Source organism: Siniperca chuatsi, linkage group LG6 (assembly GCF_020085105.1).
Source record: "Siniperca chuatsi isolate FFG_IHB_CAS linkage group LG6, ASM2008510v1, whole genome shotgun sequence".
In the NCBI taxonomy this organism is placed as follows: Eukaryota; Metazoa; Chordata; class Actinopteri; order Centrarchiformes; family Sinipercidae; genus Siniperca; species Siniperca chuatsi.
The window spans coordinates 25,250,001-25,708,308 of NC_058047.1; the positions used below are offsets into that span (position 1 = coordinate 25,250,001).

The window sequence follows — 458,308 nt, forward strand, 5'->3', positions numbered from 1 at the left end:
TAAATGAGAATGTGCAACTATCTGATAGGTTTCTATAGAGGTGGGGAGGAGCTGTGGTTTAGACTTAGCTCTCCCTTCGTTGTGCACAGGCTGGTCCCAGCCTCTTGGCACACGATTCCACCCTTCGTGTGGAGACAGCGCCCTAGGGGAGGAATCCCATACTTCCTCTATTTGTAAAGTTGTTGCTAAAGTCTCTGCTTCGTTCCCCACAACTGCTACTTTTCCTTTCGTGGTCATTACAATACATACTGTCCTCAGTACATGATGTTCTTTCTGATAAAGCAAATAAACAGAATCAAAATCAAACAAACTGTGTGAAGTTAATTGTTTGGGTGTGGTTGACTGCAAATGAAATGAACCTGTGTAGTAGCAAACTAATGAGGTGAGAGTGTGAATTGGGATAATATTACCATGTGTGGCTGTGGCCATCACAACAATATACCCAAAGATACTCTATAACAAAGATAACGCATTACAGGCAGCGCCAGTAGTATGCAATGGTATACACTTCCTTTGTCCTTAGTTGGCGTGGTCTACTCTACCCAGTGAAATAATAATAAATATAATAGTATTATTAAGCAAAGAAACAAGTTTTGTTTCAGTTTTAACTTTTAATTCATTGTTTCACGTATAAGTCACTTTAGATTTGTGCTTAGATATGTGGCTTGTGAAAAATGGGTCTGATATTTACTTTGGTGACTATGGGGCGAAAGAATCTGTCATAATCTGTGCTCAGGTTCACCTCTCCCATTGGATTGGATAGACTCAGGACCTACCGCTAGTCTCCTAAAGGGGCGGGGCAGTGGTGAAACCCATGTTACACAGATACAGGAAACGGCTTTGGAGTGAGCCGTTTCCCTTCTAAACCATCTCTGATATACCTAGAAAGAACACTCCAACCAACCATGCCCCAAACCCAGTGAATATAATGTATAATGTAACAACTCACAACAAATGGGAGCAAAACAGATTACCTGAATATCAGGCAGCAATGAGCAACCATGTAATCCAAGAGCATTTAAATTATTTTCTGGCCCATACATATCCACACGGTAAAGAAGGGGTAAACCTAGCCACAAAGCACATCAACAATATCTTTCATTATGTGGCACAACAATCTAACTTACCCTTCCTTAAACTAAACCCTAAAAAGGTAAAGCAAGAAAAATGGTTTGGCGGAAACATTAGGAAAAAACTATGACAAGTATCCAACCAAAAGCACAGGGCTCCAGAAAATCAGGATCTACGTATTCACTATTCTGACACACTCAAACAATATAATCAGTTTCTGGGATCCCTGGAATACCTTAAACAAAGTAATAATAATAATCTAGCCATTCAAGATGGAGATATATTGATAAAGCACTTCAAAAACCTATACCAAACACTACCAAAACCCGTTACATTATGAAATTACTGAAAAAGATTTACACCAAAAACTGAAAACCCTAAAATCAAGAAAATCCTGCGGACCTGACGGCAGCCTAAATGAGATGCTTAAACACACAGACTAAATTCAGATCAGTGATTCTGAAATATGGATATGGAGTGAAAGACTTATAAGCCCCATATTAAAATTACTGTGGGATCTGCATAAATTCACGTCTGGGAAAGGTTTTCTGTTGTCTACTAAATTTATGAATCAATCTTATAAAACATAATTTATTAAACAAAAGCCAAATTGAATTCCTAGCGCAATTTAGAACCGCAGACCAAATTTTTACATTACACACCCTAATTGATAATTATGTGAACAAAAATAATGCAAACATTTTTCAAATTGAAATTTTCAAAAAGTGCTTGATTCAATCTGGCACAACAGACTTTTCTCTAAATTAACTGAAAGTGGTATTGGAGTAAAGGTGTATGATCTGATAAAATCAATGTATACTAACGGAAAATGCTCAATTAAGATTGGAACAAAGACAACAGAATCTTTCTTCCAGGGACCATAGCCCCATACCATTTAATATATACTATTTGTTAATTAATTGGCAAAAAAAAATCCAAAATTGTGTATATATATATACACATATATACATATATACACATACATATATATACACATATATACACACACATATATATATACACATATACACATATATACATATATACACATATATACATATATACATATACACATATATACATACACACACATATATATATATATATATATATATATATATATACACACACACACACATATATATATGTATATATATATATATATATATATATATATATATATACACACATATATACATATACACACACACACATTCCTTTCACATATACATATATATACATATATATATATATATATATATATATATATGAGAGTACTGTACAAATTAAAATAAGTAGAATAAAAAGGCAAGATATTGCTATTAATGTGCAAATTGAATGTAATGTCTGCTTCATTCTCCCCCAGATGTGCAGAGATGGGAATGTGGGTGCAATCTATGGTACAGATCACTCTTTAATATACAACAGTATATGTCATAGGGTCTATGTTATTTATAGATTAAGTTAATGTCTACCTGCTTTGTCATAAAAGCCCTCTTTTATGGGCTGTGTGGGCAAGTGGCCAGGGAACACACCAAAGGCATCTTGTGCCCACAAATTAATGAAAACGTGGGAATAAACAGTATCTTGGGCACACGCAATAGCATTTCGAGCACTCGATAGTAAAACATGGCCTCGATATATATATCTTTTTTCTCTCTATGGCCACTCCGGGGCTCTGTAAGTTAGGGCCAAATCGCAACTGTTTAAATGTTTGGAATAAATATTGCCATGATACACGATCAAATGCCTTTTGAGCATGTAGGGATATAATCATTCATTCTGAACTTTTTGATGATTTGCTATTATGTTTTGTAGACATCGTAAATTATCTCCATAGTATCTTCCAGTAATCAATCTGGTCTGGTCAGGATAAATAATTTGAGTGATTATCTGAACTCGTTCAGCCAAGACTGCTGTTAGCACATGCAGATCCCCGTTGAGCAGTGATATTGGTCTATAGGACTGGCATTCAGTGGGGTCTTTACCCTCTTTATGTATTAGATGCCTTTATCCAAGACGGTGCCATAGTTTTTTATTCTAATGCATGATGGTATGCTGTTAATAACAGGGGAGACAACAAATCTTTAAAGGTTTTGTAGAATACAATAATATATCCATCTGGCCCTGGGCTTTTATTGTTTTTGAGTGTTGAGATCACCTGCTTCATCTCCCATTCCTCCTTAGCCATCTGTCAATTCAGCAAATTTTGATGTGATTAAGAAACTCGAGTTTTGCATCATTGGACCACTCAAAGCGCTTTTCACTACATATCATTCACCCCATTCAAACACTGATGGCAGGTGCCAAGTGCTCATCGGAACAAAGAAACGAATCATTCACACACACTCACGGGACAATTTGGGGTTCAGTATCTTGCACAAGGACACAAATTAGATTATTGCATTTTCATTTTCATTTTTACTCAAGTAACATATACTTGCGTGGAAAATTATAATGTCATTATGGAATTACATTCTAATATAGTCCCCTATACGCTTACATGCCCACAGTATAAGGGGCGATGTTTCATTGGAATTGTTTTCTAGATATTTCTTGAGCTCTGCTGTGATGAAGTTTATCCAAAGGAGAGATGCATTAAGTCTCCATTGTTTGGAGGTTGGTCTATGGACTATATCCTTTCGTGCAACAGGTACATGGTCAGAGAGAGTAATGGGCAGCATCTAGCTGTCCGTTCTGTGTGTGTGCTGAAAAAAAATCTGGTGTTTGTACACAGCCCTTACTTGGTAAAGGAGAAATAAATAAACACAACACTATTCCAGCCATGATTTGTGTGTCAGGTAACGTTAAGTGACTTGCCCAGCTGACTTTCTAGTTTCCCAAGATATGCTGTTGTTGTTGTTGTTGTGAAGTTAGCTATAGTAGCAGGAGAGTTGTGAGTATCGCTGTCTGGAGCTGGTATGCTGGCTCTGGGAAACCCACAACCTAGCTAAGCTAACCCACAACCTAGCTAACGTTAGTTATATTACTTGCTGTATCATTGTTCGCTCTATATCATGGTATTTGTCATGGTATTGAATTTCTCCAGAATCATATACCCCACCTTTATCGTTAGATTTAAGTTATGTATGTCATGTTGTTTTCTTATTGACAGCTTGCTAAGGTTAACGTTGCTGTCTTTGTGCTATCAAACGTTAGCTTAGCAGGCTTACCCTAAACATTATGGTATTCGGGTCAATGACGTGATGCCAATTTTTTTGTGTCCATGTGGTTTAAATAAATTTTAAAGGATTAACATTTGAAAATAAACTTGCAAATTATTTGCATACAAACTTTTTTGAGGACCTAGTCTAAAATTTCTGGTTTTAATCAATTTTGAGAGAATATTTGGATTATAATGGCAAAAATGTCAATGTGGTGTAACTGTAAAAACTTTTTACCAAATGATTAAACTTGCTTTAAAAACATGAAATTTCAATAAAACACATATTTCATATGTGGTGGTGTAACCAAAGAACACACAATCAAGGAGCCATTTTGTTAATATTGTGCAAGAAGACCATGTAACGAGAAATTATATTATAACTCTCTTGTAATTCTCTCCAATAAATTTTGATATTATCATGGTATTGCCAGGTATGCTTAGGTTTAAATGTCAAATGCTATGACCACAGGAAAACACTGATAATTCATCAGTTATAAAAATTAGTATTTACTTTAAAAAATTATGTTTTAAAATAAAATATTATGTTCTGGTCTCTGTAAAAATGTAGTGAGCAGGTTACATTGCTGTCTCTGTCTCTCTCCTCTGCTATCTGTCTGTCTCATATTCTTTTTCAGCGCTGGCACAGCGTGAAAACAAAGTGTGGAGATAGGTCTGGCTATGCAGACTATGGACCGAGAGCGGGGCTAAGCTCGGGCTGAGCTACATGCAGAGCAGAGAGCAGTGGACAGGATGAAGCTGTCTCCTTTCCGCAGGGTTGTGTGGAGGTGTAGACGATTTAATTTGTGTTTTAAAATGTAACCACTGTGAAACAATCAGAAAATAACATTTTATTTATCTGATTCACTGCTGATGCCGCTCCTTCTCTTCATTCATTTTCTAGCTCTCCCTCTTGCTCTGAGGCGGGCCCAACTTTGAATCGTGTGTTTACAAACAGCAACCTACAAATCCTACTGATTCTCCCTTTATTACAATTATTACAATAGAATAGAGCCCCTTTTCCCCCAATAGATGCCACTTTCAAGCAAGGGAAAAGTGGCTCTTCACAGAGCTCGCTGATCCTGCTGCAAGGGCCAATTACCTTGCCAAAAGACATGAAACAAAATAAAACACCAAGTTCAGTGACTGTGTTGACTGTAATGTTGACTGTAATGCTTGATTTTCAGTGTCAATTTCTTCAACAATGGCCTTTGACTGTAGAAGCAACATGGTCAGGCGGCGTAACTGGTTTGTGTCAATTGGCGTAATTTTTCTTAAAAAATATGATAATATACAGGAAAATTAATGTGAAAATCAAATGTAATCCTCTATTTCAGTGTAATAACATGTTGTTGTTGTTTTTTTAACATAATTTGTCAATGATTATTTAGAAAACAGATGTTTTCAGCATATGTTCCACACAATACTCTCTGGATTCGGATGTTATAGCTTGTAAATATGTAAATAGTTCATTTTTCTCTCTGGATTAGGATGTTACTACATGTTATAAATTGTTTGTTTGAATTTCTTTCTCCTACCTCCCTTTGTAGATTTATTTATTTTTTACTTCAAATACATGATGTAGTGAGTTTGTGAACCCTCATTTGTGACGACACTCACCTATCACTCAAAGTGGCCATGTATAACTTTAAGCCTTATTATAATTTAAACGGAGAGGTTATATAAATGAGCGGGTAAATTAGCTATAGACCAAAACCATTTTTTGTACCAGTCTGTAAACATGTTAATTTCTACTGTGAAGTTGGGCATTTTAACATGGGGGCTTATGTAGATTGAATCACTTTTGAAGCCAGGCTCAAGTGGTCATTCGAGGATCTGCAGTTTTTGGCACTTCCGTGTTGGCTTCATTTTTCAGCACAGGAGGTTGCCACTTGAGTAAATGGCATACTTTTTGTCGAAGTATCAAACATAAACATATTATTGGTCAGTTAAATTAAGGAGAAAACTCCTTCATACATGAGGGACAACTACACAAATAGTCTGGGTAAAGAATAATAAAGTAGTCTAGGGGTGTGTGTGAAAATTGGCGGGAAACCTGTCAACAGTTTAAGCTACCATTCTTTATCAGTGCTCACAATATATAAGTTAGCTAACCGTGAACAGTCAATTAAAACCTGTTGTGATTAACGTGAGTTACTTGTGTAACACTGAACTAGCCGAGACATTTTAGTGTAGATATCTGCTGTAACGTTAGTTTTGGCATATCCATGAGTAATTTAGATGTCTGTCTGCTTAAGCCGGTTAAATTACGTTAGCCTAAACAGCTGGTCTTCACTGTTAGCTAGTGTCTCCTAGCAGACCCATATGACAATAGTGCAGGAAGATGATTTTTTTTCTCAGAGCATATTGCTCCTTAAGTGACTTGACACTGCCTGTTTATTGTTTGCAAGTGGCCATGGTATCAACGTTATATTAGTAATACATGCCAGCACCAGCTAATCTAGCTAGTTGCTAACGTTGGCCTCTAACCTGCTGCACTGTCCACTGCTTCTCACCGTCAGACCGGAATTGTGGTGGAGTTAACGCTCATTTCACTAGTTACTTTGAGGCCACATAGACTGAAATGTTGGAACACTTTGTTAGTAGAAGTCATTGCCCTGAAAATCCTGAAAAATCTAATATCACAGATATGGGAGTCACTATTGTCATGCATGCATCACGTCCAATGGGTGGTTAAGGTGGGGCATGAGGTTAAGGTAGGGGTGGGAGATACCAAGTTTAGTGAGTCCCATCACCATACAGTGGTAAAACACATATTTTCAAGTTTAAAGTTATGCCCCTCCCCTATTGCCAAAATAAAAAACATAAGTCCCTCCCCAGTGCTTAAAAAAATATTTGATGTGCCTCCCCTGTTTTGCACCAGGTTCAGTTTAGCCTTTGTAGGCTACATTCTTCGGAGGATGCATCCCCTGAATTTAGACACAGCTTTGGTGTACTTAAATACAAAAGGCTCCTATATTTTCATTAGCAAGGCTGACACAAATCTCCATTACATGTATTTATAGTATCAATCTATCACACTGTAAAAGGCCCTTCACTGGTACAGTTCATACCTACATTTAAAATGCTCAAATACATAAATTGTCCTTTTATTTGTGTTAATTTAAGTCACACCTAATTAAAAGGTGTCAAGATTTCACAACTCATTATTTCCTGAAATTCAGTTGTTTTATAAAACTTTATAATTTCAGTTCACAAAACTCCCTGAAAGCACTTAAATCAAAAGTTCCTATAACAACTGCCCTGTACCGACAGAACCAGTTTGAACTGGTTTTGCTGGCAGTACAGTTTCTTTGTTGGGGTCAGTTGTACATGAAGTCCCCTGGGAATTATACTCTATTTAAGACATGTAAATACTCTTTTGCAGTGTTTAAATCCCAGTTCTAGCCAAATTGTCGAGGTAATACTGCACAGTGAGCCGCAGGCTAGTCAGAGGTAAAGCAGATGTAGCTATAATGTTGGCAGAGAGTAAATATGTCCAATTTAGATTATACCACCTGGTTGAGGACTTACTGCAATCTGAAGAATATGAATATGTGTGTGCATTTTTAATACTGTACCATTTCGATGCAGTTTGTAAATGTTGTGATGCTAATTGTGGTTAGCGTGTTAGCATGCTAGCTACATTAGCGTAGCTCTCAGTGCACAGTATCAGTCCACATTACTGTGTATTGGTAGTGTGTTTGGTGTTGTTAGCTAAGACCTAAAGTTAAAACTACCTTAGTATGATCCCAGATAGCAAACGTTAATTCAAGATTATGGTCAGAAAGGATGGTAGAATCAACATTGCATTTGGGTCATGTTTTCAACAATGAAATATGAAATGTGAAATACTGTCTTAGTGTGCCTACTGCCAAAATATTTTAAATTAAATATGAAGTGGGGAACAACCATTTTAGGTGTGTGTTGGACACGTTTGTTTTAAATAAAGCACTTATTTCACTTAACTTCATCAACTTGTTTAGTTTTAGATGACAAAAACCCTCAAAATAATTTAGATTTAATGAAACATCTTAATGTTGTTTTTGGAGGGAAATGGCAAAGAGGAGGGAGATCCAAGCCCTCCCCTAGAAAAAACGCCATATTCAACTGCAACTGCCCAACGTTTTCATCATTTCGGTTGAGGCAGATGGCTACCCACCCTGAGTCTGGTTCTGCTCGCAGTTTCTGCCTCTTAAAAGGAAGTGGCTCTCTGTAAGAAATATAAAGAGTACAGTCTAGAACGGCTCTATATGAAAAGTGCAATGAAATAAATTGAATTGAATTTCTCACCAGCCTGTGGAGAAGGAAGTAGCTAAGTTTTAAAATGGTCCATGATTGTAACAGTAATATTTGACGGTCATCTGGTGGGGAGCAAGCAAACAATAGGCTAGTTTGCTCAGTAAAGAAAAAAAAACTCCAAATGTATGTTAGCAGATGAGAGCTTTCAAGTTCTTTAAAAATGTCCCGTTAGGTAGTTTTTGTTATATAGCAAACATTTTAACCTTGAACCAGTGCCATTATCTTGCTGTCTTTACAGGTTGTGAAAACAGATAGTTTGCTAGGTTAGTAGCAAACTTTTTTTTTTAAAACTTACTTATTGCAGTTAGCTGTACTATTTAATGCCACCTTTGCAGGTGCTCAAACTAGTAAGATTATATACATCCATTTTTATACTTTTATACTTACTGTATATGCTAACCTAAGGAAGGCAAATTGATGATTGTTTATTAAAGGTGGGGTATGCGATTCTGGAGAAATCCAATACCATGATATAGAGCAAACAATACAGCAAGTAATGTAACTAACGTTAGCTAGGTTGTGGGTTAGCCTAGCTACGTTGTGGGTTAGCAAACTGTCGCTACAGTTGCTGCTGCGAAGCTAACAGCCAGAGAGGACGAGACGGTTTCCCAGAGCAGCACACCAGCTCCAGACAGCGATACTCACAACTTTTCTGCTACTATAGCTAACATCACAACAACAACAACAACAGCATATCATGGCAAACTAGAAAGTAAGCTGAATGTCCGTGGGCAAGTCACTTAACGTTACCTGACACACAAATCATGGAACAAACCATGAGCTAGCAAACCGTGAGGAGATATTCACTGGATATGACAAAAAGACGTGTATTAGATTAGAATCACATACCATCCCTTTAAAAGAAAATAAATTATTTATCAGGTTAGTTTGCCCTCAAATCCTTCAGAGAAACAACATTTTATAGTAATCCTTTCATTTAACGGGAAACTTTCTGTGGGTTCCTTATCAGGATTCATGTTAACAGTATTTCAAGCTGTATGCTGACACCTCCTTTGAGACCGGTGGGAGCTTCCTACATAACTTGCACCTGACTTAATTAAGTTAAATGAATTTTAGGGCAAAATAAATGTTTCACTATAGGCTATTGTATTGTGGAGAGCTGCTTGAAATGTCCTTGTTTGCCAACAATGCAAAGTCTTTTTTGTCAAAGTCTGGGCCGCATATTCAGTCATCTTTTTTATTGGCTGCACTGAGGAGATACTTGGGGGAAAGTACTAGTATGTCAGAGTTACTGTGTCAAAATTTGGTGTATGGTCATTTCTGAGGCCATGGTTGTTGGTATTTTTTAATGGGATTGTATTATTGTTATTTTGTCCACAAGCCCGTACTGTACTGTACATTAAAATTCAGTCCAATACAACAACTGCAATCTAAGTGCATTACATATTGGACTAATGTTACTCTCTGTCCACCCCCTTAGCTACTCCAACCAACCACTCACTGTCTCCAAACTGTCAAGGTTGGACTTCCAAGGTGATCTACAGAAAACGTCCACCACTAGAAAAGGTCTACCGTGAGCTTCAGGTGGGAATACAGGGCAGACAAGAGGTCCTTCAAGGAGACAGTAATGAAAGTGCATGTTATGTGAGTTTGTACCATAGTAAACTATGAATAATATGGATTTAATGCCCCTTTTAGCCCCATTAAAATAATTATATTTGGTTTTGTTTAATCTGGTTTGTTAGCAAGATGAACATTCATACTTCAGTTTTAGTAATATACATTAACACCTGAACACCTGAATAGTGACTGTATTCAGTAATGTGTTAACCATCAAAACATGAACAGTGTTCTCTAATTTCTTGTTAGTCCTGGCCTTTAAGGTCTTTAAAATGTAAAAAAAAATGTTCTAAAAGTATTTCACTCACTGTTCAAAAGTATAAAATGTAGTGATATTATATTTCACTAAGTATAGTTTCATAAATATTACAAGGCACATTTAATCATTGTGTTAGTAAATATTATGTAAATTTAAATTGATCCTACTGTCATTGATGTTTTAGGAAATGTTAGCTAATTTTCTTCTTTTTTTATTGAAGCAAATGTTTTCTTGAACTTAATTGACATGTTGAGAACAATATCATGTACAAATGTATAAATAAATGAAATGTCGTGAAAAGGTCTGGTTTCTTGTAGTTGATTAATGTAATATTGTTTCAGTATATCAAAGTCAAGTAAAGTTCAATCCCAGGCACCCTTTTAGATAATGGGTGAATCAGTATTGATTCAGTGTCTGTCATGATTGAAAATCACATTTATTCAACATTCAACAACGAATTGGCTCTTATAAAATTTAATTTCTCAGCAGCCTGTGGAGAACGAGGTAGCTACGTTTAAATCTAATCTAGGGAAAAGAAAATGCTGTCAACTCATAGCTGCATTGTTGTCTTGGTAAATTGGTTAACATTAAACATAACAAGCGCTTTCAATTTGGTTTCAATGTCAGGCATCAATGTAGATTCAATCCTTCTGCCTGACAATATTTCACTGTTGATTCAATCATATTTTGTTATCTATATAGCACATGAGCTTTTGGTTGATTAAAGTGACTGAGGAGACAGACATTTGTAGTCATTGGACGATGCGTTTCCATTTCAAAAAAGAAAAAGCTACCCTGCACCTCCTCACGAAAACTAATGACAGTTGGCATTTAGGATTAGCAGGTCTATGCTGCCCTCTGCTGGACAACACTGAAATGAAATACACCTTTTCACTATGTTTTCTGTGTCGTGATACGATTTTAACGTGATGTGGAACATTCATGTTGCAGTGGACAACAATTAAATCAGTTATTAAAGACAAAAAGCTAAATAATTCTCCTTTTAACATATGTCTTTCATTTAATGACAGTAAATGCAAACATAAATAGGAAATACAAATAATGTGTATTGTATTTCACTTTATTTAGTTTGATTTGCTTTAGTTTAGGCATTTTAAATCTTCTACATTTCACTGGCAATGCTACTCTATCGCAGTACACAAAACTGCTCCCTTACAGCTGGTTCAGACAAATTGATGAGAATCAAGAGCCCAGGTAAATATGTAACAATGAACTAACATTTGAAAAGGCAAGACAAATATATCAAAGCCTTATGCGAGAATAAACTGGTCAAAGAATACTAAAGACTTACATTTGTATTGTACATCACCTTTAATTTAAGTGAAGGATTTCACGTGATCTTTTTCACAAAAGATTACTTCTTACAATTTTGTCTAACAGACTCCATGAGTAACTGACTAAACTTGGCAACATCACATTTAGTCATAACAAACACACTGTGGCTCTTTTTCAGCGTATTTGTTCGATCTAGTACCATCATGCCGCGAGACATCGAACCCTGCAACTCCACACGGACGGGACACTCGATTCTCTCTGTCACCACACTGCCGTCAATACAGGCTGCCATCGCATAGGCATCGTAAGACACAAAGCCAGGTCCAAAGTACACATCTCTCTTATTTATCATAGCTTCTTTGGAGTAAGCCCAGCATTTAGATGTTATCATCTTCATAAAGCCTGCAGCAGGTGTATCCTGGTTGATCAACTCTTCGAAGAATTCCTGTACAAGTGAAATCAATGAAATCATCTAGAAGTGGAACAGTCATGTGGGGTTATGTAGTCCTTCGCAAGCACACATCTTACCCACGTCAGTGCGTTTCTGCAGGAATATTCCCACGATGCCAGGTATGTTGGGCAGAGAAACTCTTCAAGAACAATATAGGCAGACTCTGGATCCTTTGCAAAGTTAAACTCTGCACACAGTGTCACATTTCCTATTCCTACAAAAGACAAAATCAAGTTACACAAGCCTACATGTTTCGAAAACAAACACTGTAATCATGTGGAGGTATTACCTTCCATGTTGCCACCCATAATGTACAGATCTTTGAGCTTTTGGGGAAAACATGGATCTAGTCTGACAGCCAATGCCAGATTAGTGAGCGGGCCAAGGGCCACCAAGGAGACCTGTGGGAAGAACATTTTAGTGGTACAACACCAGAAAGCAGCCGCACATTACAGACAGACCACAGAGAAGTTTCTCACCTGCTTCTGGTTTTCAGTCACCAGCCTAATCATTGCATTGACCGCATGCTCGCTCTGGATTTTCTCCTCCCACTGTGGATCTTTGTTTTCAATCACATCCCCAAGTCCATCACTTCCAAAGTGGTCACTAAGTGGGTTACTGGCTCCAACCAGAGGACCACCAGCACCTTGAAACACTGGAATCTGCAGACAAACGTTGCTCAGTGCTATTTTCAGTAGGGTTTGTTGACAGACTTGCAGGCAAGAATGAGATAATACAGTATAAACCGTACTGTTCATTTTCTTTATTACAAAAGTAGAGGCCTCTGCTCATTACCCATCTCCTATCAACAGTCAACGTTGGTTGGTTCTTACTGTCATATTAATCATTTTGTAACAATTTTAGAAGGCACTGATCCTGCTGATAGGGGCAGCAGATAAGAAAAAACTCACATGGTTCAATTGGGAAGGAAATGACAAACAACCTATTTTATCATTTAGGTTGGAGAACATGTTGAAAAACCAAACTTACTAAATCTACTCCAACACAGGAATGAGACAATGAGTTCACATTCTATCTGTTCAGGTATAAAATTGTTTATCTGGTCATTTAAATAAAGCTTCAGTGAGCTTACCCCCTCACGCTCACAGATGGAGAGCACCCTCAGAACATTCTGACACACATTCTCAACTGCTGCATTCCCAAACACACAGGTAACGCCCACGATCTGAATGTTGGGTGCTGCCAAGGCCATCATTATAGCCTGAGCATCGTCTATGCCGCAGTCTGTGTCGATGATCACCTGCTTCTTTGCCATGGTCTTCTGTAAAATTCATATTTCCAAAATCAAAATCAAAATAATCCATTAGGTCTTTCAAAGGCTGTTTGGTTGAGGTCAGGCGCATTCCTTCTCAGTTTGAGCATTAGAAGCAAAATGTACTTAAAGTATCAAATGTCAAAGTACTCAGTATGCAGAATGGCACCTTTAAAAGTGTTAGTATTTTATAGAATATTATATTATTCTGTTTTTATCACTAACCAATACATGTAAGAATATTATCAATGTGGAGCCAATTTTAGATCCTGCACAGTAGTGCGTCATATCATATAAGCACATCATGTTTTTTTATGAGAAAAGTAACTGTAAGTGTCAAATAAATGTAGTGGAGTAACAAGTATAATATTTGCCTCTGAAATGTAGTGGAGTAGAGATATATAGTAGCATTAAATGGAAATACTCAAGTATGTCAAAATTGTACTTAAGTACAGTACTTGAGTAAATGTACTTAGTTTCATTCCACCACTGCTGTGTATTGAGGATAAAGACAATATTTTATTTCTTTCCTGCAGAGTTTTCAGCAGCATCAAATGACAAAGTGAAAGTAATATTTAATTTGTATCATAGTAAAGATTATCAATTTAGTGAAACTTAGAACACTTCTTGGAAAAATAGATCCTTCAAATACAGTTATTTATTTATTTTTTATTATTATTATTATTTTAAATTATTTGGATGTTTCTCTTATCTAGACAATTAGTCACACAGGGGAGTTTAGAGTGTCCAATTAACCTAAGCTGCATGTCTTTGGACTGTGGGAAGAAACCGGAGCACCCGGAGTAAACCCAGGCAGGCATGGGGAGAACATGCACACTCCACACAGACAGTCTGTGAGGTGACAGTGCTAACCACTGCACCACCGTGCCGCCTTTTATATTTAATGGGGGGGGTGGCAGAGGAGGTCTGAGCAGGATGGTGAGGTCCCTCCAGTTCATTTGAAATCCTGGAGGAATCTTTTCCACAGAGAACGTCTCTTAGGTTTCTTGTCGATCACTGCCATCTTTTGCTCGAGATCGACAATTCTGTCCATGGTTTTCTGCTGGAGGGCCTGTTGTTGTATCATTTGCAGGAGACTGGACTTTTCCTCTTCCCACTGGAGTGTCTCCCTCTTTAGGTCCTCCTCTGCCTGGACCAGCGCAGCCACCAGTCTGGAGTTTTCTTCCCTCTGATGGGCCAGGGAAGTCTCCACTTTCTTCTGCTGATTCAATTCTTTTTCAAGAGCTTCCTCCAGCTTTCTAATTTTGCGGAGAGTCTCTTTTTCAGAGAGCTCCCTGTTAATTATTTCCAGCTGGAGAGTCTTGATCCTGGTCTCGTGTCTTACATCAGCCTGTATATTCAGAGCTGTCTGAGTTTGGAGACTTTCTTTCAGACGCTCCACCTTAGTTATCAAAAACACCTGCTGACTTTTGAGTCTAGTGGTCTCCTCATCTTTGTCTCCCATGAAGTCGAGCTCAGCGACTTCTGTCATTTTAACCCCTGATTTTTGATAGAAAGCCTCCACTGATTTGCTGGCCTTGGCCTTTGGAGCCTGCTGTGGTGTTGTGTCAGGCCCTCTCGGGAGATTATGATAGGCAGCCTTATCTCACATACAGTGATCTTCTTCTGCTGGCGAGGACCTTTTTTTGACAATCAAGGCTTTCACCTTTGCAACTTCACCTTTGAAACCTTGTCTGTTTTTTTAGGGGCCACAACATGTTGTGGTTCTTCTGGTGCCACAGCTGCCTGTGGTTCCTTGGGGACAGCGGATGCTTGTGTTTCTTTGGGTGCCACAGCTACCTTTGGTTCCTTGGGAGCAGCGACTGCCTGTGTTTCCTAGGGTGCCACAGCTACCTGTGTTTCTTTGGGTGCCACAGCTACCTTTGGTTCCTTGGGAGCAGCGACTGCCTGTGGTTCCTCAGGTGCCACAGCTACCTGTGTTTCTTTGGGTGCCACAGCTACCTTTGGTTCCTTGGGAGCAGCGACTGCCTGTGTTTCCTAGGGTGCCACAGCTACCTGTGTTTCTTTGGGTGCCACAGCTACCTTTGGTTCCGTGGGAGCAGCGACTGCCTGTGTTTCCTAGGGTGCCACAGCTACCTGTGTTTCTTTGGGTGCCACAGCTACCTTTGGTTCCTTGGGAACAGCGACTGCCTGTGGTTCCTCAGGTGCCACAGCTACCTGTGTTTCTTTGGGTGCCACAGCTACCTTTGGTTCCTTGGGGACAGCGACTGCCTGTGTTTCCTCGGGTGCCACAGCTACCTGTGTTTCTTTGGGTGCCATGTCAGGTTTTGGTTTGCCCTCTGCCCTCCCGTATTGAGGGCAGACATATATTATGCCTTTTCAAATGAAGGAACACTGGTTTCTCTCTCTGGATCTGGGGATACTCAGTCACATCGAGCTGCTGGCAATAGACAGTCTTATTTCCCTTTTGAATGTTGGTTCCAGTCGATTTTCAGCCAAGGGTTAACTGGCTGGGGCTGTTTCCTCTCCACTGCTGCAGACTTCACGGACTGCTCAGGTTTAGCAGTCTGCTCCATTTTACAGTTCAAGTCTTCAGACAATGCCATGTCAGTCTGTGGTTTCTCAGGGGCCACAGCTACCTGTGGTTCCTCTGGGGCAGCAGCTGCCTGTGGTTTTATCAGGGGCAGCGCCTTTCTGTGGGTCCTCAGGGGCCGCGGCTACTGCATTATTAGTAGTTTGAATAAAATTGAAGCTCCCTGCAAGCTCCGGGGAAAATATTACGGCAAACTCCCTTTAAGAAATATGACATATTAACAATTCCTTACGTGTCCGCAAAAACACATAGCTCTAGAAATACAAGCTAAAAGGTGTCATATGTCAACAGTCTTCTTGTCAATTTGGCATCAGTATAATCCATAAAGACAAACTGTATTTCCGTACTTACATACTTTCTCTACTTCACATTTTGGATTTTGTCGCTACCAGGCTCCATTGTTCAGTGCTATTTTACTGTGTGAATGAGAGGTGAACGTTTCAAAAATTAAGATTTCTGACTAAAATATGTGCTGGTTGGTGGATCAGATACACGCCAAATTAAACACCAACTCATAACACTGTTAATTCACCATCTATCGCGTGTGTGTGAGACAGTATTTGAGGAGTTTTTTCAGTCGTTACCAAAGTAACTAGTAACTACCCAGTTTGCTGCTTCCCGTTTGGTGCTGGAGAGATACAGTATATGCGCAGATGGTAAGAAACAGGTTTTTTGAAAGTGAGGTTTCTTTTGTTTATTTCTATGATTTCAACACAGATTTGTTGTTCACAATGTAGCATTGTCAGGAAAAAAATATGGTGTGTCCCCTGGACGCGTCAACATTGAGTTTACTGCGTTCTTTCGGATTTTAACGCGTCAATGCCATCTAGAGTAACTATATCTATATATGAGTTTCGGAGATGTTTGGGGCCAAGTACAATAACTTACTTTAAAATAATTTATGTCCTTAAGGCATGCTTGAAGTTTAGCTAACTGATCGGTTTCATCTGGCTTGATCGATCGATCGGCTTAATATCACTGATGTTCCCGTCTCTGACTATTTCTGTGTTTTTTTTACTGCTAGTATGTCTGCATCAAAACAGTGTAATGAGTCTGTTGTTGTAAAGTGAATCCTTGATAACTATGCTAGGACTAGGTTTTTAGATATTATGAATACTTTTCCTCCATCAAATGCTTGCTAAGTTGATGATCTAGTGCATGATGTTAATAAGTTATGGTCTTCTTTTGAAACTTAAGAATTTAAAAATGACAGGTAGCCCACAAATCACCTTGGAAAACTGCTGCTATTTGCCAGCTAAAAAGAAACTGTCGCAGGGCAGAGAGACAGTGGAGAAAAAGTAAACTAAATATCTACATCCACAAGTCTCACATGAGAATCTACAATAATGAAAAGAAAGACAAGCTCACTTATCAAAGGTCATTACTCAAAGGTCATTACTGATAACAAACACAACCCCAAAGTCCTCTTCTCCACGATAAACACTCTTTTGAACCAATCTCTGACCTTCAGTTTAAATGATAAAGCCTCAGTTCTCAAATGCCAGGAATTTGCTTTATTTATTATCGAAAACATCGACTGCATTAGATCTAGTATTACAAATGCAGATTCATCAACTCTCTGTGATCTACTGGAAGGGTGAGCCTCCATCTACTATGATATCCTTTAGTTTGTCAACAGATGATGAAATTGCTGTCACCATAAACAAAATGAAGTCATCCACATGTGCACTAGACCCCGTTCCTACAAACCTGTTTAAATTCAGCTTCCAGTGCATCTCTCATGAAACAACAAGAATAATCAATGCATCACTGCAATTAGGTACTTTCCCCTATGCTTTTAAAAATGCTCTGGTAAAACTCCTCCTTAAGAAACCTATCTACAGGCCTATCTCAAATCTGCCTTTTATAAGTAAACTTCTTGAGAAGATTGTATTTGTATATGATCGATCATGGCATTTTAATCACTTGCGATTAAATTGCCATGACTTGAGAAATGGGTGGGTCTCTTTGTCACAGTGCTTGACTGGTTTCGCTTATACCTGTCTGAAAGAAAATTCTTTGTTAGTTTACTTTGTGTCACAGACACTTGAAATCGAATATGGCGTTCCTCAGAGAAGCATTCTGGGTCCTTTTCTCTTTTCTTTATACATGCTCCTTCTGGGCAACATAATTAATCACCATAATTTCAAATATTACTGTTATGCAGACAATATACAACTTTACATCTCTGTTTCGCCAGAGAACCACAGTTCCTTAAATGGTCTTTTTACCTGTCTCACTGACATTAACATTTGGATAAGTAAAACTTTTCTAAAAAGAAACAAGCAGAAAACAGAAATTCTACTTGTTCTACTCAATCCAAAAGCAGAGAGGCAGAGACTTGAGTCAGTGCTTGCTAGCCTGTCCAAGCAAATCAAAATACATGTCACTGATCTGGGAGGGGTTTTAGACTGGTCTTAATTTTATTAGCCATTTTAACAAGGTGACAAAAACATAATTTAGAACTCAGAATGATGCTGAAATGCTGATACATGCTTTTATTACTAGTCGCTTAGACTACTGCACCTCTCTTTTTACTGGTGTCCCTAAAAAGTCTTTAAGAAAATTACAGATAATTCAGAACGCTGCAGCCAGGATTTTGACCAATGCAAAAAAAGAGAGATCACATTACCCCTCTGCTTGCATGACAGCACTGGCTACCTTTATCTTTTAGAATTGATTATAAAATCCTTTTTACTTAGCTACAAAGCCTTACGTAATCTAACACCCTCATACTTTAACGACTGCCTCTCATTTTATGTCCCAACAAGAACTCTCAGATCTTCCACTGCCTTTCTTTTAGAAGTTTCTAAAGTGTCCCATAAGAAATCTGGTAAGGCTGCTTTCTGTTTTTATGGCCTAAACTGTGGTGCCCCCTCCCCTTGGATCTCAGGACAGCAAACTCCCTTGGTAAAAAAGAAAATTACAGACCTATCTTTTTAACTTGGCTTTTAATTTGGTTGACGTTGTTGGTATCATTTATCAAACTGTTTCTGTTTGCTTTTTTCCACTTTTCCTTTCTTTCTATTGCCTTTGTTATTTATTATTGATATGATTTGTCTTGTGAAGCACTTAGGGCTGCATCTTTGCATGAAGTGTGCTATACAAATAAAGTTATTATTATTATTATTATTATTTATTATAAATAGAATGAACTGGCCTATAGGCAGTATGTATTCATTCCCATAAGGTTATTTACACACAATCACTTTACTCCAACTGAACACAATTTGCACAGCCTAGTAAACATGGAAGAGTTGGCTAGGTATATGGGCCTCTATGTTATGTCAGTGTTTACATTAGTAGATAAGTGTATGTGTTTTGCACAACAACAAACTAAGAAATTATATTACTCGACCATTTTGTAGTTAAACGTTGCTATAATAAAGTCTGAGTCAATATTTTAGCATGTGTTATTTATTTTAAAGTTGTTAGAAGATGGTGGAATTACTGTTTTAGCTTTTGAAGGTGTAAAGTACACTCGTCGCCAGTAAAAATGGACACTTACCTTCAGTCTGTGAAGTAAAGTTTAAAGTGCTACCGTAATCGCTCCCGTGATTGCTTTGAGTTGTAGGCTCATTCCATGGTTTACTAACACGGGTTGTAAGAACTAAGAAATTGGCATGTACATTTACAGTAGTTTTCATATAATGCAATAAAATACGGTTTTGTATACGCGAAATGACTTTTGTATTTGACCTAATCACTTTCTTGAGTGTTTTTATGTTGTTATCTAGCTTCAATTGTTTTTGGACACCCCGGTTGGTACTCAGAATGGTACAGTCCGTTAAACCTGCACAGGAAGAGGATATGGGTCAAGAGGACGACGTCTCGGTTTTATTATCGTTCATTTTTAACATGTCCCAAGCTAATGTGCACCTAGATTTAGTAATATGTGATTAGTTTGACGTTTTGACATTCCAAGCCCCGTTTGGTACTAAGACATTGCACAAGGTATGATGAAAAAAATAACGTAACAGCTGGGCGTGTTTACTTCTGCTAACTACAGTACAGCACTGATATCTTTAGCTGTGTGTTCATCTCGACTACAGCGGCTTTACGGGTGTAATGTTAGTTAATGTTCAATAACCCTGCAGCTAAATACAGGCGGGTATTAAGAGCCACTGCAGGCTGTTTACATACTAGGTGACTTATTATAGGTTAAAGGTAATGTTGTATGATGCAGTCTAATGTCACTGTAAGTTAAAACAATGACATTCAGTGTTACGACTTTGTTGTACAAAGATTGTTTATGTGATCAGATGTTCCCTGAGTCCACCGTGTTGGGTCTCTATCACTGCACCTCCATCTTCCCTTTATATCTCTGTAGTGTATCTAAAAATGCCTGTCCTTTCATCCCCAGAAAAGACAGCCATCACTTCAACATCACAAACAGCCTCAGCTAATTCTGCCATCCATCATATAACTGTTCAATGCCTAATACATCAGAAGGTCAAGGAGCAAACCTACCTGGGCCAGCAGAGCCGTCAGGGCTGCAAAGGCCCACCGATGGGGAAGAGGAACACAGTCTGATCAGCTCCTTTGCCCGGGACGCTGTGAGAGTAAGGAGGGCTTCCAGTGCCGAACTCCACCTGCCGTGGACCTGCCCGGTCACACACTCCCGTGAGAAGTTCTACACAGTCTGCTCCGACTATGCTCTTCTCAACCAGGCTGCTTCTGTGTACTGTCCCCCAAACGCAGCCAGGGACGTGGTCCCGAACAAGCAGGATGATGGGTCATCACTTATGAAGCCCAAACCCTCAGCTGGCTTCAGCGCTGGCCAACCTGGAGGGGCCCATGTGGGATCAGATGGGGAATGTGACATGGTGGAAGTGTCCTCCGGCCACACTAAGCCTATTTTGGCCTGGGAGATTGATACCACAGACTTCAATGCTGTGCTCACTAGAAAAATAAGAACAAGTAAGAAAAATTGTATTATAGAAGCCTGTTATATAAATGTATACAATTTGTCAGAAAGTTAAACTGGCTGTTTGGCTGTTCACTCATGCACAGTAATTTGGCCATCACCCAAAGCTGCCATGTTTTAAATACCATGAAATGTTTAGATTTTTTTTTTTTTTTTGCTCTTTAATTGCTGAACAATTTAAATCCTGGTTTAGCCTACATTGACTGATGCTGTATTTCAGGCAATGTGAAGAAAAGCAGCACCAAGAAGATGAAGTCATCAGACAGACCCAGCCGAAATCTGCAAGACGTCCCTCCGCATGCCTCACTGGAGGAGATCAAACAGAGAAAAGTGCTAGACCTCAGAAGATGGTAATGTTATATTTAGTGCCTCAGTAGTTTTAAAGAGAAACCCAGTGAAGTGAGCTTCACATCTGTAGGCTGTAGGAGTGCTGTTAGTTCCAAAACATTTTCAGTTTAATATAATTTATTCTGTGGATTTGTATATTCTGGGGATTATTTTCTGCTTCAGGTACTGCATCAGTCGGCCACAGTACAAGACTTCATGTGGAATCTCTTCATTGGTGTCCTGCTGGAATTTCTTGTACAGCACTCTGGGTGCAGGGAGGTGAGCAGCGTAATGTCTATCAGACTTCATGTAAGCAGCTCCTGAGACACGTGGATATTTATTAATAAATATAATTTATTTGCATTGCTAGTCTTCCACCCATCTCTCAGGAGGAGGCTCTGCATATTCTGGGTTTTCAGCCACCTTTTGAAGAAATCAAGTTTGGTCCTTTCACTGGCAATGCTACTCTAATGCGGTACACAAAACCACTTGTACAGTCTTTTTAAATGACCACTTAATTTTTGGAAATGTATGCAGCATGGTAATGGGTGCATTGTTCTTACAGGTGGTTCAGACAAATCAACGACAATTTCCGCGTGCGAGGTTGCTCCTACATTCTGTACAAACCACATGGAAAACACAAGACAGCAGGAGAAACAGGTGAGTCCCTCAGCTGTCAAACCCAACAGCATGTCTGCTCAAAAAGAGATAAAACAAAAGTGATAACCACTCAAATCTTTTTAGCTGAAGGAGCGTTGATGAAACTGACACAAGGGCTGAAGGATGAGTCTATGGCCTACATTTACCACTGCCAGAACCACTACTTCTGCCCAGTGGGCTTCGAAGCCACACCACTCAAAGCAGCAAAGGCTTATAGGTAGGTCACATCACTGCAGTTTAAGTCGATTATTTTCATTATTGATTAATCTGATGATTTTTTAAAATTGATTAGTTGTTTAGTCTATAAAATGTCAGTGATTACTTGTTTTGTCTCACTAAAAGTTTAAAATCCAAATATATTCAATTTGCAATCATGTAAAACAGATAAAAGGAGAAAATCATCACATAAGAGAAGCCGTAACGAGAGAATGTTTTGACAGTTTTTGCTTGAAAATGGCTAAAACAATCTTACAATTACCAAAATAGTTTCTGATTATCTTTCTGTTGATTTGAAAAATTGACTGATTGACTAATCTTTTCAGGCCTAAAGAGTTCATAAAGTGTTGTTCTTTTTTGTGCAAAGGGGCCCTCTACCCACAAATGAAATGGAGTACTGGATCCTCATTGGTGAACCCAGTAGGAAACATCCAGCTATTCACTGTAAAAAGTAAGTTCTGTCTTTGTTTAGTCTCCGCCATATGTTATCATGTACTGTAGTTGAGCTGTTTAACATCAAGCCTCTCTTTTCAGATGGCTGGACATTGTGACTGACCTCAACACACAAAATCCAGAATACCTGGACATACGTCACACAGAGAGGGGGATTCAGCGCCGCAAAACCAAAAAGGTTCCCCATCTCACACCTGTTATTTTAAATGTTGCTGATTATGTTAACATGACCGGGGGAGAGCCTAACTAAAATCATGTTCCCTGGCTCACAGGTAGGTGGCAACCTGCACTGCATCATGGCCTTCCAGAGGGTGAACTGGCAGAAGCTCGGCCCCTGGGCTCTAAACTTGGAGAACCTGCGCCACGACTTCCACCACTCCGGCACAGAGCGAGCCCACGGAAGCGTCGCCGAGGAAACGGAGGAGAGAACGTCATCCAAGCGCCTGGCCTACCTGGGACGCTCACACAGTATGGGAAGTCAGAAAGACACCAGCTGGAAACGCCTGTCCAACACTACAGAGTACAGACAGAGGAGCTCCCCTGACAGCGATCTTGAAGAAGACATCACAGACTGAAAAGGTTTATTGAGACATACGGGGGGTTAAATAACAGACATTACAATACAATACAGTCGCCCTAAGATACATTTTAAAAGAACAAGTCTGGTGTTATTCTATATTTTACTGCCAACAATTCCCACGAAAAGACCAAAACCAACAATGTGTTAGTCTGTCTCGCAATACTCTCTGACTTCCTTACCCTGTCTGTGGCACTCAGCCCATTTGTTACTACTGAAGACGTAAATCTTGAAATATATAGTTTTTACAGATTTGTTTGGACACTTGGGGGCAGCAGAAACAAGTCGTGAACACAACACTGACATATCATCACCTTTTAAGTAAATATGGTGAACTTGTTAGCAAACAGTTGCTTATTCATACATTCCGCAGTTACGGAGCAACCATAAGTGTGTCATCCAATATTCACTCTCTTTTAGCTCTGGTTTTGGTCTCCACCAACTCCTGAGGGAAATATCTGGCCCTCTAGCTGCTAAATATGTTCACCAGCAAGTAGCTAACTGTGTCTTTCTGCTGTTCGGTGCTGAGCAGGTAGTGTACAGTGGGTTTTTAGAGCTTTTTCTCTGAAAACAGCTGCCTGCTGCGGCTGAACACGATGCTGTGGGAGCGGTGAGAGTGAACCAAAACAGTGAAGTTGCAGCCGGACAGTCAAACAATGAGCTGAAACGCTCTGTGAAGCTCCACGAAGCCGAGGGGAGCTGCAGATTCAGGCGATAATTATATGTAGGTTCATCACTATGAGCGACGCCTTTCACATTGTCACAGTGTTTTCAATGCCATTTAATACTGAGTGATTAAAAATATGTGATAAAAAATGTTGATTATACTTGCTTTAAAAAAGTAAAGTAATTAAGTAATTTCAGCTGGGCAGTGTAGTTTTTAGCAAATGTTACTCAAACAGTAAATAGTGTTTGTTGGGGACTATTTTCAGCGGCAGATTAATACACATTTGGTGCACTAGTGAGTATTCACGGACAGTGTACGTGGGATTAACTGAAAATAAACTAAAGTGCCCACGTCATTGTCATGAAGGAACCCAGTACAACAGTGTGGCTCATTGATGTGTTTCTAATCGTTTTTGGAACAACGACGCTCTGTGGCACAGAGGAATAAGATATATCAGGCTTTGGATACATAGACACTTTTTAATAGGATCAGTTCATTGTTGGTTGTGGTCTATTCATGGGATATGTTGTAGAAATAAGAAAATTCTAGAATATCACCAGACTGATATTTTCATATCGGTGAATGAATGAATGAATGTTTTTTAAGACTGTCAGAGGTAGATTCATCTCATCCGTCATTTTTGGGGCCATATTGTAGTTTTTAGTGCTTTTAATCAAGTATTCTGTTAAAGTCAGTGTTGGTGAGGGTCTGCCTACTGTAACTTTTTTTTTTTTTGCCACTTTTCTGTCCTTACGCAGTGTGATGATACCCCAACAACCACTTTCAAACAACAACGGCAGCTAAACGAGTGAGCCACATTAAATCACCATTTAGCAGTGTGTGGCAGTCAATATACTGTAGGTCTTACTATTACTGTTTTTATGTTTTCAATACAGCATATTAAGGCAGAAAACACACAGCACACAGATCGTCGCTGCTGCATCAGTTACAAACAAGGGTAAAGTATGTTACGTGAAAGAAAGGGGGGAAAAAGGCTTAACAGGGCATTTTCTTAACAGCACATCAAACTACGGCCTCAAAAATGAACTTCTTTTTTAAAAACTGAATTGCAACACAAGCTTTATTGAGCGGTATTAAATTCACGGCCACTGTATTGTAAGGTGTTTCTGTTATTTTGTCCATCCCTGTGTCATACTGAAAGAGGGAGACTAGGTGTTCACACTACAGGATTTTTTTTTTCATCCTACTACTAATCACATTTCTCTTTACGGTTATATCGCCTCATCTTAAACTCACTGCAGTGATACTGTAAGAGTGCATATTATGTTCAACTAGTGCCGTCTAGGAAACACATGACTGACACATTTCCTGTAAATTCTGTTCAAAGGTGACACACTTCCATAATTCATTGTACAGGTAAGTGGGCTTGTTTTGCGCCTGGCGTACAGTGGTTAGTTCAGTGGAAATGCTGGCAAAGTGTTGTGAATGCAGCTGACATTTTTTTGTGCTTTGTGAAACCTACAGTAAGACTGTTGTGTAGATGATCCCAATTTTTAAAAGACGGGAGCTGTACAGACGTGATCGTGGAATCCCTCAATCGCTCAAAATCATTCAAAATGTGAAACCACAGAAAGTGAAGACTGCATGGTTTACTTTCATGTTTATGTACAACCACTATTTATTCTGTTTGCACCTTTGTGGTGCCATTTGTCTCTGACCCAACACAGATGTCATCGTGTCATTTGATGTAGTGGTTTATTTATTTATTTTCCAATAAATTAAGATTTTTAGAAAGTCCTGGAACAGGCATCTTTCTTTACAACAATCATCATTACTTTGTCCATCCAGTCACACTGCAGAGGCGGGAGACGTGCAACTTCCTTTTAACTGTTGTCGTAACTCTGCTACGTGAGCGGGACCGATACGGCAGCAACCCCCTAATGGACAAAGAGACGCTCATCAGAGAAAATGCAATAAACAGGACAAAAAACGAACGGAAGAGAAAACAGTTCACCTTACCTATCAAAGCAGCACCTTGCTTCATCCATGCACGACTTAGTTCAGGTATTAATGCTGATGCTTTCTCTGATGTTAGCCACCTTTGTATGGAAAAAGAAAACATGACACAAAAGTAGCAATACCACATTGTAAAAATGCTGTAAAAAGTTAAGTAAAAATACAAAAGAGTACAGTATGAAAGATACTCATTATGCAGGATGTCCTCCTTTCAGAGTGTTATTATATAATGTTATATTATTATTTTTAATGCATGAACTTGTAAAATGGTGTAGGTGGCGCTGATGTGTATTACTTTGCATACTGTGGGCAATTTAATTTATAAAAAATGTATCATAAACTGATCATATGTTTTGTTCTTAATCTGCAAATTCACTTGTTCATTTTACACGTCACTTTAAATCTGGTTAATGCAAATGTTTCTAAAAACTTGCCATCCTGCCATAAACTGTACAAAACGGCTAAATGTATTCAGTGAAGCTTTGCTTTTTACCATTATATAGTATGTACTGTAGTTACGCGTTACCACAAACATTTAGAAGATAAAGACAGATTAACTACACCTCTAAAAACAAGATATGGGTATTGTTAAGTAGGATCAGGTTTTTTGGCCCTTTGCATGGTGACTTTGAATAAGTGAGCAAAAGATGTCCAGTATTTTGTTAAAGGAGAGTCTGACATGTCACATGAAAACACAGTGATAGTCAAAGCTGTGATCTTATTATTGAAACTCCTTGACTACAGACTCACCCCTGCTCAGTGTTCCACTCCTCTCCACTGTTGGGGTACACCACCCAGCTCATGTCTGGGCTCAGCAGTGAGCTGGCAGAGTCCAGCAGCGGCTCCACCAGCGCTGGTGAACAGCAGTTGACTCCTACGGCAACCAGCTGCGTGGATCTATTCGCAATCTGCACTGCATCGGTGAACAGGCTGCCGTCTGATATACACTTCCCATCCTGACAGTGTTTTTGTACCAAAACAAGAGTCATTTTGATACACTGCACAGCAGTTAAGAATGAATCAACACTACTTATACTGCTTATCAGCAATGGTTACCTTACAAGAGAAGGAGAGCCAGGCTTTAGAATTTGGGAACTCTCTGAGCAGCTCAACCAGAGCCTCCGCTTCTTTGGCACTTGGGATTGTCTCAAAAGCAATGAAATCAGCTCCTGCTGCTGCTAAGCCGTCGATCTGCGGCCGATGCCAAACTTTAAGCTCCTTGGAAGAGAAAAAAAGACACCTGAGACCATTGGTTATCACTTAATTCTACAGTAAATTAATCTATAAACGGAACATACAGAGATACACCATAACCAACACTGAACAAGTTAAGAAATACATGAGTAATAAGTATTAAATAAGTCAACAGTCTGTTATCATGTTTTCATTTTTTATTTGTCACCTTCACACAGCATGCATCATGTTACGTCTTATGTGACCAGTATGAGCAGCTGAGAGCCACTCACTTCAATACTCATCTCCTCTGCATAAGCTCCAGTGTACTCGGAGCCGTTGTGCAGAAAGGCCCCGTACGGTCCAACAGAGCCTGCCACCAAGGGACATCTCTGCCCTTGAGAGATAAATAAACAAAACCCAATGAAATAGCATCATAGCTTCCAGAGAGACTGTGTTTCACAGCTTCAAAAATATAGTATAGTAGAGTTTTGTACCTGTTGGACGACAGTCAGAGACAAATCTCTCTGCTGTCTCTTTGGCCAGTTGAACTCCAGACATCAGCAGCTCTCTGGCGCGTTCAGAGCTCACGTCCAGGTGATTGATGAATCCTGCAATACTTGCCTGGTATGTAGCTGTTGTGATGACATCAGCCCCACTGAGGAGAAACCTGTTGATACATCACATCTATGAACTGTGGGTACGTTTTAAAAACTCTTTCCTACAGTTGTTTATCAATATTTTGTTGGGCTGCAACTAACGATTATTATCATTGTTGATTAATCTATAATTATGGTCTATAAAAAAATCCCAAAACTGTGAAAAATGCCCATCACAACATCCTAGAGCACAAGGTGATGACATTAAATGACTTTTGTACGACCAACAGTCCAAAACCCCAAAATGTTCAATGTACTATAATGTAAGACTAAGAAAAGTAGAAAATTCGCTCATTTGAGAAGCTGGAACAGGAGAATGTTTGCTTGAAAATTACTTAAACTATCAGTCGATTATCAAAATAATTGCATTTTCTTTCGATCGACTAATCAATTTATAGACTAATCTTTGCAGCTCGAATATTTTGCATGGACCTACCTGTAATGAGCATCTCTTATGGCCTGGGGATTAGTATGCAAAAGCCTGGCGCTCCACAAAGGATCTCCCTAGGTGTGTGAGACACACAGACACAGACATTTCAGTACTAGCTTTTCAAATTTGGATGTGTTTGACTGATAAGAGAAATATTAATGATACTGAAGTACATTTACTAAAGTACTGGATTTAAGTTCAATTCTGAGCTACTTGTAATGCACTTGAGTAGGGTTAGTTGAGTATGCTACTTAATGCTGTGGGTACTTAATACTCCACATCATTTATTTGGCAGCTGTAGTTACTAGTTACTTTGCAGATGAAGATTTTAAAAACCTATAATGAGCGGTTAAAATACAATGCATTGTAATACAGCAAATTAAATCAGCCAACAGTATAGAAAATGAGAAAAATTAGCTTTACTGCAGCCAGCAACAACATTAAAATGCAGCTAACAGTATCAATAATATTCATCCAAAAGTATAATATATAATAATGTAAGAGTGACAGATCCCATTTTGGCTGCATTTAAATCACATGGCCAACAAAATACATATCATTTTTATTGGCTAAAATTACATAATAAAAAAACGGCTAGTCGTGAGCATGAACCTGTGCGGTGCAGCATACGTGCTGGGAAGTGAGAATTTAAATAAGAAGCTAATGCTGACTGATAGAATAAGTGACTGTATTCTTCATTTATTTTATCTTTTACCTGTAATTTGACTCCTTGCGCTTCCAATTCAGTTGCTAGTCCGCCATCCAAGATTAATGGTCCATTATCATTCATGTAATGTCTTAGGCGAGCAGAGGAACCCATAGAGGAACACAGGCACTGAAGTTATGTCCAACACTCCTGTTCACTCTAAACACATACAGTCGAGGGGATACATCTATTAACATAGACTGCTTTTAAAAAAATAAATCAAACGTCTACTGCACACAATATAGTGCTGTACATGAAATACTTCGTGTTACTTTTAAGACTGTTGTTCCGGGTAATAGAAAAGGTGCAACGGTTGCATTTAAAGACGCTCGAAATTTTAAAAATTAAGGTGATTCCGACCTCTACAATATCACCACTAGATGGCGTATTAAACAATGAGGTAGAGCCAGAAGCTGTGATGGGTTGCATATAAACGTAGCCCAGTACGTGAATTTGTCAGTTCTTGTGATATTCTACCCTGAAATGAAAAATTACCACTTGAACAAAGCTAACAGCGTCCTGTAATTTTGCAGTTTTTACGAGATATCAACATTTCCATCACTCAACCTACCTTATTCATATTCACGTATGTAAATTAAAGTAATTGCGTGGTGCTTCTGACGTGTATGACTACTTTATTTTATATTGTATACTTAATGTTACTTTTGAAATCGGTATTTTTGTAAACATTTTGCTTCACTGGTAAAGGTTGAAGTGGTTAAACCTCGTTGACTTTCTCTCGCAAGAACAACTGCCATGTACATCATTAGGTGAATGCACCTTGAACGCACCTTGGCATGTCACTACAGTTACTATAGAAACGAAGCATAGACCGGAATAGCTAACGTTTGCTAGCTGAAACAGCATTGGGACATGTAGACTTTGTTAATTTGTCAAAAATGGTAAGTTAATATTTCCCTGCTCAATAACAATGATGCGAACACCCCATTCGTTTGTTAGAAATTCAGCACAATTTAACTTAAACGCCTGAACGGACCAAACACAGGAAAACAGTTAGCATAACAGTTAACGTTACCAACTAACGCCACCGGTAACCAACAACGTTCGGCTAAATAAAGAGATTTTTATTAATGTTGGCATTCTGGAGTAGCCAAATTAAGTAAAATAACGTTACAAATTAAAGCCAGCTTTACAACAACAATAATTGGTGGTAACTAACAAGCCAGTGTCCTGTAGGTGAGCAGTAGGTGACTAGCTGACGTTAAAGCTGTAGCGTTAGTAACGTTACTTGGTAATTTAACGTTGCAGTGCCAATAGCGTTACTTTTTACTTTCACATACTAGCTTACCGGTGAAATAAGCATCGTATCAGTATAACGAGTTAAAACGTTGTACCATTTATGTCCATGTTTTGTGTAGTATGTTATGCTAAGTTGGGTGGTCAGTAGGCCCAGTGCTAGCGTTAATACATGAGAGGCACACACTGGGGCTAGATGGTCAACACAGTTTGAGTTTCAGTGTAAAGGAAACAACATGTCTCAGCCTGAATGCTAGTTGTTGACGAACAAAAAAGTTAGTCTAATTTAAACACACAAAAGAACAGTAGGTTGCTGGTGTGAAAGAGGCGGTGAGGCGAAAATGACAGAAAGCACTTGTTCTGCTTATGTTCCCTCGGCGCTGGTCTCAGTGTCTAGGAGCATTGACTTTCCTGTGGTAGTGCGTAAGAAAAATAAGATAAAACATCAAAAATGTCTCTTCCAATATGAAATCTGAATCTGTGTGTGCCATGCAAAATAGTTCCTGGATAATTTGTTTGATAAGATTATTTCATCCACCTATATCTAAATACTATGAGAGTTTATATTGTACGTACATTTTTGTGGAGCAGAAGAGAGAAGTTGTTTATTTTCTTTGCCTACTCAGCCAGGCTCACAGGGCTTTTTTATGTTAGCAATGGGCAGAAGACAAGGGAATACTTTGGACATGTTGTCCCTCACAGAGACAGAGACGCGCACACACACACACATACACTAGGGTAAGGATAAAGTCTTCCATTTACCTGACTTGCATGACTGTAGACTGTGGGAGGAAACTGGAGCAGAAAGTGCTGGAAGTCAAACACAGGTCCCTGTTACTATGAGGTGACAGTGCTAACAAATGAGCTTAACTAAGTTTAAGCCAAACTGACAAATTAACTCGATTAACTTCATTTGTATTTATTAGTGTCCACTGTCTTTTGAACTCCTAATCCTTTTTGGCTGACAAGATGAACAGAAACAGATCTGTCATCACTTAAGTGTTGATATTAGATCATTCTAAGTCATGCTTAATTGTTAGTCACTGTCATATAATGCCACTTCTTTGCTTTTAATTAAGCTGCCGTGCTAACAAGACATTTCCTGAAACCTTTAACCTTGAGTTTGTAAGAACCCATACTTGCTAAATGAGGAAAACCTTCTCACCACAGTCTGCCACGTGATTAAATTAAACTCTTTAAAGAACCATACTGGTGCCTTTGGATGCTTAGCTTGCAGAGACTTAAAACTTTCTTAGGTCTGGTAATCCAACACAGTGAATTCTACATTTATTTCTTTTTGTCAAAGTTCCATTATTGTTGTGCAGTTGGAAGTCAGATTTGAAAAGTCTGCACTGCATTACTTTGCAACAGAAACACAACCTTTGCAAAAATAAATGTAGACTTGATGTTCACTGTATTGCATTACCTAACTCAAGCATGTTTCAAGTCTCTCCAAGTTGAAGTCTCTTCAAGGTAGGGAGATGTAATCAAAAATCTTAAACACTACAGCATGCATTGATAAATAGTTAACAGTAATATAAAGTACATGTGAGTTGACCCCTTTACAAACTTGAAGGACTGGTACATCTACTGCGACAAATAGGGAGCTGTTGACTCAGACAGAGATGGCACTTGAACTTTAATAATTTGGACTCATGCTTATCATTCTTTTCTTTTTCTCATTTAGGATCGTTGTATCTGAGACTAAGGCCTACACAAAGTATGGGTTATTTTGTGCCTCCCTATTACTCTGATTCTATCTGTTCCTTGACTTTATCAGGAGGATCGCTACGCCTTTCTTGCTGAATGGTATGACCCTACTGCAGCTCTCCTGCGGCGCTACCAACTGTTCTATTACCCCAAAGATGGCTCAGTGGAAATGGTAAGAATTTGCTACTACTTAATATTCTTTAAATTTTCTGTTACATTGGTTGCTTCAACTTTCATGGTCCATTTATAAAGGCAAGGCTATTAGGCTATTAGAATATATCAAGCTTTTTAGCCTCAAGATTTGAATATTTAAGGAGACTAATAGGGCAGGATGTTTATTCTGTTAATGTATTTTTGTGTCAAATAATTGTGAATGACAATCAAATGTGGATAGAATTTTGATACAAGAACAGATGTTTTTTTCACTGCTAACATTTTAAGTACTCAAGTGCTAAAGTAAAAGCATCTGGAAAAATTGGCCCTGAGTACGTTTGCAACACAGGTTATATACTCTCTGGGATATTTTTCATAGTAATCATGAACTGCTTAAGTCTGAAGCTAGTTAATTTTAATAAACTACCAATGTGTTTGTTTTTATTTGCAGTTTGATGTAAAAAACCAGCGAATATTTTTGAGAAGGACCAAATATGATGACCTCCATCCAGAGGACCTGTTCGTTGGGAATCGAGTGAATGTGTTCTCACGACAGCTTAATCTGATTGACTATGGAGATCAGTACACAGCAAACAAACTTGGCAGCAAAAAAGAAAGGTATGACTGTGTACATTGTGTGATAAGTCTGCATGATCCACTCCAGTTACCTTGCAAATAATCCCTCTAACTGTGACTCATAATCTTTATTTTAACATTATTTTTAAAGAAGTTTTATTAAGTTCTATTTTGTGCAGGACTGCTCACAGACATTATATACTCCCGCACATTGTACTTAGTCCTCAGTATGGTAAAAAATAATTCTAGTAAAGGAACAGAAAATTCTACATGTTCTGTAGCATGTTGGGAAAACTGCTATGTTATCTGCATGTGTTATCTGCATTTATTGTCATAATTTAAAGGAAGGTCCTTTTAGATTCTTATATATTGTTATTGGATGCTTATCAAGCAGCATCTGCTGTTAAACAGCTGCAAATCAGATTCTTAACATTACCAAGCAATATGACTTTGGTTGTATGTGTTTTACTAACTTGACGATGATACATCTTGATAAATCACATTTTATTTGTAATATGTTTATTTTTGGAACAGAAACCAAAACAATACACATTCCCGATTATTTTCTTCTCTTTATTAGTTTTCCTCCAAAAACATTTCCTACTTAACTAAATAAGCCAAGTTCAAGTTTCATCATTACATCATAGTATTAATTAATAAAACAAAAGAAAATGGAAGCTGCTGTACAGATTGTAAAGCCCCTTGAGGCAAATTTGGGATTTGTGATATTGGGCTATATGAATAAAATTGTCTTGACTTGACGATACTCAGCCCTACACATTATAAACACATCTGAAAGCATTCATTATTGTAAGCAGGAAAATGTGTTTCTGTTATTTTTTCTAATCTTGATGAGTTGTTTCTTATTGGCTTATATGTCAGAAATGATCAATTTTTCAAAATTTCTCTCCATTTCTCCAGGACTCTTGCTTTGATAAAGCCAGATGCAGTTACCAAGATCGGAGATGTCCTTGAATTGATATACTCCTCCAACCTGATTGTGACCAAAGCCAAAATGACAAAGCTTACGTGGTAAGGTCAAAGCCTCACTGGTAAGAGTGTCTAATAATAAAAAGTCATACTGTGGTAATGTATCAGACAAACTCCTGTCAAAGAGGGAGACACAGGCTGTTTGGTGCCAGTATCCTCACATAAACAGATGGATGGCTCTGCTTTCTCACACATATTAGGAACATATGGCGTGCCAAGGGGCAGACAAGGTCGGCATTTAATTAACTACTAACGGTTTTATCAGGTGCTCATTCGTGGTGCAATTACATGATCAAACCCATCTCAGTCTCAGATATAGCAATGAGTATAATGAGCACTTTACTTTTACATTTGATGCTTATGTAATTTTACCAGAGCATCAGCTTCTGTAATTTTACTTACATAAGTTAAAATTTGAATTGAGGACATGACATCAGTGGTTGTGGTAAAATGTTATTTTATTTCAATACTGTCACCATTGTTTTTTCCAAACAATTAAGAAGCTAATATCTTACACACCAAAGAGGACCAATTCCGCACAGCTACCTTTTACTTGTGAAAGAAATGATGTCTGTAAATTACTTTGTCAGTAGTTTGGTACATAGAGTTCACAATGAATGCCTAAGATGATTTGGCCACACCTGAACTCCACGGGTAATGGTTTTCTTACATTACAGGAGCCAAGCGGCAGACTTTTATGTGGAACATCAGTCAAAGTCTTTCTTCAAGTGAGTGCCTGTAAATGATTTGCCAGTTTTGAGCAGGTGTCAGCCAGCAGAGAACATTTATGGTAGCAAGGCCACTATCATTAACAGAACCTGTGGCAATGATCTTAATGACATTGTAGTGACAGTTGAACATATTTCACACAGCTAACCTAGTGCTGGAAGGAATTCCACTTATGTGAATGAGTTATTCTGTCATTGCTCCATTTTGCAGTAACCTGGTGCAGTTTGTGTCCTCGGGCCCTGTGGTTGCCATGGAGCTGATGGGTGATGAGGCCATGTCTATCTGGAGGAGGCTCCTGGGACCTGCAGACTCTGCTGTGGCGCGGAAGGAAGCACCCCAGAGTGTCCGTGCCCAGTTTGGAACAGATGGCGTAAAAAATGGTGGACATGGCTCTGACTCACTTGCTGCAGCAGCAAGGGTAAGGATGTAAAGCTAGCCTGTTAGCTTTATTCATGTTCATATGTGCCCTTGACTGTTTCCCATGCTCCACATTCCTAGAAATGATTATGCACTCTTAAGTTGTTTTTATTCTGTTTGTTTTATTAGGAGCTTGAATTTTTTTTCCCATCCACAATTGGCCACGGTCCCTCTAATACAGCCATCTATACAGACTGCACATGCTGCATCATCAAACCTCATGCCATATCAGAAGGTAGGGAACATATACCTATTTGCAGCCAACACATATTTATATTATCAATTAATCTATCTATCTACAGTATCTATCTATTTGTCTAGCTTGGTCCTTGTCTGTCTGTTAATACATCCATAAATTATGCAGTCCAATGACTATAATATTTTCTCCCCTTCCACCTATGGCTGTTAATGTGTTTGTGTCACACAAAGGCACTACATGGTTACCAAATTTGGCTTTGGATTTTTCCAAATCCCTGCCCTGATCCCTGTTCATGGAGCATGCCACTAGAGCTCTGACCTGTGAAATGTGAAATTCTCTGGACAGAGCTGAAGTATGCACACAGAAAGTTGTTGACAGAGGAGAGACCTGGACTGGTCACTCTGGACAAACGCAGTTTATTCTAATGAACAAGCTCACTGTGGTCCCATAGAAATTAATTTAATCTTTATTTCTGATTTGAGTGCTTATCCTTAATGGGAATTTGTTTGGTATCTGATTTGACCCAGGCCTATTTTTAGTTTCCATAAATGTATTTGTGCTTTCTTTTTCAATTTTTCATTTATGCATGCTAACATGCTAAACTAAGATGTTGATCATGGTAAACATAACACTTGCATTGTATCAGTAGCATTGCTGTAGACTATCAGTCTTGTTTGAAAACACTTGTCTACATAACATCATGGAACCCTCTCATTTTTTCACAAACAAAAATCAGCTGAGACAAATTTGGGACCGTTGTAAGCTGAGAGAACATTTTGATAAGGAGATGCACGTCCTTGCTTGCAAAGTTTATTCACAAGGAACATCAGAAAGGAAGCAGCATAATTAAACAGACCCAGCAGAAATATTACCATTAATAGTATTCATGTGTTTATAGGCCAGGAGCCAGGTCCAGCCTTCAGGATGTTTTCTGCTGCCTTTTTCCACTATTATTTCCTTTTGGCCTCAGGGGGCCCAAAACCCCTTTTTTGGGACATGTTTCTGTCGAAATGATGTAAATGCATATAAGGTACTGCAATTGTATAAATAGTCATACAAATATGAAATTTGGCAAGGAGTAGCCTGAAACAAAGGGGAAAGTAGCTAAATAAGGTGCTTGCTACCATTCTATTTTAAAATATCACCCAGAACATCCCCAAAAAGACATAAAAAAAAAACTACTGTCCGCTCAATAAATTCTCATCATAAATGATTATTTTCGAGCACTTCCTGGTGAATATCACTTACTTTTCTATAGAAAACTTCCAAAGTTCATAAGCTTCATTTTGAGCCCAAGATGACCTTTATACCTTGAAAATTACACTTGTTGTGGCCAAAATTCTTAACTGTACCTCAAATGAGAATTTTCAGTCACTAGCCTTTCAAATGGGGGTAAGCATATTTCTTGGATCCAACAATATGTTCATATGTACTGCTACTACTGCCATCTTAAGTGAAGAACATGAAAAGTGAATACTACAGTAGAAAAACAAATGCTTTTATATGGTATTCAAATTATTTTTATGTTGTATATGCACAGATTGCTTGTCCAAACCAATACACTCAATTACTGTATGGTTACAATACAGACTAGCATGACTACCATGTGATCAAGAAGCCAACCATCAATAGTTATGAATATTGCAAATCAATGTGCACCTAAGTACTTAACATTTAACAACAGACCTAGATAAACACTCCAAATACAGCCAAAGAGAGAAACAACACCACCTTTTAAACCACCTTTTCTTCCGTCATTAACATACCCACAAAAAAAGCTTGTAACAGAAGAACTGTAAGGCCAAAATGCATGTATAAGGACTCATTTGAAAGGCTGTGAAACTGTGCTCATTTAGTAATGGGGCTAAAACACAACCTACACTACATCAGCTCAAACATGAAGGAAAAAAATGTTTTTTTGATTCTCGTTTTCAGTAACTCTTTTTAAATAGCATTTACGAGGTTATGCTCAATGTTACAACTATGAAATCACCACATACCTTTTACATCATTTCAACTACATCTGTGTAAACTTTTAGACCTGTGGGCCAAACTTTATGGGAGCTTGTGAGTTTTTAGTTTGTGGTGTCACTGGCGTCCCCAAACCTTAACCTTGATCCGGTGCCTCGCAGATCCAGTGGATTTGAACAAGTTAATCATCATCATATGCATCATTTTCAGAGAGGGTGCAGCTTCTCAGTTTGGGATTCATTTCTCAACTTCCCTTTTTCAGTCGTGGCTCCCACAGATGCGATGAGCAGGACAACACCACAATTTGTAAACTGGAATGTGAAGGGACTCCACCCATTAAGCGAATTAAGGTGTTTTTCCACATGATGAAACTTAAGGCAGATGTAATATTGCTACTGGAAACATACTTACGCACGTCAGATATTTCTATATTACAAAGAGGATGTGTGTCACAAGTCCTGCAGTACATCTATCCTACTTGGGAAAAATGTGCAGTTCATATCTTCAAAGGCAGTGGCTGTAAAAATGGACGATTTGTTATCATCCAGGGCAGGCTGTATAACTTACCGGTAGTTCTAGTTAACGTCTATGGCCCTAACTATTTCTTTAAGGAGCTGTTTGGCTATCACCCCCTGATACTGGGAGGAAATTTTAATACCGTTTTGCAGCCCTCTCTTGACCGCTCTAAAATCCCAACGGATCCTCTCTCTAAATCTGCTCACATTATAAGGGCCTTCTGCCAGCCCAGTGGTGTGGTAGACACATGGAGATTTAAAAATCAGCACAGATAGATTTTTTTCCTTGAAACTAATCAGCTAACTAATTCTTCCCTATATACTTTAGGTAGCTATCAGGATAATAGGTTTGTTGAGAATCTGGACTTGCCCACTATAAGTGAAGAGGATAAAGCCAGCCTAGAAGAGCCAATATCTGTGGCCGAGATTGGGTAGGCGATCAAATTACTGAAAAATGGAAAAACACCAGGCCCGGATGGATACCCGATTGAGTTTTACAAGGCCTTTGCCACTAAATTGATGCCATTACTGTGCTCTGTTTATAACGAATCACTTACAAAATATACTCCCTACATCCATGACCCAATCACAATTTCTGTATTGCCAAAAATAGATGAAGACCCAACCAAGTGCGAATCCTACCGGCCAATCAGCTTACTCACATGTGATTATAAAATGCTTACAAAAATCCTTGCCCTAAGATTTGAATCTATAGTACCAACCATTGACCCAACCAAACAGGTTTAATAAAGGGTAGGCAGTCATTTCACAATCTGCAACGCATCTTTAATCTATTCTATTGATTAAAGACATCTTTTTAAATCTCAATGCAAATTTGGATTTGGCCCAGCTTTCATTCCTTGTATTCAAACACTGTATATTCTGCTACAGGCATCAGTATGGACCAATAAAACCCACTCTGACTATTTTACCCTTCAAAGGGGCACGAGACAGGGTTGTCCATTGTCTGCTTTCCTTTTCAATCTCGCCATTGAGCCATTACCTATAGCTTTGTGGCAAAACAATGAGATAGGGAGTATTGACAGGTGTGGCCAGGTCCACAAAGTTTTGTTATATGCAGACAACCTTTTGTTGTTCATATCTGACAGGTTTCAGTTCCAAAGTGCCTGGACACCATACGCATTCAGAGTTACGACTGGTCCCCTAACGTATTTGGGAGTCAAGCTAATGTGATGTTAAAAAAAGCTGTTCAAACATAACTTTCAACCAATTATGGACCCAGCCAGGAACGACCTCAGGTGCTGGGCAACTCTCCCAACTCTGAAGATTAAGCCCTACCTACCAGGCTATGTGTCTCATTTATATAGTATTATTCAGAAAATGGAATGCTATTCTCTACATCACCTGGAAGCACAGTGGGGGCAGGACTTGGACAAAAAGCTCTCAGAGGAAACCTGGCAAAGAGCTATTAAAAGAATACATACATCCTCAATTTGTGTTAGACACGGATTGCTACAGTTTAAGGCAACCGCCTGCCAAATTGACTCGGATATATCCTGGTTCAGACTCAAATCATATCAGATGCCACCAAGCCCCTGCTACTTTAGGCCATGTGTTTTGGACATGCCGAAATTTGTACACATTCTGGTTGAAGATTTTTAACACATTCTCCAACATATGTTTAAAAAAAGAAAGAAAGGAAGAAAAAAAGTTATTGCAACATTGGGGGTTGACCCTAACAGCAGCGAGGTATCCAGATATCAATCAGACCTAATGCCATTCTCAACATTACTAGCATTCAGGCTTATTCTTCTTAGCTGGAAATCCCCCACCCCTCCATCTCACTCATGCTGGATTCGTGAGGTAATGTCATTTCTTTAACTAGAAAAAATCTGATGCGCAGCTCAGGTTTCAAAAAACTTGACACTCCTTTCTAGACTATTATGTAAATGAATTTAATGCAAACACTTTAGATTAGCAGCCCCCCACATCTCTACCCTAGCTTCTCCCTCACCCTCCTTTTGTTCTTTCCTGTCGATTGTATTACCTACTTTGCCTCCATTTGTTCATTCTGTTGCCATTATAAATACAAGTAATTCATGTATTTAAAGTGTGCAGGATATTGTATCCATGTACGGCATTTATACAATCGAAATAAAGAAAATGATGCATACTACACACCACAAACTAAAAACTCACAAGCACCCATAAAGTTTGGCCCACAGGTCTAAAAGTTTACACAGATGTAGTTGACATGATGTAAAAGGTATGTGGTGATTTCATAGTTGTAACATTGAGCATAACCTCGTTAATGACTTACTGAAAACGAGAACCTAAAAAATAATTTTTCCTTCATGTTTGAGCTGCTGTAGTGTAGGTTGTGTTTTAGCCCCAATACTAAATGAGCACAGTTTCACAAACTAGAGCATGTTGCCTTTCAAATGAGTCCTTATACATGCATTTTGGCCTTACAGTTCTTGTGTTACAAGCTTTTTTTTTTGTGGGTATGTTTAGAGTGTTTATCTAGGTCTGTTGTTAAATGTTAAGTACTTAGGTGCACATTGATTTGCAATATTCATAACTATTGATGGTTGGCTTCTTGATCACATGCTACTCCTTGCCAAATTTCATACTCATGACTATTTATGCAATTGCAGTACAGGCATTTACATCATTTCGAAAAACATGTCCCAATAGTTTTGAAGGCCAAACGGCTCGAGTTGGGGGTATCAACTTGAAAACAGGGCTGGGTAGAAAACTGGCTGGACCTGGCTCCTGGCCTATTAAGGCTATTTTATTCCCAGTGTATAGACCTTTCTCATGGCAGGACATTTTGACCTATCAAAATAACATTCATTATGTCTGTATGATATCTAGGTCTGCTAACGTGCATGCTGCACGCTGGTATGACTTTTTGCCACATCTAAATGGTATTAATGTTATTACTGTAGTTACACCTGTGCTTTTCCTGCTTTGACAAGTTGAAATGTTTGCTGTGAGAAAGGTCTATGAGAGAGGGCCCATTAAAAACACCTACATAAGTATGGGCATGCTTTGTTTTTCTGCAGGGCATAATTGAGCAACTCAAATTCCTTGGGGAACTTAAATTCCTCCAAAACATAGAGTGTGTATTTGTTTTATGAATTAATACCAGTGTGGTTATCATTTATTCTAGACTGTACACACTAGTGGTGTTGTAATGTAGGCAAAATCTCTCTCATGTCTCTTCTACTTTTGTCTCTCTTAGTTTTGTTAACGTTTATTAAGCAACAAGGGCCGTAACCAGCTGCTTGTTATTAGTTAAAATAACTAAGATATTCAATATACATTTTATTTAAACTGTCTGAGGAGGAGTTTATGTAACCTTACTAAGTCAGCCCACAAATTTCTCTGAGCTCATTGTAGTCCGGCAGCTTAATAGGTATTTGCTTGCGACAGACATCATTTCAAGCAGGCTGTGCTGTCTACAGTATAATCGGCAGATCTTTACAACATGTTGTAAAGCGGCCGATCTGAAAATGTTGTCAAAGTCCTCCTACCCAACAAAATCAATTTCTGAGTTAATCTAAGGTGAGAAACTTGCTGTATTTTACGTCTACAATACCTCGTTTTGAACAGTTGGTCATAAGTCGCACAAGTTTTGAAAGGCAGCAAATATTGTCATCGCTCAAGTCACTCTTTATAATTTGTTGACTGGTCTGACGTCCATCTGCCATTTTCAGTCAGTTTTTATCAGAATGGTCTTGTAGAAAGTCTACAGGTATTGTAGAAAAAAAGCAAAAAATTAGCTCATAAGAATAATTCTGGCTTTGTATTTTCAGTTATTTTCAGTTATTTTGCCTGATTAAAAGGGTTTGGAGCTGCATTGTCAAAAAGGTCCCAGATTGCTCAAATTATAGTTATACGCTACAACTACATGTACAGGGCACAGTCAATCACAGTGGTGACAAAGGACGTTGTGACTGAAAATGCACTCAGACATGACTGGAATAGAGAAGCTTCTGTTGCCAGGCACCCAGAATAGGATCTCCTAGCAACAGCACCAGCTGCTTTTGGGAGCTGTGCTGAGTGTGTGCCTATCCTAGACAGGCTGCTGGCTGCTGCCTGGGGAGGGCACAGAGGACTCAGGAGGTGGTTACTTACCTAATACACACATGACTGGACTGTGACCAAACGATTACCCAAATAAGAGAGAAACGCATCAGCACTCCCCGTAGCACCTGGTTCAAACTGCAAGTCACACAGCAGTATTTAGAATTAATGGAAAATGTAGACCCCTAGTATCCTGCCTGACAAGTACACAGGCTACTTTTTATCAGGATGTCAGAGATTATGAGACTGGCGCCCTCTTTCAATTTTGTGTGTCTGCAGCAGTCTGACCTTCACTGTCACTGTTGCACCTTCGTCACTATGGTTGTACCATTTTTACAAAAATGTATGGCCACAGTGACAAGAGCTACAGCTCTGTATCTTGCTTTCTAAAGTGTCGACTGTGTGGACAAAAATAATGTCTCCTTTTCTCTAATAGACAGGACATCTGTAAGACAATCTCACTGTTCTTTGTCCAAAGGAGACACTACATTGTGAGGTCGTTGCAACATAAGATAACACTTATGTCTGAATAGGAGCATTGTGTTGGCTTCACAACACATTCAGTAATAATAACTAGTCATTTAATATAAATAGAAATTATGTTATTAGTTTGTGTAGGATCATATTGGAGAGTTTATTGTAGCACTAAACACCTTACTTGTCAATCTGTGTAAATCTAGGGATCATGAAAGCTCATAAATATATATATGAACAGCTTTGATGTGTTCACAGGTCTGACTGGGAAGATCCTGAACTCTATATCTGCAGCTGGATTTGAAATCTCAGCCCTTCAGATGGTAAAACTTTAACAAATAATTCTCCTCTCCTTGTGCTATGGTCTTGTACAGTAGAGTCTGTCATACATTTGCTGTACCTGCCATCCTTTCACTATGCTCATGTAAGCTAGTTTCACAAGATTATTAGTTTTCTGCTCATTTGCCCATTTATCTTAGCTACATACTCATGTAACCAATATGTGCACTGTATTGACTTGACTCTTTGATCCAACCTGACCTCATAATTGAAGTCAGCGTCACTGCTGTAAACAGTGACCTCTCACAGTCCATTCGTTTTGCCACATCAGATGTGATGCACATTCTGGGCCATAGGAGAAAAATATATCAATCAGGGTTTTATCACTGCAGCCACATGACTGGTGTGTTGTACATTAATGGAAACAAAATAAGTGCATATTAGCAATTCATGCAGTACCTTTGTTCTAAGGATATGATTTAATATCCTTGATGTTCTACAAATACATTGGTTAGTAATTTTTTATGGAAATTATAAAAGGTCTTTTGTGATAATGGAGCTGTTCACAATTCAAAGCACGTACACTAAGTGAAGTATTTCCATTTGATACTGTTTTTTTTTCATATTTAATTTCCTTCAGTACATATTCATATTCCATTGTGAAAATTCATTTTTGTGCTTGTTTTTCATGAGTAATATTTCCTTTTCACAGTTCAACGTGGACCGGGCAAATGCAGAAGAATTCTATGAAGTTTACAAAGGTGTTGTCACAGAGTATTCTGTGAGTATAAACACTATGTTGTTGTACCATCATAGTAGTACCTGCATCAAAGCTCTGTCAGTTGTGATAAACACAAACGCTGCCTAATCTTTTGTAAAGATCTAGGAGAGTGACCAAATGTTTCAAGTTGATTCGTTGCGTAATACTTTTATCAGTATAATTCTTCATTTGAGTAAAAATAAGCCAAATTCATTGTTAGTTTTGACTGTATTTCCACTCTCTCCCTGTAGAGTATGGTGACCGAGCTTTGTTCTGGACCCTGCATGGTCCTAGAGATCCATGGCACCGACACACCGCAGTCATTCAGGGAATTCTGTGGGCCCGCCGATCCAGTGAGTCAAAAAATATTAAATATGATTTGCTATTCATTCATTATATTCTGTACTAGAAGCCTGTCCGACACTTAAAATGTCAAAAGGTGGGTTAAATGTGGTGAAAATGTATATATCATCTGCAAATGAGTTTTGAACTGAGTTTTTCAAAAGCCCTTGTTGTCAAAGACAGGCAACAGAAAACATTTTCATATGTAACATACACTCAGTGGCCAGTTCATTCGGTACATGTAGCTGAAACTAATGCAATCTAATACAACAGCCCTGCAATAAATCCTACCCCCAGGTTACACTGAGAGGTGTTTCTAATATTTAGTCTACCCACAGAAATAATATTTTTCCTATACTAAAAATGCTGTTTCTGCTGTTGAGTGAGTTTGGTTGAAGAAAACAACAGCAGTGTTAAGTTTTTATTGTCCTTCCTCAGTCTCCTTTTATGTTTCAAGTTATGTGTGAACGTAGAGCCAGTACAGCACATTATGTGGCACTCTGTCTTGTATTCCGCATAAGCCTGGCTAAATCTTCTGAGTTTACTTTTTACTATGTGATCGTAGTCTGGGATGCATCTGCTGAGAAGTCATTAAGCCTGGCAGCTGGAAGCCAGGTGACTGAGGAGCCCTGTATTTTTAACATGAACCAAGCTCAATATTTGGTTTCAGTCTCGGATTGGTTTAAAGCTGATCACGTGAAAAGTAATACACACCTGATTCAGGATTCTTCAAAGCCAAAATAAACTCATGATTAATTGGAGAATGTTGTTTTAGTCCTCGCTTATTGTACATTGTAAAGATTTTTTGGCTTATGTGATTAGATAAAAGAGTTTGCCTGTGAAATGCTCTGCCTCCAATCACTGTTTAGTTACCATAAAAATGAGGGACTATATACCTGCACAATTCCCCCACAAGTTCAGCAGATGTCAATGACTTAGCGGTCAGTCTTCTTAAAGATAGTGCCGCTTTTTAATGTCTTGTAATTTCCTCTGTTTTAGAATGGTCATTTTTTTATTTTTTGTTGAAGTTCAATATGCTTTCTGTCCTTAACCATCAGTCCTCCCAGGCCACTGTCAAAATGATTTCCAGGTCACATGACACCACTGCTTATTGATGCCAAAATAATTACGCCTTTGTAACCGCCCTCTGTTATTTTATTAGTTACCCTCTCCAGATCTGCCTCTGGTTTGGTTTATTACTAGTAACAAGACCCTGTGTGCAGAATGTTTATGTAATTGTATTATCTTACAAATTACCTTGATTGCATACATTTTTCTTTGTAGAAAAATCACAGTGAAGAGCCACAAATGATATCCAAAGAAAGCAATAGCACTGGGACTGGGACTGTAACTATATTTTTATGTTGAAATTTGTACCAGATTATAATTGCAAGACGGCTTGGGTAACATATCAAAAGTGATAAGTGGCATCAGTGTATACTGAGTGTATATAGGGGAAATGTATACAGTGTTTACTGTTAAATTCACCAATATATTTGATATAGTTCAGGGTGCTGCCAGAGGCTCTGTCCTTCAGCTGATATAATTTGTTTACAGCCTTCTTTCTCCATTAAAGCCTATTTAACCTTTGATTGCTTCAGACTTTGCTGGCTAACTGGGAGGTTGAGCGGTTTCATCACTCCGTCACCTCAGACTCACCTTAGCAATCTCTGACGAACAACCTAAACATTAGCACTCCTACTCTTCAGTGCAGTTTAGTCATTTGATACACAAGATGTCCAAAGAATCTCAGATCTCAGTGTGTTATAGGCTAGCTGATGAGGTCACCGACAGGGCATGTGTGTGTCCATGTAACATTGTTGTGCTAAGTACCAAAGTACAGTACATTTTCTTGTCAAATGCAGTGTGTAAAGACATTCCAGACGTCATAATCAGGCTCACAGATTGGACTGGACAAACACTGTAAAGCCAGACTGTATGAAGAGGTCTGAATGTCAATTAATAGTTAAGGACCAGTTGTTTGTGGTAAGAACAGGCCATTGATTAATTCCAGTTGACCAAAGACTAATCTATAAACAACACAGGTCTTGTGTGAATAAACACATGACTGTACAGCTGAATGGCTGGATTAAGTGACCTCAAACACACGTTTATCATATTAGAGTTGATGGTAAATCAATTTGATTGTAATATTCCCTCACAGAAAAGAGCAGAAACATCGAAAGCCCAGCCTGTGCCCTCTACCCCATTCCAGTGTTTAATTTTCTTATAGTCTGTAAGTATACACTTCCCCGTTTAAATCAGCAGCTTAATAAATCATTGGTGCTCCCCACTACACATCAGCAGTGCATGGTAGTCACAGCATGCTGTGTAGCCTCTTTGCCTTACTGTAGATGATGAGTGTAAGCGATGATAAAATAGGCCTGAACTTCTGTTACATGAGGCTAAGATACTATCCCTGCATCGTGTTGGTTAAAAATATGCTTTCCCTATTGATTTTTGACCCATCTATGTGATGCTTTTGTGGAAAGAGATATCAGCTGTCCCTGGTCACCACAGTGCACTGTAGTACTCTCAAAAGATACATCTGAGTAGAACAGCAATATTACCAGATTCACCCTGTTTAATCAGGGTGAATCTGGTAATATTTCTGTTAATGTTAATGTTCTTTTTTTTTTTTTTAAACCAATGAAGTTTGTTGTTGACTAAACTTGCAGAAACAGCAACAGACAGTAGTAGTAGTTGTAGTAGTGGTAGCATAAAATAATAAAAGACAAGATGAAGTAATAAAAACACAAGAAATTAGATTCCAACAAAGCATTTATGATAAGATGAAATAGAAACTAAGATAGAGGAGTTAGAGGTCTAGGACACTAGACATCTGTGTCATCAGTAACAATGCTCCATAAGCCATTTTTACAACATACACATTTTCAGAATGTACGTGATGACAAGACGTGTATTCCTGCGATTTTTTTTTTATATAGTTATACAGTTTTTGTAATTTAAAACAGGCTATAACTCTAAAATTAAAACAAGTTACCCCCACATGGTATTATGTCACATTGTATTTTCATAAGACATTTGTCCAAGGTGAAGATGGCACTTTTATTCTGCTGCTTAATTGTTAAAATGACATACAGTAATCCCTGTGATGTCTTCTTTTGTGAAGTGCAGAGATAAAACACATTTTTTTGGGGGGGGAAAGATTGATCAAATTGGAAAGTCAACCAAAACTGTTTTTCACCACGCTATATGTAGTAAAAAAAGCAGTTGTTCACCTTCACTAGCATGTAAATGTATGTGTATACTGTATTTGCATGTTTGTAAGTGGTAAGAGCAAGGTTGGCACAATCTTCATCATAGTAGTGACTGGAACTTTAAAAAAAATTTAAAAAATTGCATATTACATTAAACTAAATTCTCATAAATGTGCTGCACAGTAGAATAGACCACACTGGCAGCCTTATGCATGTGACAGGCTCCCTCACTTCAGCATGGCTGGACAGTCAGCGGTGCAAGAAGGATCAGGCGTGAGACTTTTTTGATGATTTTCTGGATGGTCATGTAACCACCAGGTTTGGCCCCTGCCATTACTGTCCACAAAAGCCAGCGGCCATTACGTGAACATCAGTCTAGCAAACTACGGGACTCATTAAAATCAAATTAAACTCTGACTGCAGGTCACTCATGGGTAACTAATGCAATTACAGAGAGCAGTGCTTTGCAAAGAATTCTTTTATCACGAAGTAAATCTCCCCCTAATTGCCCCTTCGCCATCTTTGGCTTTAGTCTCATGTAGCATGGGACACATAAAGAACTGGCTACTGCCTGGTCAGGGCTATTTTGCAGATAGTTATGCACAGGCTGCTGTTTGTAGTTTCCTTAGACACAAACCCACAACATACTGACACATACTGTATTATACTGACAATGATTATTTCACAACTGATATTAATAAATGATGGTAATTAATAATAACTTTCCTAATTTAACATCCTAAGCAAATGTGTAACTTCAAAATGCAACACTCTTTGGAAAGGAGCTAAAATAGAACCCCGCTGACCCACAGTTCCCATGATCCTTGCAACAATTTCTTTCTTTCAGTCAATTCAATGTCGTGTTGTAGAATCATTTGAACCAGGAGACTCGTTTTCCACAAGGCTTTTGTTTCATTTGAGACAATGAACGGCTTGGAGGAGAAGGGTAGGTTGATTTATGACCTTGAAACTTGTTCCTGCCGTTTGTGTGCGCTCTATAAACCACTGGAGGATAAAGAACTTGTCATAGGAAATGGTTCCCTGCCGTAAGACAGACAAAACAAACCTTAGGTGGTGTTTTACATATGTGAATGCATTTGTAACTTGTTATATTATTGATTCTCCGATAAAAAACAAAGAGACTTTTCAGTTACAGTGGTTAGTTTTGATCAGTTTTATGTATATTCGCTTTGTTGTTGACCTTACTGCTCAAACAAGATCAAACATACCTGTGTGAGGCTGTTTTTTAAAAGCATAAAATATCACAGAATTTGCTTTTCCCAACACGTTGTATAATGTTGCTTTCCTTTAAGAAAGAAGAGTTAATAGTCATCTTGGTGAAGTAATTATTCACATATTGTCCCTCCCTTGATGGCAGACCCTGTGGGAGGGTTGCATTTCCTGGAGGCACCAAGTACCAAAGGGCAAGAGAGCCCCGCTGTGACCTTGGGAGTGTCTGATGTTGAAAGGAAATAGACCGACACTCAAGATAAAGTTACTGCCTGGAGAAAAAAGCAATGAAAAGGAGAACTCAGTGTCTCCATAATGTATTTGTTGTGTACAGTGATGAGAAAATATTTAAAGGTATGGACATTGTATTTGATTAGTTTCAGAACTGCACTATATAGAAAGGAGTGGTATGGAAAGTGTTACTAGTAAGCCTAGAAGTATCAACAATACCTGTATTATAGCAAGAGACTGAGACTATGCTATGTTAACATTTCTTTTATCCTCAAATGTAAATAGGAAGGAATGGTAATTTATTCCACTATTCAGTGTGTAAAAAAGTTTGCTGAGTGTCAGTGTTTTGTCACTTCCTCTACAGGATCACATGTGTAGTTGCTGAGTAATCACTTTGTCTTAGTACATGCCTTACAGTACAGGATGTTCAGTTTCGAAACTCCACTCTATCATCCACACAAGATTTGATATTTTCATGTCATTGTTTTTTTTTGTTCCAAGTTTGCGATACTGAGTTGAATGCTAAAATAATCTGATTTGTTTTATCAGTGAAGGAATCACAGTCAAGATGTTTTTATTTCAACAGGAAATTTCCCGGCATCTTCGTCCAACCACACTGCGTGCTCTTTATGGCAAAGACAAAGTGAAAAACGCAGTCCATTGTACAGACCTCCCTGAAGACAGTGTTCTGGAGGTGGGTGGTGTGTCACTGTCACACGCACATTGTACCCTCTGTGTACCGTAGAATACACCCACATTATTTCATCTGTGTAGTTCCACGGATCCTTCAAAATAGGTTTCCTCATTGTCTCTCAGTCCATGCATAAATAATTACCTTGCATTTAGCCAAGAACAAAAACCCCCGACTTTGTGAAGCCATGTCTTTAGACGAGTCTCATGACTCTGCTCTGTGGGCTGGGGCAACCTTAGCTCACTCTGGTTTTGAGGAGAACAAGAATGGCAGAGGAATTTGAAACAAAACCATTGTTTTGCAGGGAGTGGGTCTGACCCATCAAGCGTCATTGTTCAGGAAAACTCCTGATCTGTAGCCTGGACAAATGCCTCCTTGTTAAACATTAGCCTGTGACTGACTAAGCTGCCATTTTCCCAAGACTGGGACATAGTGGCCAAGAAAGGGCTTGTGCAGAGGAGAATTTACTCTGTGAACTTTCACAATGTCACGCTTCTAATATTAGAGAGGAAGGACTGGCTGATACTTTGATGTTTAGGTTTGATTCAGTTGGTACTGTAATTCATTTTCAATTCCTTTTACAGGTGCAGTATTTCTTCAAGATTTTGGATGGGTGAATGCAAAGGAGAAAACATGTAACTACATATTCAAAGACTTCACAGTTGTCTCATTTTTCTGTTTTATTGTTTCAGCCTTATGCAGATTAAATAAAGTGACAAGAGCAGACTCTTGACAGTTTTGATCTGTAACATTGAATTAAGTATTTTCACACCAACTACACATCTTATTACACGGGATACTGCATTGCCTCTGATATTCTTTAACTTTTTGACCAGCGACTTTGGTATTGGATTCATACATTAAACTTTGAAAAAAATGTACAACTGCATAAATATAAAATTCTTCCACCATGAATATGGCTAAAACATTCAATAGTAAGTAGCATCACGACATGTGATGTCTCCAGCAAAACAGATTTCAAAGCACTGAGTTGCCACTGTTTCCGTGGAGGTGACAGTCTTCTAGGCTGGACCCACAAAGCTCTACACTATGAATTAAGAATCGTCAGATGTAAGAGTATCAAACAGAAATGTCATCAAACCATATCCTACAGCTAATGTGAACAACAAAGAAAAGGTGTACAAATGTATCCTTCCACAGTCAACTTCAACAACTTGGATAAAGAAACACACACAAAAAAAAGGTTCCATGGAGCGCAGTCATTTACTCATATAGGGGCCTTAAAGGTTCAGAGTACCTTAGTATTAGCTAGTATTTCAGTTAGTCAGAGCACAGTAACACACACTCCACACACTCACATAAACTAACACACCTGCACACAGACACGAGCGCACGCACACACACCTTGGACCACTAAAGCTGACAGAAGAGGTTACAACAGGACTGGACTACAGCACTGGACACTCCAAAAATATATAGAAACCACATTAGGATGAAATACTTTGGGGACAGAAACACAGCTCGCTACACGTCAGTAGTGGAATTGCAGTTTTACAGTAATCGATGAACACATCCCATGGCTCAAGGAATATTTTCATGTACAGTAGAATAAATATTTGCTATTGCTACTCTTGTATTTTACATTCTAACCCTCGACAAACACACAGAAAAGCTAATGTAAAGCACACAGATTAAGTGTAGATCCTGTATATTATGAATGGGTCCTGTATATTATGAATGGGTCCTGTATATTATGAATGTTCAAAGACTAGTGGTGTTTATCTGAACTCTTTTAATTGCTCTACATTTTATTTGTTTCAAAATGAGAGTGCTCATCATGGCTGAGGTCACGAGCTGATTGTGAACTTAACATCAAAACGTCCTTGGTAGCGGTCTTTCTCACTGTAGCCGATGTTTGCTCCATATACTTTGCACTCAATGCGGAGCTCCTGATCGAAAGTGAGGTTGGTAAACTGAATGGCCACCAGAGGCTGCAGGTACTGGGGGTGCAGCATTTTGCCGTAGTATGGGTAGTACTGAAGAGGAAAGCCTTCGCCTAAGCCAAAGTACTTGATCTCTCCAATCTTGGCTTCATCCTCTTCTCTCTACAAACACAATGGTTGAATTTGATTTAAAATCTAACCTTTTTACAGCATTAATACTATAGACAAATATTCTGCTAGTGTGTGTATATATATATATATATATATATATATACACTAATACATCATGGCCAGATGCTGTCGTATCAAACGTACCTTATTTTTGCAGTAAATGGGGATGAGGTTGGGCTGTGCTTTGGCCTGCAGAGGCTCTGGGAGTGACTGATTGTTAGTAGGAGCCTAAAAAAAGAGAGACTGGTTGATGAACAACATCCTGATGGTGGTTAGTTAGGTTTGATTGTGGCTGACAGCAGAACCAGGCTGCTACTACAGGGTTAGGTTGTGATTTGAGTTTATTTAGAACAATATTGAAGCATGTTGCCACCTTGAATGCAGCAAGGTTCCAAATGTGTCCTTATAAGAATACTCCACTGATTTAGCATTGCACTCCTGTAACAGTGTCAGACTCACAATTGAAAGTTGAAAACAAAAAATCGATGCAGCAGAAACAGAGATATCGTCTTTATTATTCCACGAAATCTTTCTTGTCAAAATCTAGCGCCTACATTACCCACAATGCAACTCTGACTGACGACAGTTCGGTCAGACATTTGGGTGTGTTATGCTAGTAGCAGCTAATGTAGCCTCGAGCTGCTAGCCTCAAGCAGAGATGAGGAGTGGGCTACAGAGGTATAGTAAGCTCAATTCTTTCTAACGTCACAGATTTTTTTTATTTTCAATCTTGTATTATTATCTTGTAATATTTAGACATATTTATCAGACAACTTTGTTCACATATGCAGTAGTACTCCCCAAGACCTGTAAACAGACCTTGATGTATAATATCGGTGGAATTCCTCTTTAAAGAAATGGAGCATGTTCAAAAAGAAATTTGATATCTGAATGATATTCAGAAACAATGTGGTTTGAAAGCATCCTACACACACCTGTGTACACCTTTATGTCGAGGTTTTCATAGGGTTCTAGCAAAGCTGCAGTTCTAAGTCTGCGTATACTGTGTCTTTGCTGCATTCAAGTGACATCAAGACTGAAAAATACGTCCAAATACATCCAACTTGTAGCCTGCAGCTGAAGGCATGAAAATCAGTAATCAGGGTCAGTAATGAAGACCTAATATGTACTGAATGCATTTGTACCTATATGTGTGGTACATTTGTGAGCAATGCCTGATTTATTGCTACTGGATAAAACTAATTTACTTTCCCAGTTATGTTTATATGCTGCTTATTTCTTGGCATGGCGAGTTTCTACATTTTTATAACACATCTAACAAAGAAGTGGCTCCTTTCATTCATCCCGAATGATTTATCATCAGATTGCTCATCAGTTTGCTTTACACTGTATGCTACTAGTTTTATGACTATGTTTTATTGTTCCTTTATAAAATCTCATCCCAAACTCTTATCGCCTTTATCAGTGAGAATGCATCTATAATATCGAAAGCTATAATGTTGTAAGTGTGCAGTAAACCTACCTTTGGTCTGAAGTTGACAATCCTGTTGAGCTTGACAATAATGCACGGCTTTCCCTCCTTGAAGCCAAAGAAGGGGTCGCTCTCCCCTGAGCAGCTACCAAGCAAAGACCTGTGGAAACGGCAAGCTTTCCTCTGTCCTTGGTCACTTTCCAGACTTCCACGGTCTTTGTATGACTGAGGAGTGTCTGCAAATGGTACAAAAAGACACATTAGACCTGTAAATATAAGTGAATACCATACACGCAAAGCAACTGTCTAGTCTAGCAAATTCTTACTAGTATTTACATGAAATTAGGAGAACATAAAATATTTTAGAAGCATTATTGTAGGCTTAGATGTTTCTTATGAGAATGTATTGCTAATAGATATAAATATATGTGACAAATCTTGACTGACGATTGTTACATGAGATCAGCCCTGTATGATTGGCTCATACTTGCCTCCACAGTCTTCAAATTTCATTTCATCAGTCTGACGCCCTTCATCATATAGTTCAAGGAAACTCTGCATGCTTTCGGTGTACTTCTTAAATGTAGACTCATCAGACTTGGTGAAAGCAATTTCAGATTTGTCTGAGTTTGGGGTGTGTGATAGACCTGAAAACACATGAAATTGTTTGGATAAGACAATACAAACTAAAGGGGAAAATATTGATTATAAGAGAGTTAAATGCAACAACCTGAGGAAATCACAATATTATAAGGTTGTGAAGTGAAATTCCTGACAGAAGCTACACTGTCGCACTATTATGCGAGCTATTCTTTGTTGAACCCGGAGAGAGTCTCTGCTCTATTATCTTAGGACAACACACAGTGTAGGGTCTTGGGGATTTCCTCAGATGGTCTCTGTCAGCTCTTTATAGCAGTAATTTTCCACAGACCTTGTGCACAACGCCTCAGCGAGGCGTGGCATGAAGAGACTGAAATGGGTATGAGGAGTGAAAGGAAACATGACAGTTCTGAATCTTTTCCCAGCCTCATAGTTGGGTCTGTTTATTTGTTGCCGTATTTATGAGTAAGATCCAAGGTATTTGTGCAACAGAGACAGAGAACTAACATTTAGTCATGTGAATTTCAGCGGTGGCTTGTGAAAGTTCACCAATCCTCTGCCCCCACCCATCCACTCTCACGTGTGTCTTTCTCACAATGGAAACTTTTAGCCCCAGAGTGAGAGGCGGGCTTGAGCTCTGAAAAAAAAAACAAAAAAACAAAACAAAACATCTAACTACTCCCTGCTTCCTTTATCTTGCAACTACTGGAAACTCACTTCAGCTCAAAGCGCTCCACACTTCTGTCTCTGCCAGGCTACTATTTAATGGTCAACAGTCATGGACGGCTGACAGACAAAACGGCAGGCAAACTAACCCGTGTGCGTGAAGCCAGTCATTTACAATAGCTGCTAAAAATACCGCCAAAGCTAGAGCATGTGCTGTGCAAACGAGTACTGGCACAACAAGACAAGGTTGGGCAATTAAAATCTGCATCGTCTCCAAGCATGCAGGAAATTTCAAAGCGTTGGTAATGTAGCTGTAGCAGTGTGTGATGTTTTCACAAGATTACAGATTAGAATTCTTCAGAAAGACAAGCTTATAGGCCTCTTAGCTGTGACTAAATTAAATATTTTTTTCAAAGAATGAACTACAAACTCTGGCTGCCACACGTGTGTATGTAAACAGGTCGGCTGTGACACAGTCATAGCACATATGAATCGTTTTAGTCACAATGGGTGTAAGCTACAACAGTTCCCCTGTAGCCTGAGGGGGCAAACATTGACTGGCTGAGAGGAGTGAAGGACAAAATGGCTGAACCTATCTAAGGTCAGAAAAGACTTCTGATAGAGTAGCTGCTTAAAGGCACATCCCAGCAGTCATTTTTAACTACACAAACAGCCACATCTTCACAGAGACTTAGCCAAAAACATTTCTAATCAGTGTGATAGAGCCCACACCAAAACTACTCTTTTGATTACTGCCGTTTGCTTTGACGTATGGGCTGATGAAACATCCATTACTGCAGCAGATCAATCAAAAAGGCAAAAGTAAAAAGGGTGAAGAATATATTTACCTGGGGGGGCGACTCTGTCCTGATAGGTGGGTTTGTTGTTACTTAACGTGAGCAGCAGTGCCTGAATGGTCCCAATGAAAATTCCAGCCAAGCATCCGTAGAATATCGTGTAGAACAAGAGGATTTTAACTGTAGGGGAAAAGGTACATTTCATTAATAATGTAAAATGATTAGAACTGCAACAAGAAGTAGATTAACTGATTCATCTGCAACTATTTTGATAGTTAATAGTTTTCATTTATGGAGTAAAAATGACAAACATTCTCTGATTTTAGCGTCTCACATGTGAGGATTTGCTGCTTTTCTCACTTTTATACCACTGTTAACTGAATATCGTTGGGTTTTTGGACTCTGGAAAATCGACATTTGACTATTCATTAAGAGAGAGCAAACCATTAATCGATTTATAAAAGCAGACCTTAAACTGATTAACATTTTTGTTTCAGTGACCAACATACTTAAAAGAACAAAACGTTTTTTTCATGACATCTTTTGATTAACCACCATGAGGTCAATTCCTTATTTGAAATTTAGGGAATGTGCCTATGTGATAATGTGAAAATCAAAGTTTCCCAGAAAGAAGCTTAGTTTGCTGTCTTTTATCTCTAAACTGTTAGCATTTAAAACCTTCAAAACCTCCAGGAGCCAAGAAAAATCTTGGGAATTTCATTTAATAGATCCTTGACAAACTACTTCCACACTGTCTGATCCCTTTCTCTCCTCATCATGGAAGTCATTTTAGAACAATGGTGGGCTTTTTCACCCAATTTAAAATTTACTCCAATTATGCAGCAGCAGGAGGGCCGCGGTTTCAGTTCGACATGATGAGTCACTGGGCATGTCTGTCAGCGCCACAGCCACCTCTCACGCAGACCCTTCCCTGCAGTGTCGCCACTCATAACAGGTTCGGTATGAAAACACTGTCCTCACTTCACTGAACAACGAGGCTTTACTTTTTCTCTCTCTGGCTTTATTCGTGTCGGTGTTGTAGACAGAAACTTGTAATTAGCATTTTGTATTTGCCTACTTTCAGTAGGGGAGAGCTATATCAATATTTAAACGTGTACTCTCAGTGGGCTGTGTGTTTTATGTCAGTAATTAAGTTTTTATAACCTTTAGATTGTTCCTGTTTGTATCCAGCTATACAATACTGTATCTATACTACAACTCTGAGATGTAATACTGTGGTCCTGACTGGTGTAAAAACGATGTCAGACATCAGCGTATCTCCAGAAACTGCATGTGACTCAAGTAAAAAAAAACAAAAAAAAACAACAACTTATAACTTATGTATCTTACAACCCAAGCTCAAATTAAACCCAAAATGTACAGTGTATATTCCGATCCTACTGCATACCTTAAAAGCAGCCCAAAAATAACTTTACTAAACTCTTTTTGCAGTAACAGGCTTATCACCTCTGGGAGTAATTTGAATATTTAATATATTAACATACGGTATACTTTGAATTGATGTTTCTGTTAACGGAACGTGACCATTCGGAGCACAGGGCCTTGAAATCTATGAAAAAAAGTCTTAGTCCAAAACTTTATCTCTTCTGGCTACCTATATACCACAAATCGTTTAATATCATTTGGTATTTGATGCCAGATTATTTTTTTCCTATCACTGACATCATATTGTTTCTGATTTGGGTTCCTGGACACCGTCAGACAGCCAGGCCATCATCCGTGTTCCCATTCCTGATGTATTTGCTGTTGTTGTGGCACCCTCCTAAAATGTCTTTCTCCTGCCAGTTTCATGACCAAATCAAAACCAGTCTGGCCGGCTGATAACAGGTTCAACTCCACAGCCTTATCTCCTGCAACAAACTATAGGCTGAGAAGTCCGCAGGAGATCCAGTTGGCTCACTGGGTACGTTAATTATAGACAGCACTGTGCATGTGTGGCAGTTTGTCTTGTACCACAGCTACAAAAACTGAGCAGAAACAGTGACATCGTATGAACCTTTTCTGAATAAAAAGTTTAAAACATCTGAATAAATGTTGTGCAAATGCAGCAGGACTGCTGTGTGATGCGCCTGTTGAGAAGGAAGCTCTAGGCTGACACACGAGCTGACGAGTTGTGTAGGATTACAATCATGTGCAGTGATTTCTTTAGAATAGGCCGTCTAAGAAATAAAAATGTTGCGATCAGCACCTGTTGTATGGGTGAGTAATATTTGCAAAACGAATGAAATTTAGTCTCATGGATGCAGGTGAAATTCAGGCATGTCAGGCAGTGTGATGGTACAGCCTGTGTTACCTTTTGCCAGCCCTTTGACTGTTTTAGTTTCAATAACATTTCTTAGCTGGTTAAAAGCAGAACAAGGCATCTAAGGGGCATAATTATATTTATAGCCAATTACGTGAGATTTATAAGAAAGACAAGAAGTACATTTTGTGTGAGTGCACGTGGGTGATAGAAGTACACAACACCATTTTGTAGCCAGAAATGGCAGATATCAACACTGTTGCCCACAAATGTCAATAGCACAGGAACTGGCCTACTGGCAGTGAGAGGCAGAGTTTGAATGGAGAGCACCTCCCCCACCAGACTGCTGCAGCATGTAGTGAAGGGGGCCGTCACCACATTCACATCTCACTGATGTCTCTCCACTTTTACTGACGTTTCTGTTGTAACCTTGTCAACGCTCTACCAGCTCTGCAGTACCCGCTCATCTCCTCACAGACTCGGCAGGAACACATGAAAACACTGGTAGAGAAGAAATGAGCCACCTGTCTGACGCTCGTCATTTCCTATATATATATATATATATATATATATATATAAAATAACAGAAATAGTTCACTTCAAACACCGTCTGCCTTTATTAATGAACATTTCTTAAATGGACTGTTGTGACAGACCGTGATGGTTTCTGCAACTCAAGGACACGGACATACCTGTTGCTTTTAGAGCAACATCGCTCGCTTTTAGTTAGTGCGACATCACTCTCCCTCACGACAAAAGACCCACAGTAATCCTGTAACAATAGATGCACAGTATGACCACAGGACCGGTAACATTACTACACTAATATCGTGTGGTGATCTAAATGTTTCATCTAAAAGTAGCTGCTGTAAGTTCGCTATAAACTCGCCATTCACTATTGTCACCACAGACCAGCTATGACGGAGATAGTACGGCAACATGACTGTGGTTTGTCGCCAGAGAATGAGCCTTTCTCGGAAATAAACTGTTTATTTGAGCTTTCATTAAGCTTTGAGTAATGGGCGCTTTAAACTGGCAAAGACGTGCCTACCAATGTCTCCTTTCTTTTCAGGAAAATAAATAAATAACTCGGAGATAAAGAGGGGCGGCCCTTGAGACATGTGAGTCATGATCTGTTCCACAGCACCATGTTGCCAAGCGGTGTCTGGCCGATGTTTCACACGGGAGGGGAAAAAAAGCCATTTATAATTTCTAACACGGTTTAGTAAGCTTAATGGGTACTATATAATGGTGTGCAGTTATCCTATCAAATCAACAACCACTGCTGATCGTATTAGGCGAGCACTCCCCCGTCTTAAAGTATTGAAACCAGTGGTAAAACGATTTGCTAGAGCTGGATCCGTTAATCTTGGGTTTGGGTGAAAGAGAGGAAAGCATAACCGGGCCTGTATACAGGAGCCAGAGATTAGCTATTCAGTGTTTAATGGGAGGAATAAAATGTCCTCTGTTTCTCTTCTACTCTCATTAGTGGGCTAAAATACAGGAGGTGGACCAGTGAGGCACACAGCAACCCAACCCAACTTTCACCATTTGGTCTATCAAAAAGTCCTGGCCCGCCACACACTGTCCTTCAAAATGACCTTTTCATAAAGGACGTTTATTAATGACTGGCCCGATACGGGCTACGCCGTGGGTAATCATTTCCTATTGCAATGTATTAACAATAAAACCAACTGTCTAATTTGAATCGTGTCAAAATCATGAGATAACGTTAAACAGTCACAGCAAATATGCAAAGGAACACATAATTCAGTTACAGTGCGAGTTAATTGATTTTATTTTATAATTAGCCTTATTTTTGACTACATTCGACCTGTAGCATGTCTAGTAGGCTAACTCTATGAGATATAGCCCGTTTCGTTTTTTACAAATGAGTTTATTCTGATTTGACAGACCAACTTCTACACACAGCCTCCATTGAAAACCGAAGTCACGACGCAGCAAGTCAAAGCCAGTGAGCTCTAACAGGTGCTGTCTGTCTGTAACGTAACAGTAAGGAAATGGAGAGAAAAAAAGAGCTAAATCCTCACTGAGCACCGACAGTTTCCACTGTCTCAGCCAAACGTGCTATCACTGTTTATTTGACATTGTACCGTCGTCTCTATACAGTAGCACGCATGTTAGTTCAGTAAAATGAAGGAAAAGGAGTAACGTTACTTACACCAACTGCCTCCTGTTCGTCCTAGAAACTCCTTCTTCTCGGAATTCCACACAAATGTCCTCCATCCTCCGTCACTGTCTTTATTTCCAGACATATTAACTCCCCGGTAATATCCCCCTTTTTCGGTGTATCTGATTTAACGGTTGGGTTCGGCTAGTTTTAGCTTAGACTGTTAACTGCCCCTCACAGGAAAAGCAAAAGGACAGTACCGTACCAGACTCCACCAATTGTACCACACACAATTTATCTCTCAGGGAAACCGACTCCGCCTGCAAACTCCCCTAATAAGTTACCCGAAGAGGGAGGGCTGAGTCTAGCAAATCACAATCTTCCGCTGCTTTTTGCGTAAGAGGGAAACGAAGGGGGGGTTTGCTACAGGCTAGCACACTAATGAACGTACAGAGACTGTGGGGCCACAAGAAAATGTCCAACAGTTGCAACAACGTTTTCAATTATGCCGGTGCCATGGTAACCAAGTCTCCAAATTCTAATGTGGTGACAAATAAAGCTAAAAACGTGCTGTCAGGAATAATTACAGAATTTCACAGAGTGCAGCTAATTTTTGCTAAACTGCACTCTCTGAAATACATACAATACAATAAATAAGTGTTGATAATTACTGGTGTGTAGCTATAGTCTACTATGAAAGTTGGGTAAACTATTTTCCACTAAAAGAGGCATAAACTGATTTTAGCAATGCTTATCCTCCACCACAGGTGTGCCAATAAGTATCTTAATCCAACAGTTGGTTATTGTCTACTGTACATTCACACCCACCAGTATGGCACCTAAAAGTACTTTAACTACTCTAAAGAAACTTATTTTAAACACTGCTGCAAAGGATGGTCATATTGTTAGGTTGAATGTTGGTTAGCATTATTTTTCAGCTATAAAAGTGGCAATTGGCACTTTTGCTTTCAAAGAAACATAAAATGATTACAAATAAGTTGAACAAGGAACTAAAAAGGTATTTAATATGGGGAACAGATTGGAACATAATGACAGCATGCCAAATAACCAACTTCACTGAGGAAGAGGAACAGCATTCACAAATTGAAAACTAGCAAACAGGGATTCTTTTGAAAGGCGCCACTTTTAAGCTAGCTTCTGTTCCACTTGCCTCAGCAAGACAAAGTGTTTCATTGTAGCCTCTCTCTTCCTAAAAAAACTTAACTGTTCATACTACAGTGATACTGTAGACAGTAGAACTTTGTTATTTTAAGTTAAAATAACAATATTTTTGTTAGCACTCAGCATCTAGGCTACAAGTCTTTATACTACACCTACGGCTAATGCTGTGATTGCTAAATGATTAGGACGTTTTTTTCAAATGTTACTGTCCAGTAGATTCCTATTTAGTTTAGAATATGTATGTATACATGTAAAGTATGTACACACACAGAAAAGCCTAGTATCACATCCCAGCTTTTCAGGAAGGCTGATGAAACAAACTCTCGAATGAGTCCTGAAAGTTTGTGGAACAGAGGCTAAATAGGAGTGGAATTTAACCTGCCGTTTAACCTGTAGGCGGGCAGATTCCTCAAAGAGAATTTATTTATTTTATTTTTTTTAACGATCAGGAAAGTCTTGATTTTTTTGTAATTAGTAGTCCATATTTAGTTGAATCCGATATTTAAGTGCACTCTGGTACTCTAGCTCAGTGTTACTTGGTCATAAGCCACAAAATGAAGTAAATGATGACACTGTGTGCTGAGAAGTCAGAGGGTGACTACATGATAGCACATAGAAGAGGCGCTTACCACCGCTGACTGTGTTTATTAGTGAATACTTCACCTTGTATAAGATTAAAAAATTCACAGAGGACTGAATTGAACTGCATAATTTTCATTTTCATTACAGCTATCCCATTCTTATTATCATAAACAAACTCATGCGTCAATGGTAATGACACAGACAGTATACAACAAGTCTATCCTGTAACTTTATCCTCGCTACAAGAGTTGAAGGGAGGGTTTCTGGAAAGTTGCTTCAAATGTAGCAGGCCAAGAACAAAATATGCTGCTATGCTAACAGTCTTTCTCATTAAACTGTTACATGATGAGTTGAATCAATGCCCAGTAAGTGTTAACAAGTCCTCTGTCCGCTCATAGTATAAAGTCACAAACTCACCATTGTAAGTTATGAAGTTGAAAAACACATCATATAAACGGAGTTATTGATTACAGATTAATTTGTTTTACTGAATTGCCTTATGTTGCAACTGCCCTGCAAGTACTAATCTGTACATAAATCCACATAAATACAATTATGGTTTGTTACTCTCTAGTGCCAGCTGTTAAAACACAGTAGTCACTGAACATCTATCTTGTACAAGGATTTAAATTTGCTAATTTACATAAATATAATAGGTATCTCCAAATCCTCTGGCTCACAGGAAGTGTGTTATGTCACTGTATGCTACATACATATGGCTGTATGGCTGCTGTGGGACAAAAACAGCGGTTACAAATTACTGCCATAGCCCTTTTTAATAACAAAATACAGAAAGTTTCAGTAAATTATGTTTTGGAAATGGGAAGTGCAAGTTCAAATAAATTATATAAACCAGATTTTCCTTCTATTACATAAAAAGAACACCTCTGGTCTAAATTACTTTTTTATTCTCAAATGGGATGCGTTTCAAAATGGATTAAATCACAACTTGTATCCTTCATCTAAGTAATTCGTAATTCTGTTCGTTCTAGAGTAAAACACCCACTGTTATGTGCTGGTGCTGTTTTCACACCATTATAAGTAAACACTGTAATACACTCCTTTGTAAGACTATTGATTCTGCAGTGATAATATAGCAGCCAACTGTTTACATAGATCAAGGGTTTGCCAAGATTACCAGGAGGTGCAGCATTCTGAGATAGGATGTGGATGGAATCTGGTATGCAGCGTGTGAGCTGGACTTGAGCTCATCAACAATAGTGTGTCTATGCAGCGGACTGGCTCTTTGACAGCGCAGTGGATACATACCGAGGCAAAGCAAAACACCTCAGTTCAAAACAATCTTCTATGGTCAGATGAGAAAGAGAGGCAGAGGACTTGAACCCTTCTCACTCGAGTTACAGTGACGGTGGTGATTGTTTTCCTGCCAAAACTTGCTCTGGTAGCATTAACTACTGTTTGCAGAAAGAAACCACAGCAGGCCAGGATTACCCTAAATTATTTTGCAGAATGTGTAGGGCTACAAAAAGTTTAAATAAACTGACATGGTTTCTGGTCTAACAGCCACATGATTTGATAATGTTGACGGAGAAAGGAGAATCACAAAGGTCCAGGGCCCGATAAATGTAAGTCCAATATTCACTCTCCTTTTAGCTTTGTTTTGAGCTCTGCTGACTCCTAAGGGAAATATCTAGCTCTTTAGCAGTGAAATGTTTCGCTATGTTCGCCAGCTAGTTGCTAACTTTGTCTCTTTTAGTCTATGGTGGTGCAGGCAGCAAGCTTTTTGCTAAAAACAGCAGCTGCTGCTTCCAGAAACAACACTGATGAGAGCACTGAGAGTGAGCCAAGAGCCACAGTAAAGTTGCTGGTCCGAAAACCAAAACAATGAGCTTAAAGATGCTGAAGTGCTCCGTAGAGCTGGGGCAAAATGCCGGGTGTCAGTCGGGTGATAATTATGTGCGGGATGTCACTATGACCGACACCTTTCACATTACACGTTCTTTGATCCATTGTTAATATAAACAAATTGATCATAGCAGCTTTAAAGATTATTTACCCCTGTGCTTAAGTAAGGCCATAGTCTACATATTTTCCTGTGAAACTACAAATGTTGTTTGCTTTAACTTAAAGCAAGGAATAATCTTTAAGGTGGCAAATTTTATGGGATGGACTCATTATCAAACACAAGGATCTCTATTAATGGGCGAAATCGTCTCTCAGGCATTCACTTAAAGGAGCCGGCTCATAGAATATGTCCAATACTGATTTTAATGAGACAATAATACACATTTTTCTATATTATCATTATTTACATTTTCCACAATCTTTCCTCAGATATATGATGAATTATGTTTGAATTATATGAACTTTTTTGAACCATTGAATGATTATATGAATTGACTCGTGAAGGGAGAGATTATCCTACATGAATGTCCTCTACCAGCGTTTAGTGGAAGAAAACTCATTTTGTACTCATTAACCTGGGTTGACTGTATCCTTTCCCTGTGCTGTATTCACCTACAAGCATGTCTTTGTTACTAACCTTCAAATTACACACCTTGTGGTTTTGGTACTGCCTGGAAAATTTGACGTGAGCTTCTCATTTTAAGGATTATTCCAGGAGGGGCCTTCACATCCTTTCCTTCTTAACGTCCTGAACAACACGCAGACCCTCTGAAGCCATATGGTTTGACCTCTGCATTTGTGGGGCAGCCCTCTCCCTGTGTGCAGCCCTAAGGTAATTAACTGCCGATATAAGATATTTATTCAATTTTTTTATGCTACCACTACGTAATGTCAGACTTCTTCTCCAAGTTGCTGATAATGTGAAGTCAGTGACAGAGTAAACAATATTAAATGTATAGTAGATGTTTAACACATTACAACACTAGTGCTCATCCAATATATAAAAAAAACATGTGACATTACAAATGTATGACTTGACGCTGTTCAATTTCTTTTTTTTTTTTGACTGCTAACATCTCCTTTTTTGACTTGGCTTTACTTTCCAACACACCAGGAGTCGGTTGCACCAGCTGTTCATAAGTTCAAATTTAGCATAGCCTAGTTAATGTAAGTGCTTACTAAAGAGATTTACACATCACTAAATTAAAACTAGCGTGTGGTTGTACCTCACAAGTGGTACACATTAGTTGTCACTATATATTTAGACCAAGCAACTGCCAGGTGTAACTGTAACTGAACTGACAAAAGTAATGTTAGCTTGCTAATATGTCCCCATTGAGACTGAAGCATGAAATGGGTAATAGAATATGGTCAACATATCTGACCTGATTAAAATGCTGTTTAATAATGATGTGAACTAGGAAGATTTTAACTTCCTAGTTAAAATAACAAAAAATAACACAGTGTACCTCAGTTTAAATAAAAATGTTATCGCAAAAATATTTGTAGCATTATCAGATCTCATTTTTACGGTGGCCGACAAGGGCAAACGCACTGCAAGTTAAGAAAACACACGCAAATAGACATGATAAGAAAACATCTTCATTAATTTGACAACATGTGCAGCATTTAGAAAACACGCTGCAGATACACGATACGACAAGTGTTTCCAGACGACACGAAAGTGCTGAACACGGCTTGGACACACTTTCTGTTGCCACGGTTTGTGACTCATGAAGCTATTGAAGTGGGGTCTGTGTATCATCCGTTCATGTTTACGTTGTGAGCTCCTGACTTCTGCTACTGCTCTACTCTGCGCATGGGCTGAAAGTGACCGCTGCATGCACCTCGCAAGATCTTGCAGAACGAAAAAGTGGAATTCTATCAGTAATTTTAATGATTTGTGAGGAGATTTAGTGTTTATGACATATATTGACCTAGGAAACGCTCTTTATGTGCACTTGGTCACTCCAATATTCAAAACAGGCTACAGTCCGTCTGTCATCACTGATGAACCTGGTTATTATCTCTGATTAACAGTAGTTTCAACATTTGGTGGTGTTGTGTGTATTTGCAGCACGTTTCTGTATTTGCAAAGTGTTTTCTAAATGTTGTGCATGTGTTGTCAAATTAATGAAGATGTTTTCTTAATTTGCTTGTGTTTTGTGTATTTGCATGTGTTTTCTTAAGTTGCAGTGCATTTACCCTTGTCGGCCACAGTACATTTTAAACTGAATGAATACTAATAACTCTGCAATATACATCGCTGCAGATATAAATAAAACAAAGTCAGACCTACCTTTACCAGGGCAGTTAAGTTTAATATATTGTTTGGCCCTCTAAAACTAATTTAGAATTTGCTGCTACAGTAATTTCCTGTTTACAGTTGATTGCTTTTAGGTGCATGGTGTTACCAATGTTTCATAGCACCTGATTTACACATTACTAAAGTCTTTACTAGCTAAAACGTTTCTTAAGTTTTAATGGTACAACCCGATATAGTAAATGCCTAGTTTGAAACTAGCTAGCAGTTACTAAGAATTTAGGAAGGACTTAGGAATAGCTGGTGCAACTGAATCCAGTTTGCAGCATAATAGACAAAAGACTGGAATTGCCATTTGATCAGTAAGGTTCTGTGCATTTGCTACAGAGACTGACTATTCAATTACAGAGAGACTGAGGCAGAGTATGTTTGCTATGGAGCGTGCCAGTGGAGAGTATGCTCCCCCATTTACCCTGCCGGGCATGGTAAGGGCAGTTATCTGAGTTACATGGCCAAATCAATACACTGCACGTCACATTATTTTCCATACAGTGAGTGACCACAGCAAAAGTTCATCCTCTCAAAAGATAAACTCTTTTTTGAGGTCTGTTTTTTTCATAGGTATAGCCAATAGGGTTCATTTCTGCAGCACACAGCCCAGCTCCACTATACTTATTCTCTGTAATGTTTATTATGGATTAATTGCAATAATTCTGTTATTATTTCGATTGTAAAAGATGGCAAAAACCTTTCTGAATCATATAATTTGCTGGTGCTTTCTGTCTGTACATTAAAATGTGAATATTTAACATTATTTATAACATTTATTTTATAATTTTAGTGGAAAACATACTGTAGTTGCTATGTTGTTTTTACACTGGAGAATCAACATAATGGATGTGATGTATTGGCTGGTTAGTCAACCCTCAGCTTTTGTTTCTTTTTCAGTCACCCATACAGTAAAGTAACAGTAACTCATGTGTACCGTAACATACCAAAACCAAACTGTGTCAAACCTGCATATAAACCTGTTTGTGGACATGTTGGGCCATTCACACACAGGTTTTTTTCCCAGATTGTGGCTCCGGCATGATGTATTAAAGGAATAGTTCAGCATTTGGGAAATATGCTTACTCGCTGTAATGCCAAGAGTTAGATGAGAAGATTATCACTCTAATGTCGGTACGCTAACTATGGAGCCAGCAGACTGTTAGCTTAGCTTAGCATAAAGACTGGAAGCCAGGGGAAACAACTAGCCTGGTTCTGTCTGTCCAACTGGTAAAACAAATCTACCTATGAGCACCTCTAAGGCTCATCAATTAACATGTTGTATCTTGTTTTTTTTAATACATACAAAAATGATAAAGTAAAAACAACAATTTGTGGTTTTACAGTAAGGTATGTGATGGACTATTTATAGCTAAGCATGTTTTTACATTTGAGTTTAAACAAAAAATGGGTTAATTAGTGAGTTTTAAAGGTGCTGGTAGACAGATAAATTTTTTTACCTTTGGACAGAGCCATAGCTGTTTCCTGTTTCCAGTCTTTATGCTAAGCTAGCCAACCGCCTACTGGCATCAGCTTCATAGTTAGCGCACAAACATGAGAGTGGCATCCATCTACTAGTAACTCTAGGCAAGAAAGTGAATAAATGTATTTCCCAAAATGTCGAACTGTCAATTTAACTGTTACTACCATGTATTTACTTGTTAAATGCTCATATTTAAGAGAACTGTAAAAGCAACGGTTACCCAATTTTGTCTTTCACACTGTAGGCTAGAGTTGACCGGTAACCCAGAATCTAAACAGTTATTGATTCGACATGGGTTTGATTAATTGAAAGCAATCATGTTTCTACTGAAATTAACCAAAAACTAATCATTAACTGTTTATCGTGTATCTGAACTGATGAAACATTACAGAAAGTTGTTTCATCCACAAATAGTGATAATTTGATAAGTATTTTAATTCACCCAAGTATGTTTTGTAATGGAACTAGAATCAGCAGGATTTGATAATGGTTACATTTCACGCAACTTTAAATTAAATTATGGATAACTTGGAGCAAAGATACCCGCAGTTTTTAATTATTACCTATATTATGGGCATGCTAGCGCTCAAATGAAGTGTTATCAACAAATAAATGACATGCATGAAAACTGGCCTTGGACATGGTTCACCTTTGAAGCTAACATCACAGAGTTTTGATTAGAAACATGTTACAAAACCAGAACTGAGCTTTACGAAGAAAAGAAATACACTGATTAGTGAAATGGCTCTGTCCTCTAATTTCTCAGTCATTTGAAAAACATCAGAGGCTGAAAAACAATACAGCATTAGCAGAGTCATTGTCACTTACCACATTTTACACTCCACTGTGTGGTTTATGTGCACTACCAGCCCACTTCTCTCTGTTGCGGATTAGATTACAGATGCCATGCCTGTTTGTAGAGATATTCCATTAAATGACATCGAGCCAGCAGTTATTTGTACTATAAAGGAAACAGAATACTCAGCAAATATTATTTTCTTATTTTAGAGAGCAAGCTCTCTTGCAGCACAATGAAATAAAATAAATGAAATGAAAAAGTGAAATGAAACATAATAAAGTGGCCTCTACTATGCCTTTGCAGTGGAGAAAACGTGATAAAGTGCCCTCTAGGGTGCCCTTCCAGTGGAGAAAACGTGGGTGCACTAATGGGAAAATGAGAAAAACACAATAGAGTGCCATATACCGCATTGCGTACAGCTGGCGCCCTTTTAAAAAAAGCATCTTTTATCAACGTTTGTAGTCCACAATATTATGTTCTCCATGTCAGTAGCGTACCGTAGCAGTTGGCAGAATGTTTCCCAGCAACGTTAGATCTGAGATGTCAACCGCTGCCAAGGTGAACCACTTAGAGGCATGAAGCTTAGACGCTATTTCCACAAATATATCCAAAGACAGTTTTACCCTCTTTTAATATAGCTTCAGTATCAATATAGTTTGTTTCCTCTTACAAGAATTTTTGTTACTTTTACTTACATAATAATTACTGAGATTTTTTTGATCTTTATAATATTAATTACAGAGACCCAGCAAATCCCACCATGAGCAAGCATTTGGCGACAGTGGCAAGGAAAAACTTCTTTTAAGAGGCAGAAACCTTGGACAGAACCAGACTCAATGGTGGGCGGCCATCCGCCGCTGCCGAGGTTGTTCGCGGTCTGACTTTTGAGGATCTGTCAGATGAGATGAGATAGAGTTATTGAACTGTTCTAGTTTTCCAAGCAGAACTAATACATTCACTCAATTTGTGAAACACAGATATGTGCAGTTATACATCCTAACAAAATGGGTCAGTGTGTGGTGTTCGTGCAACATTTCTGTTCATTTAATGAAAATTAATAAGTGCAACTTGCTCTAGTCGAGTCAAACATTTTGACCCTTGCATATCATCTCCCAGATAACCTTGAGGCCTGAAGGGGAAGTTGTGGCAACGATATAGCCAAATAAATGAGAACAGGGTATCATGCGCCTGGAATACTTTTGGCGTGATTATTTTCCGGGCAATCATTCCTGCTCTCCCATTATCACTACTGTCAGGGAGGCTTATCTCTGCCTGCCTGCCTCGCTAGCCATGTCTCAGACACATCCTCCAAGCAACCACAACGCATTGTTCTAATGAGGTTACAGCCTGAAGCAAAGTGATTTGTTTTGTAGACATTATTATGGTGGCCTTTTGGCTGGCCCCCTAATTTCATCAGTGAAGCACTATTAAACAGCAAAGGTCTTATGGGAAAATGGACCATGCTGAGGGACCTTTTGACATCCTCACAGTGGCAGTTGCATAACCCTGCATACCAGAGATAGTTGTGTTTTTAGAAGTGAAGTATCACGCTATTCATTCATAATTAGAGCCTAATATGTCTAGATTGAAATTGTTTTAATGTTTTGATAAAAGGCGCTCTTCATTCATGTCTTCAAAGATAATTATGTCTATGATTCTTGACACTTAGAAGAGTAAGTTGTATAAGGAACTTATTAAGCAAAAACACACTGCAATGACAGCAAGAAGCCAAACGACAAGGCCTTTCTTTTCATTATGATAAACCTGAGTTTGCACATTTTGAGTGTTAACATCTTTGTATTGAAATATAAGAAACACTGGAAAATTACTTCTATTACTATAAAATATTGGCAGTGATTGTTACCTTACAAATTAATTAAAACATTTTACGGTGTGCATTTTCAAAAGCAGGTTTTAAAAGCATGTTAAAAGGATGTTTTTGCAAAGTCACGTAGGTATGTGTGCTTGCAATGAAATAATGGCAGAGCTACCTAGATGATATTTGCATGACATTTTCATTCTCATCCAGCCTGTAGCCAAGTCATATGATTTGCTTATTATTACACTTTACTGACTTTCAACATGTTGGACTTTCTGGTATTTTTGTTTGGATTGAACTTTAAAAAGGGTACACTGCCAATTTAGTTTTGAAAACACTTTCATAACACTGGGGGAATTGCAAGAAATACATTTAAAAAAAAGAATAGTTAAGGCCAAGATATATTCCTGACTTTTAGTCCCTGGTGTGGCTCGGCTCAAGCTCCATAAATACTTCCTACATTTCCCATAATGCAACTCTGGCTTGTTTATGCCATAATCAGAAATCAACAGTAGAGAGATGACAGGAAGTGAGGGAAGAGAGAGCTGGGGAATGACATACTAGAACGATCCCTGGCCGGACTTAAACCAGAGACGTTGTGGTTCATTAACTGTACCTTAAACCCCTAGGCTACCAAGGCGCCTGATATCTGTTATGAGACCCTTCCTGCCTGGTAAATGCCCATGTCTTTCAAACTCCACACCCCCAGTTTCTAACACAGGCTTTCTGTAATAAATTTGTAGTCTCTAAGCCCAAACTGAGATAACCCAGTTGCAAAGTCCTCCAAATTAAACAACAAAATGTGTTTTCTGATCTGACTATCGGCAGGACAGCAGCATTTGTCAGTGGCTTTCAAAACCACTAGAAATCACTGTTACAAAAATAAAAACAATATCTGATCTGACACCGCTAGGGCTTTGTCACTTGAACGCAAACACATGTTGTTCTGGGTAACTTGCTGAAATGACTGATGATGTCGTTTGTGGAGGACAGTCTCCCCTGATAATGTCATCAGGGTTATTTTCTAAAACGTCAGAGCCACAGAGGACATTACACAAATGTTTTTACAGGCTGAGTAGAAACTGACCTTCATGTGTGAAACTGTCCACAAGTGCCATATATATACAACCAGGTCTTGCACGTTCTTGCATCTTGCTATGAGTCTCTGTATGTTTACAATGGTGCTGTTTTGTGACATCACATGATGCATCGAATCAAAAATGTCATTCTGAGGGGACACAGGAGTTTTAAAGGCCACTGCATCTGAGACAGACAGCAAGTGGACTGGTATCAGCAGATGGATCAGGATGGACACACAAGCATGCACATATTCTCCTTTTACTATGAATGTGATATTCAATATAGTGCACGGCCTACCATGTGTCGATATAACATCATCATGTGTGATCATATTCAAACATGCCTTTGACAAAAGTGTCAGACATGCACATTACATGTGGGATAATATGTATAGTATATGCTGAGCTTGTCTAGCAGGCACTGATGACCCGATTTGAACATGAAATGTCTGTTTTGACCAGAGAAGTTATTCAAAGCTCTGCCCTCTCATGGCCCTTTGATACAGTTCAAATTCTCACACTTCTCTATTTGTTACAGGGAAACATTTCAGTTCATTATTAAACAGTGCCTTCTATGTGGTGATAACTGACAAGAGATGACAGTTTCATTCTGAATAATGAAGCGCACCAAACTGAGAATGAGTGTCAGGGAGAGTTTTATTTAATTGTTTTTTTTTTCCTCAGATAGAAAACTGCAATATCATTTCCCAACATATTTATTTTTATTTTGGTCAAACTCTGTACACAGTTGGAAGAATCACACATCTTTCTGTTCCCGTTTTCCTGTGCACACAGTCTCCAGATGTTATCTTTATAGTAACATTTCTGAATGGGACACTATCTACTTGAATACAAACCTCATTCTGGCTCCTGGGACAATGAAAGTCTGTCCTGGTGCTGAGAGACCAGAGCCGCCCTAACAAGCTTACGAGTGTGTATGTGTAAACTGCTGTGTGATAATTAGGACATTTGGATTGAGCTTTTATATTTCCCATCATATTAAATACAATAGTACATTTCTCTTGTGGTAACAATGGATGTTTCAATGTGACAGTCAACCACAGTGGAGTTTCTTTATCATCAGACATCCTATAAAAAGGCGCTTTTGAATGTCAGTGGGGTTAGGTGACATTTATCAGAAGACAGGCTTGATGCCAAAGTGTCTTCAAACAAGGCATGAAGTTAATCTTCACTCTATGCTGAAGTACATTTTTAAAAACTATTCAGTTAAAATCAACTTAATTGTGTAGTTTTAGCCATGCAGGGGGAATAATTAATCTGGGGTTTTCCATTATCATCGTCCAGTATGTTCACTGTCAGCGTTTTGGTGAGTGGGATGCAAAAAAATTTGCCATCAATTCTTTGGTGTGGTTTATTTTTCCCGCCGTGCTGCCAGTGTTGCCATAGCGCCAGGACTGTGTGAAAGATGGTGTCGGATTCAATGAAAAGCAGTTGTGCACTGTAGCTCCCAAATATTTATTTTAGAAAAGACTGACATTAATTTGTGCACATCTGACCCAAAGATGTTGTTCTTGTGTCATTTTTTAGACACTTATTCATCACTGGAGTGCATTCAAATAAATCAGACTTTTCCGTTTACGTGGGACTTGCATTTATAATGGTTCACTATGCTTCCTAAATTATTAAGAACATTTTTTATTAGTGGTCAGTGATTCAAAGGATGTTTCTTTTGCAGCATCAGAATGATGAAAAGACATTGTGTGCACAGGCCTGGCACTGTGTGGTCTGTATGTCACAGTCAGATCAAAGTATTGTAAATGAAGCCCTACATTCTCTAAGTGCCAACATCACTGCTCTAAATAGAGATTTTTAAATAGACAATAGTGTCTATAAATACCCCCCGCTCCATTTTGACTTTTGTGGAACTCCTCATGCAGTGACTCACACACTATTCCTGAACAGTGCTGTTGTTTATTTTTAGATGCTTTGAGGATGATCTCTCACATGGGATCAGATTTTTCAGGCACACAGTGATCAAATGGATTTCTCTCCACACTAATCAAAGCCAACAAAAAGTACCTATTTGGTTGTGTTAATGGCCAGAAAACATTTTAAAACACATATGTATGTATATGTAGGGTCGCTGTTTTATTATATATATATTATAATCAATATGTCTGTATGGTTTACACTAAGTTAAATGGGCCTTTCTCTAAGCTCTGTAAAATACTTTATATTATATAATTAGATAGAATCGGTTTCCGTGAATCTAGCCAGAAATGCCAGAAAGGTGTTTTGTCAAATCTTTAATCTGAATTGACATGGTTGATGATAAATTCATCAGCTTGGATCAGAAAAGACAAAAACGAGACTTCCTGGAGTGATTTTGCACATTTTCTGCTTTACAATATTTATCATTAATTTAATGTAAACGTTATTCTAGTGTAGTAGATATAGAAAACTGTATTTTTATGTGGAGCATAAATATAGATTCTAAACATATTTATGTAACACAAGAACATATCTTATTGTATAATTTGCCTTACAACTGTGACCTACAGTATGTATGTACATATTACATTTTTTACTGGTATTCTGATAATTATTCTTTATTGCACACTAGCCTTTTAGCATTGGATCAAGAGTATGCAACCCTGCATACACTGCACATATTGAATACACATGCAACAAATAAAACCTCATATTTTAATAATAATAATTGAATTGAAATCCATTGCCAACAGCTGTGTTAGCCATTGCCAGAGGTTTTTGACACTTTCCACTGAAATACGCCCGAGTGACACGTCACCACTGCTAATGCAGTAATGTGTGTCTCAGTGTGACGTGGGACACACACTTTCTGAACAAATTAAAATCTAAATTTCATTATGAACCCTTCTGGAATCTTGTCCTGGGACATAAAGTATTTATTAGGACATAAAATATGTAAGCGTGACCAAAAGCAACACTTACGCAAACTATTCTAACCCCACACTCCATAAATAACATGAGCTCATTTTCTAACAGAGCCTAACTTGTCTGCCAGTCATCTTTTAGCAGAACACTGTTTCACAGGAACAGGAGAAGCTGTGGAAAAACTAATAACTGTTATCTTGTGATAGAGTGAAGAAAATGGATCAGTGATTCTGCACTGAGCAAAGTAGCACGACCTTCCTGACCCTTTTATTCAATTACCTTAATGTAGAGCTAGGCGATGTATTGATATCCTGATGTGACAGAAGACTAGATATTGTCTTGATTTTTGTTATTGTAATATTATAATAAGTGGCTTCTATGTGTCTTTTTTTTCTGGTCTTAAATGCTAAATTAAAGTTTAGGGATATGGCTGGTGATATTTAGTGTTTTTCTTATTGTCAACAAATCCAATCTGTCTCTCAACAATTTCTGACTTTCCTGCCCTATCTGTGGCACTCAGCCCCAAGAACATCAGGCCTCATGCGAGAACCACTCGTACGAACAGATTCGTTCTTCAGTGGCTTGTACGAGTGATTTAGGAGAACTCGCCGCATTCACCAATTTTCTCGTATTTTGAATTTTCTCTCAGGCACAAGCACAATTTATGAGTGGTCCGTACCTGTGCAATTAGCCTGCTGTTATCCCAACCTACGCTTTTCACTAATGGATTGTATATGTCATTACTTTGAAGCAATTTTGAGTATGAAAATCCTTTATAAATTACACTTCATGATTATGTTGACATTATCCTATTTGACTCTGCAATTTGAATTATAATATAATTCTAAATGTATTCATAAAACCTAACGATATCATAATTCATTTAAATGGGCTATTGATGCTATTGTAAAACACTACAATATCAATATGAACATCTCAAACTGCAAAGCGACTTAAATTATGCACTATTTGAAGGTTAAAGGTGCTATTGATGACACTGATAGCATCCAGCCACTAGATGACGCATCCCCCCCTCCCCCCCCTTCCATTACATTCTAGGCGTTGCCAGTTCGTTGCACAACCTGCATATTTCATGGTCGAGTGGCGTGAGACTCAGACTCAGTCATTTCAAGTGATGAATCTTTCGTAATGAATTCATTTTGCAACATATACAGTAACTATACATTAGCTGTAGATTTATATATAAGACATTAGGTAAATATTTACCTTTTAATCCAAGAGTACAGTACACAACATTGTAGGGATGCTATTAAAACCCACAGCGCTTGGCATTAGACAGACAGCTACAGTAAAAGTTGATGTTAGCTGGCGCGTAGTGTTGACCTAATATTAGTCTGTGTTTTCTTGCTGAAAACAAATCTCATAGCGGGTTATAAAAAACAGCTGAGTGCCACACAGCAACAATGGCTACAGGGAGAAAGGACGACTGTATGATCATGTCAGTAGTTCAGATTTATATTAACGTGAGTACCGTAGCTGTTGAGCGGGAACTACAATGTTCGATAATATTAATACTTTTATAAATATTCATAAATAACTTTCATATTTTGCTAATAACCAAACCTGCCCCACCTGAATACCAACACTATTATTTAAATTTTTTGAGTTAGCTCCATGAGTTGGTTGAAAAACGCTGTCTCAGGCTGACTTTTAATGTTTCCCGCTGACTCTGTAAAGGTATCTTAAACATGCACTCGATGGCTACATACATCATGTCATGCTAAAAGAATTAGACTGATGCTAAAGCTGCATGTCCCAGGCAAAAAGTCTGCATCCTCACCAGTTTATGATCCATTATCACACTGCAAAGTTAACAACCTGAGCAATTAGATGGTTAACACATGAATGCAATCTCCAGAGTCAAATAAAGCGTCGTCACATAAATATCTGAATTGCATGTTATCTGAAAGTGCTGTCTTTTAAGGTAAACCCACATCTATGGTGATACTTTCTTAATGCACTGTCTCAGAGTCTACCTTAAAATGTCAAGTGAGGTCCACTTTTGGATTTGTCCCATGAGCAGCAAATTACACATCGCTCCTGGATACAAAACATCTGCACAGCAAAAGACTTGGAGGAGTTTAAACTGAGGCAGCTGTGAGGAAGCGCAGCAGACGAACAGATTTCTTCAACATGAATCCTGCTCTGGTGATGTTGGCGTCGTCTTTGCTGGCCACAGTGGCAGCTCAGTCTCACGACCATCATGACATGGCCTGGGTCAATGGCTACCGCCAAAGCTTCAACTTCCAGTGTGCCCACGGAGAGGTCCTTGTGGCCGCCAGGAGCTACTTCAGCGAGCAGGACGGCATGGACCGCTTGTGGACGTTTGAGTGCCAGCCCACACCTGAGGGTCTGGGGGAGCCCAGTGACTGCTGGTGGGACGACATCAACCGTGCTGGGATGGAGTGGTGGGTCCTCTGTCGTATATCAGTGATTTATTTACTTGTTGACCGCCTGCTTTGTACTTTCTTTGACTTTTACAGCTCTGAGTTAAAGCATGGTGGAGGACAGTCACATCTGTTTAGGGTTTACAGTAAAATCAGTAAGTCTGTTGCTTGCATTTATAGAATTTAGAGTGTATTAAAAGTTTAAATACTGATTCGATTGTTAGGAATCCATACATGTTTCATTTCAGTAATCTTCTTGGTAGGATGTCTAGCCGGTGGCACAGAGATGCACAGAATTCACTCTAACTTCTGTTTATAGTCAACAGGGATTTAACCAGCAGTGATATGAATAAATGCTGCAGAATGATAAACAACTACAGTAATTCAGAAATGCACTGAAAGGAGATCAGTAAATCAGTCATTTGGGAACATCTGAGTCAGATTACACGTGTACAGTAAATGTTGCAGTAAACTATCTTTCAGCAGTTTTCTACAGCTTCTCTTTTACTCTGAACAGCATGTTTGGATTTGTTCATTTGTTCATCTAGGCCCAAATAAGCATTTCAGAAGGACATTTATTACAGACAAATCCATGTGAATCGTTGGTTATTGTTCCAGTCAACAGGAGGAAGTACAGATCAACGATAAAAACACCTTAATTACTAAGTTATGTCTCTTCACTGTAGGTCTAGGACATACTTTGACCAACACAGGTTATTAAAGGTCACTATTAGCAGACAACAAAGGCCCGTATGAGGCCTGTGTGGAGTTGCTGAAACTATTGTATGAGCAAAACCAACTGTGTTGTTGGTGGGTGGGTGACACACACACAAATGGAGCACATCTAGAGCATAAAGAAAGATACAGCTGCTACCAGAGGATGTTTTCGGTCATTGAAAGGTTGCACCAGATCTTCACAATTTCAAACTTAGCCTTGTTATAATATAAGTGTGTAGTGGGTGGAAATTTATACACCACTAAATTAAAACAGGTTGCGCCACACAAACTATTCTTATGTAGAGTTTAGTTGTTACTAAATATTTTCAGCCTGTAACTGCCAGAAGTAACTGCTGCGTAGCTAACTGAACTAGCTAGTTTAACGGACAAAACTGAAACGCTAGCTTGCTAACATATGACCTGGTAAGAATGAGGAGAGGTAATGTGGAATATGGTCCATACATTGACCACTTGATAAAATGCAGTTTAACAATGGTGTAAACTGGGAAGATTTAAATGACATTTAAAAAAAAGTCTTTTTTTTGGCATTTCTGCTTTATTAGTCTGATAGTCACAGTAGAGAGAGACAGGAAAGGCATTGGAGAGAGAGGGGATGACATGCAGCAAAGGGCCTGGGCCGGATTCAAACCCGGGCCGCTGCGGCTCTACCAGGTGAGCTACTGGGGCACCCCAGATTTAAAGTGATCATATTATGCTTTTTGGCTTTTTCCCTTTTATTTATTGTGTTATATGTCTTTTTTGTGCATGTAATAGGTTTGCAAAGTGAAAAAGCCCAAAGTCCTGCTCCAGTCTAGGTTGTGAAGCTGGTTCTAGTCATTCTGCCTGTGTTTCAGTATCAGACAGTACGGCTTGAACATGTACGGCTGAACCGAAGCCATAGTTACCGGCTGAAGCGGCTTTGTTTTGGATCACACACTACCTTCCTCGTCAGGACCCTACTCTGCTTCTAATTGGCTAGTTGTCCTTACCCGCATGTGCAACTCCCAACAAAGATCGAATACAAGGGAGATGCCTCATTCAGTAGCTAAAACGGAGCGTTCATGACACAGCGTGAAAAGAGGTGCTGCAGCAATGTGGAGTATGAGAAAAAATATGGTGTTTTTTGAATGAAACCATGTAAACCTATTCTGGCACAACCCCAAAATAAAATTATGAACAAGAAAATGAGCATAATATGACCACTTTAAATGACATTTAACAAAATAACACAACACATATCAAATAACAAAATGTTAGTTAGGTTAGCATGATCGGATATTTTTTACTCATTCTAAACTGCACGAATGCTACTAACGCTAACTCTGAAACAAAAGCCGTGTTTCTACCAAACACTTTCAGTATATTACCCTTGAAACCCGTACTGTACCGATCTGTTTTGTGTTTCCACCGCAGACAGTACTCTTAAATGTAGGCAGGGTTGTTACTGGGGTTTCGGGGCTAATCCCCTTCACTTTTCCAGCAGTTGGGAAACAACAGAGACTTTACTTGGTCTTGAGAAGCTGTAGCATTTATTAACTGACATACTGTAACGTTAACCTACACTGTACATTTCCTGCCAGATTGACAACTTACTGCTAACCTTTTCCTCCACTCCCATTCACCGTCACTTTCGCTTTGTTTGAGAAAAGGCTGCAGGCAGCAAGTCAAAAGACTGCTGAAAAAACAGGAGAGTTTGGGAAATCCTACATCAGAGCGCAGATGACGAGGCAGCCGACTCTGGTTGCCCGTGCTCCCATTCACCATCAGTGATCTGCAGTGTTTTGATTCCACCTTTTAGTAGTGGCTCAGCTCACTTGGAACCTCAACAGCGGCATCCAAAACGTTTCATAATGGAAACGCGAAAATAACCGTTTTAATGTGTAATGAACTGAACTGAACTGGACTGCTTGGTGGAAACAAGGCCTAGCACTTGAGTTTTAATTAGTGTTATTAGATCTAGAAAATTACTAGTTTGAAACTAGCTAGTTGTTACTAAGAACACACACAACCTTTGTAATGGACTTACAAATAACCGGTGCAACCCAATCTTTATAGCCTGCTAAACTCACTAATTTGTCTCTGCTACAACACAATCTTAAAGGAAGATTTTAACTTAAGACTTTCCACATTGTGTATCTTTTTGTTACTTTCATAAAAAATTTAATTCCTTCCACTGTTTTCTCATTTAGAGGAACAAAGCCAGGTTCTCCTACACCGTCTCACTCCAGAACAGCCATATGTGTCTTCAACTGACAGTTCCTGGGAACATGACTACCTCCAGTGAATTTGAACAAGATTCATCCAACAGGCTGCGTCAAAGGCCCTTCAGAGATATCATATTGTATTTTATTGGCCACGTGTTACAGCATTTTCCTGAACTTTTGTAACATGCCATTCACAAAAACTAGATAGTATCAACTCAATGTAAACAGACTATGCAACAATAATCCACAGCAGGTTCAGCCAGGTACATGAATCTGTTTTATCCACTGAAGACGGAGAAGAAAAAAATCTTGTCCAGGACTTTCCTTTTTATGACTTTCTTCCTTTACGTGCAGTCAGGTAATCTTTTAATTTTACTGCCCAAATGCCACAAGCTCACATAAACATGTTCAGCTAACCATTAACTGCACAGACAGGTTGATCTAATTAAAGGACTTGGATCAACCTCTTTGGAGGGAGAATTGTAGCCTGACATCTCCGTGTAAACAGCAGCTTGAATCATCCAGCCAAACAGATCGCTGGCTCAACTGCTTCACCTTACTTTTTCTAGATTGAAGAGCAGAACGCGTTTGTGCTCTTCAGATTCTTTTGAGTTAAGCTCGACTACACCTTGCCCACTCATTCAAAGACAAACATTGTGTACACTCTATCACTGCCATGCCTGCCTCCCTTTAACACAGCTGTCTGTTTGAATTACACCAGCTAGGACATTACCCTGCAGGGGGACTACCCCCATTGGCTGAATGGCTGATGGCTGTGTCCATGTTGCCATGACAACCATCTACACATCGTGCATCTCCTGTTGCTTGGACTGGGTATTTTAAGATGTGTTGGGGTGACAATGAACTTTATGGGCCACAAACAACTTAAGTGTTAACTTAAAATATAGTATAAACCTACAATATAAACTTTATGTTTGAAAAGAATGACGTTAGAGTACGGGGTGTCATTTTAAATCTTTTTTACTCTCCTCCACTGTCATAAATTAAAATTGATTTTTTTTATAACTGAATGACTCACATGTGTCTTTGCAGGACTTCAACATGCACTCGCAACGGCTTGGTAGCGGGCGTACAAAGCAAGTACTTTGAATCCGTTCTTGACCGGGAATGGCAGTTCTACTGCTGCTATTACAAACGCCGCTGTCCCTACTCCTGCATGTACGTTCTCACAGGGCTATGGACATGTTAAAGGAATATTTTGGGAAGCACGTTTATTCCCTTTCTTGCTGGGAGTTAGATAGGAAGATTAATACCACTCTCTTATTTGTCTATTAACCAGTTTTAAAAACTCTGGTATGCTGCGAAGTACAGAGATTTACCTGGCCGTGAAAGGCTTAATCAGCATTGTGTGAACTCGTTTGGCAAGGGCTTGAATGTAACATGCGTTCATTTATATGTAAAAGTCCCGCACTCCAGCTTTAAATATGAAGCTGAAGCTAGTATATGGTTAGTTTAAATTAGGACATAGCTAGTCTGGCACTGTCCTAAGTTTTCAAAATCTGCCTACTAGCACCTCTAGAGCTCACTTATTAACACATTTTATCTCTTGTTTAGTCCATACACAAACAGAACTGTAAAAATGACAACTTCCTGGTTTTAACAGAGGTTATGTGCCTATTTCTTAGCTAGAGGAGACTCGAGGATGTCACTGCTCCTACCCAAGAAATAGATGATACTAGATACAGTCATGAGAGTGGTATCGATCTTCTCATCTTAATCTCAGGACAAGAAAGCGAATACGTATTTCCCAAAATGTTGAACTATCGTTTTAAAGGTTTACATACATTAATGCTTAACTCGCAAAAACATTACACAAACTTTTGTTGCTTTCCACAGGAAGACCACTGACATTCCTGAAAACTACAGAGAGGAGGGAGAGCTGGTGGTCCCTAGTTACGGCTACTTCGTCCGAGGTGCCCAGACCACCTTCAGTGGAGTGCTAAGGTTTGCTCACAACATCTGTTTTTTTCCTAATAACTTCTGATCCCACAAAGCAGCAGTTTGGATCTAGAATCTATCCAAAAATTGTTGAAATCCTCTTGTGGCTGAGTTGGAAGAAAAGATCTCCCTATGGGATCAGGATTTATTGGTTGACCAAACAAAAAACTGAAGAAACAATAAAGTTTGGTAATTTATGATTGTTGAACTGACAGGATTTTGTCTTGTACTTTGTTTCAGAGATCGGCAGTGGAAGTACATCCTGTGCAGAATGACAGAATTTGATTGTGAATTTGAAAATTTATAGATTGTAAGCAGCTTTTTTCCCTCTCCATAAACAGTTTGAACTAAAAACACATATTTACTCTGACATGTAAACAAAAACATAATACTGACATTACACAGAACTGATATGATTCATGTTTTCATTCATGTATTTACTTTTGATGAATGGTTTAACCACAGGCATGTGATATATGCCTGTATAATCACAGTTTCGCAATTTAGTCTAGCATGGAAAATGACTGCTCATATAAAGGTAACTGTTAAAATAAACATCAGCACAGGGGATTTGGGCTCCACCGGACACTTTGGACAGCCAAAGTGTTTTCATTTGGTTGCAGGAGGGACTGGAAGTCCTTTGGCACTATGAGAAAGTGGTTTTCCAAAAAATGAACTCAGTTATTTGATGCTGTGGTCATAGGGGTGGAAAACACTGCATCAGACTACTGCTCCAAGATCTCTTAGTTGAGGTCACGTGACAGTGATGGCAAAACACAGCATTTTCATGGTCATAAAAGCATTCAGTGAGCTGCGGGGTGTGGCTGATTGGGATATTGTCTTGGAAGTAACTCTCGGAACAATCATGTTTGTGTTGGAAGAAATGAGAAGCTCTTTCAGATTCATTGGCAAGATGAGCTTTGCATGCAACAAAAAGTGTCTCCACCTGCTTTCAATTGACTTCACATCCCTCCTTTATTAAAGTGTCTTGTCCAGTTTGGCAATTACAGCTACACTGTATGCTGTACTGGAACTCATGTAACTACACCGTGTGAAAATGGGATTAAAACAATCCCCTTACTTTGTAAAGTCATTTATTTAATATAAAGGTATGGTGTGTTAATGCACTCGCATAATGCAAAAATATCTGTTTTGCATGTTAAAAAAATCAAATGATGAGTATATGATGTTTAAAATTAAATCAAAGAATATGAATTGAAATCTCATGAGTATTACAGTAACTGAATACAATAAATTGTTGAGGGAAAATATTGTGGGAGAAAGGATAATCTAGCTATGTGAGAGTATAAGCTTTCCAAAAGCACAGAGAGGATAAACTCAGCCATGACCACATCAACAGCTCCTTTGGGCTTAACTTGGCTGAAAGTAAACTCAGCACTGCTTTATATTGCCATAACATGCTGCTGGAAGGGTCTGACATCAGGGATTACTATATCAACAGCTAATCACTTTTTTATTACTGTGATTGTTTTCTTTAGGGGGAAAAATGGAGTGGAGGAAAAAAGATAAACAAATGTATCTCTTAAGGTCATTATTAAAAATGTCAAAGGAATAGTTTGACATTTTGGAAAATATGCTTATTCTGTTTCTTGCTGTGAGTTAGAGGAGAAGATTTAAATAGAACTGTCCTGTTTGTCTGCTCAGCAAAAAGCTACAGGTTAGTTTAGCTTAGAATAAAGACTCAAAGCAGGTGGAAACAGCTACCCTGTCTGTGTCTGACGGTAACAAAATAAATGCACTTCTAAAGGTAACAAATTTGTATCTTTTTTTGTTAATCTGTACAAAAACCTAACTGAAAAAACAACAAGTTGCGGTTTTACGGGGGCTTATATGCAGGAGCATAAAACTTTTATCCTGCATCGCTGAGAGCTTGTGTAGCAAAATGTTTTTTTTCCCCCAATACATCTACTAGCATGTGAACTGAAGGTAAGCAGTAAGAGGAAGTGGAAAAATAAAGTGCCTGGCTGCCACTTTGTCCTCATTCTCATTCCACTTGTTTTGTACAGGACAAGCAGAATTTCTTTACCAGCTCAACTCTCCAAAGTGCTGTTAAAATCTATTTGAACTTAATGGAGTGAGCTGGGTGCAGGTCAGCCGGCTTGCTGCACCGTCTTGAAAAGAGCTGGGGACTGGGCCAGTAGCTTTCAGCACTGTTTGTTTATGGCAACTGCTGTCTCGGGGCAAAGGGCCAAACACCGCAGCGCGACACAGCTGTCCCCCGAGCCTGTGGACAGTGGCGAGCCACATGCCTGCAGAGGCCTCCTGCCCTCAGAGACTCACTGTCCCTGTGGTGGAAGCCTCCTGCCTGAGCTGGAAAAGACAGGGGGATATATCGTCCTGCTCTATACTCTCCTCCTTCCAACACGTTTCATTACAGCTGGATAAAAAACAATCCTTTCAAAACAATATTCACACTGGCTGTAATGATAGGACGAGCCACAAAGCTATTAAAGTCTCCTTACTGCAATCACTTTTGGAATCTGTAGTTAGCAGCCATATAATTAAGAGCTAAGTATACATTTATGGCAACAAAGCCCCAGAGAAAAAAAGGATTTAACTTCTGATGAAAACCTGTTACTGTTTTGAACAGGATGCATGAGATATATGCCTGGACTATTAACATTTCGAAATTTAGATTCTCAGTGGGCAATATAACATAAGGATATTACATGACAAAATATAAGCAATCACCACAACTCAGTAACAACATACAGAAAAATACCATTTGACAAAACTTTATATATTGAATATTGATGAAAATGTATACAAATGAAAATAATGCTACAACATTTAATTTACAGCAAAATATAAAGTAGCATCGTAATCTACATATTGATTGAAAAGCCACTCTAAAATAAAACAACACGGGGCTGCGTTGGTGGTATTTTACAACTCTGGAAAGCTATCACAGCAGCAACTATTTTATCTTCCATCACGATGATCGCTAGGTAAACAGTAGAAATGCAGCGTTCATGTTACAAAGTAATCTGCCAGGAATGTGCACTTGCATGTATCTGACTGGCGAGCATGGTGCCTTGCCTAGCAAAAGTTAAGACTGGTACAACTTTTTAGCTGGACGACCCTGCGTTGTTTTGCCGTAGCCCCCCGCGTTGGCACCCCCTCTGCACTGACAGACTGGCTCCATTCAAATGAATGAGAGGGCTGCGTTTTTTCACACCGGGCTCAAGTTGGTCTGAATGAGGCCTAAGGGTCTACAGCCATGCTGGCAGCTCTGTGAGGCTGTACTTTGTATTATATATAGCTTTGAGCTAAATGCTAACATCATGTCAACATGCTAACATGCTCACAATATCAAAGTTAACATGCTGATGTTTCGCAGGTATAATGTTTACCATGTTCACCATCTGAGGTTAGCATGTTAGCATGCTAACATTGGTGAATTAGCATTAAACACAAAGTGCAGCTGATGCTGATGGGAAATGTCATTAATTTTGCAGGTATTTGGTCCAAACCATGTTGGACAAATAAAATGTTTTACCTGATGATGGTGCTAGATGAAAAGTTAAGAGTTCACCATGTTTATTTTCATGGCACGCCATCCAATAATTGCCGAGACATTTCACTCATATGCTAACCTCATGGTGACGCTAGATGAAAAGTCAGGAGATCACCAAAGTCAGTAGGAATTATCCTGTGGGGACCATGAATGTCTGTAGAAAACTTCACGACAATCCATCCAATAGGTGTTGCGATACTTCAGTCTGGATGGAAGTGGTGGATCGACCAACCGACAGTGCCATCCCTAGTACAATGCTAATATAAATACATTACTGAGTCTAAATAAACCAACAAAGTATACAGTATAACTGCACAAAATGGAAAGTGGAGATTCATTGACATGTGCTACATCACAATTCAGTATGCATGTTAAAGTGAACCTTAAACTTGTCTCTAATTGGCTTAAAATGTTTATCTTTCTAATAAAGATGTCTACATTGCAAATTGTTATTTGGTTTATGGTGGTTGTCACAATACACTACAGAACAGCCACTGGAAGTGATGAGACAAAGAAAAGCACTTCTATCAATTATAGAACTTATAGAAAATGATCAACAACAAGAATACACACCATTAATCAAGCACCAATCATCTCTGAATTAAAAAAAAAGAGCATGTGATGTTTTTGTCCTCACAGCTAGTCCCTGAGTACGTCTTTCTCTCCGCTCACTTGAAGCAACAAGCTGGTGCAGTTAATGCCTGAGTTCATTAGCTTGCTCTTGAGGCTCCTGTGCAGTCAGAAGCTAAGAATGAGACAAATAACAGCTTCTCACAATAAGAGGCTACTGCATTAATGCTGAAAAGCCTTTCTAAAATTAAAGCTGCAGTAGGCAATTTGAACACACACAATGCAAAACCTTCCGCCGCTCTGTCTGCTGCTTCGTATCCAGAGGCATAAAGAGTACTGAAATATCCTACGGAAGGAGTACTGTTACTTGACTGAAATTCTACGCAAGTAAAAGTAAAAGTATTTGTGTTAAAAACGTTTCCTTACACATGCATCCCATGCTTATTGTGTAATCTGTAGCCCTCAGCTCAGCTCTTTGATCTGGTCGGCAGATTTTTGATGCGATGCATTTGAGTGGTGTCTGCTCAAAGGCAAAATCTAATAATTTGCTAAATATTGATGATGATGATGATGATGATGATGATGATTTCATAAGATGATGAAACATGTTAACATTGTCATTGTAAGCATGCATGTTGGCATCACGGCTGTACATGTACAGCATGGCTGTAGACTCTTGTTTAAAAGTTACTATTATTTATGCTAAACTATACAAACATGACTGAATACATATTTAGCTCCTAATCTTGGGTTTGGGTTCAGAATTATTATAAAAAGGGAGGTTAGTTTACAGTGAGGATAGAAAATAAGACAGTTCTTACACCGACTGGAAAACCAGCATTACTGACTAAGCATTCATTATTACATTGTTTATGGTTTCTAATTATTTCTGACAGTTACATCCACTTAAGTGCTTATATTATCATCATAATATCATATCATAATACATTATTTACCTCCCAAATCAATTAGCTGACCATGAAATGAGATGGGAGGAAATGTAACTTATTTGAGGTTATTTCCAGCACACTGTGACTCCTTTACATTACATTATATCAGGGACAGCAATGATTTGTCTTTTCCTAGCGTACTGTTTTAATTCAAGCAGAATGCTCTGTTCTCACCCGCTGAAGATGCGAGGGGCTGTGGGCAGGGAGAGCCCAAGTGAGTGAGCACCATGGAGCGTGACCCTGACCCAGCCCTGGGGCTGCACAGATAGCCTGTTTATTTTAGAGAGCCTCTGCCCGCTCTCACTGCTCTCACTTGAGGACAAAAACAGCTGCCTCGTTTCATGTCAGACAACAAGGGGCGCAGTGCAGGGTAGCCCCATCACAACTCAGTTTCACCTTTATTACAGAACTGTACTGCTTTTCTAAGAAGATATGTTATAATGGTGTGAATTCATAGTACATGTACACAATGGGGAATATCAAACTGGTGGAAGCAATTTAAAGGGTCCATTCAATCACAATATCTGTTCCTTTTGATTACTTATGGAATTTTGCGTGTAATAATCCACAGACCCCATTCTCAGGAATTTTAATAGGGACTATTTCTTCAGTAGAAAGTAATTCAAGTGACAACTTTTGACCACAACTACCATGTCTTCATGACTAGATACCACTATGGGTAAATAAGAACATGTGTTTTTTGGTTAACCAACCCCTTAAATGCAGGATTTCCTGAAGATTTAATTGGTTTTGTTCACATTAAAGCAAGACTATGGAAGCTTTGCTGAAAAACAAGATAATAAAAAGATAATGGCACAGTGACTTTCCCTTAATTTCGCAAAGATTCCGTTGCTTTAAAGGTCCAGTGTGTAACGTTTAGGAGGAGCTATTGGCAGAAATGGAATATAATATACAAAGTATGTTTTCATTAGTGTATAATCACCTGAAAATAAGAATCGTTGTGGTACCTTTAGAGTAAGCCATTTGTATCTACAGAGGGAGCGGGTCCCCTTACACGGAGGTTGCCATGTTGCACCGCCATGTTTTTACAGTAGCCCAGAATGGTTCGCGAGTTTCGCGGCCACTACCTACACGCTTGGAAGGGGAGGGTGATGTGAGCGGTATTCAAATGGTTGCAAACTGCAATTTCACCGCTAGATGCCACTAAATCCTACACACTGGACCTTTAAAGTCATCATTAGGGGACCTGACTGAGAGTGAGTGGGATGGGACCGCAAAAAGGAAAAAACGAACATATCTCCTAGTGAGGTACAGTGTGTTTACTTCTTGTTTTACTTTTGTGATAAAAGTATTTTAATGTTTATCTGTAACATTGTCAATGTAGTTAGCAAACTGACTCAGTAATGTCATTTACACACTTAGCTAACATTAGCCACCTTAAGCTACTGGTCATACCAGACCAAGTGAACCTGTTGCAGCAAAACCCCTGAGTGTATTGAATTGAGCGAGAGGGTTCAAGACACAAAGAAACACATTGCAAGCAGTGGCTCGTTGGGCACGGCACAGGTTAATAGTGTGGATTGTGTCCTCTGCCTTGATTTTGTCATATTTATTTACAAATGAGGACATGAGTGTTCATCTGAGATCCTCGCTTTCATGATGGTGCTTGACGGCACTTTGGGATTTCCAATAAGAGCTTAATCACATCTGGTCACATTCAGAAGAAACTCTTCAGCTGACTGAGACTAACAGACTGATTATTCCACCAAAGTGGATTCCTTAATGAATCTGTAAACAGTAATTTTGTGGCAATAAACATGAACAATAATCTGATGGGAATCCTCTACTTCCCAAGTGTTACAGTTCCCAGTCGCTGGCTCTTGGGAAAGAACCTTTGCATTGAGGACTCAGGAGGGAGCTCTGCGCTTGTGTTTACACAGTCAACTCGTGTTCGTCCTGTGATCACAAAATGATGGTGTCAGATAATAGAAGCTGGTTGAGATTTAAAGTTAAGAACAACAGCTTACTCACTTTTTCCCCTCTGGGTCTGTGGAGCAAAAAGTTTGGGATTTAATTTGGGAAGCAGCCAAAGCATTGTGGGAACAAGAGGTGTAAGGTGAGCTTAGTGACCTACTGGTTCCCAGCCTTCCCTTTGGCTTTCTCACTTTCTCTGCTCGCAGCGCACCTACAGACAAAAACATCATTATTGCTCTTGGATTCCTCACTGGTGAATTCTTGGTAGTGAAACGGCACAGAATAAATTAGACGGTTTATGGGCTGTGATGGAGAGAGTTGAATGGATCCATGACGAGTAAGCCAGTATCGTGTGTTTCCAGTCATTCAGCCTCTTAGCGGGAAATGTTAGACTACATTATTTCCAATTGTGGTTTTGTCTCTCTCATTAGCCATGATGAGCTTGTGGCCGCATTTCCTGGAAGCCTGAGAATGAAACAAAGGGTTCCAACCAAGAGCAAAGTCTTTGTTTTTAAAGACTTTATTCTGTGATTTTATTGGATCTCCCTGCAGGTGAAAGGTCAAGGCTGTGAGTGTAAAAGATGTACTGAGGCTTGTCAGCATGTTAATCAGTCTGTTGGCCAGAGGCCCAGGCAGAGAGAAGAGCAGGACTCTGACAGTATTGTGTTACACAAAACAGGCTCTTCTCACACCATCGAGCACATGCTCGTGTCTTAGCTGTGTGGAACCCAACAGGGACTCAGAGTTCAGATACACTCCTGGAGTTTCTCAGGATATAGAAAATGCATCACAAAGTACAGAACAGTGCTCACAGGACATGCATTGACATTCTTCATACGGCAATTTTTCTCATGTTTTTCCATTAACCGTATACACTTATACTGTATGTGAAAGTAAGCTAATAGAGTCAAATCTGTAAATCAAAATGGAGTTTTTTAATGGCCTGATGAAAGCTTTTAGAGAAGCACTCCACTGATTTTACAAGTCAAATCATTTACTGATGATGTCATCAGGGTTATCTCAGTTTAGGCCTGGACACTACAAATATTTACGAAAACCCTCTTATGGAAAACATTACAAACTGGGGTTGTGGAGTTTGAAAGACATGGGCATTTACCAGGCATGGAAAGTCTAACGAAAGGTGCTATTGAGTTGGGAAATGTAGGATACAATTTTTTGGAGCTTGACACATACTAAAGCTGGAATTGTGTTTCTCCAACACGAACTTATGCAGAGAGGGGTCTTGTGGGTAACTGTGGCTCGCAGAGGAACCCAATCTCAACAACGCATTGTGTAGTTCTGCACGTCAAGCAAGCTGATTGGTTGATTCAACTCCTGTCAGGAGGCGGGTCCGAAACAGAGCCAAAAACAAATGTAAATGTACTACATACAAGTGAAAAATAAAACAGCTAGGCCAATATATCCGAACGGCCCCATGCACCATTGCTTACATGCAGCCCGGAGAAGCATAATTCCAGCTTAAAAGCACGGATAGCTCGCCTTCTGCTGCATCGATTCTTTTTACTAATTCTCTCTTGCAAGTTCCCCCAACTTTATGGTTAAGTGCAACACTAAATTACGACTACTCAAAGGAATGCCACGAACTAGATTAGAAGACCAATACCAGTCTCATCACATTAAGTGCATTAAGTATGGAGCAGCAGTTGGGAGGCGATTAGCTTAGCTTAGCATAAAGACTGGAAGCAAGGGGAAAGGGTTACAGTTAGAGTTAATCTAGTTGAACTACTTCTTGTTGAACAACAGTCTTGTCGTCACGGTGAGGGTGGACAGATACGTAAATCTAAAACCACAAATTTCTGTTTGTGTAAGACTAAAAAAACAAGATACAACGTGTTAATTAGTAATTACTTTGTCTCAAAGACCATTAGTTCAGAACCTCGGCTGGGATTTGTGTTGTTTCATGTGCTTCCTTACAGATATGAGAGTATCATAGCACCTTACACCCTGAACTGTGAGCTTCAATGTGCAGAAGTCCTTATCTACTAGATAATACTTAAAGCCTGACTACGTAACTTTTGAAAGAAGCAGTAACACATTCCTCCTCTTAAAAATCAAAAGTTGAATTCATGATCAATGAAACGCACCCTTGCTCAATTCAGTACATTAAAGGAGGGGTTTCTGCTATAGCCTTACTTGGTCTGGTACAACCAGCCGCTTATGGTGGCTAATGTTAGCAAAGCTTAGCTGCATCAGTTCACTGACTTCATAGCTCTTCTCTACCTGTGCTACTATTAGGCTACCTTTTAGTATTTACCCTTATCCTTTAATTGTCGTGTGTGGCCACTGTTGTCACTGTTTAGCAAACTTAACATTGCCTTGAATTATTTTTTTCTAGAAGTGGGGTGTTCACTAGTCTTTGAAAAGTGCCTGTACATCTACTATTATTGGTTTGTCTGATGAGCATGTAGCCTTTAACATTTTATTGTATTATATGTCAATTGTATTACACAAACTGTGAATTTTGAATGATACAAGTTACAGTATTTCCCTTAAAACACCCACAGAGCACAGAAAGTTTTAAGGATTGTCGAGAAACGAGCTCACCGCGGTATTACAGCCAATTTGCTGTAAATACCTGTAAAATGTCAGTCGCTCTTAGCCAGCCAGACAACAAAGCACTGAAGGATAAGCAAAAGTGGTGACATAAGCAGAGCAGTGATTGTGAGCTCTTACATCATCATCCACCATTCATGGCCTCTGTGCTGCAAAGCTCAGTTTCCTTGACAAGCTGTGCTGATTGCCAGAGTCCTCCATGTTGGACTTTTCCCCCTCAGCAGCACTTGAATCACACTGCTGGGAAAGGATTTGAGAAAACACTGAATTATGATACAAAATTTGTTCTCACTTTATTAGTTTATGGATAAACGTTTCATCTACAGGCGCACCGAATCTTCCCTGCCTGTCTCTGGCATATCTACAGCTTGCACAGAGATCCTCCTCAGGCAGTGTGTAATGGAAAAGTACTCCAGTGCCAGGAGAGCCATAGCAAGCTTTCTATTACTATGTCTGGCCTTGGACACAGCAAGAGCAAGACAATGAAAGATAAGGCTGTCTCCACTTGTTCGGTTCCCCAGCTGTGTTTGTCCTTTGAAAGTCAGACAACTTTATCTTACCCCGACACAAAATCTTTCTGACTGCCTTTAAGCTCCAGTTCAGAGCCATTAGTGTAAAAAGACAGATAGTAGACCTCAAATATCTCAAATTAAGATCACATATCTACTGTAGACCTCAGACCCATAATATAATTTCAATGTTTTCCTCAACTCTGTGTTAGTGTGGTTGGCACAACTTAGTTTAGTTAAATCTTCATAATCCAGTGTAGATAGTATATCCAATTAGAATTTTTAGTTTTGGAGTGAGGACAATTTAGTTTATTTAAGGAACATCAAAGCTTTGTAATCTTGTGAAATTTTTGGAGGTTAGAAAAAGCTTTAAATTTATATATTGAAAAGAGGTCTGGAGTTCATCTAAAGCAGGCTGTAACCCTGAGAAGCCCTGGTTAGTTTACAGTTCAGCCGATAGCATAAGATGGTATCGTCAGCATTAAAAATGGACACTACAGTATTCGGCTGGAAAGTGAATATTCTTTAAGTATAGAGTAAGTAGCAGGAGGTCTAATATTGATCCTTGTGGAACACCTTTATCAACCTTCTGGGGATTTGATTTAAAACTATCTGCAACAACAGTTTGAACTCTACCAGAAACATATGATTTTGACCAGCTGTAAGCAGAATCATCAAAACCAATGGAAAGCAGCTTACTTAGCAAAATGTCGACAGTATCAGAAGTCTTGGACAGATCAAGTGAGTTAACAATATCATCCACAACAGCACTTGCAGCAGTTATGGTACTATGACTGCTGCTGTGGCTGAAGGATGTTATTATAATAATAATAATAATAAAACTTTATTTATAGAGCACTTACCAAAACAAACTACAAAGTGCTTCACAACAAGAGAAATAAAATACCACAGTGAATGATGAAGTATAAAGAAGTAAAATACATAAAATACACAAAAGCAATAAAATAAACAGCCAGAAAGGCACGTAGGTGTGAGTTTACCAGTGATTCTAGGATTTTAGGCAGACAGGAAAGCTTACATATAGGCCGACTGAACAAGAATCAATACAAGCTTATTTATTATTTACATTTTTCAACTTTTTGAGTATTTTTGACACATTTTGAAGCAAGTGTCAAAGAGACAAATGATGCATGTGAAGATTTTTATTCCAAATCAAAGAGTCTGGAGTCTACATTAACAAATAGAGGCTTTTTATTCCAGGACAGTAAAGATAATATCAAATTCACAATGCCTGGGAGATCCTGATCATTTTATATCAAGGTCACAACTCTGGCTTTAGGATGAACAGAAGAGAATTGAATGTCTTTATTCTTGGAAAGTTTAGTGTGTACAGTCAATACTGGCTTGCTTCAGCTGAGAGTGGAAAAAGATTGAACAGCAAATATACAATCAAATGCCAAATGGCCAACCATGCGGGTAATACAGTGCTGATCAGTACTATTTCTCTGCTCTACAATGCCAGAGGCTATGTTTACTCTCTCATTTCAAGGTTAAAGAATGAGGAGAACATTAGTGTGAACCATTATGGCTGGCGTACGTCCGTGCATCACGTGAGGTGTATTATACATGACAGATGTTTGAAAGAAGGCATGAAAATGTATCTTTGTTCCAACATATCCACTGTGGATGGGTGCATCTTTTAGCAGGCCAGCAGGCTTTCAAGTCCAACTGACATAAGAGAGCATATAAACTGCGTTATCTACTATCTGAGCGCCGTGTCATTCACTATGAAGGCGATGAAGTCAGTGATGAGGGCATCAAAGTGGGTAATGAATTGAGAAAGAGGGCAGCACATTAAGGCATATACAGTATAGATTATACGGCAGCTATGAATACAAATGCACCCAGAATTTAAAAAAAAAAAACAACTTCCCAGGGCTGGATGGGAAATCAAACATGACAGATACTGACAGAAAGCCAATTCCATCTGTATTGCAGAAGCATCTCAAACCTTGTATAACACAAACTGCACAGATAAAGAGCAGTAAGGAGATTTACTGTATGTAGGACAGGAGAGTGGGCTTTGGTGTGTGAGGTGCATACAGAGAAAAATGCTGCCTAAATTGGTGGAGCATACAAGCAAGGCTGATTTCCCATTTGCTGCAGCTACTGATAATGCAACCATGATGAAAATAGAGATGTTAGAAAGAACATCTTCACTGACATAAGCTCCATAAATCTGATCTAGCAACTGGACAGACACAGAGCACTAAAGCAGATCAGCAGTCACAATCAACACAGACCTGATGTAGGTCAAGTGCAACAGAGTCATGAAGGAGGAGGGAAACCCAAGGCACTTAGAACGCACATTATACGAAGTAAAAGTTTAAAAAGTTTTTTTATTTAATCATTGCTAACATTTGTGGGTCTTTGGAGGCTCCTGCTGAAGCATGTAGGTGTCAGCCATGTTAACAAGAATAGTCTGACATTTTGAGAAATACATTTATTCGCTTTCTTGCAAAGAGTTAGATGAGATGATCCATACCACTCTTGTATATGTACACTAAATATGAAGCAACAGCCAGGAGAGCTCAGCTTAGCATAAAAACTCGGAATCAGGAGCAAACAGCTAGCCTGGCTCTGTCCAAAGGTAACAAAATCTACCTACCAGCACCTCTAAAGCTCACTCATTTGTACGGATTAAACAAACCAGATACAAAGTGTGATGTTGTAGTGAGCTTTAGGAGTGTTGGGAGGTGGATTTTGTTACCTTTGGACAGAGCCAGGTTAGCTGTTTTCTTGTTTCCAGTCTTTATGCTAACTCTTTGAATGAAAGTGAATTAGCGTATTTCCCAAAATGTTATGCAATATTCCTTTTAATGGTGCTTGTAGGCAGATTTGTTTTTTAACCTTCAGACATATCAAGTTAGCTGGTTCCCCCTGTTTCCAGAAAAACTAAGCTATTTAGCTGCTTGCTGTAGCTTCATATTTATTGTAAAGGCATCGATATGTTCTTCTAACTCAATAAGAAAGTGAATAAGCGTATTTGCAAAAATGTCGCACTTCTCCTTTAAAGTTAGCAGCTTTTATTATAGCAGAACTCTGAGTGCCTTGGATTCTCTTTGCATATGCCCGAAACCCTTGACTCAGAAGAGCACCTTTCAATGCAGAGTGTGTGTCGTTTTTTAGTGTCTGAAACATATACCAGCCTTCCTGTTTTGAGTCATGAACGCCTGTCTTCGTGCCAGAAAGCTTGCATAAAACCAAACAATACCTCTAAAGTGGAGGAAATGAACAGTGGAAAAAAATACCTCACTAGGAGGAAGTGACAAGATGTGCAGAGCACTTATCAAGCTGACAGTAGATTAAACAGAGGCGGTTTTGTTGGAAAAAAAAGTTTGAATGTGAAGGAATCACCTGTGATGTGCTGTTATACCTTAACTGATGGCTGGATAGAGCAAACAAATGTTCTCTGACAGAAACAGGCAGACAGGATGCAAATAACCTCTTTCCCAGCGTTCATGTAAACACTCAGCGTCGAGGTGCCTGCCAACAGCAACTGAGAATAAACATATTAAATCTCTGCCTCTTAGGAGGGGGAACCAAATACATCAAATCAGCTCTGTATGGGAAGTTAAACAAGACAGGAATGACAAACGACCTGAAATAATCTAAAAGTCCAACACAATAAAGAGGTAGTCCTGAAAACATCCCAGTCAGTACAGTCCAGTTTAGACTAGACAAATTGCACTAATTTTTATATTCCACATATTCCAGAGCTCTGAGGATATTTTGTTTCATTACCAGGTAACAAGTAAATAAATATCCATCCCCAAAAGTCCTTTCCAGGGGAGCAGTAACAATACCAGACTTTAGTTTGAGCTGTAACTGTAATGTGTCCTTGGTGCAGTCAGTGTAACTCTGAATGCTGGAATGCAGTGGTGTGACAGTTACGGACCAGTGTTTGTTGTCAGGTTTGGTATGTGACACATGGTTGAGCAACAAATGATGTGTCGCCCCCTCCCCTCCCTCCAGGTCAGAGTTATTCAGAAACAACAGCTTAGTGGTATTTAAACTGTGACATACAGTCACACAAGGGTTGTAGTGCCACACTATGGACAGTCAGTGCAACTCTAGAGCAGAGGATTGAAATGCAGTGTTTCTTTCAGTTCATCTGTGTGTGACACTCGCTCCCTTAATTTTATCGTGGGGGATCAAAAAGCAACCTGAAACTGTCAATGAAGGTTTCTAAGTTGCCTGAAAGGCCTGTTCCCTTAAACCTTAAAGCATTTATGGTACCAAGTCAGATTTCCACTGATTCCAGCCTCTCTAATCTTAAGTCTTGCTGTTTGCTCTGTTGATTATCATTATAACCTGAATATCTTTGGGGTTTTGGTGCGGTGGACAGACAAAACAAGTAAACTGAAGAGGTCACCTTGGGCTCTGAGATCTTGTGATGAGCAATTTTTTTTAGCCACGCTAGCGCCGTGGCTCCAGGGATGGCAATGTCGGGCCGGTCCACCACTTTGGTCCAGCCTTAAGTATTTCAACAATTATTGGATAGATTGCCATGAAATTTGGAACAGACCTTCATGTCCCTCTCAGGATGAATTTTAATTACTTTGTGGATCCCCTGACTTTTCTTACTTACTTTTCGTACTTTGTGGCTTTGCTTAATAGCAAGTGTTAGCATGCTGACATGCTAAACCAAGATGGTGAACATAAAAACCATCTGCATGTTAGCATTGTCATTGTGAGCATGTTAGCATGTTGCCGTTAGCTGTGTACAGCCTCACAGAGCCGATAGCATGGTGGGAAGATTCAGTGATTAATCACTTATTTGAAAATATATTTGATACACTAATCGATAATGAAAACAATCAGTAATCATTAATAATCAAAACATCAGTAAGTGGTTAGGATGGAGCATCTTTTAAGAGGCTGGTTTCATGCCCCTGTACTGAGAAATCCCCACCACCCACGAGAGTATCATTCTCTTCATGTCTCTGCTCTCTGACCTCGGTGTGGAGGATGAAAACAAAAAGAGAATTTCCTCTCAGACGTCAGTATTGTATCAGACCCTGTATGTATGAAAAAACGTAAACTGTGCTTTGTTTTTGAAAATGTAACTTTTATCTCATTTCTTTCAAATCTCAGAGAGCTGGCCCTGTTGGAAAGACTTTTTATCTAAAGAGCGGAGGTGATAAATGACACTCGGGATGCTTGTCCCATAACTGAAGCTAATGTGGAATGTGTTGTGTACAGTACACACAGATATATGACTTATCTCCACCATTGAGAGGGTTAGCTTATCGACACTTCTGTCAAGCTAATTATGCAAAACTAGGCCTGATCTCTTCAGTGCCAAATATTAGAGCTGAAAAGCTGATTTCATGTGTTTCTATGGACATATGGGAACATGTGGTCTTTAATGTTGCCTACAAGCAAGAGTATCCATGTATGAACTCTGTGGGGTGTTCTTCAAGTAACCTGCTTTCATAGTGACAAATATCACACACAAAAAATACTTTCATATAGGAAATGAATCAAAACCTCATCTCACTTGACTCACGATTTTGATCACTTGAAAAAAAAAAAGCAAGTGATACTAATGTAATGCCAATCAACCCAGCTTTATTTAATAATGCAGCAAATGGTTGTGTAGACTGAAAAGCTAATGTAAAAAATAGGTCTTTAGACAGGATTTAAAATGCCAACAGTGAGGGAAAACCTGACAGTGAGAGGTAAACTGTTCCACAGCTGGGGGGAACAATGGAAAATGTTCGATCATCCTTGGATTTCACCTTGGACAGTGAAAAGGAGAGTCTGACTAAATGATTTCGGGGTCCAGGTGGAAGTCAGAAATATAAACTGCTGCCTTAAAACTTTCAACTCAAATGAACCTGCCTTTGACTCAAGGGACTCACACGGGAGTGTGCCCCCACTTTCTTATATGTGTATATTATTGGCAGGATGCTTAAGCCATTAAAGGACTCATTTGAACTGGAATCAGTCTGGTTTAATTGCACCGTCTCCAAACATGTACCATGTATGCAAGTATGCAGTTAATATGTTACTGGAAGAGTAGTTACACACTTTTACTCAACCACTGGAGTATAATTTAGCGCTACGACTGCCTCCAAATTAATTTACCTTTAGATTCTGCAATATTTCTTTATTTAACTCATACATGGGACTGCCACAATGGATAGGAGATCTGGTTGAGTCAATCTAACTTGAGACCAACAGTTCCAGAGTAAAAAATGAAGGACTACTACTACTACTGCAGAGATATATATAGTATATGTCATTTTGTCATTACCTTAGTTCATTACAATAAAACTGAGAAACATAACTGCCAGAAATAAGGACAAAATCAAATAATGATAGCCTACTTATAAAAATAACTTGAAAAAATTCTAAAGTGACCATGAGAGTGTTGCCTTTCTACGGTGGCATAAGTTTGCACATTGCCCCCTCTTGTGGCGGATAATGCTCACGACGTGCTTCCGCCATTGCTTACGCAAATTCCGGTTGTGCAGCAGCCATTTTGTCTGTTCGGGCAAGTCTACCCTGACGGTTACAAACTGCAGTTCCACCTTAGGAAACAATTTGAAATGTTGTTGTGGCATTTCTATTTCACGTTATCTACTATCTGAGCGCCGTATAAAATTTATATCACACTTTTATAAGCCGAAGAGGGCCCGCCTCTTCGAAATAAATTCATCATTCAGCGTGGAAAACGCGGGTCAGCTGAGACATGTCGTGCGAAGAAAGCTACTTGGCCATCATACGCTATCTGACTGATGAACGGGAGCCATATGCGCCGGGGACGCCTGGCAATACCAAAAGAAAAATACGCAAAGCGGCTACCTGCTACGTTGTGCGGAACGGGACTTTGTTTTATCAGCGTCGACTGAAGGGCCAGAATGACTTCACAGAGCTGGAGGTGGTGCTGCAGGACGGCCGGAGGAAGGAACTTATCAACGAGGCGCACATTACTGAAGGAGGGGAGCACCTCAACCAGCAACTCACCTGGGAGTCTATCTCTCAGAATTACTGGTGGAGAGGTAAGATACTGAAGCCAAGCCACAGTATCTACGTAGATATAACGTTAGTCACTGTTAGATAATTAAATCAGCTGGTGAACCGGTGTAAACATAAGCCTGTATAAAAAAAAATACGCCACCCGTCACATCGATACAGAGTTACTCTCTGTCTCCATCTAGCGGTTAGTTAGAGCTGTATTTGTCCTTGGACCGTTTAATCCGCAGTATTGAGAATTAATTTAAGTACGTATAAAGACCACGAGACGGACGGGAAGTTGCTAAATGACATTGGATAACTTGACTAACCATCTGATTGCACGTGCATGCACCACTCTGACTTTTCAAACAGTCTACATCTCTACACACAGGAAGAGAAAATAAATACAAAAAATGTACTAGGGGCAAATATTGATATCTAATTAAGGAAAAAATGCTAAAAATTCATGGTTTCAGTCAATGTTTTCCCGTTTTCTTAGTCTTCTATGATAGAAAATGTAATATATTTGGGATTTTGACTGTTAATCAGACAAAACAAGCAGTGTGAACACATTGGGCCTGGGCAATTAAGATGGGCAAATAACTGTCAGATAATGAAAATAATTTAGTTCTGCAGCCCAAATTTTGATTGGAGTAGTTTACAATGATGGCGTTGTCACTGTGAGTGACGTGTCCTTTTATTTTTGACGCCTTCAGGTATCCTGAAGAATGTCAAAGACCACATCAGAGAGTGTGCTCAGTGTCAGAGCAGGCGGAGTGCTGATGACGGCTCTGGACCTCGACTGTTCTCCCGGCCGGGGAGACGCAAGGCGGCTGCCAACGTGAATGATGAGGAGGACGAGGAAGAGGAGGAAGAAGAGGGAGATGATAGTTTATTCCTCACTGACCCAACTTGTCAGCTGAGATCCAAGTTGGCCAAGACGATGGCCAAGCACGAACTGGTCTTTGTATGTTTCACAGATTTGTTTTTGTGTAAGGTATCATATTGCTTCTCCTGCAATTGAGTCTTTTGTTAATGGAGTCGTTTGTTGGTGTGTATTGTGTGTGTGTGTGTGTGTGTGCTATTTCCAGGTGGACAGCAAAGGTGAGGTGAATCAGTTCCTGCCCAAACACAGCCAAACCATGTTGGACAAACTCAACCAGCAGCGCCTCAGCAATCAATTCTGTGACATCACTCTACTGATCGAAGGAGAGGAGTACCGCGCACACAAAGCTGTACTGGCAGCATGCAGCGAATACTTCAATGAGCTCTTTTTTGAGAAGGGGGCTGCCTCCACACATGAAGCTGTGGTCGACCTCTCTGGTGAGACCTTGTTTCTGACGTTTTCTGTGTTTTGCACAGCTGCTCAGTTTTAACCTTCATTCTTCTCTCTCCAGGTTTCACCAAAGCCAGCTTCCTCCCGCTGTTGGATTTTGCGTACACTTCCTTGCTTACGTTTAATTTCTGCATAATGGCAGATATTGCTAACCTAGCCCGGCATTTGCTGATGACAGAGGTGCTGCAGATATGTGAGTCTGTGCATAAGCAGGTGGAGGAGCAGAAGCTAACGGTGTATCAGAGAGGCGATGTGCACACCGTGGTGTCGAGCCAGCCGGCTTCTCAGGAGGGCTTAAAGGATGAGTCTGGCGCCTACATGGTCACCATACAGAGTGATGGCAGGGCGGTGGTCACCCACAGTGGTGTTGCTGTAACGGGCGAGCCCTTAGCGTTTGTTGCACCTGCTGAAGAGGCCTTCATCCAGCAGCCGAAGACAGTTGTCACTGAAGCAGTAGAGGGAGATAAAGTGCATCATGGGGAGGCAGGACAAAATGAAACCGTGACTCTGATCACTCACAGTGGACAGGCTGAGCCAGGAGAGACTGTCACTCTTATCTCACGCAGTGCAGAAGGACTGGAGGGGGAGACGATGACTGTGGTCACCCACAGTGGACAGGCTGGAGCCAGCGAGTCTCTCGCTGTGGTGTCGGCCTGCCTGGCGATGGAGCAGCCACAGGTCGCTGAAGCAGGAACCTTTATTATAAATGTGGACCCAGACAAAGTGAGCCCCTCAGAGGTCATCAAACTGGCATCTGCAGCCGCCTCTGAAGCAGTGACGTCGCCTCAGGAGAAGGTAGAATCAGCACCTACACCCCAGAAACGTAAACGAGGGCGTCCAGCCAAGGTGAAGAAGGAGGTGGAGGTAGAGGAGTTCATTCCACTGGAGGAGGAGGACCCCTCTGCTGATGAAAGCCATGGAGACAAGCAGGAGATGACATCAGATGACCCCAACAAAAGACGACTCAGGCAGCGCTCTATTGCTGAGGGCGGTTATGCGCGTTTACATATGGGGCTGGAGGATGAAGAGGAGGGAAAGAAAGGTTCAACCCCACCGCGTGCCGCCACCCCTAAGGTACATCATTACATTTGAATAAGCCATTGTATATAAATGGTTGTTTTTTCACACGTTTTGTTAAGAAAGATATATATATATATATATATATATATATATATATATATATATATATATATATATATTGAACATGAATGTGTTTTTAGTTGGGTCCGAGGCCAGGTAAGAGGGGAAGACCACCAAAGCAGCCAGTGGAGACTCAAGGTGAAGGACAGTCTGTGTCTGAATCGGGGGCAGATCCAGAGGCCAGCGCAGTGGAGAGCGTGACGGCAGCAGAGCTCAGCACAGACGAGGCTGGGATCAAGGTGGCAGAGCCAGAGACCGGAACCAAGCAGGATCAAACCCCAGCAGAGAGCGCTGCCGATGGAGAGCACACATGCTCTGAGTGCGGCATGTCCTTCCAAAGACGCTACTCTCTCATCATGCACACATTAAAACACGAGAAAGCTCGTGGATACAAGTGCAGCGTAAGTATTAGTTGTTGGTCAGGCTGTCACGTTCAGTTGTTAATGTTGTGAAAATGTTTTGACCGGGGTGTTTCTGTGTCCTTGTAGCTGTGTAGTAAGGAGTTCCAGTACGCCGCCTCACTCCGCGCCCACCTGGCCCGACACAAGCAGCAGAGCAGCCAGCGAGCACCCATCACCAAACCCTCAGTAGAACAGAGCTCTGAGGGCAAGGCAGACAGCGAGCTGGATGAGAAGACTCTGTCTCCACACACCAAAAGAGAATTTGTGTGCGACATCTGCGGGAAGACCTTACCGAAGCTCTACTCCCTGCGGATCCACATGCTGAATCACACGGGCGTGCGGCCTCACTCCTGCAAGGTCTGTGGCAAGACGTTCGCCCACAAACACAGCCTGAAGATGCACAGAGCGCTGCACGACGTCACCAAACAGTTCCAGTGTGTATACTGTAAGAAGTCTTTTGTGAGCAAGCGGAGCATGGAGGAGCACACCAGCCTTCATACAGGTCAGTGCAGACTGCAGAACTGAAGTCATTATCCTTCAAGAGTCCGCTCATCCAAATTACAAAACAAATATTTATGTATTTGGTGTCTAGATAGTGCAGATAGTTTTGCTTTCATTTGTCCAGGTTTTGGAGGTGAATAGAATATTTTTCTTGGCGCTCACAGCATAGAAAAATGACAATGAAAAAAATCAACAGTATAGGGTGAACAGCAGGGTCCATTGCTGCAGTATAAAATTGTTTCAATGAAAGGTGTCCCCATCTAATTCTGTGAATTATCCAGAGTATTAGGGACATTGACCTCATTCAAGAACATTTTGGTATTGTTACCCAAGAATAAAAAATAATAATTTCAAGTCCTGTTGTTGGAAATCAGCAGATTAAACCATCACAAATGTAGTGTCAGTAGTCGTATCAGGGGACCTGAAACAGTTAGAAAATATTAATAGTACAGCTGCCAACAACATGTCATCAGAGCAGCGCTGTAGTGTGACAGAGATAAAGAGAAAATAGCTTGACATAAAATCAGATACTAAAACATGTTGTAAACACAGCCCATGACATTAATGGGGGGGGCGGTTAAGTCGAAGCGGTCGCAGAGATGGACTAGAGAATATTACACAGCAGGTGATTTTACACATGGTGTTCCTTTAGACAGTGACTTACATGAGAGAATTTTCCTAACAACTACTGAACTGTTGAAAAACAAAAAAGCATTGGTGAACCACTCAGTTAATTGCCATGCTGATGATGCGGTGAACCGAATATTCATTTAACACATTTAAACATCCATTCAGATTCAGGGATTATGATTCGTAAAGGGATAGTTGAGGTTGATTGAAGTGGGGCTGTATGAGGTATTTATCCATAGTCACCGAAGCAAAGCAATGTACTGCTGTGGACAGGGTCAGCAGCGAAACGGATTTTAGCGCAACTAAAAGAAGGCCCGCTGAAAAAAATGCAATATTAGTTCAAGTGTACACTAAATTTTCAGCGCTTTACCTTGCCGTCAGAAAGCCATTTCCTTAACAGTAGATCTTCCGTATTCCTACTTATAAGAGCAACTTGGCCGCGCACTGCATAATTGAGAAAATATAGTGAACAGGCCTACAAGAACATTCGATATACGAGGAACATTGGTGAATGCAACTTCTCTTAAATCTCTCGCACAAAACCTTTTAAGAACAAATCTGTTCGCCCACCACTGTATTGGGGGGGAGGTAGAAATGTGAGAGAGACGGATATCTTAAAACCAGTGTGGATAAATCCAAAACTATCTGCATGGCGGGACAACACTAATGGCAAGTGAGGGCATTTTTTTTTTTTGTAAGGATGGTAAACGGACCCTTTTCTCAGATGAGACTGTAAATTCAACCAGATATTTGTGTCTGTTTTCACCATTTACCATGAATTCCTGTAACAGGTGAATCAAAGTACCTATGCAACACATGTGGAGCAACTTTCCATCGAGCCTCAGCTTTGAGCAAACACCTGAAGAAGCACCAGCCCAAACCCGACGTCCGTCCATTTGCTTGTGCTCAGTGAGTAACTGTTCGTCTCTCTTTAATGATTCATGCGCCATGGGACAAGGTATTAATCGAGATGATGTTTAAATGTGTTTTCTCATGTTACCTGCAGCTGTGACAAGCGGTTCTATGAAGCAAAAGATCTCCAGCAGCACATGAACAAGCACATGGGCCTGAAGCCGTTCCAGTGCCAGGTGTGTGGGAAATGCTACAGCTGGAAGAAGGACTGGTACTCCCATGTCAAGTCCCACAGTGTGGCGGAGCCGTTTAAGTAAGTCTAACGGAACCGAAGTCCGCTTTTGTTAACGTGGCATGCAGGACATCTGTTTGGTGGGCTGGAATCTGCGTATTAAATCACGTTTTATTTGTCTCCTCAGGTGTAATGTGTGTGGGAAGGAGTTCTTTGAGAAGGCACTGTTCAGGAGGCACGTGAAGAAAGCTACGCATGGGAAGAAGGGGCGAGTAAAGCAGAACCTGGAGAGGGAGTGCGAGCAGTGTGGAAGAAAGTTCACTCAGCTCAGAGAGTACAGACGCCACGTCAACAACCACCAGGGTAAGACTCCGAACATGACCGGGAGAGTCTAAATCCTGGCGCGGTCCTGTGTTTGTGGAAGTTCATTTATATGATTTGCTTTTGACAGTGCTGATCGTTTTTTCTTCCCCCTCCTCTCTTCTAGGAGTGAAGCCTTTTGAATGTCTCACTTGTGGCGTTGCCTGGGCCGACGCCCGTTCTCTCAAGCGTCACGTTCGCACGCACACAGGAGAGCGGCCGTACGTGTGCCCCATGTGCCAGGAGGCCCACATCGATGCACGCACTCTACGCAAACACATGGCCAAGTACCATGGGGACAACCTCCCCGGGAAGATCATGCTGGAGAAGGACACCCTCCAGTTCCACAACCAGGGCACCCAGGTGGAGCACGCAGTCAGCATCCTGGCGTCAGAGCTGCCTCCGGAGCTCCGGCCGGCCCAGCAGCCGCCCTCGGAGGAGATAGAGACGGTGCTGATCACAGAGGAGACGGTGGAAGCCGTGCAGGCTGTTGAGGCTGTTGAGGCTGCGAGCGACGGCTCGGTGGCGACGCTCTCAGATCAGGGCATCATGCAGGTTGTGAACTACGTCCTGGCCCAGCAGGCCCTCACAGGGGGCAAGATTGAGGAAGCGCCCGAGGTGATTCAGACCATGGAGGTGGAGGTCGCTCACATGGCCGAGGTCGAGTAACTCAACAGGATTCCCACACAGACTGATCACATTGTTTCTCACAGTCTGTATAAAATGTAACACAATGTAAAAAGATTACTATTTTTTTGAGAATGTAAATACCGTAAGTGAACCATGAGTGAAGTATTCGCTCTCTGTTCAGCCCAGAACTGTGTGTTGGATGAGTTGTGCGTGTGCGCACACATTCGCATTTCTGTGTTGTATGTAAATAGTTAGATATACAGTAACAAGAATAATTGATGAGTTAAAGATCTATGAAATTTGGCACTCATGAGAAATAAAGGTAGAAGTGGCTAAATGTACTTCATCTCGTCACGTCTCCGCCTTATTGCTTTTGTTGCTGACAGAGAAAAGCTGTGAGACGTCACTAGCAAACTTTTAGTGCTGCAGTCATCATGGCTGTGGGTTCTTTACTCCCCCTAGTGTCGGCTTGAAAGATTAGCACAAAAAAAAAGTCTACATTTGTTGGTCATCTCACCGTCATTGCTACAGTTACATGCTGTTATGTTTGTAGGAACATATTCCTTTGCACTCAAAGGTACTTTAGAAGTTGCAATGCTAACTGGTTTAAATCATCATTTAGATGATTTCAACAGGAATGTAATACTGAAAAATCGAATTAGTTAGATTCAACCCTCAAATCAAAATCAAATCTACCAATTTCATACACGTCAGAGACGTTGATAATCTAATAAAATGCAGAACGTTTCAGAGACCTTAAAAGAATTGTGGTTGGCGGTTTAACCTTTTTGATAGTGTTTGTAAAGAGGAATTCATATTTCAATGAACCACACTTAAAATAATTTGACACAAAGGAGTATTAACATGCAATACAGCAAGTATGGATATTTATTTCAGATTTATATCAAAATACCCTTGGTATATTGCAACATATTTACAATACATTGTACAAAAATATGAAAATGTTTTCTGCTTTCTAACAATGCTGGCTACTGAAAACAAAGTTGAACATGGGCTAGTGTAGGGTACACACATACTGTATGCACTTTGAATTAATACAAACATTGTTCTTACTGGTAAAGCTACCAGGCAATATTCACATTAGTATGCTTGTTCCATGATGAAAATCATGCATTTTATTTAGGGAGACTTTCAAGATAAGAACTATACAAATTTATATACATTTATATAATAGGTTTTGGCCAGTTAACAAATGAAATAAACCTCTACCAAAACATGGTTCATGAATTAAAAAAAAAAATACTTGTGCTAGGCATCCACTGCAAGAGCAAAAGCCTGCTCTTAAAATGCAATTACAACCGCTTATGCACAGCAGTAAAACAACAAGAACAAACACAAGACATCAGTCATAGTATTTTACTGTAAAACACTGGGTCAAGAGCATTAGGCCTATATATGGCTACATCAAATGAATGACCATCCGTCACTTAAACACATACTTCACAAACTGACACAAAAAGGTGATGCATTGGTCTCAAAACAGACATAAAGCAAAATATAGAGCAAAATATAGAAGGTACAGCAGAAAAACTAATTGCCCATCAATTGCCATAATACTTCTGACAGGAAATGTTTGAAATGTATACAATCAATGCTGACTTCTACCACAGATAAAAACCAGTGTACTTGACTAATTTGTACAACCATAATGGTGAAAACTTAGAAGTCTATTACTAATTAAAATCCACTTTTGCTATGGCCCATAGCAGAAATATAAGCCCTAATAAGCCCTAAAATGCAAGCTTTGTTTCCAGTCATGCTTTAACATGGGAATGAATCATGAACACTTAAAAACTCAAAGCAATCTTGAAATCCTCAGCATTTCTTAAGTGCTCTCAAGAAATTAGAACATAATAAAATGCACCTTTGCTCAACACCGTTTATTTCTCCTCGGCGATAACGACAACCAGAACAATAATCAAAATAAGTGCATGTCTATTTGAATATGTAATTTGTTCTCAGCAGTATTTGCACTAATACCAGGTTTTCAAATGAAATGTTCCAACAGCAGGCGTGAAATGAGAAATGGGAACATTGAGAAGAAGACAGAGGTCGTCTCACTCTCCCTCCTCCTTGATGCGCTGCTGTTTGTTGCGGCGGGAATCCAGGTCGAAGGAGAAGTCGGACCACTCGTCGCGCGGCGGGAAGGAGATGGTCTGGCGTAGGGTGAAGCGCACGGCGTCAATGACACGCTCGCCTCGGGCCTCGGAGGAGCCCACGCTGACGGTGGAGGCCCCGCTGGTGGTGCGCACTATGTGGGGAGGTGGGGAAAAATCCATGGCCTGACGGTGCTCCATGATGCCCTTCCAGATGATGTGCTGGAACTCCGCAGGGATCTTCAGCCTGGACAGGTCCTAATGGTCATTACACAGGGGAGCGTTAGTATTCGCAGGGGGAGCCACTCTTCTCTCTAACCCATCAAATGACTGGTGTGGGATAGGCAAGGGCTCACCTCCATGTTATAGTTCTCAATCTGGTAGATGTTGGTTAGGCCTTGTGCTGTGAAGTAGTCCAAGCAGCCTGCGCAGCCCAGCCGTATAAGGAAGCTGTGGGAGGAACAGAGGAGGAGAAGAGGTTCAAACTGCTGTTCAATATTTATATGTTCAAATGAAACATACTGGCTCTGGGTATCTGCAGTTATCAACTAATTCTACTCAAGACTTTGCCTTTACTCTGGTTTTATCAAAGTTTCAAACTAAAGTTGTACAATCTGTTCCCTGTAATGTTTAGCACGTTAAGCAAAATTCAATTCAGTTAATGATGATCGTGGTGAGAAGAAAGTTAACCTCATTCTGAGTTAATACATGTGTTGAAAGTGTTTTATAGAGGCAAAAGATATTTGAGGCAAATCATTTCATACATGTAAAACAAAATGTCAGATTTTTTTTGTACAATCTCAGACCTGCATGGTTGCTAAATTTCTGGTGTATTCAAGGCTTGAAAATATCCTGTAAATTTAGAAACATGTGAAGGTAAAAAGTAGAATTTGCACATGGTTTTATGTTCTCACAATGTTTTTATATTTACTGTTGCTGTGCAACGTTTCCATCAATCAGACCTGCATCAGGCACAAAACAGCACATTATATATTTATTTATTTATATGTACTGTATAACGTATATATATGCATTAACAGGGGACCCATCTGAAAAGCTACATTTTTGACACATCCTTCCTAAAAGGTCTTAGAGTTTGATTTCAAACTAAATCAAACTAAATTAATACCTTTGTTTTGATTTTTCTTTATTTTATTGTCTTGCACGTATCTTTTATCTTACATGCAAGACATTATCTTTTTTCTCTATATATATCTCTGTATTTTATTTTCAATTTTATTTTCTTCAATTCATTTGTATTTTCTTTCTTTCGTTCTTTCCTTTTCAGTTATTGATTATGGATCATTACATTGTTTTCTAAAGATGCTTTTCAGTAGTCATCTGTTGCAGATTGCCGTCATTTAAGCTACGTATATATACAGTAATGTATATATAAAGTGATGTTTAGTGCTGTTTTGTGCCTGATGCAGATCTGAACGTTGCACAAACCTGTTGTGGGAACAAAGAACAGTGTGTGGATCCTACGTTCTGCCTCGATGTCTCTGTTTGGTCCAGCACCTGCTGAAGAGATGTTCTGGAGGTGCACACTTTTGAAGGGAAATACACTCTAACTTCCCGGGGCGAGGCTAAAGGAGATGGGGCCTTTGCACTCAGGGCTCCTCGAACAACCTCTCAGAGGAGATCAGGCAAGCTAGCTCTGCATGTTTGATTTGGATTGGTTTTTAGTTTCAAAAGGTAATTGAACTTTATTTTAATCTTATTTATCTTTTATTGCATATACATTTCTTGGTTTCATGCCTTGCAAGTTGTTTTTGAAAAGTGCTATAAATGAAGTTATTATTATATTTATACATTTCTAAATGAACTCAGGAAAAGAAAAGATGTTGATGTATATCCACTGTGGATTGGTGAGGTACCTGGAGATGCTGCTGTCCATTGGGTATGGAGGAGGGGGGGTACAGTGGGAGGAAGGCACCAAGGGTAGCTGTGGCTGCAGTGCGTGTGTGGGGCTCAGAGAACTCATGTCAGCGTTCATGGGGATGTGAGTGCCCATCATAGGAGTCACTGCAGAGACAAAAGGAGCTACTGTGAGCTTTATTTTACGGCTTTGGGATTTAGAGATTATGTAACGGCAACTGAAAGACATTTGGGAGGGGGTGGGGTGGGGGTGGGGGTGGGGGTTGGGCATGCAGAGGTTACTCTCAACATGACAAATAATGCATCATAACAGGTCCTGCGGGAGAGTCTCACAGGGATCACATTCTTTTTGAGAAGGAAGCTTTCTGTCAGGGAGGGGGTGGGGGCCTGGGGGACTGAGAGGTGTTCAGGTCCCCTCCTGCCTGCCCGGACATGCTGTCTTTATACGTATACAATAAGCCCAGGAGGGACGGGACGACTGGTAAAGGGGTGGGAGGTGGGGGCACAGCCTGAGATAGACAGGAAGAGAAACAAAGAGGCACACTTACTGTCAGTCAGGCCTCCAGACATGCTGGATGGGGTGAGTGTGTTACGCTGCTGGGGGTTCATGAGCTGGCTGACAGAGGGGAGCTTGTTGACTTTTCCGTGAGGTGGGGAGCAGGAGCCGTAGGAGGGCTGAGACGGCATTGAAGTCCTGGGGCGGGAGAGAGGAGGTTACAGGCCGTTACAATCAGCGTGCAGCAGCACAGTTACTGACAAAGGCCTGGTCAGAATTGTACTTTCATGGAAACAACAATGACAACATGAAAAAGTTCATTACTCTGATTAAACATAGCTGATAATAGCATTTTAGAATATTACAGTAACTATACTTTTTTTGGACCCATAGAGATGGTTTCCTCCTCATACTGAGCACATACTTCAATAATGAAACAGCAGAGCAGTAAAGGACAGAGTTCAAGCAACAACAAAAAAAGAGCCATTTATTATGTTCTGACAGACAAAAGTGCAGCAGCCACAAAAATAACAAAATAATCTGTTTCAAACAGAATGGTCACAAACACAAATGTTCAAATCTGCTCCGTACATCACAGAGTGCACATCTGCACTTTCCTCTGTCCACAGGCATTTCATTGAGGAAAGTTCAAAACAAACACGCAAACTGTCCTGCAGTGACTTTATAAAACATGACCAGCATTAGCAAAAAGTTCTCTCAATAATAAAGTTTCTTTCCCCCCAAAACCCAAAAGACTTTGTGAGTCCAGCTCTCATGACGACGCAAAGGCAAAACACATTCACTTGAATAAGCTGAGTAAGTCAAGTAGGATAGAAAAACAGACATTTAAGCTTGGTTCCTGTCCAACTTCAGCCATCACAAAAGGCTGAATGGGATGAACGTTTCACAAACAGACTCTATGCAACAGATAAATGCCATTTAACAGGGATGATCTGAACAAAGTGAGGATGTCATCACAACAGGTAACCCTACAAAATATCTGTTTTATGGACAAAAATATCGCATGCAAATCAGTCTACAAATTATCATCTATGAATTTCAATGGCCACTTCAGTAGAGCCAGTAGGCAAGGATAAACAGGAGGCGTTGTCCAGCATGTAGTGCTACAGCCTACATGTCACTGATACTGGTGATAATAGTGATATTTCATGGTCTTGCAGCAGCAACAGATCTTAAAAACACAAAGTTTCAGTGTCACATCCTCAGTGCAGAATCCAGGGAAAGGCAGAAAGAGAGGAGATCAGAAAAATCAAAGTTGATGAAAAGGAGACAGAGAGGAGGTCCGTGTAACTCGGCAGGAGGAGGAGGAGGAGGAGGAGGAGGAGGAGGAATGTGGGGCAGAGTTTCAGGAGGAGCTGCAGCGCCGCCTCTGCTCTCCCGCCGGTTCCACAAGCTGGCTACCAAGGCGGGTTTTTATCAGACTGCAGGGAGGAACCAGAAAGAAGAGAGAGAGCAGAAATAAGGGCTCACGGACAGAGGAGGAGAGAGGAGTGACCCCAGAGAGGCCCAGGGGTTCAGAAAAGTTAAAAAACAGTGATGAAGAGAGATCCACACAAAGAACTGCACAAAGTTTGTGTGGCAGACAGCTGTAAGTTAATACAACATCAATGTTCTGCACTAATAACACTGTCCAGAAGATGGCAGTCTACAAACACAGATCACAGCATTTCAGTACTGGTGTGTGTAGACTGGCATTATTTAGCATTTACACAGTGGAGGAAAAGAAAAAAGGCCTGAAACATTTGCTGAGGACAGAACCTTTTATTTCAAAGGCTGTGAGGGAAACATTGTAGGAGTTGTAAATTACAGAAGAGAGTAACAAGCTATGAGGATTTTAAGAATATACACAGAAAACTAAGAGAAACATGCATGATAACCAATAAAGAAAAGCAAATATACCAAATCTTAAAAAGCTTCCATTCTAATATCCAAATTTTAAATTAATTATGAATTTAGAATCTAATATGTTCAACAAATCCACTAAAATGCATCTTGACTTTGTTAAACGTCTGTTTATTAAATGATTGTTAAAAGCATTTACCAATATTTTATGGCCTGACAGCAACAGGTAGTCAGCAACAAACAAAAGTAAAAACCAGCAAATGCAAGCATTATCTCACTGTGAGTCTGCCAGTCTCTTAATGGGAAACTATAACATAAGCAATAATTATCATCAGAGGGCTGTCAAACTATCATTTACACCCATCTCCCTCTTTTCCATAGCTTATAGTGAAATGGGCGTGGACGAGGAAAAGTGTGTGTGAACATGTGCGTCTGAGAGTTTTAATTATGCTCAAGCGAATACATGAGGCTGAGGCACGGATTTTGTTGGGTGCTGTTGTGCAAACCTGGCAAAGCACCCAAAGGCGTTACCACGAATCTTTGGAAGCTTCTCCTTAACAAAGCATAGCCAGGTACATTTGTCACGATTCATCAGCTTTGGCTCATGTCCCATGAGAGAACAGACGAGAACAAAAAACAGCTCTACTTGATGCAAGGCTCACCCTCCAAGTTGCCAGCATTGAGCAAGTTCTAAGTACACTCTCCGCTGTTGGGAAACACTGAATAACACCCATTTTGGAGCAATTATTATCAGCTTTTACTTGATAGCTGCAATGCCTCAGTGGCAGCAATAAATAGAATCAAGAAATCTCATGCATAGCCTTTATCACTGCAATCCACTTTTCCAGAAACAAGTCAGTCATGTTTAGTCAGTTAAATCACTGCAGTCTATTCAAAACCAAAAGTATTTCATCCAAAAACAAAAAGTTCAGTGCAAGCAAACGAGCAATCTGTAAGAATGAGATCGAGGGTGCGTAGCTACAAAAACAGCACAAAGAAAACTAGTCCACTTGAATTGGAGGGTGAACCTTGCAAGTAATGTAGGTCTGTCTTTCATAATGAGCCTGAGGACAAACAAGCATTACTTTATTATAAATCTGAACAGGTACTCACTGTTTCTGAAGGAGATTCTGCTGCTGCTGCCTATATGACTCTATAGTGTGCTGCGGCAGGAACTGCATGAGTTCCAGAGACTCTTTGATTTTTACCAAAATCTCATAAATTTCACGGCCTTTGATCTGTATGAAAAAAAAAAAGAAAGACAGTGGTCAGTAAGCGGCTCAGAACAATGTTTTAAAGCAATTCCCTCAAACAGCAAGATAACACTTACAGGCAAACAAAAAACCTCCTCATCTGTAGATCTTCTCTTCTTGATGGTGGACATCTGTATGCCATGGGAGACTCCGCGGAAGGCTGAAAAGAAGAGAGTAAAGTGTGAGTGCCACTGGCCATGTGCTGAACAGTTCGCATAAGCCAGAGCAGGAGAGGAAACAAGCGAGGGAAGGAGTAAGAAGGTGGCAGAGAGTTTGGCAGCATTCACTGAGCACCGGGTGCGAGCGAGCGCAGAGGATGAGGGTCCTCGACAGCGGCAGCATGTCGAAGCCGAAGCTCGTCAACCCATCACCAGCCCCAGCCCTACTTATGGCGCTTCGTACCGTCATTGCCCTTTGTGGTGTCCGTTACGTGCTGCTTGCGGATGCTGTCCTCGTCTGCCTTTCTGTCTCGGCCCGGGCAGGCGCAGATCCTGGCCTCGAAGCACCGGCGGCCTAATACCTGACCACTGGGAGAAGACAGGGACACACAGCGGGTCAGAAACAATCCACCGCTGAACTGGAGGCCTGACAGGTAAGGATTATGATGATAGTGTCTCTTACTCTCTGGTTTCCAGAGTGACAATGATGAGAATTGGGCGTCTGTTCATTCCGCCCACACAGCTCGAGTTGCACATGAAGTTGTACAAAATTGTGGTAAATTCTGTCCCCACCTGAGAAAAAAGGAGGACACTGACGGTGAGTGACATCATTGGGTGACGCCAAAGAGAAACACAAACAAAAAAATGGTTTCTTCTTGAAGTCAGTTTAAGACAAGAAACTGGAGAATGCATTTGCATGCGCAGACATAACCTGGTTACTGTAAAGCCTGCGATCACTAATGTGAATTCTCCCCACCCACTCACTGTTGTTGAAATGAGGCTGCTATATTTTGAGCACAGTTTTTCTATTTCTATCTATTTCAGTTTCCGTTTAAGCCCCACTTTGGATTGAAGGACACATATCTTTTCTTTCATTCCTCCACACTGCTGTTACAGTGATACTTTTCTTACAGTCTTTGTCATGCAGAGGAACACATGTCAAAGCTCTACTAGAAACATGGCCAAGAAACCAGGTTTCTCCTGCAGAACCCGGGTTTCTCTCAGGTTACTCGCAGAAAGACGACAAATAAACTAAATTTATGTGTGTGTAAACGCAGTGTTAGCGTGTTTAGTTACATTTTTATAAAAATGGTTGCGTTTTTCTTTCATCACATATATTTCAAATATCCAAAGACTTCAGATTTTAGCCAAGGACAACCCAATTCCTTTATTTTCCCCAGCCAGATTTTGCTCATAAAGACGTAGAATGAGTCAACAGACCACAATTTTATATTCAGCCTACCTAAAATACAAAAATAATTCTTCCCACATTATTTAAACATCACAGCTACTGGAGAGTGTAAAACAGATTCATCACCCTCATTCAGGTGTGTCTGCTTATTAATTAAATTCTGTTCTTTTACTGTCACTGGATCAGGGACCTTCCTGATAGAGTAAAAAAGTTATTGGGTAAAAGGATGAAACCATATTTGTAACCACAAGTGATGCTGCCTTCTAAAGAAGAGTTAAAGCTCTAAAGGAGATACCTGAACTAGAATGAAATGAGATCTTATGATCAGCGTGCCTTTTAATTATATATCATAACTTGCAGTATGACCTACAGAACCCACATGGGTTTAAAATGGCACAGAAAAATAAAACAAACAGGACTATTTCCTTCTGAGGCCTGCACTGAGATGAAGTAGTGTTCATACTGCGGGGCTTCAGGGGACAGCAGTTGCTATGTGTCAGGACTGAGTAGCTGGACATGAGAGGCCAGGCTCTCAGAAGGCTCGGAGTCTGTCACTGCTCTATCTGTCAGAGTCGGGCTAAGGTGGTGAGGTGTCGCTGACAGGGCATTCAGTTGGCCTCGCTCCACGATGACAGACAGCTCACCTGGGGAGGTTCGTAAGGGACTAATACACTCTGTCTTCCAGTGATGGTGTCCTCCACATACTGGGCGTGGTTGTTTCCCTCCACGCGGATCAGATGGCTCGGAGGAGCTATCTGACCTGGAAGCAACACGAGTCGTGTCATTAAATGGCGACGGCAAACAATGATTACCGAAGTGAAACATGGGAGACAGTTTGTTTTGTAATAAATCAAAAGAACTGACCGTCATTGAACTCGCGGCTCAGCTCGTGGTTCGGGCACCGTTTCACTACTTCGGTCACATGTTCGGCTTTCTTGTAAACAGGCATGGCTCTGATAACAGCACCCTGTGGTGGGGTGGTCAGGACTTTGATCTGGATGGGACATGTCTTGGCAATTTGGCAGTATAACTTCTTGAGTTCTGTTGAGTACTGGAAAGGAGAAAATACAAGACAAGATTACATAAAACTGCAGATAAATTGACATTCAATTCAATTCACAAGCAAACTGTTTTGAGGCTTTTAAATTTGAAAAACACAGATCGATCTCCGTAACACCTGTTGCCTGGACTGTGGACTTCTGTTTCCCCTTAAGCAAAAAGGGTTAAAGACAACACTGTGATTATGACCTACTTAAAAAAACACACACACAAGTTTTGGTGCTACGAGTGTGTATTGGGCAACCTCAAAGATGTCTCACGGAAAGCCTCTGGGACTCCGTGGAGCGCCATAAAATGGACCCCTCCAGCAGCAATTAAACTGGGCTTGGCTTTCATCTTCAAGGGAGGAGTATTCTGCTAAAGCATCTGATGGCCACTCATCATACAGAACAGGGCTTCTAAAGAGGCTGGCAAGCTAACGCTACTCGAGGTTGGGTGCAGTTTTCCTTGTGGGGTTGGATGAAAATGACTCAGTTTTAGCTCTGAGTACAGGAATGAAGGAGTAATCACAGGAGTTACAGAAGAGCCATCTATGGCTGGTGCCAAAATGTGATGGTTGCTCATACAAACTGGCCCACTTTCAAGTTTGTAAGCCAGGAGTCATGAATAATGGATGTACCTTGATCCTTGGCACTGTTAGAATTGATAACCAGTAAGCCATCAGAAAAACTGAATTGTTACTAATAGGCATAACCCAACTGTGTAAACAAACCATTCAAATCACTGCTGTGTAAGCACAGCTTTAAATCCTCTATGTGCGGGAGACATTGGGTGGGGGTGGAGGGGAAAATGTTCCTGTCAGGTTCATTTCTGAGTAAAGAAAAGAGAACATTGTAAAAACCGCTTGGGGCTGTTTTTGACAACAATGCAACATAAAATTCCACCTTATTATTACAAAGAAAAGGAGCTCATCCCAGTACCTGTCTGTGCTGACTTTAAATATTACACAAGCTTGGCACGGACATTTTCTACTCTGCTCCCCAGGCACAACCTTCTCTTTCATCAGGACGAACCCAAAACACTACCTCTCTTTCCCATACTCTCGCTCACAAACTGCACACATCACAGATGTGCATTTCACCCAGAGATGGGATCCACTAATAAAGGTGTGTTAATAATAACCCAAATTCTCAGCTACGCTCCTTTCCTCAAGTGACCTCATTATTGATATGCACATTATGAACTGACACAGCACTACATAGTACTGCTAATATTCACTGCTAGAAAGTTAAGATATTATATGTTAAAGCAGACAGTAAGGTTATAAAAATGAAATCTAAAAGTGTTCTGATTTGCGATTTGTGCATAAATACATCAGTTAATTTGATACAGTGACTGATGAGAACAATTCAAGCTCTGGGACATATACGTCAACACAGTGACTGAACTGACTCTTCCTTAAAATCAAAGCAGCTTTCCAAGAGGTCTTCTTCTCCCCCCCCCCCAAGATGAATGGCTGTAGGTGTCCCCTCGCTCCTAACCTGATACCCCCCGTACGCCTCTGTCAATCAGCTAAATGAGGTGAAGCCAAGCAAAGAGCAAAAGAGAGAGCAGGAGATTAGGAGGCAAAGAGAAAGAGAGATGTGCTGTGCAAAGAAAGGGTCAGTACGTAGTGTTTTGAATAAATACAGGGTGCTGGTTTTGTGTAGCTGAAGGTGAAAACAGCACAACTCAGAGCACTACGATCTAATCAAAGATGTTAGAGGCAGAAAAAAAGCTTGTTTAGATCATATCCTACTGTCTAAAACTTCCACACACACACACCAGAGAACCATCCCAGCCCTGAAGCTACAAACTTTAAGCACACAACTATGTGCTGCTGGTGCTGTTTGCTCAGCAACGAGAGCAGGAGCTGCTGCTGATTGCTGAAAGCAGCGCCCGGCTAAAGCTAACACTGTTCAGGGTGGAGGACAGCCGGTTGACTGATGGGATTCAGTGGCTAACACAGGGTGCGGTGCTCAGGTGTTAACATGTAATTATGAGCCTTTCATTGGTCACAATGTGAACTGCACAGCCAAAGAACACACAGCACATAATATAGAGCTGCTTAATCACACTCATTTAAAAGAAAACTTCTCTAAGTGTTTGCAAGAACCACACGTGACACATTGCTTTCAACTGGCGGAAAAAAATAATGAATGACCTCAAGTGGCTTGATGCACAAACACAGCCTACTCTGGCTGCTGCTGCTGTACTACTCTGCTGGACAAAAAAAAAAAAAAAAAAAAACAGCCACTCATTGACTTGTCTACAGCTTGTAAGCTGGTGTAATAATGAAAATATGTTCTTATAATAATCTGACTGCATGCAACATACACTTTGTTCCAATGCTTGTACAGTGCTGCATGTGTGCAATTACTTTCTAACACATGCAACAGTGGAACACACAAACACACACTTCCCGTGCAACACAGGTTGAGGCAGGCCCACAGCTGTAGCGTTCTTTTCTCCCTGACAGGCGCTGCGGGCGCATGCAGAAGTCAAGTCCTGACAAACATCAGGCCTTAAACAAGCACTGTTTGGCGCCTCTGGTCTTGTCTTCTTCATACCTGACATGTCATGTCATGCCTAAAGCTTCTCCCAAACCTGTTTAATTCAACAAGGAGTTTTTTTTTACTCTCCTCTTTTCTCTGAAACAGAAGTAAAACACCTGCTTCTTGGAAGAGAATTAATATGTGGTAAAATGTAAAGTTTTACAGGATAATTACCTTTCTCTATACTTTATTCTTTCAAAAATATGTTTGTTATGTTGTAGTCATCAGCACCAATCTTGACCACACAATCTCAGTGATGACACCTGTCCCAAGGCAAACCTGTACACTGACAAGTGGCATCATGTTTATGTAGCCAGTGCTGAAAGAGTCCTATACGTATCTGTCACTCTTGAGATTAGCCAATCGAACCTTCGTCTTTACCAGCAGTCTGAATGACTATAACCACAATTGAGTTCATTGCATTTGAAACCGAAAATAAAAGCCAACAGGTGGTGACATATGAAGAAGAAAATCCTGATTTTTTTCCCTCCGCTCTTTTTAAATGCAGAGTAGTTAAGAAGAATCATACTGTTGTTCTTTCACAAAAAGGAAAAACAAAAACGTTTTTTTAAATGATGTTTGATCTTCTTATCCTTCAAGGAAGTATTAAAGCTGCAAATGTGTTTGAGTTATTCATCAGACAACAATGGTTTCTGTGTTGAGAGCTCCCTCAAATTCAGTAAGGATTTGGTTAGTTCTTATCCAAGAAATGCTCATCTCATATCTAATATCTTTTTTTGTATTTATATAACTACAGCATGATCCTGTTTTCTGTTGAGGTACATTATTACTGCAGGTATCTGTACAGGGTTGCTTGCTAGGAGTACAAAACAATCTTGTAATCCAAACTGTAAGAGAATGGGCTTTTCCAAACCGATTATGGAGAAATCCCATAGCCCATATCATAAAAACCTTTTCAACTCTGCCTTTTTAAAAATTTCCCCTCTAACTTTTCCCATCTGTAGCTTTTAGGGGTTGTCTCCCTGTGATGGGCGAGTTGTGACAAGCTTCTTGACACAAACAAGTCTCAGCCCCATCTCGTGAGGCGTGGGACGGGCCCGCAGATGTTCCATGGGCAAGCTGTGTCTTGCTGCCTTTCGCTAGAACACTCTTCTCTTTGAGCATTCAAGGGCTCTCCTCCTCCTCCTCCGGCGCAATGTGAGATGCAACCATCAAGCTTAACTCTCTCAAAAAGACAGAGCCCACTCCAAGAGCACAGGGTTCAGGAAAGAGGCACACAGTATTTACACAAGTATTATCTACAGGCCCTCAATCCATTACTGTAATCCCCCTAGCTCTACAGCGTCCCAGTGATAGCCCAAACCATGACATTCCTCTCCTTTGACTACTATATGTGGTGGCAGTTAATACGCATGGCAAACACAACCAATCTTCAGCCTCACAATAGTTGCATCAGTAGTCAACAATGGCTGCCTCATTTGAGACACTCCATTAATTTAGCAAAGCAAAGAAGATAAAACATCTCTAACCTGTGTATTCATTTGACCTGGCCAAGTGTCTCTTTTCTAACTAAATGATAAAAGAGGGAGCACCATGGAGCCTGCAGGAGTGCCAACAAGGAAACTGTGTGGGAGCAGTTCTGGGAAATGTTGACATGTTGCACCTCTCTGTGTCATCCTAGACAGGAAGAGGTTAAGGTGTGGGTTAGGGATTAGGTGTGTCTCCATAAGAACAGTCATCAAAAAGCACAGTACACAGTCCTCTAAGTCCCGTGGAAGATCCTGCAGGCCTTCAAAAGGGGGCATTAGCAGATCTATGCACAGAGCAAAGCTGTGGTGGTGACATCTTCAGTGGCTCTCTGCCATCAGTCCATCAGTCCAGAAGTTGAGCTATTGGGTTGAGATTATGGGAGCTTTGTGAAAGATCTCCTGAGATCAGGTGAGGGAGCCTCCTTTCGCGATGGGAACCAACACTATAATCACAATTCTTGACTGCTGCTGTAGACCACAGAGGGAAATGACCCTCTCTGTGTGCCGTTATGGAAAATCAGCAGCAGCACAACAAAATAACATTCAGTGAGGCAAGATTGTGACAAATACTCTTTGGTAGGATTAAGTAATTGCAGTTACGTAATGCATCTTTAGTGAATGATCCACTGACGTTTAACCTGGCCATTAAATGAGAAAGCAACTCTGAGACAGTTTTAATATGTTGTTTCACGGTTTTTAGATTAACTTTTGTGAACATGAACAGCGACCAGAAACCAGAAAACAAAGGGTCAGAAGTGTGAGATCACCAACACAGCCTTTCTGTAGCTCATCCATTAACACAGCAGACCGCCTTTATAATACATTTTCAGTAAAGTGCCACTTTATTCGGCATAGCTAATAGATTTTTTTAATTCATATTTTTATTTCATAATATAATATTTTGAACTCTCATTGTTGTTTGCCAAGTTGCCACTGGGACAATAGAAACTGAATTCTGTTTGATCACTCCGGTATTACCAGACTTTACATAGAAAAATGTAAAGTTTGCATGAAATCTCTTCCTTTTTGTTTATTTTTAGGTAATTATTACTTGAATTAGTCAATATAAAGTTTAGGCGTCATGGAAAGACATACACTTTACTCAGTACAGTGATAATAAGTAACAATCCACTACTTTTCCGCGTTAAGTCAGACCAATCAAACCAGTCTTGCATCATGTGTTATGACTGTGCGACACACTGTCTGTTGCACTACATGTGTCTATGATGGGGATGTGTCCTAAACCAGTGTGGCTCAGGCTATGGGGCGTGCCTCTCACAAACCACACTCTTAACCTCCTCACAGTTGCACATCAGAAAAACCCTTTTGTTTTTGGACTGTGAAAATGAGAGGGATGAGTGATGCAGTGTGGGAATTGGGTAAATGTCACAGTCCCACACTCAACGTGGCCAAGGAATAAGGTGAGATTGCCCAGCACTCCCTGAGTTCAGCCTGTTTACTTGGAAGGCACAGTGCATTAAATTCACTGCATTAAGCTCAGCAGGTTTTTCAACAGTCCCTTTGGACACATTTGTTATTTATCAATCTCGCACTAATAAGAGACCTTTTTTAATGACCTTTCCATTTGAAATGTCTAATCCAAAGTTGCCATTTACAAATACTTTATTGTAATGCAATAAAATGTCGATCAGCAACATGTCACACAGCCTAAGAAGCGAGCCACGTAACTCTGACATCTAGATTATCGGTCAGGGACATGTCTCACATACAAGGACAAGGGAAATGAGGGTGACATCTCTGTCACCTATGATGTCCACTAGGATGCATTAATGCACTGAACCTGTGGGGCTGTTACAGTGTCTGCACACAGCTGTGCGGATCAGACACATAAACAAGCGAGCAGGTGGGGCTCTGATGCAACAGCTGTCCCTCAGCCCTGTCATGCATAATAACAGAGCAGGAGGAGCTGGTTGTGTAGGTTTACGGAGCATCACATGGTGACATCTAGCTGCACAGGGCATCACCACACCTGGACCAACTGTTGAGCCTGTTTACCTCATGTCATCAACAAAGTACCAGTGAACTTTGCCTAAGCTGTGAGTAAACTGGAGTTTGAACATGACTAGAACATGATCGGTAGTTTTTAACATCCATGCACATTATTGATATATGGAGTATTACATTTGAATGATATGTAAAACTTTGGTTAATGTGAATGTCTCTTATAGTGACAGCCTATGTAGTGAGATCATGCTCTTCAGCTTTTCTTTTTTCATCATGTGAAGTGTCTAAGCCTTTGCAAGAAATGCCTGGGAATTAGTCATGATTTGAAGCTATACTTCCCCGCCAGGTTTCATGTAGCAGGACTTTTAAATGATGTGCACCTAAATCTGCTTGGAGCATTGATTGTCAGATAAGGAGTTCATGGTTAGAAGTATCTCCATAACCTCTGCCCTGACCTGTTATGATGACAGCTAGTGCATAAATGTGTCTCTGTGAGTCCATATTTACATATGACAAGCATATGCCTGCTCATGTGACACATATAAAACTCTACCAAACTGTATGAAAAACTGATATATTTCAGACATATGCCAAAGAATATTTTGGTTCATCACCCAGTACGAAACAAAGTTAAGTCATAGAATAAAGAAAACAGAACTGCTCAGTACGACAGCAGAAGCGCATACTTTCGAAGGTCCACTCAGAGCATATTGTGATTGACAACTTACCTCGCTCTGTGTGAAATTGTCTTTTAGGAGCGTGACAGTGTGCCAAGGGATAAGACTCGTGAGAGATGTGGGACGGTTTTTTTTTGTTTTGTTTTTTGAAAATCTTGGTTAGACATTTTACACTGATATGCGTATCTGCTATCTTGCTGAGAGTTAGATGAGAAGATCAATGTCACTCTTAAATCTGTACATTAATTATAAGGTTACAAAAAAACATACAAACCAAATACAAACCAAAGTGTAAAAACTACAATTCACTGAGTCTCTGCTGGCTGCCTGGCAACTGCTGCTGGCCAAGAAATAGTCAAATTGTCATTTTTACACTTTTGTTTTTGTACGGATTGAACAAAAAAATATGTTAATTAATGAGCTTTTGAGATGCTGATAGGTGGGTTTTGTTACTGTTGGAAAGAGCCAGGCTAGCTGTTACCCCCAGTTTTCAATTTTTACACTTAACTAAGCTAACTGGCTGCTGGCTGTAGCCTTATTATATATTTAATGGACAGATATGGGAATTGTTATTAATCTTCTTATCTAACTCACGGCAAGAAAGCAAATAAGTGTATTTTCCAAAATGTTGATCTGTTCCTTTAAAAAGTGTTCATTCTTTACTATCCAGTACAGTAAGTAGATACCCATGTATGTAAGAGTATGTGCAGAAAAAACAGGAACATGTTGCAGCGGCTGTGGCTTAGCGGTCGAGCGGTCACCCACTAATGGGAAGGCCGGCAGTTCAATCGCTGGCTTCCCCCAGTGTCCTTGTGCCATCGGTGTGTGCTAAGTATGCTAGTATGTGCGAATGATTTAGTTTCTTTCTGATGAGCAGTTGGCACCTTGCATGGTAGCCTCTGCCATCAGTGTGTACATGTAGTGTAAAGCGCTTTGAGTGGTCAGAAGACTAGAAAGACACTATACAAATACAGTCTATTTTACATTTTCAGGAAACCAGTGAAAAATACCATTTATCCAAAAAACCCACTTATATAGATGCTAGTGTTACAAAGGCTAGCTAGGAGCAGAGACAGGACTTTGGCTCTCTATACATAAGGTGATATAATATTTTTTTTTACAAATACTGCTTGGCCATGACATTAACTTGAAGCAGACTACACAAATTACTCTGATGAGGAAGTGTCTTACCGTCCAAGTGGCAGACTTTGCTGTACTAGACTGCTGGAAAGACACATCAAAGGTGTGGGGCCCAGCATAATCTGTGTTGGATGGGATGGCCGGTGATGGAGAAAGGGCATCAAAGGTGGAGCTGGGCTGGGCGTAGGGTGACGGGGCTGTCACGTTGTTCTGTGCATGGTCGTTGTTGTAGGGGCTTGTAGAGGTTGAGCCCCCATTCTGAATGTTCTGATCCATGCTGTTCAGGAGCCCCAGGTTTGTATACTGCGACTGGAGACAAAATGGAGGGGATGGGGTAGGGGAGAGCAACAACAAAAGGAATGTCATTATAGGAGAATTTCAAGGTGCTTCAATCTGACACACTGGAAACAATTAAAAATGAAGAAGAATTTTGACCATGCAAATAGACAAATTGTTATGTGAAACTTGGATGTTTAAGGACCAACACAAGGGTCACATAGATTGAGAACGTGACAAAATTATCCAAGAATTAGCTTTCACCAACCAGTATTATAATAAAGTAAATCACTACATAATACCATAGTTTCAGGTAAAATGATGATTGATCTAAAAAAAAAAAGTTGCATGTTAAAGGTTTTTAATTAAAAATGACTGCCATGAGCCTTGAAAGTATTTAAAATTAATTTACCATCAGAACACATTATACTAATCACAGAATATTGGATATCAAGTGAGGACTAAAGGTGGTGAAGGTTCACAACACTTGAAGGAAGCATGCTACAGGAAGTGGAGATCTTGTTTCAAAAATAAAAGGTCCATGGTATAGCAGAGTAACATAAACCATCTTTCCTTCTGTTGTGTTTACGGTCTAGCTCCTTCCTGAACCAACATGTTAACACTCCTGAGATCACTGAACTCAGAAATGTCTATATGGTAGAAATTCATAATCTGATTTTAGAATTCAAACACAAATTACCAGCCGAGCCTTGCTTTTGGACCAATGTTCTGCAACAAACTGTACTACCTCGCCTTTTGATTCCCTTTTCCAAAGCCACAGCTACTCAGACAGGAGGAATGGAATTTAAATATCTGCCTTTAAACTGGATGGAGAATACACCTGGCCAGCCCCTTCCTGCTTGCTCTGCTTGCCATTCACCCCATTCCTTTCCATTTATAAATGGCACATTCCTGGACGAGGTGCCATGGCTCTCGCTCTTTAGACAGCCATTAATCTCTCCAGGGCCTCTGTTTATTTCAAGCACGGCTGACCACAGCTGTCCAGCTCACACCCATTGCACTGCCAGGTGTTAGTGGTGTGCCAGATGACCAACAAAACACAGACTAGGTAAGCTATATAGCTCAAGGTAGTGACTTATGAAGCGATGTTGCTGCTTTATTACATACAGATCCACACACACACACACACACACACACACACAGTCAGACAGACACAATTGAGAGGGGTCATTCGAGTCAACCTCAGCATACTTGTGTAAGAGTGCCACAGGGGAGATAGCTGTTTGGATGAGGGTCACTGTGTTTGCGGCACAAGGCTGCTTAACCCCCTGGAAACATGTGACACCAGGGCTTATAAGAGCCTGTCTGGAGAACAATTATGCTGGGCATGCAGGTGTTACGAGACAAGTGTTTTGTGAATGGAACACACACACACACACACACACACACACACACACACACACTCCACTTTGGTGGAGACCCTCCAGACTTTAGCAGGGAGAGGCTTCCCCAAACACACGCTCCCTTACAATGGGCTAATTACACACATGTATTATAAAAGGTTTAAAGTCAATGGTCTGAAGAGTGGCCCTGTGCATCTGATCTCAGAGGAGAAAATGGGTATGATTCATACTGGTGTAAAAATAACAGAAGCTTATCAGTTACTCAAGATTTTTTAATTAATTATTTTGGCCTACGTGAGGGAAAATATTCCCTGTTTTGCATGAGAACTAACAGGGTGATACAATTTCCTGTTTGGACAGTGTTTTCCCGTATGTGAGGAGTCAGCGATCATGATATCTTTTGAACTGTGGCGCAATTCACTGCAGTGGCACCGGAGCACTCAGCCATTCAGAGATGACACAGGCTCCCCCAGTACCTGATGCAGGCAGCTGCAAAGGTGGATGTGACAGGCACCAATTATCAATGTCAAATTATTATTCTAAAGAAAGGTTGATGCTGGTCAGAGACCAAACACAGATAAAAGCAGGGACATAAAGCAGAATGCCTGACATAGAATACTTAACATTAAATACAGGGCCCTAGATAATGCTTCTCATGCCATAATTGACCAGATAGTGAGGCCCAGTAGAGTCTCACCTACACTCATCATGTTTTAATGTTTAATTGACTGGAAGTGGGATATCAGCCTTTAAAAAGGGTGTGCGAGGGAGTTTTAGGCCTTCTCTTCGTCTCCTTTCATCAGATCTTATTCCACTATAATATAGCAACCATTTAATAACCACTTTAGCTGCTCTTAAAAATTCCTTCTGTTTATAGCCGATGTGGTGTTTAGGCCTTTGGGATGTCAAGCTGCTAAGCAGGAACACGGTAAATCAGCAGCCTTGACATCCTCAACAGCCTTTAATAACGTTTTTGAAAGGTTGTGCTGTCTGCTGGAGGCCTTCAAACTCATTTCTTTTTCTTGGTAAGCATTTCAGGCCAACAGGAAAAGGAGACTGTTGACCTTCAGAGTTATGGCCTGTTGATTACAATGTAGGAATTATTCAGAACACATATCAAAGACATTTCAAATACACATGGCAGTACTAATTTAAAAGTTATAGCTAATGCCAACACAGTGGCATTTGGTATGGCATACTGACACATTAAAATTATTTCATGTGTTATTGTTATTGCTAGGCCAATGGAAAAATGAATGCATTGAAAACTATCATCTTATTAATAGGTTTAACAAATATTATTAATTGTTATTATTATTATTATTATGCTCTGCAGGTTGTGAAGTGTGCATTGAGAAGATTCTCTGCACTCCTGTCAATGTCTGCGAAGTCTCTGTCAGTTCAGATGTGATGACTGGTTTCTGATTAATGTTACTTTAAGTGTCATTAGCAACAGTGTCACAATGTACCAAAGATTCTGTGATTTCTGTGAAAATTGTGCAAGGAGCACATCTTCAAGTAAAATGCTGCCCCACTGCAAGAGTCCCTCCATCAACACCACGAACGCCACACAATTGCATAAACTGTAACATTGCTTTACGTTACAACACATAAATCTCCATAATCTATAACTAAACATACACAAATTCTCATGTTGCTGCTAGTGTTAGGTGGTCACAAAGTATAAGCACTGATAAAGCCATTGCTTAGACAACCAATAGATGACAGGAACCAGAGCAGACCTGGCCTGAGGGGGAAATAGCTCCCATTCCAGGCTCTCTGGTGACCTGCTCCATGTACCTTGGGCAAGCATCTAGGGGACTGTGATGAGGACTACAGGGGAGGGAGGCATTAAAAGCTCAACAGGGTTGGGGGTTGAGGTGGGGCTGGGTGGGGGTCTATCTACACATTATACCTCCTGGGGTGGGCAGAGCAGGTGATTGTATCTACATCAACACACCATTAAAGCAATTACGATCCTGGACTAAACATCAGCGCCTGGCCAGCCACATTCTAATGGCTGCAGCGGCTCCCAGGAGACTGGGGACGGGGGAACCCGATACCTCACACACTGGAGGGATTGAGCCGGACACCACTTAAAGACCCCCTGCTCAACAACTTAAAAGACAGTGACCTGACACACCTGCTATCTGCAACCTGCAATCTGAGAATCTATCACCGCTCACTTGCTCGGCATTAAGTTTGGATGCAGGATTTGGTTGGTAAAAACACAAGAGGCACGACACAATAGTTCACTGAAGCAACCAACGACAAAGAAAAATAGAAGTCTATAGGCATAAAAAACAAACACTAAACTGTCGTTTGTCAGCAAGTTTAATCCATATGAAATGCATGCCTTAGTTTCAGACTTGTCGGTGTCTGTTCTAACAAACAATTCTGTTCTCAATTACTGCAAGCCTGACAGGGCCCATTTTTCTGCTCGCTATTGTACCATTATTGAATTGATGCAAAAGCATACAATTTCCAAAATCAGAATAATGCCATGTTGTATGATTAAAAAAGAAGAAGCTGTAAGTAATTTCAGTACAAACTTCTTTCCATATTTAATTCACTTTAAAAACATCCTTTAAGTGTTTACCATCGAGCTCTGCAAACACAGATCCATTAATCATGACGCTTGCACTCTCAAAGTGAAAAAGGAGAATAGAACCTCTGATTTTGTTTTTTTAAATTAAAAAATTTAATGCGGACTGATGGATTAAAAAGTTTGTTTTGCCATTTATGGTTTGTTTTGCCTGTAGAAGAACAGAAGAAGAGTTAATGTAAAGGTCAGACATCTTGGAGAAAGACACTCGCTTCACAAAAAGCAAATGAAAACACCTGGTCTCGTGAGTATCCTTCTCTAATTTTTTATCAAATAAACACACAAAATATCAGAATAGTTTCTAATCATTAAAATAACCTACAATATGACGTTTTATTTCCCTTTTCATTCTTTATATTTTCCTGAGCTTTTCCATGAAAGGAACAGAAACTTCTCACCGCAGGTTTAATTTTACACTTATACCCACTTGGTACTTAAGTTATTTTCTGACCTGTATTATTGTGTATTATATTTTTTGCTTAGTACTTCTAGTCCTGTGTGCACTGACGTGATAGTGAGCTGCTGTAACAAAAGAGTTTCCCCTCGGGATCAATAAAGTATTTCTGATTCTGATAATCAAAACCCTCCAAAGCCTTTTGGAAGTCCGATTTTTTTAAAACTTTAAACTTTAAAATTTTTTAAATGCAACAATGACAACAATCAGACTCAAAGTAAATCACATCAACTGACTAAATCCATGCCCAGCCAGATAGCAGTCATTTCACAAGAACATACAGTAGAGATTCTCCAGGTGTTTACATTCCCCTGCTCTCTGGACTGCCACACGCACACAGAGGTGCACGCAAACACACACATACTGTCAAATGCAAAAACATCTTCCCCGCGTTAACTCTTTCTATGGTAATTGTTACTTTATAATAACTATGGCTATAGGCTGTATTTATTTTCTTTTATTTAATCAGCATTAAATGCCTGCGTTACACCAAAAAGTATCCAGTAACAAATGCTACACATGAATCCAAGATTTTGGATCATTTTGAAAATTAAAGTCCTAAAGTACAAAACCTTTTCGTCATATGTGATATTTCATTAGTCCCATGGAGCTCTGGGGAACCAACTAAAGGAATGGGTGCGATGGCTGATGCCCCGTTACCAGTTCCTCCATTGGTCTTACCTCACTGTAAGATGTGGTGGACCCCGTCTCCAGGTACAACATGTTGGCGCTGAGATTGAGCAGAGCTGCTGCTGTTTGCTCCACTGGCTCCAGGATTCCACAAATCTCTTTTCCTCACTCTAAAGGAGTGATGTGGACTACAGATGCAAAGTGGACAAGCAGAAGCTTCTATAGGAATCTATGGGAAGGTCATATATACCAGGGAGAGAGGGGAGGGTCTAAGGAGCTACCTTTCCAATACCTGAGTCCACACCCATCTCCAGAAGAAGCGCCGTCTCCTCACCCTTCCTTTGAGGCTCTGCAGGGCTCCTCAAAGGTATTAGTTTAGTAGCGAATTACTATTTGGTCTTGGTAGCAGTGCTTAATATCAACCTCAATAAAAATGATAAATGCTTTTATCATACGCTTGCATTTAACTTTTTTTTTTACATTACATTTTTACTTTCAGCACGAAATATGACAATCCAGATAAAGGAACTGAAAATACAGAGAAGGCTTAAAACTTCAAATAATTTTCACCTAAGACCATTTTATCTTAATGACACTGCCCTTATGTCATTTCTACCTGTAAGACGTTATTTAAAGCAAGCCATTCAAAAGACATTAATGCATCACTGATTATATCCACATGGGTAGATGATATAAAAAAAATCCAAATGGACAAATTCTATCAATGTGGATGATAATAAGAAAGATTAAAGATGCTATTGATAACATTGATAACGTCCAGCCACTAGATGATGCACTCCCCCTCCCCCCTTCCATTCCATTGTAGTGTTAGCGTAGTGTTCACATAACGTTAGTCGAAGTGTTTTCTCGCTGAAAACAAATCTCATGGCGGATTATAAAAACAGCTGAGCGCCACACCACCATCGGCCATGTCGGACCCTGGCCCACTTCTAAATCCCCTCTGTTACGCATCTTTGTTATAACGTTACATTGTTTGAGGGAACTATAACGTTATAACTGGACGCAACCGTCACTAATGCTAACGTAGCTCCTCAGGGATTGACGCTGTTACTTTTCCAATCTTGACAATCTAACCGGTGACAACACATTAGTTAAGGTTGTAAGGACTATGACTGTCGGTAGTTTTTGTTGATTTTGTTTAAATATGTAGAACTGTAATTTTATTGGTTATTGTTGTTCAGACGATTAAGCTAAGATAGCTAATATGTCAGCTATCGTCAGTGTCCGTTTGTTATGTTACCAATATAAGAAGAATATAAGAGAAAAAAATCTATTAGGCCAGCAAGCCCAAGGGTGAGAAGTGGAGTCTGTGGTTGTGAGAGTATACCTACAGTAGCTAGTTAGCATTAGAATTGCGCCCCTCTGCAACCCTTAAGCTATTCCAATGCAGAGCCCCCCCAGCAAAACAATGTGACTCCTGTAGATTGCTTGTATCTATCAGAGATGACTGATGTAGATCTGTTTTGGAAACATGCATTGTATCTCAGACACTGTAATGGTGCTAGCACTGACCAGCTATCTAGAAATATGACAGCTCCATTAAAATTGCCCCCATGAATTTAAGAACAATAACAATTTGGCTTCATACATTTATTTTCCACATTTAAACTGAGGAGCTGAAATTGACGGATTTAGGCCCCAGTGGATTTTGTGTAGAAAAGCCCTAATTCACAACTATTGAGAATGATTTGGAACTTTTGGTATTTTGTACCTTAGAGCAGACATGTTTTTAAACCAAAACTTCAAATGGTTGCTGCTATTAAGTCTCCTTGACCTCACAGAGTTATTTGCTAAACAAGCTGTAGGTTTGTACGTTCATCATTTTAAAGTGAAAGTAGGTCAGATTTTTTAATCATCTACTGTAAGAGAATGGAGTGGAGTAATGCTGCAGATGTAAACATGAGAGGATAGTGCTAGCTGCACTGGTAGATGACAAGGGAGGAGACTGGTCAGAATGGTGCAAATCACTTCTAATACTACAGAGCCAGGGGGCTAAAAGTCTTTGCCCTGTGGTCACAATGATTTGAAAGCTGTCTGAAAACTAAAGCACAACTTTGACCTGAAGTCAGTGTCTCCAATCACCAGCCACACCCTGTTCAGGCCCCCAGGGGCTATGAGCCCACAGGTCAGACTGTCACAAAGGCAAATCAACACTTTAAAGAGCCCAAGTCATTGGCCTCCCAAGGGACCCAGGCCTCAGTGAAGACCTAGCCAAACCTTCTGAGCGTGATAATTAGTTTAGCTAAACAAACTTCTAATTATGTTAAAACAACACTGGCATCTGAAAAGAAGTTAGAGTACTCAAAGTTGGTGAGGCTGTAGTAAACTATAGAACAGTAGCTGTATTTAAGCAGACAGGACAGACTTAGTATTTTGGCTATATAATGCAGCTGAGACTCAACGCGTCTTATACAGAGTGCAGTCACATCTCTATTAACTGCTACAGCGGTGAGAAACTAAGAAGAGAGCCGGACCAGGCAGCAGCTAAAGATCTGCAGATCCAGGAGCTCAGACAAAAGAGGCTTTACTAACGTTTTCCCCTTTAAAGAGCCGGTTCCTTAAGTCAGCTAGATTAGTTTAGTATCAAGTGTCAGCTGTGAAGGCACAGACACCTGCCCTGAAAACAGTGTAAGCTCCCATCCACACTGACAGACGCAAGCAGTCAATGGAAAGAGAGAGAGCATCACTTGGGTGGCAACTGTTAAAACCTACACAATCAACTGCCACCAAATCCTGAAATGCTCCTTAAGAAATAAACTTAAGCAGCTTTTGCTAAAACTAATTTACATACTGGAACATTTGATTTAAAAAGCTACCAGAACAATTTTAAAGGCAAAAGAAAACTGTGGGTGTAAACAAAGAACTGAGCGATTTTATCAGCTATAATTTTACAAGCATTTGGTATGTGGCGTGTGTTCAAGCTCTAATTAAACCGCTGCAGAGTCATTATTCAGTATCAGGGTTATTTTGGTAACCGATCATTACAGTGAACTGTATTTGTTAAATAAACATAAGTATTAGGACAAGTGTCAACTCAAAGTGCTGTACAACAATCCACTGGATTTCTATTTTATGTTCAACTATTAGATGTTTTTACTTCTCCGTAGCTGAGGGCAGAATTCTGTTCCACAATATTATGGGAAAATGCTGTAATACAACCTACTCACTGTATTCACTGAGGATCAGGGAAATACACTGATATACTCAGACATAATTGGATAATTCCAACTTGATAACTATGTCATAAATCAGTGTTTCATTTTCATGTCAAAATATTATGTCAAATCCATTTAATTATTCAATGACCACTGGCCACAGGAACATTTGATACTTTTTAGAAACTAAGGGAACTTACTTTGAACTTCAATTGCAGGAACCCAGTTCTACTTTTGGTTTCTGGGCCATGGGTTCTGTCTTCAAAAAGTCCAACAGTAGTAATTTTCAATAGGCAAAGAACTATCAGGGTGGAGACTGCAGTACTGAAAATGGCTGACTGGTCACAAGATGCACACAACATGTGTACAATATTGTTCAGACTACAGGAAAGCACTGGTAGCTATCAACATTAGGACTAGGGATGGGAAGTTTGTTTAATGTTGATGTTTAAATGACAGCTATGTTTTCCTGACCAGTCTAAAAAAGAATAAAATAAAGAGATGAGAAAACAAGAGAAATTAAATGTACCTCTATTTCAAAGAGTGTTGTTGTCTTGTTGCATGCAAAAATTACATCTCAAACAAAGCCATCGCTTTTTAATCTGTTATTGGTCTAATTTGCCTAATAGCCATGGTTCTTCAGGTGCAGTGAAAATGCAAACAGTAAAGCACAAAAGGGACTTCCTAATTTAGTTCCCAAGTTTAGTTCCTGGGGCTCCTTAGTTTCTGAAACTCTCTGGTCAAAAAGTCCCAGAAACAAATAAACCAACATTAGCCAAAGTCACGGAGTATTGTTTTTAAATTTAACGTCATTTCTGATATCTAGGAAAGCCACTTATCTCTAATAGCGCTGTTTTAATGATGTCCTGGTTCCTGCTCACTTTATAACAAAATACTAAAAGTGTATTCAAGTCAACAACTGCCTTTTTGAAAAAATAAAAAAAAAACTATTTTAAAGCCTAACTGAGAGTTCATTTGTTTTTTTCCAACTGAACCCACAGTAGTCGAGTTTAACTCTCACGCATGTTGATGGATAACTGGTGTTTTATAAAAGACGTTTATGGGATTACTTCTGAAGGATTTATTCATGCACTCTCTCTCAAAGGGTGTGACCTACAAGATATTCAGTTGAACCGGTCATGATATACGTAACACTGCTGTATAAAAGTAGAGTTAAGGCTGGTCTAAGCTGTAAGAAAGATGTAAGAAAAAATACAAGAGATAAGGTTAATTAGGGCTCATGCTGTAACATCCCCATATCCACAGACAGACGAGGTCTCATACTAACTCACTGACTCAACAGTTATTCAAGTGGACCGTGGCAAGCACTCGTTCCTTCGTACTACGCCTTAACTTCTTAACGTGCTGGAGGCAAACTGGTGGAGCATGAAAAAATAATTATTATGCTTATTATGGTTGGGTATTTAATTCACAGGCTTACTTTGGATTAAATACAGTAAGAATCCCTAATGAATGTCTGAAATTAAACTTAAAGTTGTGCTTCTTTTTACTCAACTTTTAAAATACAGTAAAACTAACATTGTAGTTTGGGAGGTAAACCTACGTAAAATGTCAGGTAAGGTGGATGTAATGACTCATAAAGACTGCTTTGAAAATGACAAAGAAGAACATCCAATGCTGACATAACGGAAATGATTGCCCCACATTTGGCAGATTCTTTTCAGATGACAGCAGATTAGATTTAAACTCTGTTGAAGTTAAGAAGCAGTAGAGAAAACTGATCAGCTATTTAGACACTGAACTAGAGGGCAACAGCAATCGCACATAAGACACTCAAGGTTTGGTGAAATAGGTACGAATCCAAACACAAACATGTAATTAGATCTCAGAGAAGCTGTGTGTTGATTGAGCTACTCTGTTGTAAAGTTGTTAAACTCTTTCCTGTGTCTGAAAAGGACCTCTGTCCCTCTGCTCAACACTGTGTCTTCCACGCACAGCTGATCAGAGCTTTATCTGAGTGTAAAATCAGCTGTTTGGGGTAGGATATAGCGTTTCTCCTGCCACTATTTCTGCTACATTCCTTCATGTTATTCTACCCTCTGCTTGCTCCTCTCCTCCCCCCTTGTTGCCACCACCCACCCCCACCTTTACATAGAGAAGACATGTACTGATAGATGAGAGCTGGGACCTGGGCAGGTGCTGCGTTAAATTGTTGCCCTGCAGCTACAGAAAAAAATCCAGAAGAAAAAGGAATTTCAGATTAAACATAAACCCTACACAATACAAATAAGTCCCCCAGGGCACTAAACAGTGAGCTGCATTCTAATGACTCATGAAAGAGGCACACCTCCACATGGGGGGGGGGGGGTATTTGCCCACCATCTCTTTTCATCAAAACAGACACTTGACTTGGTAATAACGATCAGGGCTTGGTGATTGGCAAGGCGCCATGGCAGCGAGGTCTTGGCCCCACACGGATGCTGCCCGAGTTGCTGGCGTGCCAATCACCGCACCACACCCCTCTTTGGTGTAGAGGAAAGTGGGGGTGGGGCCATTAATCACCAGTTCAAGAGAGCACAGGCTCCCTTGGGGGATGCGCAGGGTAACATTACTCAGCTCCTTGAACAAAATTTTTATTTGCTATTTTTTTCCACCCTGGCTGGACAACAGCATTCCTACACAGGGAGGGGAGCATGCACATCATCTTTCAGTAGCAGAACCGACAAAGATGTCCCTCACTACAGGTCAAACAGAAGGGAGTGCATGTGGTGCATTGATTTACACACATCTAATACCACAATGTATTTTTCACAGTGCTTTACTTGTCTGCACTATAATGTGCATGGTTATGTTGGTCACAAAAAACCACACCAAAAAAACCACAGGAAACTCAAATTTCACTACCTAAAGCACATGCATGTGACGGTCTAAATGCACATTCTACCATCAGCAGACTCTGAGAGCTACCTGTCTCAGAGGGGCCACCCAGGTCAAGCACAACTCACACTAAATGAGATAATATTATCACCATACAGACAACATCTCAAAACAAAAACAGATAAACCAGCCTTACTCACTGGCTGTTGAACTGCTCTGCAACACATTTACACAACTGTTCTAGGGAAATTCCATTGTTAATATGAAATTTGAAAGTATAGAATTTACCACTGGAAGTCCCATTAACTCAGAATGAAAGTAATCTCAGACGGTACATGTATTAATCAGCCACAACTAAGTGCACAAAATAACAAACTTAAAAATCATGAAAATTTCAAGCTACTATATGTTGCACAGAGACCACATTGTATTTGTTGAATCAATTAGAGGGAAATAGGAGCATTCTGTATGGCTCTGTGGCATTATTTGTGTGTTTTAGAATCAACTGGTTAAGAAAGTATATTGCTTGGTCTCACAAAGCATGAAACTGACGGGTTTAAAAAATGTATACATGAATATAATCTATATTGTTTCTGTGAAGGGTACTGACTCAGCACTAAATGAGCTGGAAATTGATATTGCCAGTGCCAGAAAGGTCATTGCTTGAACCTTATTATTCCATAAACAAAATAGACACTTGAAAACTTATTAACAGTAATTAACAGTAATGCTTCCTGGTTGTATAGTACATTACATGCTGAACTGAATGGGTTCATATAATCCTGGTCATGGAATTTTGAATATAGTTAATTTGACATATATTTTAGCTCTGTAGGTGGTGGGTCTGAGGCAGCAGGAAGTGCTAGTGAAAAACAAAAGGAAAACTCGAACAGCAAACCTACGTACTTACAGTAAGGGTCTCATCTGGCTCATGCATGGTTATGCAGTCCATACTGATCTGAATGGTGTTTCCTGCAGACCCATCAGTTGGACTGTCTGTGAAGTTCAACTCAATGGGCTGGACTGCATGAATGGCAGATCTGAAACACAAGAGACAGGTAATACTGAAAATAGTTGATATACACACATTTTTTGTAAGGCACTAAAGTTTGTGTATGTTTTTGCATTTACAGCACAATGTTGTTGTTTTTTTGTAGCAGTCACTTACTGGTCCAGCATATCAAACAGTTGGTTGAATACATCTTGGCTGAAGGAGTCAGTTGTCTGTGCTGACTGATTCTGGGACATAGTGGTGAGGAAGGAGCTCTCTCTCCAGGATAAACGAGACGAAGGGTCCCTGAGTCTGCAAGGAGACAGAATCAACCACGATCATATTCATTTTACTACACATATTCCAAATTAGTAATACTTACTTTACTGTTGGCATTTTTGAAAAAAAGGCACAACTATTTTAATAGGTAGTTTTAAAAGTTGCAATGTCAGCAAACATTCAACATAAATGTTGATGTGCAGGGCTGAGATTTGGCCACCCAGTCAGTGGAGAAAAGGAGGAGGAGGAGTCCTGCTGGCAGCCATTCATGAAGGGCACTTCCATTGTGAAGAAGTCAGCCTGCATAATACTGAATATTTGTACTACACATAATGGTGATTATGCACCATTCAAACAGAGGCACTTTGACCTGCTCCCCTGAAACATTACACCTGCTTCAGAGCTCAGCCTGCTATTGTTCATGCTGAAGTGGCGCACGCTGCAGTCTGAGACAGGCGGAATTCCCCCCACAGTCTATATGATAGCACTGCTGCAACTTCTGGTATGTGTACAGCTGGACGGGCTTGGTGGGGGGGGGGGCATAATCTGAAGCTGGCACTATTTTAGGTTTTGGAATTCCCCAACACTGCGTGATGAATGATATTAATACCTGACTTACAAACACAGGCATATCTAATGAAGCAAATACTTTAACTTGTACAGGAGGGACACATGAGGGAGTGTTGCATTTATAATAAAGATTAATTGAGTTTGCAAAGCCCAAAAAGCATTAAAAAAAAGGAGATGTAGGAGATTAGACCTACAGATCATTCGGCTTGGGCCAAATTAAAAAATAATAGTCAATTTAAAAGCATTTGCAATATCAGCACTATGTGGAGGCTTTGACTGCTTAAGAGGAGCAATGATGTACAACTACTGGGAATTATGGACCTAAATTATACTCCAGCTGGCCTTGTGTAGAAAACTGGACATGCACATTATTTTTTACAAACTTTGTACCTTGTTAATCAAACATGTCAAGCACATTGGGGAATACACTTATTTGTGATTATTGAAAGGAAAAAAACGTACAATATTTTGACAGGCTGAATACACTCTTAGATAGAATAGACTTAACGTTATGACTAGGGTAACGTTAAAGGAACAGATGTGCAACCGAAACTTGACAATGTAACGTTATGCATTAAAAACTATTTCTGTAAATCAGATTACAAGATATGGCTTAAACTGATTGGATATATCGACTAACTTAGATTCGTTAATGAACCAGCAAGCTAGCGTTAGTTAAGAAATTAAATATTTTCACAACATTAGCTATTTTAGCTAATTCGGTGGAAGTAACAGCAACAGCTAACGCTAAAGCCAAGTCGTTTTGTAACCACTTTGAAAAACAAATATATCTGCCAAAGTTCTTTTACGTTTTCACTAGAAATTAATTAACGTTACTGAACTAGGGTAAAATGCATTGTTCTATGTTACTTAAGATATAGCTAGTTAACTCTAGCCTATTTAGCAAGAGTCGGTCTCATTTCACTATGATGCTAACTAGCAAAACTATTGGTAATTTTAACTCAGTTCCTTTCAACTACTTTAGCTATTATTTCGGATAAATTTGCCTTGACCTGGCATCTCTCCTGCACAATTAGCCGCCGGTGTTTATTTAACCTACAAATATTCCAGGAAATTCTAGCTGTAAAAACATATTAGCTTCATTGTGGCGAGTTTAGCTTCGTCCTGTCTGATTTTGTTACGATTGCCTTCGAGGCCTTGTTAGTTGTCATGGCAACCAGAGTCTCCCGGGAGCACAGGGCAGAGAGAGAAGACTGCTGTAAATTCTCTAAAAAAAATCTGGTTAATTAAAATGTTGCCACTTTTGACCAAACTCATCAAACACAGACAGTCTCTTTTTGTTCTATATTAGTGATCTATTGCAAAATGATTATAATTATTATTTAGATAGGCTACTCTTGCCTCAGCAGCTTGTCTTTGGAATCAAATATAGGCATGCCAAAGCTGGAAATTATGTATATTTCTTAAATATGTATTAATATTTATAGTCTAACTGTACATTAGACTTTTTCAGATAGTTTTAATTTTACTATTGCGACACTTCCTAATACCAGAGAGGACAAGGAGAATTGCAGGAGAAAGACATGTAGGCTACAGTATAGCTAAATCTAAAGAGTAGGGATTTCTTAGCACATACTTCCATCATAGTTTAAAGCAATGGATGGCACTGGAAAAAAACAACAAAACAAAGTGGATGAATAAAAAAAAAACTAATGAGTAGATTGTAGGTAGAGCAGGTGTGGTGTCATCTCTGTTAATGGAGAAGGGAGGATTTATCCTTTGAAATGGCAGAACTAGTTCAACTGGCACCTCATTAACTTGTTTAGACGTTTGTGCTTTCTAGTCCAGAATATAATCACAACAAAAGCTGTGCATCAGGTTCAACATGTATAGCCGTGTAAGCCTGGAAATACAATTCAGCTGTATCAAAATAAAACTGTAGCCTACACATACTGATGTCCTGCACTCTTAAACATTTGTGCTTAATCTAGCTTTAGTGACGTTCATGTTTTCTCTGCAGCTACCTGCAGTATGTGCATGGTCTCATAGGCTGTTGGAATTGTAAAAGTTTTTATTGAAACTCATTGGATAGTGTTAAAAAATGCATTGTCATCAAACCAAGAGCAAAGCCATTTAACAATGAGGAAAGTCCACGTTCGTCTGCATGTACATTTTTATAGACTGCATAATATTTGAATTGTTGAGACTTCAGTAGATTAGAATCGGTCAACAGCAAAACAGAAAAGCATGGTAAAAGTGGAAAATCTTAATTTATAAAAATTTGGATGATAATAAATAATAAAACCAAAATAGTTATTGCACACATGGACACCCTATGGTGCGATGTTGTTTTAGTTTTAAAAATGTATTTTAAAAATCTATAAATCAAACTTTTTTATTATATTGAGCAGTTTTATTTTAAAAGACTTTTCAGATAGGTTTATCCCTGTTCTGGCTGTTGTTTGACTGCTTTTGGGTGTCTGGTTACTCAGAGAGTTTTTCAGTTAGCCTGAGGTGAAGGCTGTTCAGCATCCACTTAAAGACAGTGCAACGCCTCCAGACGAGACTGGGGCAGAGGTCAGCGCTAAACAGGGATGGCCATTGTCTACTGGCAGGTTGGGCACACCGACCGATGAAAATGCAATCAAAACAAACAGCCCAGCCGATCAGGGCCCTTCTCCAGTGTCTTTATTAATCACTTGTTCAAAGGCCTAAGACCCACCCCCCCATCTGTCAGCCCCCGCTGGAAGAGGGACAAGACTGCAAAACAATAGAAAGCCCCAAAGTTTCTACTCCTCTTATCCCCTTACTTTTATAGAAGTGAAACAGTCAAAGTCTGAAGTCAAATTCTCTGCGGCAAAAGGACAGGCACAATTCCTCTAAGGTTTGGAATGCAAAGAAAACAAGCGAGGAGGAGAGAATTAGTGGACCAAAAAGATACCTTGATGCTTCAAAAAAAATGTAAAAAGCAATAACATTGAAAATGAATGCTGTACCAAAACTTTCCTTGCTCCAAAAGATACATTTTATTTGAAAGCATCATATAATACATTTGAAACCTGTAGCAGTGTAGTTATCAAGGTCCAGTAAATTAATTATTGTAAGCGACAGAGGCTGAACTTAACAAAGCTACTACAAGGACACACAAATGCCGATCCAGAGATGCAAGAAAATGCACCAAATGATGTATAATATAAATTATTATTATTGAACACGGAGTAAGATGACATATAGTAAGCTCAAAAACTTCTAAGAACCGAGGAGCTCAGTGAGACACAGACCACACAACACAGTTTGTTAGCAGTAATACAATCATATGAACCGGACAGCAATTAGTGCAGTACAGCACAAATGGAAGCTGTACTTCTAAATACCAGGACAAAATAGTGAACAAGACAACATATACATGTAGATAGATAGATAGATAGATAGATAGATAGATAGATAGATAGATAGATAGATAGATAGATAGATAGATAGATAGATAGATAGATAGATAGATAGATAGATAGATAGATAGATAGATAGATAGATAGATAGATAGATAGATAGATAGATAGATAGATAGATAGATAGATAGATAGTCGTTGAGTTTTCTTTGTCCTATTTAGTAGGGGCAACATACCTACAATATATTGATAATTGATCTTATTGATCATATTGATTGATACATTGTTTTAAAAATCCACATTATTTTGTTGTTTGGTGATTGTTTCCATTTAACGGCTGCATGCCATGTCTGTTAGCAGCAATTGACAAGTATGTTTATTTCATTGTTGGCGTGTATAATTATTGGTTGTTCATCTGTTTGATGTTCTGATGTGTTTCATAATTACAGTTTTTTTGGTCATCGATAAAATCTAATTTGTAGTCGTCACTGATTTCTTTCTTTCTTTGGAGATGCCTTTATAAGCATATTTGGATTTTTATTATTTTTATTCTATATATATATATATTTTATTTTTTATCTCAGCAGCACAATCCTGTTTTAATCCTTTAATGTCTTGTGTTTTTTGTGTCTTGTTACCTGTGCTAATAAATAATCTAAACTACTCTAAACTAAATATATAATGTCAGGTGCCAAAAAAGCAACATAAAGTTCTGACACCATGTTATCATCTTGACTTTGGTAGACCTACAGAGGACATTTATGGGCCAAGACATACAAGATACAATATTGTGCTGCAACCAGGGCACAAGATCAGCCACGAGCCAAAGACTGGTAAAATATGCAAGTCGCTGGTAGATTTGCTTACTCACCGGCCAAAAAACAATGGTAATCTATTGAGTGGCTGGTAAAATTTCAACATTCACTTGCCATTTGGCCAGTGTAGAAAAAAGTCAATTTGGCACCCTGGCTGCAACTGAATGAAATGCATCTGATTAGATATCATAATTCTGTCATCTGTCATTCTGGATTAAAGCATCTGCAAAACATCTGACATCTTTTAAATTACAACATGCTTTTGCATTGAAATGGCCAAAAGTCCTCTACAGTAAGGATCAGAAGAGGACCAAGCACCCGCGATGTCATGTAATCTGTCTGCCACTTCGGCCCTGATGGCCCTTTACGCATGCATTGTTGCCATAAGTATGCCACACTTATAAATATATCAGGACAGAGCAGCAGCTGAGGATCCAGGCAGACACAACTGTTCTCAGGTCACTTTGGACCTCCAGGCAGTATCAGCCTGAACGGTGGTCCAGGTCAAACAAAGAGCAGGGAGATTGCCGGCCTGTTCAATAAGTCAGATATTCTCAATTTGCTCTGTTCAGTACTTAATTACATGTAAAAGATTATAGCTGAATACACCTTTCCCATATTTGTACCACATGTTAAATCCATGCAATATGTTAATTTAGCTGAGTGTGCTGCTTCAGGATTTAATATCTTAGAAAAAGGTGTAAAATCACATAGCTTCAGATACATCATATATTAAGGAAAACTAATTCTGTAAGTCATCAGTTTATACAATATGTATGTACTTACCGATGAAAGGGAAACTCTGGGTAATACTGCACAGCTGTGTAAGGTGAATTCATGTTGTCATGCCAAACTTCACTTTGCTGAGATCTTCAAAAAAGTATCAGCTTGTCATAAAGGCACATGTATCAATGGCTGTTCGTGAACTACAAGAATAAATACAATTAATGAAAAAAAAAATATAAATATAAAATAAATAAATAAACAAACAGGCCTGGATTAAAGTGCCGGAGGGTACAGTGCAGAGTGGAGAAAGTTTGAGAGATGTTTTGAATTTAGGTATTTTTTCTTAGGCTACCCTACAAATAGGAGGGGCTTATGCCAGCTCTCTGACCAATCCCCAGCTACAGTTGTACAAGATATCACTCACTCTCAGTTGCTAGGATATACATATCAAGCAACTACATTTGACCCTGCACCTCCCCACCCAACAAACACAGCTAGCCACTATCCTGAAAAGCTCCCCCCTACCCCACCGCACTCCTCAATGTGTTTCTCTGGCCATGTTCTGATATTTCCACCCAGATGTCCCAAGTGGTTTTGTGGGTTGAGGACACGTCTGTTGCGTCATGCCTCTCAACAAGGCCCGGGAGGCTTCAAGCATGCTGAACATGGCCGTTTCAGCAAAAGTACAAAGATTCAGTCAGTGAAACAACAAAAATCACCCAAATATTTGATTTTAAGGAAGTGAAACATACTCTTTGGCCAAGGTCTCAGATGTCTAATGAGATGTTAGATGAGGGTAAATGGTGAAAAGATGGCCATTAACAGAAAACCAGAAGAAAATTACCCTCCTATATCCTCTTCAAACTTGAGCAGAGATAAAGAGACACCAGACAAAAATATTGCGGTTTGAAAATCTTTTACAGTAGCCTACATAAACTCTTATTTAAGCACGCACACATATCGTGCCACATCCTAGCACATACTTCCAATTCAACTTCAGACTCTCCCTCTCACCCAAGCAGTATGACACTGTAAACCTAGAGGTCTTGTGTGGTTTTCAGAAATGAACAGCAGATGAATCAGCAGGCTAAAATAAAAGGTAGGGTCACAGCGGGGGGAATGATAATAAATAGATGTGGTGTATCCAGGGAACACAAACCTCTAAGCTGCTCTCTTGTACTTTTAATAAAGACATATAGTCTCTCTCTCCCCTCTGACTGCCTGCGGTGCACCTATGAGAGACTGATACAGCAGACATGCACACTGTGCACCAACCTGGTGTGACACTGTGGTCACACAGCTGTTGTTTTAAAGAAATGTTCTACCGAAGTACAGTATTTGCTATCAAGCAAGATTTCATATTAAAATTGCCACACTCAAGGTGCAAGGCAGATTTATTTATCATTTTACAACACAGGGCTGCATAATAAGATTTGAGTTGTAGTTCCCTTTATGCTACTCACATAAACAAACGTTATATACAAAAATGATATACAGTAGATGAGTGAATAAATAAAAAGTCATAGAAATAAAACAATTTTTCATGGTGGAGTGCTGAGGATGAATTAAGGAGTCTCACATCCTGAGGGAAGAAGCTGCTCTGTAGTCTGGTGGTACGACAGCGGATATTTCTGTATCTCTTTCCAGCCGGCAGCAGGGTGAGCAGGCTGTGGCTGGGTGGGTATTGTCTTTTAGTATCCTCTGGGCTCGGCGCAGCCACCTCACCTCACCGATACCACTGATGCTCGGTAGATGGGTACCAATGATCTTCTGAGCGGGTTTAATCACCCGCTGCAGAGCCCTCCGGTCCTGGGCCGTGCACATCCCATACCAGTTTGTAATGTTTCCAGTCAGGATGCTGTCTATTGCTGCTCTGTAAAAGTTAACAAGAACTTGGCACGGGAATCTTGCCTTCTTGAGTTTCCTTAAGAAATACAGTCGTTTCTGAGCTTTCTTGACCAAGGTGGAGACGTGTGATGACCATGACAGGTTCTCTGGGATGCTGATTCCCAGGAACCTAAAACTGTTCACCTGCTCCACTGATGTAGACAGGGGTGTATGTCTGCCTCCTTTTTCCTGCAATCAACGATCAGGTCCTTGGTTTTGCTGACATTGAGCAGCCAATTACTCAATAAACAAGCCTAAAATAATCATCAGTTCATAAGTAATATAACACAGTAGTCAGTTTTTCTCATTGTGAATTAAATCTGGGGCTCTTGCCAAGTAAGCCTGTATGCCTGTGTGAATGTCAGCATGCTAACATGCTCACACTGACAATGCAAACATGCTGATGTCTAGCAGGTAATGTTTACCATGGCCACTATCTTAGTTTGGTGTGTTAGCATGCTAATTTAAGCTCATTAGCACTGTTTTATACAGCGTGTGCACTAAACAGCTGCGGCTATAGGGACGGTCATTCGTTTTGCAGGTAAAAACTAAGGTATAAGACAAATGAAAACTCTGAACTGAGGCTGGCGATTATTAGATAGATAGATTAGAAGTGTTAAGGGATCACCAAAGTGATTCAAATTCATCAATAATAATTAATTCAGGGGGACATGAACCTCTGTACCAATTTTCATGGCAATCCATCCAATAGTAGTGGAGACATTTCACTAAAAACAAAAATGTCAGCCTCGTGGCGGCGCTAGACAAAAAGTCAGAGGATCACCAAAGTCATTTGGATTCATCCTCTGGGGACCATGAATGTCTGTAAAAAATTTCATGGCAATCCATTAGTAAAAAAAAGCCCATTATCCATCACTTTTTATCAAATTTTCTGACCGAAAAAATTGGTACATGGATAACGTAGAGAATAGCTGGACATCATACACTGAAGAAGATACCATGTGCACTAAATCGTCAACAAGTGCTGTCTAAGCAACTGTTCCCCAAGGTCACTGCTGTAAATATCAGTTGATGTCAATCAGCTTGATCTCTTAAATAAAGTTCAGTCTCTGCTCACATAATCACAACTACAGTAAAACCGCGCTTGTAAAAGTTCAGTGATTATTATGTTACTAATACAACAATTTCTCCTTAATAAACCTTTTACACACACTGCAGCTTTGACCGTGTCCACCTCTCAACATAACAAGGACAAACTGACCTCAAGATGTCATTAAATCTGATATTTACAACGACATCTGAAACCCTTACATCATTAATTACTCTAAGGCTCAGGCGTTGGGAACCAGTCACCAAACCCCTATTACTTCATTTGAGATGTATGTGTGTGTTTATGAGTTGGCAGTTACGTCAGTGACATCTCTGGTACTGTCATCAATAGGAGTGCACATATGTCTGATGTGGTTATTATCCTCACAAGGCTCTGATTTGAGAGCGCTAAGCTCGCTTTAATCTGCAATTGTATCTGCAGCCAAAACCATAGATGGCAACCAACCTGTTTAACTGTACAGCCCAATAACGCTTTCATTTTTCATTTTGGTGTGTTCATTGTCCTGGAGGCATTATGAGGCCCCATTCACACAGCCTTATTAATGTCAGAGTTTACATACGGGATGCCAAAGAGCAGTTGGTGGAGCAGCTGATGAAGTAGCCCCGACGTTTGCTGCACTATGGAGAGATGTATTATCAGTGTCAGTCACATACACCACACTGTGGCCAATCACTCTCACACTGTGAGGGGGTTATGTGGGCATACTTGTGTGCGTCTGTGTGTATATTCCAGTTGGTGACTAATGCAGGGGAAATCCAGATGAGTCAAAACTACCAGTGTCCGGTGCAGTGTCTGAGAGGTGATAATTTACAGCCTATGCACAAAACTGCCCAGCAACTTGGCATTGTTCATAACATCCCCATAGGGAAACCTCTATTTTAACTGACAATATGTCGGGGGAAGTTCAAGGGGCCGTTAAGTGGAAGGATCAAGAACATGAATCCACCGCTCAGATAAAACAACAAAATGAATCAAAACATTTTTAGCATGTAAATTCAGTTCCTGGAGCATGGAATATTTTCAACCTCATACAACCAGTCCTGCACTTCCATAACTGCTAAAGATAAAGAGCTGTAAACTAGCATGAGCTTTCCCATGTGACCAGTAAAACCTGTTTTCCTCTTCACTGAATCACTTTTTCTGGTAATATTCAGACTCCCAGACAATTATTGATGCTTTCCCACGGTATGATTCAAGTTTTTTGTGTGTCTTTTGTCACAGTGACTTTTACACCTGATATCAAGATGTTGGGAAAATCAGTCTTGCCCGCAGCAACAAAAAGGCAGTGAGCCAGAGTTGAATAATGCATCCAATAGGCTGTAACTAGCTTCAGTTGAAACCAGATTTGTTTGTTAGATGTTTATACACTACATGAGTGATTATGAGTAGTAATTTGTTATGGTGGAACTGGTGAACAAAAGAAAAGGAAATCCAAAAATGTAAAAAGATTACAAAAAAGAAATATAAAATAATTGTTAAAGCAACTTGAAAATGCCAAACTTGTGTATTTAATTTACATTAAAGCAGCAAACTATATTATTATCGTATGACCTTATTACAGCAGTTAGCAAGCAAACAAAATGTTGCCCATCTACACATCCAGCAGACATGGAGCAACAGCTGCCTACTTGGGCTGGAACCAAGGTTGATGCTGAGTTTTCGGGCTAGAAAACAAAAGCAAATCAAAATAATGAGCTAAAAGAGGCTAAAAGCTTATTAGAGCTGATGGGAATCACAGATTTGGGTGATAATTCTCTGTGGGTTTGTCACTACAAGCAACTAGGGCTTCAACTGATGATTATCTTCTCAACAAATTGATTAATCGTTATAGTGAAAAATCCTCATTATAATTTCCCAGAGCCGTGGGGTACTCAGACCCAGACATTCAGTTTGCTATCACATTCGACAGAGAAAAACGTCAAATCCTCACATTTGAGAAGCTGGAACCAGTGATGTTTGGCGTTTTTTGCTTAATAAATAACAGAAACAATTAGATTATTAATAGTTGACGGTTAATTTTCTGTCAGTCAACTAATTGATTAATTGACTAATTGTTTTGGCTTTACAAGCAACCCCATTCACATTACATATACTGATTAGTGTAGCTTGAAGTTCCCGTTGATATTCTGGGGGAAGAAAAGGTAATTATTTGGGCACCTAAGCTGGAATTGCTCATTTATTAATGGGTCATAAAGCATGCTGCACTAATATTACGGGGTAAACTGAATGCAGATCATTAAAAAGAGGACGGTGTAATGGGGAGCATTACTATCCGAGAGCAACACTGAAAACAGTGATTCCTCAAACAGAACCTTGTGTACAGTATATAGGTTTGGATAACCAGCAGGCCACGAGGGATTGCAGACTAAACAAAAACACGAAACTGTGGATTAAAACCTGCCCGAGTTCAAACGAGTACTACTAGATCGCTTTGTTTTTCTTCCCAAGGGCACAGAATCCCGTCACGGACTACAGCGGAGCACTTTTGGTAAACACAATCAAAGCTTTCTACCAACTAGTCCCAGATCTAAGAAGCAGACAACCAGTGAACCACGAACCATCAATCACAGCTAATCCAACACTAAACCTGTCTTTGCTGTCTTTTGATGTCAGTCAACATCACCCATGGCGTGGTGTTAGCATCGCACAATATAATTTTACATTCACAATGGGGAAATGAACTGAAACATGGACTCATAACCACATAATTACATAAATAATTCCCTAATGTGATATTCAAGTGGTCCACATACACTAAAATAAACGTGTTCTTACGGTTAAATCTTGATCATTAGCAAACTAAAGATAAAATGTAGCTGAACCATTATCACCAGAGATAAATTACATGATGCTTAACTTAAAATGCTCACAGCTACTAAACATGTTCCTCTGCCCTACTAATCATTTCTAGGCAGACGATTCATTACGATTAGATGGTGATCATCTTCTCAATTGAGAGCAGGTATTAAATGAGGAAATTGTCCAGACTCAGGAGCAGGGGTGATGATATTTTACACTGAAAGAGCAGGTGTTCCCGGGGACCTGCTTCAGCACTTCTGTGAAGTAATACAATCTTTCATATTCTAACTTTCAGAAATATAGTCCATGATGTAAAAGTTGTGGACCGGTGTTTAGCAACCACACCGCCGGTATCCTGGCAACAGGTTGACAAGTGTGATTGGTCTGCCCCTCGACCCATTAAAAAGCATGTACGCGTAGGACATAATGATGCCTGGGGGCAGCTCAAAGACACATTACCCCCCATCCATGAGCTTACACTCGTCCACATGTAATCTAAGCGAGGGGTTGAAGTGTCCTTTGTCACTGGATACGCTTTAAAAATAAAACACGCTGTCGATGTTCTGGGATGCTTCAATGAAAGTGGATAGTTCAGAGGCATTTCTTAGAGTCTCTGATGAGTAGATGAATATAGTTCATCTGTAACATACCGAAGCCATCAAACAATTACATGTCCAACATGCTGTGCATCGTGATGCCAAAACGAAATATCCCTAAATACCACAAAACTGGGACATCGTCATTTTCTCTTTTATATAGGAGAAAACAAATCTTGTATTCACATAAGCCTCAATTCATGAGAGAGCATGTGGTGCTGGCTTAACAGCAGGAGGAAGGCTCGCTTTTATTGGTGCTGATTTAACTGTTAAATTCCACTCACGGGTCACGCAGTCAATAAAACAGCACGACCCTCAACTTTCAACGACGACCTTGATTTTATTTGTTTTGTCGTTCTTTTTTTGCCGACCTATTCTTCATGTACAGCAGGTGACGTTAGCTCAAGCGAAGACCTGTGTAATCCTTTTCGCTAATTGATAGGCTTAGAGAATTTACATCGCAATGACCACATATGAAAGTTGATCCAGGAGAGCAGGAGGCAGCGGGACGGGAATGTCTGCAGTGTCAGGTAGACCAGGTTCCAGCAGGATAACGTCACATGTCAATCTCTGTTAGTGAGAGGGTTTGTGATTGTGCATCTGTTTAGGCGTAATGGCATGACTGTGTGAGCTTTTCTGACACTGACATGGCAACACACTGAAGGCCAGTTCCGCTCTCATCTCGTCTTACTCTTACTAAAGCCATACATGATGTCTCTCTCTGCTGCCAAATCATGCCAGCGCTGGAACAGGCCTTCGCAGCAGGTGATGCGGTGTTTTCAGGATGCAGATGCTGGTCGAGGATAACAGACCTCCACATCTGATAAGTTCATAAGTGGCATTTGTTGAGCGACGGTGTCAGTGTCAACCTCTAGCTTCACGTAACGAAAGTGGAGTCTGAGTCACTCTGCAGCCTGTCTGAGTGACACCTGGCTCAGCACCGACGCAGAGTTCAAACACCTTCAGACAATCATTAACCCTATGGTTCACAAGCCCTCGCTGCAATCAAATCACTGTTCTAACACAGAATTAAAGCTATCACTACTCTCTTGAGTTTTTTTTTTTAACAGTATGTTGTTTTATTTTGCAATGTTTTATCATGTATAGTGAACCCTTAGGTATAAGTAAGAATAATCCACCAATTTGTTTCTTATCTCATACTTTGACATTATTATCATTATTGCAAAATGGTGGTATCACACGTAGCTTCATATCCAATTTAACTTACTGTAATTAGAGAACATACTACTTCATCCATGTGATGAAATGTTGCTGAGGATACATTTCATTCAGACTCTTTCAGGGAGTGGGAAATACACTATTCCAGCCATTCCAGCCATGATTTGTGTGTCAGGTAACGTTAAGTGACTTGCCCACGGACATTCAGCTTACTTCCTAGTTTGCCAAGATACGCTGTTGTTGTTGTGATGTTAGCTATAGTAGCAGGAGAGTTGTGAGTATCGCTGTCTGGAGCTGCTGTGCTGCTCTGAGAAACCGTCTCATCCTCTCTGGCTGTTAGCTTCGCAGCAGCAACTGTAGCGACAGTTTGCTAACCCACAACGTAGCTAGGCTAACCCACAACCTAGCTAAGCTAACCCACAACCTAGCTAACGTTAGTCACATTACTTGCTGTCTCGTTCTTCGCTCTATATCATGGCATTGGATTTCTCCAGAATCGCAAACCCCACCTTTAATCCCTTGTAAAACCATATCTTGTCATACACGTTTTTACACTTTCAGTTTTTGTATGGAGTAAACAAACAAGGTCATCAACCTGTCAATTAGTGAGCTTTATAAGTGCTGTTCCTACGAACAGAGCCACCCTAGCTGTTTCCCCCTGCTAAGCTAAGCTAACTGACTGCTGGCTCTAGTTTCATATTTGGGTACAGACATGAGAGTAAGAGGAGGAAATTACACATTAATCATCGAATCGTTACTCGTAATAATCTCTGACAGTTTTTTTTAAGCAATTGCATAATTGTTCAACAGCACTTCAGTACAAAGAGTGAAGTGAACGCATCACTGTTCGGAACTCTTGGCAAGCAAGCGAATAAACATATTTCCCAAAATGTATGACTATTACTTCAGTTTAAAATGAAGCAGTTAATAATAGTAATAGTAATAAAGACAGCTCAGTCATGTGGGTTTATTGGTTCATTCCACAGTGCAACAAACACCCAGATGTTTTAATGTGCTTACTATTTTTTATATTATTATTGGAATAATGTAGGTGACTGTCAAACAAAACTGTGCAGAAAATAAGATTCCACAAGAACATATAAATAATAGATGTGCATAATGTGCATATTTATATATACAACTTGAGTGAACAGCAACAAAAATGCTGACAGTGTTTCTTACTGGCATAACTGTGGGAAGATGGGCTCTGGTAAAAGTCCCATAATGAAAGATATGTGAAGCCACTTGATGAAACAATGACAGTTTTGCTAGCTGATTGGCACTGCAGATAAGTAAAACACACCAGGAACATAACAACATTACAAAATACAGAAGGCAACCACTGTATATTACATGTAGCAATAGCAATAAATCTTAACCTCAGTGCTCTACTTCAAATCAAACCAAAGAGGGTGGACCAGAGAACAGAGATGGTGTCAGGTTGAGATTCCTGGGAAAATGATAATCTTACATGTAATCACATATTTCCCAAAACAAACTCATAAAAAAAGCTTGAAAAATATATGTTTATTAGGTTAACAAGGAACCCTAAGCTTGAAATGCGTTGCTATGCCTGTATGAAATATACTGTTTTTGCCTTCTGTGTTTGTTTTTGCGTTGTAATACAAGAAGTCAGTATTAACCAAGCAGGAAAATAACATTTCTGAAAAAAACAAATCCGTTCTTCAGTCTACAGCAGGCTGGCTGAGAAGGCTGCAGGACAGGTTTGTTGAGCCTCAGGGGCCTGTGGATCCCATTCGGCTCCTGCACTCAGTCTCTCCTCGCTCGGCTCCTACAGTGCAGCTTGTTACTTCAACATAAGGCACATAAACCATTTGAAATATGTGTAATCCTGACAGACGCTCATATGCAGCTAAGTTAAGTGATCCCAAAAGATCTCAGAGCCATGCCACTCTCGCTTCTGAGGGAAACCTACCTGATGACAAATCTCTGAACTTTCACTGCTAAAGCAAACACATCAAGTTGATGGTAAGTGTGAATGCATGTCCAGTGCTGTTTTGGGTGCTACATGATATGCATTTTTGGCTTTTAGCAGCCATTATTCCCCTGGTTTTGTTTGAGGGAAAAAAGTGGAAGAGTGGAAAATGTGATGAGTATGTCATCACTCAGCTTTTCCATGTAATCTACAGACGCCAAATTACTCCTTTTCAGCCCCACCCCATCCTGACACAGCCAACTGTGCTCAGTTGCAACACACACACACACACACACACACACACACACACACACACACACACACACACACACACACACACACACACACACACACACACACACACACACATAAGCAAGCTGCTCCAACACCTTCAGGTGGACTGCACCAATAGCGAAGGATGTGAAAGAGATCAACCGTGGGGTGAACTCGGACAAATAGTTCAAGTACCAAATTTACTGTAAGGTGATTCTCTGAAGCCCCCTCCCCTCCCCTCCCCACAAACACACACACACACACACACACACACACACACACACACAGACAGACACACATGGAGGCATCATCACAGCTCTCCTCCCTCTGTCCGTGTTAGTCACAGAGAGTCATCACACAAAGAAAAGAAGCCGATCTTTCACTATGTGAGGCCTTTCAAAACACCACACTATCCCACTTATCAAAACAATTTTTAAAGGGCTTGAATAGATTTCAGCAATGCAAGGAAGCGCAGAAATGTAACTTAAGTCATTTCGGGCTTGGTTCAAATCATGTTGAACTGACCGGGGAGCGTCTGTGGCCAATCTGCACCCTGTGCCAGAGTCAGAACTGTATACGCTGTGGCACAACAGGAAATGCCACAGCCATGTTGGTGTGGCACCTAGTGTCTCGTGGCAGACTGAGCACTGCTGGAATGTAAACTCCACACACCAGACATCACACCCGTCAGCGCTGTCTGACCAATAGGAAGGCGTCACAGTGCCACCAGCAGGATTTGGAGCGGAGGACAAAAAAAAAAAAAAAAATATCTGCACTTAAAAATAGTTTTTCAGTCCAGTCATCCAATGAGCACTGAGAGCACGTCGGCATCATACTGTTACTTCTCACTCTGTGTGTGTGTCACGGCTCCACCTGGGATTCTCTTTAAGTAAAACACAGGCTGCATCTCATCAGTACGTGCCTCCAGATCTTAAAAACCAGGCCCCTGAAGGCTGCAGCCATGAGAGCCGTGGCAAACGAATTCTGGTTTTCGCCTCCTATGAGCTTCGTGTTGACAAAATATTTACTGTGCAAGTACGTCCAGCTCATGTCTACTGAAGGTTAGCAACGGCAGACATCTGGTGAAATTGTAGCCTACAGCTGTCGCCAGCCTGACATCTCCTTGCTCTCGAATTTATCTCCCGTCACTGGGACATCTGCGTACGACATGCCAGCCATATCAAGGACACATTTGCAAACTGTGAGGAGGTTGCTGGGGACACGGTGGCTGACACAAGAAGCCCAGGGGCTGCTGCTGGGCGGAGGGGGTCAGAGGGAAGGGAGAGCCGGGGCACTCACTTAGCGTCAAGCCATCACATTCTTCCCTCCTGTGCCGGAGGTCAGGCTGGGGGACAGTTAAAGGAGCGCTGCCTTTAACCGGGGCTCAGACTGACATCTTAACCTCGCTCATAAACTGCTCCACTTGCTGAGGAAACAGGCCCTTGAGGCAGAAATGGCCACTGCTCAGACCAGTGTGATTAACATTCTTAAAGGATAATAACACTATTTTGACATATGGCTCATGCGTTGTATGTTTTCACACTGAGAGAGTGTGGTTTGGCATGGTTTTGTATTTCTGAGATTTTTGGTTTTGACTGAACAATGCCAAAAGATTTGCCTGGCCAAACACCAAATGTGGTGTTCACATCATCACACTATAAAAATACTCAATTAAAAGTATTGAAAATGTTACTTAAGTAAAATTACGGAAGTATTGGAAACAAAATGTACTTAAAGAATCATAAGTGAAAGTACCTGTTGTGCAGAATGGTGTTATATTATTAGATCATTATTACCGATGCATTCACATGTAAGTGCTACTGTACTGGTCAAAATGGAGCTAATTTGAACTCCTTTATATACTTTTTGTATAGTTTGGTCTTTAACAATACATCACATTTTATAGAATTACCATATGTTTTGTATGTAAACATAAAACTACTGGTGTCAAATATATGTAGTGGAGTAAAATGTAGAATATTTCCTTCTTGAATGTAGCTAAGTGGCTCAAAATTGCACTTAAGTACAGTGAATGTGTAAATGTACTTAGTTACTTTCCACCACTGAAACATGGCAACCCGACTAAAGTCACATTTTTTGAGATCACAGTGGATGGACGCAAATGACCTAACACTTTTAGAAATCTTTATTTTTTAGGTTCTCTTGACATTTTTGAAAAATGCTATAATTTCAAATGAGCCTTTGTATTTCAAAGCAGAACATACTTATTAAATACTTTAACAAGGACAAGCTCAAGACTAAGAACAAAATCAACAACAACAACTATTCTGCTACTACTAATATTAATAATAACAATAGGAGTGGCTCGATTAGTATATATTTGATGTCAAAGTCATATTATGTCATAGAGAAAAAGAGTGGAAGTTTCTTAACTCTGCTACTTAATCAACAAACTAATTAAATATAATATTCATCTTATATTTCCTGTATTTTATGATAGAAAACTTTTAATTTTCCCTTTAAATTGCCCCTCACACTTCTAAAAATGTAGATTAATAAAACAGTTTGCCTACTGTACGACAGTTTCACATAAAGTGTAAGAGTATCTGCTTGTTTCAGCACATCAGTGAACATCTCCATCAAAGGGGAATATTCCAGATGTATTTTGCATAATTTAATTTAATTTAATTTCTTAACATTCTTCTGTTTTCTTTGTTAACTTTAAAATCTCCATTAGAATTTGCAGTAAAGGTCTGTGGTTTGAAGCTCTGCTGCACAACATGAGCTCGTAAACATGGACCCACCAGTGGATCTGGCAGAGTTTAAGAGGCTAAAACTGTAGAACATAAACTCATCTGACAGGTCTCAGGTTTAATTCCTAATAAAAATTACTGAGGCTCATTGATTACAACCGTGCCACTGCTGAGACAGCAAAAACCATAAAACAATAAACTCATTAGCTTATTAAGCAATCGTTAATGTTTAAATAAAACTCACTACTGTGTAATCAAACATATGCTGGAGCAGCGCTATGGCTGCATATACTGTCTCTATGTATGCACAGTATGTAGAGGAAGGCAGACTGCTGTTTCCCCCTGTTGGCAAGAAGGTGAATGTTAAATGCTAAACTGTTCAACTTAACTAAATGGAATTTAACATTGATTTAGGTCAATAACAAACTAGTGTAAATCATAACTTTGACATAAATCAAACACTATGTTTTCCACTGTAGCAATAAAATATTATCATGGGCATCAGGCTGCAGACAGCTATGATGCGTATGTGTATGAGTATGTGTGTGTGTATGATTTTAATGTGAATGTGGGTTTAGTATGTGTGTGCGTGCATGTCTGAGGCTCCCGCCGGTCCCTGTGCTCATTCTCCTCCACTGCAGCCTTTCCAGCAGCTTGTCATCAGTGCTTAGTCTCGCCACTGCTGACCGTCTGCCCAGCGTCTAATGGGGGCATCCTAAAACAAGGAGCTGGATGACTGACATGGCAACACAGATTCACTCTCATATACTGTCTGACATGTGAAATACATGGCAGAGTATGCAATCATCATCAGCCAGTGAATAGAGCTCGTCTAATGTTGAATACATGCCAGTGTGGTGATTTTCATCAGTTACACAAGCTGCGTGTACAGACTGGAGCTACAGCTCAGTCAGCACACTTTCCCTTGACACTTGACATTTCACAGCATAATCATGCTGGTACACTCTGGTGAGGTTTATTTAAGTAGTAATGAAAGACTGAACACTGCGCATGTATATTTCAAGGTATTAATTTGCTTTATATGGACTATTGGTAAGCATACAGTACGTTTATACAGTAATGAAAACCTTTTCTGTCAGGGCCTTAAATGTTTGATAAATTAAAAATTTATTTTTACACTGACAACTACAACTAGCAATGATCCCCCCGGGGTAAACAATTTGCAAATGAGCCTAATCATGTCATGTGGCACAATATAATTTGAATCTTGGCAAAATGTCCACAAGTATCAAACTTCTCTTGAACGGTGATGTCCTGCAAGGACAAATATCTCACTGTTTGTTCTTAAAGGGATTTTTAAAGGAATAGTTTTGGGACATTTTGGAACATCCGTTTCTTCGCTTTCTTGCCGAAAGTAGGGCGAAGAGATTGATAATACTCATGTCTGTCTGTTCAATATGAAGCTACAGCCAGGAGACAGTTAGCTTAGTTTAGCATTGGAATGTAACTAAGTACATTTACTCAATCACTGTACTGTATATATAATTTTGAGCCACTTCTATTTCCATTTTCTGCTACTTTATATTTCTACCACACTAAATTTAAGAGGCAATATTGTACTTTTTACTCCACTATATTTATCTGACAGCTGTATATATGCAAAATGTTTATATTAAGATTAAACTGACCAACATTATTTAAAGTTATTAAAATGAACTCCACCTCGACGAGCTACAAGATTATGCTTCAGAAATATTAATCCAATAATAAAATATGTTTGTTTGTTTTTATATGTTGTTATGCTTTCAGTACATTTTGCTGATAATACTTCTGTTCTTTTACGTAGAATTTTGAAAGCAGGACTTTTGCTTGTAATGGAGTATTTTCACACTGGGTAAAGGATCTGAATGCATATTCCACCACAGGAGGAAAGCTTTCTGTCAGGGAACTAAAACTGATTTAATTCTTTTAATTCTACATACTCAGAGAGTTGGCGTGCTATTTTTGCTTTAGCAATCCAAGACATTTGAAATGTATCAGCTAAATTCGGTGGCTCTGGGATTCACAATGTCTGAGGTTCAAGGATTTAAGGCAGAAAAAAAACTATTTAATGTTGCAAAATTCCATTAAAGCCATCAGCATTTGTTTTCACGAGAGGTTACATAATTCCATGTTCTTTAAATGCATAAAATAAAGGAAAATATTTATGAAAGAATATTTATATTTATGAAAGAATGATATGCTCTGATTTCACTGTAAACAAAAATATAAAGGTAGGAGAGTCAAATAAAGGTTACACATTTCTTGAATGTCACTCTCAGCTTTTGTTTTCCATAATAAGAATCCAGGGTGTGTTCTGGGCAGTAACATTCTGCATAGTTGGGAGGGTTAGTGGATTTGACAGTTCTCCAAGTGTCCCATAGCCCTGAGTTCAGTGAACACACTCCAGACACAACAGTGACAGCTGGGGGAGGGATAAATAAAAACAGTGTCTCTATCTCCATTACAAGACAAGCAATCCAGACAACAACCCAGTAGCCTCTGTGCACGCGTCCACATACAGCACACGCGTGAACCAACACACGCACGCTTTTCCTCACACATTCACTCCTTCACACTTACTGCATTCGCCGCTGCGAGGGCAACAGATGGAAAAACGAGAGAGGCGAGAAGAAGTGGGGAAGCGCCACAGAATATAATAAATGCTGTTGGACTTGGCCCGTTAGCAACCAGCACTCCTCTGACAGGTGTAACATGTTTACCAAACAAACAAGCAACACAGATGTTAGAGAAATGAAAACGGTGACTTGAGGTTGCATGACCTGTGAAAAGAAGCCTGGTATCCAAGCTGGCATATCTATGAGGGCTTTGAAGGTATTTCAGAGAGATGAGAAGACTGCGTGCCACACCAGGATTGCAAGAGTGTCTCGCAGAATTTGTCTTATGTTACTCGCCCCAAGCATCCCAGGCAGCTCTGGTTGTTAGCTGGGGCCATCCAGGGTCACAGGCGCTGATGGGCAGTTTTTAAGCCTCTCACTTTTCCAATCACATTCCACTTGAGGGCAATGGGAAAATCATCTCACATCCCGATCAAGCAAAATAACCACTTGGACCTGTCGAGCTAGACACGGAGACTTCCGATGTGAGCTCCTGTGACCTTGACCTCCAACAAAACCACTTGTCTGTCTCTCCAACAGGCCTCATTGTTTACTAGCTATTCGTTAATTGCTAACTTAATACTGTTTTCATACACATCACGCTTCTTGTGTTTTCCAGAGTAAACAATCCATCAGAAAAACTCACAAAGGGATTTTGTTTTTAGAGTTCAGACACTCTAGTGCACTAGTGTCAGTCCACAACCACAAACTGACGGTTGATCAGTTTGATGTTTTACTGGTGAAAGTAATTGGAGTGAATAGCAAGCCGTATTATCTAGCCCGAGGCGCTAACTTACCTTTCCAGAAAGGAATGCAATCATTTGCTTTGAAAGTCATTTATCTTGTGAGTCCATGTGCTTCTCTTTGACAAAGCAAGCAGATACACTTACTGTGCTGTGGTGTGGGTGCAGAGGAAAATGTGATGAAAAAGAGTTTAATCACTCAGATTCATAAACAAACTGCAGCACACCCTCATATCAAACGGCCATTTAATTTGTTCATTGTAAGATTTAGGCCAAAATGTGTCTAAGAAAATACTACACACATTTACTATAGTTCATGTGGTTTAATAATCTATTATTATACAGTATATTGTAAGCACTGTTAGTTGACAGTCAACATTGTAGAATTGCCAGTAGTACTTAAAATGTCACTATATGTCCCTCCCATATTTCCACTACACTGTAAAACCTCATACTGCAGGCAAATCAAATGATCTTTTATCATGAACTTATAGCAGTACTAATCTTTAAAAAAATATATATTAACAACGGATCAAATATGTAATGTGAAAGGGGATATTTGTAGTGATGAACCCACAGAGAATTATCACCTGACTCTGCAGGTTTGCCTCAGCGCTACAGAGCGTTTTAGTAACTTTTAGCTCATTGTTTTGGTTTTGCGGCCCGCAACTTTACTGTTTTGATTCCGTTTCACTGATCTAATCAGCATGTTTCCAGCAGGCAGTAAGAGAACAAGCCGAATTAGTAGAGACCAGACCCGAACCAAGGAGAGTGAATAATGAACTTAAATTTGTTGGGTGACCAGGAGCACATTTCAAATGATTGATAATGTTGCTGTGTCTGATGGATGTGTAAATAGGCAACTATTTGCTAACACATTCACCATATCAACTTTATAAGCCGATAATATGTCAATGTTGTGTTTACAGCTTGTTTACACTGCCCCCAAGTGGCAAAATGATCAATTAATGCTGCTTTAATGTAGAGTAATAAGTTTGTTACTTTCAATTCAAGTTATTTTTTTAACTTTAAAAGATATACATTTCTTTTGTCTTTAAGATGAATCATGGTAGTTTGCTCTGATAAAAGTAAAAACTAATAGGACAAATTAACTGCAAAAACTGGGCTGATTTTGTGGCAAGTAAAGAACGGATCTTCAAACTCCCTTAAACTGAGAGAATGAATGTAACTGTAAGTCAAATCTGACTAGTAACTGCTGTATTGTGGTGATTTTTTTTTGTAATCAACAAAAAACACCTAACATCCCTATCCTTGGATCAAAACGCTGATCATCACAGCAAATATGTCCATCCATCCATTTTTCTACCGCTTGGTCCCCGTTAGGGGGTCGCGGGTGACTGGAGCCTATCCCAGTGACTTCGGGCCTTAGGCAGGGCACACCCTGGACAGTGGCCAACTCGTCGCAGGGCGAACACAGACACAGACAAGGACAGACAACCATTCACTCACACATTCATTCAATACGGGCAATTTAGAGTTATCAATTAACCTACACATGCATGTCTTTGGACGGTGGGAGGAAGCCGGAGAACCCGGAGAGAACCCACGGTAACACGGGGAGGACATGCAGACTCCACCCAGAGAGATTGTGTGATGTTGGTCCGGTCCGGGAATCGAACCCACGAACCCACGATCTCCTTATTGGGAGGCAGGAGCTGTAGCCGCTCTGCCACCGTGCACCCCAGCAAATATGTCAATTACGTCTAATAATTAATAAGTATACATACAAAACTGCCGTACCAGTATGTGCCCACCTGTCCTGTCTCAGTTGTGAATCTCGAGTACAGACTGTAGTGCAATGTTGAGAGCAAATCAGAGCTTTAATTCAGATGAAATACCTCGAGGGCTGAACATAATGATCTCTAACGAAAAAAAGAGCATCTGAGGACAGAGATGGATCACACACAACACACCCATGCTCCCTCCTGTCTCCTGAACGCACATCTGTGCACACACTGGCCCATATTCATTCTATAGCCTGGCATTAAGAGCACATCACATCTAGATGTCAGCCAAGTGAATGATGCTCTTAACTGTTACGAAAATATAGGTTGACAGAAAACAAGAGTAAAGGGGCAGATTGGGACTCCATTAAAGTTCAATTCAAACGTGACAGAACATGTAAACTGCATCATCTGAACAGCAAACAACATAATCACAAACATTACTTCTTAGGAAGTCCCTCATTATTTCTAATGATTTGTGACATGACATGTCTTTGAAGCCTTCACTGTCATGATACTGCTCAATGTTTTTGTTAACTACTTTACCTGCAGCAAAGATAATGTCATCACAATTAAAGAATAAAATGATTACAGGTACAAATGTAATCCATGGAAACCAAACAAAATAAATACACAATGTCACCCCCTTTGAATCATCAGGTGACCTTAATGTAAAACTTTGCTTAAGTTTTCTTGAGGGGCCAAGCTACATAACTTTATGGATGCTCATTTATCTGGCAGTTAATCCAGTTTTCTGAACATCTTTAACAACCTGAAGAGCAGAAATATGGATGAGGTGCTTCGCTCCAGGGCAGAGCAACACTTGATCCAGGATTAGAGACACGTCCTCATGTTGGGGTTAACATGTTAACCCCTTCAAACCCTAAGGTTATGATAAATGATACTAAAGGTGCTGAACTTAACCATATACTTTACCTTGTGGTATAACAGGTGTGTGTATTCCGGGGACGCTCGCTACTTAACCTTGTTTCCTGAAGAGAAAACCTTAGATTGTCTGCATTCACTTGTATTTGTCACTCAGGAATGGATGTGTAATTTGTGAACAAAACTATATTTTACCAGTGTACAACTGCACTTTTGAAGTTTCAAAGGTATAATCCTATAAATATATTGTTTTTGCTACTATTTATGGCAGGCTTTTCTTCAGCAATATCCATTAAATGTATTTAAATTATGTAATCAGCTCTCTATGTAGTAGTTTTCATTGTTAATAACCTATCTATGCACAAGTGATTTAAAGGAAACAATGCATCCATGCAATCCAGCGTTGCGGTTTTTGATTTGATCTCATTGATATCAGCCTCAGTGTTTACTGTTCCCTCCTCTTTCAGTGTTGGGCAGTAATGCATTATTTAGTAACGAGTTACAGTAATGGGATTACTTTTTCAGTAACTAGTAGCATAAGGGATTACAATTTAAAATTCAGTAATTACATTACAGTTACTAATCCCAGTAACGCTCCATTACTTTGACATTTGGGAGTCCGCTTGTTACTCTGTCTTACTGGGAGTTTGATGGCAGGTTAATGTCAGTTTGGTCTCTGTGCGTTCAGCGGGTAGACTGGTCCAGGACGTGCTAGCTTGGCACAGAGTGAGGTGCGGGGGAGGCTGTTGGCCTCTACCAAAATGGGAGACATGCGACTAATGGTAACGAGAAGAGTTGGGTGTCGTGTGCAGTCACCGGGGCAAATAAAGACATGGTCATTTTTTGAAAACTACTTGCACTGTGGGCAGCATTAAATCAGATTATGGTTTCAATCCTTATTGTTCAACTTCTTTAAAAACAATGTGAGTTTGTTTGGCTGCTCTGTAAACAGATATACCAGTTGCTCTTCTGTTGTATTTCTGAAGCAGCTGCTCAAGAGGTGTTTACTATAGCATTAAACTGCACTTGCTAATACCAACAGTAAGCACAGGTATCACTAAATCAAATAGGACTGAAATCATTCATTTCATTATATAATAACTTTAAATGTGTGATAATATTACTCATTTACTGCAGCAACAACAGGACATCAAAAGTTGTGGCATTGCTGACATGTCAATTGTCATCACTAGGTTTATCTTTCAGCAAACATGAATTCTGATTTAGTATGGACAAGGTCCAAGGTGATAATTCACTAATAAACTGCACTAAACAAAAAGAGTGCATAGGAATCTGCATGAAAAATTTGCATATTTTATACCACTAAAAAGGAAAAGAGAACAAAATATGTAAGCCTGTACTTTCTCGTCTGTGACAGGCTCACAAGACAAACAGATAGTACCAAACAAGGCAAAGCGACACACACTAAAACACACAAATCAAGGGGAAATTCCAACACTGTATGCACTGTAAAAATACACTAATGATGAAACTAAACTGACAAATGTGCCCCCATGCTCCAGTGAATCTCTGAGGGGCAGAATGGTATGGGAATGAGCTTTTAACAGAGACACCGGGGGAGGAAGAAAGGAGTCCCATTGCGAAAGAGTTGAATTACCATATCACTGAGGAGCAAATACAAAGCTCCTTGAGAGCAGCGGGGGATCAGTCATCCAGTGAAGAGCGGTGTTGAAATGTGGATATTTCTGAGTATTCAGACAGCACACACTGGTAATAAGCAGTGGGGGAGAACACACAGTTTAAACCTCATACAGAACATCCTGAGAATCCAAGCTTGTGACACACAAGCAAACCTAAATATGGAAAAATCTTTGGTGAATTTGAATGAACTCTCTGTAAACGCTACTTATCAACATGAATTCAAGACTCATAAATTATAGAAACGTTTTGAAGAACAACTAAAGTATTATATAAATGCAGAAGAGTTAGAAGCCAATGTTTCCTCGAGCCATGCAGTATCCCAGTTTGTTCTGGTTCCCGAGGAAAGACATGAGGCCCACGTAAGCCTCGATGTGAATGTGCTGATTAAGGACCAGGACGCCATTGGCCTTCCCAGGAACTGGCTTTATGGCGTGGACTTTCTGCGCTGCATCCTTGAGCTGTTCACGAAAGTTCTGGATCTGTGGACAAGAGGGTGGGAGGATCAGAAATATAACAGAAAATACATTTATTTCCTGTTTGCAGCTCGTTGACTTCTCACCTTGGTTAGGGCGCAGGATACATGAGGTCACAATATTTTATTTTAGAGGGATTAACTAAATTTGATTCAGCAATAGGGATTCTCACATAATGTTCAAAGCTGCTCGCGCTCACTTTTGGCAGTCTGAATCCCCTGAGCGTAAACTGAAACTTAGAGCAGAGCGTCACCTGTTCAATTTGACCAGGAAGTGAAGAGTCATCCTGTCAGACCCTTCCTTCCACTTTCATAATAAAAGCTGGGACAGTGGTGCTTTTTATCAACCAGATGGAGACAAAGAGCAGCATCGGTGTCTGTATTGTAGCGTGATTTTCTGAACCAGATGTAGGGTTTGCTTATTTCTTATATCGTTTTTATGAATAATTTTAACAGAGAAAATTATTAGAACCATTATAAAAAACATTTATTAATGAAGCTCATTGTGACTTCTGAGCTGAATGCTACCCTCAGACATCTAATGAGCCTGATATGGGGTGGCTGGTTTTACTGTAATCTGATCTGACTCCATGTGGGATTAAAAAACCGAATGGTTCAAACAACTAATAATTATAATAAAATTATTATGGGCTGTGACTACATTCAGAATGACAGCATTTTCAGAATAGGCGTGGCACATATCTGACATACCGGTAAGAATAAACTAGGCAACGGAAAGGGGATCAGTTGGATCGCAAGAATTTGGCTGAACTTCAATCTACAGTGCAAATCCACATGCCCACAATAATTGAAATTGCAGGCTAAACGATAAGACATATATATAATATGTAAATCATATGCTGTCCTAAATAGTCATACGGTCACCAATCGCTCCTTACAGAGGAGCAACAGATTCAAAAGCTTGGTTTATTAACTCCTAAATTGGGCTGAATTAAACACCTTTCTGCACTTTTATCTTGAATTTATTCTTGAGTTACTTTTTAAAAAAAAACTTTTATTCAATCAGGAATGTCTCATTGAGATAAAAAATCTCTTTTTCAAGAGAGTCCTGTCCAAGATAGGCAATCAGAAAAATAAATGAGACCAATCTGAAACAATAACTTAATGAAACTAACACATCGATATTCTAAAATACCTGTCACCTGGCGTCCTGGTCACCTGACTAAGGTTCCTGATCAACACCGTAGACCATAATTCATAGCTTAATATGAAAAAAGCAGAGGTCAGGGGCTAAATCTAATTTACTCATCTGCTGTAACCACTAAACTGTCTACAGTAAGGATATTATATACAACAAGGCACATTTCACAGTGCAGATTACATGCATTCTTAGCAAATGTTCTTCCAGGTCTTTGCACATCTGCTTGAGTCTTGCACAATTGTTTGTAGTCATTGAAATGTGTAGAATTCCACCCTCTCTCTTTCTCTGGCTGACAGCAGAAACAGTATGTTTGAAACATTACAAAACATGTGTGACACTGGTAGAATTTCATTACATAGTACAAGATTTCTCCATTCTTTTCTCTTCCTCATATTGAGTTATCTGCTAAAATTGCTCATTAACATCTTGGTTATGTTCAAATTCCTGTATAAGTTTTGCAAACACATCATATTTGTATGTTTTGGTTATGAAACAAATTTGTCAGCACAAGTAGTCTGAACCTAAAACTAAAAAGAATATATTTATACGTTATATGTGATAACTTAAAATCCAGATCTATCAGTTCTGAGTATTTTATTAGGTGATGAAAATGACAGATTACACATGAATGATATCTGATGCCTAATTCCAATGATTCATTTCCGTGTGTTGACTCATTTAACCACACGGTGAATCTCACCACTGTTGTTTTTTTAAGTGATAATTAAGTGTCTCCATGACTCTCAGAGTACACCCCTCCACCTGGATTAATCATAAAACAAAATATAATCAAATCAAATATTCCAACAGATACATTCTAACAAATTAAAAGGTCAGTTCACCCTAATCACAAACTTTCTCCTAGCGATATAGAGTCCTGCAGCTGTTCCATAGTTTAATTTTTCTGTACTGAGATATGTGATAGACCCAATGAACGCTGTTGACAGTGAGGTTTATAGATTATTCTGAGTAACTGGGATGTTGCCGGTGATTTTCCCTCCCAGTTTTTTCAATGCTATGAGCAACACAAATGAAATTCCTGTCACCTTCATTGACTTGGAGTTGTGGCATACATCTCAGATATTACAAAATATCAGCAAATAAAACCACAACTATTTGCATCACTCAGCACATAATGTTTTTGGGGATTTGGGTGAACTGAGCCTTTAAACAATGCCATACTGTCATCACTGCTTGATCAACTTACGTCGCAGAGAGCAGCGAATGTGTCACTGATGTTCCTCACAGGGTGGTAGGTGAAGGTGATGAAGGGGAAGTCAGTGGTGAAGGGGTTCCACCTGGAGATAAAGGAGGGCTCTCTCAGCCGGTCCCAGAAGACTCGCACCCCCTCCCCCTCTCTCCTAAACACAGAACGAGACAGAGGAACAGAAATGACGATGTGGCTCTCTCTGTCAGTGACACATTTGACTCAACCATGTGACAAAACTTCAGATTCCACAGTTCATATGGTCACCAGATCAATAACATTACTCACTGCTTTCTACAAACAAGGTCTTGTTTTGTTTTCCATTGCGAATTATACACAATAGACTGTCATTTAAGTGACAATAATATGGCAATGAATTGTTTTCGCCTACAGCTTTTATCCCAGGCATCATGTAGGAAAAGTAATGTTAACAGTGCTAAAAAACAAACCAACTTGCAGTAACTGCACCGTGGCTGTGTAGTTACTGCATTCAGGCTTTGTATTGCCACTTGGGTTGCAGTAACAACACTCTGGTGTGGTAATCTGTGGACCAGAACTCTGTCACACTTACACATATTCTCTGTCACAGAGCCAAAGCAAGAAAGACAGTATATCAAGTTAAAGCTAGCTAGGGAGACTAGTCTTAGCTGGATGATCTTTCTTGTAGTGTGTTAGGTGTGAAAGAAATACTACTGCTAAATTATCTAAAAAAATACAACCTGGTTGACGTTACATAAAGTGCAGGTGATGTTAGCCTGTTGGAGAAGCTAACATTTATGTTAGCCCTATAAAACCATGTGAAACAGACAGTAATAATGTACGTTTCCTTCGGAATATAATGGATTTACTGCACACCAAGTGCCTGGTGGAGAGGGCCTTCAGGGACGCCTGTATCATCGCCCTGACTAAAACCTGGCTCTATGATGCCGTCCCAGATTCTGAGGTCAGTCTTGATCATTTTACCATCATACAGGGACAGGACCAGTCAGTCAGGCAAGGAAAGGGGTGGTGGGTCTGCATCTATGTCAACAACAGGTGGTGTAATAACACCAAAACCCACAGCAAAGTCTGTATACCAGACATGGAGATGCTGAACAAATCACTATGCCGCTTCTGTCTCCTGATGGAATTCTCCACTGTGGTCATCGGCTGCATTTACATCCCACCCAGGACTAACACCAAAACAGCAGCGGTGCTAGTAGTCTCAGAGAAAAACAGAAGACATTTCAATACTGGGACTGGGCTTTCCTTAAAACAATCAACAGACAGATTAAAAATGACATTACAAAGGCCAAACTCAAATATAAGGAAAGACTGGAGCAGGAGTAAAAGCCATTAACTGGTTGTGAATCTAGACAAAACCATTCGACAATAACAGACCCAACCACCTTTGCAAACACTGAACTACTCTGATGCTTGTGAGGGGCTGTTGAAAGCCCTCCTCTTTTATGAGCCTGCACATCCCCACTTCACACTGGAGGATGTCTGACAGCTGCTGGGCAGGTGCAAGCCTGGCAAGGCACCAGGGTTAGATGGTATCCCAGTTAAGGTGCTCAGGCTCTGTGCCATGGAGCTCTCTCCCATTCTCCACTCCATCTTCTGGGAATCCTGGGAGTCCTTCACCATGTCTTCAACCTGAGTCTTCAAAGGGTCCCTGTTCTGTGGAAGACATCTTGCCTTGTTCCTGTGCCGAAGACGCCACGTCTCAGTGTCTCCAAGGACAATAAACCGGTGGTTTAAACAATATTCCCTGTTTATTGATATTTATTAATACTTATATTACTGCTGTGCAACATCCACCGTCTCATAATCTGGTTAATCTGCTACACTTAACTTGACAGTACTCATTGTTGCACCATTACTTATTACTTATATTATTACACTGTATTATACCGTAATATACTTATCAACCTGTAAATCCACTTTTGTACTTTACACTTATTTTAGCTTTTATACTTATATCCACTTTGTACTTAATTTATCTTAGCTGTATTATAGTGTATTATATTTTGATTTGCACATCTCTTATTTCTTACTAGAAAAAACTGTCTCGTTGCAGACTTATTTATTATTATTTCTATTTCTATTCTATTAGTAGTTCTATTCCTGTGTGCATTGAGTGATAGTGAGCAGCTGTAACGAAAGAGTTTCCTCTCGGGGATCAATAAAGTATTTCTGATTCCGATTCTGAATCCTACAGGACAGCATCAATAGCCACCCTCTGGAAAACATCAATCATCATACCAGTACACAAGAAACCCTGCCCTTCAGAACTCAACCACTACCGACCAGTTGCACTCACTCCCATAGTCATGAAATGCTTAGAAAAACTGATTCTGAACCCCATCCTGCCAGCCATCAGACCACAGTTGGACCCCCACCAGTTTGCCTATAGGGCCAAATGAGGGACACAGGATGCTGTGGCATGTTTCCTCCACTCCCTCCTCCAACATCTGGAATCATCAGGCAACCTTGCATCAATCCTTCAGCTCCGCCTTGACTTCAGCTCTGTCTTCAACACAATTCAGCGCCACCAGATAATCAAGAAACCATCTCAACATCCCTCCACTCCTCATCCACTGGGTTTACAATTTCCCTCAGCAACAGACCACAAACTGTTAGAATAGGCACAGTAACATCATCAACCATCATCACTAACACCAGAATCCCTCAGGGCTGTCTCCTCAGTCCCTTCCTTTACACCCTCTACACTAAAGATTGTACCAGCCCCTGTACCGCATCCAGAATCATCTGCCTTCCCATGCCCAATCTCTCACACCGAGTTTCTTTTTTATCTGGAGCATCAGAAACTTTTCTTGGACACTTCTTAGGTTTTTCCGCCATAGGCTCCACCTAGTTAGTAGTTAGCCTACTACGTTGCTACGGTTGCTCCCCCCTTCAGCTCTGGCAAACCAATCATTGCTGGGTGACGTAAAATGCACCAGTACCAGTGCGCCAGAGCAGGAATGTCGCCACAAACACCAGATTTAAAAACTCCAGTATACTGCAAAATACAGATATTTACCTGGCGGTGAAAGGCTTAATCAGCATTGTGTGAACTCGTTTGGCAAGGGCTTGAATGTAACAGACGTTCATTTATTTGTAAAAGTCCTTCACTCTAGCTTTAAGTACTTTACAGGAATTGTGTGCACAAATAAAAATGTATAGCTACCTTCTCATATGAAATTGCCACACCTTCATGGACCATTATTTTTGCTTCAACATCAGTTCACATTATTTCCCCAAAAGCTGTTGGTTCCATGGTAACAATGTAAGAATAATGAAAAAAATTGCACTAATCTGTCTTCAGGGCAAATACCTAATGTGAGGGCAATCTCATGTTTACCAAGTTTAGAGGTAATCCACAGTGTGTTCATCATATTCTCTTTCTTCTGCTGTTCTTTCTTTAGTCATTTTAGAGTAAATGCCGTAGGTTTTAATGGAAAAGCCCTGGGGTCATATCTTTCCTCAGCCTAGTGAAATCTCAGAAGACTAAGAGCAAACATAGCTCTGTACACTCACAGATCCCATCTTTGAAATGATGTTGGTGTTGTTGATCTACATGTAATGAAGTTCCATATAACACTCTATTTACTGTTTGTCCATCAAATGTGATCTAGGGCTCTCATAGACTGTAATATCTAGGGCAAATACAGTATCTTTGTTACATTTCAAAAGGTACAGGGTCACAGATGGTATAAAACACCCTCCTCTGCATCGCTTTTTAGGCAAATGTTACCTTCCTGCAGAATATTCAAATAAACCTGAGAGTCTCCTCCAGTCACCGCACCTGACGGGACATGGAAATACATTTTCTTCAATGGCTCTACTGATGCACCAATTGTGATACACTGGATCTATCCAAATAGGACCATATAAACGAATTTAATGTGTGCGATACATACACATACATACAGACAAATAGAGCTAAAACAATTAGTCGATTAATCAGTTGGCAAATCAACAGAAAAATAATCTGCCACGATTTTGATAATCGATTAATAATTTTAGATATTTTTCATACAAAAATGCCAAACATTTCCTACTTCCAGCTCCTCAGTTGTGAGGATTTGCTGCTTTTCTTTGTCTTAAGTGTTAGTAAACTTAAAAGAGTACTCCACTAAGTTTGCATTGCACTCCTATAACGTTGTCGGACTCGACAACGTTATAGGAGGTGTGTTGTGCTAGTAGCGGATAATGTAGCCTCGAGCCGCTAGCCTCTAGCAGAGATGAGGAGCAGGTATTGTGGGTATGCAATCTTATATATAAAGATCACTGCTCACCAAATAAAGGCTTGTTGGATGTGGAGATATGATTCTTTGTATAATGATGACGTGTGCAATACTCATTTATTGAGGCAAGTTTTTGGTCAGGGGCATTATCCAAGTATCCTTAAAGTCTGTGCACTAATGCTACATGAACATTCGTTCTATTGGACTTAAAGGAATATCTGGATTACATGCAATTAAATACTCTTGCCTAACAAATCTTTGAGAATTCAGGATAATTATAACAAAACGAAACGTGGAATCATTTCATGCTGACATTCAGGCATTTTCAGCTACATTACCATCCCTTTCTCTATGTAGGCTGATCATCTTCTGTTTAACAAAGTAGGTAAACAACTACTGGATAAACCCTGATTCAAAACAGTAGCTAGAAAAACCTGTAGTGACAGGTCTGACTCCTCATTCTGACATAATTACACTCATAGTAGAACAACACAAAGAATACGGTTACAATAGTTTAATTACCCTACAAAAGATAGAAAAAGTCTGGCGTAAACAATTGATATTCATGCATTTTTAATAAAACATTCAATCAGTGATTGAATTTAAACATTTTGACAACATGAGCACTTTTCCGAACAAAAGCAACACTGGATGAATTCTGACTTTGTATCACACTTTTACATAGAGGGATCATATTCGTCCATATTTGATGTGTTTTTATGTTTTTTTTTTTCTTACAACATGGCATTTCTCCGTTTAGAAGAAAGTAACAAATTAGCTGGAAAAAAAGATAAATGCCCACACCGCCCACATACAAACACTGATTCAATATCAGAGATGCATGTCAGGATTTCATCATTTCCTTGGGCATTGTGCATTGTTGAAACATTTGTGCAATATGTTATGTTATGCAAGTCATTTGCCTGCTGCAAACTTTTAACACTAAGAATAAAGTATTTTTGTAGGCCAAACCCACAAATCAGTCCTTGTTGCCTTTGTAACCTCTGCACTTAATGTGTGGATGTATGAACACTTTAGGGTTTATTTAGTGCTCAATACTGGGAGTAGACATTGTAACAGTGTATTTCAAGAGGCAACTTGAAAGCTATCTACAATAAATGTGCAAAAAATGTCAATGTCAATCAAACAACCTGTTTTGGTGTTTCTGTGATTCTGCCAACAGCTGTAACTACTGGTGGTGGTATTAGAGGTCTAAGTTTGTGGAATAGTCTTATCTATAATGTACCTGCTGGTTTGCATAGAAAGCAACAAATAACTAAGAAGTAAGAAATATATCAGAATGCAGGTGATTTCCCAACAGTGTTCTGATTTCCTTAATGATCTGTCACTCTGATGTGCTCATTTAACCACATAGCTTGTGCAAGAGCATTTCCTGCCAAACAGAATTAAACACCTGAGGCTAAACTATAGTGGTGTAACTGCTGAGATGTCACGGTCCCAGGGAGGGGCTGCATCATAATGCAATCATCTAGCCCTGTTTACACAAATGCTGCCGCTGAACATTTTGTGCCTCCTCCAGAGCACGGAGAAAAGGGCTAAAAGACTGACTATATTTCAGCGAAAGCAAGTGAGGATGGTGGGTTTACGTTTGTACACATTGCCTTTTGTAAGAGCACACAGCTATTGCTCTAGCATAAATGGGGATATAAAAAAGCTTTGGCAAATTCCACAGGTAAGCTATCACTGGGAGAGGGACCAGCCCAAACAGGTAGAGCAGGGCTGGGCTTTCCAGCCAGAGGCCTTAGAAGTCTTCACTGTGTTTATGTGGCAGAGCTGGGGTTTGGACTTTCACTGCACCTCACTTCGATACAGTCATAAAATACAGAAACGGTGAAAGCAGGCTACACCTTTGTCATCCATAAGTTTGTGACAAAATACATTTTCGAAATCTGAATTACAAACACCTCAAGAAAGAGGCCAAACTGAGGAAATCCACCCACTACTGACCTTCCCAGTGGAGTTCCACTTAATCCACAGTGTTTATACAAAACGCACACATGCATAAGAGAAACACATATTCTGAGCTTAAGGGCAAGTGACGAAAAATTCCTCCCTGGGCTTTCAAGCGCTTCGGACTCATAAGTCAACACACAAGATAAACATCAAGCCCAGCTCCAGTTGTCATGGCAAGTGTCCCACATTGTCTCAGAGCGAACAAACAAATCTGGTCCGATTGCTCAATAGAGCCTGCAGGTTTGTCAGCCATCCATACATGTATCCATCCAACAAGGTTTCATTCAACATGTGAAAGGACTAAAAAGAGAGGAAAAGGGTGGAGTGATAACTAAAAACACAAAGAATTGAGCTTACCTTTTATACCCAATTTCCCTATAATATTCAAGCCTCAAAAAGACATTGACCCTATTCATGACAAAGCTGCTCATGCAACCTCTGAAGCCTAAAACATACAGCCATGTTACTGTAGATGTCATGATGCAAAAGCTGTGATATCATAGCTGCAGGCTGTTGGCAAAGATATTTCCACCTTCAAAAAGCAGAGTCCACAAGCTGAGAGCTGCTCCCAAGGTGTATGAACTTAGAGCAGCATGCCCAAAACAGTACACGTCTATTGGTGTTTATTAATTTCTGCTGCACAACCTGGGAGCAGCCGGTGTGCAGAATCTGTTCTTGATCTATGCTTTGTTTTTGGGGATGTGAGTGTTTCTTCATTCTGCTTAATGTTAAAACAGGACTCATGCTAGAATATAATATCTGGAAATAAATTGTTAGTTATATAAAGGATTCAGTTGTGAAATTTTTACTTGACAAAATTCAAGTCAGTATTCAATTGTTTGCAATTTATGCAGTGGACATCCTCTTCATGAAAGTGTAGTTGAGGTGACAATTACTGGGAGTCATTCAAGTTTCTCATCTATTAGCATATACTGTGCAATAACAGTCCCCAATGTCAAAGTGCCTAGGAGGCCTTATAAACTGTAATGAACCCTAACAAGTATTTGGGGTTTATTGTTTGTTTGGATCCTCATTAATATTATCATGGCAACAGCTACTCTTCCAGGGGCCATATTAAAATATACAGTATAATAAAACAGTTACAACATCACCATCACACGCAACCCAACAAATTACGTCAAAATTGAACATGACATAAACACGCAGAGCAAATTGAAAGTAAAACATAAAATAATAATAAAGCTCAAGTCATTTTCACATCCACACAGCAAAGAAAGTCAAAGAATACCTCAAAAATAACTACTTTAGTGTAAAAAAAATGTTTGCATGTAGAAGTAGTCCGATAAATCGGCCAGGCCGATATATAGGATATGTAGGGAATTGTATCAAGATTGTTTGTTTGTTTGTTATGTGTTTATTAAAAATAAAAATCTATAGGCCGATATATTGTTATTTGATTTTTTTTAGAAAATCACTAACTGGAGGCATGGAGTTTCAAAGAGGTGGGCATTTAGGAGGCAACGAAAGACATAATTGAGTTGCATTATGGGAAACGTAGGATCCAGTATTCAATCTATACCAGAAAAAAGTCAGGATATCTCATTCTCTGCTGCATGTTTGATGATTGTTTTTATAATCTGTCCCTTGTGAGTCCCTCAGCTTTAGGGAAGTACAATACTAAATCACTGGAGTGCCTCTCTAACCTCTTTTGGACTTTCAGCCATGCAAGCTCAGCGTGCACTTTTTCTATACTTGATCTTAGCCAAGTGCTAGTCATGCCGCTTTAGTCTGCACTAACAGAAGCGTATTCAAAACTTTTTTTGCAGCAGTAGATTACTGAGTAATCGAGAGGAAACAGTACCACGGTTTGGTATAACCTGTAAGGTGCAACTTGGAGTAAGACAATAAATAATCCTCTTCCCATTTTTGTAACTTATTTTTTTAGGTGACAACCTGAGGACAGTTGCCCATCAGGGGGGACTAAAAGTTTAGCCTCACTGAAAAGTTTGCATAGTTTGATTTGGTTAAGGAGTGGCAGTCCTCATTTAAAAAGAATTGGTGGTGAGTGTGCCCCTCCTTACTTGCTGAAGGAAGAAAATTCTTTCTTCACATTTTAAGCACCAATTTCAGCATTTAACTCGCCTGCTTCACATCACAGCGGCTGTGGCTAAATTCTAATATGTTAAGTTATCCCACAGTACATTATGCTGATGACATCTTAAATAGCTACTAAGTACTGACTGCCCTCTGCTGTCTGAATGTGTAAGCTGCTTTGGTTTGAATAGTTGTGGTCGGAAAGACGGCAGACTGAGGAGGATGACTGTTTTTAAACCAGTCAATGTACAGAAGAAATTCTAGTTAATAAAACTGTTTTAAGTAGTTGAAGGTTGGGGCTAAATAAGGCATAATTTCCTCTGAAGCCTTTTTCAGAAAAAAAAAAAAGAAAACTACATCTGATCAGATGAGAAACAGAGGAGTGCAGTGCTGGGATTATTTCCAACCTTCATAAATATATATATTTCCTACAACAGTTACTGAAGCAACCTCTAGTGGGCCTTCTTTAAACCTCCACACCCAACTCTTTCAGACAGGAATAAAAAAATAGCTGATGTGCTGGGTAATTAGTTTGTCTAGACAGTTTGGAAAGAAGGCACTTAAAACACATATTTCCCAACAGATGCAGAATGTACTGCTTTTTCTTCATGGGCGCACCTGGAGAATGTGCGATGAAAACAAAATCATCAGGACTAAAAATACTGACAATCCCTCAACACTTTCTACTGGCATCAATGAGGTTTGGGGGAGGCTGATGGAGCACAGACGAGGGTACTGACGCCAAATAAGACGTTCCATGGAGGGAGTTTGAGATTCTTTGTTTTTGAAGCTGATGGTCTGGGAACACAGGGGTCAAACGTTCATGAAAGTGCTTTCAGTCTCAGTTCAGTAGGATTAATTCTGTTAATCCAAACAAAAAGATGGTGGTGGCCCGTGATGTCTAAACTTTGATTTCATGGCATTTTACAATCAAATGTTGTAAGAAATGACTGCAAAATAAGCTGAAAACAAAAAAGATCAACAAGCAATGCATATGTGCATCAGTGTTGCTATAGCAAAACAGAGTGTGAAAAATGCTTAGCAACAATTGTGCAACATGAATGCAATTAATTGCCTCAATTTGGCCAGAAAGTGGCCCGACTTTTCTGACATAACTCTGAAGGTGTAAAATTTGTTGCAGCCCATACAGCAGATGGACTTCCTAGTAGCACTGATTCACACTAGCAGTTGCAGAATCATCTGTGACAACATCAAACAGATGAAGAAATGTGATGTGGCTCCTGCCTTGAACCATCTCTACCAAGGGTGCACACTGACATCAAGTGGTCAGATGACAACTGTCAGCTGGCAAATCAGGCTGCAGATACCTTGTATTCTCACACTCATGTGAACAATACCTCAAGAGTAACAGGCAAGTGTCATTAGCATGACAGCGGAAAAAGCAGCAGAATCGTATTGATACACTGATGTGGAGAAACGGAAACTTCCTTATTTACATGAGCATATATGTAGTTATATCACTTTACTTTCAGTGAGCAATGGTATTGTGGGAAAAAATGTATTATTCCATCACTGTCTCAGCTTTCTGATACATCAAGACTGAAGACGTCTTCGATATCTTTTCTTTGTATTTTCTCAAAGGTCTCAAGTGCCGCCTGCTGAGTCTTAATGGAGATTTTACTTCCACTGTCAATCAAACCACAAAACCCAATGTGAATCACATACATAGACATATACAGTATACCAGGCTTCACACCCAAGACCCCAGCTAACACCTTAAAGAATTAGTTCCACATTTTGGGAAAGTTACTTACTCGATTTCTTGCCGAGTCAATACTACTCTCATGTCTGTCTGTTAAAGCTAATCAATATTTTTTATAATAAAGTGGATCACATGACTAACTGCATCTGAAAGATGTTGCTTATAGTGATCAACCCACAGATAATCACCCGACTCTGCTGTTACCCTCAGCTCTATGGCGCTTTATAGCGCCTTTCAGCTCATTGTTTTGGTTTGCAACTTTACTATTTCTGTCTCACCAATCTCATCAGGCAGAACAACTATTAAAAAAAAAACCCACTACCTGCCTAGCACCAAAGAGCACACAGACAAAGTCAGCGGCTAGCTGGTGAACATAGTAGAGCACTTAGCAGCTGAAGAGAAGGATATTTCTCTCAGGAGTTGGTGGAGATAAAAACAGGGCTAAAAGGAGAGTGAATAGATTGCCAAAAAAACAGCTAGTGCAGGGTATGGAGTTAGCCGGGAGGCGATTAGCGTTGCTTAGCATAAAGGCTGGAAGCAGGAGGAAACAGCTAGTTTGCTAGTACCTCTAAAGGTGGTTAATAATACACCATGATGTAACTGCTCCTAGATGTTGTACTGTGTCTGATTGTGTATGTGACAATAAACTTGATTTGATTACACCAGCCTCCACATATGGGTGCCCACAGAAAGAGCTATTGTTGTCGACAAATACATAAAAACTTATATTTGCTTATAACTACATTATAGTGGGTAATAAAGCATTCATTAAATGTTTATATACTGCTAATTTGGAGGACTTTGGGGGAATGTAACATCAACATAGCAGCCAAATATCTTCGCAGCATGACTTTTAGTACTTCACATTGATTTTGTGATGTGGAAACAAAGTTTCGTGTACTATTACAGAGGTAGGGAGGATTCATTTTCATACATGAACTTTACTGTAGATCAGTTTCTGCCAAAAATAAGACAGAATGACCTAGACAAAAAAAAAAAAGAAGACACTTCCTGAGGGAGAGACAGAGGAAGACAGGGAAAAAGTAGGAGGAAGTGGTGAAGATGAAGACAGAAAGAGGAAATGTTTGAGTGTTGAGTCTTTCTCATTTGAAACTGTCTCTATACTGTTGGACTCCCGGGTGGCTTTCACGAGCGTTTTATGTATAATTTAACGTAATGTGCAGAGATAAAGCCTGCTATAAAGGCGGTGCGCTCTAAGCTCTTCACAGCGCATTACGCTTTATTCATCAAATTAGTTTTAGTTGGTTTGGTATCCCCTGAGCCGTCTTTAAAAGGTTTAGATGAAAGGACTACATTAATTTTGCCACTAATCAGTTAAGTGACAGCTCCAAGTGACATCTATGCACTCCTTACCCCCGAAAAACTCTGCGCACACTTGTCTCTCTGCCATGCCTGCTTCAGCTCTGCTGTTCCGTGTGTCCCTGGTTGCTCCCTGCACCGATCCTCTGCATGTATCCACCTCACCACACAGCCTTCTGATGCTGCCCTCAGCACCGTGTCACTCTTTTCACTGACAAACTCAAATCACTGTTGATACTTTTTAGTAAATCATGCATACTCTTGCAATCTTTGAAATTCATTAAAAAGGCTGTATTTTGCATTTTTCATTACATCTTCAAAATGTTCACAAAACTTGAAAATGTGTTGTACGATACATTACTTTAAAATAAGTTATGAAATGATTGCATAGTAGCAAAAAAATGTGAGTACGCATGTTTTGTGTTCGAGTTTGATGGTTAATCATGTGCTAAAAGGGATTTTTGCTTTTGTGAAGCAAATTAGAGCACCGAGCGGATAATTAGGGCTAATATTTGTAATTCTCCAAGTAGGATTTTTATTTTTTAATTAGCAACTAAACGCTACAAAGAGCAATTTTAAAGAGTACTTACCGAAAATCACTAAATATGAGACAGGACACCAGAGATCCAAAGCTTTTTCTATATCACAATGCTGTTTTGTACACTGTCAATGAATATGCCTCTATTAAGTTAAAGTGTCAAAAGTTTCCTGGTTATCGTTTCCCACCACAAGCTACAAGACATTAACCTTCTGAGATTAAAGCTGCAGGTTTTGTGGATAGGAGGTATGAGTTTACTGTTGAAGGACTAATCAAGGGCTAATGAGGGGACTTACTGAAGCAGGGAGCGCTTTGGGTAGGTGAAGGTGCCATAAGAGATGCGGTCCACAAAGTTCAGTGGGATCCTCTGTATTTGCTCACAGGTGAACATGACAAAGTCGTACTTGAAGACGAGGAGAGAGCTGTCTGTGATGAGAACAAGACGCTCTTTTTCATTGTTCCAGTGGTCCACCCTGAAACAACCAGAGAGTGTGTGTTAGACCTGCAGTGAAAATCCTCTTGGTGTCTATATTTTACATGGGAAACAAACTGAATTTATTGGCTTACTCAACTCTTAACCACAGTTGCTTTATTTTAACAATGTTATCTGTACACACAATGAGGGAAGGTGGGCAGAGGTTGACTGGAAAGTCAACGACACCAAGAGCGTCTTTGAAAAAGATACTTTCCTCCATGTGTGACATGTCTGATCCCTTTGACCCCTTTATGTCTTTATGTATACAACATGTAAGGAGTATAAGCAATGGTAAACACTCAGTTGCAAGTTTACTAGGTACATCTAGCTAAAACAAATGTAGTCTAATACAACAGACCAGGAATAAATCCTCCCTTCATGAAGGTTATAATGTTCAGTTTGCGTTGTAACTGTTTTAGAGCTGTTGATTCAACTGTATGATCATTTTGGAGGATGTAGTTTAGTTTGTGATGCCATTGAACTGTACTGCATCATAATGACAGGTGTTTCTGTTATTTAGCCTACCCTCACTGATATAAATGGGGTGAACAAATAATAGAAATAGGTGTACCTAATAAACTGGCAACTGAGGGTAGATTACAGTGTTAAGTTTAGAATGTAGAGCACTGGTTCCAAATCTTTTTAGCTTGTGACCCTGAAAACAAAGCAATGCCTACTACGATCCCGTGTCACTGGTTGCATATGTTTATCGGTTATAACTAGTGTAAGTGTAATGTTCTTTGTTTTATATCAATCATTTTTAGAAGCAAAATTATAAGATTAAAGAAACATCTAGCAGACAATATGTTTGTTCTGCTTTCCTATTCTGTTAATGATCAGTGGTTCCCAACCTAGGGGTCGGGTCCCACCTAGGGGCCTCAAGATAAATCTGAGGGGTCACAAGATAATTAATGCTTTCTTGCTGAGAGTTTGATGAGAAGGTTGATACCACTCTCATGTCTGCATGCTAAATATGTAGCTGGAGCCAGCAGCCAGTTAGCTTAGCTTAGCATAAAGACTGGGGGCGAAAGGGTAGCCTGGCTCTGTCCAAAGGTAACAAAATCCATTCTCCAGCATCTCTAAATCTCACTATTTAACAAGTTATATCTTATTTGTTTCATCTGTACAAAGAAAGAAATGTAAAAAGGACAATTCACCATTTTATGAAGGTTAGATTACTTTTTGAGGAACAGATAGCAGGCAACCCCAGAAAGTTACTGCTTCCAACCAAGAATTAGTTTGGATACTTCTACCTTTAAATGTAACCATCTATGAACTCAAAATCACTCTGGACTTCTGAACTGCTCACAGCTCAAGTCCCCACTAATGCATAACCTGTGATGAGGGGTTTCAAGTATACTTGTTGTTAGAAGCCGCTGATGTAACGACCCCTAAGATTTGTCTTGTGACTCATTGTGGGGAGCCACTGCTGCAGAGAGTGATTTAAACTATGTATATTTGTGTGAAGTGCAGTTCTGATGTTTGTATTCTGCAGGTTATTTGAAGCTAATACAAAAAACAAAGCAAAGTATAGCAAAGCTGCTCAATTATGTACTGTAAAAGCTTCACAATTTCCAAAAATGCCCTTGGCAAAGATCATACATTATGCATGCAAGCATTTCTAAGTTGCTAAACTGTTACCAACAAATAAACAAAACAAAAAAAGAAAAGAAAAATCTAATTAACAGAAACACCTTTAATACAACAAACTAAAGTCTGCTTTCTCTTATGCCCTCAAAGTGTGTCTCAAAAATGTCTGTTGTATTAATTGAAGTAAAAAAAAAAAAGCATAATTTCTCACATCTTTCCTTCACTTCTGTGCACACAGCTAATTCATGGTGGCATGGATTCTCTTGGAGTGGCTCTCTTTCTTACGGCCCGCTGAGCCGGGTTCATGTGGCCAACTTCAAGTGAAACACTCTTGATTGCTGCTGGCAGCCGTAGGCCAAAGAAGACAGTTCACTAAACAGCCAAGGCATCATGGGAAAGGTGTGGGTGAAGAGCTTTGACTGTGCTAATGAAATGAGTTAACCTTGACTGGGCACAGGCGTTGTGGATGGTACAGAGGTGTTACAGAGATCCAGGATCAGACTGCGGGTGTTTGACACGCTGCTAGCGCTCGGCTTGACACAACAACACAGCGCTATTTAGCAACACGACACTGCCTGAACTGATGTATCTCAATAAGACACACTGGGATACTTTGTGGCACACAAGGGAATAATTGGACATTTTGGGAAACACGCTTATTTGCTTTCTTGTTGAGAGTTAGATGAGAAGATAGACACCATTGCCATGTCTATATGCTAAATAGGAAGCTACAGCCAGCAGCCGATTAACCTAGCTTAGCATAAAGGCTGGAAGCAGGGGGAAACAGCTAGCTTGACTTTGTCCAAAGGAAAAAGAAAAACAATGCATCTAAAGCTTGTTAATTAACACATTATATCATGTTTATTTAATCGGTACAAAAACATGTTGTGGTTTTCCAGGGAGGGGGTTTGTGTTGGACTAAGCTAAATGGCTACTGGCTCTACTGTGACTTCATACTGAGCGCAATGACATTGACATGACAAATTTTAACTATTCCTTTCAATGAACTAGATCATCTTCCAGTATTTTCAATCTTCAGTTACCTTTTAAATTTTCTCTTTGAGTTATCCACTGTTCCTGAAAATTACTATTACTTTGACACTATTTGGAAGAAATGCTATTTTGATCTTTTTTTTTAAATTTATTTTCTTACATAAATAAACCCCCCCACTCTGTTTGTAAGTACAAATAAAGTAATTTATGATAAAACACAATCTGAGAAAATGCATAAACAAAAGGGAAATAAATCATAAAATCAAGAACAAATAATAAAAACAAAAGAGGAACAGTCGAAATGATGAAAGTAGATGAATTGAGATTATCTTACTCTTTCTAAAACTAGTGACAATCCTCAGCAAACCTAGATTTGAGGACTTTCTCATGATTTTCTGACATTAGTCACTTGCCTCCCTCTGGGAAATTCAGCAGCAGCGTCACTGACTGACCATACAATGCACCCTGTCTGTCTGCAAGAAATCCAACAGCGGCTCCTTTAGCGTCGATAACTGCAGGCCAAATGTATGACAAACACTAACGTGTGTTGGACAGAGCTGCATTAATGGGATGTATTATTCATTCTCACATGGCCAGCCTTTTAAATGTTTCCTGAAAGCTTTTGCATGAGTGATTCAACCTGACATCGCCAGGTGCACCGGGTAAATGTCCTGTAGTCACAACATTTTGCTCTGTGTTCGAGGCAGTTAAATCACTACCTCTGCATTGACTTATGTGATATTCCTGGAGTTTGGGGTTTGATAAGAACAGTGATGTTTGGGTTAGTTAATGAGGACGTCTCTAGCAGCCACTCTCTCCCTATGGGCAGCAGGTTATTTGCATTTATACAGTACATATGTTAATGATGGATTATGAATGAGCACCACACTGTAAACTCACTGTGCATTTACAGTCACATCATTACTGTCAGATGAGTGTTGTTTTTTTGAAAAACTAACCAACAGATTATTTGATTAGAAAAATGATCGTTTGTTGCAGCCCTAATGCCAACAAGTATAACTCTGAACTGTGAAGCATCCATAGCTGATCTATAAACAGTCTACGGTATAATGAATGACTGACAATATTATGGAACAGTTGTAATCATATAAAATGAATCCTCACATTAACATTTAATAGGAAATATTTATAAATTATATTTATTTGGGTAATTAATGTTATTTATAAATACTTATTTAATTTCCATGACAACTGAGCAAACACCACCTGCTGAGGAAGGCCATGAGATGCAGCTGAATGCCCCGTGAGAAATCTAGTAAGTGGACCTTGAGTTAAGACTATATTGTCCAACTACTATTTCATGAGTTTTGAACACATTTATAAACAGTTTTAAACTTGCCTATGAATGATTTGTACATGTGTATAAACAGGGGTAAGGGTGTTAAAGTAAAGTGTTACCAAAAGCTGATACAAGCTTTTCATTTGGCACACATTCCACTGCATGTCAACATGAACATGAGGCTGTGTAACAGAACATGGTATCATGAACTCACTCTGCCATCAGCCAAACGCTGTGAACGTTGCCATCAACGTCTTTATCCACCAGAGCTTCAACGTCTTTGATGGCCTGATTCAGAGTGCCAGGCTGTGGAGACAGAAATGCACGGGTGTCACTTTTTAATTTTCCATTGTGACAATCACAATGTGTGCACAGAAAGCTTAAGGGGTAATCTTTGAGGCAGATGTGCAGCTGGGACTGGTACTCCAACAAAATGTCAGCGCGTCTGTGTGTCAAACTAAATAACAATAAACAAACAACTACATTGAAGCCTCTGCATATGAAAATGACTGCAAATGAAGAAAGCTGAGCGTGCAGCTTCCATGTATAAATCTGAATAACTCTGGTATTTAAAGAAACAAGAGAAAGCGTCAGTACATAATACACTACACATCCAAATTGTCAGCTATGAGCATTTTTGTTTTCCATTGCAATCCACACTCAAACTGTCATTTTTATAACATGTAATTCTATCCTTGCACTTATGTTTTATTATTTCAACACCAAATTTGAGAACTTAAAAAGATTAGGAGTTCATACTGAGGGCTCCTGACAGTTACTGTAATCTGAGCCTGATGCTGAGCCGGCCTAGCAACATGTATGACTGACGTCCCATCGCAATACAATCCAGGCCTGTGATAAACACTTCCTTTGTGACCCTGATAATATTCAGTTTATTGCTGATACTGTGTCATAGAGGTGTTGATTCAATGCTATGGAAATGTTTGAGGCTTTGATGTGTGGTGTTATTTTACTTGATTGCATAACATGGTGAGGTGTTTACATATACATATATATATATATATATATATATATATATATATATATATATATATATATGAGAGAGAGAGATATATAAACAGATAGCATTTCTGTTCTGCAATTTCTTGTTACTTATCAGCCAACATATACGCACATAATGATATATCTGCAATAAACTAATATCAGCCAATATATCAACCCAGCAAATGTATAGGTCTAGCCCTAGTATAGAGTTTAAAAACACAGTCACAGTCAGACAACCTGCTTTTACATTATAGTCTCAAAATGAGATGTATTAATTGCAGTCATTGTATCAAAATGAATTACTTTGTATTTTACACAGTGGTGAAGGAAGTATTCAGATCCTTCACATGGGTAAAAGTAGCAATGCCACAATGTGGAAATACTCAGTTACAAGTAAAAGTCCTCCATTCAAAATGTTGCTAAAGTGAGTGCAGATGTATTATCAGCTAAATATATTTAAATCATTAAAACTAAAAGTAAATTATGCAGAAAAGCCCTTTCACAGGGTCATTGTGTTGTCTAACGTTATATTATTATGTAAGCGGGTAAAAGTGCGACCTGTCTGGCACATTCAGCAAATGCTAAGCTAACATTTAAGTTATACTTAATGTTGCATAATGGTCCCTTACATATATATATATATATATATATATATATATATATATATATATATATATATATATATATATATATATATATATATATATATATATATATATATATATATATATACATATATATATATATATATATATATATATATAATAGTAACTATGGCTGCCAACTAATGTAAGAAGAATTCAATCTGAAATGTATTACGCTACCAAAAAACAAAACATTAAAGTAGCATTTGAGTACAAGTAACTCACAATTGTATGTTAACTAGCTTAAGTAACGACTGACTAGCACTTGATGAATTTGAATGAATTTAAAATATGCTTGAAGTTGCAACGTGATGTGACATTTCTAAACTGGCAGAATTGTTCCGTTTCACTAACAAATCATGGCAGCACAAAGGAAGTTCCCTGCTGTCAAGTGGAAAGGTGAAAGGCTTTACCCTCAACACGAAGAACCTCCTGAGCTTAAACTGGTCCGGAGATGGCTCCACAGAGATGGCGCTATGCTGGGAGCGGGCCGGTCCGCCCTGCGCAGGCTGGGTGTGCTCTGTGCGGGCAGCGGGCTGGGTGTCCTCTGTGCGGGCAGCGGGCTGGGTGTCCTCTGTGCGGGCAGCGGGCTGGGTGTCCTCTGTGCGGGCAGCGGGCTGGGTGTCCCCCGGGCCGCCGGAAGAAGAGCTGAGCTGATGCTGCTGTTCCTCACTTGGCACTCCTTCCTCCTCAGCTTCTGCCATGATGGGGCTTCACAACACCTATTTAAAAAGATCTACAACATTAATGTGTAGCCATGTATCAGGTGAAAGAAACACTTGAGCCAGCTTCTTTCAGTCCATCTGGACTCTGAGCCACTGCAGGGAGCCTTCACGACTTGTCAATCTCTCCCTCCAGAGTAAGGTCGGTGACTTTCCCACTAAGCTTGAGTCGCTCCACACATATTTGCTCCCCGAAAAGAGTAAATCACTTTGGGTCAACATCACACAGTGATAGTAATAAAGATGACTTACTTACCAGTAATTATCGAGGCCGCAGAAGGTGTTGAAAGGTAGGCTAAAAGGAAAGCGGCAGCAGCAACAGGTGCATAACTTCCTTGTTCCGTGTCTAACATTTGTTTTAATGGGCGTGGACCGCAGCAGCGGGGCAGAGCTGGCTGCATCTCCGCACACAGACCTTTTCATCACCTCGACCTGACTGAACTTACAGGGACACGCAATAAACCCTGCGCACTCACTTTCTGCGCTGCTGGCCTGGGACTGGTTTCATACTGTAGGCCTGCAGGCGCCTGAGCAGTGGAGCAAACGTGCCTGGCCCTCTGACTCCAGCCAAACTCTTAAATGAGCTAAAAGTAGCATAATGTCGCCGAAATGCCGAACCGATTTGCGATCGGATGGATTCGGCTGAGGAGTTGGGACGAGCCAAATCAAAGTGTAACGTGGCTATTAATATTTTACATTAGCCCTGTTGATTTTATCATTTTGGGATGTAGTGGGGCGTAAACGCACATGTTTACCCACGTTTTTCAAATGCGACATAGGGTTTACTCACCTTTTTATGAGTAATGTGTCATTATTATTCATCTAACTGTAAGATTGAGTAGGGCCTATACAAAATTATAATTATTTTAGATTTTGAAAATGATCCTCTATTGTTACCATAAGTCAGGTTAGGTGGTGTAGAAATGCAGGAAATTTGTTTGAAATGACGTCTTTCTTTTCTGGGGGAGGACGCCCAGAGCCCCCATTAGCCAATGTATCTTTCCAGGTTTGCTCCTCCATTCTAAAACATAACCGGGCGCCCATGGGCCTGCTGAGTTCACATCATCTCAGTTTTTATGTATTTATGAGTGTTGTGCTCATTTCACTCTCTTTTTCATTGTGTGGAAGGTTTTTTTGTGTGACTCATAATGACCCCTCCTGCTCCAAGGTGCATGGCCAGATTAACCTGTTAGGAGGCCATGGGCCAAAAAGCCCCCCCCCCCACCCCAGGGTGATTCGAATTTCTTGACGAATTTGCAATTGATCAAATTACGTACAACCAGATGGCACACAGTGGATCTTTTGTGTTGAGTATTACCTCTTTCATTTTGATAGAAATTTGAAATTAGTATGCATGTAGGCAGGGAGGTCCACATGCTGTTTACCATATATTGTCTGCTTTTGCTTTTTGCTGATATCAGTAGGTCATATGGACTCGACATAAGATGCGAATGAAGGATTAAATAAGATGCATCCATATTAAGATTCCAACCAACCGGTTTATGATTACTTGCCTTAAGTGTTTCAAATGACAAACAGTTTTTTGCATAATCAGGGCAAAAGAACCCAAACATCTGCCATCTTGAGCATTTCTGATAGAACGTATATGATCTTAATTATTGTAGGGTAACTCGCCTCATGCTAATCAGTTCCTTTAGTGACACTGTAGTCATTTACATTGTATGTATATAGCCCATAACAACACGGGAATACCCAAAATGGCTTATGCCATGATCAGTGATGTTGATGTAGCGAGTCCCCGGGACCCCCAGGTGGTCATTTGAGTGGGTGCCCAATAAAATGTGTGTTTTTTTGACAAATTGTAGTGTTCAACTCGTGTTTGATGTTATATGGTTAAAATTCTGGTTATGAATGTATGTTGAAAATGTATCTGAAAATTAAACAACTAAAATCCCAAAATCTGTAAACACAGTGCAGACACACAGCAGCTGACAGGAAGAGGAGGTCATATTATACAGAGAAATATTTGCTTTTTCTGGGTGAATAAATGTTAAAAAGGGAAGCGAGAATGCTGAGCTTTCAAGTTTCATCAGGAGTCATAACACCATCAAGCACATCATGTTTAATTAGGAAAGTAGTTTAAAAACACGCACACAAAGGGCTACCATTTACTGCATACTGCCGTTAGAAACTGAGTACAATAAGCTGATAATGAGCCTGATCAGCCACCGTCAGTAATCAATACAAACACCCATTATTAGACTGTAAACCATTAATCAACGGCAGAAAATCTTATCATACTTTAGCAGTTACCTAGTGTTTCTGCAGTGGTGACAAAACATAAAAATATCTAGGTTGCATACAGTATTAGCAGTTTGAATAATATTGAAGCTCCCTGTGCTCAATTCACCATCTATCGTGTGTGTGTGTGTGTGTGTGTGTGTGTGTGTGTGTGAGAAGGTATTTGAGGATTTTTTTCGGTCGTTACCAAAGTAACGACTTTTGACAATGAGGTTTCTTTAGTTTCTTTCTATGTTAAAGAGTAAAACACACAATCCCATTTTAGTTTGAAACCATTAACAACCACAGACAAATGATATGGTTACAATTAGGTTCAACATTATCAGCTTGTCCTTTGCTCTACAGGAACGTTTAATCTAAACAAGATGTCTTAGCCAGTGGGTGTTGCTTATTTTGATCACGGTTCTGTTAGCACAGAATCAAGACTGAAGAATAATAACTTAGGCTGTAATATGGAGAACACTATTTATACTGTTTATGAAAGATTTAGCTCGCTTTGATTTCCTCTCTCAAGCTTATGTTCTTGTCTTGACATCTTTTCCTAAAATACCAGTGAATGGCATTCATGATTCAACTGGACAATAACACAATCAAGCAATTGTGGGATGAACCAGATCACTGAAAGCAAATAAGACTTTTTCCTCCCACAAATCCTTGAATAGCATCGCCATTTAAACATCAGTCTGCGTGTAAGCTAATGTTTTCTGACATAGCATACTGTAAGGCCACTTATTCCACAACTCTGTCAGGGAGCTCTTCCAACGCCTTGTTGGAAGTTTAAAACCAATCCAGTTGTAATCTGCAGCCGTCAAAGAAATGTAGACAGATTTCTAAAGGCGTTCTTTCTGCACGGTTGCTTAGCTACTCCCACGGACTGCAGGCTGAGATTTTCATTGCTCTTTAGTGTTGTGTGAATGGCCAGTAGCTTTCAGACCAGATCTCATTTGGGGTTTTTTTTGGTCTGCTGTCAAGTAATTACTTCTAATCAATCCAGAGCTTTGCTTCAGTGACGGGTTAATAATGAATTTTCTGAAATTTCCTTCTGCTCAAATAGAAGCACTGGTGCAAGAAAGTGGAATTTCTTCAAAATCTCCATGAAATCTGTAAACCTCCTTGCTGTTGTTCCTTTATTTGATTCTGTGATAACTGCAAACTAAAGACCAGAGCATAATTGAATCACAGACCTGGTGGTAGTTTTATGGAAATATCTCAGCATGACAGCACCGTAACATTGGATTTCTGCTGCTACACACTTCACGTAAACCAGTGTACTTAGAAACCCTCTGCCCCATGATGCATGACATCATTTGGAGAGGCGACGATAAGAATAATCCATATTGTTGTATCTAGGCCAAGTAATCAACACTGCATAACTGGAAATGTTCACTGTTGCCAAGCTGTACGTGTATCAGTTGGTACTGTATTTCCTTAAGTTTGTGCTTCAGTCTCTCCATGCAGTTTTTTGGTGATCTCCAAAGACACATGTTTATAACCGATGGGATTTACCATGAATTAATAATAGGTTAAATAATACATGTCATATTTCTGGTGGATGTTTTAGATGAAACAGCGCTGCATGTAGTGCACTATAATGGTATGGTGAGTAGTGCAGCATGTGTTCTCCTTTGTAGCTAAGTGCAGTTAATGTTCGCCAGTAACTTAATATTATATTGCATATTTTGAAGTGTATCTTAAACTGTTTTGAGTGTGTTTGCTGTGGTAGTATGTAAGGTAGTGCATTATGTTATGTATGCGCTGTATATACTATACATATAAAATTTATTTATTTAACTGAGGAGTTTTATCAAAAATACAACATATAAGCCCCCAAATACCCCTATTGAAACTTTATTATAATTTAAAGCTGCTGTAGTGAATATTTTATAATAACAATGGATCAAATCACTGTGTGTAAGGTGAAAGGGGTCACTCATAGTGGTAAACCCACAGAGAATTATCACCCGACTGCAGTTCCCTGCAGCTCTACGAAGCATTTTAGCGTCTTTTTGTTTTGGTTTTCTGGTCCACAACTCCACACTGTTCACTGTCACCGCTCTCTTAGTGTATTTTCAGCCACAGCAGGCAGCTGTTTTCAGCAAAAAAGCCCTACAAACCCACTGTATGCTACCTGCACCGAATAACACTGAACAGCACACAGACAAAGTTAGCGACTGGCTGGTGATCATAGTGGAGCATTTAGCCACTAAAGAGCCACATATTTCCCTCAGGAGGTTGGTGGAGACCAAAAACAGAGCTAAAAGAGAGTGAATATTCGCACATCAGGTGGACAAAATCGGGACTTCAAATGATGCTGGGGTGTGTCTGCTGTATGTGTAAATAATAATGCTAACAAGTTTGCTGTATCAACCTTTAAAGTGATAATATGTCAATGTTGTGTTCACAGCTTGTTTCCGCTCCTGGCCAAAAAATCAGTTATTGCAGGCATTTAAGCTTGTACATAATGTTCATTTAACAGATGCCAAATTCCAAAAGATGCAAATTGTCTCTAGCTACTTTGATCTATATGCTTTGGTCGTTTCTGGGTCTGCATATAAAGACTGGGGTTCAGTGTTTCATTCTGCCAGAGATTCGCACACCATACAGCACTAATTGAACCAAATCCAGTCATTTTCATTGTAAAGCCAGAGAATGCTGCCTAGTCTACGAATACTTACAATCCTTACGTTGTCTTTACCTGCTAGCCCGTTGTCTTATCCTAATTAATTGGAAAAAAACAAAAAACCCTTCTCAGGTGCTAGGTATTTGAAAAATGTCATGTATCATTTAAAGCTAGAGAAAATCAAATTTGCCATAACCTGAAAATCTGCACATTTTCAGAAAATCTGGATACCTTTTAGATCCTATTTTTCCATGGTCACTGGGATTCAAAATTGGAGTGACTAATAGTATCCCCCATGCAGGAATTTAAAAGGATAGCTCAACATTTGGTAACCACAAAGCACAATTTATGCACTTTGTTTTTGTATGGATTAAACAAATGAGATGTAACGTTAATTAGTGAGCTATAGAGGCGCTGGTAGGCAAACTGTGAACCCCCTGTTTCCAGTCTTTATGTTAAGCTAAGCTAAACATAAGCTAAGCTAAGCATAAGCTAAGCATAAAGGGTATAAGCATATCTCCCAAAATGTCAAACTACTCCTTTAAGATCTTGTGAATGCGCTGTGTCAATATTATTTTGATGTGTATGAGTAATTTGTTTCCTTTTTTATTGTAATTCCATGGGAATTAGTTTATTGGATGGGTCGTATATAACTTGGAAACTCAAATAAAGAGATTTTAAAAGAAAGAAAGAAATTAGAATCCACAGAATCCTCTGCAAGATGACATCAGTTGACTTTACAGCTCAAACAAACACACAAACATGTCAGGGGCATCCACCCTTCATCTTCAATGTTCTTGGATGGAAGTAATTCAATTATGTCCCAGCACGTTTGTGTTTGTATTGCATATCGCAGCGAAGCCTGATTGAACTCTTCTGAGATATCACACGGGATCAGCAGATGTTGCGTAGACCTCTGTGACCCTGTAAGTTCCACAGTCATGATCTGTGTGTGTGCAGTGGCTTGCTGAGGCGTAGCAACACTGGCAGCTTCTTTTTCCCCTGCTTAGCCTGTGAGTAATGCTCAGACCAGATCGCGGGGGCTGGGCCACGAGGGTTCATTAACTCAGCTGAAGCCTGATGAGCTGGAAAACTCCTAACCTTCAATGTCTTAGCCCAGCAAAACTCCACAGAGGACTTAAATTTTGCCCAGCACGGTAAATGGCCTGAGTCTACGTTCATTTGACTATTGACTAACAGATACCAGAAAAACAAGCCGAAAAAATAGGTGCTTTGTTGTCATTTGCAACCATATGAGTTCCATGATTTGACTATTATGCAAAGCTCCATCAGATTACATGACAGGAAGCGAATATAGCGCACATAGTGTTCATGGTTTTAATCTAGAGGTAACTTTGGCATTTCAGTTGGACTACACTTAATTCTTTCAGACAGTAACGTGCATCTCAGGACCACTGTATGTTGCCTTGAGTTGACAGTGATGTGGCGTGGGAGAGCTGCACATAGTGACCGCGAGCTGACAGTGTTTACTGCCCAGAGGCTCCACTTCCAGATGACTGCAGACAACTGTTTCACTTGACCTTGGCCGTTTTAAGAAGCAGGCCGAGACCTGACCTGTCAGGTACGGTTCACAGGGACGTTTTAGGTCAATGATGGAAAGTTTCAGGAGAGTCTGTTTGGTGCCTGGTGCCTGAAAGTGATAGAGCGCGCATAAATCAGTGTGACATGTGGCTGTCATTTCTCAAAGATAAAAGGTTCAAGTAGCTGATCCTCTACGTCCAGATCTAAGACAAAGTTTCACAGGAATGGCTCATGGTTCATAGGCTCACATTTGGGGTTAAGAGATGGCATGTAAAACTACAGCAACTAGTAGTACACATGTTTTAAAAGCAGCAACTGGGGAAAAAAAAAACTAAAACTGTATCAATACTGCTCTTATGTATGTCTATTAAGTATGAAGCTATAGCAAGGAGGCAGTTAGCTTAACTTAGCATAAGACTCAACGCAGGGAGAGACGGCTAGCCTGGCTTTGTCCAAAGTTCAAAAATCCCCCTATCAGGAAGTTTAACAAACGTGGCAAAATGGCTGCACAGTGTTTACATCCAGATAAAATTTACTATTTACACTAGTACAACTGATTCAGAAAAAGAGCTATACAGTGTATCTTTGTATCTGGTTTCACTTGTTAACGTTATTGTGACAATAAACAACAAAGAGTACTTATCTGTGAGTGCGGGTGATCTGTTTGTTTTGATCTTTGCTGTGACCGTGCGCCCGATACAGTGTGTGAGATTTGGAGCTGGGCGCGCTGCTATTTTTCCATTATCTTTCACGTGTTAACGAACCATTTAAATATGCGACACAGCTAAAGTAGCTTATTTAGCTAACCGATGTGACTACAAGGCTAGCAGTGTGCATAACTGTCTTGGAATAATGAGTGAACACAAGTCAGAGAGGTTTTCCTGTTCTTCCCATTCTGTGGACATTGCGTGAATACAGCATTAGGTTGCGGTAACCTAATGGTAGGCAGATTTTTGAACTTTGGATAGAGCCAGGATAGCTGTTTCCCCCTGCTTTCAGTCTTTATGTTAAAATAAGCCTACCTCTTTGCCCTGGCTTGATACTTAACGAACTGACATTTGGTAGTGATCTTGTGTAACTCTTGGCCAGGAAGCTAATAAGCGTGTTTTCCAAAATGTTGAACTATTCCTATAAAGGCTTCTTAAGACTAGAGTTTTTCCAGTCAGAATCAGTTAATTATCCCAAGAGCAGGACTTTGACTTAGGTGGCAGCAAAGCTGGATTGTCAACCAGCAAAGTGGGCAACTGTTAAATAACCACCCCAGACCACCACGGGCCCTCTTGCTCACTGTGAGTCAGTGAGTGTATGGTTGTGGTTATTTGTTTAATTAAACTTTTGTTTGAGGAAATTCGCATCTAAGTCACAATATCAGCTGATATGCAAAAGTCTTTATGTTGGGCCTTCCTTAAATACCTGATCTGGTGGCACTGTCTTTAGGAGGGTGCCTGTCTCAAAATCTAGTTTTAGGACTGTCATTATTTCTGTATTTTGCTTACAAACTCACTATTCTTAAATTGAATGTGATCAAATTACCATACAGCAAATGTGGGACAATCTAGTACTCCAGCATAGGAACACAATGCACAAAGAGCGGCCAGTTGGGGCCCCCAACAGGTTAATCCAGCTATGGGGGGCACCTGTGTACAGCAGTATCAGCTACAAACAGTGCATGGTTATTGCACAATACAAAGACAGTAAAATCGCATAGTGTAAAAGGTCATGCAGTATTGTGTCAGAGCAGAGACAATGAGATGCATAATAGTATATGAAAATGTTGACATAGTTCCTGAGGCTGAAACCTAGCTAAAGTTGGAAAGTAACAGCAGGTTTTGCAGACATTGGAGGTTCAAGATTGTGTAAATATCACTTGGGTAAAAATAAATAGCATGGTATTAAATCATAACAGCAGAAGGGGAGATACAAGCAGTTCAAACAAGACTTTCGCACCAAATTCCTTCCCCATGCCCCACATTAAAGCATGCAAAGCGTTTTTCCCCACGGGGCTAAACCTCAAGTGATCCTCATGAGTTCAGTTATGGTGCAAATATCACACAGGGCTAAGAGCTGTATGAGTGTGCTTAAGCCAACCTTGCAATGAGTTTTGTCCAGAGGGAGAGATGATCCAGCCACTAAGTGGCAGTGTTGTTCCAGCGATGAAACAACACCAGCAGAACATGGAGCGCAGGTTTGAAGGGAGCAAATTCATGTTCTACATGTGTGATTACAGCATCATCATTTGACATGTATTAAATCACCAGACAACCTTTGCTTATTAGCCAACAACCTGACAGAGAATATAATATGATTAATACAGATCATCCCAGCATACTCTACTCTTAATATACACATAAATGCATTCATGTCAACATGCCTTTGCTCTCTTTCTTCCCTCTCTCGCCATCCTGATTCTGTCTCATCTTTCTCTCATCACCTCTGACTGTAAAGCAGACAAGCCCTCCTGGCAGATGTCATTACCAATCCAAACTGTTTCTCTGTGACATACTGTGTCACCCTGGACACACTGACTGCTCCCACTTGGCCCATCCATGCAGCAGGAGGCACCGATCAGATATCATATAATTCATCAGAAATTGTGATGTTTCTGACTCATCTGAGTTGCACTTTTGCCTTGAGCTCAAGTGAGGCTGCCACTGAAAAGTAGCCAGAAAACGATTGCTTTGATATGAGGCACTAACAGGAGGAGGATGAAAGCCAAATCAGAGCTGATGAATTAAGAGTGGCAAGTAACACATTTATTCTTAACTGCTGCCTTTGAGCAAGGCAGTGTATTTTGAGCTTAATCAGTGTCCTGCCATGCTCATTTGATATTACATAACCTCAATAAACTCTGTAAGAAACTTGTTTTTAGACTTTCTTTGCTACAAAACAATAATTTCTTCTTACACTACTCATCTTACAACAGAAATGTGAAACTTCTACACAAATTCTAAGGTTTACTGGATATTACTTCATGGGAGTTTCACTCGAGGTGAGTACTATTAGCGGGGTTTCCTGGAAACATACGACCTCTGTCACTATGACTGTAAGGATGAAGGTATTAGACTGTCGAGGGTTTGCTCATAAACCCACTGCTGCTCTGGTGCTACATCAACAGTGATTTCCCCTTTGGTACCTAATGGCTTTACATGTTTCCCCAAATATGTGAAGACCTCTGGGAAACTTTAAAATATACTGTCACTCCTGGAAAAGCCAACGCTTTCTTTAAGCATCAGCAACACAGTAATTTGATGTCAGAGTAAAACTTCAGTTGAAGGGCAAAATGAGCAATAATTTACAAAGCTTTTGTTTCTTTTGTCTCTGATTTGCCTGAGGTGAAACAGCCATTTAGGAATTCCTACAAACAATGCTCCACCTCTACTTAGTAGAAGTTCCCAGATTTGTCATGCAATGCCTGTAGGAATACAGTGCATTTTCTGCTCTGCCGCAAAATCGCTTTCTGCTCCACTGCCATTCTCTTGCCCGTTTGTTGGGGCAGTGCACAGCCTCATGTGATTTATTGAGCTTGATTGCAAGAGCCATCATTAAGAGTCTATAATCCTGAAACGGGCCTGCTTGATTTTTACTGTCCATTTCCTTCATTTCTTGCTGAATAAATTTCTGCGCAGCTCAGATTCTAGTCTCAACATATGCCACTTTATGCTCTGTCTAGTTGACAAACTTTTGTGTGCAATTGCGGAACATTAAACCAGTAAGGTGCATGTGAGGATGTTGTCTCTGGTATGCCTCCATCACATCATCGCCCACAGTGTCACTTCTAACAGAGGAGAAGGCAGCAAACACTTCCTTTTCATGTGATTTCTTTGGAAATGAAAGGCACTGTGCGAGAGAAACCCAGAAAATGAGGAGGAATTACAACAAGGTAGCCACGCAAGGCACCGGGACTTGGAGATGATGAAACAGAAGCCCACTTTAGAACAGAGAGCCCTACAAATCTTACAAGTCCCCAGTTTATCAAAGCCAATCCAGGAGGCGAAGCCCTGCCCCCCCCCCCTTCAGTCATTTCATGCCCTCATGCATCTTCACATCTCTGCAGAGAGGTGAAGTTTGAAACCAGATAAATAGCTCACCCCATTTACCGGCAAGTCGAACACCTTCATTTCCCCCGAATATTTGTTCAGTGTAGCTGGGTAACGTTTCATCCAGAATTTGTGCCTTTGCTTGTTTGTAAAAAGGGGTGTGCAATGGCTACTAAAAATAGCTTGACCCACTTTTTCAATAGGACTCACTGGCATTGTTAAAAGGGATAGATCACATCACACAAGACCTTTAATAGAAACATCCAGTCATCATCTTTTCAGTATAATCTTGAGGCTACGATGACATCACCCCCAATATGCTTTTCCTTTATTTAAACGCTCAGCAAGGCCAGTCTCTGGTTTCAGTCAGTTTGCTATGAAGGACATGCATCACTGTGGTTTCTCCACTATTACTGATCTGTTTGAAAATGGACAGGACTGCCTTAGAAAGTACTCCGTACTAAAGGCAGCTACCATTGGGCTGTGGTTTCCCATAATAAGACATCTTTATTGTCTGACTTTTACCTTTTATCAGCATATCAGTGAGCACCCGTCTCCAGACAGGTGAACTCAGGGACCTACAGCAGTGATTCCCAACCACAGGTACTTGCACCCCAGGGGGCTACTTTTGCAGTTACCAGGGGGCACGTGGAAAGATTGTGGAGTAGCTCAACTAATCTGAAAAAAGAGAAATTCTATATACAATATGTTCACATATTTGTGTTAAGGAGGAAAATGAGCGAAATAGAACCATCCAAATTGGTGTGATACTGATCTTTAGTAAATTTATTGTCACAATAACCAGTAAGCTATCAGCTGCAATAGGCTACTGCACAGTACACACCTCTCACCAACCTGAGTCAGTTGTAACACCTTAACACCATGCGAGCGTGCAAGCTAGCAGAGAAGTCGAAATAGTTAAAAGGTTTAAATAGTTACGTAAAAGAAGAGATCAAGGCACGAGGACGCCAAAACAAAGGCTAACAAATCCTACATTTGCACTTTATGATATTCACAGAGCCCATGCAGTACATGCTGCAGTACATATATGCCGTTTATAAAGATCTGCTAAATCCACATTACTTTGTACTCATAAATGGTTCTGCAATAATAAAGACGTTCTGAACAAAACATTTTCTCCAAAGTGAGCTGCAAGTCATCTAATGGAAGTGTAAAATCCTGGACAACTCCCCTGACACCTTCTTGTAGATCTGAATCCAGACAGTGCGCTCTGAAGTGCTGCACTTTCATGGGAGAAAAAAAGAGGCCTGCTCCTATGGCAACAGAAAATCAGTTAAATGAAGACAAACAGGAGGCCTCTGAACCTCCACCTACGCGTGCACTAAAAAACACAACCTCCTTTCACAAATCCATCAATGTGGTAACTTTGTAGACTCGCTGAATGCTAATGGCTCATAGCATGCACTGCTTAAATAGGTCACGACTGGGAATAATTGTATTAACTGCTGTAAATAGAAATAAACAGGGGAAAGTGAAGAACAGTAATGGCTTGTCGGGATCTATTCAGAGGCTTTCTCAGAAAATGGCGGAGAAGTCTTGAGGGAGGCACTCAGTGTCACAATTCGGCTTTTTGTAAAAACTGCCATCTGCTTAAGAAAGCCAATTATGAACAGAGCGATGGGAAAGCAAAAAAAAAGTGTCTTTAAGACTAGAAGTTTAAACCTGATAACATTCTTCAGAAAATGAGCTTCACTGATGTTCGCTCATATCTGAATAAAACAGATAATATGACTTTGGAGCTCTTATTCTACTTTACCTTACATCTCTGACCTTTTATACAGAATGCATTAAACAGTGATTAAGTGGTCTGTAATTCAGAGTGGGATATTAGGAGAATATGAACTAAAAGGCTTAGTTATATAGTGTGATCTATCCAGTCTACTGTCTCTCTGTTTTTCTGGATCTTCCCCACAATGATTGAATGTCATGACTTGTCCTGAGACACAATGCCAAGAACAAGCTGTTCCCTGAGCGGCCCACAAATATGTGCAGTGGAGACTTTTGCAGTAAAAACAGCAGGAAGTTGATCAATTCTTTAATCGGCCAAAAGTTAATCCAGCTGGTGAGATGCACACACATAAAACACATATCATCACGTCCACTGTCGCTCTGTGTGTTCGTCCACAGTGTCAGAATTATTCCTAGTAGCAGTTGACTCCTGGTTTCGTCTAAAACAAATCTCTTTCTATCTTGGGAGCTACATTTACTCGACAGCACATTCATAATGTTTGCTGGTCAAGCTGCTCTACTCTCTCTGGCTGGCGAAAGCAAGGTATTCTTTAAATGTTTGAACAGATGGCTCCCAAGAAGTCTGGAGGTAAAAATAAAAACATGTGCGTGAGGCTTGAGAGCTCAGAATGCCATTTATTCTTTATCCCTTATCTCCTCTGGGATTCCAGCCTGGGGGCTGATGGTTTTGGAAGCGCATGCACACTTGGCCAAAGACAACAGCCAAATGGTAATATATAATTTCGAGGTTGCCCCTAGTATGAACACATTCCACTGTGAGCACTGTTGTAGATGCAAATTATGACTTAAAAAACCTAAATTGCATTCTGAATGTCCACAATTAAAATTCCCATAATGTAAAACTGAAAATATTCATTCTCTTCTGAGAGTGAGACTGCAGTAGCATTCACAGACATACAGTTGTGTTTTAACCTTTTAATGGTGCCATCCTTTTTCCACTTCTTTGCTCTTTGGGCACTAACAACAAAAACTGGCAGCCATTGCCAAAAAAAATCAAAAAGTCATATATGCAGTGCAATCTGTGTAGTACTAGATCATCAGATAGTACTAGAACATCTGTGTGTTGGCAAAACAGCACAACAGCTTCGTTGAGCAATGGATCCTCCTCTTGTGGTATTTCTACAAACCATTGCTGACTGTTTTCTGTTTAAATACAAAAGTCTTTCCTATACACCTCTGTATGGGCGGGCAGAAGTTGCACAGCCCCCAGCGATTAGACTGAAGTGGTCATTGTCCACAACTGTTATTATGCTATTGTTTATGCCATGACGATATTCAGCTTGGTCATCCAACAGTCTGTCTGTTGGTTGGTTGGTCCACCACTTTGGTCCAGACTGAAATATCTCAACATCTTTTTGATGGATTTCCATGAAATTTTGTACAGACATTCATGGTTCCCAGAGCATGTATCCTAATGAATTTAGTGATCACCCTGTTGGCATGCTAACACGCTAAACTAAGACGGTGAACATGGTAAACATTTACCTGGAAAACATCAACACGAACATTATGAGCATGATAAGCTGCTTGTATACTCCATCATCACGGTTTGTTGGATAGCTTCGGAACCCCCCCCCCACACACACACACACACACACACACACCTTTCCGACAGTCTGACATTCACACTCACTTCACACCATGATTGGCCAGCTGTGCAGAGGTGAGAAAGTAAGCTGGGTTTGAACTTCTCTCTCTAGCTCTCTTTTTTCATTTGCAACTATTTGTGACACTTCTGTGTACAACCCAGAGTGCAACACTATGAATGTTTTCCAGGAGAGGCTGTCTGAAAATGTGCGCCTTTATCCCCATATTTAAATAATAACACGTCTCCCCCCTCTCTGGCCGGCTTTGTGGCCATTCAGAACAACTATAAACACTTTGGATTTCCAAAGTGGTCAGACAACGCATCTTAGTAGTTCAGTTTGAGCATAACATGACCCGTAGCATGTTGACATTAACATTTAGCTCAAAGCACCACTATAGACTCCTAGTCTTGTTGTAAATTATTACAAATTTGTCCGAAAGTCCTCTGATACTAAACAAAAAATACCATTACCTTTGAAAACTTCACCGTAAACAGGCCACATGCCAAGAGCGATTTCTGCCGCAAACTTCCAAGGAAACTACCTGAAAAGCTCTAGCAAATGGTTGAGAAATCCATTAAAGGGTTAATGTGTCTAAATCTGCAGGAAAACTACAAATCCTTACTTTATATTTAAAAGCTTAGACTCTAATAGGCCTGCTAGTTCCTCGCAGGTGTAAGCGCCTCTACAGCATCACCACAGGCCTGTGGAGTAGGGATGGTAAGATTCACTGATTCCCATCGGTGCACCGGCATAAAAGTTCAAGATGCGATTGCCTCGATTAAAAAAAGTGTGCACCAATTACAATTTGGCATGAACTCGAGATGTGTCGTTTCTAACATCTTTGCATCGCTAAAATCCAAATTATTTATATACAATTATTAGTAGAGGCCCCATGCCCTAGAAATGTGACCAATAATTTGTTACCAATAATTTTACATTTAGATTGATTCCTCATCTCTTTCTCAAGCACGCTATCTCATCTCCCCTGCTGTCAGCGGCCTGTCAGCTACAACGGAGGCCGAGGCGTGTCACATTAGAGATTAACATGGAGGAGGAAGAGCTACACGTTTCTCTGAATTCCTACAAATCAAATATTTGGCAACACTCTTTTTCAAGAGAGACAGACAACTTAATATGCCGTGCCGCTATAGTACACAGGCAGCACGACTAACTTAAAAACTCACCTGAAGCGGCGAAATGGTGTGAGTGTGTAGATTCAGCACTAGTCCCAGCAGTACCGCTAGCAAGACTGGTGAGTAAAGTATTGCAACTTCCTTAAATTGTTTAACTGTTAAATGTGTGAGGTGTTATAAAAGTGTAGGAAAAAAGGACTGGTTTAAGGCAAGGCCCAGGCCCAGTTTTATTTTATCTTTTGTCAGATATCCTACCTTTGTGTGTTTTTTAGAGATCAGAAAGAAACAGCATAAATGAGATTCTTACTGAGTTGCAGTACTAGAGAAACAAATACCGGTATGTGAAGTAAAAATGGCACTTTTTTAGTTAATTTATGATGTGCTGTTTGTTTAAGAAGAACCAAAAAAATACACTCTCTGTACCATATTGAACTGCATAGCATCATATTCTTTTGCATCACATCGAATTGCATCGTATCGCATTGAATCGCATTGTGTTGAATCAAATTGTGTCGAATCCCTTTGCATCGCAATAGCGGTGAATCCTATCATACTGCACTGGTAGTTGCTTCATATGTATCTTTAATGTATTGGATCGTTGGCAATGCATCAAAATGTGTATCGCATTGGCCTCAGTGATGGAGATGCACATCCCTACTGTGGAGACATTACTAACTGTGCTCAAGGACCCAATGTCTCTTCCTTATATCCTAAATCATCAGGCTGCCCAAACTCCGCCCTGGAGAAAAACATTTGACAGAAACAAAACATAGATCTTTCCAGTTTTTCAATGTAGGCCTGGGGAACATGCAAGATGAAGAAACAGTTTGAAGGGTGACATGTATAAAACATGAGCAGATTGGGAGAGCGAGGTGAGCACCAAGCACTGCCTTAGAGAAAAGACTAAATATAAAGTGTATGTCTGATTTTTGACCCCCTAACCTTTTAACCTGAAGATTTTACGCTGCTGCAGTATATTTCAAATAATTTAAAATAGATGTCAATTGGCTTGTGTTGGAACTCAAGAGATTAATTCATTAATTTGGATGATTGTTAACTGAACTTTTGTTAGGAGACTGCATTCTCTTTTGTCCCTCAATCCTGAGAGCCATTGAATGCAGCATCGGCCAGTCTGACCTGTGACCCAGATGTCACAAGCTCAATGAAAAAGTCAGCGATGCTTTGTTCTGTCACTTTCTCCTGGAATGTTTCACTGCGGCAGACAGCCGTGACTGTCTCCCTCACAGTGTGGCCTGCCCACCTGAACTCTCTCCTCCTTCGCTGTGTAATCTGCTCGGAGCAGAAACACACAGCATAACCGAAGTCTCCTGATCTACCGCAGCACTGCGAAGGCCTGTTAGATCTCTGCAGTAAAGTTTAGCGCCAACGGCTATTACACAAAGCCTGCTAGCTAACTTTAAGAAGCAGGAAGCAAGCTGAGTTGTTAACTCTGTAAGGACAACCACAGGCGGAGTGACCGGCTTCCTCCGATCTCTACGAGCAGACACTGCACAGCAAAATACGCTTCGACAGCGGAACCACAATTCTTCCCAGCTTGGCTCATCTACAACTGACTGACCGCCAACTAACAGCAGCACCAAAACCACTTCTCTTTCCCTCCCACGGACAAGTAACGTAACAACTGGGCATAGCATAAAGTAACAGTGTACTTGGCTAAGCATAGGACTGTTTAGTTAATGATGTACATGTACTGATGTGTTTTTCTGAGGTTTCGTTGTTGTGACATGTTTATCTGTTATCTGTGTAATCTGGTAGATACATGCTACGTTGATGTTAGTTATATTATGCTCCACACAGACAGTCTTTGCATGCTAACTAACTCCTTTCAACTTGGCACCGTTATCCTAAACAGACCATACACATACACCTCTAATTTGACTCAAACACAACCACACACACGGCGGAGAATAACTTTAAAGCTCCCGCTTGACATGTTCCTTTGTTTCTGACCAGGTGGGTTCATGCTCGTGCACGCAAGACATACGGAGGCAGAACAAAGAAACACACACACATTCCTTTTGGCGCGCACCCAGACCTGCACACACACATACACATGTACACACACACACACACACACACATGCACACCCTTGTTCTGTAGTTTAGTGTTTAGGGTTAGACTTAACACTGTGTGTTTTTGCTTTGTTTATCTTTTAAATAAATGCTTGTGTATAATTATGCTGGCTTCTGCACAAGAGTGAGTAATTTGCCAACCTCTTCTATGTTGAACTCCAAATCCTTCAATCTACTAGCTATTGGTGGTAATTCTGATTATAGTTATTAATTTAATTAATATTCTGAGTTCCAAATTGATAGTTTAGTGTGTTTTATGAAACTCAATCAATTAATCATTTCTCTTCTTTAAGAGTGATGCCCCCCGAGGACTTTATTCATCAAAGTTATTTATGATTATCTTTTGATAATTCTGATAATTATAATCATCATAATTGATCGCACCTACACAAGTGGGTGCCCCCCTTTAACCATTGTAAATCCTGACACAATCCTGCACTCTACTCATCCTGATTTTTTCTTTGTCCTAAGATACTATACATACTATACACTCATACAGTGAGTTTAGCAAGCACCATCCATTCACACAGCAGAGCCACTGAAAGTACAGCAAGTAAATCTTGTCATCACAATTAGATAAATGTCCTTGGTCTATGGATACAATGGGAACGTTTTTCAAAAAGGTAGATGCAAATGTAGACTAGCACAGGAATAACATATGTGGACTCCGTGTTAGGATGGATTTTCCCATTAACTGTTTCTGAGAGCAGGAACACAACATTATCCACATTGTTGGAATCCCACATCAAGTCTTTGCTACTCAAAGGATATGAGATAAGAGAGCTGACAGCTACAGAGGAAAACACATTACTATTTCAGCTGGCATTGCTGCTTCTGTGCTGCTCTGCAACCATTTGGAGTCATCCCTTACTCCTGCTCTTAATTGTTAATGATTTCTTCAAATGCAAGGCGGTATCGCTCACACTTTCCCTCGGAAGGTGCCACATTCCAAGATGTAAATCTGAGGTTAATCCACAAATTAGGTTTCTGCTGGCAGTGTGCATGGATATTATGAGAATGGAGAGCGTGCCAGGAGCATGAGAGTGTGCTGTCTACCATGTAAACCTGAACCACGGACTAGATCCAAAATGACTTTGATCATGTAGTTCTGAATCATTTACCGGATGGAGAGCATGCGAAACACGCATGGCCAGTGAGCGATGAGGCTAATGCTAAAAACACGGAAAGCATGGATATCTTCAAAAGGGCCTATTAAAATTTAAGAAGAGGTGGGGGAGGGGAGGACTTCTAATCAGACACACAGATCTGAAGAAATTATTCTATGGAACCTGCTGAATGTGGAAATATAGTCATCAAAATGCCATCAACTGCTACATGTAGGGTAGATGTCTAAAAACCTTTTCAGCCAAATTCGGCTACTTTTTAACAGACACCTAGAACAGCAAAACGCCATAATCCAAAATCCTCATAGATTTGATCTCTGTGAAATTTGACGACATACTCTCTGGTTTCCTGGCTCCAAAAAATAGAATTCCACATTTACAATTTACAATATTTTAGATGTTTAAAAAATGGTGTATTTAATGAAGTCACTGACTTTGCCTGCCTACCGTTTGGTGCTGGTCAGGTATCATACAGTTTGTTTTTCACTAACATCAGCTGCTTGGAGAGGCTGGGAGGTCAATGAGAATGGTGAGAGTGAACCTGCGCGCAGTAACTGCATGCACTACCTACAAAGTGCTGTGCTAATAACAGGTTTGTAGTCCAGGTGATTCTTGGATGAAATAAATGTGATATCTTGCTAGTTAACAAGGTACATATAAACAAGAGCATTGTGGAGCTATTAGAAGGCAATGAAGGAACAAACATATCTAATAGCTGGTAAGACAGTAAACAAGTGTATTTCTGAAAATATCAGTAATCCTTTCAGAAATTCAGGAAACTCTAGTAGAACACCTTGCCCAAGAAACAGCGTTAAAATTGTTACAGCACGTAATTTGATGCTAACATGCTGAATTTCTTAACACTATTATGATCAGAAGACCAAGTGCATTGTGCATTCATTCACAAAATATCACTCAAGCCACAAGGACTAATATTTAGAGGAAAGTCAACAGATTTATGTGATAAGCTGTTATAGAGGATTACATGTAGGAATCAATGCAAAGAGTTGAGCTACTGATTTTAGCCACAGATGTCAGTTTATTAAGCACTTCCTATCAGCTTTACATGTGTGTACTAACATGTGAGAGATATCTTATAATTCAAAGAACATTTGGATACCTGGCGACGAAACTTTCTTCACTGTAATTACCTTGACAGTAAAAGAACGACATGTTGCTAGGAGACTGTTGCAGAAAGAGCCCAAGGAAGGCATTAATGCTGACCTTTAGCAGAGGACAAACTAAGAACATGAAAATGATGTATCACATTGTTCATGCCATGCATCAGGGATTTAAAAAAAGTAACATCATAAAAATCTCTCTTTTTTTGTTTTTTTTTTACTAAAACACCATTCACAAATGATTGAGAATCAAAGAAGCAGATACATAAAGTTAATACTGTAGGTTACTGTTTGGTACTAACATCAAATGCTTGAATCACTGTTTCCATGACTCATGGTATAAACAACACTTCACACTGTGGGTCTAACATGTAAGTGTTGATACAAGTGCATTGTCTTTCAGTTACTGATGCTGAGAGCTTGATTCAAGTTCCCTAAATTCTGGTATGAGTTTTAAAATGCACACCAGACACACTGACCGCTGCTGCAGACCACAGAAACAGCATCATATTTGACATAGCAGGAGAGTTTCCATCAACATCCGTCAGTCTTGTCAGTGTGTGGGCCTTTTAATTGAACTGTGTGCAGATGTGCTTCAGACATGAATCCACAGTGTGAAAGTCTGGTCATATACTGTACAAGAGTATGTATTCAAATCAGGTCATTTCTCTGTCTCAGTGACATGTAGTGATGTGAGAGGCACACACTTCTGTGAGAGCGAGCGCCACAAGGTTGCCTGGTGGAACCGCTGTGTTCATGTGAGAAGAAGGGAGTAAACTTTGCTTCACACTCTCAGATGGATTTCTCGATGGAGTGATAAAGAACCAGACAAGTAGGATTTAGTTAGTAGTGTTGCAACTGTGAGGGTGTTAGTTTGCTGACAAGTGGTCTAAATATTTCACATGGCCTATATTCTGGTGATTGATGTTGGTAAAACACATTTACAGCCACTTTGCTAGCATTAATTCCAACACCTAATCTTCCACGTCACAGTATTTGTTCACTTCCAGGAATAGTGAGACATCTGATATTCATACTTTAGTAACAGCTCCTTGGCTGGAGTACACACAAAAACTAAAATACTGGACAAAATGACCTTTTCATCAAATACTATGAGGAGAAGTAATATTTGTAAGTATGTAGGGGGTGCTGTATGGGTCGTGTGGTAAAGTCAACTTCCAACCCAGTGAATCTCTTGGCTGGCAGGTGAAAAGAAGTGGTGGGAAAGGTCATTCCAAACTGGGAAGAAAAATGGCACAAAACCTGAAATGTAAAAATGCCATGTTGTGGTTTCACGGGGAGTTAGGTGCTGGAACTATTTCTTCGCAGGATGCAGTGACTTGCTGTCCCTGTCAGGAAATAGCTGCAGGATTGGTCATTTTCACATTTTGATTTTTGTACATTTTACACAAACAAGTTATAACATGTTGATTAGTGAACTTTAGAGGTGCTGGTAGGCGGATTTTGTTTATCTTTGGGCAGAGCCAGGCTAGCCATTTCTCCCTGCTTCCAGTCTTTATGCTAAGCTAATTGGCAGCTGGCTATAGCTCGTAACGCACAGACATGAGAGTGATATCCATCTTCTCATTGGTCTCTGGAATGCCAGATGAGCTGAGAAAAGTAGCCATGTTATAGCTGGAACAAAGAACCTTTCTGACAGCTCCAAAGTGTAGTGAAAGGGTTTTTTCTGAATCTGCAGGTTCACAGATTTGTCACAACCCACAGAGAAGCACAATCTGAAAGTAGGGAATACATGGTTTTCAACAGACAGAAGCAACATGTAATTAAGACATTAATTATGCATTCAAATTATCTCTAAAAATGTTGTGAGTGGCCAAAAAAAACAAAAATACAATAGTAATAATAGAAAATTGGATAGAGAGACCTTAATTGTGAGTCAACAGTTATTACCATTACAGATGAACAATTACTTCACAATTACAAATGATTGACTGTAAAATAATGATTAACAAGTGACATCTTAAGCATCAATAATTAAGGTATTAATTAAGGTGTTGCACACAATTTTACTGAGCACAGAGCTAAGTATGAAATCAGTTTATTACCTCATAGTCACAAGTTTTTAATGTGTAATTCATATATCAAACCATGCATAGTCATAGTCATGCATTTCTTAAATACGTATTGCACGCATGTTAATAATAAACAATTCATGGAGGGCTTAACAAGGCTGCCAAACTGTGTTTTCTACTGAGCCCCTTAAAGGTCATGGCGAGAATTTTTTTGAGAACTATTTTTGCATTAACTCGCAATATGTTTTGCGTTACCTCACAATACTTTTCTTCTTCCATTCCTTCTGAGCCGTATGTCTATTTCCGCTCAGCTTCTCCCAGCGCAACGCCCCAGTATGGATCAGCTGAATTTTACTTTGAACTGGGCATTAACTATGCTGCTATAGTACTACTGCTCAACAGGTATGCGTGGTTATGTAATTAGTGAAAGTAAACTTCAACGAATTCTTAGATCAAGAGGTCTCTCCAGAAGAAAGCAGTACGGTAATCTGCAGGATGCCGTCCGTTTCATTCGTGAACAGCTGATCTGGACCCCAGAGGGGTGTCACCGAGGAAAAGGAGACGTCTCCAGAGGCAGAATTACAGATGTGCAGTTGAATCTACCTCATAAAGCTAATGTGCTGTATTTGTATGAGTCAAAAAAAGCAACAAACAAGAAGGTGACTGAAATGCTGCAAACAGAGTCTGTGGTTCTGTCGCAGAAAGAGCAGACAGCATTGAACCACTTGCAGAGATACATCAGGAATGCAGACCAACGCAGGTTGGAAAGCTTTTTGCGTTTTTGCACAGGGGGCCTCTGTTCTTTGCAATAACCGATGTTCCTTATACATACAGCTCCTACCCAGAAGTTTGACAATGTTCATCTGATCACTTCTTTGCAATGGACATCATATAAGGTGAGGTGTCCATATACATAAACTTTTGAATTTCCACACTACCTTCGAATTCCAAATAGACATACGGCTCAGAGGGAATGGAAGAAGAAAGATTCTTGCGAGGTAACGCAAAATTAGTCCTCAAAAAAATTCTCGTCGTGACCTTTAGGGGGCTCCGTAGTTTTCAAATGTGAGCAAGTAATTTATAACTGACAATGTCACTTGGCTAGAGGAACCACACCATGATGTTTTCAGTTTCATAGAGAAGAATTAATTTGTCTATCAAAGATCCAAGAGCACAAACACCCGTTCACTGAATTGTGGTGCATTCAGGGCACAGCTACTACACACGGCCTTGGACACATAATCAATAATGTCGATTACACCATAAAACACAGATGAAGAAGGAAAGAAAGGAAACAGTTCCACTCCGTAAAAAAAAACTCAAAGAAACAAAGACACTTTTCATATCTGAATAGCTGATTTGCTTGATTTATGTCTTCCTTGCTTGATTTTCTATTTGCTTAAAAAGAGAAAAATATTAGATATCTACTGTGGTACCAAACAAGACAATGTGTCATTGTCCAAATACTTGGTTGTTACTGCCATTTTATTGCACTCAACCATCACTGGAAAGGAGCTGTTTTCTGTGGCAGTAGTATTGTGTTGATACCTTGTCACTTAATCCACTCTGTGAAATGAATGGACTCGGTCATGATAGTACACACAACCTGTGACATTCTGCTGTTTATACACAAATGTTGGAGTGGTAATCCACAAAATCCCCCCAAATCCCTTTAATCACAGCTGGTTGATCCTGTACACAACACTGTTAGACTAAATCACTCACTCAGGGGCCTTCGATAAACTGGAGCCTGAGAGAGGCTTGTGTAGGAGGATGGCTTAACAAGTGTCATCTGTAAGTGTCATGCAGAGTCAAATCATCAATGTACTCTAAAGCCCCCTTTACACTGGACAAAAAACCCACTAACACCCGCTAACATCTGGCTTTTGTCTTCAGTGTGAAAGGGTACAATCTGCATTCAATGACTCAACAAAAACAACAACAACATTTGGCAAATTCAAATGAGTCTTGAGTATTGCGCTTGAAGTTGGTGCTACTGGCAGTAATGCCATAATAACTGACAACACACTGGCGTCAGATGCACGCCCGTCTGCAAACCAATCAATTGATGATCATGTAGGTGATGACGACAGGACGTAGGTATGTCTTGTATAGTTCTTCAGTGTGCTTGCATAATTGCAATGTGAAACAAAAATTTACCAGATCAAATGTATACAATGTAACAAAAATGCAAACTCTACAACCTGATGTATATAGACAGATAATCAAATTATCATGTTGTGTTGCCCTTAATTGTATTTTTGCTATGTAAGTCGGGGGGGACGCTCTACGTCTCTCTCAAGCTTTTTTTTCAGTCTTAACACTGCTGTTTCACTGCCACTTTTCATGTACAAGAGTGCAACATAGTGAATACCTTCCAGAAAAGTGTGCACTGTTATCCCTATATTTAAATGATTATCGCATCGCACCCCTGACTATGGCAGCCGACTTTTCACAGTGTGGCCATTTGGAACAACCATAAAAACGTTTGCCTTCAGATGTGGTCAGCCGACACATCCCACCAACTACTTGTTTTCAAGCATACCGCAGCTCTAAATGTCTACAGGCATGCTAGCAGCTCTGTGAGACTGTATTAGGCACAGCTGTGCTTTGAGCTAAATGCTAATGTCAGCGTGCTAACATGCTCACAATAACAAACCTACCATACAAGATAGTGTAGTCCCTCATTCGTCCAGGAGTGTTCCATCGTAGAAAAGGTTTCAGTCGTAGTCATCTGGAAACTGTTTTCAGAATCAAGACGTTTCGGCTCCCATCCAGAAGTCATTCTCAAGAACTCAGAAGTTTAAGCTACTCTGTGTTGCTTTAATGCTACCATGTTCACCATCTTAGTTTAGCATGTTAGTATGCTAACATTTGCTAATTAGCACTAAATGCAAAGTATAGCTGAGACTGATGGGAATGTCATTAGTTTTGCAGGTATTTAGTCACAAACCAAAGTAAGACTAATTAAAATTTTGACCTGATGATGCCGCTTTTTGAAAAATCAGGGGATGACTGGAGCTGTTACAATTCATCCTACATAGAAAATGTTAGAAGATCACCAAAGTCAGTACCACGGATGTCTGTACCAAATTTCATGGCAATCCATCTAATATTTGTTGAGATATTTCAATCTGGACCAAAGTGGTGAACCGACTGACCGTCACTGCCACCCATCGAGCCATGACGCGCATGCATTGCCAAAAAATGATATAATTGAGGCAAACTGGAAACTTGTTTGTTGCAAACATGTCAAATAATATGCAGAGCTCGTCACCAGACTATGCAACACATTGCATAAGGCTATTAAATCAGTTTAACAAAACCATAGAAAGAAGGCATCGAGAACAGCATGTGAACTTTATGACAGAGCAGAGGTGCAGGAGTTCAGGCATCTGAAGTCTCTTCTCCAGTAATTCAAGCCAAAGATGCAGAGCTGGATTCGTTTGGAGTGTCTGGGCAAAACAGTGATGGGGGAGGGAGGGGCGACAAGTTTGATGTGAATAATTTATCACTGATGTTTCTACTGCCTTTGTTCTAGGTCCAAAGGATCCGGGTTTTAAGTTTTAATAGCATTTGTGGCTGGATTTACTATGTGTGATCAAATAATTCTCAGTCCTGGGATTAAAAAAATAAGTATTTTTTTCTCTTTTTTTCTAGCAATGTAAGTAATTGAAGCCACATGGGTATAGTCTATTTCTCTCTACCCTTCACCCTCTGATTTTAATATTGCAAAACATACAGATGTGTCTCTGGTATTTCACTGACTACGCACTCATCAAAGTTGTTCAATCATTCATCGATTTAAACATTTACTTTGCTAAAAGTTCACATTATTAAGCCCCACTGGAAACAACAGATGGATCCAGTAAGATGGTAAATTACACTTACTAATTCTTGCTTGTTAATCTGTCTTGCTAGACTCACTTTGTTGGATGCTGTGTGGTGAAAGGAGCGCGTCCAAGCAAGACATGGCTAATCCACCTTTATGCAATCTTCATGCACGGTCTTTGTATATATTATACTTTAAAATCCATATGAATGCAACAGTGACAGTGGCAGACGTTTATACGATGTCTGGAGTTTCTAACACTGAGAATTCAGGCACCTCAAACGCACATTCATTAAAAGCTCATGAGCTAAGAGGGAGATTGCTAGATGAACGTACGCAGGCTTCAGCGAAAGGGTGACTTCTATGGCATTTTCCCTGAGGCAAGTACACTCTGAAGAAAAAAAATGAAATGACTTGACCAAAATTGCCTTATTTCCAGAGCTGTCTTGAGTGTTGACATCATTGTGAAGGATCAGTTACATCAATAAACACGAGTCCCTATCATGCTGTTCTGTAGAGGAAAGCAACTATTTCATATATGACCACTGAAAAGGAAATGTCTCTTTTCAAAACTGGTGTAATGTGAAGAGGAGAGAAGTCAGTAATGGATAAACAGTTGAAGTAGTTAGCTAAACGTAATTGAAAAGAGACAAACCACTGGCCTACCACAGCACCAGAATCTTTTCCCCACATCAAATTGTTCTTGTTTGCACTGATACAACACATTCCTGTTTGTAAGCATAAAAAGCAGCAGCCTGGTTCACATGGAAACATTTGGCTCTATTAGCTATTAAAATCTTCTCTGTGGAGGTTCAGGTATAATTGGTTATGCTCAACAATCACACTAACTGTCAAGGAAACAAGAAAGTGGTATTCATTTTGCGCCCACTGCTCTGGCATTCAGATATCCACAGCTGGCTTAATCAGTCGGCCTGCTTTAGTGTGAGAATAAAAGTTCACACTGAAACACAAGGTTTTGTATTAAATCCACGGACGACTCTCTGCCTCTTACCCTTAGGTCAAGAGGTGGCAGCTCAAAGAGCGCCTTAAATCATGAGAACTGCTTTACCTTTCAGTGGAGCTGGAGAGACGCACCTACACTAAGTCAGTAAAGTCTGTGGATTTATCCGGATCTGAACGCTTCCCCTGCATTGCATATAAATCAGCCATCATTCGGTTCGAGTCGGTGGGTGCAGCATGAGCCTGACAGTCAGACTGTGGCAAGAGGGTGAGTGATGGATGGGATGTGGGGAGAGGCGAAGGGCAACAAGCAGGCACTGCTATTACCCTTTCATAGTGTTAAACATATATATCGTGAATTAAACAAATGGCCCAGCTTCACACCTCTGATATCATGCTGGAGTTTGAAGTAATAATAGGAAAATCCTCTCCGACCCACAGTTACAATCAAAAAGTTCAAGCTAGATTCCAAATCAAACCGCTCAGTGCTGTTTACTGTAATGTGCCGTGGCTGAAGTCTAACTTAATTTTCCAGCCTCTAAAATTTGAATTGGTGAGTAGTTAATATATAACGTATGGATTATTATGCAATCAAAAGTTTGAACGTACATTTTAATGAAAGGAGGGTGGGTGAATTTTGAACAGTGCACTAAATTTCTACCGCATCCAACCACGGAGTCCACAGCCATGCTGGCGGCTTTGTGAGGCTGTACTTAGTTAGCCCTAAATGCTAACGTCAGCATGCTAACATGCTCATAATCAAAGACAATGCCAACATGCTGATGTTTATCATGTAGGTTTACCATGTTCACCATCTCAGTCAAGCACCTTAGCATGCTAACATTTGGCAATTAGCACTAAGTGCAAAGTACAGCTGAGGCTGATCAACTCTATTGCCAGACAAGAATGATGTTGGACAGTTATGCAAAACCACAGAATTACAAGGTCAATGGCAAGGTCTTGAAATTTTTTTCTTTCGACAAAATTTGCACCACACAAGACAACCACATGATTCAGGTTAGAAAGATAGTGATCATTGCCAATAAACTATGGTTATCTTTAGGGTTAGACAACTAAAACAATAGGTTAAGGGTAGGGAAAGATCATGGGTACTACAGTTAATTAAGGCTGGTCACTGCCTGATCCGTACCAGAAATGGGATTTGTTCTGCATCTGCAAAAATGTGGCTACTTCCTGTCACTGCTATCATTTTATGCCCTTGTTGAAAAAGTGTCTCCTCCTCGCCTGATATCATACAATACTACCAAAATCTAGTGGTCCACGTAAATTTGATACATTTAAAAAACTATCCTAGGTTATAATTTATCACAATGAATATACATTAATATATATTTCATTTTTTTCATAATTGAATGAATAATTAAGGTAATTTAGTGTTTTTAACAATTACTTTATTCAAGCAAGGCAAGCGTTTTATCAGCTTTTTTTGTTAATGGATGACGAAATTAGCTCCATATATTAGACATTCTTTACAAAAACAAGAAAAACATGTATTTATTTAATAAGAAAAATTTGAATCTTTTCTTTCATAACTAGTAAAACCAAAGATAACATTATTTTATTTAAATCCCAGAAACTGCTGTAAATTGCTTTCGCACATGCGTAGAACAAATCGGGTTTCCGGTGCGGATCGGGCAGTGACAAGGCTAAAGGGGAACTCACTGGACAGTAAAGTGCAAAATGTGAGAAATGTCCTCATGTAATGTCATTTGAGTCAGCGTCGGTTGGATCTGAAGACTGCAAGTTTGAAAATGGCTCGAGGCTACATTAGCCGCTACTAGCATAACACACCCAAATCTCTGACTGAACAGTCAGTGCTTGAGTTGCATTGTGGGTAATGTAGGCGCCAGTTGGCTGAAAGAGCTAACTGTGGGAGAGAAGCTTCCAACATTAACAAACTGACTGTAATCTGCTGTTATTTCTGCTGGACTCTGCCCATTGTCTCTTCCTGTGTGTGTGTGGGTGTGTGTGTGTGGGAGTATGTGAATGAAATAACAATATGGGGACAGATTTCTCTGTGCGCACTGTGTAACTGTAAATAAGTAACTGATCCTGGAGTGTCTCTAATGACTCAGTCATGAAAGGACGTCCTTTGAAAAAGCACAGCAACTCAAAGAATTGCTACCGGTGAAGTCTCATGTGTCCAATGAGGAGAGTTGATTTTGAGTTATTTCCCAACAGATCTTTGGAAAGACGTATTGATAGTTTGCTCTCAAAACAAATGAACTGTAGTGATTAGCAGCACTACAGGGCCACGCTGTGTTTTATCCAGCTGAAGCAAAGCCTTTACTATCGCTGGCAGTTTAACAAGTGTTCACACCACAGCTCACACGCCCCGTATTAAATCAATTACCATTCATTTATTAATCTCTGCCAGACTGTAGATAGTGGAGTCTGCTTCAAGCCTATCCGTGATAACTTACAGCGTGTCACCATGTCCAATGTGGCTCTCTGATTGCAGCTGGTTCTTATGTAAATGATACTCATATTTGTATCAGCAGCTACTCACCACCGTCACACTAACTTGAGGTTCAAGCAAGCTGAGTGCGATGGCCCGACGCTAAATCTCTCAAAATCATGTTCTTCAACTGAAAAGACATGTCCCTGAAAACCTTCTGCAGTAACACTGCAGGAAGTCTTTGCACACACACACTTTGTATTTTTTTTCACAAGGTTAAAAAAATTCAGGATGCATGAAGTTGCCACAGGAGGATAAAGTTGATTATTTTACAGAAAAGGCCTGGAAATGTGTCAGAACATTTGATCCCAACTTACGATTGGGTGCATTTCTAATTTAGAGTCCGCGCATTCAAAACCAAAGGTGAAGAACGAGGGGAAGAACGTTTTTGTTCTGGAAAGTACATTTTTCACACATGTACTGTAACAGGAACATAACGGGCACCAACACTTCAGTCTGAACCAAAGATACACTTACTAAAGTCAGTTAAGGTAGCACACTTAATGAGGCCCCTGGGGGCTGAGAGGAAAAAAGCACTTGTCACACGAGTTAGTGCACAGATTCTTTCAGTATTACCTAACAACGCTAACAGTCCACACCACAGGCACGCTAGCAGCTTTGTGAAGCTGTGTGTAGGCAGAGCGGTGCTTTGAGCTAGTGTTAAAGTCAGCATGCTCACATTGACAGTGCTAACATCTTGATGTTAATGATAATCGATAGCAGGTAATGTTTACCATGTACACCGTCTTACTTACCGTGTTAGCATGCTAACGTTTGCTAATGTGTACACAACACAAAGACTACGAGTTATATTGCTAAACACAGAGCCAGGCTGCTAGCGGGCTTAATAACATGACTCTGGTCTTTAGAGTGGAGAACATAATTGCACTTCTGAAGGTACAAATTGCACATAAACTGACTTAAGTGATTTTTTTTACAAAACTGGTCACATTTTCAGTTTTTCTGGATTTCTGTTTTTACCAATTGGTGAAGCATATTTGTTCCCAGCTAATTTATATCTTATCATACACAAGTAAAAAATATGCAAAAGGTTAATTTAGGTCAGTAAAATAGTGTTTTAACTATGACTAACATACAGTGGGCAACATGATTTCACAACACTTAATCCTATAAATCATTTTGATTTTTTTAATCGGATAAAAGTCGTTTATTGAACATTTTAAGACTGAAAATGACATTTGGTGCATATTATTAAATGTTAATGGATTAACAAAAAGAATACCAATCTGGAGTACAGTAATCCCCGGTAGCAGAATATTAGAGGAACCAAACACAGTTCACACAACCCAGCCTGAATGACGCTTGTACAACAGAGTGACTGCCAGAGGTAACATTTTCATTTTACATGATTGCAGTTGTTTTAGAAACTGGATAATGGCACTTAAAATGTTTTGCATTTGCACTTTTGCATCAGTCTGTAATGGAGGCACATTAACTAAGTTTGGTTTCTGAGCAACCTGTGACAAAGTCTACAGCACTGATAAAGTCTGTTAAAGCTTTAGATTTACGTTACATTATTTCTCCAAGTTGCAGTTTCTCTTCTCTTCATAAAAGCACTGAATCAGAAATGTTCTCCTTCTTTAAAATGGTAAGATGGAAATTATCTACAAACAGTAAGTTATAAAGATGGCTGGCACCCTTGAACTCTGTGGGCACCTTGGCCAGTCCTTGGATGCTCACAGCCAGTTGTAGAACAAGAAAAGGCACTAATAATGGTTTCATACAACGTGCACATTGGGATGGCTTGGATTTGTGTCTCAGTGATCTGTTTAAGTTCTACCGAGAGCAACACTGACTCAGTGGTTACATCACTGCCTTTAGCCATCTCAAGGACGCACAAAATCAATGCTCTTGATGTAAATGCACAGTGGGAATTCACTTTAAAGCTGATAACATTAAGCTCAGAGCACTGCGATGTGGGCCCACATTGTAATGTTATGTAAATCTGACCATATGACAGCTTCATTTAAATTGGAGTGCACGAGATTATGCATGATAGTGGCCCATTTTGCTCCCTCGTGCTCATCTCTGCTTCCCGGTAAATAATTCAGGCCATAATTCTGCGTATTAGAAGAAGACATTCAAAAATGCCGAAGCAGGCCCCCGGAGACTTGACGCTGGAATTTTATGCAGAGGAAGAGATTGGGGGGTACATCATGTTGGCTGGAGGGCCCATCACTCATCAATTTGTTTGTAAACACCAGATTTATGTGCAGTAAAGCAAGTCCTCGGCTAAACTGCTGGAGGGCTTTTCTCTCTCTTTCTCTCAGACACACACACATGCAGGCACACACACCCATGCACAAGCAGTATGCCTCCGGCATATTTAGGAAAAAATTACAAGGAAATCTCCATGTTGCTGCCATTCCAAACTCTTCTGTTTACTAGCAGAGAAATAAGAGGGTGAATACGTGCTCTCCAGTTCACAGTTCACGTCAGAGGCTGGGGAGCAAAAAGCGGATGATATAAACACTGTATTTACTGTAAGCATCAGGGTGGCTGTGGATAAATATTTCTGTTTGATTTCAAATTCTAATATGTGTCACTTCTCAGTGACAAGACGACACCCTCCTGCTGCCGCTGTTTTGTTTCTGACATTTAAAATATGGGTTTTCTAGTTTTGTCCACAGAGATCACTTTGCCCGCGCTTACATTTCTGAATGCTGTTTCAATTTAGCAATCTGCAGGAAGGAAATTAAATGCTCAGTGACTTACTGCTGATATGCAGCACACAAGTAAAGATGACAAATGGAAAGGATTAAATCAAGCGGGTCTTGGGAAAGCGACAGTAAAAAAAACCCCCAAGACTTTCAGGAGGTCTTTAAATTATTCTAACAACTCCATCAAGCTGATACCAGCAGTAAGCAGATACTTCATAGCTGAGTGCATTTGCTGATCGTGGCCACAAGAAAAAAACAAAACAAGAGGAGACTGCAAGACTGCACACTATCTCTGTGTAATTAAACCGTTGTCCCAGATGTACACTCAAAAGACTATTGCGAGTGCAGGATTTCTATTAAGCAGGTGATTCCAATTCGTCTAAAGAGCGGTTGGGGACTCGCAGCATGAGACAGGAGGAAACGAATCGAAGCCGTGTAAGCATGGGGCATTTGCTGCCGCTGAAGGGCTTTTAAATGACTCTTGAAGAGAGTGAAGTAGCCCTGGGTTATACTGGTACACTGCTCAGAAGGTCACCGGGAGGTTTCAGGGCAGCATGAAGTGGCTGTAGAGAGAAGGAGCTCATTACCTGGGCAATCCGACGGACCAGAAGCCAAAGTGTTAACCGGCGACAGGCGGGAGGCAGGGCGGGTTCGGCCCGAATCAGAATGAGGCCATTTTAATATTTTCTATAAAGACTAAAAGCAAACAAGGACACAGAGACGTGATGCTATTGCAAAGCTTTTATTGTAGAAAGAAAAACAACATTTGACTACATGCCCCTTCCAAAGATCAAGAACAGATCAGATGCTTTACTTTAACAACAGAGGGTCAAGCTCTTTAAGACGACTTTCACACTCTACATCATTTAATACTGCTGCTGCAGCCTTAAGCACCATGCCTGATGGAAACACCTATTGTATGGATTCAGAGTTGGCCCACAGAAAAGGGATCCTCTTTATTTACTTTGGTAAAGACAAGTAAACATGGCAAAATCTTTGAGTGAGGCACGGCAAACTATGAAATACACAGCAACAGTATAGTGATTCAATACTGCACAGCCGAAGGCAACATGGGTAGAACAAAGACAGCAGACAACACAAATACACAGAACAAAGAAAAAAAATCATTATACGGTCTTTTCTTTATACTTGTAGCATCAAACTTTTTGAAAAGGTTCGTGTCAGATTTGTTCCCACAAAGACGTGTGATGTGTCCACAGACTGTCCACACAAATACCGTAAACAGGAGGGCTTAATACAGCTTTTTTATGGCACATCAACAACCTACAGCAGAGGTTTAACTCATGGACTCATGCTCATGGACCAGACCGGGTTATACTTTGTAGAAACCGTGTGCTAATAAGCCAATAATAAAATATTTTGAAACATTTAATTAAAAAAAATTTAAAACCAGAAAAAGACATTAATCAGTATTAGTATAATGTTTTTATAGTTTACTGAGCAGTTTGCAGGTTATAATTTGGCACTTGTTAACTTATTTTCTGTGTAAAACATGTGGAACAAGTTAGCTCTGTTTTGGTTTCCACAACTCCTGAGGGAAATATCTGGCTCTTGCTTTGCCGAATGCTCCACTACGTTCACCACCTAGCCGCTAACTTTGTCTATCTGCCATTTGGTGAAAAGCAGGTAGCATACAGTGGGGTTACCAGGACTTTTTCACTGAAAACAGCTGCTTGTTACGACAAGAAACAAGGTTGATGAGAGTGAACCAAAATAATAAAGTTGCGGGCAGACCAAACCAAAACAATGAGCTGAAAGACGCTAAAACGTTCTGTGAGGGAAGCTGCAGAGTTAGGTGATCAGTTTCTGTGGGTTCGTCACTATGAGCGACTCCATTTACATTACGCATAGTCATTTGATCCATTGCTAATATAAATAAATATTGATATGTGCAGCTTTAAATTACACATCCGGTGTATTGGTAAAAATGGTTAGTTATAACACAGCAATGTTCTTTTATATCAACTGCGAAAAATTCCCTTCACCAAACTAACAACAGCTCTTATTCTGGTATATAACATTGGCATATCTTCTCATACATGCACAACGTGTCAACATGTGCTTTAAACAACAATTCTACCTGATGGCTAATCTGCAATGTTGTGAACTACATTTTTATGTAGATGTTTGTAGCTCACAATTACTGTATGCTTCCTCACAATGTCACTAATGTAGTTTAACACAGCACTAGAGTGATTCAACTGTGCAATGGCCATGCCTGAAAGCACAGCAAATGTGCCTCCAACATATTGCTACAGTACAGCAATAACATGTTTTCCTGTAGAGTAAGAACCCGAGGCGGATCTGAATAATGGATACAATTTTGTTTTAGAAAACTTGAAGACTATTGAAGAAAACCAAAGCACAAAGGTCCACTCAGTAACTTCCAGGCTAGTTAGCTAGTATTGTTTGTAGAGACAATTGGCTATGAAAAGTACCTGAATTAGAATTTTAAATGAGCATCCCTGTACTAGTTTTGTTCTGATACTGTTTTTAAACAGTAGACTGTAGGTTTTTTAGTCTCTGCCTGTTTAGTCACTTTGAAATCTTTATTTGTGTTTTCATCCCGAGATGTGAGATTCTGCTGTGTAATTATCGAAGCAGGTCAGAAAGCCCTAGCAACATGTGACTTAATGACATACAGTATAGTGTGTGTATTGTTTTGTCCTCTGTTGCCTAACAACCAGCGGTAATCAGATGACTCACTGAGTCGAGTGTCAAATTGTCAAAGTGATGGATCTAAGTATGGGTCTCATGTAGCTGGTGTACTGTATGTATTTTCTCAAAGTAGTAGAGATGACACAAGGAGAATAAATGTCTTCTGTAACTAGAGAGATGCACAGAATGAAATGTTTTTTTCTCCTCCAGCCTGATCTATTTTTAGTCATCTATTTTGAATAACTGATAATATGTAATAAAAGATGCTTGAGATGTGACTGATGAGGACAGTTTAGGTTGCCTAACCTTTTAGAGTCCCAGCGGTGTAGAGCTTTTACTGTGTTTGTAGGGAATGATAAATACTCCTTTAGATTTTAAATGGTCAACAGTTTTCTCTCTTTTTATGTAGAAATTGTGTCCTAGCAAAGGTCTGATGAATATCAAATTACTAGTCACTGTTAATTTATTAATGGGCTTATTAGCACAGTTATTTACAATGTGTTACTCTGGTTTAAACATTGCCACAGTCAACTTGATCACAAAGACTCTGATGTAACCAGACTTACTGATTACAGTAGACACAGTAACAGGTTTTGTTTGTATAATCACTTTCTGAGATCCAAATGGCACTAAACACCACTTCCTAATGTGTGAAGAAAACAGCAAAGGAAAGTAAAGAGAATTCTCTGAAAATTATAATGAATTGCTTTGTTCATAATATATCCATCCACATGCACAAGACATCTGTAATCGGGGCTTGGGAATACTATGTCTTACATTATGTGGATGACTGTAAACCAATCCAACTAATAAATAGGCAAACCAGTACTTATTAATTACATTGTCTTTGTTGTTTAAAGGTACCCTGTGGAGTTTTCTTGTAAACTTATGTTTACTTTCAATGTTTCTCACCAAAATAAATCGTGTTGAATTCATTTAAATTCATTAGCAAAGCCGATTGTTTGTATACTTAAAACTGTGCATTGTTTACATCCATATTTGCTAGCTTGTACTCCTCTTCTTCACAGCTTTTGGGGTGGCCGATCAGATTTCATGGGAGGGGCCTGTGTCTGTGACAACCTCTTTGGCCCCGTCTCTGCATATGGGTCCATGTGCACGTGCAAGATTCTAAAAAAATGGGGTCTCACTCATAAAAACATTGCTCCTCAGTGCTACTAATGGTCAAAAACTCCACAGGGTACCTTTAATTCAACATCATCAAACGTCTTACAACTCGTGGTGCTCTAGTAATTATATTGAAGTAACTATCAAATCAAACAGTCAAACTACCGTCAATGACTCTTGGATGGAACAAATAATAAAATCAGTCATTTTCGGGAAACTCTCATGGTCCCTTCTTCGCCCATCAACTTTAAACGAACACTAAATATAAAAGACAAGTGTCAATGGTACAATCATTACTGACATACAGCACAGTGACACACAAAGTCACACAGTACCAATACCATATTTTTGATTAAAGGAGTACTATAAGGACACTTATGCTTGAATCTGTACAGGTAAAATATTTCCTTATTCATAAAATTTCTTATAAAGTGTCGATGCAATTAGCATTAAAAATTGCATAGCCATCTCAAATCCGTTATCTCTACCTGACTGCTTACACTACAATCACTAATCTAATCTATGTAATTGTAAATAATCTATGTAATTGTAAATAAGAGAAAAAGTTACATATTTATCTGCTCAAAAACTATATAATTAAACTCAAATATAAGGCCTTATCTATGAATGGAATGCCATGATTGTACTTTTCAGGCCAACAGAAAATAATCTATTGTATACATAAAAGCAAATTTGATTGGAAAGTACAAAGAAAATAGTATGTTTAAAGAGGAATTGCATTCAACAGCTGCCTATTGAGGATTTTGTGTTTGACACCACTAATTACTATTTGCAATTCCTGTGGTCCCAATCACTATAATGTTTGTAATGTTTAATATAGTTGCATTCAAAATAAGTACACAGTAAACATGGCAGTTTAAATTAAATTCTTTGGTGTTCAGTTATACATAACTGTTTTGCAATAATGAGCTTCAGTGTGTAATTTTATCCCTATTTGTGTACCGTCTGTGGATTTGCACTGTAATAAACACTAAAGAATAAAATCAATGTTCTAACCGACATAACATTTCTAAATACTGCTAAAGCTAGAGTCTCACACACATCCATCCACGATGGCTTCATCTGCAGGGCAGATGTGTCAAACATTTTGTATGTTTTGGTGGAGTCATTTTAGATCATAAGAACCAGTCAGTGAGAAATATTTGGCCATGCATGCATGTGCACTCTGGCTAGAATATGCCCATTTATGATATGAGATAATAACACTGAGTGACGATGTATATTGTAACTGTTTACGTAATGGATTTGAAGTGATTTTCTCAGCAATAGTTTGGAATTTTGTGAAATATGCTTATTTCCTTTCTTGTCTCGAGCAAGATGAGAAGATTGATGCCACTTTTGTGTTGTTTATGTGTACGGTCAATATAAGGCTACATCATAAGCTTAGCTTAGCATAAAGACTGGAAACAGGGGGAAACAGCTTGTGTGGCTCTGGCTAAAGGTAACAAAATCCACCTACCAGCACCTCTAAGGCTCACAGAGTAACATGTTATATCTCGTTTTTTTCATCCCTACAAAAACATAAGTCTACAAATGACAAGTTGCTGCTTTATGGAGGGTTATGTGGCCAGAAGCAGCCCATAACCTCCATAGCACATTGAGACACAACTTGCTAATGTGAGCTTTAAGGATACAGTTTGGTGGAATTTTTTCAACTTTGGACAGAGCCTTTCCAGTTTTTATGCTATTCTAAGCTAAGCTAGTTTATAAGCGTATTTCCCAAAATGTTTCCCAAACTATTCCTTTAACAACAACACAGTTAAAAAACACACAGCCTCTTCTGCTGTGATTGTACCGAGTTAATAGATACATGTATGCAGGTGAACACGTGTTTCTATTTCTTGTTACTGAAAGTGAATATATATAGAGGGATATACTGTATGTGTATATGCTGAGGAATGCAAGCTTCTGTGGATCGATATGTTTGCGAGAGAAAGAAAGAGAGATGGGTAGACACAAAGAGAGAGAGTGAGCGTTGGGTTATCACAGTGGAGGTGACCGGTCGGCGGGTTGTTCAGAGGTCAGTGGTGGCCTTGGCGGTGAGGGCCTGGATGCGGCTGGTGTTACAGTTTTTGCAGAGGACGTGTCCGTCCAGAGGGTAGCAGCCCTGGTTATCCCCCTCTGAGAGCAGAGAGCCACAGTCCTGCAGGACACAGATACTATGTTAGTCCACACAACACAAACAGAGTCATTAGCCACGCTCACCGATCAGGCACATTCATACGCTCACTGTGCTCCCACCCTAAATGAGACATTTACTGCTGTTTAAAAACTCAGCCAGTGTCAAGCTACAAGAGGCTCTGTGCAGAAAAGCCTGTGAGGCTGAAGCCAGTGTTTTGGTTTTCTACCAACTGGTGAGAATGTTTATTACTGGGTAACAGTCAGACAAAAGACCCCTTTCTCTTAACACCGTATCACCTAAGGGTTTAAACTTAGATTTTGATCTTAAAAGAGGAGTAGAATTTTATAATCGCACATGTTGGTCCAACTATAAACACTTCCAAAAAAAAAAAAAAAGGTTTAAGATTTTAAGATGAATATTTTTTTCCCTGTCATAGATATTAATACAGGCCTATTGCTAGTAAGCAGTTGAATTTGTTATTACTATGCTGTAGCCCTTTTTTGCACAAGTAAAATATAATTTTTTTAGCCATGCTAGCAGTGTGGCTCTATGTATGGCAATATCAGTCTATCCAGTATCAGCTAAAATAAAGCAGATCAAAATCCAATTCTCTCTTTACTGAACTCTACTGTGTTTTGTCCATGTCAGCCTGCTAGTGTTGCAGCGCTGCTGTCCTTTACAACAGTCGGGCTCTACATTATAAGCATTTTGCTCTATATGCAGGTAAAAATTAAGAGCGTGAATGTGAAAAATCATTTGGACGCACCACTCTCTTATTAGCAAAGAGCGTACAAAACATTCAGGAAGCAGCTTTTTAGCCGGCACAGACCGTTGCTTTCGGCAGTTAAAATGACAAATTAAAAAATATATCGTATCAGACTCGGTATCAGCACATACCCATTATTAAAGGACCCGGAGTCTTGATCTAGAATATGGTCAATATTATTACTGCTAAACATCAGCATGTTAGTATTGTCATTGTGAGCATGTTAGCATGCTGATGTTAGCCTTTAGCTCAAAGCACAGCCTAACAGAGCCGCTAGCATGGCTGTAGATTCTGTAGATTTTTTACTATTTATTCCAATTTCTATAGTAATTGTTTCCTTTTTGAATAGTTTACATGATACATGTATTACGTTTTATTGAATCTTGTGATATTCAAAACTTGTATAGCAAGTCTTACGGCCAAAATACATATACATTATTTTCTATATGCTTTTTCTCTACTTTAGAAATTTGTAGAAGCATACTTTGTCCCCAAAAGGACAATTAACAAACGGTGCTATCTAGCTTTGCTCTGATTGGTCCAGTCTGGGAGTAGATTGACTCTTAATCATGCAAATCACAAAATAATCTGATGATTGTATTTGTGTGTATATGTATTGCTTGCTCTGCTCTCTGGCGTATACTCAACGATGCCTGAAGATCTCTTAAATCGAGATGTTGCTCTATTAAAGTACAATGTGAGTCTTTCATGTGACTCCAGCCTTCAGTTTGTTTTTTGATCTAGCACCTATAAAACAGTTTGGGAGGTGCTCTTTTTACATGGTAATAACCACACAAACCATGCCGATAATTTCACACATATAAATACAGATACACACATTGCTTTGAGATTGTTTTCTCATTGTCTGTGACACTCAACATCTCTCTCTCTCTCACATACACACACACACACACACACACACACACACACTGAGAAATACAACTTTGTCTTTCATGTCTCCCTGGTTACAAAATTCTTCTGTTGTTGAGCCCCTTCAGCTGGACTAATCTGCTTTGCTTTCCTTTGACCTTTATGTCTGGCAAACGCTCTGTGTACTCACATTGGCAAGGCTCTTTGACAATGTGACATGTTACCTCTCTTTTAGCTGGACAAAAGTAAAAACATTTTTCGTGCCCCTGGTACCCTGCCGGACAACCAGGAGGAGGGAGGGATGTCGGTGGAGGGGTGGGGGGACACTGCCAAGAACGTCTCAGCGCCGCTTATCAGCCGGCGAGCTGCAGCTGACAGATTGGTTACTATGTAAGTCCATGAACTTTGCAGAGGAGAGATGAAAATCTATTTCAAGGCAAGTAAGAGAGGGATGATTCAGTCGTCTCACTGAAAAGGTGACTCGGGGGATGGGTATGTGCGTTACGCCTTATACCTTCATGCTGTAATGACTGTCACCTGAAGCTGTGCAACATGGTACCTAACCACCACTGCAAATTATAGGAAGATCACAGAGCAGAAGAGATAAACACACAGAACATACCTCACAGCGGTAACACTGCACGTGGAAGTCACGGTCCAGGGCCACAATACGGACGGTCTCCTCCTGGCCCGGTGCTGGCATTATAGGCTCAGAACACACACAGCAGCGTGGAGCAAACTTCCTGTGAAAGACAACCAAGAATAACAGAACTTAGCTCAGAACAATAGGAAATATTGTGATATAATGCGACCTCCAATGACACAATTTGAAACTGAAAATGTAGTTGTAAGTTTAGTGATCTATCCTCAGTCACTATTTTGCATAGTGATGCTTTTTGAGACTGTTTACACACAAGTAGGACCGCAGCTAACCGTGATTTTCATTATCGATTAATCTGCCTGTTACTTTCTTGATTAATCGGTTAATCTTTTGGAAATTTTGCCACCAGAGCCCAAGGTGAGGCGTTCAAATTGCTTGACTTGTCTGGCGAACAGTGCAAAACCCAAAGATATTTAATTTACAACAATAAATCAGAGAAAAAACAGCAAATCCTTACGATTAAGGAGCTGGAATAAAGGTGTGTCACTTTTGCTTGATAAATGACCTAAATACTTAATCAATTATCAAAAAATATTTCCAAATAATTTTCTGTCAATTGACTAAATCAGCATTCATAACCTTTTTGGTTTGTGACCCCTTAAAGTCTACATGCAGTCATTAATCATTACATATATCTACTGGTTGTGACCAATTCAACCAAAAAGTGATTTTTGTCCTTTGTTTTATTTGAATACTTTTTAGAAGTCTAAAAAGATAAAACTGCAGAAATGATTTTTTTCTGCTTTCCTTTCCTGTTAATCACCTCATGACCCCTCAGATTTGTCTTGTGACCCCTTGTGGGGTCCCAACCCCAACCCCAAGTTTGGGAACCACTGGACTAATCGATCTATCGACTAATTATTCCGTTTTTTACACAAGAATAAAAATAGGATATATTAAATCGAACAATAGTGGTTACATATTATGTAAAATTCATTTAAACAAAGGAAAAGGCGCCGCTTATGCATTTTTTACTTTGTTTAATTATCTATTGACTCAACCACCGCGGTAGCACTAAAAGCTAAATTTGCCATATTTGAGGAAAAGCTAAACATAGTAGGACTTATCACAACCAACTCTCACAATAACATTTTCAAGTCTTCAAATCAGTAACTCTGGAAATGCCTTCAGCAGGAACAGGTCTATCTAACAACAGGATCAATGAGGATATGAAAAGCACGCTGAGATTTCAGGTCCTGTCAGGTGACTGAAGGCTGGGTGGACAGTTCTATTTCACATGCTGACTGAATGCCTGGGAATCAGGAAGTGAAGAGAGTGTGTGGCTTTGGGGAACCACGGCCATACAGTATTAGCCAGAGAAAAAGCTCAGGCCCGGGCGTGACTATTCCTCGATACAAAGGGCTATGCTGTTGAGGTCACACTTGTCATGTGGAATTAAACAACGGCCCAGTGCAGCTACAAAGCAAAAGCTGTGCACTCACACCAAGAGCCAGCTGTTTACTTCTGTTTCCCTTCTGGTCACTGAGCAAGGGAAAATTTCTGGTAAGGTGGTGGTTATGCAATCGGTGGATTGTGACACAATGACTGGAATTTACTATTAAATTCATGTTTACAGCTGCATCTCATAAGGCCATTGGGCTTGTGACATTGCCTGTAGTATTTCCCAAAAAGGAAGCGCTAAGATCCCATACTGACTAGGCTTAAATATAACTGATGTTTTTAGGTTAGTAAAGGATTTTAAAGCAGCATTAGTTGATTTTAGTCATTTGAAGGAAGCTGTAAACACAACATTGACATATTATCACCTTATAGAGTTGTTATGGCTCACGTTTTAGCAAACAGTTGCCATTTACACGTCTAGCAGACATGAAAAACATTAGCATTTGTTTGGAGTTAAGTTTCTATCCTCCTGCCACTGTTAAATATTCACGCTCCTTTCAGCTCTGGTTTGGTGTCCACCAATTCCTGACAAAAATATTTGGCAGCTAGATGTTTTACTTTCTTCACCAGCTACTTGCTAGCTTTGTTTGTGTGTAATTTTTGTGCTGGGCAGGAAACATTTTTTTTTTGTTGTTGCTGAAAACAGCTGCCTGCTGGAAATGAGGTTGATGAGAGCCTTTAGAGTGAACCAAAACTGTTAAGCTGCGGGCCATGCAGCCAAACCAATCAGCTGAAAGATGCTAAAATGCTCTGTAGAGTTGAGGGGAACTGCTGATAATTCACCTTTCACATTACACTTAGTCATTTGATCCATTGTTAATATGAAAATATTGATTTTTGCAGCTTTAACGGAATATTCTGGAATTTTGAACATATGCTAGTTTCCTGTCTTACTGGTATTTAGATAATTTGTTTAAAACTGCCATCCTCTAACATCTATCAAAGACCTTTTAAAAACTCTACAGCTTTTTATTAAAATGTGTCCTGTTTATTTAACATGTTAATATGACACTGGTTGTAGGACCATTAGCTCACAAACTGGAGCTATTTACAGTTGGACGTAGTGACTGTATGCAGTATCTCAGACGTCCTGTGCTCATTGTGGGGTTGTAGGCTTTGCACAATGTTGTAACTGAAAAAACAAAATCAATTCAAATTCATATTATTATGAAGTTGCTAACTTGGTCTGCAATTTGGTGCTGGGCAGATAGCGTACAGTACAGAGCTTTTTCGCTGAAAACTGCTGCCTTGTGCATCTGCAAAGGAGAATGATGAGACTGAACCAAACAGTAAAGTTGCATACCATAAAACCAAAACAATGAGCTGAAAGACGCTCAAAACATTATGAAGAGCTGAGGGGAACTGCAGAGTTTGGTGATAATTCTCTGTGGGTTCATCATTATGAGCACACATTACATAAAGTCATTTGATCTATTGTTAATACAAAAATATTTATTTCTAATCTGATGAAAACCTAAACTATATACTTGTGAAAGTCCTCGATGCAATGGATGTGGTTGGAAGCGTCCACGGTGAAAGGGATGCCGTCCAGGCTGCGGTGGCACACCACGCAGGTGAAGCAGTGAGGGTGGTAGGCTTTTCCTGTAGCCCGCAGGATGCGCTCCATGATGGGCTTACTGCAGATGTTGCAGGTCTCAAGGGTGTTCTGTAGATACAAACACACAAACCCACAGACACCCACATGATTACACAACAAACCTGGTGATGAGTGTATGAGTCTGATGATTTATTTCCAAAGACCCCTGGAGCGCTTGTTTACAATTAGCACTTCTGACAAATTTTAACCAGCATGACAAATTTAGAAAAAAGTTTCTCTGCATTTCCTCCAGTTCTGAGTTGGTGATTTTTAACGTCCTGTTGCCAGTGTTACACTTCAGGTGGCTCGGCTCCCATTCGTGCCTGAGCAATAAATAAATCCACACTCAGGACCTTTAGCTCGGCTGTCCTCAAATGCCTCTGAAGCTGAAGGAATCTGATTAGCACTCCTTTCGAAACACAAACACAGTCATTTTTCAGCTGCCCTCACCCACACTCCATCCTCCCATATGCAAGACTGTGAGCAGTAAATATTTCCACTTTGTGATGACTGCAGGTTTTCTGCAGCCAGGCGACTGGGCAAGCGGCCCGCAGGGGGACGTGGCAGCCGCCTGCCTCTGACTTATCTGTGGCATCTCTCTTCTTAATATCTGCCGGGAGGCGCCATTTGTTATTTCAATATTTTATAAATAATGACTGCCTCTCTAAACAGCAATGCAATTACGGGGGGATGGATATATCATGTAAGAGTGATCAATGTGCGGCCTGATGTGGCTGTGTGTGAGCTGTTGCTGCTTCCCGCTCAGGCATTTCCTGGATCTCTGTGTCTCTCTGTTCCCCCCCTTTTCTGCGCTTGGCTGGGCTAAAGAGTGCACGGTTCAGCTGTTCCCATTGGCTCCCACTGTAGTAGCAAGCTGCCTCAGTGTTTCCAAACACAGCTCGGGGTGTGTAGCAACACTGCGCTGCGTCATCAGCTGCCTCCCAGAAGCACTGCCGGGTCTTGCCGTATAAAATGACACTACGGTGACCGCTCGGCCGAGGTAAGCTGCGGAGCACGTGCAGTGACATTCATAGTCTATATGCTAATGAGGAAAGCAGCTTTACAGGATGAGGTTCATTGAAACTACAATGTGGAAATGTTCCTGACATGATTCCGTGTGTCTGACTTTTGTTTCTCAGGCCTCCTCACAACACAATCATGTGTCACTGGAGGGTAAAAGGGCAAGAGATGGGAGCAGCTGATGTATGACTTGAGGCTGTAAAGAGGTGGTTTGAAAAATGGCCGTTTCTTCAAAGCACTCCTGGAGAGGCATTATTTCATGAAAAGCAATGTGTGCAGACAAGCTCTGCATTCTTATTTGTCTTTTTTCCCCCTCCAAGACGGTAATAGAAATAAACATTATTCCCAGGGCAACATTTGTGTATAAACAATGTCCATATTGCAATCTTGCTCGATCCTGGAAGTGGAATGAAGCCTTTAATGAGCTCGCTGCACTGAGCCCTTGAGGTTTGCCTCACGCACGCACACAGAGACAGAGAGAGGTAGAGGTAGAGAGGGAGAGAGAGAGAGCGAGAATATATTTGCAACCTGAGAATTTGAGTAAGATACCAGGGCCAAACAGCACTAAACCACCCTCAACTCTTACTCATCTGTCTGCATTTCCACTTACTTATTCTCATCTGCCATTCATGTGGGAATACCTTGCCCTTGTTTAGCTTAACTAGAGCATATGATTTCACAGCACATAGTTCCTCCGGGCCATTGTAATGAGTACAGTACTCAAAAGACAAAATTTCTCTCTTTCTCTCTGATGATAAGATTCTATGACCTCAATTCATTCATTCTGCTCAGCCTCTGTTATTTTTTTATTTGCTCGTGACTCCTTTTATTTGGTATTAGGTAACATTTATTAGGCCTGTTACACAAATGTGGGTCTGATGTCAAAACAGAGAATGTACTTGAGTTTTGGTCTGTGTTTGGGTACAACCTCCACAGATGGTTTAGGAAACTGCATAAATCACTTTATGCCCTCTCTGTCAGATATCCAGGTCCTTTGCAGGTTGCCACTAGAGGGCTGTATATGTCTGCAGATGTCCGGGTTTTACTTTTCCTCTGTCTAAATGTGATGTATTCAAGCATATGTATTCTTTTTTTCCCCCTCTCCCTCATACATTTCTCTAAGTGTTTGCCCAGAAGGCTAAACAAATGTCTAGGCAGATGAGGTAAAGTGAATTTAGGTCAGACAGCCTCTTGCTGAACTGAGGGGTGAGTGGAGTGCGTTAAAGTCAATTGTGGCCCCCTTTTTCTCATTGTAAGCCGTTCCCTTTTGCTACAAAGTGCTATCGAGGTCTCACATCGAACACACAGTATGCCTGCGCGGTCCAACCCAGCTTCCCACTATTTAGCAACGGGCTCCCAAACAACGTTTGACACAGCTGTCTGTCGGAATGAAGAGTGTGATGGCAAACAAAGCATGTAACAGGGAGTTAAGAGGTCCCATGTGCTCCGCTCTGAACATGAGACACAGGCCCGACAGAGTGAGACAGAGAGGCAGAGACATACATAGTCAAACAACACACACACACAAAAAAAATCATTTTTGAGTGTCATTTTGAGTCTTTTATAAAAACAATGTTAATGGAGTGGGACATGTTTACTCATTTCTATAGTAAATGAGCTTGTAATTTGGAACTTTATTGGATCAAATGACATTGCCTCCAGACTTAGATTTATTTTACAGTACAACTAAATTATAAACTAGTAAAAAATATTCCAGAAAAACTACTATTATTTACTTCATTTCTTTTAAACACAGACCCAATACTAGACTAAATGACTTGTTAAGAATTGGGGCTACAACTTTTCGATTCATTTGCACATCAGTTTCTCAATTAAGTGATTAGTCTCAGAGCCCATGGAGTCATCTTCAAATTGTTTTCGGTTTACTAGAATGTACTGTACAATTTGGAAGCTGGAACCATCAAATGTTTGGCATTTTAGCTTGAAATTTTCAAAACAGTTGTCAACTCCTCATTATCAAAGTATTCAAATACTGCTGCAGTCTCATCTATTTTAGTTGTTGTATTAAAACAGTTTGTAACTACACGAGTTAAATCAATACATCATTGATTCACACACTCAGGGGTCAAGGATTCATCCCAATTTAAAATATTACAAATAATTCCGTCTATGGTTGGTACTTCAATGCAAAACACAGCAACAGGTAAAACAATGCTGGAACAAAGACGTACTTGACATGTTTGCAGATGGAACAGTAAACAGTTGGAAATCTGCGGTGGCATATTGCTAAATTTAAGCAGTTCACCATCTCCCCCGGCCGTATCAACACAAATTTTACACCTATCTGTTCTTTTTTTTCCACATGGCCACGTCGGGCCGACAAGAGGCAGGCTGGAGTTCAGTGAGACTGCACGCGATTTATGACCTAGCACGCTGAACTCAGAGGGGGCCAGATTTACAGATGATCTGATTCGGTGTGTGTGTGTGTGTGTGTGTGTCCAGACCCTCACAGAATGTGCCGGTCGGTGCCAGGCCATGCTGTGTGAATTAACGACACCCTACTGAAGGTAGCTCAGCGATATCTAAGAGCTTGTTTGAAAGAAAGGTCTGAGCGCTGCTGCTGTGTTTAGTTTCCTCTGCAGTGAAGAAGAGATACTGACTTGGTCGTGAAATATGAGTCAAATCACTGACCCTCCTCATCCTGAGGGAAGGTGTCTGCTGACTTAATGAACCTTGACAAGCAGCCTCTCTCCCTTTTATTGCTTATTATGGGTCAATCAAGCAGGACAAAGAGAAATCATTATATTAAATTATATACTCAAGTAGCATATTTTTGAACAGGAAGTGCTATAAAATAAGAGAAGTAAGAAGATGTGGGAAATAACAGATTAAGGAACTATGACTCATAGTGAGGTGACACTAGGTTTTTTGGGAAATACGTTCATTCTTGCTCTTGAGTTACATGAGTGAGTTAGTCACGTTTGTACCATGGATGTATCAAGGAGAACTGGATACTGTGTTCAAAGATGGCGCCCCAGTCATTCCTACGAAAGTAGCTTCCTGGGCGCATACACCAAAAAGTCTCCGTGGCGTTCCTCACGCTTCCATGTTTTTGGACCTTTAGAGCATGCGCAGCAGAGTCCTTCTCGCTCCTTTTCTATTGATTGTGTAAAGGGATAAAGCTTTTTGGGCCAGTGTGCATCCCGGGATGATCTCTGAAGATGCAATACATGGGGCCTCACAGCCCAGCACTGTCCCTGGGGCCTTGGTCTGTACGCTAAATGGGAAGCTAACCCCAGCACCTGATTCAGGGCTCTACGCTAACCTTTTTCCCTTGTCATTAAGGAGATGTAAGAAATTTAAGAGCACAGTGAAAAATGAAACAGAGTTTATTAACAAACTATTTATTACGTACATATTTAACCTGCACGTGTGTGTGTGTGTGTGTGTGTGTGTGTGTGTGTGTGTGCTCCTGTTCCTTGTGTGCAATTATGATGTGAAAACCAGTGGAGGACTATGGAAGTAGAATATTAACAAAGCTTTTTAAAACATTGAAACCGATGTAAATGTGGGATTTGCAGTTTTTGAACAAGGGACGGATACACAATACACCAGCGCTGCGCAGACTACCCACGCCACAGTTTATGTAAACAAGATTACAGAAGATCAATATTTATAACAATAACTTCCACAACTATCCACAACCTGGATGAGTAACTAGTATAAATTAGTGTATTAGTATAATAATAAAACATTAAATAAAAAGTATAATATTAATATAATAGTATAATACGGTGTAGTCCCTCATTCGTCCAGGAGTGTTCTATGTTGTATGTATGTTTCAGTCGTAGTCATCTGGACACTGTTTTCAGAATCGAATGGGAGCCCGAACTTCTTGATTCTGAAAACAGTGTCCAGATGACTACGACTGAAACCTTTTCTATGATATAATAGTATAATGTTATTATAATATTAATATATTAATTATATAATATTAGTATAATTTCATATAATAGTTTACTATATAGCCTACCATAGCAGTTTAAGAAATACACAACCAACATTTATCATTTTTGTAGGTTTCGGTGGTTAGTTTCTAATTTGTTAATGCTAAGGACTAACTTGTCAATAATCATAACCATAACCAATCAGATATGAATTTCAATCTTCTAATCCAACTCTTAAAGTGAAACGCGTGTTTCCCAAAATATTCCTTTAAACATGATGAACACTGCTCCGACAGTCCCAACAATAACAAAAGCTCATGAACTAGTAGTAGTATTTATTTCAGTGCTATTTTAATGGGTCACATTTTATTTTAAGGCTGTTATTTTGTAAAGTGAGACGCCTGTGACACCTGCTGCTCGCTGACCATCAAGACGACTATTTAAGATCTGCTAAGCCCTACTTAACCTCCATTAAGATGACTTAAATACATAAATAAGAGATGTTTTACTTATTTCCAATGTCCATCTTTTTATTTACAAAACCATCCCATTTAATGTACCACCCCCTTGCAACTCCATATACTAGGGTTGATTTACTCCTCACCAGACTATGAATGCAAAGGTTTACAGTATATTTGTGTAGGTCTTCTATTATTTGAAGTACTTTCACGAGGAAGAAGCCAAGTTACCTCACTCACAGCTGACTTGGCACCGGCTTCTGTTCATGCATATTTAAAAGGCAGACTTGGCAAAACTGTCCCCATGACAGTGTTTACAGACACTGATGCTGTTGTGTGAATCCTAATTGTGGACACAGCTCCCAACCAAGTATTTCTGTCACAGTGATATTTGTTAAAGTCAACAAAAAATGCAGCAAATGTATTAACAGTAATTAGGAGGTTTTGGAAGCTACCTTGAGTCAGTTGAAAAATCTTTTGACAAAGCAATAGATAGGATTATTGTGGTCGGGGTTAAAGGGAAATAAAATAGTTTTCCACATTTTTAAGCCAAATCATGGAGATCTTAGCTGCGGAAAATGCCAGAAATCTGCTTTGGTTGAGGGAGGTTGGGAGCTCATTTAAATCTCCACACATTTGCGAAGGGATTGTGGGAGCACCACCCTTCCCTGATCTCTGGTCTGCTCAGGCCACGGAGGTGGAGAGGTCTGTGTGTAACTGTGCGTGTGTGGAGAACTGAGTTTCCTTTCAGCTGGTTGGGTTCAGTGATCATGATCATCTCTCCCACCTTATCCTGCGAAGGTTAACAAGTGAACACCCCCTGCCATTTCCCCTCACTGCGGTTCAACTCTTACCCAAGACCCTCAACCCGACCCCATCCCCAGTCAACTTAAATTTAATTTTACATATCAGTGATTGCTTTCCAGAGTCCCTGGCATCCTGACTGTCCGTCTGTCTGTGCAGTTTCGAAGCATCAGGCCCACAGTGTGAGCATATGAAGATATATTAACACGACTCGACTCCTTTACAAAATCCTGTCATTTATAAGCGTGTTATGTAAATCACCCACTCGTATCTTTTCTGCTGCCTGGATGCAGATGACTGAGGTGTGTGTGTGTTTTTTGCTTACGTGTGGGTGTTAGTGAGCATGTCACGCAAAGGAAAGTGATTCTCCTAATGGTTTGGTAACGCAGAGGATCAGTGACCTTGAAAACTATCGTCTGTATAATTCACAGACGGAGCGGTTGTGACACTCATCTGTGTGCACGCCAGTCAGTCAGGACGAGTGTGCCAGGGTTTCAGCGTCTCTGACCTGAAATGACCCCACTTCCTTCGAGTGTGGGTCTACGCTGCTCAGCTCAACTCAGCCTGTCTGTCTGTCTGTGTAATAAATTCACAGTGGGTTATGGATGACATCCTGCCTCCTATCCTGCGTTTTTACATTTAGTTTAGGTCTGCCTTGGGTGGCATCCCTGCCTCCTTTTCATCCTGATTTGCACTTTTCAGAACATTAGTGTTGACAAAGTAACAAAAACTGCAAGTGTCAAATGAGATTTGAATATTCATACATTCTATTACACTCAGCTGTGCGGCTTTATTTGTTCACGCACATTTCTTATTTTAGCCAAGAGATAATATCAGGCTACAGCCAACATGAAGGGACAGGGCCGACACACAGATCATGCCTTGCTCAGACCTTTCTTTAAAGAATAAAGGTGGCAGTAGGGGCCCTGATCTATCTCTCCGGCTCAGGCAAAGTGGCCGGCCTGCCTGTCTGCCTCTCTGCCTTAAATTCAGCTCCGCAGCAGAATGTGACCCCTCTGGACTTTGGGCAATGTCTCCTGCTCTGGTTACAGAGAGAAACTGACAAAGACCCCAGCAGTAGTTCTCTCATGCCATGAGTTAGAGTGACATTGTGGTGGGTCAGCACTGGGTCACGGATATTTTTCTCCTGCTCGCTCCTGGGGGGGAGGAAATGTGCTTAGACAAAAAACATGAGGAAGGTTTAGAGGGCCTGGTGTTTGGAATCGCTCTCTCCTCTCTTGTCCAAACAGTGTATTCTAATAACAACACTCACGCTTTTCATTTACTTGCTTGTAATGGATAGGACAGCTGCATTTCCTGTAGTGTGGATCAGTAATAAGAAATAATGACCTGCTGGAGTTTAGTGGGCTCACACCCACTGTACAGTGCAATTATACACACACATAATTGTCTTGGCAAGTCTGGAGACGTACTAAGATGTGAAATCCTATTCATGCAAGTGCTATCTAATTGGCTCACTCCTTTGAGGAATTAGACCGAGTTAATCACGTCTGAATATACAGAACTCAATTAGAACTCTGCAAGCTAATGCAGACAGCCATGAATATTTGATGACGAAGTCAGCAGAAAGCCGAGCCGCTCTGTGTTCGTGAGCGTGCCTCAGACGACAAGTAAAACCAGGGTGGGTGTATACCTGCCGTCGCTGCTCGGCGAGTGCATGGCAGCTCACCCAGCGTGAGCAGCAGCTGTGCAGCCGCTTGCAGACATGCAGAGCCGCCAACAGCGAGCTGCAGCGCCACAACAATGATCATATGGGGGCCTTGAACTCACCACGCTGCAAGCCTCTGGATCTGACTACCTGGATATCCATCACAGAGGAGTGACAGGTGTGTGGGTGGTGTGCAGTCATTTCTAATTAGTGCCATATTACTGTCAGGGAAGCAACATTACAAACTTTCTTTTCTGTGTTGTACTGTTTATATCACTGTGACTGGATTTGAGAGGAGAGCTCAGACTGTGATTGGATGTATTGTATTGTATATCCCCTCTCTCAATGACAGTAGGGGCTTTAGGGGAGTTCTTGGGGATATCCCGTTGTTAGGTGGGAGAGTAGTCTGGTATGATGTGCTGTGAAGGACATCCATCACCAGGAGCCCCAATACAGCTGGCACCATGCCTGTCGCCTCTGGGTGCTGTGCCACCCTCGGAAACTTCCCTTTGCAATCTAGATTGTATTAGTATGGTATGTTTGAAATCACTTGTAAAATTCAGTAAACACAACTAGAGCAGTGATTCTCAATCTTTCAGAACTCAAGTATCCCTTTATCAACACCACCGTCATGCTCCAAATGTCTTCTATTGATTTTAAAGATGTTAAGCAACACTACAATACGTGGATATTGTTCCAATAGTTTTTTGAATTGTCAGTGTTTTGGTCAAGTTTGCATTCCTACTACTGCCACTTGGAGGGGCAGAAGCTGGATCTTTCAACCATTTACCCATTACTTTTAACTATTTCAACTGCTTATTCATCACTTTTAGCTAACTGTTTCACCTCTTTATCCATTAATTTTAGCTAATCATTTCAATTGTTCATCCATTACTTTTAGATATCTATTTTAACCATTTATCCATTATGTTTAGCTATTTCACTGTTTATCTATTCATTTATTATTATTATTATTATTCAATTATTTCAACAGTTTATCATTACTTTTGGCTAATTATGTCAAATGTTTATCTTCTCTTAGCTATCTAAATCATGTATCCATTACTTTAAGCTAACTATTTCGACTTCTCTGTTAGCTTGCTAACTAGTTTTCATGCACTCTCAGCGGCAACAAGTGGCTTCAAGGTGCTACAACTGATTCAGGTTGGTGGGAGGTGTGTACTGCGACGTTAGCCTATTGTGGCTGGTATCTCAGCGGTTATTGTGACCATAAATTTACTAAATATCCCACCATTGTGCACAATTCTATATCAATTAAATTCTTGTAGCCATCTTTGGAAACAAGGTGGAATTGTTGTTTTTTAGTCTTTTTAGAGAATCAGTTTTTTGGCTAGGACCCTTCCCATCATCAAAGTTGACTGTGCATGAGAAGGAAGTGCCAAGTCTCTGTTGGGAAACATAGTTCTTTTATGTACATTGGAAAAAGGTCAAAAATATTAGACCAAAATTAATCTAACATTGGACACTCCTTTCTCTTGCATTTATTGTATCACAAAATTGAGACATTGAGGGAAAAAATTGTGTTTTGAATAAAACCTATGTATTACTTTAAATTAGATTAACATATGTACCAAATGTGTGAATTTGGGCTAATACAGACTTCCATATATTCTTGGGAACAGCATCATGCATTTCTTTTTCCAATGCTTCTCTTATAAGCTTAGTGGAAGTAGAATCATTAAAAAGAAACAATGCATAAATAAAATATTTGTGGTCAAGAGAAGAAAGCCACTCCAAAAAGTATGCTTTTCACCCAAAATCTGAGAATATTTTCTTTTACAAAAAGTGACTTATTTGCATGTTTCGGAAATGTGGTAAATTATGCATACAACACTGATTTAGAAAATTATCAGCATTTGTTAATTAGGTAATTATTTTTATTCTACCTGTGGATTGGTAAATTGAGTCCCACAGAAAACGTGCTTTCGTCTTCAAGAGAGTCGTAGCTGATGATTGAAAGTCATATTAAGAGTTTGAGCTGAAAAAGTTGCATGTGAAAATTAATTACACAAAAAAGAAGCAGCCCAATAGTTAAGCCATTAAAAAAAGCGACATGAACGGGTGACCAGCAAGGCTGTCATCAACACTTTCCAAGACAGACAAACAGACACGGAGGGTAAAAGCTCATCAGTCAATCATGAATGTTTCCTGGTGACTGGCAGGTCAAGGCTGCTGTGTGCAGTTCTTCCTTTACAATAGCAGAATGGAAAACCATTCGGAGAGTGTAGCCAATGAGACCAAAGCCCATTTATTTTAAATAACAGAGCCATAGTACAACACCAGATAATGAACGTAATTACAGTCAAGTAACTTAGCGTCCATGACCTTGGTGGTCTCTGAAATTCTGTCAAAAGAGGCAGAAATAGATTAAGGTTTTGTGTGGGCAAATCCCTATCTCTTTATTACAGCTCTTTCAATATGAAGTGCAGCTCCTGGCGTGACCTTGTGTTACTTACATCAGTCTCATTACAGTACACTTAAACTGGCTGCACTTTGGATGATCTATATTCATGGGAAGTGGTAGTATAAACAGGAAAGTGGGGATGTGATTCTGCCTCAAACAGGGAACTGAGCATTGAATGCAACCCTTTTATCTTCACTGGTGTCATTTAAGCAGATTGAATGGATCTGTTTACCAGCATAGAACCTGAAGCAAAGGGCAGCTAAGGAGCTGTTTTAAAGTAAATTAAATGGGTAAAAACGTGGCTGTGAGAATGCTGCAGAAATTTGCAAGAACTAGTAACAAGGCAGATATGGATGACATAGAATGGACTTAAAAACAGTAGGCATGGCACCCTGTGTAAGTAATTAACCTCAGTGACACTGAATCCCACTGCTGAACTTCTTCAAAGACCAGCTGAGCTATCAGATAGAGGAAGAATCCTTATTGCTCTCAGCCCTGTTAACTAATATGCTCTGCCGGTTAGAAGCAGACTTCCTAAAGTGAAAGGAGACAGAAAATTACTCTTCATTTCTAAGAGTACAATTTCAAATGGATGTGGTGACTTCTATAATCCCACTGAGTAAGAACATTTTGGCTTGAACTCCCTAGAAGGTATAATGACTGTGAGAACATTATGACTTCATTTGCTACACTGTTTTTTGATGTGAAGTTGTGAAAATGTCTCACTCAATATTTCTAAATCAGACTCTATAAATACTGTCAGAGTTGATTTTAGTATAGTGAATATAGTAAGAAATGAGCTTCCATGAGTTGAATGTTAACATCATAATCCTTAAGATATTGGTTGATTTGGTGACACCAGTGGTCACTGGTGGTAACAGTAAGTGCAGTTTAATACTACAGGAAACTCTCCTTGAGCAGCTGCTTTGTCAGAAATACAACAGAAGAGCAACTAGTGTATATGCAGAGCAGCCAAACAAACTTGTATTGCTTTAATCAAGAAGTCAGTCAGAAATAATTGCAACTGCGATCTGATTTCACGCAAGCATTTTTCTTCACAACAGCAGGACACAGTTAAGTTGGTCACCTTGCTGAGAAGTTAGAGGTGTGTAGCTCGTCACCTGCAGCTCTTCATGTAACAGCTCACTGTGGCTGCTACTGACTGTTCATTACTCCCTTGCTAAAATTAAAGGTTCTGTATAGATGATTTTGAACATTAATATAGCAACAGACAACTATTTGCTACGTAAAGATACAATGGAAAAATGGCATCCTGAGCAGAGAATGATGTCTCACTCCCTCCGAGTGTGTTGTCATCCCAGCTTCTCTGTTCTTTGTTTTGGTAGCCGGTCTGCCCGAGCATGCATGTTAGTGCACGTGAGTCTCTCCGTGTGAAACTGTTGGATTTGAGGAGAGCAATGTAACGACTTTCCTCCTTTTCTCATCTAACGCAGTGAATTTATTTAGACCAAACCAGAGTTGGTGATTATTGGAACAGTGGAAAGACTTAAAGTAATCAATATGCTCAGCGAGGTAAAATTACCATTTTTATCAATGGAGTCTGGTGGCGAGCAAGCGCAATACAACGGCGGTTTCTGGTTAAACAAAAAGGATCTTACTGTTTAACAAAAAGGTCTGTCTCTGTAGGGATCCTTTCCATAATGTTGTCAGACACTTTTTTCACCAAACCAGAGTTGCTGATTGTTGGAACAGTGGAAAGACTAACAAAGACAGTTTTGGTGAGTTTTATTTTGTTTCTGTCCAGTTTGAATGAAGTGTGTTTTAAGATGATCTGCAAGGTAAAATTACACTTTTTCTCAATGGAGTCTGGTGCACTAGTGCATCATTTAGTGGCAGTGAATGTCTCATACAGCTCCTTTAAAAATTATCCTTTGTCAAAAAATGCAGAAAATGACCATTGTCTTTAGTAGACAGATTTTTGATGAACAGTGCTAACTTTGGTGACTAATACACAGCGCTTCCTGTGACTACTTCACAATAAAAGCCACCCCGTGTTTTGCCAGAACAGTGCTCTTAATTTAACTAGTAGCAGTAGGAAACATTTGCATTAGCAGGAACTTAATACATCTCTGATACGTCCATAGCTCTAGTGAATAGTAAACAGTGACAGTAACATCAATGAGATCAAATTATAAACAGCTGAATTGCTGAAATAATGCAGACCATAAATACTATCAAAAACATTTCTTGAAAATCTTAAGGATTATAACTATTTCTGTCGTTACAACCACAGGCATGAATGCCCCACAGAAACTGATCCAAGTGAAAATGCAGCAAATACAAATAACAGAGCATTACACTCACCACATACCTGGACATCACAAGCAGCTGGTGTGTTCACACAAAAGCTGACACCCCGAAGGGCGAATTCACATACAATGATTAGCGGCCATCTCAAGGTCCGATTCACAAAAGACAGTGCACTGATGATATTACAGCACAAACATGCTAATACTGACATTATTTTTCCTATAGCTGTCATTCCTATTATTATTATTAATGTATTAATATTAACACTGTAATTACATTTCTACTATTTAAAAACATTCTAGGTGGTATTTGCATTGTGCCTCCCTCTCCCCCACCTCCCCCAAAACCTCTCTTTCTCTAAACCTCTCCCTCTATCTCTCTCTACAAACCTCATGGCAGCAGCAGATGGCCGCCCACCATTGAGTCTGGTTCTGTCCAAGGTTTCTGCCTCTTAAAGGAAGTTTTTCCTTACCACTGTCGCCAAATGCTTGTTCATGGTGGGATTTGTTGGGTCTCTGTAAATAATATTATAAAGTGTACGGTCTAGACCTGCTCTATAGGAAAAGTGCAATGAGATAACTTCTGTTATGAATTGGCGCTATAACAATAAAATTGAATTGAATCAAGTTTTGCAGCTGAGTGCAATTTGCCATTGTTTTGTGTCTGTTAAATGTTCATCTGCAATTCTCTGTGGTGGTCCCAGTAATATTTGTTCTCAAGGTGTAGGCCTACTGAAGTAGCAGATCACATGACACGATTAAGCAACGTTTGATAAAAAAAAATGTTACAAATGCAAGCGCAAGAACAAAACTTTCCACTCATGTGGAAAGAAATGTTTGATTTGAACTTCTTCTTGAATTCTAACTATTCTAATGATCTAATAACTCCCCCTGCTCTTTCATTTGTTTCTATCTGCGGGATGTCTCTTATTTTTCTATGACTCACTCTGTATGGAGTGATTGTTATTTGGGGTGCTTTAACTGGGCGTCATGCCTCTGGGCGCATGGAGAGCTGTTTTCTCTCCTACTCTGCTCTCTGCTGGACTGTTACAGTGCTTAATCACTGTCTCTGTTTATCACAGCAGTTTTATGTTGTTTTAGTGTTTACGCTAATAATTTCACTTTAACTGCGTGTGGCTATTAGCGCTGGTGTTTGCGAATTTGACCTTGTTTTTCAATTAAACTCATTTGCATAGAAAGGGGCCAATTTTGCGCCAAATGTATGCATGTTACCCCTTTACATACCTGCAAATAGCACCGGAGCACCGAGACGCTATTTGCTTGGAAGCGCAGTTAGGGGTGCAGTTCACCCTTTGCTGGTTACTTTTTGTCGTATTTATGCAGGTTTAGCGGCCGCAAAAGCCGCGCAATCCTTTTGTGAATTCGCCCCTGAGTGTACTCTTTGCCTGTCAAATTATAGCACTTTTCCTCTAAAGTGGATCACTCTGCTTAAATGTATTACATCTCATATCCCTGCTCTCAGCAAGCTTTGTCTGAGATTGCATCCTTCAAGAATATAAAAAAAGCCATAAACCTTCAACTTGCACCGTAATGTGCATTTAACTGCGAGATGACTGACTCAATTAACAAGATAAACATTAAGTTACAAAAATACCGTATGTGGCTATCTATAAAGGTTTAGTTTGAACCAACAAACCCAGGTCCTCAGGTTTTGGGTCAGCACACGAAAACATAATGTGAATGTCATCATAGATTTGGTTACATAATTGGATCTGCAATTATGAGAGAGACCCAGTTAAGATGCTTGGCTGTTATGGAAAATACTGTTGTAATATCGTCCGACCCCACTGGGTTTCCCTCCTATTTGTGAATTTCCAGATGCCCTGTGATTAATTTGTTCCCGGTTGCAGAAAACATACAGTCAGCAATACTTTGAATCCGCTGGAAAATGTTTCACATGAGAGCTTTCTTGGAAAACACTTAGTGGCACTAAAACTCAAAACTGCTGTCTCTCAGTAACAATGATGGACGGCTCGCTGGGTGGTGTTTGCAAAATGCACTCGTACTTTAAGTCTTATCATGTGGGCAAACATGGAATGGGGGACGCTGTGGGACACCTCAGGCTGAGACACATCAGACAAGAAAAGAAAACAACGGCGACCCGATGTTGTCAGATTAGCACGATTACGAAGCACTCCATGCAAAATGAGACATTAATTGAACATCTGTAGAGTTTATCAACATCATTGTGTATTCAAATAGGCAGCGATAAGTCTTCTGTGGAGGCAAACCAGGGAAGTGCTGAGGACAAAGGCTGATTGCTGCCCTGCAATTTGTGGGCCAGTGGTGTGACTGGGGTTGGTTAGACAGAGAGATAGCAGGTTGTAAAATCAGGAACTAGACCGGTGATGATAACAGATGTGGGTGAGTTCCTGCACATTACTAAAAGGAATTAATGATATCTAAACAAACAGTTTGGATGAGGCAAATCACCCAGCGGAAGAGATGGATGTTGCAATACAAATATCAGTATTGTTCCACAGAATATGTAAAGTCTCAGCCTAGATAAGGGGGCTGCTGGTCGCCTACTTTGATACATGGCAAAAACTTTATTGGATGGCAATCAGCGTGGCGTGCAAAATGTATTCCTGCAATTCCTGGCAAAGGGATTAATAGATTTTTGCATACTGTTACAGATTCTACACACAGTAAGTTTCCTCAGGCACCTGTTATACCTGTAAGATATTCTACATCAAATGTAATAAAATGCCACAGGGTGTTATTTCACACTTACAGTACATAACATACAGGAAGAAAATATAAAATGTATGAAATTAGTTTTCACTAAGTTACTAAGTACTTTTCACTAAAGATCTATTTTCAGTTAGTTTGAGAAATGTATCTATGTACAGTTAAATTAGTTAAATTTAGTTTTTACTTATTCTTATGACTTGTGTAGATAGTATACACATTTTCAGCATTCTAGATTTGTACATGCAACCGAAATTTAAAGAGTAACCAATTTTACCAATTAAGTTCAGTTTACTTGTCACAGAGTACTATTCATCCTGTGAAAACAGCTGAATAATGTCTTTGGTGGCTCTGGATGGAGCTTTCCAAAGTAAAAAAATGACCCTGATGTTGTCATAATGATGTTATCAGGGTTATTTGGGCTTTGGCTTGGGGACTACAATTTGTCTGTGTCACAAATTGGGAACTTCAAGTTTGAAAAACATGGACACTTACCAGGCAAGGAGGGTCTAACTAAACACACTGTTGACTTGGATTATGGGAAATGTAGGATCTAGTGTTTTTGGTGCTTGACAGAATAAACGTCAGCATATCTCAGGCTCTGCTGTTTTGATTTTAAACTTTGGACAGAGCCAGGCTAGCTGTTTCCCACTGCCTCCAGTCTTTATGCTAAGCTAAGCTAACCACCTGCAGACTCTAGCTTAATATTTAGCATACAGACAAAACAGTGGTATTGATCTTCTCATCTAACTCTTGGCAAGAAAGTGAATAAGTGTATTTCCCAAAATTCCAGGAAAAGTCAACATTTAAGCCACATATAATATTACACTAAATAAACTCATATATACTTCCGTTCAATTCTTTAAATCTATTTCTTATAGGTCCCGCAACCTTATGGAAGTGCAATACTAAATCACTGGAGTGCCCCTTCAGATGGAAAACTGGGGGTTAATAAGGGTATATGCTGCTAATATAATGTGGCAGGTCGGAGAGGGAGAGCAGAATGGGAATCTACAGTCCAAAAACAAATTCACAAAGTATAATTAATGTTTGCTTGCTCTTAGAGATTCCTAGACTGACTGACTTGGAGGCTAACTTGAAGTTTTCCTCTTTCTCTCTGGGATGTGACATTTCTCTTCAGAGACAACTCTCACGTTCATTCTCTAATCGTACAGAGGCGTATGACCCTGAGGATGGGAATAAAAGAAGAAGAAATTACTTTCATTAAGAAATTCAGATTTCCCCCATCCTTTTGATCTTGTGCCAGAAGAACATTTATGCTGATGAAATGCATAAATAAAGTTCTTAAATTATCCCGTTTCTCTTTAGCGCATGTATCAGAGTTGGAGAACTTCCAGACAAGACAACTACAATCACAGTGAGTGCCTCTGAAAATGGATGATTTAGGAGATGGCCTGCCACTGGTTTAAATGTCATGTAGCTCAGCTTTGAGACTTTACTGGTAAAGTGCATATCAAGCCATTTCCTGCAAGTGATGTGAAGGAAAATTGTAAGTATGAGTTAATATGTGCTGTGCCAGAAGAATCAACAATATCAGTGTGTGTTCTAATTAATTTCTTTAGGACAAATAATCATCATAATAATCGTCATTCCAAGATGTTTGAAAAGCATCTACTGTATGTATCAGGAGTTATTTTTAAGCTGCAGTGGTCATCAAGATGCTTCATCCCTCATCCAGCAAAAACAAAGCCCTAAACTTCTAATTAACTAGCAAGCTTCATTGGTACTGGTACAAGTCCAATAATCTCTTTTAAAAATGTCTTAACTACAATCTGGAGAGTGGAAGGTTTGTGTTTTGTAGGCAAATAACTACCTGACAACATTTGTTTTTGTGTAGCTCCAACTGATGACAAAACGCAACCATATTCTAATGAAACTGAATGAGGGAAACACTTCTGCAAAATGATTTAATTGTAGTCTTGCAAGATGATGTGTCTTTCCTGACAATATTGTGCAAGGAAATACTTTCATGTGTGTTGTGCAACAAAGCAACAGGAAAACAGGTCACAGTTTTGTAAGAAGGAATAAAAACACCCCAAATTTAAAAAAAACTTAAGATGCCTTCTGGTATATGTCAGTAATTTCTTCAGTCTGGTCAACTTTTGATCTGAACTGTGATTTAGAAAAGTAAAAATGAGGAAACAGACACGAGACTCTTCTGTGTTAACCTAATCCACAAAGATAATTCACACCATGTTACATTCTAACATGATTTTGACACTCATTTAATAACTCAAGTGCATTTAAACCATATCTGACTGCTTATCGGCTGTAACTCCTGATAGTTATGCATCAGCTCACTGAGTGAAAACAATATAATCATTATCTAATTCACCAAGGAAAATATATCTGAAAATCCTCTATTATAAAGACAATGAATGCATCTCTGATATCATTATTCATGAAGAACGAATAATCATCAGGTTGTTCTGGGCTGGAAAAAGTGTGGGTAGCCAAGACAAGTTTTGCATTAGCCTTGTGTATTTGCTGCTCATGACTATTACTAAGGTTAATCTGAAGCTATGCTAATTAATTTTATATCTGCTATTAACATTTGGCTTTGATATTACTGTCAACCACAAGCAACAATACAACTGGAAATTTCAAGTGTCTTAAACTTGACAAACAAAATAGATTTTTTGGCCACAGAATAACAAGCTGTAAACACCACACTGACCAATATTCATTTCACTACCTTCAGAGAAAAATATTTGACTTTATAGCTGCTAAATGCTCCAGTATGTTCACCAGCAAATTGCTAACTTTGTCTGTCTGCCATTTAGTGTTGGGCAGCTAGCACACAGTGGAAAATTTCACTGGAAACAGCTACCTGCTGTTGCAGAGTGGTGAGGGTAAAACAAAACAGTAAAGTTATGGGCCATTAAACTAAAACGATTAGCTGAAAGGTGCGAAAAAACATCTGTAGAGCTAAGAGAAAGTGCAGAGTCAGGTGATAATTCTCTGGTGGTTTGTGATTATGAGCAACCCCTTTCACATTATATATATACATATTATTTGATCCATTGTTAATATAAAATATTGATTAGTGCAGCATTGACATTAGTTATTACTAACTGTGTCAGCAGTAAGTTGTTAGTTAACATGCTCGCAACTACCGTTACTAAGCTAATAGTAATTACTAGCTTGCTAACACATTCAAAGAGCTTACATTTTGATATCAACAAGACACTGAACATGACTAAAGTTCAGAGTAAGAAATCACTTTCAGGAGAAGAAATCATGACAGACAGTTTCATTGAGTGACCAAAAACAAAACAAAAAAGCCAAAAAAAAAGAAGAGGAAATGAAGATGTGTGTGGTGAGAGGTGGCATTTGATGAAATAAAATGTGGTTGCCTGAAGTGAAAATATAAGAACATTCCAGGGACAGGACTACCAATGTGCCCACCCCTGACATCATAATGTGCACTTTTGAAACATGGATACATAAATAACCAGAGTGAGCCAAAACTAGGAGGTGAGGCAGGTTGATTTGAAGGAAAAAAAGTTACTTACAATATAGCAAGGCTCACAGTATGCCTTCTTCTCCACAGCGAAGAAAGGCTTGCCACGCAGCTTGGTGCTGCAGGTCATGCAGACAAAGCAGTCGACATGGAAGACCTGGTCCATGGCAGTACAGCCGGTGCCTTCACCCACTACGTTCTCTCCACAGCTGGCACAGCGCCCTGGGGAGAGGAAGAGGAGGTGAGGCTGAGAACAGATTCACTATAAATCCACAGATATTTAAGGTCAAATAACATTCATCAGGAAACCAACAGTCACATTCCACTCACTGAAAACACTATAAAGAGCAAAACAAATGATCCGGTCATGTATAATGTTATGCAGGAGAGCTGTAAAGTGTGACTGTTTCCATGCACTGGCAGATGCTCGGATGATAGTAAACAGCTTGACCTGACAGGAAGCATCCTACAGTGTGCAGCGAATCTCTAACAACACTTTTAGGACAGTGACACAAACATCTCAAACCCAGCCAGGTCAAAAGAAATGGCAAGAGATAAATATTTTTAGAATATCTTAAAATTGTGTGAAAAAAATCCTTTAAGGGCAAAGATCACATATCTATGATCCTGGAACTATTTTGTTTTTTGAATGGTTTAATGATACAACAAGATCTGAGAGGAGAATTAAGTAATCAAGCAACTAATGACTATTTTGATCATCAGTTATAGAGTTGTGTAGTTGGAAGAGCTATTTTACGTGGCTCTGGTTCCGGAAGTAAAAGTCCCATTCCTTTCTTCGTAGACAACGTGAGGTGACTCAGAGTTGGAGCAATTCTACGGCTCGGATAGACATGACACTCTCCTGTTTCATCATCAGTACAAAAGATGATCAACTGCATTAAAATATCTGGTTCTTTGATAAAATGTCAAAGGTACAAGCCTGTGTAAATAAAAACATGAAGGAGAGAAGTTAACTCTCAAGGTGTATTGGTAAGATACATCCAATCACAGAGCTTAAAACTCTATTATGTGCTCTGCGAACAGTGGGCGGAAGCTAAATAAATAAATTGAATTCTGGGTCAATTTTGGATTAATTTGGCAACTATGGGTCCGTGTTTTGTTCACAACTGCAACAACTAAGTGTTTTGAATTTGCTGCAGCTCTTTATTGGGCCTCTGACTGTCCTCTTTTCCATAAGGAGGCTAAGGCTCATGGGCATTGTGGTATTTAGAGCCATCCGGCATGCGAAAGTGACGCGACTGCAAGAAACAAAGTTGAAATGATTAAAACTGGTGGCAATCACATAAACCTATGGGGTCCTTTAATTATCATGTACGCAAGTCTTGTTTTTTTACTCAAAAGATTAACGTTTTAATCTAGAACAAATTGTAGAAAATGCTGATCACAAGCTTTGGAAGCCCAAGGTGATGTCTTCAAATTGCTTGTTTTGTCTGATCAACAGTCCAAAACCCAAATGTATTCAATTTACATCTAAACCAAAAAAAAACAAAAAAACAATCAGGCTTTCGTCACAAACACAGCATCGAGACAGCTCTGCTAAGGGTCACGAATGACATTCTTATGCAGTTAGACTACGGTGAAGTTGCAATTTTAGTTCTCTTAGATTTGTCTGCAGCCGTTGACACTATTGACCCAGCTACTCTAATTGACTGGCTGAAAAAATGGGTTGGGATATCTGGTGTAGCACTAAACTTTTCCTCTTATTTATCCAACCGGAAATGTTTTGTATTCACTGATGACAAGGTGTCCACCTGTGCTACTTTGACTTGTGGGGTGCCTCAGGGGTCAATTCTAGGACCCGTTTTATTTTCATTATATATGCTCCCCTTAGGGCACTTGATCCGATTCGGCTGTGTGTTTTATCAGTGCTACGCTGATGACACACAACTCTACTTATCCGTTAGGCCTGGTGATCTCTCAAATTTAACTACTCTGCACACGTGTCTGGCCAAGATTAGTAACTGTATGTCTCATAATTTTCTTCAACTAAATCACAGTAAAACTGAAGTTCTGGTTTTCGCCCCAGATCAGGTCTCTTTTAACATCCTCAAACACTTTGGTTCATTGGCTACAAATGCAAAACCTTTCTCCAAAAACCTAGGTGTCATTTTTGACTATCAGCTGAAATTTGATAAATAATGTTATTCAGTCCTGTTACTTTCACGTGAGGAATATTGCAAAAACACGACCTCTGTTATCTTTACAACAGTTATCTATACTTTTGTATCCTCTCGCCTAGACTACTGTAGTGCTCTGTATTCCTGCCTAAGCCAAGATGCATTTGCCCGGTTACAGTTAGTCCAAAACTCTGCAGCTAGATTACTCACCAAGAGCTCATATTGCTCTCACATCACCCCGGTTCTGATGTCACTACACTGGCTTCAGATTAAATTTAGGACTCAGTTCAAGATCCTCCTCCTCATTTATAAGGCTTTGAATAATCTTGCTCCAGAATATATTAGTGAGTTAATAATGCCTTATACCCCTGCTCTGCCATTCAGGTCCTCTGAATGAGGCCTGCTAGTTGTACCTCGTTCACGACTGAGAACACGAGGGGACTGTGTGTTCGCTGTCCTGGGTCCCTGGCTGTGGAACAGCCTCCCCCGGGGAGTCAGGTCAGCAAACTCTCTTGGATGTTTTACGGCACAGCCCATCTCTGTATGTCTCAAGTGTTTTTGTGCCTGAGTCATGTACCCTATTCTGTTTTATGTGTGTTCTTTTCTTTTAACTTTTTATCCTGTTGTAAAGCACTTTGTAACCTAGGTTTTGAAAGGTGCTATATAAATAACATCTTACTTACTTAACAACAAGAGAGAAGCAGCAAATCTTCACATTTGAGAGTTCATACTCATACTACCTTGTTCCAAAAAAATTGAGCTGTCCCTTTAAATGCTTAATTTCCTGATGTCAGAAGTGCCTAATCTTCATTTCTATTTCAAACACTGGATAAGGGAGGATTAAATACTACAATTATGCGACATTAAAGAAACTATACACATCACCAGTGTGACATGGACGACATCTATTTAAAAAAATCAGGCTTTTAATGATAAAAAGAAAACTTTAGATGTACAACTAAGTCTTTGTAAAAGGGGCACAAGTGAACTGATATTATTGCGCCAGAAAGAGCCTGATTGCATATTGCGGGACATGGCATTTGGATATCTTTAATTGAGTTGGAGATATCTTTAATTGAGTTTAAGATGTCCTCGACTCAATGCAAGTTATCTTCAACCCAATTAATAACACTGTCAATTTAATTACTGGTATCTTACAATAATAGGGTTTAGAAAGATATTGAGAATGTTTTATTTTTTACACATCTGAGGACAGATGCAATCTCTCAGAGGAAGTATGATACAGGATATTTAATTAATTCAAGTTCAGTTGTATGGATCATTTTTGTTCCTTTTCATTTTTTGCTTCATCTAAAGGCTGATTTGGGCAATGATTGACACCCTGTATGTTCTGAACAGAGCAGTTCAAGCGTGTTACAGACAGAGGCGAGACACTAACCGGGGGGAGATAGAGTATCTGATGCTTGCATTTTCACAGTTCTACTTGCTGTTTTCATATCAAAAATTCAAACACAGTGCAAAGCGGAATCTGTCTCAGGTATCAGCACAACTTTTGGAAGTCATATGTTGTTGAGATCAAATATCTCCTTGACTGCGAGGCCCGCTAATGGTATTCTAATCTCAGATAACTCATTATCTTATCGTCAGCCTCAGTGGAAACTGAGAAAAGTTGCTTAACGAATGACTGGACTCCACAACTTTTCCAGCAACATTTTGAAACCCTTATTGAAACACTGATATTTGTGAGTCTTATAATGGTATTCATTGTTTATTGACTGTAGACACATTAAGAAACAAAGGACTGACAGATTGCTGTTGAAGACTATTAGATGTTAACATTTTGAATTCTTATCACAGCAGCATTTTGTGCGTTAATTTAGCGATTGCTGTCATCCACGGCAACTTATAGCGCAGACAAGTTTTCATAAAACCTGCTATCGGTTTCATCTGTTCCCACAGCTCTATCCACACCTCAATTATGGCTGCGTTACCTACTGTACAGGAAGGCAGATTAAACAAACTAGTGAAGGCACGTCTCGAGGGGACATGTGGGTGTCAGTGGAATCACAAGCAGGGTAATCACTTCAGAGAGCCAGAGGGAAAGAGAAAGGGAGAGAGAGTGAGCAAGAGACAGAGACGGAGCATGCCGAGCCTGTTAGTGGCTGCAGATCACAGGCCATCTTCAGTGAGTGGATGAGAATGCCAAACATGTCCCACAGGGCTTCCATTTTAAATAGCGAGAAGGAAACCTCTCGGAAATCCTTTTCCTTTTGGCAGTCTGTGATCGTGAGGGCCCTCAGGAGCTATTTGTGCGCGACTGTGCGTACAGTGTACACAGCTTTACACACACACACACACACACACACACACACACAGAGGCACAGACATAATGACAAAAAAAATCTCTTTGTGCCAGACATGCCACACATGTAGACGAGTACATATACAAACACATGTATCATATACTGTATGCATACCCACAGACATGTCATGCCAGGCTGTTTACAGTCGGCCTTGAAAGTACTGTATGCCTTTTTATTTCTAAATATTACCCAAAATGTAAAGGATTAATTCATAATAGGAGTCTAAAAGTGCTGAGACTACATAATGAAACTGGCACGTCAGTATAATGTGATGAAATGACACTGCCTTCTCCATTAGGGCTGCAACTAATGATTATTTTCATTATCAATTACTCTGATGACAATTTTTTGGATTCATTGTTTAGACTATAAAATGTCAGCTAGTTTTTTTCGGTCCAAAATCCAAATATATTCAATTACTGTAACTATCATTGAAGACAAAGGAAACCAGTAAAATTTCACAATGGGGAAGCTGGAACCAGAAGAATTTGGGCTTTTTAGATTAAAAAAAATACTTAATCTTAAAATTATTTGATTACCAAAATCCAATGCCAATCCATTTTCCGTCAATCCACTAATCGATTAATCGACTAATCGTTTCATCTCTATTGGTTGACAGGAAACAAATAACTTTGTTTCATCCCAGGTCCCAGAGGTGTCTCCCATCATGCCAAGCATTTTTCGTTGAAGATGATGAGCTGCAATGGAGATACGGAGGATATAAAGTAAAATAATAATTATTGTAATGTGTGATCAGCCAAAGTTCAGTCTGTTGAACATTGTGTGGAATGTTTAAGGATTCATGATTAAAAATGCGATGTATAAAATGGTAAAATAAACTAGGGCTGCAACAAATGATTATTTTTATTATCGGTTATGCGCCTATTATTTTCTTGATTTTATAGATTAATCTATAAAATATAAGAAAAGGGTGTAAAATGCCCATCACAATTTCCCAGAGCCTAAGGTGAAGTCCTCATATTGCTTGTTTTGTCTGACCAACAAGAAAAAAAAAAAAAACAAGATCCAAAGACATTTGGGTGACTATTAAAGGACACTAACAAAACCTAAGAACTAAGAAAAGCAAATATTGATATTTGAGAATCTGAAACCAGAGAGCATGGGCATTTGACTAATAGATTAATCGACAAATGACTTCAGCTCTATTTTCATCATTAACTAATCTGTACATTTTTTTTCCAATTAATTGATCAATTGTTCAGTCCATAAAATGTCAGAAAGTAGGAAATGTGCTTTGCAATTTCCGTGAGCCTAAGGTGATGTCTTCAAAATGCTTGTTTTGAATGTCTGAGTCCAAAACCCAAAGCTATTCAATTTACACTGAGAAGGTGGAACTTGCTGCATTAATGACTTAAATGATCAATCGATTATCCAAATTGTTCTAAATTATTTTGTTTGTTTACTCACCTTAACGTTTTAAAACTGAAGTTATGCAACTTGAACTGAAAGAATTAAACATGGTTTTTGAGTCCCTGTGTTTCATTAAATATACCACAGCACATTTAGCTCTAAAGCATACTTCTACTATAATGTCTTTCTTTGTGGGGTGTGAAAATGATTCCACAAAGTGTAAAAATGTAAAGCTTGTAAAGGAGTCTTTAACTTTTCTTCTCTAACAGTCTTACTGTATGATAATAAAGAGGAGTGTAGAGTGTTTCACAATGCTTCACATCAATAATTCCACACGTCTGCGTCGGAAGTAAGCATTTTCAATTTTCAGACACTACGTCAATTGACTTCTTGAATAATACAGGACAGCAATTGAAGCAACATCTTATTTACCCCTGTGGAGATGATCACAAATACTTTCGAACTATTTCAGCTGGGCATAAAGGAATCATGAAAGGCCTCAACGCTCCCCAGCGTCCCTTTGCACGGGGAATGGAACCAGAGTCTTAATATCAAAACTTCAAATAGTTCCAGTAGAACCAATGCAATGGTGACGGGGCGGGAGGGGGAGTTCATTTACACTTTACTCACTTTCTTTCCTTTCATTCTTCAACCCTCAGAAGTGTCTCTTCTCTGTTACATCGAAAGTCAAAAGAAGGACTGAAGAGAAAATCTTTTCTTCTTTACTTTTTTTAAAGAAGCACATTCCCTGTGAGCTATAGAGGCTTAGAATGGTTAGACAATTTAATTGGATAAAAGGAAAAGATTAAAGAGGCCCTGACTCTGTTCCATAAATAATTGATTTCTAATGTATTTGTAGTGGCAGTGAGACGCTGTTGTTTGGGAATGTGGGATGTTGAGTGGCAGAACGCTTCAGATTTCCCTCAGTCTTTGCCTTCTTTGTTTTTTCACGCCGTGATATTGAAGCAGCATGAAAGGCAGAGAGGGAGCACACTTGCAGCTCAATTTGATCTTACATCGTCAGAAATCAAAGATCGTGCATGTAAAGAAGGATCGCAAGGAACTTTTTTGTGGGAGACCAAACTTTTCACACTATGTTACTAAAGAATACAATTCTGCTGGTGCAACCCTTGCAAACCCCAAAGGCAAAGCCAGCAACTGTAGCTCGTATCCAAAACTAATAAAAGAACCACAAAATCCATTTTGGGACTTCAACTAAAGTTTTCTGCTTGGATTAAAATATCCGATAGATATGGTGGTAAAAACACAAAACACATTCAACTACTGCATATGTTGTGTTTCAATATTAACAACAAAACAATGCTAAGTGGAATTAATTAAAACATAAGCAATAGAAATGTGGCTACAACAAATTATCTCGCTCTAATGCACATTTTTATTAGGCTTAATTTTTCAATAAGTGTTTCCACCCTCTAATACAGCATTCATTTATTGTGACACCCTTAAAAAGGAGGGCCAAAAAAAGGTACAAAGTTGTGATAACTTCTTCACACTTAATTAAAGACATAAACAATAGGTCAGCGAGTGGTTAACAGCAGAAAATAAGTCTGTCGAACACATTAGGTGTGTAACTGCCAAATACTGAACTGCCAGAGGCCACGATTTGTGCGCTGTTTCATCTCTTTCCCCTCTAGGTTAATCTACTTTGTTGCTTCCGATTGCCCTCTATACAGCCTGACAATGCTGTGGCCTTCAGTTGCCTAAGGATGTCGAAAAGAAATAGCTGTCATCACTGCATTTCAATCTCTGAATGCCTCTTTTCTAACCCCTGCCGTTAATCTCATTCCCAATGTCAGCAAATAGCAATCTGCAGAACTGCTGCGGCGATGGTGGAGGATGGAGGATAGGCGAGCCTGTGCCACTAAGCATTACTGCTCGGCCTGTCAGGGCCCGCGGCAGCAGAGCGAGGGGGACCGAGTGTAGGTTACATGTTTTAGAAGCAGGTTGGCAAGAGCGACATGGAGGGGTGCCAGGGAGCGAGCAGGGCTGGCGAATGGGGTGAAAGAGAGAGAGAGAAAGAGAGAGAGAGGAAAGGCAGGGAACAGGTGAGTGTGTGTGCAGCAGACTGTGGGCAAGCTGTGTGTTCAAAGATGTCTCTGTGTTTATATGCTGTTTATCCGTGCGCACCCGTGTGCTTGTAACTATGTCTGTGTTTGCGTGCATGAGCATGCGGATGTCTACTCGTTCCTGAGGTCAAACGCTCACTCACAAATGAAATCTAGCAACGTGAGTGCCCGGAAGCCTCAGCTGGGCTCGCACGGCAGCTGATCTTGCAAGCCTCAGTGGAGCTGTCTCAACGAGGCAGGATAGCAAGCGCCGAGCCTGGCGGGGGAGGAAGGGGATGGGAGGGAGGGGGAAGGGGGGGTGGTCACCTCATGTGAACCGCTGCCAAAAAGCGGGCTTCTGTCGCCGGGAAGAGAAGCCCCATGCTGGCACACTGCATCAGCTGAGAAACTAGAAAGCAGCATTGCGAGGTCAGCGGCAGTGCTAGGACAGGATAATGAAAATTGGCAAAGAGGACCCATAAACTACGTTAAAAAAACAACTTCATGTCTTCTGAAACTGCCCCCACTCCTCAAAATAGAAACAAATCTAATTAAGAATTGAAAACACCATGTGACCAATTACAAGCAAGATGATAACATGGCAGAAACACTGCTAAGATCTCATTCATAAAAGAGAATTATAGACAGTTTAAACAGAACAGCTAGAGATTTTTGTAGATTTTCTTCAATCTGACAAATTCGTACATTCAAAGCACTTAGCATTATTTACATGAGAAAAAAGGGTCTTGGAAGTCAAATCCGCAGCCTCACACTGACATACATACTGCATTTTTATTATAAAAGGCAGCGATGATGGCTCATCCGTGGCTATTGTGTTGTATAATCTAGTCTTTTATAGTCATACATTATAATCCACTGTAGGTGGTATAGAGATGCACAGGCTTTAGACTAGTTGCCATGTCACCAGACTGCCTCATGTGATGCCCCCCCTGCCCCTGGGTGGTCGCTGACCTCCTTCCAGCAGCATTATGCTCTTCTGTCTCATAATGATTGCTGCAACATACATATACACACGAAGTACAGCACAGCACAACAAAGAGGCAACACTTGGCCACTGTGATTGGAGGAGATACTGAAAGAGGAAACATGCTCTTCAAGCTAAAGGGCCTATGAGGACATAACTGTGGGGAAGAAAAAAAATGGGAGGCAGATTCAAACTAAAATGAACAGTGGTCATATTGTAGGTAAAGGACACTGACACACTGAATCCAGCGATTTTATTGCTTTTTTATATTTGTGTCAAAAGTGGAATTAAGTACATGTAATAGTGCAATGTTGTGATTTAATGATTGTAATTAAACTATTTAATTACATGTCACATGTCAAGATTTCAGTCCTGGTTGATTTGGCAAAACCTGTGGTTAATTTGGTAACAGCAAGTGTGGCTTAATACTATAGGAAACGCAACACAATACAAGAGCAACTGGTGTATATCATGTTGTTTTACAAAAGAAGTCAGTCAATTAAAATCGCAACCATGATCTGATTTCATGCTGCATGTGCTGTTTTGTGGACGTATATTTGATCAGCCGTCTCAGCACTAACATTGGTGGCCGCTTCCCAATAAAAGCCCCCTCTTTTAATGTGAAGCAGTAGGAAATGTTGGGTTAGCATTAGCAGTAACTCTGATACAGCTGTAGGAGATGAACAGTAAACAGCAAGGCTGACATCAATGAGATAAAATTAAAAACATTAAAGCTGGATTGCACGCATTTATCATTTCCTATGAATTCCTTGTGCACAGGTAGACAATTTGAATTCAGGGCGGGAATGGCAGACTCTGCCACTAACAATGAAATCTACAAATTAATAGAATTAATTAATAATAATTGAATATAATATTGTTCTCTGTATACATGCAAAATGAATATTAAAAATGAACAGAACTTTAAACGTACACCTTCATACACTAAATAGAAACAGTTATCTGTATTGGGGGAGATGGTTGGCCAAAGGCATTTGAAGACTGTGGAGGTGGAGCGTCGTGGGGAAGCGGGGTTGGTGTTGGGGGGGGGCATCTTTTTAAACCAGCAGAAAGGTTTTACTCTGACACACATCCCACTTGTTATGACATGTAGAGACACATCTAAAAGCAAACTCCTAAGAGGTTGCTGAGGGCGACCTCAGTAATATGCAAATTAATTCCACCAGAGTATCTTAGACAATGCACAAAGCTGTCTAAACTGGAAGCCTATTAATACATTAAGTTATGATGCTCAGTTGTGTTGTAAAGAAACAGAGACAGCTCTACAAAAGCGCACTGTGTGAACCTAAACTTTTTCTGACCCAATTACCTTACCTGATCTGTTCTGACTCCTCTGGCCTGTACTGTTACTGGAGCAACCCTGCCATTTGTATCTCTTCCAAGATTCCTCATGAACATTTCATGTGAGGTGTCTTATAAATTATGAGGGCTCCTCCAGCTGACATTATGAGGAAAAATGGCAAAGCCTGCCTTTTCTTCTCTGGCTCTTATCATAAAACAAAGGCTAGCTCAAACCAGGAGGAAAGGCTTTCCCGACAGCTCAGAGTCCTGTGTGGAGTACAGTATGCCCAAATGAGTCTCTCTGCTTATTTCCAATGACTATCTCTCCACCATCTGATAATAACATTACAAAAAAATTTATGCCAATGCTCAAAAATCTCTCTGTATAAATATTGATTGGATATAAAAATTTCACATCTTTCTTAATTCTATACAGTAGAATACTGAAAGTCTGGGATCGCATGGAGGAATTCTCAACTTGTCATTTTGGTATTAAAAGAGAAATAAAAACAGATTCTCTGCGGCAGAATGAACTACACTGCATAAGTATCATCATCACTAATTGTAAATAATGCAAAGCATCTCATCCTTTCAATTATTCAGCTTTATGTCCTGGTTTTGGTTGACAGAAATGTAGTGATGACAAAATATTGTAAGTTCCTCTGATGCACAAATGCCAAGGCATCTGTACTGCAAGCTGAGTAGCTGTGTCTTATTAGATTTCCACAAACACAGTACACCTACGCACAACCTAAGTGGATTACATATGACGGATGATGACATTTGGAGAAAAGGCTCTTTCAGATTACTCAAATCTAATCTGGAACTCTAAATCAGGACTAATCAGTTGCTTTTCAAAGAAGCTTCAATCATAGGAGGAATTTCTGGCTTGCAAACTGGGTTTCTTGCAAGAAAAGGCGTCCTTTTATAGTGTATCATTTTCAGGTTTTTCACAGTTTGAGGGCCGCTTGCATTTGAAAATGGCTGCTTTTAATGTTGCCACAAAAAAAGTCTACAAAGACGTGACCAGTGTAATTGCTGGACTGAAGTTGTTGTAAAAGAGCATAATAATGTTGTGTAACTTCTAAGCTACAGATCCATTGAGTCTAATGAAAAGTTTCCTTGTGACATCACAGAGGCAGAGTGTAACGTTAATTAAATTCAATTAACCCCCTCTGGACCAATGAAAACTCACTATAGCTGTTTCAGATTAGAAGCTCATCAAAGACATTAGGGACAACAATAAAACTTTGCTATAGGAAGACAATGATCCAGTCCAGTAGCGTGCTAGAGATCGCAGCCCCACTTTGATTAATCTTGTTAATTACTAGCCTTAGGGTTTCAACAACTGCTAGCCCTCTTCCCCCTGTACCCCACCAAAAAAGAAGCTTGTGAGCCATTACATTCTTTGTAATTACAAAAGTATTATGCTCTGGGACTGATTCTCCCACAGCCCTGGATATACAGTAAGGAACATGCCGGACTAAAGTCAATTTTAACATTACTGTGGTGGCTTTATGTACATTATTCAGCGGGGGTGGACAGGGGCTCTGTGGATTTGCAGTGCAGCATGTGCCTGTGCTTGAACTCTCTCCTAATGAGTCCCTGCAGTCACCTCAGACGTAGGCTCCTGCCCTCATCCTCTTCCTATCTCTCTGTTAATTCAGCTGTCGCCTTGCTTAACCACAAGATGACCCTCCTCCCTCCCTCCCTCCAACCCCCTCCACTACATGAACAGCCAGCCGCTGTCAGCTGGGGACGCACACGCTATCCCTAACTTGTTCTGGCTACCTCAGCTAACATATGACCCATTTCTCAACTCCCATGTCCTTGTTTTACCAGCCTTCAGCCAGCCAGCCTTATACTTGGCAAATAGAGGCAAGTGCATGCATGGTATAGCAGTACACAGAGTTCATGCCAGGTCTGCATTGCATACGCATTCACCCAAAAATTAGGCCAACAAAGCATTGAGGGCCATTCCTCTGTAAAATGACTACACTTTGCTTAAGCCAGCAGATCCATTTGACCTACGTCTAATGTGAACCAATTAAGGTCTTTACATCAGTACGCACCAACGTGAAGCCGAATATCCCTTAATACCAGTTAAATACATGTCCCTGTAGCTATAATACACCTACACATGCTATCGTGGTGTGCTGTGTGATTATGTGCTGATATAAAGCCTGCTCCAGAGTCCCATTGAATGTATTGAGTGAGGTATCTAATGGGCATGGGAACTAATTCCAGGGCAAAGGGGATTAAAGGCTATAGATGAGAGAGCAGCAGAGGGATGGCACTCGCTGGCAGCAGAGGGTACAGAGGGTGGAGAAATAGAAATGAAATATATATGCACAGAATCCTTGTCTTTCGAATCCTATTTTGCGAAATAGTATTAAAATTGGCATTTTGTTTAATCCTGGCAGTTATATTATTATTTTTTTCAAATGAGAACAAAATTAAATATCAAGTGCTTCTGTGAGAAATACTGTTCACAATACCGCTGGACAATCAAACAAGATGCAGAGTTTTATCAAAATCAGGATGTTTCATCTGTCCAAAGCCTTTATCTCTCATTCCCATTATACCCTTAGCAAGAGTTATGCCTTATCCTTTGATCACACTGATATAGTTTTGAGACTCTACCTTGAGGACTGCTTCCCAGACTGGTAGATATGCTGCTGTGTCTACACTTGGAAATCAACGGACCATGTCTGTATCATACACACCTGCACTGTACTTGATAGCCTCGAACCATTTTCCAAAAACATTGTTCTTGTGATACAAAACTAACTTTGTGGGTCACTGGGTGGGCTAATCTAGGAAACCTTATGCCAGTTTTATTCTATTAACCCACTATCCCAAATTGTTTTATTCAGCCTTTATCACCATAAATGTGGCATGGGTTTGGTTTACAACCAGTAGTTTTGGACACATTTCTCTAGACTAATTGAGGAGCCTGTTTCTTCTTTTAGTTTTACAAAATGTCACAGTGAAAAGTGACAGAGTGAGTGCTCCTAATGAGATCACACTACCTGTGCTAATGTTTTCAGAACTGCTTTTGCAATGTGTCAAAAATGATACTTGTGTATGTGTGTGCCTGCAAAGCTTTTCCCATTATTAGTGTTATGTGAATCAAACAGTGACTCATGGGCTAATTTTAGCCACTTTTCTACTCTCATCTATGAATGCTACATTGTGAAGTGACTGTTGTTGTATCACAGACACTTACATCAGAGGATATATCGGCCACTTATAGCAGAAATTATTATATATTTTTGTTTGGTAGACTATGAGCCTGCTCCCCAATGAAGCCAAGTGTATGATTCAGGGAGCACCTCCAGCACACAGAGCAGAGACATCTCACTACAATATGTGATACATAACATACACAAGGAAAGTGATCCTGTTACAATGTGGTAAAGAGAAACTAGAGCAGATTTTAGTTTGACCAAACTAGGAAGAGTAGATATAAATTTTTTTTCATGTGACTGTCGAACTACTCTAAGCTGCCATTTTGGACAGCTCTCTCTTGTAAAAGAGATAATGTATCTTAAGAGACTTCCTGTTTAAATAACTGTTAAATAAATGAATACAGATAAAATTGATATATTGACAATACTGTTTGCTCTGCCGACATGAAAAAGAGGATGCTGTCTCTATTCATTTGGTCCATTATCTAACATTATTTTGCCACTGTATGTCTGTGACTAGTTAGGTAAACATGTGGTAGAGGATATGCTATAATGCTGAAAAGATACAATGTCTAGACTTGTAGGCTCAGACAGGAATTAAAAAACAATTTTCTATTTATTTCATTGTATTTAACATTTTTTATCACTAACTAACTGCCGAAGATCTTAGTGGCTATATGTGTTAGAGCAACAGTTTTATTTCAATAATATTTTCTTTCACAGTTCTTTTCATTGAATTTTACAGTTTACATACATTTGCAAAAAGAACACCATTCCCACCCCACAACAAACATCCCCGACCCCCTACTGTCACTCGGAGATGTTAAACTTGCTCCACTTTATAGAGGAATGTACAACATGGCATACATGTATATCAAAGTGTACACAATGAAAGACCATAGTTAATACAAGGCACTAAGTAATGTGAAGTGAAATTGACAAATGAAAAGCATTTGAGTTGAGAGCAAAAGCAGCACGTCCAGGCCCAAAATGTCAAAAACCATATCCAGGTGTGTGTCAAGGTAATGATAATTTCATTATTTATTCCTGTATTTGTGTGGAAGATTCGTCGAAGAATCCCCATACTTTAACTAAATTCTTTTCAGAACCCCATAGTGTATATCTGATTTCAGGCTTCAGGTTAGACAGCACATCCTTTAAACTAGTGGGAGACTGAGAGCGGGGCAGCCTCCTTCCACCTCAAAAGTATCAGGTGGTGTGTCAGTAGGGTAATAAAGGCAACAACTTTATGGCCCCCCACAGGTAACTGCATCCCTTCAGGAAGTGACATAAGAGGGTTTGGGAAATTTTTAGCCTTCCATACCCCTCCAAGTTGGGACAGAGCCAAAACATGTAAATCAATGTTGCATCAGCAGTCTTACATCTATCACATATAGGGTTAATTTGTGGGTATATCTTGGCTAGTTTAGATTTGGAGAGATGTGTCCGATGTACTACTTTAAATTGAATCAGAGAGTGTTTTCCCAAATTCCCTTATCGACTGTTGTTTGAAGGTCTTGTTCTCATAAAGTTCTAATTCCAGACAAGGAAGGGCAGTCTAATTTAGAGATTAGCCCAAGTATAAATGAAATTGCCCTCTTGTTTGTTGGATTAGAAGACATGATGGTATCAATCATTTTGTTAGAAGGTTTATTGGGAAACTGTGGGAGAACACCTTTAATATAATGCCTAATCTGTAAATATCTATAAAAGAAAACATAAAAAAATGGGAACTGGGTATATTAAATTTCCTTTACAACTGTTCGAAAGAGGCAAATTTGTTTTCTATAAAGAGGTCATTGAAGCATTTCAGGCCCCTCTCATGCCACACGTTGAATGCTGTGTCCTGTATTGAGGGTGGGAAGAGGTGGTTGAATGCCACTGGGCTAGAAAGGCAGATATCTTGTAGGTTAAAATGTTTTCTGAATTGTGAGAGAGTGAGATTCTGAGTGAGTGACAGGGTTAGTATTGGACATGTTCAATGATAAAGACATTGACATGCCAATTAGAGCTGGTAAGGAAAAAGAGCCACAGAGATGGGTCTCCATCCTTACCAAGGACAAGTTTTGTTTAAATTGTGATGTGTCCAGTATTTCACACCCCAGTAATAAAATCAGAAATTTGGAAGGGCCAGTCTCAGTGTTAGGCATGTAGAGAAGGAGATTGTCGGCATAAAAGGACACTTAGTGTTCCATGTTCCTTCTATTTATGCCTGGTATGGAGAAGAGGGCTCAGAGGGCATCCCTGGCGAGTTCAGAGGTGCAAATCACAAGGCTTGGAGTGTATTAGTATAGTATATGATATATTATTCAAGACCATAGCTGAGCTGCTGGAGTACAATAGTTTGATCCAGGATATGAACGTTGCCCCAAATCTAAATCTCCCTAAGGTTTCAAAGAGGTAATCCCATTTTACTCTGTCAAATGCCTTCTCTGCATCCATGGAGAGAAGGCATCTAAGGGATCTTTAGTAATGTTATACAGGATTAGGGTGGTTGGTAAAGGATCCTGATTTCAGAATCCGAGAAAATGGGGATTAGTTGTGTAGAGAATGTCACATAGAATTCAAGTTTTAATTGTTTTGCTTCTGAGTTCTTTTTCTTATTAGCCATAAAAGATAAGATCTGACCTCTTAGATATGCCTTTAGTGCATCCCAAACAGTTGAAACAGAAACATCTGGGGTCATATTAATTTCTAAAAATAAGGGAATTTGTTCTGACAGAAATTTCACAAAATTCTCATCAGCTAATAAAAGAGAATTAAACCTCCAGTTTCTTCTTGCTTCAGGTTGATTTAATTTCAATACAAGTGGAGCGTTGGCGGATATTATAATAGTTTGGTATTCACACGACCAAAGGTAGGAGGTCAATTTATTGTCATTGAAAAAATAGTCAATTCTGCTGTATGTGTGGTGTACATGAAAAAAAGGAGTACCCCCTACTTTGTGGATGTAAGGCAGAGATTAAAATCTCCTTCCATGATGAGCAGGTGTGAATTTTGATCTGGAAGTGATTTGATGAGGCGATGGAAAAACTGGGCATTGTCAAAGTTAGGAGCATATATATTAGCCAGTATGTTGTAAAGTTGGCCTGCAACTATAATTTGGGTCTATAGAGTCAGAGGGCGTAAAAGATATGTCCTTATTTATCAATATGACAACACCTCTTGCCTTGGCCTGAGAAGTGGAATGAAAAAGCTGTCACCCACCCTGTCAGATTATTCCTGTTCTCAAACAGGAATAATCTGACCTTTGAAAGTGAGTTTCCTGAAGAAAGGCAATTCCTGCCCTCAAGTGTTTTAGATGTACTAGTACTTTATCCCTCTTAATCGAGTGGTTCAGGCCCTTGACATTCCAAGGTTGAGGTCACTGTTCATACTGCTTCTGTGAGTGATATGTAAAGGCAGTTATACATCAGACATGTAATATAGGGCAGATAAAGTTTAGACCAATTAGTCAGGTAAGGACTGGTGAGCCTGGTCCAGATCTGGGGCAGAGGAAAAAACTTCTTCACTGAGAGCTTCCTTCAGTAATGGGGCCGACCAGCTAGACATTACTCCTCCTGCTCCTCCCCTCCAGGTCAGTTAGCTTAGCCTTCTCTGGTTGTTGGCCTTTAACAGTCTGCAGGAGGCCTCTACCTCTTCCAGCCGCTGGTAAAGAGACTCAGCGGTTTCCTCCAAAGACGTCAGTCTATTGTGGTGCATGGCGACAGTCACCTGGAGTCCCTCCAGTTTCTCATTCAGTTCTTTAAATTATGTTTTGAGCTTGGAAAGCAGAGCTGATCAGTAGTCGGCCAATATCGCAACTAAATAAGATTTGCTAACGGCAGCATTGGCTTCTACTTTCTCACTTGGTTTAGCGAATTTGGGAGACATCGTCAGTAATAAGTACTGAAAATTTTTACTAAAATTTTTATAAAAGTAATAAAGAGAGTCACTACCAATGGTTTTCAGGTAGTTAAGTACAGGTGGGGTGTATTTAAAGATGAATATAGCGGGAGCTAGAGGTTAACACGTCTCTATGCGCATTTAACCGGAAGTCTTAATGATACTTTGATGCTAAAATTTGTCTTGCTAGCTAGAAATGTTTCTTAGAAGCAAGTATGTAGCCAAACGTAATGTGTTTTTTTTTTACTCCAAAATGTACTTGAGTGAAAAAGAAAAGTAATGTGCAATTAAGTTAATATAATTAGATACAACCCACCTTTTTAGCCTTCAAACACAGAGCCCCTCTCACCTAGCATCAAACAGAATCCATCCAAGCATGCTAGCCAGATGCTAAAACTAGCAACCGCTAACATGCCAGATGTGAAAAACGAGCTGTCCTTCCTACATAAATCTTAAAAAGATAAGCTTAAAAAATAAGATTAGGGTTTGGAATGCCATGGGACATTATGTGGTTCAGCTTTTCTGTTGACAATAATACAGTATGCTGCCCTTGTAGTACTGTAGTAACAGGCCATCTGCCTTTTTCACAACAGACATTTTGACTCGTTGTAGTAGGAAAAGCACAACATAAATGTGTTAATAGTTCTGTTCTATTCAAGTGTCCCAGTAAGCCATGACAGTGTGACAAAGTACCAGGACTTAAACCTTAAACCTAAGCAGCTCAATGGAATTCAGCAATCAGTAATTTTATCATTTACACCTGCTGTGGCTCTTCCTACTGTGGCATGTCAAAATGTCTTCTGTGAAAAAGGCTATTGCTAACCAAGTGTGCGTGAGATGAGCTATCTTCCTTACCAAAATATTCCTCAGATGGTGGGTTGTCCATGTCAAACAGCATCTTCTTGGTCAGGCGCTCCAGCTCGTCTTCAGGGTGGGCGATGGGAGCAATGCCCTGAGAACCAGGAGAGGAACATAGTTGTGATTCACAAAAACGACCAAGGCAATGAAGAACATTTCAGTTTCTTACATTTATTTCCACCTCATTGATGAATATCACCTGTGGTCTATGTTATACAAATGCTGCTTAAAATGCAAAGAAACAGTGAACGAATGTATTGCTTAACAAAATAACCTGACTTCAATAAAATCAGGATGAAGTGCTGTCTCAAGGTCAACCAAAACACATTCACTGTAATCAACATGCAGTGGATGGTCTTGAGTCTGCCTTTCCCCTCTGAGATATCTGACCCTGGCTCAGGCCCCAGTGGTGGTGCAGCCCAGAAGGTTGTGCATATCCTTCTGTGCAATACAAGTATGTGAAAAAAAACTGTGACCCTGACTAATCTTTGTATTTGGAAAATAATGATAACAGAAGGAAAAGAGGAGACAAACATTAGAAGAAAGCAACTTTTTATGTCTTACACATTTGGGTGATAGGTCAGGAGATAGTTATTTAGTCTTACTCACAAGTCCTAAAACACAAAAGACTTTAGGTGTGAGCTGTGTTGAGGCCTAATCTGTAAGAGATTTTAGAAGGATGACACAACTCTCTGAAGATGCTACTTCCTTCCTTTTCCTTGTGAGCCTGCCCTCCCTCTTATCATGCAGTCTCTGACATCTGCCTGCTGTGTGTCTGTATGGGGCTGACGTGTTGTGCCTGACATTTTCTGCCAATCATTCGCAGCTCCCCTATCCCCCAGCCCCGGCTCACGGCGCAATCCCGTCACAGGTGTGTGTGTCCTTTGCAGACACCCTGGAGGCCTGAACTTGATTCTTTTCGTGCTGTGCGGCTGAGATTTTCAGAAATCAGCGACACTCGGATGACCTTCCCTAGATCTGCGGCCGGCTGGATCTTTACAGTAGATTTGATTTTCAATATTGTAACACAGGCCGAGATCTGAGCTGACCTTTGAGATGTTCCTAATTGTGACACCAGGGAGCTGGGTGAATGTTAGCGACTGGTCTGGTTTTGTACTAATTTGTCCGCGGTTTACTGTGTCACATAAAGGAATCGGATTTGTCAATAGCAGATTGAGTGAAAAAATGTTTTTGTATTCAGAATGAAAGAGTAATTACAGATCCTGTCAAACAACTCTTCTGGTATTATTGATGACAAAATTTGTATGCACGTCATTTTCATTAATTTGACTCATTGTACGTGTCAGTCAAGGTTTCAAGAGTATATATAAAGCAGGTGTAATTTTAACAATACGTTAAAGGTGGTAATGCAAATGTACAGTAGATTTGGTGTGAGAACACGCAATGGTCTACTGAGTTTAGTTCCCGAGACAGTGAGAAATGCTGAGCTCTAATTACTGTCCACAATGTATCAAACAGCGCCTTGAACTTTATGATGCATGACTTTTGCATGGTCCGGCTCAGGATGCAGCAGGCTGATAATGGAAGCCCAAACAGTAGGCCTCATTAACTCCGAGGGATCGACAAGTTCAACGTGTAAATCTTTCTACCATGCTGCAGCGCTCTCTAGAGAGCATCTGGGCCGGAGCTCTTGGAATTCTTGGCACCTTGCCCCTCCTCACACACTCAACCATAAACAGCCAGGATCACATCATGGAGGATTAGGAAGAGATGAAAGGAACATTCCTCAGTGGTTGGATATTCCTCCACTGTCACCTCAAATTACATGACTTACATACTTTTTTTTAAATAACACACAACAGTAAATGGAGGTATACGTGGAGGGGGTTGAATTTTAGTACAATTACCTGCACAAAAGAATAGATAATAAGTCTGTATAATATTCATATACCTCAAAGAAACACTCTTGTTGTCAACATTCTGCTCATTATGCCTGTGTTGTTAGTTTGAGACAGCGAAGAGGACGATTTAACACTGTTAATCTTAGCTCCACATCAAAAGCACATTGGAGAGGGAACGAAATGCTGCTATTACCAGAAACAGACTTTTGAGTTTAAGCTTCATTTATACCTTATCCACTCTTTGACACCCTGCAGCAATGCACTGCCAGAGAGTTTAAAGCACCTTGTTAGGGAGTCCTTTGTGACAGCATGGAATAATTTTTCAGTTGAATAAGAGAAAGAAATTGCTTCCCTGCATGGTTTATGATTGCTTCGCAGTTCCTGTTCAACTTTTCAGAGGCAACAATAGAAACCATACAGCAGCTATACGTACTGCAGACATGATTTTTCAGTTATGTCTGGCTCAATTTAGTAAATTGTTTTGCCTACACCCTCAGGACACTCAGCTGCAGTTTCATTGAAGTTAGTGCTTAAATTCAGCGGCGACTGGGTTAACAGCTGCACCTATTTTCCACTGTTTTCCCAGTATGTCGAGGTTTATAGTTTCAGGTCATCTGCCATATGCTTTTTCATGGCAAAAAGCCTATCGGTTGTAATACCCCTGAAAGACATCCTGATGGACCATCAAATGCCATCCACCTGACAAACGATTTTCAGAGTTGTTAAATACCAGACCACGTAAAATGAAAAACAACAATCACATCTGTAAATGACCACTGTTGCGTGTACCTGATACAGCATGACAGTGAAAGGTGAGCAGACAAAGCAGAGTCTGGGAGCTGATCACTGCCCGACTGCCACATCTATGAATAAAGCTGTGCGCGCCACCCACTGTGGAATTGGCATTGTGTCAGAACTGATTAAGTGAGGAGTGGGGGGGGCTTGGTACATGCTCTCACCTGATGCCCTGACAGCATCGTGTCCTGCTAAGAACCAAACCTCAGGCTCTGTCTTTCCTACTTCCACTGCAGTGATAGAGAGTGAACAGGAGAGACAAGTATTCTCAGGGCATCAGATCTAAACCTCTGTTAGTGGAGGTGGAACAAAGGAGGGCAAGTGAACAGGAAGCTGGAACTATTTACATATCATCACCTGCTATGGTAGAGAACAAGGGGAACTTACAGATCTGTGGGATAAATCATGGCAGCGCAACCCATCGGTCAACTCTGCTTTGTTGTAATAATGATGCAACATTACTAGAGTTATACATTAATGTGAGAAATGCAAATAGTTTATTGATATATTCCTCCTGGTGTCTGGATCCAGACATACAGACAGCTTACAGGCATAAACAACACTTGTCTTTGAACTGAAATTAAAATGTATTTTTTCTGTCAGTATATTTACAGTATATAATATGAATTTAGCACTCTCTACATTACTCAGTGTCATGATTGGAAACAGGTTATAAGACTACACATTGCTACAAATGGACCCATGAAAGACAGCTAACGCTACCTAAACCCCCTCCTTTGTAAAATGCAGTACAAACACAACATAGAGTGTGCAGGAGCTGGTAATGACTTAGCAAGTGTTGAAATAACATGAACAAAAAGTAATGCCTAATGGAAATCAGTGCTAACATTAGCAAAGTAGGCTAACTAGCTTCCACTATCCATGTGGAGGCTAACGGTAGGCTACACGATACTGTCTACTGTGTGGGCTTGTTGAAAAAGGGCAAAAAGTTTGCACTTTATTTTACGGTACACTAATATGACATAATAAGCCATACTTAGTATCAGACTGCACCGAAACTAGAAATAATATGTTCTTTATTAGACAGTAAACAAAACACACTTATACCATAATTAGACACCATACACATAAATTATGGTGTAATTAGAAACTGCATATAATGCCGTATTAGACCCAAAATATACTTAGACACCATTATACCAAATTATACTCTAATTAGAAGCCAAATAGGAGATCCTAATACACAACTAGACACCATTTTACAAGATCATAGTCAAATTAAATCAAATACAATACCATATCAGATCCAAAATATGCTACAGTTAGACACTAATCTACCCTTTCTACCAAATTATGCTATATTAGACAACACATTTAATGCTGCCAACATGGGCCTATGATAGCTTAATTAGAGTACACAGGCTGTAATTAGACAAATTTAATGCCATATTATATCGGACATAACCTTCATAATAGTTGCACGCCTATTAATAGTTCCGGGAGGGTAACAACAAGCGGGAAGTGGGTAGCTACCTACTTCCCGCTTGTAGTTACCCTCCCGAAACTAATAGTCGGTGTGCAAGCTCCTGAGGAATTCATTTGCCCAAATACCCTGGGAGAAGCAGAACAGGCAGAGGTAAGTTTGTGCATGACTCATACAGATTTCAATTTACTATTACAATTAGCTTAGCATGAATCTTACATTATACACCTGAATTAACAAATATTTTGATAGTCATAAATCAAGGCACATTATTTGCTCGTTCACAGGCGAATGACGAGGTGAAACAGCCCAGCATCCCCGCTGTGAGGTATCAGACTCAAGTGAACTGCAATACACAAAAAATCAATCAATTTAGTACATTTGTTAAAATACCACGTGTGTTTATTTAACCAGTGTACTAATATGCAAATCTGTGCATAAATTATCCATGTTCGTCTAGTAATAAAATTTAGGCTACTATTAAGAGATCTAGTAACGGCGACCCGTCGTTACACCAATACAGCTTCAACGTGTGGTTAGGGTTAGCTATATGATTTCCCTTTAGTTCACGGTACAGTTCTGTTGTAATGTGTCGCATATTAGCCTCTAAGAAAATCTAATAAGATCTAACAGTGGGAGATAACGATGCAATGTCCTGACAGCTTCCATAATGTTACTGATAGTGACAGGGCATTAAATGATCTGATGTCTTAACTGGTATTGGAGTAGAGCGTCCGTCAAGGAAGCATGTATTACTATGTATTACTACCTATAAACTCCACGGGACTCCGGAGAACATCCAGGCTACGAGGGACGTGTGAAGTAGCGACCAGATGTGCTTGACTTTAGTTTACGGTACAGTTTTCTTCTAATGAGCAACAAATGACCCTGTAAGACTGAAACTGTGTTAAATAAAGGCCAAATAAATGTATTGTTCTCTGAGCTCTCTGTGTTATGTCTGACTATTATAAAGGCTATGTCCGATGTTAATTACAGCCTGTGTTGTCTAATTAAGCTATCATAGGCCCATGTTGGCAGCATAAAGTGTGGTAATGTAGCATAATTTGGTAGTAAGGGTAGAATAGTGTCTAACTGTAGCATATTTTGGATCTGATATGGTATTGTATTTGATTTAATTAGACTATGATCTGGTAAAATGGTGTCTAATTGTGTATTATGAGCTCGTATTTGGTTTCTAATTTGAGTATTATTTGGTATAATAGTGTGTAAGTATAGTATATTTTGGGTCACTGTATTATATGCAGTTTCTAATTAGAGCATAATTTATGTGTATGGTGTCTAATCGGGGTATAACTGTGTTCATTTACTGTTTAATTTAATACAAAGTACGATTTACAGTATTACGTCGTATTAGTGTACAGTAAAATAAAGTGTGACCAAAAGTTCTTGTATGAGCGTTGGTAGAATACACGATTATAATGTTCTCCAGTCAGTAGCGCACCATAGAAGTTGATATAGTAACGCTTTCTCTCAAATGTCAGTCAACAGCTGCGATGGGAAATGCCCACCCAGAGGATTGAATCTTAGACATGTTTCCACAAATACGTCCAACAACGATTTTATCCTCTTTTGAAAAATGGAAAATATGCACAATAGCTACAGTGTCATTATAGTTTGTTTCCTTACACAAAAAGTGAGCAGACTTCAAATTTCAGTTCAACTTTTGAGGAATCATGAGCTGTATCCTCATAGTAAGGCCAGCACTTTATTTTTTTACATTCAAAAGCAACGTGCAAAGACAATGAGGTTGAGAGCCACTGCATAAACAGCACAAACCACTGAGCTGAAAGTGATAACCAGAAGGGGAAAAGTACAAATGCTGTAGAGAGAGTCCAATGAAAGACAACTGCTAAACAACACTAATCTGTGCCTCTAAACCTGCAGTCATCTATCAGCTGTGCATTGCTTGTTTTACTTCCTGTAAATGCAATATTGCACCTTAAACCAAAAGCAATTGTCTTTCTTTTCACAATAGCTTAACATTTCTTGCATGATCAGCACAAACTGAAGAAAGACATAATCACTCACAGACATATTTATGCACAGATTAAATTATGATGGACTTTACAATACAAAATGCTCTTAAGTGTCAATGGAGCTGCAGCTTTAACTCAGGCTTTTAATAGAGATGCTTTAGTCAGCTCTCAATCTGACATCCTGGCTTTTTGTTTCTCCTAAATCACAATGGTATTATTTGAAATGGACATGGACATGGACAATGGAGCCTTTGAAAGGGAAATGGCTTATTAAAATAATAGTAATATTAACAACAAGAACAGCAAATGGACCATTGCATTAGTTAGGGTTCATGAGGGATTGAAATTTTTTATTGGATTGGAATATCTAAAAAAAACATCTGTTGCCGCAACACTAAACGAGTGATTATAGCAGCTTAGGCGACTCTGTTTTACCAAAACAATGAAAGGATTGCTGGATCAGTCACACTATCCTTCCAGTGAGTTAGTGTGTGTGTGTGTGTGTGTGTGTGTGTGTGTGTGTGTGTGTGTGTGTGTGTGTGTGTGTGTGTGTGTGTGTGTCAGTGGGTGTTTTGAGGAGTGGGGAAGCTACAATATGTCATGTGTCTAGAATCAAACATATGGGTTAAACACTTAAAGATGTTTTTTTGAAAATGTGTGCATTAAGAGTCATCAATTTATAATCGATGGGTTTATTTGATACTATACTGCAGAAACCAATTTTCTCAACTGCCTTTGAAAGCCAGAGATTGTTTGTGTCACTGTGACACAGCAGCGTACTTCAATAGAAACCTTGGAGAGCATCTCATTACGGTGATTCATTCGTAAGACTGACCAGAATAGTTATATTCGTGATGATACAAAGGGCAGCTCTGGACAAAAATAATATTTGTGGGAAAGTTACTTTGTCATTTTTCTGGCAGTTGCATGTTTAATTGAAGAATTTGTTAAGTCTGAAAGGAATCACATGTTAGTGGCTTTATGTAATCCAGTTGATGAATTTGCTGCTTGCGATGTTAAACAGGTTATGAGTAATCTGTAATGCATAACACTTTGAGAAGAACCATCACAGCGCTGCAAATTAAGCTCAGGGCCACCTTCTGAGGAGGCACAGATAAAGTATACATTCTCTCCAAACAAAATAGGTCATGCTGTTTCAGCTCCAATTAAATTCTGAGAAAAAATAACAGTCAACTGTAGTGCAGCTGTGTACAGAGCAGCCAACGATAATTAAAAATTAACCAATTCCATAATTGACATTTTCCACAGCCATTCAAATCTTTGCTGTAAACTGAATTCATATAAAGGGATGAATTTCAGAGTGTTCGCAGATATGTAATGTATGTAGAGGGGCCCTTTCAATGTTTGTAAGATTGTGCGTGTGTAAAAACTAGGTCATCTGTTCGGAACTGACACATCCCCCTGCAAACAGATATTTAAAAATCTGAGAGTGTAGAGAGGGGAGCCACAAGCAATCTGAAAAAAAAAACAACAACAAATGACTGCACAAATTGTTGGGACGGAGATAAAACTTATTTGGCGTATCTTTGTATACCATTACAATCCCATGAATGTAGCAAACACCATATTACACAGGATGCAAGTTTCTCTGGTTTGGGTGAGAGCTAAAAGTATTTCCCTGCTGTTTCCTCATGTGGTAGCACAGATCTATATTTAAACACATGCGGTGGACATAATGAAGATTCATACAGGTTATGTCTTCAAATCGATGTATTGGCAACCTGCACTTCCCTTTTGTAATACACAGTGTTGTCGATCTCCTGTGTAATTTTGTCTCCTAAACAAACCATGATATATCCTTTTCCTTCCCACCTAAACAACTACATGGTTTATCTGAATGACACCCTGAAGGATATCTGTTGACCAAAAAACTACCACTAAAATGCTGGAGCCAACAATGCACAAAGCCTGATCCGCTGAGGGATCCTTCTTTGATGGGAAAAAATGTTTAGAAAGTGCACACGTTTCATGGACTCTGAGCCAGGGGCGGATGAGGTTCCTTTTGTGGACAGAGGAGGATGTTAAGAGGGCAGAGAGGAATCTAGTTTCAGCAACAGTCAAAAAACAGAGAAAACTTGTTCATGTGCAGAAAGAAATTGAAACTGACAGGAGACCATGTCTACAAGGAGCCAGCAGGGGCCACTGTTTATGCAGGTGGTTTTGACTGCCTGGTGTCTGACTGAACCAAAACAACTCCACACTTTCATATAGATTGTTCTTAGTGGGCAGGATGCTTGGATCAATACATTAGGACAGTCAAACAGTGTTACTCAGTTGACCAGTGGTGTTTTTTTCATTAACCAAAGTATTCTAATTAAATTAATTCTTTACATAACTCTTGTTCTTTTCTCTCATCAGAAAAAGAGTTTCAAATACTTTCAAATCAACCAATTTGAATGTGCTAGAAAAAATTGTCACACACAGCCACTACATAAATGAATTTGTTGTCATATGACTTGGAGTGAATGGAGGGAGGCCAACTGTCCCCTAGCATGCTACAGTATCATAAACTAACCACATTTAAAGCTGCAGAATAATCTCAGTACTACAGGATACATCTGCATCTCTTCACTGCAGGCCAGCGATAAAAGGCTGAAAACAAGAAAATAAACAAACTGCTCAGACATTTTAGATTGCCGGGCTCACTGAACTGCAATGACAGGTATCGATCCGGCCAGTTATTTACCAGCCATGCTGTTCGTCTCACAGGGGGCCAGAGGAGAACAGGGTGGCAGGGGCTATTGTTTATGAGTGGTAATGTGACAAACACTTCTGATCTACTGAGGGTTACCACAGGCCGAATGAACTGGCCAATCAACAAACCAATAAAAAAAATGAAAAAAAATGAAATGAAAGACAACGCAGCCCTCTATTTCTGAGTGAAACCAGCAAGTTAATGTACAAAAGTGAGCATTACTTAAAGCGCTGACCTAGTCTTCATTTAATTTCAAATGAATTCACTTTGTAAGGTTTTGTAGATAATTATGGGTTTAGCCCTACACATTGAAACCCTTTAGTTGTAGTATGTTTTATGCGCTCAATTTCATGTTAGATGGAAAACGGAAGAATTCCATCTGTGTATGTGACATGTGCATGACTATACCAGGGTTGAATGGTGGGAATTAAGATCCTGATATTTCTCAGGAATTCTCGCCAAAATATTCAGCTTTTCCCAGGAAAATGACCTGTGTGATTTTTGGCATGTGTGTGCTTACAGTCCAGCTGTGTGATTAAAGGTTGTTTAGAATCACTGTGAATGAAGCATGGTGCAGAATCTGTAAATGGAACGAAACAACAGCAAATGGACGGTTGTGTTAGTTAGGGTTCATGAAGGATTACATTTTTTTTTTATTTATATCTCTTCATACCTGTGCCACTTCAGAGAAGTACGGTATAACCTCACATCAGAATTAAGGCGGACATACACTCCCCAATAACCCCTTGGACGAATTAAAACTGGTAACTTTAAGAGAACATGCTGAAAAACAGTTGGCAGTGTGTTTTTCCACCTCAAAGATAGTGTACTTTTAAGAGGAATAATTGTTTGCTACCACCTAAACTAATGAATATGAAAGAATAACATTAGTAAATTAGTATAATCATCATTTTATGGTTAATTTTCTCGAGTTCGATGTTTAAAGTAACATTTTAACTTTTATGACGTTTTTCAATATAGAAAAAACGCAAAAAGGAATTTAGGAACACCTAAACTCATTACTACTACACATTACTGCCACCAACTGTTGATCAGTGGAAGTGCCTGAAAGCTTTGGCAGGAAAATGCGTCAGGAGACAAAACATTGCTCCACAGCACTAGTGGTCAAAAACTCCAAAGTGTACCTTTAATTTTCCCGCTGTTGGTTTCATATATCTAACACTACATATGGTTATGTGTGTCATTAATGCAAGTGAATAATTCAAAATCTCAATTTATAATCTTTTTATTAGTTTAGCAGTCCTCAAAATGGCAAATAAAAAGCTTTTCATCAATCCCCTTTAAATAAGGTCATAACTCCCATACCCTTGTGACACTTTTTGAATTTTTGGATGACCACTGTACTTGATACACACTGTATCTGAGCATAAACGTAAAGACAATAAATTACTCAGAAAAATGGCTAACATAACTTTTAACCAATTATTTCCATATTTCCATAAAGGCCTATCACAAAAGGTCCATAGCTTTGACCATTAATCACTTTAACATAATAGACCCCATATTTATCAATACTATTAATGCCCCTGTTACCCTTAATGGGCCTAATTTGTTTTTGTTGTCACTTGTGGCTAAATTTGCTTTTGAGATTTGTTACAGCCCTGTTTTAAGCCTGGAAGCAGCTACTGGAAGGAAGCTTTCTGATGTCTTGACATGAAAACATGGAACATAAGGAGACCCACTTTCCATCACTGACCTCAAGTATCAGGTCTAGTGGACTGACCTTTAGTCTATGAAGCATTCAGTAACCAGAGCCTGTGTGGATCACCACCAAACACCATGTCATCCAACAACATGGTTGTAGGCACAGCCCTAATTATATACAGTAGCTTGTAGATGTGCAATGCTAAAGGAATCCAACTGATGCCTGTCACATAGTCTAGCCTGCATTAGAAGTCTAATGAATGTGTGCAGCATGGTTACAAGGTATAAGTCAGTCAACTGATATATGCCAATACATGTAGATTTAATATTCCAAACTGACATGAGGAGGGAGGGTGAGAGGATTTAACTGTCTCATGTGGCTTTTTCTGTAGTATGTGACAGGGTCTCCGCATGGACTCCTATTCAAATGACTATGAGGATTTTAATTTTATCTTAATATTTACATTACCCACATCGTCTTTTTTATTTCTAATTTTAGTAATTAGTAATATCAACTTACTATTGATATTTTGAAACCTCACAAAGTTCACATCCTAGTTTAAAAACATCAACAACAAATTGTCTTGCACATCCCTGCCCCGATGCCTGTTGCCTCACCACTTCAAATTGAAGGCAGCAAAAGTTAAGTGTCCTGTTTGTTTAACAAATAAAGACATGAATAGTAAACACCAAAAACGTGGACATACTGGGCTAATATGCACTATTAATGTGTAGTATTAATGCAGAGATATTTGCTTTACTCAAGCTAACAGTTCACTTTAGGTGAATTATTACTGTATGAGAGAATGAATCACAATAACCATAGTGCAAAGCGCCTGTTATTTGTGCTTCTTTGTATAATCTTGATTTCTTAAACAGTATAAGAAGAAACAAAGAAATTGTTGAAAGGGCAGATTGGCTCACGGGTGTAACTGAAGTATTCATACTTAGATATGAGTGGGTGTGCTTTTTTGTTTTTAATTGTGCTGTAAAGACAATATCACTGTCTGAGAAACTGAATGGAATATGTTCTAATTATATTTACAGGTTCATTACTTGCACCTTTCACCCAAATTGCATGCACAAACACACACACACGCACTCACGGACACACACACACAAAAGCTTATTTTAGTGGTGTCATTGTTCTGAAAGCTCCACTGTACATTCATTTGGCAGAAATTGCTACACAAAAATAGAAATCATGATTTTGTCCTTCCTTTGCTTTGGAATAGCAAATAAACAAATGTGTTGAGATACACAGTGAGAATTTAAGGCTGCTTTTTCTGATGTTAACACTTTATGCAACTATAGCAACTGTAAGGAATACTAAGGAAGTATTTATTTCTTTTCCGTGTAGCCAGAGGGAAATTCCATAGATAAGACTGTAGAAAAACACACAAAAATATGTGGCTGAGCTTTCAATGTAATGGTTTGATGGTGCTGTGAAAGAAATTAAAATGTATCATAATGGTCAGAAAAAAAATAGTGAATGTGTATTATATCAGTCACTGATCTGAACGAATTTCCAACGGTTTTTCAAAAAGGCTACTTCAAAACATCTATGTAACAATTTTTAAAACAAAAAAGAAATATGGAAATATCAATTGTCTATCAATAACACAATCTACAATAACCATTTTGTTTGTTTGGTGTAGAACAAAGTGAAATTCGTTTCAAGGTGCAACTACAGACAGAGAAAAGATCACAGGACTGCAGATAACATGTCTTCATCTTGTCGAAGCCCTGGGCTCTCACTTTGTAGTTACACGTGGTAACCCTGCACCAAGCAAAGAATCCTCTCTGGTAATCTGCAGCACAGCTGGTAACCCTGCACTCAGTAAGTTTGCTTTTTTAAGAGCTGCTCATAGTTCTTGAGGGTAGGGCAGCTGGGGTCAATCAACTGAGGAAAAGGCATCATGCATGATGTAAACACAGCAAGTGTTCAACCTGATCACCTTTCCAGGCATAAATATAAATACCTCTCGTGCAAATGAAAGAACAGCTCCTTTTACTGTAATATTCATACACTGCAGAATAAGGACGATCTCAGACTATTATGAGTGGTTGAGTTTCCACATAGTAGAAAAACAAAAACATTAGCTATTGTCAATGCCATATATTTTGTTTTTATGGAGTCCCCCAGGGGTCTATCATAGGTGCCCTTTCATTCTCTATTTACATTCAACCTCTGGGGCATATCTTCCACAGACATACAGTAATATTGACTTCCATTGATATGCGGATGATACACAACAAGCCCCAATATAGCCTATACTACTATGTACTACTATGTAAGTACTATGTCGTGTCTTGCTGATATTAAGAACTGTATGTCTAAAAATGTATTGCACTTGGACGAGCTAACGGCGTTAGCCCGGAGTCAGACGGAGTTCCGTGAGTGTAGCTTGATGTGCTTCTCAGAGACATGGCTACACCAGGATATCCCGGATCATAACGTTTCCATCGACGGCTTTCAGACTGTTCGGGCTGACAGGGATCACACCGAGCGGTAAGCGGAAAGGCGGCGGCTTGCTGTTCTAGTTAACAACAGATGGTGTAACCCTGGTCACGTCACTATCAGCAGAGTATCTGTACCCGGACATTGAACTGTTAGCTGTGGGACTCGCCATATTATCTGCCACGTGAATTTTCACATGCCATTGTTGTGGCTGTTTACATCCCCCCCTCTGCTAACCCGGCATCGGCGTGCAACGCCACTCACACCGCCATAGCACATCTACAGACTCAACACCCGAGTGCACTCATATTAATCTCGGGTGACTTCAACCATGTCAGTGTTTCAACAACACTGACTAATTTCACCCAGTATGTGAGCTGTCCTACTAGGGAGGAGAGGACACTGGACCTGCTGTATGCCAACGTTAAGGACGCATACAGCTCTTCCCCCCTCCCCCCTCTGGGTAGGTCAGACCACAACCTGGTTCATCTTAAACCCTGCTATGTGCCTCTGGTTAAAAGGCAGCCTGTGACCACAAGGACAGTGAGGAGATGGTCAGGGGAGGCCTATGAGACACTGCAGGAATGTTTCGAAGTGACAAACTGGGATGCACTCTGTGAGCCTCATGGAGAGGACATTGACGGGCTCACTGAGTGCATCACTGGCTACATTAACTTCTGTGTGGACTGCAATGTCCCAACCAAGACGGTCCATTGTTACCCAAATAACAAACCGTGGGTAACAAAAGACATCAAGGACATTCTAAATGCCAAGAGGAGGGCCTTTACTGATGGTAATAGGGAGGAGGTGAGGGCAATCCAGGCCGACCTGAAGGTGAAAATCAGGAGGCCAAAGAGAAGTACAGGAGGAAGCTGGAGCGGAAACTCCAGCAGAACAACATGAGGGAGGTCTGGAGCGGCATGAAGACCATCACTGGCTTCAGACCGACTGGCAGCAGAGGAGTTGAAGGCAGCTTGGACAGGGCCAACGAACTGAATCTGTTCTTTAACAGATTCGACACACCGGCTCCTGCTCATCCCCCTCTAACTCAGCTGCTGTCGGCCCTCAATCTCCTCTGAGTACTCTGCTCCCCCTCCCCATCAGGCTAACGGCCCTCTCCAGACCGACGACTCCCCCTCCCCACCTGTAACTTCTGCTGTGTGCCTGACTGCTGACCAGGTGAGAGGACAGCTGATGAGGCTCCACTCGAACAAGGCTGCAGGCCCCGATGGCGTTAGCCCCGGGTGCTAAAAGCCTGTGCCCCCAGCTTTGTGGAGTCCTTCAACACGTCTTTAACCTGAGCCTGAGTCTTCAAAGGGTCCCCATTCTGTGGAAGACATCTTGCCTCGTTCCTGTGCCGAAGACGCCACGTCCCAGTGGCTCCAAGGACTACAGACCGGTGGCACTGACCTCCCACATAATGAAGACCCTGGAGAGACTAGTGCTGGAACAGCTGCGGCCCATGGTCAGACCCCTCCTGGATCCCCTTCAGTTCGCCTACCAGCCCCGACTGGGAGTTGAGGACGCCATCATCTACCTGCTTAACCGCATCCACACCCACCTGGACAGGCCGGCAAGCACGGTGAGGATCATGTTTTTGATTTCTCCAGTGCTTTTAACACCATCCGGCCTGCCCTGCTGGGAGAGAAGCTGGCAGCGATGCAGGTGGACGCCCCTTGTGTCCTGGATTGTGGACTACCTGACTGGCAGACCACAGCATGTGCGGCTGCAGCACTGTGTGTCAGACAGCGTGGTCAGCAACACTGGGGCCCCTCAGGGACTGTCCTCTCTCCTTCCTCTTCACCATCTACACCACAGACTTCAGCTACCACACAGAGTCCTGCCACCTTCAGAAGTTTTCTGATGACTCTGCTGTGGTGGGATGTGTCAGCGGTGGTGATGAGACGGAGTACAGGGCTGTGGTGGGTAACTTTGTTTCATGGTGCGAGCAGAACCATCTGCAGCTCAATGCAACAAAGTCAAAGGAGCTGATTGTGGATCTACGGAGGGCCAAGGCACCAGTGACCCCGGTTTCCATCCAGGGGGTCAGTGTGGACATTGTGGAGGACTACAAGTACCTGGGAGTACACTTGGATAATAAACTGGACTGGACCAGGAACACTCAGGCTGTTTACAGGAAGGGCCAGAGCCGCCTCTATTTTCTGAGGAGGCTGAGGTCCTTCAACATCTGCCGGACAATGCTGAAGATGTTCTATGAGTCTGTGGTGGCCAGTGCTATCCTGTATGCTGTTGCATGCTGGGGCAGCAGGTTAAAGGTAGCGGACGCAAACAGACTGAACAAACTGATCCGTAAGGCCAGTAACATTGTGGGGTGGAGCTGGACTCTCTGGCGGTGGTGTCAGAGAGGAGGATGCTGGCCAAACTACACGCCATCTTGGACAGTGTCTCCCACCCGCTCCATGACGTGCTGGCTAAACAAAGGAGCACCTTCAGTGGAAGACTCATCCCACCAAAGAGCACCACAGAGCGCCACAGGAAGTCATTCCTGCCTGTGGCCATCAAACTATTTAACTCCTCCCTCTAAGGATTAGTCTGTTTGACCCTAGGTCACTAAACTGGACATTGAGCATTACATCTTAATAATAATTGTGCAATATTCTGTTTACTACCAAGTGCAATATTAGTTTTCCTTGCTAGTTTTTCTTATTACTGTTACGGATATACCTCAATTACTCTCGACAGTACATGCACCTCCGCTTTTACTATTATTTATTACATAATTAGTGACATTGTATTTATACTGTACTTCACCATCTACCAGTAAACCCACTTGGTACTCGACACTTAGTTTATCTTATACTTATACCAACATGTTACTTAATTTATTTCTGACCTGTTTATAGTTTAAATTATCGTTTTCTCCTGTGTGCACTGACGTAAAGAAGAACTACTGGAACAAAGAGTTTCCCTACGGGGATCAATAAAGTATTTCTGATTCTGATTCTAAATAACTCCAAATCAGAGATTGTTCTAATTACCCGTCTTGGTCCCTGTACTTGCATTTTTAACAGTCTCTCGTCTAGTCTGGGTGCCTTATCTAATAATGTCAAACTAACAGCCTGTAATTTAGGCATAGTTTGAAAGTAATTTTGACTCACAGCTGGGTTTTTTTGGTGCTCAGGTGACTTAAGTGGTGCAGTCTTATTTCATTCAATTGAGGGTTTTTTTTTACTTTTCTAACATTAATTTAATTGCTTTAACTATCATTTTTATCATATTTCTATTTTGGATTTTCTTTTACTTTTTTATTCCTTATTGTACTGTAACGCCCTTAGTAATTTTGTTTTTGAAAAGTGCCATATGAACAACTGCGACGAGTTGGCCACTGTCCAGGGTGTGCCCTGCCTAAGGCCCGAAGTCACTGGGATAGGCTCCAGTCACCCGCGACCCCCTAACGGGGACCAAGCGGTAGAAAATGGATGGATGGATGGGCCATATGAACATTTCATATGTCATCCCTAATCCTAAACCTATAAATAACTTGGTCAGAATCTGGTCAGAGGTTTTCTTTATTTAACCACAAACAATATGCTGTTGTTGATTTTGGTTGATCTGCAAAAAAATTCCATCATGGGAGGCATGTTTTCCATCATGATACCTATTAAATTAGCCTTAGCAAGAATGAAGTGGTCTTTATGATGCATTCCAGTTGAACATTATAGTGAAAATAGAGTGCATAATAATAACCATTTAAATACAGAATTAATGAGTTAATGCACTGTCAAAGATAATGTCAAAAGTAATGTTTACACAGCTTATTTTGATAGATTTCCACAGATGTTGCTTCTTTTGGAGGTGGGATTTTTGTTTTACTTTTGCAAACACAACTGTGGGAGATTAATAAGGGTTCATGCCACGTCACACATATAAAAACTGTCTTTTGGACACATCCTGATGGCACCATATGCAAATGTTCTTGTGCAGGTCAAAAGGCAAAATGGCCAGGACCAGAAGGCAGAGAAATGTCAGATATTTAAACATGTTTGACAGTTGAAACCATCATTGACCTTCGAGGGGGCTTTAACTGGCTGCAGGGATTGAGCAGTTCAAAATAATCCTCCCCTGTCAAACGTCACTCAAGCTCAGCAATAACATAAGTCATCATCCAGCTTAGCTTTCCTCCAATTTTGGGAAAGACGTAGAGACTCGTGGAAATTGGTATGTTTAACCGGCAGCCATGAAATCTGTTAATTTTTTGGACTACAATAGAGATCAAACACTGGTGGATTTGGGTAATTAAGCGTCCTTGGAGCCTGTTGATGTGAGAAACTGTTCTTACACCTTCACTTTACGTGTGAGTAAGGACACGCTGGGGGATTGGGTACTGGGTGGCAGGGGGTGACATGGGGTGAGGTGGGGGGCAGAGCAGGCAAGCTAATCAGAACAAGTCTAGATCATAGAATTTCATCCAAGGAGTTCATCTTAGACTTCTAATGACACTGACCTTCTATGAATACCCTCAATTATGTGAAATGATCTCTTGAATAAAGTCCTCAATCAAAGTCACAGACCCCCTACTGAGAAAGTCCCGGGCATTACATAAAATCACCATTAACTCCAAGTGACTAGAGATCATTTTTGATAATTATGACAAATATGTAAATAGTTCCTTTAATTGACTATGTTTTGGTTTATTTACACAACAAATTGAAAGAAGCACAACCCACTTCTTTTGAGTAGATTTAACACCATTTGTAAAAGGTTATGAACATGTCATGACATTGGGTCAAGCAGAGTGATGATGATAAAGGCAAAGTTGACAGATTTTGCTTTCAGTCTAATCTTGCCTTTGTAGTGTCTCTGGTTTATTTTGGCATTAAAGATCTGCTATACTGGACACAAATATACAAAAAAAAAAAAACAGATTACAGCTAAGGTTTGGACACAAAAGTTTTAGGGGAGGGTCATGTCAAACATGATGTGACACCACAGAGTTATTTACAGCATCTAGAATGTGTGCATATGGAGCATTAAGTTTCCCAATATGTTCCCAAAGCATTCAAATAAAGCACAGGGTGAGGGAGTCACTGAGCCTATTATCCTGCTACAGTATATCCTTGGGAAAGAAAGACAAATATATATAGTGTACACGCTATATCTGTAAAATTAGTGATTTGCTTTTATCTGAAATCAATGAGATGCTCACAAATCTATTAAACGCCACCTTTTGTTTTTTAATAATGCATCATACTGGGACCAAAGCGAGCTTTTCAAGCAAAATGTAGACTTTTGTTCTGAACAAATATAATTAGACTTATTTTTAAGATACTCTCTGCAATGTTGAAGCTAATTTGTATTTATTAAAGTACAGTCCTTGATGAGCTATTCCCCGAGGTTGGGAGGCCCAGTTTGTATTTTGAACCAGCATAAAATCCTTGAATTAAAGAAAACTCAAGGGCCTTTCACTTTCCAGAGATTGTCGACGGCTGGATATATTGAGATTAGAATAGCTGTCTCTGTGGCATTGACTACTCTGTTCTAAGGGACGACAGTTTTTTGTAATTCTTCTCAGTCATGTACAATTCTATAAAAAGGTCTAGTGCTGGATCCAATGTCTTGCAATGCTTTTGAAGGCTTGAGGCCAGGCCTACCACTCTTGCCAAGATTAAATTCAATACTTTGTAACCTTATTATAAATGTTATAAATGTTTTGTGTTGGTTAGTATTTAATTCCTTTGTGTGCATGACATGGTACACCTACGACACTGTTTAAGAATGGAATATTATTTGTTCAAAAATGTTAAAATGATAAAACATTTATTTCCCCGTCCACAAGGCATAAAAAATGAGAAAATCTAATCCAATCTAAAAAAGAATTGTTGCTCTACATAAAGATGGCGTAGGCTATAAGAAGATTGCCAAGACCCTGAAACTGAGCTGCAGCACGGTGGCTAAGACCATACAGCGGTTTAAGAGGACAGGTTCAGAACAGGCCTCGCAATGGTCAATCAAAGAAGTTGATTGCACATGCTCAGCGTCATATCCAGACGTTGTGTTTGGGAAATAGACGTATGAGTGCTGCCAGCATTGCTGCAGAGGTTAAAGGGGTGGGGGGTCAGCCTGTCAGTGCTCAGACCATACGCTGCACACTGCATCAAATTGGTTTGCATGGCTGTCGTCCCAGAAGGAAGCCTCTTCAAAAAGATGATGCACAAAAAAGCCAGCAAACGTTTGCTGAAGACAAGCAGACTAAGGACATGGATTACTGGAACCATGTCCTGTGGTCTGATGAGACCAAGATAAACTTATTTGGTTCGCAATAATGGTTTGTGTGTGGCGGCAACCAGGTGAGGAGTACAAAGACAAGTGTGTGTTACCTACAGTCAAGCATGGTGGTGGGAGTGTCATGGCCTGGGGCTGCATGCTGCTGGCACTGGGGAGCTACAGTTCATTGAGGGAACCGTGAATGCCAACATGTACTGTGACATACTGAAGCAGAGCATGATCCCCTCCCTTCGGAGACCGGGCAGCAGGGCAGTATTCCAACATGATAACGACTCCAAACGCACCTCCAAGACGACCACTGCCTTGCTAAAGAAGCTGAGGGTAAAGGTGATGGACTGGCCAAGCATGTCTCCAGACCTAAACCCTATTGAGCATTTGTGGGGCATCCTCAAAAGGAAGGTAGAGGAGCGCAAGGTCTCTAACATCCACCAGCTCCATGATGTCATCATGGAGAAGTGGAAGAGGACTCCAGTGCCAACCTGTGAAGCTCTGGTGAACTCCATGCCCAAGAGGGTAAAGGCAGTGCTGGAAAATGATGGTGGCCACACAAAATATTGACACTTTGAGCCCAATTTGGACATTTTCACTTAGGGGTGTACTCACTTTTGTGGCCAGCGGTTTAGACATTAATGTCTGTGTGTTAAGTTATTTTGAGGGGACTGCAAATTTACACTGTTATTCAAGCTGTACACTCACTACTTTACATTGTAGCAAAGTGTCATTTCTACAGTGTTGTCACATGAAAAGATATAATATAATATTTACAAAAATGTGAGGGGTGTACTCACTTCTGTGAGATACTGTACATGAATATGAGCTGCCTTTTATGAGGCAAATGAAATTAGATGGCATAAACCCCCCAACAGGGAAGATCTTTCAAATATTCATAAAGGTTAAAACAACTGTTTATTCTGAGCATTTCTGCCTCAGCTCCCCATTGCATTGCCATCCGATGCTGCACAGATGTATGCATACTGTACATACACAAATATACAGTACACCCAAATGTGCATACGGGGGATTGATGAAGTGATTTTACTCATGCAGATGTTGTACTGGAGTAAACCAAAGCTCTATATTTACCCTCTGATTTGTTCGAACCCTCAACTATTTTCATAGAATTTGAGTTTGAGAACAGTTTTGAATACAAGTGCTGAAATTAGTTTTCTTCCCATGGTGTCTGGGCTCAGTCTTTGAGATAGAGGAGCTCAAATATCCCAGAGAGGTTTGAAGAAGGACTGCTACGCTTCGGTTTTGACAAGAGCAAGTTGAGGTGGTTCAAGCATCCAATCAGGACGCCTTCCAGACTCCTCCCTGTGGAGGTATTCCAGGGATATCTACTAGGAGGAAACCCCAGGGCAAACCTAGAACACGCTAGAGGGATTAAATATCCCAGCTGACCTGGGAATGCCTTGGGATTCTCCAGAAGGAGCTGGGAGATGTGGCTGGGGAAATGGATGCCTGGGCTAGTCTGCTTAGCCCAATGCCACCAATCCAGAGCATGAAAAGTGGCAGAAAATTATGAAAAGGATAGGTGGATGGAAGGATAGATGGATAAATGGGTGGACTGATTGTTGCCTCAGCCACAATTACTGTAACATTTTTCTGTAATCACAAATATGTTGTTTTTTTCCAACTATGTTTACAATAACTAAAAACTGATCAAGTATGTTTTACATATGATGAAAAACACTCTTACCTTTGGTGGAACAGCTGGTCCAGAAGTGTAGGGAGCCAAGCTTGGTGGTACATCTGTGATGTAGGTCTTCTTGGGGCCTGGAGGTTGGTAGGCTTGGGCGGGGGCCGGCTCAGGTCTCCTGGAGCTTAAGCCACCTACTTGGGGCACTCCTGTATGGTGATGTTCTTGATATGCACCCTGAGCCATCGGGGAGAAGCCAGGCTGTGGTGGTCCATAGGCAAAGTCAGGACCTTTGGGCTGGGCAGGCATATAATGCACCTGTGCAGGGCTACGAATGGGCTGCTGGCCAAAATGGTGCCCACCTGGGGCTTGATGCTGGGGGCCAGGCTGGGCCGACCTCACCTGGACATTGAAGGTTGGCTGGCTTGGGGTTGAGGCTGTAGCGTAGGAGGCTGGGACTGGCTGAGGAGCTGTGTGGCTTAGAGGCTTGGCCACCGGGCTGACAGAGGAAGGGGAGATAGGCGAGACTCCCCCAGGAGCCTGAGGTTTGGGCGTGGACTTCTTGGTGGCAGTCAGAGGTGGCTGGGTTGGAATGACCATACGCTTGTAACCAGTCACTGGAGCGTTGGGGGTGGAGGCTGCCAAGGATCCAGAGTTCTGAAAAACAGTAGAAAAGTTAAGTTAAGCTCTAGTTAAAAGTGATTAGTTCTGCAAGTATTTTCTGATAAACCAAAGTATTAGACAAACTGAAATTTTGACCCAGTAGCACTAAATGAACAGTCAGGGGATCACCAAAGTTATTGAAATTTATCCTGAGGGGAGCTTGAATTTGTGTAGCACATTTCATAGCAACCCATCCAAAAATTGTTGACATTTCACTCAAAATCACAAATGTCAATCACATGGTGATGCTAGAGTCAGAGGATGACTAAAGTCATTAGGATTCATCATCTGGGAACCATGAATGTCTGTACCAAATTTTGTGCCAATCCATCCTGTAGATGTTGAGATGTTTCACAGGACAAGTGAAAACCGCCAAAGTCAGCAGGATTCACCCTCTGGGGACCGTGAATGTGTGTAAAACATTTCATTGATATCCATCGAATAGTTGTTGAGATATTTCTATCTGGACCAAAGCAGTGGACTGATGCTACTAGCATGGCTGAAAAGCATGGTAACTAGCAAGTAACAGTAACAGGATGAACTGAAAACTTTGATAAATTAAATCCTGCTGAATGGTGGAAATACAACAGTTGTGTTCAACAGCTATTTACTGATACTGTGGTTTACGCTCAAATGATTATCCACCCTGCTTCCCCAGAGTCAATTACAAGGCTACCTCGACAGCAGAGGCTCTACACTGTCCACGACCACCCATAATCTATGGCTAATAAAGCAGGAGGGAAAGCGATAAATAGTTTGGCAAAGGACGCCATGACAGGAGATTGGCAATGGCACATGACACTTGTGCTGACTCCAGCTGTTTGGACTGCAAAGATGTTAAATCACTGAGATTTGTGGCACTGGTGTTCCTGGGAAGAGATGGCTGTAAAGCAGCAACACAACACACTGCTGGGATTCTCACCGTCTGAACAACTGTGGCCTTTGATGCACAGGCCAAATTATACGAAAATATAGCAGTGAATAACACAGAATAACAACATTTCAGTCAGATGTCAGAGGCTTCTGCCCTGAGTGTCTGTCATGTAAGTAATAATTGTTTTTCACTACCACTACATATCGGTGTCAGACGTTCAGCCAGTCTAAAAAGGGTCTATCATTAACCTTGGATGGCCTTATTAGGTTATTGCCTGAAGCCAAAAATCAGAGTCAATTACTAAATTTGCAGCACTAGGGGAACAAAAATTAACACTTGTAGTCTTTAGACCCTTTTCAACTCAGTTTGATGAGATGTCTCCTAAATTGGGGCAGAGCAACAATTCCAATCGATTTCCCTTAAAAGTTGATCAAAGGCTGCTGCACAGCAATGCCCCAAATAGCTATGTTTTGCTGCACTGCTACACTCCTTTGTAATTCCTTGCTTTAAATGAATAAAAAACATGTGTGTTGTAATTCTATCAGTGAAAAAGTGACCCTAATAATGTACTGAGATAAAAAGAATTCTGGTAAAAGAGGTGCATGCTTCAACTTTGTCTAAATCCCATCTAATCTAAGTCAGAGAGGAGCCCCTAAGGACCCATTAAAAGCTCCAGAAAATATTTTCTGCTCTCACTCTGATTTCTGTCTCAGTGATTAGTGCTGATGTTTATTTAAAAAGTGTTTCTGTCTGCATGTGTATGGAAAAATCTCCACTATGCCCTTTAGGAAGTGAAATTACTTAATTTAAATGTTTCATGGGTTTTAAATACTCTAGATTATTAATTTATCTTTAAGGCCTTAGAATCTACAGTAGCATTTAGTTAGCAGAGCACTGGAAATGCAAATTGGCCCCCTCAAAATAATTACACTGTCATGGTACATTTTCCACAAATTACATTAAGAGAATGGCTTCACCCCTTTCTGATGGTGATGAAACTAATCAAATGCATACAATCTGAACAAAAATGTCTGTGTAGTGGAAACGATTTTCATATTAACTAAGCAGTCTTTTTAGCTGCTGCATGCCTTTGACCTGTCCATGTTGATGAGTGTGGTCTGAGATAATATCATGACTACTAAGTGAAGAGATTGATAGGTAAGGACACAGACAATAGGTAATGATAATGTCACTTTCTCGTTCAGGAGCAAGATGTTTATTAAGTATATTGCCTCAATAGGAGGGATGAGACGCTCTTCTCGTAGTTTTATATAAGTCAAATGTATATGCTTTAATTTAATGTATTCTCAATGCATTGTTTTGAAGAGTTATTTACTGAATGCTACTGTATTTGTCGTACTATATTAAAAAGAGGCTTGGCGATATGGCGGAAATCAATATTACATTATTATTATTATTAATATGTTTCCAGTATCAATGTATTAGGGCAGCATATTGCTTCCACCTTGGCAAAAATATTTGCTCGATTTCTCATTATTATGTGAAAAGTTTCTTGTTTTAAGAATATAATTTTACGTTATAACAAGATATTTTTCATTTGACATATTTTGTTGTTATTACTACATACCAAATTATGCAATTTTTACAAGAAACCTTTCTTGCTATAAAAACACCATTTTATCTTGTTATATCACAAAACCTTCTCATTATAACATAATAACTTGGTATGTTATAACAAGAAACTTCCAAATGTTGTTCCATAATATATCTTATTATGGAAAATGTACAGTATGCAAAATTATAAATAAAATCATCAAATTGAAGTTCAATGTTTCCACTGTTTTGTTTTGTAGACAGAAAGTTTATAATAGATAATATTAATTAACAATATATGTGTTAAAATTAAACGCACGCAGTACTTTGCACTTTCAATGATGACAGGGCTCATTTAAATGCACACCTAAAATTTGATTACGCAATCAATGATTCACTAAAGTCTTTGTATTATCTGACCTGCCCGTGTCAGGCACAGTCTGAAATCTCGAAGTCCTTCCTAACATATAGCATCGGTCTGAATGCATACTGTCTTGTTTCTAACGCCCCCTCCATACACAAACAAAACACACACAGTTTTAAATAAGTTTTCCCTAACGCCTTCAGAAAAGTTAACCCTCATTCTATACTGTAATTCAGACTGACTTTGCAAACAACTTAAGTGTGAAATTTCACAGAGACTCTCAAGAAAGCCTTTTGACACATTAAAAAAGATTAGGAGAGACTATACAAGCCTTGGGGGGCTGAGTAAAACTGTTAACTTTGCATTTCAAACCACAAGGGTGGGGGGATTTTTTTAAGCAAGCTTGGGGAAAACCCCTAAAGAGGGAGAAGTTCTGCATCTTTTCAGACTCATCTAAGACCTTGGATATTTCTTGCTCAACTTTTTCTTGCTCCTTATTCATACAAAGCGGACGCTCTCGACTGTGGGCTCAACTGTCCATTTGCATCTGTCTATTTCAGCACATACACTATGACCATGGAAGAATTCCCAGTCAACACTAAAGCATTCACTAATCTTCCCTCCACTTTAAGTCATGTTGTCTCTGCACAATCAGGCACAATAGTCACATTTAACAATCCGTAAGCCTCAATACAGTCATGCAATTGAGGGTATCAATTCTCTTCCTAAAATAGTTCAAGATAAGGCACATTAAATATGATTAAACAATGTCTCTGTGGAACATGGCGAGACCTCTAGCTGTTTTAAACTATCTTTCCGTTTGCAGATAAAGTGTGTTATACACACATTGGGAACTTTTCGCTCTGCGTATCTTATATCGGCATATCTGATTCTTTTTTGCTCCTTCAAGTGATAGTTGCATGACAACCCTTGCCTTTTACAAGTGAATATTTAAACAATGTTTTCACCCACGCCATATAAAGTAGAATAAATGTTTAATGGGTGCCCTGTATCACATTTGTCCTGAAATACTACTACTGTGACTGGTATTACAACTATTAATTATATCATGGTATTACATATAACTGCATTCGCTTTCTGTCTTTTAAGTGGTGCTTTTGTTTTTTATTTAATTAATATCCATTCTTTACAATAATGAAGCAACTATGACTACTCACAATAATACTAATAACAACAGTGTCCCAATGTATTCCTTATGGTGCATTGGCCAGGTGCATTTACAGGAACAGCTCTCACAACTCCAGCTATTGTAAGTGCATCTCCATCCATCTGCATTTTCAATTTGCCGCAGTGGAAATGCTGGAAATGCTGGCTCAGGTTTATGTATCCATAAAAACAAAATACAACAAAATGCAATGGAAACAGACTTAGCGAATAAATCATGACGTACATGAAGCATGTGACTTATTTGCCACTCAAGCTTCCACTGGAGAGACAAACGTCAGATCTGTGTGGAGCGATGAGGAGAACCTAACCTTCCTCAAATTAGTACATGAAACAAACATATTTCCATCACACTTTTTTCCTCCGCTTCAGGTTTGACTGGCACTCTTTTAATTACATCATCTCATTGCTCCCTCTTCTCCAATGGTTTAATGAATGTTTAATGAGAATTAGCGCCACCAACTGTTTATCCCGATGTGCTGTGTGGTATTACTGTGAAATTGGACTGTTACATTTAAATCCAAAAAAAAAAAATGAAAATATTCACAAAGTACATCCTAAACTTTACACATGACTGTAGAGTCAGACTGTAAAAGTCAAAAATCAAACATACTAACATTATCTGAGGATGTGGGAACAGGTTAGATTCAGGATTACGGGCACTGCTGTGGAAGGAAACTCATGTGGCTTTTGAAGCTGAAATAAAAAGTCAACATTTCCACAAAAATCATTTACCAAGTCTCCAAGTAGCTTCACTTGATAATATCAAAGCTATATTTGTTCTGTTTGAACAGCTTTTACATAAACAGACTGAAAAGGAAACATTGATAAACAACAGTTATTTTACAGTAGATAGATATTTCAAACTATAGCTCGACCAATACTGAAATTTTGAGGCTGATACTGATATCAATATTTGGTAGTTAAAATAAAAATCACATAATGATCTATCTGCTGATAATGCTTTTTTTCTAAAAACACATAACATAAACAAACAATCTTGTCACGGATCTCTTATATCTAGCTGTGCAAACATAGCAAGAATATCATATGTAAAAATTCCCAAAATGTAATATGATCAACAAAGTTGCAATCATCATGACTGAATTAGTACATGTGCAACGGTCCTACTGTGTTATTTGAAATATCAAAAGGTCATGCGCTGCTTAATCAAACACCAAAACTGCTACAGATTTCCTTTTTTCATCAGAAATTAAAAACACACTTAGAATATAGGGAGATGTGAAAACACAGAATGAGTCAGGTATGTAGAGTGCATGGCATGAGGACTCTTTGCTTTTACCAAGACAACCCGAAGACAATGTAGTTGAACATTAAGTCCATGTTTCAAAATTCACAGTTATGTAATCCCCTAAAAAAAAACTGTTTCAGAAAAAAAGTATGTAATATTTCTAGTATGATGTAACATCATATAAAGTAGGGCGTATTACTCACTGATGCAACTAAAAATCATTTTCTGGGCTACTGTGTGAAAAAAGAAAAGTCCCCGAGAGTCACCGATCGTGGCACTTCTGCAGGCTATCTTTACAAAAGAGGGAAATGTGTGTTTTGTAGCTCTCACACAGCAGAAACTAATTGTTTCATTCACCTCCTGCAGTACTACAGGCCAGGCTCTCACCACACACATCCCTGACTCATCCCTGTAATGAGGTTTTCATGCACTTGTGACCCCTCCTGCTTCAGGAGGTGAAATACGGCACAGTTGAAAACGTCCATCACTAACAGTATGTTGATGTCATCAATCCCATCGACTGGCAACTGTAACTGTTCTCTCAGAAGCTGTGTGTGTGTGTGTGTGTGTGTGTACTGTAAGCTTGCACACATTACTGGGAAGAGAGCTAATGTGCAATGACAGCAGTTGATGGTAAGCCTTTTAGCATTGTTACTAGGACTTCATGATGTAAAGAGGCAGGTTACATTGACTGTCACAGCTTCCTGGCTCAAACTCAATTTGTCATTGGTTCAGCCTGTTAATAAAAGACAAAGGGGTGATACTATGCAGTTTATTTGACTAACAAACATTGACGGAACACACTGAGTGCCCGAAGGCGTGCTCCTCTCTCCACAGTTGGCTGCCCCTGTCAAAACTCAGAACCTGCTGCCAGATTGACCTTAAGGTCAATGGGCGCCACCGGCACTGTGGCAACATCTCTGCTCCATGCAGCAACAAAACAATCAAAGAGAATAGCAGCATATAAAACAAACAGAGAGGAAAAAGTTAAACACCACCAAGCCCCATAATTACAGAGCTGGGATGTCATCTTGACGGCTTCAGAGCCCTGAAGAGTAAAATATCCATTGCAAAAAATAGTTGCCTACGGCTTTGACCTTTTATAAGAAATAAAAGAAGCTACCTAGCATACCAGTGTCATGCCTGTGACAGCAGCAGAAGCTGAAAACAATTGACGCAAACATTCCTCAGCTAACTGTCACTGTCGAAGAGAAAAACATGACATTTTATCTCACAATCTGGAGCTTATATTGGCAAACTGTACATTTGTTTTGTTCAAATGTGTCCAAAACAACATAGCAGCAGCTGATCAGTCATTGTCCATATCAATGAACTTTGTAGCACTGGTAACTAACATGTAATGTGTCACATGTATCTTATTACATGTGTTCGTGACTGATGCAAATTTATTGCGCCTTAAGAGAAGCTTAAATCAAAGTGTCTCAGTGTTGTGACAGCCAAAACATGTGAAGGACATTCCTGTCATTATAGTAGGACAGCAACAGAAGTACACATTGAAACAGTCAAATGAGATAGAGACACTAAAAACAAGGGCACACAATGTTCAGACTGCAAAACCTCCTACTGGCCACATATACAGTATATAATATATACATATAAAATAGGCCAGGAGAGGCAATGTATGAAGGAATGAAGGACTTTAAGTGGTTGCTGAATATTTGAGATGACTGATCACAGCTAGCCTGGCTCTGTCCAAAGGTAACAACATTCACAGCGACTTCCTGCAGTCTTGTAGTCACAGTGAATGGAGACTCTAGGACTCCTTCAGACAAAGTCAGGCTAGCTGTTTCCCCCTACTTCCAGTCTTTTTGCTAAGCTAAGATATTCAGGTGCTGGCCATAGTTTCATATTTAACCAACAGATATGAGATTGGTATCAATTTTTTCATCTAACTTGGCAAGAAATCAAATAAGTGTATTTCCCAAACTAATCCTTTAATCTGATTAATTGAGTATTCATTAATTTTATCACTTCTTTTGGAAATATTGTACCAGGTATCATTACCTATATGTCAGCCATCTACAATGTTGTCAAGTGTAAAAAATAACACTGAACAGTCTTATGCCTTTGATCCATTCACTCTATTCCCACCAGGGAGGTGTGTTTTAGATGATGGAATGAAATGGCTTTCTTATTCCTTGCATCTTCATTTCAGCACAATTTGTACCTGACATGAAATATGTACATAGCTATTGGATGTTAATCCATGTATATATATAAATTCACTTCTGAAACCCCTCATACGCAGATACGTGTTAAGGTGTAAGGGACGATGAGTGCTCCTGAAGGGATGAAGAATTGAAAGGGTGAGGCCGCCCTTTGAGATGTCTCCAGAGTTTGAGCCTCATAAGGGGAGCAGAAGAAAGGTCACCAACCCTATCATACTCTCAGGGAGCTGAGACACCACCGGGGTGGTCCAGAGTATGCATTCTCTGCGATTGTTCAGCAGACGCCATGATCAGTGGGAGACTTGGGAGCGAGCAGCGAGGGCCTATCATTCTGCCATGTTGTGACAGCGAGTGCCATCCGCAATGCTCTGCCTGTTGAGAGATGGGAGTGTCACGGCATGGCTTGACTGGCACAGTGTGAAGTGAGGCCTCCTTAGGGCACTCATGTGGAAGGATTCATCTCAGCAGCATTTCACTTGGCTTCAGCTAAACTGTCAGCAGACTTCAATAATGCCCATCTGTTTTGTACGGACATGACAACTTATTACACAGACATCAAGCTATTTGACACCGAGTAAAAATACAAACAGACCAATGTGTGCAATGCTGCAGCCTTTCTGCTGACGCAGTAGTGAAGTGACAGTAACATGAAGCCCTTCTCATTGGTAGTTCATACAGTATGAATCAAACAGAGCCATACTGTGCCTGCTGTAGATTTAAATTCAAATACGCATGCTGTGTTGGGACACTCGAAGAAAACATGGAGAGTGGTCTGCCATTAAAAGTATTTCAAAAAGTAAATACAACTAACTTGTTTCAGCATTTCACCAAAAACAGATGGGATATGAAATCAGGCTTTATTAAACATTTCTGCTTGTATATAATCATGTAATGTGATTATGTAGAAAAAAAAAAAGTTCATTTAGTTTTCATTCAGTTTTCTGAAACACTGGCATACTAAGATGACTGTTTCTGGGGAAAAACTATTAATGACATTGATTTTGCCAAGTTACCCGACATCGGTCATCTGGCTAATTTGCCTAATATACACTGTTCTTCAGATACGGTGGAAATACAAACAGGAATGCGTAAGAGGGACTTTTAGGGTGTTTTAAAACCTGCCTTGTTTAGTCCGGAGTATGAGAAGAAGCCAATGGGAACATGCAACAAGTTTACCAACTCTTACACTGATTCTAACCAGAGGAAATGAACTGAACTGAAATGAAGTTTGAAAACGCACTTCGTTCCTGAGTTTCTTCGTCCTTTGGTTCCATAGTTTCTGGAAGTATTTGGTCGAAAAGGCCAAATTGTTACACAGTTTTGAGACCCACAGTGATACAACAGGACCCTACCACATTGATATCAAACCCAAGTCAAGTCTCAAATCAGGTTTCAAATACTAAAAAATACTCTAGTCTCACTCTATTAATGTTACATCACAACCCAAAAACACATGTTTGACTCCAGAGTTTGAATCATGTACACATGAACTCTAACATGTCACAGGGTCACACCCTCTTTCCTTAGAGGCACCAAAGAGCTCAACAGCCCGGTTCATGTAATTTTTCTAGACAGCATCAACAAATGCACACCTCAGTTTCCAACATGGACACAAACAAAGAGACAGCTTCAGTGCACTTCACTGGCTGACTGTTAATTGAGGTGGAACCATGACTGTAAGTGAGTCACACATCTTTGGTCCCAGAAGTTCTGGCACTGCCAGAAGGCAGCCTAGTGACAGCCGAGTAGCTCTCCTTCCTTGAATCCATCTGGAAAGACGTTACCTCAGTTAGCACACCTCTTGATGCCTCACAGCACAACTGGGGAAGTTTATCATGGCGGTAAGTGTATGTCGAATGGAGAGCTGAGGCTTTCAATGTTTTATTTATTATGCTGCACATTATCGTTTCACAGTGTGTGGATTAATCAGACAGGAAGAGCTTTTTAATTTCACCTTAAATCTTATCACACTAGATTGAATCTGATCAGAACGCGGTGCAGCTTTAATGGAGGTAGTGCATTAGAGTTTAATTGGGACAAAAATGTCACTGCTTAATGTGGAATTTTTTTTTAACTTGGTTATTTAATTGGTCATACAGTGGATAACTGCATGATAATACATTTTTGACCATCACAATCATAATAAAATACAAAAAGACTAAACCAAATAACTTTTTTTTGGGTGCAGGGCATTACCAACAACTGTGTTCAATGTGACGTTTTCTATTCAGAAACTCTGTTAATCAGGTACTGTGTTATGAACTTACAACAATAGTTACATTTTACTACAGTATGTGTGAAAGGGGAAGACAATAATCTCCTGTGCCTGGCAAAGCTGACACTGTTTACTCTTTTGCTTGCATTCTTTTTGTGTTTTTTCATGTGCATATTAGCAGAATATGATAATGCTAATTTTCAGCCACCTGCAACAAGCAGTTGGCTAAAACTATCAATCTCGATCTATGAAGGAGGTGAATACAAATTGATACTGGACAAAACATGTTATTCAGAAAAATACAATAAACAAATCAGATGTGTATGAGCTTGTGCGGATTTAAATATTGTGACAAACATTCATATGTTGTTAATTGATTACTAGAAATGCACCAGAGGTCAGTGTGAATAGAGGTCACAGTGGTCGACGCTTCTGTAGCCTCCACAAAAGCAGCGCTGCTGCTCTGGCGCTTGATGAGCGCACTATTTTGACACTCATCTGGGCCTCCTTGTTAAGTCCCCCACAACAGATCTGATGTGCTTAGACAGGCCTACGCTGCATATTAGTGGGGCTGGTTGGGCTCAGATTGCAGTGCAGCACTCTTGAAGGATTTAGCATGAACTCACTCTCTTGTGTTTCCTCCAATCATCGTGCAAGACTTAAAATTGAGGACAAAAAGCTTGATCTTAAACAATGTGCGATGAAGGGTTCAAAATAATAGGGGATTTTCCAGTATGGCGTTTGGTTGTGATTAGTTTTGTGAGGACCCTCATTAGCATAATGATACCATACTATACATAATAAACCCTAGCACCATGACCCTAACCCCAACCGCTACCAATACCTAACTCTAACCTTAACTAAGCGGGCAGTCAGACCGAAAACAGCCCTGCTTTAAAACAAAGCAAGTTGCTTCAGGGATCGGTGAAACATCAAATATGCTCCAGAAAGTCACATTTGAGTAGTAGATCCATGAGTTTTGAAGGCGTTATCAGATGCCAAAACACTGTTTTATAATACTCTGAGACAGGATTTTACAACTTTGTTGTAAAAGTTATCACGACAGCAATCTCAGAACCCGTCAGCTATCGTCTGCCGATGGTTTAGCCTCTGGAGGCAACAGCCAATGTTTCGGGACTTCTGGTGTAGCCAACAGATATCCGGGCCAAAACTTCCTCTTTCGTGTGCCAGTCATTGTTTACAGTCCAATTAGCAATCTCGGAAGCCATCTGGCTATCGTCTGATGACGATTTGAATGCAGATACATTTTTTTTAAAAGCTAATAAAAAGCTAATCTCTAGGGTTCTAAGATTGATAACAAGCTAAATCGTCGTCAGACAATAGCCGAGATTGCATTTCGCCCAATGCATTCTGCCTCTCTTGTGCTCCACATGGACTGTTTACCTGCATGCAACCAAAGCCCGCTCAAACGTGATTGGTCAATACTCGGACTACAAACAGACACCAGAACGCTTCCGATACCAAAATCTTGTCCCTTGCCTACAGATTCTGCGTTCATATGCAGATATCTGTTTATAGAGATTATTACGACAGCAATAATTTCATCTGTTCACTTTACAAATACAAGGAATATGAGCTGGAAAGTATTTGATTGGCCAACGCAGCGCCTTGCCAGATGACACTGCATTGCATTGAGGCAAAAGTTGAGCCAGGTTCAAGTTTTTGCCAGACAGAGGGCTAAAATCGGTCTAGACACAGTCTTAACCCTCAAACAGCCTTTAGAGGAACTCAGGACTGGCCAAAATGTCTTCACTTTTGAAAAGTCTTCTCACTCTCAAGGTCTAAAATTTGAATCCTGACAAGACAGATGTACAGTATACAAGAGCGTATTAGGGCCATTGTAGGTATAAAAATATTTAGATATATAGCCGGGGGAGGAGGCTAATATTCAGAGAAAAAACTCTGAGATTACAGTGGTAAATGTACGAGAAAAAACGTGGATATTCTCTGAGATTAAAGTGGTAAATTTATTAGAAAATCTTGGATATTCTCTGAGATTATAAAGTCATACATTTGCGAGAAACAAACTAAAAAAAAAAAAGGAACCACATCGCTTCACTTTGCAAGGTTGGATCAACCTCATCACACCACAGACGCGCCCGCTATTTGCCCGTGTATTATGCCTGCAGTGGATGACCTAATCAACTTGTACTTTTCAATCGGATTCAATTGGCAATAAGGAAATAGCCTACTCATGATTTTAGCCCAGAACCAACCAAATTCGAGCCTCCAATTCATTCCTATTTGAATGAGTTTTCATTTGGCAGTGAACATAAAGTATGGAAGTGTTTAGAAAATCAATTACATTACAGTGAGTTTGTTTGCAAGCATGTGTGTGGGATGTAGACTTTGACTGTCCTGTGCACACTTCTCATTTCTGGACTCACTCGATGAGTGTTGGTAACGTTATGACTGGCTGACTAGCACACACACACACACACACACACACACACACACACACACACACTGGATTAGACGACAGCAGTTTTAAATCTAACTTGCCTGTCTCTTCAAAGTCCGGGTGCTTATGATGATATGGTGATTCTGGGATAAAATCATGAATAGGCTATTTCCTTATTGCTAAATGAATCCGACTGAAAAAAAAGTACAATTTGATTAGGTCATCCACTGCACCATAATACACCGGCATATAACGGTGACGTCTGTGGTGTGATGAGGTTGATTTAAGTGAAACGATGTGGTTCATTGCCGGAAAAAAATATCTTTTTCATTTATGACTTTATAATCTCAGAGGATATCCAAGTTTTTTTCTTGGAAATGTACCACTTTAATCTCAGAAATTCTCAGAAAAGTTTTTTCTCGGAATATTATCACCCTCTCCCGGCTCCGTAATAGATATATATATATATATATATATTTTCATTTTACCTACAAGGGACCTAATATGCCTTAACAGTACAAGAGCACACACACATTCACACACACGCTTTCCAGCAATTGAACCTAAAAAAAAAAACCAATTCAACCATGTCCCTTCCACACATTAACACTCAGTGACATGTCTTTTTCAGTTCCAATATTCCATCTGATACTTCTTTAGTATCACTAAGACACTTCCTTATTTACTTTACTGGCTGCTGCCGGTTTTCTGCTGTGTTCCTGTCACCCACTCAAACAGCTCTTGTGCAGACTGTGAGTGTATTCTGCCTCTGTGACATGAAGTACTGAGAAAGCAAAAGTTTCTGTTGAAAACACATGCTACACCTTGCTGACACAACTTAAGCCACAGAGGAAGAACTTATTGGTAAGAATCGCCTGGTAATGAATGTCATTTTTAAATTAAAATAAATTGACTGGAAACATAATAATAGAATAATATAACTGAATTAACAAAACAAAAAGCATAGACCTATGTGATGTAAATGATAATTGAAAACTTTTATAAATGTCAAATAATATAGTAGTTTTATGAAATTCTGTGCAACAATATTCAAACATTTCTGATTCAAATCTGGTCTCTGGTGGAGAAATAACAGAAACCTCTAACAGAACAAAGAGCATGACATTATTATCAGGTCTGGCTTAAATTTTGCTGTCGCAGGATGAAGCAAACAAACTGTAACATAAACTTAGTTAACTGTGTCAAATAACAAATGGCATCTAAGATGGAAGTGGAGAGAGAACAAATGGGAATTATATAATGATCACATTTCATTACCCACTCTTATGCCACAGAGAATACCAAGTAAAGCAAACTAAATTGTTTTGATGTGTGTGAAGCATCAGTGCCGGCTGAATGTTTGCAGGAATGCTGCTTAGATTTTTATGAATGAGCAGCAACATCCATTTCAATTTCATCTGGGAGGCGAGCACACATAAGGTTCCCTTGCTGATTCCAAATTCAAAGTCCGGAGGAAGATTCTTCTCCCAGAAGCTTGAAAGGGAGAGCGCGGGGTGGCCTATTGATTTTCAGGAGCTGGCTGTGTAATTGCTTGCGCGCAGAAAGCTGTAAATCAAAACCGCTGGTTACTCTTTGCTTATACAAGCGGAAGATTACTGTGCACAAGTTGGGCCAGTGCTGGAGTATGAAACCTGGCCCATGACACAGACCAGTGTTATGTTGTAGAATAATAAATTGAAGAAGCCAGGCACACACTGACAGGAGCAGCTGGGTAGGGGAAAAGGTCAACCTGAGTTAATCAGCTAGAATCAGCATCAGCTGAGGAGAGAGTAACAGCGTGTGTGTGCGTGTGAGCATATGCTCGTAATACTGAAAAATAAATAATCAAATAGAAAGCAAATCTTTCCCATGTGCAAAAAGCTCTCAGAGAGAAGACACAGCAACAGTAAAAGGGCATAATAATAGCACAGAGATGCTGACTGCAAAAACAGGGTTAAGTCAACAAAATGTCTGATACATAACGTTTTATGATTAATACATGTCATAGCATGTATCTGCTGAGACACAGGTGGTGTGGCTTCTCATCCATAACTCCAAAAGCTTGCAGCAGGTTGTGATAAAAATAAACATGCAGCGACTTTGACCCTGACAGGTAAAAGCACCACGACAGCCATACATTAGTTAGTATGAGCTGTACAGGTGCACATCAATTTTTCAAGTCATGCTGACAAAAGCTTTCAGAACCCTGCTCTAATATATACAGCACATGTTTTTATCCCAACAAAGGTATGGTGTTTGTCCTTCTATGTCATGTGTATATGTGGGCTTCTGCACACTTTCAGTGTGTATACTTTATGTGTGTGTGTTTAACACGAAACACTGAGACAATAAATTAAAGGAAAACAGCTGCTTTCTCTGTGCTTTAGATTCTTTTTGTTAATTTGTTCTGAATGGAAACAATTCTCCATAGTGTGAAAATTTGTAACCTTGTAACACTGACAGCTAGTAGTATGTAGAAGATGTATAATATCAGCTCCACACAACACACTAGAATGACGAAATGTAGCATTTTTTCTCTACTGTTAAAAGAATAGTTTGACATTTTGGGAAATACACCTACTCACTTTCCTGCCATGAGTTGAATGATGAGCTTGATACCACTCTCATGTCAGTACAGTAAATATGAAGCTATAGCCAGCAGCCGGCTATCTTAGCTTAGCATAAAATTTGCCGTTTTCACACTTTTGGTTGTTTGTTTAATCTGTGCAAAACCAAAGTGTAAAAACAACAAAGTTGTGATTTTATGGGGGGTTATGAGCTGGACTATTTCTTCAGTTGCCAGCCAACCAGTGGAGACTCCAGGAAATTGCTGCTCCCGCCCAAAAAAAAGTACATAGTAAGGCACGTAACCCCCCGTAAAACAGTTAACTGTTGTTTTTACACTTTTGTTTTGTATGGAGTAAACAAACGAGATATAACATGTTAATTAGTGAGCTTTAGAGGTGCCGGTGGGTGGATTTTGGCACCTTTGAACAGAGACAGGCTAGCTGTTTATGTCGAACTATTCCTTTAAATAGGTAAAGCCGGCAGTTGTGCATAGCCTAGCTTCTGTGAAATCTAGAAATTTTGTTTCATTGGTCTTTCTGAAAAAGTGTATGTATCTATACTGCAGCACTTGCTATTAGAATTCGAATCCTTTGTGATTTTAACAGTTAAAACAATTCTTTCTTTTGTTAGTATACAAAAACCAGTGGCTCCAACAGTTTCTCATTTATCCATGATATCAAGCCACGCTCTTTTATAATGTCTTCTTTCCAATTTTTTATTGTAATTTCTGCTGTTCGGAATTTTAAAATGTACCATCCTTACCTAGTGATACTGAGTGAGCCGCACAATATATTGTTGAGCAAGGCTATGTTCCAAGGCTGATTTTTTTATTATTATAAATGTCAATGTGAAAAGTTTCAGATAAATAAGTGACATTTTTTTTCTCAATACGACAATAGATAGAAAAAGACGCATTCTGCGCATGGTGAACTAGTGAGTGCATTGAACTGTGAGTCAAAACAGAGCAGAAGAAGCAAAAACAGTGAATGGTGTGTGACCTTTGGAGAGCCTCTAAAGAATTGTGTAGGGTCACAGCAACGAGGCCCTGAACATGATCAAGTTCTCAATGGGAAACCTGCACAGACACCTGTGGGCCCCTGGTATATGCAGACTGTGGGTCCACACTATAATAGAATATTGTCTTTATTGTACTACAAACTGTTAAATGTCTATTTGATTGGTCAGAAGGCATTTCATCATATTTCATGAGCACATAATGTTATGTTATTACAGTATCACATTTACCATTAGCACCCATGAACACACTGACTTACCACAACAATAAGCATACTAGAAATCATCAAGTCATATTTCACTTACTTGCCTTTAATGTGTATCATTTCAGAACCACATTGTTCACTTCCTTTCACTCTGTATACACTATGTTTCCTCTGTGTGGTGCAATAATTTTCACTTTGTGTGTAGAACACCCATTTTACTCCCTCTAACCAGAGAGCCAGGAGTCACCAAACCAAAGGACGTAAGCACTTGCAACCAACAGTCTTTTGTCTGTCTTTGTCACACAGCACACTTCCCCCAAAATACCATTTTTCAAGTGCCATTTTCTACAAATGTAGCATTTTATATGTGCAGATGTGCTATAAAAGTAGTTAGACAATTCTTATTCTTTTTTTCCCTCTACATAAAAATTACTATCTGACATGCAGTGACATAATAGGTCAGTGTATGTACATCTTGTATGTGGGTACAGACCCTCATCTGTAGCTAAATGAATAGCTCTGTCAATAATTTATCATCTTAACCCTGTTTTCAGTCTTACGTATGCATCCTTTAATAAATAAATAAAATAGACAACATATAGACATGGTAACTACACAGTAATTAATGGACAGAATAAAAACTAATACCTTTAAGAATTTTTAACCTAAATGTAGTACACCGGTGGTGCCAGTGTAGCCACGTCTGTAGCCCTAAGAGAGAACAACCTTTCAGGTATTACATTATTGCTCGATGGATGGATCTCACTAGAGATATGATCTGCATGGTGTTAAAAGCCCCTCTGAGCCTTCCTACTCCAAACACAATTGGTTAGGTTTTTTTATCCGCCTGTCCTACATTTATTGTGTGTCAAACAATTTAGTGAACTGCCCAAGGCTTTGACGTTTTGAAGTTGCTCTTAATATCGTTCAATATCAACTAATGATATAGGTCAAGACTCACTTTGTCATTACTGCAAAACATTTTCAAAAGATGCAACATATGGGTCTGTTTCCTGTGGAAACCTGATTTGCTACAGTATATCATTTAGATTCAATCGTCTAAAGAAAAAACAAGTTAAAAAAATAATAATTCTTCCATTCTGTACATTTTTGGGCATTTTTACCCATTAGCAAGTACTCCCTAAGTCCTTTTCTTTACTTACTCAAAAGTAAAGTAATATTATAAAGAGTACAGTCTAGAGTAGAAAGGGTTTCAGTCGTAGTCATCGGGACACTGTTTTCAGAATCAAGACGTTTCGGCTCCCATCCGGAAGTCATTCTCAATTGTGAATCCAGATGACTACGACTGAAACCCTTTCTACGATAGAACACTCCGGGACGAATGAGGGACTACACCGTCCCAGTATAGTCTAGACCTGCTCTATATGAAAAGTGCAATAAGATAACTTCTGTTATGAATTGGCGCTATATAAATAAAATTTAATTGAATTGAATAAGTACCAGTACAACAATTGCAGCTATCTAGCAGAGTTTCAGGAGCAGGACCACACCTCAATCATGCCACATCCGACTTTGCCACATTCTGCGCCAGAACCAAGCAACATCGTCTCGAGCACGCTAAGCTACCACTCCGTAACGTGAATTACTACGAGCAACTTTATCCGTCCACTTACCTCATCTTGAGAGTGGATTCCATAACGCTATCCCCATCGGACGATGAATTATTTGGACAGAATCAGGACGATCACTTTCAAAGTTTGCATTGGCCAAAGTCAGCACCCAGCATCAGAACCGAAAACGGATTCCCTGCCTCCATGCCTGAGATCCCGCTTTCAGCAATCCTAAAACCGTCCAGGAAGCGGGTGAGTCCAGCAAGCCTCTAACTTATGCTGCGTTCCAGACAACTCGGAGTTCAGAGATTTCCGATCTCCTACTAGAAAAAGTACAGTGGAACGTAACTCAAAGTCGGAGTTCCTACTTGTGAAATCGGGGCAAATCCATCTACCCCGACTTAATGAAGAAGCAGTTGCCTGACGTCACATAACAATGGCTGCACCCATGGAAGCGCACATTAGGCTACATCTCAATAAATAGGGGAGGGGGGTAGGATGTATTTATAGACTACAGTATTGTATTAGGCTAGTGAATGGAATATGAAGATGTGTCTGAGTATAAAAGTGACGTAAAATAATATGTATAATGTCGTTTGTTCATGCGTCGTTGTTTCCTCCTCTGCTTTATTTATATATGCAAGGAGGCTGCACTGCTGAGAGTTCAACTGCATGTACACTTGCCAAAGAAACATCAGTTTGTCACGGTCAGCCATGTTTTTTGTTTACGTTTGACGTCATCTTTCTTCAACGTTCAAAAACAATCCACCTGACGAATCCTCCGCGCCACCCAGCATTGCCAGCCCCCTGCCATCTCCCTGACCGCTCTGCCTCACAACACGCAGTCAGTCGCTGCATCACCACGCTCTTGCAAGACCCCCGACAACCAGCCTTCATCTAAAATTTCCGACAGAACGGTAGCCACTCTTCAAAGCGCTACAGGATAAAGGAATTCCTTTTTGCTGCAGCAAACTTTTCAATGCTCTCATGTCAGCATAGATGAGAGCAGCGCGTTCGAATACTTTGCCCCTGCGTCAAGCCCCTCTAATTTGACTGGCGGTAAATGCAAATTCTGAGGTCTTTGCCAATTTAATAGCATAAAATAAGAATACTGTATTGTTTTTTAGCTATAAGGAGCCCAACTCCTATGGCCAGTCAGGCAAACAATGATGTTATAGAATCGTATTGAATCTCCAGGTAAAGTATTTCAAACTGTATTCTAAAAGCATGTGTTTTATGGTAGGGCTGTATTTTTTCACAGTAAAAATTTAAGTCACACCATCACTAAGACTCTTTTGATTCGCTTCGATCTACAGGCACAATCGGCACACATGCCATTTACTCAGTAACATCATTAACTAACCTGTGATGAAATGTTTGCCACAGAGGTAGGCTACACGTATTGAGTGGCCGGGTCCCACAGTTTTTTTTTGTTTGATGTGCAAAATATGACGCAGCAGCTTTTAGGCACTTTTACAGCGCTTGTTTTCACCCAAAAGGGGCGTGGTCATTGTGAAGACATGAAAGTGACATATGCCTGCTCTCATCTATGTCATGCCCACAGTTCCATCAACACCAGCTCTCTTCCAGGTGACGTCATCATGCACACCCTAATGCTGCATTCATGTCGTGTCGGAATAATCAGAAAAATTTGTTCCCAACTGGGAAAATTCATGCGACTGCCCCCTCAAGTTGGAACAACTCAGAAAGTCATCAAAAATGTTGGTCCACAACTTGAAGTTGATGTCATATGACGCAGAAATATGGCAGACAAAAGTAATACTGGGTTTATGCATACCTGGATAGCAACATTAATCTTCACTGGGTCACTTATATCTTTCAGCTCAAGACAGCAGAAAGGCCAGTAACAAAGCATGAGACGGGGGTCATCAGCCAGAACAAAACACTCCCTACTGCCCACTTTCAGCAACCGCAGAAGCTCTCCATAGCTGGAGCTCCTGGCACCGGGATGCCGGTACTCCCAGAGTTCGCTTATGCTTACTCTCCATTTACAATTTCCCACCCGGCGGCAGGAAATGGACGATTACATGACGTTTGGAGACAATGGTTTCTACCAAAACCACATCCACCTTGCCTCCGAAGCTGTAGCCCGTCTTCAGCAGTTCAATGAGGACACATATCGGGGCACACTTGACAATGAAATTTACTGCTGCATCACTGCCGCCCATGCAGCCCTACCATGACACAAATCTGTTTCACACGTCACTCCCAACCAAATCAGCCTTCTGATCTCCAATTCCTCCTTGCCCCATGCTGCACCAAGCACCAGCTTCCCTAGGCCACCTCAACTTCGCCCTAAGCGTTATTCCCCAAGGGTTGTTATCAATCACTTTTTCTGTCCCATCTCCCTGGACAGTCCAAGCCGTGCCAAAGTCTGTCTTTGGCTCAATCTTCTCGCCAACCGGAACGGGATCACCTTCTATGATGAACAACTGACTCACCCACACAACATCCATAATCCTGCCCGTGTTGGTTTTTATAATGGAAGATGGTCCGCAGGCCCCCGGAGCTCGCAAGTAAATACCAGGTCGCTTATACAATATGACTTTCAGATGAATACAGTGCAGTAAGAAGTACAATAATTCCCTCTGAAAACTATTAAGTAGCAGAAACTGGAAATGGTAATACTCAAGTAAAGTACAAGTGCCTCAAAATTACACTCAAATACAGTACTTAAGTAAATGTAATTAGTCACTTTCCACTACTGACTGTTAGTGTATATTTGTATGCACAGGTGTGAAGTTGTGTTGGTATCATACTTGTGTGCCTCGTGGCTTGTAGGGCGAGCTGCTCTCCAGGTCTGCCAGGATGCTGGTGAGGGAGTCGATCTCAGCATCCAGACTGGAGCGCCTCTCCTCCAGGGTCTTCTCTGGTCCTTTCGTCTGCGAGCAAACATCACGTGTGTGCAGTTCAGTGAGCGAAGTTACCAAAACAGCCTGTAATGACCCTTAGTACATTGTCTGGTTGCACTCAAAAGTTAAGAACAGATAATCATCAATGAAGAGTAATTCTGACTCTGTGCCGCTCGGAGATATTCTCTCCAGCTTTTTTCACACTTCTTACACTTTGGATTACTGTTTCTGAGTTCATGTTTCACCTTGACCTCAGACAATCCTTTTGAAAGCCACACATCAATAGCAGAGACTTCTCACTGAGAGAAATGCGGAGAGAAATAAGAAGCAATGTATTGTCTGAAAGAACTTTCATAAGGCTGTGCACTATTCACCTCCTGCTTTTGAGCGCGCATGGAATTACAGTATCTCATTCTTGATGCATTATTCATCACAATCTCATTCATTTCAAACAAAAAGGTCAATTTTTTAAAATGAAAGTCAGATTTTTTTTTTTATTCCATACTTTAAACATGTGCTCCATAAAAGATTTGCTGCGAACTAGTTTATCAGAGGAAGCTTGAAAGTGTCAGTAACAGGATCACTCCAGCAGTCTGAGACCTCACTGATTTATCCAGCTACATTTTTTTCAATTTCATCTCAGAGAAAACACAACTTCAACGTATTAAAAAAGAGAAAAAATATCTTAGAAAAAGAAAACTGTTGCACAAAAATCTGGAAAGTAGTTCAAATGATTTGACCGTTAGTGACACTTGGTTTTCTACAAAATTCCCGGGAATTTCTCCATGGAATGACAGATATATTTTTAGTCTTCTGAACTATGCTGCAACTGCAAGAAGAATTCTTGCAATTGCCTGCGGGGGCTTTTTGAGTTGGCTGGATCAGTGACTGCTTCTTATTCTAATGTTATGTGTTTGGATTACCTGTCACAATCTATTACAGGCAGAGTTTGCCTCCATTTGGAGCAGAGCTGCTGCTTAAAAACATCTAAGGCAATCATGAGCGGGGGTAAACAAAGCAAAACACTAATGGCTTGTCTCAAATCAACAAAAGAAAAACAGGCAAACTTGTTTAACGGTGATAACGAGGAGGATGAAAGGAAATATTGCAGTCTTTGTGATGGGTTAGAATTTGCTGTGTAGGGCTTCATAATGTGGACAAAAGCTATGATGAGAACTAGCTGCTTTTGTCTTTCTCTCTCCTGCTAAAGGTCTCTGCATTAACATGTCATAATCCAGACATTTCTCTCAGTCAGGGTGATAAAGACAAGGAGATATTTCTGCCTTCTTCTGAGGAAATACCATTTAATCACTGATTTATTCATTCAGTGTGTATCATTTTTTCTACTGAGGCACAGAGAACAAGACATAAAGACATTTTGATTGATATCTATGAGTCTATGAGTTGAAAACAGTAAAGCACTTTTAAAACCAATTAAGCACTTCATTTCTAAAGTAATTTCAGGCCTCAAATATCTTTTACTTCTACTTTCTAAACTGTTCAGAAGAAAAGGAATGATGACAGAAATGGCAGTGGTAAATAAGGAAAGAAACTACCTGTGGTGCTTCCCTGATTTTCTCTGTTATCATGTCAACTTAATGAAACCATACATCTCAAAAATGTCATCTTTTCATGAGCTAAGAAAAAACAGCCTCATTTTCATAGTCCAATGGATTTTTGTTTATTTAGCTTAACAGGAGGCATTATTACAGCAAGCAACAACAGTTTCAGTGTTCATGCTGTATGGACACCTGACTATTGTTATAGAGACAGACTTGAAAAACTGTTAACATATCCTTTAAGAAGCAGGAACATTTTCTCAACACATAAAAGAACACTTAATGCTTTTGTTTAGCTGAAAAAATCAAAATCAGCTAATTTGGAGATACGTGGTATGAAATTGGAAAGCTGGTTGTTTTGTCAAAAATGTCAAATGCCTTATGTCCAGCAATGCAGTATATGCATGGAGGCACTGCAACTTGCCAGTCACATTAAAGGTCATTAGGTGCACTTTTACCTGTTTTGTTAACCTGTTACTGCTTTAAATGGATCATGGGCCAGATGTGACTGATCCATGTTAAATTCAGTTTTTTAGTCAGTCACTATAAATTGTAACAGCTAGGGATGGGAGGATATACAGTATTATCACGTATTGGGATAAAAAATAAAGCACTCAAGATAATGAATTTCCATTATCAGGATAATCGTGAATATCCTCATGAGTGAATGCCAGTTGGACTTTATTGTTATTATTGATCATGGTACAGAAGTGAAAATAGAGCCTGATTTTAAAAATACAGGAATTATCATGTAAGAAAGAACAGTCTCACACAATGTTGCTGTTTTTTAATTATTTATGTATCCTTTATTTATGCAGGGGGGACCTTATGATTTATGATTTCCTTATTTAATATTGTTTGAATGTTTGTTTTTCACTTAAAAGATGTGTGTCCTATCTGTGATGCAATAAAAATATTTGTTTCTTAACAAAATGTATGGTAAAGTGTTTCCAGTATGTTTTAGTGCCATTTTAAGGGTTTTAAGCATATTTTGATGATTATCGGAACAATATCGTGATTAGCAATTAATTTGGCCAGGATAATCGTGACATGAAATTTTCATATCGTCCCATGCCTATTAACAGCACAATTTCATTACACCTTTATAACATTTGAGTTAAACCTTGCACAAGAATGTTGGTGCATGAGTGTCTCCAGTTACAGTTAAGAAAGGATGTGTAGTTATAGCTTCATGTTACCTTACACATAGAAGAATAATCCCACACAGTTTTTGGGTATTCAGATTTCAAACCGACTTAGTAGCCGATCAGTATTCCATACTGGCCAGTACCCTGAGTTTAGGTACTGGATCTAGTATTATATATAAGTGAGACTGGCGAGTCCCAAATGAAAACATGGCCATTGTAATTTGACTAACAATTATCTGTGACTTCAAAGAACGAACAATGGAAGAAAGGATTTGTGTGGAAGTTCGGGGATCTAATGATTTGCTGAAAACTCACGAAAAATTGTCCAATTATTTCTAATATGAGAAGTACATTTTGTTTGTTTTTGTGTGTCCCTTTCTCTATGCTCAGCCAATTCTAAATCTGTTAAGGCAAAGCAGCTCTGTTGGTACAGCTCTGTTGGTTAAACAAAAGCATGAAATTGAGAACTGTAACTGTCATTGCTTTGCAACTTTTAAAATAATTGTGTAACTATGAGAGGGCCCGCAGTTTACATTGAGGTCATAACACCACATGAAGGGACATATATTGCTAATATTCAGTATGCAGTCGAATATTGTCTATGTATACAGTTTGTGGGGGAAGAGCGGTGAATTTACACACATTGCATTACTTATTTAAGTTATGTAACATTCTCTCTCCAAACTCAGGAAAAGAAGGAAGTAAGCATTCATGTAGGATAGAAAACTGGTCAGACTAATGAGGAGCCTGAGAGATTTTTTCCCCCGGTTTACATTGAACAAAGCACTTGGAGGTTCTGGCAGCAGAGGTCAAGTGCTGAGAGTGTCAGTCAGAGCGCAAAGGCCAGATATCCTGTGAGGGACAAATGCCTGTGGGTATTAAGACCGGCAAGGCAAAGAAAAGTGACCAGGCGCCACCAATAGGTGTCAGCCTTCTTTCCTTCCTGCATCTGTGCTCTCAGAACTGAAGAAAGCATGTTTGTGTGTGGGTCCTTGAGTTAGGGTGCCTGGCTCCAGGCAGCATCTGGAGCTGGACGTCTCTGCAGCTGGCTGCAACTCAAACGGACAGACAGTTTTCCTGGACTTGGTACATGAACTCAGTGTAGAGCTTGAGGCTGCTAGAGTTACTGACAACCAAGAATATTTACTACAACAACACTCACCTGATAATCGTATGAGTTCATCAGCAGAGGAGGAGGGAAGGAACCAGGGGATGATGGGAAACCGGTTGACTCTTCGGCAGGTGGTGGAGGGGGAAGGTAGTCCGCTGGGATGGACACACACACACACACACACGCACACACACACACACACCCCCCAAGAGAAACAAAAACAGCTTATTAAATACTTCCCCTTTTCTCCTATATTCAAACGGTCACAATTCTAAAAGAACAGACACTACACCAATGAATCAACACACAAAGTTGAATGAATATAACTTATTTTCATCATTTTATTCACATTTTCATTAACTAATGTGTCGGGTGCAGAAAACAACTAGAAATTAGATAAAAACACAATAAAGCAACTCACAACTTTAACCTGTTTTGGTTCCTCTCACTGCTCTCTTAAGTGTTGTTTTTGTCCGCAGCCGGCAACTGCTTCAGCTAAGAAGCTCTAAAAACCCACCGAACACTACCTGCTCAGCACCAAACGGCAGACAGACAAAGTTAGCGACCAGCTAGTGAACGCACAGGAGCATTTAGCAGCTAAAGAGACAGGTATTTTGGTAGAGAGCAAAAACAGAGCTAAAAAGAGAGTAAGTATCGGACTTACATTCGTCAGGCGGCCAGAAACACTGCTCCGAATAAATACTAATGTTGCTCTGTGTCTGCTGGATGTGTAATGTGTGTAATAAGCAACTGTTTGCTAACATGTTTGCCATAACAACTTAAATGGGGATAATATGTCAATGCTGTGTTCACAGCTTGTTTCTGCTGCCCTGAGGGGCCAAAAATGAATTATTGCAGGTTCAAGAACATATAATACTGTATGTGCACACATTGGATACTGTGTCATTTTTACCTCTAATATCAACTTCTGCTTTAAGTGTATGTATGTATTTTGAATTGAGTTTGTTGTGTTTTATAGCTGCAACACATCATTTTTGTGTTCAGTGCAATAGAGCTGCATTGCTCACTTAGTAATAGCGACTTTCAGGTCCTTCAAACACTCATCAGGATCTGATTCATTATTATGACGTGGGAAGTTAAAAAGTTAAACATTTAAATCAAGATATCCATATTTCTCATGAAGTTGTTTGAAAGACGTGTCAAAGGAGGACTGATTTATTATTTATTATTAAGTTCACCAAAACCAGTATTTGTAAAAAAAAAAATAAATAAAAAATGCTGAGAAATTAGGAATATTCATCCTAATTTGTAAACTGAAAAATAAATCAGACATTCGAAAGAGGTTATACAGTTATTACAAAAGAGAGAACGCGAGTGAAAGAGACAAAGAAATGGAGCCCTGTCATCCCACGTCAATGGATTGACACACATAATTTGGTTAACTAAGAAGTATTAATCTGGAGTAAGTATGTGTTTTCCCCCCTGAGATTGAAAATGTAAATGTTGTGTTACAAACGGGTTAGGCTAGGTGTTTCCTCGGCCAGAGGAGGAGAAACAAATTTGTAGTCCTAAAGTCCACGCTAATCCAAGGATTGCAACCAACCACATGTTTCAGACAGGATAAGGAGTTACGTGCCAAATTAAATTCTGATTTGGCATCTCTTGGCACAGGACTTAAGACTGAATCATTTGACCGTGTACTTCTAAGTACCAAACCAGACATGAGCTTTGCAAATTAAAGGCTTTTATGAGACGTAATGGGAATTTGTTCCAATGCTAAGACTTTGATGAGTCCTGTTCAGAAATTCCATTTGCTTTCCATGGCTTTTATCTGTTTTCATTAGAATCTAATTGATATCATCAATGTAGTTTATCCAAGGCAGCTGACCAAATTAATTAAGCGTGGTTTTCAGTTGCCTCGACAAAACAGCCGAAAGAAGGAGAAAAAAAAAGGAAAGACAGAGATAATGCAGCATGGTTAAAATTGGACGCATGTCTGCGTCTTGAGCATTATAACATTTCAGAAATTGTGAGCATTGCATTAAACATTCCCTCTGGGTGTTTGAGGGCCTCCATGTGAATTGTTTATATAATAACCTTGTGACCTCCGCTAAAACTCCAGAGTGTAGCAGCTCCTCTAAAATATGCTGCTCAACAACAAGGCTCTGCCCCAGCCCTCCCTCCCCTCTCGCTCCAGCACAGATCCTTTTTGCAAGAATATGTCACTTGTAACTTGTGGCTTACAGAGAATTATAACATTAAGTTTCATGTACATTTCTCTCAAACATCAAAGATGTTTTGGATTTATCATTTCAGGAAACACAAGAGTTGTAAATGTTTCAGAGATGCATGTTTTATTGAAAAGGTCTTTCTGTATGTGGAACAGTGGAAAGTAAGACTTGGAGCTGGAGCAGGGGTCATTAAGCATCTTTGCTGAAAGGATCTTTCTGTTTATTTTCCCCCTCGACCTTATTTTTCGAGTATCTGTCATCATGCCAGTCATTTAGGACTGCAATGTGTTAATGTGCTAATGTGAAACACAATGACTAGTAGTGTTTGTATTCCCTGCAATCTTTCCAAGCAAAACCATTTTCTCTCATAAACGCCTGCACTCAACCTTGAAGGTGTTTGTTGCTTGAAGGTGTTTGTTTAATACAAGCGTTTTCAATTAAGTGGAATGTAATCATATTTCCATACAAAAAGAATTATCTGACTTTGAAAATACATCACTGGTGACCAGAAGATCTTTAGTTATGCCATTTAAATACAGTATACATTCAAATCAGGATTTTATTGGCTTCATCTAGCAAAATGCTAAAAAAAAAAAAAAAATGGAACCTGTCTCTACAGTGCTGTAGGAACTCAAAGAGCCAAAGCCAAAGAGTAGTTAAAACACGCCCTTTCAGCACAGCACAAATTTAAATAGCTGTGGCTGAACAATTATCACACAGCAAAAAGAAATTAAAGCTGCAACTTAAAGGTGCCCTGTGGAGACTTCTTTCAAAGAATCAAAACTTATGTTTACATTCAGTGTTTCTCACCAAACGCACTGTGTAACCTTGTATGTATTTCCTTCCTCATATAATATTTGCAAAGCAGATTTTTTTTGAATATTATATTATTAAATCCGGCATTGTTTACATCCATGTTTGGTAGCTTGCAGTCTTCTTCTTCACTGCCTTGGTAGGCTCATTGCTACACTTCTTTGCGCGCCACCTCCAAAAACTGTCGATCAACGAAAAAGCATGAAACCAGCGGCAAGAACCTGTATTACATCACCCGTGTGCTCGTACATGTACATGCGCACCCTTGTGCATGATACGAACAAAACGATGGCCCACTCATAAAAACATACTCCACTGACTGGTGGTCAAAAACACAGGGTCCCTTTAATTGTCAGTTTGATGCTTTTGCCATCGTTCACACATTTCTTGTTCATTTTGCTGACTGCTGCTCTTCTGCCACGTTCACATCATATTGCACAAGTGTTTACACTTGACGTGTCAATGCTACATCCACAAAAGTTTGTTTTGGCACGTGAATAGCAAAAGATCAACTAAATGCATACTTGGTGTCAAACAGCCCTATATGACCGCCGGAACTATTCGAGGAACTTTTTAGGAAGTTGGTTTCTTCACCTGCATTTCCATGAGCACAGAGGCCCAGTTCCACTTTTGGTTCTTCTTATCAGTTCCTGCCCGCACATAGTGCCACAGTAGAACTTTGTGATACCATCAAGGTGGTTTGCTATACAGAACAAAGCTAACTGGTACAAACACATGCCTCCAGACTGACAACATGTGTACATTAATTTAGACTATGAGCAAGCACTGTCTGTAGCTAGTATCAGTTTTAGCACTGGAAACAACAGTTTCTGTATGTAGCCGGGACTGGTCTAAAAAAAGAGTGAGATAAAGAGAGAGTATGAGAGCACGCACACGAGAGGAAAGAAACTCAACTCATTTCCTAATTGTTTTAATATGGGTCCATATTAAAGCAAAAAATAACCAGAACTTTCCAAAACATGGTGGTTATTTGAAATATTACGAAATGGCTGAAAATCAGATGAAAAAAATCTACATACTACTGTGTTTTCTCCCCCTATTTTTCCACTTCTCTTTCTTTTACCAGAAGAATTTTCTAAAATGTCCTCATCAAAAGAGGACTTTCTTTCCTCTCAACTACAGTGAAACATAGCCAACTGTGATTACTGAAAAATATGACCAAGCCAGAGGTACCACTGCCGGGCATCGAACGCTGGGCCAATTTTTCTATTTTCTAATAAATCTAGAACACGGGTTTGAGCCGTGAAGCACTTTCTGTTCTGCAGGTTTGCGCGGTGCTTATGCTGTCAGGCTTTAAAGCAGTGTGAACGAGGCAGAGTGAGAACGGCTTCTGTGCTGTGAATGAAGTTGGCTCCATTTGTGACAATAGGGAGTTGAACGCTCCAAGTGAGCACTAATGAGAGAAGCAGCAGGAAGACCTACTTAATACGACAACTTCCCCTCTCTTTATTGAGCAATTACTTTTAAGTAGCTTCTTTGTGAACAAGGAATCCTAATCAGTGATTAAAGTTATTTGAGAGGCCATAAGAGGTATAATTGGTTATCGGGAACCGGAGTATTGCTAAGGGGAAGATAAAAGGGTGGCGATGGATCCAGCTGTGACACTGGGACTAATGTTAAATTTTGTTTTTCAAGTAAGTGGTACATTTATAAACACTTCAAGTACTGTATATGACTAATGAATGGCAACTTTCATAGTCTATACTTGCAAGTCCATGGGTAAATGCTTTGAAACTTGAAAGATTACTATATTCTGTGGGGGCTAAAGGTTGAGCATATGTTTACAGATTTACATATGTACAATATTATGAGAGTTACACGTGTGTTAGCGTCAGCCATCTGGTCTCTAAGGACTTAAGACAAAGCCTGGCACAACTGCCTTTCGCATAATGCATCCAACGTTTCAGTGAAGGAAACTGTTTGCAAAAAAGGGAGGAGAAGAGATAAAACTGAAGAAATCGCAAACCCAGGGAAAGTTTTGTCCTATCACTGTAAAAAAACAAAAAAAAAACAAAAAAAACACACCATGTTTGCCTGTGTGTTTGGGCGCACAGAACATAAATTATCTCCCACGATCTGAACCTGATTTATTGCTGAAAGCTTCAGTTGCTGGCGTCTGTTAGCATTCACACATGCTGCAATGAGCCAAAATAAGGGCAGAGGAGTGAGACAGTGCACGTCCAAAGGTGACACGTGACAGCTCTGTTTGATTCAAAGTGTTGGAATGTTTAGTTAAACAACTTCTACAGTACCTGACCCCTAAAATCTAAACTGTTTCTTTTATATTTTCACAAACCGGAAGTAATCTGTATTAAAAAATAAAAGAAAATCAGAGACGTGGCTTTACTTTATTCAGTAGCAAAAATCCATAATCCCTTCCAGACAAAATGGACAAAGTGTTTTAAGTCCTGGGTGTCAGTCCGCATGCTTTATCTCCGCATACTCGTTCCAAATGTGCTGTGGCAGAGGTTGAGAGCACATTGTTTTGACATAATTATGGACCCATTTTATTCCATCTTCCGCTGGAGAAGAGCAGCTGAGCCCTGCGCTTAATTAGCATGATATGTATAGAAGAGTGATTTATGACTTCATTTGGTTTAGAGATGCAAGGGAGGGATTTGAGGTCTTTGGAGATATCCTTGTTTTAAGTTTAAGAGCAGACTGAAATTGGCTTCTGCTACTCTAAGGAGAATTCCCATGGGAGGAGAAATTCAGATCAAGAACAATAGACGGATTATGTTTTTGTATGAAAGCAAAGAAACAAATACTGTGAAAAGGTGAACGGTTTGAATGGAGTTGGCCTTTTATCTTAAAACCTGAAACATCAAATGGGCTGAACAATTAGTGCCTCAAAATGTGATGTTAGTACGGTTTGCTGATGAGTGAAAGTGTGATTCATCAAAAGGCATAGAGGGGAGCTTTGCTGTCATTTCTTATAAACAAACGGGGGAGAGAAGTAAATGAACCCAGTCAAATGTCACAGCAGACAGTCACTGCTGTGTAAACTCAGCCAGTTTCATAACATGAAACCTTTCCAAGCAGCCTCTGTCACGCTGAGAATCTAATGTAAACTTACAGCCACTTATTCTATACTGCAAGTCTCAAAGGGTATGTGATGTAACAGGCCACACATCAACTTTGAACTTATATCACATGGCTTTTATGACCTATTAAAGTGACATACTTGTGAGGGTATTCCCATTCTAACAAGTACAGTTCCAGAGTGTACTGTAAATGGTGATATTTAAACATAATTACCATTTAATGGATACTTAATGTACTTTATTAGTGTCTTAATCTCTTTGATGGAAAACACTTTCATTGGGCTTGATAACTGTAGCAACTGAGATGGTATCAAATAGCTTTAAGATCATATATAGATATGAGAACTATAAGTAGAATAATGTGATTTAGTATAAAGTATGTGTTGATAGACCCCATTATCAGCAGGGCCGAGATATCAGCCCATATTAGCTTATCTCAGATATATCATTATTGGTAAAAAGAAACATTTGACATTTGGACGGACTCATTGTAATGCTGACCCACTGCACACTCTAAAAGTGGAAGCTAGTTAGCCTAGCTCGCTAGCTAGCTAACGTTAGCACCAATTCCCACTGGCTGACCTGCTGAGTCATCATTAGCTGTCTGTATTTCATTTGTCCATTTGGGCTTTTTTGTTTATATTATGAGTTTATGAAAAAAACAACAACTATGATTCCATTTATATCGTTTTTTTAATTCTCAAATACCGACATCAGTATTGACCTCAAAACTCCAGTATCAGTTGAGCTACACAGTATATGTATATTTTAGATGTATATAATTTATGCCATATAATTTGCATGACTGACGTCTCACGATCAAAATCCAGCATCACTTTATGGCAGAGCAATTCATGCAGTCGAATAGAAGACCACTTTTTGCCTGCAAAAATTTGTTTTTGAAATCATACACAGCATTCAAAGTTCCTTTGATTATGTAGACACCACTTTGAAAGAACAAACAGGATATGAAGAAAAACATTTTCACAATACTACGACCCTTTAGGATAGAGCTCAGATTTAGAGAAGTGAAATGTTTCGTTCTGGCTGCATAAGCACTAACAGCAGATGAAATGTTATACAATGTAGACAAAAAGTTATGCACTATAAAAAAATATCATGAGAACAAAGAAAACAACATATAAACTTTGAAGAAAAGATGAAAAGAATCACACAAGTTCACTTATATAGACTTTACACGCACTGCATACAAAATACAACAAGTAGTTGAGGTATGTGTTCTACTTAGATAAAAGTGGCCTTTGTATACGCTCAGAGCATGAGCCTGTGGTTTCTATGGGGACACTGACACACTCATTGGTGGATTTCCTGTAAATTCTCCTGGTGACACCCATGAGGGACTCTGACATAACAACCGGTAGTCAGTTTGCCTCTGGCCAGTCAAGCAGGGAGGAATAAAAACAGCTTATGCACATGTTCGACACTTTGGAACTGCTCTGAGCGAACAATTAGCGGGTTTCTGGTAACTTAGTGTCAAAAGTTTTATCAAAAACAGCGCTTCTCGGTTGTTTTGAACTTTCACTATGATTATTTCGCTGCAAAGACTTAACATTCATAATCAGCAGCCAGACATTAGGAGACAAAAGAGCACGTTACTGTCACAAAATAACTTCAGTATTAATTTATGTGGTTTTGAGATTTTTGAAAGAAATCTGATTTGTAATATATTAAGTTATATATCTGAATCACTTAATATTATCATATATGGAATATGACCTCTGTCCTCGACATCACGTTTAACACTCTGTTCTCACGCGTAGTTTACACTGAAACAGAGAAGTCCCAGAGAGCACTGAGCAGAATCTAACTAGTCATCAGCATGTGTTGATCTATGCAGACAGCTGCACAGAAATCCAATAATATGTGTGCAAAAGATTTGATCAAGGATACATTTCTGTGCCTTTCAGTAAAACCTAAAAGGATGTCAAGGTACAAGAAGGTTCAAGGAAGGCCAGTTAACACCACAATGCATTCGTGCACCTGTTACGCCTTCCATCTTGCCAATAACATCAAGGCTTTTCAGAGCTTGACAGCATACAATAAATGACACACTGTTGTCGATGCTGTTGAAACAAAACTGAACTTAATATGCCTTAGAAAGATAGTTTTTATTACAAGGCTATTGCACTGGATTGCATTGCCTTGTACAGTTATACATGATATTTTGTCCACCTTTCCTACAGTATGTTGCAGAGATGCTCCAGATTCTAATTACACAGCCATTACATTCATATCAGTGTACTTTTAAAATTCCCTAAAACTTGCAACAATACAGAGAAAAAAAAAATGTTGTGCAGATGAACCTGCATAAAATAAGTGGAGCGCTGGCTGCTCTACATGGTAACATTCATGTTCATAAAGCAATCACGACTGACCTTCCTACAGTACATGTACCATATGAGATCAACTTAAACCCTAAAATCTGATCTGTTGTAAGGAATTTTGAGTGAAGGGTCACTGTCTGAGTCCTATATGTCTTTCACTTCCTCCTGCTGGGGCTTCTCCCTAAACAATCTGACGGCAGACCTCCCTTGCTGTGCACCGCCCCGTCTGCATCTGCTTCTTTGTCCACACAATAAACATGGCTTCAGACTGCTCATTCCAGCCCTGATACTGGCCTCTGCCAGACAAAGGGACAGCAAGGCGCTGTGCCAAATTGACTCGTCCCTAATTTTTAAGCTAATCCTCAAATTTACATCAGACAGCCCCCACATTTGATATAAAAGATATTAAATAAATAAATACAGAGAGACCCAGATAATCTGTTCATAAAGATGTCTTATCCTTTGACAAGTGGAAATGTCTGCTGATGGCTTTACATATTTGCATGTTCAAAATGCTGACAACAACCAATCATCGTGTCTTTATTAAATGTTAATGTTAAATTTTAATGAAAAATAATGTAGCAGCTTAAAAGAACATTTTACCACTTGATGGTACATTTTCACTACAAGATGCTGCAACCTGTTGGAAATTAGCTATAAGCAATAAAGTAATGTTAAATTAATACGCTGCAAGGACTTTAAAAACAGTTATGAATTAGTGCTTCCTCCATATCTCCCATTTCAAATCAACAGTATAGGTGACCTCAACTGAATCTTTATAATTAAGAAAAAATTCTAAGCATTACCCAGTTTATGTAATTACTGTCACAGTCAATGTGAACAGTGTAAGAGATAGAATAGAAAAGTGGGATTAACAGTTTTTTTTCTCAAGTCACTGAGGTCATGAGACATTAACAATGTAACTCTGGTATGACTGAATTCATAAAAGTAAAACATTCATATTCCAAAGTACAACATTTCAACAATTGTATCATCTACAAATGTATCCCCACCCTCTTTATATTGTTTCATTAATCCTCTTAATACCCGGACAACGATTAATTGTGGAAAATAAGACAGTGGCAACGGGTCTAGATTAAATGTTTTGCAGTAAAATAACATTTTGGAATTACAAGACTTTAAGGATGCCACGAATCATCAACTGGGAACAAAATCTAGTTTTTTAATTTGCTAAAAATCTGTGAACATGGCGGGAGGCAAATATCAATACTAAGAGATCCAAGGTTCCTTTCTGTCTTTCTTCTAGGTGTGACACTAGAAAATGAGGTAATGTAACTCAAATAGTGTTTAATTAAATACTACTGATAGTCTCTCACAATAATTTATCTCCAAATATATATATTTTCATTGTAGGCCAAGCTGAACTATTTATACCAAAAGTCATAATCACTAGCAAAGCTTAAGGCCAAATTTACTAAATTAACAAGATGGGAGCCTCGAAAACACATTTCATTAAGGACAACTAAAAATTCAAGACTGGTGATGTTGTTGTTTTTTCTCAGTGGCGGGCAGTGCTCAAACAGGAGCCGTCTAAGAACAATTTTTACAAAACGAACATCTGGAATACCAGACAGATCCACAAGTCAAACCACAAACCCCCACAGACAGAGGTGTTTTCGACCTGACAGTGTGCTCACTGCTTGCTGAATTTCATAACCGTTTCCCCTGTTTTGGAAATCTAGGGTTCTCGGGGGGGTTTGAGGGTAGAGGTTTAGATAATGTTCACATTACAACACACATACCAGATGGGGAGGTGGGAGATATATGGGTGGATGATACTGTATCTTTTAATTGTCATGTTCTACCTTTACTATATAACAACTTGCTCACTGAAGTTTTCAGCCAAATGAACTGTGCACTCAGTAGTAATGTTTTTTAGTAGAAAATAATAATAATAATAATAATACAGATTCAGGGAATTTGTTGGGGTCATGTCGGTGAAAACATTCTTTACTCAAAGTTGTGTATTGTTTTCCTATAAATTGCTGTGATCACTTTGAGCATATGCAAAAATTAAGCATCAATGCCTGTAAAAGGCCTATAGCTAACACTTAGGTGTTTTATCAGCTTTATTTCTTACCAATGACTCCTAAAGATTTCAAATGACATTATTCTCATATTCTTCTTAACAGCAAAAGAGAGTGGTTTATCTTCATTTGCATCACTCATCCTATTTTTTAATTTCTTTGAGTCAAATAGGCTTACGCCTGTTTTTGAACATTAAAATATGACCTTATAAACCTAAAAATGAAACAAACATTATCACACAGGAGTCTTCATTTAGAAAAAAAAAAGTATATTGAAAGGAAACTAAATATTATATCTTATAATATGAGCCTTTCTCTCTCAACAGATATTAATCATCAAAAGTGATCATGAAGGCAGTTGTCGCACTGTGGAGTCATATCTGTCTCATGTAAAACAGACAGTTATGCTCTGTAGAGCACAGCCTCTGTGTTTCCTGAAGTTAATTCTGTATTATTTTAAATCATCTTTGCCTGAAATGTAAATCTTAATAATGCAAGACTGTAACCCTATTGCAATGGAACAAATACTAAATAAGTTACACTTAAAAATGATGTGTTTATTGCAGATTAACTTGTAACAATAGAACATTTTCATACAAACCATCAGCTCCCAAGGGGAGCAGACAACACAAGGCTTCCTGAACTCACACATGACTGCAAACCACAGCACTGTATGTTTATTAGAAATTAGGACAAGGACACAATTAACATCTAGAACTTTTGGAAAGAAACTAGCGAGGGCCAGGGGTCAAGAGATGCTATTTGTTATCTCTTCTATTCACCGTGTGTTGTCTTTTTAAATATTAATATGATTTAAATCATATATGTAAATCATTACCCTAATATGAGAGCCAGTCTCTTAAGTTAATAAAACAAAACTGCATACCTCACAGAGCAGAACATACCAGTACCTCGCAGCTACCACAAAAGTGTACCACAAAATGATTCTGCAACCAGCAACATGCATGTCAGAGCACCGTCCATGTTTGGTTCTGTGAGCGGCTTGTGGAAAGCTTTCTAGACGTGTGTTCGGGACTGAACATAAAGCACATTTTAGAGGTTGCACGACTGAATACAAAGTCAATGCAAAGAGCGTATGCATGAAGCAAAACTTCAAGTGTGCAATTATTGGAAGGCTTTACGGCTCCGCTCGATAAAGGCAAAAAAGAGAGAGACATTACAGGCCAATAACAAAGTACTGGCGTTCCTGGTGAGTTGTGATATCAGTCAGAGTCTGAGCTGCCACATAAATACACACACAGTATGTCCTCTGCTAGCCACAGCTTAATAACATGAGACCAAAATTCACTTTGCGTTTAGTCGGAACACACCTTAGCAATCCAGTGTTCTCATAAACAATGGCCAACACTACAAAAATAGAATCCATGTTGCAGTAAACTAGAATTATACTTAAATGTAAGGCTGAATGATCAATGTTACCATGACAATAAACTGCTCTCTAGCATCGTTGAATATGTTGTGTTTCGGTGCCTTGCTATGCTCCTATTCCCCAGCTCTTTTTTTTCCCACTATTTACTGCTCCTCTCTATTTTGCAGGTGATTATAAAAGCTTTGGTGAGGTCTGCTCAAGATCCAGATACAGAATACTGTACTCTTACATAGAGGACATGCATCTTTTATCAATGAACTTTAGGACTGTAAAAATATATTATACTGTAACTATGGAAGCCAATATTAAATAGCAAATAACGGGTGAATAAGCATGTTTATTACTTTAAATACCTTACATATTAATCGTGTTTTGTAATAATTGTGTTTTGTAAGAAAATCAACAAATTAAGGCATTTGGTTCAGTAGCTGTTTTAGAGTGAAACACAGTTCCACACTTATAGTTTGGGATTTGTGCTGACTTAAAAATCTGCTATAGACTATAGGACTACCCACAATCAATACAATGACATGCTACTCAAGTTCACTAGTTCCTGAGGGAAAGTTGTCTTCATTGTTGAAAATAAATCATTTAAGCAGAAGTGGAACATGAATGAGGACTAATACTAAAAATGGAGAGTGCAACATTAAATATATTTGATGCCAGTAAAGTGTGATTTATATAATGTAAGAGATTCTGGACAGTCTGGACCTGTTCTGATCAGACAGTAAAAACTGTTTCTGTCTTTACAGTACATTCTAAAAGATAAACTCCAGCGAATGGAGCGAAACAAATACTGTTCTTAACTAATATTACATTTAACTGCTAAACATGTAGGTAAGAGGAGGCCCGTCAAATCTCATTTTCAGATAGCGTCTGAAGTGACGGTATAAAGGTTTCATTTTAAATCGCTTGATATTAGTGATTTAGTGGTTTCTCCTGTGTTGTTACCTGCAGTGTCGGTGGGTTCTCCCATCTGTTTGTAAGGGTTGAACTTGGGCTTGGGTGCGACCACAGGGGCAAATTTCTTGGGTGCCTGCTGCTGGGAAATGGAGATGCTTGCACTCCCCAAAGACGGAGTAGTCTCCATCCTGGCAGCCACTTGTCCCGTCTGGTCGTTACTGTTCACTGGGTTCCACATGGTTCTGATGAGGAAAGACAAACGTTACTAAAACTGAGGCTTGGACCTGTGAATTCAAGGACGACGTTTGTCAACATAGGTGATGGGGAGTCTCTGAAAACCACAATAGGCCTTTAGAGCTAAGGTCAAAAATGAGGAAACTTAACTATGGATCACAATAGGATTAAGAAATGTAACATAATGTAAGAATCTAGCTCCAAATAGTTAAACTTTAATAACACAACAACATTTATCTTATAGTATTTTCAATCTGAAAGTACTGCCAGCTGGAATCATTGGTAGAAAAGATACATCCGTTTCTCCAAGGACAGCAGCACCAGTGATCTTGCCAGGGAAGTAAGAGGCCTGGACAAAAGTCAAAAAGGGTCTCCTAAGCCAAACTGCAGCAGTCCTTGGAACAATAATATCTTTTAGTAGATTAGAGTTTAAGTACAAATTCCAGAAAATGATCACATTAATTAAAATAGTACACATAATTCATGTTTTAAAATTAAAACTGATGCCATGCAATGGACAACTGACCAGCTGCACTGCTGCAGGAAGATACAACACGACCGATGTGGTGACATTAATCTATTTCTATGCATACACTAGATGGCATAGTTACTGATGAGCTACAGATTAGCTAGCCAGTCTAATGTTGCTGTTAGTTGCAGCTTCTTAAAAGGCTGCAGTATAGGTGGGAGGTGTGAAAGTTCACATGGTTTCAACTTCTATCTCAAGGTCTCCTTTTTCATTCTTCACACAACTAATTCTGTCATTTTTCGTGTGTGAACAACTGAGTGCAACACAACGAACGGGACACGCAAGTCACACAAAAGACACAGGATTCATGCAGAGGGATCAGGGTGCCAGTCAGATGCATCCAGGAGTGCCTGGATGCCTTCTAGTGCAGCCATTCCAAACAGGCATTTAGTCATTTGCAAAACACTCTTGCCTTTAGATGTGGTAGGACAACACATCACAAGACATAGTTTGTTTGAAGCATACTGAGGCCTTAAGGCCGTGTAGAGAAACAAGACTCAGAATCTACAGCCAGCTCTGGGAGGCTGTACTTAGGCACAGCAGTGCTTTGAGCTAAATGCTAACTTTAGCATGCTAACATGCTCACATTGACAATGCTAACATGCTGATGTTTAGCAGGTATAATGTTACCATGTACGCCATTTGAGTTTAGCATCTTAGTATGCTAACATTTTCTAATTAGCATTAAACACAAAGTACAGCTGAGGCTAATGGAAATGTTATTAGTTTTGCAGATATTTGGTCATAAATGACAAATTGAAGTTTTGACTCGATGATGGCGCTAAACGAAAAACCAGGGGGATCACCAGATTTATTAAGATTCATCATAATGCGTCACCCATCCAATAGTTGTTGAGATATTTCACTCTGGACCAAAGTGGACCAACCAACATTGCCATTCCCAGAGCCACGTCGCTAGCATGGCTAAAAAAGGAAATCAGCTCAATAGAGAAGTCACCACCAGCTGTATATCCTTATGTGACTGCCACCATTGTATACTTTGGTCATCTTACTCATATTGTTAAAATTATTCTGAGCTTTTTTGCAGTGAACTGCTGACAGGCTCACTAAGACCCAACCTACTGTGTAAAACACCTTACATTTGTCACATTGTTTCCCACTGTTTCTAAAGAATTTGTTCATAATAATGGAGGTGGCCGGCCACTGTCTCCACATGAAGCACAAGTCACAGTAATTATATGTGTGATAAGATTCAAGTCTACTTTTTGTATTTCAACTATTGAGTCAGACTATTATAGCAGCTGGTAATATGATTTGTAAAATAAAAAAAAACAAGGTAAAACACACTGTTCTGACACGTATTCATGTGTCCAATTTAATAAAGTAACAAAGTATCAAAGTAGACAGGAAATCACTTTGAACCTTTTTTACTCTCATCCTCTCTTGCAATGTCTATACGCGAGAACAACAAATCAAAAAAGTGGTATGTCAGACAAAGAGGGGCGAAAACAACAAAGGATTTTAAAACCAAAAAGACTTAATAACAGAAAAGTATTGAAAAATGACCATCAATGATTTACAGTGTTGATGCAGCTGTCAAAAACAAGATCAGATCAGCGCTGAACAGCAACAGGACACTGATCTACAAGTCATGTCGAGAGATAAATGTGTATTACTTAATTTTCAAACTACATTTATTTATCTTTGTTGTTTTTTATGGTGGGGGAGACTTTTATTGAAATATGAAATTGTTACATCAAGATGCAGCTGATATTGATAGCTAATCAATATAGTAACTTGAATTTGCATATTATATTTAATTTGTGGACTTTTATGGTCTTAATACCGTTTCAGTGAAAACACTACAACAGAGCAAATAACTTGCTCTTGCTGAGGACACAAACATCCAGTATTTCACCATCGCATTCTGAAATCACTTGAAATATTTGAACTATTTATACGCCGCACTTTTTTCCATCCTTCTTTTTGTTTGTGTTTGTTGTGCTGTGTTCTGATGTTTCTGTTGTTTATTATCCTCCGTCTGACTGATACAGGGTTTACATTCTTTCTCTGGAGCACAGTAGAAAAGCCCACGCACAATCATCTTTTAATATCTGCACAAATCCCTGCTCCTCCTGCCGTCTGAATGGTTCATTTTTGATATTTTTCCCTGCTCTTAATGCTACGATTCATACGCGTGCTGGTGTCTCACACCCACCTGTCCTTTCAATGCAAATGCTTTCATTTCTCAACGCTCAAATGGCTAACAAAATAAAAGATGAATTAAAAAGGAGGGGGAAAAAGAAGAAATGATCTTCGCATGTGTGAATAAGACTCAATACACGACATGTTAAATGGATGTTTCAGTATGTGGTTACATTCTTTGATGATGGCAAATAATTCACAGTGGGATGTCACTTTATGCGTACTGGGTATTAAAGTACACAGTAAACCCACTAAAATCAGTTTGTCTGTTATTTAAAATAAACTTTCTTCAAAACAAATTTATTTAACAGATTTATGTGCCATTTTGGGAACACAACCCTGACCTCAGTATATAATCACTCTGCTTCATAGATTACTTGTGTGAATAAAGACTTCTAATTGCTTTGCCTCCATTTTAACAATAAAATCTAATAAGTACATAATAATCATTCTGAATTGACTTCAAGTTCAAATTAAATCTATTTTCTGGTAAAGGAAGAGGTTAAAGGAACAGTTCACCCCAAAATCAAAAATACATATTTTTCCTCTTACCTGTAGTGCTGTTTATCCATCTAGATTGTTTTGGTGTGGTTGCTGAGTTGGTTTTTTTTTTAATACAATGGAACTATATGGCACTCAGCTTGTGGTGTTCAAAGCGCCAAAAAAAATACATCTGAATAACTCAACAGCAGTGTTTTCCAGAAATCACGACCGGTTATTCAAGAAAATCCACAGATTTGTTTGTGAGCAGTTTCATACAGGAACTATTTTCTTTCTACTGATACTTCCTACATGAAACTGCTCACAACAAATCTGTGGATTATCTTGAGTAACCGATCAAAACTGAACAAAAGCAAAGCCTTAAAGGTGGGGTTGTAATTCTGGAGAAATCCAATACCATGACAAATACCATGATATAGAGCGAACAACGAGACAGCAAGTAATGTAACTAACGTTAGCTAGGTTGTGGGTTAGCAAACTACAGTTGCTGCTGCGAAGCTAACAGCCAGAGAGGACGAGACGGTTTCCCAGAGCAGCACAGCAGCTCCAGACAGCGATACTCACAACTCTCCTGCTGCTATAGCTAACATCACAACAACAACAACAACAGCATATCATGGCAAACTAGTAAGTAAGCTGAATGTCCGTGTTACCTAACACACAAATCATGGCTGGAATAGTAGTATGGCATTGTCCGAGTTTGTTTGTTTCCCATTTACAGAGCCAGGGCTGTGTACAACCACCTGATATTTTTCAGCACACACACAGAACAGACAGCTAGCGGACCGTGTGATATATTTGCTGAGTTTGATAAAAATGCATCACATCCTGCACTGCCCACATTAACCTTTTAAACTTTGGAGTGGATCCCAATCACGAGGTAGATATACAAATTATTTTTCACTTTCGTTAACATTGCGAGATATGTCAATTGTAACACCGGTGTCAATGGCAAAATGAACTGAATTCATCGCACATGTGCGAACCCGTCGTAATTAAAGTGACTAAACATACCACAAAACATCACTGTACAAAAAAATGCAGCAGGTATGTAAGAAATAAGCAATCAGGGATGTGATTTTTCCGGATTAATCCGACCGGAAAATGTGACCCATGTGAATCATGCAGATCCGATAAAAAATATTTTCTGGTCGCGCTAGCCTCTCTGTCCTCTCCTCTGCGTGTTTGACCGAGGGCGGGGCTCAGCGCCTACACACACGCGCACACACACACACACAAACACAGCGGACAGCAGAGCAGAGAGGCTGCGGTGGAGACAGTGAACCAGGTGAAGTGAAGGTAACGTTTTACACCAGTTGACGACAACTCCAGTAAAAAGTAGAAAAGCGATATTTCCACCTGCTTTGTCCGCAGTTCTTGTTTCAACCACAGCATGCTTATTTGCATATCATAGAAGACTGGATTATTGGCCTTAGCAGAGGACTGCACTCACCAAGTGCCCTTCCAATTGCTTATGAAACAGGGCCTTGTTTGAATATGTATATAATGTACTGTATCTTGTATTTTTCTCTCCTTTACATTTAAGACCTGCTGAAGGCAGCTTTTAGTTTCACAGTTGTTTTCACAGATCTAACCATATCTGAATCAGATCAAATTTAAAGTCACTATGTAGCACTTTACAGTACAGTGCAACCCTCCAGGGAAACAAAGTATGCTGCATGTAAATGTTTTGTATTAACTGTCAAGCAGGGTTGGAGACTATCCTAGCATGCAGCAGTGATCGGGTACACCTAGGACAGGTCATCAGTCTATTACAGGCAGATGAACACATTCACAACTTCAGAGTTTCCACTTTACCCCGCATGTCATAGGACTGTGGTAGGAAACCTGAGCACCCAGAGGAAACCCACACAAACACAAAATAATATATGCAACACATACCATATGTATATGATTTGACCTTTGCTGTAAAAGTATTCTGACTCAACAGATGTGGACCCACTGCATTACACTTCTCAGACCGTTGACATCATGTGGAGAAAGGTCTGATGATGCAAGACTAAACATGACATGCTTCTTAGTGTTCTGTGATCTCCTGCTACTTAATAAGCTAAATTATGCATTTGCGTGTCACTCTTCCGTATCAGCTTTGATGTGTTCTGTGATAAAAAAGTCCCTCCCTCACGCGCACACACAAAAAATATTGAGAGAACACACCACAAGAAGACATGTACAAATGCACACACACATACACACAATGCATTGCTTTAAGTGAGGCACATGGCATAGGACGAAAGTACACACGCAGTTACAAAAAAGTCTGCATCTGTATTGAAGCCTCATGAAAGGAAAGTCAATTCTGATTGCCGGGGCAGTTACAAGATGACTCACAAAGCTGTGACACCATGTTTAACAGTTTGCTTTATGGGGGCACGGCAGTCGGGCTGTCTTCTCACAGCTGTTCTGCTGCACTTTTACAGCTGTCATTGAGGAACTGCTGCAGGTGTTTCTGCTGCATTAATCTTTCATATCCACCAAGGAAACTATCAAACAAAACCATCCAAAGAGGACCACAGAGAGTACAGAACTCTAACATAAAATGGCAGGGTTCAGAGATTTTTTGGGGAAAGCATGACATGCTTTCTAGCAAAAATGTGACTGGGAGACTGCATCGCATGTTGAAAACACACAAAACTGCTGAACTTGATCTGGCAGGGTTCAAGATTTGCTTTTAAAAAACTGCAGTAGCTTCAATAGCTTCTTTCTTTTGCCTTTCTTAACATAGAGAAATACACAAAGATCTCTGGGTGACTGACTCCTGTTACAGCAGTATACTCAAGTGTACTTTACCTTCATAAGTGTTTTGTCAAAAATGTTCACTCTGAAAATTTGAGGTGAGTCACAGATGAACAATTTAGCAGAAGTTAAGTAAAAGCTAAGCATCTAAACCTAGCCTGTACAACAGCTGGCAAATAGCTGTTAGCAAACATTACTTAAACAGGAAAAATAGTGCATTTGTTGGGGACTATTTTCAGTAGCGGATTAATACACAACAAAATAAACTACAGCCTCATCGTACTACAGGGACATGTCACCCAATGCAACAGTGTGGCTCACATATTAGCTCTCCTTTTAGTTCTGTTTTGGTCCATACCAACTCCTGAGGGAAATAGCAGGCTCTTTAGCTGCTAAATGCACTATGTTCACCAGCTAGTCGCTAATTGTGTCTACAGTTTGCCATTGGGCAGTAGTGTACAGTGGGTTTTTAGAGCTTTTTTTGCCAAAAACAACTGCCTGCTATCCACAAAAACAATGCTGACAAGAGCGAGACTGAACCAAAACAGTAAAGTTGTGGGTCAGAAAACCAAAACAATGAGCTGAAAGACACTAAAACCCTCTGTGGAGATAAGGGGTAATGTAAAGTTGGGCGATAATTCTCTGTAAATTAATTTCTATAAGCGGCACCCTTGACATTACACATAGTCATTTTATCCATTGTTAATATAAAAATATTGATTATAGCAGCTTTAAGTGTATGGGTGCATTATTATGTACCCTGTATACTGTAATATTTTATGTAGGTACTATGCATGCAGTATATGAGGATTGGCCTCCATCTGTCCTTTATGGGCAGTATTTGTGGACATTGCTGATCATATTTTTGATCACTATATTGTAAGCATCATTTTTAAGATTACACTGATAAACTTCAATAAACTAATGCCACATTATTTTGATACATATCATATAAATATATACATATCATACACCAGGGCAGTAGTGGCCTAAAGATTAGAGAAGCGAGCCTGAGGCCAGTACGATTCCTGGACTAGTGGGATAAATCTGGGTGGGGAAAGTAAAGGAGCAGCGCTTGCTCTTCCCTTTTTACCACTACGTAGGTGCCCTTGATCAAGACCCCTAATCTTCCAGCTGCTCCAGTGAAGCTGCTTAGTGGCCTGCAAATCAGACTGGTTGTACTGGGCAGCTTCCAGGTGTAAATGTGTGTAACTGTGTGAGTGTGATTAGGTCGTTCCTGCAAAGAGAGAACCTGGCTCTTAGTGAAACTTCCCTGAATAAATAAATGTTTTTAAAAAACCATAGCCAAGAACATCAGTGTCCACTTCTGCCGTTTGCTTTGCATTTTACATTTTTTGCCATTAAGTTTGATAGCTTTACACAACAGTAGGAGATTGCAAATAAAAATGATCAAATGTCCTTCAAAAACCTCTTTTACACATCCTGTATACTATATAATAAAGGGGTGTCCAGTGTTGTCCATATTACTGTATGTGTTCCTACATATCTTAAAGTTTATAAGAAAAAGTTAACTAAGATTTAAAGGCCAATTATGCTGCTCTTTTCCCACCTTGTGCTTCGTCCCATGAGTAGAGTTCAGTTATAACTACACAGTCCTTGGTTCACTAGGCACCGATCAAAACATCACTTCAAAAAGACACTGCAGAGATGAAGATGGAGATACACTTTGGCTGGCAGATTTTTCATACCAAATAGAGGGGTGGTAGGCAACTGGGATTAGCACTCACGGTTCGTGACGCAACGTGCGGAGGATCAACCATGCGGATGAAAACGCTTTAAAAATTAAAGGTTCCCATCTGCAAGAGGTTGCTGCAGAGTCTTCCCAGCATTGGACTCGCTCTGCTTGAGATGGCTGGTTGAATGGCTGAACAGGTTAATGCCACATTACACAAACAAGAGCTCGCTTCCCACGTTCCACTGTTTGGAAACAGGGAAGAGCAAAGAGTTCAAGTGGTCATTATGGATCTTGACATATTTTGTGCATAAGGGTAAATATTTTAAAGTGCCGGAAGTCGACACCATGCCATGTGTTGACATATTAATAAAATCAAAAAGCTGTTTTGGACCTCTTTCAAGTGTTAAAAAATTTAATAATGGAAGCGCAATACCAGTGTCAGGGCATCAGAGGACTGGGCAAGTCAAACATCATGTTCTGAAACATAGCCACTGCAAACAGCACAGCTACATGGCAAGATCATCTCAACACCAACTGAAGAGCAAAGAATGGGATTTTGTTACTGATGCTGCTAATTTAGGGGCATTTACATTTAATATCAGTGGCCAAATTCACAATTACCATGTAGGCATCATTAATTACCAGTTGCTAAAATGCAATTCTAAAATAAAATGTGGTTATGATAGTGTCAGAATACTGAAATATGTAGCACAGGTACTGTTGCACCCTCACTGTTATATGGCTGGTTATGTAGCAGTTCTTTATCGCACAATGATCTAGAAATAATCTACTTGACAAATTTTGGATTTTAGCGCAGGTAAATATGAGAAAGTACGTAAGATTTTACTTCTTTATCCTTTGTGTGTACACTGTGTGTAAATGTGAGACAGTAATTTATTATTTTGCTTATCCCTATAAAATATGTAGGGCATGGATTAACTAAAGTAAAACATCACTGTTAAGTCCCAACACAGTGAGAGGTCTTGGTAAGTCCCCAGAGGGATAAAAGAATGAGGACATTACTTAAAAAAAAACTGGTATATATCCAAACAAGAATCAGATATTATCTCTTTGATTAATGAATTATGTCTCACATTAAGCTAGGCTACAGTCAGCCAACACCTCTCAATAAAACACGTCATGTCTGTCAAAACTGTGCAAAAAGATAGTGGTGACAAAAACAAGACATTTTAAGTTATGCGCAAAGAAGCTAGCAATGCGCCAGCTAAGGCAATGAAGAAGATTGGTAGTTAGCAAACACTGACATAAACATTACCCCAAAAAAAATAAATAAATAAAAATATATATATATATTCTTATTTTTCCTTTCTTTTTTTTCTTTTTTTTTTTTTTTTTTTTTTTTTTTTTTTAAATCGGCTTTGCAAATGTTTTATGAGGAAAGAAATGACATCAACATGCCAGACCTCAAGGATACACACAATGCATTTTGTATAGTTACACTGAATGTGAACAACATAAGTTTGTTTGTTTACAAGAAAATTCCACAAGGCACCTTTAATCGATTAATCTTTCAGACTAACAGTAAATCCTTACTATTGAGAAGCTGGTAACAAAGAACGACTCGAAAAATGACTAAAATGACTGATTAATTATGAATGAATCTGCAATTAATTATCAAATTAATCTGCAATTAATCACTCGAACAAAACAATCAACTAATCATTTTGTCAGCTCTAGTTTTGTGTTATTTAATCAAAATGGTGGTTTATTTATGTGTTAATGTGTTATTTAGTTGGTACATCTTTTAGACTTAATTTCAGAATGAGGCACAGTATTGGTTTGTATGCCACTGTCCACATGTAGGTATTGATTATTAGATAATAAATATGACAGGCCATTTTCATTGAGATTTCTATGAGCATTATATTTATACTGTTATATCTCAAGCAGATTTCTGAAAAATCCTTTAAAAAGTTTGGTGTACTGTATTGCATGCTGAGTGCATTTGTAGGCCATATCATTTTTGTCGTGATCCCACAGTCCTTTATTTGCTGATCACTGGTCTACAACATCTCATCAGGGGAAGGACAGGAGACGTCACAAAAGGAGTTAAACCAGTGACTTTGCAGTTATAGAAAGGTCTGCGTTAACTGCGTCTGTCTTCTGTGGTCTTGATACATTACAGTGAAGCAACTTCACCTCTAATACCAACAACAATCCGTCCTGTTTCAACACTCCTGTCTCAAAGTTGCCTGCTGTAAGTCAGTCCTTGCACCAGCACTGGCCGCTTAACACAAACCAGCCATGACAACAAGGACTGAGAAAGCTAGCAGGCAAAATCACCTTTTTGTTATGTCAAAGCAAGTGTGCTCAGAGCTCAGTGAAGAAGAGGGTCTCAATCACAACTCATCGTGTCTACACTCAGACAGTAACTCGGTGAGAGGAGGCTGATTCCAGTTTGACAGAAGCGGATGGGCAGCTAGAGTTCCCCATAGAGGCGAGAACAAACTTGTTGGGTGGGTTGCAGCAACAGACACCAACGGTTACTTGTCAACTTCTACGTCAGCAGTGCAACAGTGCTCTTTGTCTACCAACCAAGGCTATCTACACGGTCAATTTGATGAATACATTATTACGTGCTTCCATTATTTCCACAGGAGACAGCGTTTTAAACTGTCACTGGGTGTCAGTTTTAAATTGCTAATCATTCTTTCATCGTTGATGGGAAGAGTATTAGAACATGTTTTACAGCTACAGTCTACCTGGCTCAGTCAGTTTTTAAACACAAGGAGCGCTCCATTTGTTAAAGGCCAGAAAATTTCAGAGCTTTGTACAAGGAGCTATCAGACAGCCAGTGCAAAGCCTCTCATAATTAGGCTAATTACACAGAAGGATAATATGAAGGTTAATCAAATGATAAACATGGCAAATACCTATTTGTTTTCCCCATTAGCTATTGTGAAGACCCCAACCAGTTGATAACCATTACAAATGAGATTTGGAGCTGTGACTACTACAAAGAGTACCCCCCCCCCCCAGCAAAGCAAAAGGGAAAAAAGTGATAAATGAAAAGGTAGCTGCACTGCTTTAATTTAATAGTTTAGACATCACGTGAAATGTATTCTCAAGTGGAAAATAGCTTCAAGGAGTGAAAAAACTACTGTACATCTGAACCTACTTAGATTCATTACAGAAGCCCCCATTACACTGCCATCAAAAACTGCCAGAGTCCCGGCTTCCCCATGTGAGGGGGTCTCTCTCTCAAGTAATTGTGCTCAAATGACTAGTCATTTCTACAGTCATTTCTTATAGTGTTTCTCTTTATGGGAAGAGTACTCTCACAAAACCTTGCTTTTTTCTATCTCTCCCTTTTGTTTTTGGCTGTCATTGCGTCTTTGAAGTTTTTATCTGTGCTAATAAACTGAACATGCGGTAACACTCATATACAAAAAGAGGCACAGAGAAAGTTTGAAGGGTCAAAATCTACCGTTTGAATATGCGCTCTATCCTTCTTCTGTGCTCAAAAGTGTCATCATTCATTTGCAGAGTTTCAGAATCACAGCAAAAACAATAATTATATTCCTGCATCACTTGGGCATAAAAATAGCACTTATTCCACTAGATAACTATGTTTGTTAAAAAAACACCTCAAAACTTCCTAACAAGATTTGTATGACTTTTCTGAACAGCTGTTGAGTAGTTTACTTGAGTTGTTGGCCTTTGCTCCCTAATGACAGCAGCACAACTTTTCTGTAAATATGTGAATCTGACTTTAATGCTGACTGACAGCTTGTATTGGCTTGGGATATATCAAATAGAATTGGATGGCTTGCATGACTGGAGTATGTGTTCCTTGATACTGCAAGTGGTAAGATGCGACGTCTCAGGAGTTTATCTTATCTGAGTCTCAGGAGGTTACTGACTGACAGCTGTAAATATATCACAACACAACCTTAACCATCTCCCGCATACCTCTGTGGTAGATAGCTGACTTGAAAAAATATATTTGCCTCAACAAACAAAGAAAGGATCTCTATATTTCACAATTTCAGCAAATCAATAGCAAATGACAGAAGACGATCTACCTTCACTTGATTGTAATGGGTAATGTTCTGCTACAGAAGCATATAGGGATGGATGGCATGAATGCCACAACTCTAGATGAGAACTTAACAACACTAATGCAAATTAATAACGCTGTGGCTACATTATTAAGAAAAACAGTAACCATTATTAAGAATAGACCTAAGGTAAGATGTACAACTGAATAGCAATGCTCAGAAAAAAGGAACAGCACATCTCATTGTGTAAGGCAGCAAGAAATGTAATCCTGTATATACTACAGAAGACACAAGGGCAGACATTTGACTTAAACCACAGCTTTTACATTTCAAATTAGGGTTTTCATATTTTAGCTGAAAATAGTTTGATGAATTATGACACATTTTTCTGTCAAAATACTGTTCCACGCTCTACCTAACTTGTAAGATGAAACTGGAAAAAAAACAATCCAGTATGAGTCGGGCTACAGTAATACCTTTCATAAATTGCAAGCACTGAAAATCTCCCAAAGCTTGGCAGCTTATGTATTAGATTGCATAAATCCTGGCTGAATGTGGCCTCTTTGCTCATTACATTTTAGAAAAACATTTAAACAATACAATTAAAAGTCCTATTTTTTCTTTTGATTGTTTAGTGTAAGTTCGACTCTATGGAAGTCTGACGGAAGACTTTAAAAATAATATAAAAAGACAACACTGGCCTGCATCATCCCCCCCCCCCCAACCCTCTCATCTCATACTTCCTGTTCTAGCATACTGCACTTCTGTGTACAGCAAAATAAATAACGTGTGTGGTGAGTGATTTAACATCCAAACTGCCTTGCTGAGCAGCTTAAGGGAGAACATTGGTCCTTGCCTCCAAAAATGTCAAACAGCTGTGTTGGGCTTATGATGGCTCAAAATTAAATCAAACTGTTAATCCAGAAACTACAGAGGTGACAATGAAGGACCATTATTCAATGCTGGCCTTTAGCTACACGTCACTCTCGGATAGGTAGCTAATAAGTGCCTTTGGTTTTGGAACGGATTGGGGCAAAGTCAACAAAGTAAAGCTTATCTGGGAGGGAAACACAGTGAGTGAGAGGAGCTGCAGTCTTGCCTTGAACAGATAAAACATCACATCGAGCCATCATTAATTGGCCTCATCTGACAGGCATTATCCTAGGGCCTCTTATCACAGCAGAGGAAATGCTTATCATACAACAGTAAGACCTTTTTTGCTGTAGCTACCTGCATGGACTGGAGGAAAGAAAAAACGAGTATGGTACCATCTTCAACCTTGATGTGTTAATTGCCGCCTTTCATTTCGGAAATGAGCACTTGATGTTAAGAAGTAACGCTCAGCGGGGTCTGCTGGTAGACTGATACTAGAGGAGGTGCTCTCTCTCTGTTTTAAATATTGGTTCTCTGTGATGGAAGCAGTCGTCCTACATATGGTGAAAAGTGAGAAAACTTGGATTGTAGCAAACATGCAATATAGCTGGCCGTTTCAAGGACAGTCTACGACGTAAGTCTAGGTGATAATTAAGTTGACTGGGGTTTCTTTGTTAAAAAAAAAAAAAAAAAAAACACAAAGACTCTCTAAAAACTTTCTGAAATGTAATTTATGAAGACACGGACAGACTGGAATCCTCAATCTCGTGAGAAAAGTATGAACTGCAAGAGGACACATTTTACCGTTGGACAGAGTTAATTATGATCTTGAACTCACAAACAAGTCGAGTGACTGGCCATACGACTGTAACTGCTTGTGCTGGTGAAGACTGAAGTGATGAAATATGATAAAAGGGAGGCAAGCATGTAATTTGGGGGATCAAACTGTCAGCTGTGTGTATCTTTATAATGGTATGTGTGTGGTGTAGGAGTTGTAAATCAGTTTTGAATACATGTTTATTTAAAACCCATGGTGATTGGGATGGATATGGTCCTGTACTTGTAACACCACTATGATACGATGCCCGTGTACAGTAGAGCTATGTCTGTTCCTGCTGAAATGGATTGAATCAATAAAAAAGGAAGAAAAGATAAATACCATCAGTGTTTTCAATTTACAGCAATAATTTGTTATTGCATCATTACTATTTTATGGAAGAGATGGCAATTAGGAGAACTTATATCCCCATTTTATTTGGAGCGTCAACCAGTCAGTAATACAGTACTTCATTCTTTTCTTTAGTCAATTCTGCCTTTGTTATATTGCCAAGAACTGACAGAGATGTGTCAGCTCCCATTTATGGATTAGCGGAATACCAATAAATTGTAAGTGTGCTTTCACACCTAACTTGTTTGGTTCATTTCAAACAAACGCTGGTGTGTTTGTCCATTTGATTCAGTTCGTTAGGTCTAATGTGAAAGCTGTCAATCGAACTCTGGTGTGGACTAGATAACCAGCCAGAGACCGCCTGAAAAATTGGGTCTCGGCCCGCTTCCAAGCGAACTGTGGTGTCTTTCTTTTGTAGCATGAATATGTGATTTTAGCATGAATTAAAACGCCAAACCACTATTAAATCCATCTGTTGATAGTAACTGTTAATAAAGCAATCTTCTAAGCGACATGTGTAAGCAATGTACTATATACACCCAGTGTCTACTTTGTTGTACAATCTAATGCAATCCAACACAACTGTTCTACCATAAAGTCTACTTTATGATGCCGATTAATGTTCAGTGTGTTGTTGGTTTTTTTACATTGTCACAGTTGTCTATGTTGTAGCATTGAGGTCATAGTTACTGATGGTGTTGTCCTGGACTGCATTATACTGAGAGGTGTTTCTAATGCCCCCCTTATGTACGTAAATAGGGAGGACAGAACATTTGAAACACCTCTCAATATAATGCAGTCCAGTACAACACCACCTTTACCTAAAGTGGCCACTGAGTGTATTTATACAAGATTATTTGGTAACCGTGGTAACACATGCACATTAGCACTTGAATGCCAGGATTTTCCCTGATCAATCAGACAGTGAAAAGGAGTTAAAACAGAGATGTGTTAGCCTTCTGTGTATTTTACCAGTTCCTCATTAAGAGAAACTGTGAAACGTTGCACCCTCACAGTAACTATTCCACCATAATATTAACACTCCTCTTTTTTGTCTCATTTCAACCTGTTGGTCACTATTTATGATATGGGAGGTCTCGACTATTCGGACATCACCAAAACTGTCCAATCAATGAGTTACCTGTCAGTCTGTATAACTGCATGTTTACACCTCTTGGTTTTATTGTAAGTCTGTGTGGACACAAACCAGACCAGAACTAAAAGGCGACAATGCATCATGTTTTCTCCTGGTGTGGACGGAATCAATCACACCACAGGTGTGAAAGTACCCTAAAGACTAGACTGCTTGAGAGTACCAGTTATTGTGACACGGGCTAAAGTGCAACAACTGACGTGTGTTAGATCCTTTTCCCTGATCAAAAAGGATATTAGGCTGATCTTTCTTTGCCTGATTCACCTCAGTAGTAGTTTTGGTTTAGTAACATCAATCACTGTAACACAATAAAGCTCTGAAGTCTCAACTTTGATGTCAACGTATAATCTCTCCGACATCCAAAACACTATGAGAACTTAAGAAGTCAGACTGAATTAACACAAACCTTGTTGTACTGCTCAAAGCTGACAGAGATGTGTCAGCTCCCATTTAGGTTTTTATATTCATAGCAATAATGCTATGCATTTCAAAACAAAAGAAGCATCTCTAATGATGTAATTAAGACTTCATGTAATTAAGGTTTCATACTCAAAGTGATGGGTTCCTACGTGTACACAAAATTTGAACAGTTTTGGTTATTCAACATGAGGGATGTTCTGTATTTTTCTTTTTTCTGTGCTTTTCTCATGGATTTTAATTGGGCAGGCTTAGATTGGAAAAAAAGGTAATATGTCACATTTCTGTGCACCAATCAGGATTTAGCAATATTTGAATCAAAAGCTGATGACAGTTGGAGGGTTGTTTGCTTATGATGCCAATCATACCAATCACACCAATCATGTCAATCAAATCAGATTAGCTGAAGTTTAGTTAAATTAAATAAATAAACTATGTTTTTTTAGCTTTAACTTAAAGCTAAGGTAGGTAACGTTGGAGAAACTAGCAAGAGCTACATTTTAAAAGTATCCAGCTAAAAAAATCCCAGCCCCTACCTTCAGGCCTACCTCCAAAGCCACTCCCCCAAAACACATTTTTATGTGCAACGAGTGCACGGGCAGGTAGGCATGTAGGTAGGTTGACAGCCAATCACATGATTGGCTGGGCTTATTACAGGCCTGCGACAGCCACACATACCGGATTCTTTTCGTCCCCCCCGAGCATTCGATTTATTGATTTATTTTTTAATGTTACAGAGAAACACTTCAAATTTGAAATCATGTTTTCAGGGGCTTTAAGGTATGCTGAAATGACTGCACATTTGTTAGCTGTTATTCCTAGCAGTTATACAAAAGTAAAACACTGAGACAAAGTGTTACTGTCATCTACACTCCATGCAGGGTATCTAAGGAGAGGTTCACTGTTTATTTGCTGCTAAACAGAGAATAGAATATCCTACAGTGGTTGTAAACAACATGTTTCTTTGCAAAACGCCTGCTGACCAGATGCAACATTAAGCACAAAGTAACATCCCTCATAGCTGAATGACAACGGTGATTGAAACTGAACTGTGCACAGATGAATGGAAAGCAAGACGTAAAAACAGAAAGAAGTCACAGAAGGTATAATCCATATACTGTAAGAATGGTGGATTAACGGATTTCTGGATTTCCCACACTCACTGCCATATGCTGCTGGAGTTACACCTTTCCAGTCTCACTCAGTGGAGATGCTTAAATCCTTCAGTAAATTAAACCTCATCGAAGGGCTTCAAAAAAAAGCTCCTTCAATTACAGACCCTTGGTATGCTGTCATCAACACAAATATCAAGTGAATCTCTGTTGCCTTTAGTACTCTTAAAAAACTTTTGCCGATTTATCATTCTGTGACGGTAAACAGAGATATTTCCCACTTAAGCGAGACTGCGGTTTCCAAACCTTTTCATATTGCAGGTATTGAGCTGTTATTTTAATGTTGAACACAGCTTATCCTCTACTGCTACAATGAGCACTGCACATCTATTCCCTTATTCAAACTTCTACTGGGTTTTGTCTTGGGGACGTAATCCCTTCCCTGGCTCGCTCACTGGCAAAGCCACATAGAATCAATTCATCAAACACTTTGTTTACCGAATACAGATGTCTTTGCTCAAGAATCCCCTCAGCACTGCACAGGATATAAAGGCATGAATGAGTGTAAGCTCATGACAATTTCATCTGATCTTTTTTAAATACTTGAGCTACCATTTAAGCAACTGTAGCAGACAGAGATTTCGCATTGCAATTGTATCCAAATCATTTGGGCCTGGCCCGATGAAAGAGGTTGACAAAAAGCCAGGGTGCCTTACTCCTTTGTATTGACTTACAGGTACTGCTTCAACTGTACACTCTTTTCTTAGGTGCAGAAAAAGGCCCAGTGAGTTGGCAGCCACAGCGCCGTTTCCCTCACCCTCTCTATACTCTGTAGCGCTGGGCTGCAGGACCACAGATACATAACAATGAGGAGCTTTAGGTCCATAGCTTCATCATGTCACACTGAGCCAGGGTTTCCTCATACTCTCTTTAACACACATAATACCACTGGCTAAGCTCACTAGGTTCTCAGCCACTGTGGGAGACGGTTATTACAAAAACAATAATCAGCGACAAAGAGCTTGAGATTGATTACAAGTTGATAATCTACATTGTAGGGCTACATAAAACAAGTGGCATTCTCTAATGTATGCCATTATTTTGACCTTATGCAGTTTGTTCCATTTCCTCTTTTGTCTCTTAACTTAGGTTGCTAGCGCTGGCTATACACACTAAAAATAACTGGGTTAAAAACGTATCCAGTGTGGGCAACATAGCACCGACGCAATACTGTGTTAACTTAAAACTGGACCGTGCAGTGTAACAGTGTAACTAACCAAATGAGTATCTACTGTTCACTCTGTGTTTTGGACGAAGATATTTTGTATGACTATGGACACACACTTCTGTTAGGATATCATATTGTTATATATATATATATATATATATATATATATATATATATATATATATATATATATATATATATATATATATACACACACATTAGAAATACACAAATACCAACACTGTCTGACTAGTCAGACTTCTATAACAGCAATATGACCAGCTGATCCCAGCGCTGTGCAGAAGAACTGATCTAATCAGCGCTGCTATGTAAATAGCAGTATAGTAGAAAGTCTATTTTTTTCTTCCAGCTCTGGCAGTTCTTAACACTGTACGTTATATTATAAAACTGGTCAAAATGCAGGTGCAAGGTGATCCCAAGCAGCAGATGTCCACCTACACAATGTGACAAGATCCCCTTTCCAGTGCAGACAGGAAGTTAAAAGACTAAATAACAGAGTCAGAGCACATTCTTGTTGCTGAAACTCATAAGGTCAATAAGATTTGTTTCATTTCTACAGTAAACAATGTGATTTGATTATTTTGATCAACACCAGAGCACATCACAGAGAGATTTTCCTCCACAGTGGATGAGGACTTTAGCTCAGGGATTTCTTATAGATCGCTTTGACTAACATATTACAGCACAGATGTGTGTTTTTTTTATGTTTAAACATTCTTGAAAGGCCTTAGTAGAACAGAAAAAATGTAGGAGATTGTGTAAATCAAAAAATTGGACACATTTGGACTTCCATGATTCATCCATGGATAACTTCTTAAAATAAATCAGATCTTTGTCTACCTGCTGAAGAAAAACAAAGTGCTAAAATCCTTCTTGGCCAGAAGCATCTGTGCAGCATCAGCAGGGCTGGGTTAAATGCCTTGGGCCTTAGTCCTCATGCCATGTTGTTTGGACTCTTATTTAATCTTTCACTTCTGTACTGCTCACTCTGCAGCGCTATGACCCTTGGTGACACCCAAATGAATTGAAAAGCAAAGTTAAACTAGTTGTTTTTGGAAGGCTTTATTCTTAATTGACTGATGGCTGTTGCTGTTTATGTGTTGCTGCTGCTTAAAACCAAATCCAAACCCGCTCACTGGTCCATCTAAAATTCCAGCCAGGGTATCTATGTCAACCCTTTTAATCACTCTGGGGTTCTTAATCTTTCCATCTTAAGCATGTCTTATTTTCTTGTTTTCTGCTCTTCACTTCCTTGTAGAAAGTGATCGCAGCTCAACTGAATATCATCTTGTGCTTCGGGTTCACATGGAAAGCTACAGTAATTGTTTAAGAGTAGTCCTTCATCCTCAGAGTGTAAACATGCAGCTTGATATCTGCAGAGCTGTGAACAAAGGGTACAATTTCTCTATCATATGCCAGTTCAATACGCCATTATTTTCCATTGCATTATTAAAGCGTGTGGTCCCTCCCAGGCAACGGAGCAGCATTGATTCAATGAAATAGATTCATGCTCACTGTGTTTGCATTCTGAATATGCACTCTGTTAGTAAGGGTGTCCCTGTGCCAGACATAAAGACTGCAAAACTATCATGTGAAAGCCAGTTTAAAATCAATCTGTAACTAAACACACAATAAGAATTACACTGCATTGGTTTTATTTAGCTTTCATGTTTTTCCAAAAAAAAGGCAGAGATTTCATAAAAAAAAAGCTCAGAAATTCTCTAAACCAAAATATTGAAATTAAATGTGTTTTCAAACATTATAGTTAGATGATATTTTAAAAATAGAATGTGGCAAAATAATTGTTCTGACTGACTATTTTGCATACAATACTATACAAAGTACAAAGGTTAATATTAAAGGGATACCCTGCGTAAACTCTTCCTGGGTGAAAATATGGGTGTTTGGAACATACTGAGCATACAGATGGTAAAGTGAAGGAGTGGATTATGTTACAGGAGTCGTTTGAGAACTTTCTGTGAACAACTTTTTTTTATAGTTTAGATCCACTGTGAAAACTTGCTACCACAACTGACGAGAATGCAGCTGACTGCAGTACAGGGCCGTAGCCAGGATTTTAGAACTACTCAGGACTAGGTGAGGACGTTTTGACCAGAAACCACAAGAACATCTCTAATTTTTCATATGCTATTTATTTATTATTTATTAATTTAACTGTTCAGTTATATTTTGTGTAGATTTGATTTCCTAACCAGAAGGTCTAAATGCTGATCCGTGTTCACAATACTTGGAATAAAATTCTGGGGGAGAAATGCTTTAGAATTATTTTTCTGTTGGCCTAAAAGTAATCAAATCTGAATGTACTGAGTGCAAAAATACTGGATTCAGCTTTTAATATAACAACCATGTGTAAGTGTTTTAATTGGAAAATGTAAATGTAACTGTTCCATATGAACACTAAAACATCACAATTTTAACAGCCACATTTAAAGGCCTTCAGGGAGAGAGTATTTAATACTAAATGCTTACTTTTGGGTGGAGTTTACTTTTAAGAAAGAAATGTGCAAGTCTAACACATTCAAGCATAGAGAAGTTTTGTTTTTCAATATGTGTGCGTCAAATAAGGTGAGCCTGGCACATACAATTCACTTTTTGATTGCGTAAACCAGCCCTGTGCCAGGGTACCTCCCCTTGGTGCATCTGTTTTGTGATAGCATCTGTAGGATAGACATCACAAGCAAATTATTTATTTCAGGTGCTGTGTAATCTAGCTCCGACCATTTTGCCATGTCCACCTCAACCGTTATAACTCACTGATTCTTATCTACTGGAGTCGGCCTGGGCAGAGACTCTATAGCAATGTGCGGTTTTGAGGGGAAAGAAAGGAAGGATAAAGAAATCAAGAAAGTCAAGCATGCAGAAAAGAAAAAGGAAAATAGATTACTCCTGTTGCATGACGGCACTGTCAGCCTCACTCATCCAGATCTGCCAAATTTGAGGTTAATTAGTTGCACAACCCCACGATGAAAGATGCCACAACAGAACAGAGCTATCGTGGGTCTTTGTTAAGCAGTGTTTATAAATGTAAAACTCTTTATGCACCATTTGAGCAAATACTATAATATTCATTAGCATCATTATTATTGTTTTGTATATCATTTGTTCTGGACCATCCAAATCAGGCCACACTTGGGTTATCACTGTGATTGCACCATGTTATGTTTATATGTGCTGACGCCTAACAAGAAGCTCTACTTACTGAGAATTAGAGCTGTCAGTTGCTGTGAATATTGAATTTGATTAGGAATCATAAAAAAACAGCCAAATTTGACTGAAATTCAAAGCATTAAAACCAAAATGTGCTCATATTGATATGTAACGGCAATGCCTCGTGTGTAGATACAGACTGTATATGAAGCTGATTCACACCTTTGTTATTTTTGGTTGTTCTTCAATTTCTTGGAACATTTGCAAAGAGAAGATAGAAGCAAACTATTTGGTGGTCCCATCTTTTTTTCAAGGGGAATCCAAAAGCAAAATTCTACTTATACTATGAAAAGTAGGTTGAATATATTCTACAGTGGTGTTGCTAGCAAACGTGTCTTCTGACAATAATCTAGCTAGTAAAGTAAGGGCTGGCAGATAGAACACATGATTCTAGACCTGCATCACCCTGTCGGGGTTAATTTCACAATAATGACCAGCTCGCTGTACATTATCCTGTTTATTACACGGATACTTACTAAAGAAATCAATAATTTGACACCAAATATTGATTTAAAAATGATTTTAAAACGTTTTTTGCCACAGGACTTCTTTCTGCAGATTGCTATGATTGGATTTGAGAGTCTATGATTAGAACTGCGTCCATAGCAACGGTCTGTTATTCATAGCAGAGGTCTGCTCTTCAGAAATAACAGACCGTAGAATGCCGTAATTGACCAATCAGAATAGAGTATTCAACAAAGCTGTGTAATAAATACTGATAAACAACAACAGGCTGAATCTAGGGCTGATGGACTTTTTTTCGGGCCAATATAAATCAGCAAAATAACCTAAATAAATGCCTTTATATTTCTGCCTCATCCACATTCAAGGCATCAAATGTGATGTTAAATGTTCACCGCTCAAAGCAAAACTTGTGTATCATCATTAGTTGGAATGGAACCAGCCTTATGGTGCTTCAGTTGTTGGTAGCCTGCCTGCACATTGTCCTACACAGCATAAAATACAGTGCTCCACTGTGTCTTTTCATGATCCATCACATGTTCTAGTTAATCTTTGCAAGCCAATATACTACAGTTTCATAGTCACGACACAGAGTTGGGTTCATGGAAGGCAACACTGGCTTTTCGGCAAAGGCAAAGATAAAAGTTCTAGACAGTCAGAAAGAAGTTCTGACATAAAGTAGCATCCATAAATTTGAATATGAAACTGAGACACTGAACAAGATGCTCTAAAAGTTGAAGACTACCTATCATAAATATGTTTTATTGACTTGATATGAGCAAAATATAGAATATTTCAGATGGCATTTTGCAATGTAAGCAAACACCAAAGAGATTTGGATAAGATGCTACATGGATTTTTCTTTCAGTTCTGAAAGCGGTTTTAACACCAAATGCATACATACTGATTATCAGGTTGGAAAAGCTCTGAAGAAAATGTGAGGAACACTAAGAATCAGAGTAGGGACTTAAATGTATCTAAAAGATGTTTACCTTACATACAGTGGGCAGGTATTAGGTTGGAATGAAATGCATGGCTATTGAATGAGAGAGAAGACTACAAAATTTGCACACAAAAAAAAAAGAAGTCCAGCAAAACACTGAAGGATTTACATAAAGCACTTATATTCCAAAATGAGTCAAGGAAAACCGTTTGGCTGTAGCTCTAGTCAAGCCCAACAAAGAGTTAAGGATTTTAAATTCTACAGTGAAGCTAAACTGTTCTTGAAATTCAGCTGGCAGCCAGCCTCGCTAGTCATCCGTCGATTTGATGTGTGCTTCAAGAATCTGGCCCAAACAGACAACCTGTGAGCCAGGAATCCAAACAAACAGTCTGAGAAACCAAGAACTATCCTTGGCAAGTTAAGTTTTTACCATCACTGTGGCCTAAGCATGTAAGGCGCTCTCCATCAGTCCACTTCTGTGCTACTGTGACGCTGTAATGTTGACTGAAAATGAATAAAAGGAAGCCAAACTTCTGTGTGTAGGGTGTTATTCTACTATTTACTATTGACTAATTACTGTATGTAATACACTGCATTTGAACCACAACTTAAAGCAGGAAAACTATTGGTTATGCGTACTCCAGAATAAATGTGCCTGTGTGCATGTGTTGTGTATTTTGCTCATGAATCAGAGGGTGCACATACTGTATGAGTTACTGTATATGTATGTATGCAAAAGGCTGTGGTGTATAAGGTTAGTAAGGTTGTGGATAAAATGCATTTAGTTGGGTTGAGCCTTCACTTCGGCTCTTTGCTAATGATCTGCTCTTATGTCTCTTACAGGTTCTGGAGTAACTGAAAGAACAAATAAATAAACTGCTTTTTATATCCGCTTAACTATAACAATAACAAAACTCACTTTCAGCAATCCCTTATGTTCATAAATTAGTTTTCAAAGGGATTGCAGAAAGGTCAAGCTGAATCAATACAAATATATCTCTTTCTGTGAAATGACTCACCTTACTGTCTTTATTACAAAGCCCAACAACTCTGTACTGTATATGATTTGCTGTGAGAATAAATATGGGACTCTTCTATGACTGTAGATTGAGATGTCATGGGCTCTTTTGAAGAATACATCAATATTAACAATAAATGTTAAAGGATGATAGCTTCCAAACAAAATTGAAGGATCTTGACATTGCTATAGGAAATACACAGCAATATGTATTTAAAGTCAATGATTACAATGTACCTATGAGATGCTGTTGAGGTTAATATAAAGAATGTAACATAGTGTTTGAGGCAGGACTTTCATACTTTCACAGTGCTCCATCCAAGGCGGACATAAACAATACTGTCAAACTGTGCACCTGATGAGTGCTACAAATTCTATTAATGATAGATGAATTTCGAATTTCGATAGATGAATTGGACATATTATATTAAACATATACTAATTTCATTTTTAATTACACAAAGAAATCTGAATTTTTAGGAAATTATAAAACCATAAAGATTACAAATACAGTGATTGAGAAAGTACACTCCGTTCATCAGCATTTAACTGTGCCACTGACAAATATTTGATCAGTATTTCACCTGAAGGTCAACTGCAAACAACCTTAATCATCTGTATCTAGAAAACCACACCATTTTACTGTAGTTTAAGTCCTCTACTGAGATACTTATAATTAGCTCATTATCCCAATGATTACATCCAAAAGTGACATTATATTTACTATATTTAAGTTACTGTAATAATGACAAACTACTTCTAAGTCACGTCTGACATTTAACGCCAAAGGTATCAGATATCATCTAAATTTATCCTGTTAACAGCTCTCAGTCTCCACTTTAGTAGCTGCTGAGCTAACGTTACGTTAGCTAACGTTATAGTTCCACAGACTGACCGGGCAACCTGCTACTCAGCTGCTCCGGAGAGCCTGAGTAAGTTAATTCAAATATTGTTGGATGTGCTTAAAAGTATAACTGAGAGATTCAGACTATTATTATTACAAATGACTAGCATTAGCTGTTGGTCAGTACTCGACTGCTATCTAGCTAGAACGCATAGGGCCGGAAAATTACGAGTGCAGGAAGCTAATGCTACTGTAAATGGTTTCTGTACAGACTTACTTTGTTTTTTGGGGAAGGGGAGCAAAAACTCCTTCCTCACTATTTTAAATGTTATAACGATACAGACTGCATCTCTTTTTGTATCAATACATCTTTGGCTGAGCGTACAGACACCAGCTTGCGTAGCATGTTTACTTCATAACAGCCAACTGTTTCATTTCGTAGTTGAGCTAACTCGACAAATTCATGTTGATAAGCTGATAAAATCTAAAAATGAGAAGTCTAACAGCACTGACTCTGCCCTTTATTGTAGGAGGACAACTGAGTGCAGGGATGTCGCAGTGACCGGACATTTTATGTTCTAAGGAGGTCACTGTCACAATGGGGCGCAATGGCTCAAACCCTGTAACAGTTACAAAGTTTATGGTTGATAGTGGTACAGACAACTTCCTGAGATACAGAATCTGCACATATCCGAATATGACTGCAAGGTAGCTCTTTGTAGCCATGAAATGAGTACAATCACAAAATAAACCCATGCTCTAATAAACACAAAATGGTGGAGACCTATCAGATAATAAAACACGCTCACACTGTGCGAGTGTGATGTTGATGGAGAGGGTTGTGTCTAATAGAACACAACAAGAGCACAGTTTTGCCAGTTTTTGCCTATTAAAAAAAGAAAAAAAAGAAGCAGCTCTTTTGTCTGCCCTATATCTCAGAGGGCACAAGTATCAGCTTATTATTACTAGAAAAATAAAAGAGTGTTAATGAAAGCCATAGCATGGAAGGGAGCTTCTTGGACCACCTGCTCAACATTTTCATATTCAATGAAGAAGAGCTCAGGTTCCCATATGAGCACCTTGCCATCTGTTTCAAAAATAGATCAAATTTTGGTATTCAACCACTGTGCATGCTTTGCTAAACACAGACACCTCAGAGCTTGCTAATTTAAATGTCTGCATTTATATAGTTTGTGCAATACACTGGCTCACTGTATTTGATGTATATTCAAGTAAAGCTCGAGGATCCAGATAAATGATTGAGTTAATCTAATGGCCCACATTTAAGTGACAGGACTGAAAAACAAAAACTAAGTCTATACTTCTCCATTAGAATCATAAACACACAAGCATGACTAAAACACTGATGCAACTGTATCTTAAATCAATTATAGCAAGGACCATTAGTGTTATCAGGACATGCAAACATCATTTTGATGTGGCTGTTAAGGGAGTTCTCAGCAGCTTATCAGAAATAATGCCAACAAAGAGTCAGCTAATCAGGATATAAAGACAAATTATCACTGCAGGCTTAACTAATGCACCAAATGCTTACATAATATGTAGCAATACGGTCTAGAAGCACAATTTCATTATTAACAGGTATTTTTATCTTGATAAATTCTTTCTTTTTATTTTCAAACCTACAAATTTGAGTACTCTCTCCCATGTTTCAGTCGCTGCTGACAATACATGCAACCTAAACACAACCCAGAAGGTAACTGCTGACTGTTATTCTCATCATGATTATCCAAATGGTGGCTTGCTAGCGAGTTACAGCAATTAGTTCACTAGTAGTGTTTATTGCTGTTTTACAATAAATCTAATATGAATTTTAAGATGTTTATACCCTTTCAATACAAAAGTCATGTTTTTTTTTTACATCAAAGCTGAATTTCCACTTCTGAGTGTGTGTGAAGCTCAGCAAATATTCGTAATTGTTTTACGGCTGTTTCTTTTGTCGTGTACGTGGACCACAATGCGTCATGTGACCTGTATTTTCGACTTTGGCCACTACGCCAAAATCCGCACACAGGGCCTGAAAATGTATCATACCATCCATGTAGTCTTGCAGTGGTGCTATGACAATCAATGAGTTAAAGCCTACACTAAATAATAAATAATTTCCTATGTTGGAGGCAACTTCAGCAGGACTGTGGGATCACTGTGATGGAGCTGCAGAAATCTGAGGACTAAATAGCAAACCCTACAAAGCTTTATTTGATTAAAGGGGGTACTGTTTTTTCCATATTTTCTATCTAAAACACATGACTTGTTTTTCTCATAACCAAGGCTAATTGAATCAATTGAGAATGTATCATGGGAGCACTTACTGTGCGTCATCGGGGAAACCTCCTGCCCTTTAGCCAACTTTCTGTCACATATGCATTGACTGGCAGGGGAATTTAATTAATTCATTTAATCAACTAATATGGATGCCAGAACCAAGATGTCACAATTTTCTAATAAAAATATGGATTCAATAATTTTCCATACATTATATATTTATATAATTCTATAAATCATATAAATTCAAATAAAATACAATTTTTTTTTGCCTTCCTGCCTAAGAATCAATGAAGAGGTGAATAAAAGTGTTTGTATTTAATTATAATAATAATTACAGAAACACACAATTTTATATTTATGACTCATTTCCAGTTCAGTACAGTAAAATGGATGAGCTGGACAAGAATATCTCGACATTTGACCCTTGAAATGGTTTTACAGAAGGGTCTTTAAATCAGAACAAAAATTCTGATTCATCAGCCTTTGATGAGTTATAAAAGAAAATGATAAGGTTCAGGCTAAATGCCTGCATAGCACTGAAAAATATTCACATCAGAGCAATATTGAAAACAATACCTATCATATTTTTTTTAATCTTTTTTTTTCTCAAAAAGTCTGGAGAAAATATTAAGCGTGGGAGAGGTGGACTGGTGAAAAGGAAATGTTTTGTGATATAAGATAGTTACTAAACTTTCACCAAATCTGGGTGATATGCATGTGAAATGGCCCCCCCAAAAAGGGAATTACAGCAGTGTTTGTGGAGGCCGCTCTGGTCTGTGAATATACAGCATTGAACTGTTGTGGAAAAGAGGGAGAAATTAGGTAGAGTACTTACCCAAATTTTAACACTAAGTGATGGTGGGGACTACAGGATCAAACACCTGAAGAAAAAACACACACACACACACACACAACATAATTATACAGCTCCAAAATTAAGGCAGAAGAAATGTAATATGTAAAATTAAGTTTCAAAAACAGAAAATCATTTAGGGCAGAATGGATCTGGATCAGTTCATTTAAACTGTCCAATATTGGATCGCAGCAGCTGTTTGGGTGTTTAATTCATCTCAGTGCCTTTCATTCAATTGTTTACTTTAAGAAAGTTAGCATTAAAGTGCAGCTCTAACTCCTAAAGTGAAATACTAACTTTTGACTGCAGGGGATACATTCAAAAATGATAATTGTGACTGAAATTGCTATTTCTGGTGTTGTGAATGTCCTACATTCTGTTTAGATACAGGTAAGGGTGGGGGTGGAATGATTTTTGTCTCCAGGGCCCAAAGATGTGTATGCCTTTTGCTGAGGAATTCTTTTGTTCTGATAAATTGACATTGTCAGTTTCCCACATTGCCACAGTGTGGCATATACTATAGGGAGCAGTAGTGGGAACACAGATGCTATATACGATTGGCGTCAGTCAATGTGACAGTTCTTGTTTTTTTCTTTTCTTTTGAGGGAGGGGGGGTCTATTTTTCTAAATCTGAACTTCCAAGTCGAGGAAGCAGGAAGGAATAGGAATTAATACACCTACACTCCCCTTCTCCCTTTAGAATGGCAAAAATCTCTTTGTACCCACATCATAATTACTGGTGGGCGCCAGTTTGGGATTGTTATCCATGCCTCCTTTTTTTTTTTTTTTTGCAAGTATTATAAAATGTTTTGAGAACATGCAACTGACAACTAAGTCTTATCTCAACTTCACTTCGGTTTCTTTACGCTGTGCTATTGTTAAGGAACAAGTATTGCTTGAAGTGGGGTTCCTTGTTCTAGCATATGCTCCTTATTTTCAGAGGCGCTGTTTTCCTCAAGCACAGTGAGAGTAGCCGGGCGCAGAGGAAAAGTAACCAGCAGCTGGGTGCTGGGGACATGTTCCTCTAGGGAAATGATGTTGATGAACAAACTCTATTTTGGTGTCTTTTCATAAACTCTGACACTCAGATTCTATTCACAATGCAGTCTCAATTACTGAGTAATTTTAATGTGTTTACCTCAAAAACTGTTTTACCTTTCACTTTTAATTAGGAGCTCCGGTGAATACTTTGTTACCACAGAAAGAGAATGCTTCTCTTTATCAGTTAAATGTGGAAATGTGTGCGTTTAATATGTTTTTAGTTAATGATTATTAAAACTTTACATCAGAAGACATAAACAATCTGATGAGGTGTAAATATTTTCTTCAACCAAATATTTGTGCAACCATGTGAACAATAAGTATGTGTAAGTATTAGAGCTGAAATGAAAACAAATCTGCAAACAATTTTGATAATTGTTTAATCATTTAAGTCAATCATCAAGAAAAAATGTGTGAAGATTTGCTGCTTGGGTCAGACAAAACAAGACGTGAACATTTATCACCACTTTCATTTTATAGCCTTAATGATTAATCAATTACATGAAAAAAAAAACAATTGATTAATTAATAATAAAGATATTTTTTTAAATTCAACAGTGATATACTAAAGTATTATTTATAGAGTGAAAAGATATTATCCAGCATGTAGATAAATAGAATTGGTAGGAAACTACATGCAGGTGATCCTGCCAGAGCAGCTGTAAATGTAAAGAGAGAAGAAAGAAGAAAATGCTCCAGACTGGAACCGAACACAATATCTATCTGCACATCAGGCAGACAACACGTCGTACAAAGGGTCAGTTAACCCAAATCCACCTTAACTTCTGCTGTTACCCCAATACAAAGGAAGTAAATGGAATTTGTTGTTCACAAAGTGACATTGCCTTACACACAGCAACATGCCTTTTCAGAGACAATGTCCTGTTTATTCAGAATACTTCACAAAGCTCACTGTCAGCACTCATTGTTGGGACTTATTTTCTACCAAAGGTACAAAACTGTCTACCCCCTCCAAGCCATCTACCCATACAAAGTCGACTGAGAAAGTAACAGCTAACTGGGGACCTTATTAAGTGTTAAGGAAATATGCCTCACTTCCTGTTTGCTTGCCTTGTCATCAGCTTAAATTGTGCACCATTGCTATGTGGTTTGGAGATTTTATTTATACCTTTATTTACCCAGGGTAGATTTACTGAGTGCTCATATTATTTTTCAGCAACTCCATGCCTCGCACATGCAGGAACACATACTCACTCCTGGAACCTTCCTAATACAAACATCAGTCTTTTACCACCATAGCCAGATTTTCTGAAGCTGCTAAACAGCCATAATCATAGAAATCCATGTATTAAAACCAGTTCTCATAGTGATTTCCTCTCCAGCTAAGAAATCAGAGTGAAAATGAGTTACCAAAACAAAAACCAGTAGCATCAATATCTGACTAATTGCTTTGATTTTTTTTCCCAGAGAAGTGGGGGACTTGAAACCTATCCACTAAATTTGATTGATCTTGATCTGAGCTACAGATCCTAACAAAAACAAAAGGGTTTGAGCACGTTCTGTGCCAAGACGTCTGGGGAAGTGGCCAGCAAAGACGGTGTTGTGTAATTGGTGATCTGGCCAGAAATAGTGGAAAGCACAGGTCGGATGGGTTCGTGTTTGTCTCTAGCCAAACCAATAAGTTCAAAGCAGAACTGAGCAGAACTGTAAAGTTGCTAATGCTGCTACTAGCACGGTAAGGCAGTGGAAGGCAAATAGCAACTGTGCTAAAAAATATTTTCACTTTCATAGTTTACACATCACAATTTACATGATTTCACATAAATCTACTGTAGATAACAATGTAGATAATGTAAAGACAAGGCTGATGCAAATCCCAATAAATATGAACTTGTGAGGCATTCATTCACTGCGCCTCGTTCTGCACCAGGCTATCTGAACAGCACCTGGTGCTGAAATGAAGTCTAATAAACTTACCCAATAAATAACATAGATGTGTATTATAATTAACTTCATTTAAAGGAAACAAGTACCCCTTGATTATTCAGTTTTAATTAGACGGCTTTAGCCTATTCAACCATCACAGATTTGTGTCTCACAAACACAAATAACGGCGTGCTGGTGACACTTTTTTCTAAGGCAATAACAACAACAGCACTTTCATTCGACCATAATTGAAGCCGGCCACTGTTTATCATGTGAATAACCAATCAGATGTAATCAGTTACATCTCTAGTCTCTTGCATTTATGGGTCATTTTTGCCAAATGAGTGTTACAATAAGCTGCTGTAAGAAAACATCTGCCCTCCGATACAACCCTAAAGCAGTTTTATAAATCAATTCCATTCTTAAGTTTATTAAAAGAATAAGCAAACAAAACATCATGCATGCGCTTCTACCGCACCTGCCAATGGACAACGCTGAAAAAACCTGATTGCTCACCTCTGCTGTAAGGGAAACTTCCCAGAATCTTACTTGTGATCTTCAAATGTGTACTCCAGTCAAATCAAGACCAAAAAGGCCAAATCATTCACACTACAACTTTTGTTGGTAGTGGGAGCTTTACAATTTCCCCAAGTGCCTGGTAGTGGATAGCAAAAAAAAAAATGTTGTCAGTTCTCTTAAAACTGCAAAGCATAGTTCTATAAATAACATACAGGACTTTTTTTTTTTAATTTGGAGACAAAGTGAAGTGAACTGGAAAACCAGCTTACACCAAGAGTTTTAAATGTCTGACACTGTGGGACGCCCCTTTGACAAAATCAAGACAACTGCACTTCCCCCCATGCCCACTCTACATTTTTGAACTATAGTTCCCATAATGCTTTGGGAGATGTATATAGGAATTTTAATGCTGCCATGGATTCAGTGAGTTACGCTTAGGGCTACAACTTCAGCCCCGTTTTTTTTTTGTAAATTAGCAACATTAAAAGTGAGCTGAATTAGATTTTAGCAGCTCCTGTTTGCAATGTACCCACGGCTGTACACACAGCTATCACTGGATTACTTGGATACTGAAGAAAACTTAAAAATATGATGATTGGAGAGTATAGTAGGAAAGTGTAAGTCACATTGAATCTAAAATGATGTGTATCATGTCTGTGTGTTCAGATTTGAATTAGATATGACTCAGAGAAGTACAATTTTTGGTGCAAATTGCAGCAATCAAGTGCTGAAGTTTTTTAAGTGCCTTAATTGTCTCCATGAGCTGTGTGTCACAGACGCTGCTGCAGCTCCAACTTCTAGTGAAATCATCGGGTCAAAGTACAATAACTAACTTCCTGTTGTTTTTTTTAGAACACGGGCATGCACCTTCACCTTTTCACCTCACGCACGATCTTTGTCTCACGACACCCAGTATACCAACACCCTCAGCCTGAAGCCATAGCCAAAATCCATAACTAAAAATGATTTCATTGTTTAAAATTTTGCCACTTACAGCATGTGCCCATTCTGAAAATACTGTACACTATCAGTGAGTACCACAATCTAACCTGTACTACTTTCTATTGCTGGATGTGACCTTACACAACTGTATGTAATTAACCATGCATTTCCTGCAAACAGAGCATGTATTGACATTAAATTAAATCCAGTTAAATAGGTTATTCATAAAGATTTGCTGTCACACCGAAGACCCTCAGAAATGTTCTGGCATATTTTTTTGATAGTCAAATAAAATGAGCCAATTTCATTCAATGCCAAATCCATTACGATAACTTAGGTTAAACTATTTTCAGCCTTGTAGGCCAAGGAAAAGAGCCACAATGAGCTAAATACTCTAATTATCAAAGCCATTAAACATTCAGATAGAGTAATTTGCTATCAAACACAAGTGATCATTCAAGTACATTTGAGCATTAACACATTTCTAAAGACCCACAATCTGTCAAAGAAATGTAATTTAGGCCCTGAAAAGGTCTTTATCAGGTTATGATGGACGAGCTTGAAAGAGACTAAAAACAAGTGTGCATGCGTCACACCCTTCTTCTAACTTTCATCTTCGTCTTTATGCTGCACTCAGGATCATTCTGCTATTTCTATAGGCTATATATGATGTGTTTGAATACTCATGATGTCTTTTTTGTTTTGTTTTTTTACAACAGCTGACCCAAACATTATTCTCATACAGACCTACCAAAGCAGAGGAGCAGTGGGTCCATTTCCTCTGTGGACACATGCTTTGTAAGTGCTCCTACAATGGACAGCTTGATCGAGCCTTAATGTTTAAAGCCTGAAAAGAGAGTCCAAACCAATGAAAAATACATATCCCTGAAAACACCTGGGCCTTTTTCCTGGGCTTTATGGTGTATTTATAACCACTTCTTTACAGTATCACAGAAAAGTAAAAGGCATGTTCAAATTAAATTAGAGCACGTTACCTTTTCTGAACTAGGTACAGTACAGAACCACTGGGCTTACTGGAATCTGCCTGAGGGGAGACTGGAGTGCAGGAAATACCCTTGACAGGAAACAAGCAGCTCATTTGATTTATAGCTGACCTGCGAACCATTGATGAGAGCTTTACAGCCAAGAATACAGCCGGCTCTCACTTAGAGGTGAGCGGGCTCCCAGGCTGAATGCAGCAGAGTGACTTTCAAAGCCCCAGTTTGAATTTTTGATTATTCCTCTTGTAGATGTAAATACACGAGGGGTAGAATTTTCTGAAGAATCATCTTGTAATCTCATCTCCTACCACTAGAATTCAAAATACAGATCCTTTGCAGCAAATAATACACCTCACTTTGAGTCCTTATATTAACCTTTCAGGCGGTACATGCTGTGAATGTGGAGTGGAATAAACTTACAACAAAATAAGCTCAAAAAAATACTTCAATGTGTTTCTATGTTGAGTAACATTGAGGATATCGTTCATATTGATATGAAGATAAGAACATTTTAAATATAGAGTTTGGAAAAAACTCTTCCAGAACTAGCACCACCGTTCTGAATTTATTCTTTTAAAAAAAATGATAATTCAAACAATTCTTTAGAAATGAAAAAGAACCGGTAAGAGTATTGATAAAGGATCGGGCCGATAAGATAAATGATGGATAAGATAAAGATACAATCCTAACGACACCTACAGCTGGTTAGTGGTTTCACCCTGACTTTGGAAGGATAAGCAAATCGCAGTTCAAATCCCTTCACTATAAAGCCTTGTTTAACCAATGTTATTTTGTGATTATGATTTTTTAATGGCACAATGTGTTCACTCACAGCGCTTAGGCCTACTTCATCAGTGAGCATATTTGTTTCATTTTTTTTCCTTGCTCATGAGTGTAATGTGAAAAACTACAACTTGAGTGTTTTTTATAAATATTGCAATGATAATTGTCTAAAATTATGTGAAAACGTATAGCTTTTAGTGAAATAACATCAAATTCTTCCTCCAAACCCCACGACCACATATATAGTGGTTGCTGCTTGCAGATTTGCATGTCATAGAAGAATGGACTATTGGCCTTGACGGAGGTCTGCGCTGTCCAAGTGCCCTTCTACTTTTGAATTTCATTTGAAATGGCGTTAAAAAGACATACCCAAGAGAGACAGCCTCTATATGGGATCCATTGCACATTTGTGCAAGGTCTTTTCCCGTCAAATGCCACCGAGTCAGCACGAACAACACGTTTTGGTCACACCAATCCACGAGCCCTGTACTTGCATATTATCTCCCTGTTTCCTCTTCAGCTTCAGACACATTCAATCAGACACAGCCTCTGAGGATCTCACTCCCTACAGCTCAAGTGTGTTATTCAAGTGTCATTCCTCACCTGCCCACAGGTTGCCTCCACTGAGTTTCACCTGCCCCAGTCACCTGCCTACCAGGCCTGTATTGTCCTGCTGCCGTAGCGGTCCAGCCTGTGCTGTTTGCCTGCTGATTTTCCAGTTCCTTAACTCGATTGTACCTGTATGCCTGCTGCAGACTGTAAGCCTGAACATGTTTTGTGTCCTTGAGTCCTGTTTGCCAGTTGCCCTCTGACCCAGTCCCAAAGTCCACCATCACTGACTCTCAGACTTTGACATTCATTTCTGATAAGCGTGTGAGGGCTCATGGCAGTCCTACAGTGAACAAGTGATACAGACTTTTTGAGCCAATATGTACACATGAGTCTGCAATGCTTCCGACATCATAATAATGGAAATGGAAAAGCCTCTCCACAGGTTAACAACCAATTTCCCAAGTGTTGACAACCAATTGTCCTATTTCTCATGTAGTGTTTGGAGCCTTTGCACCCTCCTGCACTTGCAGTGATCATGAAGATGTTGTCAAAGTGAGGGTTCAGTGTTTGAGCTACGTTTTGACCGCAGGAACTTTCCCCAGGGACTAGGAACCTTTGGGATGTACCGGGATGTTAATGGTGTAGAATCATGGTGTTCCTTAAGACAAGGGTTTGCTAAATCGATCGTACTAAACGATATCTTAATGCCGTTGCAGTGAGACACAGCGTAATTTTTTTTTAACATGTTTTTCAGATGAAACGGGCGGCACACTGAACTGCAGGCTGCAGAGACTAGTGTGTTTACTCCTGTGACCACCAGTAGCCCCCGTCCCATACCTCCTGCTAAAGCACACAAACGCTGTATTTTGCACATTTATATTTCTGCAGATTAATAAATAGTTGTGGAACTAAATGTGTGCATAGTGGCTGTTCTTGTATCTGAAAACAAGTAAATACTGCTATATATGCAAAAAGACAAGTAACGCTTATGCTTGTGTTACCATATTCTAATAATGCTTTTTGGGTCATAGGGGATATTTTTCTTTGAATGGCCAGTGGGCCATATGGGCAGCAAGGCTGAGCAGCAGCTCAGAGCGTCCCAGTGAATTGCTCTAATGGCATTTCACTGGGACCAAATCTGATGACAAAAGTAATGTATTGAATTAACATGAGGTTATTCAAAATACCGATGCATGCTATTTTTTTATGATTAACTAAGCCAAAATTATCAAAGTATATAATATCAGTAAAAAAATTTAATTGTTTTCTATTGAAACAGATTTAATAAAAATATCTCTATACTTTTTATCTAATACTCTTTTACAGGAGAGAAAGACATGTCTGTTTTTCTGTGATTTTCAAGAAAACAATGCTTTCTCGACCATGCAGCAAAACTCATCAGTGAAAATAAGAAAAAAAATGCCTGAGGCTTGCTTCTCAGTGCTTTTATCATTTGCAGAAAAGCTGAAAGACTAGCAATTGCAAAAAACAAGTGCAATCCCTGAAAGGTGACAAAACAAATCTATGGCTTTGTGTTTCTTCCTAATTTGATGCTTCTACAACAAATGAAAGTTGGGCCAGTGGAGAGATTTAACAGATTAAGGAATGCATCTAATGTACTAGATCTGTCTGATATTAACACAAGTGACCTCAAACCTGACATGTAAGCTCAAATAACAAGCAAGTCGTGTATAGAGTACAGGCTGTGTGTCAATGCTTAGAGTGGCTGCACTATGGCACTTGAGCCACAATGCATGCTACATCATATACAACTGAATAATCCATTAATGAAACAGATTCTGGGGCAAGTCACTCAGACCCAGGCCATAACCTTTAACCTGTAACATGTATTTAGATATTACATGAGAATAGTGCAAGTAAATGCACATGTGGAGACACAAAGAAGCTTATTTCTTTATGCTGAGACAAACCAACAGTCTGTGGAAGTCCCCTCCACCTCTCTCTATATACTTGTAATAGCAATAGCAATGCTCTAAATCTTACTGCATTAGTGCTCTTAACAGCATCATAAATAAATGGCTTCCATTTAGTTTAGCCATGGCTTTTTATTTTTGCTTGTTTGTTTCTATATCCTGCTTGGAATCCAATTAAGGTTAATCAGTATGAGCAACTGCTTGACATCATAGACATACAAGAGAAAGAATTCACGTTAAGGTGGCTCTTCCACAACAAACATCTCTTTTTGACACTTTCTACATACTGTGTATTCCTGTTGTTCTACAAAAATGCAGAAAATTGTGAAAAATGCAGCCCTTTTGCCAGAGAAGAAAATTGATATAGTATATGCAAACCCCAGAATACGTTAAATGATAAAAAAAAATTAGATCCAATGCCAACGCTTTAAAAATTCTGGCTTTCGACAAAATCGGTGCATGGTAGCTACAGTATGGTTGAGGTTTGGGAAATAAACTATGGTTAAGGTGTGGTTAGGCTTAGGCAACTAAAACACTTGCCAATTGTACACATCATAGTCTGTTTACAGGTGCTGGGAGACTACTACTGCATATAAGTTGTGTAAAGCCTTTTGTAGGACCAGAGGGAGCTGTGTGAAGTCTGATACATTCCCTCAAGTGATGTCACTTAAAGGTGGGGAATCCATGAGAAATCCAATCCCATGACAAATACCATGATATAGAGAGAACAACGACACAGCAAGTAATGTGACTAACGTTAGCTAGGTTGTGGGTTAGCTTAGAAGTTGTGGGTTAGCAAACTGTCCCTACAGTTGCTGCTGCGAAGCTAACAGCCAGAGAGGACGAGACGGTTTCCCAGAGCAGCACAGCAGCTCCAGACAGCGATGCTCACAACTCTCCTGCTACTATAGCTAACATCACAACAACAACAACAACAACAGCATCTCTTGGCAAACTAGAAAGTCAGCTCAATGTCCGTGGGCAAGTCACTTAACGTTACCTGACACACAAATCATGGCTGGAATAGTGCTGTGTTTGTTTATTTCCCATTTACAGAGCCAGGGCCGTGTACAAACACAGGGTTTTTTCTTCCGCTGTATTTGACAAAAAGACGTGTATTGGATTAGAATCGCATACCCCACCTTTAATCTCTACTCTGGGCTAGCGGCTTGGGACTACATTAGCCGCTACTAACATAACACACCCAAATCTGAACGGTCGAGTTGCATTCTGGGTAACGTAGGTGCCAGGTTTTGACAAGGAAGAAGAATGCATGGCATAAAAATGTGCCTGATTCTGCTGCATCAATTTTGATACTTTTTTAAAAAAAAAATTCATCGTGAGTCTGATAATGTTACAGAAGTGAAATGCAAAATTGGTGGAGTACTCTTAAGGTTAGGGAAAGACTGTGGTTATGGTTGATTAAAAAGGCAAACATTAATTGCTAAGATGACGTATTCAAATGTATTGTTTTGTTTGACCAACAGTTCAAATCCCCAAAGATATTCAAGACAAAGAAAACATGCAAGCCCTCGCATTCAGAAAGCTGGAACCAGAGAGCTTTTGGCATTTTTGATAGAATAATTATTTAAATGATTAATCGAATATTAAAGCTGTTGCAGATTAATTGTCTGTCGATCGAGTAATTGATTCATTTACAAATCGTTTCAGCTCTAAGTAACATCTTATGTTGGGGACAACAACACACATTCCAAATGTTTTCACCGCTCTGTCATGGTTCAGTTGTGGAAGCCCACGCACGCTTTGTTGTTGGCAGAACCTTACCTTACTTTAAATGAGTAGCTCAGATAAGGAAAACAAAATTTTCATGAGCTATGGCCTAAATTCAAAGTTCATCTATTCCTGAAAAGAGGATACCACACTAACACGGACCAACCCCAAATCAGGAGGAAAAATCAGAAGGTAACTGGATATCTTTGTTTCATTCCTGAACATTACACACAGATAGCACACAAATGGTCACTCTTCTATTCTGCATACACACCCTGAATATCACACAAACATAAAACTCGCAGATTTCCTTGATGTAAGGATGCATTGAGGGGTGAGTGTGAGGTTATGTGAAGACTCCCAGGTGTAACACTGCCAGAACAGAGACAGTGACTTCCAGCCAAGAGAATTATTTGGGTCAGTAGGTAATTGCGTTCCTGGACCACAGGGGACTTGTTGGCAATTAATCCTGCCAATGAGCCACGTGAAATATGCACACATACAGTGTGCCAGTAGACTGATAAATGCAGCTCTGTTAACATAGCTCTTTCAAAGAGTGATAGGGTAAAATTTCTGCTGCTGACACCAGCGACTCACAGCTACGATGACACAATAAGATTGTGGCAGAACAAAAAGTGCTGTGATCAGAACTCTTCCTGCTCAATTAAGCACTGCCTTAACATCTCAAACACAAGCACAAAGCTCGAAAATTCTACATTATCAGCTTCTCCAAAACATCAGGTTTTACCGGCCACTTCAACAGTTTCTGTCAGAAGCATACCAAGCCTGCCTTTCCTTATCTTCTTTTAAATAAGATCAAGAAAAACCCTGCAAGGTTAAAAGTTCACTTCAAAATGGGTGCAGAATTACTCCAAAAGTCAAAATAGCACCAGCTTTAAAGGGTCATTTACATTCTTTTTAACCCCTACACTCCCCTGGTAGTAGCTGATATCCCATTATAGCTCGGAATAATAAATTTACAGTCTCACTTTTCTGTCAGGAGTGCTTTGTAATGTGAACACTTCCCATGCCTAATGAAGACTTTTAAAGACTAAAGGCTACTTTCAAGAGTTTTTTAAGTAAAAAAAAGTTTAAAAAATGGGTCTAATATTTACCCCCCTAGTAGAAGAAAAAGACATTTAGTTTAAATTCAATTGAAGAAGCTTTAGTGCCCTTTACGGCATTAATACACCATCTTGAATTGGTTTCACTACTTGTTGTTGACATTCAAAAGTAAAACAGTGTTTTAAGTTGTAACACTAACCATGTACACTAACATCATTCATCCTTTTGTCATTCTAATCTGATTCATGTGGTTTGTAGTTTATATGTTTTGGCATATCGTTAATGGCTCTGTGTTTTGCCAACGACATGCTTCAGTAATTTGACCATCTTTAGAGGCTGGCATCTGTCACTGCATGTCAAGCAAGTGTATCAGTCACATTGTGTAAAGTGTCCCATTAGCCTCAAACTTCTGCTTAATCGGAGCTTAATCAGTTAGTGGCATCTGCTCCTAAATGTTAGGGGCACAGAGAAAATGTCACTCCTGGCACACCATCATTTTACTGTTATTGTGACAATGTTAAAGATTAGCCTACTGTTGATTATTGGTCACAAAAGTGTTGATGAATTACAAACAGAAATTTTCACCAACCAAAATGTGAAAGAGGATGGTTGTTGGGAATGCCACGAACACCTAAAGGTGTAATCAGACTCAACGCAAAGCAAAATCTGCGAAAACAGGAATTTTTCTGGGATTCCAGGAGCCTTTTCAGGAACTTCACCATAACGTCAACCAGAAAACAAAATAAATCTAGTTTGGGTTTCTAGTCCATAGTTTCAGACTCCCCAAAACTCCAGAGATAGTACCTTCTGATGTTCCAGGAACTATCAGAAATTTCTATCACTAATATCAATATATTATTAATTATTATTATCTATAATTTGAGATAGATGTAAGAGGATAATATAGAGAAAGGGCACGAGAGACAAACTTTATTAGTTAATTGATTCAATGCAGCTACATAGGCTACTAAAGCAGAAAGAAATCGCAGAAAAATACCCCAAAAGTTTCGGAAGATCATCACGACTTTGAAGACGGACCTTTTTTCCATTTAGCTTGCCTGCTCATCATATAAAAAAATAAGCTGACCATAGGGATAGGGATATCTGGGCTCTTCAACAAGAGTGAAAGCTTTCCTGAAAAAAAAAAAAAGGAAGGAATGAAGGAATAGGGTGCGTTAAGCAAAAGATACTTTATTCTTGTGAAATAAAAACTGAATTCTTCAGACATGACAAAGTGTCTGGCGGAGGCTGTTGACATCACATATCTAACAGCATCCCACCATGAAGGATGGCCATGATATCATGCAGTGGGCGTGGGTAATTTTTTTGTATTGGAAAAGGGAACAATAAATGCAGGCAAAGTCTTCCACCTCCTTCACAGTTCAGAAGACCTTAAACTGAGGTGATGGTGAACACAGTACTGGCCACCAGCATGCAGCCAAATCAACATTAAAATGAGGGACCCAGCCAATGCCTATAAAAATAATACGCCTGACATTCTTGTCTGATTCCATCCAGCTTGACTGGGAAAGAGAAAAACTTCATCTTAGATTGGGAGAAAATCCCAAAATCCAGAAGTGCTATGCAGATACTGACATAGAAGAGTACTTACAGCTGTCATTGTTGCCAAATATGCTACTTGACTTGCTTGGGGTACAATAAATTTAAAATGGTACTTCTGCATTTCCAACCAACCAGCAAAAATTCCACAGCTCTAATCATTCTTAAATATGTCAGTTCTACCATTGTCGGTGCCACTATGGGAATTTTACCATGAGAGAAAAAAGAAGCTGCACTGCACATTTAAATACAATCTGAGTGTTCAATCTGCACTCTAAAACTCCCAACGGTATAGAAAAACATAGCTGTTTAGAAGCGTCATTAGTTACAGAGTAATCAAGAGGTAAATACAACAACAGGAAGTAATCAAACCCTTAAAGTGATTCTCCTTAATAAGAAAGATAATCTCCTTCACTTTAGCTTGATTCTCCTCAGCTCAGTTGGATCCTCAGTGTAATTGCTCTTGTTAATCATGCCTTAATTTGTTGACGAGATTCATTTGGAAGACTTGTTTCGAAAACATACAATCTCCCCTAATCTGCGGATGCAAACATCTTGAAATTAACGACCGCAAAGTAGAGTGAGACCAGATTAAGTCGATCAGTGTCTGTCACTGCTTATTAAACAGGAGGAGCCACTGACCTATCTCAAAGCACTCTTGTTGATAGTGTATTTGTTAAGAAACTGCTCACTGAAGATTCTTGATACTGTGGTTGTAAATAAAACTGGTAGTGAACTACAATCATTTTAATAAATAGCACTACTAGTAACAGTTCAATATTTACTTCACAGTACTTTAAAGTGACACAATGTCAATTTTGCTTAACAGCGGCCACTTTAGCCACAAGTGGCAATGGTGGGATAATGGTAAATGCTAAAACATAGTGTAACAGTAGCACAAGTAAAGAAGAGTCATAGTCAGAGAACTGAGCTGACTTAGAAAAGTCAGTTACACAGTAATATCTATATGTCTATATGGGACAGGCCTTTAATTTAGCACTAAACTCTTGCTCAGCAAAGATGGGAGATACTATCAAACTGTTTATTTAAACCAGTATGAATATTACTTGTATAAAAATTAGGCTATTGAATAACATATCATTTAAAATCATTCATCTATCCAAGACAGCGCATCTGCCTCAGCGAGAGAGGGAGAGAGAGAGAGAGAGAGAGAGAGAGAGAGAGAGAGAGAGAAAGCCTCAAAATACCAAAATACCAGTAGCCTACCTTAGAAAGGATGAAAGCTGAAGGTTACCGTTGTTATTTTAACCTTTATTTGCACTTAGAGAAAAATGGGGACACTTATTTTGTAGCCAGCAATGTAACCAAAGCAGCATACCCGACAACACAGTGCAGGAAGGAGAGAAAATATTGTTTGTCGGTTAAAGTGCGGTCTTTTACGGGTCTTTGCGGGTTAGCAGACAGTGAGCAAGGCACTTCACATGACAATATTCACAACTTGTATTCTTTTTTATGAAAAAAGGAATGGAAAAGGAATATAAATAATTGAGGAAAGGACACATATTCGGCCGTTATGACAGCTTCAGAAGGAAGGATGTCAACACTTTTTTTCCCACCTCTCTTGTTTACCATGCCGATAAATCTCTATGAATTATATTTTGGTGCTCATGGTTTCCGTAAAATTAACTGGACGATTGAATTGTGGAGAATCTAAATCGATGTAACAATGTGTAGCATGGCCATATTGACAAATGTTCAAACATTTATATTTGTTTGCGCGAGGTTTTATACATCCAAAGAACTGTCAAAACGTGTAGCCACATCCGGCCAGTATAAGGGATCGGCATCTAATTGGGGCTCGGCTTTTAATTGAAGTTTTACGGTTTATTAAAAAAAAGATATGCTATGGATGCATGTTTGAAGTGCTTATTGGCTTTGGTGGACTGTACTGGAGAACTGTATTCCCATAAGAGCAACCCAAAGAAACATATATATAGCACAATATCAAAGCAGTTGATAATGTTTGAAGTTTTGGTTTAGGTTTAGTTTTTGGTTAGAACTGGTCAGTACTATGGAAATTATAGGGAAAAAAGGGGTCAAGCATGGCTGGAAATATGATTATGTATCATTTTCTAAACAGATAAATGGCTTTTAGTAGCTTATATTCAGTAACAAATGTGTAGTTAGTTATTTTCGTTTATTATCCTTTTCGGAAATTCTCTTTATGTTTCTGTCAGACAAATACAACCACAACAAGAAAGAAATTACAATTAAAGACAGACATTTAACAACAAAGTGCTCCACAACAACAACATACAGTGTAAGCATACAGAATCCAGTATCCAATAAAACTACATGAAATAAAGAACAATTAACACTGGCACACAAACAGGTTAACTAGCTCTAAGGCTGAAAGCTGATACAGTCCCAACGCAACTTAAAAATAAATGTAATCACATAATCACACCACACCATCACTAAAGTCAGCAGCGCCAGCTCTTAAAGCTGAGTAAAATCATTTACCTCTTCACTCTAATACTACTGCCAGGCACCTGCCACTATATGTTTGAAGTGTGAAAGTAAGAGCCAGGAGGAAGGTCAGACCTGTTAAATTGTAGATATCAGTTAGAGTGGATGTTTGCAAAATCAGAATTCTTCAATGACCTCAGCTGCCCCCAACTCACACACACAACCACAAGTCATCTACAGGAAAACATACTGGGCTATTTAACAATTTGTCTCCTACAATGTTGTTCAATTCGGTCAGACACAACAGACTTTTATGCTTTTCACCTTCATCTCTAATCTCCTCATATTACTGACAGACAGTTACGTATAAGGTCAGTCTCACGGTCAAAACATCTCTCTCTGCAGTGCTGGGTGAGTCCAAACTTTTCAAAAACTTTCCCAAAATATCTGGTGAGCTGGTGAACAGTCAATATCAATTCCCTGTCATCTCCATACTTTCCAGAGATGCACAGGAACATTGTGTGTTGTGTCTGACGCAAGGAAATAGCAATGGCATCTCCTTTAAACCTCTTAAACTTTCAATCAAGCGGTGACAAATAGTGACGGGAGTTCCCCACAAGCAGCCTAAATATACACGTTTTGGACAATTCAAGAAAGACATGGACGAATCAATCATTTTAGCTTCTTGTAACTCATTATATTAATATGCATGACTATTTTGGCAATAACAAATTGCATCCTCTCACTGTACACACAAATGCTACCATAAAACTAAAATATTAAAACAAAAAATGAGAATAGAATGATACTCACAGTTTCTCTTTAGATCATTGAAGCACATAAAACTACTAGCTTCACTAAATGGCAGTCACTTGGAAGGCTCCTCTCACTAGAAAGCCTTGTGCAGCTGAAATGACTCACATCCCCTCTTCCAACCTCTGTCAACCATCATGAGGAGGTAAACATTTCCAAATATGGAGAAAATATGAAGACAGTATTGAGGGCAATATCAGTTTGGTTTGCTTTTAACTTGGAATGCCATACTCTGTGAGCCAAAGTCACTCGGCAGCGCCAGTTCTGTGGTGCATACCTTTCACTAGGAATAATAATGATTGTAGAGAACTTTTCACAATCGCTTTGGGTTTGGTTTGACCTAAGATGGGTAACACTGTGAGCCTGCCCTACAAGCTCCATTTTTACGGGTATACAGTCAAAATGTAGAGAAGAGAAGAGGAGTTGGCTTAAAACTGTAAATGGGAATCTCAATAAATTGCAAATATACAGGGAAATATAGACATCATTTACTTTTTTGTTCATCGGGCGACCAGGGCCAGATTAGAAGGTAAAGATAGCCCATTTACTGTGAGAAGCTGTCTTGTCACACAGATTGTCTTCAAGTGATTAAGAAGGTATAATTAAAGTGTGATTACGCCCCATGAGTGGTGTAGGTCAGCAGAGATCATGGTGATATTAACAAGAGAGAACATTACACCGCCCTGCCTGTATTGGAATTGTTTTGAAGAGTAATTTGGCTTGTGAGTGCTCGTTTCCTCAAGCAGCACAACCCACTTCATCCAAATCCCAAAGGAACGGACCGCATTCAGAGGACTAAAATTCTTACTTGTTCATAAATTCTTTAAAACATATTTATTTTATTTGAATTTTAAAATACAGTCTCTGCTTTTTCTGATAACTTTCCCTAATTCCTAAAGTCCTAAACCTGGTACAAATCTGATTTGTAGCAATGCCAAATCAGTCTGAACAGTCATATTGAGAATGGAAGTGTGTCAGAAGAGATGGCTAACTAGGACCACATGAGAATGGCTGCAATGCTGCATGAACGTCAATGCAGAGATAAGAGCTTTAAAAATAACATAAAAGATCTAAAGACTTGAATAAAAGAGTTGGCTGTGGCTAGATAGCGTGGGCTTTTTACAATGAGCTACACCATAGTAAACTCAGCTATGAGCCAGTCAAGATACATGATGACACCACATGCTATGAATGTACTGTACAGGTGTTAAGTCTTGCTGCAAGTCAGTTGAGGGCACCTTCTTCACATTGGTATTACATTTTTGCCACTTTACAAAACACAGTGTGAACAATCTAACAAACAAAATAGGCCCTAAGCATTAAAATAGTTCTCCAGCAATTTAGCATTGTACTCCTATAACACTGTCGGACTCCTTGTCAAAATTTGGCGCCTACATTACCCACAATGCAACTCGACGGCCGAGAGTTCAGTCGGAGATTCGGGTTTGTTATGCTAGTAACGGCTAATCGAGCTGCTAGCCTCAAGCAGAGATGAGGAGCAGGCTACAGAGGTCTGGTAAGCTCACTTCTTTCTAACTATTTTAAGTTCCCAAACCATCCTCATGGACACATTTGTGATAGTTTTTGAGGGTGACTTGGCACTGAGTTGCTAAATTATATGTCCATATTTTTGCACTTAAACTGGAAGTTAAAACAAATGACTTTCCAAACACAAATTCTACTATCACCCAACATGAAAGCACAAAAGCGGGACAAAAACAGGACCAACACACAGTATATAAAAAAGTACAATACAGCAAAGTACAGCAAAAGCTATCTTACCTTTTCTCCTCTCAGGATGTATGGGATTTCTGGAAGATTGTTGAAGCGATGCCCTTTACTATGTTGAAATCTGTTGAGATTGAGAAATAATAATAATAATAATAATAATAATAATAGCACATTTTTTCTGTTTATGTTTTTATTTCACACATGCTTTGGCAATGTTAATATCTGTTTCCCATGCCAATAAAGCCCAATTGAATTGAAGTGAGAAAGACAGACAACTCTGTATTACTCAAATGGATTACTAATAACTATAATTGTGCTATACAGGACCACACAAACACGGCAAGTGGGTCCTGTCAACTCATAGATTTTTTTTCCATGACTGTGTCATTCATCAGTGAAAAGATGAACCTCGGGCAGGCTCCTATAAATCCATCATGAACCTGAGTGTAAGTTTAAATTAAAAAAAAAAAAAAAGTCTGTCACCAGTCACAGCCTGTTGTAGTATTTCAGTGCAAAGATACAGTACAGGGAAAACAATGCTGACAAGTGACACTACAGAAAATATTTCACCACAGTGTAACAATTATTTACTGAAGAGAGCTAAGACTAAAATAAAATTTTATATGAAGGTATCTGGCTCAGGAAAAGGGCAATTAGCATAATAGCAGCAGTCATAGAATTATCACCAATATTATTCTATATTATAATTTATTTAAAAAATATGAACCTACTATCATAGCTCTTAATTATTTAATTCTTGATATCAATATAGAAAACACTGCAAATATGATGCAAAAATATGAATAGAATATTCATATACACATTTACATGTATGTTTTTTTTTTACATCGTTTAGGTATTATTGTGACCGCTGAAACGATTCCTCAAGTAACTCGATTACTAAAAATCATCGATGCAAATTATTTGCATTGAAGCTTCGTTGAATCCATATAATTACATACAGCGCACTGTGTTTCGCATGGATGACTACTGCTGTCGCACAACGCGCGAGCGAAGAGAAAAGAGCGAGGGCCGCAGAGAAGAGACAGGAAGTGTCCGTGAAAACTCTGTACAGTAAAATAAATGAATAAATAAATAAAGTTTTATTATTATTACAGTGTGTCTGTTGTAAAACCGAACTAGCCGACCGCAACAGCACGACGTCTCAGCTTGAGCATCTCAGCAGAAAGCATCCAGTCTCTGCATCCAGTCCACAGAGCACAAGGTATATGAAGGCTAGTAAAGAATGTAGGCTACGTTAATTATGGCTGTATGTAATGGCTAGTTACGTAAATCAATATGGTGGCTAGTTATGATGTCCCTAAGTTAGCTAGCTCAAGAAAATAACCACAGAAAATAAAATGCTGCGGTCAGTTTGTAAAAGCCTGAGCTTCTTTCATGTTATTTATTATTATGAAAGTCACAGTTCCTGCCCACTCGTTTCTGCCTCCTACAAATGCCACGAAGAAGACAGTAAAGGCTTACGTTATGCCTGAGCTGTAGTCAGGTTGAAACTTTTAGTTCTGAAACTTGAGTATATATACCTTTTTTTAAAGCAAAAGGTGTTTGTTTTTTGCCTTTCAGAACATGCTCTCTTTAAAACCCAGAATGTAATATATCACTTAAATGCACTAAATGGGTTTAGTTTTGACATATAATATTATTGTATGCAATTTAAGTATAATAATAAATGTAGATTTTTCTAAAAGGAAACCAATTAGTTGTTCATTTTAAGAGACCTGTCTTATTTTCTCTTTTCAATATTTACTTTTGCTCCTTAATAAAGCAAAAGTATTTCTTATCTGAATACTCGATTAATCGATGGAATAATTGGTAAAATACTTGATTACTAAAATAATTGATAGTTGCAGCCCTAGTGATCACAAAACAGTGATCATGTAACACTGGTGATCATAAAAAAACACATAAAAAAAACACATAGATCATTTCAGGGATGCACCGATATAATCGGCCGATACCAATGTTCGGCCAGTGTTCGCCTGTTGGCTTCTATCGGCCTATCGGCATTCACCGATGGCAGTGGCCGACGTTTATCTGTTGTGTCGCATCACTTTTGCACTGGCTAAATTTTGTGTTGGTTATTTGTATTTGTGGTGTAGCAGGCGAAAACAGCTTTTGAAGCAGTTATTAAAAAAAAATAAAAAATCTTTTTCATGTGAAAGAAAGTTATATTAAAGGTTGTTCCATACATTTGTATGATTGAATTTATGCTCATTCAAGGATAGTGTAATGAAGGGCTGTGTGACTTTAAAACAATTCAGTTACTGTACAGATCATTTGCATTTCTTTGCTCTCTCAGTATTGAATACACAAGGCTAATCTGTGCAGTTTAAGGCTTTAACTAGTGATATTTAAATAACTTATTCATCTTTTGATGCTTTTAATTAAATCATACATGCAATAAAATGTCAAATAATCCTGTCACAAGTTCCAAGAGCCCAACAGGCTGTCTTCACTGCTAATTTTGTCATAGAGACCCGGCAAACCCTCACATTTGAGAAGCTGTAATATGCAGATGTTTGGTATTTTTATTTGATAAATTATTTAAACGAATAAGCAATTACTTGTTTATTGATAATCATTTAACTGACTAGCTGTTTCAGTGTGGTTTAGTTTAGTAATAGTAGTTTAGTGTAGTCTCAGTAAAACGTTATCGGTTTGTTGCATTCAAGAGTCTTAGATCAGTCACTAACCCTCCCACACTTACTTTAGAGGCTGTTGCACTGCCAATGGAGAGTTAAGGCAACAGTATGAAACACACAGGTATTGTACAAGTGTTCCCTGGTTCACTAGCACACTATGAGGCTAATGTGGAACCTAGCCTCTCATGTATTACCATTACATTCAAGTAGTCACAGAGATGAGCATCCAATTGTCTAAAAAAAATAAATAAATAACCCACTATCTTTGAAAAACCTAAAGGCTGTTGAACAACACTTACCGCTGTTCTGGAGGTAGTTCCAGATTCCTCAAGGTGTCTTCTAACCATCTAGATTTAAAAATGACTCTGTCTGCACGATCTATTTTATCTGCTTATCTATTTTATGTATTTTTTATCTGCATAAAAATAGTTTTAACCCGTTTCTTAAATTGCGACTGCATCTCCTAATCCAGGTAGATGGAAATGACATGTCCTTGTTCTTTTTGTAAATCACAAGCAAAATATTAACACATTATTTTGTATGGAAATATAAAGACTCAAAATATACCAATATAAATGGTAATATCTTTTTTTTTTTGTGGTTCAAGTTGTACAAATTGAGCAAGGAGATATGTCCTTTCCAACGACCATCTTTGTTTGGATTAGTAAAAAGAGGTGCAACCTGGGAAACAGGTTAAATATAGTTTTTATCATGGAGCAGATGGAATATTTTTTCATCCAGATGGTTAGAAGAGTGGAGGATTCTGGAAATACCTTGTGAACAGCAGCAAGTGTCGTTAAATGACCTTCTGGCAAAGATCGGCAGGTATTTAGTATTTATTTTGTGGGAAAATGGATGCTTAAGCTCTGCGGATCAAATGTAATAGTAATACATGAAAGACAAAAACACAGTGGGTCTTAATTTTTGGTACCAATAGACCACACTTACAGTAGATCATAGAGACGCGCACTAGCTTCTGGTTGTGGTAACACTCACACAGGTGGCACTTTCTTGACTTAACGCTCTACTTTAAAACTGTGCATTTCAAAAAAGGACATCCTCATTAAAATATGCCAAGAAACACAAACAGAAGAATATTTTCACTAAACCTACCAGGGGGCCCAGGCTCAAAGCAATTGAGGCACTCATCTTTTAACTTTAACATCATCAACACTGTCAAATGAGTCCTTTTTAACCAGAGATTTTAAAGACAGTTCCGTTTAATGCTGTCTGAGTCAAAAATGTGTCGGAGCAACGCAGATGTATTCGGTTTGATGACAGCAGTCTCAGGGGACCTTGGTGTTATTGATTTGAAATCCAACATCTAAGTCAAAGTTTAAAATCAGTCTTTTAAAGAGGAAAGCGAGACTTATTTTTCACGTTAGCTACATTTTATGGCAGAACAATATCTATAGTCTGGACCAAGGTTCTTTTATCACTCACAAAAGATGAAGACAACTGACACTGTTAAAGCGGTTTACATCAGGTAGGTATTCAGTTAGTCATCTGTGTGTGACTATGACCCACGTAAGATTTAGAGGAAATCTTGAGGCATGAAGTGAGATGTACATACACACACACACACACACACACACGCACACAAAACTTCACAATACACGCGATGCATGAGGTAACATCCAATACTAACAAACACAGCTGGAATACTCCATCATACATAGAAATCGATGGGATTTGTTTGGTTTAATTTATTTGTCCTTTGTCCTTTAAAAAAATGGTTGTGAACACAGAGCACGTAACAGGGAGGACAATGTGCTCGGACACAAAGTTTCCTTTTCTGAGTCATTCAAAGTGTGTAACATTTAACTTATGATCTCAAGGAGAAAGAAAATCACTTCATTCAGAACAGTCTTTGGTAAGGTCTTCCTGCATGGTACTATAGCTACTGGCAGGTACAGTACATGGCATGCATCTGCTCGGGCTTGTTGACATGCAAGTAAATGAAAATGACAGACAACAATATCTTGATAATGTTTGGGCTTACATTAGTTACCAGTTTCATAGAAATTATTGAAATAATCAGCTAGATTTGTGAAAAGTCACCTGCAGAGACTTTAAACTCCAACTTTGGGTGGCGCCAGGTCTGGCCTGTTGGTTCATTTTTATGTCACAAATCAAGGCAGTGATGGTTTCCAGCCTTGTCTTTTCATCCAAACCAGGGCTAAAAGTAAACTATCGGCCAGCACTTTAATGTCAGTCCACTCCCAAAATCCGCCTAATACCACACTTTGCTTTAGTTCTGTCTCAACAAACGTATATGTGTATGTGCAATTAATTGTATTGGTCATTTATATAGTCTAATGGATACAGAAGTCACAACTACGGACCAGGAACCACAGTTTTCTGTAAATTGGTAATAAAGACGGTCATCAAAGCTACTTAAACAACGTGGCGAATCTATGCTGTCGTAAACAAGTGCGTCCGTTCATACGTTCTTGGGGTAACGTTATTTTCTTTAACGACGAAGCCAAAACTAGCAAACACTTACTTAGCTAACACTTATTCCGGTAACGGCACACTTTGGTAAATGGGCTCTTATGAGACTGCTAAAATGAAATTCAGCGACATATTTCTCTGCACATAAGTAAGGGGCTCTCATGTTTCTCTGGTGACAGTCTGACTTCCGCATTGCTCAGCAACAGACCACTTGGCTAAAAACAGAAACACCAGAGACGCCCAGCGTCCCTTATGGCAAAGCTTGACGGTTCACAATGTCTTATATTTTCAATACATTACTGAGCCTGGCTCCGCGCCGGCTACCGACAAGTTAGCTTTGTTAGTATCCTCATGTAACATTAGTACCAGCCAATGCTATCGAGTGAGTCCACGCCCTCATTGTGAACTCTGTCCGAGCTACAGTAAAAATCATATTATAGCCTAACAAGGCCGAACGAATTGAAGACGAGCTTCTCCAACACAGGGTTATCAGCCATACCTTAAATTACACCAGTTTAAACACAGCCGAAAAACACAGATATGTTTAAAGCGTTAAGACGAGTGCTCGATAGTTTCGCTTACCTCGCTTTCTAGGAAATATAACAGAGGTTCAAATCCCACCAAAAAAGTGAAACTTCTTGATCCAATTTCTGGGAGAGTTGTAGGCTGTGACGTCACACTCTGAAATTCCAGCCGTCTCAGTCAGTTCAGAGGAATGCCCATGTAAGGCAGCAGGCCAGCGGTGTCACCAAGCCAGAGCATCCCGGCCCTGAGTACCTGGGACAACTCCACTAGCTTGTATTTATTTATAGAAGGATGTATGTAACAGGGAAAAAATGTACATTGGAATGCAGTTTCACATTTTTGTCCAACGTTAACCCCTATGACTCTGTCCTAATAAGCCATTGTGAAATAGATGTTGATAACTAATCGTGTTTTTAACGAGAATGATATTTCCTGTATATACAGGATGCACAAATGCGAAATGCAATCCAGTTTCACAGCCATAAATAGCCTACAGTACATGCCTTGTCTACCAGGTGAGTAAAATATTGTACAGAAATAGAAAACTTTAACCCAAATAAAAGAGAAACACCTTACAATATAATGTATTACAACTTCACCTCAAACTATGGAATAAATTACAATACAACTTAATCAACACTTCTCTGACCTTGTCAGTAATGGAGCATTTCAAGAGTCTCATACTGCACTGCAATGTATTTTATAGGTGTTAAATAATGTATGCACCAGTGTCCTAGAAAAGACTACCCTTTATTAAATGGCACCAAACTACCACTTAATTCAGATTAGGACTATTATTTTCAGCCAGGGCAGATGACTTTTGTTGTGTAGTATGCTTTGTGGTATTTGTTTGACTTGTATTATAAACTTTAATATTACAGGGCTTTTTTTTTATAAGAATGGGTGATTTTTTTTTTTTCAAGGTATCCTGCTGAAAACACATAGTAATTGGACGAAGGGCTTTGAAATTGCAAGGTGCTGACTAAAAAGGAAGCAGCTCAGCAAGTGTTTCAGTAACATAGAGCACTCATCCAATGAAGTGTGAACTGGCACATGCTGTAATTTTAACTGATTCAAATTCATACATTATGTGTTGCATGCCACAGTGCTCCCATGCACTGTCATGCACTGTCTGTCTTTTGGAACCATGAGATAGAGTGGGTGTTTGTTAATGTCTCCACTTCAACTTGGCAGTGTGACTCGTTTATTAACTATATCTGAATTTACTAGTTTTTGTTTATAGTAAATATTGAGATATTACTTGTCATATATTCAAGTATTGGATTTAATAACAGATAGTAGTGAAGGTGATTCTGGCTTAAATGTCAGAATCACACAACCACCCAAGAAACATGCATGCTTACACTACACCCATAAGCTACTGTGCCACTGGCAGTGAACAACAGATTTCTATTTTTTGGCTGTTCATGCCATGTACTGCCCCTGTACCTATGTACAGATGTGATTCATTTATTCCTTGGTTTGTTTGTTTGTTATATTAGTTTCAGTCATAGTTTTTTCCCCCCCTCTAGTTATGGTTAGCAAACTTTGCTTTGCATGCATACACTGCAACTGTGAATACGACCTTAGTTCTTGTACTGTTATTGTCACATAGTCGACAGTTTCTGTAAGGTTTTCCATACTTCGAGCCCCCAGACTGTGGAACACGCTGCCCATTGAAATCAGATAGGCTACATCATTAGCATCTTTTAAATCCTTTCTTAAAACCTTCTTTTATAGGAAGGTGTTTATGAATTCTTAAATATAAGTTACTGGTTTTGTAATTCTACTCCAGCCATTTAACATTTTATCCCCCAATGTTTAATGATCCCTGTGTTGTTTTGATTTGGTTCTTCTTTATCTGTATTGTTTTTAATCTGTGCTGTTTTATCTGCTGTTTTTTTCTTTTTACGTGAAGCACCTTGTAACCTTGTTAAGAAAAGTGCTATATAAATAAAGTTTATAATTATATCATACTACATACGTTTCTGTGTTTGCGCAATTTATTTCTGTGGGTATGAATAACATGAGCTGAAGGGACCTCCACAAGTGTTTAGACAGGATCACTTCAGTGTTTACTCTCTGTCTTATGTATGGAATAAGAGGGATTTAAGGGGCTGAACAGCAGATGGTTGGCTTTAATTATGGGATCAATAGCCACAGTGATTGAACACATTAGTCACATACAGACTGACTTGCTAGTGTAAGTATTTATCAATTTTCATTATACATTATACAGTTGAAATTAAATTCACAGTAACACCAACACCAGAGTTATGGCCATGTCTTAATTCATACTAATTGTGTACAGTATGAATTAACTTCTAACTACACAGCAGACATATCGACTTACAGTAGAAAAAACACAGATGCTTCTGATAACATTACCGATGGCTCCATTCTGTTCAATAGTCCCAGTAAGCATGGCTAAATGGAATTCAGCCATCATTCATTTTATTATTTACACCTGTGCTTTTCCTACTGTGACATAAGGGGAAAGGGGCAGGGGCAAAAAAAAGTAAAAAGGACACCAGCTGCATGCGATTATGGTGAAACAATTTCAAAACCTTTTATAGCATGTAGGGCGGCCTATTGGGCAATGCGTCACGTTTTCTCCACTGGAAGGGCACCCTAAAAGGCAATGCGTCACGTTTTCTCCACTGGAAGGGCACCCTAGAGGGCAATGTGTCACGTTTTCTCCACTGGAAGAGCATCCTAGAGGGCACTGCATCATGTTTTAACCACTGGAACCCTAGAGGGTCCTGGATCAACTTTTCTCCACTGGAAGGGCACCCTAGAGGGCACTTTATTATGTACTCCTGAGTCCACCAGTGGTTAGTATACAGGAAATTAACAAAGTTTTTTTTTTTAATGGGGGCATTTTGGGGCAGCAAAACAAGCTGTAAACACTGACATATTATCACCTAATAAAGTGTATGGCAAACATGTTAGATAACAGTTGCCTGTTTACACATCCAGCAAACACAGAGCAACATTAGCTTGTTTGGATTCGTGTTTCTGGCCAACCGACAAATATAAGATCAACATTCACTCTCTGTTTAGCTCTGTTTTGGTCTCCGCTAACTCCTGGGGGAAATATCTGGCTCTTTAGCAGCTAAATGCTCCACTACATTCACCAGTTAGCCGCTAACTTTGTCTGTCAGCTGTCTGGTGCTGAATTGGTAGCATTCAATGGGTTTATCAGAGCTTCTTCGCTAAAAACAGCTTTTTATTGTGCCTGGAAACGAGATTGAAGAGAGCAGCGAGACTGAACCAAAATAGTAAAGTTGAGGGCCATAAAACCAAAACAATGAGCCGGAAGTTGCCTCGTAGAGCTGAGTGGAACTGCAGTCTGGTGATTATTCTCTGTGGGTTTATCATTACAAGCAACCCATTCATATTACAAAGAGTAATTTGACCCATTGTTAACATAAAATAGTGATTAGGGAAGCTTTAGTACTTTTTTGTTTGTTTTTCAAAATCTTTGTGAGGCTGCACCCCCACCATCCGCAAATTATTAAAATTGTTTGCAGTTGAAAACTCCTCCATTACCTTTGGCTTTGGATTGCCTTATGGAACAATAGTGTACATCAACAGCAAACTAAAAAATCAAGCATTTTGTAGTCCGCACACTGACTTTTTCATTTTACTAATTTTTTAAAAACTTGCTGTGTGAAGACACAACACTCTCAAAACCTGCTTAAAATGAATATGTAGGATGGAATTAAGACACACGGTGTTAACTTATCATCGTAGGAAAAGCACAGGTTTAACTTGTTACATTAATGATGGCTCTGTTCCATATACACTGCCAAGCCAGTAAACTGTTACTATATAATATAATTAATGTTTTTAATAACACTTGTGCCTCTCCTGCTGTAACATGGCAAGATTTCTGCTGTGAAAAAGGTCTATAATGACAGTTAACTTAAGCACCTTTAATCAATATTTTGTTACTAAAGGAATTTCACATTTTTGGTAAAATGTTCTCCTGATAAGTATTTGAACAATACCTGAACATATTCTAGTTTATAATGACTGAGCTCCTGTGTTCACTCGTTATCCTCGGCTCCACTTGAATTTGGAGTTGTTCTGCTGCTTCTCGTTTGTCAAAGCTCAAAACGCTTCTTATGTTTGATACATGCAAGCCACCATCAGATGCCCAGCCAAGCGCTTGTCTCATGTGGGCTTTACCTGACCTCAGCGATCTTTGCCATGCAAACTAGACAATTAGTTTGACTGAATGCAAATACAATAACTGATTCTTTTCTCACAGTTGTATCACAGTGTTGTCATTTATAATACTGACATTATGTGTCTTGTGTATTTGTACATGCCAGCACATTCAGATACTGTTGCTTTTATCTCTTATGAAAGAAGGGATGAATGATATAATTACTGATTAGTTTCTATGAGCTAGTTTAATGAAAATATTTACAAGAAATGGAAGTTGTCATTATTTTTAGAAATATAAAAAAAGCATCATTCACTCTGAGCCTTTTAACCGGCAATTCTTACTTTACTGCAACTGATTACATTGTGCTCCAAGCCGTGAATATACTTTTTTTCACCGTGCATGAAGGAAGCATAAACAGCACTTGCAGATCGAGCACGCTGATAAAAAACAAACGATTTGAACTATTTTAGTGTCTTACCCATGCATCCCCTCATCTCGAAGTTCCAGGGCACACTGAAAAAGGTAATCTCATTTGTAATGTGTGACAGCTTATTTGCATGTGTGTGCACTGGCAATTTTTTAATGGGCCCGCCAGTGATTCTTCTTCCACCGATTTCAAAAAGACACCCTGGAACAGTTTAGACGACACATGCCATCGCCTGTGAACTCAAGTTATCAATCAAGCACCAATTAACATGCTTGGTTAGAGGAAATCAAGGGCTCTTTGATGTTCGGCAGTTAGGGAGTGTAGCTGCGCATGTCATTGATATGATGGGTTTCAATTTTATCCTCACTGTACCAAAACATATGAAAAGAAATGTGCTCACAGCGTCCACCACAACAGATAATTCACATTGGAGATATGTTTGATGTTTAATCTAACTCATGTTTAACTTCACTCATGACAGTCAATACAGCACAGAAAGGAGAGTCTGCGAAAACCATTTTGTCATATTTTAATGTTTAAATTGTTCCAGCATCGGATATCCTGTTTTATTTGCTGGTTGTAACACTGTCTTCTCCCCCACACCACTTCCTCTGAAGTAGGTAAACCTCAAACACTATAGACAGCAGCTGCACAGTTGATGTGTACTTCCTCAGAAAAGTAAGTGAAAGCGTGTGTTTTGCACCTACATGCTGAATAAGAAAACAAGAAACCAATTGTCTTCTAAATGCAGCTCTCTTAGTTTCAAAAAGGCCCAGGTTTTCAGCAATGACAATGATGATGACAATGTTGACATCATGCAGGTTACATCCTGATGAATGATGTTTTTGTTCATTTGTAGCTAATGTCATTTGGTATCTCACTATAATCATAGACAGTAGGCAGGCAAGTCCAGGTGCTTTGCACAAAAACAACACAGAGATCTTTTGCAGAAAAAAACCCAAAAACAACAAATGTGTCTGGGAACTATGTATGCTCTGTTAATTAGAGCTGAGATAGCCGAGATTAGTCTTCAAGCACAACCATATTACAGAGAGTCATGCCAAATAAGGAAAAACAAAAGTAGGAGACAGGCAGACTCACTACAAAAACAATGTCCCAAAGCTACTAATCAAACAACTCCCAATCTAGATCTAGACCTCAGATTACACTAATGAATTCTAATTCTGATGTTTTAGCATGTAAATATGTATTAAAACGGTAGACAGAGACAATCCCTGCCTACAGCAAAGGTTTTAGCATAAATGATTTGTACTTGTGAGCTTCATGCTGCACCTTTGAAGCGTTTTTAACGCAGCCGGATTTTGTCGCTGTATCCTGAAATCAGTTTTTTTGGGGTTTGCAATTTAACATGGCATTTATTTTTTTCAATGAACATTATCAACTTTCTTACCTCTGAGGAAAATGGATTCAACTGGCTCTGTTCCTCAGGAACAACGGAGTAGTTAAGCACTTTGTCTAGTTGATATTATCGAGCAAAAACCTGGACAACACATGCAGCCATCAGCATGGTTTCAGTAACAGTAGAAAATAAATAAATCACTAAATTGTTAAATCTTTTCTGAACTAAAACCACAGAATAGAAGTATGTACTGTAGGAAGCAGAGGCCTGCAGACTGAACAGGAACCATATTTCCAAGTGTTGGATGCGGGAGGGGGTGGGGGGGTCAGTAGTGTTTCTTGAAATAAAAATCAATTACCATTGCAGTGGTGTTTAATCTTTTTTAGCCATGTAGTGTGAAACTATTTGGAGATTTAAAGCTAGCCTTCTGCTGTAACAAGTTTCTGCTGAACAGTGGCTGCTGAAATGCTAATTGTAAAACGTAGTGCAACAGTAGCACTGAGCAGTATCATGTAAAGAGCTGTAACTGAGTCAGTCAACTGGCTCAGTAATGTAGAGCAATATCTACCTAAGCTTTATGGCATAAGCCGCCATAAACAACTGGTCATACCAGACCAAATGAGGCTGTAGCAGCAAAACCCCTGAGTGTATTCAATTTACCAAGCATATGTTTTATTGCTTATGAATTCAACTTTTGATTTGTAAGAGGAAGAATATGTTATTGCTACTATTGTTACATAATCTCGCTTTAAGGCTGCCCACATATATTTTACCTCACAGTGACTATTGAGCTTTTTTCCTTCTATGTAACAAATTAATAATTATCAGTCAATCAATAATTTTCCGTTTTTCTCGACATCTTTCTTGTCCAGGCGCTGAGTCCAAAAAATTTTGCAACACTGTTGAACGCTCCCTAAAAAAAAATGTAGCCCCCCAACTGGCTCTTCGTCAGCTTAGAGGTATCCTCTGTACAAAATATATACCGAAATGCACACAGAAAGAAAGAGAAAGAGACAGAGAGGAGTTAGTTGCACAGTCTGGACAAGTCAAACAACTTGCTCAACATGTTCAAAGTAACAATTTTCAAAAGGTTCATCTTCTCTGGCCCAATTGAATTCAGTGTATCAGTTCCTGAAGGTTTGTTTTTCTGCTCGGGATGCAGAGCTCCTACTTGTTTTTCTTGTCTGTTCCCGTATGAGGTAAAGACAACGAATGGACCAGCTTCTTCGGACCATAAACCATGCTGACATTCCTGTGAAACTACAAACACACAAGGGAGACATTCCTAAAATCTGAGGGCTGTTAGACTGAACTCGACCTGCACAGCCAGAGATGATGAATTCCTGCGCTACAGCTTGTATCACTGAATAAACAATAAATTGGAAGTTCAGTCTTACTAAAAAGATTGACATCAATTACCTTAAAAGGACAAACAGAAGTTAATTTACTCAAGTATTCTAACAAGATGCCACTGTTTGTTTATCATGTTTGGTTAGAAAGCCTGCTACAGTTGAAAGTTTCCTCCCAGCAACAAACATCATTAATTATTCATACACACTGTTTGTCTACAGTAAAAGAGTGGCAAAGCTAGAAGTATACAAAATCAAGTTATTTGCAAATAATTGATAAGGTTGAGACTACACAAAATCAAGTTTTTAAGTTTTTTTAAGTGAGTATGAATCATTTTATGCCAGACAAAAGTTGGATAAACAACACATAATTTTATAGACACACATTTTTAGCTTTCACAAGCAGTGCGTTACTTTTGTAACCAAATTCAGCATTTTAAGTTTCTGTGTAGAAGGTAACACATGCTAAGAAAGACAAAAGAAAAGACAGCTACAACGGCTTGTAAAGTGTTTTTGGAGATTTTCTTCCATATTTAAAGGGTAAGGTAGAGCCTCCTCCCAGCCAGAATGAAAAACTGCTAACACCGCTAACGAAATAATGCTATACCTCAGAGTCTTGGCTATGACATCCATGCGATTATGTCACGGTTGAGGAGCAGCCACAGAATTCGGCTAAACTGACCTTTCAACGCCAAGGAGATGCATACAAGCCAGTTTTGAGCAGAAAAGGTGTGCTCTGCACACAATATGTGTAAATCAGCTATACTAAAACAATATGTGGCGACCCGGTAGCTCACCTGGTAGAGCGTCCTTACCTCAGCGGCTCGGGTTGGAATCCGGCCGGCCCTTCTTTCTTTGAGTATTTGTTCTTGTAGATATCAACTTTAAATAGAATACTGACACAATGAAACACATTTTATTCCTGATACTGAAAGTCACACTTTCTGAATACACAAAGATGTTATAGTGCGAGTGATGAAAAAAGACAATCATAGAATGTCTATGACAAAGATATCACTTTGAATCATCTGTTATATGTAGCCTGTGTCTCTCTCAGAAGTATATTTTCTCTTCACTCCATAAATGCCAGCTAATGCAAAGTACAAGATTAGGCACTTGTGACCTTTATTAGAGCTGATAGTAGCTGCCATGGATACCAGGGAGCTCCATGTTGGCACAACAAAGGCTAGTAGTGGAGCGAGATTAAAGATCTACATGATAGCAGGTAAGTGAAAATGACAAACAAGCATTATCCTTTACTGGTGTGATAATTACCTGCAGTCAACTTCCTCTGAAAGGTTATCATACACACAAACGACCTGGAAACGCTCCAGGAAACTGCAGCAACTCAATATAGCAGGTTGTTTATGGGAGGGGGAGGTCTGTGATTTCAAATCCAAACAATTCAAGTGACATTGACACACTTGATAGATAGATATACAGATGGATAGATTGACTGATTGATCGATTTATTGATTGATTGATTAATGATCCGTAAATTCAGGCTGCATCACTCACGTCACATGTTCTCTGGGGCCTACATTTTAATTAAATGTTTTTCAGACAGTGCAGGGTGACTGTTTTCAACTGCCAGACAATGTTTTTTTCACAGACCCTGCTGATAGGAATCACTGCAAAGCATGCTGTAGAGAGTGAGGATGCTGTGACTCTAACATGTTACATTTCCGAGGGAAAGGCCAAGCCAGAAACACCACACCACAAGTCTGTCTGGACTCTAAAAAACCCCAAAATAAACACTTCATGAAATGAAATCAAGTTTGCATCTAGAAGGTTGCAACGAAAAATGTGTCCCTTTTAAAGAATTTGGTTGATCCCTCTTTTGTTAATTTGATGCAGGCCGAAATTACATCAGATGACAGCGTAATCCGACATCATTATCAACATCAAAATGTTTGGCCCGGGGCCGACGGCAGCGCAGCCTCTGTAACGGGATGATATGGATTACACTTTGCAAACCGACCTTGCCCCCCTCTCATTTTTTATGCCTGCCAGTCAAACACAGTGATGGCTGCATGCATCGCTGCCGAATAAAACCCCAAATATCCCTCTGATGATTAAGGTCACTCATACGCTGCTCTACAGAAGCCGTCCTCTTATAAGCCTCACAGAGGAGGAAAGGGGGGGGGGTCGATGTATTGGACTCCAGTCAGTTTCGATGTCTTTATTGTTATTTCTCTCCAGGTTCTTTCTGCCTCGCTGTGGCTGCCGGTGACAGTAAGAGGACAATACAGTAATCAAAGTTTTCCTCTGAGGCGGTGTGACCTGTTGTTAGCTTTCATTTGTGTGTCAGTTCAGAGGGTTAAGCTTCTTCATGAGAAGTTTATCCCTGGATCACAGGGATCTGAGGGCTCACCGGTCATTTGCCGTCACTATCCCAAGAGCTCAGATTGTTGGGGCTGCTTTATTCTGAAATATGATGGAAATGTGTTGGACTAATTTGGCTTTAGCAGGATTGGCTGAATATTAGTCCACTCATCCAATGGATTATCCCGTGGCTGCGATGAACACACTGTACAGATCTGTCAAACACCCATATATATCTCATTTTCCTCTAATGTTGGGTTCTTCGCGTATAAGTGCACAATCTGATGCATCCATCTCTTATTTTTCTGTAACGATGACCGCACTCATAAGCAACCCAGTGCCTGATGCTGACACAGTAAAGCTGTGCAGCATGGAATGCTGTTAATAGCAAGAGCTTTGGGAGTTCTTACCCGCTGAGGTGAGCTTATCTGCACAGACAGCATGTGTATTCATTTAATCTGAGTTCAACATCAGGTGTCAAGAACGATTACACACTGATGCTCGTGCTCACTGATACTCTCGCTTTTACATTACCACCATGGATTCATGTGCAGAAAAGTGCTTTATTACTGGTGTTAAGTGTTTTTGCTTTTGCAACCAAGAAATAAAAATGATTATTTTGATTACACGTAGCAGCACTACAAAAAACAAAACAAATGTAACACTGATGTTAGCATTTTTCCCCTATTATTGCTTTACTGTTTTCAGGATTTTCCTCCCTAATTTTCTCTCCGGCAGCCACATTACTGACCTTTCTATTGGCTGTGCCAGGTTGAAGTGACAGCTGGTGTGATGTAATAACACCCCCTCCACTAGACAAGTTATAAAGAGCAACATCTAGTTCCATGGATTGAGATAAGCTTAGGTAGATTAATGCTCTAGGACACTGAAATGTTTGTTGTATAAAAGCTCTGTTTATAAAACAATGTGTCATTGCCGTATATATATGAAAAACCCTGATCCAGCAGATGGCCTGAGCTCCAAGAGTTCCTCCACGTTAAAGGCACTGCTAGTGTATGGTTTGTGCTCCTGTGGCTTAATGGGATTTTAGAGACTTCATTCCAAATGAATTATATATAGAAAAACTGGGATTATTTTACAGGCTGTTTAATCTCTTCTTTTTTTTTCTTCCAAAACTGAGCCTGCCCCGTGGTTTTAGCATTCGTGGAAAAGTGGAGCGACCGAGTGCTACAATCAATGAACGCTAGAGTGCAGGCGGCCTATCAGCTCAGAGAGCCAGAGATGCCCCGTGGACCTTCACTAACATGAAGCGTGCTCAGTCGACTTGACTCACTTCAGCCCCGCTGCCGTGCTCGCCTTTCCAGAAGCGTTCCCATCCTGCTGAACAATGACAGACACGAGGCTTCACCAGAGCTGCTCCGCCACCGCGAGACACAGATTCTGTGCCCTTTTGCACTGAAGACAGCTTCATCCCTCCAGCTTTAGCTGCCACTCAGAGGGCGGCTCGGGCACTAGTCAGACTCTGCATCCTGGATCATCTAGCTACTTGCCAGAGAAATAAAACTCTGGTGAAAACAGTAAGGCGGGTTGTGTTTTGCTGTGCTCTGGATCTTAGCATTGTCAGGTAGAAAAGTTGACTGATCTCAGTGACTGGCACCACTGAAAAGACTTTTGGAACTGCAGAAGAGGCCCCTTCGTTTTCTGAACTGGGCTCACAGCTTTGAATTCAAGGCTCAGCACTGCTTCCTGATTCCCACTACAGATCCCATCATGCCTCACTCCTTCCAGCAGAAAAAAGGTGAGACTTCTTTCTTCTTTTCTTCATTTCTCAACATCTGCTCAAGTTACAATGACAATATTTCAATGCTGGCAAGATAAATGAATGTGGAGCACAGTGTTGCTGCAGAAGAGAATGCATTCTTAGCAAACCTTCCTTGTATTAAAAAATATAAATTTCATTGGTCATGAAATTGTTCACATTCTTTTGTCTTGCATGAGCAAACTGAATGAACAGATGTGCATCTACGTGTAATTTCACTTCTGAAATAAGACAGATGAACCTTAAATAAATTAATTTCCCTTTTTTTAACTACAACCAGTCTGAAGTCTGTAGAAACATCAGTTCTACACACCTCCACAGGATGAGCAGAAAACAAAGACCAGAAGCACTGGCTCTCTAACGCCTGCATTGAATATATATATGTATATTTCCATACTGCTTTTATGGTGGTCAGCTAATCTCAGAGCTCAGATCAACACGCTGCCGAATCACTTGCTCAGTCACAGCATTAACACGAGCGAGCATGCAAAGTAACATTAAAGGACACACAGAAGACACGGGTCACGATAAAACAACTGTCATCTGATAAGCAAATGGGAGTACCGGATGCAATAAATATTGTCTTCACTGCTTTATCTACAGTATGTAAAAACATGTAAAATAGACATTTAATGTGAGCCAAGATAGGATCTGAGTGATTTGAGAGGCCTTTGTGATTCACTTTTGATTTTCACGTAAGTTGTACCCTTCGAGAATCTTTCCACATCTGCACAAAATACACTGAAAACAAAGTTTAGTGTTTCAGGGAAACCTATGTCAAAAAAGGACTTTTTACCATCAAAAGTCTTCGTAACACATAAAAAGGTTTTGACATACAAGCTCACTGAACCCTTTTTGAGTGTTTGAATTTACAGCTAACATATCGTTAATGCACAGTGCAATCTATACTATGGTTGGTGAAATTTGGTTGGTTGAATTTCTGTTAAATTCACATGTGATACTATCAGTCCCATGCATGCAAAGCACAAAATATTTCAGAGTGCAGCAGATATCAACAGTGTCTGCCTCTGTGATGTAGAACAGATAACAATTATGCGAACGTGTTGAGCACAGGAGGTGTCACTCTGTTTTCTTGCATCAGCACTTCCACCTGGCATTTCCTGGGCTTCAGAGATACTTTTAATGAAAGCACTGAAGGATACAGTGGCAGTTAACTATGATACATTATAAATTGTTATCAAAAATAGGTTCATTTCTTCATTTCAAACGCACATAAATGCAGATTAATGAGGCCTGATGGTTATATGAGTTGATTTGTTTCTAGCAAACAAAAAGAGTGGGAGGTTTTCCAGAATTTAGGAGACAGCACTGTCTGGCTTCATGTATTAACTGCAATAAGGGTGTAGGCGCTGCCAAGACAAAGTCAGTTTCATGCGAAAATTCAATCAGAAATAATACATTTTAAGCAAAACTAACATAGATTATTCAGAAATTGGATTAAAAAAAGGAAAAGGACATGGCATTTCTTTTTTTAAATTATAAACTTTCTTTGCAAATTAACAATTTAAATGTACATGTGCATTTAATGTATTATGCATATATTTTTCTTGATATTTTATAAAAATGCTGGAATCATCTCTTCTTCAATCCATATCAGTACCCAGAGTTTGAGGGGGTATTTTTTTATTTTTTTGGCAAAGCACTTGACTTCTGGGGCTTGGTGGGATTGCTTTCATCCTCGCCAATCCCATGTTTCCATGTTGGATTTAAAACCATTTACCGCTTTGGCTGGAGGAAACCAAAAAAAGCTGACATGAAAATACACCTATATACTAATGTAGGCTGCGAACATTTGATGCAGATGGAATCTCTACCAAAACATACTGAGGGCTAACGCCATGTTCTCATGAACTGAAATGATGTAAACTAATCTAGAGCTCGTTTGGATGTGAGGAAATTAGGAAAATATACATGTTTATTAAGAAATGTGACAATGCTTTACCCAGGATTACATTCACATTGTGGTGACGGAGAGCTGGGGTGGTGGATGTGCTCAGTGCACTGTTGCTGCTTTGTGCGTGGTTCTTGTTGAACCGTGGCCTGGAGCTAGGTGTGTGTAGTTCCTGTTTAACCAGCTCTGTAGACCAGTATCAGCTGTTGGCATTAGATACAGGCAGCTACTTTGACCTGGCAGTGGGAGAAATGTAATACAGGAGAATTTGATAGTTGAAAGCAAAATTGGGCGACAGCATGACGGAGTGCTGGGGCAAAAGAGAGAGAGAAACAGCAAGTAGAGAGCTGCAACAGTTAACTGGGGGAATGACATGAGAGGTGAGTCCCTAATAACAAAACAGTGTTCACTCTTCAGTTGTATTTCTACGTGCTTGTGAGCAATCAGTACAGTACATAATGCAAAACAAAGAATTCAAACTGGTTTAGCCAATTTGGGCTTTGATCGTTTACGTCACTATAACCTTTGTTTTGCATGAAATTCGGTTTGTATTTGCCACTCCTAAAGTGTATCAGTGGTGATCTGAGACTGGATGCCGTTCCTAGACAATGTCGCAATCATGTTCAGTCTAAGCTGGCATTTTTCATAGATCCGACTTTTTTATCTGAGGTACTCCAACATCCCTATCAGACTTTAAATACCCCTTCATCAACACCACCCTTAGTTGTCCAAACGTTTTCTTTTCAGTTGCATTTAACGTGGATGTAAAGTAACACTACAAAAAGTGGATATAATCATTTTTAACACAATTGAATTGTCAATATTTAGGTCAGTTTGGTCAAGTTTGCATTCTTACTACTACTGCTTGGAGTGGCAGAAGCTGGATCTTTCAACCATTTATCCATTACTTTTACCTAATGTTATCACTTTCAACAGTTTATCTGTTACTTTTACCTAATCATTTCAAATGTTTATGTTTTATTAGCTAACGGTTTAACAAATTTATCCATTATTTTTAACTAACTATTTCGACTTCTCTGTTAGCTTGCTAAGTTAGTACCTCACTGCTGCACAGTATGAGTATATTTGTAAGCAGGAGAATGCAAATATAAAATACAAGCAAAACAATTCTGTGATTTGAGGAAGGAGCCTCGCAACATTTCCAACACACACCCACCATATCAAGATCTGCAGCTCGATACTAACCAATAGGTGTTGTGACAGCAGTGCAGGAAAGGGGGTATATTCAGACAGATGATTCTTATTGGATCATTACTGAGGGTGGTGCAAAGAAATAAGACCCACTTGTTTACCATTTCAATTTCTGCACTAAAGCTCCCTATCACTGAGAGTGGATACCACTGTTAAAATACCAAACTGAATCCATGTAGAGACACATAAAAAGGCTTTGAAACTAATCTGTGCAGAAGTTGTCCCAAATTGTGTGTGTGCTCTTGGAACTCCTGTATTTTGCAGCCCTGGGCATGTGAGAGAAAAGAGGAAGACAGAGCAAACACTCAGATTGTGAAGATTTGCACGGATGCTAGCTATTACTTGTACTATACTGTATATCCTCATGTTTTGTGGAAGTAACTGACCCATCATCCAGCAGATGGCACACTGGCAAGGAACTGTTTCTGGTATGCGTGGAAAATTCCATCAAGTTCGACTCTGCAGGCTGCATTCCTAGCTCCTCTCAGCTGGCCTTGAGAAAGTCCTGAATCTACATGCTTTGATTTGACTAAATTGGAATTCTAGCCCACTAACACGCCTCTGCTCTGACTATAACCTTAGCATGTAGCTTGCACAGGCAAGCTAGTGAACTCAAGGTTATCCACACAGGCACACTGCAGAAACTTACTCCAAAGTTTTGGGGTTTTTTTTGGTATGCGTGTGTGTATTTTCTTTTTAAAAATAACTGATAAAGCAGAATAAAACGGTCTTTAACAAAGCTTTTTCGTGTCCAGGGTGCCTCGTTATTGACCACTGGAGTACTTGTTCTGTTGTTGCTGCTTTACAGTACATGCATAACTTTTGAGCACACTATTAAAGTATTAAGGAAGAGGGAAACCATTTGAAACAATCTAAATAGAGTGTACTGCCAAAATGTTCATATCAATTATAGTAACAACAGCACAGATAGTCAAGGGACTCCTTTTAGATAAGTGTGAACCTCTGTGAGCTCCTTATCTCTATTATTTTGTACAGCTGGTAATCTTCCCGTGTGTGTTTAACCTTGTCAAGTGGGATGAAAGACAACTTTCAGCCTGCAGTGTGTGAGTGCAGAGACACGCAGCAGCATTGTTGCAAACAGACATGATTTCATGTCAGAATATGACTTGTCTGTTAATTTAAAAAGAGGAAAGCTTCCCAGTGAACTGCGCTCATCATTACCTGCACAGAAAAGCTTTTGAAGTGGCATCATCTTTTCTTTTTTTTTATCACACGTCGTGTTTTAACTGACGTGATAAATTATGCATGTCATATGTTTTCAATGATCTGCTCAAATAGACGATCAAGGAAAAAGTATAGCTACATACGACTTGACTAGAAGAGCAAATCTTTTTATAGACACACTGGTAGCCCTATCACAATTCACACCTGCCGTAGGAATGGTGTTTGACAAAGGGCGACTTTGTTGTGGACAAAAGAAGAAAAAATGCTTCTGGGATGCATGGAGTTAAAAAAGTGAAACTTAACAATATAAAAAGAAATTCTTTTAAAGAAAGGAACTAAAAAGACCTCTGTAGCTAACAGCATTATCTGTTTGGTGTTACAGCTTGGTTGCATCATGCCTCTCAGAACAAAACTCCACACTCACATCTTTGCTGACAATGAACACTGAAGTTGGCAGAAATTTGCTGTGAAACGAGACAAAAGTGTGCAGTTTATGAAAAAATGAAGTGAGGCAACCTCCGGGCCTCAGGCTTTTGTCAGTGGGCATTTCTATTCAATGACCTATCATGCACCAAGTGTAGGCAATGATACGGCTTGGAGATGTTTCACACTGTGTCAGAAGTGTACAATATTTTTTTTTTAATGTGCAGCTGTTACTGGCCGGCCAGACTTGAATCGCTGTCACAACCTGCTTCGGCTGTGATTGTTTCTGAGCAGCGTGCCGCCTAGACAAAGAGATGAAGACCCTAACGTCATGACCCGTTGTTTAATTATACAGCCTGAATGGAGATCAAGGATTAACCGATACACTGTTCATAATGAGACAATGTGCCCTGTGTGTCATTCCTATCGGGTCAGACGGGGGGGATATTGATCAGCTACCCTGCACTCTTTCTCTGTCCTCTGTAAGTGGGTCATTTATTTTTGCTTGGAATTGGTTGAGTAAAAGTTTGCCAAGGATTTGCAGTAATTATCTCATCCTTCTATAGCTGGGCACAGCATGAGGCCTCGGTAAATTACACATCTCTCTCCTAACTCCTGGATGCTTTATGGCCGTGCATTATGCATAACTGTGCTGGAGCGCCTTAAACATCCCCCAAGTGGATTGAAATAAAGTTGACGCTGCTCTTTGTTTGGAGCTCAAGATAGTCTTTATTTGGCAGTGCTGAATCGGAGATTGCTGTAAAAGCGTGCGTCTTAATTATTTTGGAGACTTTGTTTTTTTCTCCCCAATGGTTTGTGAACACCTGGAGTGTTTTTTTTTTTTTAGTGGGATGCCGGATCCAGATGGGCGGATGCGCGGGCAATCCACAGGGACGTGTCAGTTACAACACAGTGGAGTGTGCCACCACATAAAGGGTTAAACAAAAAAGAAAAGAAAGGTGCTGCGTCTGATTCATTTGGATGGTATAACACAGTCTGCTGTACACTGAATGGCAAAAGGTAACTGGTTGCTCAAATGTGCCTGATGTCAATTAAACCTCATTATTGTGTAATGACTGTGGTATGTTCTTTTAGAGCTCTCTCAAAAATGTGTCGTGTGGAAAACGAGGGAAACATCTCCATGTTTTTCATTTTTACATGAAAATCAAGATAATCTTAGCTTGAAATGTATTTTACACTTCTCCGTTCATCTTCATCGTCATCAAAACAAGAGAATTACATCGTGAGAAATTTACAAGACATTCCTCAAAGACTTTATAAAGTATTTAATCAGTCAATATCCATCAGTAGGTGTAGAGAAGGAGCGAGGTCTTTAAAGTCTAAATCTGGTTAGTTTACCAAAATATGACAAGGCTGTATGTTCCAACATGGCATGTGCTGTGTTTACTGATTATCAACATTAATAACTGACTCATGCTTCAATCTTTGTTTGCCCACTGATCTTCACAATATGAATATCAACTTAATCGTTCAAATATTTGATATAGTGCCACCAAAGCATTTAAATCTGACTAGGGATTCTGTGTGTTATTTTGTAATATTAAAACTACTGAAGATAAATGACATATTTTGAAAAGAGTTATACATAACTGAGTCAACACGTTCACTGTTGTCATGCAAACTAATATATCTTCTAATTAATTTGATAAACTTGTCTTTGTCATGTCTTCTCAGCTCAGCAAATGCTCCTCCTGTGCCAAGGAATGAACAGGACGAGAAAAGACGGGGAATCCGTGGTTTGGAATCACCACAAACAAAGTTTCCAAGGTGAGTCACTGACAGTAAATGCTTGCCCACTCATGAAATTAATACAACTTTTGTCACACAGCTATATGTGACAGCCCCCACCCTCCCACCCCACCCCACCCTCCCACCCCACCCCACCCTCCCACCCAACCAAGCATCATAAACCATCTATTAACTGGTAAATTCACACCAGTTCTCATCTGCATGCAGGGATAAAACAAACGTCACTGTTCAACTTCTCGTCGATGCCATCCATTTATACAGAAGCCTGGCTGGTAAAGTAAAAGCGCATGAAGTAAAACACAACACTAGTAAGCTGAGAAGTAAAAAACACTGCGTTTATTCTTGCCCAACTCTGAGAAATGATGCAACGGGGAGCACACATGCCTTAAATTAAATGGTAGGAGAAAAGGAAAAAAAAAACCAAAAAAAAAAAACCACAGCAATGCATTCAATTAATTTTCCAGGAATCTTTCACTTTGCATTTCAATGAGCAATGTTTTTGTTGTAAGTGTGCACATCACCTGACAGGGACAATTTCACAGGCATCCTCCCCTTCCAATTAATCAGTTATCCAATCAAAGATATTTTTTTCAGGGACATTTTCAAAGTTAAGACATCGGCATAACAAGAGGCTGAAGTCTGTCTGAAGTGTGCTTTGAGGAGGAGGATAGAGCCTGCTGAGCAGTCCAATAGAGTTACACAGGTATATATAATATTATAGCACCAAACACACCGAGACCTGACCTTTACATAAACCTTCACAATGTGGAGCCTACAGTAGTCTCATGGCATTTTAAACATTAGGCTGATCCTCTAAGCATCAAACACATCTGCCTGGTTTTGAATTATAATCAAGGGTTGGCCGCATTCACATAGCTGTATGCATCCACTCTTACATCCTCGTGCCACGCTTTTAGACTGGCGATGCGCTCGCTTCCATGCAACAAGTTTTCTATGTAAGCATGAAGTTAATACACTGCAGATCGCATCTACAATCAGCACAGTCGCTTTAACACAACAACAGTTAGAAAGCGAATGTTTTAAACCGTTCTGATGAGAATACGAAACTCGACCTAACAAGTGCCAGTTCGACCATGCACTGACATGAACTGAAATTAACAATCACATCCACAGCAGACTGCCTATAGACCTATGAATAATACATCTGTTAAAGCTTTCCTTTTTCAACTAACCCCCGACGGTGATTCGCAGCATTGTCCATATATGAAGTCAGCATACCTGCAGGAAAGCTGGCTAAAAGAAAAAGAGTCAAGCCTGTCACATCGACCTGTCCGCATGGGCCTAATTAAGATGTCGGTCTGTGTGCTGCACATGTAGGGTCTGTGTGTTATATGCGACGACAGGCAGAGAAACGGTACATTGCTTAAATCATGGAATATAAATTAGTTCTGAGAATTTAGGGGGCTGGGTTTAAGTAACTGGTGACGTCGCAGACTCGACGTCCTGTGACTGTGGATTCAACCAAAAGCAGGGGGGTTTGGATCACTATGAAACAATTTCCTGCATTATTTTACAAAATAATGCTTCTTTTTGCACTCATTCAAACACTGGGATTATGCTGTGCCTACTGTAAAAATGACTATGCTCAATATGTGTTAGAATAACCGATTTCAAAATAAGTTACTTTCACCACAAGGAAAAAAACGTCTCTCCCCTGCCCCGGGAAAGTGGTACGGTCTCGGGCTCAAATTCCGAGAATTGAGCTCGTCTGATTCTTAGAACTGGGGTTCTTAGAAGTGGTGATGCAAGAAGTTTCTAGGAAAGCGCTACCAGGTGATTTTTTAAATTCCTTTTTTCCTCTAATTTGGCGCGAAGTTGTTTTCTACTGTGTATTGCTGATGTTTTAGACATAGCTATTTGTCCATTTGTGCTGTTTTAAGTGTTTGTGATGCCAGGGGCTGTGTGCGACTGTTGTCTGCTGGCAGTTTGTAACAGCGCAGAGTCGAAACTCTGAAGTGGCTGCAGTGACAGGCAGTGCGCCGCTCTCCTGACAGATCATCTGCCTCGGCGCTGCGCTGTAATAGCTGGTCGCTTTGAAGCAGCGGGGCAGACGGCAGCCTGCCTCCGCTGTAGCTTCCCATACCGCACTGACAGAGTCGTGTTGTAAAGCTGTAATAACGCTCGGGCTACACCGAAGAAAATGAGGATTTTGAGCTGTGTAAAGGCTGTCCAGAACCCGGGTTCCAGTACATGGTTCTCGGGTGGACATAGTTGTCTGTGTTAACAGTGTCAGCGCAGCTTCGGCTTTAAATGCGCTCTGATTTAATGCTAGCCTACTTTATGCGTTCAAGTGTCAACACAGTGTGGCGGCGGCTCGCGCGCTGTCAGACGAACTTTGCTGACAGCATGGCTGCCTCAGGTTCAGGATATTTTTACTTCGCGGTCGCTCCGACGGTAATATGCTCTAACGGAGCGCAAAAGGCTGCGCCGAACGAGCCCTTCTGTTACCGTAACATTGTAGCGGAAAATTGGTGTTGATGGGTGTATGTATTTTCCACGGCAGAGGCTACAAGACACGTCGTCGCACCAAGTTGTCTCTTATGTTTCCACTGTGACACTGCGCTGCGTGATGCGCTAGCCCTCATAACTAACGTTACACCAAGTTGAAAGGTTTTACTGAGATGCGCACAGAGTTGGCTTCAGCTTTCCTGCAAAGTGTTGCCTCATTTCTGTCACGGACTGGGAGTTTCGCTTAGACAGTATGCTGTTTATGCTCAGGAACAGTTACAATTAGACCATGTGTAGGACCATAAAATAATATGAAAATATTATAAATCTGAGATTTGAGGACCTAGGCTACGTTTTGGGCTGACAAAAATCTGTGTGCTGTCATTTTAATTAACACACTACAATAAAGCAGATTGACTGAAGTTATATAGTTTTAGTCCTCATAATACATTTTCTGAAAATGTGGTTAATTGTGTTTACATGAGTCTGCTGGTTGTTTGTCGCCGTTTAGAGGTCACCACCTTTTGAACAGAGGTCTATTTATTTAGACTACTATTTAGGCTGCATTCTGTTCTGGTCCTATTTTCGGACGTGTCCAGTTACAGACTTCAGTCTTGACATTGAGTTTAAGATACTGTCATAAATCCGCGTGCGTGTTATAAAGCCACTTCTGCCTCGACTTAATTAAATATTAGTTTTCCCTCCGATAAAGTAGGCTAATTGACCCAGAAATGCGCTACATCACGCTGTCCAAAGCAAAGAGAATTCAGAGCGCTGCTGCTTCACAGCAACACGCTGTCACAGAGTTTATTATAGGAAAACTGGTACTTGTACAACCTTGTCAGCTGCACCGGCTTGTTTTGAAGATTCAGTCATGGCGAGGACATCTTGCGGTTGAAATTAAAATTCATAGTTTGGATGTTTTGTGTGTGTGTGTGTGTGTGTGTGTGTGTGTGTGTGTGTGTGTGTGTGTGTGTGTATGAGGAAAAAAAAAGTTTTCAGTGAGAAGTGAGCTGCTTGCTGACAGTATTTTCCTTATTTTATCAGCTTGTTCATATGAACTGTATGTAAAATCCGACACACTGAACTTTTCTCCGTTAGATTTAATGCAGAGAAATAAGTGGACAGAGCGAGTGCATGCTCATTCTGATAAATGTTTCATAAAACCGCCAATAGATTTTCATAATAATGCTGAGGACATCTAATGGTGTTAATCATTTACATATGTGCTATTTTAAATGAATCAGTCAGTGTTCAACCGACTCATTTTTGTATTTCCGAAAAAAAAGGGGGGGGGGGGGGGAGAGACCGTTATTACAGAATATTATGATTACTTTTGTCTACCCTTCCTTCATCATCTTTTGTTACATTAACTTGTCAATCATTGGTTTCAGAAAGAGAGATAAAGTGAGGGGGAGAGAAATGATTCCAAAGGTAGAAATTTAAATGTCTAGACAATGTTTATTTAATAAATGGCGCCGCCTTCTGGAGGAACGGCTGTATCTGTTAGTCTGCCACTGATAAAGACCTTGTGAGGATCATAAATAATTTCAGCCCAGTTCATTTACTTAAAGATTACCTGTAGTTCAGCCTTACAACACCGGGGTGAATTGTGGCATACCAGTAAAATAAACTCACCACGGTACTATTTATTTAGTGAAATAACGTTTATGTTCTTTTTTTCTGTTTGCAGAACTTGACAAAATGGCTTGCGCAGCAGACAGCTGCATACAATTCACTCGCCATGCGAGTGATGTCCTGCTCAACCTGAATCGACTGCGTAGCAGAGATATTCTCACAGATGTCACTATCTTGGTTAACAGACAGCAGTTTCGTGCACACAAGACCGTTCTCATGGCTTGCAGGTGTGTGTTAGTTATATGAGCCAATACTTCTGCTCCAGTTTGACGATGAAGCGACTAATCTTTGTACCCTCTGTCTGTATTTCTTCTTCTTTTACATGGCTGCAGTGGGCTGTTTTACGCCATCTTTACTGACTCCCACAAGTGCAACCTTAATGCTATCAGTCTGGACCCAAAGGTGGACCCAGAGGGCTTTGCCATCCTGCTGGAGTTTATGTACACCTCCCGTCTCACACTAAAGGAGAGTCTGATTATGGCGATCATGAACACAGCCATCTACCTGCAGATGGACCATGTTGTGGACACCTGCCACAGATTCATCAAATCCAGGTTGGTATGACCAGGTTCCATTTACAAATCAGTCGAATTCATCATTATCAGCATCTGGCATCTTTTTTTTTACCTTCTCGTTCTTTTCACAGTGATCCGTCTGCCAAGCTGCCCAGAGATGAGTTTTTGGTCAGTCCCTTGGTTTTACCTCAGGATGTCCATGCTTACCGGCCGCATGATGTTGTTGTTGACAGTTTGCACGGACGCGTAGCTCCATTCAGGGATGGCAGGCCCTACGGCTCAAATATGTTCAACGGGGTAGGCACCCCCAGCAACTACCATCTCTATGGGCAGTTTCCCATGCCAGGATTCCCTTTCCCTCTCTGCAAGCTGACTGACGCCAAAAATGCTTTTGCTGACCTCTCTAAGAGTGGTATCCACCACAAGCATTGTTCCCCGCATGACAGCGCCAACATCATCAGGGCAGAATACACCAGGGCAGTTGGCACTAGCTCCTCCAGCATGATTCACTCCACCACCTACGCTTCCAGGGAGGTAGGGAGAGACGACGAGATGAGGAAGGAAAGCCACGAGGGGGTTAGCCAGTCTATCGCTCTCGGCACAAGGAAGCGTGCGTTTCCTGTGTTGACCCTCGAGCACCAGAAAGACTCGGGCAAAGATCACGCTCCCCAGGCAGAGGAAGACCTGATCCATCAGCACTACCCTCTTGGAATCTCCTCCGCCGGACGCAAGAGCCTCATGAGCAGCCCGCAGAGCCCCCTCAAATCAGACTGCCAGCCCAACTCCCCAACAGAGTCCAGCAGCAGCAAGAACGCCGGCCTCTCCCAAGCCGTCGGAGCGCAAGCCCCGCAAGGCACGCAGGACCCCAAAGCACGCAACTGGAAGAAGTACAAATTCATTGTGCTGAATCAGAGTGCTAAGGAAGAGGAGGCGGGGCTGCGGGATCCCGGGCTCCGTTCACCTCAGCGCCTTGGCCTGCAACCCTACCTCCACCCCAGCGACTCAGAGAACCTCGACCCACAAACCACAAGCAAGAGCAACGATCACAGCGAGGACCTACCTGTGCCCCAGGCTAGTCGTCTCAACAACATCATTAACAAGTACGTTTTTGTTTTGTTTTTTCAAACACATAGCTGCATATTTTGCTTAAGTGCCACAAGAAAATGTAATATTGACATGTGAATCAATTAGTATGACGCACTGGGAGGATTTCAAGGTAATGTGGGAAGATATGAGCAGAGGATTTTATGGCCAATGGTTTTTTTTTCTGCGTTATTTATACTTTTGTTTTCTATAATCCAGTTATCCAGTGTGCCTCAGAAAGCTGAACGTTCATTATTGCCTTTATGTCTTATTCCTTAAAACAAACCAGGGTTGAATTAAGATTTACAGTTCTGGATTTTGGACGTTCACCAGGATAATTTTAGGAATTTTAGCTTGGAATTGCGTTTCATTTGAAGTATTCCTTTCCGCCTGTTTTCAAGTATTTGTTTCCGTCTGACTTGAAGCATTTGTATTTTTGTCTGTAGTGCGCTTGAGGGCTCACTGAGGAACGGTGACAGCCACCCTCCACACTACTTGAGCCGCCTGAACTGCTCATCCTGCGGCTCCCCGTCCCCGCAGCACTCAGAAGTCTGTCCCAACACCTCCAGGTCCCGTCTAACAGAGGACATGTCAGAGCTGCACTCAGAATACTCAGACTCCAGTTGTGGTGAGTTTATGACGGATATTAAATGTCAGTGACAAACACATTATTTGCTAGAGGTTAACTTCTACTATGATTTCTCCTGAACAGAAAACGGTACATTCTTCTGTAATGAATGTGACTCCAAGTTTGCTGAAGACGAAGCGCTGAAACAACACATGCTTCAAGTACACAGCGACAAGCCATACAAGTGTGACCGCTGCCAGGCCGCTTTCCGCTACAAGGGCAACCTTGCCAGCCACAAGACTGTCCACACAGGTACATCTAACAGATTCACTTATTGTCTGTCAAGTCTACGCTCCTTTGCTTCTGAATTCTTATGGGTTTTTTTTTTTTTCTCCACCCCGATTTCCTGTTTTCAGGAGAGAAGCCGTATCGCTGTAATATCTGCGGCGCTCAGTTTAACAGACCAGCTAACCTCAAGACTCACACTCGCATCCACTCAGGAGAGAAGCCATACAAATGTGAGACGTGTGGAGCTCGTTTTGTACAGGTAATAACAGCCTTACATGAAAATCCACATCTGGCCTTATGTTAAACATTTTCCCTTTCCATTGTGTGTAATAGCACTAATACTCAAGTCTGAACTGTAACTGTGTGTGGGTATAGTTATTTTCAGCTTCACAGAAGTACCCATAATAACAAGGGAAAACATCCATAAGGGTGTTTTTGGCTTTTACACAATGTATACTAATACGTGTGCTGTCTGAAAAGTTTCATAAAAGCGTGTCTGTGCAAAAGGATTTGCTAACTCATTCCCAGATAATAGTTTGCATTGGTTCCAATGTTGTTTTCATCAGTCATGCTGGTTTGATTCGAGCTGTATGTGTTTATGTTTTTTGTTCACGTTTCAGGTTGCTCATCTCCGTGCCCACGTGTTGATCCACACGGGTGAGAAGCCATATCCGTGTGAGATCTGTGGAACGCGCTTCCGTCACCTGCAGACGTTGAAGAGCCACCTGCGTATACACACAGGAGAAAAGCCCTATCATGTAGGTTGACATAACTGTATTTCGCTTCTTAAAAAGTGACCAAATCATACAATAAACTAACCTTCTTCTGAATCAAATTTAAGATGTTACAAGACAGTAAAATGCCTTAAGATAATGTTCCGCCGCTTTCCTTTTCAGTGTGAGAAATGCAACTTGCACTTCCGCCACAAGAGTCAGCTTCGGCTGCATCTTCGACAGAAGCACGGCGCCATCACTAACACAAAGATCCAGTACCGGATGTCAACGGTAGACATGCCTACTGACTTGACAAAGGCATGCTGAACTGGAAGAAAGGAACAGTTTTAATGGAGGCAATCTTGACCTTGGCATTTAAAGACCCCAACTTGTACAATCATCCAAAATTGTAGTGCCACACTGTGTTTATTAGACAAATAAATTGGCTGTGTACGCCATTCTAAACGGGTTTCCACTACATGTGAACATAGAGCCACATATGGCATCTTAGTCACTTTATTGTTTCTATATAGATATAAATATATATATGTATGTTGGAAGTGTTTCTAAGCTTTGAAGGTACGTATATAAAGCTTTATTTTGTTGAGAAGGATGGAATGTAAACAATCAGTTTTTTGAAAATACAGTATTTTATATCAGAGAACTTACTTTTCTGAAAGTATTGAACATTTTGATTGACGGGTGGTACATATATTTTAAGATAACAAGATTTGCGGCTGTATAGAGTTGTCTATACATTTTTATGTAGATGTACGTACATGTTGCACCATGACAAGTTGCCATATTCATGTGAAGAGGGGGGAAAAAATGACATTGTAATTGGATTTAGTCTAAAACATATCAGATGACTGCTGCTGTCTGATGAGGATTTACATGAGGTACTCTCTTACCGTTGCCAGTTGTCAGCGCACATGAAGTGGGCAACTGCATAAATATTGTGACATATTGTGTAATTATATCTGTGGGATTGCTCTCTGCTGGCAGAGCCAATCTAAGTGTTGAACTGCGTTTCAAGGTACTGCTTTGGTATGACCAAGAAAATATTTTGCTTCAAACGTATTTGTATAGATGTGACTTTTGGTTTTGTTAATTTGTTATCCATAAGTGAAGGTTTACAGTTTTGGTCATTGTTCTAGATCCTACAGTAAAGTTGTGTAAGTGTCAAGGTTTTTGTTTGTACATACACTGTGTATTCAATGTGCCTTTCTCTATGGTGACTGAATTCTTCTCCATTCAGCCCAGCCCTGTTAAGGTACAACTCAAGGACACTTGAGTCCTAGATCCCTGTGTGTGTGTGTGTGTGTGTGAGTGTGTGTGTATATATTTTTAAATGCTTGTCACCAACCTTAAAACATGCAAATTCATCATTGTAAATCTTCAGGACTTGTTTTTGGATTGGGCTTTTTTAACTGCATTAAAACTATTGTACAATGTTATAGATGTATGAATGTAAAATAAAGGTACTGGATTTCTATGTATTAACACCAGATTGAGTTTGTCCTATTAAAGTGAGAAATGACATTGGATACAGTTTTACCATTTTTCTGTACTGTATCTCCTTTTATTGTAAATAGCAACTAAAAAGAGATGTTCTGCAACAAAAAAAAGAGAACCTATACAGCTTGATTTGACTTTATGTCGACAAAAACTGAATCCCAGGAAAGAACTGCATCCTGCCATCTTTCAAAATCCAAATCTGTCACATACTCCTCCCTTCGCTCTTAAAAAGAGCTGTAAATACTGCAGGAAGGGAAGGGAAAACTACCCAGTGACTTATCAACATTACTGTTAACACTGTGGGGAAATGGTTTGTGCTCACGCTCCTATAAACTGTACTAACAAGCCTCAAAACATCTTAAAAAAGGTTAACAACCCAACCACCACACCTTCAGTCCTTTGTAAGATAAAAATTAAAGCCAGCCCATGCAATTTTGGCTGACCAACAGCCACTGTGGCCACGAGTGACAATTAAAGGATAACTGTAAACGGTAAAACTCAAAGTCAGAAATGAGTCAGTACTGTCAGATACACAGCAATATCTGTCTGAAGTTTGCTGACATTAGCTTCCAGACCAAGTAAGGCTGTAGCAGCAACAAAACTGGGCGTGTCGATCTGAGCCAGGGTGCGTTTTACTGCCAATGAATTCGACTTTTGGTTTGGACGAGAAAAAAAGAAATGTTATTTCATCTTTCAAAAGTTACAAAGTCGGCTTTAAACGATCCTACTGGGAAACTGCAGCTACAACAACATACAGCAGAAAACTAAGACTAAGCGCAGCAGTAGCGCCGTACAAGATGCTTGTTCTGAACTGATGTGCACAGATAACCCAGTGGTTGTATGTCACATGTATTCAACTTCTACAGCACATCTACAAACACTTAAGCTGCATCTACGACATGCTGTCATGGCTTTACCATTATCGCATGTATTTTAAGTTATCTCAGTATTCTGATTTGTTTGGCTAGCACAATGACGCCGTGGGATTTTCATTTTTATTTCCCATAAATGCAGCCATTTCCAAAATAAAGCTTATTCAGTTTCTCCAATAATTTTGAAGGCCAAAACTAAAACCTTTAACAGGTGAAACACTTCTGACAGAAAAACTACTAAAGAAAATAACAAGATCAAAATGTAAATAAAATAGTTTATTTTGAAGTGGCATAAAAAAATCCAAAAGTTATAATGTTTAAAGATAAGCAACAGTGCTTGTACTATGCTCCAAATTGTATTCCGTTCTATTTCTTTTAAACAAAACAAAGACAGTATCAAACGTGGCCTCCTATACGGCCTCTGAGGTGAAGATCATTTCCAATAATTACTGTTTTGCAAATTATTGATCACTAATTTCAGGAATGCAATTAAATTCTCTGTGAAAGTACAAGAAAATGACCAATACTGCTTAATTACAAGAGCTGCACAAACTGTATCACCTTTAAATGAACTTAACTCAGAACTCAAAACTTAAACCTACTCATTATTCACTGTCACAAAAATCCCCCCCCACCACCCGCCCCAGACCAGAGCCCATCCTGCAGGTCCATCACTGCTTCTGCTGCATTGCTTCTTTTCGCGCAGCGTCTTGCAGGAGCTGAGTGTCCACTTCATCTGCAGGTAGTTGAACGTACCGGACCACAGATCCACGGATGAAACAGTTCTTCACGGAGAGCTGGGGCAAATGAAAACAAGACATTGCGGGCGTTAGAAGATAATCATCATTCAGAGTGTTGGAGACGCTGGAAATCCGATTTAAGCGTTACAGAATTTCATGCTATTCTCATATTATTAAACGGATACAAGTTTCATGGGTGTTTCGTTGACATTGATTGACTGGGGTATTATAATAATAACTGCAAAATCAACCACTTACAACAACCTCATTACAACCCTAAATGTATAAAAGTATTGAAGTGGCAACCCTCTCCTTTGCCACAAACTCAGCCTGCAAATTTGATGGAGGTGCAACAAATAAGGAAATATTTCATGTTTGTATGTTACACTATGTGCTATGCATAAAACACACACACACACACACGCACACACGCACACACGCACACACGCACATATATCCCCTTTGTATATTGTAATACATCCCTTTTTTATGGATTATATATATATATATATATATATATATATATATATATATATATATATATATATATATATTGCATACATAGAGGATGGACAGACAGACCTCTGCATCTGAGTGTCATTAAGTTTCCCACAGATCCTCACATGCTGTGTGGGGACTCGCAACACACAGATATGTGTGCATGTGCGCGCGGGCGTGTGTGTGTGTATACACACTTATTTGGCATATGAGAAAACCCTTTGTCTTTAACTGTGTTTTACAGCTGAGGTCTCTGAGACCGTAAACAGCAGTAATGCAATATTTTCTGTAGCAGACTGAAACGTCGCCACTTGAAAATCACGTTTATAAGCAATTCTCATAAAATTCGGGTAAGTCATGAAGTATCAAGGTGATAAAAACAATGTTAAGTTTGTTTTTTTGAGCTGAGAGGCCCAGGATATATCCAGGACCTCAAACAGAACATTAGGGTCCTGAGACCTCGGACAGCTAAACTTACCATGTGTGGATATTTCTCTGGATCAGTGACGCTGATATCTGTGAGCTTAATGTTCAGGTACTGAAACACACAAGTCAGAGACGTCAAAAGATTAGAAGTCATAACTGACAGAAAATGTGAAAGCTTCAAAATAAGATAAAAGAAATCATTATTTCCAACCTGGTCTACAGAATGAAGTGTCCCACAGATGCTGAAAAGAGAGATGATGGATAAAAATGATTACAGGCATTTATGGACTTCCCATCCTTACATCAAAAACATATAAGACTAAAGTGGAGGTGAATGAACCAGTGGTCTCGACATACAGGTGGTGGACAAAATAACTTGTTATATATTACAATCCAAAACAACACCACTGTAATAAATTAAGCTTATAATGTTCAGTTATTAGAGTCTGCAACAGAGAGGAGTTCATTCAGTTCTTTTGTAATTTGAGCCTCTATTATATTATTATATTGCATTTAATTGCAAGATGTTTCTATTATGTTATGATGCTACTGCACTTTTTCCTTGCCCCATATAACGTCAATCCAAAGCTGAAGTTGGAGCATGTATTTTTGAGCCTCCATCATTCGCATTCCCCCTCCACTTCTCCAAACAGCAGTCTTGTGACTGACTAATTAATGGAGGCTAAATCAAACAGTGTTAAGCGACAAAAAAAACCCAACTAACCTCAAGTCGTTTTTGAGCTCCACCACCACATCCTTTCCCACCAGCGACTTGAAAAACGAGTAGAAAAGCTGAAAACCAGAACGACACAACAAGGCTAATGTTAGCAGCATGCTAAATGTCGAGCACGATACAGGCTGCAGATAGCTAGCAAACTGAACCACATGCAGCGATACCGTGAGCTGTGAGTAATTCAACGCCTCACTGGCTCTTCAGATAAGACATTCGTAAAGTGGAAAACACATTTATATATTCAAATTGATTTCTTACCATTATTGCTGTTGGTGTCTTATGGTAGTGCGTCTGGTGTTGATGATGTGTCACACCCTGCGTAATATTGCTGCGACGGACCAGGGTGCAATTACCGACCAGCTCCACATGGGGGAGCCAAACGTGCGCTCAATGTTTACAGGTGTGGAAATACAGTGTATTGAACTTTAGTACCTGAGAAAGGTTTATTGTAGCTTGTTAAGAAAACGATGTGACCATAAAGCATTATACAATCACTCTGAGGTAAAACATCTAATATAGTGTCTCATAGAGTCAGTGGAATGACTCTCTAGCTGTTTATCTGTTGGTCTTGTGTGATATATTCTGAAGTGTTTCTCAGGTCTGATGATACCTGCTGGGCTTGTCAGCGAGTTTCTTGATTGGCAGACTGGAATATTGAAAAACGGCAGGGCGCTTGGTCCTGAGGCACAGGATCGAAAAACGATAGAGGCACAAAAGGCCTTTACACCCTTTAGGATTTAATAGACTTGTGCTTCCCAAGTCTTGTGACCCCTTAAATTGAGACAATGTCTACTTGCAACCCATCGTCAATGGTTACATAATGTATGTCTGTAGCTTGGAACCAAGTCAACCAAAAAGTAACTGAGTTATTTCCATAGGCCTTAAGAGTTAAGCGTATCCAGTGATTTGTATGACAAACAGAAAAGCTTGGAGGGATGTAAAAAAAAATTACGACATTTTGCATAGCGAAGGCAAATGTCCCGACCCCCATGTTGGGAACCACTGTACTAGACATTATCTCTCTGGGAAGAGAACTGCTTAAGATGTGACCAGCACTGACTGGGCTACCAATGATAAGGGTAATAGTAATAGTCATAGTAATTTGATTCAATTTAAAGGAAAAATGTGTGAATTCAAGAAAAAGTACGTAGGAAATTCTTGATAATGCACATCAGCAACCATTATGCAATCTATGAAAACAAAGTGCAGCTCAGCTTTACTCACATGTGATTGAACAAAATAACATAAGAAAATGTAGGAGCTGATGACTATATATACCTCCAATACCATCATGTAGAATGTTCTCTATGATTAAAATTTTTTAACTTCTGGATAACTTCTGATTCTCCCTCTGCATGCACGTCTTTTAGCCAACAGCAGATGGAAGCAAATGATTGGAGTGTTGCAGTACTAGATTGATCTATAACGCAGACGAAAGAGGTATTACAGTTTCACAGGCAATGATTGTGACATGAGGTTGTGGGAAAAATCTGAAATAAGAAAGTCTAATTAAAGCAACTACAAGGATCTTTCATTTTGTGTTGATTCTTGCGGCCCCTGTGGACAAAAGCGGTAGTGTTTCCCGCGCCTCGTGTCATAAAGATCTTGATCTGGCTAGCCTAGCACGTGCATTTGTTTTGGAAGCGGATTCGGTTGCTCGGTAATGGTAATTTTGGTGAGAAAGCTAAAGTTATCAACATTCCCTAGTAATGTTATGTCTTCAGAATAATAAGCCAGCAGCGAGATACAGCTCGGTAGCAAGGCCAACATAAAATGTTACGTTGTGAGCCAGCTGTATTACAGTGATGTCCACTGTGACCTATACCTCCATGGACCGTACAGTCAAATAAAGCAGACATATTACATACCTCTCTAGGAGGAAGAGGGCCAATTCAGGATCGGTTTTGAATCCTTTCAAATCCCATAACTTGATCTCTCCGCTGATCCTGCCCCAGTATCAGCCATAACCACAAAAAATAACGTCAAAAATAAAATTCTCTAAAGAAAAATCTTGTTCGCTTATGTCGGACATTTAGAGGCATCAGTGTTAAAATGAGACTGTGTTCATAACTAGTTAAAAACTCCTTGTTGCTGCTTTAAGCTGATATCTAAATTTATTTGAGCATTTATTGTACATCTTCAAGGCAAATACGTCAACGTCTGTGCAAGATAATACTGTGTGGTAAACATTCGTTAGCTATAGTGTAAAACTCTACATGAAATGTAACAGAATTCTTTATAAGCAGAGTTTAATTTCAAACCTACTTTTTAATGCGAGCTTAGCAGAAATTAAGTCTGAAAATGTGTCTTTAACGTTTACATCACTAAAGAAAAGGTTTGACGTTTTGGAAAATACACAAATAACATTTTTGCTTTCTTGACGAGGATTAGATGAGAAGATCGATACCAGTTAGCTTAGCTTAGCAAGAAGACTAAAAACAGGGGGAAACAGCTAGCCTGGCTCTGTCCAAGGGTGTTAAACTTGTTAATTAATGACTTTTAGAGGTGCTGGTTGCCGGATTTTTGTTCCCTTTGGACAAAGCCAGGCTAGCTGTTCCCCCTGTTCCCAGTCTTTATGCTAAGCTAACTAGCTGTAGCATCATATTTAGCGAACAGACATGAGAATGGTATCGCCCTGCTCATATAACTGTCAGCAAGCAAGTGATTGGGCACATTCCCAAAAATGTAGAACTATTCCTTCATTACAAATGAATAGTCACTTATACTATGTGATACATTTGACAGGCGGAGTGACTGGCTGAAGCCTTAACTCTGTATATTTTATGTTTCCAAACATGCAGAGCAGGAAGCTGTACACTAAGTGCTGACCATCGCTGCAGCCTGGTCTCACTTCACAGAACGGCCCATCTTGGGAACTTCAGGATGCACTAAAGAAAGACAAAGAGTTTGCATGATCGTAATGTATCAGATTTGTTGGGGAATTTAAGATGAATGAATCTTGCCATAAGAGAAACAGAGTTTTCCTCACTGTCTTTGTGAGGCTGTGGCTGGCCAGGTCTTCCCGGCGGTCTGTTTTTGCTGGTGAGTTCGGAGCTGTCTCTGTAGTCTCTGGGTTTGGGGTTCTGGGGTTCCGGCACGCCTGGCCGGGACTTGGAAGGTAAAGGAGGCCGGTTGTGTGCCACCCCCCCTTCCGAGCGCGAGGGCACCACTGGTTTCTTCTGCATTGAGGGATGCGAGGTGACGGGGGTTGGATGCTGAGGTTTGGTCTCAGAGCAGGTGAAGGAGCGGTTGCGTGGGGTGGGCAACGGGGGGCGATCAGGGTCTCCCTCTGCCGGTTTGGAGGTTGTAAAGATGGGATCTGGAGGTGTGAGGTGGTCCTTCTGCTGAAGGTCTTGGTCCTTGCCTCTACCATATGGTTTTCCCATTGAACCATATAACGGATTGTCAAACATCTCTGACACCTTTTCGCCCTCCCCTCTAGGAAACAAGGGATCAGTCAGTAAAGTTTCTGTTTCACTTTCTACTGAATATCTATATATTTTTAGGTTTTTTCCTGAGATTGAACACTGAGTTTCAATGAAACATGTTAAGTCACATTGCACCAGAAACAGGCACTTACATAGGAATTAAAGATTTTCCTGTAGGACTGCGTGTGCCCCCATCATAACCACCCTTCTTGGATTCTTTACTCCCTTGCCCGGCAGTTGGAACATTTTTTGGTGGCATGCTGTAACTCCAACCTTTATCTATCACATTGCCCCTTTGGAAGGACATTCCCATGTAACTGGGGTTAGAAATATCATGTGCTTGAGTGGTGGAAAACCTGTCAATCAGAAGACAGAAAATATCACACCCAGAAGTCATTTTTGAGATATTCTGAAGTAGCCACAAGTGAAAAAATATCTTACTTGTTTGGGTCACCGCCTTTGCCTTTTGAGGTGACAGTGTCATCCTTTTCAACTTTGATGAAATCTGAAAGCAGAGTAAAAAAGAGAATTGATGCTACAAGAAATGAAGTAGAAATCATTTAATAAGTAAGTCCTGAGCTGATTTCCAGACTCACCATATAACTTCTCAGTGGGCTTGCCCTCAGAGGTGTGTAACTGGATGCCACCTGTCAAAGTGCCTGTCTTCTCTCCGTGGTGAGTCAGTGTGATCTGAAACTCTGTGTAGCAGAACTGGGCCGCTCGCAGCGCAACACAACCCTCTCCTTTGGGAATAAAACACCAGCAAACTGTAAGCACTGCTCAGCTCAATGCATCTGTATTACAAACTGTATGTAAGTTCCATTACCATAGGACTCGTCGCAGTCTGTCGACTTCACACAGATGAGGATGTGCTGGTCCAAAAGGTACTCTGGGTCAGAGATGATAGGAGTGAGCTTGAAAAGATAGAAAATACAACAAATGATGATTGCTTGCCACAACAAGTTGCCACAACAAGTCATCTTCCGCACTGAAAGCTCCTTCCTAATTTTACCTCGACTTGGTTGCCAAACCAAACTTTTATTGACCCATCTGAGTGCTCCGTGTTCTCTCCCTCTGAAGTCTTGACTGTTTCTGTAGACATTTAGAGAAATATTTATTTTGATAATCGTAGTCCATGTAAAAGCAGAATCCAGTGTGATGCGGTCAGATATACAGACGAAACATACTCTCCAAGCAGCTGGAATGGTATTCGATGAAGAACTTGGTCTTTGATTTTGTCAGCAAGGTAGCCACACAGTTCATGATCTGAATCCCACCTTGAGGTGCACTGTTTAGATCTGAAAAAAAAAAAAAATGACAACATCATACTATCATTTTGGAGTGGATAACATGATGTCATCTGCAGTGAGCCGTAGATGGGGATCATACCTTGCTTGGAGACAAACTGCGAGGCTACTCCGACTTCAAATGAGGCGAAGACTGGTGAGTGGTCACTTGTCATGATGTCATTAGTGCACCCTGCAAGTTGGAAAGTTTGGCTGAATGAGTCTATCTCATGAAATATCATTAAAGGGGCACTCCAGCAATTTTGCATTACACTTTCATTAAGTTTGAGGACTCACAAGAGACAGATTAAACAAAGAATGATCAAAATGTGTAGCAGAGGCTGAGATATCTTGATGTTTAATCCCTAGTATGGGATGTCTTTTGTTAGACCCCCCCCCTGTTTGGTAAAGGCGAACGCCTTTCAAACTCTACATCCCAAGCCTTCACTTTCTCTTAAAAATAAGTCTCGAGCCCAATCCGAGATAACCAGATGACATCTTCAGGATTGTTTGTTCTTACTTTAGAAAGGTGTCTTTAGAGCCACAGAGAACATTATACAAATGTTTTCACAGGTTAAGTTGTGCTCATGACAAGTAAACTGATCTTCATTTGTAAAATTGGTGGAGTGGACCTTTAAAAACATAGAAAAATAAAAATTTTTAATTTACCTTACAGGTCCATATTTTTCAAATAATTTCTTATAATTTCCTTGGATGTTTCTTGGAAAAAACAAAGTAATTTGGTACTAATTGTGGGGAAAATACCAATTTCTTCTAAAAGAAAAGCTGCATTTAAACCAAAGTAAATATAAATTTATTATTGGAAAACTTTCCACATTTGTTGAATTGTATGCTTGCTTGTAGACACATTTCTTACTTTTGCTATTGCCTGACCAATGCTGGATTTTTGAAGCTGATACTAATATTAATATTTGAGTTTTAAGAATTGGGACCAAGATATGTAGTGAGTGGCATTTTACAAATGAAAATAATTTTTTCAGTATTTACTTATTGGCCGACCAAAATGCCTGCCAGAGCCCCTGGCCTCCAAACTCAATATATCTGCAATAAGCTAATAATGGCTAATATATCATCCTGGCTGATTTATCAGTCTAGCTCAACTTTTTGCATGTTCAGCTGACCTGCTGCGCAACAACTAAAAGACAATAAATTGGAATTAATTAGGTGGAAGTGTAACATTTGAAAACTGCATCTATTTTCCATTTAATTCATACCAAATTAAATAGTTCTTTCTAGAACCCTTCCTGGGAAATCATAGGAAATTATTCAGAAATTATACACCCAATAAAATAAAGCACGACCAAAAATGTTCATGGGGAATTACTCACCATATGCTTGACAGACAACATGAACCAGAGGATATGACTTCCGTAGGATACGATCACACCATGAGGGCAAATTGTATTTTGTCTGTAGAGTTAAATTCATCAAACATACATAAATACTAAAATACTTCACTTTATATCAGTTTAAGCATTAAAAAGCAGCTGAGAGGTTATGTATCAGAGGTAATTTAATTTCTGGTAGAAACATTCATCAAACATTCTTGCTGGTATGGATCTGGTCCCTCTAGATGAGTTGTATCATACAATCTCTATGAGCCACAACATATCTTCACATGGACTTTTTGACCTAGATGGCTTAAAGCAAAAACCACATTCTGTTTCAATTGCGATATGTGTTCAATGCTCCAGTTTTACTACTATGGTGACTGACTGGAGCCGTACAGGGAAATGACACGTGACTAAATTAATGCTTACCCCAGTGGCTTTGGCCTTTGTGTAGGCATACTTCTCTCGCGTGTCTCTTTCAAAGCGATATGTGGGTGCAAACGTGATTTCCTCTTCATCTACAATCAGAATAAAATCAAGAAGACAGTTAATGAATGCATCAGGCGATGAACAGAACAGAGTTCATATAGAAAATCACATACAGCATAAGCTAAGTTACACACACTTTGCTGTATGTCTGTCTTGACCAATATTCTCCATGTGCCCAAGGCTCACCGAAATGCAAGAAGACCTTTCCATCATTCCTCTCCATGATAAGCTGGTCTTTACTGAGGAGTTCCTGGTACTGCTGCTGTTTGATCTTTGTCACAATGTACTCAGCTTCCTGTGAAGGGAAACAGTGCAAAGCAGTGACTTTTCCTGCCTAAAAGTGTTAGCAGCTGAGAGCTCAGACACCTGACAACCAGCATGCTCTTTTATGCACCGCTCACTGAATTACAGCACTGTTGGATCTCTAATTTCTGAGGTAAATGTCAAATGACAAATTTCATAAAATGTATATGAAAAGGTCATATATTTGTGAATCAACATGTCATTATTAGGAAGATTTATAACCATAGAAGCTCAAATAAAATGTTATATCAGTAATTCATTTGGGTCCAAGTACATACGGTATGTTACGTCACGTCATTTCTATTTAGGGAACGGCATTCTTTGCAACTTACTGTAGATGGGAATTCAACACGGTAGTTCAAATCACCAAGCCAGAAGAGGTGGGTGAACCGATGTGTGATGTCAAATGGATTGAGCTTCTTATCTCCCAGATTCAGAAATCGCAGGATGTTGGTGTAGTTTTGATTGCGTCTGCAAATACAGACCCATGCATTTATTGTATTTTTACTGTAATTTTGCAACACAAATATTTATAATCCCTGTATGTTATATCTAAGCTAGGTGTGGTTTCAGAAATGGGGGGGGCACAATGAAGTCCAAAAAAATATATAAATTAATAAAAATTAAAATAAAAAAAACTATGTGAACACTATTTCCTGCATTTATATACATGTGTATTGATCTTGCAACTAACTCATTATGATGAAATTGGTTGCGCTTTCCATAATAATGATAGTTAAACCACAATTCTATGTAGATTACTGTATTATTAATGTACTAACACCACTTAAAATCCCATTTAGTTTTACTGGTAGATAATGTATCTGCATATTTACTGGATAGAGCACATACTGCCTTATCTTTGACTGATCATTATCTTTTTTCAGCATAATATTTACTGTAAATTGAAATATAGATTAATTGCTTCCCCCAAAAACGTGCAGAGGAGGTAGAGGTATGATGCCCCAGAACTGAACAAATTCATTACAAAAACGTTATCAAACAAGTCACAAATATAGCCGAATCAATAAATAATATTGTTTCAGCTAGCTACCTAGCTGAAGCTAACTTTTGTTATAAAACTACACCAGCCAGTGCATGTAAAGTTTATCATCCATATACTTCACTGCATACTGCTGTAGGATCACTGTATAAACTCTTGTAACAGTAGCTAAAGCATTTTAGCTGGCAAGCTAATGGTAACAAAGTCAGCTAATGGTAACAAAGTTAACTAGTTAACACAAACAAATTTCTCAAACATCATGCTTCTATCTTCGTTATCTTCATTAAATTATCTATTATTTAACTAAACATTATTTATTGATGTTTATTGATGTTGATAACCCTTTAGTACATCCTGTATGGCTCCAACAACCACTACCAATCAGAATGCCTAGGGCATTATGTAGCCTGAGAGGCAAAACCTGGGGCAAAAAAGTCCAAAAAGCTACTAAAGCTTATTGCTGTGAGCACAAACCAACAAATAATGGGCGCCCAGATGAGCATATCAAAATTTTCATCAACTCCTCTCTTCTCTCATCTAGATTTTGGCAGCTGGACAGTCAGAGGATAATGTTTTCGAGAAATGTTAGAGAGTTAATCAAAGTGAAACTGTAAAAGTGGTGGGGACAAAAATGGGATTTTGAAAAGCGATTGCCCACCTTTGATTATATCCACGTATAATGTCACTAATGAATTTAAACTTGGCTTTGTTAAAAGTGTAATCTGTTGCTCACCTGAGCTTCTTCTCACTTCCAGAGGTCAAGTGACTGTTGACAAAGCCAAAAGATGTACCGTTGAACATGAAGGACACTCCCACTGCTCCCTTGTTTCCTACAAAACAAACATCGCAGTGAGCACTAATGGGTAACTGCTCAATGAACTTTTATGACAGGTCATTTAATGGCTTGTGGAAAAATGGAACTGCTTACCCAGAGTGTTGGCGATCCCCGTCTTCACGCTGTCTGAAAAAATGTGGGAGATCCTGTTTTCGTGCTCAGGCTTGGCCAGGACCACAATCCGAATGTTCCACAGAGTGTTGATTGCTACCTGGATGTTAGAAGATGATATGATGCCTTAATGCACTGCATCTACTTTCAGCTGTAACTTTGTTACTTTGTCACAGTCACTCACTTGTTTAAAGCTGATGTTTGTGATGTTCCTCAGGGCACCTTTCACTGTGTCTGCCCACTCCCTCTCTCCCAAAGGATCCTCCTGAGTCCCAATTACATAAAAATCGTGCGGGATGTGATCCGCGGTGTCGTCTCGTGTCTTCCCTTGGCCCTTACACTGAAACCAGGAGTTGATGTTGTGGAGAGGACCAGCATTTCCTGCAGGTTTATGGCAAAGTATTTTACTGTATCATTCCATTATCAGTCATGAATTCATTTAAACATTTAAGATGTTAACATTGTTACCCATGTTCCAGGTGCCAACAAACACTGTGATCATGTCTGGTTCAGGCTTTTCAGAGTGTTTGTTCTTCATTTGTTGAAGTAGTTGGCAAAATCCCTCTCTTTTCTGGTGAGAGAAAAAAAAGATTTCTGATAATGAACACATTTAAACATCATACCTCATCAATTACACGTGACAGATAACTTAAATCCCCTGAAAACTTATTTTCTCAATCAGCTTCTTACTATAAGCAATGGGCTCCTACATGAACACACTGTTTTCTGCCAACATTAGAACAGTTTTGATTGTTTCATGTTTTTTCTGTGCTCTTCTCATTGGTTTGAAGTGGGCGGGATCATCTGGAAAAAGGCGATGTCATATACACCTCAATCAGGATTTAGCAAGGTGTGTTGACAGTTATGGGTTTGATGCTATGTTGCCAGGCCACTATCAATCAAGTCTGATCAATGAATATTCAATGTTATAGATAAACACTTGATTTAAAAACAAGTTTTCAGGGGTCTTAAGCTAAATCAGGAGCAAAATTGTCAGATGCTACCTTTGTGTCATCAAACACAAACTCTTTACGCAAAATCTTCTCTTTCTCTGTCTCCACCACGATGACAAGTTTGGCATGCATTTTCTGGGATTTCACCAACTGCAGGACTGAAAAGTAATCACAATACTCTATTAAAATGAGCAGTGTTAATGGTTTACAGCGGTTGTTAAACAAGACTAAGAGTCTATAGCCATGCTAGCAGCTCTGTGAAGGTGTACTTAGGCACAGCGATACTTTGAACTACATGCTAACGACAGCATGCTAACGAGCTCACAATGACAAAGAGCATGCAGACATTTAGCAGGTATAATGTTTACTATGTTCATCATCTTGGTTTAACATGTTAGCAGGCTAACTTTTGCTAATTAGCACTAAATACAAAGTACAGAAATTTTGATCTGATGATGGTGCTAGAGGAAAAGTTAAGGGATCAAGTTATTATAACTCATCCAATACATGAATGTCTTTACCAAATTTTATGGCAATCCATCAAATAGATATTTCACTAAAAAACAAAAATGTGAACCTCATGGTGCGCTAGAGGAATATTCAGGGGATTCACAAAGTCAGTAGGATTCATCCTTTGGGGACCATGAATGACCATGAACCAAATTTCATGGCAATCCATCCAGTAATTGTTGAGATATTTCAGTCTGGACCAAAGAGACAGACTGACCATCGCTAGAGCCACATCGCTAGCATGGCTAAAATACAAAGGAATGGGGTTACAGAGTGATGTGATTTCTTACTTTTGTTGTGCACAAAGTATTTGTCTTCAGGCCCATCTTTTGACTTCTTGAAGAAGAGCTTCCCACTTTCAACATCCACTTTCAGGAACATCTTGGTGGGAATACCCAGAGATTCTTGCTTGACCTGCGAGTGAAAGAGGAAACTGATCAAATAAACCACAAACGTCAACACATTTTAAATCATTTAATTTTCCTGCATTGTAATAGAATAACTAATCTGGAGAAGCACCTCAAACGTAACAAACGGAATGAGAGATTTCCGGTGACCTCCTTCATATCCACCAGACTCAAACAAAGAACTTTTAGCCTGAAAAAAGAAACAGAGAAGTGCTTTGTCATCTGTAACTGACTTTATCCATTGGTATGTCAAGATTGTTCACAGTCAGTCAGTAAAATGAGCCATGGTACTTTACCTTATCTTCTATTGAGTAGAGCAGTTTTGTCAGTTGCTCAAGTCTAAAGGATACAGATTGACCTGAATCGGCAGAAATCTGAAAATAAAGGAAATAATACATGATGATGAGGACTTTTTTGTGTGAGTTGATAATGCTGCAGAGGATCAAGGGTGCCACCCACTTGATTTGGAAATTGTCCAATCCCTGGGGAGAGCTGTTGGTCCAGCGCTCTATGAAAGACCTCCAGAGCTGGCAGGATGCGGGAAATTTCACTGTCTCACAAAAGGTCAGAGCATGGTTACATCAGCCCTATACATTGTAGTCTATACACTATATTCTGTTGACTGGCAACTATACCTGTTTAGATTCTTGCAGATTGCGATTGTTAGCTTCTTTAGCCCAGGGAGGTTAGTGTAACCATTCTGTATTTGTTCGGCATCCAAGCAGATTGAGGTCCTGAAGTATTCTTGGATTGCCATTTGATGCTCCTCAGGTATTCTGGAAATATGTAACACTTTGAACACTTTTTTCTCATTATTCACACATCAGTTAGTTTCAGCCATGTATACTGCCAGTGCATTATCATAAATTTTGCATGATGAATTATCCTGCTGAGACAGGACAGTTATAACTGTGCTGCATCAGTGCAAATTTTACAAATGTGACCATACGTGGACAAGTCCATATGCTGCAGTCTCATCAAGCAGGTGTCTGATAAGGACTTGCAGGCCTGTTCAGAAGACTTGAGGTCACTGTCTTTCACATCGTTGGCTGCGAAGTTCCTGGGTGGAAGCTGCGGTGGAAGATTATTGGTTTCTGCAGGACAAAGACGTATAGGATGTTTAGGAATTTTTAAATCTTTGACAGGCATATAGTCTTTTTTACATTGTAGCCACCATTCAGATGAAGTGAAGTTGTTTGACCTGGCTCCTCGTCTACCTCCTCCTCCCTCTGGACAGGGTACTGCAGATGTGTAACCAGACCCATGTTGGGATTGTAATATGCTTCCACCAGCTCAGGCAGCATAGAGAAGAACCTGATAGGAACTCCTTCAGATGCCTGAAGAGCAGATCACAGCAGACACATAATTCTCCTCAGACCTCAGCATAACTGAAATGTCATTTGGCGCTGTTCTGGAAGACCTTTGTTTTACTTTTGCTACTAAATCAGGTGACACAATATTTAAGTTTTACTTCCCATATGATGTCAGATATGTCTACTTGCACTTGCACTTGTTTGTGGCTTCTTCTAGAGACTAGAAGAAGACTAGAGCTGCATTCATGTTATCAGCTATCAGCTCCTTAAGCAGCTGTATGTGCTGTTTTAAGAGCTTCTTTTGTACATTTCATTCAAAAGAATATATCATTCCCCATACATTCCCCTGAATTTTTGTCATTCTTCTCGTCGACTCTTCTCTAAGTATTACTCAGAACCCTCAAGGTTATGTTTAAAGAATTCACCCAAACATTGAGAACATAAAACCACTAATCTAGCCTCATGCTAGGGATCGACAGTGCTGCTTGAATTGGAATAAAAAGGTGCCACTACTGTAAACCACCAGCCTACATAGCATGCACATGCATGCGGGGTCACAGATAGTGCACAAGATTTATTAGTTTGAGGGTACAAATTACTAATGTTTACCACTAAATACCCTCTGTACCATTTACACACAGTAGATTTTGGAGGCACAAGGAGAAACCAGTAGCTTTTTGACCAAATTAGACCACATATTATACCTCACTGTAAGCCCTTTTCCCCATATGATTACACTTTCCCTATCTTTAATTCTATGCAGATGATACTCAATTATATCTGCCTGTACAAACTCATAAGTTCTAATGGAAGCATTTGTGACATTAAAGCTCTTGTCATTTGAAAGTGGGTTGGATGTGTGCATGACAGAATTGTCATTGCACCCTTATACAGTGATTGAAGGAAGTTTTACAAAGAGACTTAGTTTTGTCAGTTCTAGCTTTGTCTGCCAGTGGTATTCACTGATAAATCATCCATATAATAAGACAGTACTACAAATACAAAAGTTCAATGTTAAATTTGATTTAAATCTTTTCTCAGCTCTGTTTTGATGAAAATGTGATTGATTCAAGAACAAGACTAAGAGTCTAAAGCCATGCTAGAGGCTCTGTGAGGCTGTACTACTGACAGTTGGTACTTTGAGCTAAATGCTCATGTCAGCATGCTAATATGCTCACAATGACAATTTTAACATGTTGATACTAAGCAGGTATACTATTTAACATGTTCCCTATTTTAATTTAACGTGTTTGCATGTTAACATTTGCTCATTAGCACTAAAAACAAAGTACAGCTGAGACTTATGGGAATGTCATTAGTTTTAGTATTTGGTCATAAACCAAAGCACTGGACAAAGTGAAATTTTGACCTGATGACGGCTCTAGATGAAAGGTCAGGGGAACCCCAAAAAGACTGCAATTCACCCTGAGGGGGCCATGAATGGGAGTACCAATTTTCACGGCAATCTGTTTAATAGTTTTAGAGACTTTCACTCAAAACCACAAATGGTGGACTGACTGACTAACAGGCAACTAACTGACACTGCCATCGCTAGAACTATGGGGTTAGCATGGTTAAAAATGTTGCTACAAGCTAATGAATAGTTGTTACAAATATATGTATTAACTTTACAGCTAAGCAGGTGCTGCATCAAAAATAGCTGCATACCAACATTTAGTTTTGATATTAGAAGAGAAATAGAGCTTTATCTTCACATGTGCTGTAAATACTTAACACTAACAATTCTACAACCACAATAATTCATCAGACTTTGGACCAAAATAATGGTGGCTTGTGTCAAACTGTCAACCCACCTGGACAGAGAGCTTCTTATCCTCATTTGGCAGGATTCTGTATGTGTACACACAGTTCTGGTATCTGTGGTTAAAATAATAAAATGCAAATGTCTGTCACTGGAATATGACATGTATGTAGGGTAAAGAAACATGCTGGCAGGTGTATTCAGTGTGTTTAGCATGCAATCAGAAGTCTGGGCAGTATTTTAAATGAAGGTTGCTCCAACAAAAATTATATGAGTTGCAGAGGGCAAAGGGTGTTGGTTTGTGGCAGCACAGTATTCAAATAAAGGGGAACTAGTCTTGCGATGCAGTGCCTATGTGCAAAAAATGTAATATGATACGTTGTAATACAGCAGGGGAAGTTTTAACTTTTAGTCATGTTATGTTAACTATGCCCATATGATGATGTTTACAATGATTTTTTCTTTAACCCAATGCCAAAAACATTCAGTAGAACAACCATGCCATGTCAGTTCTACTTCCATTAATTAGGATCACACACAGGTCATATTGCATGTTATGAAGGGTTTTTGAACAAGGAACGAGAATCATTGTCCACTCTATGCATTGCAATAGTTAGAAAAAAGTCATGTCTACTTACAAAACACAGAGGGCATACGCTCCCTGTATGGACTCACTGTCCCGGATAAGGAAGCTTCCATCTCTTGCTGCTTTGGAAAGTAGATCCTCAGCTTTGGATCGAGTTATATTGCCATGGCACCAAGGTTGATAACTTGGCATCCTGTCTCTCACCCCAACAGTCTGAGCTCAAGAGTTTTGCATCTGCTCTCAAACTATATTCCAGCAAACCAAAGTAGACTCAGTTTATATTTCTGGCTATTTTCATCTTTTCATGGTGCGTACTTACTACTTAAGTCCTTTCTTTCACTTGTTCATCCTCTGCCCCTGAAAGCTGTAAAAGGAAGCTGCTTCTACCTCGGTTCTGAACTTCCTCATTTGAAAAGTTAAGAGAGGAGGGCCCTGGTGCCTCCGCTCTGCCTGTTATATGACAGATCCACAGAGCTGTAAATGGAAATACATACTTTCTCTTGCTGAGTATTAGTCTTTATTCCATTACTGTAATGATTAACCAGCATTCCCTCTTTAGTTTTCGTAACTGCTTGTTAATGTGAACTGTCCAGAAAATAGTGACGCCATTTATAAAAACTTGCGTTCAAAGAAGTGAAATGGGGAAGTAACAATAAGGCAAATATGTCTTGTTACAGTCAAAGAATTTACTGATTTACTCGCTTGTAAATAATATATATAGATTGTTATAAGTATAACAAGCCTCATTTGGTTGCATTTTTTAATGCTCAAATCATCTTTGTCCTTTGATCTAGAATAAAACAAGCACTCATATTCACCAAGAAGATCCGGTCTGAGTTTATCTGCTAACTGTTTAATCGTCTAATCTGAATCAGGAGAGCTAAGTGTTTTATAAAATCTATACATTCAGTACAAGTTTATAATGGCTTGCCATGTTTATGTGATGGACAGGAAGTCTTGCAGAAATAAGAGGAGGAAAATAAGCTGCTCACAAACCACAACTTGGGTCACATGATACAAAAAGAGAACTACACAGTGGCAAGTCACTGCAGCCTCTGAGGTTTCTGTCCTGCACTTGAAATAGGTTTCCCACTTTCACAGAGAGCATATCAAAGTCTCAGACAAACAGTAACAATGTAGACAAGACACAGCCTCTCATGCACAGAGGACGTGAAATCAATCATGAATCATTTTACTTTCAAGTGACAACTGAAATGTTGAGTTAACACACCCATTTTATATAACAGCATTGAAAAGCAGGCGATTTTGATACAAAAAAGAAATAAAGATTGAAATGTGAGTCAGTTGTTAACATATAAGTAAGCTGGTGGAACATCACAACAGTTTTTATGAGAGCTTTGTTCAGACATTTCCCTTGCAGAGTGACTTTGTAATGATAATTACAAGTTTATTATTTACAACTTGAAGCCACAAGGAACATTTATAACTCACATCTTACTAATCTGTGTGAATCATGTCTTTCTGTCTAAAACATCACTTCTTTTGCAGATGATGTTTAGTCAGACTGACTCACAGTAAAATAGGGTCCATAGTTTGTTATGCAATAGTGCAATATCATAGAAATGTGGACAAACAATAAATGCATATCATAGGAGAGTTAGGGAGCTGGATAATGATGAATGTACAATGAAGATTTGTCTAGCACAAGCAAAGTAAACATCTGGCGTCTTCCAGCAATTTAAAAGTCATGGAAAATACACCTTATATTAAAAGCAAGACTAAGAGTCTACAGTCATGCTAGCAGCTCTGCGGGGCTTTACCTAGGCACAGTGGTGCTTTGAGCTAAATGCTAACATCAGTATGCTAACATGCTCACAATGACAATGCTAATATGCTGACGTTTAGCAGGTATAATGTTTACCATGTTCACCATCTTAGCTTGGAGTGTTGGCATGCTAACATTCGCTAATTAGCACTAGAAACAAAGCACAGCTGAAGCTGATGGGAACATCATTAGTTTAGCAGGTCTTGGTCATACAATTACAATTCATTCTGAGGGGAACATGAATGTCAGTACCAAGAGAAATTTCAGTCTGGACCAAAGTGGTAGACCAACGACAGACAAGACGGCCATCCTTAGATCCTTTGCTGCTAGTGTGGCTAAAAACAATGTATCATATTTTGAGCAGGTAGCAGATATCCATCACACCATCTTAGTTTAGTGCGTTAGCATGCAAACATTTGCTAATTAGCACTAAACACAAAAAGTATTTGGTCATAAACCAAAGTATTGGAAAAATGAAAACTTTGATGTACTGGTGGCACCACAGAAAAAGTCAGGGGATCACCAAAGTTATTACAATTCATCCACTAGGGATCATCTGATCATCTGGATATCGGTAATTTCATGGCTATCCATCCAATAGTATTGTTGAGATATTTCAGTCTGGACAAAGTGATGGACTGACATTGCCATCCAGGCACCAGCACAGCTAAAAACAGATTAGATTTTTAAAAATGATATCAAAAGCTAATTAATGAGTATTTATCACATTTGGCATAGGATACAAAACAGTAACAGGAAATATACATACAAAGTTAACTATGTACATATTTGATTATTTGGTGTTTGACACAAAAATCATTTCCCAACATCAGCAGGAAGCTTGTAGAAACAGTAGACTGAACAACTTAATTCTTGCCGAGGTCACAGGCTGCTGGGGCCTCTCCCACCATGCACTGGACGGTAGGAACATGTTGCTAATACATTATATACATAGCAGAGGCAGTTAAAATATAATATTCAGTTAGCGTTTTGACCAATTTTCTGTCTCATGTCTAGGACAAATGTTCTGCGCCTTTTTAGGCAAACCTTTTCTGTGGATGAAGACTGTTGATGGCAGCAGGTGGCAGGTAGCCAGTACAAAAAGCATTTAGGCCCAGTTCCAGCATCCATCCTTCCGACTCAATATTTTGATGGCGGGGGCTAATGTTCGAGGGTTCTCTGGTTGACTTTCTGAGCTCTGTATGCACACTTTCTGTAAGTTGGAAACTCTGCAGACTTTGCTCATGGGAAATTTTGGAAGCATGACAAAGGAAACATAAGCAAAACATGGAAGGACACGTGTCACTAACGGGCACTACTTGTTTGTTTTATTGTAGCATGATAGTGACTTCCAAATATGTTGTTTTGGTCCAAAAGTACCATTTTGCTTTTAAACAGGGAGCAAACGAAATTCTCTCCAATTCATTACGTTACATATGGAATATGAGTCTTTACTGGATGCAGGTCCAGGTTCCATGAGTTCTCATATGTCCTCATATGTCAGCAGTTAATTGATAGACTTATTTTTGTTGGAAATGCATCTATGTCAAACAGGGCTCCAGATTGAGTTCAAATTTCTCTTCCTCAAAACTCTGACTTGGCACTCACAGAGCTCTCGTGTGTTCCCTTTAACTCTGCACTGGTGGCTCCCGACACTCCGGCCTTATCTTTGCAAAACAATCGCATTAGAGTGCCACGGAACTTCTCCGCCCCAAACAGGTAGATAAGCGGGTCCATGGCGCCGTTCAGGCAGGTGAGGGAGGAGGTGAGGCGGTTGGCCAAGCTCAGGCCTCTGCGTGTCTGGCAGGAGATGTCAGGATGGCTGTAGCCCAGGATGAAAGTGGCCCTGCTCACATGATAAGGCAGGAAACACACTACATAGATGAGCATGACCAGACCGATGGTGCGCAGGGCTCTCAGCTTGAGGGTCGGCTCTAACCTGGAGCCCGGACGCAGGCTGTGAATAATGAGCAGGTAACAGGACAGGGTGGCGAGGAAAGGTGGGGTGAAGGCCACAGCCAATGAGATCAGTGCATTGCGCGAGGCCTTTTCTCTGTACAGCTGCAAACACACGGTCATGCCGTCAACCTCTGCAGTCTGGTGGGTGATTAGCAGTGGCACCATGGAGACAGTAACCAGGGCCCAGAGAGAGAAGCTGATGATGTGAGCGTAGCGAGCACGCCGAACCTTCAGTGACCTCACAGCGTGAACCACAGCCAGGTAGCGATCCCCCGCCACGCAGGCCAGGAAGTACAGGCTGGCGTACATGTTGACATAAAACAAAAAGCCCGCCAATCTGCAGGGCACCTCGCCAAAGGGCCAGTGGCCTCCAGTGAGGTGGTAGGTGGCCCTCAGTGGGAGGATGATCACGTACGATAAATCTGCTACAGCCAGATGAATCAAGAAGATGTTAGCTGGAGAGGAAGAGCCACGCTGGTGAGAGAAGATCCAGAGAGCCAGGCTGTTACCGTTTAGCGCCAGAAAGAAAACTAGGATGTAGAAGCATCCAAACAGTGTGTTCTCAGCTGTTGTGTCCACTGCCGCACAGCTCTCTGATGACTGATTGGAGAGCAGGGAGGGCAGCTCCATTGTAGCAGACTCCATTTTGGTGGCTGAGGAGACAGAAAGATTGTTAGAAATGTATCCTAAAAGTCCAATTTTCAGGTATAAATAGAAACATTTCTCCTCTTTGGGATGATTTTTATCTTAATAAAGTAATGTATGTATGTTTGCAGGATAGATTAAAAAACTGCACATATCAGGTCTGATCTCTGACCAGCATTTAGATTGTGACTTTTCTAAACAAGTGAAAAGTGAAATAGTTCATTGTTAGTATTCAGACGGCAAACTACCCCAGTGACAGGAAACCATATCAGCCCAACCCCTGTCCACACTTCTCTCCCCCCACCCACCCACACACACACACACACACCCACACACACACACACACACACACACAATAGGCAGGGAGAGTGTTTGTCACAGTGCCAGTCTCACAAGTTAGCAATAGATGTCAGTATCCCTGGATAATGTGCACATTCCCTCAGAGCAGATGATTGCTTCATTCTGACCACTACATGTAATAGACTTCCTCCGCACAACCTTAAGTCCAGGAAGTCTACATCTCTTCTTTTAACAGCTTATCTAGCCTCGTAGTCTGATTTGTCAGCAAGAATTCTTTCATCTAGACCGAATGGCAAACTCTCATGGGCATATAAGAACAGGTATTGCAAGAAACTTTAGCTGTTCAAGGTAAACATGGAAATGTCAAGATGATACTGTGTGGTAATTATATACCATATATGTAATGTTACAGTGTAAAATTCAACTTCACTGTCAAACCTACTTTGTAATACTAGCTTAGCAAAACTTAAGTGTGAAAATGTGATTTCAGTGTTTATATAACTTTAAAGTAAGCTAGCAAATTAACACGTTCTATCTCGTTTGTTTAATCCATACAAAAACTGTAGCATAAAAACGACAAGTTGTGGTTTTACAGGTGGTTGTACATGTGCCATTTTATTACCTTTGGGCAGAGCCAGGCCAGGACTGCACATTTGTTTTTTTTTTCCAATCTTAGAGAACTATTTAGACACACCTCAAAAATGACCACCCACTCCTCGGTCCCTCCGGCAACTCTGGCAAGCTCCAACTGTCCACTCCTCTCATTTTGTTTTTATCTCCTCCTTTTTGGCTTTAGCCTAACATCTACACAAACATCAGTGGGGCGTGAGCAGCAATAATTTATCTCAGAAAAGGCTTCTCTCAAACTTTAACTTGGGTATTTGTGGAGGATCCAAGAACAATGTCAAAACATGTGTAGCGGGGATGAACTTGTCATCCCACAGATGTTTCTAGCCGAAGGGAGCATCCCAAATATGCAATGCAGATAGCTCACCAAACAGTGAGATGTGATTCAGTAATGCTGCACCATTGCAGGGCTCCTTAACAAAAAGGGAAAGGAATTGTCTCTCTTTATCTGACTGGGCTAAATCTCCATTTCACCAGCTCACTGTCCAGACTTTTGGCCCATTAGGAACCAGCCAGATGTAGCCGCGTGACTCTTTTCGGTGTGTGTGTGCTATGCTCCTGCACTGACTGGAGCTGTGAGACCCACAACGAAGGGCATTTCTCAGCCAAGGCTCAGACTCAGCGCATTAAGGACCACAAGTCCCCCAAAGAAAAGGGTTGCAGTCCCGGCAAGGATAACAAACCAGGAGCAGCAAAGCTGAATGGAAAAGCTTCCATAAATACGGATCCCCGAGGGATAATCCTAAAGAGAGGCAATCCTGAAATATGCCTTCATCACAATGATCTGGGTAAGCAGATCTGTGCAGGCGTTCACATGTGAAGAGTGTTGGCAGAGAGGAGAGTGAGCATGCTGGCATCGGTGCTTTTCAGAGATTAGTCAGTAACAGTAACAGTTTGTTGTGACAAAACTGTGACAGCTGTAATGTGTACAAGCCGCTATTGTTAAAACTCGTCACGGTAAAACCCAAGTAGAATAAAGTAAATGTGAAATGTGGTTATTGGATTAAATGCGAGTGCACTTAATATTCATCCTTCCAATCTTAAAAAGCCGATTGTCATCACTGCACAACTTAAAAAAATCAGTCAAAATGCTGAGCTGTTTTGGGATTTACAAAGTGACTCATTTACAGAATAAATACTCCTATTGTACAATGAACATTGCAGTTCTAGTATCAAGGATATATTGTTTTACTGCAACCGTTTGAGCCACTTAAATACAATATATACAATGAAAACAATAGAAGGAATCACTCTTGTGGACTTTTAATAACGTTATCAAAAAACAATAATTAAATACATCTCTTTTGCTTTTTCAACAACTGAGGTCAAATAAAAAAAGACTTACCTCAGAGAGTGGAGAAAAGGTTGGCTGCTTAAGGAACAATTCAGCTGCTGACAAAGAGTCGACTACAGTCTGTGCAGGAGCAGAGTGGAGACTGGCAGTTCGACCGCCGAGCTGTGGAAGAACTGAAGCGCTGACACAAAGAATGCTGTCCTATAACCCCCTCTTCTCTCCCTCAAGATGTTCTTGGGAATGAGACTGTTGCTCTTTTTGTGTCTCAACAAATTTGATAACAGAAAGGGAGTCCCGATGGGAGCCTTTCGTTTGAACCTTGACCCCACCCTTTCTTTCTCCATCCCCTTCTCCTCAGAGAGCCACTTGTGCGCTCCACAATAGCCTGAGTCAGAATAAGCAGCACATTTTAGCCACGGGGAGAAGAATGGCATGCCTAAGTCTCAATGAGCCGTCGGGTATGACTCCATGGAAACCAGGCCTAGTGGTGTACTGAGTGCCTTTACCATGAACTCCCACCCTCCCACTGATAGACAGAAGATGGACTGTGTTGTTAATTGAGAAGTTTATGACTAAAGTCTCAGAGATGATCTTTTGTAAATGGTCTGTTAAGTTCTACAGAGGGCCCCATTCCCTATAGGAGAGCAAGTGAAAAACAAGAGCGGGGAAGGGGGACGCTTTAAAGAAACAGAGACCCTTGTTGGACTCTTGCCTCCTGGGGGCATCCTGAATTGGAATGCCCAAAATAATCAGTCACATAGCCATCGGACAGATGTGGAGAGAGGTCCCACTGGCTGAGGAGGGATAATATTTCTTTCATACAAGGAGATCACAGCTGTGTGTCAGACACATCGGCCCTTTCTCTTCTCTGTTTCATCGATATGCAAATGGTATTCTGTAGACTTGAATGAAGCCCCTATCTGTGCAGGACTGTGGAGAAGCTTTGACATCACTACTCTGTTAATCTACTGCCAACTGCTAATTGGGACGGCCCCTGCTTTTGTTCGGCTTCTCAGCTCTGTCTGTTGCGCGTCTCGAAACCCTGAAGCAAAAACATAACCTTGTGTAAGTGCTTACAATCATAATTGTATCATTCTTCTTACTGCTGTGAAGGAGCAGCTCCTGGCTGAAGGAGCTTTTGATAGACAATAAGATGCTCTCAACATTTTGAACAGTTACACGCAGGCTTCCACTGGGAAAATGTTTTATTTGACAATTTTTAGAAAAAAGTGAGCATAATCATTGTAAGCACTTAAATATTTTCTAAAGATGGGCTTATTTAAAGGTGCCCTGTGGAGTGTTTGACCACTATTGGCACTAGAGAGCAATGTTTTGACTAATGGATCCCCATTTTGTTTGTATTGTGCACAGGTACGAGGATGCACATGTACAAGCGCAAGCATTTGGGTGATGCAATTCACATTTTGTTGTCGGTTTCACCCTATTCCGGTCATCGACAGTTGGTGGCGATAACGCACACAGAACCATAGCAATGTTCTAAGTAAGGCAAAGAATTAGGCTGCAAGCTAGCAAACATTTTTCATTTTTTCTTTTAGATTTTATATTAAAAAAAAAAGCTTTTCAACACGTTAGGCCTGAGGGATAGACACAATACGTTTTGGTGAGAAACACCACAAACATAACTCTACAGGGCACCTTTAATGTTTTTAAGGCACGAAGATTAATATGGAACAATATGTCTCAATAGTAGTGATTAATATAGAATACATATATAATATATTTTTATATATAATATATATAATATATAGAATACTGGCATTCATTCAAGTTGGGCTGTGTCTACTTTGTAAATTTGTTGGGTGGTATTTATGAAGAGGGAGAAGCATTGAGAGAAACCATAGTTTATTCACAAATTGTAAATCTTGTTTTTATTTGTGGATCATGAACCACATATATTTTTTCACTAAGACTATTTTCTCTCCATAAATTAAGGGCTGGAGAAATCGTGTGCACTGTATCAGTATTACTTAGTACACGGGTTCTTCACTTCTTCACAGGGTTATGTTACTTGCATACATGACAAAGCAACATTAGCTTTAAATAAAATTTGAGAAATCTACAGCAACTTTCTTTCATGCAATAAATCAATGTGTTTTTTTCACAGGGTACAAATAAAGTTGATTGCACTTTCAAAAATAAAGAACTATTCCTGCTCTGCCTCTTTGTGTGTGTACGAGCTACATGTTGAGTGTGTTGGTTTAAATCTGCAGCTACAGGCACAGGATGCATCACACTCCTGCTACTGAGGCTCAGATGTTGAAGCGCTGGTTCCTGGTTTGCACTGCCCTCCTCTCTCTGAGGTACATGTTGACATAGGAGGTTAAAAGATCATCCATCTTGTAGCCCTTTTTAAAAGAAGACACAGAGGTAAACAAAGGAAATGAAAAGGACAAACTTTTACTGGCTGACAGTTCATCATTTAAAGCTCATGTGTCGCGATAGATCTTACCAGTGAAGTTTCACACAGGAATTTGCTCCCCTTGACTAAACTGCCGATAGTCATGTGAAAATAGGTGCTTCCACTGCACCAGTTAGCGATGCGGTTGAATGGGTGATTTGCTAGCACATCCTTTACAAGAGAAAATAATTGTTAATGGTAAAAAATAGGAGCAAGATGTTAAATGGAATACTGTTAGTGATGAATTTTTCACCTTGGTTTTAGGGTGGATAATGGTGAGTCCTTGCTTGCTAATGGCTATTCGCACAATATCTGGGAAACTTGGTTCTGATGTTTGCTGAAAATAAAGTTATAGGGCAAATGAGAAAACTTTTCTTCACTGTGGTCATGTCTATTTTCTGTCTGCAGGCGTGCAGTTAGTATACCATGGTGACAGAGTGTGAGGGACTGAGAAAGAGAGCATCAGATAGAACAGATCAGAACAAGCCACCCACCCAACAAAATTGTCTATAGATAGCAAAATAAAGCTGCATTTGTCACTGCAGCCCTTACCTTCACTTCAAAGAACGCGCAGCCAAACGTCGGCCAGCAGCAAACCACCTTCAGAAAGGCCACCTTAGTTTCTTCAACAGTCATACCAGCTTGTTTGTTATAAGAGGCGACAATACTCTGAAAATTAAATATATATTTATATATACAGCACATCACAGTATTATACAACACTTTTGTAGAAGTATTTACGCTGATTTGAATGAGGTTAATGATTTTCCAACGCCCCCACAGCCTTCAGGAAATATTCTTAGAGAACTGAGATGGTCTCACCAGAATGACAATAATGGCGATATTGTTCATATGGGCAATTTAAAGGATAAGGCTGGTTCTATTCTATATTTTTCTTATTGTCAACAAAGCCCAAAAGAAACAATAAATTGATCCTACTAACAAGTGACTGTGACAGAATTTTATATATCTTATTCCTCTGTGCCATAGAGCTCTGTTGTTGTCCAAAAACTATTAAAAACACATCAATGAGCCACACTGTTGTACTGAGTGACAAGTCTTTCTTTTCAATGAATATGCGCACTGTAGTTCATTTGGAGTCATACCCGCAGACAGTGAATATTTGCTAGTGCATCAATCAAAGTGTGTATCATACACATCTAAAAATTGTCCCCAACAAATGCACTATTTACTCTAGTTTGAGTAATGTTTGCAAAAAACTACAGTGCCCAGTTGCTTTAGGAAATGACATACCATTATCTGAAAGTTAAACTATATATTTGAGAACAGTTTTTAGCCATGCTGGCTGCACGGCTCTTGGGATAGTAATGTTCTGTAGTAATGATAGTAATCTGTTGGTTGGACATTCAAGGTCACCAGAGGTTGAATCCTGATGGCCTTGTTGATCCCTTGACTTTTTCTCTAGCGCTACCATGAGACATTTTTGGTACTGAGTGAAATATTTCAACATACAGTTTATTACAGATATTCATGTTCCCATCAGGATGAATTGTAATAACTTTAGTGATCCCCTGACTTTTAATTTAGCCCCATCGTTAGCTCAAAACCTCACTTCGTCCAGTGCTTTGGTTTATGACCAATACCTGCAAAACTAATGACTTTCCCATTAGCCTCAGCAGTACTTTGTGTTTAGTGCAAATTAGCAAATGTTAGCATGCTAAAATGCTAAACTAAGACAGTGAACTTCGTTAACATTACTTAACATCAGCATGTTAACATTGTCATTGTGTTAACATGCTGACATTAGCATTTCACTCAAAGTATGTGAGTACTACCTAACTACATCCTCACTGAGCTGCTAGCATGGCTGTTTAGATTCCTTTCCTTTTACTTCTTCAGGATGAATGAATGGGGTTGGAGCTGAGTGTCAGAAAGTATTGAGAGACAGGCTGTTGCATTGTTGGTTTTGGTCTTTTCATGAGATGTGTTGACAATAAGAAAAACAAAGTGTAACGCCAGCCTTATCCTTTAAGCCATACAATAGATAAAGGGACTCTTGAGATGAAATCAATGAAATCATACCTTCTTCCACTCATTTTCAGACATGGCCTTCAGTTGATCCCCGGGGACCAGCTCCTTCAGCATCTTGGGAATCATGACAAACTGGCTCTTGTCATTGCTGACCTTTATCCTGAAGAGCAGAGCCGCAATTTTGACCATTTCCTCTTTGGTGCAAACATGATAACCTCTCAGGTACTTAGGTAGTTCCTGGAAGGCAGAAAGATATTTTATGAAGTCGGCTATTTTGGGAATTCCCAACAGATTTGGGCCCAAGTTTGACCTTCAAACCAAGTTGCTACTGACTACATTGTTCGTTACGAGACAACTTTTTAATCTGTAACATTCCTACTGGTCATAGTGAAACCAGAAAGAGCAGTCTGGAACTTGTACTGATACTATCTCATCTATATGTCAGGTAGGATTATGTTTAATGATAAGATTTAGCTTTTGTATCATGTGGAAAAACTAATCAGCCTGGAAAATTTGATGGTGGCTGAGCTGCATCATTCAAATGTACCTGAGGGAAATGAAAGATACAATCGGCCACTGTGTCTCTGCCAGGGATTACATTGAACCACAACTTCCTCATGAAGAACACAAGGTAGGCTATGTTGACTGGCCCACCTGCAGAACACATGCACACATAGATTTTGTAGGTAAATACAAATAACCATCAAAAGTCCAATTGGCATGCTAATCAGATAATGTTTTTTACCGTCTTTGATCCCCTTGGCTTTCTTGGACCAGTCAGTGATTTGTCTCAGACTATCAAAGAAGTAGTCCGTGTCATTCAAACTGAGAACCTGAAATAACCAGTGGAGTGGAAGTGAAAGAGAAATGAAAGAGGGCTGAGAATTTATGAGAGAACACACATTGTATTGTAATTCTAGATCAAAATATAATGTTCAAGGTTATGAAATGTCAAATAAACCTTGTCTTGTGTTTTGACAAAAATGCTGAAGCCGTCTGCTGAAGCCAGGCTGAGCTTGTTGGTAATGTTCTGGATGAGATCCCTGATCCTGGTGCTTGTCGCGACCTCAAATATCTGAAGAGGGAAGAGAGGAATCACTGGATCACTGGTATTACTGTAGGAAAATTTGACCTGGCCTTTTTTCTGTAACTTTATACATACAAGAGGTCTGCGGTTCATACCTCCTCTGTGTCGTTGGGGAAGTGGATTTTGTGGAAGATCTGGGTGCTGTTCTGTTGGATGGCATCTACCTCAACCTGGTGTGGCGGGAGTTTCCTGGGCTCCATCCTACACAAAGACAGGAATTGCTTAGTCATGTTTTTTTTTACCTTATTGTTTTGACACTAAGCCACAGATTCGGTGCAGATAAAGAAAAGAGCACACACTTAATAATAACAATACTTAAAATAATAATAAGGCAAACCAGAATGCAAAAGGATGCACCAAAACGGTGCAGATCCAAAAATAAGTCTCTTAGAGCTTGCTGTCATTGTGTTAATTATACTAAATGTAAATCAAATGTATTTATAAGAAGCCATGAAAATGCGATGTGGTCAAGTCAATGTGAAGTTGATGCAACACATTTCTTTAAAGAGTCCTGCTGTCAATGTGAGCATCACTGCGAGCAGGTGCTGCCTTAAACTGCACAACTTGCCCTCTAAATCTAGAATAAGAAGTCTACATACCTCAGTTATATTAGTTTAGTTTTTAGAGAGCTTTTACCTCATGAGGGGTTTAAAACACAAAGCACCACAACTTTACATTTCCTTTTCTTAGTACACCAGTCGTGGTGCTGTGTCGTGTCATGGTGGCTGTTAACCAGAGGTGGAGAGTTGCAACTGCCTTGTACTTTTCTACAAGCAACATTTGCTGCTCTATACATCATCCTGTCACTGTTTGCACACACCCTGTAATTGTTACTAAGGACTCAGGGGGGAAGCAGGAGCTGTCATCACACACTCTTCATCTCATACACCCTTCTTTGAAACGTGGGAAAACACAGTGCTGTGTTTTGAAAACACAGCATGTTGGGCTAACCTCAGCGAGCTCTGCAGCCGCTGCAGACAGTCAGAGGCGAGGGGCTCTCTGCGGCGTGACTCCAGAAATCGCTGAGTGTGCCTCAGAAGAGACTGGCTGGGAGGAAACAGGCCGCAGCAGAGCCACAGCAGCTGCCAGCCCTGCTCCATGCTGAACCTGGGTGAAAAAAAAGTTCTTATTTTTATTGTTTGTACTTCCTACTGTTTAAATAAAGAAAACTACACAAGGGAATAACAGTTCTAGGCTACTTAAATTCACCAGATTGGGCTTAAAATGTCTTGTTTTGACCAACAGTCCAAAATCAAAAGATATTCAGTTTACAATGATATAAACAGAGAAAAGCAGAAAATCTGATTTTAATTGATACTCAGAATTGTTTTCTGTCAATCGACTTATTGTTGCAGCGCTTTACTATCTACAATAACAAAACAATCATTACAGCAACAGAATGGGCCCATACCTTTATCATTCTAATACATCATAAATAGAAATATTACTAAAGCAATGGAGAAAAGTGAGCTGTATTTATTTATATCATGAGTAACAGCAGTGACTGGCAAATACTCCTTCCTCTATCATACAGATTTTTGGATGCACATACAAAGAAACTTTTGTATAATACAAATTTTAAACCTTTCCTTTCAAAATCAACAGCTTTAAATCTGAGAACCTGAGATAGTGAAATAACATAAGCATACCGGTTGTTATTGCTGCTCATCTGCTTCATGATCTGGCAATAGATCTCATCCCTGAGCGCCTCATTCTGAGTGGCGGAGCCGAAGATCTGGTCAGTGAGCTCGAGAGGACTCTGCATCTGCCTGGTGGGGTAATCTCCCATATATTTCAGGATTGGTACAAAACAGTCAAGGAGGAATAACCATCCTGGTTTCATAAACTTTGAAAAAAGAAACGCTTGGACTGATATTGAGCTGTATTCTGCCATCGATGGCAACACGCTTGTTAGCTTAGCATGTTAATTAGCTCAGCTAGGCTAGTTATCTTGGCAATATTAATTAGTTTACTTTGCCATGTCTTTGATGTGTTCATGGCCATGTAAGCCTAATCACTGGCTAACGTGTTTGGTGATGTTGGCTATATTGGATGTGGAGAGGCTTTTTTGCTAGCTCAGGTAGCATGTGTCTCAAACAGTGATGTTAGCCAATCAGTGCTTGCTTGCTGCGGCGGGCTGTGTTGAGTGCATGTGTGCAAGAGGGTGGTTGTTCTCAGAACTCTCTGAGCTGTGGGACTAGTGACAGGTAAAAACATCATTTATGTTACCAGGCTTCTATAGGAATGCTCACCCAACTTCTGGCACATTTCTGCCACGTGTTTTGATAAATATTTGCTCCAGCCAGTAGAAAACTAACCCCCTGAAATATGTAAATAGTAAATGTATGCATTTAACTCCTGTGCCAAAAGGTGCAAAACTGCAATAAATGCTACTTTTTGATATAGCTCTGGTGTGTAGAGGATATCAATGAAGGCCAGGCAGGCTTTGTGGCTGAGCTCTGAGTTGCCCACCAGTTTCTTGAGGAGGGGCTGTCTGATTGGCTCTCTGGAGTTTGCCCACAGCCTCTCAGGAGCAGTGTTCCTGGAAATCACCTGACGGTTCACATCCTTAGTGGGCTGCCTGTAGGATCAAGGAAACAAGATTCCTGCTGTCTGTACTGTTCCTGTGAGCATTTTCCTGCTAATCAGCTGGTGAAAACATGCAGAATGTAGTAAAATGGCATTTCCAGATACCTGAAGTACTCGAGGGAGAATTCTTTCAGTGTGGCAGGTGCTAATCTCTCCACTGTTCCTGTTTCCTTCTGGTTTGCCTGTATGATGTTCTTCCTCTGGTTAGGAGACAGGTTGATGAGGCTCTGAAATAAAGAAACATGCAACACATTTAATACTCCACAGATTCTGGGCACAATAACTCGTCTGAGAACGATGTGTCATTGACATCTCCATACCATGACCTCATAGGTGGGTTTGCTGAGAGTTGGCAGGATTAAGATGGCCTCGGTGGGGATGGCTCCTGTTTGTTTTGTGCTCTCATTTTTTCCCTTTATCCAGCCACGTTTCTGAGAAAACTCATCATCTTTAATTATTATAATGAGCTCTCCTTTCTTGAAGTTGAGGAATGTGGGGTCATCTGTAGAGAAATGGAAGACAACTCAGAAATCAGTTAGCAATTAGCAGAAATGACTAATAGAGATAATTCAGCTGTGACAATATAAGGAAGGAAAAATCCGTCCTCTGACCTTGCCTGTCAGCTTCCTTCAGGGTCACAGCATACTGAGATCTCTCTGTCAGTCCACTGAGGAACATTGTAACCAGCTCTGCCATGTCATTAGCTGCTCCTCCACTCAGGGTAAAGTCTCCTTTCAGTGTCAGCAGGCTCACCGCCTGGCTAGACGCTATACCCTCCCTGGGTGGGCATCAAGGGAGAATCATAACACAGGAGTCATGTACAGCTGGCAAAGTAACACCACACTGTTTAAGCAAACTTGACTCTTCCTCATTGTAAACTGGCACACTACACTGCTTCCTTCTCCTCTGATTCTGGCTCTACCTTATGGTGTTGACTCCGGTGACTTCTGGGAAGGAGAGCTGCAGCAGCCTCTTCTCTTTCTCATCCAGGAAGGTGATACCAGTCCAGTTTATGGCCACAATGAACTTGCTTTTTGGCAGTGGAGGACCTAAAATAAAATCCATGTAAGAAACAAGCCCAATAAATCATGACTCGTGGGAGATATGATGGGAATTATGAGATATATTCAGCAGTAAAGTGTTGCTTGTACTTTCTATATGAATCATTTCAGGCACTCTGAAGGAAAAAGCATGAGAGCAGCATTAATGTGTACAGTAGTAGAGGCCCAATCATCAACCCACAGATAAGGGGCTTTCACTTTAAGGCTGCAACTAACTATTTTCACAATTTATTCATCAGTTATTTTCTTGATTAATCGATTAGTCTGAAAAATGTCAGAAAATAGTGAAATACGCCAAATACAAGCTGCGCCAAGCACCAAAGTGATGTCTGCAGATGGCTTGTTTTGTCCAACCAACAGTTCAAATCTCAAAGATATTCAACTTCCAATGATACAAAACACAAAAAGTAGCAAATCCTCACACTGGGGATGCAAGTTTGGCATTTCTGTTAATAAATAAACAATTAAGCTAATCAGCTAATGATTTCAGCACCATATCTCTTTACAAGAATAAGATAAGATAAGAAAGGCCACATGTTACATTATATGGGCAATGTGCTGTTAACAATGGGAACAATGGGAAATGCTGTTATTTATGTAAGAAGAAATACAATCTGATTTAATTATTATTATCCAATACTTTCTGACAGGAGGTCATGGTCAGGGATAACAGATACTGTCTGTTCAGGTTAAAATAAAGCAGCTGTACATTTTTCACTGGGAAACTCTGTTAGATATGTTATATTGAGGAATTGTGTTGTGGAAGCCTGTATAATCACTTTTATCTTACCAGCATGTTGCCAATTACGCAATTACACGCATTAACAAAAGAAATTTGACTAAAAATTTGATCTGTTTAGGAAAATACCCACTGTGTCAGTGAGTCAGCTCATTCTTATTACAAATTGATTGTTCACAAGCTAAACAGCAGTAAATCTGAAATCCAAGGAAGGAAGAAATGTTGTTCCTGGCTCACTTATTCCCTCTTAATCAACTACTTTGCGCGAGTCTTAATCCCATTGGTATAGTGTATCTATAAATAACCTTGTATCTTCCAGTCTGACATAGATACAAAAAGCAGCAACAACTAATTGCTCAAAGGGGGCTGGTTAAAAAATCAGCTTCACTGCTGATCATTAAAAGTGTTTGTCTCTATATTCCAGAGGAAAGTGTAGAAATGTCTGTGTTATACTTGTTTTATGTTCTGCAGTGATACAAAAAAAAAATACAAATACAAATCAATAAAATCTATAGACAGTTCTGTGCTGTTTCTGCAAACCTTTCATGTTTAACATTTGAGAAAGGAAATAATCCTAAATTTTCTGATGCAAGATTTGGATGTAAGTCTTTAAGAGTAACTCTGATAGCTCTAAATACTGTATGTATGTTTTTATGACAGAGATACAGTACACTAGTGAATTTTCAATCCAGATATATCCCATTCTGCAAGACACTCGTGGCCTCTTCCATTCCATCTAAAGTAATCATTTCCTGTAAAGCTAAAAATGCTTAGTTTGTCCATCAGTCTTGTCAGACCAAGAAACTGCTGGTTCATTCATAATAATGGAGTGCATGATGCCTTCAATCATTTATCTTTCCAAGTTATTTGTTTTAAAGATTTCTAATTCTGATCTGATAATCAGCACAAAAATGTTCGCATACATGCACATTGCCTTTTCTTGTCATCCGTGGGTGTCACCGGCCTTATATATATTATCATAACACTGTAATTAAAGTTGCTTATCGAATTTAAATGAATGCAATCACCATGATTTCTCGAACTATAAATTATTTAATTACATAACAACACAGAGGCTAGAAACATTCTTTGCTAACAGATGCATACCTGACAGTTTGACAACTTCAAAGAACCTAGAGAAGAACATGGGCCACTTCTCTCGAGCGTAGTCGACCATCTCTGCCTTCACTGAATCTGTCTTTTGTCTCGAACTCAAATATGGACCCTTGTGTGGTTTAAGAAAAATCGACAGAAACATTAAATCTACTCAAGGCCAGTGTTGAGAGCTTTTTATCTGTCCAGTTCTGTTCATGCTGCACCTTCTGATATGTGGTGTGACTGACCTGAGCATGAGCAGTGCTGACCATTTGCACCCATTTGGCCTCTGAATTGGCCTCCAGCAGAGAGCTGTTGATGCAGTCCTGAACAGCTTCCTTCACTTTTTCTGGACTGCTGTCTGAGCCATGCTGGATGTATAAATGTTGTGCAGCAAGCTGAACAAGATCATCCTCCTGTGAAGTGTAAATGTGGGGGGAAAATATGTCAAATTTGTATCTGAGAATATGGCAGGAACTTTGTAAGATAATCATCCAAATATAAGCCCACCTTTTCACTCTGGTACTCTCCAAACTTCAGACCATGGATGATCTGTTTGTAGATGAGGTCTGTGCTGAGCTTGTCCTCTTTGCAGTCATGCCAGGGGGTGAAGACCTCCTTGCGGAAGAAGAGACGCCAGGGAGCGTGCTGTTCCTGCCCTCCTCTCCTCTTTACTTCCTGCTCACACTGGGAGATGGCGTCCATCACGTGCTCCCGGCCGCTGCCCAGAGCCCACACCTACAGGTCAACATTTAAAGTTATGGATGTCTAGATATAATGAATATCTATATCTTCAGACTCCACCCTCTAGTCCTAGTCTGTCACAGAAATCAAGCCCTACTCACTAAAACAGCCATTAAACCTTTATTGATCCCCGAGGGGAAACTCTTTTGTTACAGCTGCTCAGTCACGTCAGTGCACACAGGAATAGAAGTTCTAAGCAAATCAAAATATAAGATAAATTAAGTACAAAGTGGATATAAGTATAAAATTAAAATAAGTGTAAAGTACAAAGTGGATTTACCGGTTGATGATAAGTATGCACGGTATAATAATACAATGTAAATATAAGTAATAAGTAATAGTGCATGTACTGTCAAGTTAAGTGTAGCTTATTAAGATTATTATGAGACGGTGAATATTGCACAGTAGTAATAGAAGTATGAATAAATATAAATAAATAAAACTTAAAGTCTTTAAAAAGTGTGACAGTGCGGTTTGCCCAGTGTGCAAAATACACCTGGGACCCTGAAAATCTCATCATCTGATTTTGGCGGGGTCTCAAAACTTATCCAATTATTTTCTATATGTCTATGTTGTAAAGTTTATTTGCATGTCGTAAGGTGATGAGCAGCACAAAAAGTGCAACTGACAGCGATGAGGCAGCAGCCTATATACTGTACATTTTGCCGGCAAGAGTGTTGCCCGTACAAATTTATGCAAACTCTAAATATAAATAGACTAATCAATACATTTAAACTCAGTGATTCTGCTCCTCCTCTGCATTTTGAAAAGCCTCATTAATGTCTATATTGTGTCCATATGCAAAATGTCAGTACTTATTTATCAAATGGAAAAAATGGAAAGTCCTTAAATAGTCCTTATGTCAAAACATACAAACATAAACTTGGAATCTTTTGGGTCTCGTCACTAGTGTGTATAAAAAGCTCAGAAATATACTTTTCTGTTACATCCCGTTGTTGGAAGATTTAAATAATAATTCACTTACACTTTTGCCCGTCTGCACGTATCTCTGCATTGCTTTGTTTTATTTTTACAATTTATTTATTGGCTCTGTACTGAGCTTTGCAGGTGCAGAGTGGGTATGGTTTTGCAAAACTGAACTCTGGTAAAGAGATATTTTTTATTCTTTCTTATATAGTCACAGCATGTAGAATGTTTCATTGTGGTGTGTTTAGCTACTTGGACTGACAGAGGCCTATTCTACTTCTACTACTACTACAACAGCACGGAACCCCCGTTTGGCATTTTGAACACTGAGTTTTCCCTTCTCAAAGGCAGGAAGTATTTTGATCTGACTGTTATAAAAAAAGAATTGTGTAAGAAATTTGTGATAGCAGATCTACTCAACGCCTACTGTGCTATAGGAACAACCTGTATGCAGCAAGCGGATGTAACTGCGTACCTTTTCATACAAGGCGACATAGATAGAAAAGCCGAAGGTGTCTTTGAGTTTGACTTTGTTAGAGAGGAGTTGGCAGATCTCTTTGGAGGTAGATGCTGAGTCAACAGGCAGGTTAATGGAGCGTCCATCCATCAGCATCACAGACACAATCATGGGCTTTTTTGTCTTGGTTGCCTATCACGGTACAGAAAAAATGACCATGTTGATTAAACAGTAATGAGAACCACTGTGATTGTAAGTGTTAAAGGGTCGGTTCACTCAAATGACAAAAAAAAAAACATGTTCTCACTTACCGCTAGTGGTATCGAGCCATACAGACAGTATGGGTTCAATCTGTCGATAGAATTGTGGTTGTGGTGCTCACATCATCGAAAAATGACATTAACAAAATTCAACACTTCTTTTCACAGAAACATCCTATACTCTGGATGATCCACAAACTTCACCGTCAACAGTTTTCAATGGAACTACTTTATACCAAAGAAATAGTGCTATGAAAACTGTTGACTGCTGAATTTTTTTAAATGGGTGCCTGATAGCTTAAAACCTGGACAAATGAAACCAAAACTATCTGTTTGGCAAGATATCACTAGATACCTAGTGAGAAAATGTGTTTTTTCTTGATTTGGGTAAACTGTGAACGCTTTTTCAAAATTATTTATTTATTTCTACACGGACAATGCACATTAATCAATTTTAAATATTTGGAGGAGCATTTTATGTCAGTCCCAGTACCTGCAGCTCCAGCCAGGCTGGAGGCTCCCCTCGTACTCCGTTCATTCCTGTGCGTCGCAGCCTTTCTGCACAGTAGGAAGCGTAGCCTTCTGGAGCGAGACGGATGAAACTTTGCAGGTACTGCCAAGACAAGAGATAGAGAAGAGATGAGCCAAACATCACAGCACGCGGCACACTGTTTATGAGACTGAAGCAGCCAATACGACTGTTGTACTTACCCTCATAAAGCGCTCACTTGGAGAGAAAATGCCCAGACAGAGAGACAGCAGGATCCAACCACGGAAGTAGCTGTTGCGATTGTTGTTATCCTGAAGCTGCTTGCAGATCTGACAGTAAATCTCATCCCTGGACAGACAACAGACAAATATTGTATTCATTAAGGTAATAAAGAAATAAAAAAACGAGTAAATTGAGCTTCTGTGATTTGTTTAAATCGAGCTTCTGTTACCTAAGGTCACGTCTGACAATGGCATATCCCACAATGATGTGGAGTTTTTCGAGAGATGTCAGCGGCCTGTCCAGGGTGGGTCCTTCTCCAATCATGACGTCACTGTCCTCCTTCACGGTCTGCAGGGTGGGAGGCTTGGACACCTCAGTCTGATCCTCTGACTGTAAGAAAAAACATGAAATTTCCACCAATATGTTAAAAAAATGACAGAACTTCACAGCAACACAGTCAAAAATATTTTTTAGGCTTACACCTCACCTCCTCCATGATGATCGAGGGTTTCCTGAGGCTTGAAGTGGATTTTGGGATTACATTTTCTTGAACACTGGATGCTTTTCTGTTTCTGGACAGTATGTCAGTGAATATGGATCCCTTCCTTGTTCGAGGGCTCCCTTCTGGCACAGTGTATACCTTCGGGTTTTGAGTGGTCTCACTGGGCACAGCAGAAGCCTTCCTGTTTCTTGTCAGAAGGTCTGTGAAAATGGAGCCCTTTCTGTTTTGTGTTGGCTCCTCGGGTACTGTGGAAGGCTTTCCTTCTTTTTTATTCCTTAGCACCCTCTAAAACGGTCAGAAATTATATTTTAAAATCTATGATAAATTAATGTTAATCTACAAAATTAGGCAATATTTAAAATTCATGAAGTCCTTGCTTTGTGAGGATATTTACCTGATCCAGGCCAACCATGTGGCTGAGACGTCTGTCTTTTCTGGAGAGCAGGTCCTGCGGCAGAAAGCGTTCCTGCGTGGAGGTTCCCTGGACCCGGACGTGCTTCTTCGGCTCAGGGAGGTCTCCCATGAACCTCAGGATGATCCACCACACTGTCAGCGAAGCCTGGTGATAACATAACAGAAACACCATGGTAAGTTAATGAAATAAACAAAAATATTCCTCATAAAAGAACAACTGGAATGATGAATTAAAGTGGTCTAAGAGAAGCACCAGGACATCTCCTTCATCTTCATGGTAAAGCAGGGGCTGCCGTAGCCTCTGGCGGATGTGGGTGGGGGTGGCTGCACCCTGGAAGTACATAGAGGCAAATTTGGAGAAGGAGTACTCATCCAGGTCATCGTAGTCTTCTTTGGGAAGATCTTCCTCCATGGGGAGGTCGTCGATGTCTATCTCTTCGGTAACTGTCCTTCTCCCTTCAAATTTCTGAAAACAGATAGACATGCAGTGACTGACTCTAAAAGGAATACAAAATGTGCAAAACTGCAGGTTCCCGAACCTCAAATCCCACAGGTGCTTGTCCCTCCTGCCCTCCAACCATAATGGGCAGGAAGTCAAAGATGCTGTCCACCATCTCCTGGTCTGTGATGGATTCGGACTGAGCTTTGGCCTCCATCTCTTTCTTCTGTCTTAGCACTTCCTCCAAGTGTTTCTGTCGCTCCAAAATGGCCCGCTGTTCTTCTTCTTTCTCTTTAGCAGAGAGGTACATCTGAAAGAACACAACACAAAAAAAGATCAGGAAAAAAAGCATCATCCTGAACCACAACTGCCTGCAAAATGTCTTTTACTACCTAATTAACTTGCAACGCAAAGAACAAATTTGGCATTATTCACAGCAGTGGCTTTGGGGGCAGCATTAGAGCAGTTCGGGGTTCAGTGCCTTGCTCATAGACACCTGTAGTAGTTAATGAAGCAGGGGGAGTAGCTCAAATAATATGAAAATATAGAAATTATGATTTGATTAGAAAATATACCCACATATTTGTGTTTAGGAGGAAATACTGACATTTAGTAAATTTATCGTCATAATAGCCAGTAAGCTACCAGCTACAATAGCGTAAACAGTTGAAATAATTAGCTAAAAGAAATGGATAAATGGTTGAAATAATTAGCTAAACATAACTGATAAATGGTTGAAATAGTTAGCTAAAAGTAATAGTTAATCAATTGAAATAAGCTGAAATAAATTGATAAACAGGTGAAATAGTTAGCTAAAAGTAATGCATAAACATTTGAAATAATTAGCTGAAAGTAATTAAGCAGTTCAAATAGATAGCTAAAAGCAATGGACATTTGGAACATAATGGGTGGTGTCGATAAGGAGGTACTTGAGTTCATCTGACAGGGATGTGGGGATAAAACTAGCAGGAACTATAACCTTATTTTACAGTTGTCACCCCGAAAGGGTTCTTCATAGTTTTTTAAGTTGAACTTACATCTCTCTTCATCTTTTTGAGAGCCTTTCTTGCCAGCACACCCCTGGTGTGTGCCTGCAGGAGGATCACAGCGTCTCTCTTGCGCTTGAATTCCTTCCTGACCAGGTATCCTCTGGCTCTGGCCTGCAGCATGATGCTTGCCTCCCGCTTCTTCTTATACTGCAAGTGGAGTTGGCGAGAGCGAACTTGTGCCTGCAATCTCGCAAAGCCCAACTGGACCTAGAATTAGAAAATAATTGAAAGTTTAATGCAAGCCAGGCCTGTATTCTCACTTTGGTAAATACTGATATATATATTAAAAAGTGACTCACCACTCTGTACAGCTTTCTGCCTTTGTGTCCTCTCCAGTACTTCTGAATGACAAGAGCGCCTGCCTTTTTCCTCAGGAATTGTCTCCTTTAGAGGGCATGAATCATACAGACATTAAGTTGCAAGTCACATGAGCCAAAAACAAAATCTAATCTAATCTTTACTGCTTTTTGTCCCATACCTGTATTTGTAGCCTCTCAGGACTTTCTGGATCACAAGTGCTTTCTCATTTAGTTCTTTAATTCGCTCCAGTTCGAGCATGGTGTCATGGAAGTCCTGAGAGAAAACAGTAATATAGTTTTTTTTTTTTTTTTTGGTGGAAATATTCACATTTATGATGTATATATTATAAGCAACTGAATACCTAATTAGGAAAATTAACCAATTAACCAAATTATGTGGTTAGAATTTCCCTCTGAAATTTCCAGCAGGTATGTGGTGTTCTTTAAAAAATCTGATTTTAAGTAATGTTTTTAGGGTTCGTAAATTCAGGTGCCAATATTCAAACAAGACTAAGACTACCATGCTAGCAGCTCTGTGAGGCTGTACTTAAGCACAGTGGTGCTTTGAGCTAAATGCTAACGTCATATACTAATATGCTCACAATGTCAATGCTAACATGCTGTTGTATTTTGACCATGTTCACCATTATAGTATTATTGGTATAAAGATTTCAACATTAGGTATTCAGCTCTGGTTAAATTTCACAATTAGGTATTAAGTTGCGTATAACATTCAAATTATTTTGGCTATTGTGTCTTCTACACATATCCATCAATAACAACAGATTTTACATAAAAATATAAGGCAGCACCTTGAGGAATATCTTTGTCTTGCCAGTCTTCCAGTCGCCCTCTCCAGCAAGCACAGTTTCACAAATGCTTTCACAGCATTTCTCTTTACTTTCCTGTAATCATCATACAAAACACGGCAAAAGCAGATGAGAAAAGAGTGAGGGTGTGATGATCAAAACTATCACATTAAAACGTCCAACTTACTGTTTTGGGATCACAGAGGGAAGTTTTTAGAAGGACGCGGTAGCGACCTAGAAACTCATCGAATGTGTAGCGTACGGGATATCCAGCTTTCCGGATTCTGATGGTCTCCATCATACCAGAGTAGCGGAGCTGACGCATGCACAGCTCTCTGTCAAACAGCTGAGACACAGAGAGATGTAGTCTGACTTACTAACATCAAATTGCTCGATTCGTTTTTGGTACAGATGTAAATACGTTTTATTTGGTTGAGTGAATGCAGCTTCGTTCCTCACCATGGGCTTCTTGAAGTCATTGGGTTTAATGCAGCGTATGAAATACGGCTGGCACACTGTCAGCGTTTTCATCAGGGAATCCAGAGACTGACGGAACTGGCCAGTCAGAGTTGGCACACGCTTCTTGCCATCAGTCGCTTGCTGTAAGATACAAACAAATATCACATATTGTAAGAAATTACATACAATAACGGTATTTTTATTTTCCAACTGATTATAGCTGTGTCTGATGCTGAAGCTGAAGACTGCACTGACCCGGAGGCTGTTGTTGGCCGTGGTGATGACCATCCTGGGGTTGACGCTGCTCTTGATCGTACTGGAAGACAGCTCATTTTGAAACATCGGTTTGAGGAGTTTATTGGTGGAGGTCTCCACCAGCTGAATCAGATCTGAGCTGAGGGCGTCACGGTTTTTCTCAAGGAAACCTCAAAAGAAGACAGACATAATAAGAACATCACAGAGGACTTGCACAAGAATGGTTTGTTTCTTTAAAACGCTTTAAAAGTACCTTGTGAATCATAGAAGACCTCTCCAGCAAAATGCCTGATTCCAAACTGTGTCTCATAGTTGTTCTTGGGGGGAATGTAGATGTCTCCTTTCCCATGGACCTGATTCATCTTTTGGAGCATGGTGGTATCTGTGCCCTGAAAATCAACAAAAGAAGAGATGTAAAACCTGCTTTGCTTTGTTACAACAGAATTTTATGAGGTACAAGGAGGATATAGACCTTGGGGAAGTTGCTCTCCTCATCAATGAGCGCCAGCATGTTCAGAGGTTTGTTGGCCAATACGTCCAGGGTGCGCTGGTTGTCTTTGTAGTCAATGTGCTTCCAAACAATGTTTTCACGGGCATACTCCTCCTGCTCCAGCTTGAAAACATGCTTGACGAAGAACTGCTGCAACTGCTCATTGGCAAAGTTGATGCACAGCTGCTCGAAGCTGCAGCAGTTCAACAAATCCAACAGCAGAAGAGGAAAGATGGATGGATTTTGGTCAACTTAACAATGTATTCTTTGTCTAAAAACAGCAGCAATAAAGCTCTAATGTCATGAGAGCTGTTGAGAACGCCAACCTGTTTTTGTTGAAGTTCTCAAACCCAAAGATGTCAAGCAAGCCTATTGACTGTCGGACCTCGCTGGAATCCTCAGGTGGCTTGTAAATGGCGGCATTGATTTTGTCCACGACCCAAAGGAAAAGTCTTCCATAAATAGCCTGGACAAATAATAGAGAGAATAGCTTACTAATTATACACAGCACCACGCACTGTATAAACAAAACAACACAAAAGATCCAAATGTCATACATTTTGACACCGACACTCATGTTATTACTTCCAAGCTATGGTAAATGGCTCCATTGTTAACTGCCTCTGCTCTTAGCCTATTTTTAGCAGTATTTTAGTATTGTTATTAGCAATGATTTATTCGTTGCCAGATTTTGAGTTGTTTTGTCTCCGTCAGGTCTCCCTTGCAAGAGGGAGGTTTCCAACATTGCGGTAAATAAATTTAATTCAGTTTAATGTCAGCAACAGACACATGCATTTCTGTTAGCCTGTGCTATACTATACTTTGAGCTTAATGCTAACATATCATAACAACATACTAACATTAGCATGTATCCTTAGCATGTTAAGATGATAAAATGCTAAATGTTACTATGCTGCTCGAAGTTAACATTATAATATTGTATTTTAACTAGCATCATACCAACATACATTAGCATGTATCCGTACATAAGCATGTAGTTAACATGATAAAATACTACGTGTCTATGCTGCTTAAGTTTACATATTAGTACATTAGTATTATACCAGCATACTAACATTATTAGCATGTATCCTTACATGCTAAACGTTTGCATGTTAACATGATTCAATACTATACGTTACATTGTACTGAAGTTAGCATATTAGTATGCTGCTAACATTAATATTAAGCTCAAAGCACTGCTGAGAAAAACTGAGGAAATTTGCTTACGCTGATGATTCGTTGAATTATGAGAGCTAAGCCTGACCAACAACAGCTAGACCAGTGGTTCCCAACCTTTTTAGTGTTATGACCCTGTAAAACAAATCAGTGTCTCTGTAAACCACCCATTGCAGGTGTGGACCTGAGCTGAGCAGTTCAACCAATAAAACAATTTCCTTTCCTTCTCAGACAGTTTCATGGCATGAGGCCTGAAGAGTTTAAAATAATATTAAAGCTGCAGCTCAGCCTGACAAGCTGAGTCTGAGAAGCCCTAAAACAGCCACAGTACATCAGGTTTAATGTTTTGCCTCATTGGTGGTAAGGAATTAAAAGGTTTCTCCATCTATCATCCATCCATTCATTTTATTTTCTGGTGTGTATGAGCATTACATCCTCACAGGGCTAGTTTAAAATGATTTATTTCTGAAACAAATGTTTGCTTTCGCAAAACGTCAAAGATCAAGTGTGCCTGATGTTACTTTGACAAAGGCGTCCCTGCCGTCCACAGCCTGGGCCGAGGTCAGAGGTTTGGTCACACTCTCTCTGGCTGTCATGAAGGAACGCTGAATCAGACTCTTCTCCAGCGCTTTGGGAGCCACCTCCAAAAGTTGGCTGGCCATGTCGAAATGGGATGATGTGTGGATGTCACAGCCCTCCAGGTTATTTACTATGGTGCCTGAAATTATGCAAGAAAAACATGTTCAATAGCTCAAAGGATGCAAGGAGGATACCTTTGAGAATAGTATCTACAGTACATGTATCCCATTGCATGCTGTCCTTACCCTCAAAGTCCACATTGCCCAGGTGAAGGATAGCAGCGAGCAGTTTGGAGATTTCCCAAGAGTCATTCTCTGTGAACATGAGGATCTTCTGAGCTGAACGGAAGTGGGCGTATTCCTTCACATCATCACGTCCTTCACAGCTACCCTGGTGATATGATCACATGGCTTAAAGCTAAATATGAATTCTTATCTGGTTATCTGTGATTCACACTCAAAATCCATCAATAAAGACAATGTTTCATTCAAATGTTACAGTTTGCTGAATTATTTTAGTACCATGGTCAGATAGTTGTACTCAGCAGTGTTCCCAAGGGAAAGAATCTTTTTCTGCTCAGCTGGCATGCCCATCAGCATATAGTAAAAGATGTGGTAGTTTCTTTCCCCAGGCGCCTGCACATGAAAGCACATTCTTTACCACAAGAACATTTGACTTGTACCATGTTACTAGTCTTGCAAAATATTCAGCCAACCAATCTTCCCACCTGCCGACAAACTCGGGACTTCTCCAGCAGGTACTGCTCAACGCGGGCCCCTTCAATGGCCCCACCCTTGGTGAAGTTGACGTCAATGTACTTCCCAAAACGACTGGAGTTATCATTTCGAATGGTTTTGGCATTACCAAAGGCTGAGAAGAAAACGTATATTTTATCAAAGTAGATCAAGTGAAAAGGGGGATTCAGCTGATTATGAAGACTGCCTTATAACTTTATCTTGGTGTTTTGCTCATACCCTCCAAAATAGGGTTTGCTTCAAGAATCTGCTGCTCAATCCAGGAGTGCTGGCTGCTTACTGCAGCCAGGAACTGCAGCATGAGCTTGGTGCTCTCAGTTTTCCCTGCTCCTGACTCTCCACTGATGGGGAAAACAAAGAACTAAGCATGTATAGAGAAAATGCATTCAGTTTAGTTTTAGTTTTTGACTGTTTCTCATCTAAACCTCTGTTTTAAGCCACTGGCAATCTGGTTTCAGACCTGGGCAAATCAACAATCAACATTGTGCTGCTCTGTTTATTGTTCTGGTAGACCAAAATGTGCTATTGAAGTGTTTCTTCATGTTTTAATCTTAATCTCAATGTTTTAATTGATATTTTTGCCCTTGGCATCAAGTTTTTTTATGGTAACTCACGGTTATGTTGTAGGGCTGGATGAAATTAGAATTTTAATTATTGATTAATCTCTCAATCATTCTGTCTATAAAATGTCAGAAAATTGTAAAAAAAAAAAAATGCCCATCACAATTTCCCTAAGCCCAAATTGACATAACGTGACATATTCAAATGTCTTGTTTTGTTTAAAACACAAAGATATTTAGTTTACTATCATAGAAGACTGAGAAAACCAGCATATATACATTTGAGAAGCTGTAACAAGATCATTTCTGTCATTTTTACTATAAAAAAGTGACATACAAATAATTGATTATCAAAATAGTTGTATTTTAGCAGATACATTTTCTGTCAATCGACTAATCGTTGTCTTTTGTCATGTTACTATTACTTATTACTTATATATTACTGTAAACAGGGCACTCTCAGTGAGTTTCCCCTGTATAAATAAAGGTTTGAATCAATCAATTATTTGACACAGTCTAAATAGCAATCTGGGATCAGCCTCAGTCGCCTGTAATTAGGCAAAAGCAGACCTGATGACACAGCATTGGTTCTTTCGGTTGCGGCGCATGTTGAAGAAGCAGCTGTCTGCGATGGCGAAGATGTGCGGCGGCAGTTCACCCATCCGTCTATCTGTGTACATGTGCACATGCTCAGTGGTGTAGATGGGCAGCAGCTGGTAAGGGTTGACTGCAACCAGAATGGAGCCTGTGTATGTCTTAAAACAGAGAGGGATGTTAGCTGTCACACAGTAGCACAGTTGAGAAATGTGTGTGTGTGTGTGTGTGTGTGTGTTTGTGTACATGAGCATAAACAACTCATTTTGGTGTAAGCACATTGTCAAGCCAGTGACCCCAATGACCCCCTGTTTGGTCATGGCTGCAATGCGTGAGATACACATTCTACATATGATTCATTGGATTTAAAAATGTCATGGATGGATTATGATCATGAAAAGTTGCGTTAAATGCTGTGGTTTATAATATGAATATCAAGTCCAAGACAAGGGAATTTCAGCCTTAGTAAATTTTGCCCCCAGTATTTAGCAGTAGTATTTTTAAACAACAAAATGGCCTGATTCATAATTGAACACACACTGTTGAGCTCTGCAGTGACATAGAAACACTGGGACATTCTCTTTCAACAGAGGCTCATTCGTCTCTATGGAGACAAACAGCACTGTGATAAACCACAGGGCAAAGTCTAAGATAGAAAGCCATTCACAGCAAGGGAGGACACAGAGGAGTAAGCATTTCCACAGCAGGTTATGGACATCATAAAACTAGGTGGTTCAGAGTGAATCCAGGGAATAGAAACCTACATAGATGATGCCTTCTTTGTGTCGCACCAGGAGGTTCCTGAGGAGCCCTGCCTCATTGAGATCACCGAGCCTTATCATATCATCCACACCCTTCACAGAGGTGGGGTGCATGGGCCGGATGGTGCCCTCCGTCTTCTTGTTGATCTTGTGCTCCTGTATGTATGTTATGAAAGAGTTATTACATTATTTACACTCCTGGACCTGAAAAAGGCAAACTCTTGTGGGGTTGTGTACCTTTCCTTCATCATCGATCAGCTGAAGCTGTCCAGTGTCTGTCACCTTGACCTCCGCCCCGATCGGCACCGCGACACCGGAGTCCACCCACACAAAATCCCCCTAGTTAGGGAAACCAGTAGTTGTGATAAAAAAAAATGCTGTGCTGAAAATGCCTAACAGTTCTCTGATATATATTACAGAGATAATCATTCTTACCTTACTCAAATGCAGCATATCAGAAATGTGGATTAAGCCTATAAAGAAAATGAAAACAAATATTATCTTAATCTAGATTTAACCCAGTTGCAGTAATTCTAATTAACAAATACCTGCTCCCAAACCAATATTACTGTCAGTAGTGTGGACCACGCCTCCACTTAATATTTATAGCAACATACTATATGATATGAAGAAAAATATTAAATAAAAATATTTAAATGTTACAGAAGCCCTTAAGGCAGTCTTATGATGTACACAAGCTTGCAATTAAAATTAAAAAACTTAAAATTACAAGGCAGTTTTTTACTTGAACTAATTTTTCATTTGACTGGACACCAAAATCCTATCTTAGCATGATATCAATATGATTCTCACTCTCAAGACAAGACACTATTAATGATTTTATATCAAATCTCATTGTAAGATCACAGTGGAAAAGTCATACTGATAAAAATATGCATAGCTTCATCAAGTTACCTCTTTGGAAACAATAAGATACTGAGTGTAATCACAGATTTGAAGATGCTGTTAATGTGTGTATTGTGTCAGCTCTTACCTGAGAATGCTCTGTGGTGAAAGCCCCTGCAGCTGCTGAGGGGACTTTTCTTTGACTGACTATCAAGCAGGAAGTAGGGAGTTTACCCAGCAATCACCCCTTTATGGCCCTTTGACTTTGCTCCTGCAAAAGGTAGAGCGACCCAACGTCACCAACCACCAGACTCGAAGCATACACTTCATCACAGAGCACTGACTGCTTTCATCACAATAACTGAAGTTTGCTGTTAAATATCTGATGTTATTCTCACGTGATTAAATACGGATCGTTTGTGTAAAGTGTAAAGATGATACGTGTTATTTCCCTTTAAATTAACAGAAGTCTGGCTACTGAAAAATCATGCTTGGCTTCACAATGGTTGACAAATAGAGACAATGCTACAGTAGTACTGCTATCTACTGTATATAAAAGCACAATGCTTCAGGCTATTAAATATATGGCAAACTAACACCATATAAGGAAAATGATCAATAACACTATTCAAAATTTTACTCAAAATTTTGGATAGCGTTAGTGATCATTTTCCTTTTCTAGTCCTTCCTAACTGAAATAGTTGAAAAATGTGTTTAGAAGACATGGAAAAGTTTAAAAATTGTTTCTTTGCTAATTTTCTTCTTGAATTATGACAAACACCAGACAAAATTGTGCTCTTTGGCAACAGAATCAGTCAGCTGGTGTCAGAAATCCTGCTGAAAGGGCAAAGTGGACTGCCCAAATACCAGTAAGTCACTTTTCCGGATCCATAAACAGTTGTCACAGGTCAAGTACTGCTAACATGTTGTGCTGCACTTCAAGTCAATTATGTCGTAAACAGCAGATATTAAAGAGGAATGGCCGGACTCACTCTGGAGATGTGAGAATATGATCTTGCTGGATAAAACAGCTCATACTAGCCATATGGTCTGAGACAGTCAGATTGTCAGGTCACACTGAGCCATTAAGATAGACAGAAGTGAAACCATGAAAAGGCTTAAATCCAAGAGTGTAGAGTGGTTCAACATACTGTCAAATTAATCTATATCTGAGGATAAAAACAGGGTTGTAAAATAGGTATCATCTGTTGGGTTATACTGTAGGTTCCTCATATCCAGTGACAATGAAATATAACCACATGCTAAGATCAATGTATGAGCATGCTCCTTAAGAGGATCCATGATAATACTGTAAAGCAATAATCTTGCAATCTCACCATCTGTCCTCAGGTGTGGTCTGTTTATCCAGTTTGCTTGGCAGGTTTCTTTTTTTTTTAACTATACACAATATCCAATGTAACAAAAAACAACAACATAAAAATGAGAAATTAAAGGGAAAAAAAGATAAAAACTATCTTTTGATATGTGCTAAAGGAAAACACACTAATAAACAGCAGCATACAAACTTCACAGTGTATCTTGTATTGTTTAAGTATCTTTACTATAATTACACAGACAAAAACAATGTACAATAGCTGGATGTTTCAGGCTCACTTCATCTCATAATGTCATTATCGTTACACTCTGCAAAGTGAGGCGGCACACATCACACAGCACAAAATGTTTCATCGAGTACAAAACTTGAATTCAGGTCAATGGAAAACCAAAAGCACATTTACAGTGATTTACATGAATTCAGTCCACCGGCACAATCACACGACGATACTCGCTCTCTTTCTTTCAAGCACTCTACTTTCTGAAACCAAATGAAAATATTGTTTTTACCACCATGACATCAATTTACTTTGAATTAAGTAGATGATTCATAGCAGTTTAAATGTAAAGTTAACTTGGCATTATGCATATGCAGTATGACCTCACTTTCAGATAACCATCTAAGGACACTATTTATCCTTTAAGAGCATTTTTTTGTATATTAAATCAATTAAATGTGCCACATCAAGGTTCTCTCAAAGTTTGTTTTTTTATTCCATTATCTTTTAGATTACACTTAAATTTGTGGCTGATAATGGGCAACTGTTTATCCATACTAGATGAACAAATCTGAACTAAAAAAAAAAAACTCCAGGTGCAGGACGGTCAGAGAAAAAAGGGAAGCAGTAAAAGTGACACTTTACTTTGAATGACATTTTTAGAATATTTCGACTGCATGTGGAACAGCTTTCACACATCCGTCCATTTCATGTACACCGACAAAATGAAAGGCACAGATTAATGAAAAGAGCACGACTGAGATTAGTCTGTATACACACACAGCTTACTAAAAGGACTCCTTTTAAATGATTTTGATTCAATAACTCTTGGGTCGTTCACCTTAACTGAAATACTTTTATCACTTAACTGCGCCAGCATTTAGTGCCAAATATCAAAGATACACAATCCGCCAGTTCAAACATTGTCTTAAAAGAAGTGGCAGAAATTAAGTTAGTACAAATGGTCTCTTCAAAAATTAACAAAATGGGGGGGGGGAAACAGTGACAGGGCCGTCCAGCTGGCCACTCTAATGCAACCTACAATGCTCCACGCTCAATGTGTGCGTTGGGTCTTGAATGAGAACCTATTCCTGATTTCTGCCCTCCTGTCACTTCTCGCTGTCCGCACTCAGGCAGACAGGGAGGGTGCGTACGATTGTATGCAGCTAATCATAGCACCAAATTCTGAGCAGCTCCTTCACCCCTTCAGAGAGGGGGCGGTGGTGGTTGTCGACAGAGTGAGAAGCCCCCCCCCCTCCGGCGCGCTCATGCCCGTTCTTTACGCTTCAGTTTGGAGGACTTCTTGACGGCACCGTTCTTGTTGAGCAGTTTCAGCACTTTCTCCTTGTGGTCGAGCACTTTCATCATGGTGTCTCTGGCCTCTGTCACCTGGTCCATCACCAGCTTACAGCGCTGCATGTTACCCTGAGGACAAACACAAATTACTTCCGCTGTTGAAAGCAAACTTGTTGGTAAAAACAATGATTTGGGAGCAGCTAAGCCCTATCAATGCCACAAAAATGAGTTTAACAAAATAAAGCCAATATCATGCTCCTCCACTGTTTGGTTGCAGTGTTTTTGCAGTGTTGGCATAGTGGAAGGGCTTCTCATCTGAGAATATTACAGTGGTGTGAAAAGTGTTTCCCCCCCTTCCTGATTTCTTATTTTTTCGCATGTTTGTCACACTTAAATGTTTCAGATCATCAAACAAATTTAAATATTAGCCAAAGATAACACAAGTAAACACAAAATGCAGTTTTTATATGAAGGTTGTTATTATACAAGGGAAAACTAAATCCAAACCTACATGGCCCTGTGTGAAAAGTGATTGCCCCCTAAACCTAATAACTGGTTGGCCCACCCTTAGCAGCATCAACTGCAATCAAGTTGTAATTCAGCCACATTTGAGGGTTTTCGAGCATGAACTGCCTTTTTAAGGTCATGCCAAAGCATCTCAATAGGATTCAGGTCAGGACTTTGACTAGGCCACTCCAAAGACTTCATTTTGTTCTTCTGATGAGCGGGCCAAAATTCCCTCACAGCGCTGTAACAGACTCATTGCAAGTTATCGCAAACGCTTGATTGCAGTTGTTCAATCACTTTTGCACACAGGGCCATGTAGGTTTGGATTTAGTTTTCCCTTTTATAATAACAACCTTCATTTAAAAACTGCATTTTGTGTTTACTTGTGTTATCTTTGACTAATATTTAAATTAGTTTGATGATCTGAAACATTTAAGCGTGACAAACATGCGAAAAAATAAGAAATCAGGAAGGGGCCAAACACTTTTTCACACCACTGTATATATCCATTTACTCTTATATTCTGAAGGTGTTGTCAAACAGTGAGTGTTTGTTAATAAAAGTGTAATAAATAATGTTTATTATAATAGCAACTTAAGCAATAACTGCAAATAACTGAGCAGAGAAATTTATATTTTAAGGTCTCAGACTGCAGTAACAACCTTACCTGTATAAGCTCGTTGATTCGGTGAAGGTCATCATCGGCTCCTGCTCTCTTCTTAGGAATCAGGCCCTCTTGAAGCGTAGAGAGCCGGCTGTACACATCATGCTCCAAACTCGACTACAGATGAAGTAACAAACGCACCATGTTTACAGAAGTCCACTCAAAAAATGAAAGAGAAAGTGCACGAGAATAATTTTCTCCCTGCAGAGTATCGCTGAAAGACACCAGTGAATATGAATGGATGGAGTACAGCGTTCAATCAGTTACAAAAGTTGCCAGCTGTCACCTTGTTTTGGTCTGTAAATGTGATCTTATTGTTATAATATTTTTAATTTGAACCAATATGTGCCTTACATTATTGTAAGGACATAAGGACAAAGCAGAATTAATTGGGCTAATATATAACCTGTCTGTCCTTTCAGCCACAAACCAAACTCATCCTTTATCTAGATCACTGAAAGATCAACAATACTACAGAGTTATATTTTTGCAGGTCTGGGACCAGCACTCACCAACTGCCTGAGCTGTGCAGCACACAGGTGAATCTTCCAGCCTTGTGCTCTGCATGCCACTCCTCTCTGGTTGGCCATATCCTGTAAGCTGCCCTTCTTCTCCTCTGAGAGAAAAGCAAAGGATTGTTGTTAGAAAGAAAAAGCCAGCACTGTTCATTCCCATATCTGTATATAAAATATAGGTAATGTGCCTGTGAGCAAGAAGCTACTGACCTTTGACCCGGATGTCACTGTACCTCTGGAAGTGGTGGTAGGCAGCTTTCCAGGGGTTCCGGTAGTGCCGCAGAAGAGTAACAGGTGGTCGAGGCCTGACTGGTACATAACGCACTCCTTCCTCATCTGGAAGACAAAAGAAAGTATTGAACAAGTGATAGTGCTGATAACAAACATTATCATCATCACTGACAATGGATGGCATTACATTACATACCAACATATTCCTTTGGTGGAGATTCGCGCCTCTCAGCCCTGCCGGTGATGGCCCTGCCTGGGGCCTTCTCCTCATCCGTGCTGTTGGTCTCGACCATCTCGCTCTCCTCTGTAGAAATAACATGCTGCTGCTTGCGGGGCTTCTTCCTTGGGGAGGCCCCGGGGATGAGATCTCCTGTGGCAGGAGTGTTCAGGGTGGAGGTGGTGAGGGCTGGGGCTGATGACAAGTTCGCATTGGGATCTGAGGGGAAGAGTTTTTATTTACTTATGTGTATATTTCAGCTTCTTCACATTCATCATTTCCTATAATTTTACATTAATCAATTTCACTGATGACTGACATGCTCCTCACCTGGCTGGGAGGTGTCCATGGTCTCCACCTCCTGTTTAATTTTCAAATCTGAGCAGGCGGAGCTGGCAGCACAGGCTGCAGTGCTACTTGCTGCTGGCTGAGTGGGGGAGGCCACAGTGTTGGCCATTGAAGCGGGAACGGGTGGAGTTACAGCCATGGCTGCTGGCAGGGCTGAGAGGACAGTGGAGGCCTGGGAGGAAGGTACAGGCCCCGGCGTGGTGAGCATGGTGGGGATGGCTTGGGCGAGGTGCTGGGCGTTTGAGGACACAGCCTGTTGCTCTCCTCCCTGAGAAGGCAGTGCTTCTACTGTAGCCATGACAGGCGGGGCCACTGTCATGTGCATCTCAGCTTTGGGTTTCACACTGAGAGAGGAATCCAAAGTGTCAGGTTACAGACTCATGTCATAAGTTGTAATGACAGGATGTGAACATGGATGTAAGTGATGTGATCAATGTGACAGAGGCTCACCCTGCAGGTCGGGGAGATCCTGCTCCTCTCACGCCACTATCAATTCTGCCACTACTGGTTTCACTGGGCTGGGCGGGGATCAGGTTCTTACGAACACAACTGAAACACAAAGACAGGATTGGATGGGTAAAAGGAAACATTTAGCCATCCTGTTTGAACTTCTGGGTTAGGTCTAATTTTAGGGCTGAGCTTTGGTTTAAAAATTGAGCTTTGAGCTTACTTTCTAGTTTGCCATGATATACTGTTGTGATGTAAGCTATAGTAGCAGGAGAGTTGTGACATCATGGTATTGGATTTCTCCAGAATTGCATACCCCACCTTTAAGAGAGTTGGCTGAATACTACTTGGAGCACTTGTATGAGCAAACCATACAAAACCAGATGAATACAAAAATAGTCTTGCCCGAGGCCCACTGTCTCACGTGCTGGTGGTATACTCACCCTTCATTAGCAGGCTTCTTGCGGAGGATGCTGGGTCTTGGGGAGGAGACCAGGTTGGGGGCTCCTCCTACTCCTCCCTGGGGATGTGCCTGCACCATGGTGGCTACTGGCTGGGTGGTGCTGAATGTGCTGCTGATGGGGCTAGCTACAAAGCCATCAGCCAAAACAACCCCTGAATAAAATAAAACATGCATTACAAACAGCCCACAAATCAGTGAAGCACTCAAACACCATGTTTTTAATGAGGCAGCATTGATTTAGTAATTACCAGGTTTTGCTTCAGATTGCGCTTGTTGCTGCTGCTGAGTGACTATTGGTGCCTGCTGTAGTCCTTGTGTGGTGATTGGTGCAGACGTGTGCAGGCCCTGCACTCCTATCGGTGCAGGCTGAATGCCCTGCGCAGCGATTGGTGCTGGCTGGATGCCTTGGGTGCTGATTTGTGCAGATGGGAGACCAATCCGATCCACTGCCATCAGCTGCATGTGGTTTAGATGGACAGTGGTTGCCACGCCTACTCCAGCTTGGGTGGGAAGTGCTGAACTTGGAGCTTGAGGAGTAACTTATTGAGAGGGAAAATAAAGTTAAATTGAGATCTTCATGCTATCAAGTTACATGTTTAATCCTCTGCTTTCACATTTCACATTCAAAGTACAAAGTACAGCATATTTTGTCGCAGTCCAAGCTCTTATATGCCAAGTCAAATAATAAAGGATATGTTACACTATTCATCAGTCACTACAGTAGTTAGCTGTGACTGCCAGTAAAACAACACTGGTTAGTGGTGCTTACCAGGATACTGGCGGATGGTAGATACAGAGCTGCTGATGGGGGTGTAGGTGTGTGTCAGAGGGTATGACGAGGAGTACGTCGGCAGGAAATACTGGAACTGCACGGGCACAGAAGGCCTTAAAAAGAAAACATACAAGATTAATAAAACATTCATCATCATCTGAAAAAAGCATCTGTACTTCACACAGTTTCACACATTATGATCACATTTTATTTATTGTCTCCGCTACCTCAGTAATAGATGTAAATACAAGATAATTTCCTAATAATCACAATATATGGATCTCATAATTATTAATGTTCATATTCTCCAAATGTATATATTTATACAGAAGTCATAATTACATATCACCCTCTCCATTATTTTCCTGTGGTGAATGAAATCCGCTTTCATAAACATTATAAATATTGGCTGGTAAAACGCTGTATTTTTAATGCCAGGAGGACAGTATCATCAGTAGGTCTATCCCTAGTTTTAGCATCACCAGCGGTGTGACTCCCCCGATCCGAAGGCAGGTTGGTCGACCATGTTGGTCCAGACTGAAATAACTCATTCACTGTGAGCATGTTAGCATGCTGACGTTAGGCACAGTGGTGTCTTGAACTAAATGCTAACTACAGCCTCACAGAGACGCTTGTGTTGGTGTAGATTCTTAGTCTTGTTACTTAGTATATGGACACATGAAACAGCTAATTAGTACTACTCAGCTGTTTCCATTTTGCCCAAAGTGGCCCTCTTTGTGTGGAATAGCAAATATAAATGGAGGGCAAGTAGGCAGTATGACAGAACTCTTTGCAGGAATATAACTCTAGTGTTTGGGGTAGCTAAAAGAAACACATTTTGTTACACCAGGCTTTCCAAACACAACTGGATATCAGATGTCAACCTCTGTCATAACCAAAAAATTCTCCATTTTATGGATGTTTTTTTTTCCTGGTATAACCATGTCAATGAGTTACACTCAATTCACATTGTGCATTCACCTGTTGTCACTTCTTGCTTCCATTGTGACGGGGTTAGGAGATGACCGATGGCCTGGGATGGAGATGAGGTTGGTTCTCTCTCCGGGGTAGTCGGGCTGCACGCGGGATGAAGAGTGGGCGATGGGTTGAGGGACCACTTTAGCTGTGAACAACACCAAGGAATGATTAAGAGAAAGATTTACTAAAACACTCTATGAATTGATTTAGATTAAGATAACACCTCCTGCTTATGAAGCACACAAGTGTTCTTACCAAAGAGACAAAATGGCCAACTTACCAACAGGGATGGCAGAGGTAGTCACTGCTGTAGCATGAGAGGAGTGTGAGGCCATTGTCATGGTGACAATAGTGTTACTGGTCATTTGGGTATGTGGCACAGTGCCTAAACACGAAGAAGACAGGATTATCAATATTTCTGTGAGAATAACTGCCCAATTTGAAGTTAAATTTTTTTGTTCCTTTAGTCAACCATTAGTGTTGTGACTAGCCTTTAGATATTAATTTACAAAAAGTCAATACCTATTGTGGTGGTTGATGGCACAGTGTTAGTGGCAACAATTGGTGCCACAGTTGCTGCAGCTACTGGTGTCACAGGACTGAAGATAGGTTTCTGTGGGGAACAAAAAATAAGAGCAACTATTTCAGTCACTGTATAAAATGACTATTCATTATTTTTGCAGGCAGCCATCAATAAGCAGTAACCTGTGTCATGGTGTGCGGAGGCTGAGGCTTTTGAGCCCCAATTGCAGGGTGAGACGGCAGTGTGATCCGTGTGGCGGTGTCACGGGATGTCTGAGACCTCTGAATACTGACGGTGGCCGGAGGGGTGTGAATGGTCAGCCCTGGACGCCTGAAAGAAAACATCACTGCCCCTTTAGTGCATCAACTCAGGCACATGCAAGGTTTGATAAAGTCCAGAGGGAATGGTCAGTGCAGAAAACATCTCCATGTTACACAAAGTTTGTTTGTTTTTTCGTTTTAATGAAATGTCCCTTTTTCCTTTCTCTTTTTTACATCCCTTCAGGCCTCTAAAATCCATCAAATGAAACAATATGAGACAGAAAAACAACTCTTTATACTTCAAAATAAAAATACACCCTCTTACCTATACATACCTCTTACCTGTAGTGCTATTTATCCATGTAGATTGTTTTGGTGTGAGTTTGAGAACCACAAACGAGCGCCATCCAGTTCCATTACATTCAAAAAAGGCAGACATCTCTACGGCCGATATCTCCAAAACTCGGCAACTCACACCAAAACAATCTAGATGGATAAATAACACTACAGATAAGAGGGAAAATATGTATTTTTGATTTTGGGGTGAACTGACACAAGCCGAAAAGGTTTGGAACCACCTGTCTGCTATCTTTTATGGAGACTGGATGCTTGGTAAACAAGCTCATTATGTCCTTAAATTCATACAAATATCTATACAGACAAGAGGAACAAAAAATAAGCAAAAACACACTGTTTTCAGAAATGCAGCCTAAATTAAGATTGTGTCATTTTCTTTTAATTTCCTTCAAAATCTGACCCTAGACAGCGCACAAGGGCTTCACATGTCTGAACAACCGGTCACCACAAACAATTTTGTTTTACTTTGCTGTAAAACTCCTTGTCATCAAATGAAATAGTGACTTATTATTACTTCCAGTGCTCACACATGCAGCATCTCTGCTTAGGGCCTAGTCAGTAAATTCTCAGACTGCAACTTACCCATGTGCCACCTCTGCAGAGTGCGTTACTGTTGGGCTGATAACTGGGGACTGAGTTCTCGTTGCTGAAATGGGGGCCACCACAGTTGGAAGCACGGCTGTAGTTGTTGTTACAGCAGGGCGGGACTGTGGACAGCGGGGTATGCCACTGTTACACACAATGTTTCTAAACGTCCAATACAAAATCAACACTTCTTTAGATTAAAGTACATTAGAGCACCTGAATAGTCTGGTGGATGATGTGCTGCACTGTGGGCTGGCCGGGGCCCGCGCTTGCTCCAGTGGCTGGCCGCAGGACAGTTTTGGAGCTGGACATAACAGCTGCTGCAGCAGCCCCTACAGGGGGAAAAATAGACTGATCTAGAGATATGCACTGCTGCACATGAGTGGTAAATAGACTACTGTTTCAAGGACAAGCAAACATCAAGCCTCGCATACTGTTCATCATGCATACCTCGAGGTAAATGGGATGTGAAGGTCTGGGGAGGGACCGCAGGGGTTCCGATCTGCAATGCAGGGGCACTGCCCCTAATGATCTGAATGTTAGCTGGCATCAGGTGGTGTAGGTTGCTGGTGTGACCCTGAAACACAATGAAAGCAGTCCACAACTTGAGACATCGGCAAGAAAGATACAGTAACATACAGTAATAGTCAATGCACAGTGCACTCACCTGCTGACCACTGATAGTTGCCACAGGAATAGATGGGGTTGTAGCAATACTGCTCTCTATGGTGACAGTAATGTGACCAGGCACCTTTGGGGGTATAGAGATATGACCCTGGTTGGAAGCTGGTGCGGGGGCAATAGGACGACTTTGCATAGGCGACTTCAGGACAGCCTAAAGAAAGACACAAAACAAATACATTTTCTGTTTTTTAGGGTTAGGGTAAGGGAGCAATGCTAGAAAAAAAGTTGTTTATTGAAACCAACAAAATGCAACATCAAACATTCACCACCCAAAGGTAAACTCCAACTACACAATCCATGCACACCTTAAATGACATATTGCAGTAGAACTATTGAATTTTTAATAATTGTAAGGTTAGACAGTTTGCACATGGCCTGTATCCTTATTAAGTTGACACTAAATTTTATTATTAGTTATTAATCAAAATAATAAGCCGTCAAAGTCCTTCCAGATTAAACACCTCTGGAACAATATGTTTCTGATTCATTACTAATTGAGCACAAGGTGTATCCAAAGTAACATGTCAACAAGATCTTTAAAAATTATTCACTCCAGTTGAATTATGGAACCTGCATGATTTAAAAAAGAAAAAGAAAAAAGCAGTTGCTTCAGAAGATATATTATAAAAATATTTTTTCAGTCACAGGGTTCATCCTTCCAAATTGAATTACATAACAAGAACTACCAATTTAAACAGAACTGAGAGTTCCCTGTTCATTCCATTGTCCTTCCTCTTGAGCTAATCTGCCATTGGCTGCTGCCAAGTTTGATCTCAGATTTCACTGTAGGACCAGTTGACACTAAACAAGCCCAGACTAAGCCTTGTGATATTAAGCACACTTTAAAATGAAACCTGTCCACCTCTGTCTGGGGGTCACAAGGATGGGAAGAGGAGACCAAATTGTTACATGCTGAATCCTTTCAAAATTCAAGATTACCTGTCGGCCCCTTATTAGCCCTGACTCATCCCAACAATCGCTCCAGCCGAGCCTCCGATTTCAGAAAGGTTATCTTACCTGAACCTGCAATAATTCAACACTTTCTGAGTGAATAACTCAACCTCAATCATCTGCAGTTTATTGTTCATCTAACCACAGAATGCATTATATCTTTGCCATTTTATGTGTGATTAAAGTGAGGTTCAGCTCACACTGAAGATGGTATAGACAATACATATTTTACTATCAATATGTATAGAAAGCTTCTATGAGTTTTAACAGTTACAGACATAGTCATCACCTTCATCTGTCCCTCAGTCAGGACTGCAGGCTGGCCCTGTGGGAGGTGGACCGAGGGGGCAGGTACAGTTACGGGTGTGCCAGGCTGGATGGGCACGGTTTGGGGAGTAGCTTGTGGCTGGCTGTGCGTCTGTACTTGTGGGTAAGGTCTGACCACCATGGTCTCCTGCTTGTCATCTCTGAACGCCAAGGTTCCCCCGCCCCCGGCAGGTGGATGATTCTGCTGCCCGTGCTCAGCATCCCGGCTGCTGTCCGCATCTCCACCACCTAAGGAAAAAGAGTTTGATGAAGCATTTACAGGGGTCTTCCTCGCCCTATATGAAGTATAGTGCGAGTAATGTGAGTGACAATGAATTACCTGATGCATTTGACGGCTGATTGACAGACACTAGGTTTCCAGCAGTAGGGATCTGAGGCGCTCCCCCGCTGGAAGCAGGCAGCCCGTGACGGGGGAATTGCTGGGAGCTCATTTTAACTATTTGACCTAAAATAGTGTTAAGATTGTACATTAATTCGAGTATCAGACATACTGAAGACATCAATAAGGTTTACAGTCAGTTAATAATTGCATTCCGAATATTTAGCATGTAAGACAGCTACAACAATAAAAGCCTACCAGTTTAACCCTTAACAGGCGGCGCGAGGACATAAACAGGCTAATGTAGCGCTGCGGAATATTTTGGTTACCAACTAGCAAAGGAGCCAGGAGCAAGTGGGTAACATTAACGTTAAGCAACTGGTGTTGATAAAAATGGATAACGTTGTAAATGTATTTTACTATGAAAAACAAGACAATAACATTTTATGGACCCTTTTTTTTACCGTTATATGGGCAATAACATATGACAAAAGTGCTCGACAACTGTATCGTTGCTTATGAAATATCAACTATGTACAGGTACAAAAAAAGACTTTTCGACTGTCTACATAAAAATGACCAAACCCGATATCTGCTCAATCAAATAATGCTCACTGTGGTCACTGGTTTTGGTTCGGTAACCTTAAAACTAAAAAGCTACCTCGTTAGCCAGCTATCTAAGCTAGCAGCAGGCTAACGATAGAATCGCTAACCCTGGTGCCGCCTGCTTTTCATGCTAAATCCTGAACTTCCTAAAGAGCACAACAGCATAAACTTCATGGGGCTAAATAAACAAACACGTTTCTACATGTGTGCAGATGTTACCGTACCGCGGAGTTACTAGGCAATGGTCGTTTTGTGGATTACAAATTTTTCCATTCGTCTTTTCTTTTTTCCAACATGTAAGCCGGAAGAACGCTCAGCAAGGACCGGACCGCCCTGTTTCATTCCACCAATCAGAGAAGAGACTTCCAGATCGCTGGCCAATCGGAGCTCCGGAGATGTTTTGACCACCCTAAACTTGCACCAGGAAGGGGGGACTGTCGAGGGAACGCTACGACCTAAAAGGGTCCAACTGCAGCATCTCAGACCAGATATTATCGCCCACCCATCCCCGCTGGTCGATGCAAGATATCTAACAGTAAATAATAATAATTATAATCAGTATCAGGAAAATGAGAAAGAAAACCGTATGGCGTTTTAGTTATATAGTTAGTGATGACACGTCGTAAGTTTATTAATCAATTAATTTGTTGGAAAGCTAGACGCTGGCGGCTAATGAGCTACCACAGGCTGTATGTTTTATACAGTCTGGCTGTATGCAGTAAACTGCAAGCTAATGTTAGCTAACTCGCTAAACTGTATGGGAAATTATAGTAATGTTTGAAAGCTAATAGGCTAGCAGTGGCAACCGGCAGTCCAGTAGTGCCCTTTCTCTACTAAAGTCGGAACAAACTTTTAAATAAGATCTTCTAGATCTAATATGAGTGAAGATTCAGATACGACCTGCATCACCAGAGTCACATGGTCGACGGAGGCAACCGAGCTAGCACTTGAGCTAATCTGCTAGCACTGCCAGTTGGTCACCATTGGCTTTGAAGACAAGTATTACAATGTTATACAATATTATGGAATGTCATTTTACATAGGTTATCATTGGCCACTGGTGGAAGAAGTCCTCTGATGTAAAAGTCAGAATACTACAGTTAAACAAATGTGTAAATATACAATTACAAATGCAAATCCTGCATTCAATAAACTAAAGAAAACGTACAGATTATTAACAAAATGTACATACGTGTCAAAATAAATTTAAATGACTCTTAAGAGAGTTAAATATTTTACATTATTTGGTTGTTATTATTGATGCACAACATGTGAGGAGCATTTTAATGTTGTAGCTGGTCAATGTATATGTACATGTTGGTAGTTTAATCTTTACCATCATATGTATCGTGCTATGTATGTAAAATCTTAATCTACAATAGCTGTCAGAGAAATGTAATAGTGTAAAAAGTACAGTATTTGACACTGAAATGTAGTGAAGTAGATGTATAAAGTTCCAGCATGTGTTCCCAGCTAAATGCTACTGAAA

At 39.7% G+C, this 458,308-nt stretch overlaps 16 protein-coding genes and 1 long non-coding RNA gene across 38 annotated transcripts in view; 6 read left to right on the forward strand and 11 right to left on the reverse strand.

The window, feature by feature from the left end:
• The window catches only part of si:ch211-201h21.5 (uncharacterized protein LOC555526 homolog), a 29,278-nt gene extending 9,684 nt beyond the window's left edge, over window positions 1–19,594 (reverse strand). For 4 of the 7 annotated variants that reach the window (XM_044199377.1, XM_044199378.1, XM_044199376.1 and 1 more), the window contains exons 1-4: window positions 13,217–13,547; window positions 12,603–12,785; window positions 12,413–12,524; window positions 12,201–12,337 (exon numbers count right to left, since the gene is read on the reverse strand). In XM_044199377.1, the coding sequence (XP_044055312.1) occupies window positions 12,201–12,337; window positions 12,413–12,524; window positions 12,603–12,785; window positions 13,217–13,399 (615 nt within the window). In that variant the 5' untranslated portion in view covers window positions 13,400–13,547. Of the gene's footprint in view, window positions 274–11,441; window positions 12,118–12,200; window positions 12,338–12,412; window positions 12,525–12,602; window positions 12,786–13,216; window positions 13,548–19,458 lie in introns of those variants that run through there. The other 3 variants (XM_044199374.1, XM_044199375.1, XM_044199372.1) reach the window with 3 other exon arrangements.
• A 142-nt stretch (window positions 19,595–19,736) lies between these two features.
• LOC122877602 (basic immunoglobulin-like variable motif-containing protein) lies at window positions 19,737–25,535 on the forward strand. 3 transcript variants are annotated; one of them, XR_006378291.1, is made up of 12 exons: window positions 19,737–19,904; window positions 20,314–20,870; window positions 21,098–21,227; window positions 21,388–21,483; window positions 21,575–21,679; window positions 21,770–21,864; window positions 21,949–22,081; window positions 22,448–22,531; window positions 22,615–22,711; window positions 22,806–23,112; window positions 24,536–24,585; window positions 24,674–25,535. XR_006378291.1 is itself a non-coding variant. In XM_044199367.1 (11 exons), exons 2-10 carry the CDS (start codon window positions 20,384–20,386, stop codon window positions 23,106–23,108), a joined length of 1,530 nt encoding a protein of 509 aa, XP_044055302.1. In that variant the 5' UTR covers window positions 19,737–19,904; window positions 20,314–20,383; the 3' UTR covers window positions 23,109–23,112; window positions 24,536–25,535. The 3 variants fall into 3 exon arrangements, 2 of the variants coding, with proteins under 2 accessions (XP_044055302.1, XP_044055301.1); XM_044199367.1 differs by having other exon boundaries at window positions 24,536–25,535; XM_044199366.1 differs by having other exon boundaries at window positions 19,738–19,904; window positions 22,806–25,535.
• Window positions 25,477–29,043, reverse strand: zgc:172121 (uncharacterized protein LOC337599 homolog). Its single transcript, XM_044199371.1, has 8 exons — window positions 28,732–29,043; window positions 28,023–28,090; window positions 27,425–27,597; window positions 27,221–27,324; window positions 26,811–26,972; window positions 26,505–26,710; window positions 25,758–25,837; window positions 25,477–25,675 (listed from the first exon to the last, which is right to left on the reverse strand). The coding sequence occupies exons 1-8, from the start codon at window positions 28,834–28,836 to the stop codon at window positions 25,587–25,589; spliced, it is 987 nt and encodes a 328-aa protein (XP_044055306.1). The 5' UTR covers window positions 28,837–29,043; the 3' UTR covers window positions 25,477–25,586.
• A 424-nt stretch (window positions 29,044–29,467) lies between these two features.
• nme7 (NME/NM23 family member 7) lies at window positions 29,468–49,884 on the forward strand. Of its 2 annotated transcripts, XM_044199369.1 has the most exons (12): window positions 29,468–29,624; window positions 31,760–31,861; window positions 32,294–32,460; window positions 33,340–33,450; window positions 34,086–34,136; window positions 34,348–34,555; window positions 34,684–34,789; window positions 42,025–42,089; window positions 42,758–42,826; window positions 43,057–43,158; window positions 48,416–48,523; window positions 49,105–49,884. In XM_044199369.1, the coding sequence occupies exons 1-12, from the start codon at window positions 29,622–29,624 to the stop codon at window positions 49,135–49,137; spliced, it is 1,125 nt and encodes a 374-aa protein (XP_044055304.1). In that variant the 5' UTR covers window positions 29,468–29,621; the 3' UTR covers window positions 49,138–49,884. The 2 variants fall into 2 exon arrangements, with proteins under 2 accessions (XP_044055304.1, XP_044055305.1); XM_044199370.1 differs by lacking the exon at window positions 34,086–34,136.
• On the reverse strand, window positions 49,186–58,805 carry atp1b1a (ATPase Na+/K+ transporting subunit beta 1a). Its single transcript, XM_044199380.1, has 6 exons — window positions 58,536–58,805; window positions 54,142–54,270; window positions 52,519–52,674; window positions 52,079–52,263; window positions 50,740–50,823; window positions 49,186–50,586 (listed from the first exon to the last, which is right to left on the reverse strand). The coding sequence occupies exons 1-6, from the start codon at window positions 58,627–58,629 to the stop codon at window positions 50,329–50,331; spliced, it is 906 nt and encodes a 301-aa protein (XP_044055315.1). The 5' UTR covers window positions 58,630–58,805; the 3' UTR covers window positions 49,186–50,328.
• Window positions 58,806–74,548: 15,743 nt separating this feature from the next.
• Window positions 74,549–81,173, forward strand: dpt (dermatopontin). The gene is made up of 4 exons (XM_044199382.1): window positions 74,549–74,911; window positions 78,865–78,990; window positions 79,669–79,776; window positions 80,011–81,173. Exons 1-4 carry the CDS (start codon window positions 74,637–74,639, stop codon window positions 80,075–80,077), a joined length of 576 nt encoding a protein of 191 aa, XP_044055317.1. The 5' UTR covers window positions 74,549–74,636; the 3' UTR covers window positions 80,078–81,173.
• A 15,161-nt stretch (window positions 81,174–96,334) lies between these two features.
• Window positions 96,335–103,256, forward strand: zbtb11 (zinc finger and BTB domain containing 11). Its single transcript, XM_044199383.1, has 10 exons — window positions 96,335–96,877; window positions 97,550–97,800; window positions 97,925–98,156; window positions 98,231–99,243; window positions 99,390–99,710; window positions 99,798–100,212; window positions 101,633–101,750; window positions 101,848–102,006; window positions 102,113–102,288; window positions 102,413–103,256. Exons 1-10 carry the CDS (start codon window positions 96,568–96,570, stop codon window positions 102,952–102,954), a joined length of 3,537 nt encoding a protein of 1,178 aa, XP_044055318.1. The 5' UTR covers window positions 96,335–96,567; the 3' UTR covers window positions 102,955–103,256.
• Window positions 103,257–103,774: 518 nt separating this feature from the next.
• On the reverse strand, window positions 103,775–138,939 carry tp63 (tumor protein p63). 5 transcript variants are annotated; one of them, XM_044199384.1, is made up of 14 exons: window positions 138,872–138,939; window positions 133,249–133,383; window positions 132,991–133,120; window positions 120,789–121,046; window positions 112,737–112,923; window positions 112,517–112,632; window positions 111,144–111,253; window positions 110,925–111,049; window positions 110,600–110,682; window positions 110,383–110,507; window positions 107,459–107,604; window positions 106,910–107,057; window positions 105,389–105,482; window positions 103,775–105,290 (listed from the first exon to the last, which is right to left on the reverse strand). In XM_044199384.1, exons 1-14 carry the CDS (start codon window positions 138,922–138,924, stop codon window positions 104,994–104,996), a joined length of 2,007 nt encoding a protein of 668 aa, XP_044055319.1. In that variant the 5' UTR covers window positions 138,925–138,939; the 3' UTR covers window positions 103,775–104,993. The 5 variants fall into 5 exon arrangements, with proteins under 5 accessions (XP_044055319.1, XP_044055320.1, XP_044055321.1 ...); XM_044199385.1 differs by lacking the exon at window positions 138,872–138,939 and adding an exon at window positions 133,454–133,482; XM_044199387.1 differs by lacking the exon at window positions 106,910–107,057 and having other exon boundaries at window positions 105,236–105,290.
• A 17,511-nt stretch (window positions 138,940–156,450) lies between these two features.
• On the reverse strand, window positions 156,451–180,749 carry tprg1 (tumor protein p63 regulated 1). Of its 2 annotated transcripts, none has more exons than XM_044199390.1 (6): window positions 180,589–180,749; window positions 180,024–180,332; window positions 178,176–178,267; window positions 173,900–174,076; window positions 161,762–161,915; window positions 156,451–159,399 (listed from the first exon to the last, which is right to left on the reverse strand). In XM_044199390.1, the coding sequence occupies exons 2-6, from the start codon at window positions 180,312–180,314 to the stop codon at window positions 159,205–159,207; spliced, it is 909 nt and encodes a 302-aa protein (XP_044055325.1). In that variant the 5' UTR covers window positions 180,315–180,332; window positions 180,589–180,749; the 3' UTR covers window positions 156,451–159,204. The 2 variants fall into 2 exon arrangements, with proteins under 2 accessions (XP_044055325.1, XP_044055326.1); XM_044199391.1 differs by having other exon boundaries at window positions 180,024–180,346; window positions 180,589–180,745.
• A 31,585-nt stretch (window positions 180,750–212,334) lies between these two features.
• On the reverse strand, window positions 212,335–369,472 carry LOC122877612 (LIM domain containing preferred translocation partner in lipoma). Of its 5 annotated transcripts, XM_044199392.1 has the most exons (12): window positions 369,272–369,472; window positions 363,624–363,693; window positions 345,566–345,611; window positions 318,118–318,311; window positions 305,365–305,468; window positions 301,403–301,525; window positions 280,606–281,202; window positions 259,718–259,814; window positions 241,653–241,822; window positions 222,741–222,919; window positions 219,814–219,934; window positions 212,335–217,576 (listed from the first exon to the last, which is right to left on the reverse strand). In XM_044199392.1, the coding sequence occupies exons 4-12, from the start codon at window positions 318,305–318,307 to the stop codon at window positions 217,448–217,450; spliced, it is 1,710 nt and encodes a 569-aa protein (XP_044055327.1). In that variant the 5' UTR covers window positions 318,308–318,311; window positions 345,566–345,611; window positions 363,624–363,693; window positions 369,272–369,472; the 3' UTR covers window positions 212,335–217,447. The 5 variants fall into 5 exon arrangements, with proteins under 5 accessions (XP_044055327.1, XP_044055329.1, XP_044055330.1 ...); XM_044199394.1 differs by lacking the exon at window positions 363,624–363,693; XM_044199395.1 differs by lacking the exon at window positions 345,566–345,611.
• On the forward strand, window positions 241,721–246,991 carry LOC122877613. Its single transcript, XR_006378292.1, has 3 exons — window positions 241,721–241,841; window positions 244,123–244,236; window positions 246,709–246,991. It is a non-coding gene; the product is annotated as an uncharacterized LOC122877613 (long non-coding RNA).
• A 10,373-nt stretch (window positions 369,473–379,845) lies between the features above and the next one.
• On the forward strand, window positions 379,846–395,955 carry bcl6aa (BCL6A transcription repressor a). Of its 3 annotated transcripts, none has more exons than XM_044198226.1 (10): window positions 379,846–380,611; window positions 387,060–387,152; window positions 391,297–391,468; window positions 391,574–391,795; window positions 391,888–392,856; window positions 393,286–393,467; window positions 393,552–393,719; window positions 393,824–393,954; window positions 394,316–394,453; window positions 394,592–395,955. In XM_044198226.1, exons 1-10 carry the CDS (start codon window positions 380,584–380,586, stop codon window positions 394,733–394,735), a joined length of 2,247 nt encoding a protein of 748 aa, XP_044054161.1. In that variant the 5' UTR covers window positions 379,846–380,583; the 3' UTR covers window positions 394,736–395,955. The 3 variants fall into 3 exon arrangements, with proteins under 3 accessions (XP_044054161.1, XP_044054162.1, XP_044054163.1); XM_044198227.1 differs by lacking the exon at window positions 379,846–380,611 and adding an exon at window positions 382,727–382,924; XM_044198228.1 differs by lacking the exons at window positions 379,846–380,611; window positions 387,060–387,152 and adding an exon at window positions 388,797–388,928.
• Window positions 395,956–397,059: 1,104 nt separating this feature from the next.
• On the reverse strand, window positions 397,060–401,189 carry smx5. Its single transcript, XM_044198230.1, has 5 exons — window positions 399,454–401,189; window positions 399,187–399,254; window positions 398,674–398,704; window positions 398,515–398,574; window positions 397,060–397,595 (listed from the first exon to the last, which is right to left on the reverse strand). The coding sequence occupies exons 1-5, from the start codon at window positions 399,454–399,456 to the stop codon at window positions 397,470–397,472; spliced, it is 288 nt and encodes a 95-aa protein (XP_044054165.1). The 5' UTR covers window positions 399,457–401,189; the 3' UTR covers window positions 397,060–397,469.
• A 254-nt stretch (window positions 401,190–401,443) lies between these two features.
• inpp5d (inositol polyphosphate-5-phosphatase D) lies at window positions 401,444–413,951 on the reverse strand. Of its 2 annotated transcripts, none has more exons than XM_044198223.1 (27): window positions 413,586–413,951; window positions 413,000–413,063; window positions 411,047–411,209; window positions 410,822–410,966; window positions 410,508–410,648; window positions 410,332–410,422; window positions 410,169–410,246; window positions 409,985–410,062; window positions 409,756–409,879; window positions 409,007–409,113; window positions 408,471–408,573; window positions 408,187–408,383; window positions 407,985–408,102; window positions 407,790–407,886; window positions 406,386–406,524; window positions 405,937–406,045; window positions 405,691–405,779; window positions 405,259–405,340; window positions 404,013–404,102; window positions 403,811–403,921; window positions 403,636–403,715; window positions 403,450–403,537; window positions 403,220–403,366; window positions 403,065–403,128; window positions 402,776–402,979; window positions 402,185–402,633; window positions 401,444–402,083 (listed from the first exon to the last, which is right to left on the reverse strand). In XM_044198223.1, the coding sequence occupies exons 1-27, from the start codon at window positions 413,723–413,725 to the stop codon at window positions 402,043–402,045; spliced, it is 3,339 nt and encodes a 1,112-aa protein (XP_044054158.1). In that variant the 5' UTR covers window positions 413,726–413,951; the 3' UTR covers window positions 401,444–402,042. The 2 variants fall into 2 exon arrangements, with proteins under 2 accessions (XP_044054158.1, XP_044054159.1); XM_044198224.1 differs by having other exon boundaries at window positions 411,074–411,209; window positions 413,586–413,946.
• A 753-nt stretch (window positions 413,952–414,704) lies between these two features.
• On the reverse strand, window positions 414,705–421,338 carry gpr17 (G protein-coupled receptor 17). Its single transcript, XM_044198229.1, has 2 exons — window positions 420,196–421,338; window positions 414,705–417,931 (listed from the first exon to the last, which is right to left on the reverse strand). The coding sequence occupies exon 2, from the start codon at window positions 417,921–417,923 to the stop codon at window positions 416,904–416,906; it is 1,020 nt and encodes a 339-aa protein (XP_044054164.1). The 5' UTR covers window positions 417,924–417,931; window positions 420,196–421,338; the 3' UTR covers window positions 414,705–416,903.
• A 668-nt stretch (window positions 421,339–422,006) lies between these two features.
• On the reverse strand, window positions 422,007–444,484 carry LOC122877128 (unconventional myosin-VIIa). The gene is made up of 47 exons (XM_044198222.1): window positions 444,365–444,484; window positions 443,806–443,843; window positions 443,608–443,709; window positions 443,374–443,526; window positions 442,586–442,770; window positions 441,675–441,796; window positions 441,428–441,570; window positions 441,222–441,335; window positions 440,946–441,090; window positions 440,643–440,839; window positions 439,269–439,408; window positions 438,925–439,135; window positions 438,706–438,841; window positions 438,453–438,622; window positions 438,198–438,338; window positions 437,926–438,084; window positions 437,742–437,834; window positions 437,109–437,203; window positions 436,930–437,014; window positions 436,619–436,837; window positions 435,682–435,891; window positions 435,396–435,608; window positions 435,123–435,287; window positions 434,714–435,013; window positions 434,456–434,616; window positions 434,226–434,352; window positions 434,008–434,127; window positions 433,273–433,446; window positions 431,637–431,864; window positions 431,375–431,542; window positions 431,139–431,256; window positions 429,154–429,280; window positions 428,843–429,009; window positions 428,552–428,733; window positions 428,337–428,458; window positions 428,069–428,223; window positions 427,292–427,445; window positions 426,594–426,749; window positions 425,738–425,843; window positions 425,517–425,630; window positions 425,301–425,388; window positions 425,103–425,209; window positions 424,607–424,792; window positions 423,116–423,232; window positions 422,817–422,900; window positions 422,615–422,734; window positions 422,007–422,510 (listed from the first exon to the last, which is right to left on the reverse strand). The coding sequence occupies exons 2-47, from the start codon at window positions 443,821–443,823 to the stop codon at window positions 422,415–422,417; spliced, it is 6,693 nt and encodes a 2,230-aa protein (XP_044054157.1). The 5' UTR covers window positions 443,824–443,843; window positions 444,365–444,484; the 3' UTR covers window positions 422,007–422,414.
• A 1,274-nt stretch (window positions 444,485–445,758) lies between these two features.
• On the reverse strand, window positions 445,759–457,213 carry sap130a (Sin3A-associated protein a). Its single transcript, XM_044198225.1, has 21 exons — window positions 457,044–457,213; window positions 456,214–456,339; window positions 455,857–456,122; window positions 454,600–454,767; window positions 454,383–454,509; window positions 454,149–454,264; window positions 453,930–454,054; window positions 452,913–453,060; window positions 452,730–452,820; window positions 452,488–452,592; window positions 452,211–452,352; window positions 451,227–451,342; window positions 450,706–450,996; window positions 450,438–450,609; window positions 449,998–450,096; window positions 449,530–449,891; window positions 449,179–449,418; window positions 448,962–449,087; window positions 448,749–448,852; window positions 448,240–448,353; window positions 445,759–447,194 (listed from the first exon to the last, which is right to left on the reverse strand). Exons 2-21 carry the CDS (start codon window positions 456,323–456,325, stop codon window positions 447,036–447,038), a joined length of 3,183 nt encoding a protein of 1,060 aa, XP_044054160.1. The 5' UTR covers window positions 456,326–456,339; window positions 457,044–457,213; the 3' UTR covers window positions 445,759–447,035.
• Between the last annotated feature and the right edge of the window lie 1,095 nt (window positions 457,214–458,308).

What these genes read in the sequence shown, in the direction of transcription:
- zbtb11 (XM_044199383.1), top strand. Translation starts at nt 96,568, where the DNA reads ATGTCGTGCGAAGAAAGCTACTTGGCCATCATACGCTATCTGACTGAT. An exon ending in CCAAGCACGAACTGGTCTTT is followed by an intron (nt 97,801 to 97,924) that starts GTATGTTTCACA and finishes TGCTATTTCCAG; the next exon opens with GTGGACAGCAAAGGTGAGGT. An exon ending in AGCTGTGGTCGACCTCTCTG is followed by an intron (nt 98,157 to 98,230) that starts GTGAGACCTTGT and finishes TTCTCTCTCCAG; the next exon opens with GTTTCACCAAAGCCAGCTTC.
- atp1b1a (XM_044199380.1), bottom strand. Translation starts at nt 58,629, where the DNA reads ATGTCTGGAAATAAAGACAGTGACGGAGGATGGAGGACATTTGTGTGG. An exon ending in ACGAACAGGAGGCAGTTGGT is followed by an intron (nt 54,271 to 58,535) that starts GTAAGTAACGTT and finishes TTTCCCCTACAG; the next exon opens with TTAAAATCCTCTTGTTCTAC. An exon ending in GAAATTTGAAGACTGTGGAG is followed by an intron (nt 52,264 to 52,518) that starts GCAAGTATGAGC and finishes TACCATTTGCAG; the next exon opens with ACACTCCTCAGTCATACAAA.
- dpt (XM_044199382.1), top strand. Translation starts at nt 74,637, where the DNA reads ATGAATCCTGCTCTGGTGATGTTGGCGTCGTCTTTGCTGGCCACAGTG. An exon ending in AACCGTGCTGGGATGGAGTG is followed by an intron (nt 74,912 to 78,864) that starts GTGGGTCCTCTG and finishes GTGTCTTTGCAG; the next exon opens with GACTTCAACATGCACTCGCA. An exon ending in CGCTGTCCCTACTCCTGCAT is followed by an intron (nt 78,991 to 79,668) that starts GTACGTTCTCAC and finishes TGCTTTCCACAG; the next exon opens with GAAGACCACTGACATTCCTG.
- smx5 (XM_044198230.1), bottom strand. An exon ending in GAGCTCAAAAACGACTTGAG is followed by an intron (nt 398,705 to 399,186) that starts GTTAGTTGGGTT and finishes CTCTCTTTTCAG; the next exon opens with CATCTGTGGGACACTTCATT. An exon ending in CAGAGAAATATCCACACATG is followed by an intron (nt 397,596 to 398,514) that starts GTAAGTTTAGCT and finishes CATTTGCCCCAG; the next exon opens with CTCTCCGTGAAGAACTGTTT.
- bcl6aa (XM_044198226.1), top strand. Translation starts at nt 380,584, where the DNA reads ATGCCTCACTCCTTCCAGCAGAAAAAAG. An exon ending in CTCCTTCCAGCAGAAAAAAG is followed by an intron (nt 380,612 to 387,059) that starts GTGAGACTTCTT and finishes ATGTCTTCTCAG; the next exon opens with CTCAGCAAATGCTCCTCCTG. An exon ending in ACCGTTCTCATGGCTTGCAG is followed by an intron (nt 391,469 to 391,573) that starts GTGTGTGTTAGT and finishes ACATGGCTGCAG; the next exon opens with TGGGCTGTTTTACGCCATCT.
- zgc:172121 (XM_044199371.1), bottom strand. Translation starts at nt 28,836, where the DNA reads ATGGGTTCCTCTGCTCGCCTAAGACATTACATGAATGATAATGGACCA. An exon ending in ATAAGAGATGCTCATTACAG is followed by an intron (nt 27,598 to 28,022) that starts GTAGGTCCATGC and finishes ATGTATCAACAG; the next exon opens with GTTTCTCCTCAGTGGGGCTG. An exon ending in GAGTGGAACACTGAGCAGGG is followed by an intron (nt 25,838 to 26,504) that starts GTGAGTCTGTAG and finishes TTCCATACAAAG; the next exon opens with GTGGCTAACATCAGAGAAAG.
- tprg1 (XM_044199390.1), bottom strand. Translation starts at nt 180,314, where the DNA reads ATGGCAGAAGCTGAGGAGGAAGGAGTGCCAAGTGAGGAACAGCAGCAT. An exon ending in GGAGGTTCTTCGTGTTGAGG is followed by an intron (nt 178,268 to 180,023) that starts GTAAAGCCTTTC and finishes CTGTCTCCACAG; the next exon opens with CCTGGCACTCTGAATCAGGC. An exon ending in CATTCGCTGCTCTCTGCGAC is followed by an intron (nt 159,400 to 161,761) that starts GTAAGTTGATCA and finishes TCTTGTCCACAG; the next exon opens with ATCCAGAACTTTCGTGAACA.
- inpp5d (XM_044198223.1), bottom strand. Translation starts at nt 413,725, where the DNA reads ATGCCAAGTTATCAACCTTGGTGCCATGGCAATATAACTCGATCCAAA. An exon ending in AACTTCACTTCATCTGAATG is followed by an intron (nt 410,967 to 411,046) that starts GTGGCTACAATG and finishes TTTGTCCTGCAG; the next exon opens with AAACCAATAATCTTCCACCG. An exon ending in CCATTCCAGCTGCTTGGAGA is followed by an intron (nt 403,716 to 403,810) that starts GTATGTTTCGTC and finishes AAATGTCTACAG; the next exon opens with AAACAGTCAAGACTTCAGAG.
- LOC122877612 (XM_044199394.1), bottom strand. Translation starts at nt 318,307, where the DNA reads ATGTGGAACCCAGTGAACAGTAACGACCAGACGGGACAAGTGGCTGCC. An exon ending in GACCAGCTGTTCCACCAAAG is followed by an intron (nt 259,815 to 280,605) that starts GTAAGAGTGTTT and finishes CCTGGTTCTCAG; the next exon opens with GGCATTGCTCCCATCGCCCA. An exon ending in TGCATCGAGGACTTTCACAA is followed by an intron (nt 219,935 to 222,740) that starts GTATATAGTTTA and finishes TGTCTTTCACAG; the next exon opens with GAAGTTTGCTCCACGCTGCT.
- LOC122877602 (XM_044199367.1), top strand. Translation starts at nt 20,384, where the DNA reads ATGCCTAATACATCAGAAGGTCAAGGAGCAAACCTACCTGGGCCAGCA. An exon ending in GGCAATGCTACTCTAATGCG is followed by an intron (nt 21,680 to 21,769) that starts GTACACAAAACC and finishes TTGTTCTTACAG; the next exon opens with GTGGTTCAGACAAATCAACG. An exon ending in AAAGCAGCAAAGGCTTATAG is followed by an intron (nt 22,082 to 22,447) that starts GTAGGTCACATC and finishes TTTTGTGCAAAG; the next exon opens with GGGCCCTCTACCCACAAATG.
- nme7 (XM_044199369.1), top strand. An exon ending in CAGTCAAAGTCTTTCTTCAA is followed by an intron (nt 34,137 to 34,347) that starts GTGAGTGCCTGT and finishes TCCATTTTGCAG; the next exon opens with TAACCTGGTGCAGTTTGTGT. An exon ending in ACCTCATGCCATATCAGAAG is followed by an intron (nt 34,790 to 42,024) that starts GTAGGGAACATA and finishes ATGTGTTCACAG; the next exon opens with GTCTGACTGGGAAGATCCTG.
- sap130a (XM_044198225.1), bottom strand. Translation starts at nt 456,325, where the DNA reads ATGAGCTCCCAGCAATTCCCCCGTCACGGGCTGCCTGCTTCCAGCGGG. An exon ending in TCATCCACCAGACTATTCAG is followed by an intron (nt 454,055 to 454,148) that starts GTGCTCTAATGT and finishes CGCTGTCCACAG; the next exon opens with TCCCGCCCTGCTGTAACAAC. An exon ending in TCCACCAAAGGAATATGTTG is followed by an intron (nt 449,088 to 449,178) that starts GTATGTAATGTA and finishes TTTGTCTTCCAG; the next exon opens with ATGAGGAAGGAGTGCGTTAT.
- LOC122877128 (XM_044198222.1), bottom strand. An exon ending in AACCAATGCTGTGTCATCAG is followed by an intron (nt 441,797 to 442,585) that starts GTCTGCTTTTGC and finishes TTTCCCCATCAG; the next exon opens with TGGAGAGTCAGGAGCAGGGA. An exon ending in TCCCCAACGACACAGAGGAG is followed by an intron (nt 425,631 to 425,737) that starts GTATGAACCGCA and finishes TTCCCTCTTCAG; the next exon opens with ATATTTGAGGTCGCGACAAG.
- gpr17 (XM_044198229.1), bottom strand. Translation starts at nt 417,923, where the DNA reads ATGGAGTCTGCTACAATGGAGCTGCCCTCCCTGCTCTCCAATCAGTCA.
- tp63 (XM_044199384.1), bottom strand. Translation starts at nt 138,924, where the DNA reads ATGAATTCACCTTACACAGCTGTGCAGTATTACCCAGAGTTTCCCTTT. An exon ending in CTGTTTGATATGCTGGACCA is followed by an intron (nt 133,121 to 133,248) that starts GTAAGTGACTGC and finishes CTTGTGTTTCAG; the next exon opens with ATCTGCCATTCATGCAGTCC. An exon ending in CAGAATCTCCTTCAGAAACA is followed by an intron (nt 107,605 to 110,382) that starts GTGAGTACCTGT and finishes CTCCCGCCCCAG; the next exon opens with GACTTCAATGCCGTCTCAGC.